The 576716-nt window shown below is 41.7% G+C and overlaps 6 protein-coding genes across 16 annotated transcripts; 2 read left to right on the top strand and 4 right to left on the bottom strand.

Annotated features, from left to right (window-relative positions):
* Positions 1 to 15809: 15809 nt before the first annotated feature.
* On the top strand, positions 15810 to 46133 carry LOC140730572 (ras-related protein ORAB-1). The gene is made up of 6 exons (XM_073051237.1): positions 15810 to 16004; positions 31994 to 32066; positions 36442 to 36537; positions 36917 to 37012; positions 38731 to 38862; positions 44866 to 46133. Exons 1-6 carry the CDS (start codon positions 15982 to 15984, stop codon positions 45061 to 45063), a joined length of 618 nt encoding a protein of 205 aa, XP_072907338.1. The 5' UTR covers positions 15810 to 15981; the 3' UTR covers positions 45064 to 46133.
* Positions 46134 to 46838: 705 nt separating this feature from the next.
* Positions 46839 to 92346, bottom strand: cep68 (centrosomal protein 68). Of its 2 annotated transcripts, none has more exons than XM_073051235.1 (6): positions 92154 to 92346; positions 71897 to 73405; positions 70361 to 70483; positions 67942 to 68038; positions 56046 to 56212; positions 46839 to 47685 (listed from the first exon to the last, which is right to left on the bottom strand). In XM_073051235.1, exons 2-6 carry the CDS (start codon positions 73394 to 73396, stop codon positions 47662 to 47664), a joined length of 1911 nt encoding a protein of 636 aa, XP_072907336.1. In that variant the 5' UTR covers positions 73397 to 73405; positions 92154 to 92346; the 3' UTR covers positions 46839 to 47661. The 2 variants fall into 2 exon arrangements, with proteins under 2 accessions (XP_072907336.1, XP_072907337.1); XM_073051236.1 differs by having other exon boundaries at positions 71897 to 73390.
* A 29438-nt stretch (positions 92347 to 121784) lies between these two features.
* slc1a4 (solute carrier family 1 member 4) lies at positions 121785 to 348188 on the bottom strand. 2 transcript variants are annotated; one of them, XM_073051234.1, is made up of 9 exons: positions 347971 to 348188; positions 309702 to 309777; positions 171720 to 171762; positions 163974 to 164051; positions 150517 to 150683; positions 150164 to 150397; positions 136699 to 136893; positions 133672 to 133806; positions 121785 to 124861 (listed from the first exon to the last, which is right to left on the bottom strand). In XM_073051234.1, the coding sequence occupies exons 1-9, from the start codon at positions 348074 to 348076 to the stop codon at positions 124627 to 124629; spliced, it is 1269 nt and encodes a 422-aa protein (XP_072907335.1). In that variant the 5' UTR covers positions 348077 to 348188; the 3' UTR covers positions 121785 to 124626. The 2 variants fall into 2 exon arrangements, with proteins under 2 accessions (XP_072907335.1, XP_072907334.1); XM_073051233.1 differs by lacking the exons at positions 309702 to 309777; positions 347971 to 348188 and adding an exon at positions 207502 to 208252.
* A 750-nt stretch (positions 348189 to 348938) lies between these two features.
* Positions 348939 to 432580, top strand: sertad2b (SERTA domain containing 2b). 8 transcript variants are annotated; one of them, XM_073051227.1, is made up of 3 exons: positions 348939 to 349236; positions 396675 to 397063; positions 427749 to 432580. In XM_073051227.1, the coding sequence occupies exon 3, from the start codon at positions 427753 to 427755 to the stop codon at positions 428650 to 428652; it is 900 nt and encodes a 299-aa protein (XP_072907328.1). In that variant the 5' UTR covers positions 348939 to 349236; positions 396675 to 397063; positions 427749 to 427752; the 3' UTR covers positions 428653 to 432580. The 8 variants fall into 8 exon arrangements, with proteins under 8 accessions (XP_072907328.1, XP_072907327.1, XP_072907326.1 ...); XM_073051229.1 differs by lacking the exon at positions 348939 to 349236 and adding an exon at positions 384152 to 384320; XM_073051228.1 differs by lacking the exon at positions 348939 to 349236 and adding an exon at positions 390846 to 391075.
* Positions 432581 to 442605: 10025 nt separating this feature from the next.
* LOC140730568 (aftiphilin-like) lies at positions 442606 to 525584 on the bottom strand. 2 transcript variants are annotated; one of them, XM_073051222.1, is made up of 9 exons: positions 525310 to 525584; positions 499350 to 501294; positions 478838 to 478983; positions 478413 to 478539; positions 477709 to 477765; positions 475561 to 475692; positions 460519 to 460579; positions 447058 to 447181; positions 442606 to 443608 (listed from the first exon to the last, which is right to left on the bottom strand). In XM_073051222.1, exons 2-9 carry the CDS (start codon positions 501267 to 501269, stop codon positions 443464 to 443466), a joined length of 2712 nt encoding a protein of 903 aa, XP_072907323.1. In that variant the 5' UTR covers positions 501270 to 501294; positions 525310 to 525584; the 3' UTR covers positions 442606 to 443463. The 2 variants fall into 2 exon arrangements, with proteins under 2 accessions (XP_072907323.1, XP_072907324.1); XM_073051223.1 differs by having other exon boundaries at positions 525395 to 525584.
* A 37288-nt stretch (positions 525585 to 562872) lies between these two features.
* LOC140730567 (galectin-related protein-like) lies at positions 562873 to 575044 on the bottom strand. Its single transcript, XM_073051220.1, has 5 exons — positions 574899 to 575044; positions 574183 to 574248; positions 573947 to 574035; positions 571236 to 571413; positions 562873 to 564588 (listed from the first exon to the last, which is right to left on the bottom strand). Exons 1-5 carry the CDS (start codon positions 574929 to 574931, stop codon positions 564445 to 564447), a joined length of 510 nt encoding a protein of 169 aa, XP_072907321.1. The 5' UTR covers positions 574932 to 575044; the 3' UTR covers positions 562873 to 564444.
* Between the last annotated feature and the right edge of the window lie 1672 nt (positions 575045 to 576716).

Genomic DNA, 576716 nt, shown 5'->3' with positions numbered 1-576716 from the left:
TCCTTGAATCTCAATCAGCAAACAAAATGTGCACAGGTGTTACAACATTTGATTCCAACAATCTTTCCGATTTCTGTTGTTAGAATGAAATCTTGTGGTTTATTGAGAATGAAAACAAAGGAACGTGAAATGGGTCTGATGGACAAAATTAGCTCAGAGGATATAACAGAAGAGAAAGTGAAAAGATTAGGTCAAGGTTATGGTAGAGAAAAGCTCGGTGGTCCTGGGGAAGGAGTAAAGCTCCAGGGGCAGCTGAAGAGAAAGCTTCAATCTTGGTAATGATTGAATATTGTTGGATGTGAGTTCATAGAGTAAAGAAGGTGAATTAATGGAAAGTGGAATTCTATCCCCCGGCCTTTCTCTCTCCCCTCCTCTTACCTTTCAAATCTACTCCTCAGCTGTTTTTCTCCCGTCCTGCCAAAGGGGTTTGGCCCCAAACGTCAACTGTACTTTTTTCCATAGATGCTGCCTGACTTGCTGAGTTCCTCCAGCATTTTGTGTTAAGTTGCTCAGTTTTCCCTCTTTGGTCCAGGCAGGTGTTTATGAATTTCTAACCCATGTACATCAAATAGACCTAGGTTTCCACCTCTCAATTTTAAGAAAGCAAATGTGGGGACCATGCATTAGTATACTGACTGAAAAGCAGTTTGGGGATATACTGAAGGCCATAAACAAGAATAACTGCCTAGTATATGATACTTAGCTGTGTTCACAATTAAACAATTAGGTTGCTGGAAGTTACAGTAACCCTTTCTCCAAAGGGAATCCACTGACCTAGATTCCATCGGAACCAGATACAGTCATATACTCACAGAAGTATAGAACGCAGAAAGGAGCCCTTCGGCCCAACTTGTCTGTGCTGACCAAGCTGCCCTCCTATTTGCCTGAAGGCAAGAACAAGATTCCCAGATGGTATGTTGCCTCCAGGGTGCCAAGGTCCAGGATATCTCAGATCGTACCTGCAGCATTCTTAAGTGGGAGGGTGACCAGCCAGAAGTCGTGGTCCATGGAGGTACCAATGACATAGGTAGGACACGTGATGAGCTTCTGCGTAGGGAGTTCATGGAGTTAGGTGCTAAGTTAAAGGGCAGGACCTCCAGGGTTGTGATCTCAGGTTTGCTACCCATGCCATGTGCTAGTGAGGCTAAAACTAGGAAGATTATATGGTTTAATACATGGCAAAGGAGTTGGTGTAGGAGGGAGGGCATAAAAATTTTGGATCATTGGGCTCTCTTCCAGGTAAAGTTGGGACCTGTACAGAACAGACGGTTTGTACCTGAAGTGGAGGGGGACGAATATCCTATCGGGAAGGTTTGTTAATGCTGCGCGGAGGGGTTTAAACTGGAGTTGCAGGGGGATGGGAATCAGAGTGCCAAAACAGTTAGTGGAAAGTTTGTGGAGGCAGATCCTAAGACTTCAGGCGGTCAGGAATCAAAAGGTTGAACATGGTGTGACTGGTGTCCTGAGCTGCCTATATTTCAATGCAAGAAGTATCGTAGGAAAGATGGATTATAGAGCTGAAGATGAGGAAGCTGGTTTACAAACAGAGCCAATGTGAGGTGAGGCTGACGATAGGGCAAAATTGCAGTCAACAGGTTGAGTTGCAATGTAAAAGGTGGACAGAATCAAAAAAGGGTGAACAAAGGACTGAAGATGTTGTATCTGAATATGTGCAGTGTATGGAATAAAGTAGATGAACTTGCAGCATAGTTGCAGATTGGCAGGGATGATATTGTAGGCATTATTGAATCATGGCTGAAAGATAATAGCTCAGAGCTTAATGTCCAAGGATTCACATTGTAGCGAAAGGACAGGCAGGAAGGCAGGGGGCAGCGTTGCTCTGTTGGTAAAAAATGAAATCAAACCATTAGAAAGAGGTAACACAGGGTCAGAAGGTGTTGAATCACTGGATAGAGCTAAGGAACTGCAAGGGTAAAAAGACCCTGATGGGAGTTGTATACAGATCCCCAAACAGCAGGAAGGATGTGGCCTACAGATTACAATGGGAGATAGAAAATACATGCCAAAAGGGCAATGTTACAATAGTCAAGGGGTACTTCAATATGCAGGTAGATCGGGAAAATCAGATTGGTGCTGCATTACAGGAGGGGGAATCTCCAGAGTGCCTACAAGACGGTTTTTTAGAGCAGCTCGTTGAGCCCATGAGAGGATCAGCTATTCTGGATTGGGTGTTGTGCAATGAACCAGAATTGATTGGAGAGCTTAATGTAAAAGAACCCTTACGGGAAAATGATCAAAATATGATCAAATTCACCCTGAAATTTGAGGAGGAGAAGCTAAAGTCAGTTGTATCAGTATTACAATGGAGTAAAGGGAATTACAGAGGCATGAGAGAGGAACTGGCAGAACTGATTGGAAAAGAACACTGGCATGGATGACGACAGAGCAGCAATGACTAGAATTTCTGGAAGCAATTTGGAAGTCAGAGGATATTTACATCCCAAAGAGAAACAAATATTCTAAAGGAAAGATGACATAACCGCGGCTAACAAAAGAAGTCAAGGCCAACATAAAAGCCAAAGAGAGGGCATATAATAGAGCAAAAGTTAGTGGGAAGTTAGGGTATTGGGAAGCTTTTAAAAACTAATAGAAGGCAACTAAGAAGGTAAAGATGGAACATAAAAGTAAGGTAGCCAATAATATTGAAGAGGATACCAAAAGTTTCTGCATATACACAGAGTGTAAAAGAGAGGTGAGAGGAAAATGATGCTGGAGAGGGAGTAATATGGGGACAACATAACGGGGGATGAATTGAATAAGTATTCTGTATCAGTCTTCACTGGGGAAGACAATAGCAGTATGGTGGAAGATCCGGGTCTCAGGGGTCTTGAAGTGTGTGGCGTTAACATTACTAGAGAGAAGGTTCTTGGGAAAATGAAATGTCTGAAGGTAGGTAAGGTCAGATGGTCTACACCTCAGAGTTCTGAAAGAGGTAGCTAAAGAGATCATAGAAGCATTAGTAATGATCTTTCAAGAATCACTAGATTCTGGAATGGTTCTGGAAGACTGGAAAATTACAAGTCACACCACTCTTCAAGAAGGGAGAGAGGTAGAAGAAGGGAAACTATAGGCCAGTTAGTCTGACCTCAGTGGCTGGGAAGGTATTGGAGTCAATTATTAAGGATGAGGTCTCAGGGTATTGGAAGGCACATGATAATAAGCTGTAGTTAGCATGGTTTCCTCAGGGGAAAATCTTGCCTGACAAATAGACAATAGGTGCAGGAGTAGGCCATTCAGCCCTTCTAGCCAGCACCGCCATTCACTGTGATCATGGCTGATCATACACAATCAGTACCCTGTTCCTGCCCTCTCCCCATATCCCTTGACCCTGCTATCTATAAGAGTTCTATCTAACTCTCTCTTGAATGCATCCAGAGACTTGGCCTCCACTGCCTTCTGGGGCAGAGCATTCCACCTATCCACCACTCTCGGGGTGAAAAAGTTTTTCCGCATCTCTGTTCTAAATGGCCTACCCCTTATTCTTAAACTGTGGCCTCTAGTTCTGGACTCACCCATCAGTGGGAACATGCTTCCTGCCTCCAGTGTGTCCAATCCCTTAATAATTTTATATGTTTCAATCAGATCCCCTCTCATCCTTCTAAATTCCTGTGTATACAAGCCTAGTCGCTCCAATCTTTTAACATAGGACAGTCCCGCCATTCCGGGAATTAACCTTGTGAACCTACGCTGCACTCCCTCAATAGCAAGAATGTCCTCCCTCAAATTTGGAGACCAAAACTGCACACAATACTCCAGGTGGGGTCTCACCAGGGCCCTGTACAGCTGCAGAAGGACCTCTTTACTCCTATACTCAATTCCTCTTGTTATAAAGGCCAGCATGCCATTAGCTTTCTTCACTGCCTGCTGTACCTGCATGCTTGCTTTCATTGACTGATGTACAGGAACACCTAGATCTCGTTGTACTTCCCCTTTTCCTAACTTGACTCCATTTAGATAGTAATCTGCCTTCCTGTTCTTGCCACCAAAGTGGATAACCTCACATTTATCCACATTAAACTGCATCTGCCATGCATTTGCCCACTCACCCAACCTGTCCAAGTCACCCTGCATTCTCATAACATCCTCCTGACATTTCACACTGCCACCCAGCTTTGTGTCATCGACAAATTTGCTAATGTTACTTTTAATCCCTTCATCTAAATCATTAATGTATATTGTAAACAGCTGCGGTCCCAGCACCGAACCTTGCGGTACCCCACTGGTCACAGCCTGCCATTCCGAAAGGGACCCATTAATCGCTACTCTTTGTTTCCTGTCAGCCAGCCAATTGGAATTCAATAGCAAATCTATTGGAATTCTTTGAAGAAATAGCAAGCAGGATAGACAAAGGAGAATCGGTTGATGTTGTGTACTTGGATTTTCAGAAGGCCTTTGATAAGGTGCCACACACGAGCCCATGTATTACAGGAAAAGATTTTAGCATGGCTAAAGCAGTGGCGGATTGGCAGGCGGCAAAGAGTGGCAGTAAAGGAAGCCTTTTCTGGCTGGCTGCTGGTGACTAATGGTATTCCACAGGGGTCTGTTAGGACAGATTCTTTTTACGTTATATGTCAATTGTTTGGATGATGGAATTGATTACTTTGTTGCAAAGTTTGCAGGTGATATGACAGGTGGAGAAGCAGGTAGTTTTGAGAAGGCAGAGGGGTTACAGGACAGATGAGGGGAAAGGGCAAAGAAATGGCAGAGGGAATACAGTGTTGGGAAGTGTATGGTCATGCACTTTGGTAGAAGAAATGAAAGGGCTGACTATTTTCTAAATGGAGAGAAAGTACAAAAAACTGAGGTACAAGGGGACTTGGGAGTCCTTGTGCAGGATTCCCTAAAGGTTCATTTACAGGTTGAGTCTGTCATGAGGAAGACAAATGCAATGTTAGCATTCATTTCAAGAGGACTCAAATATAAAAGCAAGGATGTAATATTGAAACTTTATAAAGCACTGAGGTTGCCTCACTTTGGGGCATTGAGAGCGGGCTTGGGCCCCTTATCTTAGAAAGGATGTGCTGAAACTGGAGAGAGTTCAAAGGAGGTTCATGAAAATGATTCCAGGATTGAATAGCTTGTCATATGAAGAGTGTTTGATGGCTCCGGGCCTGTACTCATTGAAACCTATCAAATGCTGAAAGGCCTTGATAGAGTGGACGTTGAGAGGATGTTTCTTATAATTGGAGAGTTGAAGACCAGAGGACATAGCCTCTGAATAGAGGGGCATCCTTTTAGAACGGAGATGAGGAGGAATTTCTTCGGCCAGAGAATGGTGGATCTGTGGAATTCTTTGCCACAGGCAGCTGTGGAGGCCAAGTTTTTATGTATATTTAATGCAGAGGTTGACAGATTCTTGATTGGTCAGGGCATGAAGGGATATGGGGAGAAGGCAGGACATTGGGGCTGAGAGGAAAACTGGATCAAACAAGTTGAATTGGCGGAACAGACTCGATGGGCCAAATGGCCTAATTCTCTCCTATATTTTATACTTTATGGTCTTATGAGGACAGGGAGTTTGTTAATGGAATGAAAGCAGAAAGTAGGAATAAATGAGTCAGTTTGGGAGAATAGCGAGTAGCATGCTGCAGGGATCAGTGTGGGAGCCTCAGGTCTTCAACTTCTATTGCAGTCATTTGAATGAAGGTATCAAGGAAGGTTGTACTTACAATGTAGAGAGTGTGGAAAAGGTTCTGTGGATTTTTATTCTGGGAAGGCCCTTGGTGGATGACAAATGATGAAGCCAATTGGATCTATACTCCCAAGTTTAGAAAGTGATGGGTGCTCACATTGAAATGCACAAAGTTCTAAAAGGGCTTGATGTGCAGATTATGCTTAATCTGGCTAGTTGTCTAGAACAGTCAGTCAGTCTGAAAATAATACTCAGAAATATCTTCATTCAGGCAAGGAAACGTCTCTACCCAGAATGCTGTAGAGATTACGTGTCTGAGTGTATTCAAGACAAAGATTGGTGATTTTTTTTAGCTTTGAATCGAGCAGGGAAGAGGCACTGAGGTAAAAGTTTTGATGTTATGAATGACAGAGCATGACAAAAGGCCCATTCCTACATCAGTTCCATGTGTTCAGCCATTCTTGCCAATATGCTGCTAACTGTTAGAAATCTTCATCCAGTGAGGGGAAAATCAAGGAACAGAAACAGTCCTGATGCTAGCAGCACAGATGACATATTCTTCAGTTCTTACCATGGACTGTAACTGTTACAGAATGCTGACTTATACAATTGTACAACCTTTGATCTCAGAATCGAATCAGCTTTATTATCACTGACAACTGTTGTGAAAACTGATGTTTCGTGGCAGCAGTACAGTGCAAGACTTAAAAATCACGATAAGTTACAAAGGTAAGTAAATAATGCAAAAGACGAGTAACAAGATGGTGTTCATGTACCATTCGGAAATCTGACTGCAGAGGGGAAAAAGCTGTTCATAAAACATTGAATGAGAGTCTCCAAGCTCCTGCTAATGTTGTTTACATTGTAAATATGTATGTATTTATACACATTTTATTCCATATTCATACTAATATTATTTTATGTAATTCTTTATAATTGTTGAATGTTATTGTTTTTGTTGCATGCCGCACCAACAGCAAATTCCTAATATATGTAAATGTATTATCCTATATCTCCTCCCCTACGGTGGCCACATAAAGAGGGCATGTCCCAGATGTTAATGATGGACATCACCTTTCTTGAGGCATTCTCTTTAAGATGGTCCTCAATGGCAGGGAGAGAGTTGCACCCATGATTGGACTGGAGGAATCAACAAAGTCTTGCAATTCTATGCATTGGAGACTCCACGCCAGGCCATGATGCTTTCAGTCAGAATGTTCAACACCATCCATCTGTAGATGTTTGTCAGAGTCTGTGGTGACATACCAAATCACCTCAACTCCTAATGAAGTAAAGCACTGGTGTTCCTTCTTCATGCTTGCATCAATCTGTTGGGCACCCAAGAACATGAGGCTGCTCACTCTTTCCACCATTAACCCCTCAATGAGGACCAAAATATTATGCAGGGATGGCACCTTTAAAATTCAAAAGAAATGACAGCAGGCCTGGTAGTATTTAATGTCAACATTAAATTAAGTTTGATGTATTTTTAAATCTATTGTTTACTTTTGTTGTATTTCTGTGACTGAGTAGATCTTGATATTCAACATCATTTAAGATTAAGATTATAATCAGAGGTATAATAACACTCCAACACGAGAAGCCTATGTACTTTACTGGAATTTTGTGATGTGTAGGAGACGGTTTACATGGAAATGTAGTGAATTGTTCCACACTGCCTTTCAACAGTAAAACAACTAGGAAATTAAAACTGACCATTGTTATCACTAGGCATCCTATCAAGATAGTTATTCATTTAAGAATTGGTAAACTGTCAACCTTGTTTCAGTACCTCCATCTTACTTACTGCCCGTTATGCCACTGGTGTTTAGGGCACCAATGAAGTTCCTCTGTCTCTGTTTGTCTTTGGCCATCTTCTCTATTGTGCCACACGTGTGGTTCAGGGTCCTCAGTCACACCTAGATATGGAAGGATTCTTCATTGCCGTTTCCATAACAATTCCTTTTTGACCAGTCAGAGTTGTTAGCCCTAAGCTGAATCCCCAAACCTGCAGTACTGCTGGATCAGTTTTAGTTTGGCCTTTACCTTTTGACCTGTTTGGCATGGGTGACACTAACAACAGCCAATGCACAAGGCCCTGACCCCAGCCAACATACATAGCTGTCTGGGTCATTGCGGACATAAGCTTCCAAACCCTATGACAAGGTTGTGGTCCTCTTGAAGGTAACATACCCCTACCACGTAATTGACAAATTAGAAATTGACAACAGAAGCCTTAAATATCAATCCATTAAGTGCTTCAAGGTTTATCACTAATTTCATTATCTGTAGTATTGTATATACTAAAGTATATCCAGTCTGACTCAAGAATTTCTCAAAGGTTTGGAATTAATCTTATTTTAAGCAACTGGTCCCATAGTGGTGTCATCAGTTAACCCACACCCCCGGTGTTCTCATGCCACACATACCTATGCACCTATTTTTTTTTCTCCTCCTTGTTCAGTTTTCCAATCAACTCCCCCCTCTTGGGAGCTTCATTTGCCCATCAGTCCTCCTGATCTAGTTCCACCCAACACTTTCCTTTAGGGTGAGTTCTTAATCCTAGCACTCCTCTCCCTCTCTTTTATTGTTTTATATTAGCATCTTTTCCTCTTCCCTCTCAATTTCAATGCAGGAGTGCGAATCAAAATGTCCATAAGACTATATGGACACTGGAGCAGAATTAGGCCATTCAGACAATCGAGTTTGTTCCACCATGGCTGATTCATTTCCTTCTTAACCCCAGTCTCCTGCCTTCTCCCCGTAACATCTCACACCTTGACATCAGGAAATCCATCTTAAATACACTTAATGACCTGGCCTCCATACCCATCTACAATTTCTTCAGCTATCTCTTTCTGAACCTGGGGTGTAGTCCATCTGGTCCAGGTGACTTATCTACCTTCTGATCTTTCAGCTTCCGAAGCACCTTCGCTCTAATAATAGCAACCACACTCACTTCTGGCCCGATCTCTCAAACTTCAAGTGTCTTCCACAAAATACTTATTCAGTTCATCCACCATTTCCTTATCCCCCATTACTACCTCTCCAGCATCTTTTTCTTTGGTCCATTATCTACTCTCACCTCTCTTTAACTCTTTACGCCTGAAAGACCTTGGTATCCTCTTTGAAATACTCTAACTTCCCACTAATTATTATATGCCTTCTCTTTTGCTTTACGTTGTCTTTGACTCCTTGTCAGCCACGGTTGTGTTATCCTGCCTTTAGAATACTTTATCGTCCTTGAGATTTATCTATCCTACATTTTCTGATTTGCTCCCAGAAACGACATCCACTGCTGTTCTGCCATATTATGATCACTGCCTCCTAAGGGTTCCTTCATCTTCAGCTCTCTAATCAAATCTGGTTCATTTCACAACATCCAATCCAGAATAGCTGATCCCCAAGTGGGCTCAACCACAAGTTGCTCCAAAAAAACCATCTCGTAGGCATTCTACAAATTCTTCCTCTTGGGATACAAAATCAGCACCAACCCTATTTTTCTAATCTACCTACATATTGAAATTGCCATGACTTTTGTAATATTGCCCTTTTGACATGCATTTTCTATCTCCCATTGTAATTTATAGCCCATATCCGGGCTCTTGTACAGAGGCCTGAAAAACTCCATCAGTCTTTTTGTTCTTGCAGTTCTTTAACTCTACCCACGATAGCGCTACATCTTCCAATCCTATGTCACCTCTTTCTAAGGATTTGGCGTCATATTTTACCAAGAGCCATGCCACTTGCTCTGCCTACCTGCCTGTCCTTTTGATACAATATGTATGCTTGGAAGTTAAGCTCCCAACTATAAGCTTCTTTCAGCCATGACTCAGCGATGCCCACAATGTTACCTGCCAATCACTAACTGTGCTGCAAGATCATCTACCTATTCCATATTCTGCCTGCATTTAAATTTAACACCTTCAGTCCTGTATTCATCATTCTTTTCTATTTTGTCCCTGTTACACTGCAACTCATCCCACAACTGCAATTTTGCCCTATTACCTACCTGTCCTTCCTGACAGTCTCACTACACACTGTCTCTGCTTGTATACCAACGCCTTATTCTCAATCCTATCACTCAGTTTCCTATCCCCCTGCCAAATTAGTTTAAACCCTCTCCAGCAGCTCCAGCAAACTTCCCTACAAGGATATTGGTCCCCCTCGAGTTCAGGTGTAACCTGTCCCTTTCTGACAGGTCATACCTTCCCAGAAGAGATCCCAATGGTCCCACTGCCCCCTCCACCATTTCTTCAGCCATGCATTCATCTGCCAAATCATCCTATTCTTATTCTCACTGGCAATGGCATAGGCTACTCCAGAGATCCTGCTTTTCAACTTTCTTCCAAGCTCCCTAAATTCTCTCTTCAGGACCTCCTCCCTTTTCCTACCTACGTCATTGATGCCAATATGTATCAAGATTCCTGGTTCTTCACCCTCCCCCTTTAAGAACATCACGTACCTAATCCAAGATGCCCCTGACCCTGGCACCTCGGAGACAACCTATTCTTCAGGTGTGTCCGTCACGTCCACAGACGCTCATGTCTACTCAACGAACTATGGAATCCCTTATCAATACTGCAGTCCTCTTCTCCCCTTCCATTCTGAGCGACAGTGCCAGAGACCTGGTTACTGCAAATTCCCCTTGATAGGTCACCCCCACAACAGTATCCAAAGCGGCATTCTTATTATTGAGAGGAGCAGCCACAGGACTGTTCTGCACTGACTGCCCATTTCCTTTCCCTCTCCTGACAGACACCCAAGTGCTTGCCTCCTGCAACTTAGGAGTGATTACCTCTCTGTAGCTCTTATCTATCACCTCCTCTGTTTCCCATACGAGCTGAAGGTCATCAAGCTACAGCTCCAGTTCCTGAGCACATTCTCTAAGGAGCTGTAGATTGGGGTTCTGGTTATCCAGGAGGCTCCTTACAGAAAAAAAAAACACAATACAGCCCTTACAAACAAGCTGGATGAACTCAGCAGGTCAGACAGCATCCGTTGAAAAGGGATCCATTTTTCAATGGATGCTGCCCGACCTACTGAGTTCATCCATCTTGTTTGTACATGTTGATTTGACCACAGCATCTGCAGTGTACTTTGTGTTTACAATACAGCCCTTAGAGCCACCCCCCTGCTTTAACTATGTACTAATATGAAGAAGAAACTTACCAGATATGTAGGTAGGTAGGCCTCCGTTAGTCTTGATAGACCATGGATTTGCGCCTTGGAAAGTTTCCAGGGTGCAAGCCTGGGCAGGGTTTTTTTTTAACATAAGTTTTTTTTTAATGGCAGTTGCCCAAGCTGCAAGTCTCCCCTCTCCATGCCACCGATGTTGTCCAAAGGAAGGGCATTAGGACGCATACAGCTTGGCACCGGTGTTGTCGCAGAGCAATGTGTGGTTAAGTGCCTTGCCCAAGGACACACACGCAGCTTCAGCTGGGGCTCGAACCAGTGACCTTCAGATCACTAGACGAACGCCTTAACCACTTGGCCACATGCCAACACTACAAGATATGTACAGTAATCACAAACAAGAGAAAATCTGCAGATACTGGAAATCTAAGCAACACACTCAAATTGCGGCAGGAACACAGCAGGCCAGGCAGCATCTATGGAAAAGATTAAACAGTCAACATTTTGGGCCAAGACCCTTCATCAGAATTGGAGAAAAAAAGATGACGTTGGAGGAGGCGAGAAGAAATACAAGGTAGTAGGTGATAGGTGTCAGTTCATGGCCTCCTCTACTGCTACGATGAGGCTACATACAGGTTTGAGGAGCAACACCTTGTATTCTGTCTGGGTAGCTTCCAACCTGATGGTATGAGCATAGATTTCTCAAACTTTGGTTATTGCCCCCCCCCCCACCATTCCGCACTCCCATTTCCCTCTGTCACCTTATCATCTTAGCTGCCCATCATCTCCCTCTGGTGCTCCTCCCCCTTCCCTTTCTTGAATGGCCTTCTGTCCTGTCAGATTTCCCCTTCTCCAACCCTTTCGGTCCTTCACCAATCCACTTCCCAGCTCTTTACTTCTCCTCCTCACCCCCTCCTGGTTTCACCTGTCACCTACTATCTTGCTTTTCTTCCTCCCCTCCCCCACCTTCTTATGTTGACCTCATCTTTTTTTTCCCAGTCCTGATGAAGGGGCTCGGCCCAAAATGTCAACTGTTTACTCTATTCCATAGATGCTGCCTGGCCTGCTGAGTTCCTCTAGCATTTTGTGTGAGTACCTTGTCTAAGCCTGTTCTTGCCAAAACCTCCCCACTCTACCACTGGTCCACTCACACATGGGCCACTCCACTTGTCCCTGCCTTATTTTATTTGCTCTTGCTAATGAATCGCTTTTTGATTGAGCCACCGGAAAACACCAAAAGCCTGCAAATGCTCCTTTTATGAATTTCACTTACTGACCTGTGAATTGCCTCCCCTCTCGCTCCCGATTCGATTAGGCCCAGGAAAAAATGCTCAAAGCCTGTGAACTTCCACTTACACCTCTTTGCCTCTGCACATTCTACTTGAAACACTATCCCAATTTTTGTTTCAATGGGACCTGCCTGTTGTATCAATTTGCTGTTGTGCATGTCCTAGACTTTCCCAGTATGATATGGATGACACAAATGGCTGCTTTAAGAATCAGACTCATACACATGAATAAAGTTCAAAGTAAATTTATTATCAGAGTACTTGTATGTCATGATATACAATCTCAGATTCATTTTCCTGCAGGCATACTCAATTAATCCAATAACTATATTAGAATCAATGAAAGACTGCATCAAGAAGGTGGACAACCAGTGTGCAAAAGACAACAAACTTTGCAAATAAAAAGAAGAATTAATAAACCAACAATAAATATCGAGTACATGGAATAAAGAGTCCTTGAAAGTGAATCCACAGGTTGTGGGAACAGTTCAATGATGGGGTAAGTATAGTTGATCAGAAATTATCCCCTCTGATTCAAGAGCCTGATGGTTGAGGGATAATAACTGCTCCTGAATCTGGTGGCGAGGGTCCTGAAGCTCCTGTACTTTCTTCCTGATGGCAGCAGCAAGAAGAGAGCAGAACCTAGGTGGTAAGGGTCTCTGATGGTGGATGCCACTTTCTTGCTCAACCCTCTGTGTAGATATGCCCTTTGCTGGGGAGGGCTTTACCCATGATGGACTGAGCCATATCCACTATTTTTTGTATGATTTTCTGTTCAAGGGCATTGGAATTTCCATACTAGGCTGTGTTGCAGCCAAGTCAATATGCTCTCCACTATACATCTATAGAAGTTTGTCAAAGTTTTAGATGTCATGCTGAAACTTCGCAAACTCCTAAGGAAATAAAAGGGCTGCTATGCTTTCTTCGTAATTCCATTTACACGTTAGGCCCAGGACAGGTCCTTTGAAATGTTAAGATGAGGAATTTAAAGTTGCTGACCCTCTCTACCTCTGATCCCCTGAGGACGACCTCCAATTTCTGCCTCCTGAAATCAATAATAAACTCCTTAGTCTTGCTGACATTAAGAGGTCAACATTAGTGGTGACATTATGGCAACACTCAGTTAGATTTTCAATCTCCCTCCTATATGCTGAAATGTCACCAACTTTGATTCAGCCTATTGACAGTGGTGTCATCAGCAAACTTAAATATGGCATTGGAGTTCAGCTTAGCTACATAGTCATAAGTATAAAGTGAGTAGAGCAGGGGACTAAGCACAGAGCCCTTTGGTGCACCCGTGCTGATACAAGTTGTGGAGATGTTGTTACCAATCCAAACTGACTGGGATCTGCAAATGAGGAAATCAAGGATCCAATTGCACAAGGAGGTCTTGAAGCTTATTAATCAGTTCTGAGGGAACGACCTATAGTTGATAAATTAGAGCATCCTGATCTATGCTTCTTTGCTGTCCAAATATTCCACAGTCAAATTGAAATTAAGAGCCAAATTGAATTATATCTTCTGTGGACCTGTTGTGCCAGTAGGTGAATTGGAGTGGATCTAAGTCACCTCTCAGGCAGGAGTTGATATGGTTCATCACCAAGCTCTCAAAACATTTCATCACGGTGGATGCAAGTGCTACTGGACAATAGTCTTTGAGACAGGTTACCATGTTCTCAGGCACTGACATAATTGAAGCTTGCTTGAAGCAGGTGGGTCCTCAAACTGCCAGGGCAAGAGGTTAAAGATCTCAGTCAACACTCGAGCCAGTTATTACTCAGCCATCTAAGGCAGATGCCCCCCTCCAAAGAATGCTCTCATGTCAACCTCAGAGACTGAAATCACGAATCATCAAGGACTGTGGGAGTTTGTGATAATTCCTCCATGTTTTGATGGTCATTGCCAACCTCAAAAGGTCTACTCAATTAATGTTCTTAACATTTGTGATTATTTGTAATCATATTCTAATACATTTATTTGAACCATGTTTAAATGTCTCCAGTCAGCCTTATGAAAACTTTTCCAAAACCTTTTCAGAGTAATGAACTGCCAGGCCATTGGGGTGGGATAGTGGGGGAGGGCTCCATATTCAGAGCCTGTATTTATCAACTTTGAAGCCCACTCTTCCTCAAATTCAAGTTTGTTTATTGTCATTCAGCCGTATGCATGTATACAGCTAAATGAAACAATGTTCTCCTGGGACCAAGGTGCAACACACAGAGCACATTAAATAATATTAACATATTGAAATATTCCATAGATGTAGAAGTTGACATAAAGTACACATATGACATGTAGCTATGGAGCTGTCATAAAAAATGCATACTGGGTGGTAGCAAGGCATTTGGAACTCTCACAGCCTAGGGGAGGAAGCCGTTACCCAACCTAACAATCCTTGTTCTTATACCGTGGCACTTTCTGCCTGACATTGGGAGTTCAACAAGATTTTGGAATGGGAGGGGTCCTTAGCAATGTTGAAGGCTCTGCAAACACTCCACTTCTGGTACATGTTCAGGAGGGGTAGAGAGACCCTGAAAATACTCTCAGCAGTCCTCACAATCCACTGCATGGTCTTGTGGTCAGAGCCTTGCAATTCCCATACCAGACAAGTGATACAGCTGGTCAGGAGACTCTCAATGGTGCTCCAGCAGACTGTGGTTAGAATGGTGGCAGGAGTCTCGTTCGTCTCAGTCTCCTCAGGAAGTGAAAGTGCTGGTGCTGCTGTGCTTTCTTGATTAAAGTGGTGTTAAGGAACCTGGTGAGATCATCTGCAATGTGCTCCTACTCCTCTCCATGGAGGAGCTGTTGATGAGCAGTAGGGAGTGGTCAGCTCTCTCCTGCAATACCTTCTCAATATAGAGGATCTGTTCAGTGGGGAACATTTTTGCATGCAAATAGCCAAATCCTGACAGTGGACCTACTTCAGAGCAATTTAGTGTATTACAATCTAACTTTCCTGTGCAGACTAAGGAATACCCAGTGTAATTCTACATTCATAGTACAGATGAAAGAAAGTTATAACTAGAGTAGCACACACAAAATGCTGGAGGAGCTCAGCAATAGAAACATGGGAGAACAGTGAGAGAGGTACTCACAAAACTTCTATCAAGGAATTTTTCTTGAGTTGACTTTGAGAGGTTTAGTTAATTAGTCCCACTACCCCTACTGTTTACCCACAGTCCCAGCTAATTGTTTCCATTTAGATATTTATGCCTACTTTTGAGTCTTGATAGTATACTGTCATTATAAACATGCCATTTACAATAATTCCATTAAAAAAAGCTGCTGATAGTAATTTTCAGTCCACACAGGTAGCACCTGTAACAAGATGTTATCGTACCCACAACTATTTCAACATGTACATTTGTAGTATTTTAACACATATGAAATGCTTAATTAGAAAAAAAAACACAGCAGCTCAACCTTTGGCTTTTCGGGAATACTCTGTTTCGTTGCTCAATGGTACCTCCCTCACTGCTGACACTCAGCAGCATTTGCCACGTGTTCAACACTCACTCAACGGCAAGTGTGGCGAAATGAGAGGGTGTTGGTTGGGGAAGAAGAGTGCGGAGAACGCATGCGTTATAGGGCGTTGAGAACGTCACCTCGTATACGGAGGGAAGCGAAATGCTGCCTGGGGATTGTAGTCCATCGTCGAAAGCAGCCGCTCTACAATGGGGTAAGGTTACGTCATTTTCCTTCAATTCCCAGCATACCATGGGGCTCTGGCAGCGGCTTGTTATTTCCTGGTTGGAGGGGCCGCCATTTTGGGCTGTGACAGACTTGGCTCTCGTCTTGTATTTTCGTTGTCACCTAGATATCTTTTTAGTTATTATTTCGACGGTTAGATCAAGAAGCTGTTTGAATATACGCTGAACAAAAAAATCAGGTGTTGAAAGTGAGATGTCAACCATGAATCCCGAATAGTAAGTAAGAGTTTCTTTCTTCTTTCTCTCCTCGAGTGAAATCCACCCAGGAATGAGTCTGGTTAGATAGAGTGGAGTTGGACTTTAAGGCCCAAGGGGGTAATTACGTGTTCACTAATCTCTAGAGTCTAATCAGAGGCTGGACTGCCAAGGGAAATGCAAGGTGGCTGTAGGCCTTGTCCCAGTTGCCGGTGACACTCGCTAAGAGAGCCCAGAACGGGCACATTGGCATCAAATTAGAGCTTGGGCACTTGGGACTGATGTCAGGAAGAAGACTTTATGAGAAAGATGGATAGAAATCAGCAGCTGTCCCTCTGGAAGTTCTTCGACCTGGAGGTAATTGTGATGGAGAAGAGCGGGGTGTGTGAAATCGGGTGGATGCTGGTTGGTGAGCGTGGAAGTTTCAATATTGAGTGTGACATCATGCTGTCTCTTGTAAGGACGTCGAACCAAGACGTTAGATGGAGTTAATAAGCCGATCAGTCGAGCTTTTAAAGAACAAAATGCAGAGGCTGAATAGCCTCCTCCTTCACTCTTTATCTTTACCTTTACCCACCCTTCCATGTAAAATGAGAACTTACCTCTGTATCCTGTAGACTGGTGCTGTGACCCCCCCCCCCCCATCCTGTAGACTGGTGCTGTGACCCCCCCCCCATCCTGTAGACTGGTGCTGTGACCCCCCCCCCCATCCTGTAGACTGGTGCTGTGACCCCCCCCCCCCCATCCTGTAGACTGGTGCTGTGACCCCCCCCCATCCTGTAGACTGGTGCTGTGACCCCCCCCCCCCCATCTTGTAGACTGATGTTGTGACCCCACTATCCTGTAGACTGGTGTTGTGATGCCCACCATCCTGTTGACTGGGGCTGTAATTCCCTGCTCTCCATTATATTGACTGTAGTTGTCCCTCCCATCCCACAACTCATTAATTTGACTGGGTTCTCCTGCCCGGTTTCCTTTTTAACCAGGGCTGAGTGGCACCCCACCCCCAGTTTCTCTCAGAACATACATCTAGAATGGGACAGTATTTTCTGTCCTGCTTAAGACCATATTGTAACTTTATCTGTTTGTTAACTGCTGACTTCCTCCTGTTGTGGTCCTGGATCGTGTATCCAGCTCTCTGTGCTTTTTGCCACATAGATACAGATTCTGTGTAAATTCTATTCCAGAGTTTCTTTTTATGTTTAAAATTAATTCCTAATGATTCTGTACAGTTTGTAAAGGAAACAAAATAATGAAAATAATCGCTAATGATGAATTATTATGTATTTATTTAGCTAAAGTTACTTCCAGATACTCAGGGCTGAGTTAAAGCTGGTATGGTACATTTGAAATTCTTTATTTTCCTTTGGGAAGTACAGTTACTTTAAGAGTGTGTTAATGCAGTGGTTCTCAATGTGGGCCTTTTGCCACCCCCCCCCCCCCAGGGGGGCTCTTACCGGATTTTATAAGGGCCACAAGTAAAAAACAAGAAACTGGGAGCCCCAGGAGTTCCTGAATAGGCCATCATAAATTTACTGCCTTAGTGGAAAATGAAAAGTAATTGAAGTGCAAAGTAATTTTTAGTGAAAATTACTTACATATATAAGTAAAAAAATAAATGAATAAATGCAATTTAATTACACCCCTGAATGAAATGAATGGTAAAATCTAAATTTATTTAGAAAATTTTCCAAGATACAAAGATAGAGCTCCAGTCTGAGAAACTGTATAATTGCGTAGCAGTTGATTTCTGTAACTAACAGAGTATCTGTTTTCTACATGCACACTTGTGTATGAGATCCATGAATGTTTTTGGCTTGTTCTTCCTGGCCCACTTCAATTTGATCCACACAGGATGTCAGGTGTAAATCACATGGGCAGTTAAAATTGAGCAATCAGGTCAGGTGGAATTGAACAGGAATACGGTAGTTGAATAACTAAGAACTTGTCAAACTGTTAATGATCAGCCATTTTTAATTTGTCACTTTCATTAATGTTGCAAATTTGTGGAGTGATAGACATTGCAAATTCACATTAAGTGATGGTAAGAGGTTCTCATCTCTGCCTTCCTTCTGCATGGCAATTTAGCTGCTTCATGTCAAGGCTTGCATAGAATGACTCCTTCATTTAGCTTTTGGAGTCATTTGGAACAGAGGATTTATTAACATTTCCTGTTCTGTCATTGTTAATTTTCAAATGGACCTATGTGTCCGTGTGTACAAGTCACTAGAAGCTAGCTTGCAGGTGCAGCAAGTAATCTGGAAAGCTAGTAGCACCTTGATCTTTATTTCAAACAGATTTTCACACAGAAATAAAGATGCCTTATTCCATTTCCATAGGGCCTTTAATGTATTTGCCACAGAGAGTGCAGTGAAAGTTTTCCAGATTGGTTCCTGGGATTAAATATACTTTACATGTGCACTGGGGATAAATCAGAAGGTTGTTATTGCATATGTAAGAGAGAAAAAATGGGTTGCTCTGAGTCTCAGCATATGTTCAGGGGACTAAATGGCTTCCTCTCACATTTGGGAGTATGGAAACTTTTGGCGGTAAATTTGACATGCATTTGGATGGAAGTTATGAAAGGTTTTATACTAACTTTAGTGTAACCGGATTGGTGCAGCTGCCACCCTATGTTACTTACAGATTGAAATATTCCTGTGTTCACTTGGCTTCTCATTTCTCACTCCACGTTCTTGGGTTCAAAAGTCACAATATCGGAAGAACCTGATGCAGTGGAAAGAGTGGAGTAAAGAATAGGAAGCTTTTCCACAGAGCAGGAGTAGCTAAGACTAGAGAGTAAAGACTTAGAAGAGGTCTGAGCTGCACGTAGTGGGTGATTGGGATCTGGCATACACTGCATAAGTGAGTGCTGGAGGTAGGTACTCTCACGACATGTAAGCCATATCTAGAGTGCTTGAATTGCTGGTACTCGAGATTAGTGTGAATGGAACTAAAAGAAAAACAAATAATTCTGTAAATACTCAGCAGCTCAGGGTACGTCTGAGGGAAGGAACATTTAATTCTGTTTCTCTTCCCACAGATGCTGCTTGACCTGGTTATTTCAAGCAATCATTAATTTTACTTTTGATTTCCATTATCTATAATTTTTTGACTTTTTTTTACATAGATGGCTACTTAATGGTCACCATTGAAAATGTGTACTGCAGCTGTGTTATCTAATCTGAAACAAATGTTATTCACCTAGTTATTAACCACCATTAAAAACTACAATGCCTCAGTTTTAAAATCCTCACCCTCATTTTTAACTCCCCTGCCCCAATCTTCCATTTTATTTTCACTAACCTCTTGTTGCACTGCAAGTCTCAGAAGTTTACACTTCAGATCTGGTCACTTGTACATCTTCCTATTCTTCCCCATTGTTCATTATTTGTGAGTTTTATTGTCTAGGCACTAATTCTGGAGACAACATCCTACATCTTTCCAATGTTCTTTAAAATGTTTTAATGCTCCTGAAAAATTACCTCTTTCTGGGCTGACATTTGGTTAGTGTCTTTATTTTTCAGATCATATCCTGTGTTAATCACTTGGAACACCTTACATCTTTAAGTGTAATTTTGCGAATACTGTACGGCAAATACTCAGGAATATGGGGTCACTTTTGGATTTGTTTATGTTGGGTATGTAGGTTGCAGATTTTTTTATTTAAGGTGAAAACAATACAGCTGATGTGACATTGTACAGTATGTAATTGGAGTAATCATTGCTATATAATCTTGTAGGAAATAATACTAGATTGCCTTCTAAAATTGAATGTGTTTTCCTGCTTGAAATAAAACCTTGGATCTGGGAGATGATGTAATATTAACTCATGACACTGACTCCTATATATTATTTTTTAAAATTTCTTTTCACAGAATGCCCTTGTGACTTTGTTAGATTGTTTATAAGATCCACCTTCTCCAAGAGGATAAGTGGATATAGCTTTATTTTGAACTGGGGGTGGCTGTCAGGATTGAGTGATATTATAATAAAGGCATTTGAAACCTCTGCACACTAGATCAATGTCTTTTGACAATGTCAGGCAAAAATGTTGACTGAATGTATCAGTTGCTTGGATGGAAGGCAAGGATATTTGATGAGTTTAAACCAATTTGTTTTAACTGTGTACCGACAGGCAGTATTTGAACTATTTTGAACATTGCACTTCCAAATGGCATTGCTGTGGGTTCAAGCAAGCAAATGAATATGTGACTTAGCTTTTAAACTGGAACTTAGTGATATGGATGAATGGATTGTATCCAGAATAAAATGCAATTTAATGTTTGAGCGGGTTATTGAATTACACAATTGCATAACCTGAAATTGGAAGCAGAAAATGGCTTCCTTCAGAATGGACAGAAATAAGAATTATACTTTCATTTTTACTAGGTTGGTAAATTGTTTCCGTGAATAGATTACATAGTTAAGAACTGGAATTGTTAATCTTGAAGGAAATTTATATTCATAATCATTCATTCTCCTGAACCACAGATAATTGGTATTGTTTATTGCCTCAAGATTAACTATGTTGGAATTTTATTCTCACACTTAGGATAAATATCTCTTGAATCAAGTCAAGGCACATTTCCTTATTTCTTTCTGTTGAAAAGTGGTACTTTGTTTTGAGAAAAGCAGAAAGGCAGTTGGTTTGATGTCTGTCTAAAATCCCTAATAGATTGAGAATTGTAATCAAAGAATTCATAGCCATCAAGAGTAGGAGTGCCCAACTGGGTGACAGCTTATTCCCTCAGGCTGTGAGACTAATGAATACCCTACCACCACTGAGGTCTCCTCACGAGGTCAGCATGCTGTTTACTGTATACTGTCCTGTTTACCTGTGCTGCATGTATTTTGAATTCTGCCAATATTGTGGTTTATATGCTGTGTGTGTGATATGTTTTGTGGGTGCACTGTGGTCTGGAAGAACGTCGTTTCGTTTGGTTATATATGTACAATCACATGACAATAAACTTGAACTTGCGCAGCACAGAAATGAATCTTGTAACTCACCAAGTCAGTGTAATCCTTTTTGCCCATCTGGACATGAATCCCATTTTCTTGCACCAGGTTCATATCCTTCTACATGTGAAATATTTAAGAGGCTATCTAAGTACTTCGTCTGCCCCCTCTGCAGTCCAGTCACATCTTTTCTGCTGTGTGGCAACCTGAACTGCACAAGAGGGATCTGACCACTGGTAAATTTTACATTCTACGCAGACAGCCATGCCGTATGCTGCCATTTGCCATCCAGAGGCATATAGCATGCTTGTCTTCATCTGTTGGGGAATTGAATGTAAGAGTTAGGAAGTAGTGTTTCAACTATATAAAACTTTGGTTTAAGAGGCCCTTAGACAGGTACGTGAACGTGCATGGAGTAGAGGGATCTGGATCATTTGTGGGCAGATACATTTAGACTAATTTGTCATCACAGTCACACAGAGACCATGGCCAGAGGACCTAATCCTGTGATGTTATGTTCTATTTTGCTCTAGCTGTGTTGCTTTCAGGGAAATAGGGACCTGAACCCCAAAGTTCTTTTGTTGATGAGCTAGTTAGTGTACTATTCAGTGTATACGTCCTCTTCTTTTTACTTCCTTGTACGTGTTAGGAACGAATTCCTTCTGCCCACCTTTCCATCTGTTCTGTATCTTGCTTTAGCTTTAGACAAACCTTCCTCGCTATCCAAAAACTTGTCATAAACTTGTTCAAAACACCTGCATTCTCACCCAAAGTATTGATATATCATAAAACAAAGAAGCCAGCATAGATCCCTGTGGTACACCACTGGCAACAGAATTGTAATCAAAAAATCATCCTTACAATACTGTACCATCCTTCATGTCCTATTTTAAGCTAATTTTGGATTGAATTTGAGAATTTGCCTTGGGTCCCTTGTGCCTAAAACTAATGGACCAACTTAACACATGTGATGTTGGCAAATGTCTTATCAAAGTCTATATTGGCAATGTCTACTGCCCCAACTTTACTAGGCTTCTTGGTTAGCTAAAAAAAAAGTCAAATTAGAATTTCCCCTTTACAAAGCATGCTGACTATCCCTTATCAGACCCTGCCTTTCCAAATACGCATAAACCCAACCCATTAGAGTTTTCTTCAATAATTTACCTATCTCTGATATATGGCTCACTTGTAGTCAATGTTTTATCTTAGCTGTATTTATTAAATAAAGGTATAACATTAGCTCTCGAGTCTTTTGGCACCTCAACTAAGGGTAATGAAGATGCAAACGTTTTAATCGGGGCTGTAGTGGTCCCTTGCTTCCCAGTGCAACTTGGATTAAATCTCGTGATGCCAGGGATTTATCAGTGCTTATGCATCCCATGATACCTAACACCTCATTAATACTGATTTGCTCCAGATTAGCCATGTACCCCCCTCTGAACTCCATCTTCTTGGTGCAGAAAGAGAACTATTCATTGAGGACCTCACCTACATTTGATTTGTTTTCCTTTTCCTTTTGCATTTGCTTTCTGTGTCCTTGTGAACCTAAACTATAGAGTACAGTGGATGGATCGGAGCTGTCAAAAAGCAAATACCAAACTTGTCATCACTAAGGTTTTCATTCATCTATTTACTTCAATGAAGCATATTCTTTGAACTCTGCGGGTTGTAAGTGATGCTTCCCTTGGTGAACACGCTCAAGGTCGGTAACTCCTAAGATATTGACTTGTTTGCATGAATTTCCCCAACCCTTTCTGACAGCACTTTACTCTTGTGTTCTACCCCAAGTTCACCTGTTTCAGTGTATATTTTGCAATGTTCAGCAGTATTACTTTTTAACAACTGGAAATGCAATACATGTAGCTTGTTGCATGCTAATTACAAAGAAACTGAAAGATAATTACATCTCCACATCCTGTCATCTTAAGAATCTAAATAAGTTTTTCATCTTCCATAGTTCAGATGGGGACCTGGAACCTATATTACGTGCTTTACTCACACACCTGTCTAGAAGTCCTGCTTACACTGGTTGTCTCCTTTTATTTGCTTTAATTCTGGATAACTTCCAGTGGAATTTATGGTAATAAAGGTAATATTGCTGCTGAAGAAAAGAGAAGCAAAATACAGAATCACGGATAATTAAGTGTCTGAGAATTGCTGAAATTAGGAAAAAGAGTTGTTCATTTGGCCCCTTGAGCCTCCTCTGCCTTTCAGTAAGATTGTAGTGACTTACTTTATTTAACCTCCAAAATTTGTGGGTTTAATCTTTCCTCATTGGACAACTCCTCTGCACATCTAAGTATATCTTTCCTGAAATAACCAGCTTGAGACTTTATGCTGTGCTCCAAATGTGTCCTCATCATCACTTGGTATATTTATAACAAGACCTTGCTGTTTTTGTAGTCTGTCACAAATGGGCATTTAAAAATCTCAAATCATGATGAGAGTAAGTTGTCATGATTTTATGAAGTGCATATCCTGTTTAACAAATTTATTAGATTTTAAAGGATTACTTGTAGGATAATTGAGTCAATGTAGCAGATCTGGACTTTCAAATGACATTTGATAATATACTATAGATAAAGCTAGAGCCCATGGGGTAAAATATTGTTATTAATAAAGAATTGCTTAGAGGACAGTAAAGAAAGAGAAGGAATTAACAGCCTCTTTCATATTGACATGGTCTAATTTGTGTGGTGCTATCAGGGTAAGAACTTGTTTGTTGGTTATTTGCAATTAATGATTTGGATAAAGTAACAGTGTAACATATTCAAATTTCCTGCTCAATTAAAGTGAGGAAAATGTACAAAAGCTGCAAATAATATGGATGGGTTAACTGAATGGGCAGGAGGAGTATGCAGTGGGAAATATGAGGTTGTGACAAGATTAAAAAGGCAGAATATATTTTGCAACACACGTATGCAAAGGAACTCAATAGGTCAGGCAGCATCCGTGGAGGAAAGTGAACAGTCAATGTTTTGGTCCAGTAGTATTCATCGGGACTCTGTTTTGCTTAAGATATCCAGCAAATTTTTAAATGTCAAGTAACTGGTTACCTTTTGCACACTGTGTTGATTCAGGAAACAAAGTAAGCAAGCAAAATGTTGGAAAGGTACTTTATTGCAAGGAAATTGAAATCAATAAATGAAGTAAATTTTGCTAAGATTTTGCAGGATTTTGTTGATACTGCATTTGGAGAACCGTATATGATTGTAAGAAAAAAATGACCAATTAGTACAGAGAGGCAGCTTACTCTCCATAAAACACAAAGATTTATGGGTATTGTCTTAGTATGAGGATGCAGTAATTTAGGACTGAGATAAGTGATTTCTTTGTAGAGAGGAATATAATCCTTTCCATAAACAAATCACATAAGGGCTAGTGATTGATTTTTGAGAATACCTACTTGGATACATATCAGGGAAATGGGGCAATTAGATGGGAACATGGCACAAGAGCCTCCATATTCTTACAGAATAGTGGCACAGACATGAGTGGGCCTAATTGGCTACTATTGCGTTTTTACTTTCAACTAATGAATGCCTTGCTCTTCCACTGGTATTGAAACATTGCGTGAAATTGTTGTCATGTGCTTTACATGCTATTCAATTAACTTCTAAGTTTGTGATTAAGTACAACAAAATTGGCATTAAATCTAATTACATTGTAAAGTGTTTTCAAGAGTTCTTCTGGGATATATTGTCATAATTTTGTTCTTTAGACAAAACAAACTGTGTTCAGATGTATTTGCTAGATTTCTGGATGCTTCTGTTATCTAAAGGTTTAATTTTGAATCTTGAAACCTATGGTGAGTGAGAAGTATTAAATCAGAAACAAATGGCACAAAGAATGTATTAGCAGAAAAATACTATTTTGATGTTTGGTCTTTTGCAGCTGTTAACATTTCAATGTATCTTACAAGTTCCTTGTTCAGGAATGTTAGATTATTTGTTTAATTTTGCAAACATTAGTTGTGGCTTGAGGACAAAACTAATTTGGTGGAACTTATTAGAATGGCCTGTTGTAGAAAACTACTAATCTTAATCTCATGTAATAGAATTCTTAAAAATGTTAGATTGAAATTAGCTGGTAAAGTGAAGTTTTTTTTTTACTGGAAAGTACAAACACTATGTATTTATGAAAATTTAAAAAGCACTGGAAATGACTGAATTATAAATTCTCTGCCATTTAAAAATGTTTAGTACACTTGGTGTTGAACTGCCTTCTGCAGAAGTAATTGAATGTGAATATGCAAATAACTTGAATTAAATACTTCAATTAAGGTTGAAATTGATACACTTTTGAAAATTATGATTCGGAGATGAGAGTTAGGTGGGACAATGTCCCAGGCAGTTAACATGCAGGTGCAGCAAGTATTTAGCAAGGCAAATAGCATATTAACCCTTATTATAAGGGATGGTAAAGTTTAGGAATAAAACATTAGAAGATTAAATGTAGCTGCACCAGCAGCAGGTACGGAATACTATGTATAGTTTTGATCTCTTTATTTAAGAAAGGATTGAAGGCAGTTCAGAAGAGATTCACTAGACTAATTCTTGGGATGAGAGTGTTGTCCTGTCATAAATAGCATTTTTTAAAAAAAAAGGTAGATTTATGTTCTTTGAACTTAAGAATGAGGACTATTCTTATTGAAAGATTCTATAAAGGCATTACAGGGTAGTTCTGGAGTTGTTTACACTGTGAAGAGTGTCTTGTAGTTTTAAGGCAGGGTGACAGTCATGTAAAATTGAGGTGTCTAGAAGTCTCTATCCTGGAGGTTTATGAAGGCTAGATCACAATAAATATTTAAAGAGGTGGATGTTTTGTTTTGAAAGATTGGAAAATTGAGGTCTCTGTGGAACTGTCAGAGTAAAGGAGATGAGGCCTGGGACAGATCAGCCATGATTGTGTTAATGGACAGGCCTGAGGACCTAGGTGACCACTCTGATCCTATTTGTAGACTTAGGGTTTGGTGTATCTTTATTACTCTTGTTGCATATTGTATTTGCTCAAGTAGATTCCAGTATATTAGTTTGAAGAAGGTTGTCGGCAAGGATATAGTGAGATCTGTGCTGTGAATATCCCCTCTTCTGATTTTGCTTGTAATTCTGCAATAGCTCATATAATCCTGGTATAGCAATGCCATCAAACTAAACTAACCTGCCAATCACATGGAAAGTGCATAAAGAATCGGAATCAGGTTTATTATCACCAACATAGGTCATGAAATATGTTGTTTTGTGACAGCAAAGTTCAAGACATAGAAATTTACTTTCAGTTACAGTTAAAAAAAAGGTGTGAAAGAACAATTAGTGAAGTAGTTTGTTCAAGGACCACTCAGAAATCTGGTGGTAGAGGGGAAAATTTTATAATTTAAAATACAAATTTTCTTTAATCTTTTAAATGCTTTGTAAATAGAACTTGAGTGGGTAATGAAAGTAAAAGTACAAACACTGAGCAGGTTTTTAAAGAAAAATTAAAAATGTACTTTGAAAGCATTATACTTTGAAATGTTTGACTGAAAAGTAATCGACGTAAAATCATTGGAAATCTTCATTCCCAATCTGACGAGGGATGCTGCTTCCAGTGCGCCACTACTTGGGCAGAGCTAGCCTGACTACCCTGATTTTACATTCCATTGGTCAGTAGAGATAGGTTTTCTGAAGATAAAAGAAAAACTGTAGATATTAGAAATGTGAAATAAAAACATTGGAGTGATTAAGTTGCAGAAAATTGGAGGGATAGAGAATTTCTAAGGCAATAAATAGTCAGGCTGCTTTCTGAGTAATCTGTAATATAGGTAATCTGATGACAGACGAGAAAATCTGCAGATGCTGGAATGTAAGCAACACACAGTAAATGCTGCCTGGCCTGCTAAATTCCTCCAGCATCTTGTGTGTCTGGCTAAAGTAATCTGATCTGTGGGTTAATGGGGGTTGTTTGAGGGAATCAATATAAAGGAATATAAATTATGAAATGAGGACAATTCCAAAATGGAACTCAGATTTATCAATCTATAGCTGTAGAAGATGCCCAGTCTGTGCTAATAGAGGAAAAAAAAACTCAGCCAGTTTTACAGATGGACTTGGCTAGTATGGATAAAGGTGATGAAAATGAGTTACCTGAACGTGTATAATTTGTTCTAGTAACAAACTTCCTCACCTCATTTAGCATTTCAGGGCCAAAGGAAGTGATCATATATTTAGTGTGGCTTAGTTACTCAATAATACCTTATCCAATCTAGCTTAACAAGAACAGTAGATTAAACAGTAGAAAAACAATAAAGTTCTCATTGTTTCTGCATTGGTTGCTCTGTGAACCTTGCAACAGCACAGTATATGAAGGAGGTAATAGTGAGTTCTGGATTTCTACAGTTTATGTAGGTGTTAATAATTATATACACATGTGTAAAATAAGTGCTTGAGAAGGTTATTTGTCTTACACCAATAACCTTTTACTCCTTTGGTTTTTCAAGAATCTGATTTCAAGATTATTCAAAGACTTTGCTGTGTTTGGGGGAATAGAGTTCTTAAGACTCATAGTCCTCATGTAGGATTTGGAAACATAGAAAACCTAGAGCACAATACAGGCCCTTAGGCCCAAGAAGTTGTGCGGAATGTGTCCTTACATTAGAAATTAACTAGGGTTACCCATTGCCCTCTGTTTTTCTAAGAGAATCATTTTGTTGCCTTTCACAGAAACACATTTAGAATGGTACAATGCCTGCTAATCTCGAATTCACACAGACTGAGGCACAGAAATACAGTGGCTAACATCACAAGTTCATCACCAGAGCCAAGGATTAAGATACTATTAACAGACTACCAATTTCACAAGCACCTTAAAGTATTACATTGCATACTTTCCTTAATATGCTTTCCTGATGCAGACCGCACACGTGTACAATATTGGGAATGTATTTTTTCATACAAAAAACTGAATAATGTACAAATTTAACAGCAGATCATAGATCTTTCTTACTTTAAACAGGATAACTATTCAGTAGTTCTATAGGCAAGGGATACATTAGGTAATGTCCTGCCATGAACTTACTTGTGTGTACTTATGTCCATTAAATTGAGTTACTGCAGGAAAACTTGACTGAGATAAGTGCAAACTGCTGATCTCCTTCCAACTCCAATCTCACCCTCTCCTAACATCTGCATGAGACTCCATCTATTCCAGTGCCTATTCTTCTGACAACAACTATGAACAGCTCAAGGAATGGGGATTGCATACCAGACCCTGTCATCATATCACCACCGGTAGCTGAGGGTAGAATTAACAGTTTGCAAACAGAAACAAAAAATAACTTCTGTTTTATCTTCCCTGGATCTGAAATATGGAGGTTTTTTCTGGTGTCTATTTCTCAGCATTGATCCCAAGTGCACCCTTAGGAGAAGGCACTGACTGGAGGTTTAATTGAAACAACCGAGACAAGTTAATCTTTGGCAAATTCTCCACCTTCCAACTGTACAAAGGCTTCCATTATCTGCAAGATACTAATCAGGGGTATAATCAAATACAGTGGATTTCGGTTAATTAGGACACATTGGGATTAGTAAATTTAGATTAAATTAAGGAGCTATCCCAATTAACCGGTTATATGAAAATGGTTACAAGATATTAAAAAAGACTACTATTTAACTGAGTAACAAATAATGAATTTAAACAAATTAGAACACTACCAATACTACAACAGTACTATAAAACGGTATTAGTTCCTAATAGTTATCGGCGGAGTAATTCATCCAATGTGTGCTGCTGTGTAAGGGGAGCCTAGTGACAGTTAGTACCTCTGAAAGGCTTATTGTGCCCATTCTGGGGCAGCTCACTCACATTTGGTCTCCACTGGACACTCGGCTCTCACCTGTGGCTCCAAGTAGCTGCTTGCATGTGACAGCAGCCACAACCCTGTACACTGCTTTGACGGCGGGCTAAACCAGCTGAAGGTAGCTGGCAGGTCTCATGCCCCAGTGAAATTGGGACATCACTTTCCTAGTATGAGAAGTCACTGAGCAGATGAGATCTACAGTGAGATCCAGCAGCCAAGCAGGTAGATCTGCAATGCTTTGTGGAGAGCGAAGGGCATGACGTGGCACAGAAGATGTGCCACTGCAATCAAGGAAGACCACAGTCTGTGATAACTACTTGTTTCACTGGACACTGACTTCTGAGGTTGAGAGAGTGAAACTGTCCCAGTACAACAGCTTTTCCACTTAGAAACTCTCCAGACCAGGTTTCACTGCCATCGTCAGATATGATAGGCAACAACACACTGCTGTGTTCTTTTGATTGACTGTAAATAAACACAATTAGCACAGACACCTAGTACAGATAATTGCCTCAACTCTGCCTGAAGTAACAAGCCCTTATTTTTAAGTAATGGTTCTAGTTGGAGATTCTCCTCAAGATGCAACAACCTCTCCACATCCATTGTATCAAATGCCTGCCCATTTTTGACATTGATGCCAAGCATTAACATATAAAATATTAGAAAGGGAAATACAAGGCTGTTGATTATCTGTGAGAATGATTGGCTTACAAAACTAAACTTATGTATGAATTATTAATGATATAATACTGAAGCATTTTTCTTGATAATCTGAACAGTGATATACCTAGTCCGAAAGAATATTGATTTAAATGCAGTTATAGGACATTTTAACAGTGATAAAACTTGGGAGACAAAATACAGTTCTTTGAGGCTTTCAAAATATTTTTTGATTCTTTTCATTTTTGACATCGGTGCCTCAATATTCAGGTAGTACACTTAAGTAAATCAGTTGCTGATTTTATTTGTCCATAAGCCGAATATGCAAGAAATGCCTGAGGTATGTTATGTAGGACTAGATGTTAATATCCCTTATTTGCACTCCGGAGACATGCTGCCTAGACTCTGCTGGGTGGCCAAGTGAGTGGTGGCATCTTCTGGGTTATCAAGTGGGCGCCCACTTTCCTCAGTGTTTCGCTGATAGGCCCACAACATCTCCAGAGGGTTCAGCAGTGAATCCCGGCGTCCTGGGCTCACCCACTAGATGCCACTCACTCGGGGCCCAGATAGAATCCTTTCTCTTCATCCAGAGCCACTGACTACCCTTTTCAGCAGCTCTGGAGAGGTCTTGACTGCTTGTCAGTGTGTCTTCCCTCACACTCCCAACTCCCGGAGCAGCCTTGATGTTGATGTGGCTACAAATCCTCTGCAGCCTACTTCAACCGGTCGCACCCTTGCTTTCCAGCCTCGTTGCTGCAAGCTCAACATACCTCAGCTTCTTGCGCTCGTAGGCCTTCTCCACTGCCTCCTCCCAGGGCACTGTAAGCTCGATGATGTAAATGAGATGGAGAGAGACCTACCATAATACAAGGTCTGTGGCACTCGATGGGCTGAGGCAACAGTGAGACTGGTGATGTTTTGGAACTGAAATTAAGCGATCGTTGTGATGAAGTCAGAAATTCAGGTTATTCTAATGGGTCACCAGATTATGATCTGTTTCTTAGCCTGAAACAGGAAAGAACAGTCATTTACTAAGGAATAGAATTTAAGGTAGGACTAAAGATGATTATGATTGTCATCCCACTCACTGACTGTACTGCCATTTGATGGGATCAATTTGTCTTTTAATGCCTTTGATTAGCATCTTTTGATCTTTGATTTAAAGCTAATAACTGATCAATAGTATCAATCTTCATTTACAGAGGGTGCTAAACTTCTATCAGGTGAATTCTGTTGATTTGTGGATATAGCAATGCTAGGATTTATTGCTGATCGCCAACTGTCCTGAGGTGTTACTTTGAGTTATTGCAGTCTGCCTGTTGTAGGTGCTCCCATGTAGTGCTGTTTGACAGGGAATATCAGGATTTAGATGTAGCAGTGATGAATATATTTCTAGGTCTGACTGATAGGTAGTTTGGGTGAGAACTTGAATGTGATGGCATTTCGGTGTGTCTTCCCTTCTAGGTAGTGAGGGTTGCAGGTTTGACAAGAGCTGTTGAAAAGACAATTATTTTTAAGTGATACACATTGCAGATGAGGTATGGCAGTGTGATGTTACAGTGTGAGATGAGGTGTCTACCAATGATTCATTTTCTCCTGGATGGTGTTGAGGTTTTTGGTTGTTGTTGGAATCAAGTAGAATGTCCCTCACACACCTGACCTGCAGTTGTTTTTTTAAAAAATGAGTCACAGGATTTCCAGGTTTGATTTGTCTTGAAGCCATTTTATTATATACTTGGTCTAATTCAGTTTCTGGTCAATGATGATTTCTATGATGTTGATTATTGAGTGTTATCAGTGATGCTGTGGAAATGTCAAGAGTAACCAGTTTTCTCTGTTGGAGATGTCCATTGACTGACACCTAGCTGACTTTGCCTGAATGCTGTCTAGGTCTTGCTCCATGTAGGTGCAGGTGCTTTTACTCATGAGTTGTGAATGAGCTTGAACATTGCATTGTTTGGTAAACTTTGTATTTCTGACCTTATGATGGAGGGTAGGTCTTGCAATGGTTGAAGACAATTGGGCATAATATACGATCCCTCTAGAATCTTCTAGATGTCTTAAGGCTGAGATTGATTTCCAAATCCACAGCCATCTTCTATTGTGTGAGGTCTGATTCCAGCCAATGGGAAGTTTTCTTTTTTAAGTATTGCCTTCAGTTTTATTTGTGCTTCTGGTCACTTTCCTGTTGAACAGGACAGTTTGCAACTTCGGCATCTAATTTGTTCCCAGTTTCAGTCAGCCATTGTGCATCCTCCCTATTACAGAATTGACTTGTATGCTTTAGACGGGTTTCAAACACTGTTATTTCAGTACATCCAGTAGCACTTCAAGTGAAAGCAATTCACAGAAGTTCCCAGGTTTTCATTTGAGATATAGGCACCTTAAGTAATAGTGACTTGCTGATGTTCACGGAAGCATGCAATATGTTCATGCAGGTATATTTTATATTACCATAATTACATTAATTTAACCATGTTCAATGTTAGTAACAAATATGAAGTGTATGATACAGTCTTTGAATAATGTTTTTGTTTGCATTTTTTTATTTTAGTGACTATTTATTCAAACTGCTGCTGATTGGAGACTCTGGTGTTGGAAAATCTTGCCTGCTCCTTAGATTTGCAGTAAGTAAGCTTTCAGTTAGCATATTGACCATGCTCTAGTTTTTATATAAGCTCTATAAAAAAAAACTGACTAATTAATTTAATGTGGCATTTTACCACCAAAAAGGAAAAACGGTTAAAAAGAAGTAATTATAAAGTGCATTGTCGTATTGGAGCTTGTACGTTGATTAGGCCTAGGAACAATGTTTTGCTGAGAGAATTCTACTTTCTCACTTGGAGTGTAAATGTACTTCATTCAAGGATCTTGGTAGTATGCATATGATGAATGAACCACTTTACTTGCCCACCTGAAACCTCTTCCCTAGGGTTTGGATAAGGATATGCCCAGAACATCTTATCACTGCAAATCATAAACTGCTGTCTTTGACGAATTCAACCTCAGTAAAGAATACAGCCTGAATATCCACAACCATATGGCCCTAGGTTAACACAACGATGTCCTAATGCGTTGAGTTTAATAACGTTACTCAGAAAAGCTGCTAGACTAGAACCTGGAGGATATTAAAATGATTTGGTAATTTGTGAATGGTATACTGTGGTTTTGCAATGTGGACAAAGTAAATTCCAGGTTTATTTAAATACCTTGTATTCTCAAATGGTATACTCTACTCTAGATAACCTTGTTCTTTTTCTAACTCTTTCTCCTGACTCCTCTCCCAGCCACTATGGAATGGAAGAATTACAGTTATATTAATTTTAGTGTGTTCTTTTTGCATATTTTAGAATTTAATCAAAAGAATTCATGTGTGTTCAACTTGCTTTTCAGAGCAGGAAACTTTGCCTCTCATTTCAAAATGATGGCAGAGTTAATTCAGAATTATTGCGCAATCATGTTATTTAGTTCCATACAAGGGTCAGCCGCTTCTACTTAAATTTAAATGGTTGGATGACTACAAATCTGTGTAAGAGCCTTCACCATACTACTAAGCAAATTAATTTCAGCAGACTTTACTTCTACGAAAGTGTCATTATTTTACTGTTTTTGTTGCTATTTGATTTGGAGGAAGTGGACCTATTCACCTCTTACAATGTATGAAACTAAGAATTGTATATTTTGGTTATTAGGGTAAATTAAAAATATTAATTCTGATAACCATAGCAATGGTTTTGTGTAAGGGTTATACTTGTGACCAAGTGCTCATACTGAATTGTGATTTCACTGGAATTACGTCAGCGTTCAGAGTTTAATTCCGATGTAAGGAATCTGTATGTTCTCCCTGTGAAATGCGTGGGCTTTCTCTGTGTCCTCTGGTTTCCTCCAACGGTCCAAAGACAGACCGCTTTGTGGGGTTAATTGGTCATTGTAAATTGTCCCGTGATTAGGCTAGGGTTAAATTGGGGGTTGCTGGGCAGTGCAGCTGAAAGAGCCTATTCTGAACTGTATCTCCCTAAAAAAAATAAACAAATTCGTTAGAGAATTTGTGGCTGGTGCCCACATACACATATACAGTTATGCTTTTATTCATTTTTCAGTATTTGGGCATTGCGAGCTACAACCAATATATATTGTCCATCTCAATTATCATGAAGATGATGATGGTGAGCCACTGTTGTGAACTTCTGCAGTCCTTCCGACAAAAGTTCTCCAGTATTCTGAGCAGCATTCTAGGATATGGACCCAAAGACAATGATATCAATATATTTCCAAGTTGAGATGGTGTGCTCCTTGAATCTACAGATAGCAGACTTCTCATGAGCTTCTTGTCTCATTCTTTATAGCAGAAGTTATGGATTTTAGAGGTGGTGGTGTATTAGTGAAGCTGAGTATATGCAGTCTGTTTTGTAGAAGGGACACGTATACACGGTGCACCAGTAGTGGAAGGAATGAATGCATAGGTTGACAGAGTGGTGTCAGTAAAGCAGACTGCTTTATCCTGGATTGTTGAGGTCCTTCAGCATTGTTAAACCTGTACTCATCCAGACAAGTAGCAAGAACTCCATGCTTCTAACTTGTGTGTGTAGATAATGGTAAAACTTTGGGATAAAATAAAAATCAAAAATGCAGGAAAATACACAGCAGATTAGGCAGCATTGGTGGAAAGAGAAATGGGGTTAATGTTGCAGGTTGAAGACTTTATCAGAACTACAAAAAAGGGAAAACCAGTTGTGAAGGGTAAGGGGAGGAGCAGAGAGGACAAAGAATATCAGACAGATTGGGGCTAGGATCGTCGTGATGATTAACTGCTGATGAAGCCATCTGTTTGATAGATCATTGGGAACAGTTAGAGAAAAGAAGAGAGAGGACAGACAAGGCACTGAACTGCAGATGGTGCAGCTCGTAAAGCAGTTGTCTCACTGCTGGAGACCAGGTTCGCTCCTGGCTCAGTGTTGTCTTAATGGAGTTTGCACTTTCTTCCTGTTACTGATTTGGTTTCCTCCACGTGCTCTGGTTCTCCAAATCCCAAAGACTTGCTCAGTAGTAGGTTAATTGGCCACTGTAATTATCCCCTCCTAGATAGGCGGATGGCAACATCGGAAGGATGGTTATGTGGTGAGAATAAAATGGAATAAATGTTGGTGCAGATAATGGGCTGAAGGGTCTATTTCCTTCCTGTTTTTATGGCTCACTGGAATCCCAGCAGATTAGAAATTCTCAGTAGAGAGAAAAAAAACTTGGTTAATATTACAGAAGAATAGCCCATAGCAGGTGGACCCAGCTTTGATACAGAATAAAGGAAGCTGCCTGAAACTTCAGGGTGCCAGTTAAATCACTCGCTGTGGTATATCTAAATCTTTGACCTGTACTTGGACTCTTAGTATTTATATGGGTTGTCCAGTGGAGTTTCTATTCAGTGCTGACGCCAAGCTTATTGATAGAGCACTCAGTGATGGAAATGCTATCCAATGCAAGGGGAGGTTATTATGCTGTCTCGTTAGAGGTGGTTATCATCTGATAATGGGCACCATTGCAGTTAGCATGACACTATTACAGATCGGGGCTTCAGAGTTCACTCTTGGCGTCCTCCCTCTGGAATGCATGGGTTTTCCCTGGGTGCTCAGGTTTCCTGCCACAGTCCAAAGGCATACCAGGTAGGTTAATTGGTCCTTGTAAGTTGTCCTGTGATTAGACCATAAGACAGGAGCAGAATTAGGCCATTTGGCCCATCGAGTTTGATCCGCCATTCAATCATGGCTGATCCTTTTTTTAAATCTCCTCCTCAACCTGAGTTCCCGGCCTTCTCCCCATAACCTTTAATGCTATGTCCATTCAAGAACCTATCAATCTCTGCCTTAAATATACCCAACGACCTGGTCTAGTGATTAGGTTAAGGTTAAACAGGGCATTTTCATCCACAGAGCTGTCACTCACTAGATGTTCTTTGATTTTTTTTTGCATCATTCTCCGTAAACCTTAAAGATTGTTGTGCGTGAAAATCCCAGGATGTTGGCAGATTCTGAGATACTCAAACCATCCCTTCTGGTACCATTATCATTCCACAGTCAAAGTCACTTAAATCACATTTCTTTGGTCTGAACAACACCTGAACCCCTTGACCACGTCTGCATGTTTTTATGCATTGAGTTGCTGCCACATGATAGGCTGATTAGATATTTCCATTAACAAGGAGTACAAGAGTACCTTAAAGTAGCCACAGAGTGTATTTTCAGAAATTACATCCATCATCGAATGGCCTGTTTTCAAATATATGAGCAGTTAAAACTTGTGCTTCTGTAAGGTAGGTCTCATAGGGTGTTGCTTATAAACTGAAATTTGTAACTTTGAACCCCCTCTTCTCCAATGTACATTCTTTCTCCCTCCACAAACATCACTTTTCTCCACTGCTTCATAGTCTTGTATTCTGATTAACCTTGGTTATTGGTTTAACTGGTTCTGTAATAAGCTTATAGAAACTTAAAGCAGTCGAACAGCAAAAGCTGTTGGTGGTTGTGTTTGTGTTTCTATAATAGTGGTTTTACAAATGGAGTTGAATGATGTGAAGTCTGTATTTTATTTACATGTGATTAACTATATTCAACATAAGCATCGGGATATTTCTGCATGTTTAGTCATAACTGGTACATTGATTGTACCCTGAAAATGAACCTTAATCTCAATTCTTGACCAATTATCTATCTTCCTACAAAAAATATATATTTAAAATTTCAACATCAAGAAAAATACAAAATCTTTCCTGTAAAATGACCATTATTAAAATTGCTTTTAATCAAAAATACATAAATTGTTTCCTCTCCAGTGTTCACTGACTTGTATTCAGCTAAACATTGCTGTTGAATATTCTCTGGAAGAGGGTCAAAGTCCTTGTTATTACACATTTCAAGAAATGTAATGGCTGAGTGGAGATTTCAAAAGTAAATAGTTATATTCTGGTAGTATTGCAGTAGTTTTTGTATTGAATATTGTGTTCATTTACAGGATGATACATATACAGAAAGTTATATCAGTACAATTGGTGTGGACTTTAAAATCAGAACAATAGAGTTAGACGGCAAGACCATCAAACTTCAAATTGTAAGTAATTTTAAACTATTGGAGCATTGAAATACTCAGGCATAAATGAAAAAGACTAGACATTTCCAAGATGTGTGGGCTTTATTGTTTTACTATCTTTATGAAAATAATTTAGGAACTTGCCTCCATGTAAATGAATATAAACACTCGTTCAAACGTACCAACTTTGGAAACACAGATCCACATGTTTTAGCTCACATAGCTAGTCAAATGATGGGTAAGATCTGAGGATTCGACTTAAAAGATGCCAAATGATACATACAGTAAACTTGTTTTTGTTATAGATTGTTTCAAAATAACCAGTGTTAATGAAATTTGTAGAGTGTACAAGCCACTACCCAAAGTTGAAGAGAATTCTTTTCCTCCCTCTTGCTTCTAGTGGGACACAGCTGGTCAGGAGCGGTTTCGAACAATCACATCCAGTTACTACAGAGGGGCGCATGGCATCATAGTTGTGTATGATGTTACAGACCAGGTACAGTGTAACTAATGATTTAAAGAACAAAAATAATTAAGGTGGCAAATACAGTTCCAGATCTTTTTTGATGTTAAAGTGTGTTATTTTTGTTCTGAAATCTCAATAGGTGTTGATGGAAAAGTGGAAACAGAAACTTATGCCATTTCTTTTCCACCACCCTTCCCATATATTTAATTGCTCAATTTGGGTTGTGATTATTTTGTTTCTGAAATTTAACTGCTGTACTCTATAAAATGTAATAATTCAAGTCCATTTTCATTGCCTTTTGGTTCATATGGGTTTTTAGAGGATGGGTTGAACTGGGAGTTCTTCTAAAACAAATAGGGTGTGAGATTACAAATTGATGAGTTAACGTAGCTTCTAAGTGTAAATGTATTCATCAGAATTGTAAAATTTGATTGGGAACCTGTGCTAAACTAAGTCTTGCTGTTGATAATTTGTTAGAATAAATAACATTATAACTGTAGAATAGTCTAAAACTTCATTGCTTCAGCATAGTGAACAGAAAATACCTCTGCAAAATCAGTATCATTTTGAGCAAATAATTTTGGAGTCAGATGATAAATTGACCAGCTGTACAAATGTACACTGGCAGATTTATATTCTAGGTAGATGTAGGTAGAGCTAGTCGTGAATGAAGCCCAATTTCCAGCAGATTTGTGGCTTCAGTTGCAGACATCCACTTGCTATTTGAGAACCACTACAGGAAGAAACGTCAGCTTGGCCTTGTTGATTATGTATTTTCAATCCAATGTCGTGCATTTAAATTCCACTTGAGGAATTGGATATAATATAGTTGAAGTTTTAAGCACTTTTTCATTTGGCTATGTCAGCGCGCAAAACGGCCAAGTTAAACCAAATCTCTTCTACCTTAATGTGATCCACATAGCTACATACCCTCTTAAGGTGCACATGAATAACTGCCTCTTGAGTGTTACATTCACATATTCCAACAACTAGTTCTGGCAATACCCACTCCATAGTTAAATAAAAAATGCCATTTCATCATCTTTGAACTTTCTACTGTCACCTTAAATGCATGTCCTCCAGTACTTGACATTGCAACCTTGGTTAAAGGATTCTGACTGTGTACCCTATCTATACCTCTCATTCATTACTTTACAAACCACTATCAGTTCTCCTGTCAGCTCCAATTCAGAGAAAGTTTGTCTAACCTTTCCTTACAGTTCATGCCCTCTAATCCAGGGCAGCATCCTGATAAACCTCTGCTATACCTTTTTCTGTTCCTGTAATAGGGTGACCAGAACTGCACACAATGCTCCATGTGCAGCTGGACATGTTTATATAGCTGCGGCATACCTCCCTTACTTTTATACTCAGTGCTTCAACCAGTGAAAGCAATCATGCCATACACCATCGATTCACATAGCCACGTTCAGTGAGCTATGAACACGGACCTCAAGATCAATTCTATTAAGTGTCCTACCTTTAACTGTATACTGTCCCCTTACATTTAATGTTCCAAAATGCAACATGTCATACTTGTACAAGTTAAACTCCATCTGTGACTTCTCTGCCCATATCTGTAACTAATCTATATTTTGCTGTAACCTTTGCCTTCTACTCTGTTCACAGCTCCAATATTTTTTTCCATAACCTGCAAGCTTACTAACCACCCACCTTCCATGTATGTGTATCACAAACAATAGGCCCTAATATTGCACTTTCAATGATGTTGTTCCTTTGTTTTATAGGAGTCTTTTAACAATGTAAAACAATGGCTTCAGGAAATAGATCGTTATGCCAGTGAAAATGTTAACAAGTTATTGGTAGGAAACAAATGTGATCTGACAACAAAGAAGGTGGTGGATTATACAACAGCAAAGGTATGTTGTGTAAAGTCAATATGATTGTAAAACCAACATTGCTTTCCAATTTTACATTGTTTCCAGCTTTGTGTATTTAAATATGTTGAAGAAATGCATGTTAAAGGTGAAGTGGAAAAATGGAGAATTCATAAGCCGCAGCTTCACCTTAGAATCTAACTTGAATGCCTGAGAATATAAATATGTTCTCCTAAAGACTCTTTCTCCACTTTGTATCTTGATGGAGAATTAAATGCAGTACGTTAAACTTAAATATGAATAGGGTAGCTTATTGACTTTTTGAAGTTAGTGAGATATGCCAGCTTGGGTTCAGTGCTGACCTTCTGTGATGCTCCTGTAGAGTTTTAGGTCTCCCTGTAACTGCATGGGATTTTCTCTGCTTCCAGTGATATGCTGATTGATGGGCTTATTGGTTCCAATATAAATTCCCCCAGTGTATAGGATAGTGGGGGAATCTCGGGAGATGACGGGAACATGGCAGGAACAAAATGAGGATTAGCAGAAATAGATGTTGCCCATGGTTTACTCAGCAGGTTTCTGTGCTGTATGACCATGACTCTTTTCACTCTTTGATAACTAACTAGACTACTGCTCTGTGCACGTATGCAGGGAGACTTGCAGAGTGATCTGTTGTAGCATTTGTCCTTTGGGCCTTGAATGCTTTTTTTTTTAAATCAAAGAAACCACTTCTCTATCTCTATACAAACCTTTGAAAATACTTACCTGTCATCAGATAGAAGGTGCTTAATTAAACAAATACTAATGTTTCTGCAATGGCTAAAACTATCCTATCTTACTGAGAATTACAGGCAAGAGAAAAGAGTAATTTTTTTTTGAAAAGTGTAGAAAATATCCTCTGGAAGCATAACATACATGCCATTTAATTTGATGGGGGGGGGGATAATTTGCTCTCAAACTAAAGCAAGTGTTTATTTTTCCCCTTGCAAAAATGTTCTGAATGAGTAGCTGATATGCATAAATACAGTCAAGTACATAAGTGATTAACTGCTATAAATGCAGAAATATTCTAGTAGTTTAATAATTATTTCTGCTTTAGTCAGTGTTTAATAGGATGATTCATGGAATAGTCTAATGTAAGTACTTGAATTCATCTAAAACTGTCATGTTAACTTGCAGTCAACTATCCATTCTCAAAATCATCTCACATAGAATTTTTACAGACATTTCTCCCAGCTTTGTCTTCTTTCTCGGACTTTCCCAGTCTAAACTTTCCCTGATCAGTGAAGCACAAAATGATCTTATTTGCTGTCCTATTTAGTTATTTGGCCCACTCTCTGGCATTCTCTCAAATCTCATGAGCTTTCCACCTCTTTACTTCAGCCTGTTCCTTAAAACTTGCCTTCAATTAGCATTATTCACCTGAGGTAGTCCTCTGGTAACACAAACCGTAGAACATTACAGCACAGAAACAGGCCTTTTGGCCCTTCTTGGCTGTGCCGAACCATTTTTCTGCCTAATCCCACTGACCTGCACCTAGACCATATTCCTCCATACCCCTCTCATCCATGTACCTGTCCAAGTTTTCCTTAAATGTTAAAAGTGAGCCTGCATTCACCACTTTACAACTGGCAGCTCATTCCACACTCCCACCACTCTGTGTGAAGAAGCTCCCCCTAATGTTCCCTTTAAACTTTTCCCTTTTCACCCTTAGCCCATGTCCTCTGGTTTTTTTCTCCCCTAGCCTCAGTGGAAAAAGCCTGCTTGCATTCACTCTGTCTACACCCATCATAATTTTATACACCTCTATCAAATCTCCCCTCATTCTTCTACGCTCCATGGAATAAAGTCCTAATCTTTCAACCTTACTCTGTAACTCAGTTTCTCAACTCCCAGCAACATCCTTGTAAACCTTCTCTGCACTCTTCAACCTTATTTATATCCTTCCTGTAATTAGGTGACCAAAACTGCACACAATACTCTAAATTTGGCGTCACCAATGTCTTATACAACTTCACCATAACATTCCAACTCTTATACTCAATACTTTGATTTATAAAGGCCATGTGCCAAAAGCTCTCTTTATAACCCTATCTACCTGTGACACCACTTTTAGGGAGTTTTGTATCTGTATTCCCAGATCCCTCTGTTCTACTGCACTCCCCAGTGTCCTACCATTTATCTTGTATGTTCTACCTTGGTTTGTCCTTCCAAAGTGCAATACCTCACACTTGTCTGCATTAAACTCCATCTGCCATTTTCAGTCCATTTTTCCAGCTGGTCCAAATTCCTCTGCAAGCTTTGAAAACCTTCCTCACTGTCCACTACACCTCCAATCTTTGTATCATCAGCAAATTTGCTGATTCAATTTCCCACATTATCATCCAGTTCATTGATATAGATGACAAATAACAATGGACCCAGCACTGATCCCTGTGGCACACCACTAGTCACAGGCCTCCACTCAGAGAAGCAATCCTCCACTACCACCCTCTAGCTTCTCTCATTGAACCAATGTCTAATCCAGTTTACTACCTCTCCATGTATACCTAGTGACTGAATCTTCCCAACTAACCTCCCATGCGGGACCTTGTCAAAGGCCTTACTGAAGTCCATGTAGACAACATCCACTGCCTTCCCCTCATCTACTTTCCTGGTAACCTCGAAAAACTGTAATAGATTGGTTAAACATGACCTACTACGCACAAAGCCATGTTGACTCTCCCTAATAAGTCCCTATGTATCCAAATACTTGTACATCCTATCTCTTAGTACTCCTTCCAGTAATTTACCTACTACTCACGTCAAGTTTACCAGCCTATAATTTCCCGGATTACTTGTTTAGAGCCTTTTTTTAAACAACGGAACAACACGAGCTATCCTCCGGCACCTCACCCATATATGCCGACATTTTAAATATATCTGCCAGGGCCCCTGCAATTTCAACACTAGTCTCCTTCAAGGTCCGAGGGAATACCCTGTCAGGTCCTGGGGATTTATCTACTCTGATTTGCCTCAAGACAGCAAGCACCTCCTCCTCTTTAATCTGTATAGGTACCATGACCTCACTACTTGTTTGCCATATTTCCATAGACTCCTTGCCAGTTTCCTTAGTAAATACAGATGCAAAAAAAACCCATTTAAGATCTCTCATTTCTTTTGGTTCCATACATAGCCGACCACTCTGATCTTCAAGAGAACCAATTTTATCCCTTACTATCCTTTTGCTCTTAATATACCTGTAGAAGCTCTTTGGATTATCCTTCACCTTGACTGCCAAAGCAACCTCATGTCTTCTTTTAGCCCTTCTGATTTCTTTCTTAAGTATTTTCTTGCACTTTTTATACTCCTCAAGCACCTTATTTGCTCCTTATTGTCTATACCTGTCATACATCTCTCTCTTCTTTATCAGATTTCCATTATCCCTCAAAACCAAGGTTCCTTATTCCTATTCACTTTGCCTTTAATCCTGGCAGGAACATACAAACTATACACTAACAAAATTTCTCCTTTGAAGGCCTCCCACTTGCCAATCACATCCTTGCCAGAGAACAATCTATCCCAATCCCACTTTTTAGATGCTTTCTCATTTCTTCAAATTTGGCCTTTTTCCCGTTTAGTACCTTAACCCAACGACCAGATCTATCTTTATCCATAACCAAGTTGAATCTAATGGTGTTATGATCACTAGACCCAAAGTGTTCCCCTACACACACTTCCGTCACTTGTCCTAACTCGTTTCCTAATAGGAGATCTAATATTGCATCCTCTCTAGTTGGTACCTCTATACATTGATTTAGAAAACTTACCTGAACACATTTTACAAACTCTAACCCGTCTAGACCTTTAACAGTATGGGAGTCCCCATCAATACATGGAAAATTAAAATCCCCTACTATCCCAACTTTGTTTCCTGCAGTTGTTTGCTATCTCTCTGCAGATTTGCTCCTCCAATTCTCGCTGACTGTTGGGTGGTCTATAACACAGCCCCATTAATGTGGTCATACCTTTCCTGTTTCTTAGCTCCACCCATATGGCCTCGGTAGACAAGCCCTCTCTGTCCTGTCTGAGCACTGCTGTAACATTTTTCCTGACTAGCAATGCCACCCATTCCCCCACCACCCTTCAGCCCTCTGCCTCTATCACGTCTGAAACATCAGAACCCTGGAATATTAAGCTGCCAGTCTTGCCTCTCCTGAAGCCAAGTTTCACTAATGGCTATAATGTCATAATTCCCTGTGTCAATTCATGCCCTCAGCTCGTCTGCCTTCCCCACAATACTCCTCACATTGAAATAGACGTACCTCAGAAGATTATTACCACCACACATAACCCTTCTATTTCTGACTTTGCATGAACATTTAACATAATTTATTTTCACCCTTGCTCCACTATCTGCTCTGGCACTCTGGTTCCCATCCCCCTTCAAATCTAGTTTAAACCCTCCCCAACAGCACTAGCAAACCTCCCTGCAAGGATATTGGTCCCCCTGTAGTTCAGGTGTAACCTGTCCTTCTTGTACAGGTCCTACCTGCCCCAAGAGGTCCCAGTGATTCAAAAATCTGAAACTCTGCTCCCTACACCAGTTCCTCAGCCACGTGTTCATCCTACACTTACCCTCACTGGCACGTGGCACAGGTAGCAATCCTGAGATTACCACCCTCGAGGTCCTGCTTTTTACCTTCCTACCAAGCTCTCTATACTCATTCTTCAGGACCTCCTCACTCTTTCTTCCTACGTCATTGGTACTGGTGTGTACCATGACGTCTGGCTGCTCACACTCCCACTTCAGAATGCTGTGCACACAATCAGAGCCATCCCTGACCCTGGCACATGGCAGGCAAAAAACCATCCTGGAGTCTCTGTCACGACCACAGAACCTCCTGTCAGTACTTCTAACTATCGAGACGTCTATCACTACTACTCTCCTCTTCTTCCACCCTCCTTTCTGCACTGCAGAACCAGACTCAGTGCCAGAGATACAGCTGCCGCAGCTTGTCCAGATAAGTCATCCCCCAACAGTATCCAAATCGGTATACTTGTTGAGGGGAATGGCCACGGGAACCCTGCTCAGCCTGCACTTTCCCCTTCCCTCGCCTGATGGTAACCCAATTACCTGTGCCCTGCTCCTTTGGTGTAGCTTCCTCCCTGAAACTATCTATGAACTCCTCATTCTCCCGAATGATCCAGAGGTCATCCAGCTCCTGCTCCAGTTCCCTAACGCAGTTCGTTAGGAGCTGCAGCTGGATGCACTTCTTGCAGGTGTCGTTGTCAGGGACACCGGAGGTCTCCCTGACTTCCCACATCCTGCAAGAGCAGCATTCCAACATCCTGCCTGGCATTCTCTCTAAACTTACTAGTTAAAAAAGAAATCGAATGAGAAAAAAAACACAACAACAACTTACCAGAACCTACCCTCGCCTCTGCCTGTTCATTCCGAAGCCTGTTGAGCCAAAGCCGTTCCACTCTGACGATGGCCGCTTCACTAGACGAAACTTCTTTTATAGTGTGCTAGATGACCGGCTGTATTCAGCTCCTCCGCTCCCAATTGGTTGGCTGTTTAAAAAACTAGAAAAGCCCGCGAATCCTCTCTTTCTCAAGCTCTGACGATGGCTGCTTTGCCAGACCAAACTTCTTTTATATCAAGATTGTTAAAGCCCTTGTGAGTGAGATGTCTTTTGTATTGAAAGCACCATTGGGACTGACACCTACTGCAACATCCACTTTTCCCATCGAGCATTAAATCCATTTCATAGAAGGCACAATTTTTGAAATAGCCACATTAGTATATTGCAGAAGCTTACCGAAGAACCCATACTATCGTTTGGTGTTATCAAATGGAGTAAATTTGTATTCTGAAGTGTTGCATGGTGATGAGTACATGTCTTGGAAATGCTGTTTTGTAGTTCAGTACATGGTTGTTAATGCTGTGAAAAGAGTTGTGCTAACAAAATTCAGATACAAAATTAATTTGATCAACTCTGTAGTAGTGAAATAGACACAAACTTAATAGTAAATTTATGGACCTCTTCCCTTGGTTAACAGGAATTTGCAGACTCCCTTGGGATCCCATTTTTGGAAACCAGCGCAAAGAATGCAACAAATGTAGAACAAGCCTTCATGACGATGGCCGCTGAGATTAAAAAACGAATGGGGCCTGGAGCTACATCTGGTGGTTCTGAAAAGTCAAACGTAAATATCCAAAGCACACCAGTCAAGTCGTCTAGTGGGGGTTGCTGCTAAGATTTTTCACAATCTCCAAATTTGATGTAAAAGGCCCAAAAGTAAGAAATGTTGCCTGAATTGTACTGTATGTAGCCACACTACTGCAGACTTGCTCCCTTTCCTCTTCCCTGCTCCCTCTTCAAGACACACAATCAGGCACTGAGAAGCCAGTACTGGCTGGAATTTCCAACAAGTCTAACTTCATTTTCAGAACTGTTTTAAACTTTAAAGTGTGCAGGTCATTAATAAATAATGTGCATAAATCTCATGTTAGCAGATTTTCATGCAGTTGGTTTATATTATAAAAATGATTTTGTTTATAATGGCATGTTTTAAATGTCAGCATTAGATGGATCTCTGAAGATGAAGTTTAGCCATTGCTCATCAAGCAGCACAGTGTTTTTGTCTTATTGCCATCAATAAAATTTAGTAATGTTATGTCAGATCTGATTTTTGCTAGTACTTTCTGTAGAGATACAAAAATTACACTGCATTACCTTCATATTCTCTGCATATAACTTGTGGCTGCAGGATATTGTAATTTGTTGCACATGTATAACATTAAAACAACTGAAATGTTTAATAATATTGTACTTATACTTAATTTAGAACTAACGTGGTGGCATAGAATGGTCCACAAAGCTTCAAGATCTGCAAGACAATGAGCTTAATTGCTGCAGAGCTTTAACTGTCTTAATTTATTCTGCATATCTCATTTGTATCTCACTGTAGATTTTTGGTTGTGGATGATAGTTTTTGGTCTGTAGATCACTGGTTATGATTCCCATTTGCCTTGAAAAATGGCTTGTATTTATAAATGGCATATGTGAGCATTGGGACATTTGCTCATTGAAAAGGTGCTCCAACCAGATCACACTTTACAAGTGAATTTCATTTATTCTTGTGCAATTTTGGAAACTACATCTGGATACTAGGTTTTCTGCAGGAAGTTACTGTATCAGGCATGTTAACCATTTCATTTTAGAACTAGTTTAGGGACCCATATAATTTAAAATATTTTAAGCATGGTGAAGGGTGATTTAATTCAAATTTATTTTTACTCATTCTAAATAAAATGCTTAATGGCACTTTCCTCCATATTTCTTGATTTATTTGTAAACATTCATTGTAAACTTTGGTAGGTATTCATCTTTGATTCCATACATTTTCTACTTGTATTTGCAGGTGGTAACAGGGTTCTGAGTTGGATGATCAGCCATGATCATAATGAATGGCGGTGCAGGCTCGAAGGGCCGAATGGCCTACTCCTGCACCTATTTTCTATGTTTCTATGATAGAAACACATGGAAGTTGCTAAAAAAAAAAAAAATCCTTGTACTGCAACTGTTTCCCTAATAGGAATAACTGAGTGCATTGAACCATAAGATTTGCTAGTTCACTTACCTACAAGTGCCTACCATCTTATTTTGTACTAAACTACTTTCACAATTCCCATGTTAAGTTTATATCTACACAGGTCCAGGTTCAGCTCATTTTTGGAGATTAGGAGCACCATTACCAAAATAATATACTACTCGATCTCTCAAATCTGCTCTGTCACTTTTAGGAATATAACTACTCTTGTAGTTTGCTGTACTAATCTTATTCGGATTCTTTTGATAGGTAAATGTCTTTAGAGAATGTCAAGACTTCACTGCTTAATTCTAAATTGCTGAATCATTATAGAAATTTATTCGGGGAAAACCAATTTTATGTAGTTCCATGAGTTTTTCTTTGTTTCATAAAGCTGGAAATGTATGTTCTCTCCTTTTTAAAATCTATTGACTACTAAATTAGAAAGAAAATATTTTAATAAACAGCACTGCAAAGTTAAAGGTTACAATGAACCACAATACATAGCAAACTGATTGTTTTTAAAAAAATTACCAGCATAACCATACAAAACTGAAGTTGTAAATAGTGTTGTAACAAATGCAGAAAATGTAGATGCTGCAGGAAATTGTACAAGATCAAATATCAAACTTAGCACAAACTGTCAACATCTTCCACTTTGTGGTGAAAAATGGTGGTGTTATTTGGTTACTGCATCAAACAGTGATCTGATAATTATGCCACAGATTTTTTCCTTGTAGGAAAATGGTTTGAAGCAAAGACAAGCAGCAATCTTTTGCCATTTTCATTTTTGTCCATCTCGCAAGGAATTCTGGCACAGGAGAACTAGTTTTTAAACTAAACCTATGTAAATCAGACTTACTGAACACTATTGATTTTTAAGTTTCCAACAGAAAACTGTTTTCAGAACAAATAGGGGGTGGTGCATCATATGGAATTCTCAGTAGCATGCATCTGGAAATTCACTCTTTACATAGTGTTGGCTACCAATAGGATGTGTTACTGTTAGTATTTAAAACATTAAAAAAAATAAGCCATTTACCTCTGGTCAACATGAATTTGACAAATTCAGAAGTTTTAAATAAAATTATAGCATTGATAGTAAACAGAGCACTTGCCTGCATAAAAAGTGGAAGTTAATTGCAGGAAGTGGTATGTATAAATGCGAAACACCTCAAACTTGAATTACCAGGAGCTTCAACATTCCATTGCTCACGATTTTAATTTGGATGATCTAAGTTCATGTGATTTCAGACATATTCCTCAACACCACTTGCAATCTTCAGTCTAAAAAATAAAATTATACATAATTTAGTAATGGTAGCATATCCTGTAAATGAATCATAATTTAAAGACCACTGATCACTCTGGCATAGTATTACATTTGTCATAAGTAAAAACATACAAACCGGTCTGAAATGAAGTACACATCTATAAATACACTGGCACTGAGGCTTTGAAAATGATAAACATTAATTCACATGATGAAATGAATAGCAAAAGGGAATGTTGGTAAACTGATCTCAACATCTTGTTTTCCACTGGTACAACAGCTGTGAAAAAAAACCTAGTTCCAATGAAGCTATTCAGACACACTTAGCTCTTCTAGATTGCAATTTCAAACACACCATCAATTAAGCCAAAAAAAAGTTTAAATTATTGAGTAATTAAAGTTCCGAATCCCCACTCTTGTTGAATTACAGGTCTGGAAATGTTAAACTGTTTTGCTGTGGAATGAAGCAGTTCATTTAGGTTATCATATTGCTTCAGAATAGAAGCAAATATACTCATGTTTTTTCAATGTTTGAAATCTTGGAGAATCTCCAAAACTATTTTTAAAAATCTTTTAGTAAATTGAGTATGTCAGAAAAGTAATTTTCTATATTGTAAAATTATTTAATGCCCCGAGACACTATTGAAAAGAGTTTTTCCATCGCCAACAGCATTCTAGATTTTCAATGAAGGTGAATTAAGTTTGTGAATCATAGACTTGTACTCTATGCTGCCCTCCAGTGGAATTCCTTTCAGAATCAGGTTTATTATCACTGGCATGTGACGTGAAATCTGTTAACTTAGCAGCAGCAGTTCAATGCAATACATAATCTAGCAGAGAGAGAAAAATAATAATAATAAATAAAACAATGTGAATCAGTTATGTATATTGAATATATTTAAAAGTGTGCAAGAATAGAAATACTGTATATTAAAAAAGGTGAGGTAGTGTCCAAAGCTTCAAAGTCCATTTAGAAATTGGATGGTAGAGGGGAAGAAGCTGTTCCTGAATGGCTGAGTGTGTGCCTTCAGGCTTCTGTACCTCCTACCTAATGGTAACAGTGAGAAAAGGGCATGCCCTGGGTGCTGGAGGTCCTTAATAATGGACGCTGCCTTTCTGAGACACCACTCCCTAGGTACTCACTGGGTACTTTGTAGGCTAGTGCCCAAGATGGAGCTGACTAGATTTACAACCTTCTGCAGCTTCTTTCAGTCCTGTACAGTAGCCCCTCCTTACCAGACAGTGATGTTGCCTGTCAGAATGCTCTCCACGGTACAGTTATAGAAGATTTTAAGTGTATTTGTTGACATGGCTAATAAAGTATAGCTGCTGTCTTGCCTTCTTTATCATGACATCAATATGTTGGAACTCAGATCTTGACACCCAGGAGCTTGAAGCTACTCACTCTCTCCACTTCTGATCCCTCTGAGGACTGGTATGTGTTCCTTCGTCTTTCCCTTCCTGAAATGCACAATCAGCTCTTTCGTCTTACTGATGTTGAGTGCCAGGTTGTTGCTGCAGCACCACTCCACTAGTTGGCATATCTCACACCTGTACCCACTCTTGTCACCACCTGAGATTCTACCAACAATGGTTGTATCGTCAGCAAATTTGCAGATGGTATTTGAGCCATGCCTAGCCACACTGTCATGGATTTAGAGAGAGTAGAGCAGTGGACTGAGCACACACCCTTGAGGTGTGCCAGTTTTGATCGTCAGTGAGGAGGATATGTTATCATCAATCCGCACAGACTGTGGTCTTCTGGTTAGGAAGTCGAGGATCCAACTACAGGGAGGTACAGAGGCCCAGGTTCTGCAACTTCTCAATCAGGATTGTGGGAATGATGGTATTAAATACTGAGCTATAGTCGATGAACAGCATCCTGACATAGGTGTATGTGTTGCCTAGGTGATCTAAAGCCATGTGAAGAGCCATGGAGATTGCATCTGCCATTGACCTATTGTGGAGAAAAGCAAATTGCAATGGGTCCAGGTCCTTGCTGAGACAGGAGTTTCAAAGAAGTATTTGTCATACTCAAGTTCTTTAACCAAGGGGATTCAATGACATAAATTTGAAATGTATTTACAAGGATTTGCTGAGAAGCAGGCTAGGGTTTTATTGAGCAACACACACAAAATGTGGGAAGAACTCCACGTCAGGCAGCATCGATGGAGGGAAATTATCATTGACAATTTGGGCTGAGACCCCTTGGGGGTTTCATGTGGTTGTTAGTTTGGAAGTCATGATGGCTGCACAATGGAAATGTGCTCTTTTCTGTTTGAGCAAACAGGATATCCTTCCCTAACCACATGCAAATGCACTGCACTGAGTTTAAGTAAAGATCAAAAGGGCAGAATAACGTTATCTCAATTATTTTGACCTGCCGATTTTCTTTGTGTAGCTTTCCTACTGCTTATTATTATTGTAGTATGTTTTATCTCCCTACTTCTCAGAGAAGGCCGTAGGGAGAAGCACTCCAGTAATAACACACAGTAAGCAAGCTATAACCAGCTTAATCATCATTTCCAGTTCATAATTAACAAAGTGGAATCTGACTCCATTTATCAAAGCAGCCACCTTGTGGTGAATTTTATACTGAAGGAAAATAGGTGAAATCCTGTAAACCCAAAACTAAAATAAAACTATAGGTACAACATTGAACAGGGTTGAACTTCTCTATCCTAAAGTAGAGAAAGGATGAGGAAATGTACAAACAATTTCACAAATTAGTTGGGCCAAATGACCTGATTTCTCTCCCTCTGCCCCGTATATTCAAAATGGCAAATACAAATGGGCACACATAAAATGCTGGAGGAATTCGGCAGGTCAGGCAGCATCTTTGGAAAGGTATAAACAGTTGATGTTTTCGACTGAAGAGGGTCATAATTTTGAGGTGACTGGAGGTAAGTACAGAGGGAGGGAGATGTCAGATGTAAGCTCTTTAGAGTGGTGGCTGTGGAATGCATTGCCAGGGGCAGATACATTAAGCATGTGGATGTCAGAAAATTGGAAGGAAGGGTTAGACTGATTTTAGAGTAGGTTAAAAGGTTAGTACAACATCGTGGGCTGAAGGGCCTGTACTGTGCTTTAATGTTCTATATTCAAAATTTGTTAAGTTGCCACTGCAATTGTAGAACTTAGTTGCTTTAGATCTAACGACAATGCAAAACTATACCAGTTCATCTGGAGGTTTTGCATAATTTCACTATCAACATAATAATGCAAAGCCAGATCAACCTATATGGAAGTTTTGATTTCTTAAAGGAAATAGACAATGTACATCATAAACCAAGACAAAAGAGGAAAATCAAATGGAAAAAAAAACAAAATCTTGGAATCTATCCAAGATGTGCTGCCCTGTGTTCACAACTTTCTGCAGTTTCTTGCGGTCACACCCAGAGCAGTTGTCATCCTAGGCTATAATGCAACCAGACAGAATGCTTTCTATGGTGCATTGATAAAAACTGGCAAGAATCAGGAGACATGCCAAATTTCTTTAGCCTCCTGAAGAATTAGAGGCATTGGTGAGCCTTGTGCACCGTGACATCGTGGTTGGGTCAGGGCAGGCTACTGGTGATGATCACACCATGGAACTTGAAGCTCTTAACCTTAACACTGTTGATGTTGGCAGGAGCATGAGCATCACCCCCTCTTTCTGAAGAAAATGACTAGCTCTTTGGTTGATATTGAGGGTATGTTGTTGACATGACACTGTCACTAAGCTCTTTACCTTATTCCTGTACTCCATCTTTGGAGACAAACTGTCAACAAACGTCTTTTATATTCCTACAGCTCTCTTGACTACACATTTTCCCAACCTATCTCCTGTAAAATTTCTATTCCCTTTTCTCAGTTCCTTGGCTTCCACTGCATCTGTCCCCAGTATGTGGCTTTCCATTCCAGGTTATCAGAGATGTCTTCCTTCAAAGAACAGCCATCCCTCCACTATTGTTGCTGCCCTCCCCCACATCTCCTCCATTTCCCAAACACACATGCTCACCCCCAACTTCCCAGTGCCATAACAGTGAAACAGTTCCTCTTGTCCTCACCTACCACCCTTTCGGCCTCTGCATCCAACACCCCACTCTCCACAATTTCTGCCGTCTCCAAACGGATCCCACCACTAAACACAACTTCACCTCCCCATCCCTCTGTTTTCTGTAGGGATTGCTTGTTCCATGATTCCCTTGTCCATTCATCCTTCCCTTCTAGTCTTCCTCCAGGCACTTATCCCTAAGTGCTACGCCTGTTCATTCACCTCCTCCCTCACCTCCATTCAGGGCCACAACCAGTCCTTTCAGATGAGGCAACACTTCACTCCTGAATCAGCTGGAGTTATCTATTGTGTCCAGTGCTCCTGATGTGGCCTCCTCTCCATTGGTGAGATCCTAAATTGGGGGACTGCTTTATCGAGCACCTCTGCTCCATCCGCCACAAGTGGAACTTCCCAGTGGCCAAAACATTTTAATTCCAATTCCCATTCAGACAAATTGGTCCATGGCCTCCTGTTGTGCCACCCTCAGTGTGGGGGGAGCAACACCTTATATTCTATCTGGGTAGCCTCCAAACGGATGGCATAAATATTGAATTCTCCCTGGTAAAAAGGTTCCCCCTGTCTTCCTCTATTCTCCACTCTGACTTTTTAACCACTTCTCACCTGCCTTTCACTACCCCCTGGATCCCCTCCTTTCCCTTCCCCTATCATCCACTCCCCTCTCCTTTCAGATTCCTTCTTCTCCAGCTGTCGACTTTTCCCACCCACCTGGCTCCACCTCTCAACTTTCAGCTGTTATTCTGGTGTCTCTCCCTCCCTTCTCAGTCCTGAAGAAGGGTCTCAGCCTGAGACATTAACTGTTTGTTTATTTCCATAGATGTTGCCTGACCTGCTGATTTCCTCCAGAATATTTAAGATGCAGGCCACTACAAACTTGTAAATGGTTACAGCAGGATCTGGCAATGCAGCGTGAATGTGCAGGGAGTCGAGTAGGGGGCTGAGGACTCAGTTTATGGATCACCAGTGTTTACAATAATCCTGGTGGAGGTGTTGATGCTTCTCGTTACTGATTGTGATCTGTTTGTCAGAATCAGAATCCAGTTTATTATCATCGGCATGTGTCGTGATATTTGTTAACCTGCAATCACAATTCTATCTCCTTTACCATAGCATTCGAGAGGGATAGGAACAGACAAGTTAGGAAAGTGTTTAATTGGAGTAAGGGGAAATATAAGGCTTTCCCTCATATGAGGCAGGAACTTGGAAGCATAAATTGGAAACAGATGTTCTCAGGGAAATTTATGGAAGAAATGTAGCAAATGTTCAGGGGATATTTGCATGGAGTTCTGCATAGGTACATTCCAATGAGACAGGGAAAGGATGGTAGGGTACAGTTACTGTGGTGTACAACGGCTGTTGTAAATCTAGTGAAGAAGAAAAGCTTACGAAACGTTCAAAAAACTAGGTAATGATAGAGATCTAGAAGATTATAAGGCTAGCAGGAAGGAGCTTAAGAATGAAATTAAGAGAGCCAGAAGGGACCATGAGAAGGCCTTGGCGGACAGGATTAAGGAAAACCCCAAGACATTCTACAAGTATGTGAAGAGCAAGAGGATAAGATGTGAGGGAACGGGACCAATCAAGTGTGACAGTGGAAATGTGTGTATGGAACCAGAGGAGATAGCAGAGGTACTTAATGAGTACTTTGCTTCAGTATTCACTATGGAAAAGGATCTTGGCGATTGTAGGGATGACTTAGAGCGAACTGAAAAGCTTGAGCATGTAGATATTAAGGAAGAGGATGCACAGGAGCTTTTGGAAGGCATCAAGTTGGATAAGTCACTGGGACCAGATGAGATGTACCCCAGGCTACTGTGGGAGGAGATTGCTGAGCCTCTGGCAATGATCTTTGCATCATCAGTGGGGATGGGAGAGATTCCGGAGGATTGGAGGGTTGCAGATGTTATTCCCTTATTAAAGAAAGGAGTAGAGATAGCCCAGGAAATTATAGACCAGTGAGTCTAACTTCAATGGTTGGCAAGTTGAAGGAGAAGATACTGAGAGGCAGAATTATGAACATTTGGAGAGGCATAATATGATTAGGAATAGTCAGCATGGCTTTGTCAAAGGCAGGTCGTGCCTTACGAGCCTGATTGAATCTTTTGAGGTTGTGACTAAACACATTGATGAAGGAAGAGCAGTAGATGTGGTGTATATGGATTTCAACAAGGCATTTAATAAGGTACCCCATGCAAGGCTTATTGAGAAAGTAAGGAGGCATGGGATCCAAGGGGACATTGCTTTGTGGATCCAGGACTGGCTTGCCCACAGAAGGCAAAGAGTGGTTGTAGACGGGTCATATTCTTCATGGAGGCCAGTGACCAGTGGTGTGCCTCAGGGATCTGTTCTGGGACCCCTACTCTTCATGATTTTTATAGATGAACTGGATAAGGAAGTGGAGGGATGGGTTAGTAAATTTGCTGATGACACAAAGGTTAGAGGTGTTGTCATAGTGTGGAGGGCTGTCAGAGGTTACAGCAGGACATTGATAGGATGCAAAACTGGGCTGAGAAGTAGCAGTTAAACCCTAGATAAGTGTGAGGTCGTTCATTTTGGTAGGTCAAATATGATGGCAGAATATAGCATTAATGGTTAGACTCTTGACAGTGTGGAGGATCAGCGGGATCTTGGGGTCCAAGTCCACAGGACACTCAAAGCTGCTGCACAGGTTGACTCTATGGTTAAGAAGGTATACGGTGTATTGACCTTCATCAACCTTGGGATTGAGTTTAGGAGCCGAGAGGTAATGTTGCAGCTATACAAGACCCTGGTCAGACCCCACTTGGAGTACTGTGCTCAGTTCTGATCACCTCACTACAGGAAGGATGTGGAAACCATAGAAAGGGTGCAGAGGAGATTTATAAGGATGTTGCCCGGATTGGGGAGCATGCCTTATGAGAACAGGTGGAGTGAACTCGGCCTTGTCTTCTTGGAGTGACAGAGGATGGGAGGTGACCTGATAGAGGTGTACAGGATGATGGGAGGCATTGATCGTGTGGATAGTCAGAGGCTTTTTCCCACGGCTGAAATGGCTAGCACAAGAGAGCACATTTTTAAGGTGCTTGGAGGTAGGTACAAAGGAGATGTCAGAGGTAAGTTTTTTTTAAAAAAAAGAACGCAGAGTGGTGGGAGCGTGGAATGGGCTGCTGGCAACGGTGGTGGAGGCGGATACAATAGGGTCTTTCAAGAGACTCCTGGATAGGTACATGGAGCTTAGAAAAATAGAGGGCTATGGGTAACCCTTGGTAATTTCTAAGGTAAGGACACATTCAGCACAGCTTTGTGGGCTGAAGGGCCTGTATTGGGCTGTAGGTTTTCTATGTTTCCATGTTTAGCAGCAGCAGTTCAATGCAATACATGATTATAGAAGAAAAAAAAGGTAAAAATAAATAAATAAATCCATCAGTCGGAAAGTCAAAAAGTCAAGGATCCAGTTGCAGAGGGAGGCATTAACTCCCAGAGTCCGGGATTTGGTGATAAGTTTGCTTGGAGTAATAGCACTGAAGGCAGAAATGTAGTCAAAAGTTTGATGTAGGTGTCTTTACTCTCCAGATACTCCAGTAGTGAGTGTAGGTCCACGGAGATGGTATCCACCCTAGACTTCTTTTGGCTGTAGGCAAATTGTAGTGGGTCATGGTTGTCTTCATTGTTTTCAGGGTTTTCTGCTTTCGAGCAAAGCTCAGTGCAGCTTTGTACTCTTCAATGGCACCTCATGACAGAAAAATACCAACGTGTCTCAGAGACAAAATTGATAGATGTTCCCCATTCACTGGGTATATTCAGTGCACGTTACAAGCTGTGATGTGGACTAGCCATCACAGTTTGTAATAAGAGCTCAATTTTCCCCACTTGAAAGGTCTAGTCACCAACACAGCTGGAGTAGAAGCTAGCCAACAACCCTTCAAGGCAGATCATTAGCTGCATCGATTCAACATATGCAACCCATCCACATTTTCTGATTCTCTGTACAAAAAAATCTCAATCTCAAACATAGTCTTTGCATGAACTTCACAAAAATGCAAGTCCATCACCAAAGGAATCACAAATTACAAAGCATTACAAATGCATCACCAGGAGACAAACATAAATGAAAAAAAAATCAATATATCTTTAAAGCTAAGCTAATTCCCCAGATTCTTACATCTTCTAATCCAAAATATTGTATTTTAAAATGCACATATCCTAGTCCTCAACTTTAACGAAAGGGTTTTTTCTCCTAGGGAATTCAGCTCAACTGATACACTGACAGCAAATAAAGAGATTTGCCACAATCCCACAATATATGCGACACTTTCAAATGGTAGTTAGATGTTTCCTTACCGTTAACAACTGCCTCTCCAAGCCAGCAGCTTCAAGATCGTGTTGCTTGGTCTCCAAGTCATCTTTGACCATATTCATTGCCGTGAGAACAGATGAATACAGACGTGTAGCATGTCCATTGAGCCGCCTGGATTGTCTTGCTATCAATTTGAGTGTATCCTTAAGAACTAAAATGACAGCAGAATGTTCAGGGGTAAAATAATAGTCCTCATTGCTATAAAACACTTAAAATTTGGATGTTGGAATAGCTACTAGACTAAATATACAGCACATTTTTGGGGATTATTTAATTACATTGAAAATTATTATGCAGATTATAACATCTTCAATTAAAACATTACTGTAATGTAATTGACTGCAATGCCTCCTGACTGCAACAGTATTTTAGTTCAAAAGTATTCCATTGTCTGTAATTAACTTCAGGATACAAAGAGCTAACAAAAATATTTTACCACTTCACTCCTTGGGTCTCCTCAAAACTGTTCACTTTGCAGTCTCTCTCATAACACCAGCTCATCTAAAGACCCTTCTGAAAACATCCTTAGTTTACCACTTCTTGTTTGCTTCAGAGTTCACTGCATTTGATTATGCTTTTGAAGTACCATGGAATGTACTGACACATTAAAGTGCATCATTCTGGGGGCAGAAGTCAGTGAATTCCACTAGCTTTCAAATGGATTTGTTACTAAAGAGTAAAAATCTGGCCATTTTCCCTGATTTTTCCATTCATCATATTTTCAGGATTTCAAATTGCGTGACAGCAATAACTACCAGCAAGATCCTACTGTAATATCACTCCCACAAAAAGGATTTGACCATCTCAACCTTTGTACAAATGTACACAGTGGACATAATGCTAAGTTTACAGATCTGTGCCAGGTGAATGCAGTTAGAATATATACCAACCATGATGTTACTGAGGAAGGAAAAGGCCCACTAAACCTGCTCTGTCATTCAATAAGATCATGACTTATCCAAGAGCAACTTCAATATTCCCATCAAATCCTCCCAACCATTTACTCTCTTGCTCATACAGAGAAACAGTAAAGGCTCTGCTTCCATTGCCCTTTGAGGAAGACATTTCCAAAAGTTCACAACAATAAAAATCTTTTACATGGCTGACATCCCCTCATACCCTCAGCAAATTCTACATTCTCTCATAAGAGGAAATATTGACTCCACATTCTTGTGCAAAGTCTTCTACATCTCACAGCTTTCAGAATCAGGGTTATTATTCTTTTTACAATATTTTTATTCAGAAGAAAAAAAAACAAGATTTACAGAGTGCAACACATAGTGTTACAAATGTGGAGCAACTCTGAGGGGCCGAAGGGTGCAAAGTCACCCCCTCCTTTTTGAGAATCGCAAGATCGCTAGTATTTCGGGTATGAGACCCAGGAAATGAGAGAGATACACAGCATGTCAGTAATGGGAGAGACACAGGATGACAGCAAAGGCAGTTGTTATAGACACCGCAGAATACACAAGGTTTGGAATGTCTCCTAACATAAGCAGAACGGAACCACTGATTACTGCTATTGTCTCTTGGAGAAGGAATTGTGTATTGAGTACTGTACTATTCATTGAAACCCCTCAGGGGACAACCAGAGTGGTCTGGTTGAGGGATTGCATCATCCCAACCTGATTGACATCTGAGACCCCGTGAGTAAGGATAAAAAGACGGGTCTGGGGAAAAACCTCTTTGACACACCAGGAGAAACGTACGAGACCGGTGGGGGGCTTGTGTGTGTGTCCATCCTTGCCTGGGTGGCGAGTCCTCCACTGAACGGTCTAGCTAAAGGACGGATACGGATCAAGATCGTACCAAGGAAAGGCGGCAAGTTTTTCTCTTTCTCTCTCGCTCTCCAACAATTGCAACACAGCGACGAACAAATGGCTGCAGCCTGTATGAACTGAAATGAACTTTAGATTTCCATCGGACAATTCATTATCCCCTAGACGACGATAGAGCTTGTTTCTTATTGATTACTATTATACCCGCACTTTTAGGTTTAGTATTGACGACGTATATTATCTGTATATCTGCATTGATATTATTTTTGTGTATTTTTGCTAATAAATACTGTTAAAAATAGTATCATCAGACTCCAACGGACACCTCTATCTTTGCTGGTAAGTAACCCAGTTACGGGGTTCGTAACAATAGATACATCTCAATATAACTTGTGTACATTCATATATTGTAATAAAATTGATCAAAATGTTATAGCATAACACATAAGAAGGTATACCACTCTGTAATCAAAAATTTAAAGATAGGTCATACATCATAAAAGAAATTTTTTATATAAAAATAGTCAACCCCCTACCAACTACCAAAGAAAAAAGCTGATGGATGATAATGGATAATTAGAAAAAAAAACATATTTGCTTAAGAAGATAAAAATATACATAAAAGTCTGTGCACTGTTAAAACTTTATAAATTGGAAAAGTAATTTAGGAAAGGTCCCCAGATATCATAAAAAGATTGTTTCAAATTTAAGACTGAGCAGCGGATCTTTTCTAAATTTAAATACGACATAATATCACGTAGCCATTGAAGATGTGTAGGAGGAGTAAACTCCTTCCATTTAAGCAAGATTGCTCAGGGTTATTATTACCATCATATAACTTGAAATGTTTCTGGACAACTGGCCCAACCAGTCCCCCTCCACCACCACTCTCCTCCATCTGGTAGAACTTGCCTTCCCCCTCAATAATTTCTCCTTTGGCTCTGCCGACTTCCTTCAAACAAAAGGTGTAGCCACGGGCACTTACACGGGTCCCAGTTATGCCTGCCTTTTGTCGGCTACGTGGAACAGTCTATGATGGTATCACTCCCCGACTCTTCCTACACTACACTGACAACTGCATTGGTACTGCTTCCCGCACCCATGCTGAGCTCATCAATTTAATCAACCTTGCTTACTACTTCCAACTTGCCCTTGAATTTACTTGGTCCATTTCCAACACCTCTCTCCCCTTTCTCGATCTGTCTCCATCTCTGGAGATAGTCTATCTATTGAAATCTTTTATAAACCCACTGACTCTCAGAGCTATCTGGACTATACCTTTTCCCACCCTGTCACTTATAAAAATGCCATTCCTTTCTCTCAGATTTTCTTCCTTTGCCACATCTGCTCTCAGGGTGAGGTTTTTCATTCCAGAACTAAGGAGATGTCCTCCTTCTTCAAAGAAAGGGGCTTCCCCTCCTCCACCATCAACATTGACATCACCTGTATCTTTTTCATTTCACGCACATCTCCCCTCACCCCATCCTGCTGTCACCAATCCAAGGAGAGTTCTTTTTGACCTCACCTACCACCCCACCAGCCTCTGCATCCAGCACAGAATTCTCTGTAACTCTGTCCATCTCCAATGGGATCCCATCATCAAGCACATCCTTCTTCCCACTTTGTTTTCCGCAGGGATCGCTACCGACCCAACTCCTTTGTCCACTCGTCCCTCACCACTCATCTCCCTCCTCGCACTTGTTCTTGCAAGCGGAACAAGTGCCACACCTGCCCCTACACCTCCTCCCTCACTACCATTCAGGGCCCCAAACAGTTCTTCCAGATGAGGCGACACTTCACCTGTGAGTCTGTTGAGGTCATTTACTATATCCGGTACTCCCGGTGTGGCCTCCTGCACATCAGTGAGAACTGATGTAGTTTGGGAGACCACTTCTCTGAGCACCTTCACTCCGTTGGCCAGAAAAAGCGGAATCTCCCAGTGGCAATTCCACTTCCCATTCCAGCTTGTCAGTCCTTGCCTCCTGTCACGATGAGGCACACTCAGTTTGGAGGTGCAATACCTTATATTCCGTCTGGGTAGCCTCCAACCTGACAGTATGAACACCTCCTCTCCTTCACCATTCCCCATTCTTGTTTCCCTTTCTCACCTCATCTCCTCACCTACCCATCATCTCCCTCTGGTGCTCCTTGCTCTTCCCTTTCTTCCACGGTCTTTTGTCTTCTATCAGATAACCCTCTTCCAGCCCTGTATCCCCTTCACCAATCAACTTCCCAGCTCTTCACTTCATCCCTCCCCCTCTGCTGGTTTCGCATACCACCTACCATTTTGCATTTCTTCCTCCCTTCATCACCCCCAGCTTCTTAATCTGACTTTCCCCCCTCCTTTCTAGTCCTGATGAAGGGTCTCAGCCCAAAATGTTGACTGTTTACTCGCTGCCTGGCCTGCTGAGTTCCTCCAGCATTTTGTGTGTGTTGCTCTGGATTTCCAGCATCTGCAGATTCTCTCACACTTGAAATGCACTGTTTTGTTGCAGCAGTAGTGCAAATACATAAATTGCTACAAATTACAAAATAAATTGTACAAAAAAGGAATAATGAGGTACTACTATTTATAGGCCATTCAGGAATCGGATGGCAGAGGGGAAGAAGCCATTTGAGTTTGGGTCTTCAGGTTCCTGTTCCTCCTTCCCTGATGTCAGCAACGAGAAGGTATATCACAGATGATAAGGGTTCTTAATGAAGGATGCTGCTTTCTTGAAGCACTGCCTCTTGACGATGTCTTCGATGGTGGGGAGGGGTGTATCCATGATGGAGCTGGCTGAGTCTACAGCTCTCTGCAGCCTCTTTGCTTCTGTACGTTAGAGGCTCTATACCAGGCACACTTGCAACCATACATGGACAGAAATTTGCACGAGTATTTGGCGACATACCAAATCTCAACACCTAATGAAGTAGAAGCACTGGCATGCCTTCGTGATTGCATCAATGCGTTACGACCCAGGACATATCCTCCAAGCTGTTTACGGAATCTTAAAGCTGCTTGCCCTTTCTACCGCTGTTCCCTCAATGTAGACGGTGTCCGTTCTTCTGAGTTTCCCTTCCTGGAGTCCAAAATCAATTCCTTGGTCTTGCTGATATTGAGTGCGAGGTTGTTGCTGCAACACCACTCAACCAGCCGATCTATCTCGCTCCTTTACTACTCCTCGTCACCATCTGAGATTTTAATCAACAGCAGTGTCATCTGCAAATCGATAGATGGCATTTGAGCTGCAATAGAATTCACCTAGCATGCTTGAAAGGGAGAAGGTAAAAGTTGATGTATTGGTATTAAAGAGTAGTAAAGGGAACTACAGATGCCCGAGAGAGTAGCTGGTCAATGAAGGGGACACTAGCAGGGATGATGGTACAACAGCAATGGCTGAGGTTTTTGGGAGAAGTTCAGAAGAATTCTAAAAGGAAGCATGAGGCAACCGTAGTGGACAAGAGAAGTCAATGACAGCATAAAAGCAAAAGAGAGGGCACACAATATAGCAAAAATTAATGGCAAGCTGAAGAATTATTGCAACTTTTAAAGACCAACAGAAGGCAACCAAAAATGCAATAAGAAAAGATGAAATGAGAAGGCAAGCTAGCCAATGATATAAAAGAAGATAACAGAAGTATTTTTCAGATGTACAAAGTGTAGAAGAGGGGAGAGAAGATTTTGGACCATACTTTAAGAAGCGAAGGAGAAAAAGTCAGAACTATAGAGAACAGTCAGCCTGACTTTAGTGGTTGGCAAGATATTACAGTCCATTATAAAGGATGAGATTTCAGGGTACTTAGAGGCACATGATAAAATCTACAAGTTAAGGGGAAATCTTGCTGTTGGAATTCTCTGTGAAAACGACAGGCAGAATTGACAGAGTCAGTGGATGTTGCTTGCTTAGATTTTTCAGTAGCCTTTGACAAGGCACCACATGAGACTGCTTAACAGTATTACAGGAAATATACTAGCACAGGCAGATTGGCTGACTGATAGACAGACAGACATACTTTATTGATCCCGAGGGAAGAGGGCAGAGTGTGGGAATAAACAGGGCCTTTTCTGTTCAGCTGTGGTGTTCCACAAGGGCTGGTGTTGGGACCACTACTTTTCACGTATACGTTAACGATCTGGATGACAGAATTGAGGATAGGTGTAGGGGTAGGTCGTGTTAAGGAAGCAGAGATTCTGCAGAAGCACTTGGACAGATGAGGGGAATGAGAGCAACACACAAATGCTGGAGGAACTCAGCAGGCCAGGCAGCATCTAGGAAAAGAGTACAGTCGATGCTTCGGCCTGAAACATCGACTGTACTCTTTTCCTGCATGCTGCCTGGCCTGCTGAGTTCCTCCAGCATTTTGTGCGTTGCTCGGATTCCCAGCATCTGCAGATGTTCTCGTTAAGGAAATGGGGAAGGAAGTGGCAGGTGCAATACAGTGTTGGGAAGTGTATGGTCATGTACTTTTGTAGAAGGAATAAAGGTGTAGACTACTTTCTAAGCAAAGAGCAAATTCAGACATTGGAGGTGCAAAGGGACTTGGGAATCGTAGTGAAGAATTCCCTAAAAGTTAACTGGCAGTTTGAGTTGTAGTAAAGATGAAAATACAATGTTAGCATTCATTTCAAGAGGACTAGAATTTAAATGCAAGGATGTTATGTTGAGGTATTGGTTAGACCCTATTGGGAGTATTGGGAGCAGTTTTGGGCCCCAGGTCTAAGAAAAGATGTGCTGGCATTAGAGAGGGTCCAGAGGAGGTTTATGAGAATTAATCCAGGAATGAAAGGAGTTATGAGGGACATTTGATGGTCTGGGCCTGTACCTGGAGTTAAGAAAAATGAAGGGGGAAAATATTGCACTGAAGTGTAACAAATATTGAAAGGCCTAGAATTGTTATTCTCTTTTATATTATTTGCTAGGACAGTCTACGACCAGAAGTCACAGCTTAAAAAAAAATCCCTTTAGACCAGAGATGAAGAGTAATTTTTTTAAACCAGAGAGTAGAACTGGTGGAATTCATTACCACAGACAAAGTGAAGGTTAATATGTTTTGAGTAGTGAGAACATCAAATATAACAGGGAGAAAGCAGGAGAATCGGATTGGAGGAAAATAAATCAGCCGTGACTAAATGGCAGAGCAGACTCACTGGGCCTAATGGCCAATTTCTGCTCTTGTATCTTATGGTCTGTGTTTAGCATGTGGACAGAGTAGAGAAGTGGGCTAAGCCAGCATCCTCGAGGTGCACTTGTGTAGACTATCAATAAGGACTGTAAGACACAGGAGCAGAATTAGGCCATTCAGCCCATTGAGTCCACTCTACCATTTCTAATGGCTGATCCCCTTTCCCACTCAACCTGCCGTCTCACCACATCCCTCAATGCCCCAACCAATTTATCAACCTCCGTTTTAAATATAGCCACAGTCTTGGTCTCCACCGTAGTCTGTGGCACAGCATTCCACTGTTCACTACTCTTTAGCTAAAAAAAAATAAATCCTTATTTCTGTTCTAAAAAGTCACCCCTCAATTTTGAGGCTGTGCCCTCTAGTTCTGGATACTCCCCACCATAGGAAACATCCTCTCCACATCCATCATATCCAGTCCTTTCAACATTTGGTAGGTTTCCAAGAGATCCCCATGCATTCTTCTAAATTCCAGTGAACACAGGTCCAAAGCTGCCAAACACTCCTCAAACGTTAACTCCTTAATTCCTGGAATCATCCTCGTGAACCTCCTCGGGACTCTCTCCAATGACAATACACCCCTTCTTAGATAAGGGGCCCAAAACTCTTGTCAGGCTGCACTGGAAGTATTGTCTAGTGTCTTATAAGGTTCACCATTATCTCCTCGTTTTTATATTTTATTCCCCTTGAAATTAATGCCAACATTGCATTTGCTTTCTTTACCACAAATTCAACGTGTAAATTAACCTTCTGAGAGTCTTGCAACAAGGACTCCCAAGTCCCTCTGCACCTCTGATGCTTGAATTTTCTCCCCATTTAAACAATGGTTTGCACTATTTTGTCCTATTACCAAAAATGCATCATACATTTCCCAACACTGTATTCCATCTGCCACTTTTTTGCCCATTCTTCCAATTTGTCCAAGTCCTGCAATCACACTGCTTCTTCAGCACTACCTACCCCTCCACCTATCTTCGTATAATCCATAAATGTTGACACAAAGCCATCAATTCTGCTATCTAAATTACTGACTAACAATGTGAAAAATAGCTGTCCCAATACTTGACCCGAGGAACACCACTAGTCACTGACAGCCTGCCAGAAAAGGCAACCTTTATTCCCACTCGCTGATTCCTGTCCGTCAGCCATTCCTCTACCCATGCCAGTATCTTTTCTGTAACACCGTAGGATTTTATCTTGTTAAACAGCCTCATGTGTGGCACCTTATCAAACGACTTCTGAAAATCCAAGTAAATGACATCCATTGCCTCTCCTTTGTCCACCCTGCTTGTTACTACTTCGAAGAATTCCAACAGATTTGTCGGGCAAGATTTCCCCTTTACAGAAACCATGCTGACTTTGACTTACCGTAGATTCCGGATTATAAGCCGCTACTTTTTCCCACATTTTGAACAGCTTTGAACTCTGCGGCCTATAATCCAGAGCGGCTAATACATGGTTTTTTTTTTCATGCCGCCTCGTAAACATTTTGCCTCGTAACAGTAGACCAATAAAATTGATGAGTAGTTCACAGAGGTCCAATGAAATTGTACGATAAATCAAGCGCACTTTCACAATTAAATTATTGTAAATCAGTCATTTGTACTCACCCTCATCAACATGGAAAATACTCGAAGCAAGACCCGAGCGCGTCAGACCCGATTAGACCCGATCGCAATGCGCAAGCGTCAGACCCGATTAGACCCGAGCGCATTGCGCAAGCGTCAGACCCGATTAGACCCGATCGCAATGCGCAAGCGTCAGACCCGATTAGACCCGATCGCAATGCGCAAGCGTCAGACCCGATTAGACCCGAGCGCATTGCGCAAGCGTCAGACCCGATTAGACCCGATCGCAATGCGCAAGCGTCAGACCCGATTAGACCCGAGCGCATTGCGCAAGCGTCAGACCCGATTAGACCCGAGCGCATTGCGCAAGCGTCAGACCCGATTAGACCCGATCGCATTGCGCAAGCGTGTCAGACCCGATTAGACCCGAGCGCATTGCGCAAGCGTCAGACCCGATTAGACCCGATCGCAATGCGCAAGCGTCAGACCCGATTAGACCCGAGCGCATTGCGCAAGCGTCAGACCCGATTAGACCCGATCGAAAACGCTGCTTTTAAGTTAAAGTCGATCAATAACTTTTCCTGGTAGGCTGCAATATATATATTTTTACCAGTCGCTAGGAGATATTGGAATGTTGTTCGTGCTGTTCAGTAAAAAAGTATATGCAACGTAATTTGTGTTACCGATACGTATGTATATTTAAAAGTAGCGGTGCGGCCTAAAATCCGGTGCGGCCTTTACAATTAAAAAATTGATTTTATTTCTAAAATTAGAGCCAGCGGCTAATAATCAGGTGCGCTCTGTAGTCCGGAATCTACGGTATCTTTATCATTCGTCTCCAAGTAACCTGAAACCTCATCCTTTATAATGGACTCCAACACTTTCCCAGCCATTGAGGTTAGGCTAAGTGGCCTATAATTTCCCCTCTTGTCTTCCTCCCTTCTTAAAAGAGTAGAGTGATACTTGTAAATTTCTAGTCCTCCAGGACCATGCCAGAATCAAGCGATTTGTGAAAGATCATGACCAATGCATCTGTTATCTCTTCAGCAACCTCTCTCAGGACTCTGGGATGTAATCCATCTGGTCCAGGTGACTTATCCACCTTAAGACCTTTCAGTTTGCCTAGTACTTTTTCCTTTGTAATAGCAATGGCCCTCACTCCTGCTGCCTGACATTCACCAATCTCTGGCATACAGCTAGTGCCTTCCACAACAGAGACTGAAACAAAATATTTATTTAGTTGATCTTTGCCATTTCTTTGTCCCCCATCACAACCTCACCAGCATCATTTTCCAGTGGTCCAATATCAACTCTCACCTCCCTTTTACTCTTTATATAACTGAAAAAACTTTTGGTATCCTGCTTTATATTATTGGCTAGTTTGCCCTCACGTTTCATCTTTTTCTTTCATATAGCATTTTAGTTGCCTTTTGTTGGTGCCCCTACCTCCAATGGCCTCCCAGTGAGGAAGGTGAGGATCCAGTGCAGAGGGAGGTACAGACGTTCAGGTTTACAAGTATAGTGATTAATACTGCAGGGATAGTGGTGTTGATAAACAGTTTGACACGTTTTGTTATTGTTTAGATGCCCCAAAGCAGAGTAGACAGCTATTGAGATCATGTCCACTGCATACCTGGTGTGGCCAGAGGCCAACTGCAGTGGATCCAGGTCCTTGCTCAGGCACAAGTTAATTCTAGCCAGAACCAAACTTTCAAAGTACTTCATCACAATAGATGCAAGTGTGACTGGTTATTAGTCACTGAAACAGCTCATCCCGCTCTTTTTAGGTATCAGTATGACTACGGGTCATTTTAAAGCAGGTGGGAACCACAGAGCACAGCAGCTGAACACTCCAGCACAGGGTTTCAGTAGTCAGCCAGGTCCACCACTGTGGGCCAAAGCCTTGCGAGAGTTCTGATGTTTGCCTCCAAGACAATGGGCACAGGGTTCACACAGGTGTAATGTTAGTCTCCCTTTCAAAGCATGTACAAAATGCATTGACCAAATCAGAGCCATTTATACTGTTAGGTTTCACTTTAAAAGTAATGGTATGCAAACCCTGCCACAACCACAGTGCATCGAATGCATCTAATTTCACATGGAATTGCCTTTTCACTCTCACAATGACTTCCTGTAGGTTGTACCTGGACTTCTTGTACGTCTGTGAATCAGTGGTCTTGAATACCACAGATTAAGCCCTTAGCAACTGAGACACCTGGTTCATCCAGGGTTTCTAGTTTGAGAAAACTTGGTACGTTCTTGAAGGCAGACACTCATCTACCATGGCACATTTACTCAGATCCAAAGATGAATTCATGAACATTGTCCAGTCCACCTGCAAATACTCCTCTGCCTCCCTTGGCCAAAGCTCTGCAGTCCACAATCACTGTTGTCCACAAGTACAGCCAGGCGATTGCATTTGCCCGAGGCGTGGGACAGTATGGTAGGCGTTTTTGACTGTGGCCTAACAGTAATCAATTGTCAGCTCCTCTGATTCTACGGGTGGCAAATTTTCATAGACAAGCTAACCTGGTTTATTCCCCCAACGATGATCAGGAAGGCATCGGGATGCATTGTCTAATGAGTGTGCTCAGCAACTCCAGTGCCCGCTGGATATTTGCCAGGGGTGGAATATACACTGCAACCAGGATGACAGAGGAACTCTCGGCAGACAGAATGGAGGACACTTAACTGCCAGACGTTCCAGGTCAGGAGAGCAGGACTGAGACAGTACTGTTCACCAAGATGAGTTAGTTAATCGTGAAGTAAACCTCACCGTATCTGCCTTTATCCAGTCCAAGCTCAGTAAGGTGAAGCCCTCAGACCACAGCACTGAGTCCAGTGTGTTGGAGGTGAAACATACCGAAGAGTATACAACAGTCCCCCTCCCTCTGGTACTGCAATCCTGCTCCGAGGTCTTCAGTTTTATTTTCCAGAGATCGTACGTTAGCCAGGAGGATGGCAGGGAGGAGAGGGGCCTTGGGGTCCTGTCCTTCACTTTTACCTGCAGTCCTGCCTGGCAGCCATGTTTTCTGAGGCAATGGAGTTTCCAGTTGCTGCACTCGTTCCATGGGTAGTCTGGAGTCCCGAGTCTGTCAGCGCTGGAGATAGTTAGTTCTTAAATAGGTTTACAAAATAAACTGCTTTTAACAGCAGTATAGGCCAAAGATGTTGATCAGCCTTGCCTGCCCTCTACACAATTTGAACCAATGGGCAACAGCAGTAACAAGAGTGATAAAAGTAATTTGCATTTCCCCAAGAGAGAACAGTAACTAACACATTTGACAGAAGTCAAATATAAGTGATGGCTTCATGAATACAGGATGCAGTTAAAGGCAAAGCAATAAATAATATACTCATAATTGTACCTGGGGTGGTATCAATCACTGACTTGAGCAGAATTTCTCCAGAGTTTAACACGGAATCGGTCAGCTCTCTGTGATCATTAATATCATTCTTAAAAGCCTGCAAATAGAAAACCCCAAAAACATACATTCTGAGAACAGCATAGACAAAAAACTCAAAATTATGACCTAACAAAAGACAGCATATGAACTTATCACTCTGAAGCAATCCAAATCTGTTCCCTTGGCAATTTTTATTCCGGCCTGTCTGAATCTTTACAGACTCTGGATCCAAAGTGAATATCTCCAACCACCTGCTTGCCCCTTTAATTCCCCCATCCTCTGTACCCAAACCCCCTATGGCTTATAATGCTTTAATTATTTTCTGCTGCTTTGCAGCTATCCCCAATTTTAATGGCAGAAATATATACAGATTGCCAGGTGTGCCCAGATATACAGAACTCAGGGACCAGGTACACCTCTATTCCATTTTACACCAGTATCAGAACTAGGTTTAATGTCACTGGCATGTGCTATGAAATGCATTGTTTTGCAACAGCAAGACATTGCAAAACATAATTGTAAAAATATACATTACAGTTAAGTGTACATATGAAAAATATCAAATTAAAAGAGGGAAAATAGTGAGGTAGTGTTCACTGTCCATTCAGGGGAAGAAGCTATTACTGAAACAGTGTGTGTTTCTTCAGGCTCCTGTACCTCCCCCTTAATGGAAGCAATGAGAAGAGAGCATAGGTGAAGGGGATTCTTAATGATGGATGCCACCGTTTTGTGGCATTGACTTTTGAAGGTGTCCTCAATGTTGGGGGGGCTCTTGCCCATGATGGATCTGGCGGAGTTTGCAACTTTCTGCAGCTTTTTCCGAGCCTGTGCAGCGGCCCCTCCACACCAGACGGTGATGCAGAGTTAGAATGCGCTTCACAGTACATCTGTAGAAATGTGCAAGTGTCTTTGCTGACATACCAATTCTCCTTAAACTTCTAATTAAATATAGCCACGGTTGTACCTCCTTTGTAATTACATCAATATGGTGGGCCCAGGATAGATCCTCAGAGAAACTGACACCCAGGAACCATTCATGCCAGTAGCAAGTAATGCTAGCATAGTCATTTCAAAGGGATTACTGACCTGGATTCTGAACTCATTGGGGTAGGTGGCAATCGACTAACTGTTACTTACTTTGCTTTTTTTTAAAAAATTAAGTTCTGGTACTTATTTAAGGTATGTATTAAATGAAATTAACAAGGTCTCTGGCATCATGGCTTTCTGGAGACACGATTAACTCTGAAGACAAACCATAGGCTCATTATCCATGATGCAAAGGAAACCGAGTATAACCATATAACAATTACAGCACGGAAACAGGCCATCTCGGCCCTTCTAGTCCGTGCCGAGTAGCAGTTTGACAGACGTACAAATGTGCAGGAAGAATCTTATAACCATTGTAGGGGTACCCACAACAAGACACAAGCTTGAGGAGGGATTTAATGGGATCGTCTTTGTTTTAAAGACACACACAGAGAAAGTGGTTTATATCTGGAACTGGCTCTCAGAGCAGGCCCTGGAATCAGATTCCATCTCTCATGTTTCAGAGACGTTCAGGCGTACACTTAATAGGCAATGCACAGGATACAGGCCTAGTGTGGGCAAATAGGATTTGTGTAGATCGCAGGGGCGGGTGGGGAAGGTTAGCATGAAGGACCCATTTCTGTGCTGTTTCACTTAATGACTATGACACAAAATTGGCAAGAAAAGCTGCAAATAATCAGCGCTTGTACCCCATCCACTGACAGCACACAGTGCTCTTCATTACAAGGGGATTTGCACCCATGTTTTCCAGCACTTGCACAGTGCCTTAGCAACATCCCATCTGGAATTTTGACACCTTGCTCTGCTTACCCGAGGAAAAACATTATTGTTTGGAGAAAATGCAATGGAAGTTTGCAAGACCAGTCCTGGGATGGTGGGACTGATGTATGACAAACATCAGTTAGACCAGAATATCAAAGAGTAATACAAGGGGGCATAGAGCTTAAAAAAAATCTATGAAATGCAAATAGAGTAGATGTAGTGAGAATGTTTCTGATGGTTGGACAATCCAACAATAGGTATCACAGCCTCAGAATATGGGACATACCTCTCAGAACTAAAGTAAGAAGAAATGTCTTCACCGAGAGGTGAAGAGACAGTAGAGGCCAATACAGTAAATACATTCAAGGCGATAGACAGATTTATTACAAAGGAATAGAGGAGGATGATGATTAGGAAGATGTGTTGAATATTGGAGTAGTCCTTTGTGTCTGCTCCACTATCTACGCCCAGTGAAAACAAACTGAACCGCACAAGACACAAGTATTAATTTAGGGCAAAGTTTAGGAAACTAGCTTTCAACAGTAAAAGCTACTATTAAGGACACACTTACCATACACACATCTAGAGAGAACTTTATGCTCTCCATCTCGGGCTGCGGTGGGATCCAGTTGTCCGTGGTCTCCGCCACCTTGTGCAGCCACTGCACCATTTCTTCCAGCTTGTTGCTAAAGTTCTGCTTGAACAAACATCAGAAGATGCAGATTGAGAACTGACAAAAAATAATTGTGGATTGTAATTCTGAATAAATAAAATGCTAGAGATACACAGCATGTCAGATACAGTCTGCAGAGAGAGAAAGAACGAACATTGCAGGTTGCTGACCAGGTTATCTGCATCAAGACTGTTGTGGTAGTGAGTTCTCCATTCTAATTGTATTGCTTTCTAATACTTCACTGGATTTATTAGTAGCTTTCACAACTTTGTTCAGTGATGTTTCTCAAGGGTTAACTCTACAGTAGTTAGCACATAGCTATGTTCACATTGTTGACCAGTGGTAAACAAGGGCTTGTAATTAATGAGCTGCTGGGCATGAAATGCTCTCCAGGTTAGTGTCAGCGGGGGCGAACTTATTTCTTTGGGATGTTTGTTAGTATAACTGCAGGAGAGCTTGCCGGCTCCACGCGTTGAGGAATCTGGAGTTTGGGGATACTCATTGCAGCAAGAGAAAGAGGTGCTGCTCTGGCACTTCCTTCGGCTTACGGAGTGAATCTAACACGGTGACAGACAAGGGGCATCTCGGTGCCCTGGAAAGCAGGTCCTGTGACAAGGCAGTGCAACTTCAGAACTGGGTAAGACCAAACTCAGTTTGCAGAGCTTCAGCTGCAAACACCATGGTCCATCACAGAGTCCGACCGTTCATGGACGGATGCTACTCCACAGCACAGAAGAGCACAAGCAGGGGTAACAGACTGAAGGCATGCAACCCACAGGGTGTCAGCAAGCCTCTTTGGGTGCAATGCTAACGCTGTGTTAAGAAGTAGTGCAAGTTATTGTACGGAATAAACATAGCAAAAGTAATAACACTTTGAAACAGCTATAACTTAAAAGAGGAAAGGATAAACCAAGGCTAGTTTAAAATTATTAGAATCAATTTCAATGGTTAAAAATAAAACCCAAGGTATCAAAGTTTGACTCAGAAGTAGAAAAAAAAAAGATTTTTTTTTGCAATGGCAAGACTGACCAACCCGATCCAACCACTATATTCTGCTAAAGCCTCCCTTTCATAAACCTATTCAGCCCTCAGATGGAGCAAAGTTGTGCACCAAAGCAATACTTGTCAGTTAGATCCATATTAGACCACCATTGGTCCGTACGTTTGATTCTGCCCATCACAACCAACGATCCGCAGGTTGAGCAGTATCCATGTGGGGGTGGTGGGGGAGGGGGAGAAGGGATCTTCAACATTTTACGTTGAACCCCTGTATCAGAGGCATTCAAACCATTCCAGACCCTCTGTTCAAGTTTTATATTCATTCCATATTTAAGGCCATGAATAATTTTGAGGACACAAAAGTACAAAGCAACTTTTGTCAGCTGGTGAGAGATATTGACCAAAGTATGAATGTTGAAAAGTGTGAAGTTTTACCTGTACGTGAGCGAGAAGGCAGTCACTGCTCTGACTCTCCCCTGTGAGCTCTGGGAACTGCTGATTAGGCAACCGTGAACCAGGGCCCTTGCCAAGCTTCCTTATAAAGTCAGTGACCTTCTTCAATTCCACGACTACATCTTCACTCTCTGTAGAGTCGTGGATGTTAACGGACTCACTTCCTTGTTGGCCATGCAAATGAGGGAAGTCACAGCTGCCACCAAAATTAGGGAAGATGTCTTGAACGCCTCCATCAAGAATGTCCAGATCACTTGTGGTCATTACATTCCGTTCCGACATATCGGCAGACCCATCCAAGCGAGCAGTGAGATTCTCCAATTGCTGAGCTAAATCTTCTAGCTCTTCTAGCTTATTTGGAAGACTCAGGTATTCTTCATCGCTCTCCCACTCTTTACTCAGGGGAAGAACCTGTGCCGTGGATAAGAAGCTGCTTGCATCATCTCCAGATATTAAGTGGTCGACAATTTCTTCACTTGAATTCTTGGACAGAAAACCAGAATCTGTAATAGAACTGATCAGCATGCAATCAGATGTGATTGTACTGTTAATCAAACTGTCTGAAAGTTGTCCTTTATTGATTCTGGAATGCTCAGTGAAAGATTTGGGAGATGGTTGTGCCTTTAAGGGTGGAGCAGATGTCAAACAGGATGGCTGGTTATACGAAGGCAAAGGACTGGAGGAACGTCGAGGGGCTGCAATAGATTCTCCTAGGTTGTTGTCAGCCTGGGATCGATTAGCAGCATCGCTTCTGTTTGTCTGGTAAGCAGGAAATGGCAACGTAATCTTTGACGTTAGCATATTGTCAGTGGGCAGCAAAGGACCATCAGTTATAATGCCAGAATCCTTAAAACATGGCCCACTAGACAGATCCTCACCATCTAACAAGTCCTTCGAGGTAAAATTCAATGGTCTTAAGGGATAAGTGAAGTCAAGTAAGGCCTGATATTCCTCATCAGGATCCCAATCTGGCAAAGTCCGATCTCTAAATGTTTTAAAATAATCAGGAGTTCTGGATTCCCAGCTTTCCGATATGCAAGGCAACATTTCTTTTCCATGCGGTTGTCCAGTATTAAGGTCAGTCGAAGTGTGGCATCCATTAGAAAGTTGGCCTGATGATGTACGTTTGTACAATTTTACATCTTCAATGCTCAATGCTGTCTTTGTTTTTGGCATATATCGAGAGTGAGTGCAAGTATTCAAACGAGTATTGTATTTTGGCGTGGACAAGTCCCTTCCTCTGTTCAGTTCTTCATTCTCATTGCTCTTGGGAAGTGGCATGGCTACAAAGTTGTGTCTCATCACCGGCAAATCAAACTTAGCTGTAGGTCCGTACGTTTGAGAAAGTGAAGGTGGCGAGAAAGGCCGGACTGGCTCATTAGCCAGGGAGTCAGCTCCTTTGGCATTCAATGTTTGTGGCTGTACCATTTTGGACAAATTACCAGAGGTTGGAATGGAATATCTTCTGTTCTTCTCCTGCATGTCAACAAACTGAAATGTTGAAGTAGTTATTAAATACAGACTGCCAAAAAAAATAAAGTCTCATATTGAATCGCAGTTTTCTTAGAGAACATCATGAACACAAAAGAAACACACTGGGGAGGGAGGCATTCGAAGAGCAACAAGGGTTAAAAGATAACGAGCAATTCTGGCCTTTAAAAACAAACACAGGAGGAATAAAAAACAATTGAGGGGAGACAGATGGAAAGATTCACATAAGCATAGTGATTTCAAACAGTGGCTACGAACAGCAAGATGTTCTGAAAGGTACATGGAACACTTGTTATAAAAGCAAAACTTCTTCAAATTAAACAGCAGCAAGCTAATGTGGGATTGTGATCTTTAGACAGTCAATAAACCCCCTTCCTTGCCTTGTCTTATATTGAATTTAAGTTTAAGCATCACTGTAGTACAACAGTTTCGTTTTAAATTTATACAACCTTCATTTTTCTCACCCATTTAGATCTAGAGGTTAAATTGTGGCTCCTAAACTGATTGGGCATCTACCGTTGGCCAACAGGCCAAAACTAGATCAGGTTTTGATCATTTGCAGATTTGTCCTACATCTATTTTTTTTCTAGAGCAAAAGCAATTCAGACATATTTCCTTCAGATTGTTCAAGAGTCGCATCATTTAAGTGTTGGCAGCTTCTGCTATCCTTCACAGTTGAAGCATTTTACGTTTTCCTTTGGGATGAATCAAGGTTGTCACAGTCAAAGCAGTCACAGACAGTTCCAATGAATTAATTCTGTGCAATCTTCTTCCCACCTAGTGTACCATCTACTGTATTTCTGGCCTAATTGTCAGAGGAAAAAAAAATCTGAATCTTTCAACCCATGAAGTCATTGAACAAATATGTATACAAATCAGGAATATTTCTGAAAAGCCCAATTTGTAAACTAACAAGCCGAGCCTCTCTCCCCAAATGGTTTAAGCTTCTCCACATTCTGAGTGAATCATGAGCACAATAATGACATTTAACTTGGTGGGGGATTCCAGAAACCAGGCTGTCTCCTCAAACTAAGGGGTTGGTTTTTCAGGGTAGAGAGAGAAGAAATTAACTCATCCGGAGAGTGGTGAATTCTTGGAATTCTCCACCAAAAACAACTGTGAAGGCTCAGTCACTGAGTCTATTTGTGATGGAGATTGACAGATTTTTAAATATTAATGGCATCACTTGATGAAGGCAGAGTCAAGTATCAATTGAGCAAAATAACAGCAATGATTTAATCTACTCACAGGAATTCAGGAGAATGAGGGGTGACCTTATTGACAATAGACAATAGGTGCAGAAGTAGACCATTCGGCCCCTTGAGCCTGCACCGCCATTTTGAGATCATGGCTGATCAACTACTATCAATACCCGGTTCCTGCCTTGTCCCCATATCCCTTGATTCCCCTATCCATAAGATACCTATCTAGCTCCTTCTTGAAAGCATCCAGAGAATTGGCCTCCACTACCTTCCAAGGCAGTGCATTCCAGACCCCCACAACTCTCTGGGAGAAGAAGTTTTTCCTTAACTCTGTCCTAAATGACCTATCCCTTATTCTCAAACCATGCCCTCTGGTACTGGACTCTCCCAGGATCTGGAACATATTTCCTGCCTCTATCTTGTCCAATCCCTTAATAATCTTATATGTTTCAATCAGATCCCCTCTCAATCTCCCTAATTCCAGCGTGTACAAGCCCAGTCTCTCTAACCTCTCTGCGTTAGACAGTCCAGACATCCCAGGAATTAACCTCGTGAATCTACGCTGCACTTCCTCTACAGCCAGGATGTCCTTCCTTAACCCTGGAGGCCAAAACTGTACACAATACTCCAGGTGTGGTCTCACCAGGGCTCTGTACAAATGCAAGAGGATTTCCTTGCTCTTGTACTCAGTTCCCTTTGTAATAAAGGCCAACATTCCATTAGCCTTCTTCACTGCCTACTGCACTTGCTCATTCACCTTCAGTGACTGATGAACAAGGACTCCTAGATCTCTTTGTATTTCTCCCTTACCTAACTCTACACCGTTCAGATAATAATCTGCCTTCCTGTTCTTACTCCCAAAGTGGATAACCTCACACTTATTCACATTAAACACCATCTGCCAAGTATCTGCCCACTCACCCAGCCTATCCAAGTCACCCTGAATTCTCCTAACATCTTCATCACATGTCACACTGCCACCCAGCTTAGTATCATCAGCAAATTTGCTGATGTTATTTTCAATGCCTTCATCCAAATCGTTGACGTAAATGGTAAACAGCTGTGGTCCCAATACCGAGCCCTGTGGCACCCCACTAGTCACCACCTGCCATTCCGAGAAACACCCATTCACCGCTACCCTTTGCTTTCTATCTGCCAACCAGTTTTCTATCCATGTCAATGTCTTCCCCTGATGCCCTGAGCTTTGATTTTACCCACCAATCTCCTACGTGGGACCTTATCAAATGCCTTCTGAAACCTATCAAATGTTGAAAGACCTCAATAGAATGATGTAAAGAGGATGTTTCCCATGGTGGGAGAGTCTAAAACAGAGGACAAAGCCTCAGAATAGAGGGGCGTCCTTTTAGAATGGAGTTGATGAGGCATTTCTTTAGCCAGAAAGTAGTGAATCTGTGGAATTTGTTGCTGCAGGTGCCTGTGGAGGCCAAGTCATTGGGTATAGTTAAGGCAGAAGTTTGACAGACTCTTGATTAGTCAGGGCATGAAAGGGTATAAGGAGGCAGGAGATTGGGGCTGAGGGGGACAATGGATCAGCCATGTTGAAGTGGTAGAGCAGATTTGATGGGCCAAATGATCTAAACTGAGGAGCAAAATTAAGGTATCAAGTTGTCTTAATTGTTACGTTAAGCTCAAACAGAAACAAGATAAAATGACAAAGCTTTTTTTTAAACTTAAGGATATAACTTGGGACAAAAATAAATAGCTGACAGCAAGGAAACAAATAGTCACAATAGATGGATTTATTTTGAGAAATACTAGATACAGCACAAATTAGGACTAAATCAGAACAACAAGAAATTGAGCTGAGCTGGACCTTTAAGTAGGGGGACACAATGCAAAGGTTGTTGATCACAGAAGAAAGGGAACAGGGGTTTGGGCAGGAAGTATTTAAAAACCTATGCCTGAGAAGTCAGAGGCAGAGTGAAATAGCACAAACTGAAGCTTCTTCCCGCAGCAGTGCAGAAGAAATTTCACTGATCAGCCCAGAACACCACAGGAAAAGCTTAACCCACCACTGAGCACTGCCACAAGAAAGCAGGACCCCTACCATCTAGGCCATATTCTTTTCTCACTGCAGTCACCGAGGTGGGGATACAGAAGCCTTAGGTTCCACACCACCAAGTTTAGGCTCCTGAAATGACTCCTCTCATCTCAGAATTGATTCCACAACCTACGAAACTCACTTTCAAGGACTCTACAACTCACGTCCTCTGTATTATTAATTTACTTTTTTTAAAGTATTTGCACTGATTGTCTTCTTTTGCACATTAGTTGTTTGTCAGTCTTTATGTTTAGTTTTTAGCTGTTTCTATTATATTTCCTTGTTCTACATGAATGCCTGCAAGAAAATGAATCTCAGGGTAGTATATGGTGATACTTGGACAATAAACTTATTTTGAACTTTTAATAGGATCTCTTTTTTGAAACAATGAAAGATTTTAGTAGTGAAGAGGAACTATTTTCTCATGTCAGTGACATGAGGACATTAATAAATAATTTTCAATACGGAGCTTGAAAGACTCCCCCCTCCCCCAGGAAAAGATATTGAAAACAGGGATATGACCCACATGGGGGGGGGGTTTAATGGGGGAAATGCCCATATCAGAGATTAGTCATGGATTGCTCCATCAAAAGTGCTATAGCATTCAATGCAGCCACTTGAAAGAGAACTACTTGTTCTCTGGGCAGAGGTGGAAGGTTACAGATTCGGGACCTACTGGACACGGCAAAACACGAGGCAGGCAGGACCTGGAAGAAGCAGATCAATAAACGAAATCAAAATCTGCTTTTGTCCAGCACTTTCACATCCAAATTGTTACTAGAACAGTGTAGCCCATCTCTGTGCAGCAAGCTCCCACAAATAGCAATGCAGCAGGAAATTTGACCAAGGCTTTGTTTGATGTGACTGAGGGACAGATATTGGTCAGGATGCCAGGAATGGCCCTCTCCTCTTCAAATCTATGCTATGGAATCTTCCACGTTCACCAGGAGGGAAGATGGGGCCAAACTTAATATTTTATTTGGAGGTTGACACCTCTAAATTAAAAAAAAAACACACATTTTGATTGACCTCTGGGGGAAATCGAGTCAAAAGCTGTCAAGCAAAACCAGTGCAACATCTGGAACAAACTAGAAGCACTTCGGTCAACTCTGAGATACGGGGGAAAGATTCAAACCGTGACGGATGAAAAGAAAGATAAGGGAAGCAGACTTGGACAAGATTAATTCAGAACAAAACCCCTTTGTTTGCAATCATCCTCGCAGAAAGGGAAGAGAGTGGACAGCGATGTTCATGAAGAGACCTTTCCAGCAAAATTCTAAATTAATATTGGAGTCACTGATCAGAAGCCGAGATCTCACCATCCTAAGCAAATACTGTGAAATTGGAAAGGATTGTGCAAATTATCACCATGTTTTGTAACCATCAAAGCAGAAGTAAGCTACTCAGCCGATCAAGCCTGTCCCATCACTCAGTATGATCATGACTGATGTAATCAAAGGCTCAACTCCTCTTTTCTACAGCTCCCTAATCACACAGAAATTCATCTGCCTCTCCCCAGCAATCAAACCTCCACAATCCTCCAGATCAGAACATTTCAGAGTATCCATGCCATAGAACATTAGAAGCCAGAACATCCTTCCAGCTATCCTGTTACTCATTTACGTATTAGTATTTCAAAGAAAGCCGATGCAAGAATCCTAAGCTCACTAAGCAACATCGGTAAGAATCCATACACAACCCCAGGAGCGAAATTTCTGAACTTTAATAGGGCTCATTTACTTTGGTTGCCAGGAAACTAAACAGGGTAGCAAAATGACTGTGAAGCACTTTGACTGAACAACACAATGGATCGATGATAGGCCATTCTTTCCCCTTTTTCAAACAGGCTTCATATTTCCTTCCGCAACACAAATCTTTGTTTCATTGCTGAGCAGCCGCTCATGGTAGCTTCTCAACACACTGATCAGAGCAACGTGATGCCTGCTGTTGGATTTGGGAAAGACAGAAGCTGTGATCCTATCCTATCCAGCTGGAACAAGTCTGGATGCAAGGTCTAAGCAAGCCCTCAAGACTAGGGCACAGACTGAGGAGCTGTAACTGCCCATCAACTAGATAATACAAGCTGATAATTCTGTCGTTGTAACATACTACACCGAGACACTGTTTGGAAAGTGCAATGATTTGCAACTGCTTGGTAAAATTTGGAGATGCATGCATTTTGATGTTCATTATACAATGTCTATTCCACATACACCCCCCTACATTTTATGCCAAAACCCAAGGGAATTCACTCGTGTTTAAATTTGACTGTATTTGAGGGATATATACTTTTATTGTTGCCACAATCTGTTCTTTTTTCTGTACATTGGGTGTCGGACAGTCCTTTTTAATGGGTTCTGTTGTGTTTCTTTGTTTTTGTGGCTGCCTGTAAGGAGAGGAATTTCAAGGTTGTAGATAGTATACACATGTTGACAATAAATGTACTTTGAACTTTGACTTCAAAGTCATATAGAGATACAGCATAGAATTAGACTATTTGGCTCATCAACTCCACAGCAACCATCAACACTAACCATGTACACTAACCCCACATCACTTCTTTTTAAAAAATTCTTTCTACATTCTTAATGACTCTCCAAAAATAAAATATACTTCACGTGGTGTCCAGAGTTACCTATAACACTGCCTGGTGCACCATCACATTCCTAGCTTTGTTCCCAATCCAGCAACTTACCCTGTCCTACCTCGTGAAGGAGTTATAACCATCAACATGGTGATTTCACTGCAAGCACAAAGCCTGGGCTGGCATCTCCAGTACTGAGACAGAGGCAACAACATCTGGATGAAATGTTAAAACTGCTACGAAGAGGTAAATGTTCTCTAGGATGGCTGGGAGAGCTTATTTTTAAAAAGACGTACAGAACCCCATTTTAACCCACAGCTGGTGACTCAAAGGCAAGAGTCCCATACGTTAAAAGATATTTAATGTGTGGCAGCGAATTTGTATCTCATAAGAATTTCTTTTACTGATATGCAATAATACATTGTATTATGATCCAAGAATCTTGCCTGCCTCTGCGTTACTGACTGAGAGGCTGAGGAAGTGTAACAATCTGCAGGCCTGCTTAGTTTCGATTCATGTCTCAGATACTCCCTCCTCAGATCCCAGTTCAAATAATGCTGGCAATAACAGGAAATACATTATAGACCATTTGCCTGCTTTGGACTGATCTGTGGAATAACTGTTACAGGCCTTCCACTCCAATCAGCATTACCCAGCCCAACTTTACTGTACAAGACATCACTAGCAATTTACTGTCTGTTCCCAACACCCCATGAACTGAGCACGAGATTCTGCAGATGCTCGGAGTAATGTTTGAACGTTCCTCTTCGAAGGTCACCCCCTCTGAATGCACTGACCTCCACTTTCTCCGTACCAATTCCAACCTCGCCATCCAACCCATAGACAAAAAGGATGCTACCTCACTGAGGCCAGGCAGCATCTCTCAGATACCTCCTCTTACTTAGCCCTTGAAAAGGACCATGAGGCTATTGTCTCTCTCACCATTATCAACCTCATCAACCTCGGAGATCTCCCATCCACTGCCACCAACCTCAAAATTCCCTTATCCCACACTGCTCGTTTCTACTTCCTACCGCATGAACCTGACTGTCTGGGAAGGACCATTGTTTCTGCCTACTTCTGCCCCACTGAACTCGTGTCTGTATACCTCGACTCCACTTTATCCCCCGTGGTTCAGTCCCTTCCCACCTACATCCAACACACTTCACACGCACTTGCTCTCAATAACACACCATTCGATGGCCCTGATCGCTTCCTTTTCACCATGTCCGGTCCCTACACACTTCTATCCCCCATCAAAAATGCCTTAAAGCTCTCTGCTTCTTTCTCAACAGCAGACTTAACCAGTACCCCTCCAGTAGCCCCCTCCTCCGTCTGGCACACCCTCAACAATTTCTCTTCAGCTCCTCCCACTTTCTCCAAACTCATGGGCACCCGCATACTACTACGTCGACTCAGGCCTAGGGGCCTGGCGTTGGGCACGATAACAGACTCTCCACTCCTTCCTCTCCCTCAATGTGCTCAGTTCACCTACATTAGCCGCGCCGCTACCTTCTAGGAGCGTGTTGACCATAGACTTGGGAGGGCGCCCAGTGTTCATCCTCCCATGCTTGGGCTCCCATGTGATGACTAGGCCGGCAGGTAGCTCAGGGTGGCGTAGACAGTGCCCCGCTAGTTGCAGTCTTCTCGCCTCGATTTTAGTAGTGAGCATCGGTGGGTCGTCATAGAGCTCGACGTTCGTCATGTGCTGTTGCCGGCTCACTTCAAGAGCCATCCGGAGCGTTCGTGTACAGCAACCATCTAGTGACTTTCGCATGGTCTTGGTGAGTGTCCACGTCTCACATCCGTACGTGAAAATGGAGTCTATGACTGCTGTGAAGATCCTCTTTTTGAGCCCACTGGTCAGGTTCAACCTCCAGATTTCCCTCATGTCGTTCATAGCCCTCCACGCCAGCGCCTTCCGTATATGTCCTTCTCCGAACTCTGGCACCCACGTAGACCCCACCTATGCCTGCCTTCTAGTTAGATACGTGCACAGTCCACGTTGAAAGTCTCCCCTGGTAATGTTCCCTAACTCTCTGCACTGCACTGAAGACTGCATTGGTGCTGCTTCATGGCCCTATGCTGAGCGTGTCACTTCATTAACTCTGCCTCCAACCTCCACCCTGCCCTTAAATTCACATGGTCCATCTCTGACACCTCTCTCTCCTTTCTCTATCTCTCCGTCTTCATCTCTAGAGAAAAACTGTCTACTTACATCTTTCATAAACCTGCTGGTTCCAATGGCCATCCTGACTATAGCTCTTCACACCCTGCCTCGTGTAAAAATACTATTCCCTTTTCTCAGTCCCTTTATCTCTGCCACAGCTGTTCCCAGGATAAGTCTTTCCTTTCCAGGACATTGAAGATACTCAAAGGATGGGGTTTTCCTTCCTCCACTATTGATGCTGACCCCACTTGTTTCCAGACATCCGCACTTATTCCATCTTCTCGCCGCCACAACAGGGATAAAGTTGTTCTTGTCCCCACCTAGCACCCCATGATCCTCTGCACCCAACACATCTCTTTTAATTGCAAGTTGTGCTTCAGTTAGGAGCCAGTTTTGAATGCTTTCTTGTAAGATTCCACAAACTAAATGATCAACTAAACTCACAAACTAAACTCAGTGTATCATTAAGTCCATTACCGAACTGACAATGCCCAGTCAATCTCTTCATTTCAACCATCTACACTGAAATGGACTCCCCTTCCTTTAGATTCTGCTTACGAAACCAAAGGAGTTCTGCAATCAACAATGGTTTCAGTTCCAAATGTTCCTGCATTATTTTCACAATGTTAACACAGCTAATTTCGAAGAGAAAATCTGCAGATGCTGGAAATCCAAGCAACTCACACAAAATGCTGGAGGAACTCAGCAGGCCAGGCAGCATCTATGGAAAAGAGTACAGTCGATGTTTTGGGCCAAAACCCTTCGGCAGGATTGACTTTCGCTTGTTTGGTTGAAGAATTTAAACTTCTAAGCAAACTGTATACCTTTAAATCCAATGCACTCAGAAAAACTGGTACTCATTTCTCACTTGCTTTAAGATAGTGCTCAATTTACTCAGTATACAAATTCCAGTTTTCTGTTGTGCAACTGAACATGCCAATCTTTCCTGCTCTTTTTTTAATGATTATTATCACTCAGTACTCACTGTTTATGAACCCATGAATTTGTCCAATTTCTGTTTTTTTTAAAAAAACAAACAAAAACCTTGATCATCTCTGACCTCCTGTTCTGAAGAGACACGTGCTGAGCGCTTTTTAAAAAACTCAAATGCCTTGTTGTGTTTCAACACATAGATAGCCATCTCGGGCTTTTTAAATCTTTCCCATCGCCACTGTTATTTTTTGTAACTCCAAAACATAAACCTAATTGAAAGCAAAAGACGGGAGCCTGGAGACAACTGGTCTGAGTTTTGTTTTATAAGTTTAAGCAAGGTGCACATGGTAGTGTCATGATGTATGCAATTCACGTATTTTTAAAAATATAACGCTGTAATTAATTATTTAAATTAAGAATGCTTAATCAAATATATTTAAAATATTACCGTACTCAAATACTACTAAAATATTAAATACACAACAGCAGGGATTGTTCCCTCAGTGATCCCTTGTCCATTCTCCACTATTCTTCCTCCTGGTACATATCCCTGCAAACAACTGAAATGCTACACCTGCCCATTTACCTGCGTTCAGGGCCCCAAACAGTCCTTCCAGACAAGGCCACACTTCACCTGCACATCTGCTGGGTTGTCGACTGTATGCTGTGCTCCCAAAGCGGCCTCGCCTACACTGGTGAGATCCGATGTAGACTGGGGTCGCTTTGTCGAGCACCTCCACTCCATCAAGCGTGATTTCCCACTGGTCAACCATTTTAATTCCAATCCCCATTCCTGTTCTATCATGTCAGTCTGTGGCCGCCTCTTCTGCCACGGTGACGCCACTCTCTAGGTTGGAGGAGCAACACACCATATTCTATCTAGGTAGCCTCCAACCTGATGGCATGAACATCTTCTCCAACTTCTAGCAATTTCCCCTCCTCTTCCCTCTTCTTCAATCCTCTACTCTGACTTTTTCCTCTTCTCCTCACTTACCTATCACCTCCCCGTTGGTGCCCCCCCTCCCTTTTTCCCATGGGCAACTCTCCTTTCCTATCAGATTCCTTCCTCACCAGCCCTTTATCTTTTCCACCTATCATCTCCCAGCTTCTTACTTCATCCCCCCCCCCCCACCCACTTGGCTTCACCTATCACCTTCTAGTTCGTACTCCTTCCCCACCCCACCCCCCATCTCCCCCTTCCTCTCCAGTCCTGATGAATGTCTCGGCCCGGAACATTGACTATCTATCCATTTCCACAGATGCCATGTTACCTGCTGAGTTCCTCCAGCACTTTGTGTGTGCAGCCCCTGAACTGAGACAGCTAAGAGTCAACCCCAGTTGTTGATTGAGAGGATAAAGGCATGGAAACCTGCAGATAAATTGGTAGGCTACTGGCGAGACACAAAGCTGCTGTGTTACAGGAGGATTCTGTTGCCAAGCAGCCACACGCCAAAACAGTTCCACATATTTTCTTCAGCTTTGACAGAGAGAACTGTTGTGCTCTTAAATCGGCAAAAAAGTAGTTCTAATGCTTGTGTGAATACCAGTGGTCACAAAAGATTTTCTTTTCGCAACAGCAGGACAATGACTTCTCCTTTGCAGGGATCCTTCTAGAACAAGTTGAGACTCGCCTGCCACCATTCACTCTAAGAAAGGGTGACCACTGAGAGACATCGGGAATTCTCAGAATGCCAGCAGCCAGGTGAGCGAGGCCGGTAACAGGCCGGGTTGATCAGATGTCGATTTAAGTAGTGCAATGTTCAATAATGTCCTGAAATAAAGCCCAAAGCAAACCACGCCTCACCCAAGTAAAGATTAAAATCTTAATTTTCACTCTTGTCAGTTGACAGCTGCCCAGGACAACGATGGTAAAATAGTCACCAAGTCCATCAAGCAGAGGCTAATCCTACTCTCAAATTACTTGACCCTGAGAACCTCAAGCCATTACTTTGTAGTATGATATTTAACCATGAACAATATTGAAAATGAAGGGTCCTTGCTAGACTGCCATTAAATTCTGGATGGCCGCCGGTGTTCTGCAGAGGGCGGTATTGAGACCGTGTTTCATGTTATATGTCAATATAATGATTTGGATGACAGAATTGATGGCTTTGTGGCCAAGTTTGCAGACAATGCAAAGGTAAGTGGAGGAGTAGGTAGTGTGGAGGAAGCAGAGAGCCTGCAGAACGACGTGGACAGATTGAGAGAATGGGCGAAATGGCAGTTGGAATATACTGTATGGTAATGCATTTTGGTAGAAGAAATAAAAAAGCAGACAATTTTCTAAACAGGGAGACAATTCAAAAATCAGAGGTGCAAAGGGACTTGGGAGTCCTTCTGCAGGATTCCCTAAAGGTAACCTGCAGGTTGAGTTGGTGGTAAGGAAGCCAAATGCAATATTATCCCACATTTCGAAAGGACTAGAATACAAGAGCAAGGATGCTATGATGAGGTGTATAAGGCACTGGTCACACCTCACTCGGAGTTTTGGGCCCCTTATCTAAGAAAAAATGGCCATCAAGAGGGTCCAGAGGAGGTTCACGATGATTCTGGGAATGAAAGTGTCAATGTATGAGGAGCATTTCATGGTTCCAGGCCTGTACCCACTGGAGTTTAGAAGAATCTACCTGTATTTGAAAAGGCAAAGTCTGATTAGGGGCAGTCAGCATTGCTTTGTGTTTAGAAAAACACATCTCACAAATTTGATTAAGGGGTTTGTTTTGAAGAGGAGACCAAGATGATTAATGAGAGCAGAGCTTAGGTACTAAAGTCCCACATGTCTGTGAGATTAGATCACATGGAATCCAGAATGAGCGCCAGGGGTGTCAAACTCATTTTAGGTCACGGGCTGGATCAGTCGGATGCGTGCGAACGCAGCTTTCGTTGCCTCCGTTTTTTCAGCCTGCTCTCATGTGTCTCAGTCTCTGCTATAACTACAAAGTGTTTCACTTTACAAATTCCGTTTCTTATGAAGAAGACTGCCGAATAAACACTAAAAACCCTGAAAACCTGGTACCTGAATAAACTCAGCATTAGCCATATCATACTCCATAGGCGCTTCGATTACTGGGGCCAGCTTTAATAGTAATTAGATATTATCTCGCGGGCCAAAGATAATTTCACCACGGGCCGGATTTGGCCCGCGGGCCTTGAGTTTGACATATATGAGCTAGACAAATTGAATACAAAGCTGGTTTGCTGGTAGGAGTCAGAGAGTGGTGGTGGAGTGTTATTGTTCAGATTGGAGGCCTGTGTGCAGTGTTGTCACAGGTCCACTGTTTGTAATTCATATTAACAATTTGGATGAGAATGTAGTTGGCATGGTTAATATTTGTGGATGACACCAAAACTGATGATATAGCGGACAAAGGAATGGCAGACAGAATTTAGCTTGTACAGATGTGAAATGTTGCATTTTGTAAAGTTAAATCGTTTACTCAGTAAATGGCTGGGCCCTGGAGAGTGTTGTGGGTCAGAGAAACCTAGGGGTACAGGTACATAGTTCCTGAAAGTAGTGACAGAAAGAGACAGAACATTGAAGGTGGTGTGAGGCATGCATCCCTTCATTAGTCAGGGAACTGATTACAGGAGTTGCGATATCACATTACAACTGTACAAGTCATTGGTAAGAACACACTTGGAAAATTGTACGCTGTTGTGGACATCCAGCTAAAGGATGCCCTTAAGCTGGAAAGAGAGCAGAACAAAACTCACAAGGACACCAGGACCGGAGGGCTCGAGGTTTAAGGAAAGGCAAGATAGAGCAGGATTATTCTCCCTGCAGCACAGGCGGCCCAGTAATGACCTGATATAGAGGAAAGCACAGCGAGAAGGTGAAAGGTCACACTTCTTCCAGTAGGGGAGTATAACACTAGGGCATAGGTTTAAAGTGAAAGGGAAGATTTACAGATGACCTGAAACAAATATAGAACAATAAACAGTGGAGCTAGTACAGGACCTTTGGCCCACAATGTTGTGCTAACCTATTAACCTACTCCAAGATCAATCTAACATTTCCCTCCCAAAAAGCCCTCCATTGTTTTTCTTTCATCCATGTACCTATTCTAAGAGTCTTTTAAACACCTCTAATACCACTTCTGGCAGCAGGTTCCACACACTTGCCGCTCTAAGGAAAAACTACCTCAGACATCCTCGTATACTTTCCTTCAATCACCCTAAACTAAGCCCCCTCATATTAGCCATTTCCATCAGAGGAAAATATCTTCAGCAGTCCACTCTATCGATGCCTCTTATCATTTTAAACACCTCTGTGAAGTCATCTCTCATCCTAATTCACTCCACAGAGAAAAGTCCTAGCTTGCTCAATTTATCTTGCAAGACATGTTCTCTAATGCAGGCAGCATCCTGGCAAATCTCCTCTGCACCAAACTGAAAACTTGCACATCCTTCCTATAACAAAGAGACCAGAAATGAACACAATATTCCAAGTGTAGTCCAGTTTGGATTTTACAGAGCTGCAACATCACCTTGTGGCTCTTGAACTCAGTCCCCTGTCTAATGAAGGCTAATACTCCACAAGCCTTTTTAACCACCATGCCAACTTGTACAGCAACTTTGAGAGATCAATGGACACAAACCCCAAGATCCCTCTGTTCCTCCACACAGATAAGAACCCTACCATCAACCTCGAACTCTGCCTTCAAGCTTGAGCTTCCAAAGTGAATCACTTCACACTTTTCCAGATTGAACTCCATCTGCCACCTCTCAGCCCAGCTCTACATCCTATGAAGGTACCATTGTAACCTACGACAATCTTCTACACTATCCACAACACCATCAACCTTTGTGTCTTCTGCAGACTTACTAACTCGCCCTACCACTACATCATCCAAATCATGTGTAAGAATCACAAACAGCAGGAGTCCCAGAACAGATCCCCATGGAATACCATGGGTTATCGACCTCCAGGCAGAATACCTCCACCTACTACAACTTCTGCTTTGAGGGCAAGCCAATTCTGAATCCAGACCATCAGGTTTCCCTGGATCCCATGCCTCCAAACTTCCTGAATGAGCCTACCATGGGGAACCTTGCCAAGCGGCTATATACACCAGATTCACCACTCCACCTTCATCAATTTGTCTTCTCACTTCTTCAACAAATTCAATCAGGCTCACGAGGCACGAGCTGACCCTCACAAAGTCATGCTGTAAGTTCAACATTTACTACAGAGGGTAACGTTTGTGGAATGAGCTGCTGATGGAAGTGTTGGAGGCAAATATAATATTACAACCTTTAGAGAATACAGGAATGGAGAAGATTTAGAGAGATGTGGGCAAAATAAGATTAGCTCACACGAGGAAATCTGCAGATGCTGGAAATTCAAACAACAACACACACAAAATGTTGGTGAAACACAGCAGGCCAGGCAGCAACTATAGGAGAAGTACTGTCGATGTTTCGGGCCGAGACCCTTCGTCAGGACTAACTGAAAGGAAAGATAGTAAGAGATTTGAAAGTAGTGGGGGGAGGGGGAAATACCGGCTGGGTAGCCTCCAACCTGATGGCATGAACATTGACTTCTCTAACTTCCCTTAATGCACCTCCTCCCCTTCTTACCCCATCCCTGACATATTTAGTTGTTTGCCTGTTCTCCATCTCCCTCTGGTGCTTCCCCCCCGCCCCCTTTCTTTCTCCCAAGGCCTCCCGTCCCATGATCCTTTCCCTTCTCCAGCCCTGTATCACTTTCGCCAATCACCTTTCCAGCTCTTAGCTTCATCCCACCCCCTCCGGTCTACTCCTATCATTTCGCATTTCCCCCTCCCCCCACTACTTTCAAATCTCTTACTATCTTTCCTTTTGGTTAGTCCTGACGAAGGGTCTCGGCCCGAAACGTCGACAGTACTTCTCCCTATAGATGCTGCCTGGCCTGCTGTGTTCCACCAGCATTTTGTGTAAGATTAGCTCAGTTAGGCAACTGGGTCAGCATTGAGAGTCAGGCTGAAGGGCCTTTTTCCATACTGTACAACCCTATGACTCAGTCTGACCCATCAGAACACTTCCAATTTGTTAAGGAACAGAAAATGGACGTGGATAAGCCATATGCTAGACTGGGCATGTCAGGAAACCAATGAAAGGGGAAGTAACAGTAACAGATCACACATTGACAGCTCCAGATATACATCCAACCACAATGGATAGCCCCATTTCCCAGCATTGTCACCAGCTGGGTAAGGATTTGCACGAAATGAGAAGAAGAACTCTCTCGTCAAACGTCCATTTTCCTGTCTCCTAGACAAATTATTTAAGGACAATTTCACTCACCCACTGCCAGTGGAAACATGCAGTGACATGTTCCACAACAATGGAGTGTTATCACAAATCCTACTAGCCATATTGTTTTACACTCTCATCAATACGCCTTTAGCTCTAGGATTATTGATCCCCATTTAGCTCTAGGATTATTGATTTTCTTGGCTCAATTACAGGTACTAATCCTTTCAGAATTAATCCAAATTCCACATGTTGCACATAATCACTTTCACTTAAGCAAAAAATAAATAAATTCTAAAGCAGTTCCCTGGAGTAGCTATATACAAAGTTTCTAAGGATACTGGACCAGACAGTTAAAGGTTTGCCCACAGGCAATGTTACAGCTGGAGAGGAGGGTGGAGAATCTGAGAATTCCAACACAATGGCCAAGTAGCTAAACTGGCAATGGAAGTCACAGAAACACAAGAAATCAGAGTTTGCATGAGTAAAAATCTTATGCTTTTGGGGATAGAGAGAAGAAACCAATGTGGTATTTGAAACTAACGGATAAAAACTTCCAATAAGTACAAATGGTGACAGGCAGAGGATTTAGATGCAAGTTACGTTACAATCTGCAGACTTTGGGATGGTGGAAGATACAGTGTTGTCCATGAGAGCATTATTTTAGTACGAGAAATAGTGCTGGGCCAGATCCATCTACTTTCACTTTTAACTTCACCCATCTCCCTCTTTGCCATTACAGCTACTGAAAGCTTCACACTGACTCTCGTCACCTCCAGATTGGTTCCCCCCTGCCCCTCAACTCTTTCTCTAGGCTCTGACTCCCATCATACCAAACAACTTAGAAAAGGTCACGCTCGTCTCTCCTTTCCAAGTAACATCCCACAGGAATTCGCAATGTCTTCCATCTAGTTATACCTCTTTCCCAACTTCAAAAGGTTCTGCAAAACATTGACGTCCTTGACTATATCATCACACCCATTTGCACCCAATGAAGGGGGGCTACTCTGCTGCATACAGATTGAGACAGTACAATGAACTGCTGGCTCCAGTTTTACTCAAAGAAAATAGGACTACATCACTGGTAGGCCTTTGCCTTGAAGAAAATCAGCAGGGACTTTAAATAAGTGACTAGTTTATAAGCAAAGGAAACATAATGAAAGACCAGACAGACATGGATGATGAAACAGCAAAATATATACTGGAGGGAGTCAGCGGGTCAGGCAGCACCTTCAGCCTCTCAATCCTGATGAAGGATTGGGGCCTGAAATGGTGACTGTCTATTCATTTCCGCAGATGCGGCCTGACTAGCCGAGTTCCTCCAGCATTCTGAGTGTTGACCTGCAGCTCATTGTTGCTCCAGATTCCAGCATCTGCATCGCTTCCCTTCCCCCGGAGAAATTTCGCATTGCTTTCATTGAGGTTGCAAAGTTAGTCTAATCTATCTTGGGTGCCTTAGTGAAACTGAATCCCTATTCAGTGACTATATATTGGCTCTTCTTATACTCAAATTACTTTGAACTTCCAGAGGACTCTCACAAACATCAGTATCTTACAAACTTTCCTTGGGCAATTTCTTTCAGCAGATGAAGCACAGGGCTACACACAGATGGAATGCTCCTCCATGTTTTTAAATGAACACAACTTAAATCAAATGCACAATTCAAAAAAAGGCAACACACTCCCTTGTGTTCCTCTCTGTCAGTGTTGTCACTCCTACCTGTTAGGAATGAATGGCACCCACCCTTCACACACAGAGAGAACCATAGTGCCGTTGGTCCACGTCAGAGCACCCTGCAGCGCAGCAAGTAAAGACCCCACAGTGCATATTAATGGTGATGTGGCCAATTCATTCCTGGCAGTCAGAATTCTGGCCTTGGGCAAAAAGGCTGACTACAGTCACCGTGGCGAACAGGGCAACTGGTCACAGTCAGCAAAGTGGCTACCTGCTTTTCCACTGTTCCACTCAAGTGGGGGCAACCACAGAAAAGACTTGTAGATAACCTGTTTGATGGTCTTTACTCAAAGTCCTCCTTCATTATGACTTAATTTCCATCACTGCCTGTCCATAAATGTAAGACCTTTTGGTTGGCTGCCTCACTCAGACACACTGTGTGTCAATTTGACTAAGGGTCTGCATTCATGCCTCAAAGTGGACAGCTGCTGGTAAAACATCAGCATTCTCTTCCCAAGCTCCCACTGTTTTCTTGAAAAGAGGCTTTGCAACAACTTGGAAAGGAACTTCACCTCCTCCACACCACCACCCAGCGTTCCAAAGAGGTGAGACTGAAAACTGGCATGCTATATTCTCCAGTTAGGGCAAGTCTCAACATTTGTGCATTAGAGCAACATTTATACATAAAGATTTATATATAAAGGCAAAAATCCAACACCGTGCAACACAGATATATGAAATAGTGACAGAAGCTCAGATAATTCCAGACCTTGAGCCTTAGTTGAAGGCACCGCTGTCAATGACACAGCAACTTAAATCAAGACATCACTGACCACTCCTCAGAGTGCAGGTATCCTGGAATTTGTAGGACCAGAAGAAATTAGAGGAATTCATAGGGTTCAGCAAGGATTTAACAACAAAGAATATAAAGGCAAGAATAAAAAAACTATGGACTACACCCTGGAGCTGTGAAAGAGGTGGCTGAACAGTTTTGTGGATTTTATCATATTATGATCATGGTCTCCTAGGGGTTCCTTTACCTTAAGCTCCCTAATCAAATCTGGCTCATTGCACAACACCAAATCCAGAATCGCCTTTTGGCTGCTATATAATCATTGCAACTTAAGCACTAAGTTCTGGAATTCTCTCCTCAATCCTCTGTTTTCCTGTCTCCCCCTTCTAGATGTTTCATACAGCCTAACTTCTTGATCAAGCTTCCAGTCTCTGTCCAAAAAAAAAGCACCTTGAGTGGAAAGAGGCCAAACTTAGACAATATTCAATCAGGTCCTGGAAATAGTTCATCCCATAAAAAAAGGCTATTTAAAATCAGTCAGTTACTGCTAACATGATTCAGAAACAATAATCTGTTTTCAAACCATTAGCTCAACAAGACATAAAGGGCTGCTACAAAACATCATATTTTCCTGCCAGTGGCTGCAAATATTCTGAACTCTAAGTGGCATTTACATTAAATTGCTGGACAACTTTTCCCTTATAGAAAACTTAGTTTATCTCCTTAAGTACCTCAGAAACCCAAAGTCCAAACATAAATCACAGTTCAGATCTTTTAAGTATGTTTCTTTTTAATGACTATGGAGGAAGTCAAGTTTACAAGTCAAGGAATAGAAAAAATACATCAATCTAGATGTCCAATTTGAGTTACTCTCTTTTCAAAATAGGTGCAACATAAGTACAGTGGTTGTCGTGTTGGTAGCAATCAAAAAAAAGTATGAACCATTAAATCTATCTCACCTCCATATATAGAAAATAGCAGCGAGAAACAGTATAAGCATAAATATAAAAAGAGAAAGGTTCATGCATTTTACAGACACGGAGTTTTCACCGATATTTACATACTGCTCTGGTAAAATCTGTGATCCATACTCACCCACACAAATGGAGGCCAATCCTGATTCTGAGTTTTCCGGTGTAACGATCAGTCCCCCTGGTGCTCCGTTAGTCTGACGGCCAGTACCTCCAGTTTCCCCAATGCATCGCTGCTGTCCAGTCTGCGAGCTTTCGGTCCCCAGTTGGGCTTTGGTCCCGGTGCCTCGTCCGCTTCCGGGCCAGCCCGAGGAAAATGTAACAAAGAGCAGGAGGCGGGCCGAGCACGCTTCAACCAATTGGAGTGCAGAAAGCGGGTCATGGTAACGGCCAATCAGAGCACTCGCTTCAAATCATTGCGCCGCAACACAGTGGGTTCGTTGGCGCATGCTCATTCCGACTAGAGGGCTCTGTGAGCGAGTAATGGGAAGGGCTCCGTTGGTCAGGGCTGGCCAAGGGCTGGCCAGGGCAGGGCGGGGTAGGGTAGGGTAGGGTAGGGTAGGATACTGATACAGTACAGGATACTCAAGCCAGGGCAGCACGATATGGAGAGCAGGCTCCCCTTCTCTACGCGGCCGATAAATCCAAATGAACGGCAGACCTGGAGTTGCCAGTCTGCGTTCAACTCAACGTAGAGCTAAGGACTCCAGCTCCGGACTTCTAGTGGGGTTGACTCCGGAAAACTTCCCTGTAAGTGGAAATAGCCTCAAGGCAGAGCCGAGGTTTGAGATCAGAGTTTTCCTTCTCCCAAATAAGCTGCCAAGCACGGCTGACGAGCCCCATCTACCTGAAGCGACTGGTTTTAAGGCGCCAGTAACTCACCTTTGCCCTTTCTCTTCTCAGTAGAAACGGTGAGTCTCGAAATCACACGTGAAGGCCAGGAGCTGGACTTGGTTGTCAGAGGCTCTTTGAGATGTACAGTATACCAGTGGGAGAGTTTAATAGATAGTGGGAGCTATCCCACACAAATGGAGGCCAATCCTGATTCTGAGTTTTCCGGTGTAACTCCCGGAATTATCTCCACTACCTCCCCCCACACCCCGCCCCGGCTTTGATAAACCAAGTTACACCGGATGTACTGGTAGCCTCCAACCTGATGGCAGTTACAACCAGTTACACCGGCTGTAACTGATCCAGCATCTGTCCTTGCCGCAACTCAGTGGACACATGCGCTTGATAAGGTACCGCTTCTTGGATTTATCACCATGACTGAAGTCTGAGAAATAAAAAAAATATCTACAGCAGAAGGGTCGGAAGATTAGCGAAGGGACCAGAGATACAAGAAAGATACAATTGGACTGTAGTGTGCAGTGGGATTTCCCAGTGTCCATACATGGGCATTACATAGAAAACCTACAGCACAATACAGGCCCTTCGGCCCATGATGCCGTGCCGAACATGTCCTTACCTTAGAATTTAACTATAGGCTTACCCATTACCCATAGCCCTCTATTTTTCTAAGCTCCATGTACCTGTCTAGGAATCTTTTAAAAGACCCTGTCGTATCCGCCTCCACCACTATCGCCGGCAGCTCATTCCACGCACTCACCACTCTGCGTTAAAAAAAAAACTTACCCCGACATCTCCTCTGTACCTACTTCCAAGCACCTTAAACTGTGCCCTCTCACGTTAGCCATTTCAGCCCTGGGGAAAAAGCCTGACTGTCCACAAGATTAATACCTCTCATCATCTTATACACCTCTGTCGGGTCACCTCTCATCCTCCGTCGCTCCAAGGAGAAAAGGCCAAGTTCATTCAAACTATTCTCATAAGGCATACCCCCTAATCCAGGCAACATCCTTGTAAATTGCGTTTTAAAAAACCTAAGAGTTGGGTGTACAGGGCACAATTCTCGAGTTTGCAGATGATTCAAAACCTGGAGCTGCAATAAATTTAGTAATGAACTCCAAGGGGACAGAGACCGGCGGGAGAAATGGATGCTGTAAGAGCCTGCACATGCTGGGTCAGGCAGTATCTCTGTGGAGGGAAATTGGACTGTCATGGTTTAAGATCCAGACCTTCCAGAGAAAGGTCACAGGACTATGTTGTCTATCGAGCACCCATTTACACTATCCTATACTATTCTCTTCACAATCCCATTGACTACCCCCCCCCCCCCAAAGATTCTATCACTCACTTACAAACAGAGTTGCTATCAACATCCCAAACCACAAACCTCTGGGGTAAGAGGAAAGTGGATTACCTGGCGAGAGGAAGTTCAAACTCCACCAGGGGTCAGGGTTCAACCCATGTCCATGATGCTGTGAGCTAGAAGCTCTGCCTGAACTACTGTGCCACCTAAAGTGTTACTTAATTGCATTTTTGTTAATAAAAAAAGCACCACCACATTTTGTTAATTAAATGTATGAACTGTGCCTTTAACCAAAACTAATGCTGATTAAAAAAAGCAAAATGCAGAAAATCAAAAAATATAGCAGTCTTTTAAGAGATGTAAGCAATGAGCCACTGGGGCATCCCCCTACAGAGAAAAAGACACCTAATTACTGTACTTCCAAAGTCCCAACACCTCCAACAAATTACTGAAAAATGTGTGTCAAGTCAACGGGCAGTGGCCAGTTATTTGATTAAAGACTGGGTGTATTGACAGTAGATTGGGGGGAGGGGGTGTAGTGTTCTCGTGCAGTGTGTTGAAACTCTGACTAAACACCAAGTTAAACTGGAGCCAATGAAAACAGAGTCGCAGTAAGATTAACCGTTTACTGTTCACTCTTCCACATTAATGTATGGTGAAAACTCTTGATAAAATAATACAAAATATATACCGTATCTGTTTCCTTCTTGGCACCACATTTGCATCATAAATATTTGTAAAAGTAAAACTATAACAAACTGTATTACACTAAAATCTCATTAAAGTACAACATGCAGGCAGAATCTGCTTAAGCCATCAACAGCTTTAGGTAGACTCCAACACAATCTTTCCAGCAATGCTTTCAATGGCACAAGAAAATAAACCTCATCAACCGTCATTTCTTTTAACAGAATCAGCGTTAACCTTTTTACTTCAACATATCAACTGTCATATGAACATACGGCGTTGCTTCTATGATGTTTCTTGGTGGGTAGAAATGGAGCTTTTCACGTTGATCCTGCACGTGCAGGACCCCACCTTCCTGTTCCTCCAAACCGGAACTTACCCACAAGATGTGGCAAAACCCCGTGGGGGGTGATGTCATCACATGCCGCGATACATCACAGACAATGGATTTACCTTTGTTAAACTGTAACACTTATCTCTGAAAACATAAATACACCCGTTGCAGCTGGCAATCTTCCACAGGGAGGGCACAGGACTCCACACCTCTGGGAAGCACAGTCTGGTGAAGCTGTCAAACAGTGGATTGTAACATACCAAAGAATCTCCCTCAGCTACTATAAATCAGGTCCTTGTGAATAAGCAGCATGCGTACAGCCTGCAGAGGGGGAGGAGATATGACTTTAACTGGCATGTCCTGGAACGCGTGTCAAAAACACTGAATGATACAAGATGGTTTGGTAAAGAAGTCCAGGTCGTTCTATTCCCCACCCAGTGGACAGATAGTTCCATTAAGGTTAACACCAGCAGCAGAAGACACTGCAGTCATCAGCTGATTAGTCTCAACCCACACATTATCACAGACCACATAATAATGACAGCACTGGAAGGTGTATCCTGACGGGTTTTCCCACCCAATGAATAAATGGCATCTTCACTTGGGACGGATACAAGCGTGTGCTGAAGCCAATCTCTTGGCAGTGATGCACATTGTTCCCAGTCCATTGTCTCCACGTTGCACTTCCACATCCGTCGTGGGATGGGGCCACCTACAACATACGGGTTACTTCCATGCTTGCGTGCAGCAGTAATCTGCTGGCACAATTGATTTTGCCCAGTGACACTGATAGCATCATCAAGATAGTGCAAAGACACTGCCAGTGAGTGTGTCCGAGTGTCTTCTTTTCCCAGGTAAATATGGGCAATTTCACCAATTTCTTTTAAACTGGATACCAGGTTCTCCAAGTATTGTGCTCGTTCTTCCTGGTCATGACCAATCCAGGTTTCTATTGCTTTGGCTGGATTCTGAGAGTGGGGAACACCATGCGCGACATGAAGCTGTTTTAGGTCTTGAAGTGAATCTCTCCAAGCTTCCCATCTGCTTAGCTTGTCTTCTGGTAGCGGAGTGGCCCAGTCTCTGAGGAGGGCTCTTCCCTGGATCGTAACTGGCACCAGTAGACCCAGGGGATCGAAAACACTGCTGACAGTGGAGAGAACTCCTTGGCAGGTGAATGGTTTGTTCGTGATCTTCCAAAGGAGGCCCAAACTCCTTTGTGTGGGTATGGTTTCTCCATCTAGATCTAGGTCCTTGATCGCTGGAGCACAGTCATCAGGTGGGCAGGTCTCCACGACTGCCTGCTCTTTGTTGTTTGGCAAGCGCTGGCATGGTTCTCTGAACGGTAGTGGGGTGACCCAATTGTTTGCTTCGTCTCTAAAGACCTTGGCGTCCATTATTTTTAAGAAGATGGTGTCTTCCGCTATTGGAGCAAGTTTATTGTCGTGCTCATTTTGGGTGAAGACTGACTGTCTCAGTATCTTTTCAGTTACTTTACTATGCTCGTGCCTTTGTTGTGCTTCTTTGATACACATAGTGCTTGTGCAGGGCTGAAAAATTGAATGGCGGACACTCTCTAGCACATTAGTCTTGTGCGTGTTAACTGTCAGTTTGTGTATGTTGCCAGGGCACAGCTCCCCTATCACCACCCAGCCCAGATCCAGGCATTGGGCAAAAGGGGGTGTCGTGTGGTCTATTGACCTGCTGCCTGACCTTGTGCACCCTGAGAACGTCTCTTCCGAGTAGCAGGAGTACATCTGCTTCTGGATCCAGTTCTGGGATGTGCTTAGCAATATGGTGGAGATGCGGCTGGTGTAGCACTGCGCTTGGCGTCGGAATCTCAGTTCGGTTATTCAAGATTTCGTTGCACTCCAAGAGTGAAGGGAGACAGACGACAACATTACCATTCAGCGACCTGAGCTGGAAGCCTTCTGCCTTCCTGCCATATGTTTCTGCGATGCCAGAGCAAGTTCTACGGTAGTATGGGAATGGATTACTCTGTATGTTGAACAAGTCGAAGAACTCTGGTCTGACTAGTGAACGGTTGCTCTGGTCATCCAGAATTACATAGGCTTTGATGGCCTTGTCTTTGGCTCCCTTTGGGTATACCTTAGTGAGGCAGATCTTTGAACAAGAATGGCTTGACTGACCTGGACCACAAACTTCTGTGCAGCTCGAGCTGACAATAGTTGTACCAGGGTGATCCTCTCCCTCCCCGCCATCCTCTTGTGAGGGTGAAGGAGCTTTGGCAGTTTGCGGTAATGGGCCGGAGTGCATGGCCCATTGTGATTAGTGCTGTTGCATTCCGAGCACTTTACGAGGAACGTACACTTTTTAGCGAGGTGGGAGGTAGAGGAACAGCACTTAAAAAATATTCTTTTTTCCTTAAGAAGGGCCTTTCTTTTGTCAAAGGGTTTGTTTCTATACATTCTACAATTTTTGAGGGGTTGGGGTTTGTTGTGCAATGGACAATTCTTGCTAGGGTCAGTGTTAGTTGTGGAGTCTTTGGTTTTATGCACTGAGACGGGTTTATTGATAAAATTGTTCGAAGTGGATTTGACTGGCTTGGTGTGAGTTATGCTGCTACCTTGATTCATGAAGCTAGGGTCATTTTGCTTCTTCGCCTCTTTGCACACAAACCTGCTAAAATACTTAAAGGGAGGGAATCGACCACCGTTCTCTTCCTTGTACTCTGAGCCAATAGACACCCACCTTTCCTGCAGCCCAAATGGAAGTTTGTCCACAATTGGTCCAATTTCGCGTGAAGTATCTAGATATGACAGGCCAGTTAAATAGCCATCTTCTTAGCACCTTCAATCTCCATGAGTAAATCTCCGAGTACTCTTAGTTTAGTGTGGTCCTTGGCTGACACCCTAGGAAAATTGTCCAGCTGTTGAAATAACGCCCTTTCAATAATTTCCGCATAGCACTCCCCAAGTCTCTCCCATGTTTTGCGTAAGGCTAGCTTGAGGTTGTTGATGTACACTGAGCGTCAACCTGTTCACTTGATTCCTTTCCCAGCCATTTAGTCATAAGGTCTAACTCTTGGGTTGCTGTGAGCTGGACTCCGCCGGCTGCATTGATGAATGAGGAGTACCATGCATGGTAATTTTCAGGCTAATCGTCAAACCGGTAGAGTCCTGAAGTGACAAGGTCTCATCATGCTAAATACTGTGCCAAGGATTCTGCTGCAGGTGGCATGCTGGTGGGGGGCATATGACTGAGCGTGTACGTTCATGATGGGATATGCTGTTCTGACTTCAGCCTTTGTCTCTGCTCTCGGCAGATCTGGTAAGTTTGGTGTGGGGAAGGATTTGTCGTCAGCCCTTTCATTCTTGAGTTTGCTACAAGGTTGCAATTGGGAGTTGTCTTCCCCAGGTGGACGTGATGCAATGAAGCTTCCCTGTGACTTCTCATGGGATGGGACGCCAACAGGCAAGTATGGAGAGGGAGAACGAATGTGCCAGTCAATTTGAAATTGGACATACTTGCTGGTGCATTCCAATTTGGTCCTTTCTGATGTAGATTTTACTGCCTCAGCTAGAATGTGCATTTCTTCAGCCTTTTCCAACACTTCTGCTTCCACCACGGCTGCATCAGCTTCTCGTTGTAGCGCCAGCACTTCTAACTCTGTGTCCATCCTTGCCTTTTCCCTCTGGTTTTCCACTTCTCTGGCAGCCTTTTCCATTTTCAGTTTTGTTTCTTGGTTAGCGTATGACGCTCGCACTTTGGCGGCTTCTGGTTTAGCTCTTGTGAGGACAGCCTTACTTGCTGATGTCCTACAGCTCCTGGCGCTGGATGCCAACGACTTGACGCTTGATCGTGAGGCCATCGTACCACTTGTAGAAACACCTAATAATGCCGCCTTTTCACTGTAGTGTTCTCGTACAGTGTGTTGAAACTCTGACTAAACACCAAGTTAAACCAGAGCCAATGAACACAGAGTCGCAGTAAGATTAACCGTTTACTGTTCACTCTTCCACATTAATGTATGGTGAAAACTCTTGATAAAATAATACAAAATATATACGGTATCTGTTTCCTTCTTGGCACCACATTTGCATCATAAATATTTGTAAAAGTAAAACTATAACAAACTGTATTACACTAAAATCTCATTAAAGTACAACATGCAGGCAGAATCTGCTTAAGCCATCAACAGCTTTAGGTAGACTCCAACACAATCTTTCCAGCAATGCTTTCAATGGCACAAGAAAATAAACCTCATCAACCATCATTTCTTTTAACAGAATCAGCGTTAACCTTTTTACTTCAACGTATCAACTGTCATATGAACATACGGCGTTGCTTCTATGATGTTTCTTAGTGGGTAGAAATGGAGCACGTTGATCCTGCACGTGCAGGACCCCACCTTCCTGTTCCTCCAAACCGGAACTTACCCACAAGACGCAGCGAAACCGGGGAGTGACGTCATCACATGCCACGATACATCACAATGAATTTTACCTTTGTTAAACTGTAATGTAGTTATCAACCTTTTTAACTTTAACTAGAAATAGTTACAAACAAATTATTTACAGCGGAAATGTAATAAAGTTAAATAAATGCCTTAAGGGCAACACGGGGGGGGGGGGGAATAAAGGGTGCCGAGTATTGTATTATGCACTGGACTGAATTTTCCTTGAAAATTCCACTCATGTTCTCATTTGAGATATAGACTCTTCTATGGTTGAGAAGAATTCTTCTAAAATGAGCCTATCAATAATTGAATTTCCTCATTATATTTTCTTTGCATTTTGTTATACAATTTGAAAACAGCCTTAGATTTTCACATTCACCAGATTCCTTCCTTACAATAGTTAGATAGAGTGAAAATAATGCATTTAGTAATGTTATAATTTAGATTCTATAGTTATGAATTTGTAACAATTCTTCATATCTTTGACTAATGCTTTTCCCAAAAGCCACTATTGAAGGACAAATAGTGAAACTGGAAAAACCATTGTAGTCTGGTAAAAAAATATTAATTTGTAGGTGACCTACCTTTGCATTAAGTAAAACAATTTCCACATACTCTTCCTTCACACACTCGGACAATATACAGTATATACACACCGAGTGATACACTACTGATTTTTTTGAAGCGGAAACTAAGTACTGTAAAACCAAGCTTGTTAATGCATATGCTGCAGTTGAGGTAATCTGCATGGACTTCAGCTAGGCCTTTGACAATGATCAAAAAGTTTAGCACCCATGGGATCAAGGTCAATTGCTAAATTGGATCTGACTCTGGCTTGGTGATTGGAGGTAGGGATTAATGAAGAGACCTTTCTATTTTATATCTGTGGTGAGCTACATATACCTGTCTGGACACGCCCCCTGCTGACTGCTCCTGTGGCTCCTCCCACAGACCCCTGTATAAAGGTGATTGGAGGCACTGCTCCCCCCTCAGTCCCCAGGATGTTGTGTGGTGGTCTCTTGCTGCTGACAGTGCTTTCTTCCAGCTAATAAAAGCCTATCTCTCGCCTCACGTCTTCAAGAGTTATTGATGGTGCATCAATATCTTAACATTCTGAATGTGAATGCAACAGGTATAGTTAGTGAGTTTGCAGATAGCATAAAACTTGATGGCACTGTTGAAACTGAGGAGGGTAATCTTTCCATACATAATGATATTAATGAGTTGGTAATATTGACAGCAATGGCAGATGCGGTTTAACTCTAAATAATGTGAGGAAATACATTTTGGACAAATAGTAGGGCTAGAATATGCACAATAAATGCTAGGACCCTAAGTATTGTAAAACAAAGGGACTTGGTGTACATGTCAAAGGATCCCTGAAGGCAAAAACACAGGTCAAAGCCAAGTTTATTTTCACATGTCATGTGCATACACACATATACACCAGCACAATAAAAAACTTACTTACAAGAGCATCAGAAGCATTGGAGACACAATGTTCATAAGGAAAATATAAATTAAAATTATATAAGAAAGAATGCAATTTAGGACAACATAAACTAAGTCCATAAGATAGAGGAGCAGAATTCTGCCATTTGGCCCATCAAGTATGCTGCACCATTTCACCATGGCTGATCCATTTTCCCTCTCAGCCCCAATCTCCTGCCTTCTCCTCGTAACCCTTCATGCTCTGATTAGTCAGGAATGTATCAACCTCTGCCAGTGGCTTGGTCTCCACAACTGCCTGTGGCAATGAATTCCACAGATTCACCACTCTCTGGCTAAAGAAATTCCTTTTCATCTCTGTTCTAAAAGGACTTTTCTGTATTTTGAGGCTGTGTCCTCTGGTCTTAGACTCCCTCGCCGTAGGAAAGATCCTCTCCCACATACACTCTATTGAGGCCTTTCAACATTCAATAGGTTTCAGTGAGATCCTCACTCATTCTTCTGAATTCCATTGAGTACCATCCTAGAGCCATCAAACACTCCACATATGATAAGCCTTTCAATCCCAGAATCATCTTTGTGAACCTCCTTTGAATCCTCTCCAATGTCAGCACATTCGTTCTTAGAAAACTGTCTTATAAGAGCTCAAGATTACATCCTTGCTTTTATATTCTAGTCCTCTCAAAATGAATGGTAACATCACATTAGCCTTCCTCACCATACACTCAACCTGCAAATTAACCTTCAGGGAACCCTGCACAAGGACTCCCAAGTCCCTTTGCACTTCAGATTTTGTGAATTTTCTCTCTATTTAGAAAATAGTCTATGCTTTCATTTCTTCTACCAAAGTGCATGGCCATATACTTCCCGACACTGTATTCCATCTGCCACTTCTTTTCCTATTCTCCTAATCTGTCTAAATCCTTCTGTAGCTTCTCTGCTTCCTTAAAACTACCTGCCCACTGGGGGTATTTTCGTATCATCTGCAAAATTGACCACTGAACCATCAATTCTGTCATCCAAGTTATTGATATATAATGTACAGAGAAGTGGTCCAATGCAGACCCCTGTGGAACACCACTAGTTACCGGCAGCCAACGAGAAAAGGCTCCCTTTATTCCCACTCTTTTCCTCTTGCCAATCAGCCAATGCTCTATCCATGCTAGTATTTTTCCTGTAATACCATGGGTTCTTAACTTGTTAGATAGATAGATAGATAGATAGATAGATACTTTATTCATCCCCATGGGAAAATTCAACTTTTTTTCCAATGTCCCATACACTTGTTGTAGCAAAACTAATTACATACAATACTTAACTCAGTAAAAAAATATGATATGCATCTAAATCACTATCTCAAAAAGCATTAATAATAGCTTTTAAAAAGTTCTTAAGTCCTGGCGGTAGAATTGTAAAGCCTAATGGCATTGGGGAGTATTGACCTCTTCATCCTGTCTGAGGAGCATTGCATCGATAGTAACCTGTCGCTGAAACTGCTTCTCTGTCTCTGGATGGTGCTATGTAGAGGATGTTCAGAGTTATCCATAATTGACCGTAGCCTACTCAGCGCCCTTCGCTCAGCTACCGATGTTAAACTCTCCAGTACTTTGCCCACAACAGAGCCCGCCTTCCTTACCAGCTTATTAAGACGTGAGGCGTCCCTCTTCTTAATGCTTCCTCCCCAACACGCCACCACAAAGAAGAGGGCGCTCTCCACAACTGACCTATAGAACATCTTCAGCATCTCACTACAGACATTGAATGACGCCAACCTTCTTAGGAAGTACAGTCGACTCTGTGCCTTCCTGCACAAGGCATCTGTGTTGGCAGTCCAGTCTAGCTTCTCGTCTAACTGTACTCCCAGATACTTGTAGGTCTTAACCTGCTCCACACATTCTCCATTAATGATCACTGGCTCCATATGAGGCCTAGATCTCCTAAAGTCCACCACCATCTCCTTGGTCTTGGTGATATTGAGACGCAGGTAGTTTGAGTTGCACCATATCACAAAGTCCTGTATCAGTTTCCTATACTCCTCCTCCTGTCCATTCCTGACACACCCCACTATGGCCGTGTCATCAGCGAACTTCTGCACATGGCAGGACTCTGAGTTATATTGGAAGTCTGATGTGTACAGGGTGAACAGGACCGGAGAGAGTACGGTTAAGCAGCCTCATGTGTGGTACCTTGTCAAAGGCCTTCTGAAAATCCAAGTACACAACATTCACTGATTCTCCTTTGTCTATCCTGCTTGTTATTTCTTCTAAAAATTCCAACAGATTTGTCAAGCAAGATTTTTCCCTTGAGGAATCCATGTGAACTATGGCCTATTTTATCTTGTGCCTCCAAGTACCCTGAAACCTCACCTGAACAATCGACTCCAACATCTTCCCAGTCACTGAGGTCAGACGAACTGGCCTATAATTTCCTTTCTCTGCCCCGCTCCTTTCTTGAAGAGTGGAGTGATATTTGGAATTCTCCAGTCCTCTGGAGCCATGCCAGAATCTATTTATTCTTGAAAAATCATTACTAACACCTCCACAATCTCCTCAGCCACCTCTTTCAGAACCCTGGGGGTGTACACCATCTGGTCCAGGTGACTTATCTACCTTCAGACCTTTCAGTTTCCCAAGCACCTTCAGTGTTTACACACTTCTGTTCACTGACACTCTTAAACTTTAGGCACGTTACTAGTGAAGACTGATGCAAAATACTTAATCAGTTCATTCGTCATTTCCTTGTCCCTCATTACTACCTCTCCAGCATCATTGTCCAGCCGTCCAATATCTACGAGCATCTCTCTTTTACACTTTATATATCTTTAGAAACTTTATGCATCCTCTTTAATATTATTTTCTAGATTACTTTCATATTCCATCTTTTCTTTATTTTTGACTTTTTTAGTTGCCTTCTGTTGGTTTTTAAAAGCTTCCCAATCCTGTAACTTCCCACTAATTTTTGCTCTATTATATGCCCTCATTGACTTCTCTTATCAGCCACAGTTTGCATTCCAACCATTAGAATACTTCTTCTTTGGTTTCTATCTATCCTGTACTTTCCAAATTGCTCCATTGCTGCTCTGCTGTCATCCCTGCTAGTGTTCCCTTCCAATCAATTTTGGTCAACTCCTCTCTCATGCCTCTATAATTCCCTTTACTCCACTGTAATACTGATACATTGTCAGCAGGTTTGGGCCTCTTACGTCAGAAAGGATGTGCTGAAACAGATATTACATGGGATCCGGTGACATCATCGTCCAAAAAGGCAGCTTAAGCATACTTTGCCCCGCTAATCCATCAAATATAAGATCTTTCAAAAATATCTGAATTGATAAGAGGGGCAAGAATGGGGAAAAAGAATGGACATAAAAAAGCATCACTGCAGAGCCTATGGCCGAGAGGGGTGCAGCGAACGGCTCTCCTACCCAAACGCATGGTAGCGAGGCTGACGAAGGGCCTCGTTCAGGCAAAGCAGCAAATATGATAAAAATTCTGGAAGAGATATGGGGATTCCAAAAAGATACAAAACAGCAGCCAAGTGATATCAAGTCAGAGCTCGCCAATGTCAATCAAAAAATAGCGGTGGCAGAGACACAAATTGAGAAAGTGGAAGATTGCGTGCAAAACGTGGAACGGATAATAAGTAAGACAAAAAAATATTATATCAACAAGAAAGTAAACTGCTTGACCAGGAGGGAAGATTACAGCGGAAAAATATCAGGATATAATGTTCCCAAAGGAGCGGAGGGTTTGTCTATGATGGAGTTTGTAGAAAAGTTGCTGCGGGACGCGCTGGAGATTCCTTCGACTATGGAACTTGAAATTGAGAGGGTGCATTGTGCGCTCGCCCCGAGACCTATCCGAGGCAGAGAAGATAAGCCACGCTCAATAGTAATTAGATTCCTTTGATACAATACCAAGGCAGAGATTCTACAAAGGGCCTGGAGAAAGAAGAGGGTGTTTTCGGACGGGAAATTAATATATTCCAATCAAGATTACCCCCCCGGTGGTCCTGTAGAAACGTAAAGAATACCCTGAAGTAAAGTGAATATTAAAGCAAGGAAAGATTAGATTCCAAACTCCGTACCCTGCTAAATTGCGAGTGTTTTATGAAGATGGGATGCAACTATTTCAGACAGTGGAAGAGGCGACTACAGACATGAAGGCCAGAGGGTTGCCCGTCAGTATGATCAAACCGAGGGAAAGCCTGGCTGAGCAGTGATCCTGCTCTGCTTGGGAAATAGTGAGAGAATCGAGAAATCAAGGGACTAGAGGAGGGCGAGAGAAGTATATCAGGAAGAGACTGTGAGTTTTCCAAAGACAGCCCTCACCCCCTCCAGAAGAGCCATAAGGTTTGGCTAACTTTAAAAATGTTGATAAGCTAAACTGAAGCAAAAGTAGACGGTGCTATCCCTATCTCAAGAAATACTTATTATAATGTGGATTTTATATTACTCAATTATTCTTTTTTATTCATTCATTTACACTTTTCCCCCCACCTAAATGAGAATCTATATATATATATAATCTGTGTATTCCTCCTATATATATATAGGAGGAATACACAGGGAAATCTTTTCTGTGTAATGGACATAGATTTGTTCACTTACTTTTATGAATACTGCAATGGAGGCCCTCAAATCACAGGTAGGAGGTGCTATCCCCCACAGCTAGATATTTCCTCTAGCTCAATCCAGGGTCATCTACTAGAGACCTCAGCCTTGGAATCACACCTTTGTTGCTTCTTTTTATTCTTCACGTTTCTTGGTTCTTATTTGTTCAGGGAGCAGATCGATTAAGTTTTATTCTGCTAATTTCAATTATATATTGACAGATAAATACACATGGTAAAATTCAATTTATTTTAATGTCAATTTAAATTTAAAATACAAAGTAAAATTCATTTATTTTAATGTCAATGGGCTGTTAAATCCAATCAAACACGGTAAAATTCTATCCAAAATGAAAAAAGAACAAGCCCATGTAGTATATTTACAGGAAACTCACTGAAGTGATAATGAGTATGGAAAATTAAAGAGAATGGGCTTCACTAATTTGTTTCTCTCCTCATATAAATCAGGACATAGGACTGGAGTTGCTATTTTTATCTCAAGCAAGCTAAATTTTGAAAATGTATTCGAAATGGGCGATAAGGAGGGCAGATATATTCTGGTAAGGGGAATATAGACTAAAATTCAGTTACTCTGTTGAATATATACGCATCCCCAGGAAGTGATATTAGTTTCTTTCAGAAAATTACTAATATTATGGTAACGGAAACAGGTCTCCTGATATGGGGGGGGGGGGGGGACGACGACTCAAATTTACAATTACAACCAAAGTTAGACTCTTCCAATAGAAAAACCTATGAAACAAAATCCTTACATAAGAAAGTTAACACACTTTTCGAGGATGTCGGTCTAATTGATATATGGAGGGACCTTACCCCCAACAGAAGGGATTAGCCTTTCAGGGTGGAGGAGCAATACCTCAAATCCTGTCTATGTAGCCTGCAACCTCATGGCATGAACATCAATTTCTCCTTCCAGTAATTTTTTATTTCCCCTCCTCCTTAGCCCTTCTTCTATTCCCTATCCTGGCTTCTTTCATCTTCTCCTCACCTGCCTATCACCTCTCCCGGTGCCCCTCTGTCTTTCCCTCCTCCATGGTCCACTCTCCTCTCCTATCAGATTCCTTCCTCTCCAGCCCTCTCCCTTTCCCACCCACCTGGCTCCACCCATCACCTTCAAGCCAGTCTTCCTTCCCCTCCCCCACCTTTTTATTCTGGTGTCTTCCCCCTTCCTTTCCAGTCCTGAAGAAGGGTCTTTGCCTGAAATGTCGACTGCTTATTCATCTCCATCGATGCTGCCTGATCTGCTGAGTCCCTCTAGCTATGTATTTTGTGTGTGTTACTCTGGATTTCTAGCATCTGCAGAATCTCGTGTTCAGATTTCTTTTACCACTTTTAGCAGCCTTATAAAAGTTACTTTAGTAGCAGATATTTCAAAGTTCAAAGTAAATTTATTATCAAAGTACATACAGTATATGTAACCATATACCACCATGAGATTCATTTTCTTGTGGGCATTCACAGTAAGTACAAAGAAACACATAGAATCAATGAAAAAAACACATACAACAAAGACGGACAAATAACCAATGTGAAGAAGGCAACAAGCTAAGAGAAACAAATAATGAATATCAAAAACAGGAGTTGTAGAGTCCTTAAAAGTGAGTCCAAAGGTCATGGACTCAGCTTGGTGTTGGGGTAGTGAAGTTATCCCCTCTGGTTCAAGAATTTGATGATTGAGGGGCAATAACTGTTCTTGACCTGGTGGTGTGGAACTTGAGGCTCCAGCACCTCCTTCATGATGGCAGCAGTGAGAAGAGAGCTTGGCCTGGATGGTGGGGGACCTTGATGATGGATGCTGCTTTTCTGCAACAGTGCTCCTTGAAAATGTGGGGAGGGCACTACCCATGATGGACTGGGCTGTATCCAGTACTTTTTTATAGGTTTTTTCCTTTCAAAGGCATTAGTGTTCTCATACTAATGATGCACCAGTCAGTATGCTCTTCACCGTGCATCTGTAGAAGGCTGGCAGAGGTTTAGATGAGATGCCAAATCAATGCAAACTTCTAAGTAGAGACACTGCTGTTCTTTGTTCACAATGGCACTTACATGCTGGACCCAGGACAGATCCTCTGAAGTAATAACACTGATAAATTTAAAGTTGCTGAGCGTCTCCAGCTCTGATGAGGACTGGCTCATGGACCTTTGGCTTCCTCCTCTTGTGGTCAGCTCTTTGGTCTTGCTGACATTGAGTGACAGGTTATTGTTGTGGCACTATTCAGCCAGATTTTCAATCACCCTCCTCTCTGTTGATTCGTCACCACCTTTGATTTGGCCCACAACAGTGTTGTCGTCAGCAAACCTAAATATGGCATTGGAGCTGTGGTTAACCTCACGGTCGTAAGAATAAAGCATGTAGAGCAGGAGGCTAAGCACACCTCCTTCTGGAGCACCTGTGCTGATGGAGATTGTGGAGGAGATGTTGCTGCCAATCTGAACTGACTGGGGCCTGCAAGTGAGGAAATCCAGGATCCAGTTGCACAAGGAGGTAATGAGGCCCAGGTCTTGGAGTTTATTGATTAGTTTTGAGGGGGTGATAGTGTTGAATACAGAGCTGTAGTCAACGAAGAGAATCCTGGTGTACACAGTGGATTTTCATTGTCCAGATGTTGAGTGAAGAGCCAATGAAATGGTATCCGCTGTTGACCTGTTGTGACAGTAGGCAAATTGGAGCAGATCCAAGTTGCTCCTCAGGCAGGAGTTGATGTGCTTTATCACAAACCTCTCAAAGAACTTCATCACAGTGGATGTAAGTGCTACTGTAGGATAGTCACTGAGGCAGGTTACCATGTCCTTCTTAGGCACTGGTATAATTGAAACCTGCTTGAAGCAGGTGGATACATCAGATTGCTGAAGTAAGGGGTTAAAGCCCTCAGTGAACACTCCAGCCAGCTGATCAACACAGGTCTCTAGTACTTGGCCAGTTAACCCACCAGGTACTTTCTAGAAGGATGCTCTCAGAGACTGAAATCACGTGGTTGTAGGGGGCTGTGGGAGTTTGTGAGAGTCTCTCCACGTTTTGTTAGTCAAAGTAAGCGTAAAAGGCATTGAGAGCGAAACCTTGCTGTCAACTGTGCAGCTTGGTTTCACTTTGTAGGAGGTGATCGCATTCAAGCCATGTCACAGCTGGCAAGCCTCCTTCTGTGATTCACGTTTGCAACGGAATTGCCAATTCTCATATGAGATGGCTTTCTGAAGATCGTACCTGTATTTCACTCAGTCGCCAGAGCTGAACGCTATGATCTGACCCTCAGCAAATTGCGAATCTCTTGGTTCATCCAGGGCTTCTGGTTGGAGAAGACGGAATGATTTTGAGGGGACATGCTCATTCGTGGCTGCCTTTATAAAGTGTGTGCCATTTTCCTTCTTGCACTTCCCTTGGAAAAATGCTTGTCTTAAACTGGGACTGAGTTGAGAAGTTGTACTCTGATCGGCCATCTGCAAGAGATGTTGGGATTAGGAAGCAAGTCTTCAGACTTCTGTTCTTGCAATTACATCAAGTTAGCAGAGGTGGCACCAGAGGTCTGTCATGACTGAATTTTCAAATTTAAATCTTAGATTAGGTACCTTCTCCGTTGTCCTGGAAGTAACCATAGCAAGAAAACTTTGATGTGGATTATCCCTGATATTCCACACAGGGTAATCAGATTTCTGAACAGTCCATTAATCCATGAACAGTGCCTCGCTATCCCTCTTTTGTACTATTGATTATTCATTTTTTGTAACATAATTCTATGTCTCTCTCTGTACTACTGTACAAAACAACAAATGTAGTAAATTTATTACAAAATATCAAAGTACGTTTATTATTACAGTATGTATAGCATGTTGTTGTTGTTGAGTGCCGTCAAGTCACCGCCTACTCTTGGTGACCCTTTGGATGGTGTAGTTTTCCATGGGGATTTTGTGGCTAGGTATGGAAGTATCTATGGCCAGATTCAAATGCAGGACCATCTGCTCATAGTCCAGTGCTGATGCTGCTACAGTACCGGCCAGCCCACGTACAGCAAATACAAGCTTGAGATTCATTATCTTGCCAGTGCCCACAGGAAAACAAGAATTACAGTCTACGACAGAGTCTCTGAAAGAGAGTGCAGTCAGCACAGCACTGAGACGCGTGAAGCCATCCACATCGGTCCAGGAGCCCGATGGTTGCAGGGCAACAACTATTCCTGAAGCTGCTGGCATGGGACCCAAGACTCCTGCACCTCCTACCTGCACGAGGGGAACAAATCAAACACAGGCAGGCGGGACGGGCTCACCTGGGGTACCTTGGCTGGCACAGAGCAGTGGGCCTGAGCTCTGGTTCGTTTTCTGCTCTCAGACTTCAATCTGGCTGGAAATCTAAGCTGGCTCTCTCTTCCAGGGAGGGTGCTGGGAGGGTCTCTCTACAAGGTGCTGTCCTGAATTCCTGAGAGTCAAGAACCATAACAGATGTAACTCAGTAGGAGGACAAGGCTGCAAATTTTCAATATTCCTTTACTACGTTTTAAAGATTTTTCAATCAACCAACTGCATTCTTTATTCAGGAAAAAATGAAAATAGTTACATAAACATTTATGATGGTGTTAAAGTAAATGAGGGCACAAGAGAGTCCCTAAAAATCTTATTTATTTTACAAGGGGCAGATGCTGCCTTCTCAACCTTTGCTCTGTAAGCCAGTCCACTCAATATCCAGGGTTTTTATAATGAACCTGCTCCCAACTGCCTCCAGTGATTATTTATGATTAAAATTTACGCCATATTTTAGATCAGGGGTGCCCAAACTTCTTTTATGCCATGGACCTCTACCTTTAACCAAGGGATCTGTGGACCCCAAGCTGGGAAACACTGGTCTAGATTAATATTTTTTTAAAACTGCAGCTGCTGCAAAATGAAACAAAAGCTGAAATTGGACCATAAGACCATAAGATATAGAAGCAGAATTAGGCCATTTGGCCCATCGAGTCTGCTCCGCCATTTCATCACGGCTGATACAATTTTCCTCTCAACCCCAATCTCCTGCCTTCCCCCATATCCCTTCATGCCCTGATCAGTGAAGAATCTATCAACCTCGCCTTAAATATACATAAAGACTTGGCCTCCACAGCCACCTGTGGCAAAGAATTCCACAGTTTCACCACTCCCTGGCTAAAGAAATTCTCCTCATTTCCATTCTAAAAGGACAGTACTCTATTCTGAATCTGTATCCTCTGGTCTTAGACTCCCCTAGCATAGGAAATATCTTCTCCACATCCACTCTGTTAAGGCCTTTGACCATTCAATAGGTTTCAATGAGGTCACCCCTCATTCTTCTGAATTCTAGTGAATACAGGTCCATGAATATGACGCGCCATTAAATCCTAAAATTATTTTCGTGAACCTCATTTGAACCTTCTCCAGTCTCAGCACATCCTTTCTAACGCAAGGGGCCCAAACCTGCTCACAATACTCCAAGTGAGGCCTCTCCAGTGCTTCATAAAGTTTCAACATTACATCCTCGCTTTTATGAATGTTTACATTGCATTTGCCTTCCTCACCCTTGACTCAACTTGTGAATTAATCTTTCGGGAATCCTGCACAAGGACTCACAAGTACCTTTGCACATCAGTTTTTATTTGTATTTTCTCTCTATTTAGAAAATATTCAAGCCTTTCATTTCTTTTACCAAAGTTCATAACCATAGATGTCCGAACACTGTATTCCATTTGCCATTTCTTTGCCTATTCTCCTAATCTAAGTCCTCTCTACTTCCTCAAAACTATCTGCCCCTTCACCTATCTTCATATCATCTGCAAAATTTTCAAAAAAGCCATCAATTCAATCATCGAAATCACTGACAAATAATATAAAACTAACTGGTCACAACGCAGACCCCTGTGGAACATACTAGTCCCTGGCAGCCAACCAGAAAAGGCTCCCTTTTTGCTTCCTGCCAATCAGCTACTGCTTTATCCATGCTAGAATCTCTCCTGTAATACCATGGACTCTTAGCTTGTTAAGCAACCTTGTGTTGTTAGATGGTTCAAAACGCCCAACAGGTCGGGCAGTGTCTGTACAAGGAGAAACAGTTAATGTGTCTGGTGATAACTGGCAGAGAGAAAATCAGTTTTCAGATCATTAAGGACTCTCACCACCTGGCAAACTCCTCATTACTCTGATTGAGAGACTGGTGTGGAGGAAGTGTGAAGACCCACATTCAACATCTTAGAAACAACTTCTTCCCCCTTTCCAGCAAAGTTCTGAAGGTCCAGGAGCCATGACCAATACTTCATTCTTCCCTTTTATTAAACATTTATTTTTGTGACATAGTAATGTTTTGATGTCTTACACTGTACTGGTGCTGAAAACAACACATTTCAAGACATAGGATAGAACCAAGGAATATACATGAAGATTCAATACAAACTTCTCTGTCAGAACGCGGCTTAGTGACTATAGCTCAGTGTTTAACACCATCGTTCATACAGTCCTGATCAAATAGTTACAGAACTTGGGTTTCTGTACCTCCCTCTGCAACTGGGTCCTCGACTTCCTAAGCAGAAGACCACGGTCTGTGTGGATCAGAAATAACGTCTCCACCTGTCTAACAATCAACACTGGGCCACCTCAGGGGTGTGTGCTTAGCCCACTGCTCTACTCTCTCTATACCCATGACTGTGTGGCTAGGAACAGCTCAAATATCATCTACAAATTTGCTGATGACCCTACCATTGTTGGTAGAATATCGGATAGAGATGAGAGGGTGCACAGGAACGAGATATACCAGTTAGTTGAGCGATGTCACTGCAACAACCTTGCACTCAACGTCAGTAAGACCGAAGAGCTGATTGTGGACTTTAGGAAGGGTAAGACGAGTGAACAAAAGTGGAGAGAGTGAGCAACTTCAAGTTCCTGGGTGTTAATATCTCTGAGAACATAACCTGGTCCCAGCATATCGATGCAGCTATATAAAGAAGGCAAGACAGCGGCTATATCTCATTAGGAGTTTGAAGAGATTTGGAATGTCACCTAAAACGCTCAAAAAAAAATTTCAAAGGTACCATGGAGAGCATTCTAACTGGCTGAATTGCTGTCTGGTTTGGGTGTCAGGATCAAAGTAAGCTGCAGAGACTTGTAAAATTAGTCAGCTCCATCATAGGCACCAGTATCCATGACATCTTCAAGGAGCAGTGCCTCAAAAAGGCGGTATCCATCATTAAGTGCCTTTACCACCAAGGACATGCCCTTTTCTCACTGTTGCCATCAGGTAGGCGATACAGAAGCCTGAAGGCACACACTCAGTGATTCAGGAACAGCTTCTTACCCTCTGCCTTCCAATTTCTGAATGGACATTGATCCCATAAACACTGCCCCACTACTTTTTTATTTCTGTTTTTTTAATGATTTAAATTTCGTTCAATTTTTTAACAAATTTTCCCTGAACCCTTGAGTCAGTGTTGAAATTATGTAAATTGTAGCTTACAAAACATAAAATTATCCATAAAATTAAAACATGGCAGAAATAACTATCAATATAATAACTATATGTATCTATTTAGACCTCTAATAACATAAAAGACTGCCATTCGGCAATATGCTTCACCACTACCTTCGGAATCAAGGTATTGTTGTTGTTCTTTCGTCAACTTAGGTAACCCTAATGGCCTCAGAAAGCTATCAATTTCTTCCTCACTAGAGTTGGAGGTTGATGTACAAACCCCATTTCCAGAAAAGTTGGGATATTTTCCAAAATGCAATAAAAACAAAAATCTTTGAAATGTTAATTCACGTGAACCTTTATTTAACTGACAAAAGTACAAAGAAAAGATTTTCAATAGTTTTACTGACCAACTTAATTGTATTTTGTATATATACACAAATTTAGAATTTGATGGCTGCAACACACTCAACAAAAGTTGGGACAGAGGCATGTTTACCATCGTGTTACATCACCTTTCCTTTTAATAACACTTTTTAATCATTTTGGAACTGAGGATACTAATTGTAGTAGATTTGCAATTGGAAATTTTGTCCATTCTTGCTTGATATAAGACTTCAGCTGCTCAACAGTCCGTGGTCTCCATTGTCTGATTCTCCTCTTCATGATGCGCCATACATTTTCAATAGGAGATAGATCTGGACTGGCAGCAGGCCAGTCAAGCACACAAAGCCACACTGTTGTAGCCCTTGCAGAATGTGGTCTGGCATTGTCCTGCTGAAATAAGCATGGACGTCTCGGGAAGAGACGTCGCCTTGATGGCAACATACGTCTCTCTAAAATCCTAATATACGCCTCAGAGTCAATGGTACCTTCACATACATGCAACTCACCCATGCCGTGGGCACTGATGCACCCCCATACCATCACAGATGCTGGCTTTTGCACCTTTCGCTGATAACAATCAGGATGGTCGTTTTCATCTTTGGCACGGAGAACTCGACGCCCGTTTTTTCCGAAAACTAGCTGAAATGTGGACTCATCTGACCACAACACACGGTTCCACAGTCTTTCGGTCCATCTGAGATGAGCTCGGGCCCAGAGAACTCGCTGGCGTTTCTGCTTAGAGTTGATGTATGGCATCCTCCTTGCGTAATACGGTTTCAAGTTGCATTTCTGGATGCAGCGACGGACTGTATTAAGTGACAATAGTTTTCCGAAATACTCCCGAGCCCAGGTGGCTATAATTGTCACTGTAGCATGACGGCTTCTTAGGCAGTGCCGCCTGAGGGCTCGAAGATCACGCGCATTCAACAGTGGTTTCCGCCCTTGCCCTTTACGCACTGAGATGTCTCTGAATTCTCTGAATCTTTTCACAATATTATGTACTGTAGATGTTGAAAGACCTAAATTCTCTGCAATCTTGCGTAGGGAAATGTTCCTTTTGAACTGACTAACAATTCTCTCACGAATTTTGGCACAAAGGGGTGAGCCATGACCCATCCTTGCTTGCAAAGACTGAGCCTTTGATGGATGCTACTTTTATACCCAGTCATGATACCTCACCTGCTACCAATTAGCCTGCTTAATGTGGAGTCTTCCAAACCGGTGTTACCTGAATATTCTGTGCACTTTTCAATCTTATTTTAACTCTGTCCCAACTTTTGTTGAGTGTGTTGCAGCCATCAAATTCTAAATTTGTGTATATTTACAAAATACAATTAAGTTGGTCAGTAAAACTATTGAAAATCCTTTCTTTGTACTTTTGTCAGTTAAATAAAGGTTCACGTGAATTAACATATTACAGTTTTTTGTTTTTATTGCATTTTGGAAAATATCCCAACTTTTCTGGAAATAGGGTTTGTATATAGGTACTTATAAAACTCTTGAAATGCATCATTAATATCTTTAGGTGTTGTCAAAGTATCCCCTGGTGCTGATCTAATAGCTGGGATGATAGATATTGATTCTCTCTGTTTTATACACCTTGCCAGAAGCTTGCTAGCTTTCTCCCCTGATTCAAATTGCCTTTGTCTTGCCCTGAAAAGCCAAAATTCTACTTTCTGAGATAATATTAGATTGTATTGATATTTCAGCCATGTTAGTTCTCTCAAATCTTTGGATGACATCCACTGCTTCAATTTTGTCTCAATCTCTTTTATTTTATTTTCTAAGTTTGTAGTTTTCTGATTATTCTGGGTTTTTTTCATTTAAGAAATATGTTGAATAGTATATCCCCTCAAAACTGCCTTCAGGGCTTCCCAGTCAGTCCCTGCTGAGGAGGCCGTAGGTGTATTTATCTCTAAATACTCCTGGATTTGTTGTCTCGTAGCTTGCCTAAATATTGGATCTTGTAACAAGGATGAATGAAATCTCCATCTACGTGACCGCATTCTCTTATACCGAGGTACAAGACAAACCCAAGCATGATCTGATATTATAATATTACCAATTGCATACTGAGACACAGACTGAATAAGTGACTTGAATATAAGGAAGAGATCAATTGTTGTGTATGTTTTATGAACTGCAGAAAAAAATGTGTAATCCCTCCCATTGGGGTTCATAAGGTGCCAAACGTCCACTAGCCCGAGGGCTTTACACAGTTTTTGCACCATCACTGTGAGTTTTGAGGTCCTATATGACAACATCTCACTACGGTCGATGATTGGATCCATTACCAAATTAAAATCTCCCCCAAGTATGATATCGTAAGCTCTAATAGAATGAAACTTTCCTTCAAGATCAACAAAAAATCCTGCATCCTTAATATTAAGTGCATATATGTTTGCTAAAATAATATGTTGCTTCTGTACTTCTGCCGAAGTAATAAGAATTCTCCCTACTTCATCTTTGATCTGTTTCTCACATCTAAACTGCAGCTGTCTATTGATAAGTGTTATAACGCCCCTGCTCTTAGTTGACCCTGCACTGTAAAAAAACATGATCTGTAAAACCCCCCAGTAACTTTACTGATTCCTCTGCTGTTAAATGTGTTTCCTGTAGAAATACCACATCCCATTTTTTGCACTGTTTATTGAACTACCGTATATATGCTAACTGTAATTCACAGATTTTCCCTATATTATGTATTGCATTGAACTGCTACTGCAAAGTTAGCAAATTTCACAACATATGACAATGATATTAAACCTGATCCCAATCCAGCCTCACAATCAGGAATATATTTGATACTGAGAATCAGAATGAATTAATAGTGTAATGGTGCCCGTGACAAGCATATTAATGGGGACACAAGAGAACTGCAGCTGCTGGGATCTGAAATAACTGTCTGCTGAAGGAAGCACGTTAATGCTTTTTTCTCAGTGTTAATAGTGAGGCCAGATAACAATGTGTAATAAAATTGAGCCAAAGTGATAACAAAAGCACTGACATCTGTTTCTACTTGTTAAACTAACATAGAGTCACATCAAAAACAACTATTCAAAATTAGGTTATGCTATTAACATTGTAAAACTGGCTTCAGTAAAGGATTAGTAAATATGGATGACTACCTAAGAGTTGCCTATTAAGGAGCTTATTTATTGAAAGTAGGAGTGTTTGAAAAGTGGTGAGGTTAAGGAAGACAATACCAAAGGTCAGGGCCTTGGGAACTGTAGGCATGGGGTGACGTAATGAAATCAGAGAGGCCTGAACTGGAGGAATGTTTTTATTTCAGAGCACAGCTGTACGACTGCAAGATATTAAACCTGATTCTGATTCAGCCTCACAATCAGGAATATATTTGATACCGAGAATCAAATTGAGTTAATCGAGTAATTGTGGCTGGCGAGCTGGTGGGGGTGCTGTCAGGCAGGAATTTCAAATTAAGGCAAAGAATTTGAAAGTGAACGTAAATGAGACGGTACATGAGTCACGGACAAACAGGATTGGCCATGAATTAAAGGAGTTCACAATTATGAAAAAGTAGAATGAGAAAGTGTGGTCAGGAAGGAATGGATTCTGCAGGTCCTGACACAGACTGATGGCTGCTCCGCCAACCGGCTTTGCTCTGTCCACCACAAATGCCGGATCTCCCAGTGGCTACCGATTTCAGTTCCACTTCCCATTCCCATTCTGACATGTCTGTCCATGACCTACCTCTTCATGAAGCCAAGCTCAGCTGGGTGGAGCAGCACCACGTTTTCTGTCTGGGTAGCCTCCAACCCGATAGCATGAGCAGCAATTTCTCTAACATGGCAATTACTGTCCCTCCCCCTTCTCTCTTTTTTCCATTCTGCTTTCTGGTTACCTCTTCCCTCCTCCCCCTCCTCTCCTCACCTGCCCAGCTCCTCCCTCTAGTTCCCCTCCTCCTTCCCTTTCTCCCATGGTCCACTGTCCTGTCCTATTAGATTCCTTCTTCGTCAGCCCTTTACCTTTTCCATTTACCACCCCAACTTCTTTACCTCATCCTCCCCCTCACCTATCAGCTTGTACACCTTCCCCTCCCCCTGCCTCCTCATTCTGCCTTCTGCCCTCCTTCATTTCCAGTCCCAATGAAGGATCTCGGCCCAAAATATTGTCTTTATTTCCTTCAATAGATGCTACCTGTGTTGCTGAGTTCCTCCAGCATTTTGTGTGTGTTGTTCAAGAATGAATTGATGCAGTAGTCTGGAGGCACAGTGAACACATGGATGACGTTTCAAATCTAGATGGGGGGGGGGGGTGCACAGATCAAATGTCAGGCAAAGTGGAACTGGGCAATCTTGATATCATTTCTATGTGCTCACATTGAATTGCCAGACACGATACACAGTGCAAACAGTTTGGTTCAGCTTCAGACAGTAGGAACGGTCAAGGGTGGAGGCCTTAGCATTCAGCTGCTCATTCAGTACTGGACGAGGTAGTCAAATGAGTTGAGTGTTGTTTGTGTAGATGTGGAAACTGATATTGTTTCTTTTATTTTTGGATGATGCAGCTGAAGGTCACATAAACAGGAAGGAGCTGGCCCAGAGTCTTAAAAAGTTAACAGTGTGGATAAAGTTTTAGAGACAGTGGTAGGTGATTCTATGTCTACAACTGGATAACTAAGAGGGTCATGCAAAAGTAATCTTTAGAGGAGAAGGGTGTGATCATTGTAAGAATAATGAAATTCATGAACGTGTCTTTGATCAGAGCTGTCATGGAACAAAATGGAAAACTGTCCTGCTCTATTATTTACTCCCAGTAAGAATAAGAGGCCAAATTAGAAAGGAGTTTCTGTGCTTCTCAATAACAATCCTCCTAGCAACTTTGTACTTTTCATAACAAAGGATAAATGGAACTCTTTAATAACCTTTAAAGGAGAAATTTATTATCCAAACTAGTTAATGTTCCATGCAAATCAGTATCGATGTTCTAAGAATGCTTCATGTCTTTTATATTACAGATTATTGTTCTTAATTAAGCAATACATTGTTTTATTGATTTACAATTAGTGCAAAGTAGAGCTTGCCTTAGTATACAATAAATGTTATAGATGTGCAAATTAACTCTATTGTTATTTCACAACTGAAATATCTGGTTTCCATTTGTAAATGTGACTGTGAATCACCCTGATGTAGATCAACAGTCTCCTACAGCTCACCATGAAGATATGACTATTAATTACACTGTCACACACACAAAATGCTGGTAGAACACAGCAAGCCAGGCAGCATCGATAGGGAGAAGCGCTGTCGACGTCTCGGCCTGAAATGTCAACAGCGCTTCTCCCTATCGATGCTGCCTGGCCTGCTGTGTTCTACCAGCATTTTGTGTGTGTTGCTGTTTGAACTTCCAGCATCTGCAGATTTCCTCGTGTTGACTATTACACTGTAAATTGATTTATTTATTTATTTATTATTATTTTATTTTGTTTTTCTTCTGTATTATGTATTGCATTGAACTGCTGCTTCTAAGTTAACAAATTTCATGACACATGCCGGTGATAATAAATCTCATTCCGATTATTTTCAGTTTCAGGTGTAAAAGGAGGTATTCATTTCTTTTTGAGCCAATAGGACACATGGTACAGATGTGCAGAAATGGAAAGCAATGATTTGCCAAATGCTTTCCTAAGGACCCAATGAGAGATAATCAACTTGAAATGTCAATGCTTCTCTGTCCACACTTTTCACCATTCCAACATTCTCTGTTTTCGAATACAGATTCCTCCAGGGGTTTTCTTCCAAGGAATTGTGCTCAGTGGTACCTGCACTGAGTAACATTAAGGTCTACTCCACAATTCAATCCACGCTCATACTCAAGTTTCATGTGGTAGACTTCACAACTTTCATAAGAGATCAAGAACACAGCCTGAAGGAGATGTAGATCTGATCACTTGTTGCACCACTTCACACTTCTGAAAATTGGGATAGAAGCTATTGCTTGTCTGGCAATGACTGTTCTCCTTGATGGAAGAGGAGAGGAGAGATGTCTGGGGTGGGAGCAGTCTTTGATTCCACTGGCTGCTTTTCTGAGGCAGAAGCATAGACAGTGAATTCCAGATACTCTAAATCATTGAAATCAAAGGCATCTTAAGGTAAATTAAAGCTTTGTATAGTGGTTGATAGTTCTCCCTCCATTCAAAAACATGTCAAGTGGAGAAAATCTACACTTTGATTTAGTGAGCAGCTCTTTAGTCACAGGAGGAAGATAAGGAGATGCCCAATGATGGTGATGCTGTTGAAACTGTCTTCCTGCCTGATTCCTATCCAGAATGCTGACCTGCAGGTTTGGCTCTGTGTGGTGGTAGGCCCATTTGGAATGTACTCCAGTCACAGGAACAAGCTGACACAAGTCTCACTTGATACAAGACAAAGGGCACAGCAGTCAACTTCGGTTAAATCTCCAAATGTCCCTGACATTCAGATTAAATACATAAAATTATAAATAAAAATTATATCACTCAATTAAACCTCAATTAAAACATTACAGCACACACAAATAATTATAATTTACCTCATTCTTCCTTACAGCCATAGCACCTCCATTATAAATGGTCAGACTGCCAGCAGACTCTCAGCACAAGTCCTGGTGTCCAGTGGTGAAGCACACCGGGGCTGTTGATGGACGAGCTCAGTCAGCAAGTTTGTACAGGGGTTGGGACTTACAGCTGGCGCTTTGCTGCATTCCAAGTAAGTTCAATCCCAAGAAAGGAATTTAGGAGAACCCCCTTTTCAGAGGTTGGTGAGAATCTGCATGACATTTTCTGCATCATGAAGGGGAAGTACATGGATTTAAAAGAATTGGTGGGGAGAGTTGAGAAGGAAGGTAAACCTTATATAGTTATAATGAGAAATACTCAAGTGCTTGGACTTGGTGGTGAAACCACACTTGGAGTACAGCGTGCAGTTCTATTTGTAGGAAAGAAACCATTAAGCTGAAAAGTGCAGAAAGATCCATGAGGAGGTTATCAGGATTGAGGACTTGAATTACACGAAGAGACTGGATAGACAGGGATGTTCTCCCCCAGGACATATAATGCTAAGGAATAACCTTATGGAAGGAGTTTCAAATCGTGATGGGCAGATAGACGGTGAACATACGTAGCTTTTTCCCCAGGTAGGGAAGTCCAAAACCAGATGGCACAGCTTAAAGGTGAGAAGAGAAAGATTCAAAAGGAACTTGAGGAGTCAACTTTTTCCACACAGTAGGTGTTAGATGCATGGAACCATGTGCCAGAGGAAGTGGTGGCGTGATGGATATTACAATGTTTAAGAGACATGTAGACCAGGTACATCAATAGGAAAGGTTTAAAGACCTATCGGCCAAATGCAGATAAAATGGAACTAGCTCAGATAGATAATTTGGCCAGCGTGGATAAGTTGGGCCAAAGCAACTGTTTCAGTGCTGTGATTCTATCAAGGTCATGAGCCTTGATCAGAAATATAATAATCCAATTTACTTTTTCATTGTATCCATCAGTGGATATATAAACGTTCACTATATCGCAGTATGTCTGACAATAACAAACAATACCAATAGGAGGAGGCACTAAACAGGATTTCAGATTCACCAACTCCTAATCTGATTTTTGCTTTAATTATTCATCCCTCTGAAAACTAACTTGCTTGTTATATAAATATTAACAATTAATAAATTGTCCAGGGAATCATTTGACCAGGGGACAGCCACAGTTACATGCTGGATGATCCATTGAACATCAGCTCTGGCAATCAAAGCAAAGGCACTTCAATCATATGAGTGTTGCATTAATTAGTTACTAGTTCATCCTCCTCAAAAACATGGCATTAAGTCTTGCTTTAACATCTGTTTGTAGATAAACAAACAATCAGCCTAAGATCTGTCACAGAAACACTTTCTCCTCGCCCACTAATAAAATTCTTGAATGTCTCTATAAAACCTCTTTGCCTTCTGTGTTCTAGGGAGAACCATCTCATTCTCCACCTAACCAAATTCCCACATTCTTGGCAACAATATAGTTAATTTCATATTACCTTAATAAAAAAGGGAAAAGACTAGCGTCTATATATATGGTATCCTTTAAATCCCTAGGAGATACAAAGGTTTAATTAAGTACCAGTTACGTATACCTAGATTGTAATCTAAGGGCATTTTAATCTTGTCTGGTGAAATCAACAAAGAAATGTATTACCGTATATTTAGCCTCTGTCCTCCTTCATTTGTTATTCAAAATTACACAGAAAGGTGCAGACATTTGGAGGACAACCGCAGGAAATTTGTTGGAAAAACACACACACACTGTTTGACATCTTCACATTTATTCACTTTGCATACACAAAACTGCATAATTACACCTTTAACTGCAAAGAAAAATAATCTAGTGCTTTAAATTCACAAATCAGTAATCCACATTAGAAACCATATTGTTAAACTACAAATGATTGGAGATATATTTAATCACAAAAGCTTAAATTACACAATTTAAACATAATTTAAGATAGCAGACTTATCTCAGCAACCAAGAAAATTAACGTAAACCATCATTTTTCTCTCTTAGTTGAACAATACCGTTACCTATATTTATGTTACTGATAACAAAGAATTAAATAAATTGGCTTAGTTATTAGGTAAACATTCTTTTTTAAAAAGTGATTGTTTTATCAGGTAAGCTTTCTCCTCCAGCACAATACAGTTGCCAAGCAAGAGTTTGTAGAAGTGCAGCAGCTTCTGGATTCCACCCCCTCCCACCCCGACTTTATTCAGCCACTCAAGGACTTCCCATCAGAGGACAATGCCTCACATCCACACACATCAGTGGAAATGTGTGTGGTGAGACACTGGGTATGTGTGCAGGAGCCAAGTTGGGCACTTCCAGTGTATTGCCAAACGATAAGTGAAGCCACAGGAGTTTTAGTAACACAACTGAAATGAGAAGTGTTTGCATTTATATAGCACTTCTACCATTCTAAGGCTCCTCACAGGAATATTCTGAAACATAATCTATCACCGATATTATGATGAGTTAAAACAGCAGGTTTTAAGGAGCATCCACATCTCAATGACTTCCTCTTGTCTTACAAGGTACCATTATGCCCTTTTCCAGCCTGCTGCCTATCCCCAATTTCCGTCACTGGTTCATTGGTGGCCGTCATCTTCAGCTGTCTTTCTCCTCAACTCTGAAATCTACTCCCTAAACCTCACAGCCTTCCTCTTCTGAGACCAAGGGCTTTAGTGAGGGAATTCTGAAGGCACAGCCATCTCAGCAGGAAGCCAGGTATGTGTGGTAGAGTGAAAAAGGAATTCATAGAGCTGTCCAAGGCCAGAGGAGCAGGAGCTAGGCTACAGGGATTTCAACTTGGAGAGCAGCTTTCCACTAGTCCAGCTAAAGCATCACTTTTTTAAAATCAAAGAACACATTTGCTAAACCGAAATACAGTTGAAAAAGAACTAAAATTAGAAAGTACTGACAACTGGAACTGAGGTCATCTCAAGTAAAGATTTCCAAATTATACATTCGCTTAGATATATAACTGAACCCGAAGGAATGTAATTTGTCTCATTATGATTTGCTCTCATCACGTTCAAAATGTTTGCAAAGAAGTATTGATATCAGATCCTACATTGCAAGGACTCCTCAGTAAAACAAAACAAAAATTCTCCTCCTTAATGGCCTCAGTAAAATACAATTCAAATTTAGTTAGCTGGAAAGACGACTCATGCTAAGAAAAACCTGTTCTAAATGGACTAGTCAATTATTGCTCCTGCATCGCAGCTTTGAAAAAAAATGGGGGCCTGTCCTTTGCGTTATAGTCAGGCTACAGCTGGCGGGAGAAGAACTTACTGCCAACATAATGGACATACTTCTGGATTGGATTGGTTTTGGGATAGTTTGAAAGCCCAGGAGGAAGAAAAAAAAACATATTTCAGTGCTCAAAATCTAAGCAGAAGTAAGCAATTAATGAGTGTGGATGAGTCTCCAAGGTGACCCTAGATTACTGAAAAACAGATCAATTTGCTCCTTCAAAACTCCAGCTCCCATTTTGTAACCTCCTTGGCTGATTCACTGTCCAGTAATCTTAGTTTTGCTTTCCCAGCCTTTCATTTTACATGAGAGTTTTACAAAAAGAAACCATATTAATTATGGCTACAGAATATATCTGAAAGTGTGATGCTCATTAATTCAGGCCAAAGTAATTTTTTTTTTAAAAAAAAAGCCACAGAAAAATCTGAGGCTTTTGCCTTCTTACCTTCTTTACATGCAAGACTTCCAGCATTTGATTGTTGAAACATACCCTCACAAAAAGGCTGTCGCATCTGTCTTTGTGGTTCTCCAGCCTCAGAAGATACAAAGGCAGACCCAGTTGGGGAGAGCGATTCTATTCAACATGTTACTAAGGGATACCAAAAGTGTGCTCCGGCAACCCTGCACTGCTGCATATTAAATCACGACCAGGACAAGCAAGGACTCTTTGCTTTTGTTGATCATTTTCATTTGATTGAGTTCTTTTTGGGTTGTGGGATTTCTCACTTTCATTTCTCTTCTCGGTGCATAATTAAGCTTAAGGCAGTCAAGTCAGGACAAGTTTGAAGAGAAGCCAAAAAAGAGACAGTACACTTTAAGGCACAGGATTTATTAACAGCACCATGCACATTTGAAATATTTTCTTCAAATGAGAAAATGCTTTAGGCATTAACAGTTGGCACATTTATGCATAATACTATACAAATAGTAACCTATTACTTCAGGCATGTGAAAACAATAAGCTCCCCATCTGGGAGACAGGCCCACAATGCCATAAGAATTAATGTTTTAAAAAATAACAAACTTTAAAAGTTGATTGTCACTAACAGGTGTTAAGCCTAAAGATCTTACACATTTAAACTTGTGTTCAACCCTGCTCATCATTCGTTCCATCGTGCTACTGGTGTGTTGGTCAGGGAAATGGTCATTGAGATCGGTTTTGACATGATTGACATTTAACTTTTATTTGGAATGTAATGAAATAGCTTATATGATGGTTGATAATGAGATGATACTGACATTGGTAGCTGTTGGGCAAACTTGCACATAACTTAATCAGGGATATACAGAGAGCACCAACTAATTACAGGCCACAGGGTTTACATGAGATATTTTCCACACTCACAGCATGGATTCTTTTGAATCCTGATCCACATGACCAGAGGGAGCAAGTGGCTTTTCAGTGTAAGAGACAAGTGGGGATGTTTCATTCTCTGAACTGGGGTTAGCCACAGCTTCCACCTTCACATCTGTTAGATCTGATTTCCCTGTGTCCAGTTCCTTCAGGCTGGTGTAGTGGAGGATTCCTGCTCCCAGAGCATCTCCTTCTACGTTAACCACTGTGCAGCTCCGATCCCTATTAGAAAATCAAATTAATTCAAAATAGAGTCAAATATTTCGCCATTTTCCTCCCCCTCCCTGCAGTTGCGTAAGTAACAGCAGGTTTTGACCATGTAGTCAGGCAACTATTCCCTGGGTGAGCCCTGAGAGGAAGTTTCAGCTCATTTTTTTTACTGAAGGCATCCCATTCTGAGTCAAACTCCAAACACAGTCTGAATTTCCTACTCAGATTACAGGACATCAGAAACAGTAAAATTATAAAGCTTTCTTGGGAACATGAATGGGGCTCCTGTTCTGCACAGATCCACAAAGGTCTTGTCATGTGAATGACTGACACGGTAGTTCAGTTTCCTTAGCAATGTACCAAAAGGTGCCAGAAAGAGCTCAGTCAAATTTCTAGAGTGAGCCAAAATGACCACAAAATAGACTTTGTGGTGTAAATATTGCTCAAACATCTAGGCTATTCTTCCTTAAGTAGTTGTCCAGGTGTGGTTTCACCAAAGTCTTCTATCGTAGTAGTCAAGTCTTCCCTCCTTAAAGACTCTATCCTCCTTATAAAAAGCAGCAATTTGTTTGCTTTCTTAATCATTTGCCATTCCACATGCTAATTTTCTTCTGTTGGAAGTAAATTTATTATGTCACCATACACAACCTGAGATTCACTTCCTTGTGGCAATCACAGTAAATGCAAGAAACACAATAGAATTAATGAAAGACACACAAAATGCTGGAGGAACTCAGCAGGCCAGGCAGCATCTATGGAAAAAAGTACAGTCGATGTTTTGGGCCAAAACCCTTCGGTGGGACTGACTGAGCCCAATAGGATGGAGAAACAACCCAAGTGTAATAGACAACAAACTGTTCAAATACAAAAAAAAAAGAAATATTAATAAGGAGTAGCAATAAATATTTTGAACATGAGATGCAGAGTCATTGAAAGTGAGTCCATAGGTTGTGGGAACAGTTCAGTGTTGGAGCCCAGTCTCCCTCATTCTAGCTTAGGTAAACGAGGCTAAGCAAAGTTCTGTTGCCAAAGTCCTGAACCTGTTCACTCATCACTGACTGCTCACACGACACAACTTTCACAGCAGGTCAGCACTGTGGTGCAGTTAGACGGCCGGCAATCTTACAGCTCCATATCCTAGTGCTATGTGGAGATTGCACACTCTTCCTGTGGCCACGTGGGCTTGATCTGGTTGCATTCTACTTCCCAAAGAGGTGTGGGTTGGTTCGATAGCAACTGTAAATTGCCTCTAGTGTGTTGGGTAGGATCAAAGAATTGTTGTCTCGATTGGGGAGCATGCCTTATGAAAACAGGTTGAGTGAACTCAGCCTTTTTTCCTTGGAGCGATGGAGGATGAGAAGTGACCTGATAGAGGTGTATAAGATGATGAGAGGCATTGATCGTGTGGATAGTCAGAGGCTTTTTCCCAGGGCTGAAATGGTTGCCACAAGAGGACACAGGTTTAAAGTGCTGGGGAGTAGGTATAGAGGAGATGTCAGGGGTCAGTTTTTTACTCAGAGAATGGTGAGTGCGTGGAATGAGCTGCCGGCGATGGTGGTGGAGGCAGATATGATAGGGTCTTTTAAGAGACTTTTGGATGGCTACATGGAGCTTAGAAAAATAGAGGACTTTGGGTAACCCTAGTAATTTCTAAGGTAGGGACATGTTCAGCACAACTTTGTGGGCCGAAGGGCCTGTATTGTGCTGTAGGTTTTCCATGTTTCTAAAGAAGAGTTTATGGGAATATGGGAAAAATAAGTTAAAGTGGAAATTAGTGGTAGAATAGAAGCGAACACAGACTCAATGGGCCAAGTGGCCTTTTTCTAAGATTTAAGGAAATATGGAAATAAATATGGAATATTTTTTCTTTCTTGTTTTCAAAACCCTCATGGTTTTTCCATTCTCCATCCCTGTTAACTCCTTCAGTTCTGCAAGACACAGATTCCTCGTTTCCGACTTCCTTCACATTCTCATTTTCCATTGTGCCAACCATGGTGCCCGTGTTTTCAGCTGTTTGGAATTCAAGTTTTAAGTTTCTTTCCGCCTTTAAAACTTCCCTCTTTTAACCATTTCCAGTGACCAGACCTGAAAGCTAATTTTGTGTGTGTGTGGGGGGGGGGGGGGGGTGCTGTCAAATATTGCTTGCTAACACGACGGGCATGTTCAAATTAATGAGCACTGCCAACCAAGAGAGAAATGAGATTGGGCACTACCTAATATCTAACACCACTATTGGAACACCAACACACAAGTTTTATTGAGGTCCAGCACAGTGGACGTAGGTGAAAAATGGCTATCTCAACCCCAACTAATTATAGGTGAAGGATCAAACAGTAAATATATTCTTCCAGTTATTCCCAAATATGTATGTTGTATCCCACATCTTCTTTATCACTGCTGTGAGAACAGGCACCAGATTAGGTCTTAAATCCATTGAGGGCTCCTTACACTTACTGAATCCCTCTTAATTACAGTTATTAACTCATATATTGCATCCAATTGCTCTCTCAGTATTTTAGGGCAAACACTAAATAACCAGGAATCTTGTTTAATTGACTCCTCTTACTCTCTCCAAGATTTGTAATGAAGTAACACATTCTGCCCATGCTCATTAATTCGTCATCATTAGGTTGCATCTGGAATTTCCAGTTGGCGGACGATTTCCCTCCACGCCGCTCAGTCCCGACACTTGTCGTTAACATCCTTGTTTTGATCCTTTATTGAGACTGACGTATTGGGAAATCATGTACTTGGCAGGTTACAGCAGTGGTTTCTGCTGGGTGACTTGAGTGACCACCTCTCTTCTTGGTAGATCATCTGCTTGCAAAGCAACCACTGTCTTCCAAGGTTGTAAGCTCTTCTGCCTTTCCCTCCAGTCACAAGGGACCCTTACCAGCGGGGTCAGCTGGACCTGGGGTGCTTCGCCGCACCGTGCTCTGGGCCGGGTGTTGCAGCAGCCGGCGGCTGTGGTGGGGACACCGGGGATGGAACAGCAGGGCCTGGGCTCGAAGTGGGCAGGGTGGGGAAGGGCTGTGAGCAGACATCGCAGGCAAAGGCGGGCTCCCAGGAAAAAATAACAGGAAACACATTTTCGTCATTAAGATCTTGTCCAACCCTCCTTTGGAAGAGACGTGTTCTCATGGTCCTGCTGTGTTTCTCCCACCTCCACCTCTTCCGCCCGCCGCTGCTGCTGCTATCCCGTCACCATCTTGAGCAGTTCAACCCACGGTGTCATTACTTAGAACAGATTATCGTCATCTCCTGATTCATTGATCGATAAAATGCTGAAGCACAATAAAACCTAACATGCTGTCTGATTTGGAATTCCTTTGAAGATCATGGCAATAAAAAATTGACATTGTTCACTGTCTCTGCTCGGAGAGATAGGTGCAAATAAAAATCTAGCTTGACATTTCCAGGGGATCTCACATTATCAGAAGTGCCATCTTTCAAATGAGATGTTTAAACAAGGGCCCAATCGGCATTCAGGCGGCCATAAATGATCCTACAGCACCATAAGAGAGCAGGGATGAACTGAATGAATTAAATTGACTTTATTACTTACATCCTTCATAAACATGAGGATAACGACAAACTACTCCAACGACTCATCGATGAAAAGAGGAAAGCTTTCATCACCTTACAAAATGGCCGACAATCGGCTACCGAAAGGAAACGCTATCAGGAACGCAAGGCTGCAGTCCAGAAGAGCACCCGGAACCTGAAAAGCCAATGGTGGAGGAAGAAAGCTCAGGAAATCGAACAACTAGCAGATGCCAACGACACTCGAGGCTTTTTCAACGTGACTAAAGCTATTTTTGGCCCATCCACTCACGGTCAAGCCTCTCTCAAAAGAAAAGATGGTTCAACCATCCTGAAGACCAATACTGACATCAATTCTAGATGGAGGGAGCACTTTGAAGATCTTCTGAATCAGACCATCTCATTTGACAGGAATGTGATTAACAACATTCCAAATCAGCCCGTTGACGACTCCCTAAGCAAAATACCAACACTTGAAGAAGTCAAGGAAGCCATCAAAACCTTGAAAAACAACAAGGCCGCTGGACTCAATGGAATACCAGCTGAGGTCTACAAAATTGGAGGTAACCTGCTTCATTACCAACTGCATCAACTTCTCATCAAGATCCAATAAATGAAGACGTACCAGCAGATCTTAGAGACTCAGCAATCGTTACCATCTACAAAAGGAAAGGCGATCATGTCTGAATGCGGAAACTATCGTGGAATTTCCCCGTTAGCAACAGCAGGAAAGATCCTCACTCGCATCATGAACAACTGGCTCAAGTCTTCAGCCGGGAAGATCCCTCCGGAGACACAAGCCGGTTTTAGACCATCATGTGGAGCAATCAACATGATCTTCACAATGCAATCTTTGTACATGTCATTCATTGACCTCACCAAATCCTTTGACTCGGTATCGAGGGAACTCCTATGGGATGTCCTATCCACCTATGGATGCCCTGAAAAGTACATTCGGATCCTGAGACTCCTCCACGATAGCATGCTTGCCACAGTCATGGTCAGCAACAGTAACTGTGAGCCTTTTCAAGTCAGATCAGGAGTAAAACAGGGATGCTTGATTGCCCCAACTTTGTTCACAATCTTCATTGCGACAATCATCCACTTCATCAAGGATAACTTACCCCCAGGAATCAAAATTGTCAACAGAACAGATGGCAGACTTTTCAATCTTGCCCGTCTCAAGTCTAAAAACAAGACATCTACGAGTTCCCTCATCGAGTTCCAATACACAGATTGTTGCAGCTCTCTCAGAAAACCACCTACAACAGAGTCTGACTGCCTTCAACCGTGCATACACGAAACTTGGACGTACCATCAATTCCAAGAAGACTCAGATCACCTACCGACTGTCACCAACTGAGACAAATTGGATAGAACCAACAATTCAACTTGGTGAACAATCCTGGAAAACGTGGACCACTTTCCATATCTTGGAAGTCACCTCTCCTTCATTGTCAACCTTAATGATGAGATTCAACATCATCTTAAATGCGTGGAACAGCTTTTGGACATCTCTGAACAAGAGTCTTTCATGATCGTGACATCCAAACAGACACCAAAATGTTAGTGTACAAAGCTGTGGTGATCCCAACGCTCCTGTATGCATCAGAAACCTGGACAACATACCAACGACATCCGAAGGCAGTTGAAAAGTTCCATCAACGCTGTCTTTGAAACATCTTAAATATCAGCTGCGAAGATAGAAAAACCAACGTTAGCGTGCTAAATGAAGCAAAAACAACAAGCATTGAAGTCTACATCATCAAGAACCAACTAAGATGGAGCAGTCATGTCGTTCAGATGAAAGACGAACATCTGCCGAAACAAATCTTCTACTCCCAGCTTAAAGAAGGCAAACGTAAAAGAGGCGGACAACAGAAGAGGTTCAAAGACGTCTTAAAAGCCAACATGAAGAAATGTAACATCAACAACTGAGAAACCAATGCCAAGGACAGGAAACTCAGGGAAACCATCATCTGAGAAGGATCAGCAACTTTCGAAGCCAACAGATGTGCAGAATTAGAAGAGAAGAAAATGGAAAGAGAGGTAGCAACAACCAAAGCCCGATCTGCCATCTGGAACTACCTGTGCTGAATGCAGAAGAACTTTCAAAGCCAAGATTGGACTCATAAACCACTTGAGAGCCCATAAATAGATAAACAGAATGAAGATCATCATCCTCGACCTCGAGAGATAGCCATGATGACGACGAGGAGTAAAAATCTTTACAATACATCTCTGTCTAAATGTGCAATGTGAAATTTATAGTAATTTTTAAGAAATAGTATGTACAACAGGACAGTCAATATAACATAGAAATACAATTGAATCAGTGTGAATCTGATGGCCTGGTGGATGAAGCTGTCCCGGACCCTGTTGGTCCTGGCTTTTATGCTGTGGTACTGGGTGGTAGTAACTGGAACAGTTTGTGGTTGGGGTGAGTTGGGTCCCCAATGATCCTTCAGGCCCCTTTTACACACGTCTTTGTAAATGTCCTAAATATTGGGAAGTTCACATTTATAGATGCGCTAGGCTGTCCGTACCACTCTCTGCAGAGTCCTGTGATTGAGGGAAGTACAGTTCTCACATCAGGCAGTGATGCAGCCAGTCAGGATGCTCTCAATTGTGCCCCTGTAGAAAATTCTTAGGATTTGGTGGCCCATACCAAACTTCTTTAACTGTCTGAGGTGAAAGAGGTACTGTTGTGTTTTTCTCACCACACAGCCGGTATGTACAGACCACATGAGATCCTCGGTGATGTGGATGCCGAGGAATTTATAGCTGTTCACCCTCTCAACCCCAGATCCATTGACGTCAATAGGGGTTAGCCCATCTCCATTCCTCCTGTAGTCCACAATCAGCTCCTTCATTTTTGTGACATTGAGGGAAAGATTGTTTTCTTGCCATCACTGTGTCAGGGTGATGACTTCTTCTCTGTAGGCTGCCTTATTATTATTTGAGATTTGGGCAATCAATGTAGTATCATCAGCAGATTGGAGCTGTGAGTGGCGACACAGTCATGGGTATACAGAGAGTAAAGGAGGGGGCTGAGGACACAGCCCTGACGGGCTCCTGTGTTGAGGGTCAGAGGTGAGGGAGCCCACTGTTACCACCTGCCGGCGATCTGACAGGAAGTCCAGGATCCAGCTATGAAGCCCAGGGTGAAGGCTGAGGTCTCTGAGCTTCTTGTCAAGCCTGGAGGGAATTATGGTGTTGAATGCCGAACTGTAATCCAAGAACAGCATTCTCACATAAGCATCCTTCTCCAGATGTGTAAGGACAGTGTGTAGAGCAGTGGCTATTGCATTGTCTGTTGATCGGTTCTATCGGTAGGTGAATTGTAGGGGCTCCAGTTTGGGTGGTAGCAAGCTGCAGATGTAATCTTTGACCAGACTCTCAAAGCATTTGCTTATTATTGAGGTGAGTGCCACAGGATGCCAGTCGTTCAGACATGTTCACTTGGTTCTTTTTAGGTACAAGGACAATGGTGGATGTTTTGAAGCAGGAGGACACTCTGCACTGGGAAAGGGAGAGATTAAAAATGTCTGCAAACACACCAGTTAGTTGTGCCGCGCACATCCTGAGTACCCGCCCTGGGATGCCGCTCGGTCCCGCAGCCTTGCAACTGTCCACTCGTTGAAAACACCCGAGTACTTCAGCTCAGATGACCAAGGTGCAGGTCACATCAGTGGCTCTCCTTGGGTGATCAGTGTTGGCAACATCGAACACAGTGTAAAAAAGATTTAGCACATCTGGGAGCGAGGCAGTGACGTTGGCAGCTCCAAGTCTGCGAAGTCTGTGATGGTGTGCGGACCTTGCCATAAGCTGCGTGTGTTGTTGGTGGAGAGATGTGTCTGGATCTTGTCCCTGTATTGTCATTTCTCTGCCTTGATGACTTCACATAGATCATAGCTGCATTTCTTGAGTTCCTGTTGGTCACCTATTTTGGTAAATAAGACTATCTTTTAACTCTGTTGCCCATGTGCCCAATCCTGTTCACTCACCACCTGTTTGTCAGTGGCTTGCACAGATTCAAAATTCCCATTCTGCATTCAATTCCCTCAACTGTCAGGTCATTCGCAACTTCACTTACTCCGTCCGGCCCTGCCAGTCATGACTTCTCCACTTCTAGCTCCCCTACCATCTCATTTTCCACCAATGCTGAACTGTTGGACAACTAGATTATCATCACATTGCTCTTGCTGGGAACTTTCTATGGGCAAATTGGTTCCTGTAATGGAACATTACCCATAGCTTTCTGGTTGTGTGGGGATTTTCTGATGCACTGCAGCCATAAAGGGTTATATATGAACACAAGTCTCTTCCTTTGAAGGGCATTGAGTTGAAAATCCAGGAATTCTATTTTTGAAAGAAGCCTCTGCATTTGGATTATAGCACAATGAAATCATCTCCTTCCTTACCCCGAAGCCACCAAGCAAGGGTTGCTTCTCCACCAATGTTCCCAGCTTCTTCGGAGTGGAGAAGGGAACACATTTTGATCAGACAATGTTAGTTTTGAACGACTGAGATTGCCCTCTGCAACTGTTTATTCATCTTTTATATTTAATATTTGCGGTACTATTACCTTATTATATTCATTCAACCAATGAGGACAAGAACAAACCATTTTGCTCTCTGAGTCTGCTCTGTCAGTCAATGTGATCACTGCTGATCCTTTCACTTCATGGTATTGATCCAAATCTTGAACATACAAGGTCAGAGATGCAGAATCTCAGAGAATTCAAAGATCTGTGGAGATTACAGTGATCAGTAAGGTGAAGACCAACAGGGATTAGAAAGCAATTGGGAATCTGTTTTTCTTTGTTTCAAAAACAGTGTCTCTGCTGACCTGAGAGCCAACACAGGCCGGCAAACAGAGTGTGGCTGGGTGAATTGAACTGGTGCAGGGGGAGTTCCTGCTGGCTACTTGTTGTGAGTAATCACTTCCTAGGCAGCAAAACTTTTCCATTTCCCAAGTGGGAAATTACTCAATGGGATTAAAATTAGGCCTACCTTTGAAGAAAAACCAGATTAGTTTTATATTGCTGTTGAAGTGGAGCAAAGAATAGCATTGTTATCAAATGGGTTTGATGTGCTTTACTTAGTCTAATTTCAACCAAATGCTGTGAATAGTCCCAGTCTAATGCTTCATCCAAAATTTGACGGTTTCAGAATAACAAATGAAAATCTTGAAGAGGGAAATTAATACCATTCAAATATACGTATATAGATAAAAGGGTAGACAATATAGATACATTGAGATCAGGCATACTTACACAATCCAGTCCACTGCCAGGATGAGGGAGAGATCATTGGTGGGAAGTCCAATGGCTTCCAGAATAATGGCTATTGTGAGTACTCCTCCCGCTGGGATTCCTGCTGCTCCAACACTGGATGCTGTGGCAGTCACTCTGTAGGCAATATTAACGTCACTTACTTATAGTCCATCAGCCTGCAGTGCAGAACTAAACTATTCAGGCCAACAGGCCTTCTACACTAGCTGCTCACCAGCCTCATCTACCAACCTTTCCTTGTTCAGTTTCTTTGTAAATCCATCAATGTCATTCAACTCATCTGCTCCGTATTCCAACCATTCTCTATGTAAGGAGGTTTCATCAAGTTCCTACTTCAATTCAACAAGGCTTTGCTCCCTCCCAAGTAGGGCCATTCTCTGTCTGAAATCTGGAATTTAGCATAACGACTTACAAAGACTCTTATGTTTGCTTGGGTTTTTGCAATTGAAAGGGATCCCAAGGCAGCTAACAGGAATGATTACAACCTCCACTGGACACTGCCGCATGAGGCGATATTAGCACAAATGGCCAAAAGTTTAGCTGAAAGGGGAGATTTTTAGGGAGCGTAATCAAGAATGATAAGACATAGAATAATACAGCATAGATACAAGCCCTTTGGCCCAACAAGTTAATACCATTAGGGGGACCATCCAGCTAGCCACAATTTCCTACATATGGCCCATATTCCTCTAAGCCCTGCCTCTCTATGTACCTAATCAAGTGCTTCTCAGATGATAGTGTCTGCCTCAACCACCTTCTCCAGCTGAAGAAGTTTGAGAAAGGTTGAAGAGGAGGGGTTAAGGGAAGGAACTCTAGAATTGAGCATCCAATCAGGCCAGGTGCATCTTTATTGTTGGACAAAGGAAATCTGCACATGAAAGAGCTGAACTGATAGCTGTACAGCAGACAGTTGAATATAACGCATCATGCCAAGGTTTACTACTGACTGCAGACTCCAATGTCTCTTTGTAAATAGGGTGATTGAAAGCCTCTAATCTTTCATTTAAGTAAATGAAACCACTGACATTAATAGTCAGGTACCAATCAACCTTGACACAGCTGATTATTTAGAGTATTTACTCTAAAATTGGAGCTAAATTCTTTTTGTTCAATGTAGCTGTTAATATTTCATTTCTTCAGCCTCCCATCCTAAAAACAATCTTCCCCTACTTTCCTCCCCTCTGCACTTGTTAAAACCACCTCTAACTTCTCCCACACTCCGACCAAAGAACATTCAAATAAAACTCACTCTCTCTCTCTCTTTTTATATTTCAGATGCCTTGTATTAACAACATTTTGTTTTTGTTTATTTCCCATTTCAAACTTACCCCAGCAGGAATCTGAGTTTCTGGCAAAGTTCTGGTCTTTTTGAAACCAACTATCTGTCATGCAACGTCGTTAGAAAAAAGGGTCAAGTCAGATCATTGTCACATTGCTGAATGTGGGAGCTGACTGCCAAGTTCCCTACGTCATGACTGAGTGGTGAAACTGACTCAGTCAGCCGGATGGCCCAATTCTGGTGCTGTCTTATGGTCTTATCACAACAGTTGCAACACAAAGTACTTCAATCGCCTGCTCAGGGCCTTTGTGAGCTGAGTGTGCGGGGAACTCTACAGAAATTTACTCCAGCCCTGTGAAGGTCCACTTTGGTCCTCCTTCTAGCATTTCTGATGGCAGCACTGGTCTATTTTCATCTATATGTTTGGAGAAATGAAATTACTGGTGAAATAACATGCCGACACTTGTCAGACAGTGAATGTTGGCATGGTGGCCTAACACAATTCAATAGATGCAGCAGATTTGAAATTAATTGACCTAATTTTTTCCAAACTATAGGACACGTTGATTGGGCATCAACAGAATCATTCAGAATTAAAGTTTATTTTTTTTAAAAAAAAGATCAGCCCCAACATTCTGCAAGGTCTGGCAGTGAAGGATTTTCTGTGCACAAAGTGAAGTGATAGCACAAACTGCCTGTATTTGTACAGAAACCTGATTCCTCTCGTGTATGAGGAAACTAGAAACAATGAAAGCAGACGTTCAACAAAAGTAGATGCTCAAATTGCGACAAAAATTAAGCAACATTTATTACTTTTATCAATGCAAGTTTCAACCTATGTCATCCCAGTTGTGTAAAGGAACTACGGTTTCAGTATTAGTAAAAGCAGCACCAGTATTCTCTCGAGCCTTTAACAAGAAAGAAGCTTCAGAGTGGATCTTTCAGCCTAACTGCAGGCCCAGACAGTCGGGTAGCCAAAGGATGATCAGAGAGATAAGCTTTAGAGAGTATCATAGAGGTGGAGGATCAATGTGTTGAGGGGAAAATGCTTGGGGAGACATCTTGAATGCATAGGATCCACGCAACTGAAAAAGACCTGCATTTCAACAACACATTTCACATTCCTTTTCAAGACATCTCATGGTGCTTTAGAGCCACTGTAGTAAAACTTCATTTTAAATCAGCCTCGAATGATGAGTTAAGTCATTCCCCTCTCTTCATTATAATGGTCAAGTTTAAGAAAGGTTCCATTAGATTCACCACAAGTGTGAATGGAGAACCTGTCAGTTAAACAAGTTGACAGATTTAAGGTGTAGCATAGCGTAGCTAAGTGTAGCATAGCTGAGTAGCAAGTACTAAGGTTTTTTTTGTGTTTTACATGATCAGGAATGCATTGCTTTTAAGACCAATGGAAGATGAATCAATAGGGAGTTGGAAAAGAGAGCTGGGTAAATTTCCAGGGCAATGAGGAAAGTGCAAGATGGCTGGAACTTATTGTGCTACATTTTCAAAGAGCTAGTAAAAGGCACAATGGGCTAAACAGTCTCCTGCTCTCCATCATTCAATAATTCTTAGATCCTATTATGTCCATGGCATCATAAAGTGGGACTTCATTAGCAACTGCACTCATACAGAAATAAAAAAAAAACAATGTGCACTCGTTCAGCAAAAGATGGAGTTAAGGGCAGTGGCACGGGCAAGGGGAAACGCAAGCTGAGAATGATACTCACATGATGGTAAAGATCTGTCCCGCATCTAAGGTGACATCATTCAAGTGGGCAATGAATACTGCAGCAACACTCTGAAATATGGCAGCTCCATCCATGTTGACAGTAGCTCCAATGGGAAGGACAAACCTGGCGATCCTTTTATCGATTCCATTGTTTTCCTCAACACACTTGATCATTGAAGGAAGGGTGGCAGAGCTGTAGAATATCATTGTGAGATTGTACAATGTATATACAGAGCAACAAATCGTCAAACAGTATCACAGCATCCCCAAAATTAGACACCAGCAAATAACTAACCCCTAACCATTGAATTAATTCTGTATTTATATAGCAACTTTACACTCAAAGCGGTTCATAGGACTAACTATCAAATAAAATTTCATAAGGAACCTCAAAGACTTAAGGAGCATTTTCAAGTGTGTATTTAATGAAGAATTGTGTTCCTTCAAACTTGCCATTGTAACTATAAGACCATAAGACATAGGAGCAGAATTACACCATTCAGCCCATCGAGTCTGCTCCGCCATTCTATCATGGCTGATCCTGGATCCCACTGAACCCCATATACCTGCCTTCTCGCCATATCCTTTGATGCCCTGACCGATCAGGAAACGATCAACTTCTGTGTCAAATATACCCACGGACTTGACCTCCACCGCAGACTGTGACAGAGCAGTCCGCAGATTTACTACTCCGTGGCTAAAAAAATTCCTCCTTATGTCCATTCCAAAGGACCACCCCTCAATTTTGAGGCTGTGTCCTCTAGTTCTGGATACCCCCACCATGGGAAACATCCTCTCCACATCCACCCTATCTAAACCTTGCAATATTCGGTAGGTTTCATTGAGATCCCTCCTCCCCCTCCCCCCCCCCACCCCACATTCTTCTGAATTCCAGTGAGCACAGGCCCAAAGCTGCCAAACGCTCCTCATATGCTAAGCCTTTCATTCCTGGAATCATCCTCATGAACCTCCTCCGGACTCTCTCCAATGACAACACATCCAAGAGAGAGTGACACTGACTGAGAGGTTCCCAGCCCTTCTGAACCATCTGACCTCTTCCTCAGCTTTCCTGAAGAGGGTCTGACGTATCCACAATGACTTAAGAAGAGCTTCACAAGAATCATTCCAGGTATGAAAGGCTTAGCGTATGAGGAGCATTTGATATTGCTGGGCCTGTGCTCACTGAAATTTAGAATGGGGGGAGTGGGATCTCATTGAAACCTATCAAATGTTGAAGGGCCTCGATAAGAGTGGATGTGGAGGAATCTAGGACACAGCCTCAGAATAGAGGGACATCCATTTAGAACGGAGATGAGGAGGAATTTCTTTAGCCAGAGGGTGGTGAATCTATGGAATTTGTTGCCACAAGTGGCTGTGGAGGCCAGGTCACTGAGTGGATTTAAGGTGGAGGTTGATAGGTTCTTGATTAGTCAGAGTGTGAAAGGCTACTGGGAGAAAGCAAGAGAACGGGGTTGAGAGGGAACATGGATCAGCCATGATGAACTGGTAAAGCAGACTTGATGGGCCAAATGAATGACCCATGCTCCTATGTCCCATGGTCTTATGGTCAATGAATGGCCACTACAGCTGGCAAAAGTAGTCTTCCTGGGCCAGCTTAGAAGTGAGCAACGGAGGACATCACCTCACAGTCCAGCTCAGACCATTCAGTGGTGGTCCTGTCCTGGTCAAACAACATTCTCCATCACCCAGGCTTGGCCAAAAAGCAAAGTACTGAAGATGCTGAAAACCTGAAGTAAAAACAGAAAATGCTGAGGATACTCTGCAAGTCATGTCCAACCAATGGAGAGAGAAACATCCAAAACATTAACTCTGAGTATTTCCAGCATCAGCAACGATTAGAGGGTGAGGTTTTGTAGATTTCAGATTAGTTCATTGTCTGATACACAAGCATGAAATGAAAATCCTTGCTCAGGTGAAGCCACATTTAGCGGTTTAGTTCAGACACTAAATATGGCAAGTCCAGACATGAAGGTCCTATTCTTATCTAAACTGAAAGCAGCATAGCTATGAATACCACATGGGATCAGCTGGACTGCTTGGAGATGCTCCTGCAGACCGAAACATTCAGAAACTGCAATCCCAAACTAAGAATAATATAGTGAGTAATCGGCACAGCAGGAAATCAGGGGAGAATTCTACACAGAGGGAGATGAGCGTATGGATCACGTTACTAGAGGCTGCACTGTGAATAAGATAAATAAATCCAGATAAACACACACAAGAAATAGAACACTACGTTCAGGGTGTTAAGAGTTAGAGATATAGAAAAGGTTGCTGCAGAGAGAGTTAAGGGTCAAACTCTGCTAGAACGACACAAAGACACTAAATTTCCTGTCCCTAAATCAGATGAGTAAACCAGTTGGATTTTAACAGCGTTGACGCCATAAAGATCACTTTAACTGAAATTACTTTCTCCCCCCACCATCTCAAACTGTATTTGAACTTAAATTCACTGAGATGCTGGTTGGGGTCATTAGATTCTGAGCCCAGTAATGTTTAATGTTAGTGTTCTGCAACTTTCAAGTCTGGTGTTGACTCCCCATGCAAGACTGATTAGCACTATGATATCTCTCTCTCACCCCCCCCCCCCCCCGTTGTATGAAAAGCAGAGTTTGCTTTTGTAGAGTTTATTTAAACAAATATTTTTGTAATCTTTAGTGAATGCATCAGCAAATGCTCCCAAAGTATTGTGTCCATTAAGACATCGATTTTACAGCCCAGCTCTTCCTGGAAATAACAAACTACTGAATGATGACATTTCTCCCTTTGCACCTGTTAAAAGCAACTCTGCAAAAAGCCTTTGCTCTTACAATCTGACAATTTTAATGAACAACATGCTGACATTGGAAGCAATTTGAAAAGATCTTTAAATCGTGCAACTATTGGTCAGCATCTGCGTGATCCTGTCAGAATTCTAGCATCAGACTCATTACAGGAGAAACTATGTCCTCTCTTTCCTTTGCCTGGATTTTGCATATACCCACACAATGTTATGTGCAAGTTCATTCTATAGAGTGGTTATTTCTGGGGAAAAAACTCTCTCTGCCACACTACTTTATAGGACATTGAACATAGAAATCTACAATATATTACAGGCCTACTTTAGAAACTGCCTAGAATTTCCCTAGTGCATAGCCCTCTATTTTTCTAAGCTCCATGTACCTATCTGATAGGCTCTTAAAAGACCCTATTGTATCCACTTACACCATCGCCACCGGCAAAGCATTCCACACACCCACCGCTCTGTGTGAAAATGTATTTCACACCCACCATTCTGTAAGTTACAGTGAGAAATATAGAAACATAGAAATCACACAGCACAACACAGGCCTCCCCCAGCCCACAAAGCCGCGCCGAACACGTCCCCACCCCAGAAACCACCCAGGGCCACCCATAGCCCTCCATTCCCCGAGCTCCATGCACCCGTCCAGAGGTCTCCCAAAAGACCCCATCGCATCTGCCCCCACCACTGCCACTGGCAGCACACTCCACACGCCCCCTACTCCCCATGCAAAAAACTCATCCCTGACATCCCCCTCCACCCACCTCCAAGCACCCCAGAACTGTGCCCTCCTGTGCCTGCCACCCCAGTCCTGGGAAAAAGCCTCTGACCATCCCACACACTTCCACCAGGCCACCCCCATCCTCCGCCGCTCCAAGGGAAAAAAAAGGCCGAGCCCACCCTACCCATTCCCACAAGGCACGCTCTCCAATCCAGGCAACATCCCCGCAAATCTCCTCTGCACCCCCTCCACACAGCCAGCTTTATGTCTTTGGGAGCTGCAGCCCATGACTGAAATATTAATCGTCAACATCTCCATCATTTTCCCTTGCCAAGATTTAGGAACATCCAGAGAGTTCCAGGGAAAAGCAGTCCACTTGGTTGGTTTCCAATCTACTATCTACACATTCACCCACTTCAGCAGTGGAATTGGTGTGGATGGATTGCTTGTTCTGAAAAGCACAACATGACTGCCAAAGAGGAGCAGGAAGGAGGAAGGAGAATAAAAAGCAGGTTCAAAAGGAGAACAGATTTTGGTGGTGTTCCAGAGCTTGAGGATAGAGAATCACACCATCTGTAAAGAAAACTTGCCAAATCTTCAAGAATTCCTCTCAAAACATCAGGCCTCCATCATCTAGAAGCCAGTTGACACACGAGGCCAACGCTGGAATGCCAGCATTTAAAAGTTCAATTTCTGATCAATCCTTAAATAATATTATCGTCAGTCATTCATCATCACTGGGCCCAAACCTTGAAACTCTCTAAAACAGCGATGTGGGACAATCCTCACACACAACCAGAGCAGTTCAAAGTAGCAGCTCACCATCACTCAAGGCCAATTATTGGTGGCCAGAAAATTTTGATTTTTATTCCTCCTTCCTGCTCCTGTTGACAGTCTCATCCTGCCAGAGAATGGTAACATTGCCACAGATGGCTATGGAGGCTAAGTCATTGGATATATTTAAAGTGAAGGTTCTTGATTAACAAAGACATCGAAGGTTATGGGGAGATGGCAGGAGAATGGGTTTGTGAGGGATAATAAATCAGTCATGATGGAATGGTGGAGCCAAATGGCCTAATACTACTCCAATATCTGATGGTGACATGGTCTTCTTACAATGAACCATCCCACCACACCAGTTTCACTACTAACACAAAGGCTCTTACTGTCCTTTGTAACATCAACGCAGAACATATAACAACACAAAACTGTTAAAAAAAAAGCAGGAATGAAATGGAGCAACTGTTGTTCTGTTTTGTAACACCAAACCATAAAACTATCAAAAGAAAAACACGGAGCTAAGGCCAACATGTCCTTAGTTCAACTTTACTTTAGTGAGGTGCGCACATGTGACGTGGTAGAGTAACGATGTGTTCCATTCACATACCCCTACATATAACCAGTAATGAATTATGTAAATAACAAAGAATGCTTAATCAAACAATATATTCACAATATTACTGAAAAATTAAATGCACAACACTCCTCCCTGCAAAGCTAGAAACTCTAACTCAAAATAAAACACATCTCAACTTATATACATTATGCTGCATAATACAACTACTATATAGACATTGATTGCATAGTAAATTTTAAATTGTCCCATTCAGGCCCAATGATTCAATCCTGTGGGGATTTCTTACCCTTGTGGGATAACATCTTTCCTGACAAAGGTGGTGGTGGGGTGGGGAGTCACTGTGCTCGGCAGCGGATACTTGCGGCTGTGAAACAATCTCAGGTTCTGGGGCTTCCTCCATGCTGGTTGTAGGAGCTGACTCTCGGACACAGGAAGTGGTTTTGACAGTTCTGGACATCTTTCTTCTGGACGTGTTGGCATCCTGAACAGAGCCTGGCGAGCTGCTCGTTCTGCTGATCTACCTCAGGCCACCCGATAAAGTTTCGAGCCAATGTTTTCATTTTGACCATGCCTAGATAACTGGCATGAAAGATGCTCCAACACCTTAGCCCTCAGCCTGAATGGTACAACTCTTAATACCCACATAAAGCCCCTGTCAAGGGCAAGTTCATCTTGGCAGTGGCAAAAATAGGGTAACTGGAGTTTCTGCTACACATTCCAATTATTTTGGTAGCACGGAGACCTGAGACAGTATGGGGTCTTTTCTGGATCATCTCTGCCGTAATAGGGAGACTTTCAATTTGCATTGGGGAGAATACATTAAAATAAATGTCCTCATTTTTAAAATTTTCCAGATATTTTCTTTTCCAAGGGCAAACAGGAAAATCCATTAGAATTTTCATGAATAGTTGTCCTCTTGAATGCAATCTTGTAACTGTCCTCCAAGAAACAGAGCCTATCTTTGCATTCATGCTGCTGCAGTTAGTGGAAGATTATTCTGTGGATTGACAATAGATACCAGTGGTTGAAGATCAGTAATGAGGGTAAAGTCTGGTTGAAACGATGCACACCCTAAACGAGACTCAAGGCCCCTCTGTCAGTCTGCATAATTTCTCTCTGCAGTGGTAAGGGAATGTGATGCAAAGGCTCTGGTACATTCTCTGCCATCACTGCATACCATAAGGCGAGCTGTCACAGGGAAGCTTCACTGGATGATGTGGATCCTAATGTGTGAGTACAGTGTCTGATGTCACCATCTCCTTTTCCTTTTTGAAAGCCCCCTCACACTGCTTTGTCCATTGCCATTTCTTCCTGATCTGTAGTAATGAGTTCAAAGGGTGGAGCACAGTAGCCAGGTTTGGCAGGAATGTGTTACAGTAAATGACAAATCCTAAGAGAACCACAACTGTGACATGTCCTTTGGCCTTGGGGCATCCACCACTGCGTGAATTTTCTCAGCATATTTGTCCAATTCTTGTGTATCAATGGTGTGATCAAAGTAAATGATGCTTGGTTTAAAAAATTCATACTTGTTGCATCACACTCTGAGCCCATAATCTTTCAATCGTTTTAACACTGTCTCAAGATTTTAGAGATGTTCCTTATCATCCTCACCAGTAACACTGATGTCATACTGGTTACACTGAGTTCCTGGGCAGCCTTGCAGCACCCGGTCCATAGTTTTTGACCAGAGTGCAGGTGCAGATGACACTCCAAAAATAAGCCTATCAGAGTGATAAAGCTCTTTGTGAGTGTTTACAGTGAGAAACACTTTGGACTCTTCTTCCATCCCCATCTGTTGGTAGGTCTCAGCTAAGTCCACATTGCTGAAGTGTTTTCCTCCAGATGTTTGCAAAGATCTCCTCTATCCTGGGCAGAGGGTATTGATCAACTTTAGGTACTGGGTTGATGGTACCCTTAAAATCACCACGGATCCTAACATACCCAAACTACCTGGTTATTGGGTCCACTGGTACTGCCCATGGGCTCCAATCAACTTTGGAAGGATTCCTTCTGCCTCCATGTGATCTAGCTCACTGGCTACTTTATCACAGTTGTTATCAGGAACCGGACGGGCTTTACAAAATTTGGATGTGGCACTGTTTGATCTTTGATATGTTTGAGTTTTCCAGTGCCATCCTTGAACACTGTTGTGGCACCATCCATTATCTTTCTTAATTCACTTTCAGTTGAGTCTGTTGCAGGGGATGTGACATGCAAATTGTGGATGGATCACCAACCAAGTTGCAGTTGTCTCAGCCAATCACAGCCCCACAATGCAGCCCCTCCTATTTTAAGCACCACACAAGCCCCATGAGGCTTGTAAGTTGTATTTCATTGTTACGAATGCCATTTCCACAGGAGTCATCTTTTCTCCAATAAAAGTTTTTAGTTGGATATCTGTAGGCTACAATTCAGTATCTTTGAAATACCGCTCAAACTCATTTTGTGGAATGACTGAAATAGCCAAGCGAGGGTCCAATTCCATTTTAATTAATTCGCCATTAACTTCAGGTGTAAGTCATATTGCTTGTCTATTGTTAGATTTCACATTGTAAATCTCAAGGCTTCTCAGTCCTAAGTCATTCTCATCATTATCAGATTTTTCATCAACAACATGTAGACTAGTGCTTTTTTTAAAATAGCAACGACTTTTTTCTTTTTCTTTTTCCTGTGCAGTCCATTTATTTTGACTGCCTGACATGTTCTTTGTATGTGTCCAACTTTTCTTGCATTTTCTGCAAGTTTCACCTTTAAACCTGAATTGATTTGGTGTATGTAAGCCCTCGCCACAGTGACAACACAATTTGTTCAGCCACGCTATTTCTGTTTACACATTGCAATTTTGTTCACACCCACTTTAATCCCCGACTGTAACTCAATTGCTTCTCTGACTGCGATTTCAACTGCTCTTTTAAGTGTGAGTTGTGCTTCAGTTAGGAGCCATTTCTGAATGTTTCCTTGTAAGATTCCACAAATTAAGTGATCTCTCAATGCAACATTAAGCCCAACACTGAACTGGCAATGCTCAGACAATTTCTTCAATTAAGCCATGTAAGCTGAAATACACTCCCCTGCCTTTTAATTCCGCTTACAAAACCTAAAATGTTCTGCAATCAACAATGGTTTCACTTCTTAATGTTCCTGAATTCAATTTCATAACAGGAAAGCTCAAAGAAAGGGTCAAGGTTGAAGACCAGAAACACAGTGGTCGGCCATGGAAACTGAGTGCAGCAGACGAGAGATACATCAAACTGACATCCCTTCTAAATCAGAAGTCATCCAGCATTGCTATCAGCTTTGAACTCACAGAAACCACTGGAATGCAAGTCAACCCTTTTACAGTCCAGAGAAGTCTTGTCAGAAGTGATATTCGCGGAAGCACTGCTGCCAAAATTCCATTCCTCCAAAGTGGAAACAAAGCCAAGAGACTGACCTACGCACAAAATCACAAGGACTGGGGTACTGAACAATAGCAGCAAGTGCACTGGACTAACTAGTCAAGATTTGAAACATTTGGCTCAAACAGGAGGCTGTTTACCCGTAGAAGAGCTGGAAAATGCTACATGGATGAGTGTCTGCAGACACCAGTGAAGCACCGCGGAGGCTCCCTTCAGGTTTGGGGCTGCATTTCTGCAAATGGAGTTGGTGATCTGGTCAGAATTAATGGAATCCTCAGTGCTGAGAAGTGCAAACAGATTCTCGCCCATCACACAATACCATCAGGGAGGAGTCTGATTGGTCCAAATTTCATTCTGCAGCAGGACAATGGCCCTAAGCACATGACCAAGGTCATAAATAAATATATTCTGTGAAAAGGGAAAAAAAGGAGTTCTATAAAAGATGGTATGGAATCTACAGAACACTGATCTTGACATCATCAAAGCAGTCTGGGATTCCCTGGAGAGACAGGAGCAAGTGAGACAGCCAAAGTCTGCAGAACTGTGGCAAGTTCTCCAAGATGCTTGGAACAGCCAATTACTTATAAAACTGCACAACAGTGTACCTAGGAGAACTAATGAGATGTCCTCCTTCTTCAAAGAAAGGGGCTTTCCTTCCTCCACCATCAACGCTGTTCTCAACTGCTTCTCTTCCATTACACACACATCCTGCCACTCCACCAGGGACAAGGTTCCTCTTGTCCTCACCTACCACCCCACCATCCTCCATGTCCAGCACACAATTCTCTGGAACTTCCGCCATCTCCAGTGGGATCCCACCACTAAACACATCTTTCCCTACCCCTCTCCAAAAGAACGAACAGATGCAGTTTCAAAGGCAAAGGGAGGTCATATCAAATATTGATTTCATTTAGTTTTTTACTGTCTACTATTCCTTATAGCACATTTTTTGATATTCAGAAATTTTCATTATTTTTGAATGCATCTTTGCTTTACAGAATCTTCTTACATGTGCCCAAGACTTTTTCGCAGTACTGTATATTCACAATATTTACTCAGATATTACTGAAACATTAAATACACCACAACTACAGATTAGTAGAGATCAGGATGATGACCAGATGTACCTTTGAAATTGGGGTTCAAGTTGGTGGTTTTTGATGTTTTCTCATCAAAATATGCTTGGAGAATCTTCATCTTTTCATCTAATGATGACAAGTCTGAAGGATATGGAGTCTATGGAGAGGGTGCAGAAGAGGTTTACCAGGATGCTGTCTGGTTTAAAGGGCATTTGCTGTAAGGAGAGGTTGGAGAAGACTTGATTGCTTTCTCATGAGCAGCAGAGGCTGAGGTAGACCTGATAGAAGTTTATAAGGTTATTGGAGGCATAGACAGAGTAGACAGCCAGCATCTTTTACCCAGAGTCAGACTCCTTAACACTAGTGGGCATGCATTTAAGGCAAAGGGGCAGGGTAAATTAAAAGGATATCTGGGGCTGCAAGATTTAAAAAAGAGAGAGAGGTGGGGGCCTGGAATAACTTGTAAGAGGTGGTTGCTTCTTATCGTGCTTTTTGGTGCATCAGGTTATATATTTTGCTGTTTCCTTACCATTTGTCTAATTTTTCTATAAGGCCAAGTTGCTACCTCAATGGAAGAAGCCAGCCGAATTCAAACCCGGGACTACTTGCCCCAAAGTCTGGTGCTGATGCCAGTACACAACTGGCCGGCTATGAGGTGGTAGTGTAGTATGATGGAGCTGGTTAAGAGGCTTTAAATCAGCACACAAATGTGCAGAGAATGGAGGAATATGGACATTATGTAGGCAGAAGGATTTAGTTCAGTTAGGCATTTAATTAATGGTTTAATTATTTTGGCGCAACATTGAGTGCTGAAGAACCTGTTCCTGCACCGTATTGTTCAATGTTCTAAGTCAACAATAACATGACCATGGCTCTTGAATTTCAATGATTTTCTTTAGGCAATAAAATAGAGCCAGTCTACAGCAACTGGCAAGAGCAAACAGCACGTTTGAGCCCTGGTCCTCGGGCAATTGCTTCACTCCATCACCAAGGCTGCTCTCTTGAATTGGAATCAGGTTTAAAATCACTGCACATGTTGTGAAATTTGTTATTTTGCTGCAGCAGTACTATGCAATACATAATGACAAAAACTAGAAAATATAATAACTGGTGATATTTATATATATCATACACACCATGCATACACCGACTCCATCACGCTCTCTTCTCATTATTACCATCAGGAAGGAGGTACAGAAGCCTGAAGGCACACACTCAGTGATTCAGGAACAGCTTCTTCCCCTCTGCCATCCAATTTCAGAATGGACATTGAGCTCATGAAGACTACCTCACTATTTTAAAAAAATTATTTCTGTTTTTGCTTATTTTAACATAACTATTTAATATTTTTATATATATACTTACTGTAATTCAGTTTTTTCTCCTATACCTATCATGTATTGCACTGTTTTACTGCCGCAAAACTAACAAACTTCATGAAACAGGCCAGTGATATTAAACCTGATTCAAATTCTGATATACATAAAAATTAAGTAAGTAGTACAACAAGAAAGGAAAATATGGTGAGGTAGGGTTCATAGGTTCATTGTCCATTTAGAAATCTGACAGCGGAGGGGAAGAAGCTGTTCCTGAAACATTGAGTGTGTGTTTTCAGGCTCCTGTACCTCTCCGTGACGGTAGCAATGAGAAGAGGGCATGTCCTGGGTGATCGGGTCCTTAAAGATGGATCCCCCTTTTTGAGGCATTACTTTTTGAAGGTGTCTTTGATGCAGGGGAGGTCGGTGCCCATGATGGAGCTCCCCGAGTTTTCTGTAGCTTTTTCCAATCCTGTGCAGTGGCGGCGATGCAGCTAGTTATAATGCGCTCCGCGGTACACCCCTATGTCTATGGTGACATAACAAATCTCCTCAAACTCCTAATGAAATATAGCTGCTGACATTCCCTCTTTGTAATTGCATCAATATGTTGAGGTCAGGATAGATCTTCAGAGAAGTTGACAACCTGGAACTTGAAACCCCTCACCCTTTCTACAGCTGATCCCTCGATGAGGACTGGTGTATGTTCCCTTGAATTCCCCTTCCTGAAATCCACAATTCATTGGTCTTACTGGCATTGAGTGCAGGACTGGTGTTGCTACACCAGTCAACCAGCTGATCTCTCTCACTACCATAAACGCCTCTTCACCATCTGAAATTCTGCCAACAGTATTTGTGACTTTAGCAAATTTATAGATACCACTTGAGCTATGCATAGTCACAGTGATGGAGATAGAGAGAGTAGAGCAGTGGGCTAAGTACACATCCTTGAGGTGCACCAGTGTTGATTGTCAGCGAGGAGGAGATGTTATTTTCAATCTGCACAGAGTGTGGTCCCCCAGTGAGGAAGTACAGGATCCAGTTGTAGATGGAGGTTCAAAGGCCCAGGTTTTGGAGTTTGTTGACTAGAACTGAAGGTATCATAATGTTGAACGCTGAGCTGAAATTGATAAATGGCAGCCTAACATACTCTATGTGATCTAAGGCTGAGTGGAGAGGCACCTTTGCAACATCAGCTCATAGCTGGTGTCCCGTCTTCCTCTCTGTGTGAACTGGACATTGTCCAAATCTCTCTGCACCAAGCCCTACAGACATATCATTTCTGTATGGTTGACCTAAAATGACTCCCAGTTAAGCAATGTCTCAATTCAAAAAGGATATTTTTCTCAGTTCTCCCTATGGCCTTACTGAACTCCCCACCCGTAGAATCCTTCAGCCATAAGACATAGGAGCAAAATTAGTTTATTCAGCCTATTGAGACTGCTCCACCATTTGAACTTAGCTGATTTATTTTCCCTCTCAACCCCATTCTCCTGATTCTCCCCATAATCTTTGATACCATTACTAATAAAGTACCTATCAACCTCCACTTTAAATATACCCAATGACTTGGCCTCCACAGTCATCTGTGGCAATGAATTCCACAGATTCGACCTCCTTTGGTTAAAGAAATTCCTCCTCATCTCTGTACTAAAGGGACATCTTTCTGCTCTGAAGCTGTGCCCTCTGGCCCTAATCTTTCCCTCTACTGGAAACATCCTCTCTATGTCCAGTCTATCCAGGTCTTTCAATATTCAGTAGCTTTGCAATGAATATCCTCCCTATGATAGCATCTAAACTCCAGTGAGTACTGACCATCAAGCACTCTTCATAAGTTAACCCTTTCATTCCCAGGACCATTTTCACAAACCACTTCTGGATCCTCTCCAATGGCAGTGCATCCTTAGATATGGGGCCAAAAACTGCTCATAATGCTCCAAATGTGGTCTGACAAATGCCTCAGCATTGCATCCTTGCTTTTATATACTGATCCTCTTGAAATGAATGCTAACATTGCATTTGCCTTCCTGAATCATCCGGTAAGTTAAACTTCAGGGAATCCTGTACAAGGACTTCCAAGACTCTTTGCACTTTCAATTTCTGAACTTGCTTCCTGCTTAGAAAATAATCTCTGCCTTTGTTCCTTCTACCAAACTGGATGGCCATACACTTCCCTGAACTGTATTCCATCTGCCGCTTCTTTGCCCATTCTCCTAATCTGTCCAAGTCCTTCCGCAAACTCTCTTGTTTACTCAACACTATCTGTTCCTCTGCCTATCTTTTATCATTAACAAACTTGGCCACAAAGCCATAAATCCAATCATAGATTTGTAATGCCCTGGTTTACATTTTTTTTTACTGTAATGCTGTTCTGTATTTGATCCAGTGCAAGCTGCTTGTCTGGATTACTGTTGAAGATAAGAGATACACAGCCGACAGAACCAGAGTGTTTCAGATCATAGACATGACCATGAATCTCTAAGGTGTGTACATCCCTCCAAATCTGGCCTCTTGCATCTCCTTAATTTACATCACTTCTGGTCATCAGTTACAATCTCTTTAAATGAGCTGGCATCTAATTTTGTTTGATAATAGCTCCTTTGAACTGCTTTGAGATATTTTTCTTTGGGTAACAGGAATCACAAGTTGCCACTCAACATTCCGACACTCCTAGACTTTTGTGCAATCGAAGATTTGTATAATAGCTTCCAACACTTAACCATCTCAATAGCTGCAATTGATATAATGTTATCTGTGAAACATATAGCACTTAACTAAACACAGACCTGGAACAAGTTCCGAATGCTGTTGTTAATGGAGTGACGATGCCCAGCAAAAATGTATAAGGGTTTCTGTGGGTGAATACGAAATAGATCAAAGGTAGAATAATCGCTCCATGTATAACATGTCCGAGTATGGAAGCGAGAATATATTTTCCCAAGCCAGTTACTAGGGAAACAACATTATCCATCTCCACTATTTTGCTGGCAACGAGGAATAGGATTCCAATGGGTGCATACCTGTTTAAGATAAAACAGTTGTTAGTGAAACATCACATGTATGATACAATACGCAATGAAAGATTTGCAGCTATATTATCAACACACCAGCTTTATGATTATCAAAGAGAATAACTCACCACATAATCCAGGAGACCAAGATCATAGTTGCATCATTGAAGATACTGAAAAATTTAATTAGCTGTTCTCCATCAGGGCCTAGTTTCCTGAGAGCTATGCCAAAGATAATTGCAAAGAGGATCAGTCCCAGTATGTTCATGCCTTCCACTTCGGTACCAATGGGAACCTGCAATCATTAGAAAGATTGGGCTCACTCAGTAACAGACAGAAAACATCACAGAAATGTGGAGATCAGCACTGTCCTTTTCACAAAGCACAGAATGTCTTGTGGGTCTTCAAAAGAAGACAGGCTGATTTTTTTTAAATTGTTCTTCTCTTTATAGGTCCCTATAGAAACTTCTCACAAGTGTGCGCACAGTGAAAAAGTGATGAAGAAACCAGAATGCTCCTTTGAAGAAGGCTGGAGTGATCAAGTCAGTCTCTCAGACCATTAACTTTCTTTTCACAGCCTCCTCCTTCACCAAACCCCTTTTCTTTGGGTCTGCATTCTACATCTCTCTCTGATGAAACTCCAGCTCTGTTTCATTCACCACAGATGCTGCTTGCCTTGCAATCTCTACTTTTCTTTCATGCTTCCTGCACCTGTAGTACTTTGCTCTTGAACACCTCTACTATTATTAGCCTGGCTCCTCGTCTGACGACCTTAGCTCAAATTCATTCAAATGTTCAAAGATTCAAAGGTTCATTTTATTTTCAAAGTATGTATGTAGGATACAACTCTGAGATTTATCTCCTCCAGAAAGCCATAAAATATGGAAAAACAAAAGAAGTAGTTGAAAGAAAGACATCAATCTCCACCCCCCCACACGAAAGGAAAAAGAAACAAAAAACCCGCAAGCCCCAAACCCACCCCCAACCCCTCCCTCACACAAAAACTAATAGATCACCCCCATGGAGAAACAAAAACAAGAACATCAACCCTCAAACCCCACCCCGCCAACCAGCAACAAGAAAGAATGGGCAAGAACACAAAACATAGAATTGAGAGAGACCAACATGAACCTCAGAGTCCAAACCATAAATCTCAGAGCTTCGATAACTTCTCCAAGAGGATCGGGATATTGTGATAAACTGTGATAAATGTTTTTTTAAATTAGTTTTTTTGAGTTTCTACAATGCGACAAAACCAAAAAAAAGTAAAAAAAAACAAGAGGCTTATACAGTGCAAAACAAACATATCAAATGTACAGTTCATAACAATTCAGAAAAGTGCCCATAGTAGAATCGTATAAAGTTAGTTACCACCCCACCCTCCCACTACCCAACTCCAAGCCAACCTTACGATGCATAAAAAAGTTAATCAGAACTTTATCACCACAGAGCTGTATTTATAAAAAGGTATATTGCCTACTACCTAATCTATAATATGTTTACACATCAAAAAAAATCTTAACTGTAAGAAGCTGGAAGTAAAGGATTTAAATGCAAATGAAAAAAAAAGGGAGGGATGAACCCTTAATCTAAATGGGAATTATGAAAATATTCAAGAAAAGGTCCCCACGCCTTTTGGAACTTTATGTCCAAATTAAGAAGTGAATAATGAATCTTTTCAAGGTCTAAGCAGGACATAATATCTCTGATCCATTGAGCATGAGTGGGTGGGGCAGCATCTCTCCACCTAAGAAGAACCGCATGTCTGGCCAAAAGAGAAGCAAAAGACAATGTACGACGCTTAGTCGGAGTCAAATGCATGTCAACTTCTCCCGAGGTGCCGTAAAGAGCAATCAGAGGGTTAGACTCCAAATAACAATTAAGTACAGTGGCATGCAAAAGTTTGGGCACCCCTGTCAAAATTTCTATTACTGTGAATAACTAAGTGGGTAAAAGATGACCTGATTTCCAAAAAGGCATAAAGTTAAAGATGACACATTTCTTTAATATTTTAAGCAAGATTACTTTTTTATTTCCATATTTTACAGTTTCAAAATAACAAAAAAGGAAAAGGGCCCGAAGGAAAAGTTTGGGCACAACACCCCCTTTGGCAAGTATCATAGCTTGTAAATGCTTTCTGTAGCCAGCTAAGAGTCTTTCAATTCTTGTTTGGGGGATTTTCACCCATTCTTCCTTGCAAAAGGCTTCTAGTTCTGTGAGATTCTTGGGCTGTCTTGCATGCACTGCTCTTTTGAGGTCTATCCACAGATTTTCAATGATGGTTAGGTCAGGAGACTGTGAGGACAAACAATGTAATGTTTGCTTCCAGAATTTGCTGGTATTTAATTGAATTCATTCTTCCCTCTACCAGTGAAATGTTCCCCGTGCCACTGGCTGCAACACAAGCCCAAAGCATGATCGATCCACCCCTGTGCTTAACAGTTGGAGAGGTGTTCTTTTCATAAAATTCTGCACCCTTTTTTCTCCAAACATACCTTTGCTCATTGCAGCCAAAATGTTCTATTTTAACTTCATCAGTCCACAGGACTTGTTTAGATGTTCCTTTGCAAACTTCTGATGCTGAATTTTGTGGTGATGACGCAGGAAAGGTTTTCTTCTGATGACTCTTCCATGAAGGTCATATTTGTGCAGGTGTTGCTGCACAGTAGAACAGTGCACCACCACTCAAGAGTCTGCTAAATCTTCCTGAAGGTCTTTTGCAGTCAAACAGGGGTTTTGATTTGCCTTTCTAGCAATCCTACGAGCAGTTCTCTCGGAAAGTTTTCTTTGTCTTCCAGACCTCAACTTGACTTCCACCGTTCCTGTTAACTGCCATTTCTTAATTACATTACAGACTGAGGAAACGGCTACCTGAAAACACTTTGCTATCTTCTTATAGCCTTCTCCTGCTTTGTGGGGAACATTTATTTTAATTTTCAGAGCGCTAGGCAGCTGCTTAGAGGAGCTCATGGCTGCTGATTGTTGGGACGAGGTTTGAGGAGTCAGGGTATTTATAAAGCTTTGAAATTTGCATCATCTGACCTTTCCTAACGATGACTGTGAACAAGCCATAGCCCTAATAAGCTAATTAAGGTCTGAGACCTTGGTAAAAGTTATCTGACAGCTCAAATCTCTTGGGGTGCCCAAACTTTTGCATGGTGCTCCTTTCCTTTTTATCCACTCTAAAATTGTACAAAACAAAAATAATACACTAATCTTGCTTAAAATGTTGAAAAGAATGTTTCATCTTTAACTTTATGACTTTTGGAGATCAATTCATCTTCTACTCACTTAACTATTCACAGTAACAGAAATTTTGACCGGGGTGCCCAAACTTTTGCATGCCACTGTATATGAGATAAAGTTAAAAGAACATCTCTCCAGAATTTCTCCAAGCTAGGACAAGCCCAATACATATGAATAAGAGAGGCCTCGCCCCCTTTACACTGATCACAACAGGGACTAATATCAGGATAGAACCGCAACAATTTAGTTTTAGACATATGAGCCCTGTATACCACCTTAAACTGTAAAAGGCAGTGGCAAGCACATAGAGAAGTTGAATTAACTGACTTGAGAATTGAATCCTAAACCTCGTCAGACAAAGAAAAATTTAAATCATGCTCCCAAGCAGTTTTAATTTTGTCAAAGGGGGCTCACTTCAACATCATTAACATATCTCGAATAGTAGAAATTAAACCTTTACCCAATGGATTCAAACGAAGAAACAAGTCCACAACATTTTTAACGGGTGCCTCAGGATAGTTTGGTATTAAAGGGTTAATAAAATGTCTAATTTGGAGATATCTAAAGAAATGAGTGTTAGGTAGGACAAACTTTACAGACAACTGTTCAAAAGTTGCAAAGTGCTTATCTATGAAAAGATCTTCAAAGCACCTAATGCCCTTTCTGTGCCAGTCCAGAAATGTTAAATCCTGCATAAAAGGCTGAAAAAGATGATTATGTAGAATAGGACTAGAGAGAGAGAGAGAGAAACCATGAAGACCATTATATTTTCTGAACTGAGTCCATATTCTCAAAGTGTGTCTAATAACCGGATTAGCAATTGATGTAGGCAAATGGCAAGAAGTGCGGATCCAAGAAGTGCAGAAACAGAGAGTTTCTTATTTGAGTTCAACTTCATTGCCACTCATATTGGGCAGTCCGACTGATTATAAAAGTAAGACCAAAAGATAAGACAATGTATGTTGGCTGCCCAGTAATATAAACAAAAATTGGGCAAGGCCATACCACCTACCCTTTTAGGCTTTTGAAGATGAGCTTTATTTAGTCTGGGACGTTTGCCCTTCCATAGATAGGACGAAATAATAGAATCTAACAAATTAAGAAAAGCTTTAGAAATAAAAATTAGTAAAGATTGAAATGTATAAAAATTTAAGAAGGATATACATTTTAACAACATTAATTTGATGGATCAGAGACATGGACAAGGGTGACCACCGTGCTAAACTGTTTTGTATGATTTAAAAGATTAGTGAAATTTTCTCCAAAAAAAACGTATAATTTCTTGTTACTGTAATGCCAAGGTAAGTAAATTGATTATTTACTACTTTAAAAGGGAGGTTATAAAATTCTAGTAATTGTGCTTCTCTATTTATTGGAAAGAGTTCGCTCTTATCTAAATTAAGTTTGTATCCTGAAAGCTGGCTAAATTTGTTACGGTGAAAACATTGGGAATAAGGAGGTAGTCGGGTTTGATATAAAAAGTAAAAGATCATCAGCATAAAGAGAGACTTTGTGCTCGCACTCCCCTCCAAATCCCCGTCAATTCAGCACAACTTCGAAACGCAATCACCAATGGCTCTATAGCTAAATCAAAAAGTAAGGGACTTAACGGACACCCTTGGCGTGTGCCACATTTAAGATTAAAAGGGTGGGATTGCTGAGAATTAGTCAAGACAGAAGCAGTGGGGTGTGAATATAACAATTTAATCCATGTAATAAAATCTTGTCGAAAATCAAATTTTTCTAAAACCACAAAAGTTAATTCCACTCCACACAATCAAATGCTTTCTCTGCATCTAGAGAAATGACACATTCAGGAATCCCAGCTTAAGGTGAGTATAAGATATTAAATAAATACTGTATATTAAAAAAGGGAGACAATTTTTAATAAAACCAGTTTGGTCTTCAGAAATAATTAAAGGTTGAATGTTCTCCAATCTACGGGCCAAAACTTTAACTAAAATTTTAACATCAACATCTAGCAAAGAAATTGGCCTGTACGAGGAGCACTCTATTGGATCTTTACCTTTTGTTGCTAAAAGAATGATACATGCTTCATTAAATGATGCTGGCAATTTACCATATTTAAATGAGTCAGTTAAAACTAACATTAGTTGAGACGAAAACAGTGAGGAAAACGATTCATAGAATTCTTCAAATAACCCATCAGGTCCAGGAGATTTACCAGACTGCAGTACAGAAATAGCTGAGGATATTTCCTCTAGTGATAATGGTTCATTCAATTTTGCTTTAAGATCAGGAGAAAGTGTAGGAATGTTTAAACTATTTTAAAAATGCTCATTTAGAAATCATTATCATTTAGAAATTCAGAAGTATAGAGTCGAGAATAGTAATTCTGAAATGTATGATTAATTTCAAAGTGATTCAAGGTAATGTTCCCGTTTTCTGTTTGAATTTTTGTAATATATTGTTTAACTTTAAAGCATCTTAGTCGGTTGACTAAAAATTTATCGGATTTATCACCATCGATATAAAACCGGCACTTACTTTCCAGAAGTTGGCATTCAATTGGACGAGTGGAAATAAGGTCAAACTTAGTTTGAAGTTCCACTCGTTTCTTATACGGCTCCGGATTTTTAGTCTGGGCATATAGTTGGTCTATTGCTTTAATTTGATTAACCAGATCTAATTGCTCTTTACAGGTCTTTCTATTCAAATCCACAGTATATGAAATTATTTGACCCCTTAGGTATGCTTTCACAGCGTCCCAAACAACCTGACTTGAGGTTTCAGATGATATGTTAGTATTTTTTTAAAAAGTTATCTGGTCCTCCATAAATTTTACAAAATCATTATCCGGCAACAAGGTCGGATTAAAACGCCAATGTTTATTCATTTGGGGGAAACCAGGAAGAATTATAGACAGGGTGACTGAGGCGTGATCTGGAATCAATATACTCCGATAGTCACAAGAGTGAACAGATGGAATCAACTGATTATTAGTTAAAAGTAATCAATTCTAGTGAAAGTATAATGGACATGTGGGAAAAAAAAGAATAATTTCTTACACTTGGATGGAGAAAACGCCATACATCAGAGATACCATAATTAGAAAGGAAAAACTGAATTGATAAAGCAGATTTACTTGGTAATCTAGGAATAGAGGATGATTGATCCAAAACTGGATCTAACCAACAATTAAAATCACCGCCCAACATGAGAGAATATGAACTCAGCTCAGGAAATAAAGAGAAGAAACGATCAAAAAACTCCACATCATCCGAATTGGGGGCATATAAGATTTTCAGTGTATTGTTTAATTTCCCCAAGACAATAATAAAACAACCATTTGTATCAGATACTTTATTATGAAGCTCAAAGGGAACATTTTGATTTATAAGAATTGAAACCCTCCCCCCCCCCGGCTTTAGCCTGAAAAGTTGAATGGAAGTGCTGCCCCACCCATCTTGACATAAGACGAGAGTTATCAGAACCATGAATGTGTGTTTCTTGCAAAAAAAGCAATTGCTGCGTTAAGCTGTTTAAGATGTGAAAACACCTTCCTTCTTTTAACAGGATGCTTCAATCCCTTAACATTCCAGCTTACAAAATTCAACAGACTAACCACTGTCCTTTAAAAAAACATAGAGGACAGTAGGCATAAGCATTGTCTGAAATTCAAGTAACAGCTCTGGAGCAAAGTATAAAACAAGAAAAACAGGACCGAAATACAAATGTCTAAAGGTTCTATAAATAATATTGGCATTAGAGTTCCCTCCCCCCCCCCCAAACCCCAGAACAAGAAAGCTACTGAAAAGCAGCAGCAAGCTCTTCAAAAAAAAAAATCACCCATAATCCAACTTCCTGTTTCTTAACATCATTATCAGCTCCATATTGCATCAATTACAAAAAAAGAAAACTTTTAGCACTACAAAGTATAGTTATACATAATGAAAAGAAAAACCATTCCACCAAAATTTGCTAAGTTTAACTCAAGGTAATAATCCAAAAAATAAATGAACTAGTGTTTAAGAAAAAATATAAAAACAGATTTTACCCAATAACCTACTCGCGAAAAACCATGAAAAAAAATTTACTGACTTAAGAAAGAAAGGTCAGGAAAAAAAGAAAAAAGAAAGTACTTCTCCACCACTATAAGTAATCAGACCAAACCACAGGGAATCGAAGCCATAGGGACATCATCGATAAATTTCTGAGCATCTGAAGCCGAATTAAACCACTTTTTGTCTCCACTAGTAAGAATCATTCAGAAGCAAGCTGGAAATTGAAGGGAAGGCCTGAATCCACAATTATATAGTTCTTTCATGACTCTTTTAAACTCGGCTCGCAGACTCAGAATTTGGGGAGCATTGTCCTCGACAACACGAATTGGTTGACCCTTATATTCCAACTTCCCTCTCCGACAGGCTTCTCTAATGAGATCTTTTGTCTGGTAGCGATGAAAACAGATAATTACTGGATGTGGCCTGTGTCCTGGCTCCGAGATAGGCCCTGAAGTGCAGTGAGCTCTGTCTATCTCGGGCAGAGTCGAAAGTATTTCGTTCCTGAAAATCTCAGATAGCAGAGTAGAGAAAACTTTGACAGGAGACCCATGTTTGATACGTTCTGGCAAGCCAAAGATATGTAGTTTGACGTCTGCTCCGACTTTCCAAATCAGTAACTTTGAATAATAACTTGCTGTTTTGATCTCTTAAGTTGGAACAAACGCTTTCCAGCTCTTTAAAACGGCGGTCTAACATATCTGTAGCAGACTCGAGATGCGATAAGTGTTGGGCATGATCCTCCACTAGGAACTTAATTTGATCCAATTTCAAATTCACCGAATAGAAGACTTAAATTTAGCTATTATCTCCTGCCGGTGCTGCTCCAAAATCGAGATAATATACTCGCCCAAGGGGCCAGCGGCAGGAACTTCGTTCTTCCCCGATTTGGTGGTCTTTGAAGCCATCGTAAAACAGGTGTATTCGCAGGCAGATGGGAGAATAAAAAGTTGGAGTGAAAAAAAAGGGAGAGAAGGAGTGCGGAGATAATAAAATGGAGCAATAGTTTTTAGCGACTAAACCATCGCCATCTTGACCAGAAGTCCAACTGTGTAAATGTTAACATCTCAGTGCAATCTTAGAGTGGCACAGTAACGTAATGTTTAGCGTAGCATCTTACAGCACCAGCAATTGGAAGTTCAGGGTTCAATTCCTGAAGCCATCAATAAGAAGTATGTCCGTTCTGCGCATGACAGCGTGGATTTCCTTCCACAGTCCAAAGATGTATGGGTCAATAGGTTAATTGGTCATTTGGCTAGATTGGAATAGGTGGGCTACTGGGCAGTGTGGCTTGATAAACCAGAAAGGCCTGCTCTGCACGGTATCTCTAAACCAGTGGCTCCCAACGTGGGGTAATTTGATTTTTAAGGGGGGGCAATTCGAGAATGAGTTATTAACAGTGAATTTTTTCTAGTAAGTCTGTGTGAGTATGAGTGTGTGTGCGAGTTAATACATATGTGTATATACAGTATGCATACATAAAAATACTTGTGTGTATGTACATGTGTAATTGCGTATGTACTGTATATATAGTGTATCACCATCATTACAACCATCAAATGGCTTTCATAATTAAATTAATGAATTGACTGATGTAGGAAGGAACGAATGAACAAGTTCAAACACGTAAGAAACTCGTACGAGGACGCGCCAATGCTGCTTTTTGCAGTAGCTTTCGGTTCTTGGTGGTGTGAAGGTGTGTACATTGCGTCATCTCTTTTAAATGGTGTATCTGTCTTTGTATGCTGTAGAAACGAATCGGCATTGTTTTATTTATTTATTATTATTATTTTAATATCACTTAATGTTCTTTTTTTTTTACAATTTCTTAGTAATTTCTTCCTCAGAACTTTAACAGTCCTTTGGTTCTTTTATTTTTCTCTTTCATGAATGCCATGTTCTTTGGAAGCTTGTTTAAACCAAGTTAATGGTCTTTTAGGCTTCCTCCAGGTGAATAGGAGTTCACTTTTTGAATAATAAGAATTATATATCACCACAGGGGGCATCAGGATTTTAGAGGTGATTAGGTGGGGCATGGCCAAAAAAAGGTTGGGAACCACTGCTCTAAACAAAAATTTTATTGCTTGTTACATCGGTGCTGGAAGCATGGTAACACTTGTGGGCTGCCCCCAGCACCACCTCAGACTCTGTTGTTTGTTGACAAACTTGACGCATTTCACTGTATGTACACATAACAAAGAAAGCTAATTTTTAAATCATCAATCGATCCCTCGTGACAACAACACTGCCAGAGGCAAGAGGTTAAGATGGGCTGCAGATGGCCATTTGATAGATATTGAACTAACATGGCACTATTTGTCAAGCATCAAACTTCACAGCTCAAAGGGTCTGCCAAAAGGTCTCGGCCCAAAACATCGACTGCACGTTTTTCCATAGATGCCGCTTGGCCTGCTGAGTTCCTCCAGCATTTTGTGTGTGTTACTTGGCTCAAAACTTGCTCAGTGGTTTCACCTTCCTGTATGTGCTTCTGACACCTTGTTGAGAGTGGAACTCCTTTGGTTAAAAGGCAAACAGTGATAAAAATTCAAAGTTAAGTCACTCACTTGAGGCATTTGAACATTAAACAAAGCAATATATAAAGAGGTTTTCTTTTCCGAGTTCACTATTTATTCGTACACTTGCATTATACACTGGGGTTACCCGATGAGGGAGCAGATCTCGTCAGGTGATGCCCAATCTTCCACCCTTAACCACTACATTCTCCAGCTGGCAGGGCAGCTCAACTCAACCCCTCTCACCTGCTTCATATCCAGCAAGAGGCTCTTTCTGCTTCCTCTCCCATCCTGCGAGCTGCTTGGTTCTTGCTCTTTTCATCAAGGCCCAGCACACACTTCCATGTTGACCTTGCTGGGAACCCTCTACAGCTGATCTCCATGGGGAATAGCCACGTCTGCCATCCTTTGTCCCTCCACTCCTGGACTAAGGTCTGGGTACTTCAGGGCCTTCCTCTCGTGAGCCTCCTCACTTCCTTCCTCCTGTGGTACTGTGAGCTCCACCAGGGTGATTTTTTGTCTTTGGTGGAGCACTGTACGATGTCTGTCTTGCACCACCTCCGGGAACTGCAGCTTCCTGGCCACATCGACCCTCATCTCCCATGATTTGGCAGTTGGATTTAGGCCTCTTTGACATGACTGGCGTGGCTCTCTCCTTGATGAAAATGACTGCCCTGTTTGCCTCTCTGCCAGTTGGTCTCATTTTACACCTCTCCCACTCCAGTGTGTCAGCAAGGAACAGCAAGATCTTGTCGTGGCACCACCTATACCGTCCCTGTGTTAAAGCTGTTTATCAGCCTATCAGTGTGGGTGCCAGTGAACCCACTGACCACAAAGCTTGTAGTTGGGGCCCTCTCTCAGCCTCGATGTGTGCAGCTATGCTGGTGTAGGGAGAGTGTCGTACACAGACCGCAGGAGGAAAGAAATGGGGAAGGGCTTCAGTCTCCAAATCTCTGCCCAAGTGATCTTATGCTTGGGAAGACCTTATTTTGTCCAGGCACTCTGTGACGCCCAACTCCACTGTCTGTGATAACCACATTTTGTCCCCACAGTCCTGTACCTCTGCCTGGACCATGTCAGATCTATCCCGATCACTCCCCCATCACTGGAAGTGTGCACAGATCCGAGGCCTTGCCATCCCAGGCATAGGTTGCCGATGATGTCTCTTAATTGCAAGAAACTCACTACCTGGTCTATGGCCTAGCTGGCGGCTCACTTTCGGCCCAGTCTTCTTGTGACTCTTTCTTGGTTTATTAGCTTGTCATCAGAGCCCCTCAGTGTTAATACAACTCTACACTTTGGCACTTTGAACTCCTCCACTGCCGAAGACTACGGAGCTGTAGTCGGCCTGATCTTACGTAGAGCCCCTTCTGAAGGAAAGATTGAGGGAATCCCCAGCCACCTCCACAGATGCTTGTTAACTTTCCCCTCAAAGCCTTCTACAGTGGCCATGGGGAACTCGTACACTGTGAAAAGTCAGAGCAGACTTGGTAGAAGACGATGCTGGGACAGCCATGTCTTAAATTCATCAGGGAGCCCAGTTTTGTCAGTCTTATTCAGCCACACTTCAGTCTGCTTTACAGTGTCGGTGATGTTGGTGCTGTCCGTCATTGCTGCATTAAACCACTTTCCAAGACACTTTACTGGGTTGTCCTCTGTGGATGGAATGACTTCTCCCTGTACTTGAAGACTGAACCCTGCCCTTTTTGATCACCATACATCTAGACTTCCTGGCCTAGAAGGTCATCCTAGCCCAGGAAGCTTGTTGTCCAGGGTTTCCAACACCCACCTTACTTGGACATGGGTCACAGTGTCATCCCTGAACCCCTGCATTGCAGGTTGTCGGATGCCGGGCTCCAGCATTGGGCTTCAGGTTACGTCTCTGAGGAGGTTTATACCCATGACAACAAAATTGGGAAGCTGGTACAGCCACTGAATCCCTTTTGGGGGTCTTGCCACCTGATTGTAAAGTGAAGCTTAGCTTGAATCTCCCTAGGTAAAGATGATCATGTCCCGCATTACTGGTGTGATATGGTAGTGGTCCAGGCCAGCCTGGATGAGGACGAGTGGAACTGATCCATTACCATTGGCCAAGTCTAACCAGCCGACTATTAGGCCACCCTTCTTCTACCTGGCCTCTTGGATTATTTGACTGATTATTGAGGTGGGTTCAAGGCACCCAGAAAAATGCAGGATGCCCACCTTTCTAGCCGAATGTGCTGATATAGTGGTTCTCCATTAAGAGGTCAGCATTCTCACAAGCACCAAGAAGAATATCTTGCACTCCACATCAAGGAGGGAGATTGGCCTAAACTGGGTGATTGTGGAGGAGTCTTCTTCCTTGGGAACAAAGTTTCCTTCAGCCATTTTCCAGCTTGGTCGGATAGAGCCTTTACTCCAAATCTTCCTCATCATCTTCCACAACCTCCAGAGGAGTTTTGGGGATTTTTGATATACCTTGTAGGGTGTATCACTTGGCCCTGGGGCAGCAGATGACTTTGCTCTCTTGATGATATCCTGGACCTCCTGCCACATGGGCTGTGCCACGTTCAGCTCAGTTGCTCAGGGGCATTTGAACAGCAAACAAAGCAATATATAAACAGGCTTTATTTTGCAACTTCACTATTTCTTCCCACAAATCTTTAACCTTTAATGAGATTTTTTTGTGATCCATAAAAATCTCAGAAATTTGACATGCAAGTTAAGAACATACCGCATCTCTCCCATGGGAAGGTTTATTTCTCATGCCACATGAACACATTCTTTACTTTATTCTACCCTTGAGCAACCCTAAACTTAGTCATTCTCTGACTAAGTTTAGTCAAATCTTCATCTGCCAAGGCTCTAAGTTCTCAAACACTCTCTTCCTTTAGATGTTCCTTAAAACCCACCTGTCCTTTTATCTCCTGTGTGGTTTGGTGTAAGATTTTTTAATACGCCATTCCTGTCAGGTAGACTGGGATGTTTTATAATATTAAAAGGTACTATAAATCTCCTGTGTGCTTTGGTGTAAGATTTTTTAATACAGCATTCCTGTCAGGTAGACTGGGATGTTTTGTAATATTAAAAGGCACTACAGCAATGCAAGAGGGATGCTCCGCACACATGGTGCTGGAACGCGGACAGGTAAACAAACTCAAGTCAGGCAGCATTTGTGGAGGGAAGTGGGACAGTTGACATCATAGCAATTTTGATTATTATTGCTGTTGTGGGTGCTGGGCTGGTTCAAAGTTCAAATTAAATTTTATTATCCAAGCACCTATATGCCACCATATGCAACCCTGAGATTCATTTTCTTGTGGGCATACTCAACAAATCTATAGAATTACAACTGAAACAGAATCAATGAAAGACCACCCAACTACAGTGTTCAACCAGAGTGCAGAAGACAGCAAGCTGTGCAAATGCAAAAAGAAGAAATATCAAGAACATGAGATGAAGAGTCCTTGAAAGTGAGTCCACTGGTTGTGGGAACATTTCAATGAAGGGGCAAGTGAAGTTGAGTGAAGTTATCTCATTTGGTTAAAGAATAGCACAGAACCAGACAACTACTGGAGGAAGGACCTTAAATTCAAGGATATTCTGAAACATAAAATCAAAGAAAATACAAATCCCAGACAACTATTGCTTTATTTACAACAGATTTAGATGAGAAAATATTCCCAAATTGTAAATCATGGTAAATTTTCCTGTACCACTGCTCACTACCTGAATGGATCGTGGGACACAGAGTGGAAAAAGTTCTGGAATAAAGTACCTTACTACCAGTATGAGAGTACTATTTAGTTAGTTGCTTCTTCTTACCTTTATGCTTGTGGTATTTCCAGGTGTTACATTTGTAACGGGAGCAGCGGTCGACACCCATTTGTAATCTGTTGCATACTGAAAAACAACATTTGAATTAAGAGATGTTTCAGCTCAATATAGACAAAGAATGCCAATCACCAGGAATCTACAGGATCCAATTGCTTCAGATGACACCAAAAATAGGCTGAAGAAAATCATTCACTCTTTCAGAAATGTTTTGGGGATTTTTTGCGCTCGCTATAGTTAAGTTATTAATTTCCAAGGACGGGTGCTGAGATGAGGTAAATAATGTGGGAAGAGACTTGTATGGAGTACAAACTGACTGCTTTGACCAAAAGACATGCGTTTGTGCTGTACATGCAATAGATGGAAAATAAATCGCATGGGACAATGAAAGCTGCAAACAGTATCAGACAATCAGTTTTTTTTTTGCAGGTTATTATACATCTTTTTCTTTATTTTCTTATTCTGCACCTGCACTCAAGCAAGGTGCAAGGAAAGAAATCCAGTGTAAGGAAAGGTATTCACCCTTTTGCTTATCTATGATACATTTCAACATGCAGGATTTTTAAAGAAGTTTAATACCAACAAGTTGGAATTAAAACATGGTGTCTGGATCATTTTCCCTGCAATTTGTCCATTTCTAATTGTCTACTTTACTGTGAAAATGCAGGTGATGTGACTGGTAAGTTTGCTGTGGACATGAAACAGTTTGGTTGATCTGTGCAGGGAAGATTGTTAAAAACTATAGCAGAAAGTTGAACAGTTGGAAATTAGGGCAAAGAAATGGCAGATGAAGTTCAGTCTATCATCTGTGAGGTGTTGCATTTTGGGAAATTAAATACACAAGTATTCAGTAGATGGCAGAATCCTTTGGAGCACTGACGTAGAGCTGGGGCGTGCAGAGTAAAGTCCAGAGCTTCCTGAGGGTAGAGGTTTAAGGAATGGGAGTTTAAAGAAGATTCGCAGAGCGAGTTTTTGTTTTACATTCAGAGTGGTAGGTGCCTAATATGCATTGCTAGGGGTGATAACAGAAGAAGCTAATCTTCACCCAGTCCTCCTCAGACTTATTCCTCACATACCCCACATTTTGCAAGTCATTTCCAACCTAAAAACAAGTCCCCAATCTTTGCTATGTGAGCAGTGCAAACAATTTATTCAGTCAATTTAACAGGTATAAAATGAAAATTAAATGAAGACACTATTTGGGAGGTCTCAAGATGGTGCTCATGGAGTAAACCGCTTCTAGGCTTTGCTCCAAACCTTTTACGTCTTTTTAACCAACAAACACCCCTTAAAGGATCTTCTTATACTTATTCTAAAGGGGTCTAAACATACAGAATTTTTCTTTTTAACTATTTAAATTATTCTCAACTTGCTGAAATGTCTAAAGCAAAAGAATCGAAATAGACGAAAGAACCGATAACTTTAGAAACGATTGTGAAGCTTATAGAAGACAAATTTGAAGAACTGGAGAGAAAAATAACCGTAAAGCTTTTTCGGTTTGATGAGCGTTTGAAACTGGTTGAAGAAAAGCTCCAGACACTTTCACCGGAATCACAAAAACAACAAGCAAGTATTTCTGGAAGATTATAGCCCTGAAGTCTTAAGGACAAGAATGGCTTTTAGATCGGTTATGTCGAAATTTCACCAGAAAGGCTGCAAGCAAGCGCTGTTATTTCCAGCACACTTGAGAGTCACTCTTGAGGACGGAACTTTTCGGCTGTTTAAATCTCCAGCGGATGCTCAAAGTTTCCTGGAACAATGACATTCTATCGGGCTGACTAATGTAATTTAGCCTATAGATTTGGATCTGTTACAGAATGATGTTTGGTTTTTTTTGGGGTATGGCTTACATGTATTTCTTATATATGGTTAAAGCTCTTTTTGCTGGGTTTATTTTGACTTTATTATTTTTCCATATTATTAATCTATTAGCGTTGAAAATAACTTATTAGGGTTTTTTTTTCCTTTTTGCTTTTCTTTTTAAGCTGATATACGCCTTTTTATACTCTTAACATTTAAATATTAAGATTTTTTAAAAAATAAAATGTCGTTTCTTCTTCCCGACAGACTTTAGTGCTTGGTACGTCATATCTGTTTTGATGTGTTTGAAAGTTTTAAACTTTCATTTAAAATACCAATCCAGTATTAGTCATTTATGGGTTTTATCGTTTTAATTCTTTTTTAACCCTTTTGTTTATATACATTTATAATACTAATTTTATATTTTAACTTTTGTTACACCAACCCTCTCTTATAATGTGGGTTGTTTGTATTTTTTTTAACTTTGTTGTGTCTGAGTTGCCGTCTTGAGACACGGGGGTAATTTTAGTATTAGATTGCTTGCTTGCCTCTTTTTGGCTTTTTTCCTGGGGTTTTGAGAGTGGAGGGAGGGGGATTTTTCTTTTTTCTTTTCTTTTTGCTTGCTTTCTGCTTAGTTTTATTTCATGGGCTTATATGAAACTACAAAAATGGTCGCAGTGTCGTGACTTCCGGTTTCTCCTTGAACTTACTTCCTTCTTCCGGGTTCATGAGTTCATTTTTTTTTCAAACTTACATGTTAATTGTAATAAATATTGTCAATATGGATAGGACTATTAACTTTGTTTCTTGGAATACTAATGGTTTAAATCATCCGATCAAACGGAAAAAAACATTCAAAGTATTCCATAGAATGAATGCTAATGTTATTTTTGTACAAGAGACTCATGTAAGGAAGGTGGATAGTCAACGGTTGTTTAGGTTTTGGAAGGACCAACAGTATCACTCAAATTCGCAAGCCACTATAAAAGTGTTTCCATTTTTATAGATTCATCAACTTCTTTTATACATCATGAAACAATTTCAGATCCGCAAGGTAGATTTTTGCTTATTACTGGTCTACTTTTTAATCAAAAAGTTGTTTTAGTTAATGTTTATGCTCCAAATACTGATTGTCCTGAATTTTTTAAATGTTTATTTACATCCTTTCCTAATTTGAATCAATATAGATTGATAATGGGTGGGGATTTTAACTGTTGTTTAAACCCTTTGATGGATAGATCCAAGCCCACCCAAACTCTTCCGAATAAATCGGCTTCTCTCATTAACTCTTTTATGATTGATTCAGCTATTTGTGAAATTTGGCGTTTTTTTACACCCTAATGACAAAGAGTTTTCATACTTTTCCCATGTTTACCATAATTACTCAAGAATTGATTACTTTTTCATTGATCACCATTTACTTACAGATGTTATGGATTGTAAATATGACTCTATTACCATATCTGATCATGCACCTTTGAAGTAATCTATTAAGATGACGGATTCATATATTAATACTAAAGGTTGGAGGTTTAATCCTGTTTTATTGCAGGATTCTGACTTTGTCAACTTTATTAAATAGCAAATTGATTTGTTTTTCTCAGCAAATTTTACAGCAGAGATCTCTAGTGGAACTTTGTGGGATACTTTTAAGGCATATATTCGTGGACAGATTATTTCATATTCTGCTGGAGTTAGGAAACGAACTAATTCTAAAATATTAACACTAGTTGATAAAATCAAAGCAATTGACAAGATTTATTCAATGACCCCTAGCAAAGAACTTTATAAAGAAAGAGTGGAACTTCAAATGGAGCATAGCTTACTATTATCCTCCTCGATTGAAAGTCAGTTAATTAAATCAAAAGCCCAATTCTATATATATGGAGATAAGTCTGGTAAATTACTAGCTAATCAATTGAAAATTGCTTTGGATAAACGACAGATTACTAGGATTCGTAAACAAGATGGTACTTTGACGATCGATCACAAAGAGATAAATAAAACCTTTCAAGATTTTTATAATTCCTTATATCAATCAGAATGTACTAAGGACTCTTCTATAATAAATGAATTTTTAAGGAAATTGAATATTCCAATAGTAACTGTTGAGGATAGTGTATTTTTGGATACACCTATTACGGAGTCTGAAATAGAAAAGGCTATTTTTTCAATGAATTCGGGTAAAGCTTCTGGTCCAGATGGTTTTTCTACAGAATTTTTAAAATCTTTTTCTTCCATACTTTCTCCTTGGCTTTGTAAAATTTTTAAAGATGCATTAAGTATAGGCAAACTACCACAATCTTTTATGAAGCTTCTATTTCTTTAATTCTTAAAAAAGATAAAGACCCTACTGAATGCGCATCCTATCGGCCTATATCCTTGTTGAATACGGATTTTAAGATTTTTAGTAAAATTTTGGCTATTAGATTAGAAAATATATTACCTCGAATTATTTCTGAAGATCAGACTGGATTTATTAAAAATCGCTATTCATCTTTTAACATTAGAAAATTAATTAATATTATTTATACCTCTTCATCTAAAATACCAGAATGTGTCATTTCTTTAGATGCCGAAAAAGCATTTGATAGAGTCGAATGGCCATATTTATTTAATACAATGCAACATTTTAATTTTAGTTCAAAATTTATATCATGGATTAAATTAATATACCATAAACCCTTAGCTTCGGTTTTTACCAATAATCAAAGATCCCCTTTTTTTCCAGCTATTTCGTGGTACAAGGCAAGGTTGTCCTTTAAGTCCTTTATTATTTGACATTGCTTTAGAACCCTTGGCTATAGCTATTCGTGAATCACCCAATATTTTCGGTATTACCCGTGGGGAGACGACGTATAAGGTATCATTATATGCGGATGACTTGTTATTATATATATCTGACCCTGAAAGATCTATTCCTGCTATTTCTTCTTTGCTCGCTCAATTTAGTAACTTTTCTGGTTATAAATTGAATTTTAATAAGAGTGAACTATTTCCATTAAATATGCAAGTTCCAATTTATAATCATGTACCATATAGAATTGTTACAGATTATTTTACTTATTTAGGTATTAAAATTACTAAAAAACATAAAGATTTATTTAAAATTAATTTTCTACCTTTAATCGATCAAATTAAGCAACTTGCTAATAGGTGGTCTCCACTATCTTTGTCTTTGGTAGGCAGAGTTAATGCCATTAAGATGATGATACTACCTAAATTTTTATATTTATTTCAAGCATTACCAATTTTTATTCCTAAATCTTTTTTTGATATGGTTGACTCTAAAATATCTTCTTATTTGTGGCAGAACAAAAATCCTAGACCAGGCAAAAAATATTTACAGAAGCCTAAGAAGGAGGGCGGCTTGGTTCTACCAAACTTAAGATTTTACTATTGGGCAGTTAACATACGGTATTTAATATTCTGGACACAAGAATCGACTACAGCTGCTTGCCCACAATGGGTAAATTTGGAATGTAAATCTGTGCAAGATTTTTCATTGATCTCAATCTTAGGATCTTCACTTCCTTTTTCATTATTCAAAATGAATAAACAGATAACTAATCCCATATGTCACGTATACATTACGAATTTGGTTTCAATTTCGTAAATTTTTTGGCTTGAATAAGTTTATGCTGTCATGTCCTATAATATCTAACTACTTCTTTCGGCCTTCATCTATAGATCAAGCTTTTCTTTTATGGAAAACAAAAGGTATAACATGTTTTCGTGATCTGTTTTTGGATGATAACATTATGTCCTTTGAACAGCTATCTAATAAATATAATTTACCTAAAACCCATTTTTTTAGATATTTGCAAGTCAGAAATTTTCTGTATAATGAATTAAAGTCTTTTTCGAAAGAATGTCCATTGGACATTACAGAAAGAATTTTAGCCCTCAATCCTTGTCAAAAGGGTTTAGTAGCTATCATTTATAATATGATTATGAGTGTACAGCCGGATGTATCAGAAAAAATTAAGAAGGAATGGCAAGAAGAATTGCATTGTCCTATATCTACTGAGCAATGGGAAAAAATTTTATCATTGGTAAATTCGACCTCTATTTGTGCTAAACATGCCCTAATACAATTTAAGGTTGTACATAGAGCTCACATGTCTAAAGATAAACTTGCTCGATTTTATTCTTATGTTAATTCAACCTGTGACAGATGTCATTCTGATGTTGCTTCATTGACTCATATGTTTTGGTCTTGTCCTTGTTTACAAAATTATTGGAAAGATATTTTTAATATTATTTCAAGAGTTTTAAATATCAATTTCCAACCGCATCCTTTTACTGCAATTTTTGGTTTACCAATGATAGATAATAATCGTCTATCCGCTTCATCTCAACGAATGATTGCATTTGTTACATTAATGGCTAGAAGATCTATTTTACTGAATTGGAAAGAAATTAACCCTCCAACTGTATTTCAGTGGTTTTCTCAAACTATTTCTTGTTTGAGTTTAGAAAAAATTAGAAGCGTGGTTTTTGATTCTTCAGTTAAATTTGAGGAAACTTGGAGACCATTTATTCAACATTTTCATATGAGTTAAATGGTCTGATCCTAAACCCTAACTGTTATTATCCTTAATTATTTGGATGGAGGTTCGGAGTTATCGGCACTACTGTGTGTATTTAACATTATGCAATTGCCCATGTTGGTTAGTTTTTTTTTAAGTTTTCTTTTAGTTTTTTTTGGGGTTTTTTTTTTCTCTTTTTCGATTCTTTTACATTAATACTATGAGTTTGGGAGGCCTTATATATTGATTATTACATATCTGATTGTCTATTTAAACTATTAATTATGTACTCTCAAACGTTCTGTATTCATATTTCACTTATGTTTTTCATAAAATTAATAAAAAGATTTAAAAAGAAAGAAAGAAAGAAGACACTATTTGAACTTGAGTCAATTTTATTTTAGTAATGTCAGGAAGTGGCCAAGAAAGAAAGAAGGAAAACAGGACAAACCTGTACCGACTCCATCTGCTACAACTGCTTGATTCTCCCAATGGCATGAGGCTATTTAGGCTGTAGTTACCTATTTTGGCCTTCCACTCTTTGGACTAAAAATATCAAATTAGCAGTTTATCAATCTCTTTCAATTCTCCAGAATCTATAATTTTCTGGAAGATCACAACCTCTGCATCCACCTTTTAGGATTCTAAGGTGCACATTGTCAAGTATTAGCCTTTAGCTGCATTAGTTTACTCAATACTAATTCCCTTCCGATTATGATGATCTTTATTTCTACATTTTTCATATTAATGAAAACTTCTTTGTATCTTCCGCAATAAAGATTGTTGCAAAAGCTCTACCTAACTCCTCCACCTCTTCCTTGATCCCATAACTAGATTCTCCAGGAAGCTTGTCTTCACTTTGACATGTCTCTTCCTCTTCACGTACTTGATGAAATTGTTGTCCGTTGTTCTATTTCTTCCTCACTCAATGTATTTTCTCCTTCTTGATTATTCAAGTGCTTTTTCAAACCTGCAATGTTTTTTGCTGTTTTATAAATTCATGTGTGAATCTACACAGCCTTCATTGCTAGCTATCATCAGCTAACTTGGTTAAGTGGCTTCCTCTCCCATCAGTATAGATACTTCCTGTCATAAAATATATTCTTCTGGGATGCCACAAGTCACACTTTGTCAATTTGGCTACCTGCTGGTTTGCGTGCTCCCCATCTCCCATTACCCGGACTATTTAACTTACAGAAAGGAAGTTCTCTCGCAAGAATGGTATCATTCTTAATTAAATTTGTCAGACATTTAACAATAGTTCCAACTTTTTAAAAAAAACCTTCTGAAAACTGCATGTAACATATAAAATGTGTTGTCACAAAAAAATAACGCTACACTTTTGGTGAATGTTATTGTTTCTGACATACTGCCTTTACTCACAGGGAAGTGGAGCTGTACTCACCGATTGGAATGCAGCAGCTACCAGGTTTGCAGGAACAAGGTTTCTGCAAGAAGAATAAAAGCAATCATCTTGTTAGTGACTAAACACACTAGGGACAATTCAACAGGTTTAAAACAGACAGAAATTAGAAGTAGAATTCCTTTTTAAATCTGCAAAATATCCTTCTAATTTGCCTGATAGGCTGCATTGCATTTTTCGCCCTGATTCACATCTGTCCTGGGAGAAACGAAAGTACACCTTCCACATCCAGTACATTCAGGAATTTCTCACTACTCTCACAGTGCCCAGTACTGGATACTCTCCAAACTGGAATATTCTGTTCTACTTGATCTTAAGTTCATCCGAAATCTCTGACACTGTAACTTAAAATCAAGATTGCAAGGAAAGCTCGAAGTTGCTGAGTGTGGAACGTAAGGCCCACACAAGTCCCACGGGTGAAGCAGCTTTCACTGAACCCAGACTCACTGTAACTTTGGTGATGCTGGTTTTCCCCACAGCAGCGGAGCAAGAGGCTATCAATGAGCATGACAGCAAACATACTTTCACCAAGTTACCACTCTACATACACTCGTGGCTTCTGAACAATACACCCTTCACATGAGCACTGGGCAACTACGCTGAAGAATCCTGCTTCTCGACTGCATCACCCTCCTCACAATGGAATATGTGGCATCAAAATAGCTACAAACAGATTTCACCAAGACTTTGGCAGGAATGTAACTCTTTTCAAAGTGAGGAATATTTCCACAGAAGGAAAGGACTGCCATCTAAGGTCCTGTCACAGCTGGACACTGAGGGACCGGACGCAGTGTAACAGGCCATTAACAACTGAAGGTTAAAAGAGGCCACGAGTGGTCCTGGAGCTTTATACACAGAATGTATTCATTGGATAACACACCCAACGTATGAACTTGACAGCACTAAGCATGTAAACAAAGCCACCACGTTTCACAAGTACTTCTTGGAAATTAAAAAAATGTTCACACATATGAACTAAATCAACAGTGGTTGTGAAGTATGGCCATTCTTCAATTTACAGAGCTGCATCCCTGCACAATATTTAAGTGAGATTTCATCTATCAGGTGAAATGCACAATTTTTTTTAACCTAAAAACAGATTTGTAAATCAAAGACAAGTCCTCCAAGGAGTCAATGTCATTGTGGTGAAAAAAACTAATCTATCAAGGAATATCGTTAAACAGATATAGGCTGAGCAACTTATGAGAAGTAATTAACAAAAGGTGCACTTGAATAGTCAGGGTGTGTGAATCAAAACTATTCTATGCTTATGGATGCACTGGAAGGAAATAAACTTTGAAGTCAGAATTATAATTATGCCCTTTCATGCAGGCAGAAGAATGACAAAAAAGAGAGAAATTATAGCTGGGCTATACTGAAGAGATAAATCAGATGTTGGGAGGATATTATAACATAAAGTTAATCCATTTTCTAACATGAAGGTGTTACACTGGACAACAAAGATTTTGCTTCCTGATTACTTTCGGGTATGCTGATTATGGATTTTGAGCTGCCGATCATGAAAGTCACCATGAAATTTCTCTATCATGCACTATTCTTTTTGAAATTGCTTTATTTACTTTGACCGAAACAAATGGCGAGGTATCTTCAGCAACACCTAGAGCAAGGCGAAAGAGTGATCCTGAGTCAGTTTGAGGAGCGGCGAGCACAGCGGACAACAATTCCACGACGCCCTACACATGCAGCAACTGTGGCAGAGCCTATCATTCCAGGATCGGCCTCAGTAGCCACGCTCGACGCTGCTCGACATATCCGTGACTACCAGAGGCGCAGTACCCATAGTCGATCACAACCGACGGAGGCCGTATGTACATTTGTTACTTTGATTCATAATTCAAGTCAGAATAACTGATGCCAAGACTAAGGAAGGCATTTTTGTTGGTCTATAAATCAAACAGGTCATCAATGACAGGCAATTCAAAGAACTTCTAGTGGGACTGGAGAAAATTGCATGGAAAGCAATCAAGGATGTTGTTGAAAATTTTCCTGGTAGCTACAGAGCACCAAACTGCATGCAGCCGGTTGACAAAACCATCAAGTGCAACATGTCACTGAAGATTCATTTTCTGCATTCCCCTGCAAATTTTGGCACTGTTAGTGACAAGCATGATGAAAGGTTTCACAAGGACATGGAGGCACAGTTTCAGGACAAACGGAATCCATCAGTGCTTATTGTTGGGCACTTAAGCACGAAGCCTCGGACACTGAGTACAAATGAAAATCATCAACAAAACATTTTTAGCTTAGTACAGCACCATTACACAATTAAACACTTCATATTTAATAGAAGTTAATTCCTGCATGATACAAGTAGTCTGAAATTATATTTGTGTTCAGTTTCAAGCAGTCTATCATAAACAAAAAATATTTCTGAGGAAGCAACACTTTCGAAAAAAATGTGTTGTCCAGTTTTATTAAAGATAAAACTTTGGCAATTTTGGCTGTCTTCTTAAAACAACTTTAAACACATTACTAACATAGACTTCCCACTGAGTCCCCTAGTTATGAAATAAAAATTAGCTCCAATCTCAATGCCACTCAATGGGAGCAGTTACATTGTATTGCTGATATGATAAACAATGATTAATCAAAAATTGCAGTATTTTCTTTAAATTTCCAAGGGAGAAAAGGTAATATGAGAATATTGAACATCAAAAGAAAAAGCCAATGTGAAAACACAGTGCAGCTCCACAAATATTACTTTTGCTCCAGATAGAAGATGTAAGGGGTGAAACCAATGTTAGCCAGAGAATGAAACCACAAGAGCTTTGAGCCCATCACATATCGCAGTTACCATGGAGAATGGGGAAATCTCAAAGGTTAATTAGCCAGAATAGCCACGTTTATCGACAAGCCTTTGGAATCACTGATAAAGATAGCCTTCATTAAATATCCACTCTCTGGGCCAATTAAAGCACGAACGGTACCTTCTGCTTATGACAAATGAATAGACTGGTTTTTTTACTAATCACTGTGTCTGCAACTACACAGCCAGAAACTAGAGGATGTCTATGTTTTAACACTGGAACCAACAAAGTATTGATTGGTAAGATTATGGCTTTGATAATGTGTACAACAAAAATACAGAATAAGTTAAACTCTCACTGTATATTTCTTGTTCATGTAACTAAACCAGATTAGCATCTGAGTTAGCAAAGTGCTTTCTCATTTCAACTTTTATAAATTAATTGTGCTTAATTTTATTATTTGGTTAGTGAGTAAAGGTCCCTGGCAACGCTCCCTCTGATTTATTTTACAGCTGTGCGGACCAACCAATGCTCTGAGCAGGAATATTTTTTCACAGCCTGGAACATCACATAAACGAAAATCCCAGCTGCATGGCAACAGAGGCTGTGTGTGTGGGAGCACTGCAGTTACTGTGCGGCTGCACGCCCAGGCAGTTTAGAGGGAACGGCGGTTCCTGGGTAAAGCTACTGTTGGAGACAGGGAGGGAGAGATGCAGAAGTGAGAGAGGAGAGGGAGGGAAAAATAGGGGGGAAAGGAAAGAAGTGGGGTAGGAGGGGGAGTAGAAAGGGGAAATGGAGAGTGAAGGGGAAGGGAGCAGGAGAGAGAGGGGGGCTTGGAGCGGCAGAGAGTGGGAACTACGTTACATTGCAGGAGGGGGATAGGGGATTGTGTGCAAGAGAGGGTTGGAGGAAGGATAGAGAGCTGATTAAAGACAAGTTCGAAGAATAGTAGAGGCTCAGGGGGATATGAGCCAAAGCAGACAAATGGGACTGGCTTGGATGGGGAATATTGGTCATTACGTATGGAGTGGCTGGAAGGAAGAGCCTCTCTCCATGTTGTGTGACTCTGTGAACTGAAATTCCATAAGGGAAGAAAGGGATTGGGTCTGGTTACCAGAACAGGAATGACTGGTGATAATGGACTGAGAATATCAAACCATTGAAAGCAATGGCCCTCCCTGGGCACTATCTGTTGCTGCAGAGACTCAGTGGATTACTGGAATGGTCAATGAACTGATTGCAATCTGTATCTCATTGTCCCAGAGGGTTTTTATACTCCTCTGGGGAGCAGCTGCATAGCTGATCAGAATATTTACATTCTTTTTGGGCCCATCTGTTCAAGTTACAACATAGATCACCTCCATCTTTCTCTTCCTGCAAAGTAGAGGGGGGGCGCGTGTGCAGTGAGCAGAGACTCCCAGCAATGTGAAGTCAATCTGAAAATAGTACCTGTCACATTCACAGGGCCAGTCCAGGCCTTCATTATGATTTGATATTGAATTGATTTATAGACTTGTTGCAGAAACAACATGGTAATTTTCAGCCTCATACAATATCTGGCTTACCAGACTTTCCAGTGAAAATGAGCCACTACCTCGGTTATTGATGTGTAAATTTACTAACACTTCCTTTACCTCGAGGGTTCACTGTGCACTGCCTCCAGGCTTAGTCTCTTTCTAACATTATTAATAGCTTTGTGTCTTGACTTGCACTTCCAATCAACAAAGTCACGATAAAACAAAGCAATCGACCAGAGCACAGTATGTCCGATCAATATGTTGACTCCTGGGTTAGGGACATGAGCAAACCTCAGAACCAATGTGTCAATCTTTACCTGTTCCCAACAATCTGTGTTCATCTTTACTCGAGCAATCAAAAGCTCCACTTTAACCAGTAAATTAAGGATAAGACAGAGACACAAGAGACTGCAAATGCTGGAATCTGGAGCAACACACAATCTGCAGGAAGAGCCCACACGGATCAGGCAGCATCTGTGGGAGTGAGAGAACTGTCAACATTTCGTATCGAAACCCCATACCAGGACTGAGAGTGGAGAAGTGAGGTTATACAGGGTTTGAGGGTAATCTGTTGCAACACCTGTCACCCTATGATTGCTAGGGTTGACTGGCTGGGCAGCTGTCCCCCTCCTCTCTCACAGCGCCACGTGCATCTCCCCCCAAGCTCGGTGCTCGGCCGCAGAGGATGGGCCCCAGTAAGGTGACCACTCCGTTGGTCTGACTAAATGAGGTGGATATTCCCCTGCTAGACTAAACCTCCAGGACCATTAAAAGCAAAGTTCATTCACTCAGAGTATCAAGTCAACGAATCCTTTATACAGAGCAGCAATGCCACTTTGAACTCGCCTCTTTTATTTCTCAGAATCTAGAACTGGTAGCACTTTTGTTTTCCTGCTTGGCTCCCATCTTCGCACCCACCGTCCTTCACCTGCTACTTCACCCCTTCTCACCTTCCCTACCTGCCTCCATCTTGCACCCCTCCTCAGTCCACCAATCGCCTTAGTGTCCTTCCTCACCACTCCCCTACCCCTCGCTCAAGCCCTGGTGCAGGGTTCTGACCTGAAATGTCAAACATTCACTTCCTCTCGCAGAAGCTGTTTGACCTGCCGAGTTCTTCCAGCAGGGTGTCTGATGCTGAAGAATAAAACACCCTGAAATCACCCTGCCTGTGGGGTTTTTTCTTGCAGAGTAGTGGCCCCCTTCAGCTATGATATTACGTAGCCTGTCCTTTACTGCAGTAACATTGGTCAAACGTGGTAGCAGATAATCTCAACCAGTTCATGCCATTACGCGACTGAACACGTTGTGAAGGAGTAGCCCCTGTTACTGGTGTAAAATAACAGCAGCAGAATTAGGAGTTCCATGTGGACAGACCTTAGCTGTGGCACCATCATATAGAAATCACTAGCACAGAATCATTACGTCATGAGATTTATTGTTTTGCACTAGCAGTACAGTGCAGTACTTTGAATATACTATAAATTACAATTATATATATTTTTTAAATAAATAAGTAGCACAAAAAGAGAGCAGAAATAGTGTGACAGTGTTCATGGGGTCATTGTCTGTTCAGAAATCTGATGTCAGAGAGGAAGAAACTGATCCTAAAACGCTGATACTCTGTCGTCAGGCTCCTGACCTGTTCTCTTATGGTAACAGTGAGAAGAGGCCGTGCCCCGGGTGATGAGGTCCTGCTTTTCTGAGGCAGCTCCTTTTGAAGGTGTCCTTGATGCTGGGGAGGCTGGTGCCCATGATGGAGCTGGCTGAGCTTACAACCCTTTGCAGCTTTTTCTGACCATGTACAATGTCCCCTCTCCCTGTACCAGACGGTGATGCAACAACTCAGAATGCTCTCCACGGTTCCGCTGTAGAAATCTGCTAGTCTTTGGTAACGTGCCCAATCTCCTCAAACTCCTAATGAAATATAGCCGCTGGTGTAGTTTCTGCACAATTGTATCAATATGGTGGGCCCAGGATAGATCTTCAGAGATGTTGACACCCAGGAATTTGAAACTGCCCACTTTTTCCACTGCTAACCCCTCGATCAGGACGGCTGTGTGTTCCCTTGACTCCACCTTTCTGAAGTCCACAATTAGTTCTTTGGTCTTACTGATGTTGAATGCAAAGTTGTTGTTGCAATGTCACTCAACCAGCCAATCTATCTCACTCCTGTACACTTCCTTGCCACTAGGTCTCTCCACGATCCATTTTACAGCAATGGCCTTTGAAATACAGGCAAACGTAGTTGTCACAGGGTAAAAGCAGGTCAGTCAACCAAACCCGATCATGAATTTGTTTCCGCATCATAGGTACAAGTCCACTACCTTTCTCAAGAGAGTTACACACGGCAAGGGACAAGCAGAATATATGCAAAATAATTATGCACTCGCCAGTTCCACATCCTGAAAAACTGTTGAGTAAAGAGGTTTCTTCTGAATTCCCTGTTTCATTTGACAGTGGCTTTATTGTACCTCTGGCTCCCAATTCCATCCTCACCTGGAAGTGGAAATACCTGCTCAAGGCTCGCCCCACCAAATTCACAGTAAGATAAATGACCTCACAGATGAAAGTCTTCAGTCGAGTGTGAAATTCCATAGTCTGCTAGTTCCCTTATAACCACCGATGTTTACCAGATGGCTTCCATTTGTGGCAGATTATATGAATTTGATTTGTGGAAATCTCCAGGGATCGACAGAGCCTCACAAAACTTGAGAAAGTGAGATCTTTCCTGGCAGACTAAAACTTTAAGACAGCAACTTGCGTTTTGCAGCCAATCACATCCCACAATTAGATCAGATCTAAGCAAAGCAGAAAACACTAAGCATTTTGCTCATTTCTACATCTTACTTATTAGGCATAAGTAGCACTCGCTCTACAATATGACCACAAACGGTTCCTGTTATAAACTGCTCTCTTGTGTTACCGGCTTGAAAGCCAGACTGAAAATGCAGAATGACTCAGCAGGCAAAGCTAGAATTGAAATGAGCTATGCTTTACCAGGCCAGGCCAGGTTTAATAGATTCTAATCTCTTTGGGCAGTGTGGTGAACTACATATACCTGTCTGGACTGCTCCTGTGGCTCCTCCCACAGACCCCTGCTGACTGCTCCTGTGGCTCCTCCCACAGACCCCCTGCTGACTGCTCCTGTGGCTCCTCCCACAGACCCCCTGCTGACTGCTCCTGTGGCTCCTCCCACAGACCCCTGCTGACTGTTCCTGTGGCTCCTCCCACAGACCCTGCTGACTGCTCCTGTGGCTCCTCCCACAGACCCCTGCTGACTGTTCCTGTGGCTCCTCCCACAGACCCTGCTGACTGCTCCTGTGGCTCCTCCCACAGACCCCTGCTGACTCCTCCCACAGACCCTGCTCACTGCTCCTGTGGCTCCTCCCACAGACCCCTGCTGACTGCTCCTGTGACTCCTCCCACAGACCCCCTGCTGACTGCTCCTGTGGCTCCTCCCACAGACCCTGCTGGCTCCTCCCACAGACCCTGCTCACTGCTCCTGTGGCTCCTCCCACAGACCCCTGCTGACTGCTCCTGTGACTCCTCCCACAGACCCCCGCTGACTGCTCCTGTGGCTCCTCCCACAGACCCCCGCTGACTGCTCCTGTGGCTCCTCCCACAGACCCCTGCTGACTGCTCCTGTGGCTCCTCCCACAGACCCCCTGCTGACCGCTCCTGTGGCTCCTCCCACAGACCCCCGCTGACTGCTCCTGTGGCTCCTCCCACAGACCCCCGCTGACTGCTCCTGTGGCTCCTCCCACAGACCCCCGCTGACTGCTCCTGTGACTCCTCCCACAGACCCCTGCTGACTGCTCCTGTGGCTCCTCCCACAGACCCCTGCTGACTGCTCCTGTGACTCCTCCCACAGACACTGCTGACTGCTCCTGTGGCTCCTCCCACAGACCCCCGCTGACTGCTCCTGTGGCTCCTCCCACAGACCCCCGCTGACTGCTCCTGTGGCTCCTCCCACAGACCCCCGCTGACTGCTCCTGTGGCTCCTCCCACTGACCCCCTGCTGACTGCTCCTGTGGCTCCTCCCACAGACCCCTGCTGACTGCTCCTGTGGCTCCTCCCACAGACCCCCCCGCTGACTGCTCCTGTGGCCCCTCCCACAGACCCCCTGCTGACTGCTCCTGTGGCTCCTCCCACAGACCCCCTGCTGACTGATCTGTGGCTCCTCCCACAGACCCCCTGCTGACTGCTCCTGTGGCTCCTCCCACAGACCCCTGCTGACTGCTCCTGTGGCTCCTCCCACAGACCCCCGCTGACTGCTCCTGTGGCTCCTCCCACAGACCCCCGCTGACTGCTCCTGTGGCTCCTCCCACTGACCCCCTGCTGACTGCTCCTGTGGCTCCTCCCACTGACCCTGCTGACTGCTCCTGTGGCTCCTCCCACAGACCCCTGCTGACTGCTCCTGTGGCTCCTCCCACAGACCCCCCCGCTGACTGCTCCTGTGGCTCCTCCCACAGACCCCTGCTGACTGCTCCTGTGGCTCCTCCCACAGACCCCCCCGCTGACTGCTCCTGTGGCTCCTCCCACAGACCCCCGCTGACTGCTCCTGTGGCTCCTCCCACAGACCCCCGCTGACTGCTCCTGTGGCTCCTCCCACTGACCCCCCGCTGACTGCTCCTGTGGCTCCTCCCACAGACCCCCGCTGACTGCTCCTGTGGCTCCTCCCACTGACCCCCTGCTGACTGCTCCTGTGGCTCCTCCCACAGACCCCCCGCTGACTGCTCCTGTGACTCCTCCCACAGACCCCCTGCTGACTGTTCCTGTGGCTCCTCCCACAGACCCCCTGCTGACTGTTCCTGTGGCTCCTCCCACAGACCCTGCTGACTGCTCCTGTGACTCCTCCCACAGACCCTGCTGACTGCTCCTGTGGCTCCTCCCACAGACCCCCTGCTGACTGCTCCTGTGACTCCTCCCACAGACCCTGCTGACTGCTCCTGTGACTCCTCCCACAGACCCTGCTGACTGCTCCTGTGGCTCCTCCCACAGACCCGTGCTGACTGCTCCTGTGGCTCCTCCCACAGACCCCCGCTGACTGCTCCTGTGGCTCCTCCCACAGACCCCCGCTGACTGTTCCTGTGGCTCCTCCCACAGACCCCCTGCTGACTGCTCCTGTGGCTCCTCCCACAGACCCCCGCTGACTGCTCCTGTGGCTCCTCCCACAGACCCCTGCTGACTGCTCCTGTGGCTCCTCCCACAGACCCCCCCGCTGACTGCTCCTGTGGCCCCTCCCACAGACCCCCTGCTGACTGCTCCTGTGGCTCCTCCCACAGACCCCCTGCTGACTGATCTGTGGCTCCTCCCACAGACCCCCTGCTGACTGCTCCTGTGGCTCCTCCCACAGACCCGTGCTGACTGCTCCTGTGGCTCCTCCCACAGACCCCCGCTGACTGCTCCTGTGGCTCCTCCCACAGACCCCCGCTGACTGTTCCTGTGGCTCCTCCCACAGACCCCCTGCTGACTGCTCCTGTGGCTCCTCCCACAGACCCCCGCTGACTGCTCCTGTGGCTCCTCCCACAGACCCCTGCTGACTGCTCCTGTGGCTCCTCCCACAGACCCCCCCGCTGACTGCTCCTGTGGCCCCTCCCACAGACCCTGCTGACTGCTCCTGTGGCTCCTCCCACAGACCCCCCCGCTGACTGCTCCTGTGGCTCCTCCCACAGACCCCCTGCTGACTGCTCCTGTGGCTCCTCCCACAGACCCCCTGCTGACTGATCTGTGGCTCCTCCCACAGACCCCCTGCTGACTGCTCCTGTGGCTCCTCCCACAGACCCCTGCTGACTGCTCCTGTGGCTCCTCCCACAGACCCCCGCTGACTGCTCCTGTGGCTCCTCCCACAGACCCCCGCTGACTGCTCCTGTGGCTCCTCCCACTGACCCCCTGCTGACTGCTCCTGTGGCTCCTCCCACAGACCCCCCGCTGACTGCTCCTGTGACTCCTCCCACAGACCCCTGCTGACTGCTCCTGTGGCTCCTCCCACAGACCCCCCCGCTGACTGCTCCTGTGGCTCCTCCCACAGACCCCCGCTGACTGCTCCTGTGGCTCCTCCCACAGACCCCCCCGCTGACTGCTCCTGTGGCTCCTCCCACAGACCCCCCCGCTGACTGCTCCTGTGGCTCCTCCCACTGACCCCCTGCTGACTGCTCCTGTGGCTCCTCCCACAGACCCCCCCCGCTGACTGCTCCTGCGGCTCCTCCCACAGACCCCCTGCTGACTGCTCCTGTGGCTCCTCCCACAGACCCCCCGCTGACTGCTCCTGTGGCTCCTCCCACAGACCCCCGCTGACTGCTCCTGTGGCTCCTCCCACAGACCCCCCGCTGACTGCTCCTGTGGCTCCTCCCACTGACCCTGCTGACTGCTCCTGTGGCTCCTCCCACAGACCCCCCACTGACTGCTCCTGTGGCTCCTCCCACAGACCCCCTGCTGACTGCTCCTGTGGCTCCTCCCACAGACCCCTGCTGACTGCTCCTGTGGCTCCTCCCACAGACCCCCTGCTGACTGCTCCTGTGGCTCCTCCCACAGACCCCTGCTGACTGCTCCTGTGGCTCCTCCCACAGACCCCTGCTGACTGCTCCTGTGGCTCCTCCCACAGACCCCCCACTGACTGCTCCTGTGGCTCCTCCCACAGACCCCTGCTGACTGCTCCTGTGGCTCCTCCCACAGACCCCCTGTCTGGACTGCTCCTGTGGCTCCTCCCACAGACCCCCTGCTGACTGCTCCTGTGGCTCCTCCCACTGACCCCCTGCTGACTGCTCCTGTGGCTCCTCCCACTGACCCCCTGCTGACTGCTCCTGTGGCTCCTCCCACAGACCCCCTGCTGACTGCTCCTGTGGCTCCTCCCACAGACCCCCTGCTGACTGCTCCTGTGGCTCCTCCCACAGACCCCCTGTCTGGACTGCTCCTGTGGCTCCTCCCACAGACCCCTGCTGACTGTTCCTGTGGCTCCTCCCACAGACCCCCTGCTGACTGCTCCTGTGGCTCCTCCCACAGACCCCCGCTGACTGCTCCTGTGGCTCCTCCCACAGACCCCCCCCGCTGACTGCTCCTGTGGCTCCTCCCACAGACCCCTGCTGACTGCTCCTGTGGCTCCTCCCACAGACCCCCGCTGACTGCTCCTGTGGCTCCTCCCACAGACCCCCGCTGACTGCTCCTGTGGCTCCTCCCACAGACCCCTGCTGACTGCTCCTGTGGCTCCTCCCACAGACCCCCCGCTGACTGCTCCTGTGGCTCCTCCCACTGACCCTGCTGACTGCTCCTGTGGCTCCTCCCACTGACCCCGCTGACTGCTCCTGTGGCTCCTCCCACTGACCCCTGCTGACTGCTCCTGTGGCTCCTCCCACAGACCCCCCACTGACTGCTCCTGTGGCTCCTCCCACTGACCCCCTGCTGACTGCTCCTGTGGCTCCTCCCACAGACCCCTGCTGACTGCTCCTGTGGCTCCTCCCACAGACCCCCCACTGACTGCTCCTGTGGCTCCTCCCACAGACCCCCTGCTGACTGCTCCTGTGGCTCCTCCCACAGACCCCTGCTGACTGCTCCTGTGGCTCCTCCCACAGACCCCCTGCTGACTGCTCCTGTGGCTCCTCCCACAGACCCCTGCTGACTGCTCCTGTGGCTCCTCCCACAGACCCCCCACTGACTGCTCCTGTGGCTCCTCCCACAGACCCCTGCTGACTGCTCCTGTGGCTCCTCCCACAGACCCCCTGTCTGGACTGCTCCTGTGGCTCCTCCCACAGACCCCCTGCTGACTGCTCCTGTGGCTCCTCCCACAGACCCTCACTGACTGCTCCTGTGGCTCCTCCCACAGACCCCCCGCTGACTGCTCCTGTGGCTCCTCCCACAGACCCCTGCTGACTGCTCCTGTGGCTCCTCCCACAGACCCCCTGTCTGGACTGCTCCTGTGGCTCCTCCCACAGACCCCCCGCTGACTGCTCCTGTGGCTCCTCCCACAGACCCCTGCTGACTGCTCCTGTGACTCCTCCCACAGACCCCTGCTGACTGCTCCTGTGACTCCTCCCACAGACCCCTGCTGACTGCTCCTGTGGCTCCTCCCACAGACCCCTGCTGACTGCTCCTGTGACTCCTCCCACTGACCCCCTGCTGACTGCTCCTGTGGCTCCTCCTGTGGCTCCTCCCACAGACCCCTGCTGACTGCTCCTGTGGCTCCTCCCACAGACCCCCTGCTGACTGCTCCTGTGGCTCCTCCCACAGACCCCTGCTGACTGCTCCTGTGGCTCCTCCCACAGACCCCCTGTCTGGACTGCTCCTGTGGCTCCTCCCACTGACCCTGCTGACTGCTCCTGTGGCTCCTCCCACTGACCCCTGTATAAAGGCGATTGAGGCCTGAGCCCGGCCTCATTCTCCAGGATGTAGTGTTGTTCATTCTTCCAGTCCATAAAAGCCGATATCTCGCTTCTTACGTCTCAGAGTAAGTTATTGATGGTGCATCAGGCAGCATGACATAATTACTATTCGTACAACAGAGCCAATAAGATGCAACTGTACAGCATCATAAAACAGCCCAGGGTGATTCAGAGGAACAGTGTCTAAAAAGATTTGACAACCTGCAAAATACAAGTCATAGAGATGATAAAGATTAACTTTAACCGTCACATGCACATCGAAACATAAAGTGAAATACGTTACTTGCATCAATGACCAGAGTCGAAGGATGGGCTGGGGGCAGCGCAAAAGTATGGCTGTGCTTTTGCCCGCAACTTACTAACCTGTACACCCCGGAATCTGTGAAAAAGCCAGAGCACCTGGAGTATACCCATGCAGTCACAGCAGGTACGAACGAACTCCTTACAGAGAGCGAAGGAGATCGAACCTCAATTGTCAGTGCTGTAAATCGTTACCCTAACCACTATGCTCCCTCTACACTGGCACTAAACTAACCTGCACCTCCTCACCGGCTCTAAACTACGCTGCTCCCTCTACACCCGCTCTAAACTACCCTGCTCCCTCTACACCCGCTCTAAACTACCCTGCTCCCTCCACACGCGCTCTAAACTACCCTGCTCCCTCCACACGCGCTCTAAACTACCCTGCTCCCTCCACACGCGCTCTAAACTACCCTGCTCCCTCCACACGCGCTCTAAACTACCCTGCTCCCTCCACACGCGCTCTAAACTACGCTGCTCCCTCTACACCCGCTCTAAACTACGCTGCTCCCTCCACACCGGCTCTAAACTACCCTGCTCCCTCTACACCCGCTCTAAACTACCCTGCTCCCTCTACACCCGCTCTAAACTACCCTGCTCCCTCCACACCCGCTCTAAACTAACCTGCACCTCCTCACCGGCTCTAAACTACGCTGCTCCCTCTACACCCGCTCTAAACTACCCTGCTCCCTCCTCACCGGCTCTAAACTACCCTGCTCCCTCCACATGCGCTCTAAACTACCCTGCTCCCTCCTCACCGGCTCTAAACTACCCTGCTCCCTCCACACGCGCTCTAAACTACCCTGCTCCCTCTACACCCACTCTAAACTACCCTGCTCCCTCCACACGCGCTCTAAACTACCCTGCTAGTCTACACCCGCCCCACACTACACCAATAGTTTGGTTAATGGCTAAGTTTTAAAAGTTAGAGAGGTGGAGACATTGAGACAGGAAATGCAAAGCTTATTGCTTTGGCTACAGGAGACAAGGCAGCCAGGTAGTGATCTATGAAATAAATGAACCCCAGTTCATACTCCTAACCTTGGTTTGGACAGAAGTAGACTTGATTTGATGCCAGGCATTGGTAGACAGCTGAATGGACCACTGTTAATCATAATCCAACTCTCACATTTGGAATGAAGATGAGTGTAAGGGCTTTGTGGTGTCATTTCCTAACATGAATATCGTCCATTTGATTGAAAAGTTGCAGATCCAACAAAATTCAATGAGGTCAACACCAGAACAAAGCAGCTAATTGGACAGGTGCCCTGTACACTTGTACCAACACTGTCATACCATGGTCACAGCCTCCATGCATGGCAATTACTCCCCCAGCTCTCTCAGCACAACCCCAGAAGGAAGGCAAGAGCAGCTGCCATACAGTGGCATAGTTACAGAATGGGCCCCCTCCAGGCCACACACCTCCCTGATCGTCACTGGGTTTCTGTCCTGAAATGACTGCCCCAACAGCACTAGGGGAGGAACCTCACCAGTCATATAGGGGAATATACAATTATCTTGCCAGCAACACCCAGATCTGGAAAACGTTATTGAATACAGCAAAAATAATCATGAGGAGCCAGGATAGTGTTGTTGGTAGGCTGACCAGATATGCAATTTGCTTTGAAAGCTTTTGAAATAAATGAAAATCTGTTACTGTTTTTCTAAGCAAAAAATATAACTTCTCTGCTGATAGTTCATAGAATTGAAAATTAGCCCCACTTTCCTCTCCACAGATGCTGCCCGACTTGCAGTGTGTTTCAGGTTCCCAGCCTCTGTAATGGATTGGAGCTGTTCTCACTCTGATATCCTGTTTGGTACAGTACCCCAGCTGTGGTACCTCCCTTGAGAGGCTGAGACTCCTGGACGAGCTTTGATAGTGACTGCAATTAAACCACGGCTGATCGGTGCTCACTCACCACCACTGTTGGACAAGAAGTGGAGAGGCCTAATTAACCCTACCCTCCTTTGCCATTTCCCAAGCATCTCCTCGAGGGCTGAATGCCCAGCTGAGGTCAGCTTCAGAACGGATCAGGTAACAGCCTGCAAACCCTCTGGACTGTCTGCTTACGTACTCACTGAATTCATTTTCTAGTCAAATGTCCTGGAAAAGGCAACTCACTGTCAACATCAGCACATTAAGGAGATTAATGTTCCGTAAAAAATCTTCCATCTGTTGGATTAGGGTCTAAATTGTCATTTTTGCTGCAGTTTAACCATCTTTATGCTCGCTTATAATGTTTGCATAATCACCTGCCTGTAAAAGCTCAGTGGATTTTTTTTGTAATTTGTAGGGTAGCTGGTTCTGAAATATTTGTGCTATCTTTGCCTGCAGCCTGTGTCACACCATAAATTAAACTCTTTCATGGGTTGTTATCAATTTTTTATCTGTCCAGTTTCATGACTTCTTGTTTCCTGACCATGACTTTTGTTTTTTTTGTCTTTTCTTCTTCTTCCAGTCCTTACTTCCAGAAAAGTAAGTTGTTTACTGTTACTTCTTTATGAATGCCTAATAAAACGGTTGTAACTGCGAGACTTACACCTCATTCTTGACTTCCAAAGAACCTTCTGGACAGTATCATCTCCAGATTAAACACACCCTACCTATCAGCATGTATTGTAGCACAATACCTGCAATAATAGTGGAGTGATTGCTCCAAACGGGTTGTCCATTGATGGGACCCCATGTGGCTGGAGAGGCTGATCCAGCATCCACACAACTGCTATGTTAGGGTGGATTCCCTAAATGGGATACGCCCGTGCATGAAGTTAACGTGTGGAGGCTGATGCTCGGGCAGCCGCCCCGTGGTCCTTGACAGGTCAGGGTCAGGGTCAGTGGCATAGAGGGCAGGACACCTGGGGATCCATCACTGCTGCAGCCTCCCTCCATCCTCATCAACTTCCATCAGGCTCCGCCACTGAGGTCTGGGTTGGACCGCTCTCTTGTCTGAAACCTCACCCTTGACCTTAACACCACGGGTGACCACAACAGAATCTAAGTGCCAGATGGCTAAATTCTGCTTGCACTGGTCTCGGGATCTGAGGAACTCACGAGCTATGGTGCACCATTTCTCCTGCCACTACCAGTCAAGCTGAGATGCTCCAAATTGAACCAGCCCCTCTTCCCATGCTCATCGAGACCCACTGAGAGCTCCACCTTTTGCCGAGCCCCTCCGTGTGACTCACCAGCAGGACTGCAGCAGCATTAAAAGGCTTATCACACCTTTTTAAAGGCACTATGGATCGGCAGTGAATGCTGCCTTTGCTATTGTGGTGCTCATGGCCTGTTTAGTGCTAGTTAACAAAGCAAACAGGAAAAGTGGTGCTACCGCAAACTATCTTTTATTGACGGTAATCAGCTCTGTCAGTGATGCCCAGTTCCTGTAAAATAAATAAAAATCAAGCCACAGAGACTTATTTTCCAAGAGTTTGGGAGTTTTAGCCACTGTAATTACTTCTGGTAAGAAGGTGGCAAGCTGGGACACAATGGCCTCTATGGGTCCAAATGTTAGTGTGATTGTTTCTCCTTTACATCTTTCTTACGATTGCAAGACATTGCTGGATATTAAGAACATCAGGTACTGCAGGTTTACCCCACTAGCAAGTTGCTGGGTAGCGACGGAGCCAGACTTGTTGTGCCCCATGATGCAGCCTGTTTCTGCGACCAAGGGTAGAAGGCATCGGAGGTGGTACGCGGTCCAATGAACGGTGTGGGTGGTTGTCTTGGACATTTTTGTTGTGATTGCAAGACCCTGGTGGACACCGGTAACGTAGAAAACTGAGAGTCCGATTCACCGGCTCATTGACAAGATCATTAGCAGGGGAACTGCACGGCCTTAATTGTGATGTCCTCATTCCTCGGGGTTCTGTTTCAGCCATTGGGAAGGAAATGCCGGAGCAGGCTGTGTGCCGCTGGATTCCACACTGGGCAGGGAGCTGCCCCCTCTAGTTGGTGCTGCTCGGCGGAAGATGAGCTGGATTGTGTTTGCATCATGCTGCATTAACATGAGATGATGAACTTCTTGCAGAAACATGGCTCTTGGACAACATCCATGCACCATTAATCTTCAGGACATAACACCCAGGGACTTGGGCTATATTTTGTTTTACTTTTCTTTGTAACTATGTTTTCTGCTGTCTTAATTCTGTGGGCTGTGTGTGACTGCACCTTGGGCCAGAGGAATGCTGTTTTGTTTGGCTATATTAATCAGTATGCTTTAATGCAATTAAACTTGAACTTGCCCCTAACATCCATAAAGGATTTTGCTGTCACATCGAGAAGCAACTTTATTCCACATGAGCAGATTTCTTCCGATAGTTCCGGCATTCAGAGGGAGCATTGCGAGAACACTTCCAGTCAAGATGGTGCCAGTGTACAACGCTCCTTCAGTCAACGTCTTCTGGATAGATCACGAATCTGAATCAGAATCAGGTTTATTATCACCGGCATGTGATGTGAGATTTGTTAACTTAGCAGCAGCTGTTCATGCAATGCATAATACAGGAGAGAGAAAAAAAGCCAAAATAAAATAATAGTAATAAATAAATACACTACAGTATACATATATTGAAGAGAATAAAAATCATGCAAAAACAGAAATACTGTATATTTTAAAAAGTGAGGTAGTGTCCAAGTGTTCAATGTCCATTTAGGAATCAGATGGCAGAGGGGAAGAAGCTGTTCCTGAATCGCTGAGTGTGTGCCTTCAGGCTTCTGTACCTCCTACCTGATGATAACAGTGAGAAAAAGGCATACCCTGTGTGCTGGAGGTCCTTAACAATGGACACTGCCTTTCTGAGACACCACTCTCTGAAGATGTAGGATAGTAGCCAAGATGGAGCTGACTAGATTTACAACCCTCTGCAGCTTCATTCTGTCCTGTGCAGTAACCCCCCCCCCTCCCCCCATTGTTGAGTGCCAGGTTGTTGCTGCAGCATCACTCCACTAGTTGACATATCTCACTCCTGTGCACCCTCTCGTCACCACCTGAGATTCTACCAACAATGGCTGTATCGTCAGCAAATTTATAGATGGTATTTGAGCTATGCCTAGCCACACAGTCATGTGTATAGAGAGAGTAGAGCAGTGGGCTAAGCATACACCCCGAGATGCGTCAGTGTTGATCGTTAGCGAGGAGGATATGTTATCATCAATCCACACAGATTGTGGTATTCCAGTTAGGAAGTCGAGGATCCATTTGCAGAGGGAGATACAGAGGCCCAGGTTCTACAACTTCTCAATCGGGATTGTGGGAATGATGGTATTAAATACTGACCTGTAGTCAATGAACAGCATCCTGACGTAGGTGTGTCTTGCTTGAATTTCCAGCATCTGCAGATTTCCTCGTGTAGGTGCTTGTGTTGTCCAAGTGGTCTAAAGCCATGTGGAGAGCCACTGAGATTGCATCTGCCGTTGACCCTATTGTAGCGATAGGCAAATTGCAGGGGGTCCAGGTCCTTGCTGAGGCAGGAGTTCAGTCTGGCCATGACCAGCCTCTCAAAGCATTTCATCACTGTAGATGTGAGTGCTACCGGGCGATAGTCATTAAGGCAGCTCACATTCTTCTTCTCCTTAGGCACTGGTATAATTGTTGCCTTTTTGAAGTAAGTGGGAACTTCCGCCCATAGCAGTGAGAGGTTGAAAATGTCCTTGAATACTCCTGCTAGTTCTTTGGCACAGGTTTTCAGAGCCTTTCCAGGTACTCCATCAGGACCTTCCACCTTGCAAGGGTTCACTCTCTTTAAAAACAGTCTTAACATCGGCCTCTGAGATGGAGATCACAGGTTCACCAGGTGCAGCAGGGATCTTCACAGCTGTAGTCATATTCTCCCTTTCAAAGTGGGCACAGAAGGCATTGAGTTCATCTGGTAGTGAAGCATCGCTGCCATTCATGCTATTGGGTTTCGCTCTGTAGGAAGTAATGTCTTGCAACTCCTGCCAAAGTTGTCATGCATCTGATGGTGCCTCCAACCACGTTCGAAATTGTCTCTTCACCCTTGAAATAGCCCTCCACGATGAAACCATTGCAGAATGAAACCATATATTTCACTTCTTTTATGTCTTTTATGTTTGCTTTTCATTTTGAATGCGATCCTAGAACTGCTGAAGCCTGTGATTTGCAGTTTGGAGACCGTTTGGGTATTTTAGCGCTCTGCAGTCTCCGAGGGGATTCCAGGAGGCAGAGGCAGCGCGTGGGAACCTTGAAGTGAAAAGGCTGCGAGCCGATGTTTGACTCTATTTCTCCGATTACAGCCTCCATTGTTTGCTGCTTACAGCGATAAGTGAGCTTGAAACGCCTGCCTGCCTGCCCTTTATTGCTGGTGAGATCGCTCTGCTACAGCAGGGGAGAATGTTGACCAGATTTTCTGTGTTTTGGATGTGAATTTGGACAGGGGTGTTTTTTCTTCTTTCAGCCTTGTGACTTTTTTTAAATTGTGTTTTTTGCCCAATCTTTCTTGGTTTTATGGGTATCTGCAGAAGAAGAATTTCAGAGTTGTATACTTTGATAATAAATGAACCTTTGAACTTTTGAATACAGATGTCCTTCTGGAAGTATTTGTAAAGAGGGATTGAAATGTTTAGTTACTCTTTAAATTACAATTTCACGACCCAGCCTAAAGTCTACATTTAATGGCTCAATCAGCCATCCATCCCATAACCTATTGTAAGCTATTCACAGACTGCATCTCTGGAACATCAGCCCACAGTTACCCAATCTCCTTCTGAGAGTTCAGTCATTGGGTATATTCAAGGCTGAGATGGCAGCTTTAGAATGAAAGCAGTCATCAGCATGAAAGAAGAGCTGAGGTGGAGGATATGCCATGGTCATCTTGGACAGTGGAGCAGGAAGGAGGGGCTTTACATCTACTCCCCGATCTATTTCTGAATACATTTCTAACCAAACCAAAACCCGTTGACAAAATTACAGCATGGTTCCAAAATGAGCCTATATAGTTTGCATCGCAGTTTGACTGCTCCGACCAAACAGTCAGAAATGACCTTTGACATTGTGAAAGTGATGCAGGAATACTTGGAACCAAAAACATTGTGGATTGCAAAATGCTTTAGGTTTCAAAAGCAGAATCAAGAGGAAGGGGAGTCCATATGTAGCTGAATTGAATCAAGTGTAACAATGGAGTCTCTTTTGAGAAAGGGATCACATTTAGATGATTCACTGCTCTTATTATAAAACTTGATGGAATGGCGGAGCAGGTTCAATGTGCTGAATGGCCCAATTCTTCTCCTATACCTTCTGATCCTAATGATTTCTGACCATTGCTTCCAGTATAGGCCCAGACATGATGTATGAACAATGAACAGATTTTAATCACATGAGAGCTATATATTCTGCTTCTCATTTAAAAAGAAAATAGTCAAAAGGAAAACAAATGTCCTCTGTATTTTTGCCACTCGCCTGGCTGAAGCAGTCTCCTTCCATTGCATGTGTAGATCCACCTTTCACTCTCCACGGTTAGAGCATCCTGGTTTATGTACTTGGTGCTCCGCAAACTGCGACGCAATGCCGACATACATATAACTAATCATCATGCAGGTTCAGGCCGTGGCAAGCAGCATTCAGCATGGAGAATGCCTGCTATTGGCCATCTCCAACAAGACAGACACTAACATCTGCTATTGCTATTGGATCAAAATCTAGGAACTACCTACCCAGAGCTCCATGGAAGAATCTTCACTACAGGCATTGCAGAGATTCAAGGAGATGATGCTGTGATGCCTTCTGAAGTTGGATAAGCGTGGGCTTGCCTGCTATGCCCACATCCTACATGAGAATAATCAAAATGGTAGAAGAACATGGCACCCTCCAGTTATTTTGGCAGCGAAGGGATTCAGAAAATATTAGAGAGTAAACTGCTATATTGAATGGAGGAGATCACTTGTGAGCCAAAATCTTTTCTCTCACAATTAAATGGCATATGTGTAAAATTTCAAACTAAATTTGACTTGGCCGTGGCTGAATGTGATGTGGGAGGAGATATGGTGCCCAGGAGCTGAAAGGAATTACTTGGATATCTCGGCAAAACCACACACCAAAATGAATTGTTTTGAGCTACAAGTGTAAAGACTGAGAAACTTGCTAATCTGGAATTACTTAAACATAAATTTCATTTTTACATTTTAATCTACTTTCAAAGAGAATTAAAATATACACATAACATGCATGCAATCATAACCAAACTTTTATCTCAAATGCCACCGAGTCTCCAAAAAGGCAGTGATGAGTGATTAAATAACGTTCTTTCACCACAGGTTCCCGCCCATAAAGTCAGCTCAAGCCAAATGTCAGGAAGCCGCATTCAGTAAACACTGAAATACTATGGACAATTGTACCAACTGCAAAAATGGAAAAATCAAAACAGCAACAGTAATTTTCTTTGTTTTGTTTTATAAAATCACGTTTTTAAAAAAAACTTTAAATTAACTTCTCAAATATTGTCAATGTGAAAATCTAAATTAAAACTTCACTGAAGTGCCAAGCACAAGAACTCATGCTCCAGTGTTTCAGAGTTAAGCTGCTATATATAGAAATACCAAGTAAGGAGTCATGGTGGTGCACAAAGTTGTAACTCAATCTTGTTTCTCTTACTGTGCATTTGCTATTTGTTGCTGTTGCTGAATGGCTTGGAAATGTGCTGAGGCTGCAAGTGTGGGCATTAAAACTCCACTTAGACCAGGCAGCAGCAGAAAGTTTGCTTTGAAAGATTTTTCCACCACCAGATCAATATCTTGTAACTCCTTTCCTAACAAGAGTGCAGAAGCTCCTTCGCCACGAGGACACAACTCATTCACGGCGATGGCTCACTGCCACACTTCTGGGGAGATGGGCAATAAATGTTGCCACCCATATCCCACAAAATAATCAGATGTGGGAAGGTCTTTTTAGGATAAAGACCGAACTATTGAGAGTCAGAGATATTTCCCTTGATAGCCTTGATAGATGGAGTTTCAGATGCTGACCTTACCTGAACTACTGAGAAATATGAAAATAGGCCATTCAGTCCACTATGCCATTCAATAAAGTCACAACTGAGCTTTTTGCCTTCACTCTACTTTCCACCTATTTCCATAATCTCTGATTCCTCCAAGAACCTCCCACTCTTTAGGGACTAATACGTTCACATTAATGGCCGACGTACAAATATGGTGGTGTCAATAATTGGTAGATAATGTTCTCAAGCTGCAGTAAGTAAGTAAACAGCTTCTTTGATTTTCCCACCTGTTGAATTAATGACCCACCCCTTTCTTCAGGAAAGAAAATTACCTAAAACTCATATTAAGGGCTGTTTTAGTGGTGATTCAGTATACATCACTGTTAACTCTGAAGAGATACAACTGCTAGGACATAAATCAACTACAGCAAAGTGACAAACAAGAGAAAATCTGCAGATGCTGGAAATCAGAGCAACACAAACAAAATGCTGGAGGAACTCAGCAGGTCAGGCAGCATCTATGTTCCAAGCCTACACCGGTATCTGTCCTCCTCTTTTCTTACATTATATCGACGACTGCATCGGTGCTGCTTCCTGCACGCATGCTGAGCTCGTCGACTTCATTAACTTCGCCTCCAACTTTCACCCTGCCCTCAAATTCACCTGGTCTATTTCCGACACCTCCCTCCCCTTTCTAGATCTTTCTGTTTCTACCTCTGGAGACAGCCTTTCCACTGATGTCTACTACAAACCTACTAACTCCAACAGCTCCCTAGACTATTCCTCCTCCCACCCTGTCTCCTGCAAAATTGCTATCCCTTTCTCTCAATTCCTCCACCACATCTGCTCTCAGGATGAGGCCTTTCATTCTAGGACAAAGGAGATATCTTCCTTTTTTAAAGAAAGGGGCTTCCCTTCATCCACTATCAACTCTGCCCTCCATCGCGTCTCCCGTATTTCACACACCTCTGCCCTCACCCCATCCCCGCGCCAGCCCACCAGGGATAGAGTCCCCCTGGTCCTCACCTATCACCCTACCAGCCTACAGATCCAACGTATAATCCTCCGTAACTTCCGTCACCTCCTACGTGATCCCACCAACAACCACATCTTCCCCTCCCCCATACTCTCGGCTTTCCGCAGGGATCGCTCCCTACGCGACTCCCTTGTCCATTCATCCCCCCCCATCCCTTCCCACCAACCTCCCTCCGGGCACTTATCCCTGCAAATGGAAGAAGTGCTACACCTGCCCCCACACTTCTTCCCTCACCACCATCCTAGGCTCCAGACAGTCCTTTCAGGTGAGGCACCACTTCACCTGTGAGTCAACTGGGGTGATATACTGTATCCAGTGCTCCCGATGTGGCCATTTATACTTTGGGGAGACCTGCCGCAGACTGGGAGACTGTTTCGCCGAACACCAGCGCTCAGTCCTCCAGCAGTGGTGGGATCTCTCTGTGGCCACACACTTCAATTCCACAGACCACTCCCACTCTGACATGTCTGTCCACGGCCTCCTCTACCGTCAAGATGAGGCCACATGCAGGTTGATGGAGCAATACCTTATCTCCCGCCTAGGTAGCCTCCTACCTGCCGGCATGAACATTCAACTCACAGACCTCCATTGATACCCCTGCCCCCCACCCTTACCCCCATCCCTATCTATAATTTTAGTCTGGTTCTTTTTCTCTCTCTTCGCCCCCCCCCCCCCACTATAATCTCCCCCTAGCCCTACCTTTCTCTCTCTTTTATTTCCCATAATTCTCCACCTTCCCCCAGCCCATTTCCCTCCAGCCTATCACTTCACAGCTCTCTACTTCATCCCTCCCCCCACTTCTTATCCCCCCTCCACCATCCCATGTTACTTCACTCCTGATGAAGGGTTTCGGCCCGAAACGTCATCACTACCTCCTCCCATAGATGCTGTCTGGCCTGCTGAGTTCTGCCAGCATTTTGTGTTTTTATCTATGGAAAAAAGTACAGTCAACATTTTGTCCCGATTCCTACTCTGTTCCTTAAACTCTCATGTTCACAGTACTTCACAGGAATTGCGATTAGGCAAAATCTAGCACAGAGACACACAAGGAAATGTTAGGACCGGTGACTAAAAGATTGGTTAAACTGGGAGCATTGAAGCAGCATCTTAAAAGGTCAGGTAGACAAGGAGGTTGGGAAGCAAATTCTAGAAAAATTAAAGATATGGACATAATAGACACTGCAGTTATGATTGAAACTGCAACAGCCATATTAGAAAGTTGCACAGCTGGAGGGGGTTGTACAAATGTACCTGTAAAGGAACCTGTCAAGTATGGTTTTGAAAGCAAGGATGAAAAGTTTAAAACTGAATACTCTCGACAAACAGGCATTGTAGTGTAGAAGCTCTAATCATTCTAACTTCTTAAAACATTGCATTCCAACTAGTCAGTGGTAGAGCACTGTATCACTTCTAGTGACTAATTTTCTACTTTGAAAAACTTGCTGCATCATAATTCACAGTTAGCCTTGTGCAGCATCTCTGATGACGACAAAGCCTTACTTGACCTAGGGAGTAAATGGCAATTCTCAGAGTGCACTGGTGCTGTGAATTGGTTCCATTGAGGATATAAGCAATGACAGAAAGCTGATCGACAAACTGAACTGGCAGTATTCAGTTCATTACGATGCAGGCAGGGATCACTCCTGCTTTGAGATTACACTTTAGTGTTTCCAATGATGGTGACATAATGGGAATGTTAATTGAATTGTAATTGAGACACCAGGATTAATAGTTCAGAGGCATGAAACTAAATTCCATCATGGTGACTGGAAAATTTAAATTCAGTTACTTAAATAAAAATGTATTAAAAAGAAACAGGCATGATGACCATGAAGCTAGAAGACCATCATAAAAACAATTCAGTGATGCGCCTCAGAGAAGGAGGGCTGTTGTCGTTATCCATCTGAGCATATACGTGACCCGTACACTTCTCTGTAATGGCCTAGCATGCCACCAAGTACAAGAGAAATTAGCAATGGGCAGTAAAAGTTTTTGCTGGCAACACCCATATCCAGTGCAATGAATAAAAAAAGTTGTTGGAAAATGGAGCGTTCTCTTCAGTAGTTTAGTGTCATTTTACAATGAACTTGCAGTGCTTGAAAATCAAATAATCTACTACAGAAACTGGAGATCTGAAATAAAACCAGGACTGCTGGAAAAACTCAACAGATCAAGCGGCTCCTGTGGAGGAAGAAACAAAACTAACATTGAAGGTTGAGGATTCTGGAAAGATAGAAAACAAAATAATTAGTTTAAAGTACATGAGGTGTGGGACGTTGGGAATGGAGAGGACAAAGGGACTAAGTCTGAGTTCCTGTCTCTGAGTAGTCACCTCATTAGAACTGTCCCCTTGGTCTTATCTATTGCTCCTCAACTATCTCTGTAACATTTATCTAAGTTTCAACAACTGAGTGTAGATCACCAAAGGCAACTTTTGAATGCGGTCTCAATATCAAAAAGACCAACTCCTTCCCCGCAGCCTTGTTTGCCCTGATAATGCAAAAAAATAGAAAGTCTATATGTTGTTCTAGTCATTGAAAATAACCTTGTTGAATTCTCAATAGATGCCAGAGCTGAGCTAATGTGATTGGGAACACCAATGCCTTTGTGTGGAAAATCCTACAAAAGGTAGCAGATTCAGCCCAGTATATCATGGGTAAAGCCCTCCAAATCATTGAGCACATCTACGTGAAACGCTATTGTAGAAAAGCAGCATCCATCACCATCAAAGATCCTCACCACCCAGGCCGTGCTCTTTTCTTGTTGCTGCCATCAGGTAGAAGATACAAGAGCCTCAGGACTCGTACCACCAGGTTCAAGAACAGTTACTACCCCTCAACCATCAGGCTCTTAAATAAAAGAGGGTAACTATCTTTCTCTCCAACACCCCCCACCACTTTCTGTGACTCCCTTGTCCATTCGTCCCTCTCCACTGATCTCCCTCCTGCCACAAAAATATGGAAAAAGTACTCACCTGTCCCTACACCTCTTCTCTTTCACCAATCAACTTTCCAGCTCTTTACTTCATCCCTCCCCGCCCCCCCCCCCAGGTTTCACTTGTTACCTTGTGTTTCCCCTCCCCCCACCTTTTAAATCTACTCAACTTTTTTTTCCCCCCAGTCTTGCCAAAGGGTTTCAGCCCAAAATGTTGACTGAACTCTTTTCCATAGTTGCTGCCTGGCCTGCTGAGTTCCTTCAGCATCTTGTGTGTGTTGTTCGGATTTCCAGCATCTGCAGATTTTCTTTTGTTTGGGATAACTATACTCATTCCATATCTGGTGTTCCCACAACCAATAACCTCACTTTAAGGTCTCTTTATCATGTTATTTCATGCTCTTGTTATTTATTGCTATTTATGTTTGCATTTGCACAGTTTGTTGTCTTCTGCACTCTTGCTCTTTCACTGATCCTGTTTACAATTACTGATCTGTACATTTGCTGAGTGTGCCCGCAGGGAAAAGAATCTCAGGCTCGTAAGCGGGGACATTATGGATTCTGACAATAAATTTCACTTTTAAGTTTTATAACCAAAACCATTACCAAGAAATGAGAAATACCACTGACCAATATTCACAGATCTGCATATGGTGCTGAAAGACAAAATTCGTTTAACCAATACCTGAGTGGTTGAAGTGCAGCCTGGTCTTTATCTACAAAAAATACAGTTTTATCTGGGAGTCATCTTGTAACCTGTTCTTAGAATAGGTGTCTTGTTGACTCTAAATTCCACTCATGAGTTCATGAAGTCCAGGTAGAACAGAACATAATGCAGTTGATCAAATCTGAACTAAAAGTCATTAAAAGACAAAACTGTAGCCCGTTGGAAATGGATCCTGCCACGTATTAATCAGTACCCACTCAGCAAGTCATCCATGGAAGGTATTTTACCCATCATGAATCAGCTGGACATCAAATCTGACTGTCTGTCGAACAGTCCAGTTTGGCCTGTCAAGAATGCAAATGGCACTTGGAGATGGACAGTGGAAACTGACTACCTATCAATACACTGACAAATTAACCCCTCCAGTGCCTGACCCTACCACCATTTTAATGTACTGAAATGCATCACACAAATGGTTCACAGTTACTGACATGGCCAGCAGATTCTGATCTGTATCCCTGGTGCCTGAATGTCAACTGCAGTTGGCTTTCACAGTCAATGGACAAGGGATACTCCCAGAAGGGCCTCACGACAGCCCAACTGTCTACCACATGGCTCTGGAGAAGGGGTTCCCAACTTTTCTTAACCCATGGACCCCTACCAGGGAGATTTGATAGAGGTATACAAAATTATGAGGGGTATGGATAGGGTAAATGCAAGCAGGTTTTTTCTACTGAGATTGGGTGGGGTTACATCTACGGGTCATGGGTTAAGGGTGAAAAGTGAGGGGAAACCACTCAGAGGGTGGTGAAAGCGTGGAATTGGCTGTCAGTGCAAGAGGTGGATGCAATTTCAATTTCACAGTTTGAGAAGTTTGGATAGGCACATGGATGGGAGGGATATGGGGGGCTGTGGTTAAGGTGCAGGTCAATGGGACTAGGCAGTTTAAATGATTCGGCTCAGACTAGATGGGTCAAAGGGCCAGGCTTTGAGCAGTAGTTTTCTGTGACTCTATAACTGTCCAGTAATTCCAATCATTTCTGGGTTTGCATAAATACTATAGACCTTGTATTCTGAAATTAACACAACCCATTCAACAATCAGCTGAAGGGTGGTAAATGTTCAGCTAGTCCTGTGAGTGACTCTCACTAACAAAGTGAAAGCACTCTGAAGTCTTCAGGCAACATTATGCAGAGCACCAGCATTTGGAATCATGGACACTGGCAAACCCATCCCGATCTGTCAATGAGAAACACAGCTACCCAACAGCAGTCTGACTCCAGAACATGGAGACCAAGGTCCTGCTGGCAATTATTCTGCTATACTAGAGGGTCTAGCTCTAGGACGGGGCTCCTGTTTGTGAGCAGAGCAAGGAACTTATCTGGTTCTGGAACCGTGTTCGATCGAGTCCCGAATGTCCAATGCTTTCACTCCATACACACCTTACAGACAACGAATAGGACTCTGTGATCCAAATAACCGACTGCTTGTGAAGCACCCAACAGGTGAATCTCATGAATCCAGTTACACTAGTGCCCTGAAAACTGAGGACTACAACAGCCTTCACTGTGCAAAGATAATAATGTGCTTTGAGGATGCAAATTACTACAAAGAAATCTCCATTGATTCCGTTCATAGACAGCTCTCGATGTTTGAGTAGCAGGTTGGACTATAGTCTCTGAAACTGAACTGCCAGCATCAGGAAGAATGGCTCCTGGCACCTCAGGCGGAACTAAAAGCCCTGATTGAAGCCTGTAAGATGACAAACAAAAATGTCTGCACAGACTCCCAATATATGCTTGATGCTGTTCACCATTTCAGAAATCAATGGAGGCAAAAGGGATTTTGTTATGTTTTGTAAAGTCAAAACATTAAGCTAATTCAAAGGATGACACGGAAGTCTGAAATTGTTTATCCGCTTCATCCCAACGAATGATTGCATTTGTTACACTAATGGCTAGAAGATCTATTTTACTGAATTGGAAAGAAATTAACCCTCCAACTGTATTTCAGTGGTTTTCTCAAACTATTTCCTGTTTGAGCTTAGAAAAAATTAGAAGTGTGGTTTTTGACTCTTCAGTTAAATTTGAGGAAACTTGGAGACCATTTATTCAACATTTTCATATGAATTAAATGGTCTGATCCTGAACCTTATTGTTATTATCCTGAATTGTGTGGATGGAGGTTGGGAGTCATTGGCACTGCTGTATGTATTTAACATTATGCGATTGCCCATGTTGGTTAGTTTTTTTTTTAGTTTTTTTTTTCGTTGTTTTTTTTGGGGGGGGGGGGGTTCTTTTTTTTCCCTTAATTCCTTTACATTATACTATGAGTTTGAGAGACTCTGTGTATTGATTAATACATATTTGATTGTTAATTAATCTATTATGTACTCTCAAATGTTTTGTACTAATATTTTTCTTATGTTTTTCTTAAAAAAATTAATAAAAAGATTTGAAAAGAAAGAAAAGGAAGTCTGAAATTGAAGTCTAACTTCGAGTTTACTTTAAGTGAGGCGTGCACATATCACGTGGTAATGTGATGACATATGTAATTAATGTATTTTTACATAATCTGTAATTATTTAAACTAAGAATGTTTAATCAAACTATATATACAAGATTATACATATTACTCAAATATTATTGTATTAAATACACAACTCTTCCCCCCCCACTGAGCTATAAACTGCAATGCAATATAGAATGCATGTCAGCTATATACACAGAATACAGTATTATATAATGCAACCTCTATATACAGACATCCGCAGCATAGTAAATTTTAATTTGTCCTTGGGAATTTTCATTGGGAAGCTTTCTTACTCCTGTGGGTAAGATCTTTCCTGACATGGGGATCTCTCTGCTTCACAAGTGAGATCTGTGGCTGTGAAAACAATCTCAGGTTCTGGGGCCTCCCCCGTGGCAGTGTTCTGGTGTATTAAACTTTGTCAAAATACTAGAAGAATGCCTGAATAATTCAAAGTGACACTTCAACTCTTCATTAGCTTGCAGCATGCAAGGTGACTGTACAAGTTAAATACTGCAGGCTTGTTAAATGTTCACCAATATCAACTGTGCTCTTACACTGCAAGTTTGTTAAATGTTCACCAATATCAACTGCGTTCTTACACTGCAAGTTTGTTAAATGTTCACCAATATCAACTGTGTTCTTACACTGCAAGTTTGTTAAATGTTCACCAATATCAACTGTGTTCTTACACTGCAAGTTTGTTAAATGTTCACTAACAGTGGCTGGATTTTTTTTGGCCTCAAGCACTTAGTGGCATGAGAACAAAAGACCAAAGTATTTATCTGCCTCTCAATGCTCGTGGATTGAACCCCGATATACTGAGGCACCTCTCACTCAGTTCTTGGGACTTCACCGACACCAAGGCATCACGATCAGTAGGTGCCCAGGATGGACCCAGGGTGATTTCACAAGTTGGAATTCAGAGATCCCCTGACAACAGCAACAGTCAAGTGGAGATTAAGAATCATGAGCCCTGAAATATTTGTGGATATCTTTGTAACTTACTAAGTAGTATTTAGTGTGGTTTATTTATGCTGTTTTATGATAATAAATTAGGCTAAAGTTACTATATTGTGCTTTACACCTATTAACACATCACCTAGACACTCAAAATTGGTTTGGGTGCGATCAACCCAGCTCATTCCAGTAGTGGTTATAGGAGTTTCATCTGAAACTGCAGGAAGTGGTTCTGAGAGCTCTGGACACCTTTCTTCTCTTTTTCTCTCTGCAACTTCAATCCCTTTCCCTTCTCACATTCCTTCTCCCTTTCACACCATTCTCTTCCAATTCCTTCTCTCCTTCTCTTCCCTCCTTTTTCTTCTAGTTGTGCATCTTGATCTCGGGTAGGTACATTTAGTTCACTGGAGTATTCTCTCATTAATCCCTCTGCTGCCCCCTTTACAATCTGATCTCTCCTCTTGGTTTCCTCATCCACAGCATTATCTGATGAATCCTGTTTTCATACCTCCACTGACTCCTTTCTTTTTCACCTTCCATTCATCAAGCTGGGTGTTAGTCTTCACATCTACTTTTACAAGCACCTTTTTGTCTCTCACTTGAAGTTCATGCCATAACCTTAATGCACACAGAGTAAATTCTGGTTCTTTATACTCACAAAAGCCAAATGCTTGCAACTTTCCTGAAAACTCCTAAAGAAAAAAACTGCTGCAGTCAGGCCATTGCTTTCTTCACTTTCACGATTCCTCAGAACAGCACTATCTTTCCTTGGTCCAATAAGCTTTCTAAACAGAAGCTGACATCAACACCCATTTTCTCCTTTGTAGGGCAACAGTTCATGGCCTTTAGCATGGAGACAGTTGTGGTATCATCCAATACCTTTCTTAATTTGATTTCAATTGGCTTCATCGCAGGGGATGTGGCATGGAAATGATGGATGCATCTCCAATCAAGTTTAGTCGTCTCAGCCAATCATGCCCCCACGATGCTGGATTTCCTGATTTACCACATGCAAGCCTATTGTTGGATTTCACAGTTTGGAATATTATCCCCACAGGAGTTATCTTTTCTCCAGTATGAGTTCATAGTTTGATATCTACAGGCTTCAGTTCAGTATTTTTGAAAAGTCGTTCAAACTCATTTTGTGGAATGACTGAAACAGCTGAACCAGTTTTAATTAATTTCCATTTTAATTAATTTGCCATCGCTTCTGGCATATGCCATATTGCTCGTCTATTGTTAATTTTAACGCTATAAATCTAAAGGCTACATAGCCCTGTGTCACTCCCATTATCACATTTTTCATCAACAGCATGCAGAATAGTGTTCTGCAACTTGACATTTTAGTTTGTTCTCTTCCCTGTGCGGTCCATTTATTTTTGTCTACCTGACATGCTCTTTGTATGTGACCTACTTTGTTGCATTTTCTGTAAGTCTCATCTTTAAATCTGCATTTGCTTGGTGTACGTGAGCCCCTGTCAGAACAGTAACTATCTGTTTGGTCAGGCTGGTTTCTGTTCAGACGCTGCAATTTTACTCTCACTTTCATCCCTGACTGCAACTCAACTGCTTCTCTGAATGCAGTTTCCATTGAAACAGTAATTTCAATTGGTCTTTTGAAAGGCAAGTTTTGCTTCAGTTTGTGAATGCTTTCCTGTAAGATTCCACAAACTAAACTATCTCTCAATGCATTATTAAGCCCATTATCGAACCAACAATACTCGGACAATCTCTTCAATTCAGCCACATACACTAAAATGGACTTCCTTTCCTTTTGATTCTGCTTATGAAACCTGAAGCATTTTGTAACCAACAACATCTTTGGCACCTAGTATTCCTGCATCACTTTCACAATGTCAAAGGTCATTTCTGAATGTTTGGCAGGAGCAGTCAGACAGCAGTGCAAACTGTATGCCTTTGAACCCAAAGCACTCAGCATAATTGGCTCTCGCTTCTCATTGGCCATTTCTTTTGCTTCAAATTACTGTGCCAATAGCTCAGTATACTTGAACCAATTGCCCGGTGTAATCAAAAATGTCAATCTTTCTGATGTAGCCATCCATTTCTGCTTTTAATTATGATTATTATCACCCAGTACTCGCTCTTTATCAACCCTGAATTCTTCCGTTCATGGCCTGTTTTTCATAAACTTGACCATGTCTTCCCTTCTGAAACACACATGCTATTTGTAACTCAACCGTCCCTCACCACATTTTAAACGTCTCACTGCTCTTGGACCTTAGAACATCTGGACAGCAAAGATGCATACATCAGGCTGCTCTTTACTGATTACAGCTCAGCATTTAACACTATCATCCCCTCAAAACTAATCAGTCAACTCCAAGACCTGGGCCTCAATACAACCTTGTGCAAATGGATCCTTGATTTCCTCAACTGCAGACCCTAGTCAGTTTGGATTGGCAAAACCACCTCCTCCACAATCTCCGTCAGCACAGAAGCACCGCAGGGATGTGTACTTAGCCCCCAATGTGGGCTGCATCAAAGAGGGTGACGAATCAGCATAAAGGAGGCTGAGTGGTGTAATAACAACCTCTCACTCAATGTCAATAAGACCAAGGAACTGATTGTGGACTTCAGGAGAGGGAAACCAGAGGTTTCCATTGGAGAATCAGGGGTGGAGAGGGTCAGTAATTTTAAATTCCTATGTGTCACTATCTCAGAGGACCTGTCCTGGACCCATCATATAAATATTGTGCAGAATGCACTACAGCACCTCTACTTCCGAAACTGTGGAGTTTCGGCACAGCATCGAAAACCTTGGCAAACTTCTATAGGTGTGATAACCATCTACATTACAGCCTGGTGTGGGAACACCAATGCCTTTGAATGGAAAATCCTACAAAAGTTAGTGGATTCTGCTCAGTAAAAATCACGGGCAAAGCCTTCCCAACCATTGAGCACACCTACACGAAACGCTGCTGTAGAAAAGCAGCATCTATTGTCAAAGATCGTCACCACCCAGGCCGTGCTCTTTTCTCACTGCTGCCTTCAGCTAGACGGTACAGGAGCCTCAGGACTCACACCGACAGATTCAAGAACAGCAACCGTCAGGCTCTTGAACAAAAAGGGATAACTATTCTCATTCAGGACTCTGTTATATTGTTATTCCATGTTTGTTATTTATTGCTATTTATTTATATCTTCATTTGCACTGTTTATTTACAGTTCTTTATGTATAGATGTGCTAAGTAAGACAGCAGAAAAAGAATCTCAGGGTTGTTGTGGTGACATGTACGTGTTGATAATAAGTTTACTTTCAACTTTATTACACTATTTACTTATTATTGTAACTAGTAATTTTTAATGTCTTGCACAGTACTGTCGGCATAAAACAAAAAATTCCATGAAATATGTCGGTGATAATAAATGCAATTCTAATAGTTTCTTTGCAAAGCTGAAGCATGATTCAGTCAGTATCTGGTTTCTCATTTAACTCAGTGTGCAGTATGAAATTAATTTACCATGTTCGAACAGGCTGGCCCTGCCTGACCTGGGCTATGCAGACACCTAACAAAATGAGTGCAACCACAACAATTGTGCCTCATTCTTCACTCCGAAGAACCTCCTGGATGAAATCATTTCCAAATCTAACACCCCCATGCTATCAGTTTCTTTCAAAATCCTAAAAAAAAATCAAGGAAATCACTCCTGGATTTTCTCTATATCAGGGAGTACAAGTATATTTCACAGAAATTCTCTCCACATGTTTACCAGAGAGCCACAAGAATGAGGATGCAATTAAGGTAAACTAATTGGATGTTTCCCAAGGAGAGGTGGGGAGAAAGAAATCAAAGTACAGTGCAATAGTTAAAATATATTATAGATTACAAGAAATAAAGTAAGCAGTGCAAAGAGAGCAAATAGTGAGGTGGTGCTCATGGGTTCTGTGTCCATTCAGAAATCTGATGGTGGAGGGAAAGAAGTTGTCCTAAAATGATGAATGTGTGTCTTCAGGCTTCTGCACCTCCTTTCTGATGGTAGTAATGAAAAGAAGGCAAGGCCTGGCTGCCGATGGTCCTTAACGATGGAAGGCACTTTTTTGGGGCATCGCCTTTTGAAGATGTCCCCGATGGTGGGGAGGCTAGCGCCCATCTCGGAGCTGGCTGAGTTTACAACACCCTGCAGCTTCAACACAAGACAGAGGGCAGAGGACAGGGTTGAAAGGCACTCAAATATAAAACTGGCATGAACAAGTTAGGCCAAAAGACTGAAAGTTTAAGTGAGACTGAGGTAAATAGAGACCAGATCTGGTTTTGAGATCTATGATCAAAACAGAGACTTTGAGAGAGGCGATAATTAGACTGAGACAAAGACAGAACTTGAGGTATGACAGAGAATGGACTCCTGCCATAGTATTGGGTTTTCTGACCCTGAAGTTCTAAATTCAAAAAAAAAACCTTCAGCCCAATCAGTCTTCAAATTCTTTGGTGACTCTCATGTGCCCTTTCAAGTTAACCAGAGTGTTTTACAGACAATTTTCATTGTCATAATGTGGGAAACCCAACAACCAATTTACACTCATCATGCTTTGATAAATGGATATGCAATGATGAAGTTAAAAATACATATTTTTACCTATTGAGCGAGTTAGATATTGAGAGATATCCCACATGCTTTTTTCAAATGCTGCCATGGAATCTTCTATGATCAATACAAACAGCAAATAGAGACTCCATTGACGGACTTGCTCAAATGGCAGTACGTTTAACAGTGAACCTCTCCATGGGAGTAGCAGGAGTCTCTTGCAGACATATGGAATCCATAACTTTACACTCGGCAGTGAGTTCGCTACCCAATAAACCAGAATTTTATAATCACATCTGCAGTGCTTTGCATTAATCACCACATTGCCCTCATCATTAGTCAGACTTGCCAACAAGGACACGTGTCTTTCGTTCAGCGGAGCAGAAACCCTGGACCTCATACTCCTTCATGTTCTATATGTGGCATGTGCTGTGTGTCAGTGCTGGTTCTGTGTTCTGCACCTTGTCCCCAGGGGAATGCTTGGATGGATTCATGTGTACCGTTGAATGACAATTAAACTTTAACTTCAAACATTTTCATTAAAGAAAAGCAACACACAAAACCACCCGTTTCCTCCATTGAACCAGAACATAGATGACACAGAAAAAAAAGTGATTTGTCCCATTATACCTATTCAAGGAACAACACACACAAAATGCTGGTGGAAAGGCAGCATCTATAAGGAGAAGCACTGTCGATGTTTCGGGCCGAGTCCTGATGAAGGATCTCGGCCCGAAACGTCAACAGTGCTTCTCCTATAGATGCTGCCTGGCCTGCTGTGTTCCACCAGCATTTTTGTGTGTGTTGTTTGAATTTCCAGCATCTGCAGATTTCCTCGTGTTATACCTATACAAGGGCTTTTTTTAAAATTAATCCAATAAATTTGATTTCACCTGTTGTTTACCCACTACCTACAGAGCACTTCGAAAGTCCTTGTACGTTTTCTAAAAGCATTAAAGCACATTTAACGGACCGTTACTCTCAGCCCATCCTTACACCGAACTTGCTTTCGCGATCAACTTAACGCAGCGTGGTCTGATTTCCCCTGATAATTCCACCCCTCGCTAGCCCTGGTAAAACTTGAACACATTGTTCAGTTGCCGCGTTCTCCGTTGAGAAACTCCAGCAAACCGCTGGACCTTCCAGCACTCCCGCACCCAACAGAACCCCGGCGTTATTGTTACCTGAAGAGATCCAAGAAGGAGTCAATCGCTTCTTTGGAGGGCAGCCGGGTGCCCGGGGCTGGGTTGCCGGCATCCTCAGCCTGGCTGTGTTCACCCGGTCGGATGAGCAACCCCAGGGTGACGCCGACAGCTGAAGCCACCAGGGTGGTGATGCCGAAGAAGAGGATGGCTTTGCCCCCGAGCTTGCCCAGGGCTCGAGTGTCCAGGCTGGCTGCTCCCGACACCAGGCTGCAGAACACCACGGGCAGTATGACCATCTTCAGCAGACGGAGCAGCACCTCTCCCGGGAAGGCGAAGTGGACCATGTCAGCCGGGGAGAGATGCAAATCCCTCATGCCGAGCCCCACGGCCACCCCCAGCAGCACTCCCGACACGGTGAGGATCACAAGGCAGTTCCTCTTCAGGAAGCCCCACACCTTGCCCCGGGCCGTGGCCATCTCGCCGGTCGCCAGTGCAACTGAGTTTGTCCCAGAGCACGGCGGACGCCCCTCCAAGCCCAAATCCCCATTGGCAAGCACCTGCTTCTCGTTCTGCATGGGTGGGTGTTGCTGAGGGTCGCCGCGGGAAGAGCTCCAGAGCCCGGTCGACGCTCCGCGGCTGCCGGACACGTCTGCGACGATGGGAAAAACACCTATCGGAAGGAGCAGCAGCGGATGATGCAACCGGCTACCAGAGAGGCGAATTGAAAGCCGGGGGAAGTCTTATCTAATGCGGCAAATAGTGAGCGGGTCTTTGATGACTGTCCGCTAATATAAGCAGCCCCAAAAGCTCTCCCTCCCCTAAAGTGTTTCCCCTCTTGTTACCCCACCTCCTTTCCCTACCCCCACTCTCCTCAGACTCCTCCCATACTCCGCTCAAGCCCCTTGCCTTCACTTCTCCCACCCCTTTTCCCTCCTGCACCTCCCTCACACATTCCCCCTCCCCTCACCCCCAAACTCCCCCTCATACTATCCCTCCTCTATGCCCTTCCTCCCTCCATCCCACTCTCTCCCCTTCCCACCCACCTCTCCCTCTCTCCTCCAACCCCCTTCCCTCCTCTCCATGTGCACTTCCCTCACCCACATCCTTCTCCCTCTCCACCTCTCTTCCCCTCACCCCACCTTCCCCTCATCCTTCCTCTTCTCCCCCTTCCCCTCCCTTAGCTCTTCTCTGAGCCCCTCCTTCACCTAGTCCCCTTCCAGCCCTCTCCTCCCACCCCCTCTCTTCCTACTCTCCTTCCCTCACCATCATATCCTCCCCCCTGCATACCCTCCACCATCTCCCTCTTCCCCCTCTCCCTTGCACCTCTCTTCCCCTCCCCCTCTTTTCTCTACCCCGCCCTCTCCACCACCCTTCTTTCCCCTACCTTGTCCCTCCCTTTGTTCCCTCCCTCACGACTCCCTTTTCTCCCACCTCCTCCATCTCTCCCTCCTGCTAACCCTTCCCCTTCCTCAACCTAGCCTCTCTTCCCCTCCCTCTTGACCATCTCACCTCACCCCTCCTCCTTCAGTCTCATCTCTCTTCCTCCTTCATGCTCTCCCCTCACTTTCCTCTCACCCTCACCTCTTGCTCTTCCCCTCTACCTACCCTTACCACATCCTCTTCATACTTCCACCTTCCCCACTCCCCTCCACTCTCAACCCTGCCCTACCCTTCCACCTGCCCCTCCCCTCCTCCTCCCAATCCCCACTTGCCCCCCCAATCCCCACACCCCCCCCCTTACCACCCCTACCCTGGTAATACAATAAGTACGGTCTAATTTTCCAAGTGTCCTATTGCTATGCCAGCAACATCAACAGACATGTCCAAAGTGCAGCCAATGAGAAGGATGACCTAAAGGCTCAGTAAAATTAACACTCTTCCTGGCACTCTTGGCCCTCTGTTGCCATAAATCTGCCAGATGGAATGACAAACTTTTGTCCAGTACACAGTACAGCATTTGGACAATTATTTTCCTGTTTTGTTAGGACAGCTGCTTCTGTGCCTCTGCTTCTTTGCTAAAAACATACAAGAACATAGAGACAGGCCTCCTCCAGCCTGCACCACCACTCAATATCACTGTGGCTGATCCACCCCAAGCTTCAGTTCCTCTTCTGTCCTAGATCCCCATTGGTACCAATGCTCAATCTTTCAAAAATCTATCTACCTGCACTTGAAATACATAATGATCTTTGTCAGGGCGTTGGAGCAGGGATCCAATCACAGACCCAGTACTGTGCACACCGTGATATTAATTGAGTAACAAATCCCAAGGTGCAAACAGAGTCAGCATCAAAGTTCAGGCAGAGATCAAAACATTCAGAGAAATCCAAAACCCAGAATCGGGAAACAGGCAGAGTCAATATTCAGACAGAGTTCAGATACAAATGCTAGAAAGGCTCAGGAAAATTCACTGGCACAATCTAGCAACATGTGGGTGAAAACACAGGACTAACATACACTGAGCAATAAACAGAGAGGCAGATGATAGGTGGAGCACAATGAGACAGAAGTGGCAGCAAAACAGGTAATAATGAGAAACAGGTGAGAGGCGGAGTACTCAGTAATACAGGGGCCGGAGTAGAGCAGGAGTGGAGACAGGAGCACATGGCAATACAAAACCACAGACTGACGGCTAGGGGGAAAACACACAAAAAGACCAGTTCAACTGAAGGTACTGACAGATCTTATCTCCACAACTTCCTGGGGTCTAGAATTCCAGAGACTTACTACTCTTTGTGTGAAGAAATCTCTGCAAATCCAAATTTTAAAGGACAGATCCCATATCCTAAAAAATTACCTCTTCATTTGAGGCTCTCCCACCAGTGAAAGTCTTCCCACACCCACCCTTTCATGCTCTTCCTTGGCATCTTAATGTTTCAATAAGATCACCTCTGTTCTTCTAAACTCCAAAGAACAAAGCCCCATTTTACAAAGAGGAACACAAATAACTACAAAGGTTAGTGGAGACAGCCCAGTCCATCACATGTTGTCCACCCCACCATCAACAGCATCAACAAATGCAGAATCTATCATCATGGATTCTCACCACCCAGTAATCCTCTTCTCACTTCTATCCTCAGCCTTAATAAGTCCTTTGCCAGGCTTCAGAACAGCTATGATTCATCAGGTTCTTGAACCAGTCTGCACAACCCTAATTCTACCTCAGCAATGTTGACCACCTCCTGCACTACTATGGACACATCTGCGTTTAAAATTTTTTTTTTTTTTTACTAATGTCTAGTTTCTGCAGATTTTTATCTTCTCTCTTCTAAGAGTTGATGTCTCAAAGAGGCTACATCCTTCACTGAGGACCCTCACCATCCAGGACATGCCCACTTCTCATTAATATCTTTAGAGAGGAGGTACAGGGACCTGAGAACCAACAGCCAATGATTTAGGAACTTCTTCCACCACCATCAGATTTCTGAATGGTCCATGAACTCATTAATACTACCCGAGGGAGTAGATTTAGGATGGGATGAGGAGGAACTGCTTTTCCCAGAGGGTGGTGAATCTGTGGAATTCTCTGCCCAATGAAGCAGTGGAGGCTACCTCAGTAAATATATTTAAGACAATGTTGGATAGATTTTTGCATAGTAGGAGAATTAAAGGTTATGGGGAAAAGGCAGGTAGATGGAGATGAGTCCATGGTCAGATCAGCCGTGATCTTATTGAATGGCAGGGCAGGCTCGATGGGCCGGATGGCCTACTCCTGCTCCTGTTTCTTATGTTCTTATGTAACACTATTTCATTGCTCCTTTTTGTTGGGACTAGTTATTTATTTTGCAATTTATAGTAATTTTTTTCTGTTTATTGCTACTAAACAATAAATTTAACATTGTATGTCAGGGATAATAAATCTGATTCTGATTCTTGTTTGGACCTATGTACCTGTGGTGTGCCAGCAAGCAACTTTTACACTGCACCTGCACTTCTCAATGCTTATGCACATGATAATAAACTCAACTTATCTTGCCTGTAAACATTTTAAGAATTGTGCACAAGAACACCTAGATTCATCTGTACTTACTTGCAATCCCTTTCCAATTAAACAGTAGTCCACCTTTTCATTCTTCCTATTGGAGTGCATGATTTCACACTTTCCCAGATCTCCCAAATTTTATCCCACTTATTCCATCTCTTTACAGCATTGTCATGATATCCTCATTGTAACTTGACTTCATCTGAAAACTTGGACAAAATACATTCTGCTTTCTTCTCCTGTTTATTAATATAAATAGTAAATAATTTAGGGCCAACAACTGACAGCTGAGACACTCCAAAAATTAAAGTATCTATGTATTCCTACTCTCTTTTTTTGTAAGCGCCCATTTTCAATCCATGCTGGCACAATTTCTCTAGTATCATGAGCTGTTAACTTGTGCACTAGCCTCGTAAGCGACACCTCATCAAAAGCATTTGGAAATCCAAATACACCACATCAACAGGTTCCCATCCGTTTACTGTGATTGTTACAAATCAAGGAACTCAAGCAAACTTGTCAAACAAAACTAGGATGACGTGGTTTATAAGCTTTGCCAAATAATTAGCTGCTTCTTCTTTAGTTATTGACCAACATCTTGCTAACTGGAGATATTAAACTAACTTTCTTCTTAACATTTTCAATCCACTGGCACTGTTCTGAAGTTCTGTGAGCTGAGTTGTGAAAAATCTCGATCAATGGATTATCCACTATCTCTATGTTTATTTACTTCAGATTACTTGGGTGGAGGCCATAGTGATCTTGTGATTTTTCTGTCTTTAATCCCAGGAGATTTCTAATAACGTACTCTGGATTTTTACAAGCTCTTCCATGCTATTTGAAGCTGACTAGTGTGTTATCATTGGGATAGCTGCATGGTGAAAACTGATTAAAAGAAATCATTTAAAATAATGTAATTTTCTTTGTTCCCTGATAATAATTTCCCCAGCCTTATACTCTAGAAGTCCAACAGTTATCTTAATCACATTTCTTTTATAAACAGTGTCTATGGAAAATTTACTTACATTTTGACTTGATGTCTTATAGACATGCACATTTTCACTCAAAACTCAATCTTTTTAGTATTTTTCCCAGTTCCTTAAAAGCTCACATGTCTACCATTAGTCCTCGCTATTTGGCATGCCCTCAATTAAGCGTTATTCTAGATCTCCTTTGTTAGCTGTGAATGGTTCACCTTTCAAGGAAACCCTCTTTCTAGTTGGGATAGTTTTCTACGGAACAATCTCTTAGCTTAACAACTCTAGATAACTCCCTCTAAAATAACCCATCTAGATGCTGTAATAGATTGTTTACTGAAGTAATCCTTGATACACTTCATAATTTTTTCTTCCATGATACCCTTGCCAGTTTGGTTTGTCAATCAATATGAAGATTAAAACCACCCAGGATAATTGCTGTTCTCTTCATACAAGTCTTTGACATTTCACTATGAAAGCTTTACTGCCTTTTGATGCCACATTTTAAAGACTTTAGATTGCTCCCACCATGCCTTCTGTCCACTGCTATTCAATATTTTTACCCAAGCTAATAATGCCACATCACCATCACCTACATCTATATCACAACTCAGTGTCAATCTCATAACTTTCCTGATAAACAGACCTACACTTTAACCTGTAATCTGGGGACATTATATATGAGGGGTGATTGATATGTTCATGGCCTAAGGTAGAAGGAGTCGATTTTAGAAAACCTAGCACATTTATTTTTCAACATAGTCCCTCCTACATTTACACACTTAGTCCAGCAGTTGTGGAGCATACAGATCTTGGACCTCCAGAAAGTGTCCACAACAGGGATGATTGATAAGTTTGTGGCCTAAGGTAGAAGGAGATGAGGCCGTGAAATTATCAATCACCCACAGGGTACATATAATATGTATCGATTACAATATATTGAAATCACAGATGAAGTGTAATTACCCCATATCCATATAACAAATTTAAACATAAAATTGAAAATAAATTAATTATACAAAAAAATCTAAACCCACTACCAGAAAAAAAAACAGCTGTTTGGTTAAAAAAAAGAAAAAACCTTAACATATAGTAAAACACATTATTAGCCAACATCTGTGCTTAATAGCAAATCAAAGATTTTGAAAGTAATTTAAAAAAGGTCCCCACAATGTTAAAAAATCTTGTCTAGGCTCAGAAATTGAACAGCAAATCTTCTCTAAATTTAAATGTGACATAACATCATGTAACCAATGAGTAGGAGTAGGTGGAGTGGCATCCTTCCACTTAAGCAACAATGCCCATCTGGCTATAAGAGAAATAAAGGACAAATTATGCAAATCATGTATCGCCAAAATAATATCATTTCCTCCAACAATACCAAATAAGGCAGTCAAAGGATTAGGTTTAAAATTTACTTTAAAAAACACCAAAAAAGTTTGAAATACTTCCTTCCAATATTTTTCAAGACTCAGACAAGTCCAAAACATATGGATTAGTGAAGCTTCTCCATTATTACATCTATCACAATGGGGAGACATATCCGAATAAAAATGAGACAACTTATCTTTAGACATATGGGCTCTATGAACCACTTTAAATTATAGAAGGGAATGATGGGCACATAACAATGAGGTATTAACCAATTTAAAAATTTCATTCCAAGTGTCCTTAGAAATTGAAATCTGTAAATTTTGTTCCCAAAGATTTTTAATTTTATCTAAAGGAATATTTCTCATTCCCAACAACATACCATCAATATTAGATATAGATGCATTATAGAAGGGTTTCAAATTAAAAATTATATCAAGTAAATTCTTATCTGGACTTTTAGGAAATGTACGTACTTGAGAACGCAAAAGTCTCTAATTTGTAAATTTCGAAAAAAGTTAGTTCTCGGTAGACTTAACTGACAGTTGTTCAAATGAAGAGAGACCATCTCCAACAACAAATCATGAAAACATTTAATACCCAATCTATTCCACTCTTTAAAAACTACATCAGACATAGAAAGTTGAAAAAAAGTTAGAAAAAAAGGGGACTGAAAAGTGAAAATCTCAATAAACCAAAATATTTTCTAAATTGTACCCAAATCCTCAAAGTGTGTTTAACTAAAAAATTATCAGTTAAATTACTTAAAGATAAAAGAATTGAGGATCTGAGAAGAGAAATGATAGAAAATTTATTTAACAGAGTTAGCTTCTAAAGAAACCCAGACCGGACAGTCCTCTCGATTAATATAATATAACCAAAATGTAAGATTCCGTACATTGACTGCCCAGTAATAAAACCTAAAATTGAGTAAGGCTACACCTCCATTCTGTTTAGCCTTTTGAATATGAACTTTATTTAATCAAGAAATTTTATTATTCCATATACAAGAAGATATAATAAAATCCAAAGAATCAAAAAAAGGATTTAGGAATAAAAACAGGTATGGCCTGAAATAAATATAAAATTAAGGCAAAATATTCATTTTAAAGGGTGACCAACTTGATAGTACCTTCTTAACATAATTCAGAAGTGTAAAAAAATTTTCTTCAAGAAGGAATTTATAATTCCTAGTGATTGTTATGTCCAAATAAGTAAAATGATTTCTTACAGTTTTAAAAGGAAGGTTAGTATTAACTAATACCAAATTATTCAAAGGAAAAAGTTCACTCTTATGAAAGTTAAGTTTATATCCTGAAAACTGACTAAAGCAAGAGTGAAAAGAAAGTAAAGAAGGTAAAGAAAACTCCACATTAGAAATGTAGAGCAAAAGGTCATCAGCATAAATCAAAACTTTGTGGGTAATACCCCTCCTTAACATACCAGTGATATCATTAGATTCCCGGAAAGCAATAGCTAAAACTTCTAAAACCAAATCAAAAAGCAAAGGACTCAAAGGACTACCTTGTTAGGATCCATGATGAAGTTTAAGTGGTTTAGAGTACTGAGAGTTAGTAGGAACCTGAGTGGAGGGAGATAAAGTAAGTTAATCCATTGAATAAAATTGGGCCCAAAGTTAAATTTTTCAAAAGTTTTAAATAGATAATTCCATTTAGCCCAATCAAAGGCTTTCTTGGCATCTAAGGATATCACACTTTCCGAAATCTATTTAGAAGGAGAATAAATAACATTCAGTAAAGAACAAATATTAAAGTGGGAGTATCGATTTTTGATAAATCCAGTTTGATCATCAGAGATAATAGATTGCAAAATATTTTTAATCATATGAGCCAAAAGTTTACATAAAATTTTAGTATCAACATTAAGTAAGGAAATAGGTCTATAAGAAGAGCATCCAATTGGGTCCTTATTCTTTTTAAGAATAAGCGAAATAGAGGCTTCATAAAAAGATTGTGGCAACTTACCTAAGAGTCAGAAAGGACTGAATATAAACGAGGTATAAAGCAAAGAGGAAAAATCCCTATAAAACTCTCCAGAAAATCCATCAGGACCCGAAGCCTTCCCCGAGTGCAAAGAGTGAACAACCTCGGCAATTTCGTCATAAGAAATAGGTTGATCCAACAACTTTCCAATATCATCAGAAAGTGTAGGAATGTTTAATCGATCTAAAAAATAATTCATTCGAGTATTATCTTTAGGAGGATCAGAACTATTAAGTTTAGAGTAAAATTCTCTAAAAGCATCGTTTATTTCTAAATGATCAGATGTTTTATCATCATTAGCTTTACAAATTTCTTTAATTTGATATTTAACTATAAAGGTCTTTAATTGGTTAGCTAATAGTTTACCAACTTTTTCTCTATGAACATAAAACTGACTTTTATCTTTTAAAAGTTGCATTTCAATTGGATAAGTTAAAAACAGATCGTATTTAGTTTTAATTTCAACACGTCTTTTATATAAAACAGGATCTGGAGCCAAAGCATATTTTTGGACTAATTGTTTCAACTGATTGGCTAATTCAATTCTTTCCTTATTAGCCTTTTTCTTAACATTTGCAGTAAAGGAAATAATTTGACCTCTAATATAAGCCTTAAAAGCATCCCATAAAGTAAGCCTAGAAGTCTCTTCTAGCATATTCTCTTCAAAAAAAAGAATAATTTGTCTCTCCAAAAATTCAAACAAATCTTTATCTGATAACAAAGTTGGATTAAAACACCAGGATCTGTTTATTTGGGAGACACCCAGAAGATTTAAAGATAAAAACACAGGAGCATGATCTGAAACAGCAATTTCTTTATATTCACAGGATCAAACCAATGGAATCAATTGGCTATCAACAACAACAAAAAAAATCCTGGAATACAAATGATGAACATGAGAAAAAAATGAGTACTCTTTATCTGTTGGATGCAAAAAGCACCAAATATCAACAATATCACATTTCATCAGAAAAGATTGGATAAAGAAGGCAGACCCACTACAATTCAATTGTTTAAAAGAAGAATGATCTAAAGCAGGATCTAAACAGCAGTTGAAGTCATCTCCTAAAACCAAAGAATATAAACTTAAGTCTGGTAAAAGCAAAAAAAATGTTCAAAAAAGTCTGGATCATCTATATTTGGGGCATACAAATGAGCAAAAACCATTAATTTATTAAATAATTACCCTGACTCTATAACAAAACGCCCATTGGTATCAGACACTACATTATGTTGAATGAACAAAACTGAATTGTCTATAAGAATTGAAACTCCTCTGGCCTTAGCCTGAAAGGAGGAATGGAAAGATACACCCGTCCAACAGCTGAAAAGATGTAAATTATCACATTTACGAACATGTGTTTCTTGTAAAAAAATAACTGAGACATTCAATTTCTTAATACAACTAAATATTTTATTACGTTTCACAGGATGGTTTAATCTTCTCACATTAAAACTAAGTTAATTGCATGATCCATTTTAAGTATTACTTAAAAGAGATGTTAGAATAAAAACTGCAAGAATATATATTAAATCCAAACAATGAGCTTTAAGATAACATAACCAAGCAACAAATGAAGCTAAGAGAACCAAGCAGCTGAAAGAAAAAAAGAAAACCACCCCCCCCACTCCCCGCCCAAAGAGAGAAAGTCAACAAAATGACACTTGACAGCTAAACCTATCATTTCCCTCTTGAAACAAACTACTGGCTGAGCTCCAAAAATCTTTTTTCAAGGCTAAACTGAATTCTAACAAGACATAACAAACAACAGAGAATAGAAAAACCTCATAGAAAATAATAGTATAAAAAATAAGAAATATGAAAGTTCAAAACATATTAACAGAAAGTATTAACTCAAAGAAAACTTACTAATATTAAATCATAAATTTTCTAAACAAGGAAATAAAAGTACAAAAAAAGATTAGATATGAAGGTATACCAAAAGTAAAAAAAAACAATTGTTCATAAAAGAAAGTAATGAACAGTTAGACTACTGATTCTAGAAAAAGGATCCATCAGGCAGATGCAACATAAATTTGTGTAAAGAGTTATTGAACAGTTAAACTTCTAAAATTGATTTGGTACTCAAGAAATCCTGCACCTTTGAGTTGAACAGAACCATCTCTGAGAGCCATTTTTCAAAATGATTCTAAGACGAGCAAGGTAATGAAGAGAGGGTTTAAAACCTTTATTATACAGCTCCGACATGACTTTTTAAAACTTGAAGCATTCATTCAACACCTCAGGTGAAAAATCTTCCGCAATTCTGATCTTCTGATCTTCATAATCAATCATATTTTTCCAATAAGGTTCACGAATTAAAAGTTCCTTTGTTTGAAAATTGTGTAGGCAAATTATCACTGACTGGAGTTGTCCTCCTGGAGGAGGTCTTAGTACAGGAGATCTGTGAACTCAGTCTATTTTAGGTGGAGATTTTTAAATATTGTTAAATAATTTAGCCAAAAGGTTTGCAAAAAATTCTGAAGGCTGATTGCCTTCCAATGACTCTTTAAAACTGAGAATACGTAAATTATTTCTTCTGTTTCTATTTTCTAAGTGGATAATTTTCTGTTGTAATGTTTCATTAACCTTTAACTGTTTATCACAGATATGTTCCAGGTTGTCAATCTTCATGTCGAACATCATCAAAGTGTCTTTGTTCTCTTTTATCCATTTATCAAGTTCACTTAAAGTTTTTTGAATTGATTCCAACTTTACATCCATTTGTTTAAACTCAGCGCTGAGTTGCTGGAACTTTTCCGAAAGTTCATTTTTATACTTCCGAAGTGTCTCCACAATAGCTTCCAAAGTTACAGGAGGGTCCTCTTCTTTTTCAGTAGCTTTAGCACAACTCATCATAAAGCAATATTGCGTTTCAAAGTAAGTTTTCAAAACAAGTTGGAAGCAGAAAATTAAAAAGAGTAGGAGCACCTATAAAGGGGCTGCTACTCCATCAACAGCCAGTAGTAGTCTCTGGCCATGAACATATCAATCACCCCTCGTAATTTTGATCCAATAACTTGTAATCTCTTGTACTTACAATTCTGGAGTTGTCCTGTACTTGATCTGCAATTTATTGAATCCCTCTTCTCAGCTACATTTGCTGATTAATTGTTACAGTGACAGTAGGGTGTAAAAGCCTCACTTAGTTCTTCTCCCGTAAAATTCCAACTGTAATCTTTCTCATAAGCTTTTTCCACAAAATGCTTAAGTTTCTTTTGGATTTTCTTCTCTCTTTTCAACCTTGTCATATTTAACAATATTTTCACTGTGCTACTTGAGTTTGTGGTAATGCTGAATTTTCACAAAGGACCCTTTGCCACAGGTCTGGGAAGTTGGGAAACTTTAACTTTGCTGTTTATCTTAGTATTCTGCAAATGAACTCCGTGTGTCTCTTCTCCGTAGACATGGCTGCTTTCTTTCTTACAGTGGAGTCTCATTCCACCAAGCAGTTAATAGCGCCAAGAGCAATTTAAAACCTCATCTATCCTTGCAGTTTTATTCCTGTCAGTTTTTCTAACCACATTCTTTTGTGGAAGACAGACTGTTTCAGGATGGTCCCTTAGGAGTGCAAAGTACTAATCTGCAAAATGACTTCCAGTATAAGACATAGGAGCAAAATTAGGCCATTTGGTCCATCAAGTCTGCTCTGCCATTCCATTAATTATCCCTGAAGGAGAACCTGAAGAGAGATTTTAGGGAGCTCGGTAAATAGCTGAGAAACAAGAGCTCCAGGGTAGTAATCTCTAGATTGTTGCCTGTGTCAAGTGCCAGTGAGGGTAAGAATAGGATGATTTGGCCAGTGAATGAGGGTTGAGGAACTGGTGCAGGGAGTAGGGGCTCAGATTAATGGATCATTGGGATCTCTTCTGGGAAAGGTATGACCTGTACGAAAGGGATGGGTTACACCTGAATCCAAGGGGGTCCAATATCCTTGCGGGCAGGTTGAACAGAGTTGCTCGGGTGGGTTTAAACTAATTTGGCAGGGGGGTGGGAACTGGAGTGATAGTGCTGGAAATGAGTTAGCTGGTTTAAGAACAGAGGCTGTGTTTAATGAGACTCCAAGCAAGGAGAGGCTGATGAGTAGACAAAATTGCAATTAACAGGATGTTTCCACATAAAAGGCAAACAATATTGAAAGGGTGAATATAGTACTGAAGGTGTTATATTTGAATGTGCGCAAATGGAATAAGGTCAATGAACTTGTAGCACAGTTACAGATCAGCATGTATGATATTGTAGGCATCACTGTGTCATGGCTCAAAGAAGATTACAAGGGGAGCTTAATGTCCATGGATACACAAAGTATCAAAAGGATAGGCAGGAAGGCAGAGAGCATGGTTAAAAAACAAAAACAGAATTAAATCATTAGAAAGAGGTGACATAGGATCAGAAGGTATAGAATCGTTGTGGATAGAACTAAGGAACTGTAAAGGTACAAAGACCCTAATGGAAGTATTATACAGACCTCCAAACGGCAGTAAGAATGTGGTCTACAAGTTACAACAGGAGACAGAAAATGCATGCCATGCCAAAAGGGTAATGTTACAATTGTCATGGGAGATTTTAGACATGCAGGTAGATTGGGAAAATCAGGTTGGTGCAGGATTCCAAGAGGGGGAATTTCTACAATGCCTTTGAGATGGCTTTTTAGAGTAGCTTGTGGTTGAACCCACAATCAGCTATTCTGGATTGGGTGTTGTGCAATGAACCAGAATTGATTTGAGAGCTTAAGGTAAAAGATCCTTAGGGGAAAGAGATCATAACATGATGAAATTTACCCTGAAATTTGAGAAGGAGAAGCTGAAGTCAGATGTATCATTTTACAGTGGAGTAAATGGAATTATAGAAGCATGAGAAAGGAGCTGGCCAGAATTGACTGGAAAAGAACACTGGCAGGGATGATGGCAGAGCAGCAATTGCTGGAATTTCTGGAAGCAATGCTGATGGCACAGTATATATACATCCACAGAGGAAGAAGTATTCTAAAGGCAGATGACACAACTGTGGCTAACAAGAGAAGTCAAAACCAACATAAAAACAAAAAAAAAGGTGCATATTATAGAGCAAAAATTTGTGAGAAGCTAGGGGATTGGGAAGCTTTTAAATACCAACAGAAGGCAACTAAAAAAAGTCATGATGAAGGTAAAGATGGAATACAAAAAATAAGCTAGCTAATTGCATTAAAGAGGATACCAAAAGTATCTTCAGAGACATAAAGTGTAAAAGAGGTGAGAGTGGATATCAGACCATTGGAAAACAATGCGAGAGAAGTATGGGGGGGGGGGCAAGCAAATGGGAGATGAACTGTACAAGTATTTTGCAACATTCTTCACCATGGAAGACACTGGTAGTATGGTGGAAGTTCCAGGTGTCAGGGGTCATGATGTGTGTGAAGTTACCATTACCAGAGAGAAGATTCCTGGGAAATTGAAAGGTCTGAAGGCAGATAAGTCACCTGGACCAGACTGTGTATACACCAGGGTTCTAAAAGAGATGGCTGAAGAGAAAGTGGAGGCATTAGTAATAATCTTTCAAGAATCACTAGATTCTGAAATGGTTCAGGAAGACTGGAAAACTGCAAATGTCACTCCACTTGTCAAGAAGGGAGAGGGGAGAAATTATAGGCCAGTTAGTCTGATTTCAGTGGTTGGGAAGATGTTGGAGTCAATTGTTAAGGATGTGGTTTTGGGGTACTTGGAGGCATATGAAAAAATAGACTGTAGTCAGCATAGTTTCCTCAAGTGAAAATCTTCCCTGACAAATCTTTTTTTTCCCAAAAAAAATTTTTTAGTTTTTCTATACATTTTACAAATTAAAAACCCCAAATCCCAATGAGGAACATTAATACAGTGCAAAATTAAGCACACAATAACAATATGCTACAAAGGAAGAGAATTTGACAAAAAAGCACCTAAATTGAAGACAACTAAACTTAGTATCCTCCCCAAGCCCCACAACACAAAAAAAAAACAACTCCAGACCAACCACAACACAATATAGAGAGTATAAATCAGGACAATCAAACTCCCAGACTGTGAATACACTTAGCAACAGAGGATAGTAATGCCTACTACCAGAAAAAAAAAGGGAGCTGAAAGCAAGGGACCGAAAAGAAAAAAAAACCCTAGTCAAGAGGAAGGTTATGAAAGTACTCGATAAAAGGTTCCCAGACCTTATGGAACTTTAGATCCGAATTAAGAACTGAATAATGAATTTTTTCGAGGTCCAAGCAGGTCATAATGTCGTTAAGCCATTGAGCATGAGTGGGCAGGGCAACATCTCTCCATCTAAGGAGGATCAAGCGTCTAGCCAGGAGAGAGGCAAAGGATAATATTCGGCATTTGGTCGGACTCAGACGTAAATCTGTCTCGCCCCAGAAACCAAACAAAGCAGTTAAGGGGTCTGGTTCTAGGTGCTGATTCAGAATACAAGATAACGTAGTGAAGACATCTTTCCAAAATTTCTCCAAGCTAGGACAGAACCAGTACATATGGATGAGAGAGGCCACGCCCCTCTTGCATTTATCACAGAGCGGACTAATGTTAGGGTAGAATCGAGATAGTTTAGATTTAGACATATGGGCTCTATGAACAATCTTAAACTGTAAAAGACAATGGCGAGCACAAAGAGAGGTTGAGTTAACCGATTTGAGAATCGAGTCCCAGCTCTCATCGGATAAGGAGGTATTTAAATCCTGCTCCCAGGCCATTTTAATTTTATCCACAGGGGCCCATCATAAGGCTGCTAGTTTATCTCGGATAATTGATATTAAACCTTTACCTAGTGGATTAATGGAAAGAAACAAGTCCATAGCATTTTTCGCAGGCATTTCAGGAAAGTTAGGAATTAAAGGGGCAATAAAGTGTCTAATTTGGAGATATCTAAAAAAAATGAGCATTGGGCAGATTGAACTTAACAGAGAGCTGCTGAAAAGAAGCGAAGCGATTATCAATGAAAAGATCTTCAAAATGTCTAATGCCCTTCCTATACCAAACATGGAATGCTGAATCATACGTAGTAGGTAAAAAAAGGTGATTATGTGCGACAGGGCTGGAAAGGGAAAAACCATGGAAACCATAGCATTTCCTAAACTGAGCCCATATATGCAAAGTGTGTCTAACAAGAGGATTAGCTATTAATCTGGACAGACTACTAGGGAGTGCAGAGCCAAGAAGTGCAGAGATAGATAATTCTTTCGTGGAGCTCAACTCCATTGCCACCCAACTAGGGCACTCGGGTTGGCCGTGGTAGAAAGACCAAAAGGTAGCACAGCGTATATTAGCTGCCCAATAATATAAACGAAAGTTAGGTAAAGCCATGCCACCCTCTTTTTTAGATTTTTGGAGATGAATTTTATTAATTCTAGAGCACTTATACTTCCACAGATATGACAAAATAATAGAGTCTAAGGAATCAAAAAAAGATTTAGGAATAAAAATTGGGATAGATTGAAATAAGTATAAAAATTTGGGGAGAACATACATTTTAACAACATTAATACGACCTACCAAAGACATAGATAGAGGTGACCATTGTACCAGACTCTGTTTTATAGTATATGAAAGATTGGCAAAGTTTTCACAAAAGAGATCTTTAAACTTCCTTGTGACTGTAATTCCAAGATAAGTAAATTGATTATGGACTACTTTAAAAGGGAGATCACAAAATGTTAGTTCTTGTGCTTCTTTATTAATTGGGAAAAGTTCACTCTTATGTAAATTAAGTTTATAGCCAGAGATCTGGCTAAACTGGTCAAGAAGTGAAAACATTAGAGGTAAGGATGTAGACGGATTTGAGAGGAAGAGTAATAAGTCATCAGCATAAAGAGAAACTTTATGCTCAACACCCCCTCTCCAAATCCTGGTCAATTCAGGACAATTTCGAAATGCTATCGCCAAAAGTTCCATAGCCAAATCAAAGAGAAAGGGACTTAAGGGGCATCCCTGACGGGTGCCACGTTTGAGATTAAATACCTGGGATTTCTGAAAATTAGTTAAAACAGAAGCAGTAGGACACAGGTACAGCAATTTGATCCAAGAGATGAAACTTTGACTGCGGTCAAATTTTTCTAAGACTGCAAAAAGGTAGTTCCACTCTATACGATCAAATGCTTTCTCCGCATCGAGGGAAATAACACATTCAGGAATCCCAGTTGGAGGTGAGTATAAGATATTAAATAGATGCCGAATGTTAAAAAAAGGAGACGGTTTTTAATAAAACCTGATTGGTCATCAGAGATAATGGAGGGAATAACGGTTTCTAATCTATGAGCCAAAACTTTAGCTAAGATCTTTACATCAACATTGAGCAAAGAAATCGGCCTATACGAGGAACACTCTGTTGGGTCTTTGCCCTTTTTTAATAGAAGAATAATAGATGCCTCATTGAAAGAGGGTGGCAATTTGCCGTAATTAAACGAGTCAGATAATACTGAAAGTAACTGAGGAGAAAGAAGTGAGGAGAATGATTTATAAAATTCTACAGGGAACCCATCAGGTCCAGGAGATTTCCCTGAAGACAGTGCAGAAATTGCAAAAGATATTTCTTCTGATGATATAGGCGCATTGAGTTTGGCTTTAAAATCAGATGCAAGTGAAGGAATATTCAGATTCTTTAAAAATTGATCAACAGAGATATTGTCATTCAAAGATTCAGAGGAATAAAGCCGAGAATAAAAATTTTTAAATGCGTCATTAATTTCTAAATGATCCGATGTAAAGTCTCTGTTCTCCTTCCGGATCTTTGTAATATGTTGTTTGGCTTTGGAACGCCTCAGCTGATTGGCTAGAAATTTACCAGACTTATCCCCATGAATGTAAAAGCAACTCTTGCTTTCGAGAAGTTGGCGTTCGACAGGTTGAGTAGACAGAAAATTAAATTTAGTTTGGAGTTCAACGCGCTTCTTGTATAGTTCAGGGTTCTTAGTTTGAGCATATAGTTGATCCAATTCTTTAATCTGGTTAATGAGGTCTAATCGATCTGCACAGGATCTTCTGTTGAGATTTGCTGTGTAAGAGATTATTTGACCCCTCAGATATGCTTTCATGGCATCCCAGACAATCTGGGATGACATTTCAGGTGATGTATTAGTGTTAAAATAAAAGGTTATCTGATCCTTAATAAATTTTGAAAAATCATCATCCGATAATAAAGTTGAATCAAACTGCCAGTGTTTATTCCTCTGAGGGAGACCAGGAGAGTTCAGAGAGAGAGTAATTGGGGCATGGTCAGAAATCAGTATACTCTGATAGTCACAAGAGTGGGCAAATGGAATAAGTTGGTTATCGAGTAAGAAATAATCAATTCTAGTGAAGGTATGGTGAACATGTGAGAAAAAAGAATAATCTCTCTCAGTAGGATGAAGGAAACGCCATATACCAGAGATACCAAAATTAGAGAGAAACGATTGGATAGCTAAGGCAGATTTAGTAGGTGATCTGGTAACAGAGGACGATTGATCCAGATTAGGATCTAACCAACAGTTGAAGTCACCACCCAGTATAAGAGAGTATGAGTTTAAGTCTGGTAGTGAGGAAAAAAAACGTTCAAAAAAGTTAACATCATCAAAGTTGGGGGCATACAGGTTTGCTAGTGCAACTTTAGTGTTATATAGTTTACCAGAAACAATAATAAAACGGCCATTTGTATCAGATATTTTATTATGGAGTTCAAAAGGAATATTTGAGTTAATAAGAATGGAGACTCCCCTAGCTTTAGCGGCAAAGGATGAATGAAAATGCTGACCCGCCCACTTTGACAGAAGCCGGGAGTTATCAAAACAACGAATATGAGTTTCTTGAAGGAAAGCAATGTCAGCTTTGAGTTGTTTAATATGTGAGAATACCTTCCTCCTTTTAACAGGGTGATTCAGTCCCTTTACATTCCAGCTCACGAATTTAAGTGCACTAGCCATTATCAATTACTAATGCATAAAAGGCAGCAGGCATATAAAAAGTCAAGCAATGCAATAGCAGTCTGGGAGCAGAAATGTAAACATAGATTCGTAAAATCAAAACATAAACATGTCCTGAGCAATAAAGAAAAACAATAAATACAGTGAGTGATGTTGGAACTGGAAAACCCACCCCACCCACACAACCCAAAACTAGACGGCTACCAAAAAAGGCAGCTAGCTCTACCAAAAAAATTAACCCAAATACAACTTCCAGATCTGTGTCATTAACAGCAGTTCCGTATAAATACCATAGCAAATAGTAACTAGTTTATGCACTAGAAAACATAACTACAAATTGGAACATCTTCTGCAGAAATATAAAACTTAATACAGAGAAAATCAGAAGAAAACCAAAGCTAACCTACCCGCGAAAAATTATAGAAGAATAAAGTAAGAGAAAGGGAAAAAAAAAAAGGGGGAGGGAGGGGAAAATTATAAATTCAAGAAGAGTACTTATCAACCATTTACAGAGAGGAGAAAAAAAATCAGAGATTAAAAAAGGGTGAAGAAAGAAAAAGATATATATATATATATATATATAAAAGAAGAAAAAATAAATCAGCAATTAAACTATGAACCAACAAACAGGGAGGCCTTCACTAAAAACTTCAAACCTCCAAAACAAGTTAGAGTCAGTTGTAGAACTCTATAGATAAAGTTATACAAGAATAAAATAGATTACACAAGTACTATTTAAACGTCCATAGGGAAACATTAAGCACAGAATGTCTATTTAAAAGACACACCAAATCCAGGGGGAGATTGTCAACAGCCCTTAGAGTTTCAATGAATAATGTCTGAGTGATTCAAGTAAAGTCTGAGTCCAGAAAAAGTAATTTTACTAAGAGAAGTACTTATCCACCATTTTAGGAGGTCCGATCGGGTTCCGAAGATGACTGGATAGCCGGAAGACTTGCCACAAATGCTTCAGCCTCTTTCACTGACTTAAACCATTTATATTTTCCAGTATTAAGCTTGATTCATAGATCGGCAGGAGTGCGAAGAGAGGGTTTAAAACCACGATCAAAAAGCACTTTCATTGCGCCTTTAAACTCAGCGCGCATCTTTAAGGTCTGGGGTGCAAAATCTTCCACAAAGCGAATGGTTGTATTTTGGAAAGTAAAAGTACCTCTGCGATGTGCCTCCATAATCAGACGGTGTTTTACCTGGTATTGATGAAAGCACAAAATTACCGGTTGCGGGCGGGAGCCCAGAATTCCGGAGGGAACGTAGACCCTGTGTGCCCTTTCGAACTCAGGCAGGTTCGGAAGCAAATCTTTCCCGAATATCTCACAGAGAAGCTCGGCGAAAAACTTCACAGTTGATCCCTGTTCGGTGGCCTCTGGCAACCCAAGAATTCGGAGATTACAGCGTCTGCTGCGATTTTCGAGATCCACCATTTTGGAAAGGAGTTTATTACATTTTTCCTCTAGACTGGAACAGAGAGTCTCCAAGTATCGAACACAACTTTCTAAATCTTCAGAAGTTGAATCGATGCGAGATAAGTGTTCAGCATGTTCGTCCACTCTATCGTTGATCCGATCCAGTTTGGCTTCCAGCTGTTTGAAAGCGGTTCTAAATTCCTTTAAAATATCGTCTCGGAGTTGTTCAAGCACAGCGCGAGTCTCAGCCGAGAGATCCGGAACTTCCTTTTTGCCTGACAAATCTGTTGGAATTCTTTGAAGAAATAACAAGCAAGATAGACAAAGGAGAATTGGTTGACTTTGTGTACTTGGATTTTCAGTGGGCCTTTGACAATGTGCCACATGAGGCTGCTTAATAAGCTATGAGCCCATAGTATTATAGGAAAGATTCTAAAGCAGTGGCTGATGAGATTCCACCTCATTCTTCTAAACTCCAGCAAGCACAGGCACAGAGCCATAAAACACTCCTTATGCATTGGACCATAAGATATAGGAGCATAATTAGGCCATTTGGCCCATCAAGTCTGCTCTGCCATTTCATCATGGCTGATCTATTTCCCTCTCTGCTCCAATTTCCTTCGTTCTCTCTGTAACCATTCATGCTCTGACAAATCAAGAATCTATCAATCTCTGCCTTTAATTAACCTTTAATTAATCAATCTCTAATTAACCCTTTCATTCGTAGGATCATTCTCATAAATCTCCTCTACACCCTCTCCAATGCCAACACATACTTGCTTAGATAAGGAGCCTAAGACTGCTCACAGTCCAAGGGCAGTCTGACCAATGCTTTATAAAGCCTCAGCATCAGATCTTTGCTCTTCTGTTTAGTCCTCTTGAAATGAATGCTAATATTGTATTTGCCTTCCTTACTACCAACTCTACCTGCAAGTTAACCTTTAGGGAATCCTGCACAAGGACTCAAGTCCCTTAGCACCTTTGAATTTTCTTCCAGTTCAGAAAATAGTCTACGCCTTTATTCCTTCTACCAATGTGCATGACCATACACTTCCCTACACTATTTCCATTTGCCACTTCTTTGGCCATTCTCCCAATCTAAGTCTTTCTGAAGACTCTCCACTTATCAACACTACCTGCCCCTTCACTTGTCTTCATATCATCCACAAACCTGGTCGCAAACTCATCAATTCTGTCATCCAAATCACTGGCACATCACATGAAGAGCAGCAGCCCCAATACAGATCCCTGCAGAACATCACTAGTCACCAGCAGCCAAGCAAAGTAGTCCCCTGTATCCTGCCAGTCAGTCAATGTTCTATCCATGCTGGTATCTTTCCTATAATACCATGGGCTCATCTCGTTAAGCAGCCTCATGTGTGGCACCTTGTCATAGGCCTTCTGAAAATCCAAATAAACAACATCCACTGACTCTCCTTTGTCCATCTTAACTGTTACTTTCTCAACTAATTCCAGAATATTTAACAAGATTTCCCCTTAAGGAAACCATGCTGGCTTTGGTCTACTTTATCATATGCCTTCAAGTACTCCAAGACATCAGTTAAGTCAAGCCTGCTTAACCAAATAAATAAATAAATAATGGTGACCTGGAAGCTACTGTTCCTAAAGCTGTCCATCAATTTCCTTTGTCACTTTGCTCCATTGATGTTTTTGGAAGTGAGCATTTCTTAATGTTGTTATTTTAGCTTTGATTGATTAAGTCTTCATTTTACATTTTAGTCTCAGAAAGCAATTTCAGGTTAATTTTTCAATACTTTCAAATTTCATCCATAAATTGTGTTACATTATGTACAAGGGACTAAAATAGTTAAACCGATCCTTACTAATTCTCAAGCTCCAGGAACTGTAGGGGTGGAAGGTGCAAGGATAAATTGAGCTCTATCTTTGCTCAGTTTTGGAGGAGAGTGACTAAGAAAAGTAAGTGAGAAATGGAGGTGATGCGGTTGAGGGTCAGGTCAACTATGATAGGTTTGTTGAGCAAGGCATCTCTAAGGTTTCTGCTATGGGAAGTCTTATCATAAAACATACAGAGATGGAGAACATAGGAGAATAAAAGAAAGTTCTCACAGAAAGCATTTATAACTGTATATATGCTGGAGGTACGTATAGGTGCAGTATAGTTGAAATAGGTGGGGAATCCAAGGGCTGAAAATGGATTTGGGCCACTGGCCTATTCCTTGAGATGGAGAAAGGGAAGTGAAGAATCAGATGCCTTGTGAAAGTGAGAACAGGGTGAAAACAGGCAAAGGTAAATAAATATTTGGGTTCTGTGAGGGCGGGAAGTAGCAACTGAATTATCATCAATGTACCAGAAAAAGAGTTGAAGGAGTCTGCCATCCTTGGAATGACTTTGCATTTTACTTCTGCTGCCACAAATCTTATGTAAAGTTCACAAAATCCATAAAGTATTCTCCAAAATAATGCAAAGCAGAAATAATGTTTCTGTAAAGTTTATTTTACAGAAGTAAACATTTATATGAAACCGCCAGTTGACGCTGTTACACAAACAGAAACAACTTACCAATTACTCCTTCCAAGCATTTGTACATTTATCGGTGATAAATTGTAAACAGACTTGTACACAGAGTCTTTCAAATATTTGGGCATCTTTATGCCAAAAGATTTGGCAAAATTATCAGAATGTAATTATCAGCCTTTATATAAAAAAAATTAAGGAAGATGTGGCAAGATGGAACCCGATTCCTTTTTTCAGTCTCAGTTCAAGGATTGAGTCTATTAAAATGAATATACTGCCCAGACTCTTATATCTCTTTCAGACCCTACCAATAGAGATTAATCAAAATCAATTCAATGAATGGAACAAGATGCTATCAAGGTATATGTGGCGGGGTAAAAGGCCTAGAGTTCATCTGAAAACTTTGCAATTAGCAAAGGAAAAGGGGGATAGGACCTACCTTCTCTTAGAGATTATTATTTTGCAGCACAGTTGAGAGCTGTGATATATTGGTGCAACCCATCATATGACGCTCAATGGTAAAACATTGAGGAGCGGGTACTTCCCATTCCTATACAAGCAATTTTGGCTGATAACAACCTGCAAAGGTACATAAATACTATTGATAACCCATGGGTGAAATTGACTCTTAGAATATGGAAAACTACTATAAAAGAATATAATCTAGAGGGAGATATTACAATTCTTAAATGGTGTGCCTATGACTCTGATTTTACACCAAATAAATTGGATGCTAGATTTAAGGACTGGACAGCTAAAGGAATAACAGTTCTTTGCAACATAATGAAAGAAGGAACACTGTTCAGTTTTGAAATGCTTAAAGAGAAACACTTATTAGAAAAACAAGATTTTTAATTGGTATTTACAGATGCGACAATATGTTAATAAGACACTTAAAAATGTAACCAAGGCAAATACATGCTTGATAGAGCTCTTTAGAAAAGCATATAATTCAGATAATGGTAGTAGAATCATTTCAAGCATGTATAAGCGGTTGTCAAATCTTAAAAGACATTCGACTTCATACATTAAAACAAAATGGGAGAGGAAGGAGGGATAATTATATCTGAGGAAGAAAGGACAACAATATGGAGATATCAATGGAAGTATACCAGTTCACAGAAATGGAGGGAGTTTGGATGGAAAAACTTGATAAGATATTTTATTACACCCTCTCAGAAATCCCATTATGATAGTAACCTCCCTGTTTGCTGGAGAAACTGTGGAAATCAAAATGCAAATCATTATCATATTTTTTGGGACTGCCCTGTTATCAAAAACTATTGGAGGAGGATACACAATGCCCTACAAGACAACTTTAAATGTGAAATACCCTTGGAAAGTAAGACCATATATTTTTGATATATACCTCAAGAATGGTTGAAAAGAGATAAATATTTAATGAATGTACTGTTGGTGGCTGGTAAAAAGACTCTTACTAGGAAATGGTTATCTCAGGAGAGCCCAACTTTAAATGCATGGATGGAAATTACAATGGACATCTACAAAATGGAGAAGATAACAGCATCTGTTAATCATAAGCTGGAGCAATTTGATTCATACTGGGAAAAATGGTTTAACTACATAATGCCTCATAGGCCTGATTTTATTCTCACAAATCAATGAATATATTGTAAAAAAAAAATCACTCCCTACTTGTACATAGTTATTTCCTTTTGTTTGTTTTTTCTTTCCACTCTTTTCTATAAGTGTATACCTCAGATAAATACTTTGTGGAGATTTGTGATATATATGATTATATGATATATATGTACAATGTCTGAAATACATTTTATGGAAATGTTTGTTTGATGATGAACTTCAATAAAAAAATAAATTACAAAAAAAAGTAAACAGACTTGTAAACTTAGTCAGCTCCATCATAAGCACTAGCTTCCATGGTATCCATGACATCTTCAAGGAGCAATGTCTCAAAAAGACTGCATTGATTATTAAGGACGCCCATCAGCCAGCTTTCATTGCTACCATCAGGGAGGAGGTACAGGACCCTGAAAGCACACATTCAATGGTTCTGGAACAGATTCTTCCCCTCTGCCATCTGATTTCAGAATGGACATTGAACCCCGTTTTTACACTATACACACACACCAACACACATACATCTACTGCAATTCACATTTTTCCATTATGGATTGCATTGTACTGCTGCTGCAAAGATAACAACTTCCACAACATATACCGGCGATATTAAACTTGATTCTGATTATAACTATAAAGGATAGTGTTATGAATGTACCACAGCTCTGCGGGGCCGAAGGGTGCGGGGTAGCCCCCTCCTTTGTGAGAATCGCAAGATCACTATTGAGTCCATTCAGGAGACCCAAGAAATGAGAGAAAGACATGCAGAATCCACAAGTCGTTGGAATGTGTCTTGGCCTCCGAGAGGCGGACCCATTGATGCCGGCTATTGTCTCTTGGAGACGGACCTGTGTATTGCATCCTGTACCATGCATCGACGCCCCAGGCAATGAAACGAGGGGGAGGTTGGTGGAGGGATTGCATCATCCTAACCTGATTGACATCTGAGACCCTGTGAGTCAGGATAAAAAGAGGGTCTGTGGGAACAGCCCCTCAGACGCACCAGAAGAAATGCCAGCGATCCCGTAATAGCAAGAAACCAGGGGAAAGGCCACGTGCGTCCGGTTCCATTTGCCCTGGAATCGGTGGGCCCTTTTCCACGGCCGAAAGGTTTTTAGCTAACAACGGGGAAACCAACTCCCAATGACTCTCGAAGGATTGACATCATAAAAGGAATGGGCAAGTTTTAAACCCGTCTTTCTCTCCAACCCAAAAGCTGCAGCTTGAATGAATTGAGTGACTTTTATATTTCCATCGGACAATACATTATCCCCTAGACAACGATAGAGCTATTTCTTATTGATTATTATTATACCCGCGCTTTTAGATTTAGTATTGACGACGTATATTATCTGTATGTTTGCATTGACATTGTTTTGTGTATTTTTATCAATAAATACTGTTAAAAATAGTACCATCAGACTTCAACGGACCTCTCTATCTTTGCTGGTAAGTGACTCAGTTACGGGGTACATAACAATTGGGGTTCTCGTCCCAGGATTTGACACCAAATTGGGGGGGCCAGTGAATCGGGCTTGTAAGTCCAAACTTGGATCTGGTTACGCGGGTAGCCAGACGGGAAACCAGCAAAGATGGACGTGGGTGAATTTATAGAAAACCTGACTCTGGAGGCGGCCACCAAATCAGACGATAAATTTGGCGAAGGGGTTAAACCTCGCAGAGGTGAGGTTGTCAATGAAAAAGCGGGAGGTGCAAAGGGCAATAACTCAGTATTATATTGGGAAGAATGTGTTTACAGCTGAGGTATTAGAAAATATCCCTGAAAAGGTACCAGCTAGTGGGACGGCTCAGTTAGAGTTGGAGAAATTAAGGTTGGAACATGCAATTAAGTTAAAGCAGCTGGATGCAGCTGAGAAGGAGAAAGAAAGAGCCGACAAACAAAGGGAACATGAGCTCCAGCTAAAGGAGTTAGAGCGGGACTGGGCTCAGAAAGAAAGGGAGCATGAGCTCCTGCTAAAGGAGTTAGAGCGGGACTGGGCTCAGAAAGAAAGGGAGCATGAGCTCCAGCTAAAGGAGTTAGAGCAGGACTGGGCTCAGAAAGAAAGGGAGCATGAGCTCCAGCTAAAGGAGTTAGAGCGGGACTGGGCTCAGAAAGAAAGGGAGCATGAGCTCCAGCTAAAAGAGTTGGAGCAGGACAGAGCTGAGAAGCAAAGAGAGCATGAACTTCAGTTAAAACAGCTGGAAGCAGCTGAGAAGGAGAAGGAAAGGGTCGAGAAGGAGAAAGAAAGAGCTGAGAAGGAGAAGGAAAGAGCTGAGAGAGAAAGGGAGCAGGCGTTCCAACTAAAGGAATTAGAGGTGAAACGGGTTCATGAGCTCCAGCTAAAGGAGCTGGAAGCAGCTGAGAAAGAGAAAGAAAGAGCTGAGAAAGAGAGAGAGTATGAGGAGGCAGAGAAACAGAGGAAACATGACTTGGAGATGGAGAAGTTAAGGCAAGAGCAACGAGTTCAGGGGTCAGACCGAGAGGAGCGGTTTAATGTTAGTCGGGAGTTGAGGTTAGTACCTCCGTTCGAGGAGACGGATGTTGATAGTTATTTCTTGGTTTTTGAAAAGGTGACAGTGAATCAGAAGTGGCCCAGAGATCAGTGGGTGGCGTTGTTACAAAGTGTGTTAAAAGGGAAGGCACAGCGGGCATATGCGACGTTGTCCATGGAGGAGGAAGAGGAGGAGAGTTATGACAAAGTAAAGGCGGCCATTCTCCGGAGTTATGAGCTAGTACCTGAAGCGTATAGACAAAAGTTCAGAAATTTAAAGAAAGGGTGGAATCAGATGTATACCGAGTTTGCCTATGAGAAGGGTGTGCTCTTGGACCGTTGGTGCACCGCAGAAATAGTGGACGAGGATTATTGGCATCTCAGGGAGTTAATTCTGAATGAGGAATTTAAAGGTTGTGTTTCGGAGGATATCCGGATGTATTTGAATGAGAAGCCGAATAAGTCCATCTCAGAATTTGCTAGGTTCGCAGATGAATATGCCCTAACCCACAAGACAAAGTTTTCCTCGAATAAAAGTTCCCACAGAGACCATGGGAATGATTGAGAAAGCCCGCCGGCTGAGGCAGAGGTCCCACCGGGAGCTAGTGGTAAGGTTGAGGGGGAAAGGCAAGACGGCCAGAGATTTCCGGGCTTGACCTGTTTTAATTGTGGAAAGGGGGGGGGGAGGCATATTGCATCTAGGTGCTTTGCTCCGAAGAAAGAGACAGGAAAAGGGAAAGCAGCGGTCCCTATCGGATGTGCTGTGGTAATCAGTAAATCGACAAGAGAGCCCCGGGTAGACAGAGTACGAGAAGGGTCTGAGACTTGTATGTCAAACAGAACCGTGTCTGTGAGGGAGGGAGGCACCCCAGTTCCAGTACAGATCTGGAGAGACACGGGGTCTGAGCTATCATTGATCAGCAGTAAGGTACTAGATTTTGGTCGCAAAACGGGAATGGTAGCCGTGAAAGGAATAGGCAAAGGGACGGAAATGGTGCCCTTGCATAAGATCATTATGAATTGTGAGCTAGTCTCTGGACCAGTTGAAATGGGGGTGCGATCAGAATTCCCAAGAACTGACACGGACGTCCTTCTGGGTAACGATTTAGCCGGTGGTAAGGTTTGGTCGGCAATGACGCTGACAAAACAGCCTGTGAGTGTTGAGGCTCCGCCCCTAGTGTCCAAGATCTATCCCGCATGCGCGGTCACTCGCAGCACGTCGAGAAAGGCAGCTGAGACAGAGAGCAGTTTAAATCTGGCCAGTATCGATTTGGCCGAGACGTTTTTACCGACTCTGTACCACGAGGGTTTGGAGGGTGGTAAAACAGAGGGTAGTAAAGTGAAAGAGAGTAAGGGAGAGGAGATAGACCTGCCCTTAGCGAGGAATGAAGTGCTAGAGGCACGAAATGGAGATGAGAAACAGATAGAGCTGTTAAAAGGTCCAGAGGTGGACATGAATGATCTGTCTAGTTTGGCAGAACTGTTTGAAGAAGTTGAAAATTCTAAAGGTGTTCCCGATAATGAAATGAGGGCAGTCCTAGATGAAAAGGATGCCCTTACCTTGAAGAAGTCTGCTGGGTTGGCAGATGAGGTTGTTACAGCCCGCGGGGTTGAATTTTCTCCGGAAGGGAGTTGCCCAGAGAGCAGCTGGGAGAATCAGGGGAATTTAGAATTTGGACCGGGTACGAGTATTGAAAGCCTGGAAGAGGCAAATGTCCCATTTGAGTGTGTCCAAGATGTGGATGCACATGGTACTGAACCTAGTAATGGAGCTCAGAAAAGGTCTGAGGTATTTGATTCAGTTAAAAAGGAATGCAGTCCTTGTGGGTCAGATAGACTTGGTTCAGTGAAGAAAGGGTTAACCTTGGTAACAGTGGGAAGTGAGAGTTCCCAGGTGTTTGTGCTCGAAGGTGTGTTAAAAGTTAATGTGGAGATCAAACGTGGGTAGATGAATATTATCATTGAAGAAAACAGGAAATATGTAGTTCCCAAATTGAATGAAAAAAATTTAAAACCTGCGGATCACTTACAGGTTGAGTTGGAAGATGATGGGAATAATAACATGCTATTGTTATTCCAGAGTGTGGTGTGAAAAGGCAGAATTTGAAATGCTGCTTGAACAAAGAGTTCGAACTGAAAACTAATAGCCTGAAGGATCCTGAAGAGAAAGCTAGCAACTTGCGTAAAATTAAAGAATTGGGTGGAAATTCAGAAGATGGTCTAAGTTTGGGACACAGTGGTGATAAAATAACTCCTATGAAAGAAGCGGGCAACAGCCTATTTCGCCAGGGTACCCAAGCTCCCCACGTGGGAACTAACCGGAAAAGAGGCAAGGGTTAATGGGGACGCCATTTTTAAATAGCAGAAACCGGTTTTAAGGGATTTCGACAAAGCCTGTGAATAATAAAAGACAACCCCCATGGAAGCCTGCCTGTTAAGTTTGAAAGCCACATAAAGATTAGTATTTGCATGAACTGTTGTAGTATACCCATAAGCTAAGATCACAACTCTTTAGTTTTGTTGGCTAAAGAAAAATAAGACCTAAAAATAGGTGGTTATTCAATTGGAGTCTGATGCTACAAGACTTTAGTAGGGTACAAGATGTTAAGATATTAAAGGAAGTGACAATTGTAATCGGTAACCATCTAGATACTGAATTGAATGTATAACTGTATTACTCTGTAAAAAAAAACACTTTTGTATTGTGTTAGATTCTACAATCCTGTAAGACTCTGTACTACTCCGTTTTCACCGCTGGTGAAAACGCTTTGAAGAAAGGGGGTGTTATGAATGTACCACAGCTCGGAGGGGCCAAAGGGTGTGGGATAGCCCCCTCCTTTGTGAGAATCGCAAGATCACTATTGAGTCCATTCAGGAGACCCAGGAAATGAGCGAAAGACATGCAGAATCCACAAGTCGTTGGAATGTGTCTTGGCCTCCGAGAGGCGGACCCATTGATGCCGGCTATTGTCTCTTGGAGACGGACTTGGGACTTGTGTATTGCATCCTGTACCATGCATCGACGCCCCAGGCAATGAAATGAGGGGGAGGTTGGTGGAGGGATTGCATCATCCCAACCTGATTGACATCTGAGACCCTGTGAGTCAGGATAAAAAGAGGGTCTGTGGGAACAGCCCCTCAGACGCACCAGAAGAAATGCCAGCGATCCCGTAATAGCAAGAAACCAGGGGAAAGGCCACGTGCGTCTGGTTCCATTTGCCCCGGAATCGGTGGGCCCTTTTCCACGGCCGAAAGGTTTTTAGCTAACAACGGGGAAACCAACTCCCAACGACTCTCGAAGGATTGACATCATAAAAGGAATGGGCAAGTTTTAAACCCGTCTTTCTCTCCAACCCAAAAGCTGCAGCTTGAATGAATTGAGTGACTTTTATATTTCCATCGGACAATACATTATCCCCTAGACAACGATAGAGCTATTTCTTATTGATTATTATTATACCCGCACTTTTAGATTTAGTATTGATGACATATATTATCTGTATGTTTGCATTGACATTGTTTTGTGTATTTTTATCAATAAATACTGTTAAAAATAGTACCATCAGACTTCAACGGACCTCTCTATCTTTGCTGGTAAGTGACCCAGTTACGGGGTACATAACAATAGTATCTGTCTTTAGAGTTAATGATTTACAGATTTATTTTTGAATGGAGTTTGTAAAGTAATAAAAGTGAAATGGACTGTTCTTCCACACATGTTGGCTTTGATCATGTTCCTTTTGCCATTTGAACTCAGTGCTTCATTGAAAACTCAGTCGGAAACTGTCTTGGAATGAAAGTTTTACTACTGCCCAATCTAGGGAATACTTTGGTGAATCTCTTCTGTACCCTCTACAGATCCACAAAATTCTTCCGATAATATGGCAATCAGACCCTCACACAGACTCAATGTGTTGAATGTTAAAATGCAACATCCGAACTTTTATATTTTATGCCTTCACCTCCTTAACTGCTTGTATTGCCACAAGAGCCCTCTGTTCATCAGCATTCATTCATGTTCTATCACTCATGGCATATATTCTTCCCCTATTTAACCTTCAAAAATGTTATCACCTTGTACTTGTCGGCATTAAACGTTACCCGTAAATGCTTGCCCAATTTTACATCCAATCTACATCCTGCTGCGGCCTTAGGCAACCTTTCTCACTTTCCACAAGGCCACAAACTTTGGTATCGTCCACAAGCTTACTTTTCATACCTTCTACAGTCACATCCAAATTGTTAATGTACAGCAAAACATCAAGGGTCCCAGCACTGATCCAAGCAGTACACTACTGGCCATAAATTCACAGCGAGGAAAGCATTCCTTTGCCACTAATCAACAAGCCAACTGTGGGCCTAATGTGTCACCTTGCCTTTTATCCCATGGACATTAATCTTCTGGGCAAGATCAACAGGCAGAACATCTGCATATGGCTTATAGACTATTCCACATAGACTAGCACTCTGCCTTCATTAATCTTCCTTGTTAATTCCTTAAACATCAAATTAGTGAGGCAGAACTTCTCCCACACAAAACCATTCTGATCAGCCGATGGTATTCCAGTTGTCCACAAATCCCATCCTTTGGGATTTTCTCCAATAATGTCCCTACCACTGACCAGCCATTCTTCCGGTACCTCACCTGCGGCTAATGGATTTGCAAAAGAAAGCTCTGATAGGACTCCAGCCATCTCCTTCCATGTTTCCCATAGCAACTGGGGATGGATCTCATCCAGCCTGGGAATTTATCAATTCTTATACTTCTATAACATCAAATCCTTCCCCCCCACCCCCACGACATCACAAATCCCTCCAGATTATCCATGTAATATGTACAGCCTGGTGCTGGAGGAACGTCTGTGTGGGTTCGTGGGTAGGTGGGAAGGAAAGTTGCTGTTATCAGTACCGGAACGATGAATTTCACTCTACGTTTTGATCAAGGAGCAACTTGAATCGCCATATTTACTTACGTGTATTTGGAATTTCCTGTGGTGTGTTGACCAGGGTGCAACATGCAATGAGAAAAACAACAGTGTTCAACAATTATAAGAATAAAGAATTATATCGTAAAGTGATAGTTAAGGTATGGATATTAAATAAAATGTGCATAAATACCAGCTTTTATTTATAATATTAAGTTATTTTATATATTATATTCACACACAAATACATATACACATGGTTGTTTAAAGGACAGCTGTGGTCTTGATTTAATATCCAAAGCAAAAGGAGGAACCCCCCCCCCCCAAACGGTACAGCACTCCCTTGATATCACTGTGGTGAACTACATATACCTGTCTGGACACGCCCCCCCCCCCCCCCCGCTGATTGCTCCTGTGGCTCCTCCCACGGACCCCGGTATAAAGGCGATTAGGGCCTGAGCCCTGGCCTCAGTCTCCAGGATGTAGCATGGTGGTCAATTGTTCTGTCTTCCAGTCAATAGAAGCTGATATCTCACCTCACGTCTCGGAGAGTTATTGATGGTGCATCAATCACTCCTCCCGGAACACTGTTCTTTTGATAGGGCAGCACTCCCTGGCCAGGGCCCCTCTGACAGAGCAGTGCCTCCACAGTACTGCCCCTCTGATGGGGTGACAGGCAAGGCTTTTTCCACTGAGGTTGGGCAAGACTCGAACTAGAAGTCATGGGTTCAGGGTGAAAGGTAATATATTTGAGGGGAACACGAGGGGGAACTTCTTCCCTCAGCGGGTGGTAAGATGGATGTGGGTTCCATTTCAACACTGAAGGGAAGTTGGGATGGGAGGGGTACAGAGGGCTGTGGTCCTGGTGCAGGTCAACGTGGACTTTAGGCTGAGGGAGGGGCCTGTATTTTTGTTGTGGTCCTCCACGACTCTATTAATCTTCCATCTGTGGACACCCATTTCCTCTGTTTGCCCCGACAAAATCACTGGCGACATTGCACCCACTCAATGGCCGGATCTGGTCAGTACAGTTCTTCCTCAGTGCTGCCCGGCAATGCCTTTGTACTGTCCTGCCCCGAGAGCAACACAATCTCAAAGCAATTCTGCAGCAGAACATTATTATGACAGCAATTCTTAGGCAGTCACAAAAAAATCATCTAAATAAATTAATGATGTTCAATACATTTCTCAGCTGTGGGAATTTTTATCAGCTGTCAACAGCTGCAGTAGATAATGTTCCATAGAAACCCCCGGCACTGGAGTTTGTCGGGGCTCTGACAAGCTTGCTTCAATAGAGAACTGTTGCTTCAGTACTGTTTTCCTCATCAATGTTTTGAATACATTGTTGTTATAATTATATCCTTGAATGCCTGCATTTCATAGTAACATTGCTTCTGCTTGGCCCTTCTTGCACGAGGTCTGTAAAAAGCATCTAAATTAAGCACTTTATTGGCTGTTTTTAAGAATCTGCATTAGTATGGTGGTGATGCTATCTTAAACCTCGTCATATTGAGAATCAACTAGATCTTGGTGGGGTGTTTTCCGATTTAAATCCTGTAAATTCTGCACCCCTGCCCTCTGGTGGTCAAATTAAAACACTGCTTCTCCAATATGACTTGAATTCAAAAATGCAAACACGAGGAAATCTGCAGTTGTTGGAAATTCAAGCAACACGCACAAAATGCTGGTGGAACACAGCAGGCCAGGCAGCACCTTCCTGACGAAGGGTCTCGACCCGAAACGTTGACTGTACTTCTCCCTATAGATGCTGCCTGGCCTGCTGCGTTCCACCAGCATTTTGTGCGTGTGACTTGAATTCAATGTTTTCAGACATTACAACACCACTTAGCCTCAACAGTAGTTGAGGCTTCCATGGCAGTTCATACTTGTTGCAAATTGCTGTCTGATTTCAAACTGACACACGCCTCATGGTGACGGAAGGTCACCGACCTGAAACATTAATTCTATTTCTCTCTTTACAGATGCTGCCTGGGAACCTCCAGGATTTTTTTTTTTTTTGCTGCAATTTCCAGATTTCCAGCCCCTACAGATTTTTTTTTGCTTGATGACGATAAAATATGCTTGGCTTGGTGATCAGTGTGGCAGGCATATCTGAAAGATTAGTTGACTCGAGGTAAGGAGGCATTGGCGAGTTTCTTGTCTGTAGCATCTGCGTGATTGGACCAGGACGGTTATTGGTGATGTTCACTCTTAGGAACTTAAAACTCTCAACCCTCCCGACCTCAGCACTGTTGAGGTTAACAGGAGAACGTGCACCACCCCCTTTCCTGAAGTTATTGACCAGCTCTTCTATTTTACTGACAGTGAGGGGAAAGGTTGTTGTCATGACACCCTGTCACTAAGCTATCTTTCTCTTCCTTTACCACAACTCATTATTTGAGCTGCTGCCCATGATAGTCGTCTCATCTGCAAACCCGAGGATGGAGTCAGAGCAGAATCTGGCCCTGTTAAGGGAGTAGAGTAGGAAATTGAGGATGCAACCTTGTGGAGCACCAGCGCTTGAACTAATCATGGCGGGGGTATTGGTGCCTGTCCTCACTGATTATGGGCCACTGGTCAGAAAGTCAAGGGTCATTGCCCACTGTGTGTCATCCTGAAGCTTTATAAGACACTAGACAGGCCACACTTGGAGTATTGTCAACAGTTTTGGGCCCCTTATCTCGGAAGGGATGTGTTGTCATTGGAGGGAGTGCAGAGGTCCACGAGGATGATTCTGGGAATTAAGGGGTTAACGTACAAGGAACATTTGGTAGACTTGGGCCCGTACTCACTGGAATTTAGAAGAATGCAGGGGGAAGGGGCAATCTCATTGAAACCTGCCAAATATTGAAAGGGCAAACACGAGGAAATCTGCAGATGCTGGAAATTCAAGCAATGTACACAAAATGCTGGTGGAACACAGCAGGCCAGGCAGCATCCATAGGAGAAGCACTGTCGACGTTTCAGGCCGAGACTCTTCGTCAGGAAATATTGAAAGGACTAGATAGGGTGGATGTGGAGAGGATGTTTCCTATGGTGGGAGTATCCAGAACTAAAGGCCACAGCCTCAAAATTGAGGGTGACCTTTTAGAACAGAGGTAAGAACTTTGTTTAGCCAGTGAGAGATGACTCCGTGGAATGCTCTGTCATAGACTGCAGTGGAGGTCAAGTCCGTGGGTATATTTAAAAGCAAAAGTTGATAGTGTCCTAATTGATCAGGGCATAAAAGGATATGGCGAGAAGGCAGGTGTATGGAGTTGAGTGGGATCTGGGATCAGCCATGATGGAATGGCAGAGCAAACTCGATGGGCTGAATGGCCTAATTCTGCTCCTATATTTTATGGTCTTGTGAAAATTCAGCATGTCCCTGTTGACCCTTACCTATTTTCCTAGGAAGCATCCTTTCTGGATGCATCACAGATTGGCATGGCAACTGCTCTGCACATCATTGCAACAAACTGTAGAGAATCGTGAACACAGGTCAGCACATCCCAGAAGCCAGCATCTCCTCTAGACTCTGTCTGTGCTTCTCACTGCCTCAAAAGCAGTCACCATAATCAAAGACCCCTCCACTCACCTCAGAAATTCTCTCTTCTCCCCTGTCCCTTTGGGCAGAAGGTACAAAAGGCTGACAGCACATACCATCAGGTTCAAGATCAGCCTCTACTCTGCTGTTACAAGACTTAAATGGTTCCCTCGAGTCATTAGATGGACTCTTGATGTCACAAGCTATCTCATTATGATCTTGCAACTATTGTTTACCTACACTGCATGTTCTGTTGATGTTATTTTTTTTTAAACTGCATTTTAAAAAAATGTTTGTTCTAGGTCAATGCATTGCATCTTGGTACCTGTGACAATAATAAGCCAATTCCAATGTGCATTAGTATTCTCCCTGAACAGGACTGCAGACACTGAAGCCCAATAGGATATTGCAGCTTATATGAACAATTGATCCGATGAGGAAGCATCCTGGTCTTCAATTATTTTCCCCAAGACTTTCTGAAGCCATTTTCAAGAGTTCATGCTGTGGTGGTCTTGGAATTTTCCTCTTCCCCCTACGAAGAACCATTTCGACTCTCATTTCCCAGAATGGTACGGTGCAATTCCATCAATGATCACAACAAACCAACAGTGCTCATTTCCTGAAAGATATCCCATGCTTCTTCCCAAAGCTTTTGTCTTTAGTGCTCTGTTCCTGACTGGGGTTGACATGTTCATGAACCCATGGCTTCTCTTGCTCAGTGGCGTCAGAATGCAAGCTGAGCTAGAACCCATGGCTTGTGGCTCATCTCACTACAGCACTTGATTAAAAACAGAAGTCACTGTCAATGGAATGCTAGGCTTGGGTTAGGATTTCTGCAGATGAAGGCCCTTTGTTGAAAGTCAGCTAACTAATTTATAAAATCTGTTCAATCACCCATCCTGCAGCTGTGTGTAATTTAAAATTTGAGTTATATAGTTATCCAAATTTCTTTCCTGATGGTAATCACAATGGGAATTGCTGGCAGAAATCAGAATTTTTTTTTTTAATTTGGAGATGATAGCTGGATGCTGCAAGCAACAGCATATAGAAATAAGAGGCATGAGAGAGATTTAGGTTGCATGTGACTCTCTACTAGGGTGGGGAAAGTAACTCACCCTAGTACCACCCAAAGAAATTCAATGACAGCTTTTTTTGGAGATTCAGAAGTAAGCAACACTCCTTATAACTGTGCTCAGTGACGGAGAGTGTGTTGCCTGTGATGGACTGGGCTGTTTTTACCACTCTGCTGAGAGTTTTCCATTCCTGGACACGGGTGTATCCGTACCAGCTCGGACACTCTCCACTGTGATCTATACACGTTCGTCACCGTTTTAGATGACATGTCCAATCTGCCAAAGTTTTAGATGGGTAATAAGTCAAGTCACTTTTACTGTCATTTTGACCACAACTGCTGGTACAGTACATAGTTAAAATGAGACAACATTTTTCAGGATGGTGTTATTATATGACACAGTACAAAAACTAGACTGAACTATGTAAAAAACAACAGAAAGAGAAAAAAAAATACACAACAACTACACTAGACTACAGACCTACCCAGGACTGCATAAAGTGCACAAAACAGTGCAGGCATTACAATAAATAATAAATAGGACAATAGGGCAAGGTGTCAGTCCAGGCTCTGGGTATTGAAGACTTTGATGGCTTGGGGGAAGAAACTGTTACATAGTCTGGTCATGAAAGCCCAAATGCTTCGGTGCCTTTTCCCAGACGGCAGGAGGGAGAAGAGTTTGTATGAGGGGTGCGTGGGGTCCTTCATAATGCTGTTTGCTTTGCAGGTGCAGTGTGTAGTGTAAATGTCCGTGATGGCAAAAAGAGAGACCCCGATGATCTTCTCAGCTGATCTCACTATCCGCTGCAGGGTCTTGCGATCTGAGATGGTGCAATTTCCGAACCAGGCAGTGATGCAGCTGCTCAGGGTGCTCTCAATACAACCCCTGTAGAATGTGATGAGGATGGGGGGTGGGAGATGGACTTTCCTCAGCCTTTACAGAAAGTAGGGAAGCTGCTGGGCTTTCTTTGCTATGGAGCTGGTGTTGAGGGACCAGGTGAGATTCTCCACCAGGTGAACACCAAGAAATTTGGTGCTCTTAATGATCTCTACCAAGGAGCCAGAAGTAAAAATCTCTATGTTGAAAAACAAGTTGGGAGCTCTCGCTGATATCTTAGGCAATATTTATTCCTCAACAATGGCACAGTGGCAGCCAACAGAGCGTCTGCTGCACAGTTGCAGCAATCTGGTGCATTCCTGACCCCAGCTGCTATCTGCTTGGAGTCTGAACATCCACCTGGTGACCATGTAGATTTCCTCTGGGTGCTCAGATTTCCTCCCACAGTCCAAAAAGGTAGGATAATTGCACACTGTAAATTGCCCCTGGTATAGGTTAGCAGAATTGACAGAAAAGTGACAATGGATTATTAGTGTGGGAATATTCTATTGTACAATATTGTATTGTACGTCAGTGCTGGGGAACTTACTTGAGAGAATTCTTAGGGATAGGATTTAAGCATTTGGAAAGCCACAAGGGAGAGGCACCATGCCTTTGTGCAGGGCAAGTCATGTCTTACTAGCTTGATTTGAGTTGTTTTTTGATGAGGTGACAAGTGTGATTGATGAAGGTAGAGCTGTAGATGTTGTCTACATGCATTTTAATAAGGTGCTTGACAAGGCTCACCCAGAAGATAAAGATGCACGGGATCCGTTGTGAATTGGCCATTTGGATTCAGAACCTGCTGGCCCATAGAAAACAGAGGATAGTGAACAGTTCGATGAATTTATTCTAGCTGAAAGTCTGTGATTAGTGGTGTTCTGCAGGGTTCTGAACTGGGACCTCTGCGGTTTGCGTTGTATAAAAAAATGACCAGATGAAAATGTAGATGTGTGGGTTAGTAAGTTTACAGATGTTACTTAGTAGTTTTGTGGATAGCAGAGAAGACTGGCAAAGAAAACTGTTGGATATAGATCAATTAACGATATGGGCAGAGAAATGGCAGATGTAGTTTAACCCAGCCAACTGTGAAGTGATGCACCTTGGTAGGCCAAATATAAAGCAACAGTACTCTGTAAAGGACAAGACCAATAACAGTGTTGATGAGTAGAGGGATCCTGCGGTCCTGAATGTGCATAACAGGCAGATAAGACTTTGCAGGCTTGGGTTTTTTTCTCTGGAGCAGCTCAGGCTGAGTGGAGATCTGACAGAGGTTTATAAAATTACGAGTAGACAGACAGTACTGTATCTTTATCCCAGGTTGAAATGTCTAATCCCATTATTTATTAGGCCCCCACCTGTTTCCACTGGGTGTCATTCTCAGATAAATTTGTTGGTGGATCAATTCCCAGAAAGGTGAGGCACGACACTGACTTCACCCACGTCTTGTTGAACAGTACACGTGATTGTCCCGAAGAAAGAGCCAAGATTGTAAACTTGCTCGGCCATGCAAAATCTAACACAGCTGGACTGGGTAATAAACAACCTTGGTTTCTGTGACGTCTTTCAAATCTCAGAATGTCACAAACTGTTTTGTAGCCAACAGAACATAGTGACTGCTCTAACATGGCACATGAAGCAGCCAAGTTATGTTCAGCAGACGCCTGCAAACAGCAACTTATTGGACAGATAATCTAATTTATTTTTTTAGTGATGTTAGATCCTTGTTTCAGTTTTCCAAAAGACCTTGTGTAGAAGGAATCAATTCAACTGAGAGGCAATCCCATTAGAACACAGTGCAGCCCCAGGAACATGCCCTTCCATCCAGTGTTGTGCTGAACCACTTAAATTTGTAATCAAATGATAACTTAAAATCCCCTCTTCTATGGACGCACTCTTTTCATTATTCCCACATTCCTGTGTCTAACTAAGCACCTCTTAAAAGTCCCTAATGCATTTGCCTCTATCACCACCCCAAGCAGTGGCATTCCAGGCACCTACTAGTCTGTGGGAGGGTAAAAAACTTACCCCTCACATCTCCTTTGACCTTACCTCCACCCTAGAACAATAAGACAAACTCTTGTCTTCACAATCTATCTTGTTATAATCTTGCATCTTATTGTCTGCCTGCACTGCACTTTTTCCTGTGGTTATTACACTTTATTCTGCATTCTGTTATTGTATTACCTTGGACCACCTCAATGCACTGTGTAATGAATTGATTTGTATGGACAATATGCAAATCAAGCCTTTTACTGCATCTTGGTACATGTGAGAATATTAAACCAATTCCAATAACCCAGTGCAATCAATTATCCCTATACTGACACTTCAGAATCCTTTCAGTGTCTACAAGACACAGGTCAAGATTTCAATGGCAAACTCTCCACTTGCCTAAAGGAGTGCAGGTCCAATATTGATCTCCATACTATCCAGAATAAAACCTCCAACCCATCCAATACCCCAAACACTGACCCATTCCATCACCAGTATACCTTGGCTGTTTCATCCATAGTGAACCTTCACGATAAGGTGACAGCTGTCCAAGAAGTCATCTCACCATCCCTTTGTCATGAGCATACCAGTTTCCCCAAGGTCATTCAGGCCTGAATATTAGAGCTGAGCTTGCATACAGCATACAAATCTTGTGAGTGAATAAAAGGCAAGTTTATACCAAAAGATTAAAAACCAGCCTTATCTTTTCCAAGTTCCATTTCAAAATTGAAACAGTGATCAGAGTGGTTGGAGATTATATTGGGATTAGTATCCTGGAGCAATGGAAACTGAAACACCAAGTGAACTTCCAGCGGGATTTTTTTTTATAAATTACCTTGGAGTTTTATGCCAGTAAATACAGAAGTGACATGAATATTCATAACAATTTGTGGCTCCACAACTAACTGGCAGAAATCTTAAGTTTCCATCTTTAAGTAATTATAATCAGGAGTACTTTAAATCTGACACTTAACTACTATAGTCACTGAGGCAAAATAAATATTCCACAAAATCCCCAAGGCAAATTTTCCAAGGTCAAGTTGAACTATTCAGTGGCTGTAAAGACTTCTGTATCCTTTATAATGGTGCTTTTTATTAAAGTAATGTTTCAGTTTCAAATATATTACTCAGTAGATGTCAATGAGAAAGAGCTTTTTGATGCACAGCTAAATATGCCTAAACTGAGTGATTCCCCCCAAACTGCCTGACGTGCTGTTTTTACATTACGCTGCATCTTATTTGAGCTTTATCTTTGCAGCCATTATTTTCTTTGAACACAAACATCTCCCAAGGCCACCATCAAGCGCATCTCAGTAGCGCTGGCTAACAGTCAGTGTGTTACTTCCAGGTCCTTGTTTTGATGTGGAAAGAGGTTTTTTTGACCTCATGAGCATCAGGGTTGAACATCTCTTGCACTGTTGCCTTGAAATGCACCTTCCGTTTCTTCCCGCTGTACTCACAACTATAAACGATGCTCCTAATGCCTGAACCTGCAATTAGTGCAACAACACTGAAATCTACCCTCGTTCTGCCTACGTTCACTTCACACAACACAATTCCCTTTACACCACCACTTGTAGACCTACCCTGGCATTTGTTCACCACGCTACCATATAGATTCATTAACATCCAGACTGCAGTCCAGCTAACTTCATGCAGTCCTCTCACAATATGGAGTACATGCTCAAACCGTACACACTCACCTTCTCAACATACTATCACCTTCACTTCAAACTCAGCACAGCCTCACTCACATGACCAAGTGGATATAATTTTACTACCATTGTGAATCCATTTTGATTAACCAAACAGTGAGAGCATTCTTTAAAACACCATAGAGCTCTACAGCACAGAAACAGACTCTTTGGCCCATTTAAGACCATAGACCACAAGACATAGCAGCAGCGTTAGGCGATCAAGTCTGTTGTCTGTGCCGAACTATTAATCTGCCTAGTTCCAGTGACCTGAACCAGGAACATAACCCTCCATCACCCTCCCCATCCACGTACTTATCCAAACTTCCCTTGGGCTATGAAATCGAATGCACACACACCACTTCTGCTGGTAGGTCATTCCAAGTTACCACCACCCTCTGAGTGAAGAAGTTCCCCTTAACCACTTCACTTTTCACCCTTAAACCATGACCTCTAGTTCTGGTCTCACCAAGGGTTTGTATTTATCCTACCTACAGCCCTCACAATTCTGTATACCTCTGTCAAGTCTCCCCTCATTCTCCGATGCTCCTGAAAGCAAAGTCCCAACTTATTCAACCTTTCCCTATAACCCAGCTTCTCAAGTCACGACAACACCCTTGTAACTTTTCTCGGTACTTTTTCCAGTTTTATTGATATCCTTCCTGTGGTTAGGTGACCTGAACTGGACATGATACACTAAATTATGTCTCACCAATGTCTTATACACCTTCAACATAAACTTCAACCTAACATCCTAACTCTTGTATGTAATTCTTTGATTTATGAAGACCAATATGCCAAAAATTACTTATAACCCTGTCTACCTGTGACACTACTTTCTAGGAGTATCCCCAGATCCCCCTCTTCTACCGCACTCCTCAATGCCCTACCGCTCACCGTGTAAGACCTACCCTGGCTGGTCCTCCCAAAGTGCAACACCTCACACTTGTCTGCATTAAACTCCATCTGCTATTCTTCAGTCCATTTTCCCAGCTGGTCCAGATCCCGCTGCAAGCTTTGATAGCTTTCCTCGCCGTCCAATACTCCCCCAATCTTGGTGTCATCTGCAAATATGCTCATCTAATTCAAGAAAAGGCGAAACCATAAAATCCAGAAAATAAAATGCAGAAACTGAAAGATATGCATTAACGTGGCATTGCTCTGTGAAGAAAAGCAAAGATGCAAGAACTGCTGATACTGAAATCAGTCAAGATGGTGTCATTGGAAAAAAAAAGGCAACCAGCGGCAACGTCCTGATGATAGTTACTACTTGTTTTAGTTCTTTTACTTTTCTTCTTCAAATATGATTTACTACTAAGCAGCAGGTGATTGGTGTGCTTTGTGGCCGGTTGAATGAGCTGGTGCTTGGCTACCTCCAAGGGAATTCAATGAGATTTAGAGCAGAGTGTGCAGCCTGGAGGCTTGGTAGCCTGGAGATGGGACACAAGCCCATGATCAACTCTGTTGCTCCTCTCTAACTGAGGCATTGAGGACACAAGCCCATGATCAACTCTGTTGCTCCTCTCTAACTGAGGCATTGAGGACACAAGCCCATGATCAACTCTGTTGCTCCTCTCTAACTGAGGCATTGAGGACACAAGCCCATGATCAACTCTGTTGCTCCTCTCTAACTGAGGCATTGAGGACACAAGCCCATGATCAACTCTGTTGCTCCTCTCTAACTGAGGCATTGAGGACACAAGCCCATGATCAACTCTGTTGCTTCTCTCTGACTGACTCGTTGAGTAAGGTTGAGGTCAACAAGGATGAGAAAGGAAGATAGGCAGGTGTTCTGCTCCATCTGCCCATGTTTGACTGATCTACCTCTGCCTCTTGTTAGATGCTGTTGGAGGACAGTGCAAGGTTTTGGGACTCGTTTGGGTATCTTTCAGGTTCATGTTGCATGTGTTCTTGGATTCTGGTTACCCTTTTCTTGCTGTTTTTGAGAACTGGGGCACTTCGGCAAAGAGTGACACTGCATTGACTAGCGGCGCTGTGCTGAACCCAACTAAACTGGTTTGATGTTTAATCAACACACACTAAATGTTTAATATTCTGTGTGTTGTTTGCTTGCTTTTTGCTATTTGTTCTTTTTCTTCACACTTTGGGGGTTTGATAGTTTCTCGAGGGAGGATGAATCTCAGAGTTGTATTCTGTATACATACTTCAAGGAAAAATGTAATCTATGGGGGGGGGATGGAATTGTCAACACTCAGGATCAAACTTCTGCGTAACAAGCACCAGTTCCCCAGTGTCTCATAACATGATTCGACTTCTGATTTGAGTTTATCTTATCCCGTGTCTCATGCGCTCAGTAAGCTCCATAAACTGTGTCGTGAGCAGAGGCAACATTCTTGCGAACTGTAGAACACAGGTGTGACATCAGGGTTGAGTTGTCACCCTATGAGCCAGTGAGGATCCCCCCTCATTAAACACTGTTGCCCCAAGCTTCAGAGCAGCAGCTTTTCCAGTGATGCTGAATTCTTCACATCTTGTACAACCTAAAGTTAGCCGCAGCTTCTGAAACTACAGTGCCCATAAAAGTATTCACCCCCCTTGGAAGTTTTCATGCTTTACAACATTGAATCACAAGTGGATTTAATTTTGCTTTTTTGACACTGATCAACAGAAAAGACTCTTTTGTGTCAAAGTGAAAACAAATTCCTACAAATTGGTCTAAATTTATTACAATTACTAAACACAAAATAATGAAATGCATAATTACTCACCCCCTTCAAGTCAGTGTTTAGTAGATGCAACTTTGGCAGCAATTACAGCCTTGAGTCTGTGTGGATAGGTCTCTATCAGCTTTGCACATCTGAAGACTGCAATTTTCCCCCATTCTTGTTTACAAAACTGCTCAAACTATGTCGGATTGCATGGGGACCGCAAGCGAACAGCCCTTTTCAAGTCCAGTCACAAATTCTCAGTTGGATTGAAGTCTGGACCCTGACTTGGCCATTCCAGGGCATTAGCTTTGTTGTACTTAAGTCATTCCTGTGTAGCTTTGGCTTCATCCTTATGGTTATTACCTTGCTGGAAAACCAGTCTTCTCCCAGTCACAGTTCTCTAACCAAGATTTCATGTGAGTTTTTTCCCCTCCAATAGTGACTTTCTGTTTGCCACTTTCCTATAAAGCTGCGACTGATGAAGCACTCGGGCAACAGTTGTTGTGTGCATAGTCTCTCCCATCTCAGCTACTGAAGTTTGTAATTTCTTTAGAGTTGTCATAAGTCTCTTGGTGGCCTCCCTCACTAGTCCCCTTCTTGTACGGTCACTCAGTTTTTTTGAGGATGACCTGCTCTAGGCAGATTTACAGTTGTGCCATATTCTTTCCATTTTTTGACGATTGACTAAACTGTACTCCAAGGGATATTCAGTGAGTTGGAAATTTTCTTGTATTCATATCCTGAGTTGTGCTTTTCAAGAACTTTTTCAGAGTTGCTTGGAATGTTCTTCTGTCTTCATGGTGTAGTTTTTGTCAGGATACTGACTCGCCAGCAGTTGAACCTTCCAGACACAGGTGTATTTTCACTACAATCAATAGAAACATCTTGACTGCACACAGGTGGTCTCCATTTAACTAATTGTCTGACTTCTACAACCAATTGTGGCTGCACCAGTGATGATTTGGTGTGTCATATTAAAGGGATGAATACTTATACAATCAGTTATTTTGTGTTTTATATTTGTAATTAATTTAGATTACTTTGCAGAGATCTGTTTTCACTTTGACACACAAAAGGTTTTTTCTGTTGATCAGTGTCAAAAAAAGCCAAATTAAATCCACTGTGATTCAATGATGTGAAACAATAAAACATGAAAACTTCCAAGAGTGGTGAAGACTGTATGTTAGAGCTTGTTCTTGTTGGCGTTGTTTATTCATCGCACAGATGAAAAGCAAAATTTGTGCATTTTGATAACAGTTTCAAGGAAACCGAAGGATAAATGAACAATAATTTCAAATAAAGGATAGATAAAAAGCAAGCTCAAATAAATTAATGGGGTCTCTTTTTGTGCATGTGTTACGATTACCAGAGTTGTGAGACATGCCCAGCAGGGCGAGTTGTACCAATGAAGAAAGAAAAATTGAGCCCCTGTCACAGGGGCATGTCAGAGATCAAACGTTCGAAGTTTAAAGTAAATTTACCATCAAAGTACATATAGCTTACTATATACAACCCTGGGATTCATTTTCTTGCTGGCATACTCAATATACCCAATAACTATAGTAGAATCAATGAAACACCACACCAACAGGGCAAACAACCAGTATGCAAAAGGCACCAAGCTACATAAAAAAAGAAAAAATAATTAATAATAATAATAATAAATAAATAAATATCCATGACATGAGATGAAGAGTCCTTGAAAGTGAGTCCACAGGTTGTGGGAACAGTTCAGTGACGGGGCAAGTGAAGTTGAGTGAAGTTATCCTCATTGCTTCAAGAGCCCGATAATTGAGGGGTAATAACTGTTCCTGAACCTGGATGTGTGAGTCCTGAGGCTCCTGTACCTCCTTCCTGATGGTGGCAGTGAGAAGAGAGCATGGCCTGATGCTGGATGCTGCTTTCCTGTGACAATACAGTCAGAAATGGACAGTTCTGATATCACCGTAATGTTTTCTCCATTTGTAGTGTCCTACAGCAGCCTGCTTTATTTCACACTACCTCTTAAACTAGAGTTGTGCTCTGACTCCAACCACTTCAGGAAGTCAATGTGACAAGACGATGTGCAGACAACAGGACTGACGCAGGGGGTTGCATCCTCTTACACCCATGCTGACCTCAACATCTGGTCAGAGAGGTGGACAATCCAAGAGAGACCCAACAAACTGCAAAGACCAGGAATCCATCTGGAACCAGAATGAATAAAGGATGGGAGGAGGTCATCATGGAGGACAGTTCTGGGATGGAGCACCTAAAGATTCAGCCACAATGCTGGAAGAAATTTAATCATCTCACAGACTTCGTTAAAAATCAAAACTTCTCCCAAAATATTCAAAGCATCTGAGATTGAGATCCCAGATGTTGGTACTTAATTTTCAGAGGTAAGTCATGTATAGATATTAATATTTATCAAGTTACCAGTAGGGTATTTATATAATTAAAGTAATAATCTATATATTTACAGTTGAACACGTGTGGTTGCTAATTGTTCTGCTCCAAGCCAGCAGGGGTCATACTGTTATTTGTAGACTTGAATTTAGCATGCCTGAAGAAAATAAATAAAGTTACTTAAGAATGAAGCTCAGTCTCTACCTTTCTGTATGCTGATTGTGGTAAACTATGTGTATACCTGTCTGGACATGCCCCCTGGACACGTCCCTCTGCTGACTGCTCCTCCCACAGACCCCTGGATAAAGGCGATTGGAGGCACTGCTCCTCCCTCAGTCTCCAAGATGTTGTGGTCACTTTGGCAGCTAATAAAAGCCTATCATTTGCCTCCCGTCTCCAAGAGTTATTGATGGTGTATCACTGATATCGAATGATTACTATTTACCAGCCATGCGTGGGTGAAGTTTGCCCTTACCCGCTGCATGAGTACAACAGCATCGCTCAGTGTGTGTTGAAGCCAGTCTTTGGAAAACTAATGCTGCAACACACACAAAATGCTGGTGGAACACAGCAGGCCAGGCAGCATCTATAGGGAGAAGCGATGTCGACGTTTCGGGCCGAGACCCTTCGTCAGGACTAACCGAAAGGAAAGCTAGTAAGAGATTTGAAAGTAGTGGGGGGAGGGGGAAGTGCAAAATGATAGGAGAAGACCGGAGGGGGTGGGATGAAGCTAAGAGCTGGAAAGGTGATTGGCGAAAGTGATACAGAGCTGGAGAAGGGAAAGGATCATGGGACTGGAGGCCTCAGGAGAAAGAAAGGAGGGGGGGAGCACCAGAGGGAGATGGAGAACAGGCAAACAACTAAATATGTCAGGGATGGGGTAAGAAGGGGAGGAGGGGCATTAACGGAGGTTAGAGAAGTCAATGTTCATGCCATCAGGTTGGAGGCTACCCAGCCGGTATATAAGGTGTTGTTCCTCCAACCTGAGTGTGGCTTCATCTTGACAGTAGAGGAGGCCATGGATAGACATATCAAAATGGGAATGGGACGTGGAATTAAAATGTGTGGCCACTGGGAGATCCTGCTTTTTCTGGCGGACCGAGCGTAGGTGTTCCACGAAACGGTCTCCCAGTCTGCGTCGGGTCTCGCCAATATATAAAAGGCCACACCGGGAGCAGCGGACGCAGTATACCACACCAGCCGACTCACAGGTGAAGTGTCGCCTCACCTGGAAGGACTGTCTGGGGCCCTGAATGGTGGTGAGGGAGGAAGTGTAAGGGCAGGTGTAGCACTTGTTCCGTTTACAAGGTTAAGTGCCAGGAGGGAGATCAGTGGGAAGGGATGGGGGGTACGAGTGGACAAGGGAGTCGCGTAGGGAGTGATCCCTGCGAAAAGCAGAAAGGGGGGGGAGGGAAAAATGTGTTTGGTAGTGGGATCCCGTTGGAGGTGGCGGAAGTTACAGAGAATTATATGTTGGACCTGGAGGCTGGAGGGGTGGTAGGTAAGGACAAGGGGAACCCTATCCCGAGTGGGGTGGCGGGAGGATGGGGTGAGGGCAGATGTGCGGGAAATGGGAGAGATGCGTTTGAGAGCAAAGTTGATGGTGGACGAAGGGAAGCCCCTTTGCTTAAAAAAGGAAGACATCTCCTTCGTCCTGGAAAGAAAAGCCTCATCCTGAGAGCAGATGCAGCGGAGATGGAGGAATTGTGAGAAAGGGATAGCCTTTTGGCAAGAGACAGGGTGGGAAGAGGAATAGTCCAGGTAGCTGTGAGAGTCTGTAGGCTTATAGTAGATATCAGTAGATAGGCCGTCTCCAGAGATGGATATAGAAAGATCAAGAAAGGGGAGGGCGGTGTTGGAAATGGACCAGGTAAATTTGAGGGTAGGGTGAAAGTTGGAGGCAAAGTTAATGAAGTCGACGAGCTCAGCACGCGTGCAAGAGGCAGCACCAATGCAGTCGTCGATGTAGCAAAGGAAAAGAGGGGGATGGATACCGGTATAGCCTTGGAACATGGACTGTTCCACAAAGCCAACAAAAAGGCAGGCATAACTGTGACCCATACGGGTGTCCATGGCTACACCCTTGGTTTGGAGGAAGTGGGAGGAGCCAAAGGAGAAATTATTGAGAGTAAGAACTAATTTCGCTAGACGGAGGAGAGTGGTGGTAGAGGGGATTTGGTTAGGTCTGTAGCTCGAACAGTACTTGTGAATTTTCGAGACTTGTCAAGGACCTGACCTTCACCAGCAGTGCAACATCTACAGCTAAATAAAGGAGTCTCGGAATTATTCTGGCTGCAAGATGAAGCTGAGCACATCTTCAAGGTTCTGGGTGAGTAGTATTCGTGCCCAGAGTGTCACAGCAGAGGACGTTGAGCAAATATTGGCTGGTATTTTATGAGATTCCTATAGTTCCTGAAAGGTGAAAACAAGACCTCCATTTTCACCAAAGGGGACAGGACACAGTGCATATTGGAACCTCAGCAGATGGTCCAACTTGCATCAAGACATGTCCCGAATAGAATAATTAAATAATTCAATGTGCAAATACAAGGGACTATCATCGTACAATGATGTAAAGACCCCTTGCTTGAAACCTGTGCTCCTACTAAAACGCGAAAGGCTTTATTTTCCATATACATGCTCATCGTTAACATTATGGGATGATTTTTTTACACAAGAGGGTGACGGGGATATAGAACAGGCTTCCAGACAGCTGGTAAGATAGGATCAATCGCAACATTTAGCAAAAGCATTTGGACTGGTACGTGGATAAGAGCAGAATTAGGGTACTTGATCCATCGAGACTGCTTCACCATTTTATTATGGTTGATATATTATCCCTCTCAACCCCATTCTCCTGCCTTCTCCCTGTAACCTTTGATGCCCTGACAAATCAAGAACCTGTCAACCTCCACTTTAAATATACTCAATGACTTGGCCTCCACTGCCAACTGTGGCAATAAATTCCACAGATTCACCACCTCTGGCTAAAGAAATTCCTCCTCATCTCTTTTCTAAATGGATGTCCCTCTATTCCGAGGCTGTGCACTTTGGTTCTAGACTCACCCACTATAGGAAACATCCTCTCCACATCTGCTCTATCTAGGCCTTTCAATATTCAATAGGTTTCAATGAGATTCCCCCCCACCCACCCCCATTCTTCTAAACTCCAGCCAGTACAGGCCCAGAGCCATCAAATGCTCCTCATGCTTTAACCCTTTCATTCTAAGAACCATTCTCGCTAATCTCTCTGAACCCTCTCCAATGCCAGCAAATCTTTTCTGAGAAAAGGGGCCCAAAACTGCTTACGATACTCCAAGTGTGGTGTGACCAATGCCTCAGCATTACATCCTTGTCCTGGTGTTCTAGTCCCATCGAAATGACTGCTAACATTACATTTGCCTTCCTTACCACTGACTTAACCTGCAAGTTAACCTTTAGGGAATACAGTATGAGGACTCCCAGGTTCCTTTGCACGTCTGGTTTTGAAATTTTGTCCCCATTTAGAAAATAGTCTACACCTTTATTTCTTCTACCAGAGTGCATGACCATACACTTTCCTATGCTACATTACACATTTTATGCTGCCTTACCTGATAGGAGAGGAATGGAGGGACATGTGCCAAATACAGGAAAGTGGAATTACCAAAGATGGGAATCTTGGTCAGCATGGATGAGCTGGAGCGAACAACTGGCTTCCATGCCACGTGACTCAATGACTCTGTACCTGAGCAGTAGCAAAGTGTGTTATACTATACTACAGCTAAATGCCCCCCATACTCTGCTGTGCAGATTGTTGTGTGTGCATGTGTCATACAGTGATAGAGTAATACAGCACAGAAACAGGCTCTTTGGCCTATCTAGTCTGTTAGGGATTATTCAGGAGTTATGGAATTACGTGAATATTGCAAATTGCAATATTCAGTATTTGTAAATTGCAAGCACTAATCAATTTGAAGTTACAAGGACAGCTTTGCAAACAAAAAGAACTATCTACAGAGCGGACTGCTGGCCCATAGCAGTGAGCTGGTGGCTGAGGTATATGAATTGATCATGAGATGTTCTCGTATACATCAACCAAACTTAAGATGAAGGGGTCATATTAATTGGACTGCAGCAAACCAGATCTATCGGCTTAAGTTATTTGCACCATTCATGGAAACCTGCAGACCAGACCGATATTGCACATAATATATTGTACGTCACAGGCGCAGCTGATGTATTGATAGTTGGGATATTTGTGTACTCTGAGCCTGCCCGCAGAGCGTAATTTCGGGTGGCTGGGATCTCTGTCAGAAGCTTTTAGACCAGCTGTGTGAATTAGCTTGTCCCAACAGAGGTGTCTGAACCTTCCGAACTGTCTTATTAATTACAATGCACTTTCACTGTAAATACTCTACGTACTTCAATGGAAAAATCTGTCAGGCACAAGATACTGAAGTAAACAATGTGACTGTAGCTTTTGAAATTGTATTGGATTATCGATTTCTGCTCAAGAGCATAAAATCCTGATGTAATTTGGCTTCGGAAGACTACTCAGATGTCCAGGAGAATGTGTGTGGTGACAATGCAGTGGACCTGCCGGGCTCTTGGATCAGATCAGAAACACTATCAGCTTTAATATTACTGACGTATGTCATGAAACTTGTTGTTTTGCAGCAGCAGTACAGTACAATGAATTAAAAATACCATCAATTACAATAAAAATCTATTAAAAAGTAAATTAAGTAAGTAGTCCAAAAAGAGCAAAAATAGTGAGGTAGTGTTCGTGGGTTGCTTCATTGTCCGTTCAGAAATCTAATGGCTGTTCCTAAACATTGATTGAGTGTCTTCGGGCTCCTGTACCTCCCCTCTGATGGTAGTATTAAGAAGAGAGCAAGTCCTGGTGATGAGGGTCCTTAACAGTGGATGCTGCCTTTTGAGACATCACCCTTTCAAGCTGTCCTTGATGCTGGAAGACATGTGCCTGTGATGAAGCTGGCTCAGTTTGTAACCCCTGGCTGCTTTTTCCAGTCTTGTGCAATGGCCTCTCCATACCAGACAGTGATGCAACCAGTTAGAATGCTCTCCATGGTACAGCTGTAAAAAGTCATTAGAGTCTTTGGTTAAATCTCCTCAAACTCCTAATGAAATATAGACGCTCCTCATAATCGCATCAACATGTTGGGCCCAGGATAGAGTTTCAGAGATGTTAATATCCAGGAACTTAAAACTGCCCACCCTTTCCGCTGCGGACTAGTCAATGAGGACAGTGCATGTTCCCTAGACTTCCCCTTCCTGAAGTCCACAATCAATTCCTCGGTCTTACTGACGCAGAATGCACAGTTGTTGTGACACCACTCAACCAGCCAATCTATCTCACTCCTGTATGCCTCCTCGTAGTCGGAGATCCTGCCCCCAACAGTTGTGTTACCAGCACAGTTATAGATGGTGTTTCAGCTGTGGCTAGCTACACAGTCAAGAGTGTAGAGAGAATAGAACAGTGAGCTAAGCAATCGTCCTTGAGGTGCACCACTGCTATATGTCAGTGAGGAGGAGATGGAATTTCCAATCCACACTGACTATGGACTCCCAATTAGGAAGTCAAGAATCCATTTGCAGAGGGAGATAGGGAGGCCCAAGTTTAAAGCTTGTTGATTAGTACCGAGGGTACGACGGTGTTGAACGCTGAGCTGTAATCAATAAATAGCAGCCTGACGTAGGTATCGCTATTGTCCAGGTGGTCCAAGGCCAAGTGGAGGGCCAGTGAGATTGTATCTGCTGTAGACCTATTGTGGAAATAGGCAAATTAGGTTGCTTAGGCAGGAGTTAATTCTTGCCGTGACTTGGCAAAGCACTTCATCACAGTAGATGTGAGTGCAACTGAGCGATTGCCTTTGAGGTAGTTCATCGTGCTTTTCTTGGGCACTGGTATGATTAATACCCTTTTGAAGCAGGAGAAACCTCTGACTGCAGCAGTGAGAGATTGAAGATGTCTATTGAGAGACTGGTGTTAACAAATGCAATAGACCAGTACTGAAAACATTGACTATGGATGTAAGAATAAAAAGGCATTGCACAAATTATTCTTGTAAATATTTTTATTGTGAATAAAGTTTATTTTGATAATAAAAGACATTTATATCCACCAGCTTCTCTAGTGACTTGGTCATAGTCCATGCCATCATCAGAGGTGACAAATCCATGTACCACCAGAAAGAAAGTAAGCTAGAATCCTGATGTAATCACAACGACTCGGCACTAAATGCCCTCAAAACTGGAGAGATGCACATCGATTTCAGGAGAAATGTGTCTCCTCTCCATCTACTCACCATCAATAACTCTACTGTTAGCATCATTACAACATTCAGGTTCCTGGACAGCATCATCTCATAAGAAAGAATCATAACTCCATTACCAAAAAGGCTCAGCAGCGTATCTACCTTTAGTGGCAGCTGGTAAAAACCCATATTTCCCTTAACATCCAGTAAGATGGCAGTGCATTCAATCACAGCCACTTCCACAAGGTCAACAAAGGGTGCAACTGTCCATTTTAAATGTATTTTTTATGATCACAAGATCCTGTTGGACATTAAGAACTTACCCTGTTGTGGTAGCTAATAGTGTTATTCCTAAGTCACTCAGTTAGCCACTCCCACTTGGGAGGAGTTAACATACTGTACAATCAGTGTTATCAATAAAGTTCAGTTGAATATCCTACATGCTGCTGTGCTGGTGTGCTCTGCACTCTCCCTCATTAATGAACACAACGTGGTGTCAGAAGTGGTTGATCGTTGATGAATTCGGGCTACAGACCAAAGGAGATCACCAACAAGAAAGAATTTGAAGTCTGCTATTGTTTGCAGATATCTGTGGAAAGTGTTCAGGGACTTGCCGGCCTGGACTGCCTATGCTAGTGGCTAACTCTATGCACTAAGGTTGAACTGAGACCGGGTCAGGGTTGCTAGGCAATGCCTTCTAGCTGCACCCAAAAGTGGCTACACTGTAATTACCTGTGGGCCGCTAGCCTGGGGAGATACGCAGAGACACAGACACAGCAGAGAAGTCAGTCAAACTCTCAGGGAGAGAGAAAAGAAAGGTCTTTGTAGTCCAAACAAATAAAATAATAAATAGGCAAACATGAAAATTGAGCAAATACCTGCAGTACCTATATCTACTTAATTAATAAAGCCCCCGAGACATCTGACTTCTCTAAAGCAGGGGACTTTGAGAGATAGCTCTGACGCTTTGAGAGATTTAGGGCTGCAAACAATCTCACTCAGGCTTCAGAAGAGTATCAAGCAAGCACACTGATATACTGCATGGGTGACAAAGCAGGTGACATCATGCGTGGATTAGGACTGACAGGTGCTCAGGAAAAGGAATACAAAACAGTGCAAAACAAATTCAAAGAATATTTCATAGGAAAGCGAAATGTATATATGAGAGGGCAAAATTCAACTCCAGAAAATGAGAGCTGGGTGAAAGGGTAAATGACTTCATCACAGCATGGTATGCCCCGTCAGACAACTGTGCATATGGAAATCTGAGAGATGAGCTCACTAGAGACAGGATTGCTGTCAGGCTACTAGACACCAACTTGTCAGAGAGACTTCAGCTGCAGGCAAATCTCACACTGAAGAAAGCTATTACTATAGTCAGGCCGAGTGAGAATGTTTGTCAGCAACAGGCAGAATTCAGGCACAAGAACAATGCTGAGATAGGGCCAGAAGCTGTACAAAAAGAAGGGTACAAATAAGGCGCAGTCAGGGCAAACAGCAAGAGGTGACAGTAGAGGTCAGCTCAAACCAAACAGACAAGCAAAGTGCAGGTAAAATGTCCAACTGCAGGAGATGCGGCTAGTCTCTATTCCACGTCAAAGAGCTATGTCCAGCAAAAGAAGTGAAATGCCTCCAGTGCAATAGAATCAGCCATTATAAAAAGCAGTGTCACTCAAAAATGGATCTTAAGGAGGTCCAAGAAGACCATGATTCAGATGAGGAGAGAGCTGTCCTTGGGGCTGTAGATTCAAACAGACAAGGCTGGTGTACGACAGGTCAGTGCAAAATGAGGCAGTGACATTCAAAATGGACACTGGAGCAGATGTCACAGACATCCTCAGATATCTGTTCACAAAACTGGCGAAGAAAACAGGCATTATGCTAAACCCAACAAAGAAAGTGCTCATGGGGCCAGGGAAACATAAGCCAGTGTGAAAGGAATGTTTACTCCTTCCATCCATAAAATTGAGAAACAGTTTAAAAAAAAGGATGTTTATGTTGTTCAGAATCTCTTCTCACTACTACTGGGATGACATGCCATCGAGAAGCAGAACCTCACTGCAAGGTTGGATTTGCTAAACAATGTTCAATGGCAAGAGAAGTTCCCAAGGTTGTTCACAGGCCTGGCAATACTAAAAGAAGCTTGCCTTATTCAACTGAGGCCTTGAGTGATGCCCTACTCTCTGACCACAGCAAGGCGTATGTATACCAGTCCCATTGATGGACAAAGTCAAAGCTGTACTTGAAAGAATGGTGGTGCTTGACATCATGACTAGAATGAATGGACCTACTGACTGGTGTGTGGGCATTGTTCCTGTTCCCAAGCCAGATGGCACAGTGAGAATCTGTGTTAATCTCACAAAACTGAATCATGCGATGACGAGGAAGAAGTTTATTCCATTGAGCACACATTGGGTATGCTGGGTGGAGCAAAGTTCTTCACCAAACTAGATGCAAACTCAGGGTTCTGGCAGATTCATTTAGCTCCTGAGTCATAGAAGCTCACAACATTTATCACACAATATGGACACTCTGCCTTCAAGAGATTCCCTTTTGGCATCTCATCAGCCCTGAACTCTTTCAGATGAGGATGTATCAAATTTTGGAGGGATTGGAGGAGTAGTCTTCGACATAGATGATACACTCATCTTTGGAGGCTGAAATGAGGAACATGACAAGAGAGAGGAAGCTGCCTTGGAGAAAGTGAAACAGGCTGGAATCACCCTGAACATCTAATTCAGTCAAAATGGTACCAACGAACAAAGATTCCTCTCGTGACATCTTCCAGATAGTCAATCGTTTCAGTTTTTCTATGTCTTCTATTTATACTTTTTACTTAATTTTCTTTTTGAAACTATTGGAGCCTGTGACTTAGTCTGTAGATCGATCAAGTGGGCTCGCACTTTGCTGCCCCCAAGAAAACTCCAGGACAGAAATGCGAACACGAGGAGAAGCCAGATATGAGATGAGAGGCCATGATCATCTACATTTTTTGCCAATTAAAGTGTCGAAGAAGATTGAAACCAAGGCAAGTGCAGAGAAGAGCAAGTGGTTCTCAGAGAGGCTACTGGTTCGTGTAACTTCCCTCGGAGAGTCTGCCGGTTCCAGTCGCTGCCCTCAGAGGGGCTGCTAGTTCGAATTTCTTCCCTCATTCAGGATGCTAGTTCTTGTCGCTGCCTTCGGAGAGGCTGCTGGTTCGTATCGCCACCCTCGAGGGGTGGGTGGGGCCGCTGGATCCCGATGCTCTCAGAGATGTTATCAAAATACTGATATCTATGCATTAGACGGTAGTTCATATTCGCCTCTTTCAGTTCTACGTTTTTCTCGTGCTTTTGGTGCTGATTGGCAGGATTTGGGGTGGGTTTGGCACTTATGAGTTTTTGTTTCTTTTTTTAATTGATTTTTTTTAATGCTTTTTCTACAACATTACAAAAAAAAACCCCAAGAACGAAATAGGAAATTTATACAGTGCAAGATAAACATACAATAGTAATATAATACAGAATATAATAATTGAAAAAGCACCCAAATAGAAGTCGTGTAAAGTTAGTATCCACCCCCACCCCCACAAGAAAAAGAAACTCCAGACCAACCAGAGAAAAATGTAGGAAATAAAAATCAGAACATTCAAACCCCCAAAACTGTAAATACAATTAAAAACAGAAGATAATAATTCCTACTACCAAAAAAAAAGCTGAAAGCAAGGGACTGAAAAAGAAACTTAGTCAAAAGGAAAGTTATGAAAATACTCAACAAAAGGTCCCCAGACCTTATGAAACTTTATGTCCCAATTAAGAATTGAGTAATGAATTTTTTCAAGATCTAAACAGGACATAATATCGTTAAGCCATTGAGCGTGCGTGGGTGGGGCAACATCCCTCCATCTAAGAAGTGTTGTGAGTGATGAACAGACCTGATGAACAATGGGGAACAGAGTTAATCATCCCCCCCCCTGAGAAACACGAACTACTACTGTTGCTATGCTGACCATGAGAAACAGAGACGAAAAAACAAGCAAGAACATCGGCGACAGATAAGAGAGAGGGGGAAATTGCTGATTAACCGTATTGTGACTCCTTTTTGAATTATTTACTGTTTCGCTGCAAGGAGAATAGTTTACTCATAAACATTCCTCAGTGGACTGAAGGAGTGGCCTTATTTGATGGACATAGTCATTCGGGAGTGATGGATAGCTGAGTCCCCGTGAGTAGGGATAAAAGACAGGTCTGGAGAGACACCCTCCAGACACGCTGTTGGACACTGATTGAGTGTTGGAACCCACAAGAAATGTGGGGGCTTCGAAGACTGAACCAGGAGGTTGGTCAGTAAGGCTATCAGTGTTAACGCAGGGCCAGTGGGGGCTTGTGTGTGTGTCCACTCATGCCAGAATGACGAGTCCACCACAGAAGAACGGTCTAGCAGAAGGACGGAGAGGTCATAACTGAATAACCACACCGATACGATGGATTAAGAAAGCAAAGGAAGGTTTGCCTGACTGTAGCTGTTACATCTTGCTCGCTCTCTCTCTCTTCAACGATTACAATACAACTAAAACTACATCAGCACTCATGAACTGAACTGAACTTTATACTTTTCTATGACAATTTATTTACCCCTAGACATCGATAGAGCTTGTTTATTATTGATTATTATTATTCCTACACTTTTAAGTTTATTACTGCTAACTGGTTTTATATGTATATTTGCATTATTGATATGGTTTTGCGTATTTTTATTAATAAACACCTTCAGTATAGTACCACCAGACTCCAATGAATTCTTCTTTCTCTGCTGGTTAGACACCCAGTTACGGGGTACATAACAGAAGAATTAGACGTCTAGCCAGGAGAGAAGCAAAGGATGATATTCGACGTTTAGTCAAACTCAAACGTATATCTGTCGCAGCCAAGAAACCAAAAAGAGCAATTAAAGGGTTAGGTTCTAAGTGGCGATTCAGAATACAGGATAAAGTTAAGAAAACATCCCTCCAAAATTTCTCTAGACTAGGACAGGTCCAGTACATATGAATGAGAGAAGCCTTGTCACTTTTGCATTTATCACAAAGAGGACTAATATTAGGATAAAATTGAGATAATTTAGATTTGGACATATGAGCCCTATGAACAATCTTAAACTGTAAAAGACAGTGGCGAGCACAAAGGGAAGTTGAGTTAACCGACTTGAGAATCGAGTTCCAAACCTCACCAGATAAAGGGATATTTAAGTCATGCTCCCAAGCCATTCTGATTTCATCCAAAGGGGTGCGCCGTAAGGATACTAATTTATCACGAATAAAAGATATTAAACCTTTACACAATAGATTAATAGAAAGAAACAAGTCCATAGCATTTTTCTCGGGCACCTCAGGGAAGTTGGGTAATAAAGGATTAATGAAGTGTCTAATTTGGAGATATCTAAAGAAATGGGCATTAGGTAGATTAAATTTAGCAGAGAACTGTTGAAAAGATGCGAAGCGATTATCAATGAAAAGATCTTCAAAATACCTAATGCCCTTTCTATACCAATCATAAAATGTTGAATCATGCATAGAAGGTAGAAAAAGATGATTATGTAAAATAGGACTAGAAAGGGAAAAACCATAGAAACCATAAAATTTCCTGAACTGGGCCCATATTTGCAGAGTATGTCTAACAAGACGATTAACAATTAGTCTAGTCAAACTACTAGGGAGTGCAGATCCAAGAAGTGCAGAGATAGATAGATCCTTAGTGGAATTCAGCTCCATTGCTACCCATTTAGGGCGGTCAGACTGGCTATGGAAAAAAGACCAGAAGATAAGACAACGAATGTTAGCTGCCCAGTGGTATAGACGGAAATTAGGTAAGGCCATGCCGCCCTCTTTTTTAGATTTTTGAAGGTAAGTTTTGTTAATTCTGGAACGCTTACCCTTCCACAGATAGGACAAAATAATAGAGTCTAAAGAATCAAAAAAGGTTTTAGAAATAAAAATTGGAATAGATTGAAATAAGTATAAAAATTTAGGGAGAACATACATTTTAATAACATTAACACGACCTACCAAGGACATAGATAAAGGTGACCATTGTGACAAACTCTGTTTTGTAGAATACAAAAGATTGACAAAATTTTCACGAAAAAGATCCTTAAAATTCCTTGCAACTGTAATACCAAGATAGGTAAATTGATTATTAACTACTTTAAAGGGGAGGTCACGAAATACTAATACTTGTGCTTCTTTATTAATTGGAAAAAGTTCACTCTTATGTAAATTAAGTTTATAGCCAGAGAACTGGCTAAATTGATCAAGAAGTGAAAACATTGAAGGTAAGGATGTGGACGGATTTGAAAGAAAAAGTAATAGATCATCAGCATAAAGAGAAACTTTATGCTCAACACCCCCTCTCCAGATTCCCGTCAATTCAGGACAACTTTGAAATGCAATCGCCAGAGGCTCTACAGCCAAATCAAAAAGAAAGGGACTTAAGGGGCATCCTTGATGGGTGCCAAGTTTAAGGTTAAATAACTGGGATTGCTGAGAATTAGTCAAAACAGAGGCGGTAGGACATAGATATAGTAATTTGATCCAAGAGATAAAACTTTGACCGGTCAAATTTTTCTAAAACCGCAAAGAGGTAGTTCCACTCTATACGATCAAACGCTTTCTCCGCATCGAGAGAGATAACGCATTCAGGAGTCCCAATTGAAGGTGAGTATAAAATATTAAATAAATGCCGTATGTTAAAAAAGGGAAGATGATTTTTAATAAAACCAGTTTGGTCATCAGAAATAATAGAGGGTATAACAGTTTCTAATCTATGAGCCAAAACTTTGGCCAAAATTTTAACATCAACATTAAGCAAAGAAATCGGCCTGTAAGAGGAGCACTCTGTTGGATCTTTGCCCTTTTTAAATAAAAGAATAATACCCTCATTAAATGAGGGTGGCAATTTACCATAATTAAACGAATCAGATAGTACTGAGAGTAACTGAGGTGAAAGAAGTGAAGAGAATGATTTATAAAATTCTATGGGGAACCCATCAGGACCAGGAGATTTGCCTGACGACAGTGCAGAGATTGCAAAAGATACTTCTTCTAAAGAGACAGGCTCATTAAGTTTTGCTTTAGAATCAGATGAAATCGAAGGAATATTCAAGCTATTTAAAAAAAGATCAACAGAAATATTCTCATTCAGGGATTCAGAGGAATAAAGCCGAGAATAAAAATTCTTAAATAAGTCGTTAATTTCTGAGTGATTTGATGTAATATCCCCGTTCTCCTTCTGGATCTTTGTAATATGTTGTTTAGCTTTAGAATGTCTCAACTGATTAACTAGAAACTTGCCAGATTTATCACCATGAATATAAAAGCGACTCTTACTTTCAAGAAGTTGATGTTCAACTGGTTGAGTAGAGAGAAGGTCAAATTTAGTTTGGAGTTCTACACGCTTCTTATATAATTCAGGGTTTTTAGTCTGAGCATATAATTAATCTAATTCTTTAATCTGATTAATCAGGTCTAATCGCTCTGAACGGGACTTTCTATTAAGATTCGCTGTATATGAAATTATTTGGCCCCTCAAATATGCTTTCATAGCATCCCAGACAATCTGGGATGAAATTTCAGATGACGTATTAAGTGTTTAGGAAAAAAGTTATCTGGTCCTTAATAAATTTTACATAATCATCATCTGATAATAAAGTTGGGTTAAAGTGCCAATGTTTATTCCTTTGAGTGAGACCAGGAAAATTTAGAGACAAAGTGACTGGGGCATGATCAGAGATCAGTATACTCTGATAGTCACAAGAATGAACAAATTAAGTAAGTTGATTATCAATTAAGAAATAGTCAATTCTAGTAAAGGTATGATGAACATGTGAAAAAAAGGAAAAATCTCTCTCAGTAGGATGAAGGAAACGCCATATATCAGAGATCCCATAGTTAGAAAGAAAAGAGAGAATAGCTAAAGCAGATTTAGTAGGTAATCTAGTAACAGGGGACGATCGATCCAAAGTTGGGTCTAATCAGCAGTTAAAGTCGCCACCCAATATAAGAGAATATAGGTTCAGATCTGGTAATGAGGAAAAAAAGCATTCAAAAAAATTAACATCGTCAGAATTGGGAGCATACAGGTTAGCTAGTACTACCTTAGTATTATATAATTTGCCAGAAACAATAATAAAATGGCCATTTGTGTCAGATATCTTACTATGGAGTTCAAAAGGAACATTTGAGCTGATAAGAATGGAAACCCCCCCCTAGCTTTGGCCGGGAAGGATGAATGAAAATGCTGACCCACCCACTTTGACATAAGCCGAGAAATATCGAAACTACGAATATGAGTTTCTTGGAGGAAAGCAATGTCAGCTTTGAGTTGCTTAATATGGGAGAAGACCTTTCTTCTTTTAACAGGATGATTCAATCCCTTTACATTCCAGCTCACAAATTTCAATTCATTATCAATTGTTAAGACGTAAAAGGCAGTAGGCATATATAAGATCAAACATTGCAATAACAGTTTGGAAGCAAAAATATAAACATAAATCAATAAAATCAGGACATAGACATGTCCTGGATAACAAGGAAAAATAAAAAAAAAACAATAGATAGTGTTGGTACTGGAGAATCACAACCCAAAACTAGATGGCTACCCAAAAAAGCAGCTAGCTCTACAGAAAATAGGACACCCCAAAAACCAACTTCCAGTTCCATAACATTAACATAAGCTCCGTGTAAATAATGTAGCAGATACTAACTAATTTATGCACTACAAATCAAAATTACAAATAGGAACAACTTCATCAGAAAGAATATAAAACTTAATACAAAATAGTAATCAAGAACTAATCTACCCGCAAGAAACAATGAAAAATTGAAAAAAAAGGGTAAAAGGGGGAAAAAAAGGGGGAAATTCTATATTTAAAGAGAGCACATATCAGCCGTTTTAAAAAAAGGCAGGTCTTATACAGTAAATTGACAGGGAGACCTTCAATAAAAAACTCTAAGCCTCCCAAATAAATTAAGACCATTTGTAGTTCTCTATAGTTAAAGTTATTCAAAAGTAAACTAAATTACACAAATGAAATCTAAGTCAACAGGAAAACATTAATTTAAATCATCTATTTAAGAAAATCACACCAAGTCCAAGGAGAGACCAACTAAAACCCTTAGGTTCTCAGTAGTTAAGGACTAAGTTATTCAAATAGAGTCTGTGTTCACAAAAAAGACTTTAATTCAAGAAATACTCATCAGCCATTTTAGAAAGTCAAACCGGGTCCAAAGAAGTCAAGATGGCTGGAAGATTTCCAACAAATATCTCAGCCTCTCTAACTGTCTTAAACCACTTATATTCTCCAGTAGTAAGCATAATTCGAAGATCGGCAGGATTGCGAAGGGAAGGTTTGAATCCACAATTAAAGAGCTCTTTCATAACGCCTTTGAACTCGGCACGCATCTTCAGAACCTGGGAAGCATAGTCTTCCACGATACGAATGGTATTATTTCAGAAAGTCAGCGTGCTTCTTCGGTGTGCCTCCATAATCAAATGATTTTTCACCTGATAACGATGGAAACACAGGATAACTGGTCGTGCTCTTAAACCCCAAAACAGCTCGAGGGACATAAATTCTGTGAGCTCTTTCTAGCTCAGGTGGAGTCGGGAGAAATTCTTTCCCGAAAATCTCACAGAGAAAAGAAGAGAAAAATTCAACAGGGGAACCCGTTTCAGTGGCCTCTGGCAAACTGAGAATTCGCAGATTGCAGCACCTGCTCCGATTTTCAAGATCCGCCATTTTGGAAATAAGTTTGCTGTTTTGCTCCGTTAAGTTGGAACAGAGAGTTTCCAAATGCTGAACGTGGTGTTTTAAATCTTCAGAGGTTAGGTCGATGCGAGATAAATGTTCGGCTTGATCATCCACTCTAGCATTAATCTGATCCAATTTTGACTCCAGCTGACTGATAGAGGCTCTAAATTCAGTCTTGATATCAGTTAAAATGTCTTGTCGATTCTGTTCCAGGATAGAGAGAATCTCGGCAGACAAAGACGTGGGAGTTTCTTTTTTCCAGGATTTAGAATTTTTTGTAGCCATTGTAAGATAGACGTATTCACAGGCAGATAAGAAAAAAACAGATAGAATAACAAACTAAGGTTTAAAAAGGGAGACACATAGTGCGAAGGTAAGAAATGTAACGGAAGCGACTAAACAATCGCCATCTTACCGGAAGTCCGAGTTTTCGTTTCTTTTTATGCGGGTGAGGGGAGTGATTGATGTCTTTCTTTCAACTACTTCTATGATTTTCTGTATTTTATGCCTATCTGGAGTAGACCATAAAATATAGGATCAAAATTAGGTCATTTGGCCCATCGCGTCTACTCCGCCATTTCAACATGGCTGATCTAATTTTCCTCTCAGCCCCAATCTCTTGCCTTCTCCCGGTATTCCTCCATGTCCTGTCCAATCAAGAATCTATCAACCTCTGTGTGGTGAACTACATATACCTGTCTGGACTGCTCCTGTGGCTCCTCCCACAGACCCCTGTATAAAGGCGATTGAGGCCTGAGCCTGGCCTCATTCTCCAGGATGTAGTGTTGTTCATTCTTCCAGTCAATAAAAGCCGATATCTCGCTTCTTACGTCTCAGAGTGAGTTATTGATGGTGCATCACTCTGCCTTAAATGTACATAAAGACTTGGCCTCCACAGCTGCCTGTGGCAAAGAATTCCACAGATTCACCACTCACTGGCTAAAGAAATTCCTCCTCATCTCTGTTCTAAAAGGAAGGCCCTCTATTCTGAGGCTGTGTCTTCTGGTCTTAGACTACCCCTCCATAGGAAACATCCTCTCCATATCTACGGTATCAAGGCTGTTCACCATTCAATAGGTTTCAATGTGGTCACCCTTCATTCCTCTGAATTCCAGTGAATTCAGGTCCAGAGCAGTCAAACGCTCTTCATATGACAAGCCATTCTGAAATCATTTTTGTGAACCTCCTTTGAACCTTCTCCAGTTTCAGCCCATCCTTTCTAAGATAAGGGGTCCAAAACTGCTCACCGTACTCCAAGTGAGGCCTCACCAGTGCTTTATAAAGTTTCAACATTACATCCTTGCGCTTATATTCTATTTGCACCTCAATTTTTTATATTTTCTTCCCATTTAGAAAATAGGCAACCCTTTCATTTTTTCTACCAAAGTACATGATCCTGACATTGCATTCCATCTGCCATTTATTTGTCCATTCTCCTAATATGTCTAAGTCCTTCTATAGCCTCTCTACTCCCTCAAAACCAACTGCCCCTCCACATATCCTCATGTTGTCTACAAACTTTGCAACAAAGCCATCAATTCCATCATCTAAATCATCCAAATCATTTACATATAATGTAAAAAGAATCGTTCCCAACACAGACACCTATGGAACACCACTAGTCACCAGCAGCCAGCAAGAAAAGGCTCCCTTTACTCCCACTCTTTGCCTCCTGCCAATCAGCCACTGTTTTATCCTGCCAATCCGCAACTGTGCTGTAAGTTCTTATTCCAAATACTGCGCACATTTCGATACAACTCCTTCAGTCCTGTATTCACCCTTTTCGATTTTGTCCACCTTTTACACTGCAACTCGTCCTGTTGACTGCAATTTTGCCCTATCGTCAGCCTCACCTCACTACACATTGGCTCTGTTTGTAAACCGGCTTCCTCATCTTCCGCACTATTATCCGCCTTTCCTACAATACTTCTTGTATTGAAATATAGACAGCTCAGGACACTAGTCACACCGTGCTCAATTCTCATCACTTAAAGCAGATTCTCTCCGTCAACACTGGCATCCTTTGATCCGAACAAAGCAATGTAGGGCTCAGCAGACACCTCTTCTTTTGCCTAGGGGGGTTATTCATGCAAAACTGCAGTGGTGTATGGAAACCGAGGGCATATGCATGTCTCCTACTGGACCATGTTACACCCAAATCAAAAAGGAGACACTGGCTGTCGTGTGGGCTTCAGCTGCTATTAACAGACACTAAATTCCTACTTGAAACAGACCACAAGCCGCTTGTCAGCTCCTCAGCTCCAAACACTTAAATGACCTGCCCCCATGTCTGCAAAGCTTCAGAATGATGCTTATATGATACTGTTATCACATTGAACATGTCCCTGGCAAGTCTTTCACAACACTTGACACTCTGTCAAGGATGCCATGCAAGAGTGAGTGAATGGAAGCTGGCTCCACCTTCATGGAAGACATCAACATCTTCTTAGCTCAGGTACATGAAAGCTTTCCTGCGGAGTAAGCTGGACGACATTTCATTTTCATTTTAAAATCTTTTTTATTAATTATTATTTAAGATTAACAAAAAAGGATACATTAAGTCAATATGTCATTATGTACAATAAGGAATTAAATTAGCAAATAACTGATTAACAAAGCTAAGCAATATATCAATAAGAAGAAGAAAAAATAAAGTGTTAAGAATATTTTTTGAGAGAAAAAGAAGGAAAAAAGAACCCCTACTAAAAAAAAAACAAAATAAAACCCATTGGGAGCACAACCCCAGAGCTATACATCATACAAGTTTCCATAAAAAACACATCAATCCGCCAATTCAAATCCAGTTAAAGAAAAATCAGAAGGAAACCATATTAATTAACTCAAATCAGATGATAGTAGCGGGCGAATGAACCCCAGCTTTACTCAACATCAAATCGAGGATCAAAAGTTCGACTTCTGATTTTCTCCAAACTAAGACAGAGCATCACCTGAGAAAACCGTTGTATCAAAGTAGGAGCAGAAGCATCTTTCCATTTCAACATAACAGCCCTTCTGGCCAATAATGTAACAAATGCAATTACATGTTGGTCTGATGGAGAAATACCATGAATATATTGAGGGATTATACCAAATAAAACTGCCAATTTATTAGATTGTAAATTAATTTTTTAAACTTTAGAAATTGTAGAGAAAATAGACTTCCAAAAATGTTTCAGTACAGAACACGACCAAAACTTATGTGTCAAAGTGGCTGTTTCGGTTTTATATCTGTTACACTGACTATCAACATTAGAAAACATTTTAGACAGTCGCTCCTTTGTCAAATAGTAACGATGTACAATTTTAAATTGAATTAAAGAGTGATTGGCAAAAATCGAAGGAGAGTTAACCAACTTCAAAATCCGCAACCAATCTTCTGTTATCAGGGTCATGTTAAGCTTTCTCTCTCAATCTTGCTTAATCTTAAGTGAAGGGTAATTGTGCTGTTGTAACAATAAATTATAAATTTTCCCAATAAAACCCTTCACTAAAGGATTCATTTTCAAAATAATATCTAACAGGTCAGAATCTTGTATATATGGAAATTTACTTAAATATTTTTGTAAAAAGTGTCTGACCTGAAGATATTGCAGGAAATGTGAATACGAGAGAGAGTACTTAGTTACTAATTTCTCAAAAGACATCAATTGGCCATCATGGAACAGATCCGTGAAGGAATAAACTCCTTTATTCCTCCAAAGAAGAAAGGTAGGATCACTTAATGAAGGTTTAAATAAATAATTTCGATAAATTAAACTAAAAAGTTTAAATTTTTTGAGATTAAAAAAATTACGAAACTGGAACCAAATTTGTAATGGCTGCTTAATCACAGGATATAAATTTAAATTAGTAATTTTGGCCAGTTGTACAGGTAGAGAAGCTCCTAATAATGAGGTTAAGTGAAACTGTTTCACAGCATTCAATTCCAAATCAGCCCAAGGTGGTCGTTCATCTCTATCAACCCAATATAACCAAAAACACATATAACGTATATTAACAGCCCAATAATACATTCTTAAATTAGGCAAAGCAAGACCTCCATCTTTTGTTAATTTTTGTAAATGATACTTACCAATTCTTGGTCTTTTATTATTCCAAACAAAAGATGAAATAAGAGTCAACCTGATAGAAAAACTTCTTAGTTAGAAAAATAGGGATATTTTGAAATACATATAAAAATTTTGGTAAAATCATCATTTTAACTGCATGAATTCAGCCGACTAATGAAAGTGTAAGTGGATTCCATCTACAAACTAATTGCTTCATAAAATCCACTAAAGGAACCAAATTAGCTTTATAAAGATCTTTATGATTTTTAGTGATAATAATACCTAAATATTTAAATGAGTTGGTAACTCTAAAAGGAACGTCATCATATATAGAAGCAGAATCGTTTAGGGGAAATAATTCACTTTTATGAAGTTTTAGTTTATATCCCGAAAACTTTCCAAAATCGTTTAATAGTTTCAATAAACTAGGAATAGATTCTTCAGGATTTGAAATATAAACTAAAAGATCATCAGCATAAAGGGAGACGGACAACATTTATGCTGAGTTGAAAAAGGACCAAATCTGCAGCTAGGTTATGCAATACTGTGAGCAGAGATGGCCAGCTGTTCCAACGGAGCTCACAAACTCAGACCTTACTGGCTTAGAAGAGATACATTCACCATTATTGATGGTTTGCTGCTAAAGGGCTCCAGACTCATCATTTCTGCATCTGTGTACGCCAAAAGCATCAGTCAAGTCCAGCAAGGACATCAAGGCATCGAAAAATGTCATCTAAGAGCAAGGCAATCTGTGTGGGGTCCTGGTCTGAGCACACAGCTGGGAGATTGTGTGAAGCATTGTGAAACATGCCAAAACCTGCACAAAAATCATCCTGCACCTCTCTCTCCCATGGGATTCCCAGACTTTCCATGGAAAATTGCAGGCACATCTTCAAACCGAAAAGAGACATCACTGTGAATTACCAATCACAGAATGCTGATGTGTCCAAGCTGTCCTCTACATCCTTAGCAGCAGTTATACAGAATTTGAAAGCTGTATTCGCTCACCATGGAATAGCAGAGACACTTGGGTCAGACAACAGTCCACAATTCAGCTGCTCAGAATTCAAAGCCTTTTCTAGGGACTGAGTTCAAACACCAGACAAGCTGTCCACAGTACCCACAGGCAAATGGAGAAGCAGAAGGAGCAGTACAAACTATTAAGAGTCTCCTACTGAAGGCAAAGATCCCTACAAAGCACTGCTAGCTTATCGCTTCACATCTCTTGCGAAAGGCTACAGTCCATCAGAGCTGTCAGTGGACTGCAGACTGAGAACAAGCCTGCCCATTCTTCCTTCCCTTCTCCAACCTCACTTATCGGACTTAGACAAAGTGAGAAACTTTGAGACAACCCAGGGTGAGAAAACAAAGAGCTTTGCATAATCTCCGACACAGAGCAAAGTCGTGGTCGCCAGTCAGGGGTGGTGAAGCTGCTTGGGTTCCAGACCAATTCACCAAAGGAACAACAGTCTGGCAGCATGCACCACGATCATTTGCGATCAGAATATTACAAGATGAAATCCCACAGAACACGCATGGGCCTTCAAAGTCCACAACAGATAGAGGAAGAAATGGAGTGGCCTGATCCTCGTGACGAGGACCACTTACCTGAGGTGGACGCACCAGTCCAAGGATCTCCAGCCACTCCAACACTTCAAGGAACCTTTATCAGATCAGGTTGTTTATCTGTCCCACCACAGAGACATACTCAATAGCCTAATATTTTAGGGCAAGTGACCAAAGAGGAAGAATAATCCTTTCACTTTGTCAGAGTGTTCAGATAGTCTACCCTGACCTCCATTAGATTTGGTGTTTTTTAAAAAAGTTTTAATGTTGAAAACATGTCACAGAATGAGACTGTTCTTAACAAAAAGGAATTGGTGAAAAAAGGAGGAACTCAAAGAGAGAGAGAGACCATTAAAAACAAAGAGAAGGACAGTTAAAATGTTGGTAATTCTTTTTATGTTAACGTAAGGAACACAAGTTACATTCTCTGGGTAAAGTGAACTGAATCGTTCAGTTTCAGTGACAATAATTTCAATGCAGTTCTATGAACAAGAAGGGCCTGTCTAGTTTTTCTTTCTTTTTCAAGAGGGGAGATGTTGTGGTAGCTAACTGTGTTATTCCTATGTCCCTCAGTCAGCCAGGCCCACATGGGAGGAGTTCACGTATTGTACAAGCAGTGTTATCAACAAAGTTCAGTCGAGTGTCCTGCTTGCTGCCGTGTTGGTGTGCTCTGCACTCTCCCTCATCAATGAACATAACATACCCCATCAGCGAGCTGCTCACTGGCGGAGGAAATGAAGGAGCAGGACTCGGTGCGGATTGTGCTGCCACTTGCATCAGAGAGGCTTTGGGGGAGTCGGTGTGCAGTTCATAGCAAGTGAGCATCTTAGTCGCTTTTCTTATGAGCGCAAGACCCTTTTGGCCGTTGTTAATGTGGAATGCTGCGAGTCCGATTCACTGATTTATTGGTGCACAGCAGGGGCGGATGGTGGAGGAGCTGCGTGGCGTTTGTCAGGGCAAGGGCTAGACCTCAAGCGGTGGTGTTGCCTGTTTACAGCCACCAGGAGAGAGGCGTCAGAGCCGGTACGCTCCCCCAGAGAGGTGCAGCACCGCGTACAGACTGGGGCTGGTGTCGCCCCCAGTGTTCATTTGGTAGAAGACAAGTTGTATTGTGGTTGACTGCAGATTTCTACATCATTCATGAACTCAGGGTCTGAACTGTTCACTTGTATGACTGATAGCTTACATGTATTTGCTATGTTGTATGAGCTATGTGTGCTTTGTGTTGTGTATGACAGTTGGTACTGTATTTTGCACCTTAGCCCTGGAGTAACGTTCTCTCATTTGGCTGTATTCAAGGGCATTCATGAAGTGTTGAATGACAATTAAACTGGAATTAAATTGAAATGGAATTGAATTGAACATACTCGTGCAAAACTACACTGCCATCATAGACAGCATCCTCATATCAGCTGTTGCTGTTCAGTTTGGTGTAGCAGCCTCTCACAAACATACAAAATCTACAGCAAACTGCCAGGTTAGTAGAAAAGGTCATTGGCCATAGTCTATCATCATGCATGTGTTCCAGGACAAAGAAATAGGCAGGAAAAATCACTGACAACACTATCCACCCTGCAAACTGACTTTGCCAAAAGCTCCCTTCTAAAAAGCACAATAGGGCTATTAAAACAAATATTTTACACCATCTTAGAAGTTTCTTCCCAAGGGAATGAATCTATTATCCATTCTAGTTAATTCCCCCCACAACCCCCTCTATTAACTCCATCACTGCACTGTGCTGTAAACACTTAAAAAAAAACTTTTAAGGTGCTGCTGACATTGTAAATACACGCTGGTATTTAGGTATTTATGCACATTTTGTTCACATCCGTACTTTAACCTCTAATGTTATTTCTTATATAATTATTTACTTTTTATAGTTGTTGAAAACTGTTGCTTTTGTTGCATGTCAAACCAACATACCACAGCAAATTGCTGATACATGTAAATGTATATGGTGAATAAAGTTGATCCTTGATGCCAACCCAATCTTCTGCCTAGACCCATCTATCTGAACCTGAACCATATCCCTTCAAACCGTTCCATCCATCCATCGATCCAAACTTCAAATTACAATTGAATTGTTACAACCGAACCCCCATCAAGCACTGCTGCTGGTATATATAAATACTGTTTATACTAAATACATGCAGCAGAGCCTGGTCACCTATCTACTGGGCCTAGACCTAGCTCATTCAAGCCTGACTAGTTGCAGGTGTACAAAGGGCACACCACATCAAAACAATTCACGTGGACAGTTCAGCCACTCCTCAGAAATGGACAGGAAGCAACCACCCATTAGTCTTAAGAACTCAAAGATGAATGCAATTTTCTATAACTAGCAAGATCTGGAGATATGTAACGCTGCTACAGACCTAATTTCTCAGACTACAATGCACTGGAAATGAACCTGTCCAACTGAGTCTGCAGCCTTCTGACAGGGGCAAGAGCACCGGTGTCAGTCTTTCTCAGATCTTTCCGCACTCTACGTGGCCCAGCAAGACGGCACGTGCCAGAAATCCAAGGTTAAAAATGTGAATTTTTATTTGAACATCTTCACCTGAACATCCAATGCCGCCACTTCATCAATATCCAAATCTGTCTCTCATAACACCATCTTCCTGCCTTCTCCTCATAACCTTTGACACCCCTACTAATCAAAAACCTATCAGCCTCTGCTTTAAGTATACCAGATGACTTGGCTACTACAGCCGTCTGTGACAATAAATTTCACAGATTCACAAGCCTCTGACTACAGTAAATAAATTTCTCCTCATCTTTGCTGTAAAGGGACAACCTTCTATTCTGAGGCTGTGGCCTCAGGTCCTTGACTCTTCCCACTATTGGAAACATCCTTTCTGCATCCACTCGATCCAGTCCTTTCAATATTCCGTAGGTTTCAATGAGATAAGCCTGCATTCTTCTAAGCTCCAGTGAGTACAGAGCCATCAAACGCTTCTCGTACATTAACCCTTTCATTCCTGGGATCAATCTGCAGTCTACTCTGAATAGGCTGTAGTTGTCCCTCATGACTGCTGGAAGCCATCTTGCCCATCTTTCTCCCTCACAAATGGGATGAATAATGCTTCCTATCACTCCAGTGTGTCAGTGGTGTTAAAATGTGTCAATACTCTGTTTAAGTAATCCTTGTTAACACTCCTTCAGCACAAACCTGTAGGGACAACTTAACTGAGTACAATGCAGGGAGTTATTTTGGGGGAAAAAATGTTAGCTAAATGGTGAAGTTTTAATGATAAAATATTTCAGGCTGGATGTGCACAATCATCAGAAGGCAGGGCAAGGTGAGGAAACTAATACAAATGCTGCCTCACAGTTTTAATGAACCAGGTTCAATCCTGACCTTGGGTGCTATCTCTGTGGAGTTGGCACATTCTTCCAGTGACAGTGTAGGGATAGCATTCAGGTTACCTCCCACACCCCAAAGATAGGAGGGTGGATGGGTTAATTTGCAGGAAGAGAGCATATAGAGACAGGTGGGTAAAAAGGGCCCGAAGGATCATTGGGGACCCGAATCACCCCAACCACAAATTGTTCCAGCCTTTACCATCTGGGAAACAGTACCACAGAATAAAAGCCAGGACCGACAGGCTCCAGGACAGCTTCTTCCACCAGGCCATCAGACTGATTAATTCACGCTGTATTTCTATGCAATATTGACTGTCCTGTTGTACGTACTATTCATTACAAATTACTATAAATTGCACCTTGCACCTTTAGACGGAGACAGAACGTAAAGATTTTTACTCATGTATGTGAAGGATGTAAGAAATAAAGTCAATTCAATTCAATTCAATAGATGAGTTATAGAATCTGGAGCAAATTAGTGGGAAATGGTGAGAATAAAATAGGATTTGTGTACAATCAGTGTAAATGGGCACCCAATGGTCAACGTGGACTCAAGTGGGTTGTAGAGCCTGTCTATGTACCATACAGTAAACTGTATTTCATATTGGCTTCTATTCTCTAAACTCAGTTTCTTCTTTTCCACTTTAAACTGTGCCTTCTCCCGTGCTTCTGATTTTTCTACGTTCTCTAAGGATGTTCTCAGTTATCATCAGCAATTTCAGAACTCTAGCAGTTCTGGCGAGGCACACCCCTAACCCGCACTGATGACACAAACCAAAAACCTGAAACATTAATCTGTCAATTAGTGATGATGAAGCTCATGAATAATAATCAATGACGACGTTTATGACTTTGCTAGAAGACCACCAGAGGTGGCTGTTGGGAGGAGGCGGGTTATTAATGCAGGACGTCAGTTTGCTCTGGCTGCGGACATTTCACCCTGCAGGATGCGTATGGCAGTGAATTGTTGAGGAAATTTGGAGCTGTGCAGCCACGAATGTGAGGCTGAGTACAATCCATACGTATAAACTGAGCAAAACAAACCATGGAAGGCTCAGAAGAGTTCCCCTGCTTTGCACCACTCTTAGTCTCCACCAGGAGTGAGGCCTGACCACACGTGAACCTCGCTTGAACTCCAGTGCAGTGGAAAACGGAAGATTTTTTTTGAAACTTGTGAAGTGTTCCCGAATTTCCTTTAATCCCTGATTTTAGTTCTACTCTGATGCATTTTGAAAAACACTCCCGCCTGTTGAAGCAGACGTGAAACACTCCACGGCTGTAAATTGAGGAAGAGCAGAGGGAATCTGGCCAACATATATCCCTTCTTCAACATCATCATAATCAGATTATCTGATCATTATCACTTTGCTGTTTGTGAGAATAGCCACTGGCAAAATGCCCTGCACTTCAAGGGCTGAAAAGTGCTTTGGGGCATCCTGTGAGAGTGAATAATTGTACAGAATTAGCACAGGACATCACGGCAACGCTCCCTGCCAGGCAATGGCACCTGTTAGATTATGTCATTGTCTGAGTGGGGGAATGCAAGAGCGTTTTCATCGCCTACCACCATAACAGGTTCTGATGACTGCTGGACTGACTGCCGCATATTCTGCCCTCCCACCCCGTCACTTTAGCCAAGAAAGGTGGCAGCAACAGAAGGTCAAACAAGAGAAATCCTGCAGAAGCTGGAAATGAAGTTACACACACAAAATGCTGCAGGAACTCCGCAGGCCAGGCAGTATCTATGGAAAAGAGTAAACAGTCGACATTTCTGGCCGAGACCCTTCATCAGGACACAAAGAAACAAAAGAATCTCCGTGATGTGTCTCACTTCAAACAGCACCTCACAGGCAACCTGACAACCCCCAACCTCAGACTGACTGCCACTGAGTTAACTTGTGAATTGACGCCACAGTCACTAGCGCTGGGAGCTCAACAGCCTGGACGGGAATATAGGTGGTATGATTAGTCAGGCTGGAGATGACACAAAAGGTGATCGTGTTTAGCATAGTTCCCTTGTGGTGTTCCCTGAAACTGGAGTTTTTCCAGATGCCTTCGAAGCACCCCCTACTTAAAAAGCCAAACATGATAATGAGGCAGTAGCTAACTACAGGCCTATATCAAATCTTCCCTTCCTGGGCAAGATTCTTAGAAAGCCATTTTCACCTAACTCAACAACTTTCTAAATGAGAACAACATTCTTAAAAAGTTTCAACAGGCTTTCAAGCAAACCACAGCACAGAGTCAGTGACGGGCTCAGCACTAATATCAACAGGTTTCAATTCTAATCCCCCTGGATCGAAGTGCTGTCTTCGACACAATTGGACACAGCATTCTCCTGGATCGCCTTGAAAGCAGGATTGGCCTCTCTGGTAGTGCCCTTAATTGGTTTTGCCCATATACTTAGAAGGTTTTTTATCTGTCTTGGAGCCCGATTTTCTAACAGATATCATGTACCTTTTGATGATGCTCAGGAAAGCTGTCTTGGTCCCCTACTCTTCTCCTTATACATGCTCCCCCTAGGAGACATCATTGGAGAGCATAACCTTGCAGGGCACAGTTATGCTGATGACACATGATTTATGTCCCCACCGCTGTCCGTGATGGGTTTGTACGTTCTCCCCTTGACTGCGTGGATTTACTCCCACATTCCAAAGACGTATGGGTTCCTAGGTTAATTGGTCACATGGGCTTGGTAGGGTACAGGCTCGTTGGGCTGGAAGGGCCTGTTACTGTGATGTAAAGAAAGAAAGTAATATCTCACTTGATAACACCCGAACTTCTCTGACTTCTGATATGGCTGCAATAAGCAAATGGATGAGCAATAACTTCCTAAAATTAGATGAAGATAAAACTGAAATACTTTTGGTTGGTCCTAAAGCCAAACTTCCTGATAGTCTTGGGAAGTGGTTCCACATGTAAAATCAGAAGTAATGAGCCTTGGTGTTATCCTTGATTCAGATCTGAATTTTAAATCCCACGTAAAGAAAATGTCCACAGCAGCATTTCTACACTTAAGAAATATCACAAAGGTACATTCATTTCTGTCACAAAATGATGCTGAAAAAATAATTCTTGCCTTTATATCGAATACACTAGATTACTGCAAACACGAGGAAATCTGCAGGTGCTGGAAATTCAAGCAACACACACAAAATGCTGGTGGAACGCAGCAGGCCAGGCAGCATCTATAGAGAGAAGCACTGTCAACGTTTCGGGCCGAGACCCTTCGTCAGGACTAACTGAAAGGAAAAACAGTAAAAGATTTGAAAGTAGGAGAGGGAGGGGGAAATGCGAAATGATAGAAGACCGGAGGGGGTGGGGTGGAGCTGAGAGCCAGAAAGGTGATTGGCAGAAGGGATACAGAGCTTGAGAAGGGAAAGGATCATGGGACGGGAGGCCTAGGGAGAAAGAAAGGGGGAGGGGAAACACCAGAGGGAGATGGAGAACAGGCAGAGTGATGGGCAGAAAGAGAGAAAAAAAAAGAGGAGGGGGGAAAAAACTAAATATATCAGGGATGGGGTAGGAAGGGGAGGGGGGGCATTAACAGAAGTTAGAGAAGTCAATGTTCATGCCATCAGGTTGGAGGCTACCCAGGCAGTATATAAGGTGTTGTTCCTCCAACCTGAGTGTGGCTTCATCTTGACAGTAGAGGAGGCCACGGATAGACATTATCAGAATGGGAATGGGATGTGGAATTAAAATGTGTGGCCACTGGGAGATCCTGCTTTCTCTGGCGGACAGAGCGTAGGTGTTCAGCGAAACGGTCTCCCAGTCTGCGTCGGGTCTCACCAATATATAAAAGGCCACACCAGGAGCACCGGACGCAGTATACCACACCAGCTGACTCACAGGTGAAGTGTCGCCTCACCTGGAAGGACTGTCTGGGGCCCTGAATGGTGGTGAGAGAGGAAGTGTAAGGGCAGGTGTAGCACTTGTTCCGTTTACAAGGATAAGTGCCAGGAGGGAGATCGGTGGGAAGGGATGGGGGGCTGAGTGGACAAGGGAGTCACGTAGGGAGCAATCCCTGTGGAAAGCAGAAAGGGGGGGAAGGGAAAGATGTGCTTGGTAGTGGGATCCCGTTGGAGGTGGCGGAAGTTACGGAGAATTATACGTTAGACCTGGAGGCTGGTGGGGTGGTAGGTGAGGACAAGGGGAACCCTATCCCGAGTGGGGTGGCGGGCGGATGGGTTGAGGACAGGTGTGTGGAAAATGGGAGAGATTACTGCAATGCACTTTTTACTGACCTTCCAAAGCAATCTATTGACAAACTTTTTGAATTATCCTCCTAAACCGTGGAATTCAATACCTAAAACTATAATGGATGAAGAATCAGTTGACACATTTAAATGTCAGTTTAAAACCTATTTAACCTTGCTTTAGCTAACATCTTTTTGTCTTTTATTTTCATGTTAGCACTTTATCTCATTATAAAACACTTTGAATTACATAATTTTGTTTGTTTCTGATTTGAAACCCTATTTTCGTCTGATTCGATAAATTAAAGAACAGGTTTAAAGATAGACAAAATCACAGTGAGCTAGGGAGTTGCCCTGGAAAACGCCTCGATTTATTTTGATAACGGTGGTTGTTCTTTTTCAGTTGTTAATAGATAGGGTGATTATAGTACGCCAATGTTTCATCAGATGTTGTAGGAATTTTGCAAGTATTGGGTGTAGTTTATATATATACATATTAAAACTTCTATTAACCATGAATGTGGGACAGTCAAATGCCTTTTCGTAGTTAATATAACAACATGAAAGGGTTCTGCCTTTCTGCTGGGCTTGACTTAGAATTACAGAATCTATTATCAGTTGTTCTTTACATCGTTTCAAACCCTTACAGCATTCTTTCTGCTCTTCTGTAGGTATATTGTGGTTGTCTAAGTGAGTGGTGATTAGTTGCAAGATGCATGATGTTACAATTTTATATATGGTTTACAAATAAACTAATTATTTGCCATATACGCTGGGAGAGCACTAAATCTTTTTTTCTGTATATAGTTTGTAAACAAAAGTGTTAGGACAATACTTTGATGGGTTATTTGTGGGTTTTCCTTTAGGTAAGAGACATGTTTTATCTTCTGTCAAATAGCAGGGCACTTTTTCAGGATTTTTAAGAAAAATTTTGGTATTTATCAGTATAGATGAAAGCAAGTAAAGTTTTTATACCAATAACAACGAACATTATCACAGCTGGTATGTTTCCAGTTGTGCATATTTTTTACAACCGCTTTTACCAAATGCAGTGTAACTGCAGGCATCTGCATGTCTTCAATTGTGAGTGTGCGTTTTTTCCCCTCCCTGATGCATCTTGCTTCTTGACTGTGTGTCACGCTGTTTGACCAGATATTAGACCAAAATTTCAGTATCTTTGAGTTTGATGGTAATTCTGTGCTAGGTTTGGTGACATTTTGGTGGGTCAAATTTAGTTTCAATGCCCTGTAGAAATCTTTTTCATTGTTCCTGAACTGATAATTCTGTTTTCTTTGTCTGGTGCATTTCATGTATCTATTTGGATTTTATGGCTTGCATGCACCAAGCTTTTGTTTTAGTGTATCGAAAATTCTACACTGTTTTTGTTAGGTTGATCACATCTTGTGTGAGCTTTATAAATCTTCTGCATTTCCTTAGTTATTCTCTTAATTTTCTTGCTCAGGCTATTCATTTTATACTCTATTAGGTGGGCTACTTCTGTTTTTAAGATTTCAATTTTGTTTCTTAATCTTCTGACATTTTGGTGTTCTCAATTCATTATTTAGTTTTGGGTTTCTGTTAATGAGTACCTCTACTTTGGAGCCATTGCACTGCACTGCTGTTAACACGGCTCCATATGTTATTGTCTGTAGTTCTTCAAATGTTTCAAGTTTTCCTAAATGTTGTGGCAATAAAATATTGTTGAGAGTATTTATAATTTTTGCAAATTTTGATTACATGTTTTGTTTTGGTATGTAGGGTCTTTTTGTTGGGTCAGTGCCCATATGTTACGTTAGTTGGTGTTAAATATTAGTATAACTTTGTCTGTAATCTCAGCTTCGTCATCAGCATTCTGCTGAGCTCTACATCTGTGTTGTTGCTATTACCGTCAGGTTGTGGAGCAGTTGTTGAAGTAATTCTGCTTTCATCAGCACTTCGGGGGGGCCGGGTGGCATCTTCATTATTTTCTTGAATAGCATTGTTGTGATCTTTAGGTTGGTCTCTTACTAGCTCTTGTGCAACTTCATGTTTTATTTGGCTTTTTGTTTTCTTTTACTATGACTCTGTGTTGATCTGCTATTCATTGTGCACTTACTTGCATGAAGGGATATTGTGCTATAAACTGTTGATGAAGATTGTCCTGATATGCTGTCATGTTCCGTTAATCAATAACATACACGCATAATGAAAGTGTTTACTTCTAATGATCACTTCATGAGTGTCTTGCTTCTCGGTTGTAAGTGGACTGCTCCCCTGAGGAACACCCGAGCCTGGGGTGTCGGTGGGCTACTTTGAACATTGGCTGTATCTTTGTCGGTTTTCCCAGCGCTTACCCGCCTATTCAGCAGTGCACCACTAGCGGTTCACTTACCGTCACGCCCACCGCCAGCTCCAGGCATGGCCAGGCAGTGGCCATATCACTCTGCTCTGTTGACCTCTCTCTGTTTTGAACGTGAAAGGGTATAGCTTTTTATACCCACAACACACACAAAATGCTGGAGAAACTCAGCAGGCCAGACAGCATCTATGGAAAAGAGAACAGTTGACGCTCTTGTCCGAAACCCTTCAGCGGGTCTGGAGGAAAAATGATGAGGAGTCAGAGTCTTTTTTCCCTCCAGTCTTGCTGAAAGGTCTCAGCAAAAACATCGACTGTACTCTTTTCCATAGATGCTGCCTGACCTGCTGAGTTCCTCCAGCACTTAGTGTGTGTCGTTTGGATTTCTAGCATCTGCAGATTTTCTCTTGTTTGTGATTTTATACCTGCAGCCAGGTTTTGGTTTCATCTGTCTCTAACACAGAGAGCAGACGCTGACCAGATCATCACCCAGTCTGGCTACAGTCATTCCTGGATTTGTTTGTTTTGTCTGCAGGTGATAATTTATTTCCCACCTGCCCCGCATATCTGCAGAGCTTTCTCCAATCACCACCTAGGCACATGCCCGACAGGGGACAGAAAACCCCTCACGGGTTGTTATTCTAATTATTATAGTAAGGAAGGTTGTCTAAGGCTGCAGCAGGATATAATCTGATGGAAAGCTGAGTAAAGCATCGCCAGATAGAATTTAATCCCAACAAGTGGCATGTGATGTGTTTTGGAAAGTCAAATAGAGACACATGACTACATTAAATGGTAAGCTGAAGCAGAATCATAATCAGATTTATCATCACCACCTTATATGACGTGAAGTTTTTCTTTCGGCAGCAGTTGCCAGTGAGGAACAGAGGGGCCTTGGAGTTCATACCCGTTGTTCCCTGGAAGTGGCAACATGGGTAAATTGGGAAGATTAGAAGCTATTGGAGTGAGTGCAGGGGAGCTTCACCAGGATGCTACCTGGATTGGAGGACATTAGTTATGGAGGGAGACTGATTAGACTGGGACCATGCAAGGCTGAGGATCAACTTGATAGAGGTGTATCACTTTATAAGAGGCATGATCAGGATAGATAGAATCTTTTTCCCACAATATGGGTAACAAAACAAAAGGGCATAGGCTTAAGGTGAGAGGAAAGAGTTTTAAAAGGTTTTGAAGGAGAAATTATTTTTTTACTCAGAATGTTTGATGTGTGGAACTCACTGCCAGAGGAGATTCCGATATATTTAAGAGGCATTTTGACAGGCATTCACATAAGCAAGGCAGTGAAGGATACGGTCCTAGTGTGGGCAGATGGGATTAAATGCAGATGGATAAAAAGGGGAATTGGTGGGAAGAAGGGCTTATTTCTGTGCTACACATGTGAAGTACCAAATGGCTTCTTCCTTCTCTGTTATAACCATTTTGTGATTCATTTCGGCTGTTCATGTCTTGGCTTGCAAAGGAAAATGCAAGCACAAGAGTTGCACTGGAATAATCCCGATGCCAAAACAGGCAGAATTACTGCAATATCCTTCCAAGGTTGTCCATCCCACTAAGGATTACTGCTTGGCTTTATACTTAAGAGTGTGACTCTTTCTGGTAGTCGCTATAGGATTGCTACAACTTGTGGGAATCTGATCTTAAAGTAAATCAGAATTTTAAGAAAATACAAGAAAGACAAATGATTTAAATTGTGCTTTAAATCTGTAGCATTTCAATATAAATATTAAAAATACTTATCACCTATATCAGGTGGTAAACATACAAGCCACAGTAACTGTTAGCCACAGGCACAAATTGAACAGCATATATGGTGAACACAACAGAAACAAGCTTATAGCTTTCAACTTAACCACCATCTATGTAATTCTGTATACAATCTTCTGTAATTGTAAGATATGTTTACAGTGTTTCACTTTCCCTTTGATCTCCATTCAGTACAGGGACAGTTACAATTAAAATTGTCTCCACCATGTTTATGGCTCCAGCCCTGTCTGTGCCCTGTGTATACATCCAAGGAGAGAGTTGTCAAGGCATTAGCAGTCACTCTGGCTTCCGTCACAAAGGCACAGATCACTTGCAAAATGCAGACAGCAAGGATAGTCGCTCAATCTTAATAGCAGCCGTTGTTAAGATCCAATATTGTGGAGTCATGTTTGAACGCGAATGAACCGTGCTTGGATCAAGGTTGAAAGCTTCATGAACCAATGGCACCCAACTGCTCCCACACTGACCCTCACTCCTACACTACCAATCCAAACCATGTAGCAACTGCCTATTAGATTATATCAGGAGGCTGCAGAGTCCATCACAGGCTCATTACTTCCTTCTGTCCAGTGCGTTACCTTAGCAAGGTTAGTTGATTCCTTGAGGATGTCTGCGATCCTGTTCATCCCATTTCCCTCTTCTACCTTCTGGGAGAAGAAAAAGCAACTTGAGAGCCCGGAGAACCTGATTCAAGAATAATTTCTTCATACTGTCAGCAGATTTATCAGCCAGTCTCCTCTTTCACATCCACTGCCTGGCAGAGCTGCCACGTTCACGGGCGCTTCGCTCTACCTCGCGGTTACTCTGTCGTTGTCACTTTAGCATTGCGTTTTCCACTGCTACAGACTGCACACTACCTTGGCACCATCCCATGGTTTGTACTCGTCTCTGCACTTACCGCGGTATCGATTATTGCCACGTACAGTATATTGTTCTCTCTGCGAGCTTCACATGAGCAAGGAATTTCATTGCATGCCCATGTGTACGACAATAATCTAACCTGAAATTGGAAAGCAGAGTTGAGATGACAGGCACACAATATCATATTAGCACATTCACAAGGAAAACACATAAATTAATTACAAGAAAGAATATAATTACAAAAAAATTTTTAGTTCAAAGTGACCGAAGTGGTCATAGTATTGCTAAACTGTTGTGATTAGAGTTGCGCAGTTCGGTTCAAAAGCAGGTGAGGGGAAGTAGATGCTCAGAAATCTGATTCTATGGGAGTCCCATCACAGCTACCGTCGGGCAGAAGCTTCTGTACCTTCTGCCAAATGGTAGCTATGAGAAGATGAGACGCCAGGGTGGTGGAGCCCATAGAGTCATACACAATGACACACCAAAGCCATGCAGGTCTTCAAGCATCCAGTTATATTCATCTGAATGTGTTTTCTCCATCAATACACACGGATTCTATCACTCACTTACGCATTACGGACAAGGTTCTACAGTGGCTGACCTGCACATTTTTGTGATGTGGTTAGAAACCAGAACACCCAGGGAAAACCCATGCAGTCACAAGGGAGAATGTGCAAACTCCGCATGAACAGCACCGGAGGACAGGATTGAACCTGGATCACTGAAGTTGTCAAGCCATATTGCTACCATTATGCCAGAGAGGGTGGTTTGATTTGACATCTCACCCAAAAAACTCACCTTTATAAGTGCAAGATGAAATCTTTATAATGTATCTTGAACCCACAACTTTCACACTCAGACGCAAGGATGTTACCTACTGAGCCACAGCCTGCAGGATACAGATGTGCAGCTTTGCAGCTATACTCATTGTCTCTTTTTAAACCTTAGATATTTATAGATAAAATTAAAATGGGGAGATTACAATTCTCCACATTAAATTCCACCCACATTGAAGAGTAGAATTAAGATTTCCACTCCCGCATTTAGGAGCCAATTGCAGCACTGCCTTTAAATTCTGAAACTGCATGTCTCTTGACCTCTCTGACCCCTCCAAGAAATAACTCCCGAAAACCTGTTCGACTAAACTCAACATTCGTTTCCTCCAATCTCCATTTGTGGCTTAATTTTGGTTAGTAATTTATTTTGTAAGATTTTTTCAAGGTTTTGTAGAAATGCAAATTATTGTTGCTGGTCCTCTTAAGCCTTGAGGGCCAGAGAAATCGAAATTCAATCCCTAGTGAGTGCTGGTGGCTTAGACAACCGTAGAGCCTTAGCGTCACTGGGCTGGAACAGCTGCTCTCCTGCAAGATTCACAATTGTTTGATGTCATTTCCAATACACAAATGTAAAAAAAGAATTAAATAGCTGTTACTCCAGATCCAATGCACCACAGAAAGATAAAGAACACAGTAAATATAAATGCATAGGATAGTTTATGTACATAGATTGATTGTATGTTCAGAAAGTGGTGCGGGGCACAGACAGGAAATGATAAGGTGGTGGTGGTGGAAGGTGCGGAGCAGTGGGTTAGTGGGTGGAGGTATTGATCAGCATATAACCTGTAGCACCAGAGGCCCCGACCTACTAGACCACTGTTATACTAAGGTAAGGAATGCCTAGACCACATTTCTACTACCTCCATACAAGCAGAGACTAAAGGGCAAAGCTCCAGAGATTATGACAACAAAGAGATGGTCGCAGGAGGCAGAACAACAACAGGTCCATAGCAGATGTCACCTCATTGGCTCTTTACTGATCCCTGGAACATCTGGATGCTCTTTATCAACTATAGCCTGGCAGTCAATACCATTATCCCCTCAAAACTAAACAATTAGCTTCAAGACCTGGGCCTCAATACCTCCTGTACAATTGGATCCTTGATTTCCTCACTTGGAAGCTCCAGTCAGTTCAGATTGGCAGCAACATCTCCTCCATCACCACAGGGCGGTGTGCTTAGCCCCCTGCTTTACTCACTTTGTGTGGCTCAGCACAGCTCCAAATCCATATTCAAGGTTTACCGATGACACTATTGTCGTAGTCCCAATCAAAGGTGCTGACGGATCAGCATATAGGTGGGGGATTGAAAATCTGGCTGAGTGCTGCCATAACAACAACCTCTTACTCAATGTTAGCAAGACCATGGAGCTGATTGTTGACTTCAGGAGGAGGAAACCAGTCCTCATTGGGGGGGTCAGAGGTGGAGAGGCTCAGCAACATTAAAAATTCCGTGATGTTGTTATTTTGGAGGACCTGTCCTGGGCCCTGTATGTAAGAGCAATTACAAAGAAAGCATGCAGCTCATCTACTTCCTTAGGAGTTTGTGAAGAGTCGGCATGTCGTTTAAAACTTTGACAAACTTCTATGTGTATAGTGTATGTTGACTGGCTGCATCACAGCCTGGTATGGAAACTCCAATGTCCTTAAGCAGAAAATCCTACAAAAGGTAGTGGATACAACCCAGACTATTACTGGTAAAGACCTTCCCATCACTGAGCACATCTACATGAAGCGCTGTCGCAGGAAAGCAGCGTCCATCATCACTGACCCCACCACCCAGGACACGCTCTCTTCTCGCTGCCGCCATCAGGAAGGAGGTACAGGAGCCTCAGCATGCACACCACCAGGTTTAGGAACAGTTATTTCCCCTCAACCATCAGGCTCTTGAACCAAAGGGGATAACTTCACTTGCCCCATCATTGAAATGCTTCCACAACCTATGGACTCACTTTCAAGGACTCTTCATCTCATGTTCTCAATATTTATAGCTTATTTATTTATTTATTTATTATCATTATTTCTTTCTACTTGTATTTGCACAGTTTGTTGTCTTTTGCACACTTGATTGAGAGCATGGTGTGGTCTTTCACTGATTATAATATGGTTATTATTCTATTATGGATTTCTGGAGCATACCTGGAAGAAAATGAATGTCAGGGTTGTATTTGTACATGGCAATGTATGTACTTTGATAATAAAATTACTTTGACATGGTATTTAAATCTTAAGTCAGACACTGGGCAGAACCCAAAAGTAGCCATGATCAGATAATTAACATCTATGTACATGATAGCATGTCATTCAAGATTGTTTAATGTAATTTCCTGTACATGAGTGTAAGGAGAACAAAATAATTGTTACTCCAGATCAGATGCAGCACAAAAAAAGTAACAATAATAAAAGCACAGTAAATATAAATACATAAGATCATTTATTTACATAGATTAATTGTACGTCCACAACGTGACATGAGGCTGTACATAAGGTGACTATTGGGAAATAATAAAGTAGTGGTGGAATTAGTGGGCGGAGGTGTGATTAGCCTTATTGCTTGGGGAAAGTAACTGCTTTTGAGTCTGGTAGTCCTGGTGTGGATGAAATGTGGCCTCCTCCCTGATGCGAGTGGGACAAACAGTCCACGAGCAGGGTGGGTGGGATCTATTGCCTAATGGCACTGTTGAGGATAATGTTGGACGTACATGGAATACCAAGCACATTTCCAGGAGACTTGTGACCCATGGTGAACATCTCAGCAAAATGTACACATAGACATTTCCCAAAGTGTTTCAAAGACTTGGAAACATTTCATTGTTTCTTTTAACACTCAGCCCTACCAGGAATCTTGTCCTCACTTACCACCCCACTAGCCTCCGCGTCCAGCACATAATTCTCCAAAACTTCTGCCATCTCCAACGGGATCCCACTACCAAGCTCATCTTTTCCTTCTCTACCTCCTCCCCCCACTGTCTGCTTTCCACAGAGATCCCTTGTCCCTTCACCCTTCCCCACTGACCTCCCTCTTGGCACTTATCCTTGCAAGTGGAACAAGTGCTAAACCTGTGCCTACATCTCCTCCTTCACTACCATTCATGGCCCCAAACAGTCCTTCCAGGTGACGCAATACTTCACCTGTGAGTTTGCTGGGATCATCTAGAAGAAGAGGGATCTCCCAGTGGCCACCCATTTTAATCCTACTTCTCATTCCCATTCCGATATGTCCATCCATGGCCTCCTTTACTGTCGTGATGAAGCCATCTTTGGTTGGAGGAACAACACCTTGTATTCCATTTAGGTAGCCTCCAACCTGATGACATAAACATCAATTTCTGAAACTTCTGGAAATACCCCACAACCCCTTCCCCATTTCCCATCCCCTTTTCCCTCTCTCACCTTATCACCTTGCTGGCCTACCACCTCCCTCTGGTGCTTCTCCTCCTTTTCTTGCTTCCATAGTCTTCTGTCTCTTTCACCAATCAACTTCCCAGCTCTGTACTCCACCCCACCCCCTTCAGTTTTCACCTATTAAACCTTTAAAATCTACTCCTTAACCTTACTTTCTCCACTCCTGCTGAAGGTTTTGGCCCGAAATGTCAAGTGTACTTTTCTTCATAGATGCTGCCTGGCCTACTGAGTTCCTCCAGCATTTTGTGTGTTGGCTTCTGTACCTGTATGCTTACTTTTAAGGAGGACCACCATGTTTTACTGCAGCTCCCCATTTCCCAGCCAACTGAGATAACCTTCTCTCTGTTTATGATATCAGAGGATAACCTCCCAGATTTCCACATTATCCAGCACCTGCCCTGCATTTGCACACTCCCTCAACTTAACCCCATCACGCTGGGACATCTCTGCATTCTCCATATGGCCCTCACTCACACCCAGCTTTGTGTCTTCTATTTGTTATCGTCACACTTCCCCAGGGGACTCCACACTTCAAAAAACAATAAGCTAGTCTAACACGACTTCCCTTTCACAAAAACAGGTTAATATTGCCTGATTACCTTGCTTCTACGTGCTTTGTGATAGTATCTTCCAATACTTTCCCCTTTGATGGCCATTAAGTTAACAGATCTGTGGTTGTCTGTTCTCTATCTCTCCCCACCCAACCTGATTTGATCAAAGGAATTAAAGTTGCTATTTTGCAACCCAATGGTCCTTCCCTCAATTTAGGGAATTTTATAAAATTAAAACTACCACATTAACTATCTCACCAACCATTTCTACAAATGCCCTAGGAAGAGAAACATTAACTCTGTCCTTAGATGCTGTCTGTCCTACTGAGTGTTATCTGACCAGAAGGGATGGTCACGGTCAGTGTAAAGATTCTGGCAAGTATATGGAATATCAAGACCTTTATAGATTGCATTTTGGCAGGTGAGGGAATTCAGGCAAAGCTGTTGAACATTTAACATTTGGAGGAATCTTCAGAGCCACCAGGGTGAGGAGATGGTGCTTAAAAATGTGAAGAAGTTTCACTCAGGGTTTGATTCTAGGTGTGAACAGGGACTAAGTGCACTGAGATGGTTATGACAGTGTGATTACCTTCATGGTGAAGACAAGCAAGGCGACTAAGGGTTACCAGGCAGGCACATGAATAGAAAGGATTGGAAGGCTGCAGCTGGTGTGAAGCAAAAGCAAGGGGCCTCAGCATGGATATTAAGGGAACTCAGGATGCTTAGTCAAGATGACCTGCTGTGATTAAGTCGTGAGGAATAGCTGGTCCTGTTGGTAATGGCCACAACCTAACAAAAAAAAGGAACAATATACAGGGAGTAAAGCTAGAAAATGCTGCCGTCAGTGGGTCCGACAAGAGAAATAGTCAATGCTTTGAATCTATTGCTCACAGACACTGCAGAGGGGAGTCACAGACAACAGCTCCAGTGAAATCTTCAGAGAAAACCAGGTTTCAATGGCCACCATTCCACTAAATGAAGCAACAGGACAGAGTGTCTCTTGAGATGAGAATGCCATGAAGATATTCAATCTCTCTAAAAAGAAGACATGGTAATTCAGATGCAGGTAGGATTTTCAAAAATCCAAAATAAACTTATTATCATAGTACATAAATGTCAGCATATACAACCCTGAGGTTCATTTTCATGCAGGCATACACAGTACATTCAGAAACTCAGTAGAATCAAAGGAAAACTGAGCCCAACAGGACAAACAACAAAAGCGCAAAGACAACAAACTGTGCAAAGACAAAACAGAAAAAGTAATATAACTAAATAAGTAAGCAATAAATATCAGGAACATGAGTGAAGAGTTCTTGAAACTGAATCTATAGGTTGTTGGAACAGTTCGGTGATGGGGCAAGTGAAGCTGAGTGAAGTTATCCCCAGTGGTTCAATATCTTCTGAAGTGATATCACTGAGAAATTTAAAACTACTGACACTCTCCACCTCTGATGCCCTGATGAGAACTGGCTCATGGACCTCCAGTTTCCTCCTGCTGTAGTCAGTTATTACCTCTTTGGTTTTGCTGATATTGAGTGAGAAGTTGTTGTTATGGCACCACTCAGCCATTTTCATGCTGATGATTTTCATGCTACATGCTGATCTGTCACCACCTTGGATTCAGCCAATGACAGTGGCGTCATCAGCAAACTTAAATAAGGCATTGGAGCTCTGCATTGCTTCACAATCACAAGTATAAAGCGAGTAGGCAGGGGGCCAAGGACACACCATTGTGGTGCACACCTGTGTTGATGGAGATTATGGGGGAGACGTTGTTGCCAGTCTGAATTGACTGGGGTCTGCATGTGAGGAAATCGAGGATCCAATTGCACAAGGGGGTATTGAGGTCAAGGTCTTGAAGATTATTGATTAGTTTTGAGGGGATGATGGTATTGAATGCCGAGCTGTAGTCGATAAAGAGCATCCTGATGTACAGTATGCATCTTTGCTGTCCAGATGTTGAGTGGAGGGTCAATGAAATGGCATCTGCTGTGGACCTATTGTGACGGTAGGCAAGTTAGAGTGGATCAAAGTCACTTCTCAGGCAGGAGTTGATGTATTTCATTACCAGTTTCTCAAAGCACTTCATCACAGTGGATGTAAGTGCTACTGGACAACAGTCATTGAGGTAGGTTACCACATTCCTCTTAGGCACCAATATAATTGAAGCCTGTTTGAAGCAGGTGGGTACCTCAAACTGCTGAAGTGAGAGGTTAAAGGTATCAGTGAACACTCCAGCCAGTCAATTGGCACAGGTCTTTAGCACTCGGCCAGGTACACTGTCTGGGCTGGTTGCTTTATGTGGGTTCACCCTCTTGAAGGATGCTCACACGTCGACCTCAGAGACTGAAATCACAGAGTCCTGGGTGGCTGTGAGCGTTTGTGAAGGTTCCTACATTTTGACGGTCAAAGCAAGCATAAAAGGCATTGAGCTCATCTGTAAGTGAAGCCCTGCTGTCACCTATGTCACTGAGTTTTACTTTGTAAGGGATAATAGCATTCAAGCCCTGCCACAGCTGTCGAGCATCCTTCAGTGATTGAAGTTTGATCCGGAATTGCCACTTTGCACGTGAGATGGCTTTTCGGAGATCGGACCTGGACCTCTTGTACCTTACTTAGTCGCAAGACCTGAATGCCACTGATCTGACCCTCAGCAGATTGCAGATCTCATGGTTCATCCAGCGCTTCAGATTTGGGAAGACTCTGAATGAACTTGTGTGTAAGATATAAGAGCATAACTGCAGAGGGAATTTGACAACAGAGGGACTTGACAGTTTGACTGAAAGACAAAGCAAGCCGCTAAAGGGTCTAAGTTGCATGAATGTAACCACGTACATAAACGCAAGGCCTTCTTGTCGGAGGTGAGCCAAATGTGGGGCCAGTTCTTATATTGGTTGCCTCCTTAGACTGAGGGAAAATAAAACAATTTAGATTCAAGGCCAATGATGAAACTGTTTGCTGAAGAATTGGAATATGATATCCCCAAAGGTAGGTGGATGATACGAGCTGGCAGTATCAGCAAGGAAAATATCTTTGGCATTAGAAAGAGTGTATTACCGGCATTCTTTGCAAGCTGAGGATTTATGGTGCTGACAGTTTGGGTGTCTGCCAGTAGGGGGTGGATACAGATCTACTTCACTGCAGAGCAGAGTAAAACAAATATTGTGTAATGATAGCAACAAGATACTTGGGCAGGTGTCCATTACTGAAATATCTGAGGCCAGCACAATGCTGTGAAGCAAACCTGCAAAGAAAAGTAAGGTAGGTACTCTGTCCATAACAATGTTTCACACCAGCAGTTCAAGACCATAACAACGTTTCACACCAGCAGTTCAAGACCATAACAACGTTTCACACCAGCAGTTCAAGAAGGCTTTTCAAGATTTTCTTCTCAAGACAAAGTAGGGATGAGCAATTAAATGCTGGTTCAGCTTTCATAGTCCACATGCCTTAAATGAATAAGAAAAGAGTAGGTCAGACTAGGAGACCAGTGAGATGGCCTGGAGTGAAGCATATTTCATTAATATCAGTTCCGTCCGGAGACAACAGTTAAGTCAGACGGGCAACAATTTTTCATTTTTAGATCCATGGGAATACTCATAATCCTTAATAGCATTTAGCTTAGATGAAAGGTCATAATCTGCTTGGGCTGTTTGAGAGAGCCAGTTCAGCAGTTTCCAGCATATCATTGCACCTTTGCAAGAATCCGAAGTAAGGTAGAAAGCAAAAGTCTCAGATGACTTTCCAATTGCACCTTGTTCAATTTACTAATATTACATTTACCATTTAGTCACGATCCATCAATGTCCCTTGTGCATTGTTTCCAAGCAATAGCTAAGGAGTAAATTCAACGAAACCTTTTCTCCAATGCATGATTTGCAATAGATCCAAGAGCTGATCAACACATCAGACCTTCTCAATCTTCACTGAATGCACAGGTACATTCTACAGGTGGATTTAAAAATGTTTGAAATACTGTTGGAGATGAAGATAGTATCTCACCATAAGACCATATCACCAATATTGCTGACTGTATGTTATACTGACCTGTACCTGTCTTTACCTGTATTAGTTTGCATGATTTTTTTTGGTTGTTTAAAAACTGCTGAAAGGCCATTATTGCAGGCTTATCAATCATTGGCTTTTAAATTTAAATCTCATCCCTTTCTCATAATGGCATGCAAAATTCCACATTTATTTTAATAATTCATACTTCCCTTTGTGTTTATTTAGGTCCTGCGTGTTTTGAAACTACAAATCTCTACAATTCTGTCTGGGGCTTATTAATTACAGCATGAACAAGCATATCTCCTCTAATATTTTCACAGGACAATACAGTCCCTTGTCTTTGGTAGGGCATCTGGAGAATGAGTACTCAATCAAAATATCTCACTTAATAAATGAAATAAATCTTAAAGCTGACAAATTGAAAGATGTATGCACCAGCAGCTTAATGAAGAGAGCTAACATGTTAGTACACCTGAGCAGAGATGATGACATATTGCACCACCCCAGGCAAAATGTCTGTTGGAGGCAGACAAGCTGCATAAAGAAACCACTTGCAGTGCTCTATACTTGCAACAGGAGTAACTAACCTGTTTCAGAAAACTTCTCAATTTGTGCTTCAGATTGTAATTTAGAAGCTGCCTTGCTGGCAGCAGAGCTAGATCAGAGGGCATGTCTGCTGATGATAACATATGCCATGTAACCATTAAAAGGCAGCCATTCTAAGCAGAGGTGAGATAATCTCACCACAGTTAACGCTTAATGAAGAACTCAGTCAGTTCCCAATGGACATACTCTCGCTGTCTAAGTCAACATTAATTAACACGGAACTCACTCAGAGCAAACTGGAATAAGGAGCAGAAAACTTTATGCATGTGTAATAAGAGCTCCCTTCTGACTCACTCTTGACGACAGAATGTTACCAATTGTGAAGCCCCGATTGAAGAGCAACATATACCAGCACTTCTCTGGCCAAGACTGGAAATGACCTGGTAATTCCTGTCAATCTCGTTCAGGTAGCCCGCTGCTATGAGTGATTTTGGCTGATTTCATACATGTCATTTGTGTGATGTAACTCCCCTCCATTTATGTCTCTTGCTGGAGAAGTCGGCATCCTTTACTCAGAAGTGGTTGCTACAGTTTTGGGGTCCAGTTAAATAAAAAATCCAATTAAGGCTTCTTGCTCATCCCGGTATTGGTCACACTGCGATCGGTGCCCCCCCCGCTATCAACTGCCAATAATAATAAAGGGCCTTCCTTTCCCTTCTAAATCTCTTCAATTGTTTATCACCTTTTCCTCATTTAAAGCACATCTTTCACACTCTACCCCAATATCTCTCTGTGTGAAGGGTAGATAAATGGAAACTGCTGTGGTAAAATAGGTTGCTTGCTGTGAGCCCAGCCTGATCTCCAACGTCAGCGTCTCTGCTTGTTACTAGTAGTCACCTCTCAGCACCACCTTCAACTTTCATTTGACCTCACAATCCAATGCACGACCAATCAAAAGCGGGCCTTTGTTTTTAAATTATTAAAGCTTTGATTTTCAATCAACAAACTTGCTCAAAGTGCAAGGAACTCCATCAGGGCTAAGCAGTCTAATAACAGTCTCACGTCCACAAAGCTGCTGTTATGCCCTCGGCCCCCTCCTTTGTAAGAATCGCAAGAGCCCTAGTCAAGGGGGGGTCAACTGACCCAAGAGGGGGAGAGACGTGCTGAATAGACACAGGAAATGGGAGAGAGAGAGAGAGACGTGCGGAAGGCCACGTTCTCCCGAGAAGCAGAATAAAGGCGATATTGACTATTGTCTCATAAAGACCACGTGAAAAGCCCTCGGGCAAAGTGGGCTGGTTGAGAGAGAGATCGCATCACCTGCAACCTGATTGACACCTGCGATCCCGTGAAGAAGTATAAAGGAGGGTCTGAGTGGGGGACAACCCTCAGACGCACCAAGGAGACACCAAGGAAGCACGATACCGATTCCCGTGGGAGCGGGAAGACATTTTGAAGGAAGCCACGTGCGTTAGATTCCAAATTTTGAATCTGTGGCTGGAACCATCGGAAGACCGCTTTTAAATAACAACGGGGAAGCCTGCTCCCCTGATTCCAAGGATTTGCTCTGTAAAGACAACGGGCAAGTGTTTATCCTTTCTCAACTATCTCTCTCTCTCTTTACAACATGAAAACCCCAGCGGTTCCCAAAAGGGAAAAGCCTGCAAACTTCTGAGTGACTCTTTATATTTCAATTGGACTCAGTATTAACCCCTAGACAACTATAGAGCTTATTTCTGATTGATTATTATTACACCGGTGTTTTAGATCGAGTTTTGACGATGTATATGATCTGAATGTTTTGTCTTAACCATACGCTTGTGCCCCTTTTTGAATAAAACGTTTGAAAATAGTAGCATCCGACTCAGCTGAACCCGCTATCTTTGCTGGTAAGTTACCTGGTTACGAGGTTACGTAACACTGCCATTCCACGTTCTTCACAAGGCAAGTATAAAGGAAGCCGAAGCTTCCCCAGGTGACCCAGAGGCACATTTCCAATCTTAATCTCCACCGGCCCGTGAGGTTTCCACTGGTCCAAACCTCCTTTGCTGTATTCCTGTTTCAGAGTCCAATGATGGTGGTGCTCATCTGAGTACCAAAGTTCTGTGGGAGTAGAGGAGTCCCACTATTGATTGGCAAAGAAACTAAGGTTCAGGGCCAAAAGAAGCAGAGGTAGAGATGGGGGTGGGGGAGGAGGGGGGAAGGGGGTGGTGTTGGAGAGCTAGATTCTGTCCCAGTGCCAAGTTGAAGTGGTGTGAAGCTGACTCCTGGAGGCATTGTGCACCACTTGGCTTAAATTAATCAATCCGCCAGAGTCAGACTGCCACATTATTTAAGAGATATAATGGCACCTTTGTGCTCGCAAGCACCCAAAATGACTTTGCTTCATTGCAATGTATAAGTGGGGCCTTGTATTCGTTTTCTAATTCCACTAGTCACTGCTCCTACAGCTACTTGATGCTGTTAGTCCCAATTTGTTCCCTATTTGTTGATTTTGGCTCTGTTTTCTCAATACCATATTTTTCACGTCTTTTCTTTCCCCTTGCCTTGCAGTAATATCAAGACAGAAACCAGGGAGGAAAACAAACAATCTGGTATCAACATTTCCTCACATGAAGTACCAGGAGGGGAGAACTTTTATTCGGGAGAATGAACAAAAATGCTCTATTTGAAACTTGCAGAGCTCTGTGAAAGAATCTGTTCAATCTCCGCCTGCATTGACTTCAAGTGTAGGTTAGCCATTCAACCCATAGAGTGTGGCCTGCCTTTTCAGTCCATTTGAGTTACTGAGGTTTTTGTCAGGAGAAACAAGAAAGCATACAACCAAGTGAGTTCTTTGTAGAATTTAGCGTGTAGGAGACTACTTAACAAGAAAATTAGGAGGGCAAAAAGAGGTCATGAAATATCCTGGGCAAGTAAGATTAAGAGGAATCGTATATCAGGAGCAAGAAGATATCTAAGGAAAGAATAGATCTTATAGTGACCAAAGGGGTCATCTATGTGTGGAGCCAGGGGATGTGGCCAAGGCTCTAAATGAATACCTCTCATCTGTATTCACCAAGAAGAAGGATGGTGAGTTCAGGGAGGGATATCAGAATCAGAATCAGGTTTATTATCATTGGCATGAGACGTGAAATTTGTTAACTTAGCAACAGCGGTTCAATGATATAGAATAATATAATATAGAAGAAAAAAAATAAGAATAAATAAGTAAGTAAATCTTATTCAGTATACATATATTGAATAGATTAAAAATCGTGCAAAAACAGAAATACTGTATATTAAAAAAGTGAGGTAGTGTCCAAAGCTTCAATGTCTATTTAGGAATCAGATGGCAGAGGGGAAGAAGCTGTTCCTGAATCACTGAGTGTATGCCTTCAGGCTTCTGTACCTCCTACCTGATGGTAACAGTGAGAAAAGGGCATGCCCTGGGTGCTGGAGGTCCTTAATAATGGATGCTGCCTTTCTGAGACACAGCTCCCTGAAGATGTCCTGGGTACTTTGTAGGCTAGTATTCAAGATGAAGCTGACTAAATTTACAACCCTCTGCAGCTTCTTTCAGTCCTGTACAGTAGCCAACCCCCCCCCCCCCCCCCCCCCATACCAGACAGTGATGCAGCCTGTCAGAATGCTCTCCACGGTACAACTATAGAAGTTTTTGAGTGTAGTTGTTGACATACCAAATCTTTTCAAACTCCTAATGAAATATAGCTGCTGTCTTGCCTTCTTTATAACAACATCGATATGTTGGGACCAGGTTAGATCCTCAGAGATCTTGATACCCAGGAACTTGAAACTGCTCACTCTCTCCACTTCTGATCCCTCTATGAGGATTGGTATGTGTTCCTTCATCTTACCCTTCCAGAAGTCCACAATCAGCTCTTTTGTCCTACTGACGTTGAGTGCCAGGTTGTTGCTGCGGCGCCACATCCTGACGTAGGTGTTTGTGTTGTCCAGGTGGTCTAAAGCCATGTGGAGAGCCATTGAGATTGCATCTGCCGTTGACCTATTGTGGCAATAGGCAAATTGCAATGGGTCCAGGTCCTTGCTGAGGCAGGAGTTCAGTCTAGTCACGACCAACCTCTCAAAGCATTTCATCACTGTCGATGTGAGTGCTACCGGGTGATAGTCATAAAGGCAGCTCACATTATTCTTCTTAGGCACTGGTATAATTGTTGCCTTTTTGAAGCAAGTGGGAACTTCTGCCCTTAACAGTGAGAGGTTGAAAATGTCCTTGAATATTCCCGCCAGTTGGTTGGCACAGGTTTTCAGAGACTTACCAGAGACTCCATTGGGACCTTCTGCCTTGTGAGGGTTCACTCTATTTAAAGACAGCCTAACATCGGCCTCTGAGTCAGAGGTCACAGGGTCATCAGGTGCAACAGGGATCTTCACAGCTATAGTTGTATTCTCCCTTTCAAAGCGGGCATAGAAGGCATTAAGTTCATCTGGTAGTGAAGCATCGCTGCCATTCGTGCTATTGGGTTTTGCTTTGTAGGAAGTAATATCTTGCAAGCCCTGCCAGAGTTGTCATGCATCCAATGTCGCCTCCAACCTCGTTTGAAATCATCTCTTTGCCCTTGAAATAGCCGTCCGCAAGTCATATCTGGGTTTCTGCTACAGGCCTGGGTCACCAGACTTGAATGCCACAGATCTAGCCTTCAGCAGATGACGTACCTCCTGGCTGGTCCATGGCTATGGTAGAATGGAACATGTCAGTATCAATAGGGTGAAGGTGCTTGATGACTTGGAACACATAAGGGTGGATAAATCCTACTGTTAGTTGAGATCTATCCCAGAAAGCTGTGGGAATTGAGGGAGGAGATTGCTGGGATCCTGACACAGGTTTAGCATCAGAAGACTGGAGGATAGCTAACATTCTTCCTTTATTTAAGGGAGAGGGGATAAGTCAGTAACCACAGGCTAATGAGCATTATGTCAGAGGTAAAGAAATTACATTCTAACAGGCAGGGTTTATGTTCATTAGGAAAGCCAGGAACTGACTGGAAAAGGTCACCATTGCTTTTTCCTGTCTCACTGATTTGATTGAGATTTTTGAGGAGGTAGTGATGTGAAGGTAGGGTGCTAGATGTTCTCTATACGCATTTTGGTAAAGCATTTTACAAGGTCCAGCACGGTAAGCTGGCCCTCAAGGCTAAAGCATATGGGATCCAAGGCAAACTAGCTGAGTGGATCCAAAACTGGGTTAGTAATAGCAGGCAGAGAGTACCAACGGAAGCATGTTTTTCCGATTGGGAGCCTGTGACTAGTGATCTAGGGTTCGGTGCTGGGGTCTTTGCTGTTTGCGATATACCGTATATATTAACGACTTGGATGCAGATGACATGGAAACTGGAAATGTTATGGACTGGGAAGAAGGTTGTCTAAAGCAACAGAGTGGTGAAGAAGGCCTGGTATATTTCCCTTTACAGTCTGGGCACAGAACATAAGTGTTGGTACATTTAAGTGCAACTTTACAAAACTCTAGTTTAACCGCTTGGAGTATTTTATGCACTTTTGTTCACCTTAGTATCTGAAGGATGTGAATGCATTGGAGAGAAGGCAGAAGAGATTTTCCAGGGTGATGCCTAGACTGGTGGTCTTCAGTTATAGAAACATAGAGAAACGTAGAAACATAGAAAACCTACAGCACAATACAGGCCCTTCGGCCCACAAAGCTGTGCCGGACATGTCCTTACTTTAGAAATTACCTAGGGTTACCCATAGCCCTCTATTTTTCTAGGCTCCATGTATCCATCCAAGAGTCTCTTAAAAGACCCTATCGTATCCGCCTCCACCACTGTCGCCGGCAGCCCATTCCACGCACTCACCACTCTCTATGTAAAAAACTTACCCCTGACATCCCCTCTGTACCTACTTCCAAGCACCTTAAAACTGTGCCCTCTCACGTTAGCCATTTCAGCCATGGGGAAAAGCCTCTGACTATCCACACGATCAATGCCTCTCATCATCTTATACACCTCTATCAGGTCACCTCTCATCCTCCATCACTCCAAGAAGTAAAGGCCAAGTTCACTCACTCAAGTGCACTTATGGGGAGAGATTGGGTAGGCTGGATTCCAGGGCTGAGGGATGACGATAGAAGTATATAAGGTTAAAATCTTTGCATCATTGTAGGGATATCAAAAACATTGCTACCATCAGGGAGGAAGAACGGGAGCCTGAATGATTCAGGAAAAGCTGCCCTCTGCCATCATGAATGCTACCTCTCCACTTTTATTCTCTCTTTTTGCACTACTTAACTTAAATTTTTAAGTGGATATATACCTCTTTCTGTTATTTCCAGTTATTATTATTATGTATTGCAATGTACTGCTGCCACGTAACAACAAATTTCACGACATATGCCAGTGATATTAAACCTGATTCTGATATAGTTTTAAGGTAAGAGTTAGGGACTTCAAGGGGATTTAATGAGTGAATGACATCTGGATCTCACTGCCAGAAGAGGCAGTGAATCAGGACAACTAATAAGGCAGAACATCAGATTGTGTGGCAGGGTAGAGATGCGTCTCTACCAAAGGAGGTGTAAGGCGCTCCTTCTCTCCGCTAGCCTGCAGGTCACCCTTGGGCAAAGAGTAGTACCTACTTAGCTCCCCCCATCGCTCCCCTGATGAGGGTCACATGAAGCCATGGGAGCATGGTTGTATGAGCAGCTGGTGCATATCACAAGTTCTGGTTATGCGAACACTGACACCAGGCACACAGCCTCTGGAGAGTCACCTGTATTAAAAAGACACTGCCCAGAAGAAGGCAATGGCAAACCAGTTCTGTGGAAAAATTAGCCAAGAACAGTCGTGGTCATTGAGACCATGACCGCCTGCATCATCTGACATGGCACTTAATGATGATGAAGAGGAATACCACAGATCTGCTGCAGAGAAGGCCAAAGGCTTCAAATTCCTTGACATCCATGTTACCAGCAACCTCAACTGGTCTCTTCACATGGAAGTGATGAACATAAATGAGTGTTAGCATGTTTACCTTCTTAGGCATCAGAGAAGAGTCAGCATGTCCATTAGGATTTTCTCCAGCTTCTATAGATGTGCTATAGGAAGTTTCTTAGCCTGGTAGGGCAGGTGTTCTGTTCTTGACTGTCAGCGTCTGCAAAAAGTGGTATACGCAGATCAGTCTATGACAAGCTCCTCACTCCTTCCATGCAGTTCATCTTCATGGTGCGTTGCTTCAGGATGTCTAGTTGTATTGCCAGGAATGCCAGTCGCCCTGTCCATTCCCTTTGCTCTCTCCTACCTTCCGATAGAGCTTGAAAGCCTGAGCCATAAAGACTCAAAAGCACTTTCTTCCCCATTGCTGCCAGACGTCTGAGCCAAATCACCTCTTCACACACGCTTTCCGGTGCTGTCGCTATGCTCTCAGTTCTACCCCCTCAGTTATTCTCTTATTGCCTCTTTAACATTTCTTTTTGCACTGCCTCAGAGGGCACTTCAGTCTTAGCTCCAGTCTGTGGTTTGTGTTGGTCACTGTATTAATTATTGCCATGTATACTGTTTACTCTGCAAGCTGCATACAAACAAGTCATTTCATAGCACCCTTGTGTATATGACAATAAACTAATCTAATCCAATCTACACTTAAGAGGCATTTAAACAGACACTTAAATAGACAGGCCATAGAAGGATACAATCCTACGTGAGCAGATGCCACCAATGTAGCTGGACAGAGGTCAATGTGGATGTGATGAAATGAAGGGACCATTCTTGTGCTGTACGTCTCTGACTCTGGCTCCAAAAACTTCAGACATAAGTCCCAGTGGTTTCACAAATGATCCACGAATACCCAGCAACCATTATCCCAATTACTTGACTTCAAGATGCTAGTATCCTCACCTCTGAGGGAAGACTTCAGGATAAAGATCTAGCTTGATGCTCCACCTCAGGGACCGAGGGAGTGTTGTGCTGTCAACGTCTTTAGGACCAGACATCAAACAGAAGTACCTTTGTACTCCCAGATGGACACAAATAATCCCACTGCACCTTTTTTGAAAAATGAGCAACAAATTTATCTCTGGTGTACCAGTCCACATTGCTCACGCCGTCAACATTTCTAATACAGGCTACCTGATTATTGTCACGCTGCTGTTTCTGGGATTGTTCTGGTTGCCATGCTTTTTACGTGACAACAATGACTATTGGCCTTACAGACAATCCCCTCACTTTGACTGAGAATTACAGTTTACTAAAAAAGTACCGCCAAAGAAAGGTCAATTATTTCCAGAAGTGAAAGTGGATAAATGTATTCTAAAAACATCATAGAATGGGGTGACCGTAAACAGTAGAATAACACAAAACCACTTTTATCCAACACAGACATGAGGTGTGTGTGGGAGGGGGGGGGGCGTGGGAGGGGAGAGGCCTTCTAAATTTAAAATACACAGAATACACAATAAACAAAATTATATTAAACCCTGGCTTTAAATGAACACTAAAATAACTAACACTGGAATAGGAAGAAAAGCCAAAAGTACAAGCATGTTAAAAAAGGATGTATCGATAGAAGGAATAGTACTCCAAATATCAATTTCTTCCATTCCTTGAACACCTTCAACATTGTAACCTCACAGCAGAGGTATTGAATAAAGTTTGACACTTGAACCACAGGGGGAGATAGTAGGCTAAGTATCGAAATGATTGGCCAAAGAGCTGGGGACTGAGAACGAGGAGGTGGAGGGAATTTCACAGGTTAGGGCCTTGGAAACTGAAGGCACGTCACCAATGGCGCAGCAAGTAAGGTGAAGAATAAGCAAGAGACCAGAGATAGAGACACACAGAGATTTGTTGGGCTCAAAGAGGTTAGGGAATAGTGAGAAGTGAGGCCATGGAGTGATAGTGAGGCATTGCCAGGCCAGGAGTACGGTAATAGTTTTAGAAATGTGTCGTCCAGCCTTCTCTACCCACTGCATGGACATAAGCCAACGACCCAATCTTAAACTCCAGCCCAATAATCAATTGAGATTATTTTAATAATGTGCATTGTATTTTATCATTTATAAAATAATACTTCCCCTTCAGCTCACTTGCACATGGAAAGGGGAGGAGGGAGGTGGGTTGGTAAACAGTTGTTCAGCCTCCATGATGAATGCTCCAACTGAAACACTCCTACCACCCACCACTCCTCGTCAGCAGGGTGTATGTTGTGGCATTGTCATGAGAATTATTGAAATCCCGTCTATGGGTCTTTATTCCTGCTCTTCGCCAAGGCAGGAGGAGGGAAGCTATAGTACTCACTGTTTCCTGATTACAGTGAGCAGGAAAAGGCCACAGTCTTTGTTCTGATCACAGTGCAGGAAAGTACACAGAGCAGACCTTAAGCAAGCATGAAAGCTGGCCCAGTTGTAATCCAACCCACCCCCTTTCTCCTGCCCACTTCTGCACAGACAACTGACAAACAGTCTCGACTCACCCATGACAAGCAGCCATTTAGACAAGATGCTGGAGGGCAGCCACGAATCGTACCCCTGAGTCACTGCTTTCAGGAAAGAAAAAAACACTGAAAGAAAATCTCAAATCACCTACTCACTACATAAATCAAACCTGTTCTGTCATAATAACACAGCAAAGAGCCAAGGCATAAGATTTAAAACTGAAACAAGCTGTACAAGGACCTCAATTCTTAGTGTATTCTCCCAAACAAGTTACAGCTAAATGATCTGTTATGTCTGTAACTAAACAGAAGATAAAATGCTATCAAACCCAAAGGTGAGATCACATTTCAGCTTTCAGTGAGCAATCTTCTGTCCTGAGAAAAAAAAGTAAACTCTCCAATGGAAAGATTAAAATGCTCTACTTCCTGTTATGTTATAGGGTTGCAGTTTTTAACCAATGGTTCTGCAGAGCACTAGATGGGCTGGTTGCCAAGAGCAATAGATGTATCTATCCAGGTGCCCCATGAAACACACTCTCCAAACCACACTTTGAAAAGTTAGCAACTGCTAAGTTGTAGATTCAAACTGAAAACAGAAATAAATTGGTTTGAGTATTGAGTAAAAAAGTTCTTTGAGGCTTCTCAGTCCTTAACGTGAGACTGAAATTCATCCACTTTCCACAGGAATCATTCCAATTTCTTCGTTAATTTTCTTATGTCATTTATTTTAACTTCACTTTTCTGCTCGTCTCTGAGAAAAGAACTCATGCTGGGACAAACAGCATAATGACAAAATGATGTAAATTGTTGATAACAGAAAATGCTCGATCTGTCAGAAACAAAAAGAGAAACTGGGATTTAATCCCAGATGGTACTTCAAACAAAGTAAAACTCGACTGCAGCTGGGAGCCTGCAGCTGCTACAACCCAACAAGTAAAATCCACTTTCATTGGAACGGTCAGCATGAAAGAAGAAAAACTTGCATTTATAGAGCATCTTAAAGGACTACAGTCAGGAATTAGGGTTGGGCAATAAATGTGACCAACACCTACTTCCTGAGAATGAATTTTCATAGCTTCAGATTATTCCTGATCATCAGTAAATTGTAGATAAGCAGCAGCGAAAACAAAACAATCACTTGGAGTTGATGGCATGTAAGGGAGTCCAGGCCTCCGCTCCACATTCGAAGGCCAACGATGTGGATGTGTCACGAAGGACATCCATGGATATCAGGCTATCCCAGGTCAGTGGGTCCCGGAATTTGATATCCACGCAAGAGGCAGGCACGAGGGCCAGTGATTCAGCAAGCTCGGAGTTCAAGCCTGGAGTCTGTGATCACTTCATTGGCTAAACTTGGGGTCAATAATCGAAGATCAAACCCTAAAGATTGATTGTAAGTCTGGAATTTGAAGCTGGATGGCCAATGCCTGGAGACTGAAGACTGGTGGCCTGGAGGCCTGTCCTAGTGTTGGACTGTCCACTTGCGTGTGGGTGGGTGGGAGGGAGCAGAGGGACTTGTTTTGGCGCTGTTGTTTTGTTGTTCGTTGCATTCTATTTTGTTGTGGTCTGTGTTGTTCTGCCAAGCATTGTAGGCATGTTACATTGACATAGAAATGTGTGCAACACTTGTGGGCTGCCCCCAGCACACCCTTAGGTTGGTATTGGTTGAAAACACAAACAATGCATTCACTCTATGTTTTGATGTTTATTTGATAAATAAATGAATCTGATAAGTCGCAGGAAAAGGGTTACAACTGCAATAACTGCTCTGCTGGGAGATAGTGTGAATCTGATGGGCTGAATGGTCTCTGTGCTACAATGAGTAAGCAAGTAAAACATTGGAATTAATGAAGTTTTTACATGCAGTAAGTATTGCAGCTATTGTAATACAGGAAAACATTGCAACCACCTTGCACATTATAAATATTCATTATGGGCAAGATTGTGTTTTTGAAGTTTACTGGGGATTAAAAATTGACTGGAGCACTCCTTTGGAATAGCACCAGGACTCTTTCTTGTCCACTTAAGAGGCCAGTCGGGTTGACAGATTAACATTGTATCAGCACTTCTGATAGTGCGGAGGTCTCTAAACAATGCACTCAAATGCCAGTCAGAATGTTAACATTCCCATTTTTGTTTACAAAACTCTTAACAGAATCATATCTCCTTATTTTTGCAATTAATCCATGAATCTTCCCAGCCGTATTTTTTACCATGAATGCTGTGCCCCATTGATCTAACATATCATGTGAAACGCAAGGAATCTATAGAGGGGAAAATGCTTTCCTACCTGAGAATTGACACACAACACCTTGACACATAAGAAAATTACCTATTTTTTTCTAATATGTTCTGTATCAAACTTGTCTATTATTACAAATATCAACTTTAAGTACCAGCGCAAGATCCCAGAGGGGATTTACCTGTCTTGGAGACACCATTTAAAGTCACGAGGAGATAACAAGTTATTATCACCGACTAAATTAGCCTGGTTTAGGCACGTGGTCACTGCAGTGCTTGGGAGCTTCATCCAAAAGAAAAAGTGACCAGTGAAATAGAGAGTATTTATCTAGGCTGTATATCTTTGCACTTTGGAAGATGAGCAGAATGTAGATATGATCTACAGCAGAACCAATATCTTTCCTCAGGTCTTTTACTAACTTAATAGTTAACCTATTTACCTGCCTTCCTCACGTTACTGCAACTGCAGAGTGGTCAGTAGCTCGATTAACAAAGTGAAGGGTGCCTGATCAAAATCAACAGGTAGTTACCAGCAGCTAATATTCGACTAAATACCATATAATTTTGCTCTAACTTTCCAAGCTATCGACAGCACAAGTTTTGTTCAGCAATATGATTGCCAAAGGTGGCAGAGTTTTCAGTTTCTTGATCTTACTACATCAGCTTGTTTGTGAAAAGCCTCTGAGATTACCATGCTGGAAATTCCTTCAGAATCTGCCAAGTAAAGGCACTTCATCAGAAAACTGATCGCTAAACATAAAGATGGACCACACATTTTATCATCATCATCATCGTTATGTGCCGTGTATGACGTGGGCGATCATCATCTATGACCATGATTGTTCTTGGCAAATTTTCTACAGATGTGGTTTGCCAGTGCCTTCCTCTGGGCAGAGTCTTTACAAGACATTATCAACACTCTTCAGAGTTTGCCCGTCTGGCGTCAGTGATCACATAACCAGGACGTGATATCCACCAGCTGCTTTCCTGGCTTCACGTGACCCTGATCGGGGGAGCTAAGCGGGTGCTACACCTTGCCCAAGGGTGACCTGCAGGCTAGCGGAGGGAAGGAGCATCTTACACCTCCTTTGGTAGAGACGTATCTCCATCCCGTCACCCTACAGTTTATGAATGTCACCAAATTACTTCTGGCTCCAATATGTGTATGACATGCTAATGCTTATGTAAGAAGAAGCCCAGACATTCATAATTTCACCCAATAGCAAATATTACACAACCATTAGTGCAAGATTAAGTGGATATGGTAACTCTTGAAAATTTTAAGCAGAGGCAGTCTTTTACAATGCTTGTAAAGGCTGCAAAACCCATTGGGGGCTGAGCCAAGAATTGTTACAACACTTGTGAATCATGCAGAACCTATTGAGGGCTTGCTGACCAGGTTAGTTGTACCATCAAATAATTACCATCCCTCTCCATCCCTCCCCAGCCTAAAGTCCTACCACTGGGCTCAAGGAAATTTCTATCCCACTGTTACCAGACTCTTCAACGGACCTCGTGTATGATGAGAAGGCTCTTGACCTTACAACCGACTTTTTTATCATCTTATACTTTATCATCTACCTGCATGGCATTTTTCAGCAACTTTTACACTTTATTCTCTATTGTTATTGCTTTACCTTATGATTTGATCCATACGAGCAGTATGCAAGACAAGCTTTTCACCGTAAATTGGTACTTTTGACAATAATAAACCTATAACAAAACAAATAACAATATTTAAGCCTCACTGTGTGACTCCTTTCTCCAACCTCCCAAACCTACAGCACACCAAAGGCCAATCACAGCCTCGATTTGCTCCCTCCCCATCTTGTTGGCAGGTTCCAGCCTATCAAGGATTCCTTTCAATTCCTGACCAAATCCCTACTCTCCTAACTGAAGGCTCCACTTTCTCAGGTGCAACCACAATCCTTGCCCTACCCCCCTTGAGCTATGACCCACCTGAGTTTCTCCTGCTAAGAAAGGGTCTTTGTAAGCACAAAATGTGCAAGGCTTGTTCTATTACACGTAGTGCACTGCTTCTGATGGACAGTCAGAGTTTGCAATGCAGAGGTACACACAAAAAATATGACGACCATCTGCAAACTGCTAATTTGATACACCTCTCTCTGGAACTATATGGGAGACAGGAGCTTGCCCATTTACCATTGAAAAACGCTATTGTATGGAAGCTGATAAGGAAGGGAAAAAATTAAACCAAACCTGGACAGAAATTTATCTTTGCTTACCCGTACTGAACTGCTGCTAGAACATCAGCTACCTGCCTGTTTCTCACCCCAATATTTGGTGCCTTTGGACAGCTAATTTATTGTGCCCAGTTAGAGCAGGCAACTAAAGGGAAATAGCTATGCCTTTTTTTTTTGGATATTACTTTATTTTTTGAATGCTGGACAGAACTGATTTATATAATTTACATCTGTGGCAAAGACAAAGAGCACAGAACTATGACGAGAGCCTGTAACGAGGATGGTTTGGACGCAGATGCTGGGGTATCCGAAACAAGATTCAAGCCCTGGTACCCAGAAAGTCAGATAGTCGTGGTACATATTGGTATCAAGGACATAGGTAGAAAAAGGGAAGAGGTCATGAAAAATTAATACAGGGAGTTAGGAAGGAAGCTGAGAAGCAGGACCTCGAAGGTAGTCGTCTCAGGATTGCTGCCTGTGCCACGCGACAGTGAGGACAGGAATAGAATCAGGTGGCAGATAAATGCGTGGCTAAAGAATTGGAGCAGGGGACAGGGATTCAGGGTTCTGGATAGTTGGAACTCTTCTGGGGCAGGTGGGACCTGTACAAAAGGGACGGGTTGCACTTGAATCCAAGGGGATCCAATATTCTTGTGGGCAGGTTTACTAGAGCTGTTGCGAATGGCCTAAACTAATATGGCAGGGGGATGGGAACCAGTATGATGGAGCTGAGGATGAGCCAGCAGGTTTACAAGTAGATGATGGGTGTAACATGGTTGTAAGGAAGGACAAGCCAATGATTGGGTACAAATGCAGACAGAGTAAAGATTGAAATTGTACCACAGAGGGAGAAGCATGTCAGATCTATCAGTATCATAATGGAATAAAGGGAATTACAGAGGCAGGAGAGAGGAGCTTGCCCGGGTGGATTGGAGGAGGATACTGGTGGGGATGACGACAGAGCAGAGGTGGCTGAAGTTTCTGGGAATAGTTCACAAGGCACAGGATAGATATGTCCCACAGAAGTAGTAGTTCTCAAATGGCAGGGGTAGGCAACCGTGGCTGACAAAGGAAGTTAAGGACTGCATAAAAGCCAAGGAAAGGGCATATAAGGCAACAACAATGAGAGAGTTGCTGGATGATTGAGAAGCTTTTAAAATCCAACAAAAGGCAACTAAGAAAGCTATAAGAAGGGAAAAGAGTAAGGGCAAACTAGCCAATAACATAAAGCAGGACACTAAAAATATTTTTCTGTAATACAAAGTGTAAAAGGAAGGTGAGAGTTGATATTGGACCACTGGAAAATGATGATGGTGAGGTAGTGATGGGGGACAAAGAAATGGCAGATGAACTTAATGGGTATTTTGCATCTGTCTTCACTGTGGAAGGCACTATAGCAGTGTACCAGGGGTCCATGAGTGTCATTGCTATTACAAAGGAAAAAGTGCTAGGCAAACTGATGGAATACGTCCCCGAGTCCTGAGAGAGGTTGCTGAAGAGATAATAGATACATTGGTTATGATCTTACAAGAATCACTCGGTCCTGGCAGTGTCCCGGAGGACTGCAAGATTACAAATATTACTCCACTCTTTAAGAAGGTAGGAAGGCAAAATAAAGGAAATTATAGGGCAGTTAGCCTAACCTCAGTGGTTGGGAAAGTGTTGGAGTCTATTATTAAGGATGAGGTTTTGGGGTACTTGGAGACTAATGATCGAGTAAGTCAAAGTCAGCGTGGTTTCTGTAAAGGGAAATCTTGCCTGACAAATCTGTTAGAATTCTTCAAGGAAGTAACAAGCAGGGTGGACAAAGGAGAGACAGTGGATGTCACGTACTTGGATTTTCAGAAGGCATTTGATATGATGTCACACATGAGGCTGCTTAACAAGATAAAATCCTATGGCATTACAGGAAAGACCCTGGCATGGATAGAGGAATGGCTGACAGGCAGAATGCAGCTAGTGGAAATAAAGGGGGCCTTTTCTGGTTGGCTGACTGGGACTAGTGGTGTTCTTCAGGGGTCAGTATTGGGACGACTACTTTTCACATTGTTTGTTGATTTAGATTATGGCATTGATGGCTTTTTGGCAACATTGCAGATTGTGAATGATACAAAGACAGGTGGAGGGGTAGGTAGTGCTGAGGAAGCAATGTGATTGTAGCAGGACTTAGACAGATTTGAAGAATGGGCAAAAAGGCGGCAGATGGAATACAGTGTTGGGAAATGTACGATAATGTATTTTGGTAAAAGGAACAATAGTGCAGACTGTTATCTAAATGGGGAGAAGTTTCAAACAGCAGAGGTGCAAGGGACTTAGGAGTCCTCATACAAGACTCTCAGAGGGTTAATTTACAAGTTGAGCCTATGGTAAAGAGGGCAGATGCAATGTTAGCATGTATTTCAAGGGGAATAGAATATTAAAGCAAGGAGATAATGCTGAGCTTTTATAAGACACTAGTCAGGCCGCAATTGGAGTATTGATGAGCAGTTTTGGGCCCCATATCTCAGAAAGGCTGTGTTGTCATTGGAGAGAATCAGGAGGAGATTCACGAAGATGATTTCGAGAATGAAGGGGTTAATATACGAGGAGCATTTGGCAGCTTTGGGCCTGTACTTACTGGAATTTATAAGAATGTGTGGGGATCTCATTGAAACCGACCAAATGTAGGAAATTACTAGATAGGAGAGGATGTTGGAGGTTGGGTTTGGAAGATGAACTGACTCCACAGCACAGCTGACAGCCTCAGCTGAGCGACTCTGATTCCTCCCTGTGATAGTTGGCACACAGTGACCTGCAGCTTGTGTATCTCTAGGCTCTGTCTTGACATTTTCTCGCTGTGGCTGGCCACAGCTGACAAAAGGCGCTGGTTCCACGTTGGCTCAATCGTACCGTGATGAAAGTCCTTAATGAGGATGGCTTGGACCCAAATGCTGGTGTACCTGAAGCAAGGTTCGAGCCAAACTGGACCTGAGCACAAAACAAAGGCTAGACGATATCGCAAGTAGCCTTACGATTGAACACCTAACCGCAGTTCAGTTGTTCCTTAAATACTCGTTTCTGGGCACACAAAATACGATGACCAATTAGCGGCACCTTCCTGAACCCTTAAGCGGGCCGCGCCGGCTGTCCGTACTCCGGGGAGCTGGAGCGTCAAACCCCAGAAGCTGACACTGTTGGGATAACGAGAACCCCTTGAAGGCAGCAGAATCTGGAGGTTATAGCTGATGGGTGACTGGTGACAGCCAGCAGTCCTGCTGAAAGCCAAGTTCAAGGCCAGTGGATCCTTGTGCTCACTTCAATAAATATGCTATGAATTTCTTATATTCCTAGTATAATCGTTAAATCACATTCTAAACATCAGGTATCACAGATGTGGTAAGCATGTATTAATGTAAAAGTACCTAAAATATACAATTAAATAGGATCTCCTGAGAGCTTAGTTTATAATTCAATCCGAGGCCAATGTTTTAAATGTTTAGAAATATGTCTTTTTATATATTTCTCTTAATCCTAATATATGACAATTCACAAAATCTTCAAAATAAAAGCACTTATTGAACAGGTACAGGCCTTTCATCCCAGCTGGGCTGCATCAGCATTCAGACACCAAACAAATCTCTCGTTCCTCCACAATATAAGATCTTCCTTTGTCCTTCATGTGCTTGTTTAGCCTTCTGACCTGAATACTTCTTGTGCTTCCAAATTCTGACCTTTGCTTAATCATACAAAAGAATTTAGTTTATTTGCATTTTACTGATAACTTCAGTTTTAATAATGTCTCTATTTTTTTTTGCACAGATCTGGGCAACCCCCTTATTTTCTTATCTTATCGATAATTTCACATTTAATTGGTATTCCATCAAGTGCACCAATTAATTATGTCTCCTTTGATTCAATAGTGCCTCCTATCATGCCTTTTGCAAAAACAGTTTACCTGTTTATCAACTGATTAAGGTTCTCCGAAATATTAGAAACAGCGTCTGCTGATTAGTCCTTCATTAAGTTTACTGAACTGACTATACTGGCCACAGTTTTTGAGGTCAGCCAAGTTCAACATCCCTCTGCTAATAAATTAAATTGATTGAAACTTCTCCACGAAAGAGGAAAAAAAAATCTAGTGTTCCAGAACATAAAGAGAAATCCCTACAACAAAAATGAGCAAACTTCTGAGCAGTCTGATTAACTCTCTCTTCACACTATAACTTGAGCATTTGGGGGAAATAGTATCACTAAACATTGTAGTCAGCAAAGACTCAAATTCATTGACGTTAAGGGGAATTTTGGACATTACGGTGACTGGCATTACAGTGCCAGTGGTGCAGGTGATTTACTGATTTGGTGATACAACTCATTGAGAGCTTTCTCAGTCAAGTGTTTGTCCATGAAGCGTTATGTGTCAGGATCTATAAAGTAGGTCCTAAGTCCCTCACACTCCATGACTGCCCAAAAATCCCTTTCTCCGTTTTTTCCTCTTCCTCTCAAGTCTATTTCCACAGCAACGACTTGCACTAATGAAGAAGAATGTCCTTAACTCCTGCTGGAGTCATTGGGTCGCTGTCATGACAAAAAACCGACCTTTTTGGCGATTGCTCATCATGTGGTGTTTCTGTAGCATTCTCCAGTTTATTTTTACGAGGTCGAGTCGCTAGCTCAATGCTCAACCCAGCACAGATGCAAAGCGTGCAAGGGAGCCGGCTGGATTCGAACTCAGGACCATTCGCCCCGGAGTCCAGTGCTGATGCCACTACACCACTACCAGCTGGCCTACTTGCACTAAAAGACTACCTTTAATTTCAGAATTGACAGGAATGTTTGCAAAACAAATTGTCATCAGGATACACAAAGCAATTTTATAATGGGTGCCCAAAAGATTAGTTGTAGGAGAAGGATTTAAGAAGTGTTTTATTGAAAGAAGTGGAGTGAGAAATGTGGATTAGATTTTGGGAACGATTACATTTAGGGATGTTCAACAAACTGGATTTGTAGAACGACAACATTGCAATGCGTTCACCTGGATTAGGTTAGTGCTTGCATTATTGGGCAATGAGGCTGTCTAAAATTGCTCAAGTCAATCAATGGACAGAGGCATAACGTGTTTTATCTGGTCTGGATCTGCACTTTCTAATAGACTACTGGTTGTTTTTGCACCGAGCAGAAGATAAAATTCAGAATCAGAATCAGGTTTATTATCACCAGCATGTGACATGAAATTTGTTACCTTAGCAGCAGCAGTTCAAAGCAATACATAATATAGCTGAGAGAAAAAAATAATAAATAAAATAAAAATAATAATAAATAAGTAAATAAATTACAGTATATGTATACTGAATAAATTAAAAATGTGCAAAAATCAAAAATACTGTATACTAAAAAACAAGTGAGGTAGTGTCCAAGGGTTTAATATCCATTTAGGGATCAAATGATAGAGGGGAAGAAGCTGTTCCTGAATTGCTGAGAGTGTGCCTTCAGGCTTCTGTACCTCCTGTCTGATGATAACCATGAGAAAAGGGCATGCCCTGGGGGCTGGAGGTCTTTAATAATGGACGCTGCCTTTCTGAGACACTGCTCCCTGAATATGTCCTGGGAACTTTGTAGACGAGTACCCAAGACAGAACTGACTAGATTTACAAACCTCTGCAGCTTCTTTCGGTCCTGTGCAGTAGCTCCCCCCCCCCCCCCCCCCCCATATCAGACAGTGACTCAACCTGTCAGTTTTTCCAGTGTATTTGTCGACATGCCAAATCTCTTCAAACTCCTAATGAAGTATAGCCGCTGTCTTGTTTTCTTTATAACTACATTGATATGGTTGCAGAGAACGCTTAATCATTTTCCTCCTACGTCAAAAATAGAACCACACTGATGGAATGCTGCCATCTTTGTACTGAGAGAGTAATGTTTGGTTGCATCCAGCTTTCAAATGGATGGCACTACTGAACAGAGAGCCAATCAATTCTAGCCCCCCAGGAAACACTGACCCCTCCACCAAAGCAATAAGTTATGATATCCTCTGCTTCCAATCTATTTACCATTGTTACCACTTAGACCCCTCAGGACCCTTTCTTCTTTCCTTGTTCTGTCATAGCCCCTTTGCCCATTTCATCTCTCTTACTTTCTGCCCACTTTAGGCATTTCTTTTGCCCTTTCCTCATCCTCCCCTTGTTAAACTTCGTAAATTCTACTGAAAAGCCAAAACCATAAAAATCAACTCTGTTTCCCTCACTCGCGGAGTGTAATCTGCAAACTGTATTCCATATTGTTCTATACTTTATTTACATCATTGCTGTTTCTAGGAGCTGGCTAAGCACAAATTTACAACTGCTTCTGCTATAACAGTGACAGACTCAAAAATACCTCACATGCTGTCAACTTCTGAGGGCAGAAATGTGTCAGTATTTTCCTTAACTGTGGAAATATGAATTCCTTGGTAAGTTTGAATTCCTCATAATCATGGGAAGAAAGAAGGATTAGCATTTCAGTTCCATTTTAAAACATTCTGAATGCTTTGCAGCTCAGAGATATACTGAAATGAAGTCATAATTGCTGTAGGTCAATGAAAGGTCAATGGAAAATAATATGGAACACAACTGGTGGCTGATACTCTCAAGCCTGTTTGCTGCAAGCAACCAAAGGCAAATCCCCTCTGAAAGAATCATACAGCAAAGCAAGTAGCTTTACTGTTCATTGGGGCTATGCTAAATCTATCCAGCTGGCCCCAGAACCTGAATGATTCTATACTCCGTTTTGAACTGCCCCACTGGTCCCCCAGTCTTGCTGCTCTTACAGTGTAGCCTATAAATGTTCCACTTAACACCATAAGACCATAAAATATAGGAGTAGAAATAGACCATTCAGCCCATTGAGTCTGCTCTGTCATTTCAACATGGCTGATCCATTTTCCCTTTCAACCTCATTCTCCTGCCTTCTCCCCATAACCTTTCACACTCCACCTTAAATACACCCTCGACTCTACAACTGCCTGTGACAAAAAAAACTCCACAGATACACCACCCTCAGGCAAAGGAAGCCCTCCTCATCTCTGTTCCTAATGGATGTCCATCTATTCTGATGCTGTGCTGTCTAATCCGAGACTTGCCCACTATAGGAAACATCCACTCCATCTAGGCCTTTCAACATTTGATAGGTTTCAATGAGATCCCCCCTCATTCTTCTAAATTCTAGTGAGTACAGACCCAGAACCATCAAACGTTCCTAATATGATAATACTTTCATTCCCAGAACCTCCTCTGAACCCTCTCCAGTGTCAACACATCCTTTCTTAGATGAGGGACATAAAACTGCCCACAATACTCTAAATGAGCCCTCCCGGGTGCCTTAGATAGCCTCAGCATTAAATTCTTGTTTTTATATTCTAGTCCTCTCAAAATAAATGCTAACATTGCATTTGCCTTCCTCACCAACAACTCAACCTGCAAGTTCACCTTTAGGGAATCCTGCACAAGGACTCCCCAGTTCCTTTGCATCTCAGATTTTTGGCTTTTCTGCCCATTTAAAAATAGACTACACTTTTTTTTCCCTCTACCAAAGTGCATGACCATATACTTCCCAACACTGTATTCCATCTGTCACTTCTTTGTCCAATCTGTCTAAGTCCTTCTGCAGCCTCCCTGCTTTTTCAGCACTACCTGCCCCTCCAACTACCTTTGCAACATCCGCAAACCTGCCCACAAAGCCATTAATTCCATCATCCAAGTCATTGACATGTAGCGTGAAAAGTAGTGGTCCCAACACGACCCCTAAGGAACACCACTAGTCACCTTTATTCTCACTCTTTGCCTTCTGCCAACCAGCCACTGCTTTATCTGTGCTTGAATCTTTCCTGTAATACCATGGACTTCTGTTAAGCAGCCTCTTGTGCGGCAAATTGCCAAAGCCTTCTGAAAATCTAAATATACAACATTCACCGATTCTCCTGCTTTTCGTTTCCTCAAAGAATTCCAACAGATTTGACAGGCAAGATTTTCCTTTGAGGAAACAATGCTGATTATGGCCTATTGTATCACGTGTCTCCAAGTACCCCAAAACCATATACTTAACAATCAGCTCCAGCATCTTCCCAACCACTGAGATCAGACTAACTGCCTATAATTTCCTTTCTTCTGCCTCCTTCCCTTCTTGAAGTGTGAAGTGACGTTTGTAAATTTCCAGTCCTTCAGAACCATGCCAGAATCTATTGATTCTTGAAAGATCATTACTAATACCTCCACAATCTCCATAGCCACCTTTGACAGAACCCTGATGTGTAGTTTATCTGGTCCAGGTGACTTAACGACCTTCAGACCTTTCAGCTTCCCAAGCACCTTCTCCCCAGTAATAGCAACAACACTCACTTCTGTCCTGACACTCTTGAACTTCTGGCATACTGCTTGTGACTTCCACAGTGAAGACGGATGCAAAATACTTAATTAGTTCATTGGTCATTTCATTGTCCCACATTACTACCTCCCCAGTGTTATTTTCTAGTGGTCTAATGTCTACTCTCACCTCTCTTTTATTCTTTATATATCTGAAAAGAAAGCTTCTAAAATCCTCTGATATTATTCACTAGCTTCCCTTCATACTTCATCCTCTTTTTCTCCTAAATGGCTTTTTTAGTTGCCTTCTCCTGGTTTTTAAAAGCTTCCAAATCCTCTAACTTCCCACTAAATTTTGTTTGTAAAGAAAGCTTTTGGCATGTTGGCCTTCATAAATCAAAGTATTGAACACAGGAGATGGGATCTTATGCTGTAGTTGTACAAGACGTTGTTGAGGCCTAATTTGGAGTATTGTGTGCTGTTTTGATCACCTACCTACAGGAAAGGTATAAATAAGGTTGAAAATGTACAGTGAAAATTTACAAGGATGTTGCCGGGTCTGGAGGACCTGAGTTATAAGGAAAGATTGAATAGGTTAGGACTTTATTCCTTGCAATGTGGAAGACTAAGAGGAGATTTGATAGAAGTATACAGAATTGTGAGGGGTACAGACAGGTTAAATGCAAGCAGGCTTTTCCACTGAGGCTGCAAAGAGAGGTCGTAGTATAAGGGTGAAAGGTGAGAAATCTAAGGGGAACATGAGGGGAACCTTCTTCGCTCAAAGGGTTGTGAGAGTGTGGAACACGCTGTCAGTGTAAGTAGTCCATGTGAGCGCGACTTCAATGGATAGTGGGGTATGGAGGGCTATGGTCCTGGTGCAGGTCAACGGGAGCAGGCAGTTTAAATGGTTCTGCATGGACTAGATGGGCCAAATAGCCATTTCTGTGCTGCATTTTCCTATGACTCAATGACTATTATGTGCTCTCTCTTCTGTTTTTAAATTGTTTTTGACTTCCTTTGTCAGCCACGGGTCATCATCTTGCCTTTAGAATACTTCTTTGGTGGGAGGTACCCATCCTGTGCCTTCCAAATTACTCCCAGATACTCCAGCCATTGCTGTTCTGCCATCATCCTGCTAGTGACCCCTTCCAATCAACTTTGGCCAGCTCCTCTCTCGTGCCTCTGTAATTCCCTTATGATGGAATTTGCTCCTGCCTACTGAAGAAAAGAGCGTGCAAAGTAAGCAGAGGGTAAAAGTGCAGAAACAAATCTTTTATTTCATTCAAGGTCAAACTTGGCTAATATTTTTAAAACAGGCAGAATAAATGAAATTGGCTTAAGAAACGGAAAAAAAAAGAACCTGTAATCTACAATCAAAACAGTCAGGAAGTGAAGCTACTACTTGTCGGGCAGGCAGGGGAAGACTGTTTCCAGATTTAGCTTGTTCTCAAAAGATAATTATATATACATATATATATATCTTTTGCAGGCAGTGTTCTGATGACTCAGAATATGGAGGTGTACTCTTTGTAGTAATTAGCCATGAAAGAAATCCTGAAAAGAAAAAAAACAAAAGTAATACTTTTATGTTTCCAATCTTTGAGCAAGCTCCTAGTCACCTGCTTGAAATTTTCCCGGTGTCTAAGTTTGTTTGATAATCTTGGAAGACTTTGTTATTTTAATTGCAATTAATAAATGCACACTATGACCATTGATTAAACTATCCACTTAGTTCCACATCTTGGCAAACTTGGAGGTAGGGGTGGGCAAAATAATTTTCCTCTTATCCCCTCCTGACTATTTATATCAGATGCTTTGAAAATATTATCTTGGAATCATGTCAGGGACATGAGTTTGTCCCCATGTATTCTATCAAAATCTCTCAGACATTTGAACACCCCCCATTTGGTCTGCATCTAGCCTTTTTGTTCCAAAGATAAATCCTGCCACCTTCTTAGAATCTGCCATACCAGATGTCACCTTGGAAAAAGTTCACTGATTCCTCTTTGCAACCTTTAGCTTTGATAAAAATACAGTTGTCAGGACCAGACATTCTGTAATACTCTGGCCAGGGCACAGTCAATAATGTCTCAAGGATCAACATAACTTCAGTGTCTCTGTATTCAGCATCACTAATTATAAAGCCAGATGATTAATGCACTTCCTTGCCTGTCTTACCCATGTTACTGATTAGTCCTTCCACACCCACATGGCCAAAATAAATAGCAAAGTTAATTTTAAGGGGAAAACGAAGAAAAGATGAGAGAGGAGAGAGGAGAGAGACAGATAGATGAGGCCAGACTTGCATAGAGCATTAAGATCAGCTGAGACCTGTTGGGATGAAAGGTCTACTTCTGTCCTGTAAATTCCCTTCGGTCAGTGGGTCCCCTGGGTTGGCAAGTCCACAGAATGGGGGCATCACTCAGGTGATCCCCCTGAGTGCATGAATCGGTGAGTACGGAGTTCAGGATTCCTTCAGCAGCGAGTCCTGAGTTTGCAGCCTGGAGTTCGGAGAATCATCATCGGTGGGTCTTGGGGTTGATGCCGTGGATCGAGGCCGAGGCATCGATCGGAAGTCTGGATGTTGAGGCCCAATGGCCGAAGCCCTGGGTCTGCAAGTCTGCAACTCCACTGGGGAAGTGGGAGGCCCGATGTCTACGAGTCCTCAATTCCACTGGGAAGTGGGAGGCCCGATTTCTACGAGTCTGTGACTCCAGTGGGGAAGTGGGAGGCCCGATGTCTACGAGTGTGTGACTCCAGTGGGGAAGTGGGAGGCCCGATGTCTATGAGTCTGTGACTCCAGTGGGGAAGTGGGAGGCCCGATGTCTACGAGTCTGTGACTCCAGTGGGGAAGTGGGAGGCCCGATGTCTACGAGTTCTCAATTCCACTGGGAAAGTGGGAGGCCCAATGTCTACAAGTCCATGACTCCACTGGGGAAATGGGAGGCCCGATGTCTACAAGTCTGAGACTCCACTGGGGAAGTGGGAGGCCTGATATCTGCAAGACCTCAATTCCACTGGGGAAGTGGAAGGCCCGATGTCTACGAGTCTTCAAATCCACTGGGGAAATGGGAGGCCAATGTCTACAAGTCCATGACTCCACTGGGGAAATGGGAGGCCAATGTCTACAAGTCTGAGACTCCACTGGGGAAATGGGAGGCCCGATGTATACAAGTCTGAAACTCCACTGGGGAAGTGGGAGGCCTGATATCTGCAAGACCTCAATTCCACTGGGGAAGTGGGAGGCCCGATGTCTACGAGTCTTCAAATCCACTGGGGAAATGGGAGGCCAATGTCTACAAGTCCATGACTCCACTGGGGAAATGGGAGGCCCGATGTCTACAAGTCTGTGACTCCAGTGGGGAAGTGGGAGGCCCGATGTCTACGAGTTCTCAATTCCACTGGGAAAGTGGGAGGCCCAATGTCTACAAGTCCATGACTCCACTGGGGAAGTGGGAGGCCTGATATCTGCAAGACCTCAATTCCACTGGGGAAGTGGGAGGCCCGATGTCTACGAGTTCTCAATTCCACTGAGGAGGTGGGAGGCCCGATGTCTATGAGTCCTCAATTCCACTGGGAAAGTGGGAGGCCCAATGTCTACAAGTCCATGACTCCACTGGGGAAATGGGAGGCCCAATGTCTACAAGTCTGAGACTCCACTGGGGAAGTGGGAGGCCTGATATCTGCAAGACCTCAATTCCACTGGGGAAGTGGGAGGCCCGATGTCTACGAGTCTTCAAATCCACTGGGGAAATGGGAGGCCAATGTCTACAAGTCTGAGACTCCACTGGGGAAGTGGGAGGCCCAATGTCTACAAGTCTGTGACTCCACTGGGGAAGTGGGAGGCCCGATGTCTACGAGTCTGTGACTCCAGTGGGAAGTGGGAGGCCCGATGTCTACGAGTCTTCAGTTCCACTGGGTAAGTGGGAGGCCCGATGTCTACGAGTCTGTGACTCCAGTGGGAAGTGGGAGGCCTGATGTCTACGAGTCTGTGACTTCAGTGGGAAATGGGAGGCCTGATGTCTACAAGTCTGTGACTCCAGAGGTGGCCTATCCTGGGGCTGGAGGGCTGTGTGTGTGTTGGAATGGCTGGGTGTGTGGGAGGGAAGGAAGGAAGGGGGCTTGTTTTGCTCTGTTGTTTTGTTCTTGTTATTCGTGTGGTTCTGATGAACATTGTGGGCAAACTATGTTCATGCCATCAGGTTGGCGGCTGCCCAGCCAGAATATGAAGTGTGGCTCCTTCAGCCTGAGAGCGGTGTCACCGTGACGGTAGAGGAGCTCATGAACAGACACAGTGGAACTGGAATGGGATCCCCATTATTGGTTGACGTCCCCCAGCAATGGATCATCCCACAGTCTGAACGTGGACAAGCTGCCTGTGTTAGCTGAAGGCAGAAGACTGCAGGTGTTGGGGGAGGAAATCAGTGGGTCAAGCATCATCTGTGGGAGGAAAGGAACTGAGCTGAAACTCTGCACCAGGTCTACTGTTGAGTAGGTTAGGACAGTGGTGTGACCACTGAGATATGTAGCTTAGGGCGGCAGCATGGCGGGCAACAGTGAGTGAAGTCGACTGCTGGAGACTGCTAGTGGCTCAATGGACCACCATCACTGCGGAGAGCTGTGCAGGCAAAGAGAGGAGGAGGCAGCATCTTCCATCAGCTCCTTGAGGGTGACTGTCATATCAGAGGGTCTCTAAACACATTGAGCAGGTGCTGCCAGTTTCCAATAATGGATCAGGACTCACCATGATGGCCAGGGTGCAATGAGCCCTAGATCTTAGCACTGAATGTTTAGACTGCTTGTTTCAGTCCCTTAATGTGAGGACCATTTCTGGAATTCGGCTCTTCTGTTCAAGCTAAGACCAAGGCTGCAATGAAATCTAGAGTTACACCAAAGGTGCCAGTGAAACTCACTCTGAGAATCCGACTGGGCCAGTTTGGTCACTGGTTCTCAGAGAGCAAGTACACCTCGATATTCTGACAACCCCCATTAGTCTTTCAGATTTATAGGAGTGTAGTTGCCAATATGCATTTTCTATATTTTTTGAGAACAGAACATAACCGAGCAAAGTCTCACATTACTGGATGGGCGCCAGTGCTAAAGCCATCTAGGCAGATGATAGTCAGAGCACAGCACAGCACAGCACAATTCCGGAGAAGTTTTCTCCGCACTTCAACTGAAGGTGGGTGGGACTTGTTGCTGTTGTTGTACTCATTGCACTCAGCCATGTCTAGGGACTTCTTTGGAATTAATGGAACAAGCTGAAGACAAGCTGCCGTGATGGGTCAGAATAAGGTGGATCTATCATTCTACGGTTTTAGTGAAAGACGACTGCCACAAAAAATGCAGTCATGTCTTGTGCATTCACTTGCTGGGCTGGGACGTTGCACTTCTTGGAATCGCTTCCTTGTATTGTCCACTATTTACGACCAAATATGGCAAGACTGGAGGGCTTCGATCTACTAGCTGTGGGATTATTTAGCTCTCTCCTCTTCATGGTGGTTCCACTGTTTATCTTGCTTGTTGTTCCATGTGGTAGCTTTACAACATAGCCGTTTCTCCGAATTAGCTAATGCTGTGTAATTCTTTGAACCGGGGTTGGTTCCCTAGCTTGATGGTAGTTGTAAAGGGAGGATATTCCAGTCTGTGAGGTTACAGAATGTGGAAACTGTGCTTCATGGATTAACACACTCAACGGTCTTGAAGACCTCAGTAGGCCAGGCAGCACGTATGGAGAGAAATGGGCATTCGGCTTTTCAGATCGAGATCCTTCATTTGAACTCAGATGCTTCCTGCTTCTTAAACACTAGATACGTTCCAAGTCTGGCCAAAAAGCAGCACTAAATTAATTATATTATTAATTAATAAATCAATAATTAAACAATTAATTAATAATAATGATTAACTAAATTAATTACACTATATTAATGTCACTAAACATGATGGATGCCATCATTGAGGGGAAAATTGTCCTTACCTCCATAAGGACTGTGTAGTGGTCAACACCAGGGCTGTCAGATAAATTAATGAAGGTAACTCAAGTGGAGTCCTCCATTGGAGTCAGAATCAGGTTCATTATCATAGTCATTATGTTATAAAATGTGTTGTTTTGTGCCACCGTACAGTGCAAGACATAAAAATTACTATAAATGCTGCAAATAAGTAAACTGGAGAAGGGAAATAATGGAAATTATGAAGCTTCCTCAGATTAGCGGATTAATTGTTCACCAGCATACAGTCACTTTATCAGATCTATCCATGGCTGAGGTAGATATTTGGGCCACTGACTAATTGAGGGCAATGAGGATCATAAGGAAAAGTGGAGTCGAGGCCAACAATCAGGTTTGCGAAGTTTTTATTGAATGAGAAAGCCGCAGCACTGAGGTACCATGTGGTCTACTCCCGCTTTTATTTCTCACGTTCTATGCCCTTATATTGTTTTTCCATTGGCAGATGTGGCCTTCAAACTTGTCAGTTTGGTCATCAGTATCTTTAAGTGTATGGTGCTTCACATCTTGGTTGGTATCTTTATTCCATGAGCAACATTTTAGGCAATCCTTCTCCTCCTTCAAATAACGACAAGGTTGGATATTATTGTAACGTGAAATCTGTTTGACTATTACCACAATAGTGGATATTAATTTGTATAATGTTGCAAAAGTACTTGAAGAGAGTGGAGCTTCTCTCTGTGTGATCCCATCTGGGGAATTGTGTGTCTACTGTGCCCTTAGCTTTGGGGAAACTTTACAAAGATTGCTGCTTCCACAGGCTTCCCAGGGGAAAGTGATGAAGTAATTTGCTCTGGAAAACATGACATCTCTCTCACCTGCTCTTTGCATCGGTGCACAGCTCAATGATCCCAGTTGTATAAAGATTTAAGGTTAGTTTTACTTTTAAGTTGACTGTATTCCTTTGCCTCTCCTTGACTGGTAGGATGTTAGGGTGAAACAGTTGATGTTACTTGATGTTTGCTGGCTAGATTATTAAGGAAGAAAACAAAAACTGTAAGACTCAGGATCCTTAAAGTGAACACCTTTCCTCAGAAAGAAAAGTGGAGCCAATTATTTCTTCTATTTCCTCACCAATCCCTTTCTCTACAGGTATTGACTCTTTACTGAGATTCATGGCCGTTCTTACCAACCACCCTGTGACACATGGTTTTACATGTCTGTGTAGGTGGTTTATGTAGATATAGATGTTATCGTGATGCAACCTTTCCTTTGCTCACACAATGTCTAGACTTCCACCAGACTTCACTGGACACTCATCGATCACAACTTCAATATTCTAACCCAAAAGCACACAGATGACTTTGGAGATCCTCTAAGGCAGCACAGATGGAAAAGTTATTGTTTTATGTAAAAATGTAGTTTGGGCTTAACTTGACAGCACATGAAGTTAATCATGATAATGGCAATTTTTGTCTTAAAATTCAATACCAATAACCTCTGGCTAGTGAAAAAACTAGAACTAATGTTCTGAGAAACAAATATATTCCACAAATCAGGTTTTCAGTCTTGAGGTCTCCAGCAGCCGTGTATACAAAATAAACATTATCGCAGAGGGAATCTTCCTGGAACATTGGTGCTGCACTCACCTAGAATGGCCTTCTCCCTTTTGCAATTGAATTGTGGCAGTAAATTTAAAGTCCCATTACAATTTACCACTTTCAACTTTCACCTAACTCTGCTTTTCTAATATTTGTTCAGGGACCAGAATTTGATTTTAATTTGTGTTTCTAAACTTCCTCAACGCTTCCTACCTTCCTTTGGTTAAATTGCTAAATCCTCACTGACTTCTCAGCACCACCCTGCATTTGACACAACAGATCTGAAATTCATCTCAGATGATAATGCAAAAGTTAATGACCCCAGAGCAGCACACACAACATGCTGGACGGACTCCGCAGGTCAGGCAGCATTGAAAGAGAGGAATAAACAGTCCCTGTTTCCAGCTGAGACCCTTCATCAATGGTGTTCTGATGAAGGGTCTCGGTCCGAAATGTAGTCTCTTTCTTTCTCTCCGTAGATGCTGAGCTCCTCCAGCATTTTGTGTGTGTTACTCTGGATTTCCAGCATCTGCAGAATCTCTTGTGCCAACGATCCACTTTGGCCTTCATCGCACGTTCATCACATGTTCAGCTCCACCGAAATAAACTTAACTGAATGGATTGTTGAGCATATTAAAGAAAGATGTGTTTATCCTGCACCTTTCTTAACTTAGACTGTCCCAAAGCATTTTCCAAGTAAGATGTGTCATCATTATTGTACTACAGGAAATATGGCACCAGCTTGTAGACAATAATCTCCCACAAATAGTTATTCATAAGTGGCCCAGATTATCTGTCCTAGTGACATGGATTGAGGGACAATTAGTCCCCAGTTTAGAAATATTACTGGGGATAACTTTCTAGCTCTTTTATTGAAATAGTGACATGGGATCTTTTAAGTACCGTTAAGCAAACAAAGAGTTAAACATCACATCTGAAAATTGGTACCCTTGAGAAGACGGTACTGCACGAGCACATAAGGCGAGGTTTCTCTGAGCAGGTCTTCGGATTGGGATGTGTACCCGTTACCATCTGAGTCACAGAGGAAGGACCACCCACTAAACCATGGCTCATACCAGAGCAGCTGCTCTGAACATCATTTGATTTCTGCACTTAAGGCAGAGTAGAAATTTTTCTGAACGCCAGTGATAACACCCAGTAACCTTAGGAGGATGATGATTCTTTATATCTCCTGCTACCAATTAAATCAACATTATTCACTAACAACAACCTAAAAATGAAAAACGGCTTGTCTGCAGGTTCTTGAAAAACTAAAACATTCACTTTAGTAGTTCTCAGTTAAAGTGCCAAATCACACCGCGAAGTGTGATCAGTGGCGGTTTGCTTCGGTTTACCCATGAGTAAATGCACTGCAAGGACAGTCCAGCATTAACTCCTCGGCTGCCAGCCTGGGTTCGAGCAGAGGTTAGTAACAACTGACTTCAGAGGCTTTAATGTGGCACGCTGTGGAAAGATGCAGAATTTCCTGTTTCTCTCGTACTCATGGGTCTGGTGAGACATCCAGTCTCACAACAGAACAACATAATTGACTGGCTCCATATAATTCCGAGTTCGGAAAACTTTTTGAAGATATTTTCAAAGGATATTAATGTTGCTTAAATAGACCCAAATTAATTAGAGTGAGTGGAAGGAACCAAGTTATTTTCTCCAGACAGAGAGTACAGGACAAGAAAGTGTAATATGACAATGAGAACAGAATCATAAAGAGGCACTTAGCATCAGAAAAATAATGAGATAGAAGGTGGGCATTCAGCCCATTGTGCCTGTGTCAACAAGCAGAGAGCCACCATTTTACTGCTTCAGGCCCATAGCAATGTAGATCACAGCGAAGCATTTTATAAATGTGTTGAGGCTTCCTGCCCCGCCACCCATTTCAGGCTATGAGTTCCAGACCACTACTGCCTCTCCAGGAATAAACTCTTCCCTCCTCTTTACATTTACTCTGAACCACTTTAAACCCGAGTCCCTGGTTTTTGACCAAGCTCCAAGTGAGTTAGATTTTAGCTATCATCTTGACTCCTCATGATTTTAAACACTGCAAGAAAATGAATCTCGGGGTAGTATATGGTGATGTATATTTACTTTTATACTAAATTTACTTTGAAATTTGAACTTTGAATTAAGTTGCTTTTTAATCTCTCCTATTTTCGGGAATAAACTACTTTTTTCTAATGTTTCCTCACAGCTACTATTTTCAACAAATTGTAAATCTCCTCTACATATTCTCCTGTGTATAATCATATTTTTCCCGTATTTCTGCCCTAAAAGCGCTGAGGGGGCAGAGAGGCAGAATTGAGACTGACAGATTGTTGTTTGACAAGTGTATGAAGGATTACATAACCAAGCCGGAAGGGTGAACATATGAAACGTTCTAATTGAATGGTGGAACAAAAATGTGATAATAACCAGAAAATCTGATTTTGCTGTCCTTTGAATTTGACGATAATAGCATACCATGACAATATTTTGAAAATGAGCAAAAGCATTATCTACGGTTTCTAGGCCAACACTTGACCATATTAGAGTAGGTTTTCTGGTTACTGTGCATTTCTGAAAATAAAAGACACTGTGCATTGCTGTATGTTGTTGTTTTTCCTTTTCACACCTTGTGGTGCATTGGGTGGCTTTTGTGCCATTTCCTTAGCATTTGTCTGTTTTTTTACGAGGATGAGTTGCTAGCTCGACACTCAACCCAGCACGGATGGAAAGCGTGCAAGAGGCCGGGCAGATTCAAACCTGACGCCACTGCCGTGAAGTCTGGTGCAGATGCTGCTATATCACCGACCAGCTATTTCTCTATGTGGGACTTGTATATTTGCAAGTCTTTACTGTATTTTCTACATGACGAATTTCAGATAAGTTAGAAAGAACTTCAAGACAGCTGAGTCCTGAACAGGGCCAAAGAGTCTTTTTCCTTAATTCTTACATAATCCACAAAAATATTCTGATATCGTTCACATCAGTCTTCACTGTGGAAGACACTAGCAGTGTGTTAGATGTTGAAGGGTGGGAGGGAAGAGACGTGAGTGCAGCTATTACAAGGGAGAAGGTGCTCAAAAAGCTGAAAGACCTAAAATTATGTAAGTCACCCAGGCCAGATGAACTGCACCCTAGAGTTCTGAAAGAGGTAGTGGTAGAGAGTGTGGAGGCATTAGTAATGATCTTTCAAAATTATTGGACTCTGGCGTGGTGTCAGAGGACTGGAAAATTGCAGATGTCACTCCACTCTTTATGAACGGAGGGAGGCAGCAGAAAGTAAATTATAGACCAGTTAGCCTAAGCTCAGAGGTTGGGAAGATGTTGGAGTGATTTGTTAAGGAAGAGATTATGGAGTACTTGGTGACACAGGATAAAATAGGACAAAGTCAGCATGGCTTCTTTAAGGGAAAATTTTGCCTGATGAACCTGTTGGAATTCTTTGAGGAGATTACAAGTAGGATAGATAAAGGGGATGCAGTGAATTCTGTATATTTGGACTTTCAGAAGGACTTTGACAAGATGCCACACATGAGGCTGTATACCAAGTTTAGACCCCATGGTATTACAGGAAAGTTACTGGCATGGTTAAAGCATTGGCTGATCGGTAGGAGGCAGCAAGTGGGAACAAAATGATCCTTTCCTGGTTGGCTGCCCGTGATTAGTGGTATTCCACAGGAGTCAGTGTTGGGACCACTTCTTTTTATGCTGTATATCAATGATTTAGATGATGGAATGGATACGTTGTGCTGCTTTCTGGTCTTTCTTCCACGGTCAACCCGAGTGCCCTAACTGGGTGGCAATGGAGTTGAGCTCCACTAAAGAATTATCTATATCTGCACTTCTTGGCTCTGCACTCCCTAGCAGTCTGCCCAGATCAATAGCTAACCCTCTGGTTAGACACACTTTGCGTATATGGGCTCAGTTCAGGAAATGCTATGGTTTCCAGGGGTTTTCTGTTTCTAGCCCTGTCGCACATAATCACCTTTTTTTACCTACTACGTACGATTCAGCATTCCATGTTTGGTACAGGAAGGGCATTAGACATTTTGAAGATCTCTTCATTGATAATCGCTTCGCTTCTTTTCAGCAGCTCTCCGTTAAGTTCAACCTGCCTAACGCTCACTTTTTCAGATATCTCCAAATCCGACACTTTACTGTTCCTTTAATTCCTAACTTTCCTGAAATGCCTGCGAAAAATGCTATGGATCTATTTCTTACCATTAATCCACTAGGTAAAGGTTTAATTTCAATTATCCGAGATAAACTAGCAGCCTTACGACGGGCCCCTGTGGATAAAATTAAAATGGCCTGGGAGCAGGATTTAAATATCTCCTTATCCGAGGAGAGCTGGGACTCAGTTCTCAAATCGGTTAACTCAACCTCCCTTTGTGCTCGCCATTGCCTCTTACAGTTTAAGATTGTTCATAGAGCCCATATGTCTAAATCTAAACTATCTCGATTCTACCCTGGCATTAGTCCGCTCTGTGATAAATGCAAGAGGGGCGTGGCCTCTCTCATCCATATGTACTGGTTCTGTCCTAGCTTGGAGAAATTTTGGAAAGATGTCTTCACTACATTATCGGGTATTCTGAATCAGCACCTAGAACCTAACCCCTTAATTGCTCTGTTTGGTTTTTGGGGCGAGACAGATTTATGTCTGGGTCCGACCAAATGCCGAATACTATCCTTTGCCTCTCTCCTGGCGAGACGCTTGATCCTCCTTAGATGGAGAGATGATGCCCCGCCCACTCATGTGCAATGGCTTAACGACATTATGGCCTGCTTGGACCTTGAAAAAATTCATTATTCAGTTCTTAATTCGGATCTAAAGTTCCATAAGGTCTGGGAACCTTTTATCGAGTACTTTCATAACCTTCCTCCTGACTAGGGTTTTTTTTTCTTTTTTTTTCTTCTTTTCGGTCCCTTGCTTTCAGCTCCCTTTTTTTTCTGGTAGTAGGCATTATTATCCTCTGTTGCTAAGTGTATTCACAGTCTGGGAGTTTGACTGTCCAGACTTATACTCTTTATATTGTGTGGTGGTTGGTCTGGAGTTGTTTTTTTTTCTTGTGTTGTGGGGCTTGGGGAGGACACTGAGCTCACTTGTCTTTAATTTAGGTGCTTTTTTGTTAAATTCTCTTCCTTTGTGGCACATTGTTATTGTATGCTTAATCTTGCACTGTATTAATGCTCCTCATTGGGATTTGGGGTTTTTAATTTTGTAAAATGTTTTGAAAAACTAATTTAAAAATTTAAAAAAAAAGATGATGGAATGGATGGCTCTGTTGCCAAATTTGCAGATGACACAAAGATTGGTGGAAGGGCAGGTAGTGTTGAGGAAACAGTAGGCTGCAGAAGGACTTAGACAGATTGGGAGAATGAGCAAGGAAGTGGCAAATGAAATACAATGTTGGTAGAAGAAATAAATATGTGGACTATTTTCTAAATGTGGAAAAAAATCCAAAAATCTGAGATGCAAAGGGACATGGGAGTCCTTATGCAGAACACCCTAAAGGTTAACTTGCAGGTTGAGTCGGTGGTGAGGAAGGCATTTGCCATGTTAGCATTCATTTCAAGAGGTCTAGAATACAAGAGCAGGAATGTAATGCTAAGGCTAATGAGGCACTCGTGAGGCCTCACCTCGAGTACTGTGAACAGTTTTGGGCTCGTCCTTTAAGAAAGCTTGCTGGCATTTGAGCGAGTTCAGAGGAGGTTCACAAGGATGATTCCAGGAATGAAAGGGTTATCATACGAGGAATGTTTGATAGTTCTGTGTCTGTATTCGCTGAAATTTAGAAGGATTGGGGGGGGGGGGGAGGGAATCTCATTGAAACCTTTGGAATATTTAAAGACCTAGGCAGAGGGCACACCCTCAGGATAGAGGGAATGCCCATTTAAAACAGAGACATTTCTTTAGCCAGAGGGTGGTGAATTTGTGGAATTCGTTACCATGTGAAGCTATGGAGGCCAAGTCGTTGGGTGTATTAAGGAAGAGTTTAATGAGTCTATATTTACATCTGCTCATAGTAACCACACATCTCATTCATAGTTCAAAGGTCAAAGCACATTTATTATCAAAGTATGTGTATTATATACAACCTTGAGATTCATCTCCTCACAAGCAGCCACAAAACAAAGAAACCCAACAGAACCTATTAAAAACAAGATAATCAAACACCAAATGTTCAAGAACAAATTGCACAAACAATAAAAAGTAAACAATTAACACTGAGAACTAAAGTTCCTGAAAGTGAGTTCACAGCCACAAAGCCAGTCCAGGAGCACATTAGTTGCAGGTCACAGCCTCAGTTCAGCTCAGAGACAAGTTAACCTCACAGAGCAGCAAACTGAACACCAGCCTGTCCATCACCTTCAGCCCCTACACACTGACGTTTTCAATCTGGCTCGGTAATTAAATCGGCCAAACATCGACTTGTTCTTCGCTCTCAGGCCTGGACCCCGCCATCTCGACTCTACCTAGAGTTGCTTCAAATTGGCTCCAAGTCTACTCCGGCAGCAGCCAAACATTGGCTCACTCCTTGCTCTCAGGCCAGGCGCCCACCACCTCTATCTGGCTCGTACACGCCACTCCACAACCACCCTGCTCATTCAAGATTACCGCTCACACCGAGAAAATGTCAGGTTGTACAGGCGGTTCCAAAGCTTATTCCAAAAGAGAAGTTACAGGCTATTGCAATGATCATTGTCAAGAAAAAGTGTGATTACTGGGTAGTCAGTTGTTTCATTTGCTGTGTTTCACCAGTGCCATCTTTTACCAGTCTTTATTAAACAGGTACTGATCTTCTTATATTCTTATAATACTCTAAATCTTCACTTATATTGTCCTTTGAGGAAAAGAGTTTTAAAGACTCAAAATTTTCTGAGAGAAAAAGTTTTCATCATCTTTCTTTAATGAGTCACCCATATTTTTAAACAATGAGGAATTATCCACGCCATCAAAACCCCTGGGGATCTTATGTTTCAATTGAGTTACCTATCACTCTTCTGAACTCCAGCAAACGTAAGCCTAGCCTGTCCAAACTTTGTTGAAATTGTATAAGATGCTGGTGAGGCTAAATCTGGAGTATTGTACACTGTTCTTGTTACCTACCCACAGGAACAATGAAAATAAAATTGAAAGTGTACACAGAAGATTTACAAGGATGTGGCTGAGACTTGACTTGTGTTATAGGGAAATGCTGAATAAATTAGGACTTTACTCCCTGGACCATAAGAGAATGGGGGGAGATTTGGCAGAATTATACAAGATTATGAGAGTTTTAGATGGGGTTTTCTGCCAGCGGAAGTGATGGGGACGGGTTTGATTGCAATATTAAAGGACATTTGGATAGTTGCTGTGTGTGGATGGGAGGGGAATAGAGAGCTATGGCCCAGATGCAGGTCAATAGGACTAAGCAGAATGGGGCCTTGATGGCAAAAGGGCCTACTTCTGTGCTGTAGTGATCCATGACTCTACGGCTCTGTCAGACCACTAGCTTATTCCAGGTAATAATCCAATAACTTATCTCTGAACTACACTCATTGGCATTTTCCTTAAGTAAGGAGACCAATGCAGTACACAGTATTCCAGGTGTGGCCTCTTCAACCCCTATATAACTTAAGCAAAGCCTTCTCACAAAGAGTGGTGAATCTCTCGAATTCTCTGTTCACAAGGGCTGGTGGATATACAGTCAGTCTAATGATCAAGCAAATATCTAGTAAAGGATAATGGTGTGGAAAAATGTCAAATTCTCCAATTTGGCAAGAAAAATATTGAGGCATATCATATGCACAAGAAATAATGCTGGAATGAATATGCCACTGCCATCACTGATTTCATCAAGGCATGTGCGGATGAGTGTGTGGCTGCAAAAGCACATCAAGTCTTTCCAAGCCAGAAGCCCAGCCCTGGATGAACCAGGAGATCAGTAGTCTTCTGTTGGAGCTCACGACTGGGAATCCAGTGACCTACAAGAGATCAAGGTACAACATACAGAAAGCTATCGTGGGAGGAAATAGGCCATTTGAACAAATCTAGAGACGCAAACAGACACACAACAGTTGTATCAGGACATGAGATGAAAAGTCCTTGAAAGTGAGTCCATGGAATGTGGGAACAGTTCAGAGATGGGGCAAGTGAAGCTGAATGAAGTTTGGTTCAAGTACCTGATGGCTAGGGGGTAATAACTGTTCCTGAACCTGGTGGTGTGAGTCCTGAGGCTCCTGCACCTTCTTTGTGATGGTAGCAGTGAGAAGAGACATGGCCTGGGTGGTGGGGGTCCCTGATGATGGACGCTGCTTTCCTGTGACAGCACTCCATGTAGATGTACTCAGTGGAGGGGATGGTTTTCCCCGTGATGGACTAGACCATATCCACTATTTTTTGTAGGAATTTCTGTTTAAGGGCATTGGTATTTCCATACCAGGCTGTGATGCAGCGAGTCAATATACTTTCCACCACACATCTATAGAAGGTTGTCAAAGTTTTAGATGACACGCCGAATCTTGACAAACTCCTAAGGAAGTAGAAGCACTGCTGTGCTTTCTTTGCACTTGCGCTTACATGCTGGGCCCAGGACAGGTCCTCTGAAATGATAACACCGAAGAATTTAAAGCTGCTGACCCTCTCGGCCTTTCCCCTCATGAGGACTGGCACACTCCTCCTCCTGATGTCAATAATCAGAGTGAGGCATGACAGTGAGTTGGAGAAGAAGATGATCTGAATGGGTATGCTGCCTGAAGTAGACCTCGATATGAACTAAGACATCAAATTCTCAAATGGAGCTGTACCTCAGCAGTTACCCCTGAGAATGGGACCAACCATTGTGACAGGCACCAGAGACATTGATTCAGTCTTTAGAAAACATGTTTAGATTTTACCTAAGATTTCTAGCATCTGCAGTATATTTTGCTCTGAGCTAGTATTTGTTTACTCAGAAAGCTTAGATAAACTAAAAAGAAAATAATAGAAATTTAAAGGTTGAGAATCACCCACAAAAGGGACCAAAGGTGCACCAAATGAAATGAAGTACAGGAAAAACGGCAATAGGGGTCAAAGGACATAGCATTGAGTTGTTCTGGATCAGACAGGTGAAGGAATTCGTCCACTGTCAGATGTAGGTAACAGACATGAAACCTGCACAAATGTTCATTCACTCAGTACGAGCCAGGAAGCATTAACGGGAGTTACTGTTATTTAAAGAGTTGGAATATCCTGCCACCAGACAGGTCTCATCACGTATGAAGTGCCAGTGGCGTTATATTGTTTATTTTAACTTGTATTGTCCATGCAGCTTACTGTTTATTTGGTAATTTATTTGTGGTAATATTATTTTATGAGCTCTGTGTGTGAGTTGTACGTACTGTGTTGTGCACCTTGGCCTGGAGGGACGTTTGGCGGTAGCCGTTTGTACAGATGAATGATAGTTCACTTGAACTTTAAAAAAAACATTGGGCCCTCACAGTCTTGGGAAGCCAAAGGAGCAGAGAAAGATGCTTTGAATGTTATCAATGGAAGTATCGTTGAAACAGAATTCACATGGGGAAATTTTAATGTCTTAATGTCAAATCCTTTTCCATTGAAAGCAACGTGTTCAGAGTCCTCTCTTCCAAGTAAACTGACAGAGGGCTCCATCACATTCCAAGTTCTCTTGGCAACAAGCAGCAGCCCTATAAACATAAGCACAACATAAACGAGAGCCGACACCCCAGGACTATCAATTCTCCCTTTATTACTGCTGTGCTAAGTGTTTTATTCATACATCCCCCTGCCTCAACAAAGTTGAGGAAATTTTCACAATAAAACTGTTGAGGCTCAGTTGTAAGAATTTATAATCATATAGAATCAGCAATTAAGCACCAAAATACTGCTTCTCAATAACATAAACTGATGGAAACATAAAAGTATTTGTATTTCTGCAGTAGCTTTCAGGATCAGAGTATTTCAGTCATAGAATTTCTTTAGCCAGAGGGTGGTGAGTCTGTGGAATTCATTGCCGCAGACAGCTGTGGAGACCAAGTCACTGGGTATATTTAAAGCAGGAGTGTTAGATGTCAGATTAGGGATTAGGGACAGGGATACGGAGGAGTTAGAAGCCAGGCCATAGATGAGTGTGTATTGTTGCTTGCTGTGTTCAGTGTTGTTCTGCCAGGCGTTGTAGGATTGCTATGTTGGCAGCAGAGTGAGTGGCAACCCTTGCGGGCTACCCCAGCACGCCATTAAGTTGTATTGGCTGTTCACACGAACAACAACGGGTCACAGTAAGTTTCGATGTATATGCGATAAATAAACAAATCAGAATTGACAACACTCCCCAGGACCCTGTCTTTCAGGTGTGTAGATTCAGATTCAAATCCAATTCGTACAGTATACTTTACGTTAGAGAGCAATGTAATTCCTTCCCCGCGTGAAGCTCACAGTGTACATGGTAATAATAAATACAACAACGAACACAGCTTCGGGTTGCACACTTCACTTAATTCCCCTCTAAGATACCCTGGGCTGAAACTAATCTTTCACGGTAACACAAAACAGGAGATAGTAAATTGCAAGCCCACTTATCACCCTGCACAATTTTGCTCTTTCTTACCAACACCAAGGACCAACTTCAAAGCCAGAACCCGTTTTCAATGTTGCTTTCAGCAAGAGGATTCCCCTACTCACTCACATTGATGGCTTCTTACATGTCGATAATTCTGTTCTCAGAATTCCTTTCTACCTTTTTCAATGGCTGCAACATATTTGATAACTGAATAGTGTCAACCAGTTTGACAGTTCTTTGCTGTGAGTAGAATATGTAAGTAGATCTTCTACCAGGACTTGGATCAACATCAATATTCCTTCCACAGCCGCAGTAATATCTACCAGTGAGGTCAACTGTTTACCAATTTCACTGCAATATGTTTCATAAGAACACATTAAGTTAATTGGCTACTGTAAATTGTCCCGTGTATAGACGAGTGTGTAATGTCTCCTGTGTATAGACGAGTGTGTACTGTCCCCTGTGTATAGACGATTGTGTATTGTCCCATGTATAGACGAGTGTGTAATGTACCCTTTGTATAGATGAGTGTGTATTGTCCCCTGTGTATAGCTGAGTGTGTGGTGGTTGTAAAATCTGGGGGAAATGTGATCCGTACAGATGAGTGCTTGATGTCCACACAGATTCGGTGGGTCAAAGGGCCTGTTTACCTATTGCTTGACCCTCATCGACAACAGCTTGCTCTAGTCAACCATGTTCTCAAATATATGAAACAATAGAAGTATTTTTAAAGAACATCTAGACAAACCAGGGTTTTGGAATTGAATAGTACTAAAAGGAGCCATTCAATTTGTTGTTCCGGAGCTAGTTCTTTGGAACAGCTATCCAAGTAATCCAGCTCGTTCACTGCAGGAATCCATTTTGGAAGACAACACTGTCTTACATCAGGCAGGCTAATCATCTTTCGTGCATCTTTTTTTCTTGTTTTATGCATACCGAATGCTGACTCATCTGATGATTTAGAGCTTCCTGGGCCCTCTTAGACAAAAACAATTCCAGATAACCACTTGTGATATTAAATGTTTGCATGTGAAATTCCTGGTGAGTCTATCTGTTCAGATTGTCTGCTGCCCATCATTCTGGCCTTAGTGTTAGCACTATCTCACATCTCATGAGTGGAATCATTTACAAAGGATTGTCACACAGGGTGATGCCTCTATATTAGTGGGAGATGAGGGGATAATGCAGGAGAGGTTAGACAGTGTTTTAGAGTAATAAATTTCACCGTATTGTCAGCAATGTTTGTCAGGGTGTGAATCAAGCAACGTTTGGCCACAGAAACAGCCCTTTCTCTTGAAGATCAACCTCGGTGACCATTACTACTTTTCCATTGGCAAAGAGATGGAGCAGGCCTTTATTCTCTGAGACTTTGAAAGATTAGAGGCAGCCTCATTAAAATCTATGCAGTTCTCAGGGGGATTGAGTAGGTAGATGCTCCCGCCTCCCCCCCCCCCCCACCCACATGATGAGTAAATGAAGAACTTGGCTTCAACATTTATAGATACTGCGAGGTCATTTCATACTGAGGCACAACTCCTTTCTTGAAGAACTGTGAATCCTTAGAGTTCTCTGCATTAGGACATTGTAGATGCTTATTTGTTTGCTGAGAGTGACTTTTTACATCACTGGGGAAATCAAGGAACAAATGAATTGGGTGGGAAGATGTTAAAGATTAGCCACCATCAAATTAAATGGGGTGGGACAGACTCAAGGGGTGGAATGGCTACTTCTGCTAATTATTCTCATGTCTCATTAAGACGAACAGCTGTGATTTAAGAGGAGCAAGAGACCACACATGCTGGAATCTGGAGCAACACACAAAATCTGGAGGCACTCAACAGGTCAAGCAGCATTTTTGGAGGGAAACAGACAATCAACATTTTCAGCTGGACTGCTAGGATTTAGAATGTGTTTAGGATTTGATGTCGCGATGTGATGGTGCACAGGAGGAGGTCGGGAGAAGGATGTATTTTTCCAGCATCACAGAAGAATTCAGCGCTGTTGCAAATAAATGGGAAACTAAATTCCACAAGAATCCATCCCATTGCAAAATTTACCGCTAAATGTGATCTCTTTACAAGATTTCTGCGCTTAAATTAAAATGGGACTGCACATGACTCTCTATACAGGAAATCAGAAACAAAATTTGCTTTGGGCCAAGTTTGAATTACACTTCACTGAAACATTTTGGTTGCACAAAAGGCTAAAAGTCACCTTGGCACCTGCAGTCACCAGCTTAGGTGATTCATACTGTTTCCAAATAAGGGTCTGGATTTAAGTCCTATTTCAGGGATTTGAGTGTAAGAAACCAAGCTGGGAGGTGCAGACTGGAGGAAACTGCAGTGTTGGAGGTGCCACGGACATGCCTGTTCTCTACAAAAGGTTCCATGCCATTATTCTTAAAAGAAAGAGTTGCACTACTCAAAATTCAAAATGAAAATCAAAACAAATGCAGATGCTGGAAGTCAGAAAAAAAAGAAAAATTTACTGGGAACTCAGCATATCAGCCTACAATTGTGGAAAAATAACAGAGTGAACATCTCAGATGGAAGATGTTTATCCTTTGCATGCAGGGCAATATTTATTCCTCCATTTCCTTTAGTGAAGATTGATTGGTTATCCTTTGTCATTTATGGAAACTTGCTGTTTGTGCTTTAGCCGCTAGCTCCCATTTTACAAACATATTCAGATTCCAAAGAGTATTTAGCTGCTTATACCGCACTTTGTCATGTCTTGAGGTCATGAAGGTGCTTTGTCTGTGCAAATATTTTTTTCTTCAGTTGGGCTGATCATATATCTGAAGTTGGTTATCTGATTATAAGATTCTGAATCAACTATCAATATGGAGGCATAATCAAGCTCCAGTTGTGCAGAGTTGTGCGACTCTTCGCATGACGAAGCGTGGCTCTCCATTGGTTTAGGTCAGCCGTGAATGTTGCATCTTAGTTATCTACGTAGCTGGTACAGTGCTGAGGAACCAATATTAGAGTGGCAGCTTCTGTTGCAAAAGTCAATCTCCGCTCTGCTGGAGATGCAGCGTTCCTTCCTATAGGCCCATTTGTCTTCTGCCTATTTCAGGAGTTTTTACTCCACTGACTTAAGGTTTTGTTACAGGGTACTTCCCCATCTGACCTGAGTTCCTCCTAGGACTCAACGTTGATGTCCCGCACTTTCATGTCCTGCTTGCAGGCATCCCTGTCATGCGTTCCAGGAGGTTGGTGGGAGGCAGCTATTCTCCTGCCTGAAACCAGCTCACCACAGAGATTGTCTTTTGGGATGCGGCCATCCTACACGTGGTGGACATGGCCCAGCCAGCACAGCCTACGCTGCCTGAGCAGGGGGTACACGCTAGGTAGGCCGGCACCAGAGAGAACCTCAGCAATGGGTACACTGCCTCTCCAGGAGAGACTCAAGATGCAACAAAGGCCCCTGAAATGGAAGGCGTTGAGCCTTCTCTCCTGCTTAGTGTATGTTGTCCAAGTCTCATTGCTATACAGCAATGTGTGCTGTCACAAATGGTGTACACTGCCATCTTTGTTTTGACTGAGATCATGGAGATCCCCCGGTCCCGTGTGGTAAAGCAGATGAGAGTTGTTGCAGCCTTCCCAATGCACTTGTTGATTTCTGCATCTAAGGAGAGTTTGTCACTGATGATGGAAGCCGGGTATGTGAAGAGATGGATAACATCCAGTTTGTGGTTATCAATGGGAACGACTGGCACTGCCTCCACGCCTTGTCCCAAGATGTTTGTCTTTTTCAGGCTGATAGTCAGTCCAAGTTCCTTGCAGGCCTGGAAGAAGTGATCTATCAAGACCTGGAGGTGCTGTGGAGTATCACTGCATCATCACCAAATAGCAGGTCTCTGATCACAGCCTTGCGCACTTTGGTTTTAGCTTTGGCAGGTGAGATTAAGAAGCCTGTCATCTGATCTAGTGTGGAGGTAGATCCCCTCTATTGCAATGCCAAACGTGTGCCTCAGGGGAAGGGCAAAGAAGATCCTGAAGAGCACTGGGGCAAAATCACAATCCTGCTTAACACCACAGCTTATGTGAAATGGGTCAAAAGAACTGCCATGATACTGCACAGTCCCCCTCGCGTTCCGTCACACTGCACAGCCCCCCTCGTGTTCCGTCACACTGCACAGCCCCCCTCGCGTTCCGTCACACTGCACAGCCCCCCTCGTGTTCCGTCACACTGCACAGCCCCCCTCGCGTTCCGTCACACTGCACAGCCCCCCTCGTGTTCCGTCACACTGCACAGCCCCCCTCGCGTTCCGTCACACTGCACGGTCCACTCGTGTTCCGTCACACTGCACAGCCCCCCTCGTGTTCCGTCACACTGCACAGCCCCCCTCGTGTTCCGTCACACTGCACAGTCCCCCTCGCGTTCCGTCACACTGCACGGTCCCCCTTCCGTTCCCTTACACTGCACGGTCCACTCGTGTTCCGTTACACTGCATGGTCCCCTTGCGTTCCGTCACACTGCGCCGTCCCTTCGTGTTCCGTCACACTGCACAGTCCCCCTCGTGTTCCGTCACACTGCACAGTCCCCCTCGTGTTCCGTCACACTGCACAGCCCCCTCGCGTTCCGTCACACTGCACAGTCCCCCTCGTGTTCCGTCACACTGCACGGTCCCCCTTCCGTTCCCTTACACTGCACGGTCCACTCGTGTTCCGTTACACTGCATGGTCCCCTTGCGTTCCGTCACACTGCGCCGTCCCTTCGCGTTCCGTCACACTGCATGGTCCCGTCGTGTTCCCTGACACTGCACGATCCCGTCCCCCCCCCGTTCCCTGACACTGCACGGTCACCTCCCATTCCGTCACACTGCATGGTCCACTCGCGTTCCCTTACACTGCACGGTCCCCTCGCGTTCCGTCACACTGCACGGTCCACTCGCGTTCCATCACACTGCACAGTCCCCCTCGTGTTCCGTCACACTGCACGGTCCACTCGCGTTCCGTCACACTGCACGGTCCACTCGCGTTCCATCACACTGCACGGTCCCCTCGTGTTCCGTCACACTGCACGGTCCCCTCGCGTTCCATCACACTGCACGGTCCCCTCGCGTTCTCTTACACTGCACTGTCCCCTCGCGTTCCCTTACACTGCACGGTCCCCTCGCGTTCCCTTACACTGCACGATAGTCCCCTCGCATTCCCTTACACTGCACGGTCCCCTCGCGTTCCCTTACACTGCACGATAGTCCCCTCGCGTTCCATCACACTGCACGGTCCCCTCGCGTTCCCTTACACTGCACGGTCCCCTCGCGTTCCATCACACTGCACTGTCCCCTCGCGTTCCCTTACACTGCACGGTCCCCTCGCGTTCCATCACACTGCACGGTCCCCTCGCGTTCCGTCACACTGCACGGTCCCCTCGCGTTCTCTTACACTGCACTGTCCCCTCGCGTTCCCTTACACTGCACGATAGTCCCCTCGCGTTCCCTTACACTGCACGGTCCCCTCGCGTTCCGTCACACTGCACTGTCCCCTCGCGTTCCCTTACACTGCACGGTCCCCTCGCGTTCCATCACACTGCACGGTCCCCTCGCGTTCCGTCACACTGCACGGTCCCCTCGCGTTCTCTTACACTGCACTGTCCCCTCGCGTTCCCTTACACTGCATGATAGTCCCCTCGCGTTCTCTTACACTGCGCGTTCCCTGACACTGCACGATAGTCCCCTCGCGTTCCCTTACACTGCACGGTCCCCTCGCGTTCCCTTACACTGCGCGTTCCCTGACACTGCACGATAGTCCCCTCGCGTTCCATCACACTGCACGATAGTCCCCTCACGTTCCATCACACTGCACGATAGTCCCCTCGTGTTCCATCACACTGCACGATAGTCCCCTCGCGTTCCATCACACTGCACGGTCCCCTCGCGTTCCATCACACTGCACGGTCCCCTCGCGTTCCCTTACACTGCATGATAGTCCCCTCGTGTTCCATCACACTGCACGATAGTCCCCTCGCGTTCCATCACACTGCACGGTCCCCTCGCGTTCCCTTACACTGCGCGTTCCCTGACACTGCACGGTCCCCTCGCGTTCCCTTACACTGCACGGTCCCCTCGCGTTCCCTTACACTGCATGGTCCCCTCGCGTTCCCTTACAATGCACGATAGTCCCATTGCGTTCCCTTAAACTGCACGGTCCCCTCGCGTTCCCTTACACTGCACGGTCCCCTCGCGTTCCGTCACACTGCACTGTCCCCTCGCGTTCCCTTACACTGCACGGTCCCCTCGCGTTCCATCACACTGCACGGTCCCCTCGCGTTCCGTCACACTGCACGGTCCCCTCGCGTTCTCTTACACTGCACTGTCCCCTCGCGTTCCCTTACACTGCATGATAGTCCCCTCGCGTTCTCTTACACTGCGCGTTCCCTGACACTGCACGATAGTCCCCTCGCGTTCCCTTACACTGCACGGTCCCCTCGCGTTCCCTTACACTGCGCGTTCCCTGACACTGCACGATAGTCCCCTCGCGTTCCATCACACTGCACGATAGTCCCCTCGTGTTCCATCACACTGCACGATAGTCCCCTCGTGTTCCATCACACTGCACGATAGTCCCCTCGCGTTCCATCACACTGCACGGTCCCCTCGCGTTCCCTTACACTGCGCGTTCCCTGACACTGCACGGTCCCCTCGCGTTCCCTTACACTGCACGGTCCCCTCGCGTTCCCTTACACTGCATGGTCCCCTCGCGTTCCCTTACACTGCACGATAGTCCCCTCGCGTTCCCTTACACTGCACGGTCCCCTCGCGTTCCCTTACACTGCACGGTCCCCTCGCGTTCCATCACACTGTACGGTCCCCTCGCGTTCCCTTACACTGCACGGTCCCCTCACGTTCCCTTACACTGCACGATAGTCCCCTCGCGTTCCCTTACACTGCACGGTCCCCTCACGTTCCCTTACACTGCACGATAGTCCCCTCGCGTTCCCTTACACTGCACGGTCCCCTCACGTTCCCTTACACTGCACGGTCCCCTCACGTTCCCTTACACTGCATGATAGTCCCCTCGCGTTCCCTTACGCTGCACGATAGTCCCCTCGCGTTCCCTTACACTGCACGATAGTCCCCTCGCGTTCCCTTACACTGCACGGTCCCCTCGCGTTCCCTTACACTGCACGATAGTCCCCTCGCGTTCCCTTACACTGCACTGTCCCCTTACACTGCACTGTCCCCTCGCGTTCCCTTACACTGCACGATAGTCCCCTCGCGTTCCCTTACACTGCACGGTCCCCTCGCGTTCCCTTACACTGCACGGTCCCCTCGCGTTCCCTTACACTGCACGATAGTCCCCTCGCGTTCCCTTACACTGTACGGTCCCCTCGCGTTCCCTTACACTGCACGGTCCCCTCGCGTTCCATCACACTGCACGGTCTCCTCGCGTTCCGTCACACTGCACGGTCCCCTCGCGTTCCCTTACACTGCACGATCGTCCCCTCGCGTTCCCTTACACTGCACGGTCCCCTCGCGTTCCCTTACACTGCACGGTCCCCTCGCGTTCCCTTACACTGCACGATAGTCCCCTCGCGTTCCCTTACACTGCACGATAGTCCCCTCGCGTTCCATCACACTGCACGATAGTCCCCTCGCGTTCCCTCACACTGCACGATAGTCCCCTCGCGTTCCCTTACACTGCACGGTCCCCTCGCGTTCCCTTACACTGCACGATAGTCCCCTCGCGTTCCCTTACATTGCACGGTCCCCTCGCGTTCCCTTACACTGCACGGTCCCCTCGCGTTCCCTTACACTGCACGATAGTCCCCTCGCGTTCCCTTACACTGCACGGTCCCCTCGCGTTCCCTTACACTGCACTGTCCCCTCGCGTTCCATCACACTGCACGGTCCCCTCGCGTTCCCTTACACTGCACGGTCCCCTCGCGTTCCGTCACACTGCACTGTCCCCTCGCGTTCCCTTACACTGCACGGTCCCCTCGCGTTCCATCACACTGCACGGTCCCCTCGCGTTCCGTCACACTGCACGGTCCCCTCGCGTTCTCTTACACTGCACTGTCCCCTCGCGTTCCCTTACACTGCATGATAGTCCCCTCGCGTTCTCTTACACTGCGCGTTCCCTGACACTGCACGATAGTCCCCTCGCGTTCCCTTACACTGCACGGTCCCCTCGCGTTCCCTTACACTGCGCGTTCCCTGACACTGCACGATAGTCCCCTCGCGTTCCATCACACTGCACGATAGTCCCCTCACGTTCCATCACACTGCACGATAGTCCCCTCGTGTTCCATCACACTGCACTGTCCCCTCGCGTTCCCTTACACTGTACGGTCCCCTCACGTTCCCTTACACTGTACGGTCCCCTCGCGTTCCCTTACACTGCATGGTCCCCTCGCGTTCCCTTACACTGCACGGTCCCCTCGCGTTCCCCGACACTGCACGGTCCCCTCGCGTTCCCCGACACTGCACGGTCCCCTCGCGTTCCCTTACACTGTACGGTCCCCTCGCATTCCCCGACACTGTACGGTCCCCTCGCGTTCCCCGACACTGCACGGTCCCCTCGCGTTCCCTTACACTGTACGGTCCCCTCGCGTTCCCCGACACTGTACGGTCCCCTCGCGTTCCCTTACACTGTACGGTCCCCTCGCGTTCCCCGACACTGCATAACAGAGACTATGTTCGTATCACTGCATTTGCAATTAATACATTTCATTTCTTGAATACTGTTAACAACCTCTTTTTTATGGTAAAGGACAGTGTGCTTCTGATGTAACATATCATAATTTTTATGTCTTGCACTGTACTACTGCAGCAAAACAAAAAAAATTCACAACATTTGTCAGTAACAATAAACCTGATTTTGATTCTGAAGTAATTGGAATTCACACTCTGAAAAGATTTGTTGTAGAACTAGAAAAATCACAATTGTCAACCTTCAGTGCTGACATCGGGATGCAATTGGTGTCATGTCATTAATCCTTGCTAGTCAGTTTCAAACTGCCACCCTGGTGACTACTCTTAAAACCAATGAGTTCTCATATAACTTGATAAAGAGAAAGAATGAGAGAAAAAGAGATGTGTACTTTGGAAATTTAGTTCAAATCCCTACATGCAATGCATACTTAAACTTCTGTTGCGATTAGAAACATAAAGTGCAGTTTTACTTTCTGCTGTAACATAATGATATTCTGCTCTTTACATTAGATACATACTTCACACTTAATTGTGCTTCTGCCTCTCATAATGTGTGCACATGTTTACAAGCAGTTCCAGCAGCATGACAGATACCTCCACAATTCCCATGACTCACTTGTCCAGCCTAGGATTTACTCTCCTGCTACCTGCCGCAGCATTACGGTTTGCTTCTTTTTGTTAAACACAAACCTGAGATTTCACAATTTGACAAAGCCGATTTTGTCTTTAGTTGAAATTGCTTTTGAAGTTACTGTCGCCTAGGAAGATGCAGTAGATATTCTTCACAGCAAAGTTTTAAAAACACAATGAATAAAGATGAACATGAAGAAATCTGCAGATGCTGGAAATTCAAGCAACACACACAAAATGCCGATGGAACACAACAGGCCAGGCAGCATCTATAGGGAGAAGCACTGTCGACGTTTCGGGCCGAGACCCTTCATCAGGACTAACTGAAAGGAAAGATAGTAAGAGATTTGAAAGTAGGAGGGGGAGGGGAAAATGCAAAATGATAGAAGACCGGAGGGGGTGGGTGAAGCTAAGAGCCAGAAAGGTGATTGGCAAAAGGGATACCTTTTATATGTTGGTGCTGCATCCGGTGCTCCCGGTGTGGCCTTTTATATATTGTTGAGACCCGACACAGACTGGGAGACCGTTTCACTGAACACCTACGCTCTATCCGCCAGAGAAAGCAGGATCTCCCAGTGGCCACACATTTTAATTCCACGTCCCATTCCCATTCTGATATGTCTATCCATGGCTTCCTCTACTGTCAAGATGAAGCCACACTCAGGTTGGAGGAACAACACCTTATATACTGGCTGGGTAGCCTCCAACCTGATGGCATGAACATTGACTTCTCTAACTTCTGTTAATGCCCCTCCTCCCCTTCTTACCCCATCCCTGATATATTTAGTTTTTTTCCCCCTCCTCTTTTTTTTTCTCTCTTTCTGCCCATCACTCTGCCTGTTCTCCATCTCCCTCTGGTGCTCCCCTCCCCCTTTCTTTCTCCCTAGGCCTCCCGTCCCATGATCCTTTCCCTTCTCAAGCTCTGTATCCCTTTCGTCAATCACCTTTCCAGCTCTTAAGCTTCACCCCACCCCCTCCGGTCTTCTCCTATCATTTCGCATTTTCCCCTCCCCCTCCTACTTTCAAATCTCTTACTATCTTTCCTTTCAGTTAGTCCTGACGAAGGGTCTCGGCCTGAAACGTCGACAGCGCTTCTCCCTATAGATGCTGCCTGGCCTGCTGCGTTCCACCAGCACTTTGTGAATAAAGATGACCTTATTTCTATTGTCGCTGTCGGCTGGGTCAGGTCATCCAAATAACTGTGTTTTGCTGACTAATGCTATTAGGCCACAGTGGTTATGCAGATTTGCATAAAGTGTCAAATACAACATCTTCACTAATATTTCATTACTGTGTTGAGTATTAACTATGATTAATTACTCAGTAACACAGAAGAAACACAAGTCATAGCAGTTCACAGAATACTGCAAATTTAGCACCATTTGCTACAAAATGTAACTGAAGTTTATTCAGGATACATTGCTTACTGGAAACATCCTTTAATACTCACTCATGTTAAGGTATCCTACAAGGGACATTACTGTATACTGTAGTTCATTGAAGAAAAGTGAGCATGGACAAGTTGGGCCAAAGGACCTGTTTACACTATAACTCTGTTGCATTCAATCTCTCATTTTTTTTTACATATTTGCTAGTACAATTACATATGACTCATGACCAGTCTATGCCCCTGCTTTTTTTTGCTCCATGGGAGCCCACATTCAACTTGATCCAACCCTATCACCCTATTTGTTTATGACGTTTACATAGTTTCCACTTCAACGCAACCAGTGCTGGTGTGAGAAGGTGGGCAAAAGTTTCTCCTGAAATACAGTATGATTCTCTAATCCTGGTGGGAACATTTTCTCTTGCCTTATTTCCAAGTTTGCGATTAAGCCTTTTATGACAAATACTGTGATATTTAATATGCCTATATCCCCATGACTCCGATCTCCCACGCTCTGGCCTTCGGTATATCATCTATACTAGCGGATAAGCCTTCAGCTCGGTAGGTCCTGAAATCCAATATTTTCCCACCCTCAGCCTCTTACGTTTTTTTCTATAAACCTACCTTTGAGCAAGATTTGGGTAATTTGCCCTAATGTCCCCGTACGAATCTCCCAATATGGCCCAGGCGAAGTGTCTGGGAACGCTTTGTAGTGCGGAAAGCCTATCATGAGCACAGGTTGTCGGTGCTGCGTGTAATATTGGAGAATTTCAAAACATGGCTATGCTATCTGCAGTGTCGACACGCTGCTGTGTGTGTTGACCGCGCTCCAAGCTCCAGTCATCGCCTGCACTTGCCGGAAGCCAGAGGGTTTGATTTACTGGGGCCGAGCGGAAATCCCGCCTCTGTGCTCTCCAATCTGTAACGTGACGCACTCCACTGGCATTTTGCTACTTCATTTTCTATTTATACATGCAAATATCGGCCGAATCTAACTAGCTGTAAGGAAACCTACTCTTGGGATAGTATTTCAAGCAAACGTAGTTGGTCACTTTCCCCGCAGTTATGACAGGCTTGCACCTACTCTTTGTCTGAGATATCCTGAATATTATATTTTCACTTATAACCATTTAAATATTTACAAGTTATTCAGAATAACCTCTTTTAACCGTGTCAATGGGATTCTGCACCGCAAGTGACACTAGTTTTGTTTGTGTTTCTGGAAGGCGTGTTCAAATAGTAGTTTAAGAACATTGTCCCGAACTATCAGCATGCCGGCGGTCTGAGTGGATCTCACTGTGACAACCCTGTGGTTGCATAATAGGATGAAGTAACAATCCCGGGATCCTGTAACAAACAACTCGATGTATTCCCCCTACCTCCCATCCTTGTAGCAATTTCCCCCAGCGCTCAGTGACGCCGCGCTGGGTGGGCGGGGCCGCCGGGGGAGCTCATTTCCATAGCCGGCCTGTCAGTGGCTCACAGCGCCGTCCTTCGCGGGAACGCTCGTTGCCGGTGGCCTGAACGGGGGCGGTGGGCGGGCTGAAGCGGCCGGGAAGAGCCTATGAACGATTGCGCAGCCCATCAATCAGCGAGGTGTCTGCGGCGGCCGCTGCGCGGAGTGTCTCGCTCCTGTCTCGACTTGTTTCATTGTAACAATATGAAGAAGTTCGACTGAAGAGGGATCCAGATAGTTTGGAGGAATGGGATAGCACGGCACACTTTAGTTCCATTGTTTTGTAGCGGTTTATAAAAGCGATTGCGAGATTTTGTTTAAAGTATTTTTGGTTTTTATATCTCTTTTTAAATAAACACAGTAACCCCCCCTCCCCTTTCCCCGCTGGGTTCCTTTGGTTCCTTCTCGGAGTGGACGGAGAGTTGTCACTGAGGGTAAGTGTGACCATCATGGTGTCGGGAGACTCTGGGGCTCTGGATCCTAGTCCAGTTTGGGGAGAGTAGATAAAGGATAGCTGCTGCTGGCCCGAGTGCGACTCTGTAGACAGCTATAAATATAACCCCCCCCCCCCCCCCACACACACACACACACACACACACACACACACACAAACATACGTCTATGTATTTCAAGGGGCAGCAATTGTTAATCCGACGCTCGGTTTCGTTTGGTGTCGATGGAAGCGAACTTTGGAAGTGTAGATCGGGGTATTTAGTAAAATGCAGCGGAACGCTGGCGCCGGTCCCGTTGCGAGAGGAGCGGAGTAGCTATTGCGGGTTAAAGCGCGCCTGGCATTGGAGGAGGATCCGAGGCTGCTCTGAATCCACATCCACTGCACTTGTCAGCACACCAGCCCGAGAGAGCCAACTACTCCCCGTAAACCCGAATACGCCAGTTACCTGCAGTTATCCTCAGTGATTCGATTTTCTTTCTGCACGGGCAGAGACTACACGATGTTTAGCGATTAGGAAACTGTTGGCTTAGTTACATTTTTTAACAAAAAATGCAACTTTCTACGATTGTGTAAATGCCAGTTAGCTGTGCATTTTTATACATTTGCGTAAATGTGGCCTTGCGAGTTATTGTGCAAAGTTCAACGAGATTTCCATAGAAAGATCAGGCTGTTTCTGTAATGCTGAACCGTTGGATATTTGATGTTTTGGAACAGCTGGCCAATAGTCAGAAAGATCACTATTGTATACGGTGGTGACCCCTATCACAACTGAATACAGTGCACGGGAGATTGGGAGATTATCATCGTGACAAGTTGAAGCCTCAGTGATCTTAAAAGATGTATAGAAGCTCGATGAATGTACGGGGTGCAATGTTGATTACATTAGATCATTTTTTAAAATGATTCATTATGTGAATAAGCTTCTTTGGATTTGAGTCATTACTTTACTGTGTGCTAACATGTCGCACAAAATGCAGCACTGTATTTCACTTCGAACCTTTTTGGCTGAAAGTGCAACTTAATGAAATATAAAATTATTAATGCAGAGAAGTCAGCAATCCATAAAGAAACAGGATTAGTATGGTGAGAAAAATGATACTTTCAATAGTTTTCAAATAAAAAGACCATAAGACATGGGAGCAGAATTAGGCCATGCGGCCCATCGAGTCTGCTCTGCCATTCCACCATGGCTGATTTATTCTCCCTCTCAATGTTATTCTCCTGCCCAAAATGAAACTGTTAACTTATGAGGAACATTTGATGCCTATGGGCCTGTGCTCACTGGCGTTTAGAAGAACGCAGAGGGATCTTATTGAAATCTATCAAATATTGAAAGGCCGAGATAGAGAAGATGTTTCCTCTAATGGGAGAGGGGGCGAGGACCAGAGGGCACAGCATCAGAATTGAAGGACATCCACCTAGAACAGAGAGGAAGAGCTTCAAGAGTGGTGAATCTGTAGAATTCATTACCAGGGATGGCTGTGGAGGTCATTGGGTATAGTTCAGGTGGAGGTTGATAGGTTCTTGATTAATTAGGACATTAGAGGTTACAGGGAGAAGTTAACACTTCATTTCCAGGATCATACTCCTGAACCCTCTCCAATACCACCACATCTTTCCTTAGATAAGGGGCCCAAAACTGCACACAGTACTCCAAGTGAGGTCTAATCAGAGCCTGAGAAATATATCCTTGCTTTTGCACTCCTTAAAATAGTACTTAACATTGCATTTGCCTTCCTTACCACCGAGTCCACCTGCAAGTTAACCCTCAGGAAATTCTGCACGAGGGCTCCTAAGTCCCTTTGCACCTCTGATTGTTGAATTTTCTCCCCATTTAGAAAACAGTCTGCACTTTTATTCCTTCTGCCAAAGTGACCTTACACTTCCCTGTTACCATATTCCATCTGCCACCTATCTTCGTGTTGTCCGCACACTTGGCCACAAAGCCATCAATTCCTTCGTCTAAATCATTGACCTATAAATGAAAAGCAGTGGTCCAACACCATCCCCTGTGGCACACCACGAGCCACTGAGGTCCCCTTTATTTCCAGTCATTGCCTTCAGTCAGTCAGCCAATCTGTTATCCATGCTAGTATCTTTTCCGGTAATACCATGAGCTTTTATCTTGTCAGAGGCATTGTGAAAATCCAAGTAAACAACATCCACTGACTCTCCTCTGTCTATCCTGCCTGTTGTTTCCTCAAAGAATTCCAACAGATTTGGCAGGCAAATTTTCCCCTTTGGAAAACCATGCTGACTTTGGCTTATTTTATCTTGTGCCTCCAAATACCCCGAAACCTCACCTGTAATAATAGACTCCAACATCACAGGCACCAGTCCAGAGATTGTTACCCTGCTTTTCTGCTTTCGGCCTAACTCACTCCATTCTCTCTTCGGGACCTCCTCCCTTTTCCCACCTAATGTCATCGAGCTGCAACTCCAGCTCCTTAACACGGTCTCTAAGAAGATGCGGCTCAGTGCTCTTTATGCAAATACAGTAATCAGGGAAATTGGAGGTCTCCCAGAGTTCCCACATCTCACACAAAGAACATACCACATCCTCCAGACCCATTCTCAGCGCACTAGCTATGTATTAACAGAAAAGCAATACTTACTTGAAAGCTACACTAGTTAGAACCTCCACCTATGCTTGCCAAAGCCTGACCACTCTAGCACTGCTCTGCTCACTCGGTGGCCGCTGTGCTTACACCTCCCTTTTTATTGGCCCCACACTGAGAAGAGGCAAAGGACCGGAGCACTTTGAAACCGTGCACTGCAACAAATGGCCTCTCCCGCTGAGTGCGGTATTGAACTTTGGTTCAGTTATGTAGTATGAGTAAACTTCAGCTGTATCTCCAGTCCATAAGACATAGGAGTACAATTAGGCCATTTGGCCCATCCTGTCTGTTCCACCATTTGATCATAGCATATTTTCTCTCTCAAACCCCATTCTTCTGCCTTCTCCCTATAACCTTTGCCCTTATTAATCAAGAACATATCAGTCTGCTTTAAATACACCCAATGACGTGGCTTCCACAGCTCTCTGTGGCAATGAATTCCACAGATTCACTACCCTCTGGCTAAGAAATTCCTCCTCATCTCTGTTCTAAAAGCCTATCCTTGTAACCTGAGGCTAAGCCCTCTAGTCCTGGACTCTCCTTCCATTGGAAGCATCCTCTGCACGTCCCATCTATCTAGGGCTTGTAATATTCGATAGATTTCGATTAGATCTCACCACCCCCCCCCCCCCCCCATTCTTCTAAACTGCCATGAGTGTGGGCCTGTCAAATACTCCCCATTCCCAGTCAGGATAATAGTTGACTTCCAGTTAAATCCACAGGTGTTGTGGCCTGCGCCGTGCCCAGTGTAAGGTCATTATCCCTTTGTGGCCCGGGATAGGTTCTCTGATGGAACCCTCTTTTCAGATTGGAGGAATATTTCATTTGAGTTACTGACAATCCTGAGCTTGCGATGGTAAAGAACATCTGACATGCTTGTTGAAGCTGCACGCTGCTTGGTCACGCACCCTTCCTGTATGTGGCAGGGCAGCTGTTTCCGGCCCAGGATCCAGGTTACTTTTACTCAGTGTGAATTATTTTCTTTCAGATAGAATTTGTAATTAAACTTTATTAATCCCAGCTCACTTTGCTTTGTGGGGGAGGTGGAAGTAATGTTTCTGATTGTTCTGAGAGTAAGTGTAAGATCATTAAGTGATGAGGTGACAGTTGAACATGAAATGAGCTTCATTAACTGTTGTCACTGGAATGAAATCCTTTCTAATACAGCCTTATAATTCACTTTTTTTGTATTTCGTATCTATCCAGCGGCTTGCCAAGTTCTCTGTGAAGCTTTATATGTGTGTGTGACGATTCTGATGTCTGTAAGGCCCCCCTCATCGTCTCTTTAACAAAATAAAATAAAATAGCGTAGAAATGTGCTTTAAATACTACATAGCAGGAGGTTAATGGGTGCATGGGGGAAAAAAAACAAACTCATCCTTTGTATTTCAAAGAATGTTATTGCTCCTTGTTGCCGAAGTTTTCCTATTTTTGTTTATGATCTCAGATAAGCCTTCCCTGCTTATTTTTATAATTAATTTTCTTTTAATTATCACTGGATATCCATTATTCACCATTTCAATAATTTGATCATAAAATACCAGATTTTGTGAGCTTTTTTTTAACCTGAAGTGCTAACTTGGGCATAACCACGACTCAAGAAACACATAACATCAACTTGTCCTTTTAGATCTGCCTCATTTTTACAATGTGTGCATCTCAGGAACCCACTAAGAACATTCGAGAATGAGTTTCCACATGTGATATGAAAGTAGATTTTTTTTTCAGCTCAGAGCAGTTAAATGCAGTGGATGCTGTAACTTTATAGTGGCATTTCTGGTGATAATTATTGTGATGTGCAGTATAGTCTGATTTCAAAAATGATGGTTCTATTAATATTCCAGAAAGTTAAGAATTGATTGCTTTTGATCTTCTATAATCCATTTTGCTACAAAATTCTATATCACTTTGTGTAATGTTGTTTCTTTTCAAACAAGAACTTAAGTAATTCATAAATTTAAGAAACAGTAGTTTTTGTTCTGGCATGGATACAGTATGGAATCCTTGATCGTTCTCTGCATTAACGCGGTTCATGTGAATTTCTAAAATTCCAGATGTCAGTCTTCATGCCATGTCCAAAGTATTACCTACTTGGCAGCCAAGTGGTTAAACATTTATGTACTATATTTAAATTGCTTTGGCAGAATGGTATTTTATAGGAGGTCACAGTGGGTCCATTAGGTTGGTAGCCAACATCTGTGAAAAAGTATGTTTGGCTTTTGCTAGTGCTAATGGCAGGCACGCGGAGTACTATCTGAAGCAGGAATCTGCACAATTCAGTTTTTTATTTTACATGTAGTGCCCTGGGCACATTGAAAACAATTCTGTTTTTACTGGGTGGTGTCACATATTTCAGTATAATTCTCCTCAAGATACTGAAACCGTTTATATAAACTTGATGAAGTCTCCACACTTTAATGAAGGCCTGGTTAATTAATGTTCTGGCTGACCTTTTGCCATGTAACACTTAAAACATAGTGATTATACTGAGGCTAACAATTGCTCTTGGATTGCTTGTTTGTAGTTTTATTTTACAGTTTATTTTTAAATAATGACCTTGTGCAGCGCTACTGGGCAAATGTACTTGATAAATAATCTAAATTCTGTCCTGATTTGTGTCAAGTGCATGGGTAATTAAAACTAATGTTAGATTTTTACCAGTGTGCTAAATGGTTGCTTTTGTGCCTCAGTGAAAATATGTTTTAAAAAGCTTTGACATGTGTTGAGCTTTAAAAATAGGGTTGGAAAAATGCTGTGAAATAGCTGGCCTGACACTTATGTGCATTTTGTCCTGTGTTGTGAAGTAAATCTTGGGTAGAGATCATGGCATTCTCTTTTATTTGAGAGGACAAGCAGCAAAGGAAGTTGTTACCAGAGTATGTGGCAGAAATAACTTTTAAAAAATCAGCTAAAGCAGACGTGGGTGCAAGAAAGAAAATGATATACGAAGTGCTCTTTTAACTTTGCTATAAAATTTGAGGTATGCAAATCCATACAGTATAATGGCCAACCAGATATGTTTTTTAATTGAGGAAATATGACTGGTTTTTATGTGCAGCTGTAGCTCTTGCCCTCTTAAGCAGCACGTAACGATGATGTACTCTTCATGGTAGTGACTCAGTGGTTTCAGAAGCTTTGGGCTCAGGAGGTGGGAGCAAAATGGGAGATGTTGTTTCAGTCACATGCAGCCTTTTTTTTTATATGTTGACTTGACTTTAAAGAGTTGCCAGATATTACCAGGAAGAGAAGATTAAGGACTTACCGACTTTTTCTGAGAACTTTGGGGAGAATGTGTTGAGTGCATCACTTTTTTCCTTGTGGCCTCACGTGTTGCATTCATATCTTGGGTGTGTTTTACGTGGTGTGCACTCTTTCATGAAAAGCAAGAGGAATCAAGACCACCCCAGCTCTAATTAACATAGGCCTTTTAGATTATCAAGGAATAGAGAGGGTCTGAGTAGATTTCAATGCCAAATCTCTGAAGCACAGATCTGATGTTTATTGCCATTCATCAGTACACAAACGTATAAGAGAATGAAATGATTGTTACTGCTGATCTAATGCAGCATTTAAAAACACAATAAAGCATAAAGAACAAAATAAATGTGATTAGTTTTTATACAAATACTGATTGTATGTACACAATGTGATGCTAGGTACAGGAGTATCTGTACATAAGGTGATTAAGGTAGTGGTGGTGTTGATCAACCTGACAGCTTGGGGAAAGTTGTTGTTTTTGAGTCTGGTGGTCAGGTTACGTAGCCTCTTCCCTGATGGGAGCAGGAGACAGTGTCCATGAGAGGGTGGGTTAGAGCCTTCATGAATCGCTGACCTTTCTCTGGCACCATTCTGTATATATGTCCATGATGGCAGTCGGCTGATGGTTAAGTGTTGGGGCAGTTTTAACTACCCGTTGTAGAGCGCTCCTATCTATTTTTAATTTTGTATTGGATACCTGTTATACAAAATGAAACATTTGGAAACTGGGTAAAATGACAATGAAGTCAAGAAAGATAGAATTTCTATTCTGCAAATTCACGCTTATTTCTTGGGAAGCAGGATGGGAGAAAAAGAAGAAATGTAGAGTGATGAAACTCTTGAGGGAAGTGCAGTTGAAGATGCTTTCACACGTGTGGATGTGAATCCGAATGTACTGAAGACTTTTTCCAACAGCTTTGTTCACATACAGGCTTCAGATGCTGTGGGCAGTTTAAAGTTGTGGTCACTACAGTGCCCTGTTGTAGTCAGGCCTCCTATCCACTGTGTTTTAAATACTTAACTTTCTGTAATTTCCCTTGGTTGTCAGCTGATCACCCTAATAGTAAATTTCAAAGATTTCCCTCTCAGTAACTCAGCGGGCCATGGAATTCTAGCCACTTCATCTTTATTGAGTGAAACTAAACATATTTAAAATTTGCTATTCAGAACTTAAGATGTTCATATCAATGCTTATAAATTATTTAATAAAGCAGTTAAAAGCCATCCCAAAATGTGTGCATGAACACATTAGATTTTGGAATTAACGTCCAATAGAAGATATTTGATCACTGACTCTGATTGCTGTGGTTATTTACAGGATTATCTGAAAAATTATTCTATCCTTTCTACTAAGGCATGTCAGAAAATCTTTAACTAATTCTGGCATCAGAGTAAAGAACTGTGTGAAATGGAAGTTCTCCTTTTTCTCAAGCACCACCCTCATCCTCAAATTCAGACCTCTTAGCCACAAGGGACAAGGTGAACAGGGCCATGGGACTACCACATGCAAGTTCCCCAGCAAGTCGCACACCACACAGACCCAGAAAGGTAGCAGCACTCCTGCATTAGCACTGCATCAGAAATCCAAAACGTAGCACCTATTGGATACGTGGGAGAAGCTGCACCTCACAGCTTGCGATAGGTTTAGAAGGCAACTTCTCAAGGGCAGTCAGGAGCAATAACCAGTGGCTTTGCAAGCAATGTCCACATTCTGGGGTAAATCTAAGTCAAGTCTCAAAGTTAAAAGTAGCATTTTGAAGAACTATCAACCTGTATACCTGGTAAGCTCTAAATGTTTATTTTGATGCAGAGTTTCCAACTTGGACTCTGATGCTACTTTAATTATCCTTGAGGCTTATACTGTCATCGGTGAATTGTCCAGCCCCAACATCATTGTGCCTTGGATAGAAGTGTGGTAGCTTGAGCATTAAGGGACAGCACAAGTTTGTTTTAGTCAGTGGCGATGAAAACGTGTAAAAATTAGGTGTAAGTGAGAAAGTACTCAATGTTGGGAAAACATGAATTTCTTTAGTTTGGTTATGATTTTTAACTCTAAATGTTGGCATTTTTGGATGTGGAAAGAAGAATTTTAAGCTTGGACTGGGGAGGAATTTTTTCCACCCTTGGTGTGGAATGGCTTTTAACCTTTCTCAGGATGGTATTTTAGTCTGTACTTTTTAATGCATTTTAAACTGTATCTGATGCACTGGATGCTGATTAGCTAGGCAGTAAACACCTACGGTTTTACGAGTGAACCCAGCCTATTGGCTCTGATAGGATTTTGTTCCCCTTGGTTATTTGTTATAAAAACGCTGATGTAAAATCTGAGTTTGGATTTATTAAATCCAAATTGATGCTGTCATTAACAAAGTGATATAAATGAGCGATTGCTTTACTGTGCCCACATCATCACTTCATCACAACACACACCTCATTGTTGGTAGCATTTTAAGTATAATACTAAAATGAACTTTGTTTTCTGGGAATTTTTTGAAAAAATTGGTGGTCAGGAAAAGAAAACAAAAATGATTTAACAGTCCGAGTGTATTTTTCCCCAATCCATTGTGTACTCAATATAGCAAATGAGCTCAAAGATGGTCACAGTCTAATAATACTCTGTGAATCGGCTTGTGTGTGTAGTGACCATTTGGACAAAGTACTGGAGGAGCTGTGAAGGTGCTCTAAATGTGAATATAAGATCAAGTGTGGAACAAATCCCTACCAATTCCTCTTTATCTGGGAGTAATTTCATTGTCTTTTCCACTCCCAAACAGGGCACTGCAGATGTCAATGGACATCATGTCATCATCAATATAACACAAGTTTAATTAGGAGAATTTTTTGCAAAACTTCTTCAAAATTATTGTTGTTCCTCAGGAGTTCAGGTTCATACCACACCGAACTTTTATATTTGTTGTGGTATCTGCGAACTGTACTGTGTGTTTATATTGGGATTTACACTTAAATATGAGGTTTCTCATGGATTGTTTCATTTCATTTCTGACACTCAATAGCCAAACACCATTAACTAGTTTCATCTGTTTCTAGTTGAATGCATTGCCCACTCTTTCACATATTTGGCTCAATAACACTTTTGCGCAGCAGAACGCAATACTGCAGTCATTTTCTTACCCTTAACTGTGAACTTGTGCAATTTACTATTTGTGAATGTGATCATCTGCTAGCCTTCAATGTGTATAATTTAGTGATTTTAATTATTTATCATTGCTTTGTGTTGGTCTAGTTAGTAAAGAATGTTCATGTTCAAAGCAGTTGCCTTTGTCATCAAGAGGTATGAAGTATATTGAGGTAGGATTTGTTCTGCTGGTTTAGAATTACCCATCTGCCCAGCCAGAAATTGTGGTAACGATATCTATCGCCTTTTGCTTTCTTTTAGGACTTTTTTTTAATGTCAGCTGTTAAGTACTGAGATCATTGAGTCTAATATTTACTCTTTTTCTTTGTCTCAGTGAGTTTATTTGCGATACGTTACTGACTTTTGGAAATCTCATAAGATTTCTCGTGTACTTCACCTGCATTCCCTTCTCTAAGTTTTAACTGTAGAATTTGTAATTCATCAAAGGCCAATAGCTTTTATTGCCAAAGAACTTTTTCTTGTTTTTGTACATGTTGTTTGTTCCAGGTTCTCAAGAGTGAACTACAATATTATCTAAGAGGTTGCAGTGAATTGATGTGAATAATGCATATTGCAATAAGCAATTTTGAATATATTTAATGTTGCTATTTCCCTTAATGAAATCTGAGTTTTTAGTTATGTGATTTAATATTGATATTTAAAATATTAATCTGTTTTGTCTACTGTTGGCTGTATTTCCTGTAACCTCAGATATCTTCAATTGTGTCCATTTACGCACCTCTTCCTCTCTCAGGCCAGCTGTAAGATCCACATCTTTGAGTTTATGGTTGATATTTGACTTGTTGTCAAAATTAGTCTGAATATCACTTCTGGGAACACCTTGGGATATTGATTGTATTAAGAGCCGATTGTTGCAGTTATTGTCTCTATATTTGAACAAGAGAGGTTACTTGAACTTTTTTAATATATGGTAGCAACATTCTAAATCAAAGTTATAAAGTAAAGAAGTACCTGCAATGAGAGTAACAGAGATGGGTGCTCCCATAACCTAAACACGCAAGACAGCAGGACATCTTGCCCAGAATGGCTTTTGTAATAAGTTTTTCTTCATCATGAGTTTATCATCCCATTGTGATAGGTCAAATCCTCTGGATTGTACACCAGACATCATCTGTTCCTCTGCTCCTCCAGTGTAAGATGTAGCATTCAAAACTTCTTTTAAAATCGTTATTAGTGTAACACTTACCCAACAGGCTGGTATATGTCTAGGGGAAAAAGAGATCCAGCCACACACCAACCCACCTCCCGTACATGTAGGTGCTGTGAGAATCGAGTTTATGCCTCGCGCCCGCCAACAGTATCAAACCCACAACAAATACCGGTATGAAATACACTTTAAAGAGTTTACTAAAATTAAAAGAGTATTAGGCAATACAATATATATATATACAAGAAAAAAACAAAAGGCGCCAACTTATCAAAGTTCAGTCAGTTTAGTGCACATCGGTGGAGCTCATCCAGCGAACCACTCGACTCCTCGGTGGTCGTCCTCCCGAAACTCCCACTTCGGACTCTCCGGTGGTCGTCCGAGCGCACGTCCTCCTTCCTCGGCGTCTCCCTCCGGACTCTCCTCACACCCCAAGCCCGTGCAACCCCTCCCCCAAGTTCCCAGCCTCACAAAACACAATAACATTCCCCATTGATTAACAAATGAATACAATTACCATATCAGCCATTCTAAAGCGAAACAACGGCAAGAGAAACTTTTAACAGACAAAGAAGCATTCCTACTCGTAACAAACCAAAGAAGCCCTTTTTAGTAACATACACAGGACATTGTACATTAGTTTTTCACCATTTTAATACCACAGCCAAAAGGTTTTGGCAGTAAACCCAGGAGACTCTGCAGATGCTGGAAATCGAGAGCAGCCCACACAAAACACTGGAGGAACTCAACAAGTCGGGCAGCATCTATGGAGGGGAATAAACAGTCGGTGCTTTGAGCAGAGCCCCTTCATCATGACTGAAAAGGAAGGGGGCAGAAGCCAGAATTAGAAAGTGGGGGAGGGACTACAGGCGGAAATTACTTCAGTCATGGCCACTTCCATTGCCATGATAAGACCAAATTCGGGTTGAAGGAACAACACACCTCTTATTCCATCCAGGCAGCCACCAACCTGATGGCATGAACATCGATTCCTCTCACTTCTGGTACTTCTTCCCTCATTCCTCGTTACCCTTTTCTCTCCCCCCACCTTCCTAGTGTAGTTTCGTTACAGACCTGATGAAGTGTCTCAGTCCAAATAGGCAACTGTTTATTCCCCTCCGTGGATGCTGCCTGGCGTGAGTTCCCCCAGCATTTTATGTATTGCAGTAAACAGTTGTGATCGGGATCACACTGTGGAGAGCAAAGAGAAAGTAGGTGGGACTAGTTGGAAAGCTCATTCCAAGAGCTGAAATAGGTACAATGGGCCAGATGGGCCTTCTGTGTTGTGTTATTCCACAAACGTTGAGCGTATTCCAGTATCTTGAACCATGGCGATTTGTTGCACAATTCAAATGCTGTTTAAAATAAATTGAGCTACTCTAAAAAAAAATCTTTTTGTGGATAAATAACTGGTGGGTTTAAATGAATTAAGTGACTTTCTCTCTTGCTTCATTTTACACTTGTATAGATGCCCCACATTGAACTTGTCTCTTCTACTTGTACAGATAAACTAATTGGGATGGCACTGCGGAATTCTTCAGCCAGTCCCATGACTTTGGTCATTCCTTACTGTTCTGCAAATATGTTCCTCCCACAAGTCTATTAAATTGATTTTTTTCCCCATTGCCCCTTTACATGAAGCACAGTAGTACACAAAATCCTGTGGTGCCTTAAGTTAATAATATCTTAAATTTTGTGTCCTCCAATTATTGATCCCCCTGTGTTAAGAATTTCTCCTTTTCTCCCCCACTGTATCTGATCCCTACATGAACACTTCTGTCAAATCTCCCCTTAACCTTCTCTGCTCGAACGAGATTGCCACATTCCATTGTCTCCCAGGTTTCTTCCTTCTGTGCATCAGTTTGGCTTAAAAATATATGATGAATCAATATGGAGATGGTATACTGTAATCTCAAGTTCTTTCCTGCACACCATTGTTTCTTGTCGTGTTGTATGTGGAATACTTTGTTTCCTTTATTTCTTCCAGCTTGCATGCATAATTAATATTTACCTGTTGCAATTTTTTTGGCACATCGCCATTTTCCTTCCTGCCAGGCATATGCAGTTATTTACAGTAATGGCCACACCAGGGTAAGGATTTTTGTTGATGCAGTTGTGGCCAGTGTTCCACAGCGTTCTCATATGGGGTGGGGACATGAGGGCCCCCATTTGCCCTATCTTTTTATTTCCTGCACAACACACATACCCACACACAAAAGTATGAAATGGTTTTCTAGAGAACGGCTAGCTCTAGTACCTTCCTTTTAGGTCTACACTCTTTAGTTGAAAGACAAGGAGGAATGTCTTGGCATTGATATCCGGCAGTCAAAGCCCCTCATGAGAGCTTAAGCCCTGCCAAAAGAAACTTGGGGGCCTCTTCCTTGCAGTTGTAACACTTTTTTTTTAAAAAAAGCTCCGATTGCTGTAATGCCAGGTGTATCTCCTTGTCAATCAGGAGAGAAGCATTAAAAACTTAGTACAGGGCAAAATGCAAACCTTTGTTTGCAGAGCCTGCAGTGTGAGACTGTGTGCGTAGGTTAAGATCTAGTGTGAGTATTTTCTAAGTCTTTAACAACTGTCATGATGTCTTTATGGGGGAAGTACTGATCAGAGAAATTAACAGAATACACATTTTGGCTAATTATTGGGCCAGATGAGATGCAACAGCCCCAGCATAGGCAGCGGCAGGAGAGCTGTGGAGTTCAATGGGGGAGGGGCAGAGGAGGGAGAAGGAGGATCTATGAGGGAAATGTGCTCGTCATGTAGTCGAACATCAGCGGCCACACCCCTCAGATATTTGTCAGCAGCCGCCTGGATCTCAGTTCCTGGCAGTCATTTATCACACTCCGTAAGGGGTTCTGTTATCAGACCCACTCGTTCTCTCTCCTGGAAATCATTGTGAAGGCTGCTCCGTAAAACATAAATAAAATCTTCTGTCAATTGGTTTCCAGGTTGACTGAGTCAGTGAGTGCAGATTCAGCAGTGTGTGCTCCACGTCTTTCTGCAAATCTGGACATTCCCCACCCCAAAAAACACGGTGCTGTACTTGGGGGGGGGGGGGGGGGATGAATTATCCCAGAGGAGTATAGATCTTTGTTCAGGAGATTCATTTGTTCTTCCAGTGTAAACAATATCTAGCCCCTTTACAGAATCAAACTACACTTGCTCTTTTCACTCAACACCATCTTCATCCCTTGCCTCCTTGTTTTTTTTGGCTGTGTTTAGAGCTAATGCCCAATTGAGAGTGGTTCCCCCCCCCCCCCCCGACCAACCCCACAAAAAAATTGCGAAATTAAAGTTAACCTTTTCAAAGATGATGAGGGTTCTGAGTTACATGACTCACAACAACAGCTACCCCCGAGATGCAGCTGGGAGTTATGGGTCACAGGTCGTGACCATGGAGAACTCCCTCCCATTGAGCTGAGGGGAATGAGGCAAAGGTTTATTAAGTACCCAACACCCAGTCCCCTCTCCACCCTGACCTCAGTGCTATGAGTGGTGCCGTAGGCTCAGTATTCCTACATGGATTGCAGCCTATTAGGACAGCCCAGTACCCTGAATCCAGCTGCCTTGAGCCAGGGATGCAAAGCATGGCATACTCAAGGCAGGCGCTGGGCCGAGCGGCTTTTTGACCAGCACAAGCACAGTGAATGCCTCTACTGTCATAAATTATTTGTGAAATGGACAGCAAAACATTCAGGCCTAGTTGGGATGTCAAGATAACCTTTCAGGGCTTGTCCTTTGTTTAACGGGAGCCGTTGATAAAGGTGGGAGGTAGCCCATCATAGTTCTGGCTGAGGCAGGGTGACCATTCTGTAAATGGATGAGTGATCAACATGCTGGAAAGATGTAACTAACAGAAGGGAAATATCTCAGTTTCTGGATGGATGGTACTAAATGGTGGCCAACACCCTTAACACATCAGCAAAATGGCTTTTGTATGAACTGTGTTTGTTAAGTAGGTCCAAGTGGATCCAGTTTGTCTGTATACGTTCATCTGCAGTACGATTTTTAACCACACTGATCTGAAAATAGACTGTTCTATTTACTCTAACAGCCGCCAGGTTTTACTAATCCTGTTTCCCCGGAACTCTTCGACTTAAGCCCTCACCCTTAATAATTTGCCGTCGCTGAGATCTTTGACCTTTGCCAATCCCAAGTGCACTTTTAGTTACATTTCGGAGGTCGAGATCAAAAGTCACTTTCGCCTTCCTGACTTGGAGATCATCCCAGGTTGTTGCTGTTGACTTCTGACCTTTACCACATCTCACCACTTTGCCGCCCACTGCTTCCAAACTCCATAACCAGAAAGTAGAGACCCCCGTCAACTTTCGGGACACTGGACTGGAGAGAGTGTACACAAATATATGCTGGTATGGCTGTCATCCCATGGGGATGAATAAAGTATCTATCTATCTATCTATCTAAAGGCTGCAAAGGTTTTGTTTTGTGGAGACATCACTGCCAGGAGCACCTGGTTGTACAGCAGGAGGAGTGACAAAGAAAGTACCTCCCGTTGACTCTGTTGTTCACCAGGTTCCTCGGACTCGGAAACATTTGCCCGCTTTCAATCACTGCAGTGTCCATTTATTCAGCAGCAAACACTCCCCAGTGGTTGGAGCAAAGTTGTTTGAATGGTGGCATGACTCCTTAAGAGCAGCCTGCGAAGATCGCACCTGCTGGGCTCAATGGCGGCAGCTGCAGGAACTTGCGACCCGTCAACAGGGAATGCCATGCTGAAGGCCCCCCATGCCAGTTTCAGACACACACACTCTCTCTCTCTCTCTCTCTCACTCACACACACATCCCCTCCCCCTCCCCCCCCCCCCCCCAAAATTGTTCAGTGAATCTCGCTAGTGAAATTCCCGCTCTCTATGAGACTTCCATAACTCCGTGAGGGTGACTGCCAAGGTTGTTCAGGTGCCAAAAGGGCAGCTTGGAGCGATTTCTTAGCCCTCGCGTCTAAATTTGGTCCACTTTGTGGTGATAATTACACTCTGAATACAAGCATCTGCGTAGAGAATGGCCCGGGATCTCGTTTTGTTTCAGTGTGACACAGCTTGATTTTTGAATCCCACTTTGGTAATTGAGATAGTTGATTTGAATGGTATCTCCTGGCAAATGGGATGCAAATCATTGTTAGCAATTAATGTCACAAAAATGCTTGGTTTTTTCGTTACGTGCTTACGGAGGAAACTGTACGTGCATCCACTAATTACACCAATTAAATACAACCAGGCAGTGTATCTGAATGAAACAGGATAGGGGTTATTCGCTGGCAAATGTCACACCAAAGGGCCTAGAGTTCATTACTTGATTTTTAAAAACACTTTACAAAATTTTTGCACAGGCCCCGTCTGGCAGTGGCTGCAGTGGATGAATTGGAGAAGGCCGGTCAGTATCCTTTTCCACCACTCTTTATTTTGCAAAACCTGTTCATCTCAGCGTGTGGATAAGTTTTAATTCTGAGACTTCCATGTTAGCACCTGCACACAGTCATGTGTGAAATCTGAGCTCTGCTCATATTAATTAAGCCTCTTCTAATAAGACAATGTAAACTGCTAATTGGTAATTACCAGTATGAGCCAGCTGGGGTTGTAAGGAAACTGGGTCTGTGCATTTGAAAGTAGAAGAGTCGCTGGGATATTGTGGAGGGGGTGTGTGGGCGATGAAATTAGAGGAAAAACAGGGTGGAGGCAGGAGACATCTAACAGTGTGAAACAGTAACTGCAACTGTTGAGTTGTGTAAAAGCTTGTTAATTTTCTGCACCTTGTTTATTGTTAATGCCTGGAATTACTTTCAATAAAATTTTGAAGTCCACAAGATTGGCACTTTGTGCAGACTCTACTGGCTGAGATTAGGACTGAGGCTCTCAGTCAAGTGACATTCAATTGCCTTTTTGCAATTGTTTGCTTCCTTGGGGTGAGAATGTTTCCTGTTAGCAATCATGTTATATCATCTAGAACCGTTTTTTTTAAAGTTTCCAATTCTGTTGCTCGGCTGTGAAAACGCAGAAGTTTTCTGGTATGAATACTGCAGGTTATTCAGAAGTCGGGGGTAAATCAGCTGCCAGAGAAGTCTGAATGTTTTTGTTTGTTTCAATGCTGTTTTTAGTGCCGCTCGTCCTCCCTTTCCCTTATCGTGAGCGACTGCAATTGGGTGAAGGATCTCACTTCCTTTTTTGTGAGCACCTCTCGGAGATCTATTGAAGGAAATGGAAAGGCGCTGATATACCCCATGATTGACTGGAAAAGCACCAGGGGTGGTGTGTGGCTGTGGGATCCATATCCACAAACACCAGTGGCTAGTAAAACAAGTCGGATTGTCCAGAGGGTATTACATGCATCTAAATGAGAGAGTCTCTTTTCAGAGGAACAATTTATATTTATGCAGCATCTTTTCTGTGACTTAAATAGCCAAAGGCAATTTACAGGATCACTATCAAAACAAGGGTTAAAATAGAAGTCAGTGCATTTGAGTTGATGTTCAAAGACTTGGTCATAGAAGCAGGTTTAGGATTTAAAGAGTGAGTGAGAAAGAGGGAGATTTAGTGAGGGAATTCTAGTGAGGGAATTCCAGATCTTACACCCATGGTAACCAAGTGGTTCATTCAATCGTTTAGGAGCTGTGTCACTTGAAAACAAGATGAACAATTTTTAAATTCTTGTGAGTATGCAAGCTTGATGTGAGTTAGGACACAAGCAGTGGCACTTTGGATGATCGCATGTTTAAGGCTTTTGCAGTGGTGGTCAGATTTGGAAGGCACCAAACCCCCTCAGTACAGTTTTCACTGATCCTCCTGCCTGCCAGCAAACTGTGCCCTTCCTGTTGTTAGATGTTTCTGTTAGGCTACCTTGTAGAGTTTGGACAGTAGGAGAGGGCGTTCTTTCTGTACAAAGAGATAGAAAGGATTCTTGCAGAGGTACCATAACGTTCAACAGTGGTATAGAAAAAGTGATGTGAAAAATCAAAGTTTTGATTAATTGAAAGCCAAGCAGGTTGCATGGAATTTCACTGCCATTCTTAGTGGAGAGTGAATCTTTTGTTTGTTTAACCAATGACTGTTATGTGTAATGTTTCATGAAGAACACGTGTTCAGTGAAGCAACAGATGACTATATTGTAGCTAGCTACCTCAGAGCAAGCACAGAAGGATAACTGTTCACCAATTATTCAAATCTTGTTTATTTGGGACATATTAATTTGTTTGAAACATCACAGTTTTGATACACACTTAATACATTCCAAGAAAATTATATGGGCAAAATAGCTATTAAAAGGGAATGCGAGCTGAAACCTAGATAATTGAACCAAAAGGTCATGCTTAATTACATTGTTTTGTGCATAGACAGACACTGAGTAAGCAAGCAATTCCTCGTACAATAAACATCATGAGCTTCTGAATAGTAGGTTTATGGATATTAAAAAGCTGCAAAATTGGGACTGAGTTTCATTTGATGTACAGAAAATGAACCACTATAAAGTCAGTGGTATACACACACATATACAGAACAAGATTCCAGGCAGAATCAGTAGAGATAACTTTAAATTCCGATAGTATAGGTTAAGCTCATTTTGATATGTGAATATTTTGGGTTCGAACTTTCTTTTGAGTTTGATTGCATACATTGCATTTTTTTGGTTGATTGAAGCATAGTGCGGAGAGATCAGTTGTGTGGGATTGTTACATGAAATGGGATGTCAAGTTTTGCGCCATGTTTTATGTTCCTATCCCTGGTGCAAAAGTTAAATCACTTATTGTCTCCCAGACCATTCTGCAAGGCAAATAAACTGAATTCCTTTCCATTCTTTCAGGAGAGCAGAGCAAATTTAACCGTTTCAGTTCAGTATAACTGGCAACTATAAGTGTTAACCAAAGCTGCAGACATAGCTTTCGCCTTCAGTGCTTAATTGGTTCCATAAGTGATTGTGAGAGAGAGCTGCTTGATCCACGTATCAACCTCAGATTTATATTGGAACCAGCGTGCCAGTGCTTTTTTTTAGCAGCTATATGAGCAACTTGCCGTTTGTAAGGTCTGGGTAAAACTGGATTTTGGATGGGGAAGAAAAGTGCATTTTACTAGAAATGAAATACTGCTCCGAGTTTTACAAAATAAATAAAAGCATTGACCTCCTTCATACAATCCAGTATGAGCCCTTCGGCCCACAATGTTGTGCCAGCCTCCTCCATGATTACTCCAAGTCTTTCCTCCTACACAATCCATAACCTTCCATCTTTCTGACACCCAGGGGCCCAAGAGTCTCTTAAGTGTTCCTTTTGTATCAGCCTCTGCCACTGACCCCAACAGTGTGTTTGAGGCACACACCACTTTCTGTGTGAATAAAAACTATCTCTGACATCTCCCCTAAACATTCCTCCACTCATTTTAGATGCTGCTTAACCTGTTGGGTACGTCTAGCATATATTTTCAGATGTCTATATTCTCTCCCCACCCCACCCCACCCCCAATCATTGTCTCTTCTGTTTATATCCCCTCAAGCCAGTCAATTAATGAGCTGCCTTGTTTGCCGTGAGATCTCTTGCTCTCCACCCTATTGAAGACTTCCTTTGGTCACTCCTCCCAGTCACCTTCTTTGCAATTCTAAAATGCATTTATCATTTTAATTAGATTTCTAACTTTAGCAAATTCTGATGACTAGCCATCAATTTGAAATACAGATTTTGTTCCTCCATAGTTGCTGCTTGACTCGCTGAGGGCTTTCAGCATTTTCAGTTCCTGTTTAAACATACGAAAAGTTGCTCCAAGGCTCTCCTCACCGTGCAGGGTTACAACCAGATCAGCCATGGTCACATTCAGTAATGGAGATGGGTCAGGGGGCCAGGGGCCTTCTCCTGCTCCTGATCCAGGTGGAAGGAAGGAAATAGTTCCCGGCTAATAATGAAACAAAGGAGTGAAACTTCTTTCACAAAAGAAGTGGAATGTACATCGGGTGGGAAACAGGGCAGAAAGACTTAAGAGCAGTAAAAACATTATTTAAATAAAATAATGAGCATTCTAACATTGAAAAGGTGCTGGAAATGCTCAGCAGGTCAGGCCACATCTGTGGGAAGAGAAAAAGAGTCGGTGCTTCAGGTCTAAGGCACTTTGTCAGGATTTTGGTCTGGAAATCAAGGCAAAGCTGGAGAAGGGTGAGTGATTTCTAAATATTGCTGCTATATCTGGAGAAGAAACTGAAATGCATTTTTCTTAACATTACTAGTACCTATTGATAGGGTACAGGTAGCAGGTTGTTATGATCTGGAACTTGCTGTCAGAAAGAGTAGTTCTCAAGAAATTGGCTAGACAAGAATCAGAGGGATTGGGGCGAGGAGGACTACTACTCTTACGAAAATCTGTCAATGTCTGTGGGCTCAATGGTGTTATTCATTGCTGCAATGTCTCTGTGTAAGCATTTTGTCAGTAACTTTTAGTTATTTCAGCTCTTCCAAATTTCGATATGCCGTTGAGAAAAGCACATTGAATTTCTGCAACAGAAACAAGGCAGCCATCAGTTTCAAATAATAATTTTTAAGGCCCACCCAGTGACCTTTATCTAGGTTCGTTTGTGAGCTATTTGTTAATTTGGCTGGTGTTGAGGGAGAGAAAAGTTTTACCCTTGTGTGTGATTCACAAATAACTGACATTGTTTCCATTGAAAAATGTATTGTTCTGGTAATGTATCATTTTAAATATGTTTTGATTGGTCCACTTCATACTGTTGAAGGTCATTGGCCAAGGGAGTTTGCTAAATAATATGGGAAAGAGTGCACATCTCATGGGTAGCCTTAACGATTCAGAGCCCTCGTCCACGTTTTCTCAGTTTAGCTATTGTTTGTAAATGCTGTGTTATCCCATTTTACCAAAACAGGACTATATTCATTGCTGAGGATTTTATTTTTGTCAAAGTATACTCCAATTTTGCTGCTTAATATTTTATCCATTTAAGGTGTCAAAAGTAATCAAATGTTTAGTTAGACTATTTTTACTAACAAACCAGTCCAGAACAGAACAGAATCGAGTTAGTCTTTTTGTCTAGAGTTTGGTTAGGCAACACAAGTGCTGCAGAATTTTGAGAAGTTGCGATCCAGGTCAACTATCATCTAATTGCAGGCAGAATAGGTTTGATGGGATGAATGGCCTGGTGTTGCTCCTCTCCCTGTGTTCATCTACATTTAAATGATATTTTTAAAAACGTCCATTTTGTCAGTCAGAAATCTTTGATTTCACAATTTGTTAATTTGCGGAACTTCTCTACCATTGTTTTCAGTCTTGGGTCTTACAATTGATAAAGCAGCCAATCATCTCTCAAGGTGCAAGACCTAATGGTCAGCGATAGGCTGGGGGATTCTCTTTGCAGCTAATAATATAGGAGCTGGATATTTGCATGTAGAGTAAGTGAAAATAGAAGCAGTATTGCACCTCTTTCTCTCCTCCTGCCAATCCTTAAAGGCTGCAGGGCCCAAAGTGCGCTGAGTGGAAAATCTCAGGGTGCATAGACACAGTCTACTGATGGCAATTTTGAGATTGGGGTGGGGTGGGTCAGAGAGTTTTCTCTTTACGCTTCTCCCCCCTCCCTCCTCATTGCAATGCTTCCACTGTATGATACAGGGCAAATTGTTAAATAAATTTCCTTCCCCAACATTCAGAACTGGCTTGATTAGACAAAGGCTGGTGTGTTTGAGTAGCTGCTAGAAGCTAAGCGCCTGCTTTGTACACTTTGAGGTAAATGTAGATGGCTGAAAGATAGATGAGGGCCAGATGCAGTTGGCACATGTTCAAGCAGCTGGCGTTGTGCTGTGTTTCATTAGCTGGGAGTTAACTGTTGACCAGCAGTAAAAACCTGCTACCAAGCTTCCGATAGTGTTGTGTGAAAGCATGAAGTGTGCAACATTGTACAGTTGACTCTTTCTGTGGTAGGGCTCTTTGCATTTGAAAAGAGCTGTAGGTCAAAAACAATCTCAATTTCTCCTTTGTCTTCTCATGTCTTTATTACCCAACCCCCAACACCACTTGGCCTCAAGGAAAGAATTATCACCACACAACAATCAAACCCTGGGCTCCACTGAGGGAACAGAGTTCAAATTCCAATCCACTGAATATTTGCACTTCAAATTTACATTTTCCCTCTAAAAGAAGGGAAAAAAATTGGACAGGCATGGACGAGTGCCTAAAAATACTCAAAGAGAACACCTCACTTTAGAAGAGGCCTCTTGGGCTTCCTGTAAAGGTTTCCTTTCCCTGTTTTGGCCCCTTGCAAAAAAAATCCCTGATTTTCATCATGTTCCTCTATTAGTGATAGAACCATTTCCTTGTCTGGATGCTCTCCTCTGGAATTCCCACAATACATCTCTTTCAGTCGGTTGACCATGATAGATCCTAATATTTCCATGTGGATCAGTGTAAAGTTAATTGATTAATTAGTTTTATTATCACTGTTCAATATGATGTGAAATTTATTCTTTGGCAGCAGGGAGGGCTAGCACCTCTGGTGGCAGGCTTGTCGTGCCCCACCCGGGGGTCCCAAGTAAATGTAGCACTGCTTCGACAGACTGGCTAAACCCAGGTGGGGGGTTGCCAGGAACTTCCAACCCCAGTGAGATAGACCTGGCCCTGGCCCTGACCCTGGCCTACCACAACGTGTCAAGCCAGTTCTGGTGAACTGGGCGGACGAGATCAACTACAAGATACAATGGCCAAGAAGGCACTGCTGCCAAGCTTCATGGAGAGCGAAGGGCACGACAAGGCACAGAAGACATCATGGCTATCCCACTGCAGATGAGCAAGTTTCCAATCATGACGACTTTTCGTACCATTGGACCAAGATTTTTGAGGCCGAGCGAGTGGGACTATCCCAGTGCAACAACTTTTTCACTATAGAACTACTCCCGCACAGGTTTTTCTCTGCGCAGCTACAAATATCATTGCCGGAAATGGCGGCAACCAACACACACACAATGCACAGATGTAAAATTACTATAAATTTAAAAAGTAGTGCAACAAAAAAGGGAAATAATGGGTAGTGTTCATGGACTGTTCAGAAATCTGATGACAAAGGGGAAGAAGCTGTTTCTGAATCGTTGAGTGCGGTTCTTCAGGCTCCTGCACCTCGACCCTGATGATAGTAACAAGAAGAGGGCATGTCTCTGGTGTTGAGTTAATGGTGGATGCTGCTTTCTCGAGGCACTGCCTCCTCTTGAAGATGTCCTCAATGATGCGGCTAATAATGTAGGAGGTTGAATGTTGTCATGTAGAGTGAGTGAAATTAGAGCCAGTTGTACCAGTGATGGGGCTGGCTGAATCTACAACCCTCTAAAGGTTCTCATGATCTTGTGCATTGGGTCCGTACCAGGCTCTGATGCAGCCAGTCAGAATGCTCTCCATGGTACAGTGACAGAAATTTGTGAAAGTCTTTCATTTTTTTTACCAACAGCTATGGTATAATCTGTGAATTTAAGGATGGTGTTCAGCAATGGGCCATTCACTAGCATATAAGTGCTAAGTAAATATTAATTGTTATCACTAACAAAACAACTTGCTCATTTTGTTTGCAGTCAATTCTTCACATTTTGCTACCACCTCATTTAGTAAATGCCAGAACTATGGTAAAACTTTTTTTTAACAAGTTTCTTCAGATAGGTTTTCTCTTCTGAATAATTTCAAGCTGTACATTTCTTTGAGATCTTTCTTGACATGTTCCAACAATGAAAATTTCTAAAGTACTTGTAAACCTTTTTTTTCTTCATCTCCTCAGTGATGCTTTTCAGTTCCTCCCGCCATTTATTTAGTTAGGTAGTCTTATCTTGAGCTTCTCTTCGAAATAGTGACCACCAAAGCTCATTTCACTCATTCTCCTTTCTTAGTGGATTACTTACCAGAAAGGTAGAGCATGGGCTGGCCAGATCCTAGAAACCACATGTGACTGGAGGGTAATTACAGGCAAGTCAGTTTAACTTTGTTGGGTAAAGTGAATGGAATCAATTTCTGAAGGAACATGTAAATTTCATTTCTGAAAACTATAAGCTAATTAGAAACTCAGCATAGATTTGTTGGAGGTCATATCTAACTAATGATTGATTTTTTTTGAGTAGTAATAAAGAGGTTCATCAGAGTATTGTGCTGATGTAGACCTAAACTTCTCCCATTCCAGCCCCCCCCCCCCACGCAATTATCTATACCTTGTAACTCACAGTTTCAGTGACAGAAAGCAAAGGAGGTAGGTTTGAAGGTAACTTCCAAAACAAACTCGATGCAGCAAAGAGGTATCCCCTTACCAATGACCAACCTGTACTGGCTCTTGGAAAGAGATTTTCATTAGCCCTTCAGCCACTCCTTTCACTGGAGCACCACAAGTTCAATCCCTCGTGAGTAATCATCAGTGTCCTTGTGACAGTTCTGGTGGAATCCACTTGTGCTATCCTATTAGATACCGTATTCCAGATCGGAACTTGCTGCAATCCCTTGGGGACGCAAAAAAGAAGCTCTCCACAATTGGTCTGTCAACCAACCCTTAGTTCTTCTGCCAATTATTTAGACACCGTAACTTTTGGCTTTAGAAGTGTTATCAAACCACTTCATAACTTTGAACACTCGTTCAATCTTGAACATTCCCATCCGTTTTAACCTCCTCTGCTACATTGTTAATATTGTATCAAGTGTACTTTTAAACACAGTCACCAGTAGGTAGGACTAGTTTCTACATAAACTAGCATAAAGGGGGTGACTCATACATTGGATTTTATTCTGAGAATTTTCTGATGGTGCATGAAGGAATCTCCCTCCCATCTCCCACTCCCTCCCTCACCCACCCGCCCAACTCAAGATGTTAACTTATTAATATTATTGGAAGGAATTGGATTTTAAGTGAACATGAAAGCTTTTTATTTTGCTTATTAGGTTTTTAGTGAGATTCCTTGTGGTACTTTCTGTTGTGACACTTTAAGTACATCTTCAATAAAGATCTGTTACGTGTGTGTGTTATTTGGAAAAAAAAACTAAATAATAGATTTCCCAAAGGTATACTAGCTTTAGCAGCAGAGTACAATATTCAGCCCACCCTGGTGATTCATGAGCTGTCTACGTTTGCCCCACCTATATTGGAACCAAAAATTTAAAGAATTGAAGATTAACTTTATCATCTTACATCAATTCAAATCAGCGAGTATAGTGTGGGGGTGCAGCCTGCAAGTGTCACCACACTTCCCACACCAACGTATTAACTCTAACCCTAACCATATCTCTCTGGAATGCGGGAGGAAACCTACATGGTCGTATGGATGATGGTAGGAATTGATCGCTGATTGGTGACCGCTGGCGCAGTAAAGTAATTGCGCTAAACACTACGCTCTGTGCCACCCTAATTCCTGAAACAGATTGGTGCGAGGATTTCCTGCTGTAAAAGGCAAGCTTCTCCCTCACAACTGCTTGACAGCTGGTTTCCTTTAGCCCAAGGTTTTGTCCCCCTCTGAAATTTCAATTTTTTTTAAAAAATGTTCAGAAACTATTAAAAATTTCAAAATAATTATGAAAATCTAAAAAAACACTTTAAAGCAATTGTGTATATTAACCCAATCAATTAAAAGGAGATAAATTATCTGACAAATAAGCTCTCTTCCTTGTAGCTGTTCTTCCATGGAAATGACTCACTGATCCTCTATCTGGTCTAACTTGATCCACATTCAGCAGGTTAGTTTCACACTCCAACTGGTGGAAAATTAGCAGTGATTTAGTGTTCCGCCAGTTACTTCAATGAGCAGTTAAGCTTTAAAATGCAGTCTGCATTGCAGTAGTGAGGACCCCTCATGAACTTCCACGTGAGAGGCGCTCACTGTCTGGGTCACCCCGTTTAAAAATGTGCGGTAACATAGTAATACCAAACTGAGCAGGAAAATCCGGGCTTCAATATTTGAGGCTGGAAGGTCCTGTGGTTTGTATTTGCCTCACAAGATTAATCTGTTCCGGTGTTCTTTAATTGGCCTTTGGCTTCTCCTAACTTTTCAATTACTTTTGGACATTAGGACCAGAGAACACAGACTCAGAATAAAAGGCTGTCATTTTAAAACGGAGATAAAGAGGAATTTCTGTAGCCAGAGGGTGGTGAATCTGTGGAATTCTTTGCCACAGGCAGCTGCGGAGGCCAAGTCATTGAGTATATTTAAAGTGGAGGTTGATAGGTTCTTGATTAGTAAGGGCATCAAAGGTTGCAGGGAGAAGGCTCAGGAATGGAGCTGAGAGGGACTCAATTGGCCGAATAGTTTAGTTCTGTTACTATGTCTTACGGACATTTGATGTCAAAGGATGGCCCCCTAATGAGGTACTAATGTGCTTCAGGACTCATTTGCCTCGGGGGTTATCATTTTTGAGAGAGTCATTGGGAAATGAATCTGTACCTGTAATGAGCAAGCCTATCTGGCTCTCTCTCAGCCCAATGTTTTTCTGCTTTGAAGAAGATTTTAGCCAAGTATATGAGCGGTTGAAGCCAGGGGTTACCAAACATTTTTTTTGCCATGGAGCCCTACCATTAACCGAGGGGTCTGTGGGCCCTAGGTTGGGAACCTCTGCTTTAGACTCTGCTAATTCTCTGCTCTCCTAATGGGTCTCCCATCTTCTTCCCTCCATAAGGCAGAACTTGAATGCCATATCTGACCTCGCACTATGCTTTATTTGGGTGCCATGACTGCACACCGACAAATAGTTTGTTATCTGTTGGTGTGCCAGAGGAGGAACATTATTTCATTTAGTTTAGTATATTTACAGTCAAGTGTTAATAAACTTGAACTTGCAGATCTTGGATATTTAAAATTCAGTCCTTATGTTCACATCTGTCCACAACCATGCCATTGCCTCAACCATACAACCTTCTGTGACATCTCTGTTCCTCCAGTTCTGGCCTCTTGTTTATCCCTGATTTTCATCCCTTCAGTATCGTAGCTATCAGGACCCCATGGTTCTCTCTAATTCACATATCTCTTCCTCTTTTTACAAGGCATTTTATCACCCGCCCTGCTCTCAGCCGATGTAGCTCAGTGCCGTTTTTTTTTCACTCTCGCTCCTGAGTGCAAATTGTTGCTGTTGATCGGAGGGGATTTTCAAAGTGTCGCTTACCTGAGTTGCAAGTGGTGAACTACAGCCCAAGAGGCGGGGCAGTGAATGGCACTGACTTCACCAATACTAGCCTCATTGGCAGAAAACCAGTCTGTGCATGCTGTATCCTCTGTGACGCAGGCACCATGTTTGCCAGCCTTGAGGCTTTCATCAGCTCGACTCCACCACCTCCTCACAACTTTTCTGAGATTAACTGGAAGGTTCAACCAAAGGTCTGTTCTCTGCTTTTCAGTGGTTCATTCAGTTAAAGAACCATGGCTTGATTTCTTGTGTTAAACATTTCATTGCAATCTTGCCTTTAGAAATTAACACCTTTTTGTGTTTCTAGTACATAGTTTCAGTTATGTATACTTGCTCTTTATGTTGCTCATCAAAGGAGAGGTTTCCATTCACATAGTACCTATCACATCACAAAGGCTGCACGTTCTTTGGGAAAGTTTTTGAATGCAATAAAGTTGTAGTGAAGAAAATGACAAATTTACACATTATAAACTCTGTAACAGCGGTGTAATAATAGGCAGATATCGACCGATGATTTTTAAAATATATTCCATTAGCATTGTTGGTTGAGGGTTCATTGTTGGCTAGGTCATCTTGCTCTTCTTCAAAGCAGTTGCATGGGATGCTTTGTGTCCAGCTGAGAAAACAAACCTCTCATCCAAAACACAATGTATCATCTCACCGGAAGTAAACAATTCCAGAGGTGAACCATTCTCTCAAAACAAGGTGGAGCATCAGCTGTATCATTGTTCCAGAGCGAGGCTTCAACCCACAACCTCCAGCCCAGGCAAGAGTGACGAGCATTTGACATGGTTCTTAAGTTTTAAGTGGGACACTAGGCAGAACCCAAAAGTAGCCATTATTAGATAATTAACATCTGTATACGTGAAAGCATATCATTCAAGATTGCTTAATGTTATTTTCTGTACACAAGTATAAGGAGAACAAAATAGTTGTTACTCTGGATCTGATGCAGTGCAAGGGGGGAGAAAATAGTAATAATTTTAAAAACTCTCAATAATTAAGATAGCTTAGATGTTGACTGTATGTCCATAAAGTGACACTAGGCTGTACACAAGGTGGCTGATGGGAAATAAAATTGTGGTGGAATTCGTGGGTGGACGTGTTGATCAGCTTTGCTGATTTAGAGTCGGGATTGTCCTGGGGTGGATGCTACATCTTTTTCACCGATCAACTTCCCGCTCTTTACTTCACCTGTCCCCCTCTACCAGTTTCACTTATCACCTAGTATTTCTTCCTCCCCTCCCCCCACCTTCTTACTCTGACTTCTCATCTTTTTTTCTCCAGTCCTCATGAAGGGTCACACTCCAAAACATTGACTGTTCACTCTTTTCTATGGATGTTGCCCGGCCTGCTGAGTTACTCCAGCGTGTTGTGCGTGTTGCTTGGATCTCCAGCAATTGCAGATTTTCTCTTGTTTTACGAGTGTTGAGTTCTCTTGAAGTTGATAACTCTGTCTAGTTGACATTGAGAAAGAGATTATTTGCCTGTCACCAGGCCTTGAAGCTCTTCTACCCCTTCACTGTAGTCTGTCTCATCATTGTAGGTGATGAGCCCCACCCCTGTCGTGTCACTGGCAAACTTGACAATGTCATTACTCAGGTGTTTAGCCAAGCAGTCATGTGTGAGCAGAGACTCAGCACACAGCTCTCTCTGGAGGGCACCTTTGTTGAGGATAATGTGACTGTCTGAGGTCTTTGTTCGGAAGTCCAACAGCTAGTGGCACAGTGTCCATTAAGTCCAGAAACAGCATTCTGACATAAATATAATATATAATATGTGTGTGTGTACTGTTTTTCATTCCATAGATGCTGTCTAAACTTCTAAGCATTTCCAACACTTTCTATTTGTATAAAGCTCAGTGAAAGATGGCTTATCTGAAAAATTTCAAATATCTCTACGACAGATTTGTTAGTGCTGACGGTGGCTGTGTCTCAGTTGGTAGAAAAGCTTGCAGGTCAAAGACCGTCTAGTGCACCAAGCACAAGCTCTTGGTTGTTAAGTATTGAGGAAGCACTGCACTGTATGACGTTCCTTCTTTCAGGTGAGGTGTGTTTTTAAAAAAAACTAAACTATCACCTATCATGTGGATTTAGAAGTTCCTATAGATCAGCCTTTCTCAACTTTTTTGCCCTGGAGAAGCCCCTGAGATAGTTTTCAGTCCCTGCATACGAATTATTACTACTACAGCTCATGGTACATTAGCGTGATCAGTATGTTGTAGATATAATAATACACAAATAATTGTTGATGCTCATTTGAGCAGAGAATTAATTTTTTTTGCCAACCTTGCTTTAAAAAAACATAGTTAAGCTTAGCTTACCTTTCTTGAAATTATTTTCTTTCCCTTTAATACATTCTAAAAACTCAAAAGGCAAACATAATAAATGTTTTAAAATAACTGGCTTAAGCCAAAATGGGATTTAATTTTTCTGTGGGTAGGCTTGGTAGATTTAATTTAAATAAAGGTTATAAATTGATTTTAATTCATGCTATTCACAACATGACATTTTATTGATGTTGAATAGTAAAGTTACTAAAACCATAAGCCAAAATAATTTGAATAAAAATATAGATTAAGACACAATTTTATACAAGACTTTGAGGAGAAAAACATTTTCTTACTAAGTGACATGATCAGGCTCAAACACAGGCCTAGCATGTGAAACCTGTGCTTGTTTTTTTTTGCTACACAAATATTCAATTCTGCGTCGAACTTGAGATAAGCATACACAGATTTCACCTTCAGCTGAAATGAGATGATTTCTATCCTTGCTCCTGATGCTTGTTAACAAGAAAAAGATTGTTCACACGTGTAAGAAGTTGAAAACTGCAACAAAATGTTCATAGCTTTCCTGTGAATGGCAGGATACTCTTCTTTCACAGAAATCTAGTACTTGTCCGGGGCAGGTCAGTGATTCTCACTGGGAGGGAGAGGCTGACATCACAGCCCAAGTTGGGCAATCGAGGCACGGAAAACACACATCAGCCTACCGTCCTCCCCTCCGTGCAAACAGCATCACCAATTAACAGCGGCCTCCCCTGTTTCGCATGAAAAACTGAGAATAAACACGGTTCTACTGCACACTGCCAAGCTGGGCTGAGAGACCTCTAACCGGGGTCTACCGGGGCTGCTCGGTCACTGCCCACCACCGTGAGCACCAGCATCGTGTGTACAATGTTCAAAAAACGCTGTTTATTTTTAATCACGATGTCTCACAGAACTCCTAGTGACCTTTCACAGAAACCTGGATGAGAAACCCTGTTTGAGATCAGCTGCCTCCCCGGTGTCCTGATTAATATGTATTCTTCAAAACTATTTAAAAAAAACCTTCTGTGATAATTGTCATATTGCTGTTCATACATATTGCTGTATATAAATTGCTGTCATTTTTCCCATGACAGTGAATCTACTTTAAAAGTTATTTCCCGGTCTGGGAAATAACTTGATAAATGATAAATACTTTTCTTCTGCTGCTAATAACATAAAATTTTGAAGCTGTAGTAGATTTGGAGAAAGTTGCCTAAAACTTCAACAATGATTTGTAACATCCAATACACGACTTAATAACAATAGCTTGTATTCTTCAGCTGAAATCCATTCTGTTAAAACGCTGGGTAATTTTTTTCGGAGTGGGGTAGGGGGAGGGATTGCCAGGAAGCAGCCTGTTTTGTATCTTCCCTAATTTGTTTTTATATAATTCAAATTGGAAGTTGAAATAAAAGTGGAGAGAATCGTAAATATAGCTAACTGCCAACTGCTGAACTGAGAGTAAAACTCTTGCAGTCTTTCTCACTCAAACGCAGACTGAAATTATATTACTCACTTTAGTTTTGTTTTGTGTGTAATCTTCTTGTGTTTTCACTGCCTGGGTTGCTTAGGAAGCACAATATTTTGTTTCACCTTGACTGCATAAATTCAGCTCATTTAAAGAATTATGGTAAAATGGCTTTTAAAGTTACCAAGTCTGAAAGCCAAGGACTAATTGTACATAAGATTCTGGTTAGCCATAGAGTGAAATTAGCTTTCATTAATCTGCTGGTCTGCATGTTGCACTTTTTGTTTCTTAAGTAGCTTCAAATATTTTTTAAAAGAGGAACCTTTGAAACAGACAGGCAAACAGACATTGGACTGGGTCGTCAGCATTTTGAGAGGCTGGTGAGTTTCAGGGTGCTTTGGTGTGAGAGTTATTTCCTGTTGTTGACGAGAATCTTTATTTAAAGCTACCTAGCAAGGAGTCCGTAGGTTTCAGTTCTGTTTTTGGAATCTCCTTCCCTGCCTTTTATTTATTCCTTTCCCTTTCCTTTGAGGCCCCCTCCTCAGAAAAACACTTTGAGGTCAGCATAAGAAAGACCCCTCCCACTATCATCAGCCTCTAACTACCCACCCTTAGCTGTTAGTTAAGGCTTACTCATCAATGTCTTTCCCAGTTACAAACTAAAAACAACAATATTCCAGCCGTTGTCTATTTCCAAACCCCCTACAGAGGTGGAATACTTTAAGAGAAGCTGTCTGTAGGTGTCTGCATCCCTATTAATAGTTTGGAAAAGGGAGTGCAGAACATAGGAGGAGCTGCAAGTTCTTTTTCTCATCAGTCTACATTTCCTTTCTGCAGTGTTGTATGAAAATGGTAACTTTGGATTAATCTGGGAATTGACTGAATGCTTCTTGGAGCTAGTCACCCTTGGTGAAAATCATGTCAGCACAGACTGGATCACTTTAAACACCATTCAACATTCCTTTTGGAGCATTGCCAGGGAATTTACACCATGTTTGAATTAATTCAATTATCATAGTGCACACCCCGGCAACCTCATTATCTTCTACATTCTCAGCTAACAACTTACTCACAAATGCCATTGCTGTCTCTTTTCCTTTGCCCCCTCCCCCAACATTTCTAGAAGCATTGATCTCCTCTACCATCTGCCTCATTGCCATCTCCAGTACCTATCGTAGTTGCAGAGTCCTTGCTCCCCAATCCACAAAAGATGCCTTCCTCCTCACGGACCCCTTCTCTTCCATCACATCACCCTTCTGATCAAGAGTACAGTAAAGACCGCAGTGATGCCACTGATTGCCGCTGTCTCAGAGCTACTAAAGCCTGGGTTTGATCCAAAACCCCGAAGCCATCTGAGTGAACTTCATATACATTTTTCTTATGACTGAGTGAGCTTCCCCAAGTGCTTTTGTCCTAAAGAGGTGCTGGTGGGTGACTTGCCTCTTGTGAATAACTCCATGTAGGTGGGTGTCAGGAGAGACAGGAGGAAGGATACGGGCAAATCAGATAGGTTACAGAGATTAAGTGGGGGCATCGGTTTGCTTATCGAGTCAACATACTGCAGATTTGATGGTCCGAATGGCCTCTAACATGGTGAGGAAAATACGAGTAAAGAACTGTTCTATTCCCTATGAAGTTGGTCTTGGTCCTGATTCTGTGTTCATCTGAAATTCTCAGCAGTTGGCTCACAACTTCCGTGACTCCACTGCAGTCCCAGGCAATTTTTGCCCATTTGTTTGCACTCGGCTGAGATGTTTGGTCTCTCTATGGGATGCAGCAGGTCTGAAGAACTGAAAAAAGAACTCGCAGTTTGGAATATCTCCATGAGGGTCACATTGGAAGGAAAGAGGGCTTGAATCCAGAGCAAAGTGTTGCGTTTGGACCTTTTTTCTTGCGGGGGGAGGGGAGAGGAGTGAGTGCCCCCTAAAGGACTCTAAACATTTCAGATTTTATAAAAGATACTAGGAGGAGATAATCGCGGACATGAGAAGAAGCAAACAATTTTCTGGAGGAGCTTGGCAGATTGAGTAGTATCTGTGGGAGGAAAGAAATTTTCAACCTTTCAGGTCAAAATCCCACATTTCTTTGAATGCTCTCATTGGTGGAATTCTGCTGGCAAGAAGCATGGGTCTGAGCACAACAGAATCGGGTGTCAGGCCCTGATGGTCTACTTGGTAGGGCACTGAAAACCTGTGCCAACCAACTGCTGGGATTGTTCAAAGATATCTTCAGTCTCTCGCTGCTGCAGGAGGCTCCCACCTGCTTCTGAAGGGTGACAATCATACCGAGAAGAGCAGGGGGAGCTGCCTCAGGAATATCTACTGTGATGGAGTGCTTTGAGAGGTTGGTCATGGCCAGAATCAACTCCTACCTAAGCAAGGGCCTGGACCCGCTGCAATTTGCCTCTCGCCACAATAGGTCTACAGCGGGTGCAATCTCACTGGCTTTCCACTCGGCATTGGACGACCCGGACAATAGTAATAATAGTAATATTGATTACAGCTCTGTGTTCAATTCAATCATACTCTCAGTTCTAATCAACACCCTCCAAAACCTGGCCCTCTATACCTCTCTCTGCAACTGGATCCTTGACCTCCTTAATATGAGGAGACTCTCACCAATGACTCTTGCAAATTTCTAAGGATGTATTGTGGAGAGCATTCTAACTGATTGTATCTCATTCTGGCATGGAATGCCCAATGCACAGAATCAGAAAAAGGTAACTTTCACAACTGCATCGTGGGCACTAGCCTCCCCAGGATACCTTCAAAAGAGATGTCTTAAAAAGGTGGCATCCATCATTTTAAAAACTTCCATCACCTAGGACCTGTCTTCTTCTCATTGCTACCATCAAGGAGGAGTGAGATGAGCCTGAAGACACACTCAATATTTCAGGAACAGCTTCTTCCCCTCTGCCATCAGATTTTTGAATGGACATTGAACCCATGACATTACCTCACTATTTTTGCATTTCTTATTTGACTTAATTTTTATTTGTATACTTATTGTAATTTATAGTTTTTAAAATTATTATGTATTGCAATCTACTGCTGCTGCAAAACAACAAATTTCACTGATATCACTAGCATATGTGTGAAATTTGTTGTTATGTGGCAGCAATACATGATATTAAAAACTGTGAATTACAATAAATATATATAAAAAAGAGAATGAAGTTAAATAAGTACAGTAGTGCAAAATGAGGGGGAAAATAGTGAGGTGGTGTTCATGGGTTCATTGTTCATTCAGAAATCTGATGGCAGAGGGGAAGAAGCTGTTCCTAAACCTGTGAGTGTGTGTCTTCAGGCTCCAGTACCTCCACCTTGTCCTGGGTGATGGGGGTTCTTAATGACAGATGTGGCTGTTTTTGACACATGACCCTTTGAAGGTGCCCTGGATGCTGGGAAGGCTCGAGCCCATGCTGGAGCTGGTGGAGTTTACAACTCACTGCAGCATTTTCTGATCCCGTGCAGTGGCCCTTGCATTCTAGACAGCGACACAACTAGTTAGAATGTTCTCCACTGTACATCTGTAGAAATTTGTGAGCGTCTTTGGTGACATGCTAATTCTCCACAAACTCCTAATGAAATATAGCCACCATCATGCCTTCTTTGTAATTGCATCAATATGTTGGGCCCAGGATAGATCTTAAGAGATGTTGGCTATTAGGAACTTAAAACTGCTCACCCTTTCCACTTCTGATCCCTCATGAGGTATGTGGTCCCTTAACTTCCCCTTCCTGAAATCCTCAATCAATTTCTTGGTCTTACTGACAAGGTTGTTGCTGCGACACCACTCAACCAGCCGGTATATCTCACTCTGGTACACCCCTCTGAAATTCTGCCAACTATAGTTGGCAGTAAATTTATCCATGGCGGTTGAGCTGTGCCGAGCCATACAATCATGGGTGTAGAGCGAGCATTGGGCTAAGCACGCATCCTTGAGGTACACCGGTGTTGATTGCAAGCGAGGAGGAGATGTTATTTCCGATCCGCACAGACTGCTCTCTTGGTGAGGACGTCAAGGATCCAGTTGCAGAGGGAGGTACAGAGGCCCAGGTTTTGGAGCCTGTTGATTGAAACTGAAGGTATGATGGTGTTGAATGCTGAGCTGTATCAATAAACGGCAGGTGACCGACCGCAACAAATGGCGAGGTACTCTTCAGCAACACCTAGAGCAAGGCGGAAGAGTGATCCTGAGTCAGTTTGAGGAGCGGAGAGCACAGCGGCCAACAATTCCACGACGCCCTACACACGCAGCAACTGTGGCAGAGCCTATCATTCCAGGATCGGCCTCAGTAGCCACGCTCGACACTGCTCGACAAACCAGTGGCTACTGGTGGCGTAGTACCCATGGCCAACCGCAACTGACGGAGGCCACATACTTGGTTCAAAGGTTCATTTATTATCAAAGCATACACTTGAAATGTTTCATCTCGCTGTAGCCATGTTTTTAAGGTTCTGTCATTTCAATGTGTGTCTCTGCCCACATTTATTTTTCAGCCTTGGACAGTTTCCTACTGCCTTTTCTTCACTGCCTGGTTTTGGTGCCTTGTTCACTTGGTGGGACGCAGTGTTGCAGCGGTTTGACAGAGTACAGTACAGTATTAGCATGTGGACTCCCCTGGGACGTAAGGCACGTGGATCAAACGTGAGAGACCAGAGCCCAGTTAGCGCCCTACGCTTGATTGGCTCAGCGAGCCTGAGCAAACCCTTCTCTGCTGCGGCCGGCGTCCAGCTGCCAGCGGATTGGAAAGGGGCGGGTTTTGGTGCCGGGAAAGCTCCGTGGCTCTATTTCACGTCAGGTTTTTTTTGGTCAGTTCCTATGAAATGAGGCTGCGGTGTGAATCACTGTATATTCCTTGGGAGCTGCTTGTTATCGAGGCTTCAAACTTCTTGTGCGAAGTTGAGAGCTTTTAACCGTTTGCCTCCATGGACCTGGTGTGGTTTTGCACATGACTCGCGTGCTTAACGAGGGTTTGGTAAGGTCAGCGTTATTTTTGAACTTTGAAGGATTGTTAGGCTGAAACTTAGAGCAAGCGCGCAGAGCAGAACTGACCTTTTTGTAGTTTGTGTGTGTACTTCTCAACTAAAAATAACAAACCAGTGAAACGCTGCTGAGAGTATGGTGCGACAGACAGTTCGTTTCGCGGAGGAAGGCAATTGTCATGAATTAACTGCTTGTAAACCAACAAATCTTTAAGAACTTTAAAGTTCAGTCGTCGGTGCTTACACGCTGAAGGCTCTGAATAGAATTCAGGGCAGCGTATTTCTGGTGTTGCACAAACCCCAGGAGCGAAGGCCAAGCACTTCTCAAGTTTCACTGGTCAGCTAGAATCTCTGCTTCTCGCGCTATTTTAACCTGTATTATTTTTCTACTTGTTCTGAATTTTTTTTTAAATTGTATATTGTGTGCGTGTTAGTCATGAGTTTTCCAAGCATAGAGCAGCATTTTCCCAAAAAGAAAGTAACAGTAAGGTGTCAGAGTAAGGTTTTTTTTTTGCAATCGTGTGTGAAATCAGTTTCAGTAATTCATCTTAAAGAGGCATATCTTCAAGGGAATTATTCTTTGCTCATTTGCAAGCTGCAATTTAGCATCAATCCTAAGATTTATTCTTTTCTCTCTCACTTTAGCTTTGAAGAGAGTTCTTTTTGAAACTGTACATGCTTTCAGAATAGTGCGCTCAGCAATGGTCTTGATTACGGACCAATTTTTTAACATAAAGGGTCTGGGGTAGGGTCTCCTCATGGAGAGGTAAAAGAGATTTCCTGACTGAGTGTGACCTGTAACAGAATGACCTTTGTTACTTTTATCTGACTTTCAATGGCCTCTTGGTGATTTTTACACTTGCAGGAACCTTCTCCCAAATTTTATACTCAGTGCATCAGTGCAAACTTCTTTGCAGGGGTTGTGTGTAATTGTAATAAATATTAAGTGTATTTATAATTGTTGGTAATGTTAGTGACATATGACCATAAGACATAAGAGCAGAACTAGGCCATTCAACCCTCTGGCAACACGAGTGAATCTGCAGATGCTGGAAATAAATAAAAAAACACAAAATGCTGGCAGAACTCAGCAGGCCAGACAGCATCTATGGGAGGAGGTAGTGACGACGTTTCGGGCCGAAACCCTTCATCAGGAGTGAAGCAACATGGGATGGTGGGGGTGGGGGGGGGGGATAAAGTAGAGAGCTGGGAAGTGATTGGCTGGAGGGAAATGGGCTGGGGGAAGGTGGAGAGTTATGGGAAATAAAAGAGAGAGAAAGGTAGGGCTAGGGGGAGATTATAGTGAGGGGGGAAAAAGAGAGAGAAAGAGAACCAGACTAAAATTATAGATGGGGATGGGGGTAAGGGTGGGGGGCAGGGGTATCAACGGAGGTCAGTGAGTTGGATGTTCATGCCGGCAGGAAGGAGGCTACCTAGGCGGGAGATAAGGTATTGCTCCAGCAACCTGCGTGTGGCCTCATCTTGACGGTAGAGGAGGCCGTGGACAGACATGTTGGAGTGGGAGTGGTCTATGGAATTGAAGTGTGTGGCCACAGAGAGATCCCGCCACTGCTGGAGGACCGAGTGCGGTGTTCGGCGAAACGGTCTCCGAGTCTGCGGTGGGTCTCCCCAAAGTATAAATGGCCACATCGGGAGCACTGGATACAGTATATCACCCCAGTTGACTCACAGGTGAAGTGGTGTCTCACCTGAAAGGACTGTCTGGGGCCTGGGATGGTGGTGAGGGAAGAAGTGTGGGGGCAGGTGTAGCACTTCTTCTGTTTGCAGGGATAAGTGCTCGGAGGGAGGTCCGTTGGGAGGGATGGGGGGGGGGGAATGAATGGACAAGGGAGTCGCATAGGGAGCGATCCCTGCGAAAAGCCGAGAATGAGGGGGGGAGGGGAAGATGTGTCTGGTGGTGGGATCCCGTGGGAGGTGGCAGACGTTATGGAGGATTATACGTTGGATCTGTAGGCTGGTAGGGTGATAGGTGAGGACCAGGGGGACTCTATCCCTGGTGGGCTGGCGGGGGGATGGGGTGAGGGCAGAGGTGCGTGAAATACAGGAGATGCGATGGAGGGCAGAGTTGATAGTGGACGAAGGGCAGCCCCTTTCTTTAAAAAAGGAAGTCATCTCCTTTGTCCTAGAATGAAAGGCCTCATCCTGAGAGCAGATGCGGCGGAGGAATTGAGAGAAAGGGATAGCATTTTTGCAGGAGACAGGGTGGGAGGAGGAATAGTCTAGGTAACTGTGAGAGTCTGTAGGTTTGTAGTAGACGTCGGTGGATAGGCTGTCTCCAGAGATAGAAACAGAAAGATCTAGGAAGCGGAGGGCGGGGTGAAAGTTGGAGGTGAAGTTAATGAAGTCGACGAGCTCAGCATGCGTGCAGGAAGCGGCACCGATGCAGTCGTCGATATAACACAAGAAAAGAGGAGGACAGATACTGGTGTAGGCTTGGAACATGGATTGCTCCACATGGCCGACAAAAAGGCAGGCATAGCTAGGACCCATGCGGGTGCCCTTTAGTTTGGAGGAAGTGGGAGGTGCCAAATGAGAAACCCTCTGGGTCTGTTTGGCCATGGGCAGATGTACAGTTGGAAGAAAAAGTTTGTGAACCTTTTGTAATTACTCGGTTTTCTGCATTAATTACTCATAAAATCTGGTCTGATCTTCATCAAAGTCACAATGATGGACAGACACAAACTGCCTAAACAAAAACACAAATAATTGTACTTTTTGTGTCTGTATTGAACACATCGTTTAATCATTCACTGTCCAGGCTGAAAAAAGTATGTGAATCCTTGTATTTAGTAACTGGTAGAACCTCCTTTAGCAACAATAACCTCCACTAAACACTTCCTGTAGCTGCTGATCAGATTTGTACAACAGCGAGGAGGAATTTTAGACCGTTTCTCTATACAAAACTGTTTCAGTTCATTAACATTGCTGGGATATCTTGCATGAACAGCCCTCTTCAGGTCATGCCATAGCATCCCAATTGACTTGGCCATTCCAAATCACAAATTTTCTATTTAAATCATTCTGTTGCTGATTTACTCTTGTTTTTGGATCATTGTCTTGTAGCATCATCCAACTTCTATTAAGGTTGAGGTGACTGACTGCTACCCAGTCGTTCTCCTGTAAAATGTTTTGAATTCATTGTTCCCTCAATGATTGCAAGCTGTCCAGGCCCTGTGGCAGCAAAGCAGCCCCAAATCATGATGCTCCTTCCACCATGCTTCACAGTTGGGATGAAGTGTTGGTGTACAGTGTCCATTATCCTCCAAACATAGCTCTGTGCATTTCTGCCAAAAAGTTCAACTTTTGTCTTATCTGTCCACAGAACATTGTCCCAGAAGCATGGTGGAACATCCAGGTGGTCTTTTACAAACTTGCAGCAATGTTTTTTTTTTGGAGAGCAGTAGTTTCCTCCAGGGTGTCCTTCCAGGAACACCATTCTTGTTCTAGCAAGTTCTAGAGATTTCTACAGGACTTTTGCTGTTACACTTGGGTTCTTTTTCACCTCCTTCAGCATTGCAGGTTGTGCTCTTGGTGTGATCTTTGCAGGACGCCCACTCCTTGATAGAGCAGCAACAGTACTGAATTTCCTCCATTTGTAGACGGTTTCTCATACTGTGGACTGATGAACACTCGGCTCTTTAGAACTGCTTTTGTAGCCTTTTCCAGCTTCATGTATCCTCTACAATTCTTCTAAGGTCCTCTGAAAGTTGTTTTGAACAAGATATGGTGCACATAAAGAGATCTTTCTTGAGAAGAGCAGGCTCCATCAGTAACTTGACTGTGTGTGTCTTTTTTTAATAGGGCAAGGCAACTCTACAACCCACACCTCCAATCTCATCTCATTGATTGGAACACCTGACTCCGAATAGCTTTTGTGGAAGGCATTAGCCCAGAGGGTCACATACTTTTTTGAATCTAAACTGATTGTTTAAATGGTTTACTCAGTATTCAGGAGACGTACAGTGTTATTAGTTTAGGCAGATTGTATTTGTCTATTATTGTAGTTAGATGAAGATCAGACTACATTTTTATGAGTATTAATGCAGAAAGCCAGGTACCCTGCCTTCTCCCCGTAACCTTTGATGTCATTACTAACTAAGAACTTATCAATCGCTGCTTTGAATGTACCCAGTGATTTAGCCTCCCCAGCCACCTGTGGCAATGAATTCTACAGATTCATCAACCTGGCTAAAGAAATTCCTCTTCATCTGTGTTCTAAAGGCATGGTTTTCTATTCTGAGGCTGTGCAATCTGGTCTCGAATTTCCCACTATTGGAAACAAGCTCTCCTCATCCACTCTATGTGGGCCCTTCAATATTTGGGAGCGCTTATTTTACTGAAATTCTCTTCCCCCCCCCCCCCCCCCCCCACCCTTCTAAATTCCAGTGAGAACAGGCTCAGAGCCATCAAACGTTTCTCATACATTAACCCTTTCATTCTTAGGATCATTCTCGTAAACTGCCTCTGGGCCCTCTACAAAGGTGGCACTTCCTTCCTTGGATAAATAGTGCCTAACACTGCTCCCAATACTCAAATGTGCTTACAATCTCAATGCATTATGAAGCCTCCTTGTTTTTTTTATATTCTGGCTTCTCAAACTGAATGCCAACATTGCATTTACTTTATTACTGACTCAATATGCCCGTGCAGCCTTTATGGAATCCTGCATAGGAATTCCCAAGGGCCTTTGCCACTCCAGTTTCTGAATTTGCTCCCAAATAGAACATAGTGTGAACTTTTATTCCTTCTACAAAATGCATAACCATACACTCCCCTACACTGTATCCCATCAGCCACTTATTTGCAAATTCTCATAATCTGTCCAAGTCCTTCAGCGGTCTTTGCTCCTTCCACCTATCTTTGTATTGTTTACAAACTTGGTCACAAGGCCATCAGTTCCATTACCTGTATTATTAATGTGTTATGTGAAAAGTATAAGGAACCAATACTGATCCCTATGGAACACATCAGCAGGTAGCCGGAAAAGGCCCCCTTTATTCCTACTCTTTGCCTGCTTCCTCTTCGTCTATCTTCTATCTATCCATGCTAGTATTTTGTCTAATACCATGGGCTACTATCTTCTTTATCAGCTTCAAGTGCAGCACCTTGTCAAAGGCTTTCTGAAAATCCAAGTAAACACCATTCAATAACTCTTTTGTCTGCCTCCGAGTGCACCGTAACCTCATCCTTTTTAACGGACTCTAAACATATTGCCAATCACTGAAGAAAGGCTGACTGTCCGATAATTCGTGCATTTTTGGATAAAGTGATTCAAATTCCATTCTCAAAGGTCTGTGCAGGAGCTATTTTACAATACAATCATCTTGATGGAAGGTCTAGGCCTGATATCTGGACTGTTTGTTTGCCTCCATGGAGGCTGCCTGGCCTGCTGAGTTCCTCCAGTACATTTGTGTGTTACATGGCGGTGGTGTTCCTTTAGATGTACAACACAACTGGTGCTCACAGTGGGAAAAGGGAATAAGAGGTTGCCATATTAGACATAATAATGGCAATCAAAAATACCAACCGATTGAAAACTCTCCCTGTGTCTGGCATGAATGAACATTCTTGAATCTAAACTTTGCATGTGGCTGTCTTGGTTTTTGGTATTGTAAAACTGTACACCTTAACGTTTTTGATCATTTTTAATCCTATTTTCATTAACTTCTCTATTGGCACAAAACTTTCCTGCACCCATGAGTTTTCAGTTTAAATCCAGTGTTGAATTCTTGTCAGCAGATCCAGCAGAAGTAACTATTTTGGCAGGACCTCCTGACTTGCTATTAAAATGATTTAAAGTTTATAGCTCTGAATAGTTTATGAACTGACTTTATGTGGTGTTTTGAAGCAGATGTTTGCCACCATTTTAATGAAATTCGGCGTGAGAGAAAATGGTCTGTGCAAAGTGGAGAGTGGAGTCTACTTCCCCAAAATTTATTGCTGTGTGTGACTGAGCTCTGAGCTTGATCTTTGTAATATTACTTTTGGAAATAACCTTAAGTCCTAAGCAGTAGCTGTCCAAAGTCTGGAAAGCAATTGTTAGGGAGGTGTGGTGTGAAGAGGCGAGGTGACAGGGCACGATGACCAAGCTCCGGTGGAAATGTTATGCGAATTTTGCAGCACAGAATTCAGAAACTCTTTCTAACATTTGCTATTTAGAAAATGAAGGGTGGAATTCTTGGATTGGTAGAGTGGTGTAAATTTTGCATGTGTATTATGTGCATGCCAAGGATCTGGTTTCACCAGTTCTACACTGCTTTTAGACACGGTCGACGGGATTTCTGATTGAAGATGAACAGCACTTATGATCTTGCCAGTTACCCAGTTACTGAGCTGCTTTGTGCTGCTGGTAGACTGTTTGCAAATTTTTTCCCCCTCAGATCTGGGCTTGCGTAGTACTATATTAAATTGCCACCTCCACCCAGGGTCCCCCTTCCTTCGGGACCGAAGTTGACGAGGGACTCGCAGCTGTGTGTCGGGAGCCGGGCGAATCGTTCGGTCGGTTCCCGGACGTACGCGCATGCGCGCTGAGTCCCGGGACGTGGAGATCGGCAAGGCGGAATCTGTCACTCAACTCCGCCGCTGGATTCCGCACCGAGAGCGGCAGCGGGGCTCCGGCGAGCCGGGACTCCCCTGCTACCGCCGCCGGGATCCTGGCACAGCATCAGCAACCCTTACTGATCTTAATGGGGATTGCAAGGCAAAGATTCAAAAGGCAAAGAGAAAGGCAAGTTTATTTTAATTAATTTTTATTTAGTTAATGTTTTAATTATTTCTCAGAGCTTTCGACCTCTACATCAGCTTTAATTAAAATTACATTTAACAATTATTTACTTTCATAGTTTTAAAAATATCCGGCTGTCAGAAGCGTTTGAAGATTGTTTAAAAAATCATTGCCAGCTTTGAGAAGAGGAGAAAGCCCCAGCCCCGGCTCTCCCACCTTTTTGGGAAGGAGGTTCTGTACGGCGCGGCTCGCAGCCTAGTCGGCGTTCGGACCAGGCTGCCTGATCTGGGTCCGGCGGGTCATAGAGTCAGGCCTTCTGCATCTGGCCCAGGTAAATATGGGCATTGGAGGTCTCCAGGGCAGTGGGCCACATCTGGTACACTGACCCGCACAATTTGCAGTAGATGGCCCCTCTCCCTGTAGAATAATGCAAGAGACAAAAGGAATTCATTTGGCCTTTCAAACTCTTTGCTAACATCGCTGTCCCCTGTTCCCCTGACCCGCTCCTGTATCCCTCTACTTTCCTCTACTTAACACTATCTATCCATAACCCGCAGACTATTATGAAAATGCACGCTAGTGCTGCTTGGAATCTTTAAAGCAGTTTTGTTACAATAATATCACCTAAGAAGATCATCCTGATTACAGTTCAGGGCTGGTTGGAAGTGGGTTGACACTGCAGCTTTAAATCAATTTCCCAGAGTTTGTGTAGTACTAGTGCTGTTTTATTTAGCATGTTTGGTGAGAATTAACAGCAATAAACTTGCAATAGTAGTGTAAATAGAGCTCATGTTTATGTAATTAAAGTTTGCTTTTGTAACCTTTCTTTAAAATGAGCCATTTTGAAACAACAGCCATTAAATATTTTAACAATGAAAAGTCAAACTTGATTTATGATCTAAAGATGTTCTGTTTTTCCACTCCCATTCTTTCTGTCTTTTAATCCTTGGGCCGAATCTTGCTGGTAAATGCATATCTATGACTTTAACACGTGTGAATCCAAATACAAAAATCTTGAGTTTAGTGATGGGATCCAACTGGGGAATTTGTTAGTCCATCACTGGGCTCTGCCTGAAATTCAGTGGGGAAGCAAAACTTGCTGAGATTCCTCAACATTTACACTTACAGGATGTGAACTTGTTCCTATGACGATTTTTACAGCTGATATGAAAAGAGACAAAAACAACTGAAAAGTTAAAATGCTGGGGGTAGCATCTGTTATGACAGAAACCAAGTTCACCTTAAAATTGGTGGCCTTTCATCCAAACTAAGTGTTTTTTTTACACACTCCAGATGCTGCCAGAACTACTGAGTATTTTTAGCATTTTCTGTTTTTATTTTCAACGTAGCAAATGTTTTGCTTTTGCTCAAAGCTAAGAATAAAATGATTTATGTTTGCAATATTTTAATTAAAGCATTTTAAAGATTCATTTTAAAATTTACAGTTTAACAGTTTTATTTTCGCTTGATTTCTGAATGCTAGTGAATGTCAGGGACATTCATAGATATTCCCAAAGCATGACAGCTTCAACAGATGGTAAACTGGGGTGTGGCTTTGCCATCTGTCGAAGGCCACCTCTGTGGTTTTTGCGTGCAGGGCTCGTTCTGACCCTCTCACCACACGGGCCACAGCATTGTCGATTGTGTGCAGGATGCTTTTTGGCCAGTAAGAGCAGCCTTGTGGATTTGGACCAGATAAGTACAGGGCAGTGGGGAACAGCAGGGCCCCCTCTCAAAAATCCAGTGTCTGGGGTCGGAGTCCCTACTTTGGGATATGTCATTTCTAACCCCCCCCCCCCCCCCAGTCACAGAATGCTTCATCAAGTAGACTAGAGACTGAAAGCCTCGGTCGGCTTGCTACAGGAAAGAAGGGGCTGTGGCTCGAAGGAAACTCAGGACGACAGAGGTGTTTCTGTAAAGTGGCTTTCTGCACAACACTGAGTGACATGGTTAGTGTCCTGTACGCCAGTGGCTCCAGGCTGCATGAGGTGATGAGCAACGGAGACGGTATTCCTGCTGACATGAGACCCGTTTTACCTGTTCCAGCTCTTGGTGCCATTCACCCTGTTCCTTTCTCTCCACCTGTGACATTTGATGATGCATTTCTTCGACATTTATCAAGTTCGCAATGAATCAAGTTAAAGTGGAACATTCCAGATTACAACAACTCTGTGTTCTTTTTCCAGAGAATTGTTCGTACACTTCAGCCTTTGTTCATTTGCCAACCGCTATAAATCTGTTTACTCTGGTTCCTCAGTGGAAATGATTGGTTTGAATTGACACTTTGGAGTGAGGGCCTGTGTTGTGTGACACGGGGAGATTGTACAGACTCCAAGCAGGCAAACAAAATAAAATGGTCCAGTCTCCCACAGGTTTCATTGGTTACACATTGATGGGGCTAGACCACATTCTGATCCCTGCACCCAGTTGGGTTTGGTCCACAGATTTTAGCGCAAAGTGACAATGTAATGTGTGAGCCAAAATCAACCGCAGATGTTTGAAATCTGAAAGTAAAAGTAGAAAATGGTGGAAGCACTCTAGGCAGCATGTGTGGAAAGATAAGCCATGTTAATGTTTTGTTGATGATAAACGCAAAGATTAGGGCTGGTAAAGCAAAGGGATGAACCTCTGGCAGTCTGAATTTTCCCCTGTCTGTTTTAAGCTGTCGTTTGGGCTGGGGATTCTCTCAAGTTGACGGGATGTTGCACTTTCTTTCAGGGCAACTCTGAGACCGTCCTCGAATCATTTACACTGTCCTCCTGGTAATTTGTTGTCACAGTAAAGCTCAGTGACAGTGCTGAGTGACTGTTTTGGGAGTCTGGTGCTGAGCACATGAATAACCTGGCCTGGCTACCAGAGACAACGGAACATGATGGGGATGTGGGTGTTGTGAAAGCTGACCAATGCAAACTCGCTAAGGTGGATTTGTAGGTGTTACAGAGTTGGTACTGGTGATCTACTTCCAGTGATTTGAGGTACATGCTGTGCATAGTTCGTAACTCGGAGACATACTGGAGGGTAGGAGATGATGTCTTTATTGAAATACTGCAGGGAACAGGCACTTCTGGCCCTTGGAACCATGCTGCCTGGCAACCCTGGATTTAACCCTATCCTCATCATGGGACAACTTACAATGACCAAATAACCTACTAACCAGTATGTCCTTGGACAGTGGGAGGAAACCAGGGTGCCTGGAGAAATCCCATGGGGTGGGGGAGAGGTGAAGATGTACAGATTCCTTACAGAGGATGCTGAGATTGAACTTCGAACTCCAATGCAGCGAGCTGTAAAATGTCGCGCTGACTGCCACGCTACCGTGGCACCCAAATTACTGCCCAGTAGCTCATTCCTTGCAGGGTTTGAGTTCTTCATCTTCAGATGGCTAAAGACTGTGCTGGTCCATTTCATTGCCACCATTTGCTTTCACTAAGAGCTGAGATACAAAATGGTGGACATTTTCCTTCTCTTTTGGTGGGCCTTCATTGTCAGAGGATGAAGAGCAATGGGCAGTTTCATAGAGAATCATTGTTGTGTCAATGTTAAGGGTACCGACCATTCTCTCACATACTTCAGTGACTGTGCGCTTGGCCTCCAAACCTATATGTACACGGGAAATTTGTGTACTGCAACTTGGTGGTAGAAGTTGGAGTGAGTTTGGTTCTGAAGTAGATGACGGCTGGCGTAGATTGAGCAGATTCCCACTTGACTTGTATATTAACTCCACTCCAGCTTGTTGGAGTTGAGGTGGGTCGTTCTAATGAGCATTGAACAAAGTGATGGCAGAGCCCTCCTTGGTGCATTCGTTGTGACACCAGTCAGATTTCTCTCCTGCTTTGAAGGTGGTCTCCTTCTGTGCATCTTTGAGTCCTTTGGCATGTGTTAACACTCAAACAACAAAGACAAGATTTTCTTCAGTTTAAACAACTTTACTTCCTCCATTTAAGTTCGGTACAAGAGAGCCGGCATTGTTCCTACCCACAATTCCCCTTCCACTCCCTTGTGCACATATCCATCACGGGGAAACTGTGCATGCCAACTAAAATCTTATATAGCCCAACGGAACAGAACTTGGCAAGATGTGGGAGTAGAGGTTACGAATCTGTGACTGAGCCTTCCATTCTATCAAGTTTGAGAACTTTTAGTTGCTCTTCAGTTGACATGTGACCTTTTCAGCTTGTAGCGGTTAGCGCAATTGCCAGTGTTCACCGATTGGGTTTGATTCCCGCCACTATGTGTAAGGGGCTTGTATTTTCTCCCCATGACTACATGGGTTTCCTCCAGGTGCTCCGTTTTCATCCTGTAAGTTGTGGCCATGTTATGTTAGTACATGATGGACTGCCCACAGCACAATTCTTGCTGACTTGATTTGACACTAGCAATGCATTTCACTGTGTTTTGATGTACATATGACAAATAAAGCAAATCTTACATCTTTTAATCAGCCTGGACTGGTAGGAGACCTGGACTGGATGATTTGCTGTGAAGTGGAGTCAGGTTGTTTGGATCAAAGACAGTCAAGGCTGAGGAGTTTGTCAGTAAGTCCCTTCCAAAAGGTGCGGACTGACAAACTCCTTGCTGACTGACTATATCATGATGTTTGAAAGGTTCATTTCCACTCTTGGCCCTGAAGTGCAGAAGGCCCTTGGGTGTTTGGATGGTCTTATTAGATCAGAGTAATCTTTGTTTTCCATAAGTGGGGTTTCCTCTGCTTAAATATTGTGTTGTTCCTTTGTTCAAGAAAAATCTGCCACAGCAGGTATATGATATGTTTATGTCATGTTATCAACCTCCTGTCAACGTGGGCTTGTACACCTTGTCTTGACACGTGTGGAGCACAAAACACCAGCAGCAGCCGATAGAATTTAATCCGCATGCCCTTAAATGTTTAGTAGTAATGGATGATTAACATTTTTCCAGGAGTGTAAGTTATTTCCTGAAAGCAAAATTCAGTGGTAGTCAGAAGGTTCATTGAACATTGCAGGTTTGGAGAAATGAATGATTCCATAGGAAGTTTTTGCTCAGGAAGCCTGGCAGAGGCCAGCCCATTATCTGGATGTTTGCCAAGTGCAGAGAGGTGTTCAAACTGAGCAGAGCTGGTTGTTTGATGTGACTTTCATTGTCTTTGTTAGAGATTCACTGTTCTTGTGCTCTTAAACCTTTAAAGGATTTAATTTGTATTCCTTTTAGTTTAGCGGTAAAGTAGAGCAGATTCCTTCAGTAATTAATTGCTAAGTGTTGATTATAGAAAAAAAGAGACAGAAGTTTATTTGGGGATCAATTGTTAACTTGCAAGAAAATGTGCAGCCTTACTAAAGAAATACATTGTATCTCTGGCCTTAATTTTGATCTTTTCATTTTAACAAACAGTATTACCAGTGATTTTTCTTGGAGTAAATTTTTACTTACTACCAATAAGAATTATTTTGATCTAGTGGGTAACTTTGATATACATGTGACAAATAAAGCTAATCTTTATTTTTTTTTTATCACTGAAATTCTCTGCCCGCAAAGATGGTGGGCACCAGGTCATTAGATGTATTTAAAGGTTCATTTGTTATCAAAGTGTGTGTCCATATACAACTCTGAAATTTGTCTTCTCCAGATAGCCACGAAACAAAGAAAGAAAACGAAAGTCGTTCAGACTGAACCATTAAACCCATCCCGTGCAAAAAAGAATGGCATCCTGGTCATCAACTCCCAAAACCACTCCCTTTGCTCAAAAACGGAACAAGAATGTTGACCCCTGAACAACCCCTTCCAGCGCAAAAAATCTAACAGAACATCAATCCGCAAGCTCCTGTTCTCGTAGAACAAAACGGAAAAGGAATGGGTGATTCTTTTTTTAAACACAGAACATAAAAACCATGTTTGAAAGAGTCCACAGTCCATAAACACAGAACCAGGATTCTATCCTCCAACATCACCGACACTCATTGGAAAAGAGGGACATCACACGAGGCAGAGGCCTATCTACCTGCCACAGTATTTAAGGTGAAGATAACTATTTTCCAGATTTGAAGAATTATTATGGGAGATTGCTTTGGGGAATTGGCACAAGGGAGAAGTTGAGACTAAAATAGATCAAACATGTTTATATTGAACGGTCGTGTAGGCTTGAGGGCCATGGCACACTCTTCCTCTCTTGCATTCTTCTGCCAGTCCTGTAGCCAGTGAGCAACACAATTCCAATTTTCTTAATGCTTTATTTTCTTTTAATAGTTCAGATAATCTCCATGCTGGTATCAAACTCTCAATCTATACTTGAAACAGCATTTGGAAGGTGCTACAAAAGAAGTCTTTGACAGACATAAAACATTTTGTATTTAAAGTTAACTTAAGTGTCCAAACAGCAAAGGGAAGTGAAAATGAAAGAGTTGCATTTCCGTGGCATTGTTTATAATAAAACCTAGGATATTCCAAGATGGTTTCTTGGCAGTTGGCTACTTTTTAATGTATAGTTGTTATGTAGGAATCAAGAAAATTAATTTATACACAGCAAGTCTTGACAAGTAGCAATGTGATTATGACCAGAAAATGTTTTATTGATGTTGTTGTATTTAATAAAAATCTGAAGGATGGCACTTTAAATTTTGAGCTGGAGTTTCTGGACTGGAGTTAGAACCCACAGCTGCCTTTTATCCAGGGAACATTGCAACCAAAGGTAGCTGAGAGTGAAGAGTAGACAGAGGGGAATGTTGTGATTTGGTGAGATATACAGAGATGTGAGTGAAATGAGAGAAACACGTGGGGGGGGGGGGCTTGATTTTATTCCTTCTATATTTTTTTTTAAATCAGGCTTTTCTTTATAAAGGTATATGTCAGAGACCTCAGTCAACACTTGTGAAAGAGAAACAGTTAATACTTCAGATTAGATCCTCTGACAGAGGACATTTGACCAAAAATTTCAATTTACTTTTCTTCCCACATGTGCTCTCTGATCTGCTGAGCACTTCCAGCACTTCTCTGATCTGATTTCCAGGATCTGTACAGGTTTGGCTTGCACCCCACATCTTCACTCTTTTTAATATGGTCAAATGTGCGCACTGTCAGAGCAGCCAGTTGATATTTGCCCTTCTCGGTTAGGAGATGGGGATGAATTCCTTGTGTTATTGCCTGGGTAATTGATACCCACTGGGGGAGAACGAGAACATTTTTTTTTGCTCGTCCAGTTCTCTCCCTGTGGGCTAATGTTCTGTGCAGTTCACTATCTACTGCATCCAGTTGGTGCATTTAGGTCAACTTGGACTCCAAACTAATCCAAACAATTTCAAAATAACCAAGAGAAAATCTGCAGATGCTGGAAATCCAAGCAATGCACACAAAATGCCAGAGGAACTCAGCAGGCCAGGCAGCATCTATGGAGGGTGGGGTGGGGGGGGAATTATAGTCCTCATTTCTTTTATTGCACCATGATACTTGGCCTCATTTAAACAGCAAATTTGAAACTAATTATTTAATACCAGAGTACAAGCATACACATATTTTGAATTCACAGGTTCTTTTATCTCGTTAGATCAGGTGTAGTGTGGTTTAACAGGCATTTAGACAGACACAGGAACAAGCAAAGAATAGAGGGATATAAAGAATGTGCAGACAACTTTAAATTAGCATCATGGTCAACACGGGTATCATGGGCTGAATGGCCTCTATTGTACTGTCTTGTGTATTTTGTTTACATTGCAGACATTCAGTTCTTCCAGTTTGCAAATAAAAGAACAATTGGACTTTGCTCTTAACAGTGAGTGACATGTCAAAGGAATCTAAATTGCTTTATAATGATGATCAGAAGTGTGCAGGGAGTGTTCTTTAGCACTGGCCATTTTCTTTCACCAAAGCACGTGAAGTTATGAGCTTGGCACTCCATACCTGCAAGACGGTTTTCGACCAACCTACCCCCTGCTGTTCCAACCTGCCCTTTGGCATTGAAAGTTCATGGTGGGTATCTGGAAAAAGTGGACCACTTCCTATAGAGAGTCATAAACTTTTACAGTATTGAAACACGCCCTTTGGCCCAACTCAATCATCCCCTCCATGCTGTCTACCTGAGCTAGTCCCATTTTGCCTGCATTTGGCCCACATCCCTCTAAACTGTTTCCTGACAATGTACCTTTTGCTCTCTGCATAAGCAGACAGACATCATAAATGAAATTCAGCACACATGCATCAATGCATGTGGAGAGCCATTGATGAATTTAGAAAAGGGATCACAATCTCTGCCCTACTGTACACTTCTTAGACCTGGACAGCCTACAACAGATCTCTCAAAGAACTGGAAAAATGCCACCAAAACTGTCTCTCTAAAATTACTCCAAATTCACTGGCAGAATAGGTGAACCATTGTCAACATTGTCTCCCAGACCAATATCCCAGCACTTGAATCCCTCACTACCCTTTGTTCATTGCATTGGCCCACAGTGTCATTAAGATCAGTTGCGATGATGGTGAGAATTTTGAGGTATTAGTAGCCCACCGAAGCCCTGCATAAATAGCAGAAGGAACAGAACATACTACGTTACAAACTGCCTATGTCAAACAACAAGTTCAGAATCATCAAACTGGGCTGGAACCAAGCTGTCTTCAATCCTGAAGGACTGTCAAAGAAGAACATTTAAGAGACAGATTATCATGGCTCTGCTACCTAAACAGAGATATGCTTTGAGATTACAAATAGGAGAAAATCTGCAGATGCTCAATCCAAAGCAGCACACGCAAAATGCTGGAGAAACTCAGCAGGTCAGGCAGCATATATGGAAAAGAGTAAACAGTCGATGACTCAGCCCGAAACATCAACTATTTGAGATGTTTTTGAGGTTAAGAAAAGTACTACAGAAATGCAATTTTTTTTTCTTTATCCTTTTTCTTCATCACTTTTTAAAGCTGGGGTTAAGATGGACTCAGTGGAATGACCCCGGATGAGATCACGTTTCTTCTCCACTTTGTATACTTTTGCCATATTCTCATTCAGGCAACGCTTTATTTTGTAAAAAAAAGAAAGCAGTTACTCTTGTTTTCATGTCCTTTCATGACCTTCATTTCTGAAATCTCATCCAGACCTCAACCCCTCCAGTCTACTCTCTTTCAACTCTGGTCTCCCCATCTTTAATCACTTCATCATTGTTGAGGTGTGAAAATAAGGATTTGCTCTTTAAACCTCTGAATGTCAGATCCACTCTCCTCAAATTACAGAATCTCCTTTTTTTACAACCAACTTCATTGAAAAGATTCCTGCCCTTTGCACTGCAATGTTCCTCTGTGTTGTGGTGGCAATTTTTTGCTTGATAATACTCCTGTGTAGTACCTGGGATGTTGCACTACTTTGTGCTCTACAACTGAGTTTTGCTGAGTGCTGCTTTGGCAAAATGGTGTAAAGTTAGGTTTGAGATGGGTATATTTATGCTTACAGTGCTGTTCAAACACTTTTTCACCCAGAGAGTGGTGGATATGTGAAATGCTCTGCCCCAGTCTCTGGATGCATTCAAGAGAGAGTTAGATAGAGAAGCATGCTTACAATGCTGTTCACACAAGTGGAAGCCCTCTTGTGAAGAACGTAGAATCCCACTACTCTAAAAGCCACATCTGGCAGCTGAACTGTCATACACATCCCATTGTGGACTACATTCTGTTTGCCACTCTGTCCTTTGAGACAGTTTTTAAGCATTTAAGCCTCCTTTTCTGAGATCTCTCTTGGCTCAAAGTCAATTTTTGTCTGATTAAGCTTCTATGAATCATCCTTGGATAATTGCTTTGTTAAAGGTGCAATATAAATGGTAGTTGTGTGCGTGACTTGGATCTATGTCCAAATAAAAAGAGCATTCCTTAGTTAGCTATTCTAATAATCTCCTGACCTCTTATCTCTTCTTTGTTAACTGCAAAATACGGAACGGCATTTGATTTTCTCTGAACATTCTTCTATTGTTGGTGGTCAACAGTAAGTACAAATACAATCCTAGGTAGTTTGTACTTTGAGTCGACCTTTGACAAATCGACTGTTTTAAATACAACGACATGGTCTGAATTTTATACTCTAGCCCTTGGCATATTAATGCGAGAGGCTCTGACACATTCAAGAAATGTCTGATTTTTTTTTTCTCTCTCTCTGGCCCTGAAATGAATCAGTACTTTGTGGTGGGCTCTTCAATTTGCTTAATAAAGTTAAGCTGGCTTTTACTAAATATGTTAAATCCAGTATGTACAGTGTTCATTAATCTATGGTTGCCATGATGAACAATAACTGATAGGCAGCAGCATAGCTGAAACGCACACTGTCGGTTCAAGGTTCACATCCGTGATCATTTTTCCTTGCATGTGCTTAAGGGTATGAGTCATATTCTGATTAAAGCTAGAGAGGGACTCCGAGTTTCCCAATTCAATCCCCTTTCCATTCCAGATTCACTCCCTTTATTAGGTGTGGGGAATGGGGAATTGCATATTGGATTACTGCCACGGGGATTTTACTCCAAAGCTCCTTTGGCTGGCCTCCCATGCAGTACTCACTGTAAATTTCCAGCTCATCCAAAACCTCCTGCCCATAGATTATTTAACATCAAGGCCCATTCACTCAGCCTGTGTTTATCGGCCTTTCTAGTTTTCTGCTTTCCCCACTATATTTAATATCATGGCCTGTGTTGAAATCCCTACATGACTTCATCCTTTGTAACAATCTCACCACCAGCTACTCTGCTCCCCCCCCCCCCCCCCCCCAATTAAGACGCTTTTTGAAACTCTGGAGTCTGGCACCTTGCCCCTTCACCTCACCATTGATGGTCATAAACAGTATATATCTCTCATTTTCAATAATTCTCATGAACGTTACAGCTGTGGCAAAACTCTTGTGGTCCTGCCTCTCATGAGAGGTTAAGCAAGTCAAGGTTTTTGCAGAAAGCAATCGAAGTATTTCAGGTTATGAAAGGATATTATGGGACAGTATAGAGATGTTTCACTTGTGGTTAAGATTGGACCTAGCTGCTGAAAATATAATTACCAATAAACCCACAGCAAATTCTGTACTTGAGGGCAGTTAACATAACTGCAGATTGTATATGGATGTATAGTATTGAAGCATTTAAGGGAAAGCCAGATAATATGTTGGATACAAAATAATGAAAGAGTGTAGTGATAGGAATTGAACTGAATTGACTTTATTTCTTGCATCTTTCACAAACATGAGTAAAAATCTTTATTATGTCTCCATCTAAATGTGCAATAATAGTAATTTATAATACAGTAATTTATAATAAATAGAACAGTCAATGTAACATAGAAAACACTCAAATCAGCATGAGTTAATCAGTCTGATGGCCTGGTGGAAGAAGCTGTCCCAGAGCCTGTTGGTCCTGGCTTTTATTCTGCAGTACCGCTTCCCAGATGGTAGCAGCTGGAATATTTGTGGTTGGGGTGACTCGGGTCCCTAATGATCCTTTGGGCCCTTTTCTCACACCTGTCTTTGTAAATGTCCTGAATCATGGGCTGTCCGCACCACTCTCTGCAGAGTCCTGTGATTAAGGGAGGTACAGTTCCCATACCAGGCAGTGATGCAGCCAGTCAGGATGCTCTCCATTGTACCCTGTAGAAAGTTCTCAGGATTTGGGGGCCCATACCAAACCTCCTCAACTGTCTGAGGTGAAAGATGCTGGTATGCCTTTTTCACCACACAGCTGAAAGTTGAAACTAGGAAAAAGATGATTTGTCTGCAGTTCCTGGTTTTATGCTGTAGCTAATATTCTACCTCCTCATCCAATGTTAGGAAAGGATCTTGCACAAAAATCTGTTGAAGCAGGGATCTTGTCCAGAAACTTTGCCTCTATAAGATCTGCTTGAGTTCCTCCAGCAGTTCTGTTTCTTGTGTGGATGGATCCGTTTCTTTCACAAGGTCATTTTTTTCTTTCCAAGATGGATTTGATTGTGTAACAGAAATGGTGTCTTTCAGTTCACTTTGTCCCGGCCGTCCATGCGGCCCAACTACGCTAATCCCATTTGCCTGTGTTAGTCTCCTTTCTTGACCAACCACTGTTCAAACATCACCTCCTCCAGCAGTTTCTTCCAGATATTCACTGTGGTCGTAACAGTATCTATGGGGAATAGAATGTAGGAGATGCAGGACATGTCTTTCTTTACAGTCATGTTTCCTCTTTAAGCTATACCCTCAGTGTTTGAGAGGCTTTTACACAGGACCAAGTCTATCTGTGTTCCCAGTGTATGCCCTTGGATTGTACTGATCTCCATCGGCTCATTGCAGTGGCAGCCCCAAGCTTACAGTATAACTCCACTCTGGAATGTGGCTTCATCTGATCACTTCATCTCAAAAGTAGAATTTATTCACGAATAAAAAAAAATATACAAAGGAAGTGAAAAAGATCAAATCCTTTACACTTGTGGTAAGTATATTAAGTAGTGTAAACTTTAAATAGAAAAGGGCATAAGCAAGCATAGCAAAACACAAAATGCTGGAGGAACTGAGCAGTCAAAGGCAGCTTCTATGGAAAAGAGTACAGTCGACGTTTCGGGCTGAGATCCTACCCTATAATCAAACTTAGCCCATTGCCACTCACATGGTCATACACCCGCTATCATTGTTCAAGGAGCTTTTCCTACCCAACTTGGTCCTTCCATTTGTGCTAGCAGTATGTCTCTTAATTGTGGTCCTTCCCCACAAAGTCTTGGTGTTGGCTGCACTGCATCCCTCAGCACGTATACCAGTTAAAATTTCATTGAGAAAAAGCTAGAAAAATTGAGAATGGAAGTGATGCATCTTAGTGAGAAAACACAGGCCTTATTTTTTGGAGTAGCAGCGATGGTCATAACACTTACACTCCTGCAAATTGCATTCAGTTGTCTTAAGTTTTGTAACATCCAGAATTTGAACTTTAAGACTTGGCTTTCTTTAAGACTTAGTTTCTTTATTCTGTACCTTATATGGTGGATTTTGCAAAAAGGTATTGTTTACTCTGTATATTTTCTTTAAAAAAGGTTAAATTAGCCTATCTTGTTTCGAGGATGCCAGGTTTGCCATATTGGGAGAGATTGAGTAGCCTTCTCTTGAGTACAGAAGAACGAGATGAGATCTCACTGGAACATAGAGAATCCCAGAACCAGTGCTCATGGTCTCAGAATAGGATTGAGGTCAATAGAAATTTCTTCACCCAGAGGATGGGATTTTTCTTGTCTTTTCTGGATGATTGTGGGGCCACAGTCATTGAGTTCATTCAAAACAGTAAAGAGATTTCTGGATATTAAAGGAACTGAGAGATATGGGGAAAGTGCAAGAGAATAGTGTTGAGGAAGAAATCAACTTCAAGCTTGACAAATAGTAGGTTTGGCTCCATTGGCAAAACAAAGCCAAGCTGGCTGAATTTGAGCCTGGATGCAGGAGCTACCACGTTGCTCCCTCAGTCTTACCATCTCCCAAGGTATCCACAAAACAATGGGACCATTCACCCACTGGGGATAGGGATGTGTCTACACTAACAGGCCATCCTACCTGGAACAAAGATTTTAACGACAGAGGCCAAATGTAGTCTTGTCCATTGAAATGAAAGGTGAATGATAAGCTGACTGCTGTGGATCCCTGCTGAATTACACATGTTGGTAATGACAAGGCCATGCTTTGAACATTTTACTAGGAGGAGTAAGTATAAGACTTCAAGGCAATGTATCCAATCTAGATAATGGCACCTGTTAAATTATGTCACTGAGTGAGTGAGAGGCTACAAGGATGTCTGTATCACCCATACCAGAATTTTTGATTGACTGACCTGATCTGCTCTATTATGTTCATTTGTATGACCTTAAAACAACAACAGAAACACTACCAGAAGAAAATCGCTAGTGAAGATCTCATGAAGGTATCTCTCCTCAAATGGTGGCTCAGCAGCCTAATAGGTTCCAATGAACAGAAATTATGGAGTGTCCACAGCACCTGTGGACATGCTCCAGCTCCTGTCAGCCAGCTATGCTGGTTGATAGCACTGCCACCTCTGAATGAGAAGACCATGGGCCACTTTGGATTTGAGCAATACGACAAGATTGCATTTAGTGTGGTCCCCAAGGATCACAGTATTCTCAAAGGGAAGTCCTGAGAGAATACCACATTAAGAGGTGCTGCCATTCCATTGTGTTGCATTTCAGTTTTCATAGTGTAAAAAGCAGAGATACACTAGTGTTCCATCCCAACTAATATTGTCAAGAACAGATAATTAACTTTGTGCTGATTGATGTCGTCCTTAATCTAATTAACAGTAGGACTGCCTCTAAACATTATTAATGGATTGTAAATTACTTTAAGATGTCCCTGCTGTATGATGTTAAGTAAGTGATAAGGGGATGCCTTTAAAGGATACTTATGTTATCCTTGTCTTTTTTTTAAGAAATTTATGTAATGATGTAGACTTAGAAGTTGGTTCTCTGGAACAAGTAGACTCAATGAATTAAGTTTGATTACGGTTTTCAAATTGTTACACAGTTCTCCAGAGAGTGAGGGCACTAATTCGTATGGTTATTATGAACTTAAGTTTGGAGTTGAGGATTTGGGATTCCTGACTTAATCAAAAGTGTAGCCATTTGGACCTGTGGTGTAAGGGTGCATACAGCTTGTTTAAATCCCATTTCTGCTTTTTAGTGTGTTTCTCATTTACAAGATTGACAATGGATGCATAATAGGGGGCAGAGAAATTTTAGTGCAGATTTTAATCATTTCAAAATAAAGAGGCAACTAATTAGGTGATAGGTGAAATAACTGGTTGTAGCTTCCATTATTTTGTTGACGGGAGGGATGGAATGAGTAAGTTAATAGACTATTATAACTTTTAGGAGAAATTTGGATAGATCTGTGGAGAAAGACACAAGATTATGGGGAAATGCACAGCAGCAAGATAATGTTTGTATTGCCCAGCAAAAAGTTAGGTTGGATCCAATTGTCCTGAGCATCTTATGCCCACATTTAGTCAAATACAGGCTGCTGAAATAGCATTAAGTTAGCCAATTATCTGTGATCAGTTCTGAAATAATTATTCAGATGTGGTTGCAGTTCGTAGTCCATCAGTACTTGGAACAGATGTTTTTTGTCAAATGTGACAGGGATGGAGAATCCCTGTTCATTTCCCCGTATCCATATGTTTTTCAGTAGCTGAACTGGACTTATCAGAATTCTCTTTTCAGGTATTGGGGAAAAAAATGCAAGGGCAAGAGTAACCGACAGATTGCAGAACCAATTTGATTTCCCTGAACTAATGACCTTGAATTTTTTTCTTCAGTACTTGTTGTTTCATTCTTGAATTGAGGGGGAGCAGGTGCAAGTTTGAATTCTGAACACACCTGAATGAGTTAATGAGAGATTGCAACTTGTAATGAGCTGTCTAAACAGACTAGGTCTTAAAAGACAGTTCACTGAGTTAGTAAACAAGCTTGTTCTGCTACCTCTTTGATATTGTTAGTATTGAATTTCTTCTAAGCATAAAGTGCTTGACCAACTTCAGGATCCTCACCACTTGAGCCACGACATCTTTTCACAGCTACCATCGGGCAGGAGGTACCTGAAGTCCTGCTCCCACTGTTTTAAGAAAACATACTTCCCTTCTCCCTACCCCACTGGTTCTTTGGGGGGGGGGGGGGAATTTACAAATCCCTAATCACTGCAGTTTACCAATACTATGATCACTTTCCACTAATTTTTTGTTCTAATTGTGTTTTCCTGTTTGTAAAAATCGTGTAATTTATGGTTTATTTGTGTTTATCTCATAAATGCTAGTGCCTGTGATGCTGCTGTAAGTAAGATTTTCACTGCACCTGTGCATACATGTTCTTTTGCATTTAACAATAAAACCAGCTTCTGATCTTGCCTTTTGACTTGGCACGAAGTTGTTTTGGTAGCTACAGCAAGAGGGTTCTTGGAACATGTGCCAGGAATAAAGTTGACCAAAGAAACTGATATCATGTTTAGATTTCAGACCATAACAGACCATAGGCACTGTAAGATTTAAAATATGATTGATTTGAAGACTTGGTTAATATTTATATTTCTGACGATTTATATAATTTACCTAAAGAAACAGAAATCACTTTGTATGCATTTAATTGTTGCCACGTTACAAATTTGAAACTGGGAATCACTGATTTGGGGATTTTTTAAGGAAGAATAATGCATGGTACTTTTTGAAAATAAAATAACTATCTTACGTGTAAGGAGGTAGGGCTCTGAGTGCCTGTTTATATTAACAGATGTAAATTTCAGGCCTTTCCACAAAGAGTAAAATCAAACCAGCCCTGAGATTCCACTCATTAAAGTATCAGTGCCAGAAAGGTAGTCTATAAGTAATTATCACCTATCACAGCATTTGAAAATGTATTTACAGCTGACTGCACCACCTCTGGCATTTTGTATTGTGTTTAATAAAGCAGTGCACCATTCTTCTCGTAAGGACTTCAGTGCTGGTTGAAGCATTGGTGCAGCTTGGGATAACTGCAGATCCCTGGACTTTGCTGCTGTATGATATTTAATCTGCGTTCATAGTGAATGTTGCTTGCCTTTCGTTAGTCTCAATTTTATCTAATCCTTTGCACTGCCATGGAATTTCTCAGACAACTTAATTTGGCTATTGAAGGTCTGTTAACACAGAACATTACAGCACAGTACAGGCCTTGGAGTCTACTATGTAGTGCCAACATTTTAACCTCCTCTAAACTCAATCCAGCCTTTACCTCCCACATAGCCCTCCAAAGATATGCCTAGTTTCTTAAATGCCCTCTTAAATAATTTAGGGGGTGAAAAATTGTACATTTGGATTCCATCAAGAAAGTGTGTAAAATTCTGTCCAGATTATATCAACTACTGGTGCTAGAATGAGCTATCTCAAAGCTACAGCCCATCCAGCCACGCTCCCTAATGGTGATAGTGTTTACCTCACCATTAATCCCTGCACAATATATTGATTCCTTAAGGTTGTCATAACTGGGATGTGGGAGCAGTAGTGGAAATGAGTTCCCACTATCAACTACGTGCTCTTAAAGGTGTATGTCTTAAATAGCCTCTGACAACCAAGTCTAGCTCCTGGACTTCATGTGTGGCCTAGCTATTAAGCCTGGCAGAACCATTTCTACTGACAGGAGAGGGGGCAAGGGCAGGTTACTAGTGCCTACTGGAGAAAAAGAATTTCAAAGTTGTATACTTTGATAATAAATGAACCTTTTGACCTTAAAGCCAGTCTACTTTGGGCTGAAAGGGCTCTTCAGCTGTGGTTGGCAGCTCATCTAGGAGAAGGAAAACTCTGATCTCAAACCTCTGATGCCTTGCAGCTATACCCACTCCTGGGGAAGGCTTTGAGAGTAAACCCTGACGGAAGAATCTGTACACCTGGAGGCAGTGCTTTATTGAGTTCAATGCTGACTGGCAATTCCTGCAACACCGCTGGTGCCGAGTTGTCTCTGTCTCTGCCATTCCTTTTTATTCATCAGCTACAAATAAAGATAGACCCTGCATGGGCAAAAGCTTGCTCTCCATATCATACTGCCCTGGCTTGCGTATCAACTGATTGTAGACAGCCGGGACACAACATTGACGGCCGGTCCCAGTTAGTGGAGGCTTCCATGTCGGTCATTACATTCTATTGCTTGTAATCTTGGAATAGCATTCAGTTTAATGATTACCACCATTGAGATAATGGATCCTTAGTCAATTGGTCAATCCCAGGTACAAATTCGTTCTTTCCTGGGGATGATTAATGTGCTAAATGAAGTGACGTGTAAAATGGGGATGGTGAAGGGAGAGGAGAAAACCTTGTTCTCACTGATTCATTGTTTCTGTCACAAAAGGTAAAATCTCACTTTACACTTTCTGGTGAAGCTTTGTTGGTAAGCTAGTCACAGTTTGCCAATCTTTATTTAATGTAAAGAACCATGGAAAGTGGGGCAAGGTGTACTCAAAAGTACCGGGTTATGATTCCAAACCAGAATAGGAGATGTGGACGATTTTAATTGCTCTGTAGTTTCTGTACATCATAAGTAAAAATGTATTCCTGTGTAGCTAGATTGAGGAATTCTCACCTGAACTACATAATCTAAAGCAGGAAACACAAATTGAAACAGTTTACTGGAAGAGTGGATTTGTGGTGGAGAGGAATATAAAGAACAGCCAAAAAAAGTTTAGATCTTCAATATCAAGAAAATTCTGGAAAAGTGAGGTTCTGCATGTTAAATTTTCAGTGTCTGAAAAATTGTCAATAATTATTTCTTGTCACACTATTTATATATTCCCATGCATCGGACTGCACCAACTGTAAAGTTTGCTACTCTATTTAGTGGGCAAATGCATCAGCGACACGTGGGTTTTTATGGGCTGAAGCACATATTAAAAGTGCATGATGTTTGCCTTGCATTAATTTCAGTGCAATATCTGTGCTGGGAGGCTCCATTGCTTGTAATCCTAGAATAATGGAGACAACTGAGCTGAAAAGGAAATACCTTTGTTAGATTTTATTTCTGTGTAAGCGGTCAATACAACAGTAGTTGTAATTACAACAGAGTAACTGTTCGATCGCAGTGAAATTTGCTTAACCGGACAAATGCTTGTAGAGATCCCCACATGATTTGCATGGTGAAATATACAGGAGCCACTCTGGAACCTCTGATATTCACAAATCCCCAATTATTGACAACCTTAAATGCATCACAAGGGAGGAAGGTTGTTCCAAAGCTATTGTGTCTGAAATTTCCACTTGCTGCCCACTTCCTTTCTTTCTGTCTCCTTCGCCAGGTTACCAGTAATAATTTAAATCATTTTAGAAAATGACACAATTTAAGCCCATAGCGGAGGGAAAACAATAAAAACATAAGTACTGTATTTCCACAGAAATACTGTATGAACTAACTAGATATACCTGTTTACTAGAAATAACTTGAGACTCTTGGACCTGAACAAGTATTTTTGTTTTGGGGAAGCATATCAAGTTTGAAATGGGAGTTTGCGGAATATAGAATTGTAGAACAATATCTCACAGATACAGGCCCTGGGACCCATCAGCTCCATCCCACCCTGCTAATCCTAGTTTCCTGTGTTTGGCCATGACCCTCTTAGCCCAGCCTTTTCACGTACCTATCAAAGTGCCTCTTCCATTATACTACTATACCTGTTTCAGCTCCTTCCATAAACTCGCCTCCTCCGCATGGGGAGAAAGTTGCCCCTCTGGTCCCTGTTTAAATCTATCCCTTCTCACCCTAAAGGTGTGACTCTAGTTTTAGGCTGCCCTACCTTGGGGGGAGAGGGGGGGGGGAAACTGTTACTGTCCACCTAATCTATGTGTCTCATAATTTTTCTATGAAGTCACCCATTGTTCTCCTATGTTCCAATCAATAAAGACCCAGCCTGGCCAACTCCTCCCTGTTACTGGGTGACACAGCTCATTGGCTGGGAGGGCCTGTTCTGCACTTTCTCTAAATAGATAGTTAAACTCAGAACCCTCTGGTCCTGGCAACATCCTTATAAATCTGCGCACTTTTTCTAGTTTAACCACATCTTTCCTAAAACAGGGTGACCAGAGCTGTAGGCAGTACTCCCAAGTATATCCTCACCAGCAGCTTAGAGCTGCAGCATAATGCCCCAGTGCCTATACTGAGAATCCTGACTGATGAAGGCCAGCTTGCTGAATGATGTACTCAGTAAGTCCCTGAGGATTTATCCACCTTAATGCACTGTTGGGCTGCAAATAATTCTTCCCTGATGATGCAAATGTCCTCCAAAACATCTCACTTGTTTCCCTAATCTCTTGAGCAACCATGATTTTCTCTTCAGTAAACAAGAGAAATGTTCATTAAAAATCCCACCCATCTCCTGCAGCTCGAGACATAGGCAACCCCTCTGATCTCCTGAGACTGTAAGGTGTAGGAGCAGTATTAGGGCATTTGGCCCATTAATTCTGCGCCGCCATTCCATCATGGTTGATTTATTATCGCTCTCAGTCCCATTCTCCTGCCTTCTCCCTATGATGCCCTGACTAATCAAGAGCTTGTTATCCTCTGCTTTAAATGTACTCAATTATTTGGCCTTCACAGCCATCTTTGGCAATGAATTCCACTGTTTCACCACCCTCTTAGCTAAAAAAATTCCTTGTCATCTCTTCTAAATGCATGTCCCTCTGTTCTGAGCCTGTGCCCTCTGGTTGTAGAGTCACCCACGATAGGAAACATCTTCCCCACATCCACTGTGTCTGGGTCTTTCAGTATTCGATGGGTTTCAAGATCCCTCTCATTCTTCTAAACTCCAGCAAGTACATGCCCAGAGCTATCAAACGTTCCTCAAGTGTTAACCTTTCATTCCCAGAATCCTTTTTATGAACCTCCTCTGTTCCTTCCAGCACATCTTTTCTTAGATAAGGGGCCCAAAACTGCCCTCAATACTCCAAGTGCAATCTGACCAATGGCCTTTTAAGGCCTCAGCATCACATCCCTGCCCTTATATTCTAGTCCTCTCAAAATGAATGCTAAGATTGCATTTGCCTTCCTTATCACTGACTCGTTCTGCAACTTAACCTTGAGGGAAACCTGCAAAAGGGCTCCCGAGTGAATTTTTTCCCTGTTTAGAAAATAGGCTACACCTTTATTCCTTCCACCAAAGTGCACTTCCCTACACTGTATTCCATCTGTCACTTCTTTGTCCATTCTCCTAAGCTGTCCAAATCCTTCTGCAGACTCCCTGCTTCCTCAACACTACCTGTCCCTCCACCTATCTTTGTATCATCTGCCAACTTGTCCACAAAGCCATCAATTCCGTAATGAAAATCTGACATAGAACCTGAAAAGAAGTGGTCCCAATTCCTACTGTTACGTACCCGTGACACGTGACAGTGGTACCCTTGTCACGTGACTGGGGTTGAAGTTATACTGGACATGAGGTAATGGTCTTGTGATGGTGGAGTGATGTCATTTTCCTGCCAGTAGAGGTCATGTGACAGGTTTTTTTTACAGGGTATAAAAGGAAGACCCACCCTGTCAGGTGGGGGCAGTTCGTGGCGGGATTTGCCAAGCTGACTTCATGTCCCTGCGTGATTCAATGTGATGACGCAGTTTAGTTAAAAATGAAGTTTTATATAATGCCTAAAGTTTAAAAGGTCATCGCCAACAGTTTCTTTGCTGTGGAGAGTGAAGATAAAAGTTTGGAAGATAAAAATCGAGGGGAATCGATTTTCGACGGTGGATTGGTATCGATCTTATTTGATCCTCATTCAGAAGGATTTTGTTGACTGTTCTCGTGTTAATCTCCGCTGAGATAGCGGGAGATTGAGAATAGTGTGGAAGAAAGGTCAGTACCTTTAAGCCGTTATATTTCATAAAATTCTTCGTGGGAAAGTTCGACGCCGGGGAATCGAAGGATAACGACGTGGAAGAGAATTTAAATCGCTTTAAAAAGTCTCTCCTTTTAAAAGGACTGTGAGCCTTTTAACTTTCGGAATACCGCTTTAAAGAACTTTTTTTTCGGCATACCGCTTTAAAGAACTGTTTTTTTCAATACCGTTTTAAGAACTGTTTGATCTGCAACGCTATTAAGAACTGTGAATCTGCCGCACAGCAGCTGAGTTCCGTTTAAGCTAGTGTTTGTTTACTTTTGGGGGGTTTGTTTTCAGTGTTTAATAAACGTGTTATTTGTTATAAAAACCCTTGCCTAACTCATATATATTTATTGTTGCCTGAATACGTAACACTACTAAGTCCTATTCCTGCTCCTTGCTCTAAATACCACTGTCAGCTGGGTGTTGGGCTTTCTAAACAACAGACCTCAGCTAGTCAGGATGCACAAACACTGCCCCTCAGGACAGTGTGCTGACCCCACTGATGTACACCCTGCTCACACATGGCTACACAGACTAACACCTGAGTAATCACATCGTCAGATTCGCCGCTGATAAGACAGGCTCAACAATGATGAGACAGCCTATAGAGAGGAAGAACTGGAGGCTGGGTGCCAGGCAAATAACCTCTTCCTCAATGTCATCAAGACGAAAGAGATGACTGTTAACTTCAGAAGAACTCGCACCACTCACACCCCTACACCCTGCCTGGGAGGAGCCTTGTGGTCTTATGTAGTATCCACGCCAGGACCATCTGCCTCAAAAACAGTTACATTCCCCAAGCAGTAAGGCTGATCAACACCTCCACCCACTAATCCACTCCACCACGCCCTCACCTACATTTTATCATTTCCTGCACAGACATACCTGTGCTTACCGTCACTTTATGGACATGCAGTCAATCTCTGTATATCAGCTATCTTGCTTATTTATTGTGTTTATTATTCTTGTGTTCCCTATTGTTGGATTTTTGTGCTGATTCAGAGTAACAATTATTTTGTTCTCCTTTACACATAAAAACTGGAATTGACATTAAGCGATCTTGTATTTTGAATCTCCTCTCCCTAGTCACCTCTCTACTCTTAATATCGCATAGAACTTCTTGGGACTTTCCTTAACCTTACTAACCAGATCTATCTTGTAGCCCTCTTTGACCTCTTGGTTTCCCTCTTCAGTATATTCTCAGTCTTTTTATTGTCATAAAGGGATTTGTTCATCCCCTGCTTCCTAAACCCAATGTATGGTTCTGCTTACCAGAGCCTCAGTATTTCTTGTCACTGAAGGTTCCCGAAAATTGGCAGGTGTACCCTTCACCCTACAAAAACATGCTGTTTCTGGACACTTGCTATCACACTTTTAAAAGCTTCCCACTTGCCATTCATTCCTTCCCCTCAACCAGGCTTGGGAAGGGTGGGGTTGGGTCTGTAATGTAGCCCATTAGAGTGACCCTCTGTTTTTCTAAGTTCTACTCATAGGACAAATCCCAAAGAATGTCCTCTCTTAAGTTCTATTGCTATGTCTCCTCTTATCTGAAAGGGAACTGGGAAGTGTTCAATACCCTGAAAGAGTGTGCTAATACCTTTGGTCACGTTCCACAATCAAAACAACTTCTTTGGTTAAGTACTAGACACTTGGGGTCTGTGAATCAATATCTCTAGAGCAGTTTTATCTTCCAGATGTCAGTCAGGTCAAAAATATAAGTGGAGGACTTTGGAATAATTTATGGTAAATATAAAATTGGTGTCACTTCTGAATTCTTTTTGAAATTTCTCTTGTGTGTAAATGTTTACGGTTTCAGTACCTCCTTACTCTTTGTAATCGTTGGAGACACAAGAGACTACAAATGCTTGAATAGGGAGCAAAAAAAAGCAAGCTGCTGGAGGAACACCCCCTGTACATCAGACAGCATATGTAGAAGCAAAAGGAGGGTTTGAGATTTGAGACATTTCTTATCTGAAACAAACCTTTCCAAATGTCCTCATGAAGCAGTCTCTCAATTTCCCACCAAAAAAAAAGGTTCTATTTTGCATCATTCCATTGGGATTGTTTATATTTTGTCTGCTTTGCCGCTGCCTTTAGTAAACCCCAGTGTGCTAGCCATCAGATATAACCTGGCAAATGAAATTTTCCCTTCACTCTGACAACTGTAATGTTATTGATGAAAATAGGAAGAATAGTACTGGATGATAGTATTATGACACAGCTATGATTGTGGTACTTCATTGATCTCTAGTTAAATAAATGGATACTTAATTATTGTTTTCTTGGTCTTGTCCCTGTATAAAATGAAGGAATATCCTTTGGGATTCAGAGTATCTTGCTCGTACAAAGAAAAAATAAGGTATAAAACGCCTCGATAAGATTTCAGATGAACTCTTGTTTCAAGCTGCCAGAAAGAGTTAACATTTATATTGACTTGAGTCACCAAGAATATATACACAACACAAACAGAACAGTTCTGCCTCGACTAAAGCATTATAGATTAAAGAGTCTGAGCCTTCATTTGTATTGACACCTGTGTATGGTTCTTGAGCAAGCAAACTGCAATGAGAAGGCTGGGAACTGACTTCCAGTGATTCTAGAAGGTGGAAAAGGAATTGGAGGCACAGAGTTACAGCAGAGAAACCGGCCCTTCAGCCCAACTGTCCCATGCTGGCCAAGATCCCTAAATAAGTTCGTCCTGTAACATTCTAAACCTTCCCAAATCCATGTACCTGCACAACCGTCTTTTAAATTTTATTATTGTACCTGCCTCAATCACTTCTTCTGACAGTTAATACCTGCATGCATATCACCCTTTGTGTTATTTAAAGCAAAATCGTCCATTACATCCTGATTTAAACCTTTCCCCATCACTTTAAATCTATGCCATCTAGATCTTGATTCCCCAACGCTGAAGAAAAGGACGGTCTATTCACGCTATCTATGCCTGTCATGATTTTGCACACCTCCATAAGATCACCTCTCAGTCTCCTACACCGTAAGAAATAGTCTTTGCCTGTCCAACCTCATTATATAACTCAGTTCCTCAAGTGCAGGCAGCATCCTTGTAAATCTTTTCTGCATGCTTTCCAGTTTAATGACATCTTTCCAGGTTTTTCCTGGCTGCTGTTAAATAAAAGCACAACATTCCCTACCCTCTGGTCTATGAGCACCTTGTGTGTGGCTAATGATGATGCAAATATTTCAGGCAGGATTCCCACAATTTCTTCTCTAGCCTTGCACAGCGTTCTGTATATACTTGGTTAGACCCTAGAGATGTGCCTCCTCACGTACCCTTTTGAGACATTTAGAACCTCCTCTACTGTAATGCAGACTTTTCTCAAGACCTCTCCATTTACTTTTTCTAGTTCTGAAGTCTTCATGTTTTTCTCTCCGTGGTTTAAAAAAAATAGGAGAAATATTAAGGACCTTGCCCACCTCCCACGGCTCCATACAAAGATGTCCCCTTTCATCTTAATGGGCTCTATTCTCTCTATAGTTATTCTTTCTTTCCCCCCCCTAATATACTTACAAAAACTACCTGCATTTTCTTTCATCTTCTTTACCAAAATTATCTCATGCCCCCCTTTTTTTGTTTGTTCAGTACTTTATCCCTGATACTCTGCCGGATCTTCATTTGATCCCAGCTGCTTGTCCCTGACTCTTGGCTCCTTTTTCGTAGCCTCAATATCCTTCATCATCCAGGGTTCCCGACTCCACCCATTCTTCCCTTCACTCTTAACAGGAACATGCAGACCTTGAGCTCTCATTGTCTAACCTTTAAAAGCCTCCATCTCGCTTGTGGTCCTTTTGCCTGCAGCAACTTACTCTGATCAACTTTTGCAAGCATGAGTTTGAAAAAGTAGAGAGCAGAATGTGGAACTTGCCCTCTGTGGTAATATTGTTAAACTTGTCCATTATTTGAGTCTGCCCATTCCGGGAACGGATCAGATCAACTTGAGCCTGTTACACAAGACATTTTTGATAACAGCTGAAATGTAATATTCATTTGAATCTAGTCAATTCAATCAACCTTAATGTTGAAGTCAGTGAGTTCAGTCTCCCCAGCCAATATTGCCTGGTGTGTGTGTAAGTACGTGTTTAAATGTTGTTTTAGATCCTACAACATCCAGAAACCAGAAGAGACTATTCGGATACGATAGGGTTTTTAGATTTTAAGAGGCTTTTAGATAGGTACATGGAGCTTAGAAAAATAGAGGGCTATAGGTAAGCCTAGTAATTTCTAAGGTAGGGATGTGTTCGGCACAACTTTGTGGGCCACAGGGCCTGTATTGTGCTGTAGGTTTTCAATGTTTCTATGTAACCCTTCAACTCTTCCTGTAATTCAGTTTATTTATTTTTTATTACTAATTGGGATACAGTACAGAACAGGCCCTTCGAGCAATCCCCTGATTTTAATCCAGGTCTAATCACGGGGCAGTTTACAGTGACCAATTGGCCTACCACCTGGTATTTCTTTGGACTGTGGGAGGAAACCCACATGGAGAACGTAGAAACTTCTGGCAGGCAGCGGTGGGAATTGAACCTGGGTCGCCTGTACAGCAAGGTGTTGTGCCAACCACTATACCACCGTGATGCCCAGTTAGAATGGTGCAGAATGAACCTGCCTCTCTTATAGTCCTTCAATCAAAAATCTGTTTTGATATTTTAAAATGATTCCCGTACTGTTGGATTCTTTTCTGCTGGAGGAGAGTTGCTTTTCATTTATCCTTAGAATGAAGAATGTTTCCCAACACACACCTTTATTGTTACTCTGGTTTAAAGCAATGCTTCTTTCACCTGATTCTCCTTCCTTCACTGCCTCTTGAGGAATAGCTTCTGATTATTAGGATGAAGAAAATGTGCCCGCTATAATTTGGCATCCCACAGCGCACAGATATATTGAGAAAGAGAAATCTAGCCTAATTTGTCCAAAAACAGAATCTGAGCTCATTCTTCTGCTCCTTTTTGGCATCTATATGTTTCGTGAGATTGCTGCAAGAACATTGTGACCTGAGATGTAACTTGGGTGAGAGTTTAGAAGGTCAAGAGTTAAAACTAGTCATTTGATCATCTAGTCTGTCCCAGTCAATCCACAAACCGCTTCCCACAGTGCTTCTGCTAAACCCATCAGTATGTCCGGCTGCTCCTTTCTCCCTATCTTTATCCTGCTTCGAGCCAAGTTTGAGTTGATAACACTGTCTGTTTGAGATCAGATTGTGAGTCTCGCTTCAATGGATAAGTATCTACCTTAACGGAGGAGGAGAAGTTCTGATGGTCCTGTTGTATGTCACCTGTTCTGTTGGTGAGCAATTGAAACTATGTTTCCAACATTAAAAGCAGCACATAAAGAGAACGGGATATTAAAGGCAGCCCTTACTGAAAGTTGTGTGCTTTCTATTTTGTACAGACCCATCTAGTGTGCAATTACTTCATTGTTCTTGTCTTAGGAGGCAGATGAAGGGCCTGGAGGAGAATCGTTCCTGGCTACCCCAGGTTTCACTTTAGGCTGGTTTTGTGGGAGGATAGGGAGGGCCTGTGAGCAAGCTGCCACTAGTATGTGCTCCCAGGAGACATAGTGCAGGTTGGTTGTGAACGCAACAACCATTTCGGGGACCAGTGGGGAGAAACTATCACTTTCTGCACCTACTTGGGCGTCTGCTGTTGGGTGCTCAGCACAGTTATCCTTGGATTACTCTGCAGTTCTTCAGGGCATTTCCATATACTTGCTTCTACAACCATCAGTCACAAAACACTTTAGTCCTCAGACGACCCTTCCCCACCATTTCATTGTCAATTATTGCTCTCTCCCCTCATCAGAAAATGCCGGAAGCACTCAACGGGTCGGGTAGCATGTTTCGGGTTGGTCCTTTGACTCCATTCGTCTTTCCGCAGATGAAATCCAACTAGTTGAGTCTTTCTAGCAGTTTTGATTTTTGTTTCAGTATTGATTTTGTGCCATCAACAGGTGCACATCCATGCAATCCACCCACTCGGTCCTCTATCTCCTCCCCCAACTTCCCCTTTAGCACTCTTCCTTATCTGATTTCACTCACCGTCTTCCTTCCTTATCAGATTCCACAATCTGCAGCCAACCTCCTCCCAGCCTCTGCCACCATCTCCGTCCGCCTCCTCTCCTGCCACCTGGATTCACCTTTCGTTTGCCAGCTCCTGCCTTGCCGTTCCCCTCACCTCTTGCTGCTGGTTATCTCTCCTTTACATTCTCAGTCCTGATGCAGGGTCTCGGCCCAAAGTGTCAGCTATTGCTTTGCCTCCACAGATGCTGCTTGACCTTCTAGGTTCCTCCAGCAGATCCAGATCCCACCGTCTGCAGTGTCTTCAGCCCATTAGAGGAGAGTGAATTGCCAGAGGAAACGCTGATTAATCCCGTTCCCCTCTTCCTTACTTCCTACTAGCCCTGCAGCCTGTTTTATTTCCTGCATGCCCACCAACTTGTCTTCAGTTCTTTTTGCCACTTGCAAAAGCAGGAGTGATTTGCAGTTGCCAATTCACCACATCTTTGGGATATGGAAGGGATCATGAATCGTCAGGGAGAGAATGTTTAAACTCCACACAAACAACAGCTGAGGTCAGGATAAAACCCTAGTCACCTGTCAATGTCTAACCTAGGCCCCTATTTTTAATTTTTCACCCCATCTGTTGGGAATCTTTATAATTCATCCTTTGAAATCTCTCCATTTTTTAAAATCTGTGTATAGTGCAATGTCTGGTAAATTAATCTTGTGTCTATGAGGACTGATTTTCACAGTTTATTCATATATAGAAAAAACGTCTACAGCTTCAGGAACTGCCTTGTCACCCAGTTTGTGGTGCTGCTGCTGATACTGAGTAAGAGTGAGCTTCTCTTTGTAAAGTGTTCAAATTGCAGATTTAATCATTGAAGGCTGATCTTGGTTGCACAGGATAACAGACAGCTGAGCAGCCCCTCCTTAAACTTATTCAACCTTTGAACTTTAACAACCAATCATTGAATTGCAATTACAACATGTATGTGAATAACTTCTAAAAAAAAAAATGTGCAGCATGCGTCTGCAGGGTGCGGTGACAGATTTCCCTGCTGAAGTCTTGAACGACAAGTCCTTCCCTGGATAATTTAACCATGGGCTGAGTTTCTGTAAAGGACAAACTGAATTAAGAAGCTGGCTCCTGGCACAGTAAGTTCCGTAATCATGATTTATGTCCATTCTCGTGTTTGTGTTTCCTTCCTGTAGGAGATGAATTCTCCTACTGTTGGTAGTGAAAGCTGACCAACGTTTGCCTCTCATTAACAGCTGTTCTTCATGGAGAAAGTCCTCACGTAGAGATTACTTTGACTAACTTTTTGACTTGCTGTTGTCAGGAAAATATTGCGGTCTTTGCTCACCACATTTCCTCTGACATTCCTGCACCATGGCTGCCAGTCCCCGAGAGAAACAGAGAGAAGCCTATTTTTTACTTGGGATTTCATTAGAAACTAGGCAGAGGGACTGAACAGCCTTAAGGAACTGGAGTTACAGCAGAAATTGCGGACAAATTCCATGAGCATTGCTTCTGGAAAAGTGCAGTGGAAGTTTCACGTTTGCCCATAGGTTTTCAACATTTTGTTCATGTTGATTAAAGGCAAGAGATTTAAGGAATCTACTAACCTCTGATAGTTGGTTTAAAAATCCAGTAATTTAGTTTTATACAAAGATTACTTAATAAGTGCTCGAAAGATTCTCACAGTTTAAACTTGCAGGTTTGGAATCACTGCTTGAGTTGCTTGTTTTTTCTTTCCAAATTCTGCAGTCACACCTTTGATTTCTTACTCAGTTTTTCAAAAGGGTAAAGTTGGTGGGGGGTGGATGTTATAGGTAGCTGGTGCAGTTTTAGAATTTGTAATCACTTTTACAGTTATGCTGGAAAATAAGGGGCGATGAACAAAGATCTCTGAAATGGGCTGTGCAAAAAAAATTTTGAGAACCTTTGGTCTAATTGTTCCTTTGTCTAGTACTAGTGAACTGTTAGTATGTCTACAGGAAATCTTACCTCATATCAAAATTACAAGCAGCAGCTTAAAATATTCAGGAAACGGGTGTCAAAATTTTTTCCTCTTGTCAGTTAATGATGTTTCTAATGTGTGTTCAGAAAATACCAATTTCCTATCCTTTTTTTCTACTCTATGTTCTATGGTAAAAAGTATCTTGTTAAGTTTGAGAGTAGTTAATAACCATAAATTATGACTGAAATATAGGGTTTCCAAGGTCAGACTTGCAAACATCCATCCTGCAGTAGGGGAATGTCACTTTGCAAGATAGGCCACTTGTTTCTGCCTATTTGAAGCCTGTAGACATTGAGTACCACTTAGATAGCTTGGGATGGCCAACATTTCCGACTGAATTTGCATACTACTGGTATGCAGAGTTTGTGTTACACTTGTTCAGCACACGTATGTACTTAAGAGTAAAAAATTATTAATATAATGAAAATATGTGTTCAGGGTAACAAAGCAGCATCGGGAGAATACCTGAATCAGTTGTTGAACAACAACAAACAGCAGCAGGCGTTCAGACTCTACCTATGATGCCGTGGTTTGATTAAAAGGTTACAGTGCATTGTAACACAAACAAAATGCAGGAAGAGCTCAGCAGGCCAGGCAGCATCTGTGGAAAAGAGTACAGTCACTTTTCGAGTCGAAACCCTTCATCCCATCCTGATAAATGTATGTGTGTGTGTGTTGCTTGGATTTCCAGCATCTTCAGATTTTCTCATTTATGACAGTACACTGTATTTGTATTTTACTACTTTTTGGGTTTTATGTAAGGTATAAAAACAATCAGCCTTATAGACTCTTTCTCGTGTTAGATTTTCATGAGCAATGATCTTCGCAAACTTATCAATAAATTTCTCTGCTGCTTCGTGATCAACAGAAGCTTTAAAATTTTTTAAATCTTTAAAAATTTAATGCTGTGGCTTTTCTTAAATTTCTGCCACCAGCCTGCTGAATATACACAATTACCTTCGGTTTTTAGTTTGTTGTGATTGATTCTTTGTGTTTCATGATCAGTGTTCCGTTAAGCGGCTTATGTTTACTCTGACGAATCCCCTCTTTCAATACACAATCGAGATTTTAATTTTTTGCCTAATGCAGTGTTTTTCTATTTTTCATTAACTTCTGTTCATTACGTATGTGAGGTCACTTCTCAAAACTGCCTGCACAGATCTTTGCATCGCCTGCAAATCTCCCAGCACATTGTGGGAATTCCCATTTGTGACTCATGTCAGTGCTCAAAACATTTTTTTCAGTTTTGGAATTTTGGACAAGGGGTACTCAACTTGTATTACTTTATCTTTGCAGCTCATATGAACATTTATTAAAGAAATACTTTAATTAGTGCTTACAATAATGTTCCTTGTTTAGGTAAAAATAAGATGTATTTTTACAATCTCATATCCTAAAGCACGTTTGAAATGTAAGCACCTTGGTGTATGTTGGAAGTACAGTGGCTAGTTTGTATGTAGCTAACTCCCACAAACTGAAAGGCAGTGACCAGCAGATAACATGTCGTTGTGATGCTGATGCGGGGAGAATTCACATACTGGACTTAAAGGTAACGTTGAATCCCTTTTTGAAGTAGACCTTTTTGGATCTTTTGTGCTTACTTGAGAGTGCAGACAGATCACCAGTTTAACATCTGAAAGTCAGCATTTCATACCTTGCCTGCAGCTTCAGTGCTGCACTTAATTTTTGGGGTCATTTGGAGTGGCATTTAAAGCTACAACCTTGTGGAACAATTTGGAGTGCTGGCTCTTGCCAAGGCTGTAATGATTGGCGCCTCTGAAGAGTGTTGTGTTTTTGAGCATCTGCACATTATTTAGAAGAATTGCTAATGTCTTGCAACAGGGGAATGTCACTGTTGGCTTTGTATCCCACTCCACCTTAAGTCAAACACCAGTGCTGGTTGATGTTTGGTACCAGTAATGGAATTGGAATGAAGTGGATTTGAACTGAGGGGAAGAAGTTCAATTTTAACAAAGGATGTCAGAGTTCCTCTTGTGGGTTCAATTAGCTAATAGTGTCAAAACAGCACTGGTCAGTTTATCAGACTTTACTCTTTTGAATAATCTGTGTTCAGTTATGCTTCTCCCAACTTCATGCCTCTTTTCAGTTCTCTGGACAAACTGCTGGCTATCCTTACTTGCACACTTCCTTCCACAGTGTTAATTTTGCAAGTTTGATACACTTGAGATTCTGAGACCCATTTTGTAGAATGTGGACAACTACTTCACTTAATGATTACAGAAAAAAAACCAATAGGAGCAGAGTGAGATCTTTATATCCAGTGATACTTCAATTGAGAATGGTGGATAAAGGGAAAGTGTCACCGCACAGGGGCTGCAAGCATAATTAGCGTATTGAGGTCCGAATCGGTTCAGAATGAAGTGAAATGTTCCTCCGCTATGTGCGAGAGCATAAACATTGTACAAATGGATTTGGCTGGTCCATTGCAATTCTGTGAATACAGTCGGCTCTCCTTATGTGCGAGGGATTGGTTCTGGGACCCCTCGCGGATACCAAAATTCGTGAATGCTCAAGTCCCTTATTCGAAGTGGCTCAATGCGGTGGACCTTAGGACCCAGTGGAACCGCAGACCTTATTTAACCTGTCTCAGTGCGGTGGACATTAGGACCCAGCGGCAGAGATCTGAATCCGCAGTGTTTCTGTTCACGAAAATAATCACGATAACGATTGAAAATAAAGTGGAAATAATAAAGCGATCGGAAAGAGGTGAAACGCCATTGGTCACTGGAAAAGCGTTAGGCTATGTCAGTCAACAATCGGAACAATTTTAAAGGATAAAGTGAGAAAGGCTCTGCCCGGATGAAAGCTACAGTTATTACTAAGCAACACAGTGATTTAATTATTGGGTTTTGGGTTTTTGATCCTCCACATCAACCCGGCACGGTGCAGAGCGCACTCAGGAGTGATCTGTCACTAGATCGACCCGAGCCTGGCGCTGAAACATACGTGCTTAAGTGTTTTATATGCATAGAAAGATAAAATATATACTATATACGAAGACAAATGTGTGACTAACAGATGCTAAGTAATACCAGATTACTTGTTCCAACTTACTTCGTAAGAACTTCCAATTTTTTTCGATCCCGATCCACGATAACCCACGCACATCCTCCTGTATTCTTTAAATCATCTCTAGATTACTTGTAATACCTAATACAATGTAAATGCTATGTAAAATAGTTGTTATACTGCATTGTTTAGGGAATAATGACAAGAAAAAAAAGTCTTTACATGCTCAAACAACGAGTGTTGGAAGAGCACTTCCGGGTTTTCGCGATTTGCGGTTGGTTGAATTCACGGATAAGGAGGGCCGACTGTATTGCTATAGAATAGTGTCAGGTTGTGTTCAGATTTATGACTGAAACCAAGAAATAGGAGGGTTTTTCAACACTCCAATAAGGTACCAGTAATTTTGTTGTCTCAAGAATTTTATCAAACACAGGAAGCATTAAAATACAATTATTAATTATATATTTCTGTTGGGAAAAACTCACTTGCTGGAGAAAGCTTAAGGCTGTTTAAAAATTAATACAATTCTGCATTTTAAATACTTCAAATTCGTAGGGTTTACAAAAACAACCCTTCTTTAAAATATTATATTTGAAGGGAAATTCCTGCCTCCTTCTCTTCTGGTGGCTGATGTGGTCTCAATGTCCCAGCAGTTTTTTTGGATTAAGTTGTAAGTTTGAAAATATTTTCCCCAAACTATACTGAGGCATATTTACAAATTCACAAAGTTCAAAACCTACAACTTTTGTCCACTTCTATCATAAATTTCAGTTGAACAGTTGTTTAAGCACATCTGCTTTTAGCAAAGGTCTCTTGTGCAACAGTAGAGAGACCCTTAATCTGAGGCATCCTGAGAACATTTAGATAGTGCCGTTTGCACTGTTGGATAATGGGTACAATCTCTTCGATGGAGAATATTTTGTCTTTGTAAAGTAATTTCAATCCGCAATGATGGGTGCTTTGAAACTGTTTGCCAAACCTGTCAATTTATCCTACAAAGAAAAAATACTGATTTTCAGAACTGTTGTATGGTGTGGTGCACGGGATGTGACTTTCAGAACTGTTGTATGGTATGGTGCACGGGATGTGACTTTCAGAACTGTTGTATGGTATGGTGCACGGGATGTGACTTTCAGAACTGTTGTATGGTATGGTGCACGGGATGTGACTACAGGCCTGTCTACATGCCATGACATTCAGGGACTTCAATGATATTACTTTTTTATGACTGTTTTTGTGCTATCATTATGGTCTTGTTGGTACCATGTTTTGTACCTTGACCCTAGTGGAATGCTGTTTTGATTGGCTGTATTCATGCACATGGTTGAATGATAATTAACCTTAAAGTAATTTCATTGACTCTTCTTTGGCACGGGGTGCAGCAGAGTCTTCCACTGGTTGTGAATACCACCTTTTTCACTGTTGAATTTGACAGTCTCTCTGTATTAATGCATTTGTCACTTGAGACCCGAAGTACATTGGAACTGAGTGTTTATATCTTCAGCAAAACAATGGCAGTATTCAAATCATCTGTAAAATTCTCTGGTATGTTAACAGTTTCAAAGTAATTATCTAATTTGTTTACACTACCTTCTAAGCTTCTGATCTGTAATATGTAATACTGTCTGTTATATTGTCTTACAACCAATATCAATTTACTCCCAGGTATCTGCTATTCAATGATGATATAAGGAGCATGGGCTGTTTAAATCATGATTCCTACCCAACTTATCAGATATCTACTGTTTTATTTTCTTTAAACAATTTAAAGTGTGTGTGTACGTACACACACACACACACACACACACACACACACACACACACACACACACACACACACACACACACACACACACACACACACACACACACACACACACACACACACACACACACACACACACACACACACACACACACACACACACACACACACACACACACACACAAATTTTCTGTTACTATGAATAGCTAAGGGAGTAAAAGATGACCTGATTTCCAAAAGGCATCAAGTTAAAGATAACACATTTTAATATTTTAAGCAAGATTACTTTTTTTATCTCCATCTTTTACAGTTTCAAAATAACAAAAAAGGAAAAGGGCCCAAAGCAAAGGTTTGGGCACCCTGCATGGTCAGTACTTAGTAACACCCCCTTTGGCAAGTATCACAGCTTGTAAATGCTTTCTGTAACCAGCTAAGAGTCTTTCAATTCTTGTTTGGGGGATTTTCGCCCATTCTTCCTTGCAAAAGGCTTCTAGTTCTGTGAGATTCTTGGGCTGTCTTGCATGCACTGCTCTTTTGAGGTCTATCCATAGATTTTCGATGATGTTTAGGTCGGGAGACTGTGAGGGCCAGGGCAGAACCTTCAGGTTGCACCTCTTGAGGTAGTCCATTGTGGATTTTGAGGTGTGTTTAGGATCATTATCCTGTTGTACAAGCCATCCTCTTTTCATTGTCAGTTTTTTTTAACAGATGGTCTGACGTTTGCTTCCAGAATTTGCTGGTATTCAATTGAATTCATTCTTCCCTCTATCTGAAATGTTCCCCGTGCCACTGGCTGCAACACAAGCCCAAAGCATTATCGATCCACCCCCGTGCTTAACATTTGGAGAGGTGTACTTTTCATGAAATTCTGCACCCTTTTTTCTCCAAACATACCTTTGAACTTTTTGAATAGATCTTTTTGGCCGCAGTGAGCCTTCAAAAAATACCTTCAGCGTACAATGTTCTGCCGACATAAATAAACTTACTCTACAGTCAAACTCTTCCCTCCTACACAAATGTAACCCTCAGATCTTCCAACATCCATGAGCTTATCTAAGGGTCTCATAAATGTCCCTATTGTGTCAGCCTCTACCACCATGCCTGGCAGTGGATTTCATACACTTACCACTTGCTGTGTAAAACAAAATCTACCTCTGACATCTTCCCTAAACATTACTCCACTTGTTGCTTTGGATTTCCAGCATCTGCAGATTTTCTCTTGTCTGTGATTCTACTTACTTTAACCTGATGTCCTCTGGTGTTGGCAATGTTTCAGTTACCTCTGTGCTATCTAAATGTCTGTGGTTAAATCCAGATGTGATCCAACTGAGATTCTGGTTCAGGATGACTTGGCCCACATTGATATTTGAGAGAATTGGAGCTCTGTTTATTGTCTGTCACAGTGATTCTCAACCATTTTTTGGCCACGGCCCCCTTAGGAGCTCTTCTCAGGCTCCAGGGCACCCCCTTTCAAACAGGGGTACAACACAAACAGATAGACAGAAAATTATTTATTATTGAACACCAAGAACATTATGACATACTGGACAAAACTTTAAATAAAGACTATGAAATTAAACATCTATCAGGCCTAATGCGACCCTCGACCTTGGTGCTTTTCTGCAAGTTTCATGATAATCGGGCTTCAAATTATACAATGACAGTCGGAGGTCACCTCTTGTTGCGATATCAATCCTGTTCCTGGATTTTGTCGAGGAAACTGCCTTGCAGAATCCGGTCTCAACTAAATAGGTTGAGGGAAAGGCAATAAAAAATCTTTGGGCTTTTTCCCACAGTGTTGTAAATTTATTCAGCAGATCACTCTTGATCCAAAAATCTTTTTGAAACTGACTGAACTGACGACGTGCAGTTATATCACTCTGAAGATCAATGAAACTCTCTTGAATTTCTGCCTCAATTTGGGTGGGTTGTACTTAAAATGGATTAAAAATCCAATGTGGGATACCGAGGTTTAACAGGTCATTAAATCTTTCTTGCATATCCTTGTGTATCTGCTTGAGATGTTTCACATAAATGTGAGAACCCTTGGTTGAATACGTTGACCCGGTGCGGTCTGATTCACGACTGACTCTGACTCTGAAGTGAGGCTGTGTGGGAGGAGCTTAAGCAATGAATTTACCAGGTGCGCCGAATTCAAACGGTGTGTTGGAAAGATATTATAAATAGGAGAATCTATTGACTCCAATGAAAGTTGCTGCTTGGGTATTTCATTGGTTCAGTTACCAGGGCCCCATAAACACTTGGGGCTGCCCTTCTCGCAGATTTCAATCGGTGGCCCCCTTCAAATGTGCCAGGGCCCCCGTTGAGAATGGCTGGTCTATCAGATAAAAATTGTACATTTCTGGAAAATAATATTAGGTCTCTAAACATTTTATTACAGGTCTACATGGCGATCAATGCTTACTTGCTGAAATCCATATCTCTAAAGTATAGATTTACATTAGAATTCTTGAAATGACCCATCAGGATATAAGCCTATTTTAATAACTAGTTTTTGTTTTCTTTCAGATATATGTTGGGTAAAGGAGCTAAACGAAAGTTTAGTGAAAATGAAGATGGGATGGAAGGCAAAGTGTCCTCTGGGCATGGTTCTTCAAAGGTGTCTTACACATTACAGCGTCAAACCATTTTCAACATTTCCCTCATGAAACTTTACAATCAACAGCCTTTAACAGAACCCAGTTTGCAGAAGACAGTATTAATCAACAATATGTTGAGACGAATTCAGGATGAACTAAAGCGAGAAGGTAGCCTGAGGCCTATGTTCATCGCCCCTTCTCAGTCCACTGACACTCTCAATGATAATTACAGAGAAGTCCAGCCAGCATTCAGCCACCTTTCTGCTCCTCCAATCCAAGCCACAAGTTTGGTAAGCTCTACGTCACCAGACTCCTGCCTGACACCAGCCTCCTTGCTCGAGGAGGACACCTTTAGCAGCTCTCAAACTGTTGATGTGGACACAAGCAAATCGCCAGCCCTGAAAGATAGTTTCTCTTCTGCGTTGGATGAAATCGAGGAGCTGTGCCCAACCTCCACCACCACTGGCGCAAAAAGCTACAAAGGTGACACAAGTGAGTCCAGCAGTCAGAAGCCTGAGGAGGTGCAGGAGAACAAGCCATCTGAAACAAAGCTTGTAGACCCATTGCCCGGCAACTTTGAAATCACCACAACAGGGTTTCTGACCGATTTGACACTTGATGACATCTTGTTTGCAGACATTGACACCTCCATGTACGACTTTGATCCTTGCACACCTACCACTGGACCTAGTGCAAAAATGGCCACTGTCACTGCAGATGATATCTTGAAAACCTTTTCTCCATACAGCAATCAATCAGTGACTCCAAGTCCGCCTTTTAAAATGGATCTTGCTGAACTAGACCACATTATGGAGGTGCTCGTTGGGTCTTGATATGACAAAAAAAAGACTGTTTTTTTGATATATGCAGTTTATTTACAGATATCGTTCATCCTTTATTGTTTTAAATGTGATGCAGTCGCTACAACTTTTACAAGTGTGCATGCATTTTAGTCTATATAAAATAACAATTACACTAGTTATTGTTTGCAGTAGAGTTGGGAGTGTCTTCATCTGTGTATGTCCACTTGTAGGGTTTTAAGTGTTATTTTTGTTCATCACTGATTTGTTTCAGAACAATCTCTGAACACTTGCTGAAAGCAAGGTTGTCTTCACACACAGTATCATGACAATTCTGAAGTATTGTGCATTGAATACACCAAGCACAAAGGTAATGTCAGAATTATTATGAAATGTATACATGTGAGTTTTTTTTAAATTTAAGGTAAACCGGGCTCTCTCTGCAAGCCTTGACATTCTTCCTATATGTCTCAGTTCAGCCATTCATTACAAAGCGACAGTTGCTGTTTTGAACCTGCTCTTTGGGTTTATTTTATATTTTTGTACAGGATCTGCAGTTGATCATATTGTTTTATAAAATGCTGTTTTTATACACCGGATAGCTATTTTGATAGGATGTGCTGTCACAATACTCTGCTAAATTCAGATGAGCAAGAATACCTTGTACTTTTATACAAAAAGATAAACCGAATGTTTGTGTGCTGGATTTGAGGGGAATGTAAGAGTAACTGAAGTTCTGAGTGGATCTCAAGGCTGTACTTATGCAGATTTGCTTGAAGGAAACGTTTTGGGCAGAGGAGATGTACTTTAACTGGATTCTGAAGAATGGACCTTTTAATTGTTATTTATTTTCCTCTTAACATCATTAATGCATCCACTTACTTAGCAGCATCCCAGTATGTTCCTTGAAAGTGTGGCATTTTGTGTGTGGCTGAGAATTTTGTCGTTTAGTTCAAAACCAAAATTTCTAGTTTGCACCCTAGATGATGATAGAGAAAGGCATCTCTGCTACTCACTATTTAACTAGACTCGTTAGTGCCTGTTTAAAACTTCCTGCCCCGTAAACAGTTGGAAGTGTGAATTGATAATGATGTGTTACAAGCAGCAAGCAACAGGGACCTCAGTGAATAATGGGACCAACAGTCTTACCTCCTTTCCTTAAATGAACAGGTTGAAGGATTGGGAAATAAACCAAAAAAAGGACTGGAAAGGATGGTGAAACTTGGCAAAATTTGGAAAGAGGAACAAAAATTGAATTACTGGACTATATCCAAAAGGAAAGGAAAAATGAGCAAAATTTAAAGTTTAAAAAAAACTGTATTGTAATTTGACTTTTAAAAAAATCCTCCAACAATATTTCATAACCTGAAAGAATGGAACTCCATTCTTTTTAATTATGTTCACCTTCTGGGCCAGAGAGCTTGACTGGCATTAACATTTCCCACGGTATTAACAATGCATGCTGATTATTACCAGAGTTAACTTTACACAGTGGGTCTGATAGATAATTAATGGATTAATGTAGCAAATTCAAAAACACTTAAAAGTTGAACCCTAAGTGCCATTTTTTTTTGAAGATCTAATGGTGGAGTGGAGTAAATCACTCAGCAACTTGTACAGTGTCCGACGGATGGGGAATCTTCCTCATCACATTGCTGTGCAATTTATGTGCTAATATAGGTAAGTATCATTCCCACAGCTAATCCGAGTCTTTCTGTTTATCCCTCTCCCACTCTAAATTCATTCATTACCTCCTCACAGTCCGCTTTAACCCATTTGTCCAAAAACAAAACTGTCTCGCTTCTTCTCACATTGTAAACACATCCATTCTGCATCTGTGTGACATCTGATCTCCAAAGGACATTGCATCTATGCAAGTGAATGAAATGAAAGTTACCAGGTAAACACAACAATTTGGTGCTATGTTGTGAGCTTTCAATCTGTGAAGCAGGAAAGACCTAACAAATCAGATTTTTAATTCCACAGCTGAGTCTGAGTGAGGTAAATCTAGCCCCCTCTTTTTTTAAAATTAAGATATATTAATAAATCACACGGTATGAATGTGTCTGCTTTTGGGAAAAAATGTATAAAAGGAGAGTTGTGAAGTATCTTCAGGCTGCAGATCCATTTGCTCAGTCTATAAAGTGCGTCAGTATGGTGAGGCTGATGAGTTTTTTTGTCAAAAGTAGTCAATTTAAAGAGGTCCAGGAAACTAGCATTAGATTAGACTTCATCTATTTTGTGAAACAAAGTACTTATTCTCCAATCCATATTTAATTTTGAAAAGTGTATGTATGATATCAATATAACTGTTGTTAGGAGCGTATTCACTGAGGATACGCCCTTCACTTCAGTATTACTGTGAGTTAGTACAAATCTTTCTGCTACAGAGTGGAGCAGAACTTAGCAACTGAATAAACCTCCTTCAAGCCTCTGAAACTAAAGCCAGCCTTATAACAACACTTTGCAATTCCAATTTGACTGGCTTTTTGAGATTCATCCATTAAAGCAAGATTTTGTAGGGGATTTCTTCTGCCCCCTCCCACATTTTCCTCCCCCCTCAACATTTCCTTTGTCCCCTCCCCAATGTTTATCATATATAATCAAGATAATCAAGTTTCAGGTAAAAGCAGATCTCTATGCATGACTCTTACACTGAGTGTAATAATGCTTTGAAAGCTTATGTTTAATCACAGACAAGTGTATTTAATAATTGTCTGGTAAATTGCTTTGAAGTAATTGGAATGCCTCATACCTGCTGTCAACTATATAACACCATTCTTGTTTTTTTTAGTTTTGTGTTTCTCTTCATTGGTACCGTAGCAATTGTGTGTAGATTACAACCTATATTGCAATGCATATGGCTAATTTAGGAGTAAGTCTTTAAATTAATTTATTTAAGAATTTTAAATTATGTTTTATGTTCTGCCACATTATTATCTGTTTTAAATCCTTCTCTTGTTCTTGCAGTGGAAATGATTATTTGCAGTAACTGTGACTATACTTGGATTTTCATTTTGCAAATTTAAAACCTTTCACAAACAAAATGAAGGAACAGCTAGTGATTTGCTTAACTTGGCACAGTTTCCATTGATTGGAAGCAAAAAGAGTCTTTATGTTTACAAATCGTGCTTTCCCCTCAAAACCTGAAGTGGCCACTTTCAGTAATTTATAAAAATATAAAGTAAGGACTTTCTAGTCTTGTTTGATATACATTGGTATATTATTAAACTTTGTTCTCAGTAAACAACAAAAATTACTCCAATAAATTCAATGCAATTTATATCATGTCTGATCTTTTGATTTAGATGGGGAGAGGTATTGGAATTCCAAACTTATCTTTCACTTTATTGGGTATATTTTTAAAGCCCTCAAAGATGGCCACTTAGAAATTATACATGTATATAAAAATATTTTGTGTAAATTGTACAGTGTATGGACAGAACTGGTAGATACAGTATAAACTAGGACCTGAGAGTAACATCTCATCGGTTGTTGGAAGGTAACAAGGAATGAACAGAAAAAACTTTGGTTGAGCTGTGATATTTCCCACACCTTATTTATTCTTTGTGTAAATATATTTATTTTAATGAGTAGCTAACAGACTCTGCAAAACGGATTATAATGTGTACAGAATGTATGTATAGTAAGAATTGTATTCAGCTTTTGGAATGTACATTTGTGTGGACGCGTAGAAGCTGTATTCAAAGATTGAAATGCCTCTGCTTTCTATGATGAGAGTGCTTCTCCCTTCTGCCGAGGCCGAAACACTGCAATTTGCCACAGATCCTGGAGCTGTGCCTTTTTCTATGCAATATTTCAAACATATACGTCTGAAAGCAAGGTTACTGTATTCACATAATTACAACTGTAATTAAATCCAATTGAAGAAATGTAAGTGAAATTGAGCAGTCTTACTTTTGTAGTTTTATATTCAACAATAAACTGTAAAATCTGATGACTTACCTGTTCCCAAACTCTTATTTAAAAACAACTGCATTCTTTAACAGTAACATGTGTGAAACAGCCAGGTAGAAACCAGAATCCAAGAATTATAATGTACACAGGGAATTCCTAAGCCTGACACACTGTAAGAGCTCTTCCATTTAGACCCATTCCCTATGGTAGTTGAAATGTTTGTTTTGTGAATTATTTATTTGCTTTCCTTTTAAAAGCCATAATGGATTTAGTTTCCACCACAGTTCCAGATTGGGCTTTCCGTGTCTGACAGCTTGTGTCTTAGAAACAGAATACATTAATCCAGTGCTTCCCATTATAACTGGGCTGCTAATAGAGTCATGGAGAGATACAGTAAGGAAACAGCCCTTTGGCCCATTGAATCCTCACTGGACTATCAACCACTAATCCCGTAACAATCTCTCTTTATTCCCCACGAGTTCCACCACTTACCCGCACACTGGGTCAATTTATGGGGGCCAATTAATGCCTTTTAGATGTGGGTTCCTCTAATTAATGATTTATCCACTGTTTAAAAATACTATCATCTTATTTTAAGAGCCCTTTATCATCTTGAACATTGGCATCTCCAGTTGAAACAAGCCTGTTTATTTCTCCCTGATTTCTTCCATATTCAGAGCATCTAAATGTGATGGGTTTGCTACCACTACACAGTCATCACACCCTAACTGGAAACTATGTTGATAACAAACTGTATTAGCAATTTTAAGTTCAGTGTCTCTGCTTGAAAGGAGGAGGCATTGGATCAGCTCCTTTACATCCCCTCACTTGCTGTAGATTCTGACTGATCTGCATCATAACTCCCAATTGCCTTCCTTCCAAATTTTGGCCAACATTGAATACTAGAACATTTAACATTGGACTGGGGGAGGGGTGGGGAGCTTCTTTACATTCAGGTGGGAATGGGCTACAAGGAGCAGTGCTGAAAGAAGATGTAATAGTGGTGATTTTGATCATGGCCAAAGGGTCTATAACTTGGCATTATGCTCAGCACAGTGGTTGTGGCCAAGGGGTCTATTCCTGTGTTGTGTTTTGAAATTTCAACAGTCCTTCTTGGGCTGAGAGCTGCTGGATTCCATTTGTAAAGTGGCCTTCTCCCAGATCCACTGGCTTTAAGTTTTGCCTCAATGCTCTGCACTTCCTCCATCAGAAGAAATATATTTTCTCTTTCTAGCCTTTCATCCATTGGAATGCCTCTTCATACATTTTTTTTAGGAAGATTTCAAATTCTGCTCCTGTGAGTGAAGCTGAGATTTCTTTTATATGTTTAATTTGTCCTCCAATTTTTAATTGTTGTCATCAAGGATTTTAACTGTTTTTTCCTAATGGTCATAATACACAACATGCATGACCAAGAAACTGGGCAGTCATTGTTCTGGAGAATGCATGTGCAGTGACCACACCCTTCCTCAGTGAAGAATGTAATACATTCCTGGATCCACTCAAGTTTCATGCCAGATTGAGTATCTTCTACCATTCTGCAGCTTCTATTTGAACCCTGGTCCTTTCTCTGCAGCCTCCCAGTGCACTCTGGTCGATTTCTCTGTATTCTTCCAGTGCACTCTGGTCTTCTCCTGCAAACTGTACTGATGGGGCACAGTTATTCTCCAATTCCAGACTGGGACGTGGGTTGTCTAGACACACCACCTAGGGATTTCTGAAGCACACCTCAATGACATACAATCACCAGAATTAAGTACAGATATTGGTGTATTCTCATTGCCCTGCAGAATACGTGAATTATGAAGTGACCTGATTCAAGCTGGGACAGGTGTGTAGGAACAATTGGAAGTTCCGTCCTCCTGGAATTCTGCCTGGAGACAGAGAATCATCTTCCTCACTTCTTCCATTATGTGCTTACACGCTCACAACTCGTGTTGTCCACCTGCTCCTATCACCACTCTCACAAATGCTGGTGATGATTCTTATTTTCCCTCGTCCTCTGGGCACTCACTGCTTTGAGGATGCTAACTCTGAACAGAGTCATCAGGCATTGTCCCCTTCCATTCCAGCAATCCTTAATTATTTTTTCCCGACAGCCATAGTGTGACCTGGAATTGCCAAGTAGTTCAGGACCATCTTGGGAAGCTATCAACTATAAATCTGTTCCAGTGAATTTTACCCAGGAAAAATGGAACCTATGTATACGAGGGAGGAACAAACCTCCTCAGAATCAGCTTTCTTAGCACTGACCAGTGTTGTGAAATTAGTTGTTCTAGTGCAAGACATACAGATTATTATAAATTACAATAGGAAATACATAAAAATAGTGTACAACACAAGAACAAAATAAATACCGTGGTCCATGGACCATTCAGGAAACTGATGGTGGAGTGAAGAAGCTGTGCACGTGGCCTAACTGATGATTGTACTGAGAAGAGGGCACGCCAGTTAAGGTTCTGGGGCTTCATGCACAGGCAGTACAATCTCACAAAAGGTAGTCTTAAAAAAATTATTTCTTTAATTATTTTGCTCTTTATATTTCCTTCATTTGCCAGATACACTAAAGTAATACATGACTTAGTGACTCTGTTCACTAACTTGCAAGAGCTGCGTGAGAATAACTGAATTTTTCATTTGCGACATCTCTCTTTCTTGCATCTCATTCTCGCTCCTTCCCCTGTAGTCATTTCCTGCACAGTGGTATCAAACAGCAGACATGCCCAATACATAGCAGCTCACCAGCCCAAAAACAGTTGTATTAAAGAATCCTAGTCCTTAATTCAAATGACAGCTTTATTAATCAGAACTCTCCGCCTCTTAGCCTTGGAGTGAATGTTCATTTGTCATTATCTTTGTTGGCTTCTCACTTGAAGGGTGGGTCCAATTATTTGTCTGCATATAGAATGATTATGTAGATCAATAGACCCTATCTGGTTGACAACAGTGAGTAGAAAACTGACCATCATTCCACTGTCTCAGATAATTGAAGCTGTGACGGTGGTCAGTGCTCATCTTCCCTTCAAATGCTTCTAAGCAGTAAGTCAAGGGTGGCAGTGTTCTCAGGAACAGAAAGTACAGAACAGCTCAGTCCCACATAAATTTGGAAACCAATGTTATTGAGATGGGAATTACAACTATGAATAAAAGGCCCAAGCAGTTAATTTTCCAATTTAACTTAGTGTTTTTATTTCAGAAGACCGTAAAACATAGGAGCAGAATTAAGCCATTCAGTGTATCAAGTCTGCTCCACCATTTAATAATAACTGATTTATTATCCCTCTCAACCCCATTCTCCTGTCGTCTTCCTGTAACCTTTGACACCCTTGTTTCCTTAGTGAGAGATTGAAAGAAAAGCAGAGTTTATTTCTGGAGGCCATTTCTATCAGCAGTCTTTCAGTAAATCTACTACCTGCGTTTCCACTTGAAAACTCGTCCATTAATTCTCTTAAACAAATATTGCAACCAAATTGGACACGCTGCTCTGGTGGAGAAAAATCTGCCAATGATTTACACTGTTGGTCAGAAACAGGATTATTATCATTAACATACATCATGAAATATGTTGTTCTGTGGAGTAGCACAGTGCAAGGCATAAAATTACTATAAGTTACAAAACTAAATAAATAAATAGTGCAAAAGAGAACTAATTGTTCATGAATTCTTGGACTATTCAGAGATATGATAGTGGAGGGGATGAAGCTATTTCTAAAACACTTTGTGATTCTTCCGGCTCCTGTAACGCTGTCCCAATGGTAGTAAGGAGAACAGGGCGTGGTGAGGGTCTTTTATGACGGATGCCGCTTTCTCAAGACACATCCTTGTGAAGATGTCCTCAATGGTGGGGACAGTTGTCCCTGCAATAGACCTGGCCGAGTCTACAACTCTTTCAATCCTGGTACAGAGCCTCTGTACCAGGCAATGATGCAGTTAGAATGCTCTACTGTACATCTATAAATTTGCTACAGTCTTTGGTGACATACCAAATCTCCACAAATTCCAATGAAGTAGAGCTGCTGGTACGCCTTCTTCATGCTTGCTGCGTCAATATAATGGACCCAGGATAGATCGACAATCGAACTAGGTGGCCAACTGAGTAACATCCTGGGACAAATTCAATGAGAGGACACTGCATGGTTTATCGCGGCAACATTAGTGCTCCGTAACTTTTTTGAGACTACTGTTAAAACACCTTATCCGAAGGCGGAGACTTCTGAATTGACACTGAACCATGAACACTACCTCACCTACTTATTAATTTCTATTTTTGCACTACCTATTTAACTATTGAATATATATATTCATACTATAATTTACAGTTTTTCACTATTATTATGCATTGCATTATACTGCTGCCACAAAGTTAACACGTTTCACGACATATGCCGGTGATAGTAAACGGGATTCTGATTTTGACTACAGCAATCAGTCGTTGCCTTCTGCAGCAATCTTCATCTACCTCGAGACACTGTCGCATCTGTGGCTTTCTCTTCGAACCTCTGAATATTTGAGGTGTGGATCGGTGTGGCCAGTCATGGGGGAATCCCTGGGTTTATCTGTTACTCTGCTCACAACTAACCACGATCCACAAATTCCGGACCTTCTGATTAGCTCTACTACTCTCCCTCTGATGGAAGCTGATTCCTGTCGGTCCATGGCCTCCTCTACTGCCACTCTCAGGTTGGAGGGCCAACACCTCATATTGCATCTGAGTGGCATAAACATAATTTCTCTAACTTCCAGTAATTTCTCCGCCCTCACTCCATGTTTCTTTTTACATTCCATATTTTGGTTACCTTCTCACACGTCCATCACCTCCGTCTGGGTCCCCTCCTTACCTGTCTTGATGGTTCACCCTCCTCTCCTATTAGATTCTTCCTTCTTTAGCCCTATCCGTCCCAGCTCTTTACTTCTATGTTTTTACTCAGATTGCTCCTAAGAATGTCCATAGCATTAACAAGGTAAACGAATGTTGGACGCAGACGGTGTCAATACTTGAGACAAGGACGTTGAGTGTACTCGCAGAAAGGGACCACAATGCATTCAACGTGAAATATTTTAGATGATGGAAATCTGAGGCAAACAAAGACAGGAAATGCTGGAAACGCTCAGCCAGTCAAAAAGTATTTGTGGAAAGAGAAATGGAATTAATGCTTCACGATCTTTTATTATTTCATGCCATAATAGGACTCCAATAAATTCAACATGGAATTTTGAAGGATGAAGGACCTTTAACAGGAAAATGAAAATACGTACAGAGAATGTTGCTTACTATAGCAACAAGCAAAGATTAACAATGAGAAAATGGATAAACAGATAAAGGGAAAACGACAGATCACGTCTCCTGTTATATCGGGAATTCTCCAGGAACCCAAATTCAGCCAATCCTTCTGCCTGCCGACTGCCCCTTGACATCATCCAGCCTCCCCACTCTAAACACCACCCCACCCCCACCTTACAATCTTTTATAACACCTTTCTCTGTGCCTTGTCTAATGCGCCAGTGGCATGTTTTAGGATTAGTTTCTAATTTAAAGTATTATACTGGTCTCTGTCACTACACTACACTGTTATGGAAAGGATATTGAAAACAGAGAGGGCGGCAAGTGTTCATTCAAAGAGGAGTGTGAAATGTGTGCTACACAGGACAAAGCTGGCAAGCAGTTGGATTCTGTACAGCAGCAGATTTCTGGCGACGGAATAGCCGGGCTTGGTGATCGCAATCAATCACTTCATCCTGATGTGTTGGGCGCTCCATCACGTGGGCTGTAGTAGTACTGCATGAGGAACAGCAGCAATTTGAGATGCAAGGCAAAGGAACATTGCTTTGGTTCTTCTTAATTAAACCTTCATGAAATTACTTTTCTCATTTAAAAATGCTTTAAAATCTTTCCTTGGTCTTATCCTTCCATACCTTTATAAACTTCTTAGCTCAAAAAGTCTCCATGATCTTTGCACGCCTCCCATTCTTGCTATCAGAACCTAAATCCTTGAACTTCCTCTCCTAACTCTCCCTTCCCCCTTTTTCCTTTTAAAATGATACACAAAATCTATTTTTAAACAACTTTGGCCTAATATTTATGCGATAGTGTCAAATGTTGCTTGGTTACTGCTCATGTAAAACACCATATCATATTAAATATTACTCAAATGGAATCCTCATTTCCTACTGCTTCTCCATTAAATGTAAGATATTCTGGCCCCCACTCTGTCTGGAAATCTGGAAATAAAGGACCACAATCAAAAGCCTGACCTGCCTTTACCTCAAAGCTGGTGCCTAAGTCACTCAGCATCCTCCTGCTTTTGTGAAATCCCTCACGCTTTCAATAAGAGCTGCCTCTTCAACAGCTCGTCACTGGGTGTATGAAAGTGACTGGGTGTCTGTCATCGGCATGGGGTTCCATGTATTGCAAGACCCTGAAGGCGAGCTGTCCATCTGCATCATTTCTTTGACTGCAATTTCAGATCATGTTTCTGCTGCCTTCCAGTCTGGCAGGACCAGCCTGCACCGCGGTGTCTCAAATGGGGAACTAGAGGGACTGGTTCCCCATTTGGGACTGACCAAGGCCTCCCAGTTCTGATGTGAGAGGTAGGCAGTGGGGGAACCAGGAAGACAGGTTCCAGTTTCAAGTTTGTTTCCTCCAACTCACTATACTACTTGCAACTCAACCAGCCACAAAATGCACACATTCCTCCTCCCAAGACTGCTGTGTGAATATGGCAATCTGCAGCTTTCTGGAGACGGAAGCCAGCAATGGTCAAGTAAGCTTCTAGTGTTCGAGCTCTCCAGGCTGTCAGCTGTGACCCCAGTGCTGGCCCTTGTGCATTAATATCCAGGCTGCCATCAGCTTGCTGTGTTAATCCAAAGCTCTGTCTGACTGCTCAGGTTGATGTTGAACATCAAAAAGCAGTAGTGCTATCTCTGGTATCCTGACCAATATTTATCCCTTCAGGAAGGTCACTAAATAGACATTTGCATTGCTATCACATCACTGTTTGTGAGAGCTTGGATGTTGTGTTTTTCACAACTTCAGAAGTGTTTCATCTGCTGTAAGACGACTTGCCTATACATCGCACCCATCACAATATCAGACTGCTCCAAACCATGTAACAATTAATCCTAAAATGCAGTCAATATTGTAGTGGAACAATGCATCAAGCACACACAAGAGCAATGTTATCTATCACGGCCAGTTATCCTTTATCAGAATCAGGTTTATTATTGTTGACATACATTGTGAAATTTGCTGCTTTGTTACAGCAGTACAGTGCAAGACAAAAAACTACGACGTCACCAAATAGAGCAGATGACAAATAACAAGACAGTAGTCATGAACCATTCAGAAATCAGATGGCAATGGGGAGGAAGTTGTTCCTAAGACATTGAGTGTGGATCTTCAGGCTCCTGTACCTCCTGCCTGATGGTAGTAATGAGAAAAGGTCTTGACCCAGATGAAGGATGCTGCCTTCTTGAGGCAACGCATTTTGAAGATGTCCTCAATGGTGAGAAGGGTCATGCCCATGAAAGAATTATCCAAGTCTGCAACCTTGGGTGAGGGATAATCATTGGCCAAGGCATCAGACCTCTGAGTGGTATCATGTTCATACAGGAGAGAAGATGGCACGTCTGCTTGTGCAGGCCCATGCAGCTCTATACTGGACTACCAGTAGCTCGAATGCGGTTTCAGCCTTAACATCAACTCAGAGCAAAATGCTGGAGGAACTCAGCAGATCAGGCAGCATCCACAGATTATGTATACTCAATGTTTCGGCCAAGATCCTTCTTCAGGACTGAGATGGAAGGGGGGAGACACCAGAGTAAAAAGGTGGGGAGAGGGGAAGGCACTTAGCCAGAAGGTGAAAGGTGAAGCCAAGTGGGTGGGAAAGGTCAAGGGCTGGAGAAGGAGGAATCAGACCGGATGGGGACTATAGGAGAAATGGAAGAAGACCTAGGGGCAGTAATAGACAGATGAGAAGAGTTAAAAGGTCAGAGTGGGGAATACAGGTGGGGCAAGGAGAGGGATTTTGTTTACCAGAAGGAGAAATCTATATTCATGCCATCAGGTTGAAGGCTACCCAGACAGAATACAAGGTGTTGCTCCTCGACCCTGAGGGTGGGGTGGCCTCATCTTGGCACTAGAGGAAGCTATAGACCACATGTTGGAAGTCCCACTTGTGGCGGATGGAGTGGAGATGCTTAACGAAGTGGTCCCCCAATTTATGACAAGTCTCACTGATGTGGAGACCACGTTGGGCACACCAGTCAAACTAGATGACCTCACCAGATTTGTTACCACATCTGGAAGGACTGTTTGGGGCCCTGAATGGAGGTAAGAGAAGAGGTGTAGGGGCAGGATTAGTACTTAGGCCACTTGCAAGGGATAAGTGCCAGAAGGGAGATTGATGGGGAAGGATGAATGGACAGGGAATCAGAGAGGGAGTGATCCCTGCGGAAAGCATGGGGTGGGGGGGGGGGAGGAGGGGAAAATATATTTAGTGGTAGGTTTAACTCAGAGCTGTGCTTCATCTGACAGCCAGACTCCCCCAGTGTATACCATGGAGTGTTTTGTGATGTTATAGGACTGAAAGACTCTCCAGAAATCTAAGTCCCACTTAATTTTGGTAATACATGATCATATTCCTAACTCCGTAATTCCAGGCAACACTTGCCCATCACATCTTTGAACATACCCACTCTCACTTAAATGCATGGCCTCCAGTATTAGACATTTCAATCCGGGATAAAAAGACACTGTCTGTCTACTCTGTGCCTCTCATAAGATTATACATTTCTAACAGACCCCTCATCAGCCTCCACCACTCTAGAAAAAACAACCCAACCTTTTGTTATAGCAAATGCCCTCTCATCCAGGCAACAGCTTAGTAAACCTCTTCGGCAGCCTCAACATCCTACCGATATGGGCAACCAAATTTGCACGCAATACTCCGGATGCAGCCCATCTAGAGATTTACAAAGCTGCAACACCTTACTGATTTTTGAACTCAATGCCCCCAAGATCCCTCTGTTAAGGGCTGTCATTAATAGTGTACTATTTACATTTGACCTACCAAGAGGAACATTTCACATCTGGCTGGGATAAACTCCCTCTGCCATTTCTCTGCCAATATCTATATCCCACTGCATTCTTTGCCGGTCTTTTACACTCTCTACATCACCAATCTTTATATCATTTGAAAACTTACTAACCCATCCAGATACATCACAAACAGCAGAGGTCTCAGTATGGATTCCTGCAGAATACCACTAATCACAGACCTCTAACTAGAATAAATCCCCTTTGACTACTACCTTGTGTTCTGAATCCAAACAGCTAATTCACCAGTGATCTCTTGCATCTTAATCTTCCAGTTGATCCACACTCCTCCATTCCCTGCATATCTAGGTGCCAATCTAAAATCACGAGTATATCTGCTCCATTACACCTGGCAGCTGATTCCAGGCACCTTCCACTATTTAAAAACTTGTCACACATCCTCTTTAAACATCATCCCCTCTCCTTTAGTACTTGGGTTGCTATCTATGCCTCTTCTCTGCAACGTTTAATCACTGGAGACATCTATAAAATTGGTATTTAATGTGTCTCATTATAGAAACATTGGATGATGGATGGATGAAACCTGATGCAACATAGAATAACAACATTATGAAAGATGCTGAGGAAAGGAGAGTGGGAACAGTTGTGCCTGGAGGCATGGTTTAAGGGTTAGCCAGCAGCAAAATGGGAAGGCCTATCATCTTGAATCATAAAAAATGTCACATCAACATTAATGAAATAATTACATGGCCCAAGTTAAATTGCTGCATTTACATCTAAACAAATGATTTGCAAAGCTAGATCAACACTTTATTTCTTAAGACATCCATCACTAAAACAATGTGGGTTTTTAATGTATTGTCTTTTGAACAATGAATAGTTTTATAACTTCTCCTTTGATATGAATGTATGCCCTATCCCACCAAGGCTGTTACCTAGATGCTGTTCATAACATTGGATTGTCACCCAGTGATGCTACTTCTGCATCAAAGAAAGGCACAGAACAAGGTTGCTTCAAATCATCTTTTATTTTTCTGTATTCTAAAAGTAAATATACATACTACAGTTATAAAAGAACCTGGGCATGCACATCAACCTATTCAGGTTCTTCAATGAATCATTTTTTCCATAGGAATTTCACCATTTACAATCCATAGTTATTACTGTACATACAGCCCAATCATTGCAAACTATGATTATGTCCACCATATCTTTACACTGTGCAAATCCTCAATAAAATATGCATTAGTGGCAAAATAAAACAAATAACCAGAGCAAAATCTTGGTCCCTCATTCCCCAAAGAGCTCAGGCTTGTGAATTACAGTATCTTATTCTGAAATGTGCTCAGCTGCTGCCTGCACTTACGATTTTAGAAATTGCTTCAATAGTTCATTGGATTCAGGCAGACCAGTGCTTGATGAAAATAGGGTACACAACGGTAGAAGTCAATATTTTATCAAAGGGGCTTTGAAACACCCTAGAGGACTTTTTTTGAATCAATAAGAAACAAAATATAACATTGAAAGATTCACCAGGATTTCAGTGTTAAACAGAATCTGAATATTCAGATTTCCAATATTTTATGAAAGTCATTGCTAAATTAGCTAACAAAACAAATTTATACAACCCAACAAAGCAAAAGAAAAATAATCTGCAGATCCTTCCACCTGATATTTACAGATTTTCTTAATATAAACATCCTTAAATGACCAATATAAATAAATATACAACACTATTGTATAATCCATACTAGAACACTCCTGAACTGCTGACCAATAAATCATCCAGATAACTGATTAGTTTTAATTTTGAGAAAGCTGAAAGAAGTCATATTTTAAAATGTTCATAAATTAAAACTATGATCCACCGCTCAGTCTGCTTTTTCATGAGAGCTTACCAAAGGTGTTAATGTGGTTGGAAACATCAGCACCTTGGCGTGCATGAATGACAGATCGGGAAGGCTTGCTATCACCTGGGCAGCTTCATTACTAAGAATTTCCTCCTTTTTTGGTTTCCTATGAAGCAGAGAAAAAATTACTTTGAAACTGTTGTGCAATTGCACTTTTACACAGAGACATAACAAAGATTTTTACTCATGTATATGAAGGATGTAAGTAATAATGTCAATTCAGTTCAATTGCAATGATCATAAGACATGCAACACTAAGCCTTTATTCTGATTGTTTCAATAACTTTTTTTAAGAGGACAAATCCTCCTAACTTTTATTGAAGTCAAGTTCATCTTATCATTATTAATGTTAATCCTAAAGGTTAATGAAGATGTTAAGGTATCAATGATGTATTTATTATAGCCCCTCCAACACTAAAAATCCCAGATATTTCATGGCAACATTAACAAATACAATTTAACACAAACCAAATTAAGAGGTATCTGCTTAGATCTTATAGTCAGCAAAGTTCTAGCATTTGCTGCTACCCACAAGTATTTAGAAGTTAATTGTACTTTTTCTACTTTTATTTACAATCTGGTGTCAGCAGTAGGAATCCCTGGCATCCTACACTAGTCATGGCAGCAACCAGGCTGAGCATAAACAATTATGAATGTTCATGGAAAACCAAGGAAGTATTAAGTTTAATTATTCATCATTTTCTCAAAAACAAAGTATTAGGATATGACACTCTTTTAACATATTAGACACTAAGTTCTTAATTCTTATATTTAATTGCAAAAATATAGACATCAGATCTATTTCAGTGAATTCAGTCTCATAACAAATGCAAAATCTAGCTCATAAGAATAGATGATTTTTTTTTAAAGGAGAATTTTAGAAGGTATAAAATGTTGTTCATGCAAGAAGTCGGAATAGCCCCACCAGTCCTCTGCCGTTCAATAATGGTTGTTCCAATCCTGGCCTCAGCACTGCCTTCCCCAGTCTCCCTCTATCCATCAGCACCTTGTGAATATCAGTCTGTCTTGAATCAATTCAATGACTCCTCCACAGCCCCATGAAGCAAAGAAATTCAGAGAAGCTCCTCGCCTTTATTTTAAACAGGAGATTCCTTATTCTGAATTTGCACCTAGTTCCAGATACCCTAGCAGGGGAAACATCATCTCAGAGCCCACCCTATCAATCCACCAGAGGGCTATCCTTCAGCGAGATTACCTCTCATTTTTCGAAATACCAATGAGTATCTAAAGGAAGAGAGAATCACTTCAAAAGAGTGAAATTTGGAGCACTACTGTATCACTCTTCTCCCAAGGACTTGAGCTTCAGGTCTTCCCTTGTTCTCCCTGAATCAGACTCAGTTCAAACTAGTGTAGCCAGATCAGCCAGGTGTTAGGCTCAAGTTAATTCAGGTCAAGACACAGACCGCTCTATTCATAAGCCTGCATCTTCTATCTTGCCAAAGAGCACAAACTTATTTGGAAATGGTCTCTAGTAGACTTTTGGTAAGGGGCTTATCATATCCACTTTTAATAGTTTTGATCCAGCTATTCCTGAGCAAGGCCAGTTCACAAAATGGAGGTTACAAAACCATCTCACAAACGACATTCTCCATTCCTTCAACCACATGGCAGAGTAAAGACATGAGGGTTTGTCTACTTCCACAGTCCTGTTTTTCACTGTACCTTGGTTTTTGTGACAATACTAAATCAATTTTGTAATTGATACAAGAAAATAGCAGGAGTAGGTCCCTCAGCTCCACAATCCTGCCCACCATTCACTATAATCATGGCTGATTTATGGTGGACTAAACTCTTAAGTGCTAAGTTCTGCATAACCCACAATTCATTGATCTTTCATTTACTGACCTTCACCTTAAATACACCAGGGCAGAGAATTCTAGGGACTCCCTACTTTCTAGGAGAAGAAATTTCTTTACATCTCAGTTTTGTTAACCAGCCACTTGTAAGTGACTCGTTGTTCGTAACTCTTCTGAGTGAAAACACCTTAGCATCTACCTTGTTAAGTCCCTAGGGGGTCCAACATGTTTGAATAAGATCACTCCTCATTCTTAAACTATGGAAAACAAACCAAACTGCCAGCTCTCTTCATAGGACCACTTACTCCAGGAAATATTTGATGAATCTCCTTCCTACAGGCTCCAGTTGCTATTCTATTGTTTCATAAATCTGGGGATAAAACATTGCAACATTCCAGGTGTGGCCTCACTCACAGTGTGTACAACTGAGACAGTATCTCCTGTTCTTAAACACCAACCCCTTTACAATAACAGCCAATGTGTCATTTCCTTTAACTACTTTTTAGACCTGCATGCTAATTTACTGTGATCATTTAGATGCATTAAAACATCTAGATCTCTCCAAACCTCATTCATTTGAAGTCATTCTTTCTCCATTTAGCTAATTATTGGAGCAGAGCCAATAAGAGTGAATTAACAGTTTAAACTGATAAGCAAATAAGAATGCCGGGCTTTGGATACAAAGTTGTGAGTACTGCTCAGATTATCTATCATAAGGAAGATCCCCATGCCAGGGGCAGAGAGGAGGAAGATCAATTATTTGATTAACGGGAGATCCCTATTTAAATGTTATAAGATGGAGTGGTGATTTGAGTGAGTGTTGGTGCAAAGGGAACAACAGCATTTGAATCATTTTGTGAGAGGTCTATAAATTGGATGACAACTCTGTGTTTCATGCATCAAGATCTCCATGATCTCTTTCTACTGCAACATTTTGAAGCCTTACTTCCTTTATGTAATTATCTTTCTCATTATTCCTCCCAAGTAAAATAATTTTATTGCCCTACAATGTAGGGCATTTGGCAACTCCCCATCCACTTATTTACCCACCATGTCTCTCTGCCTCCTCCCATTTGTTAATTACCTTCCTCTCATCAGCAAGTTTATTGTGTGCTGTTATTAATATAAATACAACAATGTGAAACCCCAGTAGTGACCTCAAAGGCATCCCACGTTACAGATTGAGAATATGAAAATGACTCACGTATCCTGACTTTTGTCAGCCAATTCCCTCTGCATACCAATATATCACACCCCAACCCTGTACACCAATTTATCACATTTATCCACTGTTTCTTACCTCCTCAAAGAACTATAGCAAGTCTGTTAAGCATGATTTCCCCTTCATAATATTTTAATAGATCTATTCAATTGTCTCAAGGATTTTTTGTCCTGCATTACATGCTTAATAATGGATCCCAGTATTTTCCCAATGATAAAGATTAGTCTATTTAGCCTACAGTTTTCTTCAAGCTGTCTCTCTCCTTTCTTGAATAGTGGCATTAAAGTTGCAGGATTCTGACCCTGCAATTTCACTCCATTCATTTATACTTTTCATCTTTTGTATAAAACTTGGCAGGTTTACAAAATACTTCAGGATTCTATTAAATGATGAATAGACTTGTACATCGATCATTACTGTGTAAATACATTTAATTATTTTAAGAAGTACCCAACTGATACAACTGTAGTCCAAGCTGCTAGTTGCATAGGATTTTAAAATAAGCTTTTTTTTCACCTGCTTGATGTGCTTGTTCTCTCTGCTGTGGACATTAGCCGAGCAAATGCATCAGTCAATCGATTGACAGTATTAGAGCCTTCCGGTTTAGAAGTAGTCAATTCGTACAATTCTGGATCAACACCTAAAAAAATACAAGTACCAAAATCAGAGAGTTGTACAGAGCATAGTTATATAATATAAATAAAATTTGAAATCCAAAGCTCTGATTTTTGTAAACATCTGATTTACATAAAAGCACAAAATGCAGGGCAAATTTCTAATATCATATATTCAGCGCAATACAAGCATGATACTTCCAAGTTATCAAACGCTGACATGTTAGTATGAATAACAAAATCTTCTATTAAAGTTGCATACTTAGCACAATATTGAGATTACAAGTCTAGAATGGCAAGTATTTACCCTTCTTCATCCAGAAGGGTATATGCAATTTGTATCTTTTCAATATAATTGTAATAGTTATATTCGGCTTTCAAATTTTAAGAATAAGTTACTGCTCTTACTACTGAAGCTTGATGAATGATTCACATTTTATCATTCTCAATGCTGTGGCAATATAGAAAATGCATATATTGGTTAATATTTTACATCTAGATTTTGTCAGCAAATTGGTTATTTAAACCTAGTAGTGAATAACAAAGAATGCATGCGGCAGAGAAATACATTTGTCAAAGAAAATTGTTAAGAAAAAAAAATAGGATTGTTATATTTGACCCACGATGGAAACAACTGCAGATCACAGCTGTCACACCAAATCTTACTGCACCTTAGCACATGAAATACTTGATAAACATACAAAAGTTAGAAAATAAAGGTGAATACTGAAAAAGCAGCAATGCTGTTTAGGATCCACAGAATTCACTAAGTGAATGGAACAAATTCTGGCATTGACTAATTTAGGTCAATGGGAACCCTCTATGGCTTAATCTGCGTTTAACTATAAGAAACAATACTTAAAGATTTGAACCCACAGAACTGCTGAGGTGTTCTAATATTTCAGATCATTTTTTAAAATGTAAAATTGTTTCCTTCTGGATATGCAGGTATCTTGGAAAATATACATTCCTGAATATCCAAGAAGCAAGTACTTCACAAAAAAAATCTCACTACTAAAGTGCCAAATATGAATTGGACAGAAAAATGAACCTAAAGTGTACAGTAGGATCATACGAGCACTACCAGCAACACTGGTGAATGCTTTCCAAACTGGCTAAAATGCTTACAGAAGAAAGCAGAAAACACAAACACCATCTCTTAAGATTCCAATCCAGCAGAAACCTTGTACAAGTACTTTGTAGTTTCTTTAAAGGTGGCAAAGGCACATGGCATGCTTGCATTTATTAATGAAGGAACTGAGTTCAAGAGTTTTCAAGGTATGTTGCAATGGTTAGGCTGCATCTGGAATATAGAATTCAGCTCTGGTAATCCCATTCCAGGAAGCACATTGATGCTTTGAGAGAAACATTCACCAGGATGCTGCCTTAAATAGAGGGCATGTGCTATAGGAAGAATTTGGACAAATTTGGGCTGTTTTCTCATGTCAGAGCCTGAAGGGAGATCAGAAAAACGTTTATAAACTTGTGAGCAGCATAGACAGTACACATGCAGCAACTTTTCCCAGGGTTGAAATGTCTAATACTAGAGGTATGCATTTAAGGTAAGGGGATTAAGTTCAAAGGGGCTGTGTAGGATTTTCTTGTAGAGTGATGGATATCTATAATGTGCTGCTTGGGGAGGCGGCGGCAGCAAATTTAGAGGCGTTCAAGAGACTATCAGGCATGTGAATATGTAGAAAATGGAATGTATGGACATGATGAAGGCAGAAGGGACTTGCTTAGTTGGGCATTTGATTACAGTACTAATTTAATTAGCTCAGCACAAGATCGTGGACTGAAGGGCTAGTCCTTGAGCTGTAGTGTTCTATATTCTACAATGAGTGCAAACTCAGTAGTGCTTACACTCCCAATTAGTCCGCTAACATTATTGATTTGTGAAATTAGTGCAATTGCAGCTTTATCCCAATTTAAGCCATTCCAAGCCAGGTAGAAATACCTCACTGCTTGTGAATCAGATTGAGTATAAAAGAAATGTTTTAAACCTACCATGTATGTAATCATGTTTTCAATAGTTTCTATTATGACACATGACATAGACAATCATTGCCTATGACCATGATTGTTCTTGACAAATTTTCTACAGAAATGGTTTGCCTTTGCCTTCGGCTGGGCAGTGTCTTTACAAGACGGGTGACCCCAGCAATTATCAAAATTCTGCAGAGATTGTCTGCCTGGTGTCAGTGGTTGCACAACCAGGAACTGTGATACGCAGCAGCTGCTCATACAACCATCCACTATCTGCTCCTATGACTTCATGAGACCCTGATTGGTAGGCTAAGCAGGTGCTACACCTTCCCCAAGGATGACCAGCAGGTTAGTGGAAGGAAGGTGCCTTACACCTCCTTTGATATAGATGTTCCTCCAACCCCGCCGCCCATGCAAAACTATTAGGCCGAGGTAAAATAATATTCTGTTTAGTGCAGATGCTTTCAAAGCTAATGAAATGAGAAGTCTCTAAATATCAAAAAAAAGTAAACAGAAAATAACTAAATCAAATCAATATTTGGTGTGACCACCCTCTGTCTTTAAAACTGCATCAATTCTTTAAGGTACACTGTCCTGCAGTTTTATAAGAAAATCAGCTGGTAGATTGTTCCAAGCATTTTAGAGAACTTGCCACAGTTGTTTTGCTGACTTTGACTGCCTCACTTACTTCTCTCCCTCCAAGTAATTCCAGACGGCCTCAGGATCAGGGTTCTGTTGCAGAACTCCTTGTTCTTCTTTTCACTGAACATACTTCTTTATGATCTTGGTCACGTGTTTGGGGTCATTGCTCTGCTGCAGAATGAAGTTGGGGCCGACCAGACACCTCCCTGATGCTATTGCATAGTGGACAAGAAACTGTTTGTACTTCTCAATGGCGATTCCATTAATTCTGAACAGATCACCAACTCCATTTGCAAAAATGCAGCCCAAACCTGCAGGGAACCTCCACCATGCTTCACTGTTGGCTGCAGCCACTCATCCATGTAGTGCTCTAGCTCTTCTATGAACAAACTAGCTCCTGGTTGAGCCGAAAGTTTAAAATTTTGATTCACCAGTCCAGAGCCCTTGCTGCCATTGTTCATCACTCATTCTCATGTTTTGTGTGTAGGTGAGTCACTTGCAAGAGAAAATCTACAGATGCAGGACATCCAAGCAACACACACAAAATGCTGGAGGAACTCAGCAGGCCAGGCAGCATCTATGGAAAAGGGTACAGTCAACATTTCAGGCCAAGACACTTTCGGAGAACCTGCTGAAGGCTCTTGGCCTGACACATCAACTGTACTCTTTTCCCTTTTCCATAGATATTGCCTGGCTTGCTGAGTTCCTCCAGCATATTGAAGCAAGTCTCTTGGCTTTGTTTCCACTACAGAGGAATGAATTTTTAGCTGCAACTCTTCCATGAAGATCACCTGACAAGACTACTCTGGACCCTAGAGGGGTGTATTTGGCTTCCAGTGGTCTCTGAGTTCATAGATGATAGCAGGACTGGAACTTCTGATTTACAAGGGACGTCAGTTTGATGTATCTCTTGTCTCCTACACTCAGTTTTCATGGTTGACCACTGCATTTCAGGTCCTCAATATTGCCAGTTTCTTTCAGCTTCTTTAGTAGGGGTTGGACAGCACATCTTGAAACTCCTGTCTGCTGCAAAATTTCTGCTTAGGAGAGATGTGGTGATGCAGGATATCTTATGTGCTAACCAAAAATTAACAACCAAACCAAGTGACTTAACTTAAAGGACAATCAACACAGAGACAAACAGCAGCTAGGGAAACTAAATTCAGTTGAACGAATAATCTAGTATTTTTTTTAACATAACAATGTTTCAGTAAAAGCGACCATATGATAAAATTCACTAACATCTTGCGTGGAAGGAAATATGCCATTCTTCGCTGGCCCCTCTGAGATTCTGGACCCACAACAATGGAGCTGACTAAACTGCTCTCAAAAACGGCCCAAGAAAGCCCAACACAGTGGGGGCCAACTGGAAACTGAGAATAATAGCAAGCTTTGTTAGGAACTTTCACTTTTCAACAGTTTAAAAAGAGATTGTGAAAGTAACCAGTGCCACATGTAATTGATGTATAACTTATAAATATTGAGAACATTGCAAGAGGGGCATGGCCTCTCTCATCCATATGTACTGGCTCTGTCCTAGCTTGGAGAAATTCTGGAAAGATGTCTTCACTACACTATCGGGTATTCTGAATCAGCACCTAGAACCTAACCCCTTAATTGCTCTGTTCGGTTTTTGGGGCGAGACAGATTTATGTCTGGGTCCGACCAAATGCCGAATACTATCCTTTGCCTCTCTCCTGGCGAGACGCTTGATCCTCCTTAGATGGAGAGATGTTGCCCCGCCCACTCATGCGCAATGGCTTAACGACATTATGGCCTGCTTGGACCTCGAAAAAATTCATTATTCAGTTCTCAATTCGGATTTAAAGTTCCATAAGGTCTGGGGGCCTTTTATCGAGTACTTTCATAACCTTCCTCTTGACTAGGGTTTTTTTTCTTTTCGGTCCCTTGCTTTCAGCTCCCTTTTTTTTCTGGTAGTAGGCATTATTATCCTCTGTTGCTAAGTGTATTCACAGTCTGGGAGTTTGACTGTCCGGACTTATACTCTCTATATTGTGTGGTGGTTGGTCTGGAATTGTTGTTTTTTTTTCTTGTGTTGTGGGGTTTGGGGAGGACACTAAGCTCACTTGTCTTTAATTTAGGTGCTTTTTTGTTAAATTCTCTTCCTTTGTAGCATATTGTTATTGTATGCTTAACCTTGCTCTGTATTAATGCTCCTCACTGGGATTTGGGGTTTTTAATTTGTAAAATGTTTTGAAAAACTAAATAAATAAATGAATGAATGAATGAATGAATGAATGAATGTTGAGAACATGAGATGAAAAGCCCTTGAAAGTGAGTCCATAGGTTGTAGGAACATTTCAGTGTGGGGGTGAATGAAGATGAGTGAAGTCATCCACTCTGGATCAAGAGCTTGACAGTTGAGGGGTAATAATGGCTCCTGAAGCTGGTGGTATGGGTCCTGAGGCTGCTGTATCTTCTGATGGCAGTAGCAAGAAGAGAACACGGCCTGGATGGTGGAGGTCCTTGATTATGGATGCTGCTTCCTGTGACAGTGCTCCTTATAAATGGGCTCAATGGTGTTGAGGGCTCTAACCGCGATGGACTGGGCTGTATCCACTACTCTTTTTTTTACACTTTTCCATTCAAGAGCATTGGTGTTTCCATACTAGTCCATGACGTTACCGGTTAGCATGTTCTCCACTGCAGATTTACAGAAGTTTGTCGAAGTTTTAGATGACATGTTGAATCTTCGCCAACCTTTAAGCAGAGGAGCTGCTGTATTTTCTTCATAATGACACATATGTGCAGGACCCATTACATGCTCACCAAAATGATAATGCCAAGATATTTAAAGTTGCTGACCCTCTCCACCTCTTGTCCTCCAATGGGGACTGGCTCATGGACCTCTAGTTTCCTCTTCCTGTAGTCAAAGATCAGCTCCTTGGTCTTACTGACACTGAGTGACAGGTTGTTATCGTGGCACCACTGAGCCAAATTTTCAATATGCTGAATCATCACCACCTTTGATTCAGCCAATGGCAGTGGTGTCATCAACAAACTTAACGATGGTATTGGAGTTGTGCTTAGCCTTACACTGATAAGTATAAAGTGAGTAAAGCAGAAGGCTAAGCACACAACCTTGCTTTGATGGTGTTTGGAGATGTTGCCAATCTGAACTGAACAGGGTCTGCAGGTGAGGAAATAGAGGATCCAGTTGCATAAGGAGGTATTCAGGCCTAGGTCTTGAAACTTATGGATTAGTTTTGAGGGGATGATAGTATTGAATGCAGAACAATGGTTAATGAACACCATCCTGATGTATGCATCTTCACTGCCTAGATGTCCTAGGGTTGAGTGAAGAGCCAGTTTCAGTTTACAATGCAACATGAGATTACTTTCTTCAACATGACCACCCCACCTGCCCTGCTTACTGTCAAGTACCTAGAACAAGGTTACCACAGTAGTGTTTAGAAAAACTTCACAGCAATGATGCAACATTACAACTACACTTTAAAAGACATTAATTTACCTCAGTTATCCAACACCAAACTAAATTCACCAGAACAAGCACCTCAAAAACTCCTTTCAAATACAGATCCCAACACTTGAAAATCCCACATTTAAGCTTTATTTTTAGTCAAGATACTATTTGCATCAATATTTTCTGTATGCACATTAGTTTAAATGTGTGCATTTCAATGTACTTAAAGTAAAAAAAGAAACATTGCACAGATTTCATTAAAATGGGCAGTTGTAACACAAATTTAGTACTTCTGCTTTACATTTATATAAACAAAATAACAGTGAGCTCATTGAATTAATCACTTGACTTTTATAATCTGTTAACCCAAGCCAGGTTAAAAACTGACATTGAAGAAATGTTTTAAAATAAAGCATCAGAATTTCTCTCAAGTCACCTTAAGAGCCACACCAGCTACGTAAAGCAGGAAATTCACCTTCAAACTAATATGCCAACTTTTAGCAGTGGAACCATGTATCAAAAGATTAAACTGTGTGGACATTTCAGAAGAGCAATGTGCAAGGAGAAATATTCAATTCTAAGTTGCCGCAAGCATAGACACATGGCTCATGACTTCCAACAAAACTACCATGCATTGAAATTCTCCTAAGAATGTAGAATAAAGTTGGTGATATCAAAACGGGATGCTGAAAACTCAGGTGAAACAGTAACTGTGCAAAGAGAAATAGTTAACATTTGAAGTCTGACCAAGTCTTTGACTTGAAAAGTTAACTTTGTTTTTTGTGGGTTTTTTTACACAGATGCCATCTGACCAATCGCGTGCTTATGGCACTTGTTTATGGCCGTTTAATGATTTTCAGAGAGTGTCATCAGCTTTATTTAAACAGATGGCTATAACATTGCTGCATACCTGAGAGAACAGGTATCAGGTCGGGCCACATTATTGGAGGGAAATGGACAGTCAATGATTCAGCTCAAGACCATTCAGCTCGCCTAGCATTTTCAAATTTGGATTCCCAACACTTGGAAGTTATCTTAATTTGGCCATATCCCATTTTCAGCCACTCTGGATTAGTACACAATACAATATGGATTACTGCACGGAAATGTTAAGTACATTACATATAACCAAAGTTAGGGGCTCTGATTATGATGCTATCATAGTCAAGCTAAGTTCATCAATTCCTTTACCAAATAACACAATCACAACAGCAACACCCATCTAACAAATGGAAGTATCTCCTGCATTTGGCTACCCATGAAAAACTAATTCTAGCTAGCATAACTAACAGCACTGGTCTCTTCATAATTAATCAACAGAAACTGTGAATAATGTCATCAAGCAACTTGAAGCAATAGGCAATCCTCAATACAAATTCTTTCAGAAGTGCTTGCTGCAGACAATTTCCATCTCTGATCCAGACAGGAAAGTCGCTGTCCTCAACATTAAGCCAGGGGTTTACATCACTCAAGGTTCAACCCCATCCCAAACAAACCCTTGAATTTCACAGCAGAGGAGCAATGGCATGATTATCATCATTGTCCCAGGGTGCCCTTCAGTCCAGAAACAACTGTTCAAGGTGGTGGGCCAAGGCCATGGATCACCTGCAGTTTCTGCTACAGATTAAACATCTTACTTTCATTTAGATGTTGCTCTGCCATGATCAGTATTCCCATAAATAAGAGTTCACAATTTGATGGCAATGTTACACATCATAAATTCAGAGTTATTCAACACAGAAACAAACTCTTCATCCTATGAGGTCCACATTGATCAAGTACCAATTTACACCAAATCTATTTCATTGCACTCAGATTCTTAAGAGTGATATAGAGCAGCCAATACCAATCTACACAACTTTGGGACAGGAGAGAAAAGTGAAGCATATGCAGTGCAAGAATATGCAAACACTACATCAGCAGGACCAGATTAAATTCAGGTTGTAAGAGCAGCGAGGCAGCACAGAGGCATAGTCAATAGTGTTTTTGAGATCTCTGATTTATTTCTCCATCCTCCTGTTAATCTCTGCCATGAAAGAGCTCAAATCACTCCATATTATCAAGATAAAACTGAGTATACTAAATAGAGGCAAAACTATGGATCTGGACAGCATCCAGCTTTACAGAAGGCAGAAACTCCAGAATGATCAATTCTCGCAGCCGATCTCTCAGTCTGTCCTCTGGGACTGAGGACGACATGCAAACTGGTCCAATACAATTCTTCTCAGCCTGCTCTCCGGGACTGAAGATGACATGCAACCTAGTCTAGTACAATTCCGGGTCAGAGGGCAACATGCAACCCGGCCCAGTACAATTCCAGGTCTGAGGATGACATGCATCCATTACAGTCCAGTCCAGTTATTTCTTGGGTAACTGATGAGGCCAGTATGGAAAATGCATATACAGGATGGTGACATGTTTCTGCAGATAGGCTAATTAGAAATAGTTTGCACAATTATTCTGAGATAAAGGCATCTGCAATCCTTTTTGGAAAAAAAAGAGCATGTTGAGTGGTTGATATGCTCCCTGCACAGCTTTTGGCTTGTCTCATTGTTGAGATCATGTCAATTGCCTCATAGATGGATAAAATTCAAAATGGGGAAGAGTTCTTGGTCTACTAAAGGACAGTAGCAGAGAGCCCTGGCAATGTCTGTCACACAAACCTATCAAGAAAACACCACAGTAAGTTAATGTAATCAGATGAATCATTTCTTGACCAAGTTCGCTATATTTAGGTCGGCTGGTTCACAGATGTGAGAGACAAAGCTCAGAAACAGCATCTGCATTTGCTGCCAAATATTACAACTTTAGCAAAGGTACCATCTCCTTCCAGGGCTACCTTATTTCCTTAACATATCACCTTCATAATTTGTTGGTCTACGACTGTAGGGTACCATAGGACAGTACTGCAGGGCAGAATCAAAACAAATTATCAATTGGTAAATTCAAACAGGTCTGATATACTGGCTTTGGAGGCAGTGTAGAGGTTCACCAGGTTGATTCCAGATATGAGGGGGTTAGACTATGAGGAGAGACAGTCGCCTGAGACTATACTCAATGGAATACATAAGAATGAGAGTAGATCTAATAGAAACATATAAAATTATAAGAAAGAGTTAGGAAAGTTGTTTCCACTAACAGGTGAGATGAGAACTAGGGGCTATAGCCTCAAGATTCGGGGGACTAAATTTAAGGTGATGAGGAGGAACTGCTTTTCCTGAAGAGCAGTGAATCTGGAATTCTTTGCCCAATGAATCAGTGGAGGTTACCTCAGGAAATATATTTAAGCATAGGCTGGATAGATTTTTGCATAGTAGGGAAATTAAGGGTGATGGGGAAAGGCAGATAGGTGGAGATGAGTGCATGGTCTGGATGCATACGCCTGCTCCTATTTCTTATGTTATGTTCTTCCAACAAACAATAACAATTTATTCTTGACAAACTCAACAGTTCTTGGTTCTCAGCAGAACTGATGGCTCTTAATGGCCTTGGGGCAGTTACGAATAGGGAAGGAGCAGGAGTGAGGGGAGGAAGCAGCGTTGGAAAAAGCCATTGAACCCAACCCTGTGTGCAAGTCAACCCATACCAACAACCATCTGTGTATAAACATGCAAGTGGTAACGCCTGGCCTCCAATCATCACTAATAAACTTGTTATTGAACAAAGACCTTGTGTTGTCAAATCTACTTGATGTTTGTTTGCAAAAAGAAACAAGCAAGCCATAGTCATTTAAACATAAACTAGGAAATGATATGCCGATGAGCCTGTCATTAGTTGTGGGAATGTTATTGGAAAGTATTCTAAAGGACTGAATGTACAAGTAGTTGGATAGACATGGACTAATTAAGGATAGTCAGCATGGCTTCATGGGAAGTAGATCACGTCTAACCAATCTTATACAGTTTCTCAGGGAAGTTACCAGAAAAGTGGATGAAGGCAAGGCAGTTGATATTGTCTACATGGATTTCAGTACAGCATTTGACAAGGTCCCGCATGGGAGGCCGATCAAGAAGGTTCAGTCACTCGGCATTCAGGATGCGGTAGTAAATTTGATTAGACGCTGGCTTTGTGGGAGAAGCCAGAGAGTGGTAGTAGAGTTGCCTGTCTGATTGGAGGCCTGTGACTGGTGGTGTGCCGCAGGGATCGGGGCTGGGCCCTATGTCAATCATCTGGATGATAATGTGGCTAACTAGATCAGCAAATTTGCTGATGACTCAAAGATTGGGAGTGCAGTGGCAGTGAGGATGGTTATCATGGCTTGCAGAGGGATCCGTATCAGCAGGAAAAATGTGCTGAAAATGGCAGATAAAATTTAATGCAAACATGTGCAAGGTGTTGCGCTTTGGTAGGAACAACCTGGGTAGGTCTTATACAGTGAAAGGTAGAGCACTGTGAAGATTGTGGTAGAACAAAGGGCTTTGGGAATACAGGTAACTGTGCATAATTCATTGAAGGTGGTGTCACAGGTAGATAGCTTTTGGCACATTGGCCTTCATAAATCAAGGAATTCTGTAAAGGAGATGGGATGTTATGTTGCTTTAGACTTTGGCAAGGAGCAATTTGGAATACTGTGGGGAGTTTTGGTCACCTGCCTACAGAAAAGATGTAAATAAGGTTGAAAAAGTGCAGAGAAAATTTATAAGTATATTGTCGAGTTTGGAGGACCTCAGTCATAGGGAAGGTCTGTATTCTTTAGAATGTAGAGGATTGAGAGGAGATTTGATAGAGGTATACAGAATTATAAGGGGTACAGATAGAGTAAATGTAAGCAGGCTTTTCCCAGAGGTTGGGTGGGACTAGGACCAGTGGTCATAGGTTAGGGTGAAAGGTCAGAAAGGGAACACGAGGGGAAACTTCAGAGGGTCGTGAGAGTGTGGAATGAACTGCCAAGCACAAGTGGTGCATGCGGGCTCGTCTGTAATGTTTGAGAAGTTTGAATAAGTACATGGAGGGCAACGGTTGATGAGAATGGACAGTTTAAATGGTTTTAGCATGGACTAGATGAGCCAAAGGGTCTGCTTCTGTGTTGTACTTCTCTATGACTCTATTTTCAAAGAATTCATACAGGGGCACCTTCTGCAGATGTACCACTGTAAGTACCCTGACTCATATCATGATTTGGTACCGCATTTCACATGTGCAGGAATATAGTTGGATTCAACCCAATACATCTCTGGCATATCCTTCACCACCACTTGAAGTATCTACATGAGGTGTCACAAGGCAAAAAACATCAAAAATCTATAACATCCGCCCATGCCATTCCCCCCCTATATATAGGTACCAGTACAGAAGCCAGAAGTCCAACACCAGCATGTTCAAGAACAGCTACTTCCCTTCAACCGTTTGGTTCTCAAATTAATTTGCACAATCCAAATGACTACCTCAGCAAAGCACTACAATCCTGGTATTTCCTGCTTAACAAAAGACAAAACATCACAGAGATTGCAATACTTCTAAGAAAAGGCCAAATTTTTAGCCCAGCCAACTAACATCCAACTTAGCCAACCACAATGTTATGGAAATATATTGAAAAATTTGAAAGTTAAATTAGTCTGATTTAATTAACCCTACATGATGTAAATTTTCTTAGCAATTGGACCTCAGCTGCAGGAAAATACTGTAACACAGTCATATACAAAATAAAGAATTACACACCTTCTGCATTAAAAAATCCTCAAGAAAATTGTGAAGCATATAAAATAACTACTTTAAAATACAATTTCTTTTAAGGTGATTCAGTGCCAACTGACATGGTTTATCTCACAGGGAAAGTCATATAACCACAACATTACAAGCTTGACAGGCTGCAGTTAAAACATTCTGCTGACCTCGGATTGCTGTACTGTTGCCAAAGCTCATGCTATCCACTGGCCCAAAGAAATCAAGGCTCAGAGCAATGGAACCTCCATTAACTTGAGCTTCAGGAACCACGTTGATAGGTACTCATGATAGCGTAAGCCAGAGTAGGGATGATGTGCAAAACAGGGGAGAAAACAAACTTCAACACGCACATTACTATTACTATATACTGCAAACACATAATCCAAAACAATTAATATTGAAAATTCTAATTATGGTTAAGCCCTTAAATTTATTTACAATTCAAGATTAAAAATGTAAACTTAATGCCTTTGATAAAGACGATTCATTTAAAATTATTTTCTGCGTTACACTTCGTGGCTTATGAACAATTTACAAGCTGAACAAATCACTAGTGAACCAAGCAGGTAGATTTGACTGGAGTAGTTAATGGACATCAAAACAATGCAGGGCTCATCCAGATTTTCTTTCTAGGTTAAGTCAAGGAATTTGCTGGTAGGTTTATGCACACTAGCCTGCGAAGTACTTCAGAAAGGCACAAATCCATTCTATTTTAACCCTGAAAATAAATCTCTTAATTTACGATTTTATTTACATAATCTTAGAAAATTTTTGTGATCACAAAGCTGGCTGCGGACATGTGAAATTGAGTGTACAAAAGACTAAAAATGTAATGAAAACTGAACTGAGATTTCAGATGAACTTCATATTCAAAGTTGAATTGCGTGCGTGCGCACACACACAAAACTGATATAGTAAATGCAAATATGCTAGGTAACTGGAATGTAGAGCATTATCTAATAGTGAAACAGCAATATTTCAGCAAGCTACTAACCATAGTTTATTTGTTACAGTATATCTTTTAGATTGCTGTGGAATTAAAACAGTAAGTCAGTAAAGATCTAAATTGTGACATGCCAATTTCAAAGGTGATACTCTATTCCATAAAATATAAAAATGCTAAGCATAATGGTAAAACATTTCATTATACTTGTCTATGTTCAAGTAACTGAGTTTGTCCAGGTGAATCTCAAAAATGCACTGGCTTTGATACTCAGACTATTAAAGCAGTTCAAAACTTCAGCCAATAACTAGAAACAATACATCATAACTGAAATTTTTAATTATTAATGGAATTATAAAATCAAGTGTTTTAAATTTGCAATTTAGCACTTAATATCATCTTGTAATTTGAATATACTGTAATAGAAAAGTATTGTGAAAGGCAGCCAATAGACTTAGAAGTGCACTTATAGCCTTTCTAAAGCTCACCTATTCTTATTTACTTTTGTGTTGCTTGCTTACGTAATAAGACCAGCATAAATCAGCAAGGCTAAAAGAAAGCCTGGATTTCCACAATGAGAAAGGATGGAAAGAAGGAAATAAATCAGCAGAGAGAAATATGTCTGAACTTGGTAGAATTCTTAACTCTAGCTCTGGTGCTAGAGGTTCAATGCAGGGACGTACCATCAAGAGGATTAGTAAGGCCACTGCTACTCCAGTCAAACTGGACAGGCGGGACTTGATCCTAAGGAGAGAGGAAAACATTACATTACACTGGAACTCAAGTTCAATGGTAGAAAAATATCTTCAGGTGCAAAATAATTTCAAAACATTTTATTAAACATATCTACAATAATTAGCTAGTATTTTTGATTCTCAAAGCTCATATTAAACTAAACCATAACTGCTCAATAAAGCAGTGATGGATTAAAGTGAACACATCAGATGAGTAAGTGAGCCTGACAAAACAGATCAAGAGATTGGTCGGATGTGTAGCGAGTTAATTTTCATTGGGATCAGGACCTGTGCTGTGGAGCAAAAAAAAAATCACCTACATCCTCACTAATGCAGTAAAATTTGCTGGAAGTGCACACACATGTGTGATTTTAGATGGAAATGGACTCAGTTACAATAGTCTTTAAACTAAATGGCCTAAATGGTGCCAAGATCAATACTTAAATCATGCTCATTTGGTCGAGATACAAGAAGCAGAAAATTACTTTCTTTGTAATTAAGCACCAGAATTTCTAAAGGAACATATTGAAGTAGTAGCAAATAACTAGTATTGCCAATTGCTCCTCCATTTAAGTAGTAATGCAGTGAAGTTATGAAGTAATATTGAAAATCAGTCTTAAGAGTCTTTTAGCCTCCCTTCAGTACAGGGAAATGAAAACAAAATCTTTTGACTTCAGTATGATTAATGGAACATAATGCTGGTTATTAGAAAAACAGCAAGGTGGGGCACAATAGAAGTTTCATTCATAGAGCTGGAATACAACTTAAGGAGTGGGGAAAAGACACGATTGCTTATCCACCCATTAATTAGTTTCACCAAACTGAATAGAAGACATCTCAATGTAGGGCAGCATGTTTCCTTTGATACAAACAGATCAATGCCCTTGGTGGGTCTTTACTCTTAATTCAAATCTTACAGACTACAAAGTTTTACTGACACCCAGAAGCAAACATTTTAGACAAACCCATCTTGAAACCTGACTGACCTTTTGAGGGCAGGAAGAGCACATGATGGAAATACACTGTTTTCAACTGTCTGGTTTGCTTTTCTTTAAATGTCAAACATTTCAGCAAGTATTCTTGTGCCACAGTAATGACTAATTGGCTTTGTTGCATGAAGCATTCAGTTTACATGACTAAGTCTTTGTGCAAACCCCATTTCCAGAAAAGTTGGGATATTTTCCAAAATGCAATAAAATAAAAATCTGTGATGTTAATTCACGTGAACCCTTATTTAACTGACAAAAGTACAAAGAAAAGATTTTCAATAGTTTTACTGACCAACTTAATTGTATTTTGTAAATATACACAAATTTAGAATTTGATGTCTGCAACACACTCAACAAAAGTTGGGATACAGTTAAAATAAGATTGAAAAGTGCACAGAATATTCAAGTAACACCGGTTTGTAAGACTCCACATTAAGCAGGCTAATTGGTAGCAGGTGAGGTATCATGACTGGGTGTAAAAGTAGCGTCCATCAAAGGCTCAGTCTTTGCAAGCAAGGATGGGTCGTGGCTCACCCCTTTGTGCCAAAATTCATGAGAGAATTGTTAGTCAGTTCAAAAGGAACATTTCCCTACGCAAGATTGCAGAGAATTTCGGTCTTTCAACATCTACAGTACATAATATTGTGAAAAGATTCAGAGAATTCAGAGACATCTCAGTGCGTAAAGGGCAAGGGCGGAAACCACTGTTGAATGCGCGTGATCTTCGAGCCCTCAGGCGGCACTGCCTAAGAAACCGTCATGCTACTGTGACAATTGTAGCCACATGGGCTCGGGAGTACTTCAGAAAACCATTGTTACTTAACGCAGTCCGTCGCTGCATCCAGAAATGCAACTTGAAACTGTATAACGCAAGGAGGAAGCCATACATCAACTCTATGCAGAAACGCTGGCAAGTTCTCTGGGCCCAAGCTCATCTCAGATGGACCGAAAGACTGTGGAACCGTGAGCTGTGGTCAGATGAGTCCACATTTCAGCTAGTTTTCGGAAAAAACGGGCGTCGAGTTCTCCGTGCCAAAGATGAAAACGACCATCCTGATTGTTATCAGCGAAAGGTGCAAAAGCCAGCATCTGTGATAGTATGGGGGTGCATCAGTGCATGTATTTGAAGGTACCACTGACTCTTCAGATTCAGATTCAGTTTATTGTCATTTAGAAACCACAAATGCAATGCAGTTAAAAAATGAGACAATGCTCCCCCAGAATGATATCACAAAAGCATATGACAAAACAGACTACACCAGAGAATCCACGTAACGTTTGGCAAACCCGAATCCAGAGTCCGGAGAGGCTGCTGCGTATTAATATCGTGCTACCATCTAGCGCGTTCCCCGGAAAGGAGCTCCAAATCCACCAGACAAAAAGACCAAAAACTAAAGCTACAAGACCTGCACAAAACCACATAATTACAACATATAGTTACAACAGTGCAAACAATAGCATAATTGATTTAAAAAAACAGACTATGGGCACAGTAAAAATAGTCCAAGATGTTAAAGGACTAAGTTCAAAAGAAATCACCACAGTTTCCACAAGTCCCCAAGGTCCCGACAGACTCGCCATCCCACGCCAGCGGCAGAAGGGAGTGCCCTCACTATGGACTCCCAAGGCGCCACCCGACTCAGCCTCGCAGATGCAGCACACAATGGAAGCTCCGTCGAAACCAGCCTCACAGATGCAGCACACACTGAAAGCGACCTGAGTCCGTCGAACCTCCAAGCCAACGACCATCCCCTCCGGCACAGCTTCTCCAAGCTCCATCCTCTGCCAAGCATATTAAGATGGCCCCGCCAACGGCCATCGGCAACACGACCCTGAGGACTGGGGACCTGTTCTTCCCAGCAGAGTCCTGGACCTCACAGCAGCAGCAGCAACGAAGTAGGTCTTCCTGGAACTTCCCAATGTTTCTCCGTGCTTCCACGTCCATTTTCAATCGATTATGATTGCGCACGGCACCCCACTTCACAAATAACAGATAATCAGTTCCGGAGTGGCCGCTGCAAGCTGCGTCGCGCCGCCATCTTGGATCAATCTCTAAGGCGTATATTAGGATTTTAGAGAGACATATGTTGCCATCAAGGCGACGTCTCTTCCCGGGACGCCCATGCTTATTTCAACAGAACAATGCCAGACCACATTCTGCATGGGCTACAACAGCATGGCTTTGTAGACACAGAGTGTGTGTGCTTGACCGGCCTGCTGCCAGTCCAGATCTATCTCCTATTAAAAATGTATGGCGCATCATGAAGAGGAGAATCAGACAACGGAGACCACGGACTGTTGAGCAGCTGAAGTCTTATATCAAGCAAGAATGGACAAAATTTCCATTTGCAAATCTACTACAATTAGTATCCTCAGTTCCAAAACGATCAAAAAGTGTTATTAAAAGGAAAGGTGATGTAACACAATGGTAAACATGCCTCTGTCCCAACTTTTGTTGAGTGTGTTGCAGCCATCAAATTCTAAATTTGTGTATATTTACAAAATACAATTGTTGGTCAGTAAAACCATTGAAAATTTTTTTCTTTGTACTTTTGTCAGTTAAATAAAGGTTCACTTGAATTAACATATTGTAGCGATGTGCTACACACAGTAAGTCGTTTCGAGACTAGTTTATTCAAACTTCGCGGTGCTGGCATTCAAATCCCTAGCGCCCGCCCTCTCCGGGCGGAAATGACATCAGAGGTACATTACTAAAGTCTCCCCCCACGCGGTATTTGTGAGCCGGTTCGCCTGCGCAGAAAGTGGCTCGCCACATAACCCCCCCCCCCCCCCCCCCCCCCGCCAGAACTGGCAATACACCCCCAATGTCCACAGTCTGGATCAGCCTCTGTTTGGGAGGTCTGCCTCTGTGCCGCGGTGCCTGAACCTCGACCGGCTGCGCCAAGTCCACATGGGCTGGTTTGAGTCGGTCCACTGTGAAAACCTCCTCTCTCCCCGCAATGTCCAGAACGTACATGGACCTGTTGTTGTTGATCACCTTGAACGGCCCCTCGTACGGCCGCTGTAGCGTTCTCAAACTCATTAGAACACTAATGAAAAGGGGCAGGCTCTCTGAAATATCATCACCATTCAATAGTTAAGTATAGAGTTGAACATTACTGGATTTGGATGCAAGATCATATTAAACATCAAATTATCTGCCAAGCCAGCTAACAAGTTTTATTGGGAATCTTAAGCCGAAGCTTCATTGTCTTATAGCAATATAGCACAGATACATGCCCTTCAGTCCAACTTGTCCATGCTAACCATGGTGCCATCCAAACTGTCCCATTTTCCTATGTTCAGCCCACATTCCTTTAAGCATCTACCCAAGTGCCTCTTAAATTATATTTTTGTCCCTGGAAAAAATCTTGACCCTCAGGTCCATTTTACACCTTTCTCCTCTCACCCTACCCAATGTTCTCTAGTGTTGGACTCTCCTACCCTAGGGAAAATGACTTACTACCCACTTCATTTGTGCCCCTCATAATTTTAAATATTTCCATAAGATTGCCACTCAGTCTCCTACATTTCAAGGAATAAATAACTAGCATGACAAACTCTCCTTCTAAATCAGGCCCTCGAACCCTGCACAAATCCTCACAAATTTTCTGCTGTCTTTCATTAATAAGATAACCAAAGCTGTACACAGTTCTCCAAGTGGGCCTCACTGATGACTTAAACAATTTCAACACAAGTCACATCTTCTACTCAACTGCCTGACTGAAGGCCAACATGCTGAATGCCTTTCTTAGCCACCTTGTCGACATGTGATGCAGCCTTCTATGAACAATGCACTAAGGTCCCTCTATTTCAATTCACTTTCTATAACACATGCCCTACATGGGTCTCTCTCCCCTGTCAACATGGTGGCAAGCTGTGATATTCGATGCTTTAACTCTGACTTGACTGCTTTTTTAGGCTCACAGGAATGGTTTTAGGGACAGTGTGGGGAGTTAGGGGTCAGATTAGGGTTTAGGGATAAGGACGAGGATGAATTGAGAGGTCAGGGGCAGTAAATGAACTGACAGGCTTAGGAGCCATTGTTTGAGTCAAGTTGGCACTGAGGTGTGATGTCCGATGTGGCCTACTTACTTTTTAAGGTTGGTAGGGATGGTTAGGGGGACAGTGTGGAGAGTTATGGGTCAAGTTAGAATATAGGGACAGGGATGAGGGAAAGTGAAGAGTCAGAGTCAGGAGCCTGCATTCAGAGTCCAGATTGGAATGCATCATGTTCAAAGGTCAGCAATCTGGAGGTCGGGTTGCGTCAGGTCATCAGGTGCTGAGGAGATTCTCAGGTTGCCAAATCCTGAGTCAGAAGTTTGTGTGGGCAAGAGTCATGAGGGACAGCTACCACTCTACCCATGATCTGTGAGCCTTCGGGCTGAGGCCCAAAGGCCAAACCATGGTCAAAGTTCAAAGTAAATTTATCAAAGTACATATGTCACCATATACTGTACAACCGAAGTTCACTTTCTTGCAGACATTCACAGTAAATACAGAGGAACACAATAGAATCATGGAAAGGTCACACACAACAAGATGAACAACCAATGTACAAAAGACAAATTGTGTAAATACGAAAAGGAAAAACATATATAAATAAATAAGCCGTATCAAGAACATGAGATGAGAAGCCTTGAAAGTGAGTCCATTGGTTGTGCTCAATTCAGTGTTGGGGTGAGTGAAGTTATCCGCTTTGGTTCAAGAGCCTGATGGTTGAGGGATAATTACTGTTCCCGAACCTGGAGGTGTGGGTCCTGAGGCTCTTGTACCTCCTTCCTGATGGCAGTAGTGTAAAGAGAGCATGGCCTGGAAGGTGGGGATCCTTGATGATGGATGCTGCTTTCCTGCATGTAGACATGCTCAATAGTGTGGAGGGCTTTACCCGTGATGGACTGGGCCACATCCATTACCTTTTGTAGGTAGGTTTGTGGCTGACACAAAATTAGCTGCTATTGATAGTGAAAGAAGACATCTCACTGTATGCTTCAATAAATGTGATAAATAAATCTGTATCAGAAAATTATGCTCCTTGGCCCACTGCCCTAACTTTTCCACCCCTCCCCCAGCACAATCTAAGGTATCTTCTTTCACTATCAATAGCACCTAACTTCATGGCAGCCATAAACTTACCTTGTGCAGTCACATCCATGTGATTTATATGTGATAACTGATCAAAGCAGATTCTTCCCCCTTGCCATCAAGGTCGATGACCATCTCCTTGTTATTGCTTTTCCTGCACTGTTTTTTGTAATTTATATTCATTGTCTCTTTGCACTGTACAGCTGTCATAAGACAATCATAAAACATTTCTGATAAATGATGAATAACGAGGGCCCCAACACCGCCTCTGTGGCACACCATTAGTCATCAGCCTCCATTACAAGCAATGACCTGCAACCACCCACCCTCTGCTTCCTTCCTTGAACCAGTCTGAGTTCTGTTTAGAGCATTTAAAAATTATTCTTTTTAAGCATCCTTTTGAATCAAAAATGCACCCAAGTTGCTTTCATCTTGGAATTAAAGCAACTGATGTCCAAGAAGTTAAAATGCCTTCCGCCAAAATATCCCCCAAAAATATCTATACAGGTAAATGTGGCAGTCTCAAAACTGCTGATCAAAGTAGCTTGGAGCATTTATAGTTTTACCGTCTCTTCCAATTAAATATCAGTAAGTGCTGTTTTTGGGTTTCAGATACCAAAAAGCTGTGCGATAGGATGGAGGCAAAAGATCCAAGAACAAGCTTTGCTAGTTAATATGCAAAACAACTACAGTACTGTCCCTTTAGTAAACAAAACCTAAAAACGAGAACTGAGATAAACGCTAAGTCTGTCAAGCTTGTTCAGCCAGACATTAACATCACGGTTGATGCAACTTTCCTCAAATTCATTATACACTTTTACACACCAATCCTCAAATAACCAAAAATCCTATCAACATCTCAATGCTCTTGGGTAAAACATTTAAATAATCACACTTTGGGATGCACCATTGCATTTTGAGGTTATTGGTAGTTGTGTGGCTTTATTGAATAAAGGTTTACTTTGAATTCCAGCTTTGTTCCATCTCCTGGCTTCGGGTCTCATCAGTAGTCATCGGCGAGTGAACACAACAAATTGGCAACAAGGCGCTATATTATATCAACATGGCAAATTTAGCAGAAGATTTGCAAGCAAATCTACAATAGCAGCAAGCTCAATTTGAGGCTGCCTAGTTGAAGTTAATTGAAATCTTGACCAGCAGTTTATTGTGAGTCTAACAACATCGGTGTCAAACATTAAACACAACTCATGAAAGTCAGCTGCTGCGTCTATTACCAACTTCCAGTTCGATGATGCTTTGGAAGTTAATTTTGATTCATGGTTCAAACGTTACAAAGATGTATTCTGGGTTGAGATCAACAGTGAAGACAACACTTGGAAGACACACTTTGCTCCGAAAATTAGGTACTGCTGAACATGAGCATTATTGCAACTTCATTCTGCCCAGGAACTCTCGTTACCTATCGTTTGATGAATCTGTCAGCTATTAAGCAGTTTTGGTGAGCAGTCAGTTCAGTGTTCACCACCACTACTTAAAATTTGTTAAACATGATCCCAATAACTTCATCACATATGCTGATGTTGTCAATAGCACAAATGAAAAGATTAAGCTAGGTAATGTGACTGAATAACGAATCATTATTTGTGGACTTCAGGCACCTGGTGATGCAGACATTTGCAAACAGCTCCTGGCCTGACCAAAGCAAGAAGCTGATATGGCTGTATAAGCTGTCACTCAAAAATATCAGCATTTAATCAACCTGAAATGCAATTCCAATGTGATCAATACAGTTTCCAGCGGCCCAGCATCATCACTTAACAGGTCTACAAGCGGCCAAACAGAACCTGTTGGAACTGTGGTGCGTGGCATTAGGCAAGAAACTCCCCATACAAACATATCTGCAACAAATGCCAACACCATGGTCACAGAAGGCTTTTGCCATCCTTTATTCAATGTCTTCTAGAACAGTGACACATGAGGACTCAAAGTTTCAAAAGCCATCAATATCTGCAAGGAGCTTAACAGTTAATACTCAAATTTGACTTTGACCCCTACCACCACTTTCTCTCCCACAGGTGGTACAACAATCAGCTGGTCAAGCTACAACTCGCTACAGCGTCACATCACCATTATCTCCAAACACACATGGCGGGCACTTGGGTCCCCACCAGTCAAAGCAACTTATCATTTGCCTGTAGTGCATCAGGTGGAATCTTTCAGCAGATTGGCGAACTGCACTGCATGGTGAAGCTGAACAGTAACCAAGTCAATAGTGTGTGTTATCTAACAGACGAGCCAGATTTGAATGTGCTTGGCACTGACTGAATGGACAAACTTGATCTCTGAAGCATCCCTCTGGGCAATGGCCATTCAATTCAAGTCAGTCAACGACATACCACAACCCATCTGTGAGACTACAAAACAACTGCAACAATGCTATGCAGCAGTGTTTCAAGGTTTGGGTTGCTGCACCAAACTTCAAGCAGAGCTCCAGCTCCGTCCAGATGTGAAGCCAGTCTTCCATCCCAAAGGCCAGTACCATACACAAATTTACCAATCACGGAGCAAGAGCTAGATCATCTACAACAAGCTGGTGTGATCAAAGGTAACAACTTCTCATGTTCAAGAGCACCAATAGTCATCACCAAGAAAGCCAACAGTAGAGTGGTTTTAGGCAAACTTCACAACCAGTTTCAATGCACCTCTGGAGATATACCAGTACCCGTAACAGGTACCCCGCAGAGCTCTTGGCAAAATTGAACAGTCGTCACTACTTTGCGAAGTTGGTCCTTGGATGAACCTCCAGTTGCAAGAAAAAGTTTGTGAATACTTTGTAATTACCTGGTTTTCTGCATTAATTACTCAAAATGTGGTCTGATCTTCATCCAAGGCACAGTAATAGACAAACACAAACTGCCTAAACCAATAATATAAGCAATCGTACTTCTCGTCAATACTGAGTATACCATGTCTCTTTTCCTTCCTCCATCTGCCCTTTGGAGTAAAGCAGCTCATTCAATTTTCCAACAGCTTATGGGCACCCTGCTGAGTGGTACTGACAGTGTTGCCACTTACTTTGACATTATTGTGATGGACACAGATCAGACAGAACTATGCAATGCCTGGATCATGTTTTGATCGAACGATTGACTTCAGATTGCAACTTCAGGTAGAAAAATGCAGCCTTCTGATATTTTCCATCAAGTATCTGGATTCATCATAGATGAGCACAGTTGTCACCCAGATCCCAAAAACATCACTGCTATGTTATCTCCACCATCAGATGTTAACACTATGATTATTTTTGGGCATGATCAGTCATTATTCAGCATTTCTCCCAACAATGTACCAGCTGAAGGAACAACTCAATGACTTGCTCGACAATGGTGCCACATGGAAACAGTTCAAACAATGCTAAAATGCTTTTGATCAGGTGAATAATTTGTTATCACCCGATCTTCTCTTGATGCATTTCAGCCCAGAGTTTCAAATCATTGTCACGACAGATACATCCAGTGGGAACTGACATATTCTATATCTTCTTTCATGTTCCAAGATAGCTGTCACACAGCAGTCAAATCACTGACTGCAGCAGAAACAAACTATGGACAAATCAAGAAGGAAACTTTGGAAGTAATCTTTGCTGTAATGAAATTCTACGAAATGCTTTATAGCAGATGCTTCACTTTCTTTACTGATCACAAGCCACTGTTGTCCATCTTTGGGTCTAAGAAAGGCATCCTGGTCTATATAGCTAACCGTATACAAAAAAACACCTCCACAACCTTGTTGTGGGCTGGAGGCTCGAGTGCCTCAATGTCCTGGAGATCTATGTTGGCTGGAGTCAGGGTTTCATGCTTTGGCTCTTGATAGGGTCACCCATGCTAAACAGGTCCAAGAGCAGAGGCCAGACTAAGAGTGATCCACCAGTCCTCCAGGTTTGGAGATTCAGCTCCGTCAGAATCCTAGTAAATTTGAATGTGACAGCATTCCCAAGTCTCCATTCAGGACTTCTATGACTGACAATAGTGAAAACCTAGAGGAAGCCTTGAGTACCACCAGAGATGGAAAACATTCATTGCTGCACTAAACAGCAGCAGCATAATGGGCAGTAGGTATATAAAAGGAGGGCAACAATGTTATTAGCCTACGATTTTGAAATCAAGTACACATTAACCCATGATCTTGGTCAGGCAGTTGTCTTCTCCAAACTTATGAATCAGCAGGTTACTTCATAAATGCTCAGCTGGTACACAAAGCTTCTTGCTAGGGCTTTCATTTGATTGATGCCCACTTGATCACAGTGGAATTCTTTCAGTACTTTTCATCACTGTTCGGGGAATTGCTTTTCTGTCTCCAAACATTAGGCAGGTGTCCACAGTTGAAAGCGACAATGAAGATGTAGTTGTGGCTGCGATTTCAATTGATCACAAAGTCCAATGGGTTGTATCAGATGCTACTGTAGGTCTTCCAATCACGGTCATCAAGATCAAAGCAGAAACAGCTGTAGATCCATTTATTCAACGTTTCTCCACATACCTCATTGACAGATAGCTAATTAAGTTTGAGGACGATGCTATATACTTCTACCAGATCACACATCGCTCTCAACTGTGGACACCTGCCTAATTTTTGGAGACAGAAAAGCCATTCCACCAACAGTGATGAAAAGTACTGAAACAATTCCACTGTGATCAAGTGGGCATCAATCAAATGAAAGCCCTAGCAAGAAGCTTTGTGTACCAGCTGAGCATTTATGAAGTAACCTGCTGATTCATAAGTCTGAACATAAAAGGAGGCATTGGTGCGTGAAAGAGGTGTGCAGTCTAACAGCGAGTGGTCATTTTAGTCACTGTTCTTGTGATTGCAAGACCCTGTTGGGCATTGTTAATGTGGAATGCTGCAAGTCTGATTCACTGATTTACTGATGGCTGTTAGGGGAGCTACATGGCCTCGGTTTTACTGAGGACTAGGCCTCAAGCACACCAGTGTTGCCTGTTTACAACCCCCACCTAGAGGAAGGCGGCAGAGTCAGTGTGCTCCACTGAAGCCAGTATGACACAGCACCAAAGCTGAAGTCAGTGCTGCCCTCTAGTGCTCACTTGACAGAAGACAAGCCATATTGTGCTCGACTGCAGATTTCTGCAACATTCATTGATTTGGTCTTGGTCTATAATTTTTTGTGTGACTGTACTTTACTGATATCTTATATGTGTTATATGTACTGTGTATTGCACCTTGGCCCCAGAGTGATGCTTTTTCGTTTGACTGTATTCATATATGGTTGAATAACAACTAAACGAACTGCAAACACGAGGAAATCTGCAGATGCTGGAAATTCAAACAACACACACAAAATGCTGGTGGAACGCAGCAGGCCAGGCAGCATCTATAAGGAGAAGCACTGTCGACGTTTCGGGCCGAGACCCTTCGTCAGGACTGACTGAAAAGAAAGATAGTAAGAGATTTGAAAGTAGTGGGGGGGGGGGGGGGGGGAAGAGATTTGAAAGTAGTGGGGGGAGGGTAAGAGATTTGAAAGTAGTGGGGGGAGGGTAAGAGATTTGAAAGTAGTGGGGGGAGGGTCTCCCCACTACTTTCAAATCTCTTATTATCTTTCCTTTCAGTTAGTCCTGACGAAGGGTCTCGGCCCAAAACGTCGACAGTGCTTCTCCTTATAGATGCTGCCTGGCCTGCTGTGTTCCACCAGCATTTTGTGTGTGTTGTTTAAACTTGAACTGAACTGATCTGATATGACATCCGTATGCAGTGTACTTAGTGCTCTAAACAGCAAAGAACCCAAGTACAGCCAAGCCACAACCATGGATTCAGTGACCAGAACTTGTTGTCCAGTACATATTGACTTTACTGGCCCAATCAACAGGTGTACCAACCTTGTCCTGGTTGGCACCTATTCCAAATGGCCAGAAGTTTGATCTACAAAGTTGACAATAAGATCTGCTGCTGCAGATCTTCAGCCACTTTGGGATGCTAGAAACACTTGCTCACCCCTTTATCATCCACAGTCCAGCAGCCAAGGCTCTCAACAGATTTCTACTGACATATCGAAATACACCACATCCAGGCCTCGAGAGAAGTCTCCAACTGAAGCATTCTTGGGAAGAAAACTGTGCAGCGTTGGATGCCACATCGTCCAACATCTGAGACGACAGACAGTCATGTGCACAAAGGCAGCCACACAGACATTGACTGACGGGTGAAGTAATTTGAGGCTGAAGCCACAGTGCAGGCCAGACAGTATCACAATGAACAAGATGTCTGGGTACCAGGTCAGATTGTCAAATGAATGGGGGAAATATTCCATGAAGATATCATAGACAGACATTATTGTCATCATCACATCAATGAGTTGTGGCCACATGCTCCTGAAGGCACAAGTTTGTTGTGCAATCATCAAAATCAGAGCTGGACCTTAATTTCCCTCCTGGAAGAGTTCAACTTACCCAGACTGAGCAAACCACTGGTTCCAGCACAGCCATAAGCAACATCGTGGCAAGAAAGCAACAGCTGCAACCTCCAAGGACTGATCAACCAGCGTTCCAATCCAAATCAAGCCTTGGCTCAAATACTGCAGGTAATCATCTTCGTGAGGGAGGTGTTACAATGAGCTGAAACAACTAACTCCTATTGGTCAGCTGACAACAAATCCTAGGCCAACTTTCATTGATGATCTTTCCTCCTATCATATCTGGAATGTTCTCAGGTAAACTATTTAAGTCATGCTTTTGGATGTACTGTTGAGTTTTGAGTTATTTAATAGTTCACTGAATAAAGGTTTATTTCAAGTTCAGGCTTTGTTCCATCTCCTGGCTTCGGGCCTCAGTAGTCACAGGTGAGTAAACACAACACTAATACTATTGCGTTGGCTCAAGTAACACAAGCTCTTACCTTGCAGAATAACTATGCATTGCACATTTGGTGAATGTTTTCTGAAAATGCAGATATATCCATCAAATCCTCTCCATCCATTGGGGTTCAGACATCCTCAGAATGCTAATAAATTTGTGAAACATGACTTGAAACCGCACATAATGCTAGGGAGACTTTCCAAATGTTCTGCTATTATTTAACAATTGATTCTAATACTGGGGAGAAAATTATATTTACTCATTTTTTGAATAAAGGTATTCCAGTAATAATTTTTCAGTCCTCACATACTTTTCCAGAATCAGCAGGCTTCTTGCAAGATTGTAACCACTTCATCCTAGGATATACATAATCAGGTCCAGGAGACCAACAACTTTTATCCCTTTTTTTTGTGTGTGCCATACTCTGCCAGAGCCTTAGTGACCACTTATATTTTTTCAAGTGGCTGTTTTGGAGGAAAGATTCTGTGAGTGGTTCCCCAGGTCCTTCTCACAGTGCAGTGCTCTTTTTTTTTAAAAAGAGGCCGAGTTGCGAGCTTGACACTCAACCCAACACGGATGGAAAGCGTGTCGGGGAGCGGCCCGACTGGATTTTTTCCATACTAATAGGACACTTGCAATAGCTTTGCCCTTAATAAATCTGTGTTGGCATGCTCAAATTAATCCATATTGTTCCAGATGATTATTAATTCCAAATCAAACATTGTTAAAGACTTTCCATTACAGAAGTTAAACCATCATGCCTGCAGTTGCTAGGCTTATCCTAATTCCTATTTTGAAGGAGGTAGTAATATTACCCCCCTCTATGTAACTTGAATACAAACAAGTTGCATGCTGAATTCAAAACAAACTGCAGATCTTGATAGTCAGAAACAGATATTCTTTAAGCTTAATTGTATCAGACTTCTTCATTTTTGCTCTTTCCTCCCCATATATCCATTTGTTCTCTAACAACTCTGTAAATGTTAACTGCTTTGCTTCAGAAATGCCACGCTATTAATTCTCCAGTTGAACCTATGCCTTACTAGTTTGAGAGTTCTAAATGAACCACAAAGATGGCAAAGCAGATAGTGGCCCAAAAAAAATTAAAAGCCATGGAAAAGTTATTCAACTAACTTTCTAACAAGTGTTGTTAAAGGTATAATGGTGCATTATAACAAATTGGTGAGATGGAGAATAGTTATATTAAAACTAGCTAGAAAACAATTAATGATTACTCTTTAAAGTACTGTTTTAAAGCACATATTCTCACTGCATTTACAGGTTAGATTGATATCCACTTGAAATACTACCTAGATGACTACTGACAAAGTTCACTTGTTGAGCAGCATGCTCGATTGGCATTCAATTCACTACCCTAAAGATTTAATCTCTCTGCAGTTGTTGTAAAGCTCTCAAAATACAGCTGAGAAGACCACTGCAGGATTTACAACCAGTAGTATCCCAGCATTACGATGGTATGTGAAGTGGATAGGAACTTGCAGTGGGGCTTTTCTCGTCCACTAAATGTCCTTGCCCCTCCTTGGTGATAGAGGTATTTATTAGTTCAGGGAAGTGTTTGGTGTCTGTTCATAAATGCAGTTCCTCACACACCAGAAATGCAAAGGTAATATTCACTCAGATTCCAAATACACTTCTACAATCATTATCAGTAAGATAGGCACGAGTACTGCTGTACCACACCACTACCACTTGCAGGTTCCAATTCAAGTCAAAACCATTCTAATCTGGAAACATTGCCAGCCCTTCAATGCTTCCTGGAATACTCTATCCAACAGTTCTATGGGAACACCTTTACTAAAGGACTGCACTGTTCAAGGTCATAGTTCACCATGCTCTCAGAAACAATTTGGAAAAAGGTAACAAATAATTGCCTTGCCAGCAGCACCCAGAACCCGAAAACTGAAGAGAACTGCAAAGTAGAACTGAGCAGCTATTCAGCCAACAAAAACAGTAGATTTGATTCCATGATGATGCCCTCTCCTTCAACTAACTGATAAATACAATTGCCCACAAGGACATTTATAGATAGCCTTTAGTTTACAGTATAGACAAAGATAGTTTATCATTACCCGACTTTGATCACATGTAGAAGTGCTCATGTCAGAAGCAGAAACGCTTGCAGTTGGTGTCTGACCTATTGAAGCTATCTTCTCTGCAGCTGATATTGGTTTGACTGGTTCTTTGGTGGGTTCCAGCATGCCCTGAAATAAACCAGAAAGTAATCTACTTAAAATATACCCTAAAAGCACATGCTTGTGGGATAAAGGTAGTAGAAATGAGCAAGAATTTAAAAGCAGACAAAAAAATATCTGTGTAGCCCACATGTGAAAATGTGATTCAGCAATGCATTTTAAAATTTGACATTTTACATTTTTAATCAAAAGAATAATAAATGGTAATAAATGCAAGTTACACAAAAACTGAAAATGCTGGGAATATCAACCAGGTGAGGAATGAATTAATCAAGATAAAAACAGATAAATAAACTTCCATTACAACTATAACAACGTGTTGCTGGAATTGAGAGCATTCTGGAAAGAAATTAGCTTAAAATGCATAACTTCACATAAATGCCTTCAGTAAGGAAGTAGTATGTTCCAAGAATAGGGAAAGCAGCCGGCATCCTTGTCATCTAGGCAAAAAAAAGTCAAGCACAATACAGGAAGAAAACAGACGAGCATAAACACATTAAAGAAAAAAATGGTGGGGCATAAACATGGACTAAACAGAAAAATCACATCACAATAAAAGTCATATTTTACACAACAACTTTGTTGGAAACAAACACTTGCAAGGCCACAGATTGTTGAGCTACAATAATCTACCATGTGTTTAAAAACATCATATTATTCCTGATTGAAGATTCTACTTTATGATTGCTTCATAATGTGGAATTTTGTGTAAATAGTTAATGTGTACAATGCAAACATAACTAAATGACCATTGCAGCCTTTGCATTTCTATTTAGTGAATTCTAATAAATAGACATCCAAAGACTACAATCATAAATACATTAGAGAAACATGGTATCTACGATAAACACAGATTCTTTAGATACTGGAAATCCAGAGTAACACTGGAGGAATTCAGCAGGTCAGAGAGCATAAAAGGAAATGAACAGTCAACATTTTGGGCTGAGACACTTCAGATTATTGCAGGACTGGAAAGGAAGGGGGAAGATGTCAGAGTAAGAAGCAGGGAGGTGGCGCAGGAACACAAGACAGATGATAGGTGAAGCCCATCGCGAATGTACAGTCTATGTTGAGTCTCACCAACATAGAGAACACTGCATCGGGAGCACCGGATACAGTAGACAATTCCAACAGATTCACAGGTGAAGTGTTGCCACACCTGGAAGGACAGTTTGGAGCTGAATAGGGGTGAAGAGAGGAGGTGAGTGGGCAGGTGAAGCACTTCTCCTGCATCCAGGGGCAAGTGCTAGGATTTCTTGGTGGCCAACCATTTTAACTCCAATCCCAATGGACATGTCGGTTCTTAGCCTCCTCTTCTGCCACACTCAGGGTGAAGGAGCAACACCTTTTATTCCATCTAGGTAGTTTCTAAACTGATGGTATGAACATCAATTTCACCAACTTCCATTAATTTTTCACTCCCCTCTTCTTCAATTTCCCACTCTGCCCCACCCCTACCTCTTCTTCTCAGCTGCCTATCACTTCTTCTGGTGCCCTTCCTCCTCCTCCTCTCCGAGCAAATTCCTCCTTCTCCAGCTCTTTACTTTTTCCATTTGTCACCTCCCAGCTTCCTACTTCATCCACTTTCCCCTACCAACTTGGATACACCAATCACCTTCTGGCTTCTGCTCCTTCACCCTCCCCAACCTTATTCTGGCATTTTTCCCCCTTCCTTTCCAGTGCTGATCAAGGGTCTCAGCCCAAAACATAGACCGTTTCTTCATTTCAATATATGCTGCCTGGCCTGCTGAATTCCTCCAGCATTTTATGTGTTGCTCTGGAATCAATGATGGTAATTTATGGATTTCAATTTTTTACAGGCTACATGCATGCCAGAAGTGGCTAGTAGTTCATTAACTAGTAGTGCTTACTATCGAACCATCACTTATGTAGTTATCAATTTCTGAGAAAATTTAGCACCGTATTTGATGTTCAAGATGTCAAAAATCATACAGCACCAAGTTTTGACTAATACATGCAAAGCTTAAATATGTGACAAAGATATTTTTATAAATTTGAACTTACCAGACCAGATGCATAAGCAGGAACAATAACAGGCTGTTTCCTTTGTCCAGTAAACAACTTTTGAAAGGAAAGAGACAAATATATCATTAAATATATTGCTAAAGTAGAACAAGATAATTACCTTAAATCTGACACTGTAAGTTGCATAAGTTTATACAAGTTTCATAAAACACAGAAAATTGGTATTTTGGGAACAGCAGCTGTATCAGATAAGTTCTAATTTGCATTTATCAACAAGTCTATCAGCTACGTTGGATAGTTGGCAATTTGCTCTATCCTCCACTGAGCATAACCAACAACTAAGGTTATATTCCAAGAAGAATCTTCAGAACTACTATGAACTAACTCACTCCCAACCATGTCAAATGCTGAAAGAACAATTAATTTACTGAGTAAATTGCCTGTTTCAGTGGCTAATTCAACGTACGCAGGGGAGTTCTCACAAATGAAATGATTGTTCTCTTCATCGTTAATGGGACATCACTGCTGTGTAACGACTTATTGTACTAACATGGAATAAAAGGGAACTTTAAGAATCAGGAGAAATGCAGCTGCATGAACAAAAGGAGCTGCACAAGCAGAACTATTTTTTCTTTGTTTAATATATGTGATTTGCCTACGACAGAAACAATTAATTCCAAGCAACCACAGAACATGCCATACATAATAAACAAGTGAATTAAAACCCAAAGACCAGGACTTACTATGTTTCGGGTATCAATTCCAAGGGAAATCAGAAGCTTTTTGTTGCTATGTGATCCACCCCACTGGTACCTCAGGCCGTGAGCATCTTCCACATCTTGCAGTTCAGTCCACACAGCTAACAATTCACTACACAAATGGCATCACAAGACTTTTCACCATGATACTTGAATCAGCACATTAAATATTGCATTTATAAATAAATTTCTTTCACAGCTGACAACGTAAACAAGTTTTAGCATATAGAATTTTTACATAATTCAAAACAGTGCAATTGGCTACAATACAGCACAAAATATTATGGTTGTCACATACAATTTTGTAACAAATTAGCTCAACTTTGTGCTTTATTAATAAAATTAATCACTTTCAAAACTAACTGAATAAGAATTTAATCTTCTACCTTGTGTTTGGTCTTCAGCCTTACCCCTTATTTGCTTGGGCCTTCTCTTCTTCCTCAAATCCAGACTGCAAAAGCTGTCTCAGAGAAGATACTTCTACTTCGTTTATCTTTAGTACTGGCGCTGGAGGAAAACATGTTTGGAATATGCGACCCAGGCGGTTTAGCAGGACCTGCATTAAACAGGCAGCAACAAATAATAGTTTTTCCCCCCAATTCTAACCACTATTAAAAAAAGTCAAATTTAATGAGAATACAAAACAGAACAGGTCCTATGGCAGTCATTGCTAAGAACTGCTGGTTTTTAAAAGTGTCTTCACACTTTGCTTCTTTCCAATGAAAATCTATTCCCAACTCCGTTCCCGCCACTAAGGAAGGAAGGTCAATTTCAATGGCTGAAGAGTGGCTAAGATATCACTGATTAACATTGTATCCACAGGGAGCACAGAATGATGCAATATTTGCAAGAATCCCAAAGGGATCAAAGGAACAAAGCCATCTGCAGAACGTTGCATGAACATGCAACAGCAGCACTATAATAGTTTTGCCTCCAAAGAACATTTGAATTCAGCTTATTCGACAGCACAACTCATTTTCATCATCCTTACATTTTAAGCAAACAGACCTATATTTTGCAGTCAAAGTGATCAGCACACATCTCAAAGGAAGCAACCTACAAAAGCAGAGTGACCTCCACAGCATCTACTGCTCACCAGTGATTTAACAGAATCACTGGCATTCAGCAACCATGAAGTCACAAAACAGCCAGCTGTAATAAAAATTGTTCTCCAAAAGCAAACCAGGGAAAATGACTAAGTGTAACTTTAGCAATATTTTAATTCGCACACTGTAAAATGGTTAAACACTGGAAGATGCATTTTGTTGAAACATTGAGCCTTTTATTAATCTAAAGAATGCCGAAATATTTATCAACGAGATTTAGAATTCACATACGTATTTTTAAAAAGAGGGCCAGAGTCTACCAACTAGAAATAAATTGAAATTCCTTTAAAAGTTACCTCATGGCACAAAGTGTAACAATTCCAGGATACATTACAGCAAAAATAGTTTGAAAATATCTCATGCTTTGGTCAATCCACTGATTTCTGGAGATCAACAGCAGCATAGCTTAACATCATTCATTTCACTGTATATGTGCGATAGCAGAAGCTACCATCAATTTGACAACATAATGAAAATGAATGATGTGCAGCCACTGCAGATACAAAATCAAGGGCATTGTTTAAAAATACACTGAAATAGTCTGGCATTCATTTAAAACATGTAATAGTTAAACATGGAATCAGCACAGAATATTAAACGTGCAAATACCATTGCAAGCTAGTGGCTCAACAATTGCTGCACTGGAGCAGAAAGGCCCAGTGCAGCCTCTGGGGTGCCACAAGGAACGTAATTAGATAATGTGAGTGGGCAAGATTTTACCACCAAATGGTCATATGCCCTTTACAGATGGCAAAGTCAGAGAGACAACCCTACATCAATTTTGGCATGATAGCTGACGGCTAAAGCACTCAGTCTTTTTAAATTCGCTGATAATTCCTTACAAACAACTTGGGGAGGTGTCCCATAGACCAGTTAAACAGCAACATGAAAGAGCTGAATTCAAAGAAACACATCACATAGAAAACATACAGGTCTCCTCCACAAACCCTCAGTAAATCCTATCGAGCACCTCCAGTGCTTTGTGTGTTATTGAAGGTAAATGGACAGCTGTGTTTTGGGTCAAGACAGGACTGAAAGATGGGAGACAGCAGGTATAAAAGGTGGGAGAAAGGGTGGTACAAGAGCTGACCAATATTAGGTAGAGCAGGTGAAGGGGCTGATAGACAGGTGAAAGGGAGGTGTATAGTGTGAATGGTATCAGAAGCTGAGAGGTGATACGTAGAAATGACTAATGGCTGAGGACTACTGACCAGAAACTTAACTGGACAGGTCACAAGAATAATTTGACAACAAGAGCAGGTCAAAAGGTAGTCATTGCACAGCGTCAGCTCCTGAAGCATTTCCACCATCTGCAAAGCAGAAATGAGGAATGAGATTGAATAGTGTTTACTTGCTTGAATGAGCCCAGCTCCATCAAAATTCAAGTTCTGTGCCAAGAATGAAGAAGCCACCTTGCCTGTCATCCTGTTCAATTCATTCCTTTCACCAACAGGTGTAGCAGTTGCTGTGTACTACAGCTACTCAGTAATCATGATCCCCACCAACAAGGCGGACAAGTGAAGCAGACATATGGAAACACCACCTGCATGCTCAAGTCACACACTACCACAACTTGGAAATTTTCTGCTGTTACTACATCTCAAAATGGCAAATATCCCTGTTCCAAATTCTACATTCTAAACCCATACAACTAAGGCTGAAGGCATAACTGTACACCCAGACTCATATAGTGAAATGAAAACAAGTTGCCATAAGGGTAAGGACAATGGAATATAGGGTTCAGCATTGTATTTAGTCATATTGATGATAAATTCTTAAAATTATGAAAAGCCTACGTCAGTACGAGTTTGCCGCCTGTTAATAATTCAGTAGTAATGGAAAACTAAGCTTGCCATTTTAAAAAAAGGGTCAGGTAACAAAAGAACAAAGGCATATCATATGTTGTACTAATAACTAAGAGCACCAAAGCAGTAGCCTAATGCATTCCACTCTTCAATATGAAATACCACTACAACTAACAACAAACATAAATTTTGCTCTACAACTTGTCAATCAAATTTCACCTACTTTTGAGATCATAATAATCAAATTATTAACCTGTAGCACATTGATGACAACCTCAAATTTGATGTTAAAGAAGACCCTATCCATTTCATCAAAAATTATTTTAGTATATTCAAGGGGATACTGCTCAAATTATAAATATTGCTCATCTTCTGATGTTGTCAAGAATACACAATTCTTATGGTTAATTGATAAAAATTCACAATGGATAATCATACACAGTGGCATGCACAAGTTTGGGTCAAAATTTTTGTTACTGTGAGTAGCCAAGCAAGTAGAAGATGACCTGAATTCCAAAAGGCATAAAGTTAAAGATAACACATCTCTTTAATATTTTAAGCAAGATTACTTTTTTTATCTCCATCTTTTACAGTTTCAAAATAACAAAAAGGGAAAAGGGCCCAAAGCAAAAGTTTGGGCACCCTGCATGGTCAGTACTTAGTAACACCCCCTTTGGCAAGTATCACAGCTTGTAAACACTTTCTGTAGCCAGCTAAGAGTCTTTCAATTCTTGTTTGGAGGATTTTCGCTCATTCTTCCTTGCAAAAGGCTTCTGTTAGATTCTTGGGCCGTCTTGCATGCACTGCTCTTTTGAGGTCTATCTACAGATTTTCGATGATATTTAGGTTGGGGGACTGTGAGGGCCATGGCAAAACCTTCAGCTTGCACCACTTGAGGAAGTCCGTGTTGGATTTTGAGGTGTTTAGCATCATTATCCTGTTGTAGAAGCCATCCTCTTTTCATCTCCAGCTCTTTTTTAAACAGATGGTGTGACGTTAGCTTCCAGAATCTGCTGGTATTTAATTGAATTCATTCTTCCCTCTACCAGTGAAATGTTCCCCATGCCACTGGCTGCAATACAGGCCCAAAGCATGATTGATCCACCCCTGTGCTTAACAGTTGGAGAGGCATTCTTTTCATAAAATTCTGCACCCTTTTTCCTCCAAACATACCTTTGCTCATTGCGGTCAAAAAGTTCTATTTTAACTTCATCAGTCCACAGCACTTGTTTCCAAAATGCATCAGGCTTGTTTAGATGTTCCTTTGCAAACTTCTGATGCTGAATTTTGTGGTGACGACACAGGAAAGGTTTTCTTCTGATGATTCTTCCATGAAGGTCATATTTGTGCAGGTGTCACTGCACAGTAGAACAGTGCACCACCCCTCCAGAGTCTGCTAAATCTTCCTGAAGGTCTTTTGCAGTCAAACGGGCGTTTTGATTTGCCTTTCTAGCAATTCTACGAGCAGTTCTCTTGGAAAGTTTTCTTGGTCTTCCAGACCTCAAATTGACCTCCACCGTTCCTGTTAACTGCCAATTCTTAATTACATTATGAACTGAGGAAACGGCTACCTGAAAACGCTTTGCTATCTTCTTATAGCCTTCTCCTGCTTTGTGGGCATTTTCAGAGTGCTAGGCAGCTGCTTAGAGGAGCCCATGGCTGCTGATTGTTGGGACATGGTTTGAGGAGTGAGGGTATTTATAAAGCTTTGACATTTGCATCACCTGGCCTTTCCTAATGATGACTGTGAACAAGCCATAGCCCTAACAAGTTAATTCAGGTCTGAGACCTTGGTAAAAGTTATCTGAGAGCTCAAATCTCTTGGGGTGCCCAAACTTTTGCATAGTGCTCCTTTCCTTTTTCCCCCACTCTAAAATTGTACAAAACAAAAATAATACACTAATCTTGCTTAAAATGTTGAAAAGAATGTTTCATCTTTAACTTTATGGCTTTTGGAGATCAGTTCATCTTCTATTCACTTAACTATTCACAGTAACAGAAACTTTGACCAGGGGTGCCCAAACTTTTGCATGCCACTGTAGATACCAACTCATGTTTCCTAAACTGCAAAAAAAACTGATTGTAGACCTCTGTAGATACAAACTGGACCATGTTTATACAAGCAGACATGGTACTTACAAAGCCAGACTCATGTTGGCCTCTCTGACCACATCTCCATGTTACTCCCAGCATACTAACGCTACTGAAAATGGAGAATTCAGTGGACCATCATTATATGGCCTAATGAAGCAACCTCTATGTTTCAGGACTGCTTTGAATGGACAACCTGGCAGATGTTCAAGGAGGCCGTCAGAAACAAAGAAGATACAGAATTTGAGGAACATATCTTGTCTATCACTGAGTACATTTGTAAGCATGCAGATGACATCGGTACCTCAGGAATGGTCATCTCATGGCATAATCAGAAGCTCTGGCTGAATGGAGAGGTGTCCTCCCTGGGATGCTGGAGACAGAATAGCTCTCAAAGCAGCCAGGAAAAACCTCTTATTAGGCATCAAAGCAACAAAGAGTGCCTATGCAGAAAAAAATTCAGCAACACCTGTTCAATAACAAACCACAGCATACGTGGCTAGGCATCAAAAGCATCACCGACTATGCAAGGAAAAACAGCATTGACTGTACCAGTGACACCTCCCTCCCTGACATTCTAAACAACTTTTATGCATGCCTCAGGGATATGCAATGAAGCTACCCCTCTTCCAGGTGAGCAGACACTTCCTGTAACAGCAGTAGTCATGAGAAGGGCTCTGTAGAGAGTCAAACCCAGCTGGTGTAAGTGCACACCAGCTCACTGATGTCTTCATGGACATCTGCAACACTTCACTCATCGAGGCTGCTGTCACCACTTGCTTCTAATCAGCCACCATCACCCATATATCAAAGAACTCTACACCTTCAGAATGAAATGCCTATTGCCCAGTGGCATTGACACCAATCATCATGAAGTGCTTTGAATAACTGGTAATAGCACGTATCAAAAACTCCAGTCACTAATAGCACCTATCAAAACCTCCATTCACCAATATGCTTACTGAAAGAACTGCTCTACAACAGATGCCATAGTATCTGTCATATACCTGGCCCTGACACACCTAGAAAGCAAGGACACTTACGACAGAATGCTGTTTCTAGATTTCAGTTTGGCATTCAACAATATTGTCCCCCAGACCTTAGTGAAGAAGCTCCTACAGGGTCTGTGCAACTGGGGTTGAATGTCAGATAGTCAGGATACACAATCATCCTACCTCCTGTTGGGGTTAATTCGAGACTGCCATTACAGGTCAGGAGTGGCTCACGTAACACACATAATGTTAGGAGGCCGGGATGCGAGGGAGGGGGGAGCGAAACTGGGGACCCCGCTACATCGAAACTACTAGTGTCACGCGATTCAGTAAACAAAAGAAACAGGTAACTCGTGAGCATATGGCTGCGGGCCAATAAGATGGACACAAGTGCCCGATATTACCTAATATGTAGCAGGGTTGTGCTGGGGGGAAAAGGGGTATAAATAAGAGCAGATTGTAAGGGGAAAACAGAACGCCTTCTCCAGCGACTCCGTGGATTCGCTGTGCCAGTTACGAATTCTGCAATAAAGCCACATTTTGCTATATTCCGGTGTTAGTTGTCTCTCTTCCTAAAAGAACACAGGGCAGAATTTCAAGCCCAACATTTGGTGACCCCGACGTGGGGAGGGAGAGACAACACAGGCTGGCGGGTCCGACGGCAGACAACTTGCGGCCGCAAGCTCAACTAAGGTCAGGAAGTGCCTGTTATATCAAAGACTTCCACTAGATAGTTAAATCACTGAGTTAGATCTTGTCTGCTGACGGATCCTCACCAACCCCAAATTACCCTGGGAGAGATCATTCCCGGTGCAGAATCGTGACTGGTAAGTACTAACTCTTATCTGTTTTAGGAAGATCCTCCGCCCGTGGAAAAGTCTTCTGAGTGAGGGTACCCGCCGCCCACGATGGGCATAAAAGTCTCAGGAGTGAGGAGGAGAAGAGAAAGTGTTCCGCGGTACACCTTAGTGCACGGGGATACTGACGGCGCCTACCTTAGACTGGTTGTTAAGAGGAGAAATCTCCCACGCGAAGGTCAGGTTTTGAAAGGCGACCGTCCCATATTTGATCCTCTCTGTGTACTAGGGAGCCATGGAGCACTTCAATTTCGAGTTACCGAAACTCAGACATTTGTGTGTTGAGTAACAGAGTATATGAGAGTTTTTAGAAATATGGTAAAATTGATAACTGTGCGAGTTCAATAAACTAACAGTGAGCAGCCGCAGGGGTCGGACACCATCAAGGTAGGAGTGGAAGTGTTCCTCCGAGGCCCAGGGAAGCTCACCTGGAACGGAAAACGGTGGCATGGTCCATACCCTGTCGCCGAGGTCTCCAACAGGGCATTAAAAGGTAAGAAGGGAGGGGGACAATAACTGGCATCATTTTCTACTGGCTAAATAAGATCTCTGGCAAGTGGGGAGCGTTTCTGGGACAGTCGGCTCTAGGACTGTCTATTTAAATTGCTATCTTTATCACGTGTGGTTGTTGTTGCATACCCTGTATTAGGACCCTAGTCATCCGGACTATAGATCGAGCCTTGACTGGAAAGAATGGACCTCCACCGGCGTACCAGGCACCCTTGTTCCCGGTGGAAGGGGAGGACACGGCCCTCCCGGAAAGCGGACGCGCTATGTGAGGACACGGACTGAAATGGACCATGGCAAGGGGGGGATTGTGAATTTGTTATTGATTAAGTTTTCTGAAATGTTGCATGCTACTTGTAAAAATTGCGGATGTTTAGGGAACCCCTACCCATATTTTGTGACCCTAGGTCGGACAAATCAGGATAAGCAAATAGGGAGGACACGCCAAAGAGTGCCGGGGGACGCTCACCTCTCTGCCTGATCCCGGCAGCCGCGGAAAAGATTGTAAGGGATGTGGGGATGTGGCCTCTGGGAGGCCAAGGGAGGGAGTGTTGGGGTTAATTCGAGACTGCCATTACAGGTCAGGAGTGGCTCACGTAACACACATAATGTTAGGAGGCCGGGATGCGAGGGAGGGGGGAGCGAAACTGGGGACCCCGCTACATCGAAACTACTAGTGTCACGCGATTCAGTAAACAAAAGAAACAGGTAACTCGTGAGCATATGGCTGCGGGCCAATAAGATGGACACAAGTGCCCGATATTACCTAATATGTAGCGGGGTTGTGCTGGGGGGAAAAGGGGTATAAATAAGAGCAGATTGTAAGGGGAAAACAGAACGCCTTCTCCAGCGACTCCGTGGATTCGCTGTGCCAGTTACGAATTCTGCAATAAAGCCACGTTTTGCTATATTCCGGTGTTAGTTGTCTCTCTTCCTAAAAGAACACAGGGCAGAATTTCAAGCCCAACACTCCCCATCCTCAAAACAGGTATCCTCCAGTGCTGTACACACTGCTCATGCACGACTGCACAGCCAAGCACCTGAGTTCCCCAACGATGCAACAGCGGTGGGGCTCATCACTAAAAACAATGAGACAGCCTACAAAGAGGTGGAAGAGGTCAAGGTTGGAGGAAGAACACCTTGTATTCTGTTTGGGTAGCCTCCAACCTGATTACATGAACATCGATTTCTCAAGCTTCCAGTAACGGCCCCCAACACCCCTCCTCTCTATTTCCCATCCCCTTTTCCCTCTGTCACTTCATCTCACCAATCATCCCTCTCTCTCTAGGTTTCACTTATCACCTGGTGGTTCTCTCTTCCCTCCCCCCACCTTTTAAATCTACTCCTTGGCTTTTTTTTCCTCTCCAGTCTGGATACACTGAACAAGTAGATGTCACTACTAGAGAGGGAACAAATGCAACCTCCTGTTGGGAAATGAAGCTAAGCAAATGTATAACAGTCAGAAGGGAAGCACGTTAATTACCTTAATTCTGCTGATCTTAATATTGTTATTTTTTATTGATATTTTATTGATTGTTATCTTTTGATGAGATTGGTCCACAAATTAAATCCCTAAATTGGGGTAAGGCAATTTTTGACAGTATTAAATAGGCACTTGAAAAGGTTGATTGGGAGAACTGCTTGCAGATAATGATATGCCATGCAAGTGGAAGGCTTTTAAAAGTAAGAGAAGGGCAACTTAGAGCCAGCATGCTCCTATTGCAGCAGAGGGCAAATGAAAATACTTTTGAGTACATTTTGTACTACATATGTAAGCAATAGAGAACAGGGAATTTAAATATTCAAATGGGCTAGAACAGGATTTGATGCTCCAAAGTGCAATGTCTAATGAAAAAAAATTAGGTAGGATTTGGCAATACTAGGGCAGGTCTCAATCTTCCAGCCAGCTTTCTATCAATGCCATGATATTGATATAACCATTCATATTTAGCTTATGGAAGGCAAAGGACTTAGGCAAAAGTGAACAGTATTAAAGGGCAGCAAAAGTAATGGCATGTCATCTCAAACTTCGACAACTTCCATAGATGCACACTGGAGAATATACTGACTAGTTGCATCACGGACTGGTATGGAAACACCAATGCCCAAAAAGAAACGGATACAGCCCAGACCATTGGAGCAAGAGCTCTCTGCATCATTGAGCACATCTACAAGGAGGGTTATCACTGAAAAGCAGCATCCATCATCAAGCAAACATGAAGAAATCTGAAGATGCTGGAAATTCACGCAACACACACAAAATGCTGGTGGAATACAGCAGGGCAGGTAGCATCTATAGGGAGAAGCACTGTCGAGGTTTCGGGCGAAGGGTCTCAGCCCGAAACGTCGACAGTGCTTCTTCCTATAGATGCTGCCTGGTCTGCTGCGTTCCACCAGCATTTTGTGTGTATTGCATCCATCGAGGATGCCCACCATCCAGATCATGCTCTCTTCTTGAATCTGCCATTGGAAGGGTCCCACACCACTGGGTTTAGGAACAGTTATTACTCTTCAACCATCATGCCCCTGAACCAGCATGGATAACTTCACTCACCTCAATACTGAACTATTGCTGCACAGACACAAGCAGTGATGTGCTTCAGGTGCACAGCAGAAGACCCAAGAGACAAGGAGGAGCCTGTAGATCAACAGCAAAGAGGTGATCGCAGGAAGCAAAGGAGCAGCTAGGGGATTGCTTCGAGTCTGTGGACACGATTGTGTTCAAAGACTCAGAAGATCTGAACGATTATACCACGGTAGTCACAGACTTCATAAAAACAGTTGTAGATGTGTGACCCCACAAAATCAGTCGGTCTTCCCCAACTAGAAGCTCTGGATGAATCACAAGATCCACGATAAGCTGTGGGCCAGATCAGTGGCATTCAAGTCAGGCAACCAAGATACAAGAGGTCCAGGTATGATCCCCTCAGCCATCCCATGTGCGAAGTGGCAACTTGAGACCAAATGAATCACTGAAGACTGCTCGACAGATGTGGCAAGGCTAGAATGCTATTAATTCTTACAAAGTGAAACCAAGCAACATGCAGTTGACAACAAAACTTCACACCTCGATGAGCTCAATACCTTCTAAACTGACTTTGAAAGTCAAAACACGGAGAAACCTTCACAAACTCCCAAAGCCCTTGATAACCTAGTCATTTAAGTCTGTGACGACATGGAGCATACTTCAGGAGAGTGAACCCTTCGGAAGCATCCAACCCAGATGGGTTACCTGACCGAGTACTGAAGACTTGCGCCGATCAACTGGCTGGAATGTTTGCCAATATCTTTAACCTCTTGCTTTCGCAGTCTGAATTACCCATGCTTCAATTATACCAGTGCTAAAGAAGAACGTGGTAATCTGCCTTAATGACTATTGTCCCATAACACTTACATCCACTGTGATGAACTGCTGTGAGAGAGGTTGGTGATGGAATATATCAACTCCTGTCTGAGAAGTGACTTGCAAAATGTCGATCCGTGACCTGCTCTACAATGAAACCACTCAGGTAGGAGGAGCAACACCTCATTCCGTCTTGCTTGCCACAAACCTGGTGGCATGAATATCAATTACTCTAACTTCCAGTAAATTTCCACCCCCCCCCTTCGCCTTCTTCCATTCCCCACTCTGGCTCCCCTCTCACCTCTCCTTACCACCTGCCTATCACCTCTTCCTGGAGCCCCTCCTCCTTCCCATCTTCCAATCTCCTATCAGATTCCTTCCTCTCCAGCCCTTTACTTTTTCCATCTATCATCTCCCCACTTCTTTTCTTCCTCCCCCAATCACTTGGCTTCACCTATCACCTTCTAGCTTGTAGTCCTTCCTCTGATACAAACTTGTTCTGGCTTCTTCCCCCTTTCTTTGCAGTCACGATAAAAGGTCACAGCCCAAAACGACACCCGTTAATTCATTTCCATAGATGCAGCCAGACCTGCCAAGTTGCACCAATAATTTGTGTGTGTTTCTCTAGACCTTAAAACATACAGGTTTGGACTGTAATATTTATCATCACAGTGTGCTAAAGAAGTGATTGTTTCTTTTTGATTGGCATTCACACTTTCCAAATACTGAATATTCCAACACAGCCCAAATTGCTTTTCGTATGATGAAAATGCTTTGGGAGTCATGTGGAGAGATATATTTACTACCTTTTTCCTATCCTCTTACATACCATTGCAATTATGCTTTTGTTCATTACTGGGGGACTCAGCAATAGCAGCAAGTTGGTAGAAACAAAAATGGTGTGTGTCCTTTAATCACTACAGAATTTGAGTTCAAGAGCTTTGCTCTATTTAAAGCCAAGGCAAAACTTGGGAAATTCAATATAAAGAGTGATTTCACTACTTGTGGAAGAGAGATACTTATGATAGATAGATAGATAGATAGATACTTTATTCATCCCCATGGGGAAATTCAACATTTTTTTCCAATGTCCCATACACTTATTGTAGCAAAACTAATTACATACAATACTTAACTCAGTATAAATATATGCATCTAAAATCACCCTCTCAAAAAGCATTAATAAATAGCTTTTAAAAAGTTCTTAAATAGTTTATTAAAATACATTGAATGGTAACTTAAGCTCAGTCCTAACCCCGGCACTTTAACATATCTTACCCCTGGCGGTTGAATTGTAAAGCCGAATGGCATTGGGGAGTAATGATCTCTTCATCCTGTCTGAGGAGCATTGCATCGATAGCAATGATGGAAGGGAGTGCAGCAAAAAATTAACTAGATTTATTCCTGGGGTGAAAAGTTGGCTTAATGAGGAGAGATCGCACAGGATCCAGTGTTTTTCCATTATATATGACAAATAAACTCTTCTCAAGCTTCCATTACAGTACAGGTATCAATTTTAACTGACATTTGGATAAGAAGTTCTGTCATCTTTAATGGGGATGATGCCAGGGCTTGCCTAGTCCAGTGGTATTTATACCCACGTCATCTGTCCATCCTGATTAGCTAGTCCTCAACCAATCAGGTTTCCGCTCTCCCCTTTGTTTACAACTGAATTCCAGTTCTTACTTAGAGTGAGACCTTTGTCTTTGAAAAAAGCTAGAGGAAAAGAACTTTAACAAAGGTTCCTTTCTCCAGGTGGGTCCCAATAGCCATTGGCGCAGCACGGTAATTTTGTGCTGAATTTAACCCTATGGCCAATGCTCTGCTACTTCCGATTTCCCTGGCTAACCCAAATGGATACACTCCTGTGACCCCTGATGCAGGCTTCCACTGTCCATCCCATCTGGGCGATATGCATCGCACTGTATTCACAGGTAACCCTGTAAACACCAGCCGTCCTGAGCCCCATGTCATCTTTGGCCCGCACAAGAGAAATTTTTTTTAACAAAGATCAAGGTCTCACTCCAAGAACTGGAAATCAATTGTAAACAAGGTGGGAAGCGGAAACCTAATTGGATGAGGACTAACTAATTGAATGAAGGGATAGAAGACAGGGGTGAATATATACCACCAGACTAAACACGCCCAGGTATTGTCCCTGATGAAGATGGCAGAGTTTATCATCAAAACAACAGTTAAAATTGACACCTGTACTTGGGTGGAAGCTTGAGAAGAGTTTATTTGAGAGATTGCATTTTCAGATATAAAAGAATCCAGGAATGTGGAATGACTGCAGGAAATTGGCAGTGAAGTAAAAGATCAACTGTGACATTGTGTGGTCAAGGATGTATATGGCTCTGAAGGGTTTATTTCAACAATTTCTTACATTAGAAACAAAACCTACAGCACAATACAAGCCCTTCCACCCACAAAGCTGTTCCATACATGTCCTTATCTGAGAAATTACCTAGGGTTACCAATAGCCCTCTATTTTTCTGAGCTCCATGCACCTGTCCAGGAGTCTCTTAAAAGACTCTATTGCATCCGCCTCCACCACCGTTGCCAGCAGCCCATTCCATGTACTCACCACTCTGTGTAAAAAAACTTATCCCTGACATCTCTTTTGTACTTACTTCCAAGCAACTTAAAACTGTACTTTCTCGTGCTAGCCATTTCAGCCCTGGGAAAAAACCTCTGACTATCCACACAATCAATGCCTCGCATCATCTTATACACCTCTATCGGGTCACCTCCCATCCTACGTCGCTCCAAGGAAATAAAGGCCAAGTTCACTCAACCTATTCTCAGAAGGCATGCTTCCCAATCCAGGCAACATCCTTGTAAATCTCCTCTGCATCCTTTCTATGGTTTCCACATCCTTCCTATAGTGAGGCGACCAGAGCACCTTCCTATAGTGAGCACAGTATTCCAAGTGGGGTCTGACCAGGGTCTTGTATAGCGGCAACATTACCTCTCGGTTCCTAAACTCAATCCCGCGATTGATGAAAGCCAACGCACTGTATGCTTTCTTAACCACAGAGTCAACCTGTGCAGCAACCTTGAGTGTCCTATAGACTTGGACCCCAGATTCCTCTGATCCTTCACACTGCATATTTGACCTACCAAAATGAACTGACTCACACTTACCTGGGTTGAACTCCATCTGCCACTTCTCAGCCTATTTTTGCATCCTATCAATGTCCTGCTGTATCCTCTGACAGCCCTCCACACTATCCACAACACCTCCAACCTTTGCATCATCAGCAAATTTACTAACACTTTCCTCCACTTCTTCATCTAGATCATTTATAAAAATCACGGAGAAGGGGTCCCAGAACAGATCCCTGAGGCATACCACTGGTCACTGAACTCCATGCAGAATATGACCTATCTACAACCACTCTTTGCCTTCTGTGGCAAGCAAGTTCGGGATCCACAAAGCAATATCCCTTGGATCCCATGCTTCCTCACTTTCTCAACAAGCCTTGCGTGGGGTACCTTATCAAATGTGTTTACTTGCTAAAATCCATATACACTACATCTACTGATCTACCTTCATCAATGTGTTTCGTCACATCCTCAAAAAATTCAATCAGGCTCATGAGGCATGACCTGCCTTTCGCAAAGCCATGCTGACTATTCCTGATCATATTATGCCTCTCCAAATGTTCATAAATCCTGCCTCTCAGGATCTTCTCCATCAACTTAACAAACACTGAAGTAAGACTCACTGGTCTATAATTTCCTGGGCTATCTCTACACCCTTTCTTGAATAAAGGAACAACATCCACAACCCTCCAATCCTCCGGAACCTCTCCCGTCCCCACTGATGATGCAAAAGTCACTGCCAGAGACTCAGTAATCTCTTCCCTCACCTCCCACAGTAGCCTAGGGTACATCTCATCAGGTCCCGGTGACTTATCCAACTTGCTGCTTTCCAAAAGCTCTATCACATCCTCTTCCTTAATACAGTCGACCCTCCTTATCCGCAGGGGACTGGTTCCAGGACCCCCCCGCGGATACCAAAATTCACAGATGCTCAAGTTCCTTATTTAACATGTATCAATGCGGTGGTCTTTAGGACCCAGCGGAACCCCAGACTTTATTTAACAAGTCTCTGTGCGGTGGAAATCAGGATCTGGCAATGCAGCTTTGAATCCGCAGTGTTTCTGTTCATGAAAATAATCACAATTGTGATTCAAAATAAGGTGGAAGTAATAAAGCGATCGGAAAGAGGTGAAATGCCATCAGTCATTGGAAGAGCGTTAGGCTACAGTCGGTCAACGATCGGAACAATTTTAATGGAGAATGTGAAAGGCCCTACCCCGATGAAAGCTACCGTTATTACTAAGCAACGCAGTGATTAAATTATTGAAATACGTATGTTTCCTAAGTGTTTTATATGCATAGAAAGGTAAAATATGTACTATATACTAAGAAAAACGCTTGACTAACTGACGCTAAATAATACCGGATGTACCTGTTCCGACTTCAAATCTGACTTAAAGACGGACTCAGGAATGGAACTCATTCATAACCCGGGGACTGCCTGTATTTTTAAGTCATTTCTAGATTACTTATAATACCTAATACAATGTAAATGCTATGTAAATAGTTGTTATACTGTATTGCTTGGGGAATAATGACAAGAAAAAATAGTCTGTACATGCTCAAATAACGAGTGCTGGAGAGAGAACTTCCGGGTTTTCCCGATCCGCGGTTGGTTGAATCCGCGCATGCGGAACCCACGGATAAGGAGGCTGACTGTATCTACATGCTCGAGCTTTTCAGTCCACTGTAAGTCATCCCTACAATTACCAAGATCCTTTTCCATAGTGAATACTGAAGCAAAGTATTCATTAAGTAGCTCTGCTATCTCCTCTGGGTCCACACACACTTCTCCACTGTCACTCTTGATAGGTCCTATTCTCTCACGTCTTATCCTCTTGCTCTTAACATACCTGTGGAATGCCTTGGGGTTTTCCTTAATCCTGTCCACCAAGGCCTTCTCATGGCCCTTTCTGGCTCTCCTAATTTCTTTCTTGAGCTCCTTCCTGCTAGCCTTATAATCTAGCTATCATTACCATGGTTCTTGTACCCTACCACCCTTCCCTGTGTCATTGGAACGTACCTACACAGAACTCCATGCAAATATCCCCTGAACATTTGCCAAATTTGCTGATGATACTAAGCTGGGTGGCAGTGTGACATGTGATGAGGATGTTAGGAGAATTCAGGGTGACTTGGATAGGCTGGGTGAGTGGGCAGATACTTGGCAGATGGCGTTTAATGTGAATAAGTGTGAGGTTATCCACTTTGGGAGTAAGAACAGGAAGGCAGATTATTATCTGAACGGTGTAGAGTTAGGTAAGGGAGAAATACAAAGAGATCTAGGAGTCCTTGTTCATCAGTCACTGAAGGTGAATGAGCAAGTGCAGCAGGCAGTGAAGAAGGCTAATGGAATGTTGGCCTTTATTACAAAGGGAATTGAGTACAAGAGCAAGAACATCCTTTTGCATTTGTACAGGGCCCTGGTGAGACCACACCTGGAGTATTGTGTACAGTTTTGGTCTCCAGGGTTAAGGAAGGACATCCTGGCTGTAGAGGAAGTGCAGCATAGATTCACGAGGTTAATTCCTGGGATGTCCGGACTGTCTTACGCAGAGAGGTTAGAGAGACTGGGCTCGTACATGCTGGAATTAAGGAGATTGAGAGGGGATCTGATTGAAACATATAAGATTATTAAGGGATTGGACAAGATAGAGGCAGGAAATATGTTCCAGATGCTGGGAGAGTCCAGTACCAGAGGGCATGGTTTGAGAATAAGGGATAGGTCATTTAGGACAGAGTTAAAGAAAAACTTCTTCTCCCAGAGAGTTGTGGGGGTCTGGAATGCACTGCCTTGGAAGGTAATGGAGGCCAATTCTCTGGATACTTTCAAGGAGGAGCTAGATAGGTATCCTATGGATAGGGGAATCAAGGGATATGGGGACAAAGCAGGAACCGGGTATTGATAGTAGATGATCAGCCATGATCTCAAAATGGCGGTGCAGGCTCGAAGGGCCGAATGGTCTACTTCTGCACCTATTGTCTATTGTCTATTTCTTCTGTACATTTCCCTGAGAACATCTGTTTTCAATTTATGCCTACAAGTTCCTGCCTGATAGCTTCATATTTCAACAGTGCCACACCTCCACCTCTTTTGTCTCTCTCACTGTCCTTTCTGAAACATCTAAAGCCTGGCACTCAAAGTAACCATTCCTACCCCTGAGCCATCCAAGTCTCTGTAATGGCCACAACATCATAGCTCCAAGTACTGATCAAAGGATACAGCCACAGGGGTGCTCTCTAGCCTCTGACTCCTGCTATTCCCTCTCCTGACTATTACCTACTTATGTTTCCCCAGGCCCCTCCTCTCTATCGCCTCCCCACTCTCCCTGAGCAGACGAAGCATGTGTCTGGTATTTGCATGCTGCAGATGCTATTTACCACATCAGCCTAAGGAATTCAAAAGCATGCAAATGGCGGAAAATCTGCAATTAGAACAAAGTGCTGGAAACATTATGTTAGGTAGCATTTATGGAAAGAGATAATCAAAATAGGAAATAAAACAATTGAGTTTTAATTTATAGAGAGGCTGGAGGAATAGATAAAACAAAGGAAATATCTTGGAAAGAATGAGAACAGGATTAATGGGGCAATCGGCGAGAAACAGAATGTGAAAATAGTGTGGTTGGAGAGAAAGGATATAAAAAGAAATGTAAAAAAACTGATGAACATGCCCAGCAGAAATGGCCAGTTGCAACAAGACAAAAAATGTTGGCCTTATTGATAACAGCATAGGAAGCCACTGACCAATGTGCTACAGTGGGGTACGGATGAAGATTTAACGTGGGAGGTACAAAGAGAACCTTGAGTCGCCTCTGCAGACTAAACACAGGTCCTTGGCAAAGCAGTCACCCATCTGTGTTTAGATTTTTCAATGTAGAGAAACGAGGTGTGGCAAGGATTCAGTTAACTATGGTACAGTGGAAGCGTTGGTTCAAAAGGCAAGTGTCTGAGTGATAAGTTTAAACACTGGAGCAAATTTGAAGGAGGCAGAAACTAGGAGACCAGAATGAAGTAAATATAATTAACTATCACATTGTTAGGTCTTGCTGAAAGCAGACATGTATTCTTTTGTAATTCCCTGGTTAAGATTTTACTGCTAATGCTGTAGGGCATTTCATTTAATAGCTTTCTGTAGAAGCAGTATGTTTCGCTGATTGTTTGGATGTCAGTTAGACATAAGGGGTTGTGATGTTTAACTTAGGAATGTTGGGTCAGCCAATGAAGCTGGTGGAATTGGGAGAAGGTTCCAGTGAAAGCTAGGCTGAGAGGTTTGTTTGCGACACACACTGGTGTGGGTCAAGTTCTTTTTGGTGGGAGCTGGAGGAAGACAGGAGGAGGATGCCGCCCTGGATGCTTTGTGTAAATGAATGGCTTTAAGGAAGAAGGGCCAATACTCCCGTAGGGGAGCCTGTTTGTTTGAGATGGATTTCAAGCAATGCTTGGAAGATGGTATGTGTTTTCACATAGACAGTGAGTCCAGCGCACGAGTTAAAGACAACTTCAACATGAGCTCCAGTTTTGTACATATTTGGACTGGGTTAACTGTAATTAGCCATTTATATTTTCTGCTTGTCTTTTTCCTACTAACTGTTTGGTAAAGCTGAAATTTGTAAATATACTTTCTTTATAATTGTATGCAGTGTACAATCTGTTATTTCTTGCCAACAGCCAATTGCATGGTGGAAGTATTAGCAAAGTATTCATAGAGATCTCGGTTTGGGTGATCGAAACATCCCAACTTCCCGGTTTTGGTGGGACCAAAGTCATACCTGAAGCGCATGAAGTTTGAGAAAGGTGCTTTTCTCACCGCTGAGTCCAGTGGCTGTTAGTGAGGGGCTAACAAGCTGTGTTTCTATAAATGCTCGGTAAAAAGGAGTTTCATTTAGTTACAAATAGAAAATTTCCTATTACCAGCAAACATTCCATAAATAACTTTGCTATGGATGAAGGTCACTGAAGCTAATTCAAGTGAAGCAAATCATCGCAGCACTTGTTTCCTGGTCTCTCCTAATTGGAATAATTTACAGAAACATAGAAAATAGGTGCAGGAGTAGACCATTCTGCCCTTCGAGCCTGCACCGCCATTCAGTATGATCATGGCTGATCATCCAACTCAGAACCCTGTACCTGCTCTCTCGCCATATCCCCGATCCCTTCAGCCACAAGGGCCATATCTAACTCCCTCTTAAATATAGCCAATGAACCGGCCTCAACTGTTTCCTGTGGCAGAGAATTCCACAGATTCACCACTCTGTGTGAAGAAGTTTTTCCTCATCTCGGTCCTAAAAGGCTTCCCCTTTATCCTTAAACTGTGACCTCTCGTTCTCGACTTCCCCAACATCAGAAACAATCTTCCTGCATCTAGCCTGTCCAATCCTTTTAGAATTTTATATGTTTCAATAAGATTCCCCCTCAATCTTCTAAATTCCAGTGAGTATAAACCTAGTCGATCCAGTCTTTCTTCATATGCAAGTCCTGCCATCCCAGGAATCAATCTGGTGAACCTTCTTTGTACTCCCTCTATGGCAAGAATGTCTTTCCTCAGATTAGGGGACCAAAACTGCACAAACTATCCAAAGCTCATGTTTATTTCTTCAAATATTTCCTTATTTCTTCATGAATTTCATCTTCAATAGCTAAACTGGGGAAAGTGTTTAAATATACTAATTTTATTTTCAGTATCAATACACCTCATTGGCAATTTGCAAGCAGATTTAACATTTCCATTTATTCTGTCATGAGTCAAATTTTAACTCTCCAGTTTAACTTAATCTTTCCCACACCAATGAATACAACCTTACAATAATATGCCAAATCCTTATGCAACCTCAGTGAATCTATACTGCACTGCTACATGGCCAAAATGTTTAATATTTACTGCCAATAATCTAAAACCAATTTCTTTACAACATTCTCATCCTTACATTTCTAGCCACTATCCTCATTCACAAAGTTATACAATCACATACCGTTATTTAAACAAGCATTTCCATAGGTAGCAACACACAAACGCTGGAGGAATTCAGCAGGTCAGGCAGCATGTATGGAAAAGAGTAAGCAGTCGGCGTTTTAGGCCGAGACTCTTCATCAGAAATTCTATTGGTTGCAGTTCTAAAGCATTGATGCAACCTTAATTTGGAACTAGAGATCAATTTTGCTATTGCAAAGTGAAACTCCTTGATCAATACATTTCAATTCGCTCAAAACTGAGCTCAAATGACTCTAAAGGAATATTAACTGAATCTATATTCACCAACTTGTTCTTCTACAGAAATATGCAGGGCCAGCCACTTGGTTTGATCACACAGACACGGCAGATCATTCAGTGCAACTGGTCCCTGCAAGCATTTAAGTTCCATATTTTGCATTCCACTGCATGTTACTCTTCGGCATAATCTATTTCTATTTCAGGTTTGTACCATTCCAGCCTTCCAAATGACATTCACCTGGACATGATGCAAATTTCACTAAGTAACCATTCTCAGCATAAAGAAATTCCTCAATTTTTTTTGAATATATGAAGCTTTTTGTATCTTATATTTATGAACCATAGCTATGGTCTTCTTTCAATTCAAAGAATATTGTTTCCATGTCTCACCTATTAAACAGTACATAAACATTGTATAGTTTTACAAGAATATCAAGCTATTGATCCCTACTTGCACTATATTTGGAGAATACATAGAAGTGTTTTCATTATGCTTTCACAAGTTAATCAGGCTTTACCTTTATGCATCTACCTGTGTTATATTTTATAAATTATAACTTGCACACAAGATCACTGAACAACAATATGCTGTGCATTGAAAAACAACATTTCCATTCACTTAAGTATCAATTTACATACAAACTGAATACATTCTAAACTGCAAGCTCATTAGTGGTCCACAACTCAAAAGCTTTAAATATAGATGAAGATCAGCAGTTCAATTTATAGACAGACCACATTGGTTATAGGGCTCCACCCAAAAGCAAACTTAAATTATTAATTTAAGATATTAATAATTCTATGATGTTTGACTTCAAAATTTTGAAACAAGAGATCTGTGCACACACATTAGATCAATTTTAATTATTAATACACCAACATGCAACATCAGCAACACTTACTTGTGTCATAGTTATTTCACATGGAGTTGTACTCGTAATTCTCGTCATTTCATCAACAGGCTGAAAAGAGGTATTGTCCACATTGTCAGTCAACTGTGTGATCCCACCAAGGGCAGGCTCTGCACTGCTACATTGACTAATTTCTTCTTTACATTCACCAGAATGCTCTTCACCAAAAGCAGCCCACGATGTACTTTCAGACACCGAATCCCCAAAAGCATTCCACTCAGCATCTTGCCCATCAAATGAAAAGTCTTCTTCACTATTGAATCCTGTAAATTCAGAATCTATTTTTGCTTGAGTTGACCCAAATTTTCCAAAATCTTCAGTCTCTCTACCAGTGGTGGCATGCTCATCAAATGATAAATCACTTTCAACATAAACAGCAGCCTCAGATAGTGCACTTTTTTCTGCAGAATATTCTGAAAAATTAGCAAACGCTGATACAGAGTCATTGCTTACGGTACCAAAGTCACCAAAGTCATCTTTGACTCCAGCTTCCTGAAATGCAGCAAATTTGTCAGTTGTCAATTTCGAGGCACTCTTGCTATAAGAGTCTACAGTTTGCACATCAGAGTTAAAATCATTGTCTGTAGCATTAATATTCAGCACTGGACTAAAAGTATTAAAGTCATCTTCTAGTGAACATTCACTTCTTGAAATCCCAACACAATCAGACTCATTTTCCTCTGTGCTTTCTATGTTAGTTGCCCGAAGCTCTTCATTTGCTATACTGCCTTGTCCAATCACTAATTCCTTACATTCAATATTGAGTGTATTAACACCCTGTGATTCTTCATGGTTACATATTTCCAAATCACACTCATGTATGTTCGCTGTTTCATTTACAGATGGAGAAGCTTCTGATTGGATTACTGTAGAAGTGGTTTTTTTTATACTATGTAATGATTCATGAACTACGTGGCAAGTATCTTGACTTGCTTCAATGGGTTCCATGGATTCTGATGAGCTTTGAACACCATTATGAATTTCAACATCAACTGTACCATGAGGTTCAGTAGAGTGGTTCTGAGTGTGGCTTACTGCAATTGCATCTTTCTCACTTTCACAATCTGATGTAGCAAATGCATCATTTGTTTGCTCCTGTACAACTTTCCGTTCATCACCATCATCCAAACTGACCTGAGCAACTGGCAGCTTCCCTAAAGTTGAATGATTGCCAGAGTCATGTTCTTTTATCTGTGATATTTTTCCAATGGTAGATAAAGGCCCACTTGTTTTTTCTTCTGTTAAATTGCCAGTTATTTCAACATCAGAAAGTACAGCAAAGTTGTCAACTGGACTAGGCTTCACATCCGAACAAAGTTCAGAAATGTGAACATCTACAACTTTTTGGTCATTTGTGTTTACCATATTTTCTATTTCCTGAGAGTGCATTGAATCTATTGTTGAGTAACCATTTGTTAGAACTTCTGGGTTGGTTGTACTATCATTGTAACACTCTTCTTGGTCTTCCCGTTTTAAATCTATTGCAATGACATCCTTGGTCAGAATGGCAGGCTGAGCATTTACTTCAGTTTGTTCTATAGATTCTGTTATTGTACATTCAAAACCATTCCTTGAAGAATTGGATTGAGTTGCATCTTTAGCAGTATTTACAGCCAGGTCATTTGAAATAGGTTTTGAGAAGTCTGAAATAAAGTCTTTGCCCTCACAAGCACCTGCTGAATGAAAGTCAGCAAACCCATGCATATCACTGGAGTATTCATGGCCAGGCACAAAATGGTTCTGGGACATAAAGTTTTCATGAGGATCTTCCAAATCAAAGTCATTATACCCAAGAGTAGAAGTCCCAACTTCTGAGAAACCACCAAATTCACCAAACTCATGTTCAAATTCAGTCCCATCATCTAATGGTGGCGGTGAAGAAGAATACATTCTAATAACATCTGGTTCCATGTTGTTTCCTCTTAGTTCGATACACCTAGGGAGAAGCAGAGAAGTTAACTTAAGAGCTCCAGAGCACAAATTCACGTCAGTAAACTTAACTAATAATCATTGATAATGAGACCAATCAATTGTGCTGACTATCTATCCCTTGTGACACTAGAGAAAGAATGAAGTAATTTTCAATTTCCACTTAACATCTTAACTTCTGTTCTGAAATAAAAGATATAAACCCATTAACAGTTGACCAAAAAGATCTGTAATGTTTGGTTAAAGTAAGGGAAGGGTGATATGGTAAATAGGTCAAGGCTTGCAAATACTCCTGCTTTGTGCTAGTGATCTTTAGTAATGTTTTGAACACTTATAATCAAAATATGTTACAGCGATACAGAATCAAACTATAACAAAACTTTAACTAATTCTGCTTAAAAATATAGACGTCTGCAAATTGCAGCCAATCAAACTATTGAAAGACTCCAGTTTCACATAAGCACAATGTGGAACTTGAAACAGTGCCACATTCATAGATTTGCAATTCCACAGCTGCATGCAACTGAATCAAACCAAGCTGCTCAGGTAGAGAACTTGATTTTAAAATGGTTCATCTTATGGAAGAATGGTCAATCCTGCTGCACAAGCACACTAATGATTGACTATATGCAGCACAATACAGGCAGCAGCATTCATGCAAAACATCTAAAAGTGAATCATTGACAAAGGAGATGCTTTGCCAAAAAAAATTTGAAACATGTGAACAATATTAAAACCTAACAATACTAAAGTGATGTATAAAATATCTAACATCTGCAGCTTATTGGCCCTTAGTTGGCAAGAAGGGACCAAAGTTAGTGGTATGTTCCTTGTCTGACATGGGAACTTTGGAAGACTTTCAGTCTCTCTGATTAACTACATCTCCTGAGAGACCATGTTAAGGAACTGGAGTTGCAGCTTAATGACATTCGGCTGATATGGTAGAAACTGGAGGTGATAAATAGGAGCTACAGGGAGGTAATCACCCCTAAGTTGCACGAGGCAGGTACCTGGGTGACGTCAGGAGAGTGATGGGGATTAGGCAGCCAGTACAGAGTACCCTGTGGCCATTCCCCTCAATAATAAGTATACTGCTTTGGACACTGGTGGAGGAGAGAGGGACACCTACCAGTGAGCAGATCTCTGGCACTGAGTCTGGCTCTGTGGCTCAGAAGAGGGTGGGGCGGGGTAGAGAACAGTACAGCACTGACAGGGGATTCCATAGTTAAGGGAGCAGACAGGATATTCTGCAGATGTGATAAAGACACCTGGATGGTATTTTGTTTCCCAGGTGCCAGAGTCAGAGACATCCTGGATCAGGTTACGGCATTCTAAAAGGGGGTGGGGGGGGGGGCTGAACAGCCAGAAGTGGTGGCATGTAAACCTGTAAAAGGTGCATTCAGTTGCAGCTCCTGACAAACCGTGTTAGGGAACTGGAGCTGGATGAACTTTGGATCATTCGGGAGGCAGAGACAGAAATAAAGTTACAGGGAGATAGTCACCCCTAAGAGTCAGGAGACAGGTAGCTGGGTGGCTGTCAGGAGAGGGAAGGGGAATAGACAGAATGAGCAGAGCACCCCTGTAGCCATTCCCACCAATAATAAGTATATCATTTTGTATACTGTTGATGGGGATGACCTAACAGGGACAAGTTGCAGTGGTTGCGTCTCTGGCAGCGAGACTGGACCCTCAGCTCAGAAGGGAAGGGGGGAAAGAGGAGAGCAGTAGTGACAGGGGATTTGATAGTTATGGGGACAGATAAGAGGTTCTGTGGAAGAGATCGAGAATCCTGGATGGTCTGTTGCCTCCCTGGTGCCAGGGCCCGTGATATCTCGGATCAAGTTCTCAGTATTCTCAAGAGAGAGGGTGAGATGTCGTGGTCCATGTAGGGACCAATGATGTGGGTAGGAAGAGTGAGGAGGTCCTGAAAGGTGAGTTTAGGGAGTTAGCTGCCAAGTTAAAGGACAGGACCTCCAGGATAACAATCTCAGGATTGCTACCAGTGCCACGTGTAGGCGGGTTTAGACATAGTAAGATAGCACAGATCAACACGTGGCTGAAGACATGGTGCAGGAGGGAGGGCTTCAGATTTATAGATAATTGGGCAGTTTTCCAGGGAAGGTGGGACCTGTTCTGGTGGAATGGTTTACATCTGAACTGGAGGGGGACAAATAGTCTTGCAGGTCGGTTTGCTCGAGAGGCTCCAGTGGATTTAACTAGATACAAAGGGGCGGGGAACCAGAGTGTAGGAACAGATGTATGAGAGAAGGAAGAAAAAGATAGTAAAGTTTTTTGCACCGTTGGTGATAAACAGAGAGTAAGAGGTGGAGAATTCCTTAAATGCATTTATTTTAATGCTAGGAGCATTGTAAGAAAGGTGGATGAGCTTAGAGCGTGGATTCATACCTGGAAATATGATGTTGTAGCTATTAGTGAAACATGGTTGCAGGAGGGGTGCGATTGGCAACTAAATATTCCTGGATTTCGTTGCTTCAGGTGTGACAGAATTGGAGGGACGAGAGGGGGAGGTGTTGCATGGCTTGTCAGAGAAAATATTACAGCAGTGCTCTGGCAGGATAGATTAGAGGGCTCGTCTAGGGAGGCTATTTGGATGGAATTGAGGAATGGGAAAGGTGTAGTAACACTTATAGGGGTGTATTATAAACCAACTAATGGGGAGCAAGAATTGGAGAAGCAAATTTGTAAGGAGATAACAGATATTTGTAGTAAGCACAGGGTTGTGATTGTGGAAGATTTTAATTTTCCAGGCATAGACTGGGAAGCCCATACTGTAAAAGGGCTGGATGGTTTGGAGTTTGTAAAATGTGTGCAGGATAGTTTTCTGCAGCAATACATAGAGGTACCAACGAGAAAAGGGGCAGTGTTGAATCTCCTGTTAGGGAATGAGATAGGTCAGGTCACGGAGGTATGTGTTGGGAGGCACTTCGGGTCCAGTGATCACAATGCAATTAGTTTCAATATAATTATGGAGAAGGATAGGACTGGACCCAGGGTTGAGAATTTTGATTGGAGAAGGGCTAACTTTGAGGAGATGCGAAAGGATTTAGGAGTGGATTGGGGCAATTTGTTTTATGGAAAGGATGTAATAGAGAAACGGAGGTCATTTAAAGGTGAAATTTTGAGGGTACAGAATCTTTATGGTCCTGTTAGGTTGAAAGGAAAGGTTAAAAGTGAGAGAGAGCCATGGTTTTCAAGGAATATCGGAAACTTGGTTCGGAAAAAGAAACAGATCTACAATAAATATAGGCAGCATGGAGTAAATGAGGTGCTAGAGGAATATAAAGAATGTAAAAAGAATCTTGAGAGAAATTAGAAAAGCTAAAAGAAGATACAAGGTTGCTTTGGCAAGAAAGGTGAAAATAAATCCAAAGGGTTTCTACAGTTATATTAATAGAAAAAGTGAGGGATAAAATTGGTCCCTTAGAGAATCAGAGTGGACAGCTATGTGTGGAGCCAAAAGAGATGGGGGAGATTTTGAACAATTTCTTTTCTTCAGTATTCACTAAGGAGAAGGATATTGAATTGTGTAAGGTAAGGGAAACAAGTAGGGAAGTTATGGAAACTATGACGATTAAAGAAGAGGAAGTACTGGCACTTTTAAGGAATATAAAAGTGGATAAGTCTCCAGATCCTGACAGGATATTCCCTGGGACCTTGAGGGAAGTTAGTGTCAAAATAGCAGGGGTTCTGACAGAAATATTTCAAATGTCATTAGAAACGGGGATGGTGCCGGAGGATTGGCATATTGCTCATGTTGTTACATTGTTTAAAAAGGGTTCTAAGAGTAAAGCTAGCAATTATAGGCCTGTAAGCTTGACGTCAGTTGTGAGTAAATTAATGTAAAGTATTCTTAAGAGACGGTATATATAATTATCTAGATAGACAGGGTCTGATTAGGAACAGTCAACATGGATTAGTGCGTGGAAGGTCATGTTTGACAAATCTTACTGAATTTTTTCAAGAGGTTAGTAGGAAAGTTGACAAGGGTAAAGCAGTAGATGTTGTCTATATGGACTTCAGTAAGGCCTTTGACAAGGTTCCACATGGAAGGTTAGTTAGGAAGATTCAATCATTAGTTATTAATATTGAAGTAGTAAAATGGCTTCAACAGTGGCTGGATGGGAGATGCCAGAGAGTAGTGGTGGATAACTGTTTGTCAGGTTGGAAGCCGGTGACTAGTGGTGTGCCTCAGGGATCTGTACTGGGTCCAATGTTGTTTGTCATTTACATTAATGATCTGGATGATGGGGTGGTAAATTGGATTAGTAAGTATGCAGATGATACTAAGATAGGTAGCATTGTGGATAATGAAGTAGGTTTGCAGAGAGATTTAGGCCAGTTAGAAGAGTGGGCTGAAAGATGGCAGATGGAGTTTAATGCTGATAAGTGTGAGGTGCTACATTTTGGTAGGACTAATCAAAATAGGGCATACATGGTAAATGGTAGGGCATTGAAGAATGCGGTAGAACAGAGTGATCTAGGAATAATGGTGCATAGTTCCCTGAAGGTGGAATCTCATGTGGATAGGGTGGTGAAAAAAGCTTTTGGTATGCTGGCCTTTATAAATCAGAGCATTGAGTGTAGGAGTTGAGATGTAATATTAAAATTGTACAAGGCATTGGTAAGACCAAATTTGGAGTATTGTGTACAGTTCTGGTCACTGAATTATAGGAAAGATGTCAAAATAGAGAGAGTACAGAGAAGATTTATTAGAATGTTACCTGGGTTTCAGCACCTAAGTTACAGAGAAAGGTTGAACAAGTTAGGTCTTTATTCTTTGGAGCGTAGAAGGTTGAGGGGGGACTCAATAGAAGTATTTAAAATTATGAGGGGGATAGATAGAGTTGACATGGATAGGCTTTTTTCCATTGAGAGTAGGGGAGATTCAAACAAGAGGACATGAGTTGAGAATTAGGGGGCAAAAGTTTAGGGGTAACTTCTTTACTCAGAGGGTGGTAGCTTTGTGGAACGAGCTTCCAGTAGAAGTGGTAGAGGCAGGTTAAAGTAAAATTGGACAGATATATATGGACAGGAAAGGAATGGAGGGTTATGGGCTGAGTGCAGGTCAGTGGGACTAGGTGAGAGTAAGCGTTCGGCATGGACAAGAAGGGCCGAGATGGCCTGTTTCCATGCTGTAATTGTTATATGGTTATGTATCAGTACCAAAGCCATACATATGAAATGGGAGTAAATCCTGAAGAGGAATTAGGGAGTTACATGGATATCTGAAAAGCAGGACTTCAAGTGTATCAATTTCTGGATTATTGCCTGTGCCATGTGTCAATTAGAGCAAGGACAGGATGATTTGGTAGATGAATGTGTGGCTGAAGAATTGATGCAGGAGAAAAATTCCACATTTCTGGATCATTGGGATTTCTTCTGGCAAAGAAATGACCTGTACAGAAAGGATGGGTTACACCTAAACCCTGCAGAGAGGTCTGCTAGAGCTGCTGGGGAGGGTTTAAACTAATGTGGCAGGGTGACGGGAACCAGAATGATAGGGGTGAGGATTGGACAGTTGGTATATAAGCCCATGCAGTAGGTAGTGAGACAGTGAGGAAGGATAGGCAGATGATAGGGCAAAATTGCAGTCAGTGGGATGAGGTGAAGTGCAACATGGAGGTGAAATCGAAAAGGGTGATGAATACAAGACTGAATGCATGTAGTATGCAGAATAAGGTACATGATCTTCTAGCACAGTTGGAGATTGGCAGATATGACTGAGTCATAGCTGAAAGATGATTATAGCTGGGAGCTTAACAACCAAGGATGTACTGAATTGAATTGAATGATCTTTATTGTCATTATACATAGGTACAATGAAACTCTGTTTGGCTTCCTCTCAGGCAATCAAACAAAGCTGTAGATACAAACAAGACAGTAATAGAAAAACAGTATTAAATAGATAAGTAGCAGAAAATAAGTTGCAGCAGCACCAGAATATCACAGTAATGCACAAAGTTAGGGCAAGTATTTGAGTCCTTGTGTGTGCTCACAGTTTCAGTCACTGTTCTGTGGGAGTGGTGTTATGGAGGCCACAGCTCTGGGGTAGAAGCTGTTCCTCAGTCTATTTGTTCTGGCTGTTAGTGTCCAGAACCTTTTGCTGGACGGCAGCGCGTCAAACAGGGAGTGGCCGGGGTGTGTGGCGTCTCTGGTTATGCTGATTGCTTTCCTCCTGCGTCTGCTGGAATAGACTGTGTCCAGTCCTGAGAGCTCCATCCTGACATTGCATTGAAAGTGCAGGCAGGTTGGCAGAGGGGGTGGAGTGTCTTTGTTGGCAAACACTGAAATCAAATCCTTAGAGGTGACACAGGATTAGAAGATGTAGTATCTTCATTGCTAGAGTTAAGGAAGTCCAAAAGGTAAAAAGATCCTAATGGGAGATAAATGCAGGCCTCCAAACAGTAGCCAGGATGTGGAATACAAATTATAACAAAGGACAGAAAAGACATGTAAAAAGGCCAATGTTACAATAGTCATGGAGGGTTTCAATATGCAGGTAGTTTGGAAAAATCAGGTTGGTGCTGGATCCTTCAAGTGAGAATTTGTAGAATTCCCAAGGATTAGGTGTTGCATAATGAACCAAATTTGATTAGAGAGCTTAAGGTAAAGGAGCCCTTAGAAAGCAGTGATCATAATATGATGGAATTCACACTGCAGTTTAAGAGGGAGAAGAGAAAGTCAGATGTATCAGTATTGTAGTGGAGAAAGGGGCATTACAGAGGCATGAGAGAGGAGCTGGCCAAAGTTGATTGGAAGGGATCACAAGCAGGGATGACGGCAGAATGATAATGGATAGAGTTTCTGGAGGCAATTTGGAAAGCAAAGAGAAATACATCCCAAAGATGAAGTACTCCAAAGGGAGAATGAGGTAACTGTGGCTGACGAGGAAAGTCAAAGACAGCATAAAAGCAAAGGAAAAGGCATACAATATAACAAAAGTTAGTTGGAAATTAGAGGATTGGGAAGTTTTTAAAACCCAACAGAAGGCAATTAAAAAGTCTTAAGGAGAGAAAAGATGAAATATGAAGGGAAGCTATCCAATAATATGAAAGCAGATACCAATTTTTTTCCCCAAATATACAGTATAAAGAGTAAAAGAGAGGCATGAGTGGCAGAGGAACTCAAAAGTATTTTGTATCAATCTTCACTACAGTATGCTAAAAATTTGAGAGTATAAGGGTAGAAGTGAGTGTTGTTGCTATTACAAAGGAAAAGGTGCTTGGGAAGCTGAAAGGTCTGAAGGTAGATAAATCACCTGGACCAGATGGACTACACTCTAGGGTTCTGAATGAGGTAGCTAAAGAGACCGCAGAGGCATTAGTAATGATCTTTCAAGAAACACTAGATTCTGGAATGATTCCAGAGTACTGGAAAATTGCAAATATCATTCCACTCTTCAAGAAGGGAGGATGGCAGAAGAAAGGAAATTTTAGAAGATGTTGTAATCTATTATTAAGGATGAAGTTTGGGGGTACTTGTTAGAGACACAGGATAAAATAGGCCGAAGCCCGCCTGGTTTCCTTGAGGCAAAATCTTGCCTGACCAGTCTATTGAAATTCTTTGAGGAAATAACAGACAAGATAAACAAAGGAGAATCAGTGCATGTTGCTTACTTGGATTTTCGGAAGGCCTTTGACAAGGTGCCACACATGAAGTTGTTTAATAAGAGCCCATAGTATTACAGGAAAGATACTAGTACGGATAGAAGATTGGCTGACTGGCAGAAGGCAAAGAGTGGAAATAAAGGGAGCAATTTTTGATTGATTGCCGTTGTCTGGTGGTGTTCCTCAGGTGTTGGGACCATTTCTTTTCATGTTGTATGTCAATGATTTGGATGATGGAGTTACGATATGAAGAATACGAGGAAGCAAGGAATCTGCAGAAGGACTTAAACAGATTGGGAGAATGGGAAAAGTGGCAGAAGGAATATAGTGTAGGGAAGTGTATGGTCATGCACTTTGGTAGAAGGAATAAAGCTGTAGTTTACTTTCTAAACAGGGAGAAAAGTCAAAAATCAGAGGTGTAAAGGGACTTGGTTAACTTGCAGTTTGAGTTGGTAGAAAGGAAGACAAACACAATGTTAGCATTCCTTTTCAGAGGACCAGAATATAAGAGCAAAGATGTAATGCTGCAGCTTTTTAAGGCATTGGTTTGACCACACTTGCAAAGTATTGTGATCAGTTTTAGGCCCCTTATCTAAGAAAAGATGTGCTAGCATTGGAGAGGATAAAGAGGAGGTTTGTGAAAATTATTCCAAAAATGAAAGGGTTAATGTGTAAGGAGAGTTTGACAGATCTGGGTCTGGAGCGGGGGGGGGGGGGGGCAGGAATCTCACTGAAAACTATCAAATATTGTAAGGTCTGAATAGAGTGGATGTAGAGAGAATGTTCCCTATAGTGAGTGAGTCTAGGACCAGAGGGCACTGCCTCAGACTGCAGGGGCATCCATTAACAGATGAGAAATTTATTTAGCCAAAAGGCAGTGAATCTGTGGAATTCATTGACAGGCCACTACGGAAGCCAAGTCACTGAGAACATTTAAAGCAGAGGTGGAGAAAGCAGTAAAATGTGTTTAAGAGGGCTAATATATCAGCCATAGTAGAATGGCAAAGTACATTCCATAGCCCAAATGGTTTAATTCTGCTCCTATCTTATAGTCTAAGATATTCATTAGCATTACTGGAAGTAGGGTTAAACAAAATTAAATCCTCAAAGCAAATTTCATGAAGTATCAAGTACATTAAAACCTAAGGATCAGCTTTTTTTGTTCACTGGCAGCAATTAAAACTCGGCAGATAGAACACTGGACAATTGCTCAACAGATAATATATTCTAAAGCATGTTAAATTCCACTGTCTATAATATGCTATATAAAATAAAAACAGAAACTGCTCAAAGCACTCAGCAAATCTGACACATCTGTGGAAAGAGAATCACAGTTAACATTTCAGGTTAAAAACCTTCATCAGGACCTAAAACAAGAGAAAGTTAGTTTTAAATTGCAGAGAGCATTGGGAGAGACAGAAGGGCAAAGAAAGTATAACCAATCCCTTCTTTCAACTTTTATTCATTTTCTCTACCCAGATGATTTTCTTGTTATTTATATATAATAGAAAAGAGCTGTTTGAAGATGCAACAACTGAAATAAAGTGTTTTGAGAAAAAAGTTTGTTGAACAATGCAATGCTCTTCTCATTGTGGTAGATGGCATTGCACAGCTCCCAATATTTGGAAATAAAATACTACATACATCAATTTGAAATTTCCTCAGAACTACACACAGGATTGGAGATTAGGCATAAGGAACAATTGGGAGGGAAAATAAAACAGTAGGATGCTGAGAAAAAATTTTGGAAGGCTTGTCCACACTGTCTCAAACTATGATAGGCAGTTAAGTGTTTGATAACATATGGGATGCTTGGCTTTATTGAGTGAAGCATTGAATCTAAGAGCACAGGTGTCATACAAAATTGTATGAAACATAAGCCAAAAATAAAGAGAGCTAGTAAGAAGGTAAAAATATGCCAGAAGGCAGATGATTTGTGGACATCAGCAAGGCTGGAATTCATTGATAAAACATAGATTCTAGTATTATCCCATTCAGAACAGAGGAAAGGAGCAGAAAGAAAATTTAATCAACATGCAACTTTGATAAGCCTAATGAAGTGAACAGCAAGGGCCAATTTCTCTGATAAAAGGGGAACATTGATTTAAAGCAATTACTACAAGGATTAACTATCTTTTAGGATTCAGGGAGCTGGGTTTTGGAATTCACTATCAAAAACAGTGGCAGCTGAATTTAACACTAACTAGATGAGTTGTCATCTATATGGCTAAAGCTCAGAAAGGGGAATATTAAACTGCATAATTTTTTCAGGCATTGTTTTAGATTTTAAGACAAGGGGAATATCATTTACAGTTTTTGCCACAAGTCTGTTTTACTGTAAGTACCTTACAATGTTGCATTTGCAAATGCTAAGCCACTCAACCTGGCAGCACTTCTCCAAATGTTAACGTACAGGATTCTGGTTAATTGAGCCATTGGTTAATCAGGGCAGCTGCTTATTTGGGACAACTCTTAAAGAACAAAAACTAATCAAGAAAATAGCCAGCATTCACTGTTTATTTGGGTCTAAAACTAGACAAGTGCCCTGGTCCTGATGGAATGCATCCCAGAGTACTAAAAGAAATGGCATAGGTTATAGTTGAGGCTTTGGTGATAATTTACCAAAATTCTCTGGACTCTGGGCAGGTCCCGGTGGATTGGAAGAAGACAAATGTCACACCACTGTTCAAAAAAGGATGTAGGCAAAAGGCAGGTAACTGTAGGTCAGTTCAACATCTGTAGTTAGGAAAATACTTGAAGCTATTATTATAGGAATAGTGAGGCATCTGGAAAGAAATGGATCCATCAGGCAGGCGTAGCATGGATTCAGCAAAGGCAGGCCCTGTTTGACAAACTTACTGGAGTTCTTTAAGGATATAGTGGATAGAGGGGAACAGATGGACATTATTTAACTTGGATTTCCAGAAGGCTTTGTGAGTGCTTGTGCATGAATCGCAAAAAGTTGTTTGCAGGTGCAGCAGGCTATCAAGAAGGCTAATGGAATGTTGGCCTTCATTGCTAGAGGGATTGAACTTAAGAGCAGGGAGGTTATGCTGCAACTGCATAGAGTACTGGTGAGGCCATATCTGGAATACTGCGTGTGGTTCTGGTCTCCTTACTGGAGGAGGGATATGCTGGCTTTGGAGGTAGTGCAGAGGAGGTTCACCAGATTGATTCCAGAGATGATGGGGTTAGGCTATGAGTTAAGATTGAGTCACATACAACTGTACTCATTGGAATTCAGAAGAATGAGAGGAGATCTTATAGAAACATAAAATTATGAAAAGATAGAGGCAGGAAATTTGTTTCCACTAGTAGGTGAGACTAGAACTTGGGGACATAGCCTCAAGATTCAGGGGAGTATATTTAGGATGGAGATAAGGATGAACTGCTTTTCCCAAGGTATGGTGAATCTGTGGAATTCTGCCCAATGGTCAGATCAGCCATGATCTCTGTGAATGGTGGTGCAGGTTTGACGGGCCAAATGGCCTATCCCTGCTCCCATTTCTTATGACACTATGCCACTTCATTGGGACAGGGGACTGTTGCCAAAGAGTTTCTAATTAGAGTCTGTTTGTGAACTCATTTGGCCATCAGACACTACACCGTGCTTAAAACTAACAGTTTTTAAAAAAAAGTATCAGTTGCTTATGTTTATATTCTAAAAGCAGTGAGTTTTGTCATGGATTGTTGGTGAGAAATAAGCAGCAAGACAATTCAGAATTATTTTGCTCACTGTGGCTTTAAGCATGGAGACCTGGTGATGCCAGAAACAGCCAGGAGTGAAAATGAATTAGAAACTATGAAGAATTTGAAACCATCAACAATTATCTTGTATGTTATAACAAAGATTAAGATTTAGAGGATGCATTCTATGAAGGCAATCCATTATCTGCACGAGGTGCCTGCGCTGATTTTGTTCACTTACAGTCAAAAGAACACACGTGGCAGCCATGCACTGGATGAATTCCTCTGTCGAAAACAATTAGCAACTAACAGAGTCTGTAGTACTGTAGTAAAATTAGCTGTTTTCAAATTTGTTCTGTATTACATAATTTGTTAATTAGTTAAACAGTAGTTTACTTTTATATATAAAAGAAACTTTTTAACTATTTCCATGACACTTCAACTAATTGGGGCAGCCATTTAATTGGGCTAAAATGTGCTGGTCCTGTGTCCCAGATAACGAATTCTCTTCCATTATGCAAACTTGATACTTGCAAGACTAGTTGAGCAAATTTTGCTAAACTCAGTTATATGGAAAAACATTATGATCCATCTATAAACCAGGTCATACACCAAAATACTGTTTTATTAAGCTAAAATCTTTATTGCGGAAAAAACAGGTAGATTAAACCAAACTCAGTACATTTTTAAAGTTAAAATTTTAAAGCAACTGAATCAAGAAATAATAAGACTATGACAAGTATCTGGCAATTAGCAATGGAAAAACTATTGATGCAATATGCAGCATGAAGGTGTTTTACCACCCTTGTGCATTATTGATTTTGGTATTACATATCCAAATAAAAGAACTTGGCATGTTTTATATTTCTTTTCTTCAAGTGCAGAATTGTTACTTTCTTCCAATTTCTCAATTAACTGTGGTGAAGGTTGCAAGTCAGAATCAGGTTTATTATCACCGGCATGTGACGTTAAATTTGTTCACTTAGCAGCAGCAGATCAATGAAATACATAATCCAGTACAGAAAAAAAGACAAATAAATAAAATAAACATAATAATAATAAACAAGTAAATCAAAGATTTTTAAAAAAACATGCAAAAACAGAAATATTGTATATTAAAAAAGAGGGAGGAGAAGATGGCGGCGTGACGCAGCATGCACGGCCTCTCTGGTGAATGATATCTGTTATTTGTCAAGTAGGGTACCGTGCACAATCCTGATTTGATGGAGACAGACGTGAGAGCACGGGGGAACATCTGGAGAAACTTCTGAAATGCCCGCTTCACTGCCGCTGCTACTGTGTGGTCCAGAATCTCCGGAGGAGAAGGCCTCTGAGACCTCGGCTTTGCTTGTTTTGGTGGCCGGGACGAGGTCGAAGGCGCTCGGGAGGCTGTATCGGAGGGCTTGGTCAGAGGCTCGAAGTTTTCAGACAGACTTAGAGTCTGCTGTGGTCGGGTGCTTCCAATGCATCAGCTGTCGCCGCTTGGAAGTTTATGGCAGGAAGAGTTTCTTCCTTTTTGCTGCCTGCTATCGGGGACTATCGGAGTCGATCGGGACTTGAGACTTTTTTTTTACTGTGCCCATGGTCTGCTCTTTATCAAATTATGGTATTGTTCTGCACTGCTGTAACTATTGTTACGTACTCCGTAACTGGGTCACTTACCAGCAAAGATAGAGAGGTCCGTTGAAGTCTGATGGTACTATTTTTAACAGTATTTATTGATAAAAAAAATACACAAAATAATGTCAATACGTCGTCAATACTAAATCTAAAAGCATGGGTAGAATAATAATCAATAAGAAATAGCTCTATCGTTGTCTAGGGGGATAATGTATTGTCCGATGGAAATATAAAAGTCACTCAGTTCATTCAAGCTACAGCTTTTGGGTTGGAGAGAAAGACGGGTTTAAAACTTGCCCATTCCTTTTATGATGTCAATCCTTCGAGAGTCGTTGGGAGTTGGTTTCCCCGTTGTTAGCTAAAAACCTTTCGGCCGTGGAAAAGGGCCCACCGATTCCGGGGCAAATGGAACCGGACGCACGTGGCCTTTCCCCTGGTTTCTTGCTATTACGGGACCGCTGGCATTTCTTCTGGTGCGTCTGAGGGGCTGTTCCCACAGACCCTCTTTGTATCCTGACTCACAGGGTCTCAGATGTCAATCAGGTTGGGATGAGGCAATCCCTCCACCAACCTCCCCCTCATTTCATTGCCTGGGGCGTCGATGCATGGTACAGGATGCAATACACAAGTCCCAAGTCCATCTCCAAGAGACAATAGCCGGCATCAATGGGTCCGCCTCTCGGAGGCCAAGACACATTCCAACGACTTGTGGATTCTGCATGTCTTTCTCTCATTTCCTGGGTCTCCTGAATGGACTCAATAGTGATCTTGCGATTCTCACAAAGGAGGGGGCTACCCCACACCCTTCGACCCCGCAGAGCTGTGGTACATTCATAACACTATATGTTATAATTATGTGGTTTTGTCAGTGTTAGTCTTTGGTTTGTCCTGTTTTTTGTGATATCACTCTGCAGGAACATTGTATCATTTCTTAATGCATGCATGCATTTCTAAATGACAATAAACAAGGACTGAGTGTCCTCATAATCTAAAAAAAAAAGTGAGATTGTGTCCAAAGATTCAATGTCCATTTAGGATTCAGATGGCAGAGAGGAAGAAGCTGTTCCTGAATCACTGAGTGCGTGCCTTCAGGGTTCTGAATCTTGTACCTGATGGTAACAGTGAGAAAAAGGCATGCCCTGGGTGCTGGAGGTCCTTAACAATTGACGCTGCCTTTCTGAGATACCGTTCCTTGAAGATGTCCTGGGTACTTTGTAGGCTAGTACCCAAGATGGAGCTGACTAGATTTACAACCCTCTGCAGCTTCTTTTGGTCTTGTGCGGTAGCCCCCTCCATACCAGACAGCGATGTAGCCTGTCAGAATGCTCTCCAAAGTATATCTATAGAAAATTGAGTGTATTTGTTGACATGCCAAATCTCTTCAAGCTCTTAATAGGGTATAGTCACTGTCCTGCCTTCTTTATAACTACATCGTTATGTTGGGACCAGGTCAGATCCTCAGAGATCTTGACACCCAGGAACTTGAAACTGCTCACTCTCTCCATTTCTGATCCCTCTATAAGGATTGGCATGTGTTCTTTCATCTTACCCTTCCAAAAGTCCACAATCAGCTCTTTTGTCTTACTGACTTTGAGTGCCAGGTTATTGCTGCTGTACCACAACACTAGTTGGCATATCTCACTCCTGTACGCTCTCTTGACACCACCTGAGATTCTACCAACAATGGTTGTATCATCAGCAAATTTATAGTTGGTATTTCACCTATGCCTAGCCACATAGTCATATTTATACAGAGAAGAGCAGTGGGCTAAGCACACACCCCTGATTGTGCGCCAGTGTTGATCATCAGTGAGGAGGATATGTTATCACCAATCTACACAGATTGTGGTCTTCCGCTTAAGAAATTGAGGATCAACCGCAGAGGGAGGTACAGAGGCCAGATTCTGCAACTGCTCAATCAGGATTGTGGGAATGATGGTATTAAATGCTGAGCAACAGTTGAACAGTATCCTGACGGAGGTGCTTATGTTGTCCAGGTGGTCTAAAGCTGTGTGGAGAGCCATTGGGCCATGTAGAGACCCCCACAAACCTGATGTGTAAGGAGGAGCAAGATCCAATAAAGGCAAGTGCTGGACCTGGTTAATGAAGGTGTGGGTCAGATCAAAGTGGCAGGGTTGTGTGATACTGAATCTCAAGAAGCACAAGAGGGATGATTCGCCCACTGCCTGCATACTCTCAACCTAACCTCAGAGTATCACGTTCTTTATTCTCTCGGTCCACAAAATACCCGAACAGCGAGAAAGAACCAGTAAGTTAAACCCAAACTGAGTTCACAAAAGCAAGTCACCACTAAACTCAGTGACAGGGTGGAGTGATACTGAATCTCCAGTATACACTGTCAATTTAACCCTTGCAATCCTAGGCCTACAAATGCTAGGTAAGGAGGTTTAAAAATCATTACCCTCAGAATGACATGCCTGTCAATATCTTGATCCATGGGAGAAACACAAGCCGAGCCTGATCAACCCTAGCTGGGTTGACTGGGAGAGGGTGTCTAATGATTAAAGACCCAAAACACCCAATGACCTCAGGTTGCATTAATGACGATGTGTCCCAGGGCACACCCGGCTCATTAAACCAAATGGTGTTCGACCACAATAATGAAAGGCATAGGCCAAATTAAAGTGGCTCCACTACAATATGCTATCGGCCATAGCACCCCATACCTCACCACACAAATCTCCACCACCTTATCTCTCCCAGCCCCACATATACATCTGCCAGTCCTACCCTCAAACCCAATCCTACGGTCCAAGGGGGTCACACACCCCCATTAACCTGAGGCGCACCCCGATTAACCCTGGCCACACCCCAGCAAACCCGCAGCCGCTACACTACCCAATCCACCAGAGCCCATCCTCACCACACAAAACTCCACAACCTTAACCCTCCCAACCCCACATATACATCCACCAGCCCTACCCCCCTCAAAGCTAATCCTAAGGTCCAAGGGGGAACACCCCCCCCACTAACCCTAGGCGCACACCAATTAACCCTGACCTCACCCCCACAAACCCAATGTGTAAGGAGAAGCAAGACCTGATAAAGGCAAGAGCTGGACCTAGTTAATGAAGGCGTGGGCCAGATCAAACTGACAGGGTTGCGTGACATTGAATCTTAAGTGACAAGATCAAGAAGCACAAGAGGGATGATTCTCCCACTGTCCACATACTCTCAAAGTATAAAACATTATACTCTGTAAGTATTCAACATATCTACGCTTCAAAGTGGTAAACTGGTTTATTATTGTCAGATGTACCAAGGTACAGTGAAAAACTTCCATGCATATCATTCATACAGATCAATTCATTACAACAGTGCAGTGAGGCAGTACAAGGCAAAGAAATAACAGCAAGGACTCAAGTGTCACACACAAAATGCTGCTGGAACTCAGCAGGCCAGGCAGCATCTATGGAAAAGAGTAAACAGTCGACATTTCAGGCTGTGGCCCTTCATGAGGACTGGAGAAAAATGATGAGAGGTCAGGTGGGGGGAGGGGAGGAAGAAATACAAGGTAGTAGGTGATAGATGTAACTGGGGGATGGTGAAGTAAAGAGCTGGGAAGTTGAATGGTGAAAGAGAGCTAGAGAAGCGGAAATCTAATAGTAGAGGATGGAAGGCCATGGAAGAAAGAGAAGGGGGAGGAGCACCAGAGCAAGGCAATGGGCAGGTAAGGAAATAAGGTGAGAGAGGGAAATGGGAATGGGGAATGGTGACGTGGAGGGGGGGTGCCAATGCCAGAGGTTCGACAAATCGATGATCATGCCATCAGGTTGGAAGCTACCCTGACAGGATACAAGGTGCTGCTCCTCCAACCTCAGTGTGGCCTCATCGTGGCAGTAGAAGCGGCCTTGGACTGACATGTTAGAATGATTATGGGAAGTAGAATTAATATAGTTGGCCACTGGGAGATCTTGCTTTTTCTGGTGGACGAAGCTATGCATTTTAGAACTAAGGAGATGTTCTCCTCTTTCAAAGAAAGGAGCTTCCCTTCTTTCACCATTAACATTGTCTTTACCTGCATCTCTTCTATTTTACACACATCTGCCCTCACCCCATCTTCCTGCCATCCTACCAGGGTTAGGGTTCCTCTTATCGTCACCTATCACCCCACCTACCTCTGTGACCAGAACATAATTCTCCATTACTTTTTTCTATCTGTGTACCTGTCCAAATGTTCAAAAATTCAAGTTCAAAGTAAAATTTATTATCAAAATATGTATTCTTCAATTTGGATATCGGTTTTATCCCTTCAATATCATGGAGCATGTGGGGATCTTCCAATATCCAGGCATTCCTTTTTTTTTCTTTCTTTCTTACTTTTTTAATAGGGATGTTAGGGGGGAGGGGGGCTGGGTAACATTTTTTTATACACATTTATTCTGTAACTATTTGAAAACAATAAAAAAAGTTTTAAAAAAATAAAAAAATTAAAAAAAATAATAAAAAATATGTATTCTTCCTTAAGACTCATTTTCTTCAGGCATTTACAGTAAAATTAAAAATACAAAGTGAATATACAAAAAACTATACACAAAGCTAGTATGAGATTGGAAGAAATTATAGGGGAGGGGGATGTCAGAGGCAAGTTATTTTTCCCACCGAGTGGTGGATGTGTGGAATGCCCTGCCAGGGGTGGTGGTAAAGGCAGATACATTAGAGACATTTAAGAAGTTCTTAGATCAGCACGTGAATTATAGAAAAATGAAGGGCAATGGGAGTGGGCAAGGCTCGATTAAATATCTGCACAGCATTGTCAGCCAAAAAGACCGTACTGTTCTATGTTCTGATTCCAGCGCTCACCTAGGCATAATTTAAATGTTTTGAGGACTGACCTCCAACAAATTCTCAAAAGATGCATTCTAGACTACAACCATTCACAGTGATTTTTTTCAGATTCCTATACCCCTCATACTCGTCTTTAAAGCTATGCTGTCTAGTGCCAGACATCCCATGATGGGTCAAAGTTCCTTACTATCCTGAAGTTCTATCAGGTTCCCTCCCGAGCTGCCACCTCAGGAAAAACCTCACCTGGATTCTCCTCATAACAAGCTGAAATGTTCCATTCCAAGCATCTTGGTAAATCTCCTCTACATCAACCCTAGTGCAATCATTGTGATGTGACCAGAAATACACATAATACTTGAGCTGTTGCTTAACTATATTTTAATAAAATTGTACCAAGTCCTCCACATTCTTGTACAGTATACCCTGGTTAATTGGGATCAACATTCCTTATGCCTTCTTTACCACCTTACCTACCTTTTATTACCATGTCTGCTACCTTTCAGTGCCCCCAAGACCCTATCATTTCTGTTTGTTCATCCTACATCCAATATAAATTACCTCCCAAAGTCCACATCTCTAACAGAATACACTTAAAATTTAAAACGTTAAAACACAAATGAATAAAAACTCAAAACTGAGATAAAATTGTGGACAATTAATTTTTTTCTGCTCTACAGGCTGAGAATCCCCAGTGTTATTAATGGAAATGTTTGAACTGATATCAGGTTTGACCCGACCGCAAGATCAGAGGGGCAATGCCAACCAACCTGGGCTCTGCTATTGGAATCAATATGCCTTCCAGCAACTAAATGCAAGCCTCAGTTAACCTGCAACTTCAAGGTTTGAGTACTTCATTTTGAGTAGCAAAGCACCGGTTATGTTTAAAAACCACACCAGAGCCAAGAAATCTGTTCTAAAGCAATTGATTGATGAGCATTTGAGTAAAGTGGGGAAGCAATGCTTTTAGATTGAGCATATCAGATCATGGGTCTGAGGAAACAGAAAACACAGCTGACAATATTTGGACAAATAGGTAGCAAACAATATTGTACAAAAGGCCAGTCATTTCAAGTTTGAAGTAGTTGCACATCTGAAGCTGGTTTAAATTCCTTGTTGGCTTTGCGCTTCACAAACAAAATGCTTGGTCTATGTAAAATTATATCATGAACCAATGAGTACAGATACGAACCACAAGCTTTCTCAGAAAACAATCACTGAATACTTGAGTTACAGAACACAAGTCAATTACAAATGTGTAATAATTGACATCACACAAAAAGGCACATTACTTTCAAAGTTGTTGATTTCTGCAAACCCTATTGCAAAAATCTAGATTAAAGTGGAATCACCTGAAATAAGTTTTAAGCATTCTAACAAAAATATTGACATTTCTGGTCATTTGAACTGAAACAGCACCACATTTTGAAGTCAGGTTTCAACAGGATTTATGATCTTTGAAACAAGGAAAAGTTTGCAAAAGAATTTGACTTAGTCACACAGCTGATTGGTATGGCTACATTCAAACAGACCAAGTAATTTGTGCCTATTTTCAATACATTCAAACTCAACAAGTTGCAGCAAATATTGGGCATTTAATAATGTTGACATAAATTTGATTATAAATCAGTGATTAAAATTAATAATTAGTGGCAAATTAAGCCCATCTCTTTATCATCAATCACAACTATTTATTTATGAAAATATATCTTGGACATTTGAGCACGGTACACCATAAATGAGTGTTGGCCCAATATGTGGAATTTATATTCTCTTCCATAGATGCTGCTGGACCTGTTGAGTTTCTCCAACATTTTGTGTGATTTACTCAAGATTTCCAGCATCTGCAGTATCTCTTATGCTCATATGCAAGGTTGGTCAACCCAGAAGAATCAAGCTGATTACAAAGGTATCAAAGGGAAAGTGAAAATTAAATAGAAGACAAAGAGAGAGCCAGAAAACATCAGCTCTCAACATAAATAAAACTTAAGGTTTTCGCTGGATGCAAAAGAACACATCAAAAATAGGGTCACAGTTAAGGAGTTCTACACAATGGTAAAAGGAGATAACTGAGACTCTGAAGACATTAAAAATTGATAGCGCAAAACTATTAGAAAGATTGAATGAACACAAAATAGATAAATCAGAAATAAAAGGGATGCCTATTCTGAAATTGAGGGAAATACAGATGGAAATCCCAGGATCATCGACCATATTCTTTAGATAGGGGGTGTGAAGCCAAAGGAGTGGAGAGTTACAAACGTTATTCCCTAATTCAGAAAAGGGAGCAAGGGTAAGCCAATAAATTACTATCAGTATACTACAGAATGAACAAATTTTTGGGTCTGGAACATGACTGATAATCTCCTGAAGGCAAACTGATTAAAGCAAGCTGGCTCAACTCTGTATGGACAAGTTACATTCAATTAACTTGAGAGAAATTTCTGATAAGGTTACACAGACGATAGAACAAAAATGGATTTAATAAAATTGATAAGTTATCAAATAACAGGTTTAGTGAACTTTAAGTACATAACATTAAATGAAATACTAATGGCAGGGAAAGTTGGATAAGACAAAGGGTTCTCTGCCTTCTTGGACTGGAGGACAGCAAATAATGGAGTTCCCTAGGGATTAGCGTTAGAACCATTTGCAGTTTGGATCTATATAATAGACTAAAGTTGTGGCTATAAACAACAATTTCTAAACATGCAGGTAACAAAAACTGACAGTATTGAGAAATACAAAAAGGATAATGATAAATTGCAAAAGGACATGAAGACAGCGGAACAGGCAGATGCAATCTGGACCAATAATACTGTCCTACAAGAGGTGCAAGAGCAGAAGGACCTGGGGGTTTTGGTATGCAAATCATCAAGTGACAGGCAGGTTGACAAAGTAGTCAATAAAACATATGAAATTCTCAGCTTTGTCAATATAGAAAAAGAGAGGGAAATTATTCCCAACCTTTGTCGACTACTGGTCTGGCCTCAGTATGATGTTCAACTCTTGTTGGCTTGTTAGAGGAAGAATGAAAACACTGGAGTAACTAGTTAATAGGATAGATGAGAAAAGATTAATGGAATTTTGAAACACAAAATGAAAAGTCAAATGTACTGTGGGAATAGTGAAAGGCTGTTCCATTTGATGATGGATCAAGAAGATGGGATTGTATTAAAATAAAGGGGAAAAGTGACACAAGGCAAAGTATTGTATCGATCAATGATATGAAATTGGAATGCACTCACTGCTTGTAGGTATTGTGGAAGACTGTTTCATCATGATCTTCAAAAGGGTTAAATGTGCTGAAGAAGTACTTGCAAGACTATAGAGAAAGGGACTATTTGGTTGAATTAAAGAATTGCTCGGTACAGAGCCAACAAATACAATAGGCTAAGTAGCATGAAATGGTGAGCACACCAGAGTTCGTGGTTTAAAACCATATTAATTCTTTCAAGTTATCTACTTTTTGATAACTGCCTTAACTTTTAAGTCGTTTCCTAATTTACCCCATTCTAAGTTTGCTTTATTCAGATCTGAAACCAAACTAAGTCTCTTTAGTATTTACATAGAACTTTCCCATTATGGTCTCTCATCCAAAAAGATTCCCTATCGTCTTTTCATTACACAGTATTATATCTCAAATTGCCTGCTTAGTCAATGAATTCTCAGCACACTGATCTCATACGGTCCATGAATCTGTCCTCCACACCATACCTTCATCACTGGCTGCTATTCTAGAGCTCCCCCACCCCCACCCCAAGGTAATGTGGCATTTGACAAAAGACAGATTCAAAGCTTTCCAGTTTAAGTACTTCCAGAATTTGGTATCTTGAAATTCCTCTCTGAAACTTCTCACTTTAGTACTCAACTTGCCCTACATCAAGCTTTCCACTTCACTTCTAAAGGATTTCCCCTTAGTCTGCTGTCCATTATTTTCCCTATTCACTTCAAGAATTTAATTTGGCGAAGACATTCCTTCAACGTCAAGATACCAAGTGACAAACTGAATGAAGTCTTAAAACAAATAAGACTCAAATGACTTGGCATTCGAAGGAGTTATCGTTCTCGCTGATGGGGCAAAACAAACATGGTTACATTCAGGGGCAGAGCACTACTTAAGCCAACAGCATCGAGGAAAAACTACTGAATACAGATTCTCCGGTTTGATATCAGACCAAAGACAATATTCAGAATGTTCTAAACTATCACTTGAAAAACAAACCTCTCAGATGTGCAACTGTGAAATGCGCATGAAGTACTTCAATTCCAATAAACAAGGAAAATTTTATTCCGGCAAAGATTTTCTAAATTTCAACATGGAAAAAATCTTGTAATCAAACATCCACATAATTATGAAAAAATAATTTGCTTAAGTTGGATTGCAAGGTCAATTTATTGGGGTGCAAATTACAGGAGAATCCAATACAAGAGTTCCTTCAATAATTGCTGATAGAATTATTTCCACTTCATTTCATCACCATGCAGCCAACTAACCCCTCACTCAGAAATCATTACTTTCATTTCAACCAAAGGCAAAGTGGCCACATGACAAATGTGGAAATTCGCAGGTGTGCCATTATAAATAGCACACCGTCAATCATTTATCCACCAGTAAATTAGTAAGAAGTATGTAACTTGGTTTTTACTTAAACCGCAAACAGGCCAGAGATAGCAATGAGGTTTATAAAACAGCACTTTTACACATCCCTCTCCACATATTCAGGCTCAGATACTTGGAATTTTGCCAAAATTTCTCCATAATAACCAAAGCCTATTCAAATCCCAATAACCAAATTCTTTACTAAAATCAAACTGAAGGTGCACAAGAACTTCCACAATTCTAAACACAATAAAATACGTTCTGGCACAACATACAGCTTGCACTAAATTAGAAGCCAGCGTAGAAGAATCAAGTGGAAAGTTGCACTGTTTGTGTTACAAAGCGAAGGAAACATTGTGGAAAAAGTAACTGCCAGAATTTTCAAATCATCCATTTAGTTTTTCACTGAAAACACAAAAATTTGGATTATTTCTGCACCTAATTTACCATATGCATTGTGCCATATTCATGAAATTATACACAAAGTGTATACAGTCGCAGTCGCAGGACATTACAAGGACATTACATTACAATCCTGTCTCTACAATAAAAAAAAATGCTGGAAATACTTATGCCAAGCAGAAAGTGAAATAGAATTCACAAGAAAGCTTCTCAGGAATAAACAATCTGTTGAAAGACTGTGTCTGAAACATTAACTGTTCCTTTCTACAGATGCCAGTGATGTGCCAAATACTCCCAGCATTTTCTGTTTATATTTCAGATTTCAGCAGCTGCAGCTTATTTGACTTCCATCTCTATGATGTCCATAGTTTTCAGAGCAAATTGACTGAATCAAGAACTCATGTATATTTGCTCTGCATCAGCCAAAACCATGTCATTCAAAAAGATAAAACTTCAAAAGAAATCATAAAATGAAATGAGATCACAATAATGGCAGACGAAGTTGCAACTGTCCCCACACAAAATGTTTAATGGTCATCATTGATCATTTGTGTCAAGGAACATTTACCACATTTCTTTCGTTGTCTCTTGATTAGGCTCAAACTTTGCTCAGTTTATTATTCTGAAAATTTGAATGGAACCAGAGAATAAAAGTCTTTCAGTTATTTTAAATCGATGTTTGATTTAGAAGGCACCTAAAAGATAGATAAATAATACGTTGAAATAAACTCAATTTCAAGGTTACATACAAATGTTCTCTTCTAAACTAGAAAGCAACTCTGTAGGGATTTGTTATCTGAGCTTTAACTTAAAACACTCAGATATTACCACATATTAAATGGAAGGTTTAAGATATTAAACATTAAAAACCTTGGCTGACAGCTGAATGGAGGACTCTTTAGGTAACTAAACAATAAACAATACTTGGGACAACGAGGTATTATGAACAAAACCGGAGAAAGAATGGACGACAGGGTAGAAAAAAAGAGGGTTGGAGATAGGTAAAACTGGTGCACGGTAAGCAGCTAGGTCAGAGCTCCCAGATCGAATTTGCTGACGGGTTGTTGACCTTAACCAGCCTCCAAACTCTTGCCATTTGATAGGTAAATGAACACAGAGAAGGCGGAAGGGCGCTGCTCTCGCCCGCCGGCTCGTTAGCTCCGATAGGTAGGGTTGGAAGACAGAACTAGGCCTCAGAAATTAAACTGACAACCAGATGGGCAGGAGCACTACACTAAAATACAAACGGAGGCAACATTAGGCCGCATTCACTCACACCACAGTCCTATTCCAGCAAAGGCCGAGTCGCGGGCCCGACACTTCCTCACAGTCAACTTCAAGCCTCGCACCGCAGGCCTCACCTCGGGATCCCGCAGCGGACAAGCCTCGTCACATTATGATACTGTATATTACACGAGAAAAGGAGAGGTTATCTCAACAAGCGAGCCCCCATTTTTTCCCCTGAAAACCGTTCCCTTGGATTCATCCAGCCCGGCCACGACCACACAGCTCCGCCCCGTGAACCTTCGTTCCCACAGCACGACGTCACAACATAACCACGCCCACGACGCGCGCGCTCATCCGCCACCCCCCCCCCCCCCCCCCCCCCGTTGCGTCTCAGGGCAGCCCCGCCTCCCACCTCACACCCACCAGCGGCGTCGCGCCGCGTCATGGAACGACCTGCTGGGAGCCTGGATGGCTCCGCGCCGCCAAAATGTCCTAGCGTCCGCGGCGCGGCTCCTCAGAGCGCGGCGGATGCTGTTCCCTCACCACTTCGTCCAGCAATAGCTGGAGGTTTTCCAGCTTTCCAGGAATGGCCGAGAAATTAGGTAGAGGCATTGTGTTTATTTTTTTCGGTTTATTTCAAAGGAGAGAGTCAATGTGTGATGTTTAGTGAATCAAACTTTTTAATTATTTTAAAGTGATGAGAGTTTCTACAGACTTTCAGAGGGAAACCATTTCCTTTGTGAGTTGTGTTCACCTAAAAAATGAAATAGCTAAAATTTAGTAGAAAGCAGTTCAGAACTACTGTGAGGATCACCGCTGCACAACACAGTCATGGGGGCCTGGAATTCTTACTCCCCAGCAGTTGTTGCGACTGGGTTTAATAAATCTGCCGGTTTAATATAAATATAAAGGGCTAAGGAAAGCCAATGGACTGGGCCACAATCAAACTAAATGACATAAGATTCAGGGGGAAATGAAGGTCTTAACACTACTCCCCACGTTCTGCCTCCATCCTTATTCTTTCTCACAAGCCAGGAGTGTTGAATTGCATCGAAGGATGAGAATGGAACAGCATGAAAAACTGCCTATTGTGCCTACTGAACTGATTTCGATTTCCAGAACATAAGGCAATTGTGTCTGAAGTCACTGTGCGCTTTGTGGTTCACATTACAGGCCCTTCGGCTCCATTATGTTGTGCTGAGCATGTAACCTACTCTGGAAACTGCCTAGAATTACCATATGGCATAGCACTCTATTTTTCTAAGTTCCATATACTGTACCTAACTAAGAATCTCTTAAAAGACCAATTGTATCCACCTCCGTCGCTGGCAGTGCATTCCATGCACCCACCACTCTGTGTGAAAAACTTAATCCTGACATCCCCTCTGTACCTACTTCCAAGCACCTTAAAATAATGCCCCTCATGTTAACCATTTCAGCCCTGGGGAAAAAACCTTTGGCTATCCACACGATAAATACCTCTCATCATCTTATACACCTCTAGGTTCAGCTTCACCTTGTGACAAATAATCTTTATTTGAAAACATTCAATCACTTAGACAGAAAAAGGTGTTTATGAGGAAATCCATCTTCTCACAAAAAATGCCACATGTGAAAGAAACAAACACTGTAATGACTTGCCTCAAGAATTAAGACCAGAAGACGTCAGCCAAATTAGGCCATTTGGCCCGTCGAGTCTGCTCTGCTATTTCACAGTAGCTGATTTATTATTCTTCTGAACCCCAGTCTCGTGGTTTCTCTCCATATCCTTTTATGCTTTTACTAATCAACTTCTTTAAATATACCCAATGACTTGGCCTCCACAGCCATCTGTGGCAATGAATTCCACAGATTCACCATTCTCTGGCTAAAGAAATTCCTCTTCATTTCAGTTCTAAAAGAACATCCTTGTATACCAAGGCTCTGGTCCTAGGCTCCCTCACAATAGGAAACATCGTCTTCATGTCTGTTGAAGCCTTTTAATATTAAATAGGTTTCAATGAGATCTCCTTTCATTCTTCTAAACTCCAGCAAGTACAGGCCCAAATTAATCAAAAGCTCCTCATATGCTAACCCTCTCATTTTTGGGATCATTCTCATGAACCTTCTTTGGACCGTCTCCGATGCCAGCACATCCAATTTACGTAAGGACCCAAACTCGCTCATAATACTCTAAGTGAGGTATGATCAAATTCTTATAAAGCCTCAGCATAACATCTTTGCTTTTATATTCTAGTCCTCTCAAAATGAATGCTAATATTGATATTAATGCCCCTCCTCCCCTTCTTACCCCATCCCTTATTTATGTATTATTTTTCCCCTTTTTTTCCTCTCTCTGTCCCTCTCACAATCACTCCTTGCCTGTTCTCCATCTCCCTCTGGTGCTCCCCTTCCCCTTTCTTTCTCCCTAGGCATCCCGTCCCATGATCCTCCCCCTTCTCCAGCTCTGTATCCCTTTTGCCAATCAACTTTCCAGCTCTTAGCTTCACCCTACCCCCTCTGGTCTTCTCCTATCATTTTGGATTTCCCCCTCCCCCTCCCACTTTCAAATCTCTTACCATCTCTTCTTTCAGTTAGTCCTGACGAAGGGTCTCGGCCCAAAACGTCGACTGTACTTCTTCCTATAGATGCTGCCTGGCCTGCTGCATTCCACCAGCATTTTGTGTGTGTTGCTAATATTGTATTTGATTTTCTTACCACCAACTCAACCTACAAATTAACCTTTAGGAAATCGTGTACAAGGATTCCAAAGTCACTTTGCACCTCTGATTTCTGAATCTGCTCCTCATTTAGGAAATAGTCGATATCTTTTATTCCTTCTACCAAAGTGCATGACCATACACTCTGCTACACTCTACTCCATCGGCCACTTCTTTGCCCATTCTCCCAATTGTCAAAGTCCTTCTGCAGACTCCCTGCTTCCTCAACACTACCTGCCCCTTCACCTATCTTTGTATTGGCTGCAAACTTGGCCGCAAAGTAGTCAATTCTGTCATCCAAATTACTGACATATAACTTGAAAAGAAGCAATCCCAATACTGACCACTGTGGAACACCAATTACATCCTGCCGTAAAAGGACCTCGACCTGCAGCAAGTTCCCTACTGCCACAACACGCCCACGGGGACAGAACCTCACTTGCTCTTCGCTCTGTCTCCTGACAACAGCAAAACACATACCATGCTGCTGTTTATCAATTACCACTTTGTGTTCAATACAATCATTCCTTCAGAACTAACGGCCAAGCTTCTAAACCTGGGCTTCTGTATCTTCCTCTACAAATGGATCCTCAAGTTTCTTATTGGGAGATCACAGTCAGGGTGATTGGAAATAATATTTCCTCTTCACTGATGATCAACACCAGTGCACCTCAAGGATGTGGGCTTAGCCCACCGCTGTATTCTCTCTACACTGTGATGGGCTGGGCTTTATCCACCACTTTCTGTATGCTTTTCCATTCCTGGTCACTGGTGTTTCCATACCAGGCCACCATACAACCAGTTAGGATATTCTCTATTGTGCATCTATAGACGTTTGTCTGGACATGCCAAATCTATGCAAACTTCTAAGAAAGCAGAGGTGGTGTCATGCCTTATTTGTGATGGCACTTAAGTGCTGGTCCCAGAATAGATGCTTTAATATGGTAACACCAAGGAATTGAGGGTTACTGACCCTCTCCACTTCAGGTCCCCTAATGAGGACTGGCTTATGGACCTCTGGCTTCTCCCCCCTGTTGTCAATAATCAGGGTTTTAGTTTTGCTGACATTGAATGAGAGGTTGTTGTTGAGGCACCATTCAGCCAGATTTTCAGTCTCCCTCCTATCTGCCAATTCGTCACCACCTCTGATTCAGCCAGCAACAGTGGTGTCATCTGTAAACTTAAATATAGCATTTGTGCTCTACTTAGCCATACAGTCACAGGTACAAAGTGAGTGGAGCAGGGGGCTAAGCACACAGTGTGGTGGTGCACCAGTGCTGGTGGTGATTTACAACATTACAACAGTATACTTTATCTACCTGTAGTTGCCCACTCACCCAGTTTCGGTAAATCTGAGTGGTTGCTACTTTGCAAATTAGACTTGGCTGAAATCTGCTTCCACATAGAAGTGGTGGAAAATTCACCGTAACATCACATGTGGGGTTGTTTTGCTCTCTCTGCCTGTCTTTCGGCATAAAGGCATCTCTTTCAATTCTCCAACCACTTACCTCGGCGACATCATTGTAATGGGCATGGATCAGACAGAACTGTGCCAACGCCAGGACCACATTTAAAACAAATTACAAGATTTTGCACTTGTGACTTCGTGCAGAAAATTGCAGCCTCCTTGATGTCTTCCATTAAATATCTCAGGTTCATTATAGATGAGCATCGTGATCACCCAGATCCTGAAAACATTGCTGCTATCTGAAAGATGCCTCCATCATTATGTCGTGGTTTTTCGTGCCTTACAAATGACCAGGAGACGCAGAAGATTCTTCAAGAAGGGTTAAACTTTAATTTGCAAATCAAAGCTGAGACAGTCATTGAGCTAGTCGCTGATTGCCCACCGATCCCCGGACACGGCATTTTTTATAGCAATCTCCTGGTCCGTTGCTATAGTTGCATATCACACGTACTATCTTGTCCCTATTGTTTCTACGCACTGACCCAACCATGTTCCAATCTACATCTCTTTAGCTGCCTCTCATTAACATACTATTGTCTTCTACATTCTTAAGATACATGCATAGCAAATAGCAAGCTCTTTCTGTAGCTACCTCTCATTAACACACCATTGTCATCTTAAGACTGCAGTCTCCTACCAAACTGGATACAATCATAGAAAATAATAAACTCAGAACTGAGCAATGTTCTAATCTACATTTCTTTAGCTCTTTAGCTACCTTTACATTCCTAAGATTTCATTCTACTAAATTGAGTACATGCATAGCAAATAGGAGCAAGCTCAGAACTGACTTCATAGTTTTGGTAAATTTATACTTTTATACTCCAATACTATCTGAAAGATGCCTCCATCATTAGATATCAGCACCTTATGATAACTTTTGGGCATCGGCTAATGCAGCCGCTCAATGCCCTGCTCAACAATGGTGCCATGTGGAAATGGTCTAAACAATGCCAAAGGCTTTTAATCAGGTGAAGAAAATGCTGTCATCCAACCTTCTCTGATTCAATTCAATCCGGAGGTGTCAATCGTCGTTGCAATGGATGTGTCCAACTATGGGGTAAGCACTGTAATATCACACGGCTTTGCTGATGGTTCCAAAAACGTTGCCATGCATGCAGCCAAATTACTGACTGCAGCTGAAAGGAACTATGGACAAATCGAGGTGGAACCCTTGGGAATCACCTTTGCCGTGAAGAAATTCCACAAGATGCTGTATGGCAGATGCTTCATTCTCCTTACTGATCACAAGCCACTGTTACCCATCTTCTGGTCTTGAAGGGCATCCGGTGTACACAGCAGTTTGCTGCATTCTGCCACAAACAGTGGAATTATCCTCTCACTTCCCGTATCATCCACAATCTAACAGCCAAGCAGAGAGTTATGGATACCTGCAAATGGTCACTTCTGAAATCAAGAGGGGGAAAAAGAATCGGCCAAGGCTCTCAAAACATTTTGACCTGTCAAATGACACCACATCCAAGCTTCAAGTGAGTCTCCAGCTTTTGGGGAAAGAAACTGCGTCTGATGTTGGATGCAATGCTGCTACAATGTCTGAGACAGCAGATGGTCAGATAGTCAAAAACATCCACACATAGGTTGGGCAGTCGGTGAAGTCATTCAAGCTTGGAGCTTCATTGTGGGCTGGATAGTATCACAATGGGCAAGACCTTTGGGTATCAGGTCAGATAGTCAAATGAATGGGTAAAGTGCTCAAAGAAGTTATTGGATATAGACATCTCTGGCATTGCCACATCAACCAGTTTTGGTACATGCTCCCGAAGGCACAACAGATCTATCTGGCAGATTGTCAAACACAGAGCTGGACCTTCATCTCCTCCTGGAAATGTTCAATTTACCCTGATCAAATCAAAAACCAACTCTAGCACAGCTGGAACGAGAACATGACAGCCTGCGACCATGAAGAAAGACTGATCACTGTTGCAAGCCAGTTGTTCCAATTCAAATCAAATCCCACAAGTATCATTCTTCAAGGAGGAGGTGTTATGGCGAGCATAAACATCCAACACCTATTGGTCACCAGACAACTAATGCCTGGCTGACTTTCACTGATTGGTTGTTGTTCATAACCATCTCTCAAAAGTTCTTGAGGAACTATTTAAATAGTTGTGTTCTGGATGCACCATTGAAGGTTTTTTGTCTGTGGTTTTACTGAATAAAGGTTTGTTTCATGTTCCAGTTTTGTTTTATCTCCTGGCTTCGGGTCTCATCAGTAGTAATAGGGAAACAAACACAACGATTGCCATTAATCTCTTCCTCTTTCCATCTTTTAAGTTCCTCTTGAAGTCTATCTCAGCTGTTCTAATATTGCTGTGTGTTTCAGTAAAATTTTGGTTAATAACACTTCTGTGTTGTATCTTGGGTCATTTTACTGTGCTAGAGTTGCTGTGGGTTTCTGCCATTGCTTATTCAATAATTAAAGATCAAAAACTATGCAAATACTGTACCATTGCACAATCTTTCACACCAGGAAGGATTGTATGTTGTCCAAACATTTTCCAAGCTGCCATGTGAAGTGCTGTCCAACATGCATCAGGAATGTTTGTCCATTGAGGAGATAATTCAAGACGCGCTTACTTGCTGTTTCATGGGAATAATGGAGGAAGTTTCCTAGAATAACAGTGTTTTCTTTGTTTCTTGAACAGATTTAGGGACATGGCAGACAAGGATGTTTATGGTGGTCCTCTTGACTCTACTCAGAATGGTTGGATAAACCAGAATAGATGCACCATTGAGCAACTTATCTAGATCTAAATGATGTAAAATACCTTAGTTAGGTGTTTGAAGCCTAGTTTGATGCAGTCCAATTAAGACTGTCCTATTGTCTGTACAGTACGCTCAAAAGTCACTAAAGATTCCAAATTACATCTCTTAAATGGCTCCTACAATGAGCCAGTAATCTGCTCCCTTCACATGCAGCAACAATTGTTTTCAAAAATGAATACTACATTTAGGTTATATTTGAAATCATTTTAAAGGCTGGTTCTTATTTGTATTATTGACCATCATACCTTAGACCACCAATGTCTACTACAAACCTTATCCACTGATGTCTACTACAAACCTGGAAGGGTTTCGGCCCGAAACGTCGTCACTACCTCCTCCCATAGATGCTGTCTGGCCTGCTGAGTTCTGCCAGCATTTTGTGTTTTTATACCTTAGACCTTAGGCTTTCAAACTCTCTGACTATGGCTGTGATTCCTTTACACTGACAGGGCAAGACCTTTGGCTGGTGGGGGGGAGTGCGGGGTAAGGGTGGGTAGCATAGTACTTTGGGAGAGAGTAACACTGGGAATCCTCAACATTGATTCTATTCTTCATTGTACCATGCCATAGGGTCAAACATGGACAAAGAAACCTTCTGAGAACCACCTACTCTCCTCTCTCAGCTGGTGAATCCATACTCCTCCATATTTAATAACAATCAGAAGTAGCATTGAAAGTAACAAAAGCTCAAAAGGGAGTCGGGGTGGAGGATTTCAATATTGATCACCAAATGTAGCTCCCCACTGACTAAACAGACCAAGCCCTGAAAGACATAGATCTTAGATTCGGTTTGCAACAGTTAGTGACAAATAAACTACCTTGAGCTCATCCTCATCAATCAATCTGTGATAGATGCATGATAACACTGGTAGAAAGTGCTCAGTTCTAGAGCCTAAGTCCCTTCTTTGCATGAAAGAGACCCTCTGGGATACTACATTTCTGTAAAATGGGAAACAAAGCTGGCAGCTCAAAATTGGGTTCCCATACGGAGACATGGATAACACTCAATGATAGAAATGTACGCTCCAACAATCTGTTACCACATGGCCTCTCTCCAACAAGCTAGAGGATTAACCCTGGGTTCAATGAGTAAGGTAGGAATTCAGGGCTCCCGCCCGCAACCGGTAATTTTGTGCTTTCATCAATACCAGGTAAAACACTGTCTGATTATGGAGGCACGTCGCAGAGGTTCTTTTACTTTCCAGGATACAATCATTCGCTTTGTGGAAGATTTTGCACCCCAGACCTTAAAGATGCGCGCTGAGTTTAAAGGCGTAATGAAAGTACTTTTTGATCATGGTTTTAAACCCTCCCTTCGCACTCCTGCCGATTTATGAATCAAGCTTAATACTGGAAAATATAAGTGGTTTAAGTCAGTGAAGGAGGCTGAAGCATTTGTGGCAAGTCTTCCGGCTATCCAGTCATCTTCGGAACCCAATCGGACCTCCTAAAATGGTGGATAAGTACTTCTCGTAGTAAAATTACTTTTTCTGGACTCAGACTTTACTTGAATCACTCAGACATTATCCATTGAAACTCTAAGGGCTGTTGACAATCTCTCCCTGGATTTGGTGCGTCTTTTTTAAATAGACATTCCGTGCTTAATGTTTCCCTATGGACGCTTAAATAGTACTTGTGTAATCTATTTTATTCTTGTATAACTTTATCTATAGAGTTCTACAACTGACTCTAACTTGTTTTGGAGGTTTGAAGTCTTTAGTGAAGGCCTCCCTGTTTGTTGGTTCACAGTTTAATTGCTGATTTATTTTTTCCTTTTTTTTAATTATTTATTTTTTTCTTCACTTTTTTTTAGTCTCTGATTTTTTTTTCTCCTCTCTGTAAATGGTTGATAAGTACTCTTCTTGAATTTATAATTTTCCCCTCCCTCCCCCTTTTTTTTCCCTTTCTCTTACTTTATTCTTCTATAATTTTTCGGGTAGGTTAGTTTTGGTTTTCTTCCGATTTTCTCTGTATTAAGTCTTATATTTCTGCAGAAGATGTTCCAATTTGTAGTTATGTTTTCTAGTGCATAAACTAGTTCCTATTTGCTATAGTATTTATACGGAACTGCTGTTAATGACACAGATCTGGAAGTTGTATTTGGGTTAATTTTTTTGGTAGAGCCAGCTGCTTTTTTTGGTAGCCGTCTAGTTTTGGGTTGTGTGGATGGGGTGGGTTTTCCAGTTCCAACATCACTCACTGTATTTATTGTTTTTCTTTACTGCTCAGGACATGTTTATGATTTGATTTTACGAATCTATGTTTACATTTCTGCTCCCAGACTGCTATTGTATTGCTTGACTTTTTATATGCCTGCTGCCTTTTATGCATTAGTAATTGATAATGGCTAGTGCACTTAAATTCGTGAGCTGGAATGTAAAGGGATTGAATCACCCTGTTAAAAGGAGGAAGGTATTCTCACATATTAAACAACTCAAAGCTGACATTGCTTTCCTTCAAGAAACTCATTTTCGTTGTTTTGATAACTCCCGGCTTCTGTCAAAGTGGGCGGGTCACCATTTTCATTCATCCTTTGCCGCTAAAGCTAGGGGAGTCTCCAATCTTATTAACTCAAATATTCCTTTTGAACTCCATAATAAAATATCTGATACAAATGGCCATTTTATTATTGTTTCTGGTAAACTATATAACACTAAAGTTGCACTAGCAAACCTGTATGCCCCCAACTTTGATGATGTTAACTTTTTTGAACTTTTTTTTCCTCACTACCAGACTTAAACTCATACTCTCTTATACTGGGTGGTGACTTCAACTGTTGGTTAGATCCTAATCTGGATCAATCGTCCTCTGTTACCAGATCACCTACTAAATCTGCCTTAGCTATCCAATCGTTTCTCTCTAATTTTGGTATCTCTGATATATGGCGTTTCCTTCATCCTACTGAGAGAGATTATTCTTTTTTCTCACATGTTCACCATACCTTCACTAGAATTGACTATTTCTTACTCAATAACCAACTTATTCCATTTGCCCACTCTTGTGACTATCAGAGTATACTGATTTCTGACCATGCCCCAATTACTCTCTCTCTGAACTTTCCTGGTCTCCCTCAGAGGAATAAACACTGGCAGTTTGATTCAACTTTATTATCGGATGATGATTTTTAAAAATTTATTAAGGATCAGATAACCTTTTATTTTAACACTAATACATCACCTGAAGTGCCATCCCAGATTGTCTGGGATGCCATGAAAGCATATCTGAGGGGTCAAATAATCTCTTACACAGCAAATCTCAACAGAAGATCCTGTGCAGATCGATTAGACCTCATTAACCAGATTAAAGAATTGGATCAACTATATGCTCAAACTAAGAACCCTGAACTATACAAGAAGCGCGTTGAACTCCAAACTAAATTTAATCTTCTGTCTACTCAACCTGTCGAACGCCAACTTCTCGAAAGCAAGAGTCGCTTTTACATTCATGGGGATAAGTCTGGTAAATTTCTAGCCAATCAGCTGAGGCGTTCCAAAGCCAAACAACATATTACAAAGATCCGGAAGGAGAATGGAGACCTTACATCGGATCATTTAGAAATTAATGACGCATTTAAAAATTTTTATTCTCGGCTTTATTCCCCTGAATCTTTGAATGACAATATCTCTGTTGATCAATTTTTAAAGAATCTGAATATTCCTTCACTTTCATCTGATTTTAAAGCCAAACTTAACACGCCTATATCATCAGAAGAAATATCTTTTGCAATTTCTGCACTGTCCTCAGGGAAATCTCCTGGACCTGATGGGTTCCCTGTAGAATTTTATAAATCATTCTCTTCACTTCTTTCTCCTCAGTTACTTTCAGTATTATCTGACTCGTTTAATTACAGCAAATTGCCACCCTCTTTCAATGAGGCATCTATTATTCTTCTATTAAAAAAGGGCAAAGACCCAACAGAGTGTTCCTCATATAGGCCGATTTCTTTGCTCAATGTTGATGTAAAGATCTTAGCTAAAGTTTTTGCTCATAGATTAGAAACCGTTATTCCCTCCATTATCACTGATGACCAATCAGGTTTTATTAAAAACCGTCTTCCTTTTTTTAACATTCGGCATTTATTCAATATCTTATACTCACCTCCAACTGGGATTCCTGAATGTGTTATTTCCCTCGATGCGGAGAAAGCATTTGATCGTATAGAGTGGAACTACCTTTTTGCAGTCTTAGAAAAATTTGACCTCGGTCAAAGTTTCATCTCTTGGATCAAATTGCTGTACCTGTGTCCTACTGCTTCTGTTTTAACTAATTTTCAGAAATCCCAGGTATTTAATCTCAAACGTGGCACCCGTCAGGGATGCCCCTTAAGTCCCTTTCTCTTTGATTTGGCTATAGAACCTTTGGCGATAGCATTTCGAAATTGTCCTGAATTGACCGGGATTTGGAGAGGGGGTGTTGAGCCTAAAGTTTCTCTTTATGCTGATGATTTACTACTCTTTCTCTCAAATCCGTCTACATCCTTACCTCTAATGTTTTCACTTCTTGACCAGTTTAGCCAGATCTCTGGCTATAAACTTAATTTACATAAGAGCGAACTTTTCCCAATTAATAAAGAAGCACAAGAACTAACATTTTGTGATCTCCCTTTTAAAGTAGTCCATAACCAATTTACTTATCTTGGAATTACAGTCACAAGGAAGTTTAAAGATCTCTTCTGTGAAAACTTTGCCAATCTTTCATATACTATAAAACAGAGTCTGGTACAATGGTCACCTCTATCTATGTCTTTGGTAGGTCATATTAATGTTGTTAAAATGTATGTTCTCCCCAAATTTTTATACTTATTTCAATCTATCCCAATTTTTATTCCTAAATTTTTTTTTGATTCCTTAGACTCTATTATTTTGTCATATCTGTGGAAGAATAAGCGCTCTAGAATTAATAAAATCCATCTCCAAAAATCTAAAAAAGAGGGTGGCATGGCTTTACCTAACTTTCGTTTATATTATTGGGCAGCTAATATATGCTGTGCTACCTTTTGGTCTTTCTTCCACGGCCAACCCGAGTGCCCTAATTGGGTGGCAATGGAGTTGAGCTCCACGAAAGAATTATCTATCTCTGCACTTCTTGGCTCTGCACTCCCTAGTAGTCTGTCCAGATTAATAGCTAATCCTCTTGTTAGACACACTTTGCATATATGGGCTCAGTTTAGGAAATGCTATGGTTTCCATGGTTTTTCCATTTCCAGCCCTGTCGCACATAATCACCTTTTTTTACCTACTACGTACGATTCAGCATTCCATGTTTGGTATAGGAAGGGCAGTAGACATTTTGAAGATCTTTTCATTTCAGCTTCTTTTCAGCAGCTCTCTGTTAAGTTCAATCTGCCCAATGCTCATTTTTTTAGATATCTCCAAATTAGACACTTTATTGCCCCTTTAATTCCTAACTTTCCTGAAATGCCTGCGAAAAATGCTATGGACTTATTTCTTTCCATTAATCCACTAGGTAAAGGTTTAATATCAATTATTCGAGATAAATTAGCAGCCTTACGACGGGCCCCTGTGGATAAAATTAAAATGGCCTGAGAGCAGGATTTAAATACCTCCTTATCCGATGAGAGCTGGGACTCGATTCTCAAATCGGTTAACTCAACCTCTCTTCGTGCTCTCCATTGCCTTTTACAGTTTAAGATTGTTCATATGTCATATTGTTCATATGTCTAAATCATGTCTAAATCATATGTCATATTGTTCATATGTCTAAATCATGTCTAAATCATATGTCATATTGTTCATATGTCTAAATCTAAACTATCTCGATTCTACCCTAATATTAGTCTGCTCTGTGATAAACGCAAGAGGGGCGTGGCTTCTCTCATCCATGTACTGGTTCTGTCCTAGCTTGGAGAAATTTTGGAAAGATGTCTTCACTACGTGTATTCTGAATCAGCACCTAGAACCAAACCCCTTAATTGCTTTGTTTGGTTTCTGGGGCGAGACAGATTTACGTCTGAGTCCGACCAAATGCCGAATATTATCCTTTGCCTCTCTCCTGGCTAGACGCTTGATCCTCCTTAGATGGAGAGATGTTGCCCCGCCCACTCATGCTCAATGGCTTAACGACATCATGGCCTGCTTGGACCTCGAAAAAATTCATTATTCAGTTCTTAATTCGGATCTAAAGTTCCATAAGGTCTGGGGACCTTTTATCGAGTACTTTCATAACCTTCCTCTTGACGAGGGTTTTTTTTTCTTTTCGGTCCCTTGCTTTCAGCTCCTTTTTTTTCTGGTAGTAGGCATTATAATCCTCTGTTGCTAAGTGTATTCACAGTCTGGGAGTTTGATTGTCCTGATTTATACTCTCTATATTGTGTTGTGGTTGGTCTGGAGTTGTTTTTTTTTGTGTTGTAGGGCTTGGGGAGGATACTAAGTTTACTTGTCTTCAATTTAGGTGCTTTTTTGTCAAATTCTCTTCCTTTGTAGCATATTGTCATTGTATGCTTAATTTTGCACTGTATTAATGTTCCTCATTGGGATTTGGGGTTTTTAATTTGTAAAATGTATAGAAAAACTAATAAAAAAAAGAGTAAGGTAGCCAGAAGCAATGCCAGGTGTACCCAAAATAAGGTCTTGACCTGGTGAAGATGAAATGCAGAATTATGTGTGCACTACAACAAAAACAGCAAGTAATAGCACCAAGTGAACCCATGCCAAACGGATCAGATCAAAACACTGCAACCTTGTCACATCCAGTCATTAACAGGAATGGATAGTTAGACACCTAATGGGAGAAGCTGACTGGAAGATATTCTTCGTCCTCAGTGACAGAGCCCTAAAGACAAAGGCTGAAGCATCTGCAATTTGGTTCACTAGATGATCTGGATTTGTTTCCCCCTGAAATCCCCAGCATCCCAGAAATAATTTTTTCAACCAAATTAGTTAATTTCCTGTGGTATCAGGGACATTGGATACATCTAAGAAAATAAGACAATGAAACCATTTGACACCCTAGCTGTAATACTAAAGATCTATGTTCCAGAAACAGCTATACATTTGCCAATTTTTTTCATTACGGTTACAACAATGCCATCTCCCTGATAATGTCTAAATTTGGCCCAAGTATGCCCTATTCACAAAATGCCGGACAACAAGTCCAATCCAGCTAAATACTGTCCAATCAGTCTGTCGTCAATCATTGTGAAAGTGATGCTACACATCTTTGACATCACCACAAAGCAGTACAGGTTGACCACCTCGATTCAGCAATCAGTAATCTGGTTTCGGACATAACTTGTGCCAAATTTCAAATCTCCCATTGCCACTGTTTCGGTGGTGCCATTGGCAGAATCAGCTGTTGACATGGTCTTCAAAAGAAGCAAATCATCCCTCTGTGTTATTCTGCATTTATTTTTATAATCTGTGCCTATCTGGCCCCAGTCATGTCTTTGTTGAATAAAGGAAGTGCTTCTCGTGGTGTAAAGTGCAAACACCATATGTTAACTATACACGATAAGGTGGCAGTTCAGAAAATACTTGACAGAGGTGTGTCTGTGGAAGCATATGCAACTTGTATAACATTGTTATACAGGAAGCAGGATGCACTGTTTTCCTCCCACATTCCAGTTGCTCCAGTTCTTTGTCGACAGCAAATCAAAAAAGCAGGTGTGCATAAGGAAAACAATGAAAGATAACTGTTTAGTTACACAATCCAACTCTTCATTTTGGAAGTGGCAATAACCAACCTTCTGATGTAAGTAAATACAGTACCTTGTAAGACATGTTGCCTGTGCTGTACTTAAATAAATTTCACTTGATTTTCATTAGTCATTTCTTTTTCCTTTATTATCCAGCTATTTACAGGTACTTTAAAGGCATGGTGATGTGATCATCGAGTGGGTTAGAGGTGTTTATTTATTTAATTCTAACCTAACCACCTGCGATTAGGCAAAATCACTAATTTGGCACTGCACAGGTCCCAATCATTCTGGATTTGTGGTTGTCAACCTGTAGCTACTTGCAAATAACCTACTCATTAACAGCCATTTTAGGTTTCACCAGGGCCACTCTGCTCCATACCTCACTTTTCATCCAAAATTTCAAACGAGAATTCTTCCCAAAACAGCATCTGAATGACCAACGTTACTGGCATCGCACGCACATTGGAAAATAGTGAGTTTTGGAATTGAGTCACTTAGCCTCAGAAAACGTTTGTAAGAGTTCCTCTGGATAGCGTTCTGAGTCCAGTTTTCTTCAGTTGGTTCATCAAAGGTGGGGATGTTTGTTACAGTTTGCACAACGTTCCATTCAATTCCTCAGCAAATGAGTCATTCCACACCTGTGTGCAAAAAGATCTTTCCCCACATTCAGGCATGAGCTGAATGATAAGAAATAATTGTACTGTGAAATTGTCAGGCAGTGACCAATCCTAACAGGAGTTGGTCTATCAACACTTGACATTCAGTGACATTACTGCTTCCAAATCTTGTACCAGGGTGGCATGGTAGTATCGCGGTTAGTACACTGTTTAACAATAGCAGCTTTCACCGATTGGGGCTCAATTCCTGCCGCAGCCTGTTAGGTGTCTGTACGTACCGAATGGGGTCCAGTTCCTGTTAGGAGTTTGCATGTTCTCCCCATGACCGTGAGTTTTTTTTCTGGATGCACTGTTTTCCTCCCACATTCCAAAGATATACAGTTAGGATTAGTATGTTCTCGGCATGCTATGTTGGGGCTGGAAGCTTGGCCACACTTGTGTGGACTGCCCAGCTCAACCCTTGCTGATTTGATTTGATGGAGAAATGACCCGTCTCACTGTATGTTTTGATGTACATCTGACAAATAGAGCTGTTTTTAAGATCTTAATCTCAGCAACATTCTAGGAGGCAGAAACTCATGTGGACCAGCAGAAGAAATATGGTGGCTGCAAGGACAGGTCATAGGCCGGACACTTGCAGCAAGTTATTCATTTCCTGATACTCTACACTTTCTGGATGAGTACACTTCCAAAGCTCAACAACATTCAGGCCAAGTAATCCATGTGATTTTTTTTACCCCAATCTGTCCTAATCATTCATTTCTTTCACCACTGGGCTATTGTAGCCGAGTTGTGTTTCATCGAGGAAATGTCCTGCAGTTGTTCATCTGGTTGTGCCAGGATGCTCAGATCCTGAAAAAATTAATAAATAAAAACAAAATATTTTAATCACATTACTAAGAAATGCAATCTTTAATGACCCCCTTTAATCATCTCAAGTTCATTTTTAATGATATCTTAAAATACAGTAGGCCATACAGGAAAAGCCATTGAACTGTGGCAGTTCCACTCTCTCGACCTCTGAAGTCCGGGTCCAGTGGTACAAGTAGTCGTCACAGCTCGGGCCTTCCTTGGTTGCAATGACTTCTTCTGTGCCTTGTCGTGACCTTCGCTCTCCAGAGAGTTGTAGAACCGTCTTCTTAGCCGTTGGATCTCACTGTAGATCTCACCTGCCCGTTCTGCCAGAGCTGACTTTGTTTGCTAGGATAGACATGTCACTATCTCACCAGAGTATGAGGCTTGGTGGCTATCCTCACCTGGCTTTGCCCACCTGTCGAAGCAGCGTTCCGGATATTGCCACTGTCGCATGCAGACAGTTACTTGGAGCCACAAGTGAGAGCTGAGTGACCAAAGCTAACATTCTTTGTTCCTAACTCGTTGGAGTAGTGAAATTCTTTTATTTTCACTCCCAGCCATTTCTGGCATTTCCAAGCCTAAAGCTTGAAACAGCAGTGAGCAAAACGGTTCTGAATTGTCTTGCCAACTATCAGTGACAAGAATCACTGCTTTTTGAACACAAGCACACACAACTGATGCCATTTAAAAACTGTTTGCCCCAAGTACTGTGAAGTGTCTGATGGCCACATAAGCACATGTGACTGACACTAGTTAGAAACTGTTCGGCAAAAATTTCTTGCCCCAATTAAGCTGTGTCCTAAATAAACAAAAGAAATTCCACCTGCTTTCTCAATTAGTTTTTGTTCTTTAAGTGTTATCCTAAGTAAGCAGCTGCCCTGATTAATGTATTCAACTGAAGGAAAGGAAGAATCATTTTAAGGTTGAGTTTTGATGATCAATGTTGATTTGGCTGCCCATATCTTTCTCCAAAGTAAAACTCAGAACTCATTTATCCTTGGGTGTTGAATGTATAATCCCCAATAAACCAGCCATGAAAATCATGAGTCCTTAACCATGGGTGAGGTGCCAGAGGATTATTGTTCCATTGTTCAAGAAAGGTTTTCAGAATAAGCCAGGAAATTATAGACCAGTGAGCCTAATATCAGTAATGGCTAAATTCTTCACAGATATTCTAAGGGACAGGATATATAAATATTTAGATAGACAGGGCCTGAGTGGGAAAGTCAACATGGTTTTGTGTGTGTTAGGTCTTGTCCTACCAATCATAGAGTTTTTCTCAAATTGCCCTACCAGACACTGATACAACCAATCAGGATACATCTGTAGAAGTTTGTTAGGGTGTTTGATGACAAGCCAAACCTCCTAAGAAAGTAAAGATGCTGGCATGCTTTCTTTATGTTTGCATCTTATGTGCTAGGCCCAGGACAGGTCATCCAATATATTAATGCCCAGGAATTTAAAGCTGCTGACACTCCCAACCACCAATCCCAACCCCCCCCCCCCCCCGTGAAGACTGGTGTACATTTGCCATCTTTCCCCCTTCCTGAATCAACAATCAGTTTGTTAATTTCGCTGACATTGTGTGAGAGGTTGTTTGTGCAGGTAACCAATCTCACTTCAGTCGGCTGACTCATCGCTACCTGTCTTTATTCCAACACCAGTACTGACACTGGCGAAACTGAACATGGTATTGAGCTGTAGACTGGCATATCCTTCTTTTGAACACAAAGGTTAAAGGTCCATTCTGCTCAATCAGTCCTCACAGGGCATCCATCCCATTCCAGGAAAAATTTGATCTGTGAAGCAGAGGAACTGAGAAGTGTTTTCTGTATTCAAACTAATTTGAAAACACCCCAGACAAAAAAGAAACCAGTTGGTCTAGTATTATTGGAATTTTGGGAGTGCCTTGAAAGAATGTTAAATAAACTGATATTACTGTACTCTTGATTGAACACCATAAGACAGTGCACTTAAATATACAGACTTTCAGGTGTCTATTAATGATATCTTTAAAATGAATTAATACAGTTCTCAGCCAGGCTAAACCAACATTAGTTTGCAAATTACTCTGTAAGTCAAATGTGGGTAATTTCATCATCATCCCATCAGTACTCATCAGAAAGCTTCAAAACAGAGGTCTCTGTACCTCCCTTAGCAACGGGTTTCTTTACTTCTTTATTTTGTCAGTGAGTATTGGAAATAACATCTCCTCCTCTTTAACAATCACCACAGATGCATCGCAACAATATGTCCTTAGGCCACTGTTCCACCCTCAACACTCATAACGGTGTTGCTGGATACAGCTCAAATGCCATCTATAAATTCACTGATGTTGGCAGAATCTCAAATGGCAACATGGAGGCATACAGGAGCTAAACAGATCGGCTGGTGAGTGGTGTTGCAACAATAACTTTGCACTTGATATCAGCAAGACCAAGGAAATGATTGCAGACCAAGAAAGGGAAGTTGGGAGAACACAAACCAATCCTTATTTAGTGGGCAGCAATGGAAATGGAAAGGGTAAGCTGCCTCAAGTACCTGGGCATTAATATATCAGAGGATCAAACCTGGGCCCAACATATTGACGTGATCATGAAGATGGCACACCAGCAGCTATAGTTCATGAGGAATTTGAGGAGATTTGGTATGTCACCAAAGACTCTAGACTCAGCCAGCTCCATCACGGGCACAAGCCTCTCTCCCTCCCCCCCATCAACCACCTGTTGAGGTCATCTTCAAAAGGCAATGTCAAGAAGGCAGCATCCATCAGTAAACATCCTCAGCACGCAGGAGATGTCAGGGAGGAGGTACAGGAGTCTGAAGACCCACACACAACATTTTAGGAACAGCTTCTTCCCTTCTGCCATTAGAATTTCGAGAGTCTCCTCTTGGCAGCCCATGGAGTAAGACGCGTGTTGGCGTTACTCCTTCCTTTTACAACTTACTTTCCACTGCGAGTTTGTTTGAACTTTGAAGATTTATTACTTTTAGTGAAGGATTTATGATTTAATTACGAGGATGGAACCCGAACTGGAATCAAATTAAGAGGTGGCAAAATTGTTTCCAAAGCTGAACAAACTAAGGAGGCAGAGGAAGTCTCTACTTCAGAAAGAATGTTTTCTTTGATGCAAGATATTAACACCAAGACTGGAATGGTGGACACTAAGATTGATAAACTGACGAATGCTAATGAAAAGCTTTAGAAAACCATCTCTGCTGTCCAGGAATCTTTGAGGAATCCGGAATTTCAATATCAGACGCTTAAAAAGGACACTAATAGAATTGGAAGAGAACAGGAGACTGTGAATCAAGTGATTAAAGAACTAGAATTAAAGATCTCTACTATGGAAAAGAAAATTGCTGAGGTTTCTTCGGAATTATTAAGACCTAAGAAGAAAATGATTGATCTGGAAAGCAGAAATCGTAGGATGAATGTACGCATACTGGGTTTGTCTGAAAACATGGAAACCGGTGAGCCACTATAGTTTTTTATGTATATGTTATACTCACTTTTCGTGAGATACTTGAAACTCCTCCGATGATAGATAGAGCTCACTGAATCCTCCGCCCGAAGCCTTCGGTGGAGATGAAACCTCATCCGGTGATTTTATGTCTGCATTACTTTGCTACTAAAGAAGCAATTCTTCAAGATGCTAGGAAGCGGGGAAAGCTAATTTATAATGGAGTAGAGATTTGTATAGTTGAAGATTTTGCCCCAGAGGTTTATGCAGAAAGAATTAAATATCAGGAAGTGATGGCTCAACTTTATAAGAAGAACTGTCGTCCCTCTTTGCGTTATCCAGCTCGTTTGAGAATATCCCCGCCCAACGCTTGCCTAAAACAGTTTGACTCCCCAGAAGAGGCTTGGAAATTTATAAAGAAGTTTAAGCCTGTCTTGCAAGCAACTTAAACACTTAATCCTTAGCTGGGAGTCGTTTGCAGCTGGATCATTGAAAGTTCAATCTACATTTTATGTCTGCCCAGACATCGTTTTGGCTGTTTTATTTTTTCCTTTAGGATTTGTAAGAGTTTAACACTAGTTGTAACATATTATTTGGTTGGATCTATCTTTTTTGAATATATGATCAATTTTTATTAAATGAATTTAAGATGGCCGCTGATAACTACGTTCTAATCTCTGTTAGACATAATATCAAAATATTTGGAATTTGTTTATTTCTTTATGTATCTGTTGTTGAGTCTTCAGTCAGCAGTGTTAGCGTATAACTTTTTTAAAAAAGAGTCTGCCTACTGGAGACAAAGGTTTAGGGATTTTAGTTTAGCATGCCGTCCAACTATTGGATGGTTTTTGGGCTTTGGGGGGCGAGGGGTGGGGCTATTAGTTTAGGCTTTTTCGACTGGGCAGTCCTGAGAGGTTTCCCTGTCAATCACGTTGTTTTTTTTTCTCTCTGATCAAATCCATAAATTGTTCTTCCCTGCAGGTTTGGTCTGTGCCGGCGCACTAACTTATTTTATAAAATTTTAAATTAAAGCCTTATTATGGATGTTAATAAAATTAATATAATCTCTTGGAACCTGAATGGCTTGAACCAACCTATTAACATTAGAAAGATCTTTAAGAAATTAAAAACACTCCAAGCTGATATTATTTTTGTGCAAGAGACCCATATCCATAGGGAGGATGAAAACCATTTTTTTACATTTTCGAGGGGCTCTCAGTTTCACTTTTCATCAGTAACTAAAATTAGAGGGGTGTCTATTTTTATTAATTTTTAAATCCCTTTTGAACATTTTAAGACTGTTACTGATTCAATTAGAAGATACTTAATTGTTACTGGTTTGTTATGTGGTTAAAAGGTGGCTTTGGTGTGTGTGTGTGTGTGTGTATATGCACCTAATGTAGATAGCTCTGAATTTTTTAAGAGGTTATTTTTTGCGTTGTCGAATTTAAATGAATATAAGTTGATCATGGGCGGTGACTTTAACTGTTGTCTCAATCCTTCGATTGATAGGTCATCAACCAATCCGTGGCTTCCTAATAAGGCTGTGACCTGCATGAATTCTTTTTTACTAGAATATGGTTTGGTCAATATTTGGAGATTTCTCCATCCTAAAGATAAGGATTTTTCCTTTTTTTCACATGTACATCATAAATATTCAAGAATTGATTATTTTTTGTTGGATACGCGATTGGTGCCTTTTGTTGCTGACTGTGCATATGATGCTATTGCATTGTCAGATCATGTGCCCAAAAAACTAATACTGAAGTTCCCTGATAATATACAGAATGCATCTCAGTGGAGATTTAATGCTACACTGCTGCATGATTCAGCATTTGTAAGTTTTATTAAAGAGCAAATTTCTCTATTTTTTGAATTAAATACAACTGAGGGTATGTCAAATTTGGTTATTTGGGATGCGATGAAATCTTTTCTTAGGGGACAGATAATCTCATATTCAGTAGCTTTAAGAAGGAAAACTAAAGCGGAGCTTTTAGTGATTACTAACAGGATTAAAGAACTAGATAAAGTTTATTCAGTAACACCTAGTGAAGGTCTATGTAAGGAAAAGGTGGAACTTCAAACAGCATGATCTGCTTTTGACTTTTCCCATTGAGCAGCAACTCTTGAAATCTAAAAGTCAATTTTTTATACATGGAGATAAGTCAGGTAAATTGCTGGCTGGTCAACTTAAAGCAACGATGGCTAGAAGGAATATTTTGAAAATATGAAGAACTGATAGAACTGACACATCAGATTGTCAGGAAATTAATAAGGTATTTTTGGATTTTTACTCTAACCCTTACAAATCTGATTTTCCAGACACTACTACTTTTATGAATAGTTTCTTGCAAGGATTGAATATACCCAAAATTTCTATTCAAGATATGAATACATTAGATGCACCTATTAAATGAGATGAAATAGCAAGGGCTATATCCTCTTTTCAATCAGCTAGAGCTCTGGGAACGGATGGATTTGCAGTAGAATTTTTTTTAAATTTGAAATACTTACACTTCATTTATGCCAAATTTTCACTGATTCTATATCCTCTGGGACCCTCCTGAAAACTTTCTATGAAGCATCAATTTCATTAATTCCCAGAAAATAAAACGATTTATCTGAATGTGCCTCTTACAGACCAATTTCCTTATTAAATGTGGATCCTAAAATTCTTTTTAAGATTTTGGCCGACAGGCTCGAGAATATTTTACCTAAGGTTATTTCTAAGGATCAAACTGAATTTATTAAGAATAGATATTTATTATTTAATATTCAGAGATTATTGAACATTATTCATTCCTCTCCATCTTAAGAATCCAAATGTGTTGTTTCCCTTGATGCAGAAAAAGCCTTTGATAGGGTAGAATGGTCTTATTTATTTGAGGTTTTAGAAAGATTTAATTTTGGTCCAGGTTTTATTTCCTGGATTAAGCTGATCTATCAAGCTCCTATGGCGACAGTTATAACTAACAATCAAAAATCTCCTTATTTTAGGCTATACAGAGGTACCTGGCAGGGTTGTCCTCTTAGTCCGCTGTTGTTCAACCTGACTTTAGAACCTCTTGCTATTGCTCTTCAGGACTCCAACAATATTCAAGGTATTAAGAGATGAGATAAAGTGCATAAGGTTTCATTGTATGCAGATGACTTGTTAATTTATATTTCAGATCCTAAGAAATCTATTCCTTCTATGTTATCTATATTTTCTGAATTTAGGAGTTTTTCTGGATATAAATTAAATTTGCACAAAAGCGAGTTATTTCCTATCAATAACTACTTGGATCAATATGATCAAATCCCTTTTAGCATTGCTAAAAATAACTTTACTTATCTTGGTATTAAAATTACCAAAAATGTTAAGGACCTGTATAAATATAACTTTCTTCTATTAATTGAATACATGCAACAAATACTTTCTAAATGGTCTCCTATGACATTATCATTAATTGGTCAAATTAATGCTATTAAAATGATAGTGTTACCGAAGTTCTTCTATGTATTCCAAGCAATCCCTTCCTTTGTTCCTAAACTGTTTTTTGATAGAATAGACTCTAAAATTTTATCTTATATTTGGAATAATAAAAATCCTAGATTGAGTAAACCTCTATTGCAGAAATTAAAGAAGCAAGAAGCATTTGGCTTTGCCAAATTTTAGAATGTATTACTGGGCAATTAACATTCGATATATTTCGTTTTGGATTCATTATTCAGACATACATGACTGTCCTTTATGGGTGGATTTGGAGAAAAACTCGGTGAAGGGGTATTTTTTGGCCTCTTTACTGGAAGCTCCTCTTCCTTTTTTGCTTTCTAAGATTGGTAGTCGAGACCTCAATCCCATTATTAAACATACATTAAGAATTTGGTTTTGATGGATAGATCCAAGCCCACCCAAACTCCCCGAATAAATCGGCTTCTCTTATTAACTCTTTTATGATTGATTCAGCTATTTGTGAAATTTGGCGCTTTTTACACCCTAACGACAAAGAGTTTTCATACTTTTCCCATGTTTACCATAATTACTCAAGAATTGATTACTTTTTCATTGATCACCATTTACTTACAGATGTTATGGATTGTAAATATGATTCTATTACCATATCTGATCATGCACCTTTGAAGTTATCTATTAAGATGACGGATTCCTCTATTAATACTGAAGGTTGGAGGTTCAATCCTGTTTTATTGCAGGATCCTGAATTTGTCAACTTTATTAAACAGCAAATTGAATTGTTTTTCTTAACAAATTTTACAGCAGAGATCTCTAGTGGAACTTTGTGGGATACTTTTAAGGCATATATTCGTGGACAGATTATTTCATATTCTGCTGGAGTTAGGAAACGAACTAATTCTAAAATATTAATACTAGTTGATAAAATTAAAGCAATTGACAAGATTTATTCAATGACCCCTAGCAAAGAACTTTATAAAGAAAGAGTGGAACTTCAAATGGAGCATAGCTTACTATTATCCTCTTCGATTGAAAGTCAGTTAATTAAATCAAAAGCCCAATTCTATATATATGGAGATAAGTCTGGTAAATTACTAGCTAATCAATTGAAAATTGTTTCAGATAAACGACAGATTACTAGGATTCGTAAACAAGATGGTACTTTGACGATCGATCACAAAGAGATAAATAAAGCCTTTCAAGATTTTTATAATTCCTTATATCAATCAGAATGTACTAAGGACTCTTCTATAATAAATGAATTTTTAAGGAAATTGAATATTCCAAAAGTAACTGTTGAGGATAGTGTATTTTTGGATACACCTATTACGGAGTCTGAAATAGAAAAGGCTATCTTTTCAATGAATTCGGGTAAAGCTTCTGGTCCAGATGGTTTTTCTACAGAATTTTAAAAATCTTTTTCTTCCATAGTTTCTCCTTGGCTTTGTAAAATTTTTAAAGATGCATTAAGTATAGGTAAACTACCACAATCTTTTTATGAAGCTTCTATTTCTTTAATTCTTAAAAAAGATAAAGACCCTACTGAATGCGCATCCTATCGGCCTATATCCTTGTTGAATACGGATTTTAAGATTTTTAGTAAAATTTTGGCTATTAGATTAGAAAATATATTACCTCGAATTATTTCTGAAGATCAGACTGGATTTATTAAAAACCGCTATTCATCTTTTAACATTAGAAAATTAATTAATATTATTTATACCTCTTCATCTAAAATACCAGAATGTGTCATTTCTTTAGATGCCGAAAAAGCATTTGATAGAGTCGAATGGCCATATTTATTTAATACAATGCAACATTTTAATTTTAGTTCAAAATTTATATCATGGATTAAATTAATATACCATAAACCCCTAGCTTCGGTTTTTACCAATAATCAAAGATCACCTTTTTTCAGCTATTTCATGGTACAAGGCAAGGTTGTCCTTTAAGTCCTTTATTATTTGACATTGCTTTAGAACCCTTGGCTATAGCTATTCGTGAATCACTCAATATTTTCGGTATTACCCGTGGGGAGACGACGTATAAGGTATATGCGGATGACTTGTTATTATATATATCTGACCCTGAAAGATCTATTCCTATTTCTTCTTTGCTCGCTCAATTTAGTAACTTTTCTGGTTATAAATTGAATTTTAATAAGAGTGAACTATTTCCATTAAATATGCAAGTTCCAATTTATAAGCATGTACCATATAGAATTGTTACAGATTATTTTACTTATTTAGGTATTAAAATTACTAAAAAACATAAAGATTTATTTAAAATTAATTTTCTACCTTTAATTGATCAAATTAAGCAACTTGCTAATAGATGGTCTCCATTATCTTTGTCTTTGGTAGGCAGAGTTAATGCCATTAAGATGATGATACTACCTAAATTTTTATATTTATTTCAAGCATTACCAATTTTTATTCCTAAATCTTTTTTTGATATGGTTGACTCTAAAATATCTTCTTATTTGTGGCAGAACAAAAATCCTAGACTAGGCAAAAAATATTTACAGAAGCCTAAGAAGGAGGGCGGCTTGGCTCTACCAAACTTAAGATTTTACTATTGGGCAGTTAACATATGGTATTTAATATTCTGGACACAAGAATCGACTACAGCTGCTTGCCCACAATGGGTAAATTTGGAATGTAAATCTGTGCAAGATTTTTCATTGATCTCAATCTTAGGATCTTCACTTCCTTTTTCGTTAGTTAAAATGAATAAACAGATAACTAATCCCATAGTCAAGTATACATTACGAATTTGGTTTCAATTTCGTAAATTTTTTGGCTTGAGTAAGTTTATGCTGTCATGTCCTATAGTATCTAACTACTTCTTTCGGCCTTCATCTATAGATCAAGCTTTTTTATTATGGAAAACAAAAGGTATAACATGTTTTCATGATCTGTTTTTGGATGATAACATTATGTCCTTTGAACAGCTATCTAATAAATACAATTTATCTAAAACCCATTTTTTTAGATATTTGCAAGTCAGAAATTTTCTGTATAATGAATTAAAGTCTTTTTCGAAAGAATGTCCATTGGACATTACAGAAAGAATTTTAGCCCTCAATCCTTGTCAAAAGGGTTTAGTAGCTATCATTTATAATATGATTATGAGTGTACAGCCAGATGTATCAGAAAAAATTAAGAAGGAATGGCAAGAAGAATTGCATTGTCCTATATCTACTGAGCAATGGGAAAAAATTTTGTCATTGGTAAATTCGTCCTCTATTTGTGCTAAACATGCCCTAATACAATTTAAGGTTGTACATAGAGCTCACATGTCTAAAGATAAACTTGCTCGATTTTATTCTTATGTTAATTCAACTTGTGACAGATGTCATTCTGATGTTGCTTCATTGACTCATATGTTTTGGTCTTGTCCTTGTTTACAAAATTATTGGAAAGATATTTTTAATATCATTTCAAGAGTTTTAAATATCAATGTCCAACCGCATCCTTTTACTGCAATTTTTGGTTTACCAATGATAGATAATAATCGTCTATCCGCTTCATCTCAACGACTGATTGCATTTGTTACATTAATGGCTAGAAGATCTAGTTTATTGAATTGGAAAGAAATTAACCCGCCAACTGTATTTCAGTGGTTTTCTCAAACTATTTCTTGTTTGAGTTTAGAAAAAATTAGAAGTGTGGTTTTTGATTCTTCAGTTAAATTTGACGAAACTTGGAGACCATTTATTCAACATTTTCATATGAGTTAAATGGTCTGATCCTAAACCTTACTGTTATTATCCTTAAGTATTTGGATGGAGGTTCGGAGTTATCGGCACTACTGTATGTATTTAACATTATGCAATTGCCCATGTTGGTTAGTTTAGTTTTTTTAAAAGTTTTCTTTTAGGTTTTTTTGGGGGTTTTTTTTTCTCTTTTTCGATTCTTTTATATTAATACTATGAGTTTGGGAGGCTTTATATATTGATTATTACATATCTGATTGTCTGTTTAAACTATTAATTATGTACTCTCAAACGTTTTGTATTCATATTTCACTTATGTTTTTCTTAAAATTAATAAAAAGATTTAAAAAGAAAGAAAAGAAAGAAAGAATTTGGTTTCAGTTTCACAGATTTTTTGAATTTAATAACTTTGTTCTTTCTAGTAAAATCCATTTTAATTATTTTTAAACCATCAATTTATGGTCAGACCTTTTTAATTTGGAAAACCAAAGGAATAATAACTTTTTTAGTCTTGCTTATGGGGGATTGTTTAATGTCTTTCACTCAGTTAGTGGACAAATATGACTTATCTAATGCACAATATTTTAGATATTTACAAGTTAGGAATTTTTTTATAGTTTATTTCCAAATTTTCCCTCTGCTTATTCACCCAATATGATAGATACTCTTTTTCCGGTTAAACCATTTCAAAAAGGACTGATAACTATAATTTATAAATGGTTATATTATCACCTGTATGGTTATATTATAAAGGTTTATTATCACTGGCATGTGACGTGAAATTTGTTAACTTAGCAGCAGCAGTTCAATGCAATACATAATCTAAAAAATACATTCCTGAGCAGAACACACTAGTGAATATCTCTAAGTGATGTTATGCCAATTGCAAATTTTCACAAAGCCGTTTGATGTTTGATCTATTTCATACTGATCTTCCCCTGGCATCAAGTGTGCTCCTAATGAAGCCTTGAATTGCATTGTGAAGGAGTTGTGTAAGAACACTCACCAGCCAGGACATCCCCTATCCCAAAACTACCATCAAGGAGGAGATACAGGAGCAGCTTCTTCCCCTCCACCATCAGATATCTGAACGGTCCACGAGCCCAGGAACAGTACTACACTATTCTGCTTTTGCTCTATTAAGATTTGCAAGATTCCCCTCTAAGGACTGTGCCAACCGTGGTCTAAGGACTGTGACCTGTTCTGATCGGTCACGCTCTGCCTGAACCATACTGGGACTAGGGTTACATAATCACATAACTAAGGCTGTGGTACGGCTTTAAACTTAATAATAGAGGATAGGCTGAGCAGCTGCAAGGGTAAAAAGACTCTGATTTGAGGTCTGCAAGAAATAGGCCACGTGTGGGGTTCAAATTACAATGCAAGATAGAAAAGGCATTAAAAAATGTAATGTTAAGATAGTCATTGGGGATTCCAATATGTAGGTAGATTGGGAAAATTAGTTGGGTACTGGATCCCAAGAGAAGGAATTTGTAGAATTCCTATGTGATGGCTTTTTAGAATAGGTTGTGTTCGAGCTCACTAGAGAAAAGGCAATTCTGGATTTGATGTTGTGCAATGAACTAAATTGGATTAAGGACCCCAAGGTAAAGGAACCCTTAGGACACAGCCATATGATGGAATTCACCCTGCAGTTTGAGAGAGAGAAGCCAAAATTGGACGTATTGGTATCACAGTTGAGTGAAGGTATCTACAGAGGCATGAGAGAGGAGCTGGCCATTGTTGTTTAGAAGGGGTACAGCAGCATTGGCTGGAATTTCTGGAAGTAATTCAGATGACGCAGGATCAGTTCAGCCCAAAAAAGAAGCAGCATTCGAAAGGGAGGATGAGGGAAATCAAAGACAGCATAAAAGCAAAAGAAGGGACATACAATAATGAAAAAAATAATGGTAAGCTTGAAGATTGGGAAGCTTTATAAGTCAACAGAAGGCAACTAAAATAGTAATCAGGAAATGATAAAATATATAGGTAAGCTAGCCAATATGTAAAAGGGGATGCCAAAAGAAATAGTAAAAGAGAGGCAAGAGTGGACATCAGACTACTGGCAAGTGATGCTAGAGAGGTTGTAATGGCAAAGAAGTGGCAGATGAACTGAATAAATATTTTGTCAGTCACTGTGGAAGACACTAGCAACATGCTAGAAATCGAGAGTCGGGCAGAAGTGAGTGTAGTCAGTATTACAGAGGAGAAGGTGCGTGGGAAGCTGAAAGGTATGAAGGTAGTTAAATCACCTAGACTAGATGGACTACACCCCAGGGTTCTGAAGGAGATAGCTAAAGAGATTGTGAAGGTATTATTAATGATCTTTAAGGGATCACTAGATTTTGGATTGGTTCTGGAGGATTGAAAAATCACAGATGTCACTCTACTGTTTTAAGAAGAGAGGGAGGCAAAAGACAGGAAATTGTAGATCAACTGTAGACCAGTTATAGTACGTTTTTAAGGATGACGTTTCAGAGTACTTAGAGGATCATGATAAAATAGACCACAGTCAGCACAGTCCTTAGAGGGAAATCTTGCCCGTCAAATCTGTTTGCGTTTGTTGAGAACTAATAGGCAGGGTAGACAAAGGAGAGTCAGTGGATGTTGGGTTTCAGAAGGCCTTTGACAAGATGATGCACGTGACCCTGCAAAACAAAACAAGACTCTATAGTATATGAAAGGTATTAGCATGGTCAGTAGACTTGATGACTCGCAGAAGAGTAAGAATGGGAATAAAGGTGTCCTTTTTTGGAGCCAGTGATTAGTGGTGTTCTGCAAGGGTTTGTGCTGAGTCCGTTTCTTTTCACCTTATATGCTAATAATCTGGATGACGGAATAGATGGCTTTTTGGCCAATTTTGTGGGTGATACAAAGATAGCTGGAGGAGCAGGTAGTGATGAGGAAGCAGGGATCCTGCAGAAGGGGTCCTTGGACAGATGCGGAGAATGGGCAAAGGAGCAGCAGATAGAATACAGCATAGGGAGGTTTATGGTCATGCACTTTGGTAGAATGAATAAAGGCGTAGATATTTTCTAAATGGGGAGTAAATTCATAAATTCAAAGTTCAAAGTAAATTTATTATCAAAAAATGTACCAAATACTACCTTGAGATTCATTTTCTTGCAGAATTTCAGAGTAAAACAAAGAGATACAATAGAATCAATGAAAAACAGACTGAAGAACAACCAATGTGCAAAAGAAGACAATCTTGGCAAATTAAATAAATAATACAGATAATATGAGTTGTAGAATCATTGAAACTGAGTCCGTAGGTTGTGGAGTCAGTTCAGAGTTGAGGTGAGTGAAGTTATCCATGCTAGTTCACAAATCTGATGGTTGAATGTTCAAAGTAGATTTATTATCAAAGTAGATATATGTTACCATATGTCACCTGAGATTCATTTTCCTGTGGGCATATTCAATAAATCTATAGAATATTAATCAATGAAAGACTGCCTAACTTGAGCGTTCAACCAGAGAGCAGAAGATAACAAACTATGCAAATGCAAAAAGAAACAAATAATAACAAATAAATAAATAATGCACATTGAGAACGTGAGATAGCGTGTCCTGGAAAGTAAATCCATTGGTTGTGGGAACATTTCAATAACGGTGCAAGTGAAATTGAGTGAAGTTATCTCCTTTGGTTCATAAGCCTGATGGATATGGGGTAATAACTGTTACTGTTACTGAACCTGGTCCTCCACGACCTGGATCAACACGTTGACATCATCTGGATGCTTGTGTGCTACAAGGACTCCATCAGGCTTTGCCAACTCAGGGCCACCCATACTGGAACGGCTGTGGACAAGATGCCACATGAAGATCGATCCAACTCCAGATCCTGAATGGACAGACTTGTATCTGCCCCTCCCGGGCCACACTTCAATTAGAAGTGTGAATGCCATATGAAACAACAACTGAACCTGGTAGTGTGAGTCCTGAGGCTCCTGTACCTTCCTCCTGATGGCAGCGGGATGTCCTTGATGATGGATGCTATTTTCCTGTGATAGCATTTCATGTAGATGTGCTCACTGGTGGTGAGGGCTTTACCTGTGATGAACTGGGCCATATCCACTACATTTTGTATGAAGTTCCATTCGAGGGCATTGGTGTTTCCACACCACGCTGTGACGCACCCCAGACTCCACTACACATCTATAGAAGCTTGTCAAAGTTTTAGATGTCATACCGTATCTCTGCCAACTCCTAAAGAAGTAGAGGTGTTGCACTGCTTTCTTCGTAATTGCATTACGTACAGGGCCCAGGACAGGTCATCCAAAGTAATAACACAGAAGAATTTAAAGGTGATGACCCTCTCCACCTCTGATCCTCCAATGAGAACTGGCTCATGTACCTCTGGTTTCCTTCTCCTGAAGTCAATAATCAGCTCATAGGTCTTGCTGCCATTAAGAGGTCATTATAATGGCAACACTCAGCCAGATTTGGAAACTCCCTCTTATATGCTGATTCATCACCACCTTTGATTCAGCCTACAACAGTGGTGTCATCAGCAAACTTGAATATGGCATTGGAGCTGTGCTTAGCCACACATTCCATCAGACCGTAAAACACTGGAGCAGAATTATGCCATGCATCCCATCGAGTCTGCTCTGCCATTCCATCAATGCTGAACCTAGACCCCACTCAACCCCATACACCTGCCCTTTCATCATATCTTTTGATGTCCCGACTGATCAGGAAACGATCAACTTCTGCCTTAAGTATACCCACGGACTTGGCCTCCACCACAGTCTGTGGCAGAGCATTCCACAAATTCATTACTCTCAGGCTAAAAAAATTCTTCCTTTGTTCTAAAAGATCACCCCTCAGTTTTGAAGCAGTGCCCTCTAGTTCTGGATACCCCCAACAGAGGAAACATTCTCTCCACATCCACCCTATCTCGTCCTTTCAACATTCGGTAGATTTCAATGAGATCTCCACGCATTCTTCTAAATTCCAGTGAGTACAGGCCCAAAGATGCCAAATGCTGCTCATATATTAACCCTTTCATTTCCAGAATCATTCTTGCGAACCTCCTTTGGACTCTCCCCAATGACAACACATCCTTCCTGAGATATGGGGCCCAAAACTGTTGACTATGTTCCAAGTGTGGCCTGATAAATGGCTTATAAAGCCTCAGCATTACCTCCTTGCTTTTATATTCGGTTCCCCTTGAAATAAATGACAACGTTGTATTTGCCTTCTTTACCATAGACTCAACCTGTAAATTAACCTTCTGGGAGTCTTGCACAAGGATGCCAAAGTCCCTCTGCATCTCTGATGTTTGAACCTTCTTCCCATTTAGATAATAGTCACACTATTGTTCCTTTTACCAAAATGCATTATCATATATTTCCCAACACCAACTCCCACCTGCCACTTTTTTGCCTGTTCTTCCAATTTGTCTCAAGTCCTGCTGCAATCACATTGCTTCCTCAGCACTAACTACCCCTCCACCTATCTTCATATCACCCACAAACTTTGGCACAAAGCCATCAATTTTAATAACCAAACCAGTGACAAACAAAGTGAAAGGTAACGGTCCCAATACTGACCCCTGAGGAACACCACTAGTCACTGGTAACCAACCAGAGAAGGCTTTATTCCCATTCACTTCCTGCTGCCTGTCAGCCATTCCTCTATCCATGCCAGTATCATTCCTGTAATTTCACAGGGTGTTATCTTGTTAAGCAGCCTCATGTGTGGCACCTTATCAAATGCCTTCTGAAAATCCAAGTAAATGACATCCACTGTCTCTCCTTTGTCCACCCTGCTTGTTACTTCCTCAAGGAACAGATTTGTCAGGCAAGATTTCCCTTTACAAAATCCATGCTGGCTTTGACTTACTTTATGATTAGTTTTCAAGTACCCCGAAACGTCATCCTTAATAAAAGACTCCAATATGTTCTCAGCCACTGAGGTTAGGCTAACTGGCCTATAATTTCCATTTTTTTTTGGCTTTCTCCCTTCTTAAAGAGTGGAGTGATACTTGCAATCTTCCAGTCCTCTGGGACCATGCCAGAATTAGGTGATTCTTGAAAGATCATGACCAATGCATCCATTATCTCTTCAGCAACCTCTCTCAGGACTCGGGGTTATAGTCGATCTGGTCCAGGTGACTTATCCATCTTAAGACCTTTCAGTTTGCCTCACATTTTTTCCTTTGTAATAGCAATGGCACTCACTCTTGCTCCCTTACACTCACGGACCTCTGGCACACTGCTACTGTCTTTCACTGTGAAGGCTGATGCAAATTACCCAATTATTTCATCTGCCATTTCTTTGTCCCCCATTACTAACTCACTAGCATCATTTTCCAGTGGTCCAATATCAATTTTCATCTCCCTTTTACTCTTTATATAACTGAAACAACTTTTTGTATCCTGCTTTATATTATTGGCTAGTTGGCCCTCATATTTCAACTCTTTTCTTCTCGTAGGCATTCAACAAATTTCCTCTCTTGCAATCTGACACCAACCTTTCCCAATCCCCTTGCATATTGAAGTTCCCCATTACAATTGTGTTATTACCCTTATCATATGAACCCCACATCTTGGCTACTATTTGGAGGCCTATCTATGATTCCTATAATGGTTTTTTTTTACCCTTGCCGTTTCTTAACTCCACCTACAAACATTCAAGATTCTCTGAACCTTTGCACCTCTTTCTAAAGATGTAATTCCATCTCTTACCAACAGAGCCACACCACCATCTATGCCTTCCTGCCTGTCCTTTTGATACAAAGAAAATCCTTTAATGTTAACCTCTCAACTATGGCCTTCTTTCAGCCAGGACCCACAACATCATACCAATCTCTTTTTGTGCACAGGTTTGTTCACCGTATTCCAAATGCTGCGTGCACTTAAGTACAGCACCTTCAGTCCTGCATTCTTCGTCCTTTTGAATTTTGCCTCTATGGTAGAATTTAACTCTTTGTTCTGTCTGCATTTGTACCCAATCATTGGCTTGTCCTTCCTTACATTCACGTTACGTCCATCATCTACTTGCAAACCTGCTGGCTCAGACTCAGCTCTATCATACTGATTCCCATCCTCCTGCTATATTAGTTTAAACCACTCCCAACAGCTTTAGCAAACCTGCCCACAAGCATATCGGTCTCCTCGGACTTCAAGCCGTCCCTTTTGAACAGGTCCCATCTGCCCCAGTAGAGGTCCCAATTATCCAGAAATATGAATCCCTGCCCCCTGCTCCAATTCTTCAGCTACACATTTATCTGCCACCTGATTCTATTCCTGTCCTCACTGTCGCATGGCACAGGCAGCAATCCCAAGATTACTACTTTGAGGTCCTGCTTCTCAGCTTCCTTCCCAACTCCCTGTTTCTGTTTTCAGGACCTCCTCCCTTTTTCTACTTATGTCTTTGGTACCAATATGTACCACAACTTCTGGCTGCTCACCCACCACAGGGCCAGACTCAGTGCCAGAGGCACGGCTGCTGTTGCTTCCCCCAGGTAGGTCCCCCCACAACACTACTCAAAATGGAGTACTTATTGTTGAGGGGGATGACCACAGGGGTGCTCTCCACGATCTTTCTACCTTCCCTCTCCTGACAGTCACCCTTTTATCTGTCTCCTGTAGCCTTGGGGTCACTACCTTCCTGTGGCTCCTGTCTATCTGCTCCCCACTTTCACCAACAAGCCAAAGGTCATCGAGCTGCATCTCCAGTTCCCTAACATGGTCTCGAAGGAGCTGCATCTCGATGCACCTGTTGCAGATCTGGCTATCGGGGAGGCTGGGAGTCTCCTGGAAATCACACATCTGACACCGAGAGCAGGAAACTGGCTCTGTAGGCACATCCCCTATTCTCTCAATAGGTTCAATAGGTACATTTAATGTCAGAGGAATGTATACAACATACATCCTGAAATTCTTTTTAACTCTCAAGATTTAAATAAGAAATAAGGAATGAACTTACCTACTTAGCTTGCCTCCGTCTGTTCTCACTGAAGCCTTACTACTCCGCCTCAGACTACTCCAAAAATGACTGCTCCCACGATGACCGTTCAGCAAGGTGGTAGCTCACTTTTATAGAGGCTGGGTTTTTGGAGTTCTTCGCTGGACCTGCGCAGGAATGCTTCTGTTGTGTCTCGCAGCACTGCGATCAACTTCAGCCATAAGTGTAAAGCATGTAGAGCAGGGGCCTGAGCAATGTGCACTTGTACCGAAGGAGACTGTGGAGATATTGTTGCCAATCCAAACTGACTGGAGGTGAGGAAATTGAGCATTCTATTGCTGAAGGGAGTATTTAGGTCAAGGTCCTGAAGCTTATTGGTTAGTTTTGAGGGGATGATGGTGTTTGATGCTGAACTGTAATCAATAAAGAGCATCCTGATGTATCTTTGCTGTCCAGATGTACCAGGACTGAGTGAAAGAATAATGAAAGGCATCTGCTATGGACCAGTTGCTTCCGTAGGTAAGTTGGAGTGGATCTAAGTTGCTTCTCAGGCAGGAGTTGATATGTTTCATCACCAATCTCTCAAAACACTTCATCACTGTGGGTGCAAGTGCTACTGGATGATAATCATTGAGGCAGGCTACCACACTGTTCTTGGGCATTGGTATAATCGAAGCCAGCTTGCAGCAGGGGGGTACCTTAATCTGCCGAAGCAAGAGGTTAAAAGTATCTGTGAACATTCCAGCCAGTTGATCAGCAAGGGTCTTCAGTACATGTTTGAAGGGTGGTAACTGTTCCTGAACCTGGTTGTGTGGCTCCTGCCCAATGGCAACAAGGAGAAGAGGGCCTGGGTGGTGGGGGCACTCGAAGATGAATGCTGCTTTCTCATCGCAGTGCTCCTTGTAAATGTGCTCAATGGTGTGGAGGGCTTTGCCAATGATGGACTGCCCCATATCCACCACTTTTTGTAAGCTTTCTGTTCTTGGGCACTGGTGTTTCCATACCAGGACATGATGCAACCAGTCAGGATACTCTCCAATGTGCATCTATAGAAGTGTGTCAAAGATAACATGTCGAATCTTCGAAGGAAGCAGAGTCACCACGTAGAGGTGCCAAGGGACTTGGGAACCCTAGTGCAGGATTTCCTAAAGATCAACGTGCAGGTTGTGTCAGTAGGAAGGAAAGCAAATGCAATGTTAGCATTTACTTCAAGAGAGCTAGAATATAAAAGCAAGGATGTAATGCTGAGGCTTTTTAAGGCATTCGTCAGACCACATTGGGAGTATCGTGAGCAATTTTAGGCCCGAAATCTAAGGAAGTATGGTGTTGGAGAGGGTTTTGAGGGATTCATATGAATGATGCTAGGAATGAAAGGGTTAACATATGAGGAGTGTTTGACGTCGTTGAGCCTGTAGTTGCTGGACTTTAGAAAAACGAATGGGAACCGTATTAAAACCTGTTTAATTTTAAAAGGACTGGATAGAGTTGATGTGGAGAGGTTGTTTTTGACAGTGGGAGAGTCTAGGACCAGAGGGCACAGCCTCATAATAGAAAGACATCCTTTTGAATGGAGATGGTGTTATTTCTTTAGCCAGATTGTGGTGTATCTATGGAAATCATTTCATCAGATGTAGAGGCCAAGTCACTGGGTGTATTTAAAGTGGAGATTGATAGGTTCTTGATGAGTGGGGGCATCAAAGGTTATAGGGAAAAGACAGGAGAGTGGGACAAGAGGGGAAATAAGAGGGAAATAAGATTGAATGGCAGAGCAGACTTGATGTGCCGAAAGGCCCAATTTTGCTCTCATGTCCTATGGACTTAATTTTAAAAAAACAAGGATAATACACTGGAGTAGAATTTTATTTATGTGGCCTGGTGCCAACTAGATGCCAGAGTATCAGCTGCCTGTTGTACTCTCTCCTGCAATTTAGTTCCACTGAAATAAAGGAAAAGAGAACAGCAGTCGACAATATACTGGCAGCAGCTGAGTGCTGGTCTTCAAAATAGTACACTGACAAGTGGATATAAGCATTGAACACATTCCACCAAGGGCTTAGATATTCAGTATAATCCTGAGATTTCTTCTATCACCTCTGACCCCTTATCACCACCATTGTCTTAGTGACTTGAGGTTTCCATTAACTTTTTGTAGCTCCCTGTTATCGGTCTCATTGGGATTTGTTTTTATTCTTTACTCTCCAGTAAAAATATGAACAGGAACATAGCTTCTAAAATTATACTTTTCCTTGCTTTTTCTGGAGTAATGTTCTGATTTAAATCAAGAATTCACTTTGGAGAATCTTAGGTTCAAACTAATAACCCCTAGCTCTGTGAGATATTATGTAGAATATTTCAGGAAGTAACCTTAAAGTAACAAAAATTATGATCACAGGCAATTTGATTGAACACCAAACCATGTATTAGGATAGCTGAAAGATATGTTTTAAGAAAGAGAAGGATGCATGAAGGCAGACCATGCAAGAATCAATAATCTTATGAAAAATCTTATAAAATCGTATGATTCTCTGATATTGATTCGGATATAAGTTTTGCCCAAAGACAGCAGGGAAAACACCCCTGTTCTTCTAAGAAGTGGTCATGGGATCCTTTACAATGAGTCCAGTAGTGGTACAGACTCTCGGAAGCATCGACCCTAAATGGTACGTGCAGACTGGTTTCAAAAGCAGAGTTTGGTTTCACCTTGACACTGACCAAAGCTGATAACGTGGAGTAGTCATCACGACCATTGATGAAAGATTAGTGATAACATTGGCCTCAGCTGTATTTTCTGTTTTCAATAAAACTATTTGAAGGCAAGATATTTGTTGAAACATTCAACCTGAGTTTGCAGACATTTTGTCATGAGTAGCAAACAATGCCATCATTTTCCCAAGCCCACGTTCACCATTACATTGAAAAAGGGAAAGAAAATAAAGATGTGAGGATAGGGAGGGGGAGAAATGAAAAAGGAAGTATGGGGAAAATTACAAATATTTATTCGTAAATATGCTATCAGTTGATCTTAACCAAATTAAATGCACAACATTCATGACAACGTTACATTTTGAAAGGCATCTTTGAGTAACTATGGTGAGTTATCTGTTCATAAAGTACCCACCAATACATTGCAGTGTTAGAGAAACAGAAACAAAGGAGAGGCATTGAATTATGCCACTATTCAGTTATACAGCTCTTTTTAAATATGGAAAAATAATCAGGATGAGATCTTAAGACAGGGTTTCCATAATATTGATATTTCTGATAAAGCTTCATTAATGACTTCCTGAATTTATCATGCTTTTAAATACAAGCCAGATAGACAGTCAATTATACAGCAGGGGAAATGTACTTCAACAAATACAAGAAAACATTAAAAATGAGTGAATAATGCTGAAGTATCTATTCTAAACACAAACCGTACAGATTACATGATATTAATTGGCCTTCTGACACAGTTACTCTGTTCTAAAATATGTGATCACAAAACACTCTCCAATTAGACCTACCAATTCTCCAGATCTATATTGGTAAATAGTAGAGCTGATAATAAACACAGCTTACCCAAAGCAATCAGTTTACATACAAATGAAAACATATAAAATATCAGATATTCTCGACTTGCGTTCAATTTAGTGTTCTTTTACAGTTAAGAGTATTTTATTTAGTGAAATATTATTTTCATTACAATACAACTCACTGCAGTAATAGTGTTTACTTCCATCCCGATTACAGTTTAACTTAGCATCATTAATCCGAAAGCATAATGAAGCATAAATTAAATTATATTTCTAGAAAATTAATTCTATGAATAGCATCATGTTTTGTATTTTTATGTGATTTTTTTAAAACTCCATTATAGGGATATCAACATTTATTGCTTGTAATCTATAAAACTATTAATAACCTAGGAACTTCTAGAAATATACTTCTCATTTACAGAAACATAATAAACATCTGGTACATTCATTTGTTAACATACCCTACAGTTGATGGTTAATAATTCATTAAGACTAAAAGGCAAGATAGTTATAAATACATGGTATTACATAGCACAAAATACACCATCCATGTTACAGTACACAAAGCATGTCATTTACAATCTAAACAATACCCTGACTGTTCATTCTTTTTTTAAAATATATATTTGTTAATTATTTGTGCTGTCATTTCAGTGCGGAAACATGTGAATGAAGTGCAAGGTTTAAACAACACAAAAATACTGTGTTCATTGCCCTGCTACCCTCTCCCTCCCCCTCCCAAATTAAAGTTCTGGACACATGAAGCCGCAACTAGAATGTATCCTCCTTGCAGCCCAGAACCATTATTAACCGTATTTTAATCAACTGCCACAAGCATTTCCCCAAATTGCTCCCTAAATTCCTTGCATTAATTGCCAATGGCAAACAACAATTTGATTCTCCTTTTCACACAACAGACAATGGAGACCAACACCGAGATAGCTTAGACCCAGCTAGTACCGCCTCACATGCATGATGACAAGTCTTTGACCTAACAGCAGAAAGTTCATCTTTTCTCCAGCAGTCCTTAACCAAGTTTGGTCAGCTGCAAGTCACCAATAATCTTTATTTCATTAATTGCTGAAAAGTTTTCAACACGATGATGAAAATCAAAAAGCTGATGTCCATCGACAAATATGCGGAACCTTTGGTATTCGCAGTGTATCTCAAGCTGCAGATTGTAAAAATAAATCATAGTCTTTAATACAAAACAACTGTAATGTTGCATTAAGTACAAAAAATATTTAATCCTACTCCTTAGAAAACAGAAATAAAAGACTACATTGAAAATTATTTTTAATGCTTTTTTAAGTGGGGAGCTTCCTTTCTGAATGACATTAGTCCATTAAAAGAATGTAACTCTGACTCTTGGTGTTCAGCCACCTGAGGTTGAAATGAGATCATGATTGATCTAAGACCCAACCGCAAATATAATTTGCAATAATTATAATTTAGGGGCAGCATGGTAGCATAGTCGTTCGTTAGCATAATGCAATTACAGCGCCATTGACCTGGGTTCAATTCCCACTACAGTCTGTAAGGAGTTTGGACGTTCTCCCCGTGGGTTTCCTCTGGATGTTCCGGTTTCCTCCCACAGTCACAGGTCAGTAGGTTAATTGGTCACATGGGTACAAATTGGGTGGTGCAGGCTCATTGGGCTGGAAGGGCCTGTTACTGTGCTGCATCTCTAAATTAATTTTTTTAAATTAAATTATTTCTTTTTGCCCGATATGTCTTAATATCAAAATTTGTTACCAAAAATCTAGCACTCACTTTTTTCAAAATTAGTAACAATTAACCAAGCACCAATCACTGCTTCAGGAGATAGCAACCGCAGCCTCTTGACAAAACCTAAAACAAACAAGAGAAAATCTGCAGATGCTAGAAATCCAAGCAACACACAGAGGAACTCAGCAGGCCAGGCAGCATTATGGAAAAAAGTAAAATAAAACCTTCTTTCACTGCTCCCCCTCTGTGACAAGAGTCCAGATGAAGGGTCTTGGCCCAAAACTTCGACTGTTTACTCTTTTCCACAGATGCTGCCTGGCTTGTCGAGCTCATCCAGCTTCCTGTGTGTGTTCCTTGGCAAAATCTGCAGGGCTCCACCACCTGCTTGCAACGTAATTGGTGTGGCCTGCCGATTTCAGGTAGCAATGAACTGCACAGGAAGGTGTCTTGTGGGGGGGGGGGGGGGGGGGTGAGGGCCATAGTTTATTCTGATTGTCGAAAGTTGCTTCTGTCACGATTGATTAGTTTAGGAACTACAGCTGCTTCTCCCATTGGATTGCTGCCTGGTATCCAGTTTCAATATAGAGAGCACATGTGGAATGTTGCCTCTCTCTCTTTGTTTCAGGCAAGTGAAGCACATGGCTGTTGCGAAGGCATGCTGTACGCGTGCTTTTAAATAAGTATGTTTGTTGAATATTCAAGTTTTGTAGTTTGGGGTACATGAGTTAGGTTGAATTTTTACTGTTTGTAAATAAATGATTAATGTACCTATTCATAATCAGCAATTCCTGTCTCACTTGCTTCGGGACAGCATCAGCGGGAAGGGGAGGGAGTGAGGAGGGGAAGACGGGAGTGAGGGGGGGAAGGCAGGAGCGAGGAAAGAGGAAGGTGGAAGTGAGGAGGGGTGGGAAGGTGGAAGTGAAGGGGGGCAGATCTCAGCAGATGTACATTTATCTGCACAGAGGGTGACTGTAATGCTGAGCGTGCTCCCATTCCTTTCTAAATATACAACATATTCTTACTGTTAGCTCACGTCTCATACTGATAAATGTAGGTTAGCTGATAAAGAATAAGAATGACATTAGAAGCAGAAATGAAAAATGACTTAAATTTGCACAATAAACTGGAATACTCCTGAAAGTCAAGCTGCCCATTACTTTTAGTATGGATGTATGAAAGTTGCATAAAAGTACAAGCTTTATCACTGTCATGAATTCTATATTTTTAACTCTTTGCCTTCTATGAATACAATGGTATACTGTATTGTGTTCCAAAGGACATATAACACATTTTCCATCCATATCTGCCATTCTGCAACCTCCTCTCATAAACTGTTGTAGAAAAAATACCTGATCAGATCAACAATTTTTAGTCTAAAGTACTTTTAATTCTCAGTTTTGTAAACAGCCACAACATTTTCATTTCAACTTTTCAAAAGTGCATATTCAATTAAATTGGGAATTTACAGCATGCAATGTTACTTAATCCTCCGGTGCTAGCTGACAAAGTTTATCCCTCTATAGATTCTGCCTGACCTGCTGAGCTTCTCCAGCATTTTGGGTATTGCTCAAGATTTCCAACATCTGCAGAATCCACATCTTTGTTAACTCTGGACTGCCGTGTTTGGGGTCATTGTCCTGCTGCCGAATGAAGTTGGGACTGTCCAGATGCCTCCCTGATGGTATTGTGTGAAGGATGAGAATTTGCTTGTACTTCTGAGGATCCCATAAATTCTGACCTGATCACCAACTCCATTTGCAGAAACACAGCCTCAAACCTGCAGGGAACGTCCATCGTGCTTCACCATTGGCTGCAGACACACATCCATGTAGCACTCACTAGCTCTTCTACAGATAAGCTGCCTCCTGTTTGAGCCAAAATTTCAAATATTGATTCGTCAGTCCAGAGCACTTGCCACCATCATTTAACAACCCAGTCCTTGTATTTTTGTGCCTAGGGGAGTCTCTTGGCTTTGTTTCCACTTTGGAGGAATGGCTTTTTAGTCGCAACTCTTCCATGAAGACCACTTCTGACAAGACTTTTCAGGACTGTAGAGGGATGTACTTGGGATCCAGTAATTTCTGAGAGTTCAGAGCTGATAGGAGTGCTGGACAACTTCCAATTTAGTCAGTCTCCTTGGCCAACCAAGGCATTTCTGGTCCTCAACCTTGCTCATTTCCGTGTGCTTTGACGGCTTGAAACTCCTGTCTGCTGCAGAATTTCTGCTTGGGAGAGACGTTGCTGATGCAGTATTTTGTGTTGCTATGGTTACTCTTGCCATTGTGTAAGAATTGATGACAGGAAGGTTAACGGTCACATCTGCCATACCCTCACCTTTAGTTTGGTTGTTCTTCACCCAGTTTGATCCCTTCTACACTCGTCTTGTTTCAGATAATCAGTTTAGTTCATTCAACACATTATGTCATTGATCATTAATACCTGTCTGCTATCTTTGTTTAATCATGCTCTGGGCTATACACCTACAAAGTAAGCAATTTTTTATTTGAAAAGTGGTTTATTACAAAATCTTTAACAAAATACAGAAATTTCACCGTGACATTTAATTTCTTGGAAAATGTATGTTTGGAAATCTAAAATTTGCTCTTTTCTACTGACACACAAATACAGAAAAAACATCTAAAACTAAATTTAATTTAAAAAAAATTAAAGGTGCAAAAATATTTTGCACAGTACTGTAGGTGGGTGGGTTAGTAAGTTTGCAGATGACAAAGATTGGTGGTGTTGTGGATAGTGTAGAAGACTGGCAAAGAATACAATGGGATATAGGTGAGTTGCAGATACAGTATGGGCAGAGAAATGGCAGAGGGAGTTTAACCCAGCCAAATGTGAAGTGCTGCACCTTGGTAGGTCAAATGCAAAGAGACAGTACACTGTTAAGGACAAGATCCTCAACAGAGTTGATGAGCCAAGAGATCTTGGGGTCCAAGTTCATAGCTCCGTGAAAGTGGCTACGCAGGTTGTTAAAGTGGTTAAGAAAGTAAGTGGCATGCTGCCTTTATTAGTCAAGGCATTGACCTCAGAAGTCACCAAGTTAGGTTGAAACCTTATAAAATTCTAGTTAAGTTGTATCTGGAGTTTTGCAAACAGGTCCGGTCAACTCGTTATTGGAAGGATGTTGAGGCTTTGGAAAGGGTGCAGAAGATGTTTAACAGGATGCTGCCTGGATTAGAGAGCATATATTATAACCGGAGGTTGGACAGACTTGGGTTGTTTTCTCAGGAGTGGCAGAGGCCAAAGGGAGATCAGATAGTTTATAAGATTATGAGAGGCATAGATTGAGTAGATAGACAGTATTTTTTCCAAGGGTTGAAATGTCTGATACCAGAGGTGAGGAGGGAGGTAGTTTCAAAGGAGAGGTGAGGGGCAAATTTCTTGCACAAGAAATTGATGGGTGCCTGGAGTGTGCTGTCTGGGGAGGTGGGGTAGAAACGTTCAGGACTTCTTAAAAATTTATTTAGAGATCCAGCCCTTCAAACCACACAATCCCAGCAACCTGACAAACCTGATCATCCCCAACCTAATCACGGACAATTTAACCTAATCAACCCAGGATGGCGGGAGGGGACTGGAGAAAACCCATGAATTTCACGAGAAGACTCCTCTCAGAACTGCGCTGGGTTTGAACTTCAAACTCCTGAATGCCCTGAGCTATAATATTGCACAAACCGCTACGCTATCCTGGCACCCATTTTAAGAGATGTTTAGATACACACATGAATGTGAGCAAAAAAGAAGGAAATGGACAAAAGTTAATCTTTCAGGTTGAAAGCTATTCCACTGAAACTGGGAAAGTAAGAAAAAAAGTTAATTTTAAATTGCCAACAGTATGAGGGATGGAGAGGATAAGGGGATGCCTTTGATGGGGGAGAGCCTAGGGTACCCAGGCAATGCTGATTTTCAGAGGTCTCTGGTTAACAAATTAATCAAGTCAGTTAGAAAAAGAAAACTGAATTTCAAGTCAGAGCTGTTGCTGGAACCTGACATCAAAAGGAAAATTCTGGAAATGCCCAGGAAGTTAGGCAGTGTCTGTGGAGGGGGAAACTGAATTAATATTTACAGATGGATGGTCTCTCAGCAGAGTTCTGCTACAAATAATACGCAGCTTAAACTGAAATTAAACTACAATGTGTAAACAGAAAATGAGGTGAAACTTCTCGAGCTTCGCCCTCTGCTAACTAAAATTTAACACAAGTCTCACACCACGTCTCACAGCACTAGCAGTTTATCAAGCAACTCTCGTAAATGACATTCCTATGTCCCACCACATCTTCATGCACTTAACACTACTCCAATATTAATACAGCAACGATTTCTCAGTCTGCATGCTGCCAGCTATTCAGCTGAGGCAAGAACATGCCAAAAAAGTGGAGACTAGTGGAGATGTGTGCATGCACTGATTCAGAAACCTGCTGGAGAGACTCCTTGCAACCACTGGAGTTGCAGAGATAGAAGCCATAATCATGGGGATTGAATATTGAAAGGCTAGATAGAGTGGATGTTTCCCACTGTGGGTGAACCAGAAGACATGGCCTTAAAGCAGAGGAACGTCCATCTAGAATAGAGATGAGAAGGCAGAGGGTGGCAAATCTGTAGAATTCATTACCACAGATGGCTGTGGAGGCCAAATCATTGAGAATATTTAAAGTGAAGGTTGTTAAGTTCTTGATCAGTCAGGGTGTCAAAGGTTACAGGGAGAAGGCAGGAGAATGAGGTTGAAAGGGATAATAATTGGCCATGATGGAATGGTGGAGCAGACTCCATGGGCCATGTGGCCTAATTCTGCTCCTATATCTCATGATCCAGAGACAATACAATATGCCTATGATTAATAATAACCACATTTTCATCTGATATGTGAGCCGGGCCCTCTTCATTTTACACACATTCCCTCACTATCACACCACCCTCGTGCTTTTCAGATGAGAAATCTGGACCAAGCACACAGCAAGGACTCTCTCACCACATTAGATGTTTGCAATCATCAGGGCAGCAGCAATACACGGTGTAGAAATAAGCTGGCCTTGTCTTCCTGCTCTGCAATGTGCTCCTTCGTCTATATTCTGAGTCTCTAACTGCTTCCATTCATTCACTGACTAGATAAACTTTCCATTTTACAGCTTACCCTTTGGTAACCCTGGTTTTACCCTAACTGAGACATTCTCCTCCTCCACTTGACAACTTTTTTCTGTCTCCCTTCCAGATCTGATAAAGGGTCCTTGACCTGAAACATTAAATGATTCTCTCCCAGCTAAGTATTTGCAACTTTTTCTTTATTTTAATGAAGGGAAATGGCAGCTGTTTTTCCATGAAACTGCACACAAGTTTCACCTCAAGATATTCAGGTGAGGATTACATGGGGTTTAGAGGAAGTGTGATATGCATACACAGGGAGATGCTTGGAGTGATGTCTAGCCTGAACTTAATGTTAAGGTGCATGTGGGGAGTCCAGCCTTAAATGTACATGGAATTCATTCTTTTTAGCATGGTGGTGGTGGGCAACTCCAGTTCATTTGATGGTACATATCTCTACTTTTTCAGCAGCACGGAGACTACTCAAGCTCTGCACGCTCCTGTGAAAGCTCAGATTACTGCTGCCATCTTCATGATTATGGCCACCCAAGCTGAGCATGTCACAATTGTCCAGCAATCTGAAGGTAATGCGGCCCCAACGACTGGCATTGTTTTCAAGTACCATCCTCCTTCACGGTAATACCGTTCAGCTGCTCAATGGCATGAGTTCCTTGCAAATAGCACTTTAGTCAAGAAATTTCTCTTCAATACTTTAATGAACTTATTGTTCATTCATATACTTATAAGTGGACTTATCTTCACTGCATCTGCACTATCCATCCTTTCACTGTCATTTATCAAATCAGTGCTCATCTTTTCTACGAAAAAAAAGCCTTAACCTATTCAATACTTCATGCAAAGTACAATCTCTCAGTTCTGACATTATCCTTGAATGTTGTTTTTGCTTCTTCTCCTCACTAACGGTGCCTCAACATTAGCCTTATAATAGAGAACAAAATCATGTACAGTATTCCTGAAATGGCTAAAATTGCTACTCACCCTAAATGGCTGGTCTGGAATGAAGGGAAAGTAGGGGATGGGCGTTTCTTCTTCTCCCCATTCTCCAGAAACGAAAGCATTTCTGACAAACTGCTGATCAGCAAATCTCGCTTGAAGTTCAATGGCAACATCGGCTGGTGACACATCCGAGTCTCCACAGCACAAACTGATTTCAAAGCTTCAGTTGGAACAAGAAAACAAACCACCATCAGAAAATAGAAGCCGCTCAACCTTTCAAAGCCTCTAAATGAAGAGTTCAGTTAAGTCACACACTAAGATCTGTGATGAATTTTGTCACTGCCTGCAAGGAGATGAATCTCAAGGTTGTATATGTATACATACTTAGATAATAAATGTACTTTGAACATTGAATTTGCCAGCTGAAATGTCTACGCCATTCTGGAGTGGAACCTGTGGTGCAGTTTTCCACTCCCAGGACCTCTGGGAGTGCTACTTTCCCAGCTCTCAAGTTGGGAAAGTCACCTGCTGAATTCCCACCAAGTTGACGGGACACTTTGAAACCAAAAGGAGAAATTGGTAGACAAGAGAAATTAAAGCCTGTAAATTTATTACAAGTGAGGTATACATTATTTACAAATGAGGTGTTTTTTTTCCCATACTTTTGTATTAGTTTAAATAATGTGAATAGTTTTTAAATAGTATTTTAATGTTGAATGTTTAATGTTCTGAGTAATTTAACTGAAGGTAGATGGCAATCTTGACAGCCAGTGAGTGAGAGACAAGATGTGACAGAGGGATGTCCTTAAGTGTGCCATTCTTCTCTCCTCAGCTGGCCACTAGTGTTGGTAGATGGTTGTGCCTTGCTGATGCGCTGAGAGTTGCCTCCCAGCTGAATACTGTGTCTGGAACTAAACTGAAAATAGTTTGGTCTCGGGCACAGATAATCAGCAATCTTCTAGCCAGAAGTGTTCAGTGTCAATTCTAATCATTTGTCTTTCATGTGCCTACAGAGAGGAGGTGGAAAAGCTCAAGGCCTGGTGCCAAGCAAATAACCTCTACCTCAATATCAACACCACAAAGGAGATGGTTATCGACTTCAGGAGAATCCGCATCACTCACACCCCCTCTTTAAATCAGTGGCACAGCAAAGGAAACTGCGGGCAGTTTCAAACTGAGAGTGTACAACTTGCACAACCTCTCATGGTCACAGAGCACATCCTACACAATCAGGAAAGCTCACCAACACCTGTGTTTTCTGAGGAGGCTGAAGAGAGACAGACTGTGCATTTCAATATTCACGATCTTCTGCGGATGCACAGCAGAGAGCATCCTAACCAAGCTCCATCACAGCACGGTACAGAAACTGCACTGCGGCACACAGGAGGGCTCTACAGCAGGTAGTCAAAACCAGCACCAGTCTACCCACCATCATGGACGCATCCAGAAATGTGCTGTAAAAAAGCCAGCAAATCATGAAGGATCCCACTCCCACCCTGCTCCAAACAGCTGGAGAAGGGGAATCTGATAGGAGAGGACAGAAGACCAAGTGGGAGGAGCACCAGAGGGAGGTGATGGGCAGGTAAAAAGATAAGGTGGAGGGGGAAATGAAAATGGGGTAAGGTGAAGGGGGAGGGGCCATTACTGGAAGTTTGAGAAATCAATGTTCATGACATCAGGTTGGAGGGAGACTACCCAGACGGAATACAAGATTTTGCTCCTCCAACCTGAGTGTGGTCTCGTTGTGGAAATAGAGAAGACCATGGTCTGACATGTCGGAATGGGAATGGGGAGTAGAATTAAAATGGGAGGCCACTGGGAGATCCCGCTTTCTGTGGCGGATGGAATGAAGGTGCTCGGCGAAGCGGTTTCCCAATCTGCACTGGGTCTCACCGATATAAAGCAGACTACACTGGGTGCACCAGATAAACATCAAGGCTGTGCAAGGCAGGGTTGTGCCAAATTTGAAAGATGGAAACCTCAGAAGCTTGTGATGTTGATGCAGCAGCAAAGGCAATTGAGAGATTTAAGAACAATGAAGAGAATCATGAAATTTAGATATCGCTTTCCTGTATGCAAATCAAAGCAAGCAATCATGTTTCACTGCATCTGCATAAACTGAAGCAAAATGTTAACGTGAACCACAACATCTTAGTCATTGCTCAGCGCTGGGTCTTAATTTTAATAATACTTTCCAGGACTGTTAAAGGTCAAATGGCTGTACTTGAACATTTCCCACCTACAATGCCATTCTGCATTTTTGCTTAGTTACATAACTCTGCATGAACAGAATAATTTCCAAAGATATTTCACTTTCTAAACGGTTTTATTTACATTAGATCACTGCCAAATCATTTCAGCTTCAGATTAATCCAACCGTTGGAAATGGTTCCCTTCAGATAAACAACAGACCTAAACAAAATTGAACTTATTCAATAGAAAGTGGAAACAGTACAAATTTGTGTTTGTTATGAGTGCCGTACTCAAATCTGTTTTGTCACTTATCGCGTAACAGCCTGTGTTAGACACAAAGAGTTTTTTCACATCAGAACGATGCACATTCTTATATTATTTCTCCAATATTAAAGCTCAAAATTGCCTCTTTTTGAGAGCCATTTTCACAATTTTCTTCTCAAAAGAACCATGTAATACATAATATTAATTGTTAAGGAATATACTATCTTTGCCTTAAGTTTGTTAAAATCTTTCTGAGTTTAGCCTTAGTGAATACTGAAGGAATTATTGATCTGTACCTGGCTGGGCTGGGATCGACGATACCCATCACAATGATCTTCTTTCCTGGTCTCATCCCTCCTTTTATAGTACCACAAAAAGGAACAGTCTTAAAGAAAGTAAGGGATTGGTCCTTGTAAGTTTCACAGCCCAACAGAATGGAACATTATCAAGCAACAATGACAAATAAGATAATCTTGCATACAATATTTATAAAGGGTTTTTTAAAATGTCAAAGAATAGTGTTTTGTTTTACCAAGCGTGGTACATCTTCAAACTCTGGCGAAGTTAATGAGTTGTTCAGGTGATGTCCGTCCACTATCTAAGAGTGAAATGGAAGATTATCGTACATTATAGCATTCCTGTAAGTTTATTTAAATACAAGGCGCGGTTCAATATTACACTGCATAAATACTTGTGATTCATAAACAATTCCAGAAAATGTAGGACAGAGTGGGTGATGGAAACGAACGTAAACCTTCCGCAGTCTGCGGGATTTCATCAGTGACAAATGATTTGCCTTTGATCAATAATAGAGCGCTGGAATTGAGGATGAATACGTTAAATTGAGATTTCTCGTAAATTGGAGGCACTGGAGTGCGAAATCTGAAATCTGAACTCCGGGAACGGCAGGGATACCGGTGTGAAACCGCAGTCAATCCCACGCTAATCGGCGGTGGCAGTCTGTATCAATCCCGGCCTCCGCAGTCAATTGCAGACCGGCCTAAACAGCAGAATAGGAGCCGAAGAATCCCGGAATCAATTCGGCTCGCAAACCGGGCTCCGGTAACAAATTCAAGGTGATCCTGAACGAGTCGGGGTCAGTTCGAACAAGAAACGAGTGGGCACTCGTGGGTCTCCCCTGCCGAGCTCCCAGATTCCTGGGGAGATGCTCCACTCAGCAAAGCACCCCCAACGTGGCTTCGCTACCTATGCGATGGGTGCATCGCCTCCTCATGCCCATGCACTTACCACTCTGTCGCTCTTTGCTGCCGAACCCGCCATCTTCGCACAGAAACTGGGCCGAGTTTGCAGGAGAAAGGCGGGTCTGAGCCGAGCCGAGCCACCGAGCAACAGGCTCCGAGCCCCGCCTGCCCAGCGCCGTCCGCACCGCCCAGACCAACCTGTGCTATCCTGACGGAACAGCATACAACGACAGTAGGCTCCCACACCGGCCCAGATCCCCACTTCAACTGCAGATTGCAATGGCGTCACGGGATCCCAGTAATCCGCTAAGATTTTTGTTAAACTGCAACACAAATCAGGAATTACAGGAGAAATCAAACTGGAACGAGGGAGGGAAAGGTTGCGGTTTACCGACAAATGATTACTTGAGGTGTTCGAAACTCATGAAAAGGATTTGTGTCGAGTTTCAGTGGCAGAAGGCTCGTAAACCAGACAAACTCTCAGATTTAATGTGGTGGGACAAAGAACCAGAGGGGAAATTAGGCATGTTTGTCTCAAGTATAGCCGGGAATTTGCCAGCTGAAGAGGAGTCAATAACAACTTTAAAACTGCATTTGAGGATCGAAAGGAAATACTATTTCAAAGCTATGGGGGGAAAGAGCAGCGAAGTAAGATTAATTTCAAAAGAACTGGCATTAGCACGACGGGCCGTGGGCTTCAGGGCTGTTTTGTGGCGAAACAGGCGTGTTACAGATGGGAATAGTAATGGCATTGCTCCCTTTCAGTTGGCGTGGGCCCAGTGGGCTGTAGTGTTGTCAAATAACAAAAGATAAGATAGGCTATCATAGCCCCCTGCTCTCTTAATGGGTGTGATAAATTATAAGGAGGACACGAGAGTCTGAGAGGGATATTACTGAGTTAAGCGAGTTGTCAAATAAAAATTGGCAGATGGTATAAAGTGTGAAGTACATGTTTATCCACTCTGGCAAGAACAGAAAATGATTAAACAGTGCTACTGTATGGATGGATCTGGGTGTTCTTGTACATGTAAGATGGAAAGTTAACAGGAAAATATAGTAAGTAAATGGAATGTTAAAACTATTGCAAAGAAGACATTGAAATCAAAGAAGATCCTGTGACGTATGCAGTGCCTATTTGTGGTATCACATTTTTAATACCCCAGCACATTATTAATTCATCTGTTTTAGATGCTCCACAACTTAAAAATAAATTTTCTAGTTATCTCAGTTAAGTTTAAAGGCAGCGCAAGGACCCTTGGGTACAAAAGGAGCTCTGGATATATCACATAGTGAGCCACATGCCAAAGCACTGCCATTTCCTAATGGTTGCATCGCAGATTATCGGTGTGTGCTTTACTGTATCTGAAAGAAGACTGGGGAAATTAATTCCCATGTCCAATAAGTAATTACTGTATCCCTCAGTCAGTAACACAATAAAAAAATAAATCAATTTAACTTGTGAAGTTATTAGCTCTTTCCTTTTCTACATTACAACAGAGAACATATTTTGTAAAGTGCATCATTGGACTGTAATCACAGATATTCTCTGGTGATGGAAGATGATAGATAAACATAAGTTTAAGCATCCTACTTAATAAATATAACAGAGGAACAAACCTCAAAGTACATACTCTATATGTCATCATATCCAACCCTGAGATTAATTTTCTTGTGGGCATACAAAATTAAAAAAACACTACAGAATCAATGAAAGGCTGCACCCAATAGGACAGACAAACAACCAATGTGCAAAATACAACAAATGGTGCATTTACAACAATAGTAATAATAATAAATGCTGTGATCATGGGATTCAGGGTGAGTCCATAGTTTGTGGTGGGCTCAGTATGTGGTGGAACAGTTC

This window comes from Hemitrygon akajei, chromosome 7 (assembly GCF_048418815.1).
Source record: "Hemitrygon akajei chromosome 7, sHemAka1.3, whole genome shotgun sequence".
Lineage (NCBI taxonomy): Eukaryota > Metazoa > Chordata > Chondrichthyes > Myliobatiformes > Dasyatidae > Hemitrygon > Hemitrygon akajei.
Note: the sequence above shows the minus strand (reverse complement) of the source record. Positions and strands in the feature narration are given on the sequence as shown.

What these genes read in the sequence shown, in the direction of transcription:
- sertad2b (XM_073051224.1), top strand. Translation starts at nt 391,035, where the DNA reads ATGGGGATTGCAAGGCAAAGATTCAAAAGGCAAAGAGAAAG. An exon ending in TTCAAAAGGCAAAGAGAAAG is followed by an intron (nt 391,076 to 427,748) that starts GCAAGTTTATTT and finishes GTTTTCTTTCAG; the next exon opens with ATATATGTTGGGTAAAGGAG.
- LOC140730567 (XM_073051220.1), bottom strand. Translation starts at nt 574,931, where the DNA reads ATGGCGGGTTCGGCAGCAAAGAGCGACAGAGTG. An exon ending in GTCGATCCCAGCCCAGCCAG is followed by an intron (nt 571,414 to 573,946) that starts GTACAGATCAAT and finishes TTCCAACTGAAG; the next exon opens with CTTTGAAATCAGTTTGTGCT. An exon ending in TTCCAGACCAGCCATTTAGG is followed by an intron (nt 564,589 to 571,235) that starts GTGAGTAGCAAT and finishes TACAATCTGCAG; the next exon opens with CTTGAGATACACTGCGAATA.
- slc1a4 (XM_073051233.1), bottom strand. Translation starts at nt 208,037, where the DNA reads ATGCAGAACGAGAAGCAGGTGCTTGCCAATGGGGATTTGGGCTTGGAG. An exon ending in GAAATACCACAAGCATAAAG is followed by an intron (nt 150,684 to 163,973) that starts GTAAGAAGAAGC and finishes TAATGATTGCAG; the next exon opens with GTTCCCATTGGTACCGAAGT. An exon ending in GGACAGATCTTTACCATCAT is followed by an intron (nt 133,807 to 136,698) that starts GTGAGTATCATT and finishes TATTGCCTACAG; the next exon opens with AGTGACTGCCACAGCATCCA.
- LOC140730572 (XM_073051237.1), top strand. Translation starts at nt 15,982, where the DNA reads ATGTCAACCATGAATCCCGAATA. An exon ending in TCAACCATGAATCCCGAATA is followed by an intron (nt 16,005 to 31,993) that starts GTAAGTAAGAGT and finishes TTTTTATTTTAG; the next exon opens with TGACTATTTATTCAAACTGC. An exon ending in AGACCATCAAACTTCAAATT is followed by an intron (nt 36,538 to 36,916) that starts GTAAGTAATTTT and finishes TCTTGCTTCTAG; the next exon opens with TGGGACACAGCTGGTCAGGA.
- cep68 (XM_073051235.1), bottom strand. Translation starts at nt 73,396, where the DNA reads ATGCAGGAGAAGAACAGAAGATATTCCATTCCAACCTCTGGTAATTTG. An exon ending in GCCTTCTCGCTCACGTACAG is followed by an intron (nt 70,484 to 71,896) that starts GTAAAACTTCAC and finishes TTGTTCAAGCAG; the next exon opens with AACTTTAGCAACAAGCTGGA. An exon ending in AGTGATTGATACCACCCCAG is followed by an intron (nt 56,213 to 67,941) that starts GTACAATTATGA and finishes CTGTCATTTTAG; the next exon opens with TTCTTAAGGATACACTCAAA.
- LOC140730568 (XM_073051222.1), bottom strand. Translation starts at nt 501,269, where the DNA reads ATGGAACCAGATGTTATTAGAATGTATTCTTCTTCACCGCCACCATTA. An exon ending in GAATTGATACCCGAAACATA is followed by an intron (nt 477,766 to 478,412) that starts GTAAGTCCTGGT and finishes TCCTTTCAAAAG; the next exon opens with TTGTTTACTGGACAAAGGAA. An exon ending in CTACATGTGATCAAAGTCGG is followed by an intron (nt 460,580 to 475,560) that starts GTAATGATAAAC and finishes CTCTCTCCTTAG; the next exon opens with GATCAAGTCCCGCCTGTCCA.